The sequence below is a fragment of the Scomber japonicus genome, chromosome 11, assembly GCF_027409825.1.
Source record: "Scomber japonicus isolate fScoJap1 chromosome 11, fScoJap1.pri, whole genome shotgun sequence".
Taxonomy (NCBI): Eukaryota; Metazoa; Chordata; class Actinopteri; order Scombriformes; family Scombridae; genus Scomber; species Scomber japonicus.
In genome coordinates, this window is record NC_070588.1 from 24,567,362 (window position 1) to 25,144,077 (window position 576,716).

The 576,716-nt window shown below is 40.2% G+C and overlaps 30 protein-coding genes and 1 long non-coding RNA gene across 48 annotated transcripts; 18 read left to right on the forward strand and 13 right to left on the reverse strand.

Annotated features, from left to right (window-relative positions):
* Positions 1–23,002: 23,002 nt before the first annotated feature.
* satb2 (SATB homeobox 2) lies at positions 23,003–69,615 on the forward strand. Of its 3 annotated transcripts, none has more exons than XM_053328518.1 (14): positions 23,003–23,701; positions 33,132–33,347; positions 38,091–38,276; positions 47,850–47,976; positions 49,159–49,282; positions 50,033–50,135; positions 51,614–51,664; positions 51,753–52,342; positions 53,492–53,704; positions 53,882–53,968; positions 54,787–54,939; positions 56,809–57,003; positions 66,557–66,754; positions 66,865–69,615. In XM_053328518.1, the coding sequence occupies exons 2-14, from the start codon at positions 33,176–33,178 to the stop codon at positions 67,342–67,344; spliced, it is 2,679 nt and encodes an 892-aa protein (XP_053184493.1). In that variant the 5' UTR covers positions 23,003–23,701; positions 33,132–33,175; the 3' UTR covers positions 67,345–69,615. The 3 variants fall into 3 exon arrangements, with proteins under 3 accessions (XP_053184493.1, XP_053184494.1, XP_053184495.1); XM_053328519.1 differs by having other exon boundaries at positions 66,578–66,754; XM_053328520.1 differs by having other exon boundaries at positions 51,753–52,270.
* A 56,326-nt stretch (positions 69,616–125,941) lies between these two features.
* On the reverse strand, positions 125,942–203,063 carry plcl1 (phospholipase C like 1). 2 transcript variants are annotated; one of them, XM_053328589.1, is made up of 12 exons: positions 202,881–203,063; positions 147,496–147,570; positions 147,116–147,403; positions 146,709–146,999; positions 145,228–145,619; positions 143,951–145,073; positions 143,638–143,814; positions 134,129–134,491; positions 131,112–131,315; positions 128,786–128,861; positions 127,905–128,014; positions 125,942–126,765 (listed from the first exon to the last, which is right to left on the reverse strand). In XM_053328589.1, exons 1-12 carry the CDS (start codon positions 203,061–203,063, stop codon positions 126,559–126,561), a joined length of 3,489 nt encoding a protein of 1,162 aa, XP_053184564.1. In that variant the 3' UTR covers positions 125,942–126,558. The 2 variants fall into 2 exon arrangements, with proteins under 2 accessions (XP_053184564.1, XP_053184565.1); XM_053328590.1 differs by lacking the exon at positions 202,881–203,063 and having other exon boundaries at positions 146,709–146,854; positions 146,912–146,999; positions 147,496–147,567.
* Positions 203,064–216,098: 13,035 nt separating this feature from the next.
* rftn2 (raftlin family member 2) lies at positions 216,099–234,785 on the forward strand. Its single transcript, XM_053328827.1, has 9 exons — positions 216,099–216,306; positions 228,374–228,554; positions 229,392–229,500; positions 230,665–230,839; positions 231,603–231,821; positions 232,769–232,875; positions 233,554–233,657; positions 233,768–233,849; positions 234,103–234,785. Exons 1-9 carry the CDS (start codon positions 216,168–216,170, stop codon positions 234,304–234,306), a joined length of 1,320 nt encoding a protein of 439 aa, XP_053184802.1. The 5' UTR covers positions 216,099–216,167; the 3' UTR covers positions 234,307–234,785.
* Positions 234,786–235,694: 909 nt separating this feature from the next.
* On the reverse strand, positions 235,695–245,584 carry LOC128367936 (MOB-like protein phocein). 3 transcript variants are annotated; one of them, XM_053328629.1, is made up of 9 exons: positions 245,361–245,584; positions 243,135–243,290; positions 239,848–239,910; positions 238,734–238,834; positions 238,562–238,604; positions 237,512–237,598; positions 237,321–237,400; positions 237,121–237,232; positions 235,695–237,019 (listed from the first exon to the last, which is right to left on the reverse strand). In XM_053328629.1, exons 1-9 carry the CDS (start codon positions 245,496–245,498, stop codon positions 236,885–236,887), a joined length of 915 nt encoding a protein of 304 aa, XP_053184604.1. In that variant the 5' UTR covers positions 245,499–245,584; the 3' UTR covers positions 235,695–236,884. The 3 variants fall into 3 exon arrangements, with proteins under 3 accessions (XP_053184604.1, XP_053184602.1, XP_053184603.1); XM_053328627.1 differs by lacking the exons at positions 243,135–243,290; positions 245,361–245,584 and adding an exon at positions 240,557–240,651; XM_053328628.1 differs by lacking the exons at positions 235,695–237,019; positions 237,121–237,232; positions 237,321–237,400; ... (2 more) ...; positions 238,734–238,834; positions 239,848–239,910 and adding exons at positions 242,583–242,791; positions 242,903–242,992 and having other exon boundaries at positions 245,361–245,548.
* A 390-nt stretch (positions 245,585–245,974) lies between these two features.
* hspd1 (heat shock 60 protein 1) lies at positions 245,975–252,416 on the forward strand. Its single transcript, XM_053328514.1, has 11 exons — positions 245,975–246,066; positions 247,621–247,796; positions 247,915–248,250; positions 248,335–248,430; positions 248,538–248,631; positions 248,754–248,922; positions 249,065–249,164; positions 249,281–249,526; positions 249,616–249,790; positions 250,157–250,335; positions 250,930–252,416. The coding sequence occupies exons 2-11, from the start codon at positions 247,623–247,625 to the stop codon at positions 251,098–251,100; spliced, it is 1,740 nt and encodes a 579-aa protein (XP_053184489.1). The 5' UTR covers positions 245,975–246,066; positions 247,621–247,622; the 3' UTR covers positions 251,101–252,416.
* A 954-nt stretch (positions 252,417–253,370) lies between these two features.
* Positions 253,371–260,990, reverse strand: coq10b (coenzyme Q10B). Its single transcript, XM_053328905.1, has 5 exons — positions 260,884–260,990; positions 257,758–257,913; positions 256,665–256,857; positions 256,077–256,178; positions 253,371–255,825 (listed from the first exon to the last, which is right to left on the reverse strand). The coding sequence occupies exons 1-5, from the start codon at positions 260,979–260,981 to the stop codon at positions 255,658–255,660; spliced, it is 717 nt and encodes a 238-aa protein (XP_053184880.1). The 5' UTR covers positions 260,982–260,990; the 3' UTR covers positions 253,371–255,657.
* Positions 260,991–265,663: 4,673 nt separating this feature from the next.
* On the forward strand, positions 265,664–279,227 carry sf3b1 (splicing factor 3b, subunit 1). 3 transcript variants are annotated; one of them, XM_053328173.1, is made up of 24 exons: positions 265,664–265,709; positions 267,582–267,754; positions 267,996–268,097; positions 268,319–268,433; positions 270,816–270,895; positions 270,986–271,171; positions 271,347–271,797; positions 271,955–272,076; positions 272,183–272,380; positions 272,498–272,599; positions 273,699–273,878; positions 273,959–274,045; positions 274,563–274,833; positions 274,944–275,089; positions 275,295–275,441; positions 275,783–275,908; positions 276,437–276,658; positions 276,753–276,935; positions 277,033–277,144; positions 277,299–277,419; positions 277,527–277,658; positions 277,782–278,054; positions 278,186–278,402; positions 278,583–279,227. In XM_053328173.1, exons 1-24 carry the CDS (start codon positions 265,682–265,684, stop codon positions 278,739–278,741), a joined length of 3,933 nt encoding a protein of 1,310 aa, XP_053184148.1. In that variant the 5' UTR covers positions 265,664–265,681; the 3' UTR covers positions 278,742–279,227. The 3 variants fall into 3 exon arrangements, with proteins under 3 accessions (XP_053184148.1, XP_053184150.1, XP_053184147.1); XM_053328172.1 differs by lacking the exons at positions 265,664–265,709; positions 267,582–267,754; positions 267,996–268,097; positions 268,319–268,433 and adding an exon at positions 268,512–270,468; XM_053328175.1 differs by lacking the exons at positions 270,816–270,895; positions 270,986–271,171; positions 271,347–271,797; ... (15 more) ...; positions 278,186–278,402; positions 278,583–279,227 and adding an exon at positions 269,770–270,780 and having other exon boundaries at positions 265,665–265,709.
* Positions 279,228–283,731: 4,504 nt separating this feature from the next.
* ankrd44 (ankyrin repeat domain 44) lies at positions 283,732–312,631 on the forward strand. 3 transcript variants are annotated; one of them, XM_053328475.1, is made up of 28 exons: positions 283,732–283,839; positions 291,355–291,438; positions 292,963–293,041; positions 293,293–293,363; positions 294,154–294,354; positions 294,916–295,003; positions 295,763–295,905; positions 296,011–296,223; positions 297,381–297,459; positions 297,542–297,656; positions 297,748–297,830; positions 301,347–301,455; positions 302,109–302,177; positions 303,297–303,437; positions 303,820–303,885; positions 304,306–304,417; positions 304,715–304,786; positions 305,491–305,692; positions 306,511–306,598; positions 306,689–306,806; positions 307,827–308,049; positions 308,153–308,240; positions 308,827–308,910; positions 309,153–309,298; positions 309,500–309,582; positions 310,208–310,290; positions 310,407–310,498; positions 311,224–312,631. In XM_053328475.1, the coding sequence occupies exons 1-28, from the start codon at positions 283,813–283,815 to the stop codon at positions 311,481–311,483; spliced, it is 3,219 nt and encodes a 1,072-aa protein (XP_053184450.1). In that variant the 5' UTR covers positions 283,732–283,812; the 3' UTR covers positions 311,484–312,631. The 3 variants fall into 3 exon arrangements, with proteins under 3 accessions (XP_053184450.1, XP_053184451.1, XP_053184452.1); XM_053328476.1 differs by having other exon boundaries at positions 301,392–301,455; XM_053328477.1 differs by having other exon boundaries at positions 311,321–311,484.
* A 2,722-nt stretch (positions 312,632–315,353) lies between these two features.
* On the reverse strand, positions 315,354–338,292 carry pikfyve (phosphoinositide kinase, FYVE finger containing). Its single transcript, XM_053328667.1, has 43 exons — positions 338,273–338,292; positions 336,602–336,798; positions 333,449–333,622; positions 331,628–331,737; positions 331,321–331,492; positions 330,988–331,195; positions 330,060–330,086; positions 329,765–329,854; positions 329,524–329,680; positions 329,200–329,357; positions 328,284–328,395; positions 327,951–328,098; positions 327,688–327,852; positions 327,221–327,283; positions 326,972–327,101; positions 326,562–326,742; positions 326,339–326,413; positions 326,057–326,164; positions 325,834–325,974; positions 325,542–325,668; positions 324,189–325,024; positions 323,694–324,101; positions 323,269–323,369; positions 323,111–323,182; positions 322,718–322,889; positions 322,260–322,438; positions 321,798–321,911; positions 321,426–321,534; positions 321,190–321,344; positions 320,993–321,095; positions 320,234–320,291; positions 320,013–320,144; positions 319,796–319,916; positions 319,434–319,529; positions 319,232–319,312; positions 318,821–318,915; positions 318,668–318,727; positions 318,381–318,557; positions 317,884–317,987; positions 317,665–317,793; positions 316,823–317,084; positions 316,656–316,730; positions 315,354–315,929 (listed from the first exon to the last, which is right to left on the reverse strand). The coding sequence occupies exons 2-43, from the start codon at positions 336,783–336,785 to the stop codon at positions 315,814–315,816; spliced, it is 6,285 nt and encodes a 2,094-aa protein (XP_053184642.1). The 5' UTR covers positions 336,786–336,798; positions 338,273–338,292; the 3' UTR covers positions 315,354–315,813.
* A 2,927-nt stretch (positions 338,293–341,219) lies between these two features.
* On the forward strand, positions 341,220–342,238 carry LOC128368228 (uncharacterized). Its single transcript, XR_008321959.1, has 3 exons — positions 341,220–341,253; positions 341,969–342,033; positions 342,170–342,238. It is a non-coding gene; the product is annotated as an uncharacterized LOC128368228 (long non-coding RNA).
* A 4,476-nt stretch (positions 342,239–346,714) lies between these two features.
* Positions 346,715–350,280, forward strand: LOC128368219 (uncharacterized protein C2orf80-like). The gene is made up of 8 exons (XM_053329000.1): positions 346,715–346,755; positions 346,837–346,918; positions 347,249–347,331; positions 347,884–347,974; positions 348,105–348,182; positions 348,288–348,375; positions 349,865–349,974; positions 350,212–350,280. The coding sequence occupies exons 1-8, from the start codon at positions 346,715–346,717 to the stop codon at positions 350,278–350,280; spliced, it is 642 nt and encodes a 213-aa protein (XP_053184975.1).
* Positions 350,281–350,995: 715 nt separating this feature from the next.
* On the forward strand, positions 350,996–352,187 carry LOC128367893 (gamma-crystallin M2-like). Its single transcript, XM_053328576.1, has 3 exons — positions 350,996–351,007; positions 351,402–351,644; positions 351,912–352,187. The coding sequence occupies exons 1-3, from the start codon at positions 350,996–350,998 to the stop codon at positions 352,185–352,187; spliced, it is 531 nt and encodes a 176-aa protein (XP_053184551.1).
* A 1,037-nt stretch (positions 352,188–353,224) lies between these two features.
* Positions 353,225–354,348, forward strand: LOC128367918 (gamma-crystallin M2-like). Its single transcript, XM_053328605.1, has 3 exons — positions 353,225–353,233; positions 353,359–353,601; positions 354,079–354,348. Exons 1-3 carry the CDS (start codon positions 353,225–353,227, stop codon positions 354,346–354,348), a joined length of 522 nt encoding a protein of 173 aa, XP_053184580.1.
* Positions 354,349–355,906: 1,558 nt separating this feature from the next.
* Positions 355,907–357,120, forward strand: LOC128367930 (gamma-crystallin S-1-like). The gene is made up of 3 exons (XM_053328619.1): positions 355,907–355,915; positions 356,227–356,469; positions 356,851–357,120. Exons 1-3 carry the CDS (start codon positions 355,907–355,909, stop codon positions 357,118–357,120), a joined length of 522 nt encoding a protein of 173 aa, XP_053184594.1.
* Positions 357,121–358,035: 915 nt separating this feature from the next.
* LOC128367885 (gamma-crystallin M2-like) lies at positions 358,036–358,943 on the forward strand. The gene is made up of 3 exons (XM_053328560.1): positions 358,036–358,044; positions 358,214–358,456; positions 358,668–358,943. Exons 1-3 carry the CDS (start codon positions 358,036–358,038, stop codon positions 358,941–358,943), a joined length of 528 nt encoding a protein of 175 aa, XP_053184535.1.
* Positions 358,944–360,924: 1,981 nt separating this feature from the next.
* Positions 360,925–361,837, forward strand: si:dkey-57a22.15 (uncharacterized protein LOC795575 homolog). Of its 3 annotated transcripts, none has more exons than XM_053328521.1 (3): positions 360,925–360,942; positions 361,097–361,339; positions 361,565–361,837. In XM_053328521.1, the coding sequence occupies exons 1-3, from the start codon at positions 360,925–360,927 to the stop codon at positions 361,835–361,837; spliced, it is 534 nt and encodes a 177-aa protein (XP_053184496.1). The 3 variants fall into 3 exon arrangements, with proteins under 3 accessions (XP_053184496.1, XP_053184497.1, XP_053184499.1); XM_053328522.1 differs by having other exon boundaries at positions 360,925–360,933; positions 361,097–361,345; XM_053328524.1 differs by having other exon boundaries at positions 360,925–360,933.
* Positions 361,838–364,276: 2,439 nt separating this feature from the next.
* On the forward strand, positions 364,277–365,081 carry LOC128368062 (gamma-crystallin M1-like). The gene is made up of 3 exons (XM_053328791.1): positions 364,277–364,285; positions 364,437–364,688; positions 364,806–365,081. The coding sequence occupies exons 1-3, from the start codon at positions 364,277–364,279 to the stop codon at positions 365,079–365,081; spliced, it is 537 nt and encodes a 178-aa protein (XP_053184766.1).
* Positions 365,082–368,386: 3,305 nt separating this feature from the next.
* Positions 368,387–369,167, reverse strand: LOC128367906 (gamma-crystallin M3-like). The gene is made up of 3 exons (XM_053328592.1): positions 369,141–369,167; positions 368,768–369,007; positions 368,387–368,665 (listed from the first exon to the last, which is right to left on the reverse strand). Exons 1-3 carry the CDS (start codon positions 369,153–369,155, stop codon positions 368,387–368,389), a joined length of 534 nt encoding a protein of 177 aa, XP_053184567.1. The 5' UTR covers positions 369,156–369,167.
* A 4,229-nt stretch (positions 369,168–373,396) lies between these two features.
* Positions 373,397–376,460, reverse strand: LOC128367722 (gamma-crystallin M3-like). 2 transcript variants are annotated; one of them, XM_053328336.1, is made up of 3 exons: positions 376,185–376,460; positions 373,791–374,033; positions 373,397–373,672 (listed from the first exon to the last, which is right to left on the reverse strand). In XM_053328336.1, exons 1-3 carry the CDS (start codon positions 376,227–376,229, stop codon positions 373,397–373,399), a joined length of 564 nt encoding a protein of 187 aa, XP_053184311.1. In that variant the 5' UTR covers positions 376,230–376,460. The 2 variants fall into 2 exon arrangements, with proteins under 2 accessions (XP_053184311.1, XP_053184312.1); XM_053328337.1 differs by lacking the exon at positions 376,185–376,460 and adding an exon at positions 374,300–374,311.
* A 2,709-nt stretch (positions 376,461–379,169) lies between these two features.
* Positions 379,170–379,924, reverse strand: LOC128367533 (gamma-crystallin M3-like). Its single transcript, XM_053328111.1, has 3 exons — positions 379,886–379,924; positions 379,541–379,783; positions 379,170–379,445 (listed from the first exon to the last, which is right to left on the reverse strand). The coding sequence occupies exons 1-3, from the start codon at positions 379,913–379,915 to the stop codon at positions 379,170–379,172; spliced, it is 549 nt and encodes a 182-aa protein (XP_053184086.1). The 5' UTR covers positions 379,916–379,924.
* Positions 379,925–384,237: 4,313 nt separating this feature from the next.
* Positions 384,238–385,023, reverse strand: LOC128367543 (gamma-crystallin M3-like). Its single transcript, XM_053328128.1, has 3 exons — positions 384,985–385,023; positions 384,633–384,875; positions 384,238–384,513 (listed from the first exon to the last, which is right to left on the reverse strand). Exons 1-3 carry the CDS (start codon positions 385,009–385,011, stop codon positions 384,238–384,240), a joined length of 546 nt encoding a protein of 181 aa, XP_053184103.1. The 5' UTR covers positions 385,012–385,023.
* A 2,410-nt stretch (positions 385,024–387,433) lies between these two features.
* Positions 387,434–388,181, reverse strand: LOC128367490 (gamma-crystallin M3-like). The gene is made up of 3 exons (XM_053328030.1): positions 388,167–388,181; positions 387,816–388,058; positions 387,434–387,706 (listed from the first exon to the last, which is right to left on the reverse strand). The coding sequence occupies exons 1-3, from the start codon at positions 388,179–388,181 to the stop codon at positions 387,434–387,436; spliced, it is 531 nt and encodes a 176-aa protein (XP_053184005.1).
* A 6,239-nt stretch (positions 388,182–394,420) lies between these two features.
* Positions 394,421–395,157, reverse strand: LOC128367484 (gamma-crystallin M3-like). The gene is made up of 3 exons (XM_053328025.1): positions 395,125–395,157; positions 394,797–395,039; positions 394,421–394,696 (listed from the first exon to the last, which is right to left on the reverse strand). The coding sequence occupies exons 1-3, from the start codon at positions 395,131–395,133 to the stop codon at positions 394,421–394,423; spliced, it is 528 nt and encodes a 175-aa protein (XP_053184000.1). The 5' UTR covers positions 395,134–395,157.
* A 5,510-nt stretch (positions 395,158–400,667) lies between these two features.
* On the reverse strand, positions 400,668–401,405 carry LOC128367916 (gamma-crystallin M3-like). Its single transcript, XM_053328603.1, has 3 exons — positions 401,391–401,405; positions 401,043–401,285; positions 400,668–400,946 (listed from the first exon to the last, which is right to left on the reverse strand). Exons 1-3 carry the CDS (start codon positions 401,403–401,405, stop codon positions 400,668–400,670), a joined length of 537 nt encoding a protein of 178 aa, XP_053184578.1.
* Positions 401,406–404,093: 2,688 nt separating this feature from the next.
* On the reverse strand, positions 404,094–404,894 carry LOC128367467 (gamma-crystallin M3-like). The gene is made up of 3 exons (XM_053327994.1): positions 404,886–404,894; positions 404,520–404,768; positions 404,094–404,375 (listed from the first exon to the last, which is right to left on the reverse strand). Exons 1-3 carry the CDS (start codon positions 404,892–404,894, stop codon positions 404,094–404,096), a joined length of 540 nt encoding a protein of 179 aa, XP_053183969.1.
* A 3,127-nt stretch (positions 404,895–408,021) lies between these two features.
* Positions 408,022–409,022, reverse strand: LOC128367469 (gamma-crystallin M3-like). Its single transcript, XM_053327998.1, has 3 exons — positions 409,014–409,022; positions 408,584–408,823; positions 408,022–408,297 (listed from the first exon to the last, which is right to left on the reverse strand). The coding sequence occupies exons 1-3, from the start codon at positions 409,020–409,022 to the stop codon at positions 408,022–408,024; spliced, it is 525 nt and encodes a 174-aa protein (XP_053183973.1).
* A 1,889-nt stretch (positions 409,023–410,911) lies between these two features.
* On the forward strand, positions 410,912–412,174 carry LOC128367468 (gamma-crystallin M2-like). Of its 2 annotated transcripts, none has more exons than XM_053327996.1 (3): positions 410,912–410,920; positions 411,114–411,356; positions 411,899–412,174. In XM_053327996.1, exons 1-3 carry the CDS (start codon positions 410,912–410,914, stop codon positions 412,172–412,174), a joined length of 528 nt encoding a protein of 175 aa, XP_053183971.1. The 2 variants fall into 2 exon arrangements, with proteins under 2 accessions (XP_053183971.1, XP_053183972.1); XM_053327997.1 differs by having other exon boundaries at positions 411,911–412,174.
* A 2,504-nt stretch (positions 412,175–414,678) lies between these two features.
* On the forward strand, positions 414,679–415,451 carry LOC128367665 (gamma-crystallin S-like). Its single transcript, XM_053328277.1, has 3 exons — positions 414,679–414,693; positions 414,842–415,084; positions 415,179–415,451. Exons 1-3 carry the CDS (start codon positions 414,679–414,681, stop codon positions 415,449–415,451), a joined length of 531 nt encoding a protein of 176 aa, XP_053184252.1.
* Positions 415,452–416,648: 1,197 nt separating this feature from the next.
* Positions 416,649–418,210, forward strand: LOC128367931 (gamma-crystallin B-like). The gene is made up of 3 exons (XM_053328620.1): positions 416,649–416,669; positions 416,954–417,196; positions 417,938–418,210. Exons 1-3 carry the CDS (start codon positions 416,652–416,654, stop codon positions 418,208–418,210), a joined length of 534 nt encoding a protein of 177 aa, XP_053184595.1. The 5' UTR covers positions 416,649–416,651.
* A 51,270-nt stretch (positions 418,211–469,480) lies between these two features.
* On the forward strand, positions 469,481–551,698 carry LOC128368401 (diacylglycerol kinase beta). Of its 4 annotated transcripts, none has more exons than XM_053329196.1 (26): positions 469,481–469,547; positions 476,546–476,622; positions 482,400–482,420; positions 483,244–483,394; positions 487,132–487,194; positions 487,615–487,878; positions 489,130–489,282; positions 489,755–489,804; positions 490,206–490,280; positions 491,270–491,389; positions 492,690–492,807; positions 493,249–493,337; positions 494,220–494,336; positions 495,311–495,409; positions 496,711–496,821; positions 496,926–496,999; positions 499,069–499,143; positions 502,938–503,023; positions 503,546–503,635; positions 506,075–506,235; positions 517,158–517,222; positions 526,279–526,369; positions 530,684–530,885; positions 547,141–547,261; positions 549,768–549,834; positions 551,372–551,698. In XM_053329196.1, exons 1-26 carry the CDS (start codon positions 469,481–469,483, stop codon positions 551,462–551,464), a joined length of 2,700 nt encoding a protein of 899 aa, XP_053185171.1. In that variant the 3' UTR covers positions 551,465–551,698. The 4 variants fall into 4 exon arrangements, with proteins under 4 accessions (XP_053185171.1, XP_053185170.1, XP_053185173.1 ...); XM_053329195.1 differs by having other exon boundaries at positions 549,768–549,828; positions 551,366–551,698; XM_053329198.1 differs by lacking the exons at positions 469,481–469,547; positions 476,546–476,622; positions 482,400–482,420; ... (4 more) ...; positions 495,311–495,409; positions 496,711–496,821 and having other exon boundaries at positions 549,768–549,828; positions 551,366–551,698.
* An 11,474-nt stretch (positions 551,699–563,172) lies between these two features.
* Positions 563,173–574,648, forward strand: etv5a (ETS variant transcription factor 5a). 2 transcript variants are annotated; one of them, XM_053329200.1, is made up of 13 exons: positions 563,173–563,264; positions 564,892–565,040; positions 565,289–565,382; positions 565,554–565,601; positions 566,181–566,231; positions 568,159–568,282; positions 568,390–568,704; positions 568,832–569,178; positions 570,943–571,005; positions 571,433–571,501; positions 571,784–571,953; positions 572,050–572,157; positions 572,512–574,648. In XM_053329200.1, exons 2-13 carry the CDS (start codon positions 564,993–564,995, stop codon positions 572,740–572,742), a joined length of 1,668 nt encoding a protein of 555 aa, XP_053185175.1. In that variant the 5' UTR covers positions 563,173–563,264; positions 564,892–564,992; the 3' UTR covers positions 572,743–574,648. The 2 variants fall into 2 exon arrangements, with proteins under 2 accessions (XP_053185175.1, XP_053185176.1); XM_053329201.1 differs by having other exon boundaries at positions 572,050–572,151.
* The last annotated feature ends 2,068 nt before the right edge of the window (positions 574,649–576,716 follow it).

Below are 576,716 nucleotides of genomic sequence, written 5' to 3' on the forward strand. Positions count from 1 at the left end.
ATATTGTATATCGTATCAATATCGAGATATTTGGCTTCAATATCGAGATACAATAATTTGTCCATTTGACCCTATGAACTCTCTGTGTGGTTTCATTTCACTGTTTTACCATCACAGATGCCATTTGAACACAAGTTGCTCAGTGTCGTAGACGTCAGCCGCATCCCTGGCCCCCGATATACACACACCCACACCTTGTGGGTGGAGGGACTGTGGGTGGAAGATTGTCGGGGAATCTGTCTGCATGGGTGGGGCAAGGAATGTCCACAAAAACATATTCATGATGGTTAATTTATAGTGTGGTGAATGGTGTGCACATCTGCCCACCAGTGTTCATTTCAGAGGTTGTGTGTGTGTGTGTGTAGATACAGCATGTGTGCTTATTGTGCATACAATATGTGCTTATGAATGAGTATGTGTCTGTATTCTTGTGTGTATGCATGCATGTCTGTCCATGTGTATGTGTGTGGCCAGTCTGTGTGTTTATAATGAACTCCCACAGAGATAGCAGGGCTGCGGTAAAGGGAGTTTCCTCTTCAACCCACCACACATCCCTTACTCATTTTCAGACTGAAGAGGCTTCAGCGGGGAGAAGAGAAGCTTTGTGATCCTGCTCAGATAAAACATCTCCCCGTTTCACCTCACAGTCAAATACTCCAGCTATTGCCGCCTAATAGGACCGGAGAGATCCAGCCCCTTTCAAGCTACCAAACCACACAAAGTCAAAGCCTGTGCATGAGCTAGATCACTCAGTTCACTAAATTTGAGCTGTAATATTGAAAGACCTACACCAGCTTCCCACCAGTGTTTTAAAGCCCATCTCTCTCTGCATTGACCAAATAGGTGTGCGTCCACACTGTTTGTGTAGCACATAAGTAGCCTTGAGGATCTAAAAGTCACTTGTAATGACAAATTGTAGAGCACATGAGGGCAGCATTGCCTCTTCAGTCACATGCCTCCCTAAATCACCTTTCATTACCCACAAGACTCGCTAGAGGTCTGTGTCTGTTGTGTATGCATGAGTGTAGTACGTGGGTGTGTGTACGTGGGTGTGTGTATGGCTGCACTTGCCAGTTGTTGATGCAGATAAGCACAGGGATCACACTTGACCCTGAGTGTAATGACTTCTAAGCGTAGCTGCAGGGTTAAGAGAGGCACAGGCTAAAGGAGGGCTAATTGAGCAATCTGGTGTGTGTGTGTGTGTGTGTGTGTGTGTGTGTGTGTGTGTATGTGTGTGTGTGTGTGTGTGTGTGTGTGTGTGTGTGTGTGTGTGTGTGTGTGTGTGTGTGCAGTGGCGCCAGCGGGTGTTATGACCTGCACTGACATGGCAGTGTGCTCAGTTAATGGTGCCTGACCTGTCAGACGCAGGGCTGGTAAAGAGAGCAGCCCCAAAATGACATCGAAGTATTACTCAAAGCAGAGCTTGAAAAATGTTTCAATCGTTTCCCAAAAAATGATTCAGACCACTTTTGACACATTTTGCTAGACTATTGCTATTACTTCAATAGAAAAATGCTTACAATCTGTTTGTTAGTATAAAAGCTTATACAAGAATGAATGCCTCTGTTATATGATAAAGTGTTTGTCATTTGATGCCATTGTTGGAAACCGAAGCCACTCTTAATCTTAATTGTTGTACATAGTGATGAGAGCTTTGTTCCAACGCTTTTAAAATTCCAAAAATGTGATTCAAATTAATCATATCTTTCAAAACACACATCCCACTCACACTTTAAATGGTTTTTCACATCTGAGTAGGATGATATCATTCTGATCTAATTATTTCCCATTTTAATTCCATGAAAGTAGGACAATAGGTAACTTGCATAGATAGATATTTAATTGACTGTGTCACCATCATGACGTTCTGACAGTCTGGGTTGAATTTTACCATCTCTGAGCTGAACAGGACTCCCTACGAGCCCCCGCAGAGCAGCAGCAGCAAGGATGAATTAAAACAGACAGTCATCTGACTGCGTTCAATGTGTGTGTAGTTATCAATGCAGTGAAACATCGACACATACCAAGGCCAGGGAGGACAGCAGGAGAGAGAGAGGAAGGGGGGATGAGGAGGGAAAAAAGGACTTTGCCCGAAATAAGAAATGTTGACGGACAAAGCCTACAATTTGTGGGATCTGAGCATAAAGCAAACAAAGGGCAGCTTTTGTAAGGAATAATGCATGTCAGCCGTATCCTTATCCCGCCACAGCTTTGAACACTGCTGGGGACGTCCATTGCTCCACTGTGTATGTCGTGTTTCTATATTAAAGCCAGTCACCTCAAAGGGAAAAGCCTCAACTATTCAACAATTGAATGGTGGGGCTCTCATTATGGCCAATGTGGGCAGGAAAAAGTGGCTTTGGGGGTTTTCAATTCAGCGACTTAAAGCCCTCCTGTTAGCTAGGACGAGCTGCTGTTTATCCCAATGCCTTTCTGGGGGCTAAACATAGTCAACTGTCATTATGGATATCACTCTCTCTCTCTCTCCTTTTTTGTCTGTCTCTCTCTCTCTTTTTCTGTCCTCCCCCTCACTAACATTTATTTATTTCTCTCCCAATTTTGTCTTCTAATGACCCGTGTTGTGTTGTTGTTTGAAGGGGCTGATGGCTCTCCGGTCTCCCACATCCTGAGGAAGAGAAGGGGTGGCTGGGATACTGGAGGGCGAGCGCAGGACAAACAGTGCCGCAGACCACCTATATGGATGAAAGCCACAAGTCTATGGACAGCATTCCATAGGCAACAGAAAGCCGGTGAGGCAGCACTTTACATGCCCTGGCTGTATGTTACAGTGGTGTGGTTATGTATATGCCCTCCAGTAATCTATAAAAGAGCCACCTTCACAGTTGTCCTTTACTACTGCATTTTTATCTGGCCCATCAGTGTCAAGGGATTGGGCAGCCGGCCGAGCAACTTCCCAGCAGTTCCAACGTCACATGAATGGGACCATATTAGAACAACTGTATGCACAGTATATGAAATCATGTAAATATGTATTAGCGTCTGTGTGTGTGTGTGTGTGTGTGTGTGTGTGTGTGTGTGTGTGTCTGTGGAGGAGGGTGTGGGGGGGTGTTAGGAGGGTACATGGTGGAGTGCAGAGGAGACTGAGAGCGAGGTGAAAGCAGTCTTTGTGTTTAGAGCAGAGCCCTCTGGTGGACCCTCCCCTCGGCGCGGGGTTGCCCAGGCCCTGTGGTGGCGGATCACAGTTAATAACTGTGCGGTGGGCTGTCAGAGGCACTTAGTCTGATGCTGGGCAGGCCAGGCCTAGGCTGGGCCCGCTTACACAGCCACTTCTGCCTCCTGAGCCTGGACTGAAGCATTCGGCCATGGAGGAGAAGAGACAGAGAGAGAGAGAGAGAGAGGAGCAGGAGACTTGAGAAGATGTTTACACAAATGAAACAAAACATATAGGAATATTATAGGAAAACAGTGTTATAGGCATGATGAGTGTAAGTAGCTATGACAAGGACAACCTTGGGTGTCTTCTCTTTACAATTCTGTGCCAATCGTAATGTTTAAATGTTGGCACCTCATTATTGTATAATACGAACTTGATCCAGGATCGCGCCTAAAGAATAGGTTCACATTTTTTATGTTTGTCTTCCAATGACACGCACATGTACATTGCAATAGTTTGTGGTCACTATAATTGTTCCTCCTGTGCATTTTGGCAATGAAGGAATCTTTTCCTAACATGTTTCCGTTGGAAGGAACGGGGACAAAATCTACAGCCCTTGCTCCATACAAAAATGCATACTAAAGTTCACCTGAGTCAAACAAATCAAGTTGTCATTCATTATTTCAGTCTTTTCTGTCTTCAAGTAGAACTTGATTTCACTGTCTCCTTACTGCAGGTCAGCAAGAAATCACAGTCAGTTTAAACACAAGGAGGGAAATTGTTACTATAAAGAAATCTAGATGATGATACTTGATTTTTGAAAAAAAACAGCAACTTTATATTCTTAACTTGATATGATACAATTTTAATTATTATTGTCTGATTAGGTAGTACATAACCTCTAACTGGCGTGCACATTTAAACCCGAGGATCCAAGAGACATTTTCCCATTTATTGAGTGACAGGAATGACTGACTGGATGGTTTTCTGTCAATCTAACATGAAGACATAATTTAAAAGATAAAAAACAATAAGTTATCTGGGACAAATTCAAATGCTGGTGTAGCAGCGTGGTCTCTAACAAAGGATTTGAACAGAACACATCCAGCCCTTAAATAACCTCACCTTCTTTAGTTTCCACCCCTTATCACTGACAGATGAATCTCTCCACCGACTCCTGGTCTCACACAATTGGCATTCGAGCTTGAGACTTTTGAAAAGCCACCCCTTCAAATATGAAATATTTCAAGGGTTAATAATTGGGACACAGGTCTAAAATATTACTATTAATGGTAACAGCCACGTCCCAAACTCTTCCATCCTTGGTGGGCCTCACTTGAGTTATTTTTCCCACAGGCCACAAACCCCTCAGCGGCCGACGGTCTATGCCCATAACCACTGCTCCTTTCTAGATGATTTAGAGGTTGGGGAGATAGTCCCTAGTAAATCGGGGCCAAAACAGGTCAGCCGGTATTATAGTGTATCTCCATCGTCTATGAAAGATCTCAGTACCTGCAGACAATGCCTTAGGGAGGGAGGCGTCTCTCCTTCCCATGATGAGAAGATCTGCAGTTATAAGATCAGGATCAGCTACATGCACAGACACATATCCAATGGGTTTGAAGTTGAGGACTTCTTCAGTTATAGTTTGAGTCCCTAATACGACCCTTAGGGCAGACTTGATTGATTTTACTTCTCTCTCCCACATACTACTAAAATGAGGGGCATTTGGTGGATAGAATTGAAAATGTATTTGTTTTTCTAAAATGACCTTTAGATTTGGATTAAGGGTGGAGAATGCCTCTTTAGGCTAACAGGTAATCAGGTAATAACTCATAGGGTTGCCCTGTATGAGCAATGTGAAGGGACACTAGAAAATTGTCAGTATCAAGACTGGTGAGTTGAGTGGACCCAAGCAATACACACCTGTTGACCAAGAGGGAGGAAACCAGGAAGGAGGTAAGTCTTAGGATAGGTATGTTTTGTATGCCATTTCCTATATCCATTACATGACAACTGATGTTTCTTCATAGCTTGCCTACCACACAGGATCCTCAGTATGGCAGATGACTGCAAAGACCCTTTCTAGTCCAGGATGTAGGAGTTGTTCATCATAATGTTTAATCAGGGGGAAGATTGTGGGATGTTTAGAATCTATATATCTAATTTATCTAAAGTTTCTATCTGTGTAAGTCTACCCCCTACTCTGATAAACTCTAGAACACTGTCAAAATGAGGATTGTGGGGTAGAAGACAACTCTGACAGGAAATTTCTTTCACATTGGGTCTTTGAGGTAACAGGGCCTCTTCTTTGGCTCAAGTCAGCTTTGAGGGATGAATGCTAATGTACAGAGGGGACTCTTTCCTTCCAAGTGTTGTATTGACAGGGATCAGGCAAAACAGGAACCTTGCTAAATTTGTGTGAAACTACAGAACATAGGTTTTCGCAATTCAGAGGAAGTCTCCTGGCCAGGAGGTTGTTGGTTTGCGGGCAGGTTGAGTAATTATTAGCTTTGTGCCATCAGCCTTGACTGATTAGTTCCTGAATGCTTTTGGCCCTTATAATATCATCAGTTGGATTTTGATTTGAGTTTACAGTACCTCCATTGGCTAGCAGAGGTAAATTTAAGTATTTTGACAATTATTTTGGCGACAGAGACTTTGTATTGGCATGATTTTTACTGTAGCCAATTCAGGACTACAGTGGAGTCTGTCGCAGAATTGTCTGATGGAGAGGGAGTATTCATTCTGTTTGAATCAACTGAGCCAGCTGGGCCCCTGTTAGGGCTGCAGATAGCTTCAGAGAAAGCATGGAGAGATATTTCCAGGGAGTTACTTGTGATCTAATCATCATAAAAGAAACATGGGTCCGTCCATCATTGCCCTCTACCTTCAGATATGCCTTTGAACCGTATGCACTGAAGCATCACATAAGTATATACTGTTTTCTCTATAAAACTACAAATGAGCTACCACTGCCACTGCTTTCCCAACTATGTAGGGAAGGTGATATGAGTCAAATTTGGGAGTTCACTTTTCCACTTTTTCCATGCATGACTCAATTCTCTGTCTTTTATAGGTGTGTACAATTCTTCATGATTAATCCAAAACTGTTACAGTAGGACTGTGGCTCTTGTAGTAAAAGACACAATGTATCCCAATGGATCATTTTGTGACTTTATTAATGTTCCTCTCAAGGTGAGGTTATGGTACAGATCAGGTCTACACTTAAAGCCAAAGGAGTCTGATGAACAGTGCCAAATTAGCCCAATAGCACCTTCTCTTGGGTCTGTTCTCGTGGGCTTGGTTTAGCCAAAACTCAGTGCTGTGTGACTGTGTCTCTGATGGTAAATCACCCACAACAAAACCCTAATCCACAACCCTAACCCTAAACCTAACCTTAACAGATTGAATATTACTGGCCCATTGCCTCATCTCAAAGTTTTCATCTTTAGGAAGAGTTTGTTTGATTCTTTTGGGCATGGGAGTGATCAAAGACAATTATAAACACAGAGTGACTATTTCCAGAATATCTCCATTCTGCTCATCCTGGACATGCATTTGGGCTGCATATGTGGTACAGCACAGACAGCTGGTTGTTCCAAATGGAAGCACTTAGTATTCATAGACCTGTGGCAGGACTTATGTTCCATGTTGTGCCATAAAAACCTGAGGGGAGGTCTCTCCTCATGTAATAGTCTCACAGACTGAAAAATCCAGATTGTTCCCTCACACTTTGACCCCTGGTTGGGGGCACTTGACCTTAATACACAAGGGCTAATAGCACTTGGCTGTGGTATTCATGGGCTGCAGGTAGTTGACCAAAATGCACTAAAGTAATTGGCCTGGAAGATGCTTGGGCTACATGTACTTGGCCGAAATGCACAGGAGCTCAAGACAGGTGGTTGGAATATGTATAGTCAGGCAGCGCTTGGCTGAGAGGAACTAGAGTTGAGGGTGGGTGAGGGCATGCATTGGAGTGTTTGACTGCAATGTACTTTGACGGAGGACCATTGGCTGGTAGTTGAGTGAGCTGAGGGCATTTGACTGGCAGGTAAATGAGCTGGGAGCCCTTGACAACAGGTACAGAAGATATATTCTCATGGATATTTTCTTTTCTATTGGCAGGTTGGACTATTGTATGAGTTTTGCGTGCTGTGGTTATTAGTTCTCCAATGTCATGCAGAGGTAGATTCTCCTGTTATGGGAGTGTTTTTACTTTTTTGGCTTTGATTCATATCCAGTCTAGAGGCTCCCTACAGCTTGAAGGACCATGAAAAAAGACTATATTTGAATCTTTACATACTGTTCAGGGTCTAATTTGACCCATTTTTTTCATTTAAGAGAAGAAAAAAAAACACCTTAAAAACATTTCTTTTAGCCAGAAATTTGATGACTTATCCTCAAAAAAGGAAATATTTCAACTTTCTAAAAGTGTTTTTGTGTATACTGGACTCATATTTATTCATAAATGTAGACATCACCATTCAACAAAAAGCATAAGAACTAAAGTTTGAACACGCTTTGCTTTCTGAAAGCTTCATTAAGGATCACCAATCACCAATCACCAATTTAAGAAAGACTGATCAGGTGTTCATCAGTGATTTGTGGTTTTGATATTATAGAGACTAATTATGAGGGGTGAAATACCGTGAAATGCCCAAATATGAACAGTATGTGAGGGTTAAACTTGATGTGTGATGTAATTTAGATTATTATTGCCTGATTAGGTTGTAAAAGGATGACTAAACTAGAGCTTCTAACTGGTGTGCACATTCAAACACGAGGATCCAGGAGCCATTTAACCATTTACTGAGTCAGGGGTATGAATCAATGGATCAAACAGCTCAAAATTAATACATCATGATCTGTTAGAAAGTCAGCATATAAATCACAGAATAAACAATAAGTTATTGAAAACAACCTGTCATTTCATACAAACGTATTGGTGTAGCACCATGGTGTCAGACAAAGGATTTGAACAGAACAAACCCAGCCCTAATATAATCTCCTCTTTTCTAAACTCCTCCCCTGTGCAGCGACAGGTGAATCTCTCAACCCACTTCTGGTCTCCCACAATTGACATTCAAGTTGGGATTTTTGAACAATTTCACTGTTTTGTCAGTGCTACAAAACAAAGCAGTCCACTGGTGCACATTACAAGTCCTATCATCAGCACCAGCCTTTATTTGACCTTCAACTAAGTACCTCCACAAACCCTTATCTGATCCTGCTCATAAAGCTCATACACCGAATGAGAACTGGCGTGTGAATTGGCCAATGAAAACTCACCTGATCATGAGTGACGTTTCTATCCATTGCCAAACAATACTTGTAGACAAACTGCCCTGTCTGTCTGTGAACTCCAAAGTCCAGCTCATCCCTATTGACTAGATTAGATAACCTGGTTTTAAAGGCAGGGACACTGTTTGCTCAATGACTCCTCTCTGCCCTAATAGCATCTGATCTAATGGGAGATTGCAGACTGCTTGTTGACAGTGGAGACCCACACAGCGTCATGGCAATGGCCAAACAACACATGGAAACAAAGCAGGGCTGAGCTTTAGTACCTGGTAATTACTGGTTAAATATCAGATTCTTTGCTTAAAACAGCAATAAATATTATATGCAGCCTTAATTACAGCTTGTATGTCATCCGTATTGCTTAAAATATGAAGGTTCTCATGGAGACTAAAGTGGGTTGCTGAGTTGATTCATTTTTGATATGTGGAGAAATATTCTTTGGTGTGCAGGGAATATATTAAAAGTAGAAACAAATTGTCAGAACATACAGTATGAATAAAGTGACACATTTGAACCTGCAGTGATTTAATATTTTGTCAATTGTGGACAATGGAAACAAGCTGTAAACACAACACTGACATATCACATTATAAGCTCGATATTTTAAAAAAAACTATTTATTTAGGCATGCAGCATACATGGAGCAACATTATTATTCATTTGGAGTCTATTTGAGAAATGTAAGACCAACATTCACTGTCTTTTTGGCTTTGTTTTTGGTCTCCACCATCTCCTGAGAAAAAAATATCTGTCTCTTATCCACTCTGTTCACCAGATGTTTGCTAATTTTGTCTGTCTTTTTTCTGGAAAAGTTGCAGCAGCCAAAAAATGCGATCAACGAGAATGTCAAGAATGAACCAAAACACTAAAGTCGTAAGCCATAAAACCAAAACAGTGAGCTGTAAAACACTAAAAAGCTGAGGTCTGAGTCTGGTGGGTTCATCACTACTAACAATGCTTTCCACATACAAGTAGACATGTCGTCCATTGGTGATCCATTGAAATACTGATTACAGCCGCTTTAAATTAAATGACTTTGTGCTGGCGATGTTAATATTAAACATATTTCAAAGCATACCTGTTCCTTCCAGTGTGCATTTAGTTTTAGTGAGAGGGAGGGCCAGTGGTTCTCTAGCTGGCGTCTCTGGTGCTCTGTTTAAATCATCACTTCCTGTTCTCAATCCCCACGTCTGCTTATCCATCATTTCATAAGCATGCATGTGTATGTGTGCTCGGGGTCCTATTGCACCTACTCCAGCCTCCCATGGGTGGTGGCGGTGAGCGAAAAGGGGGCTGCTCCCTCAAGACACCCCTCAAATTATAGCCTAATCAGTTAGCCCCAAGAGCAGGCCTAACACAGCTCCCAGACAGACAGACCCCCAGGCCTACAGCAGCCTCATCTTACCCCCTCCTCCTCCTCCTCCTCCTCTCCCAGCCACACAACGCTGAGCCTGGCCTTGTCCCTGCAAAGACCCCTGTCCCTCCCTCTCGTCTCACACTGAGATAAAACAGGTCCGGCTTCGGTTTAAGAAAAGTGTTGGCTGTTCCTGTCCCTCACTTATCCACTCCTCTTGTCTAGTCAACCTGGCCCTTTCACCTCTCCCATACACACACACGCACAAGTTTTCCACCTTTTTAACACACATGTACACACACACACACACACGCACATATGCAGAAACACTGTAAGTAGTCATAGTAGATGTAGTTTCACAGTGTTTACAGTCAGCTCTGTTTTTCAGCTGAACCTGCATTCTGAGATCCAGAAAAAAAAGATCCAGAGGCTTTGTGACTTAAATCCTCATTGTTGGTGGTTTTCACCTTTTTCCCCCTGATTCGAATGGTTTCACGCTGTTTTATGAGTTGAGTAAGCTCCATAAACTTAAAGTCCATGAAACCAATTCCAAAACCCATTGTGTAATTTCAAAAAGGCATGGCTTTTGGTTTGCAAGTAAAGCAATATTTGTTTATCTTCCTGACACTAAAACTCAAAGGTTTAACATAATCTGTTGTATGAAACTGATCAACTGAATTATATTGCATCTCCAATATAATTACGATAATTTCTTTAACAATAGCTGAACAATCGCTGTGCTGTTTTTCTGTTTTAATATTTACGGTTGCTGAAAAGTGTCTTGCATGAATCATTTTTGCAAGTACTATTTCCAAGAAAGTATTGCAGTCATACTCAATAATGCTTCAGTAATAAAAAAAAAATAAAAAAAATAGGACCGTGAGAAATAAAACAATGTCATGATATCACTCTGGCACCTCAGTCTGTGTCAACAAGTATCTGGCTTTTCCCTGGATCATTAATCTACACACATACACACACACACACGCGCGCACACACACACGCACACACACACATATATATACACACAGATTTGGATCCACAGCACTAATGTGATGTTTTGTCAACTAAATCATTGCAACTCAACCCGGTTAATCAATGACACATGGCTGGTTCTGGCAATGTCAGACCTTCACTTACTCCATCCCACCATTCCCCTCATCTTCCTTGTCATACCCATTCCTCTATTACCACCCCCTATAACACACACACACATACACACACACATACACACATACACACATACATACATACACGCACACAGATCCACACCCCCCCATGTGCCAAACCAGACCACTCTCCATACACACTAATGCTTCTGTTCCCTCTGAGCAGCTCCATCAGTCATGTTCGCTCCGCTTAGGATCGCCATTTGTTTTCATTTCACAGCTTTCGCAAAACACCACACACACACACACACACAGAGGCATGTATCTGTGTGTGTGTGCGTGTGTGTGTGTGTGTGTGTGTGTGTGTGTTCATGAGCATGCAGACATTTATGCAAAGGTAGATATAAACTTCCTCTGCTACCTTCCTTCTTTATGTAAGTAGCAATTCTTTCATAACCAAATGCAGCAAAGAATTATTCAAATACATAATGAGATATGTATTTCAGTAGTGAAACATGGACCCTGGAACGTTAGAAAAGAGGCAAAGGATTGAGATGGAGATGAGGATGTAAGGATGTGAGTGAGAAAAAGTCAGGAGCCAAAGAGGAGTGATCCATATCTGGTATCTGTGCTGTGATTATTTGAACAGCAGTTATAAAGCCATAAGGCCTGGCCTCGGTTCCTGAACATGTTGATTTAAAACCTCCCTGGACTATAAATAATGACTGATTAAGAGGATTCTCTCTCTTATTCTTACTCTCTCTCGTTCTTTGTGTCTCTTACATGTCCAGCACACTAGCCCTCCAACCCCTCCCAATATGTTCTGTATTAGTAGGTCTTTGTTGAGTGTTTGAAGTATGAAAATTAAGGAGGTGGGTGGGCAGCCGACCACCATACTCAGAGGAGACCTGTGACGCACAGAGAAATATCCTCTGACTCCATTAGCATACCTCTGCTGGCACAGCTACAGTCAGCACAACTGCCTCCATAGCTCTCTTATGTGGCCGCTATTATATTTGTTAAGGAGGCTTCACCGCAAATGTATCTCGAGGCTGAGGCCTGTCAATTAAATACTGCGAGATGCTTTAGAGATATCCACATCATACAAGCAAGTAAGGAAGTCACGTTATTTATGTAGCACCTTTTGAGAAATGTCACAAAGTGCTTCACAGGGGAAATAAAGCATAAACAGACAGATAAGACAGAAATAAATAGATAAATAAATAGATAATACACAATATATAGTATAATAGACAATAGAAAGAAAATTACAAAGGCACGTCTAAACAAATGGGTCTTGAGTTACATACACAATACTTGAAATGCTAATGCACTTCTACAATCCTGTGTCCACCTCAATAGGTAAGAGAGAAAACTAGCCATTCCCAAAAATCTGGCTTAAATATTGCACAATAACAACAATTGTATAATATTTAAAGTTCACAGGCTTATTTCATTTCTATTGTTCTGTACAAAATAGCATAGGAAATTCATTCACATTTATTCATTGTTGTACACTTGATAAATTCACATACTTTCTTGTTACGGTTAATTGAATCTGTCTTCACATTTATGTAACACATGCTCTGTTTAATCTCTTTGTATTTTGGATATCTTTGGTTATTGTAACGTGCATATTTTTGGACATTAGGTCGACATTATTTTATGACAGAATAAAACAAACTAGCTCCACTGAGGACTGAGATCTAACAATTTTTTTTTTGATTGTTATTGTTATTATTGTGGGTTATTTATAAGATAGCAATAGACAACAGATGACAGGAAATGAGGGAGATGCAAAAAAAAAAAAAAAAAGCCCACAGCAGCTATTTGAAGTGTGGACATTGTAGTTTGTGGTCGGCGCCTTTAACTGTAACAAAATCAATTAGACTAACAAACAAACCAAAAAAAACCTATCCTCACAGTAAGAGAGCCAACACATCAATAATACCCTTACACAATAGGAGGGATGAGTATTGATGAGTGTAAAGCTTTAGGACAAACTGAATGAAATGAAACAAGAAGATTTTAGTAAAGTTGTAGCAAATCTCCATCAGGTTAGCGTGTGTATAAAACTTTATTCTCCTCATTCATTCATCTTTTAAACTCTTCCACTGGTGGCTCCATCTTTACAACCTTATGCTGTGCAGTCACATATTATCAAAACACATAGAACTGTATTTTTTAGTCAAAAGAAAGATCCCAGAGATATTCATCTTAATTTGTAAGATAGGGTTTCATGTAAAATGTATATAAAATGATGCACAAGACATAAAGCATATGTCAAAGTTTTGTAAATGTGTAGCAATAAAACCAGGAAATCATACTGTAGATGTGAATATTGCAAACGTCATATAGCTTTAATAACGTGTTTGAATGTAGGTTTTGCAATCAGGCAGTGCTTATTATCTCAGACCAAAGTGCTGCGTGGAAACAAAAAGATGCCAAACAGACCCCCCAAGCTAAAGCCCTCTGAGCTCCACAGTAACATGCAGATCCAGATCTCTCTCCATGGCTGCTCTCCTGAACATTAGGGGATAAGGAACGCAGTAGTGGGGTCATTTGAGCTCCTGTCCTCCCTGTAGTGGGATAACATTTCACCAGTTAGATTAGTTCACTCAGAGCCCTTCAGCACATGTGGAAGTGACCCTCAGAAACCTCTCACAGGCCTGACAACTGAGCGGTGTCTGTGTGTGTATGTGTGTGTGTGTGTGTGTGTGTCAGAGGAAGTGCGCAGACCAGCTGATGCGGTGTGTGCTATGTTAACCCGTTCCAAGGGCAGCATAGCAATAACAAACACAAGATCACAGCAGTGAGGTCACCTCTGACCCTGCACCCTCCACACAGCCGGCCAGATCATTATCGCACTGACAGCCACTCAGGAATCAGCACACACACACACACACACACACACACACACACACACACATATTTAGACTCACATGCCTGACGGGCCAATATGGGTGTCCCTCAATGCATGTTTTCAATCATTGACTCCTTTTAGAGAAATCAAAGGGATTTACTTCAGGAGACAAAAGCTTCCTCATTGGTGTCTGACAGTAAATGATTGACATTTACTTTGACTCTATTGGCTCCGCCCACTTGTGGGGAGACCTGCAAAGTGAAACCGCTCACTATCCCGCACCCTTGTTTACCCACAAGGCCTCTGCTCATCTGTGTCCTGTGGGCGATCAGTTGGAGACGTTGGGATGTTTGGGGATGACGGGACGTCGACTATGGACGACATGTTTCCACAACCTTCAGGAACCAGCTGACTTCATGGTAGGATCTATATACAGATATGCATGTGTGTGTGTGTGTGTGGTGGGGGGGGGGGGGGGGGTTTCTATATGTCAACACAATAAATAAGCTCTTGCCTGTTTAATGTTGTCCTGCTTTACCTTGGGAACAACACCCACAGCTCCACCTGCAACCTCCCTTCATGAAAACTTAAAAAATCTCTCTTTTTCACTCCTTCCTATTTAATATCTCAATGTTTTTTCACCCCTATGCCCCCCCCCTCCCAGCCCCCCCTCCTTTACCTCCCACCTCCTATCCTACCTCCTCTGCCAGAGCACACACTGGCTACACTTTTAAACTGTATCAGTTTCCATTTCCTCTAAACATCAGCCTGCTCTTGACATGAGGCTCTCAGGTATAAGAGGCTGGCTGCAGGGGTTATTAGTGCAGACAGGCTGACATGGGGAGTGCATTTGTTTGGCAAGGTGATTGTGTCAGGCGTAGAGAGAGGTGACTGGAAGTGGAACGGAGTTGAATTTGGAGAGACTTTATTGAGCGTCAGCGTGAGTGTAGATTATCTCAGAGCCAGAGAGCATTTTTATAATTTTTTTTTTTTTTTCTGGCAAGCTTTGTGTGCACTGGACTATAGACTGTCCTGTCTGTTGGGCTGTTCAAGTGCTTCTTTTAGATGCTGTAATGAGGATCCATTAAGGAAAAATTTCATGCTATAAACAGTTGACTGGCAGAGAACGAATTTCATTTCATTTCTCCGAGGCCAAGTCGCAGGATGAATTAGGTTCACCCTTTCTGACGAGTTGACCCTATTTGTCTGGGGCGCTTTGAGCAACTCAGATATTATTTTCCACATTTCTTAGCGGGGTTAATACATAGGTAGTAAGTAGTGAATGCCTGGACGGCTCAGCTCCTGGCACGGCGTCCGTTTGGAAGACAATCCCTCTGGCAGGTCAAGTAAACCCTGGCCCCCAAACACTGAACACACTTTCCAAACCTCATTACAGAGACCTCCGCTGTTTTGTTGCTCCAATCAAATTCTCCCAGCTCTCCCTCCTCCTCCCCAGTCCAATTCTTTTCAAATGAGAATTGAATTTCTTTTTTCCTTTTTTTCTTTCTTTATATTTCAAAGTGTTTATGTTATCATTTGTAAATCTTACCAGAAGTGGACCATGAGGCACAAGAGGGGAGCTCATACACTGTTTAATGAAGTATTTACAGATAATTCCAACTGTCAAATACTTGTGCCCAATGACATAGTGCAGAGTGCTGACGCTCACAACTGCCTCTCTCGCTCCAACTTTCTCCCTCCTCGTTAAGCAGGCGGATTTGATTTCAGGTAAGAACTTATTGGGAGGAAAAGAGGTTGCGGGGGCAGCCAGCGAGGGCCACGGCTTTTACCAAAAGGAAAACAATCCTGTGTGTTGCATATCAGAGCTCAAAGGGCCCAGACACTGAGAAGCTGAGACATGCATAAGGACATTATAGCTGCTGTCTCTGATAAATGCAATTTGCTCAGGAAATAAAAGTTCTCGCAGTTTACTTTAGACTTTTAAGGTCAGTCTGTCATTGTCAAGTCTGTTCAGTGGTTTGGGGTTGGCTTTGTTTTGTGTATCTAAAGGAGGAAAATATCTTTCATAAATCAGCCTCGTAAGAGATTTTTCTTTTTCTTTTCATGTTCTTGTAATCAATCTCTGTCCAGTTATCACGAGGAAACGATGAAAAACGGAAATATGCTAACACTTTTCAGACAGGGCATCGGCTATTAAAGGTTTATAAATTGTTTCTGGCTTTAATAGTGTTTAATAAATAATGTATTCATTCTTTAAAGATCACTTATAAGCCATAAATAAGAATAAATAGGGGAGGGGGGGGGGTTGTCAGGTTGTGAAAAATCCGTCTGGCAATAATGCAGTGATAAATCTGCTAATAAATGCTTAATAAGTTATTAATAAATGGATTTTAGTCCAGAGCTCCTGCAGCTCTTTTCCAGGGCATAAATCAGATGGTCCAATTAGTAAGAGATTATTCACAATCTGGCAACCTAGAATTACTCCTTATTAATATTTTATAACTAGTTTATAAAGCCTAAGCCAGATATGAATGAGACATTTATGAATCTATTAGTTATATTTAAATGGTGTTTTATTGGTGATATTAAAAGGGAAAATTTCAGGTCAACATTTGCACACAAAAATCAGTCAGTCTGCCATTCATCTATTTCTATAGACTATTTGATATTGATTTTTAATTAAATGTTCCCGTTTATTAAAAAATATAGTATGTTATGTCAATTTACAAATTAAGTAGCTTCATAATAATAATAATAATATTGACACTAATACTGCTAGAGCTATTTGCAAATTAGACCTATTATTATAATTATTTCGTTACAAATCTTTCAATAGGAAATAATATTTAATAATTATCAATAGTGATCAAACTTATCACAAATCCAAATAGTTTTTTTCTTCTTCTCGTGTTTCCTCTTCAGCTTCTCAGTGCTCGCAGTATAAAGAGCGATTCAGTGAAAAATGGTGTGAATGAGCAATAATGGACTCGTGAGTCGTGACCTCTGTATGGAAGCAATTTGGGAAAGGGTTGGAAGTGCGGTAAAAAGACAAATTAATCCTTGACAGAAACGAGATACATCCTTTAAAAACAAGCCATTTGGAGCGCTTTGGCCCTGCACTCCTGCTCTGTAATCTCACTGAGCAACCACAGGAATATTAGTGCTGTGCAAAGATACAATAACACTCAATGCATGTCATGTATATGGTGTTAAAAAAGAACTCACATAGATCTCTAATACAGATATTAACTGATTTTTTTTAAAAGATGCTTTTAAACTTTTACCTTTTTAAGCTTCACTTCTAAATCTGCTTCTTTTATTTTGTTGGAGCCTTGCAAACGAAAAGCACCAAAAATCTGACATAGGTGTTCTGCAAAATATGTATTTATTTTTGCTCACATTTTTGTTTGATTGTCTGTTTTGTGTCACGCGTCTGTTGTTCGTTATGCGTTAGTTACTTTCGTTTTCAATTAGCACTGAGTCTAACCATGGCCCTTCAATTTAGCGGAAAACTGGAAAATGCTGAAATTAAAAAACGCTTGCTTCAGTCAGAACGGAACGCCATAATAATGATAATAATAATAATAATTATTATTGTTATTATTATTATTAATATTATTATTATTATTGTTGTTGTTGTTATTATTATTATTATTATTATTATTATTATCATTATCATTATCATTATCATTGTTATTATTATTAGTATTATTATGAAATTAACGTAAAATAATGTTCTAATTATTATCATGATGATTGTGGCGATAATAATTATGAGGCATATTATTATTATTATCATCATCATTATTATCATTATTATTATTATTATTATTATGATTATTATTATTTTATCATGATTATTAGTGCTGTTGAGTGTATAGTATTAATAATAATGATAATAGTATAACAGTATAGTATAATGATAATGATAATAGTTCATTTACTCGGATTTTATTGTTTTACATTGTGATATTGTTATTCATTTGTTCCACATATCATATTGTCTCATGTATTATTTAGTCATTTGCTTCACTGGTGAATTTCCTTCATATTTTGGCCTCTGGCCTTTCGGGCCTTCCATACCTGACGACGTGTCTGGCTCATTATCTGAACAGAGAGTTGATATAGTGTCCTTGCAGCGGGAAAAGCCCTTCACATGAATACAATATACTGGCGATGTGAGAGAGGCTGTCCAATCAGAAAATAGCAATCAATGAGGCTGCGTCATTCATTTTCTTTCTGTGAGTTTTATTATGAAAAATCTAAAACTAAAAATGATTTATCAAGAAATGTCTTACATGATCAGCTTGGAGCTCTGTCAGTCAGTCCACTGCATGCCTGCATTACACTGCATCTATTCTAATATTAATAATTTACCCTCAAATTGTGCAACATCCTTCATTTCACCAACATAACTTTTTTTTTAAATCAACCCAACTTCCCGCTTCCTGTTATTCGCATTAAAGTGCATTAAGCAAGTTCACAGGTTTACAGACTAACACTCCCCAGCCTGCCTCATGTGAGGGGGGCCCTCAGTTATTTCCCATGCGGAGCCTCATTTGTCTAAAAACACATCTGTCCCAGGTGGATCACTCCCACAGCTGATTGGCTCAGTTTACACAGTATAGCTAGAAGTGTAAGATTATCACATGACATGCATTTAACTTCCTGTCATTGTTTTTTTTTGGGGGGGGGGGTTCCAGTAGAATCAGAGTGAAGAGTGAATCCCAGTAACGAGAGTGCATTTTAAGATAAATGCTGTTAAAGCTATTATAGTGAGTGTAACACAGTGGGGGGTGCACTGGCATTACCTCTATCCATGTTGTTTCTCTCTCTTTCTCTTTCTCTCTCTTCCTCTTCACCACACAGCCGCGCTGTTTGCACAAATGATGCCCCTCAGTTTCCTCAGCAGAAGGTGACAACAGGCGTCTTAAACAATCACACAGCAAAAAAAACCCCACTTCCCCGATGGCAAATAGACACACACACACACACACACACACACACACACACACACACACACACACACACACACACACACAGACACACACACACAACCTTTAAGCAGTAGAAGCTGAGTTCAAAGTCATCCTCCTGTCAGTGATCAGCAAAACTACAAACTCATATATGTAAAACAAAGACTGAGCGGAAATGTATCATAAAGATAATAAAGATAGATTTTTTTTTTGTTTTAAGAAAGGTTTATATAAGTAGAAGTCATGCATCGTTATACTTCCATATAGTAAATCCAAGAGTAAACGGTGGTTATTTATTAATATTTCATTTTTTGCTTGATCCAAGCCAGATGCATTCTTCTCTAAATGATTCTGCTGACTTTCTTGAATTTGAAATGAGTTTTGTGCCGGAGGTCTGCTCTGCTTAAGATCACAGGAACGCTTTCTATAAATTGGTCCGGTCCTTGGATGTGAAATAAATAAAAGCGTGTTATTCTTGTCTTTCTTTCTCCCGTCGGTGGAGATGGAGGAGGAAGAGGAGGAGGAGGAGGAGGAGGAGGGGGAGGAGGAGGGTGGGGGTAGTAGGGAGCAGTTTAGGGAATAGGAGTTTAGGGAAGCTCCGAGGTGCTTCTAGGAGGTGATCGGACACGCACACACACAAGTTCACACACACACACACACACACACACACACACGCGAGACTTACCTGTGCGATCAAAAAAATGTGTTCTCAATAACCGCGCGCGCCCCCCACGATCACTATCATGTTGTACACACGCTTCAGGGATGCAGAGTCACATCAATAATTGAACTACTAGTCTTCTGGATTTGTTGTCCATCGGGGCTATTTCAGGATCAATATTTTATTCGACTTCACGGCATTGTGGAGCTTTTTACGCTTGTTTGGACTAGTTCCTAGATTCCCAGTATACCCCCCCCCCCTCCCCTTACTCCCCACCCAACCCCAAGAAATGCAAATAGATAGAAGGAAGGAGTTGGTAAGTGATGCATCGGAGAAGCTCTGCAGGCAAACGATTCCCTACCGAGCTTTAATTATTCACGTTGCTGCTGCAGCCGAGTGTCTCTGCATGATGACGTGAAATGCACACGAAGTTAGAGCATTTCTTTGAATAAATACAAAGCAATTGTGTTTTTTTTTACCCCTTCAGAAAGACTAAATTTAACTTGTGAAAAATTTGATTTTTTTTGTCTCCTGATTTGAGGGAAATATGCACTGAAAATAAAAAAGCAGTGCAGAAAGAAAATGACACCATGAATCCAGATGTTTTTATTTATTTATAGTGTATTGGTTAATTTGTGTGCATCATGAGTAAAATGATTTTTTTATTTTTTTTAACTTAAAAAGAGCTGAAAAGAACACGCAGGATTTAGGATGAATGAATAATAAATAATACCATGACTAATGTAGAGGAGCGTGTAAAAGTTAACAACTACAAAACTAAACCACCGGAAACGACTAGAAGTTTATTAAGTTTATTTTAGTCCAACTATTTCATTTGAGGTAAATATCAATTATTAATCTAAATAGCTACAAGTGCATGGGACGCAAGAGCAGGTTCAGTCTCAAAGGCTTTGCTCTTCCTCTCGAAACAAACAAAAAAAAAAAGGAAAACTTTGGAGTTTAATATCGCCTTATCCAAAAACCGCAGACACTTTGGGTTTAACAGCTCTGTTGGTGAGAAATAAAACTTTAAATGGATTTTAACGCGCGTATTTTCAACCCTTAATGGCCCTTTACGGTTAAATTAAAATAACTGCGAGAATTCAACGGTGACTTACACCAATCTGCGACGTAAAAAATCCTACATGCTAATTTTATCTCACATTTAGGTTCAATTTCTTTTTTTTTAAACAAAAGAAACACAAAGCCCTCTCATGCACACACACACACACACACACATACACACTTCGCCATATTATTGCTATTAGGCCTCTAAAGCAGACTACCTCACTGCTGCCAACTCTCGCTCTCTCTCGTCGCATCATCATCGTCGTCATTATCATATTTAATAATATTGACGAATGAGCAGCAAGAGCCAGACTGGCTGTCAGCCACGGTCTGTTTTTAATTCTTACTTTGCATCTCTGAGAGCTGCAGAGCTGCCAGGTGTCTTGGCGCTGACAGCAAGGCTTCATTAAAAAAAAAGAAGAAAAGGTGAGTAAGAGATGAGGGCTGTTATGGTGGATTTTGGTACAATGTGGATGGATGTACTTGAAGCTTCCCGCGTACTGTGTGAGTATAATGACTTAAATGTGACTATAAATGTAAAGTGGTAAAGAGTCAGCCTTCATAAATCTTGACAAGCGTGGAGCTCAGTGTGTCTCTCTCTCCCCAAAGCAGGTTCTAATCAAGACTAAGAAGCTTCCTGGCGCGAAGAGTTTAGTCATTTAGTTTCTGTAAGAGCTGGTTTATAAATATTTATTTGTTTTCATTTAAAGAAAATATGCAAAATTCTACCTGTTATTAATCAGCAGCATAAAACTTTTAAAAGAAGCCTTGAACTGCAACTCTTCTGCTCGACCCCTTTTTTCCTGGAAAGCTACGCGCACGCTCTCTCACGCTGTTTAGTGGACCCTGCTGCTTCTCCATCCACTTTATGAGCACCCAAGGCGAGCAGTAATCCCCCCCCCCCCCCCCTACCACCCCTTCTCACTGGCACCCGCTGCGGTTCCGCTCATACCAACACAATGCTCCATGAAGCCAAACACTCTTGGACGCATTTTTACGCACGGCCGCGATGTTGCAGATGTTGCAAACCTGTGGCTTCAGTTTTTATTTTGCTCGGTTGAGTTGCGCATGCTCTTGTTAAAATGTGCATGAAAGACACCCTTGTTGCAGTTTACCGTAAAGCTGTAGACACGGTGGTACATGCAAATCTGAGCCACGTTAATTCAACTGAGATAAGAGGGAAGTATAGAGCCAGGAATACAGTAGCCGTAAAGGATTGAAATATATTTGTCTAACTAAAATAATGAACCATGTATTCATACACTATATTAACACGCTTTTTACATATTAACATTTTTATTATGTCATTTTTGGTTATTATATTGAGTTAACAATACTGTCCATTGACCTCATGCAATTCATCTTTCTTTTTTTTTCTTTTTGTGTTTTGTTTTTGCAGTGGGTTAAACAAGCATCCACTTGCCAAAATGACAAATGAAATGATCTCATATCCACCTTCATGTTTTCCACACTTTAGAAACACCACACACGTTTTAACCTTCTTGCATGCCATTATAAAAAAAACCCCAACCTGTTATTTTCAATACAAAGGTTATTTTGCCTGCAGAAAAACATGCTCATATGTCAGATTTAAGAGTCATTTGACCCTCGCTGGCCTCCTTATCTATTAGACACTGCGCAGTGACATCTGTCTATCAAGCCACAGGTTTATCATTAACTGGGATCCCACGACACTGAGCTCTACTGTTGCATTGACCCTGGCATGGCATCTAATAACGAGAGAGGGGGGGGGAGAGACGGAGAGAGAGAGAGAGAGAGAGAGAGAGAGAGAGAGAGAGAGAGAGAGAGAGAGAGAGAGAGAGAGCTCATCCTTGACTTATTAAAAGGCTACTGATTAACGTGTATCAGTGCGTGGACTTCAGCTCGGGCGGATCACCTGCGGGATGATACTGACCTGTATGGGACTATTAGAGGGAAGCTGCGGCGCTGATAGCAGCACGATAAGTTAGTGCTGCGTGAAGCAGAAACGCACTAATCACAGAAACGTAACAAAAGAGCACTCTATCTCTTTTTCTATCCCATGTCAAGGTCTCTCTGTAGGTTACACAATACGGCACGGGGGGGATAATTCAGATATGAGATATGAATTTAGAAAATTTATTACCCAACTTTATATGTTTAAAAGCCAAAAAAAAAAAGAACATCTGCTCCCGTGTCCCACAGGCCTTGAAATAGTGCGTGGGTGGACACCACTCCAGATCTGGATGTGTTGAATGTCGCCCAAAATGCATAAACATAGAGAAAAAGGAAAAAAAAAAAAAGTTTAGTTGGACACCCCTGTTTTATTTTATGTGTCCTATAAGCGAGATCCGGCCCACAAAATGCTTTCATGGGTCAGATTAGTATTTTGACGCCCCCTCTCCTCCCTCCCTTCCCTCTCTTCTTTGTCTCTCCTCCCTTCTCTCCTCCCTCTATCAGTCAGTGCGCCCGTTGGCACAGGAAAGATTGAAAGTGACACACTCTGATTAGAAAGCGGTCCTTTTGCGCCGATAAATGCCACTATTACTGTAAGTTCAGACGCCGGTGTTTGCTTTTTCGGTCAGCTTTCTGTCCTGGGTGTGTTTTTTTTCTCTCTCTGTTTTTGTTTACGCACCAGCTTTTGTCTTTATCTGGTTGTGTCGCGTTATTTTTGCGCTTTTCTCTCTCTCTCTCTCCCCGATGATGAAGCCATGAGTTCAGAGGAGGGCAGACTTACGCTACAGAGACGCTTTCTGAGCTAAAAAGAAATGCGGACAAAAATGTAAAGGGAGGACGACAGAAAAAAAAGTCCAGACTGCATCTGAAATATCAAGTTTGTTTTTGAGCTCTGCTACGAGAAAAAGGACCCCCAAGCTCCAGGACAAGTGCTGCTGTTGACTCTCTCTCTCTACCTCTTTCTCTACCTCCCTCACTCATTGTCTTTCTCTCTCTCTCTCTCTCTCTCTCTCTCCTGCCACCACTTCCCCACAGACTTGCATCCTCCGTGCGGGGCTCCGGTGTCCTTCCACCTATCCATTCAGTGCAGTCCGCTGCTTTGCGCGCTATCGTCGCCGCCAACCTCCCCTCTTTTTTCCTCCCTCCCTCCCTCAGTCCGTCCATCGCTACTAACAAACTTTTTTCCCCCTCATCCTTCCTTGTGGATCTCCGGTCCGGTTCCCGAGTCCAGATTCAGTACCAGCGTGATCCGTGTATCCGGGAGTTGAAGCACAGCCCAGCCCTGGATTCAATACTCCTGATCAATGGACAGAGCCTCCTCAGCGGCCAGCAGCGCTACAGACACGCCGTAAACAGTGAGTAGCTTGCAGGCAAACACACACACACACACTCTCACACACACACACACACACACACATACTCAACACACACACTGAAGGCTGCATGTTCATCTGCCCGCCAGAAATGATTTAAAACACTATAAATCATCATTAAGTCAATATGATCAGATAAATATAGGCCTAAATAATACATTGATCCAGTAGTAGTGACATTGAACTAATAGCAACTAAAAACAAACTTTGACTATGAGCCAAAGCTATTGTACATTTAATCAATATATTTGTTTAAATGAAGGATAAAGTATTATAATTATTAATGTGGGTGCAGACCGTTAGTCTAATAATAATAACCTATTTAATACACGCCATATTACTACCACTTTCTATTAGTGTTATTATTATCATCATTATTATTATTACAATTGTTATTATAATTATTACAATTAGTATTATAATTAGTGTTAAATTAGCACGTGTGTTATTTTTCAGTAATAATACATGTCATTAATTTTCTTCATTCATTTTATTATTCATATTTTATTCCTTCATGATGAAATTCAGTTTCTTGGCACTGTTCTGTGTCTTGGAGTAATATATATGTCTAGTGTTTTTAATCATTTTATTTTAAAGAAGTAAATATTGAATAGTGTGTAAAGCCGCCATTAAATATATAGAAGTTATTTTAAATCTCAAACAGTCTAGAGATGCTGTGAGGGTCATTTTTGTTTTTACTCTCCTTTGTAGAGCATGTTGGGTTAGTGTTAGGTTAGCTCAATGTTTCTTTTTGGCCTTATAGGCTTTATATAAGCCTATAATACCTATACCAATAATTTACACTAAAACTTCGTCACTGAATGCTGTGTGTGTGTGTGTGTGTGTGTGTGTGTGTGTGTGTGTGTGTGTGTGTGTGTGTGTGTGTGTGTGTGTGTGTGTGTCTAACAATTCAGAAAAACAATATTATTATTATTTTCGGTATTTTCAGAAAACAAGAACACCTCTTAAAATGCGTCACGACATCACTTCAACAATAATTTCCGTCCACTTAACTTTTGCAGAAATAATTAATGACCAATTACGTTCAGATGTGTCACCTGGTGTTACTGATTAACACGTGCACAGTTTAAATAATAGCTTTTTAATCTGCGTCTTCACCAGTAAACGGGACAGATGATGAATAAAACATATGGAGGGAACGGAAAGGTATAGCAGCTATACGAGGGCCTTTTAACCTCTGCGAGACACTAGACAGCACACACACACATACACACACACATATACACACACACAGACACAGACAGTTAACAACAGCCTTGAAGCAAAGTTAACCTCAAGATGGATGAAAATGCTCATTCAATTCACAAACGTCAAGAGGACTGAAATGACAAGTGAGGTCTGATGAGGGGGACTTTAGGAAGTTTAGGAAAGGCCTCCAGCCTGCTCTGCGCACAACAAACTGAAGCCAAATGCGTTTGACTACAAATGAGAAACAGTCCTCCTGCAGACCGTCATGTCAAAAGCAATATTTTGTCCTGCACTAAACAGAAAAGCTTTTTTTTTTGGTTTGCATTCAATTCTCGTGTTAATTTTTGTATTAAATCACAGTTTTAAAAGTTTGGAATAAGTTTTAAATACGCGCGCAGGTCAGGCGCTTTTACGCACAAGGCGTGAGAGAAAAAGTTAGCTTTTCCTTAATTCACTTCTCACTTTTTAAATATGTCACTTACTCCTTTATTGATGCTCCCTGTATGAAAGCAGAGCGTCGTTGCACCGACAGCAGCTACTTTCAGCTCCAAACCGAAGTCTTTCGTCCTCTCTGACCTTTAAAAAACACAGCGGGCTGACTCAGTGCGCTCCTCTTTTCCAAACCACCAGGAATCCAAACAGCCTTCATGTTTACAATCTTCTTCTTCTTTTTTTTTCTTCTTAAAAAATTTACACACATGTGATTCCAGCTTCCGTTTACACAAGTGACACTTTTTTTTCTTGAATTTGTGGATGGTGAATTTAACCCATCTGGATTCAGGTTCATATATAAATCATAACGATTGAACACACTTCGGTAATTGTAATAATAATGGCGCAATTAAAATAATACGTCAAAAAAAGTAATGACAGCACCGTGACGCGTCAGTGTCAACCATTTTCGGTCTCCCACAAGGCGCCCATCATACCCCCCCTCCTCTCCTCCCCACCAACACACACATACACACACTCACACACAGACACACACACACACACACACACACACACATAAAAACATTTTCTTTTTTGGGCCAACCGCGAGGAAAAATGAATTCGTTTCAGTTGCTGTGATGGGAGACTTTCTGCACCCGCTCCAGGTTTCTGGCCTGTCTGCTTAAAGTTTGCTCAGATGTTGGAGGGAAAGAAAAAAAAAAGTTGACGTGAATGAGGGGTTAATGTGTAAAGAGTTTGCGTATCAAAATAGTTGGAACTGCTTATTTTTCTTTTGGCTTTCACGGAGCTGCACAGTCTTAAAATGTGTGAGGCTTCTTTTTTTTAAAATTCTCATTCTGCCGCCAAGTGTGTGAGAAGATTACAGACAGTGATGGTGATGCGCTAGTTATTTTGGCCTTCAAATTTACGCACATTATGAAGAACCCTTCCTTTGGCCTTTTTTTTAGATTGACTGGCATTTTTCAGTAGCTGAAATATCTTTTTATTTTATTAGTAGTTTTTTTTTATTTAACTTTTTTTTTTTAGAGGTCAGTGTTACCTGATCCCAGCCACAATTAATTAAGATATTAAAAATCAAAGCTTATCTCCTCCATTTCAGTACTCTAAGTAACTTCCAGTCCTCTATGAACTACAGCTATCTGTTCACACGTAATATGGGTGTGTCTGCACTATTAAACTACAGATTAGATAGTGGAGAAGCTCTGTGGGCAGAGTTGGAGCTTCACTAATGATGCTCCCCTCTCCAGCTGTTGCCTGGGTGCCATTGCTGCTGTCTGTGTACACTATCCCACACAAATCACTATAATGTCTCTGATTGTAGCCTTGTGCATATTTCATTTGACGCCCTGCGGCTCAGGATGATTGTTGCTGATAAAATTTCATGTTCTTTTAAAGCTCTAAATGTAAGCGAGCGAGTGGACGCTGAGGCTTGCCCTTTCTGTTTTTCCGGCTTGTTCTTCTCCCACCCACAGTTATTCCCACTCTGGTGAGACTGGTGTGAGCTGTGGTGGAATTGGTTTGGCAATCGGTGTGTGCACGAGTAGATTTTGTGTGTAAGTTGAATGGGATGTTGTGGCCATTTTTCTTTAAGCAGCACCAGGTTTTCTAAACGTCTGAGAGGCTTGCTCGTGTACAATTTAGGGTTGAACAGAGTGACTGGATCACCTAATGATGTAGGGCAGCTGGAGTCACAGTCACAAGCGTCACTAAGGTTGCATCACTGTGCTACTGTAACACTATTATTTTGTGCACATGCATGTGTTTATGTGTGTGTGTGTGTTTGCTTGTCAGACTCTTACTTGTCCCCTCTGTGTGTGACAGCGTTCAGAGTCAGTGTGTGGTCCCTGGAAGTGTTAAAGCAGAGTCTGTGTAGCATGCTGGTTGTGGTTTGTGTGGCTTAGTGTCTGTCTGTGTGTGACTCTGTATGTGTGTGTGTGTGTATGTGTGTGTGTATGTACATGGATGAATGTATTCGAGCACGCGTGTGCATCTCCTAGCTGGAAGGGCGAGGCTATAAATGCTCACTGTTAACCCGTATTATCAAATGAGATGTTTACGAGAGAGCCAAACATGTTTGCCAGAAGGCCTTCGTCTCGCCCCCTCACCCCGGTTATTTTCCCTTAGTGTGTGTTTGTGTGTGTGTGAGAGAGTGTGAGAGTGTCTGTTTGAGCCTGTGGACCCTCTCCAGAGCTAAAAAAAAAAAGAAGTTATGTCTGAGTGTGTGTTTGCCATAAAGGTCTCTCTTCCCCTCACACCAGCTCTCCCCACATCACAACACTCTCTCAGTAACACATCTGATGGTCATAAACGGCAAATTCCACAATAATGTAACCTTCCCTAACAGCGATCATTTCTCATAAACAGCCACATAAAAAGTTGCATGTTGTTCCCCATTTTGTTTTCAGACTTTAAAAAGCACATTCTGAGAATCATGTGTTTTTTTGCACTTCCCCACTCAGTGTTATTCCTGCACATTTTGCTGCACATTAATTGCGATGTGTTGTGTGTGATGTGTGTTGTGTGTGCGTGTGTGTGCGTGTGTGCATGCATGGTAGCTTTGCAGGGAAGCATTTCCATGTCTGTCCCTCCCTGTGCATACAGTATGTGTACATTCAGTACATTTGACAGCAGGGTTTTTAATATCGCTGCCCCTCCTCCTCCTCTTGCCTTCTTTTATCTGTGCTGCAGAGCCAAGCATTAACCAATAGCTTGATAACCATGCTATAAAAGTGGATCTCGCACAGGAAGAGCAGCCGTATCTCTGAATATTTTCCTATAGGTGACGCCTCTCCCATGCTCCTCTGCTATCAGTGCTAATAATGCCCTCATAGGTCACTCTCTCTCTCTCTCTGTCTGGTTTGCATGCTAAAGGCATAACCTTTCATTAGCAGACACGTATCATAACGGCGAAAGAGATACCAGACAGAGAGGGAAAAACCAAACTAACATTGAGTCTTTCCTGCTCTAACTGCCTAAGCGTCACACTCTCTTCAATTTGGCTGTGTTAAGAGGTTAGTTGTATTTCTTACTAACACTTTCAGATCCATTGGTTTCTTACATGTGCAGATTTAACATCTTATCCTGCTGTTTGGCTGATTGCGTTAACTTTTCACCCACAATTATCCCTGTTATTCCTTCTTGTGTCTCCAATCGCAGAGCATAAGTGTGTCTGTGTATGTGTGTGTGTGTGTGTGGGTGTGTGTGTGTGTTTCAGAGCTGCAGTGTTTACTGCTCTCCGTTTCCTGTACACCTACAACTTATCACACCGGGATTACAATGAAGTAGTGTGTGTGTGTCAGGGTGTTGGGGAATGGATTTGGGAGACAGGAGGCGCCATTAAAATAGTCTTCTTTTTGAAGGAGGAGTGTTACATCAGCTTTATTCTACCTGTTGTTACCCTTAAAGTTTCATATGTTGTCTGCATTTTGCTTGGACAGAGGTCTAACATTAAAACAGCACGATGAAAATGTTTTGTCACACGTCGATGGTGAGATTTAAAGAAATAATGGCACGAACGGAGACAGAACGAAACTAAAATGAAAGAGTGACAGCATGAACTTAAAAAGTGCACAGCAGCTCTCACAGACCGCTCTAAGTTCCTCTGCTGTGGCTCCCACTTCACACTTCTTTACTCCCATCATTATACCATATGTCTTTCAAATGGATGGGACTACCAATCAGTGTTTGTCAGCCGTCTGATTTGTAGAGTTTAGACTGGCTTTGAATTACATGTTAGCCTCTGTTTGTGTGTGTTTACGTCGTCAAGCTGGACATATTGTTTATAGGTGTGTTTGTTGTTGTGTCCTACTCTTCTATTTCTTAGGGTGTGTCTGCATTTTTGCTCTGCAATCTTGTCTTTGGCCCTCAGTATGTATTTGTTATGTCTAGAACATGTAATAATGTGGAATTTGATAGTGGCTTATCATGAAAACAAGAGGTCGCCTCAGTATCAAACATAATGCGGGACAAGCAGAACAGAGTGGCTTTTTCTCTTTATATCTGATAACATATTACATAAGAATCTTTAAGCTGTTATTACATTTTTATTATTATTATTATTATTATTATTAGAATACAGCAGCTTTTTTCACCTGTACGTGATCTTTTCATTAGGTGAGAATTTCAAAGCAAATCCTTGAATAATTCATTGCATTGTTTCTTTGAGAGCCATGACAGTTGCCCACAGAAGCAATAAATTGAGAAATGTGTCATGACCCCTTTCCTTATCAAAAAGACATTACATTTGTTCTCCGTCTCCATAACAGACACGCAACAGCTCCTCTTATCACTTCTTTATTAACTGCTTTAAGTATCACGCCCTTTATTCATTCACAATGTAACACAGATGGATTTAGGATATGCTTGATAACAATCATAGTGTTTGAAGCCTGATATCCATGTTGATAAATCCAACATTTTACTGTAGTCATTAACATGTGATGTATTTTATACCATCATACAGTTATAAAGTTGTACCCATATTCGTCTAAAGATGGTCTTAAGAACAAAAGGCTATTGCTCAACACACCTATAAATGGATTAGCATTTATAAGTATGGGATGTGACTGTAATATTGTGATGTCATTCCACACCCTAGTCAATATTTACTTGTCAGTCAGTCAGTGCTGTTTCAAGATGGACATTTAAAGACAAATGAGAAGCATTGAATAAAAGTAAGCAAGAATGTAAATAAGAAAGTGTGTAAGCCATAAATGACAGTGATCATAGTAATCTAAGGGCTTTCTACACATTATTGGAATCACACCTTAATATTTCATAAACAGTTACATACTTACCTTCACTATGTTCTTCACACTTCTGTACTACTGAAATTATAAGAAACACTAAAAAGTTTCATATCAGTCGTAGGTAATATTTTACTTTTTGATCCTTAACTCCTCTCAACACAAACTGAATAATAGACATTAAAGCGCCAGCAAAATAGGGGGGCTGTATGAAAATGATTGGGGTAGTGAGGGCGGCTGAGTGTCTGGTGTTTCACTTTGTAAGAAGAGAGCGACGTCCTTCCAAACACTGCAACAGCTTCCCAACAACACGTCAAGTTATTATAACGCTGCCAGATTTATACAACCAGTTTAATCCCAATTTAAACCGTAACATCTTTAAAACTCCCAATATACACAGTAATAAAACACAAGTGTTGTCATCTAAATTATGAACCATGGTGCACATGAATTTTGTCTTTTTTGATGAAGTTATTTATCTAACTATTAACTATAAGGACAGGCTGAAAATAAAAATACAATGTTTTTTAGACACAAAGAAAAGAAATAAAAGACTCTCTCTTGACCCCTGCCCTCCTAAAAAAAAAAAAGGTCAACCCTGCTACCTTCAGCCAAAATAAGAATTACACCACCCCCACCCCCTCTTCTTTAACATCCTCTTCCCTGCTAATAATTTTTTAATAGAGTTCCTAAAACTTTTTTAAAAGTTGAAAAATAAAATACATTCACATGTCACACATTAAAAAAAGAAACCTTCATCTGATTGCATGTACTCCAGGTAATCTTCTAACCTGGTAATATTTTCTATTGTTGTGGTGGGACATCTTATCTCTGGGACGGCTCTGAGAGAGCAAGTGGGGGTCAACAAAAAATGCACAGCATACTAATCTTTTTTTTTAATCTCTTAGGTCAAATACCAAATGAAACGTAATTGAAGCAGGATGTGTTGGGAGATTAGATGATGCTGGGAAACTGTCTGTTTCTGTTATTGTGCATGCATACGTGTGTGTGTGTGGGTGTCCCAGGTTAGATGGTGAGATGTCGGCAGGGCCAAGTCTTGATAGGGATCGTCAGTAGCGGGGCGTGGGGGGGCTACGACAGGTTAGGACCTGAAGCTGATAAAGACAGATTCTCAGGAGGATTATTTTTTAAAGAGGACAATTCAAAATGAAATAGTCTCTGATTTGACCTCCTCTCACAGTCACACTAACAAGGCAGGTAGAGTTCCACTTCACTAAAGAGCAGTGCTGGCTGTAAATCGCAGCTGACAGCAGCCAGTGAATTTCTTGCAATGTTGTATTATATTGAGGTGTTCTTTATTGTAGCAACAACATTTCTAGTGGTTAGATTTATTTGCAAAGCCTCCCTTTTTCTCAGCGAGCCTCACATTGTGAATTATAGCTACCACTGTACTCACATTTAAACCCATTGCTTTCCACTTAGTGTAACTCTTTGAACTTGTTTTTTTTTTTTTTTTTAAAGCCACTTTTATTAAACTCTGCCACTTGCATTTTTTCGCCCTTAGCCTCCCACACTTTTTAATCACGCCAAAGCTAATGTTTTTAATTTATTATTCATTTTGAAATTTTGCCCGCGCTCTTAATACTTCTCAGATTGAAGTTTTTTTGTTTTGTTTTGTTTTTCTTCTTTTTTTTTTTTCCTTTTTGGGGCGGATGGTGTTTTTCAAGCTGTGCGGTTGTTTGAAAGAATGAGAGTCAGTATAGGAAGGTAGTGAGGAAGAGAGAATGAAAGGAAGAGGAGGAGGAGGAGGAGGGAGAAGAAGAGGAGGAGGAGGGAGAAGAAGAGGAGAAGGAGGAGGGAGAAGAGGGCAGAGAGACACCACAGTTTGAGAACATTGTCTTTTGTTCAGCGTTACAACAGCTGGAGCAGTAAAAGCTGTAGAAATATTAAAAAGTGAGGGATGGGGGTACGGTTTCTAATCAAGCGCTGTGGAATATGCCACACACAAACAATAACCATGGATTCTCCCTCATTTGTTCTGGTGAATTGCTGGCCAATATCACTCAGCACAGAGACCCTCTGTGTTTTTCCACTTTCAAATCTGGTCACTAACTTGATTTCCATACTCTAATAGAAAAACCTCCCATGCTTACTCTCTTCTCTCTCTCTCTCTCTCTCTCTCTCTCTTGCCATTTTTCCACTGCAGTCTCTTATCTCTCTCTCTCTCTCTCTCTCTCTCTCTCTCTCTCTCTCCCTCTCGCTCTCTCTTCGTCGAGGGTCACACATGCTGGCAGATATTGTCCAGGGGCTCGTATGTAAATAAAAGCAGTCCATTTGGCCTGAGCAAGCTGGCTGCTCTTTGATACTTTGGCGTATGTCCCCTGTCTGGCCTGGCAGCATGTCTAATGGCATTACCCTGTATTAGACGTTTGGCTGACGCTCCCTTATCAAGGGACACCAACCCATGAGGCTGCACACTCTGGTGTGTGTGTGTTTGTGTATGCTTGCGTGTGTGTGTGTGTGTGTCAATGTTGGGGGTTGTGCCCATACATGTGTATGTGCTTGAGATCCTATGCTGACACCACATAATATACAGTCTCTGCAAACACTGATAAGGGACTGTCTCTGCTTCACTTTTTGTCACTTGTATTTTCTTCTCATTGATATGCATATCCTATGAAAAGATAAAAAGCAAACATACTTTCTGTGTTGCTTACTCAGTCTGTGACGCCACTTGTAACTGAGGACATTGTAAATCTTTAAATATGGGTCACAAATATATTGTTTTAGTCTCTTTTTAAACAGGCAACATAATGGCTAAAATGGCTAGGCAGTGAGTAAAATGAGTAAATGTTGCAGTTTGTTGGAGACACTTTTCAGCTGTAGATGAACACACATTTGGTGCACTTGTGAGTTTACAACAGCAGCAGCCAATCAATTCCCATTTTCTTCCTGTGAAACATACAATCCACTTTCTATCATTTTTCACCCGTAGTGACAACTTGTATCCCCGTCTTCTCTTTATTCCTCTTCATTGTTTCCAGACTCTTTTTCTCTGGCTGGAGCTCCTCTGGGGGCCTGGAGGAGGATGGAGCGAGGAGGGGAGAGTCCCATCACCCAGGACAGTCCTGAGCGAAGGGGAGGCAGCCCAGATTTGAGCGGCCTCCCACCACCAGGGAAGAAGGGCCGGTTGGAGCTCAATGGAAGCCCCACTGGGCCCCGCATACGCCACAATGGAGCCCCGCTGAGACCTCTAGGAGGTAAGCAATACATTGACCAATTGCAACATAAGGACTGAATAAAGAGAAAACCATACTGTTACTGTTTGAAGAGATAGATTTTAAAGCCAGATACCTTTTTTTTAAATGTGGCTACTGACAGAAAAATGAAAGACCTTGAAACTGAACATTTTGTCAGATTGTTGCAATAAGGTGAAACAGAGAAGACTACATGGTGACATTTCACCCTGGTGTCAGAAGTTTCCCAGATCCTATGTACCCAACCCATAGACAGCACTTGGCTCCGCACTGAGCCACATCCTGGCCATGAGTAGAGTTTGGCTCAGTGCACTGTGTTGTAGTGTGGCAGCGCTGCTGGGAGAACCAGAGCTGTTTCTACACTGTTAATCTATAAGTCTGGGGGGAACTGTATAATACAGGCTTACCAAATAAAGGAGATTGCTCCATATAAACAAGATTTATACAAGTCACTCTGGGTTATCGATCCCTGCATTCATTGTGAAAGTTGTTTCTTGTTTATGTGCGTGCATAATGTGTGTATGCACTTGTCCCTCTGTCTGGGTGTTGCCATATGTTTGCAGAAATGCCTGCATTTAATCTCATAAACTCTTTAACTTTTTTAACTTATTGAATGAATGATTATCATTTTAACAGTTTACACTGACAGATAAATTACAATCCAAGATGCAATGATTTTAACACCATGTTGGACCCCCCCCCCCCCCACCCCCACCCCCAAAATTTATTCTTGAATATTCCCTTGAATATATTATAATATTCTTTGCTAGAATAGGAAAAAATGGGTCTGAGCATTTCTTGGCTGCACAACAAGGGTTTATAAAGATCTGTGGTTTTAGAGAAGCTGAAGAGGTTAACAAAGCAACGAGGGGCTCAGATTCGACCACAGTGAGAAGAGAGGGACAGCGTATGAATGAATGTTAACATGTAAAGAAGGAGAACACGTTTCTGTGTGAAAAGAGTGACGAGGGACAGAGGGAGGGACAGAGAGAGAGGAAGGAGGAAGGGGTTTCCTGTGCTGAATGGGGCTGGTTTGCCTGTAATAATGACGGGTTGTCTTTGAAGACAGGAAACTCGACGTGTCTCCTCCAAACCACACTGCTGCCACGAGGAGGGGGCCACACACACACATACACACACACACACACGCCCACACAGACACAGACACAAACACACACGCACACACAGCTCGCAAACACAAACGCACACATTTAGATGCTCACACACACTCGCTCACAAACACATATGCTCTGACACTCACACCCAAGCATTGCTGCCAAAACACACACACATACACATACACATACACACACACACACACACACACACACACACACACACAGCACACATATCTTATTTTAATATCCCCGTTCACTCATCCCCATACATATTAGAGGGATTAGAGGTTTGAGGCAACATCACATCATCCAAACCAGATCACAGAGTCAGCGGGCAAATCACAGGACACTGGATATAAGAGAAGACAGACTGAGGTGGAGACGGAGGATAGAGTGAGATAGAGCCAGAGAAATAGAGAGAGAGAGAGAGAGAGAGAGAGAGAGAAAGAGAGAGAGAAAGAGAGAGAGGAGTGCTGGTCTGAGGGAGCTGCTCTGTGTTGACAGTTATATTTCCCTGTTGGGGGAAATTCACTTACTTGAATTGGCACGGTGCTCCAGTGTGTAATTCACTCCATGAGAGCCTGGAGGACTGGGAGCAGAGTGATTAATGGGGAGGAAATAGAAATATAGGAATTGACTGATTAAAACAACGGGTGGGATGGATCTGGGGAGGGGGAGCTAATGCTGCATGCACCTCATGTGTTTGTATGGAGGAGCAAGTTTATGTGTGTGTGTGTGTGTGTGTGTGTGTGTGTGTGTGTGTGTGTGTGTGTGTGTATGTGTATGCACGCGCGGGGGGAAAAGGGGGCGCGTGTGTATGTGTTTGGTATTGTGTGGTATCCATTGGGTAAAACACATTGCCATACCTCATATTATTAGTGCTGGGACACTGCCTAATGCTCTCAGTCCATCATTTCTTCAGAGAGCTTTAATTAATTGACAGTTGACAGGTGGCCCAAAACCAAAAGCCTTTTAGGAAAAAAGCTCATATTGGAGAAGAAGGAATGATGTTAGCACAGGGAGCCAAAAGGACACTGATGGCGGATGGGAAATATTGGAATGGAAAACTTAATATAACCAGAGGGGAGCAAGTGCTTTTCTCCATTTCAATTTAAAAATAACCCTATTAATAACACTGATGTAATGGTGTTTTATATTTATTTAAAAATAAAAAAATATATATATACATATAAATATATATATATTAAAATAATAGATGAGGCAGAGTTGAAGAATGCAAGTGTCTGAGGAATTACTTCCAGTTTTTGCCAATGTTTAGTCCCAGTGCAGGAAGTAGTGTGCCCTTCATGTAACAAGTCGGAAATGAAGGGTGTGGAGGTCTGGTGTGTGTGTGTTTATGTGTGTGTGTGTGTGTGTGTGTGTGTGTGGGAGGAGGGGGAGGGTGGTAGATGATCCTATCCAACTTTCATGCTGGACAGAGTTTCTGTCCTATTAAAGACCTACAATTAACATCCGCCCTTTAATGTAACCATGATCTTTCACTAACCTTAAAGGATAAGTTCACAATTTTTCAAGTCTGTTTTAAAAAAACAGTTTCAAGTTGTTGCACAGAAGGAGGTTTGTAGATTTTGGCCCCTATTGGTTACATTGTAAGGATGTTCTAAAGGTCAGTATGAACAGGAGGAATGGTTGTGGCAAGAAAAACTTATTTCAGTGTTCATTTGGGGCGCCTGGCTATTTTTTGAGGATGGGCTTGAAAAATTGTGACCATATGCTACAATGTGGAGCAGAGGAGGGAATTCCCCCCACTGAGCTCATCATTTTCAATACTTGGACGCCTAGAGCATTATTATACATGTACTGAATCATGGACTTTATAAGAAAAGAGAAAAAAAAATAGGGGCTGTGTTTTGTCAGTTAAGACCATGGTTAAATCCAGTGTCAACTATGGGTTAAAGGTTAAAAGTTAAAGGAATATTTCAACATATTGGGGAAAAATGGAACACAACATATCATTCTTGTGTGCTGATGAAATCAAATATAACATGTTAATTAGTGAGCTTTAGAGACTTTCCCTTGTTTCTACTCTTTGTGATAAGCTAAATGACTTTGCAGCTGGCTGTAGCATCATGTTGATCAGACAGATATAAGAGTGGTATCAACCTTCTAATCTAAGTGTGTGAGACCATGTTAAACTAGTAACATAGTATGAAGACTTTAGGAGATGACATCTGTTCATTTCATCAATGATGGCGGCCTGCTTCTGATGTCAGCCATATTTAAGCAAGTGCTTGTATAGCCGCATGGTCCAATTGACCTCTTAAAACATTTCACCATGGAGATGATTTAAAACCAGGATTTCTAAATTAAATAAAGTCACAGTTTTCAGCTTTAGTATGACCTGGGCAATGATTTACAACACTAGTTAAAATGTTGGCTGGAAGTATGCTTGTAGTGTTCCAATAAATGACAAATGGGTTCCCAACCGATTCCAACCAATCAAAAGCGAGTATCTTCCCTGCCCATTGTACAATAAATACATGAGCATGAATACAGCATGAGTCACTGAAAACACAAAATGATGCATATTTACACTTCTGTAAAGGACCTGTCACAAAATCTCTTAGGCAGGAGGTCAGTGTGGTTTGATTGACGAAGCGAGTGAGTTTGACGCTATTTGTACAGAAGTCCAACACCATCTTCCTCTAACCTCAGTGAAGCAGCTTCTGTCAAACCAAACTGTGACTGTGGAGTTGACAGATAGGAAAATACATAAAAATATTATTTTTGTGATAGTATCTTTTAACAGTATTTGGAATCCTCGTATGGGTTTTTTTAAAAGACAATGAAAGACAGCATTAGTAGTATTTAGCCATTCGTGATATAAGACTAGTTAAAATCAGCAAGGTCCCAGGTGACTAAAGCATAGTGATAAACAACATATCCGTGACTCACTAGTTCAAAATCTTTGTGACAGTTAATAATTAACATAAATGTCCCAAAACACAAACTTCAACATGTGCTGCCTTTGAAAGTATGTCGAGGATTTTTTGGCTCTAATTTGCTTCAACAAACTGTTCAACTTTCCTGCTTTGGCTCTCATCTTGCCTAAATTTGCATCATTTAGACATGTAAATTCAACAAGTTTTATTTTGACCATTTGACCTCACACTTTAGTATTAACATTTTATAATTGTATGTATTAGTTAATACATGCATTGGTAAGATTTTAATGTTTTGCTATAAACACTATGATTTTCTTGGCGGTTAAACTGTTATTTTTTTACAGTTGCAATTGTATGAGCAGCAGCTGTTATCAGTGTAGGTATTTTGTATATTTTCTTTGCATATCTGTGAGGGGATGTATTATTATAACTGCCCATCTATTAAGTCGTTTGAATATTCTGGGAATATCCTGTAGGCAGTGAACAGAGCTGTATATTACTCTTCTTGCTTTCCAAATGAGTCCTATTAAGAATTTCAGGTGTTGTAAAATTCAACCTTGTAAAATGTAAAAGGATGAAGTGATTCTATAAGCTTCACCCATTATTAATACAGTCCATATGTTTGCTTTCTATGATGGATAAACAGTGTTGTGATCACAGACAATAAAACCAGACGCTTCAATAATCTTCTTTTTCTTTTCTCCCCTCGTCCTGCTCGACAGGTCTGATGATTCCAGTCTTCTGTGTGGTGGAGCAGGCAGATGGAGGGGGTCAGACGGAGGGATGTGAGGGAAGAGAGGAGCACGCAGAGTTTGTGCTGGTCAGGAAGGACATTCTCTTCTCTCAGCTGGTGGAGACGGCTCTGCTGGCCCTCGGCTACTCCCACAGTTCAGCTGCGCAGGCCCACGGTCAGTCAGAGAGATGCTATACGCACAATCACACCAACACTGTCACATCTCACTACTTGTCTGATATTCTGAAAGAAAATGAGCCGTTCAGGTTTTCGAAATTAACCTGGTAGCTATTTCATGAGCAAAGGTCTCTGAATTATAATTCAAAATTCCTTGAAGTTAATCATGTGTAAATATTGATTATTTATCTACTGGCATTTTTTCCCAAATACATGTTTACAATGCTTACGCCAACTGATAAACACTCCATCCATCAATGTGTAAACTGCTGAAAGAACACAAAACAAACACTAATTTATCTATAAAGCAGAAATATAGAACATGTGATAGAGACAGAGATGCAAGTGCAAAGTTTTGAGCGTGAAGAGAACTATGAGCATGCATGAGTATGTATGAGTTTTAAACTTAAATGTTCCAAAATGATAATGAAATATAGGTCTTAACTAGCTCAGTCTTCTTAGTTGAATGTTTTTATAATAACAACTGAGTTCTCAAGTTCAGGATTGAGTGCCGAAAACTTTTTGGGTTCTCTTAAGTCTGCCCTTAAATGCACCAAAATCCTGACTTTCAGACTCAGTTTATTTTTGTGCTTGCTCATTAACTTTGTTGTCAATAAACTGTTTTAGCGTAAACACACTTCACAAAAGCAGATGAATGCCTTTGTCTGGTTAGTCTTTCCTGTAGGGGACAAAAAAAAAAAAGTCTGGTGCACTCAAGTCACACATTTGGCGTTTGAAGATAGCTAGCAGGAGGAGTCACTACCCCGTTCCCGTTTCATTGACAGAAAATTCAAGGCAAAGGATGTTGAAGTAATGGACACAACTGTTTATTTGACAAGTGATACCGCAGCAATGAGCACTTACCGAGAAAGAAAAATGCTGCCAAAATCAATAACCGTTGCAGATTGCTTAACTTAAACCACACACTCGACCAGGCAGAAGAATACTGAAAAACAGTTTTCCCCTAATCCTATTGAAACGTTTATTGAAGACATATATGCGGGGCCACGCTGCCTCCTTTATTTCATGTGAGGAGTGCTACGTTAAGACTATTATTAATAGTCATGATTTTCCAACCACCAGTGTCTGTGACTGTGTAAACTACGGTACTACTGACTCAGAATTAAATACCGTGGAGCTTACGGGTCAAGCCGAGAATGGTCTTTGAAAGCAGACTCTCCCTGTAATCAGCGGCCTGAGAAGAAAACGGGATGTGTGGGTTGTCTATTTAGAGCCGACACTGTACTGTTACAATGGCAATAAGCACAAGAATGTTTCAAAAACACAACTAAGACACAGACAGAGCCTGTAAAACTCATTAAAGACACAACAAAGAGCTGGACAGGAATGTCTCCGCAAGACAAAAATACACTGTGTGTGTGTGTGTATATGTGTGTGTGTGTGTACAGTATGTGTGAGAATGTTTATGAAGCAGAGGAGAAAAAAAACTCTGTAATTTATTGTTGCACACATGGTAGTCATTGCAACAGGACAGTGTCATTTACTGCTGTCTTTTCTCAACTATGCAGAATATTCCATCTGGGGCAATTGCCTCACATCGATATAAACTGGTAACAACAGAGAGACAGTGAGCAACATGGATATTGCGATAGACTGAAAATGGTGGGAGATCCCCATCTGTTTGAAATCTCACATGAGTGTTTGTATGTGTGTGTGTGTGTGTGTGTGTGTGTGTCATCACTGGCAGGTCTTGTTAGATTTAAGTCTGTGGACCCATGAATATGCAGCCATGGTTCTAATGTGCAGGAGATTGCATGCATGTGTGAGTGTGTGTTTTCTTCATCTCATAAACACACTGACAAAGGTAATCCCTTTACTACCTCAAGGCCAGCAGCTCTTATCAGACCCCTAGCCCATCTAAAGAAGTGAACGTGTACTCTCTGCTTCCACCTTACAAGCTCCGACACGCATTGAAGCCGCTGTACAGCTGAACAATCAATCATATTTCCAAACCAGTCTGATGTTCAGTCTGCTACATGTAGAGCTTTAAAAAGAAATACATCATTCCAGGACTTTTTTTTAACAATCACAAGAGTAATGTGATTATTTTTATGGAAGTCTTCTTTAAGAGTAACTCTATACTAAAGATGAAAGCAGAACAATATTCCAACAACTGGCACAAGATGTCTTGATCCTAACCCAACAGTTAATCAAATGTGACAAATACAGATTTTTCCTTTAAGCCGAATTTATGTTTCAGGAATTAAATTCAGCCAATCTCTGGTAATAAACTGAATATCTGAACTGTACACAGCTGTAGTGCTGCCACCTCATATAAAGGGCAGAAGGTGTTGATTGGAACCGGAAAAGTCAAAAGGGGATGTTGAAGAAGCTGGGTGGTATCCAGGAGTAAGTGCAAAAAAGTGACATTTATTAACTAAAATAAGAGTGAAACAAGGCAAAAATTAACCCTGGGAATGCAACAAAGATAGATGGAAAGCTGCCACCTACTCACCTCCGTTACTATAGACCAGCGTCTGACCTTTCACCTCGGGCCTCACCTAATGTACCATCTGCTCGGTTTACACAGGGTGAGCTTACTACAATGTTTCCAAACCATACAAAACAAAACAAATAATAATAATACAGGATTAATTTTTAACATCCATAATTTATCTAGGGACACACGCTCAACTATGAGTGCACAAAGAGCAGTTTTACCTGTCCTCCCCCAACTTGACACTCACTCACTGCTTAGAGCACCTAATGATGCACACCTGTTTTCACAATCTCTAATTTAGCACATAATCTGCCCAAACACTCATATTAACAGTAACTATTCAACTCCAACAAACATATGCTGCCATTTGTATGAACTGATAAATGAAGGTAGGACATGATTTTATACCTTTCTGACCTTTTCCTCGCCTGCTGAATAGAGGAGTCGTTTGTTTCAGGGGGCAGAAATTCATATTTGGGGACTTGACAGTACATCATGCATACAGTGTTGTTGCACACTCACTGTTTTCCAGGACAGTTTAGTCATCTGTTTCTCATTTGCTGGTTCTTTCCCACATTAGCATCACAGACTTTCAGGTTTCCGGGGAGCGTGTGGACTCTGATCACTACCAAAGTAATTACTGATGCTTTTGGTGAAAACACTTATGGCAAATGAACAGTACAGATATCTGGTAGTCCTATCACATCCTGTTAGCAGTGTTTTTCTCCAAATCTTGAACACATTTTGCCATTCTGCTTCTTTGGTCAAAGAGTTTCCTTCTCCACCCTCTTGTCAAACAATGCTAAAAGCTAAAAGGAAAGTTAAATTTAGTGTACTGTTAAAATTAATAGGGGTATTAAAGCCTAACATCACAGCTTGAGTTTTAGGTTTATAGTTTTGGCCATCATTTCTATATGTTATGATAACATTGTTATCATAATAATGCTTACATTGCTAAAAAGAAGTCGAATAAAACATAAAAATATGAGCAGTCAGACAATCATGCATGTGTTAAACAAACCACCACGTTAGCCAATATCATTTGAAAAAGAAAACTAAAGTTAAAATTATAGCCAAAACCATCAGAGGCTACAGGCTGACTTCCTGGTTCCACTTTGATCTACTGTTCTCTCCGTAGTGGATTTTATCTCAGTAGTAAAGTCGTTTAAATGATCTGGCTAAACAGTTTGCTTAGTTGTAAAGATGTTGAGGTTTTCCCAGATTTCCACAGTTTCTTTCATGAGTAGAAAAGATGATCAATGCTACAAAACATTTGACCCAATTTGTACAAAACCTCAATGCCTCTTTTTCATTTCCTTTGATTGCATAAAAACTAATATTCCCAATCATTTCAGACTCCTTGGCGCCACTGCTGCTCATGAAATATTTGTCATCCATTTCCTAAAAATGAGATGCAAGGATTATGATGGAATCACATACAAGAAACCCTCAAATCATGAATATCAAATGCCACCCAAAGCGATTTTTATGGTCCAATGTGTAAGATTTACTGGCATGTAGCAGTGAGGTTGCAGATTGTTACCAACTACCCTGCCCTCCCCTTCCAAGTGTGTGGTCACAAAACTCACAAAAAAATGCAAAAGGCACTCGATACTAAAGCCAGTGTTTGGTTTGTCCATTCTGGGCTACTGTAGAAACATGGCGGTGCAACATGGTGGCCTCCATGGAAGAGGACCCGCTCTCTGTGTAGAAAGGGCTCATTCTACGGAAACTAAAACATAATAATTCTTATTTTCAGGTGATTATACACTCATTTAAACATGCTTATGAATATTATATTCCATCTCTGCCAAGTCCATTCATCTAGATGCCACTAAATCAATTTTTAGTCAGTTAAGCTACTTGGCGGCTTCTGTTTTATCCATCTGATAAACTCAGATATGCAAATGTCCTTCCAATATGTCCTCAGTTCCTGCCATGTAAAAAACATTCACTCATTCTTGTCATATGATTATGTTAAAGATCTTTATTGTGTTTTTTTTTCTTGTTGTTGTAAAATTCGGAACCTCAATTGACAGCCTGTTAAAGCGAGTTTGAAAAATAAACAGTGCACAGATGCACATTATTCTTCAGTGATGGCCTAAAATAGGCCACTAAATTGTACAGCGAGTGTTTGCTATGGTTTGCAGATGAATGCCATTAGTAGCACTTTTAGCCTCAATGTTTTTGCCAAGTATCAGGGGAGGTCTCTCTCTGTCTGTCTCATCAGTGTGTATGGAAAACAGCGAGCCACATTGGTCCCCTGTCCACATCAATGCAGTCCTCTCTAAAAACACCACACCAGGGGCTTCAAAGGCTAGACTAAACGGGACATCACAGCTCGACACAAACAAAGCTCGGAGAGTTGACTGGAGCTCCGTTCACTTACAGTGTACACACACACACACACACACACTTGTAAACTTTATTTAACCCATGCGCGGATGCCTTTGCACACGCTCGCACTAGAATTTACACACACTCGGTGTAGAATACGGTGGAGTCATGCAGTATCACAGACAAAACACACACACGCACGCGCACACACACACACACTTCCCCCAGTTTCTCTCAAATGAATACGTTTTGTTTTTTAAAACAAGCGTTTATGTTAAATGAATAATTTTTGGCTTAAATTATACATTTTTTCCCTTGCGGTCCATGACCAAAATTACACAGAGTCCCAGCTATTTTCTCCCTGTTTGAATTGTGTCCTGCATTCTTCTGTCCCAGCGGTGTATTTAAAGTCCCAGCTGAGGACCATGGCCTTTCTTTAATTAGCTTAGCCCAGTAATTAACTGGGAGATATTGTTTATTTCAATTATAAGGGTCTGAAGGCTTTTATAGAATGGATGGGCGCAGACCTGTACTTTACGGCTTTAGTCAGTGAACAGTTAACAGTGGTCAGTGAGAGACAGAGAGAGAGAGAGAGAGAGCGAGAGAGCATTGTTGCAGTGCCACGTCTAACAGGCCACAAAGGGTCACTGCTGCAAACCATGTCAGCAATTTACTGGACATCTGAGTTTAGATCTGTTGTGAATTGCAGTCTTGGTCATGTCTAATTTAAGTACCACTTTGCATTCTTCTTTACTTAAGACATATTTAATATTTAATAAATGATTTAATTAATGCTTTCAAAATCAGATGATAAGAACATCTCACCTAGTTACTTGCTGTGATCAGTGAAAGCAGCGACATCGGTATAAGAAGTCTGGAAGGGCAAGAAAAATGAGCATATGATCCGTCAATCATACAAAAGAGAAGCTAAATTTTAAGTGCATTACCGTAACTATCAATTGTAGATATTCATCACAGTTTACAGATCAGCCTCCTGGTTCAGATTTGACCCATCATGCTTGCAGTGGCCTGTACAGTTTTTCTGTGAGATGAGCAGTGTCTGAATACTGTTGCATGTTTCTTGCCTCATCAGATTTATTGTAGAAATGTTGCATGCTCCTCTGTGTAAGCATTTACCTTTACAAGTGCAATGCAACATAATGACTTAGTAACATTACCTTGCGAAGTGGCTGGATTCACGAGATTTCAAGATCTTGAGATCAGAAGATCACGCGAGAATCCATGTAGTCAGGCTTTAAGTTATGAGCTTGTGTCTGAACCACCATCGGCTTGGACCAATCAAACTGACACAGATGGTTCATCCAGTCACCTGCCAAGTAATTTTTGAAAGTGCCTGCCCTGTTCCAAATAGTTTCCATGGACGATTTAGTAACATATCATTAGTAACATATTAGTAACATATAATTAGACTTTATTTATTAAGACTTGATGGGTCAGGCTGGGAATGTAGTACTCCAAAGACACATATAAACGTCCTTGTGGGTCTACACAGAGTGTAATGGGTAACTGTGGGTGGCAGATGCTTACAGAGGAGCTGACGCACATAACTCTGACTCCTCTACAGAACGTTGTGCAGACCTAAGCATCAAAGCAAGACAACTCCTGTCAGACGGCAAACGGAAAAGAAGACAGAGAGACATAAATGTTCCAGTCTCTATTAGAAAGTCTGGACGTCATTATTAATGGGTCAGCCAGTTCTTTTCAGATCAATAAAGCTTTAGAAATATTCATTATAATGAAATAAAGAATTGTATTCATTTAAGTCACAACTTTCTAACAAGGTATGCTTCATTAGAAAGTCGTACTATAACTTGTTATAAGCCAAAAATAGCATTTCCTTAGCAGGAAGCTCAACCTCTTGCACACTGTTTTACAACTGACTGTTTTTAGAGGCGTTTCGGCAGAATGCAGCGCTCCCTAAAATGACAACATGACAGATGTTTATCAAATGGAGTTCCTCGGGGTGGAATGGCAGATGATGAGCGACTCAGCGAGTGATGGTGACTCAGGCATATGGGGTTTCCCTGTGTGTGCGACACGGGTGGAACCTGGAACGAGTTTGGAAGAAGCCCTGCATGTGTGTGCAGGCTGCTGCGACCATTAAGACTTATTGTAGCATGGGACAATAGGATTACTCTGTGCGCACGTGTACATGTGAGTGTGTGTTTGCACGCAGGCAGCCATGCGTGCAGGCCTGTAGGAGCACTGACGAGAGGAGTCGGAGACATGAGTGTGTGTTTGTGTATGGATTTGCGTTTGTGCGGATGGGCACACTCAGACATGAGCCAAGCCACCAGCCGGCCACATAAAAGCATGTCTCTGGGAGGTGGAATTTTAATGTGGAAATGGGAACAATGATTTCTACTTTTAAATGTGGACAAGAAGCAGAGCCCATTGAACAGCAGACCAAAAATGATGGATCAATTATTAATGTGTTTACCATCACACTGTGAGCGTGTGAGTGTGTGCGTGGGTGAGTGTGCGCTTGCATGCAAGCTGGTACATGTACATGTCCACTTCCCTGTGTGATGTCATGTGTCCTCTGTGAGTTTGTGTTTGTCTGCTTATTCACGCGTTTACTTCCATCCGGCTAGGCATTAGTGAAATTGTTAGGGCTTATATTCATATGTGTAGATGCTGCCTGCTTAAGATAGCCAGAAGAAGCACTCATGTGCCACATTAACTACAGTGTCCCAGGTTTGATTCCAGCCAGGGACCTTTGTTGCATGTTGTACCCGTTTCTTTCTCTCATTGTTTCCTGTCTGTCTCTTCACTGCCCACAATCCAATAAAGGAAAAAATTCCTTCAAAAAAACAGATATCCTTAAGACGGTGTGTGTCTGAGAAAGAGAAAAACAGAACTGAAAAAGGTAGACATAACTGAAGATGGCTCAGTTATTTCCTTTTCTGACATAAAATGGTAATGTTTTTATTCTATCTCTTTGAAATATATTTAATGACATCTTTTCCCTGCGAAAAGGACACAAACACACTGTTTCACATGTGAAATTAATGTTTTCACATGTGATATTGTTTGTGAAATTGATTTTTTTTGTCAAATAGCTGAAAATCAGTCTCAAGTGAGAAATTCACATGTGCAGGTTTTTCTTATGATCTTTATTCAATAAGGGTTTAGATTTTTGTTTCCCACAACCTAACAATAACCTTTCCCAAAAAGAGATTTTTTTATAGTCCAAATGAAGTACAGCTAATAAAAATATCTGCTTCTGTTTGGGTTCTTAAATGTTGTCTTCGTGCTTTTATGCTTTTAGTTTCATTTGAGGAGTGGGGTGGGGTGGGGGGGGGGTTCTACTTTGAACAGCTCAGTCCATTCTGTTCGTAGTGGATTAAATGATGTTCCCTCTCTATGACCAGATAATGAAGAACACGGCGATGCCTGGCTGGAATCAAAGATATAACTGAGCTATAAACACAATGGAAGGAAGAAAAGGAGGTTAGAAAGATCAGAGGGAGGTCGGAGGAGAAGAGAAAACAGAAGAAAAGAGGAAGAAAATAAAAGAGGAAGACATGGGGGGGGGCGGGGGGATAAGGGGACAGTAAGAGAGAGAGAGAGAGAAAGAGACTTCTCAGGACCCATCTGGATCTCATTTAGAGGATAGTAATGTGATTAGCTTTGTTTAGTTTTCACAGCTCCAGTCCCCATGAAAAACCAGTGTGCATGTGTGTGTGTGTGTGTGTGTATATCAGTGTGTGGTGGGTGACCTAGGTGAAGTGTACATGTGTGTTTGTGTTTATATGCGTGTTAAAGACATTCGACTAGATTGTTCAAATCATGAGGCTTAAATGAGATATTTACAGGTCACTAGCATATCATTACACTGCAGAAACACAAACACCTACTAATTCACAAACATACACACACAAAGCTGCTCTTTTTCTGACTGCAATTTTAGATGATTATGGGTGGTTGGTACATCAACCCAGACCCCTATTAGTTACAGTTTGAAATACAAGTTAACCCAATGCAAAGGTAGCATTTTTGCAGGGTGAGTTTCAGAGTGACTCTCATGATACTGTGTCTATCTCCTGTTTGAAGGAAAGAAGCTGCTGAGATGCTACAATGTAATATTTCAATGCTTTGAGTACCATATTTGCAATTCCATATACCTCCATTATATGTAGTGCACAGATGAATGGCTATTGTAGATCCAACCAGGGTTAAAAAACTATCCAAGACGGATAATGTTAAAAAAAAACTAGTGGTAGCTCTCACTGCTTTACTGTGAGAAATAATAAATTCTTCCTCTATAACTGTGGTACAATAAAATATAGTTCAAATGAAATGTCCTTAAGTGTTCAACAGCTTCTATTTGCGACATCAATAGTTCTGCGGCTCAGTAAATGTTTTTTACAATATAATAAGCAAGCTCACTTCCAGTAATCAGAGTGGATATCCAGTAAGAACACAGGCTACTATAGCAGTGTTTACTGGCTTTGGGAAAACTATATACATTTAATAAAACAGTTTCTCAGTAATAATTGATCTGATTGCTTAGGAGACACTTTTTAGATTAAAATTGCTCTGACAAAGAAATAATGGTATTCAATGGTTCACAGTGATATATTACATGTGTCAAGTAGGTTACAGTCTCTGTAAGATGATTTTTTTTTTATCTTAATATTTGAACTAGAGGTTGCCTGGAAAACATTATTTGATCTTAAAAAAGTAAGGTATGCTTTGGAAAATGGTTTGACATAAGCAAATAATGATTCCTTCCCTTTCTCTGTCCAGGCATCATCAAGGTGGGAAGGTGGAACCCTCTGCCCATCCACTTCCTGACTGACGCTCCAGAAGCAACAGTGGCTGACATGCTGATGGAGGTCTACCATATGGTCACACTACGCATCCAACTACAAAGGTCAGATTCAGGTTCAAAAGTCCCATGTCCCACATTGCAGTTTTTCTAGGCGTGTTTGAATCCAGATTCATTCATTGAGGAATTGTGTGGCAGTCAGCAGTACTGCTCCCTTGAATATAAAAACAACACAGGAAAGAATGCATGACCATATTTCTTAAACACAGCGAGGCTTTCAATCCATACGCAGTGTGCTGTTCTATTGAATCACACTCTCAGTCCACTGGGCGGCTGATGTCATTGCTGCTGATTAGACTTCAAAAATCTATCAAATCTATCAAATGTGAAAGCAGCAATACTGAAACACTAAAGCTCCAGTTAAACAATCTGGTGGGGATTTATCTATTATCTGTCTCCGTCAGGGAGAGCTTGTCTGCCAGGAACTCCTTCTTCCCTACAGTTAGTGAAGCGGGGTCTTGATGGGCAGATAAAAACAGATAAACTCCAGATGAGAGGGTTATTATTGTTATTGTTTTGGCACATACCAACCAGGTTTGTTTACACATGTATGTTTGTATCCATGGTGACGGCAGAGCTTTTGAACGCTTTGTGCTCAGTGTCGTAATGATTTACGTGAGGTTCAAATAAAATAGGAAGACTTCAGGAAGATAGGTGGAAGAAGTTGTTTGGGGTTGAGATTAAGACAGGAAGCATGGAAAGTTAGTGGGGTCTGATTTATGAATAATTGTACATTTTGGAACATACACTTATTTGCTTTCCTGTAGTGAGTTAGATGTGAAGATTGATACCACTCGGTAAATATGAAACTGTTGCCAGCAGCTAGTTAGCTTAGCTTGGCATACACACTGGAACTGGAGGCAGCTAGCCTGTCCAAAAGTAACAAAATCCACCTACCAGCACATCTAAAGCTCACTCATTAACATTAACATTAATGTTTGTTTCATTCATACTGTTTTAAGCCTTTAGTCTAAGCTAAGCTAACATATTTATCATACTGACATGAGAAGTATGAAACTCCTCATCTAACATTAAACAAGTCTATTTCCCTAAATGTTCCTTCAACTTTATATTGACCATGGTGTAGTGATTATGTAAAACATCTTGTAAAACACTTCTGAAGTTGTTGTTTTTTTAATGACTAATCCTTTTGTCTCTTGATTTATTAACTTGGTGGAAGATGGTGCAACTGACTTCTTTGGCATTATGTTGTTTTGGTTGTTGTAGTTTCTCAAAGCTGGAGGACCTGCCCTGTGAACAGTGGAACCACGCCACTGTCAGAAACGCTCTCAAAGAGCTGCTGAAGGAAATGAACCAAAGCACTCTGGCCAAAGAGTGTCCCCTGTCACAGGTAACAACTGGCATCACACCAACACACAGAGTCTTAACTTCATCTGCACATCAAAATCAGACGGCCGTCATCAGAAAACTGCTTATCAATAGTTATCCCTTCCCTTATGCTTTTACACTGTCAGCTGTCAGTAGTAGGTCTGACATCACATCACATGTTTAAAGACTGAAGTCAGCCCCCATGAGACGCATTTGGGCAATTACAAACTTAGAAACAAATCCTTCCTACATTGTATTGATTATCGCTACATGTTAATCAAACTGCATCCCACAAGATTCAGCACCATCTCCACAACCGTGTTAAATTCCCCAACTGCATATTTAGCCTCTATCCTCGTCTCATAATGACTGGTGTGTGAGATTTATGTGTATTTATGTGTATGTGTGTGTATGTGTGTGTGTGTGGATATTGTGTTTAAATGGAGCTCTGGTGGGGGTGTTGATCGCAGCATCAATTGCAAGCATATGTGTATGTGGCTGGAGATTCCCTCTCTGCACTGTACTGGCTCGAGTTTCCATGGGTGGCTTCCAATCATGATTAATGTTTGTCTATTTCTATTGTGTATGTGTGTGTTCTGTATATGTGTGTATGTGTGTGTGTGTGTGTGTGTGTGTGTGTGTGTGTGTGTGTGTGTGTGTGTGTGTGTGTGTGTGTGTGTTTATGTGTGCCTGCCATGTGGTTGTTGCGTGACTGTAAGCATTTCATATTACGTTGGTTATTAATTATAGTTCCCCACTCTTGCTCTTGCAGAGTATGATTTCCTCAATTGTGAATAGTTCCTACTACGCCAACGTCTCTACTGCCAAGTGCCAGGAGTTCGGCCGTTGGTACAAGAAATACAAGAAAATCAAAGGTGAGTTGTATAGTAGATAGCGATGCCCAACCTGGGGACGAGGACTCAAAAAAAGGGTTGCAAGAAGATTACTAGAGTAAAAAAAAAAACTCTACTCACTTAAAATTTGGCCTAGTTGTTGGAAATATTGTACAGTTTTATATCTGTGGCACTCTAAAACTATCCAAAAAACCACTGTCTGATTGAATTGCTAAAAAACTCTTAAGGTACATGTAGCTTTATAGTTGTGTGTCAATGGGCAGCTTGCAGGAAATGGGATTGCTCAGCTTGAGTTGCTAGTGTTTCTGATACCGGTGGAGATTGTTGAGAGTAGAAACAACATTAGGAAAGTGAAGAAATTGTCTGTTTTTCAGTAACGCGCAGCTAACAAAGAGATCACGTGATCAGCATTCTCTCACAGCGAATGAATGAATGTAAACACAGCAATTGCACGACCGTACTTTACTTTTCAGTAAAGAGACGTGACGTCGCTCTTATCGTAAAATAAATGAAAGCATGTAAACATATGTTAACTTTGAGGGATATAATTCAAACCTGATCAAGTGCAATGCATCCATCTAGTGCTGCAGTGGTGCTTTCAGCGGGTGAAATCCAACACTGGACTATAAATCATAACGTATGGAGCCTTATGGTATTCACATGTTCCATACTTCCATACTATGGCAACTCTGGGCTCTGTATCCTCGCTGCCATGCTGCTCTTGCTGCCTGCTTTCAGACATTTAACTCCCTCCAACTTCTCAGTCTCCTCTTGTGTCAGCACTTAGTTGTTTGGGCAACTTGTGATGAGGGATAGAAGTTAAAATGAATTTGTTTAAAAGGTTGGGAAACGCTGCTGTAGAGAAATTCGGCAACACGGTCCTTTGACTTTTCTCAAACAAATCCAATGTAATGACTTTTCTTCCCCCTAACTTGCCAGGATCATCCCATCAACCACATTAGTTTGTCCCACTCTACCATTACCTCCTAGGAAGATACACCATAATCAGTACATTAAACACTGAGCCTAGACAGAAAGAGGGATAGAGATAGAGACAGTGATGGAGGATGGTGTAATAATGGAGCCTGCTGCTGAGGAGTGTTAGGTTACACTCGGTATTTCGACTACTAGTTCTGCTCCTCAGCTGGCAGCAGGTAACGCGCACGGCTCTGCTCCAGATCTCACATTTAACTTTTAAAAGGTATAATGATAGGAGGATAGATTCTGAACCATTTGTCTTGCTCTGGACTTGCTTGGAAGAGCAGTTGACAAAATGATGCATGATGGAGTTTGCTCAGTTGTCCTGGAATTGAAGATGTTTTAAGTTTCCATTATGTCTGAGCACCTCAAGGATTTATAGATTAGATGTTGAGCATCAAAGTTCACTCTGTTCATTAAACAGACTTTGAGTTTACATTGTTTAGGTCAATTATGAACATCAGCATGAATACGACTTATCTTCCCTCCAACTGATTGCCTATATTTGTTTTGTTGAGCAGTAGATTATCTGGAGAAGATGTGGTCTGGACGAGATCCTGCTGACATCAAAAGTAAGGAATTTTTTCCCGTTTTTTCTGACATTGTGTTAATGTAAAGCTCTTTGCCTCACTGCACTGTCTCCTCTCCTCTCCTCTCCAGTTGAGAGAGACAACATGGCAGACTTTTGTGTACTGGGCCAGAGACCTCCTCCTCACTTGGCTGGCCTGGCCCAGCTCAGTCACCTGGGAGCCGGCAGTCCCCTCTTAAAGACAGGATCTGGAGACCCGCAGGCACCCTCCCAGCCACCTCAGCAGCCTCCTCTTCCCCAGCAACAGCCCTCGCCCCACGGCCCCCTCCACCACAGCCCTCCTCTTCGTACGGGCCAGGTGCCTCCTCCGCCCCCTCCGCCCCCGCCTGGTTCCCTCCAACCCCTGCTGGGACCAGGTGGACTGCTCTCCCCTCAGCTCTCCCCGCAGCTGGTACGTCAACAGCTCGCCATGGCCCACCTCATCAACCAACAGCTAGCTGTTAGCCGCCTGCTGGCCCACCAGCATCCCCAGGCCCTCAACCAGCAGTTCCTCAACCACCCGCCCATCCCTCGGGGTTCATCCAAAGTTGGCGACCATCCTGGGAGCAACCCCTCGGCCGCCGAGGTCTCCTCTGAAATCTACCAGCAGGTCAGAGATGAGCTGAAGAGAGCTAGTGTCTCCCAGGCCGTGTTCGCCCGTGTGGCTTTCAACCGCACACAGGTAGGAAAACAGGACAGACTGTGGTCAAGAAGGTTAGGAGAAGTTGGGAAAGTGTGGTGCTGAAATTCGCAGAGGGAGTGGAAGGTCAAGACGGTGCATCAAATATGGGAAAGAGTAGCCTCAGATAGGATGGAGAGGGAGTTTGAGAACATCTGCATTGGCTTTGTGGAAAGAGCAAAATATAGACTTAATCACGTTCATGTCAGCCTATCAGGTGAGGAGAGGTAATTGCCGTATTTGATAGGAATAAATGGCTACTGACGTCACTGATAGACTTATAATTTTTCACGCAGGGTTTGGCTAATTTTGTGGTCACCCACCTTGTGGTATTTTCAGTAGGATTAATGGAAGCATGGCAGGGTAGCTTGCTGGGTCATTGAGTCTCATGTCCCGCCCTCACAGCAGCACAAACACCTGATGCATTCAGGCTGTGCTAAACCGGTTACTACATGCCCCATTAGATCAATGTAATGGGAGGTGGCTCATACACATACTAGTATAGAGTAGAGGCCAGGTGTGTTTTAGTGAGTTTTGTGTGTCTGTGTATGTATTTGTATGAATATCCATATGTGTGGTATAGACATGTATGTGTGTGTACATCTAAGGTTTATTGTTTTCAGTTTTGACCAATTCTCAACAAATAAGTAGCCATTTTTTAAAGGATAGATATAAACTCTGAAATTCACCTAGGTATGATAATGCACCCAAAAATATGATATTGAGCACTGCATTTAACAGTAAAAGAGGTGCTTTTGTAAAATTGACTCTGAAATTCAAGTAATAATGAAGAGAAAACTGGGATTAAATTGCAACTAAACAACCGATGGTGCCAGAATATGTCTCTTTAAGTAAAAAGAAAGAAATATGAATGGGTTTGCGCCAAAATATGGTACAGTTATACCCAAATTTCACCAATATTTTAAACAGTCTCCATAAAAACTGAAAACAATGTGACCTCTATACATCATACATCTCCAATGCCAAGCATGAGCAACAGCAAAAACCCAATGATCAATAAGTTTATAGATTAGGGACAGAGGTTTAACATTAGTGATTAAGGAAACATTACAATAACATGTCATTCTTGCAAAGTTAAGGGTGCGTGTGTGTTTGTGTGTGTGTGTGTATGTGTGTGTTTGCATTAATCAGGGCCTGCTATCAGAGATCCTGAGGAAGGAGGAGGACCCTCGCACCGCCTCACAGTCCCTGCTGGTGAATCTGAAAGCAATGCAGAACTTCCTCAACCTGCCTGAGACAGAGAGAGACCGAATCTACCAGGAGGAGAGGGAGCGCACCATGAACCCTACAGTTGGCCTTCCTGCCTCCAATTCGTCAAACCCCGGTGCTCCACGCCTCTCACAGGTAACTATAACCTACAGGTAGATTGGATGCAGTGACTTTTCACACTGGTGTCACTGTTATGCAGCACCCAAAAAGCAGTGGGATTTGTACTGTAATGAATAATGGCTGCATATGTAATCACACACATGTACAAGCTTAATTTTTAACATGCCATGTGTCCCGTGTGTGTGTGCATAGAAAGTGTGGGAGAGGAGCTTGGAAGACCAGATAACCCCTGATACCTGGGCCTCCATCTGGAAGAACAAGACTAAGATCTCCAACTCAGTAAGTTATCTATAATCTTTAAGTAGGCGGCAGCACATAATGCACTCTCAGTCTTAAGAGCTACTTTTTTTTTTTTAATCTTAAATTCCATTTATAATAGAAGGACAAGTTCAAAGCTATCATAGGCGCATATTGTAAACATAAAGGACATTATACAGTATTTAGAAATGTCTTTCCATCTGCACATAGCAATTTAGCAATGTCAGTGATAAGATGCTCCCTCTCTCCGATGCCCATTCATGGCTCTGGGTGAATTTGTGTGCTATTCTTATTATGTCTATGTAAAATTATCTCAGCATCGTTTATACTGCGGGAATGTAAGCTAGCTGGTCTGTACATGTCTTGTGGACAACTTCAAACACTGTGTATACAAGCTTTCTGAAAGCCAATACATGTTCATTCAAACAGAAACAACAAAGAAAGACAAAAGAGAAGGACTTAATGACTTTGATCTGTAAACAAATGTCATGTGGAGACGTGTGCTGCAGATGTGCTCATAGGGAACGCTGCGTGTCTGCTCTCAGGGCAACTTACTCTCGGCCTGATCATCAGCTGATAACGTTTCCTCATATTGTATACACAAGATTTGGTTTGGTGGATAAATCTCTTAGTAGTTTTAAATGAGTTATTTAGAATTTCAAAAACTAGACGGGATGCCTTTATGATATTTATTTTCATACAAGCTCTCCTCTTAAAACATTAACCATCCGAAGTACATTTAATTTGTACATCTTGTGTATTACATCACGTGTTGCCTCACTTTCTCTCTCTTTCTCTCTGTCTCTCTCTCTCTCTCTCCCTCTCTCTTTCTCCCCCAGCCAAAGCCATCTGGCCCAGCCCCGGACCTCCCACTGAAGCTGGAATCACTGGTCAACATTACGTCAGGCATCTATGACGAAATTCAGCAGGAGATGAAAAGAGCCAAAGTGTCGCAAGCTCTGTTTGCAAAGGTGGCCGCCAACAAGAGTCAGGTGAGTGAGTCAGCGGGAACACGGAAGCCACAAAATGTCAAATTGATTTTTTTTAAAAAAGCAGAGAAATCATCATATCTCATCGTTTAAATATATCCCGCCACATTCTCTCCGTTCATCAGCTTTCTCTATCTCGTCCAATCACATCAGCTGCATGACTGCTTGATTGATTGATTCTTTCCTCATTCAGTCAATATTTCCTCAAGCACATGCCAATCCCACCATTTTCCTAAATGGAGAGGTTCGCTAGATTGGCTACATCTGTTAGACCTGCCAGAGCTCACACATGAAGGCAGTAAAGCGTTCTCATATTCATGCATCACACAGGCCTAGATAGAGATTAATGAGAACCAGAACAACTATTTGCAGCAACTGGTACAAGTGTCACGAAGGAGATACACACTTACTTCCCTCTCTGGGCCAGTAGAGAGCTTAGCTGAATATATCTCCTATTAAATTAGAGTGAAAAAATAGAGAACATTTATACATTTTGGAAAATATCTTAAATGATAGGTTCATGATGTCTTAAATCAACAGTCAGATACTCATGTGAGCAGTGAAACAGGTTTTGTTTGCTATAAATATTCCTTTAAAAAACAAAAAGTAACAACACACAAGTGATTTAGTGTTGGAAAGAAACAGTGGAGAAGCTATATAATCCCATTTAAGTGACATGTTTGTTCTACCAGTGGGATGTGGCTGTGAGTTACCAGGTGTAAGCGAGGAAAATATGCATGGCGTGGGCATTTTGTATACAGTATATGTGCATGTGTTTGTGTATGTGTGGTTAGCGAAGTCCCCCATGCAGGTTGGTGGGTCTGGGGGTGGCTGAGGGTCACGGCTCAGTGCACCCATCTGCTGCAGCTGGCCACAAGGACAGAGAGAGAGGAAGAGAGCGATGATCAGGCTATTAGCGGTGCATGCTGCCCGAGGTGGCTGGTTGAACACAACAGCTGGTGTCACAAACTGAACCAGTCTAGCAGATATAATTGAATCTTCTCTGTCCCCCCCCCCTCATCCACCCACCCACCCTCACAACCCCCTTATCTTCCTTTCCTACATTTACTTCACACAACCTGCACGTTCACAACTTTTTCAACTTTTTTTTTGGTACGTTTTAATTCTTCTCATACTTTCATCTTCTTATAGTCTGCCCCCCCTCCCAATGCAAAGCTTTTTCATGTCCCTTCTTTCTTATCCTGCCGCATATACTTGTGTTATGTTTTCATTTTTTCTCTCTTAATCCTTATTATCCTTCTTCAAACAGTGTCATTGGTATTAGGTTGAATGATTTTAGCCCCCCGCAGCAGGAGAGAGATGTAAATGTTCATGAAACAGAAAATACTAGACCCCCACATGTTTGGGGAACAGGATACCCTTTCTTCCAAAATCTATTTATGACAAACAGTCGGGTCATTTTGGGGAAATATGGCTATGTGCTTTCTTGCTGAGAGTTTGATGAGAAGGTCAGTACCATCCTTGTGTCTTTCCTGGTAAATACGAAGCTACATCCAGCAGCCAGTTAGCTTAGCTTAGCATAAAGACTGGAAACAGGGGGAAACAGCTAGCCTGGGTCTGTCCAAAGGTAACAAAATCTGCCAACCAACAGCACTGAAGCTCATTAACTAACATGTTTTATCTTATTTGCTCATTGTGTATTTTTAAACTACCACATAAACTACATTTTTAAACCTCTAGACATTTATGACAGTTGTATCAATCTTCTACTTTAACTCAAGAAAGCCAATAAGCATATTTCCCCAAATTTCAAACTATTGTTTTGACATCTGCCTGACTCCACCTCACTGTCACTTTGTCACCCCCCCCCCCCATCTCATTTCTTTGTGTCCGTCCGTGTCTCTCCTCCAGGGATGGCTGTGCGAGTTGCTCCGGTGGAAGGAGAACCCCAGCCCAGAGAACCGCACTCTGTGGGAGAACCTGTGCACCATCCGGAGGTTTCTGACGCTGCCGCAGGGTGACAGAGACCTGGCGTACGAAGAGGAGTCCAGGCACCATCACACAGAGAGGCTGCACACCGTCCTCCACCTGCCACAGGACACACAGGTAAAAAACACACACGTGAAAGCTGACATTCATCTCTTATCTCCGTGTCCATACGAGATCCACCCCGTATCCTAAATGGGTTTTATTAACACCTGGCATCTCTGGCAAACGCATTGAAAACAGATTTTTCGGCCACGTCATCTTGTCCCATAATATTTACATGTGTTGAAATTGTCTGTAAACACATTGTCCCTGTCCCGAAAAATATCCACTAATAGCATAGACAATGCACATACTGTTCAGACCGACAGCCAATCCCACATGTGTACTGTAAATCCACTGACTGACAAAATATTTCTCCACCCTCTGAGCCCACGCAAGTCTTTATTATTTATTACTATTTGCTCATTATTTTTGGTTCCTTTAAGTTTGCACTGTACTGTTTGTGTGCACATGTGTTTGTGTGCGTGCCCCAGTGAAATGAAGAGTAAACAGTGTTTCTGGGTGGTGTGGCACTGGAGGAAATGCCCCATTAGTTTTTGAGGAGAGAGGCTGAGGCTGTAGGAGGGGAGATCAATGCGTGTTGGCCTCTTTCATTAACCGTCCCGCTGTCTGTTAAAGTGATATCCTCTGAACCCACCCTGTCTGTCTGTCTGTCTGTTTCTCACTGTCTTTTTTATTACACTTAAGCTGTGTAGATGAAAGCGTACTTGCTATTGATTTAAAGTAGCAGATAATAGCAGACAATTTTCTTCTTCCCTTGCCTTTACAAACATCATTTTTACTGTGTTAGCTCTGTCCTCTGGCACATTTAACAGTTAAAATAAACTCAAGTCATCATAGTTAATAGTTACTAATACTAGTTAATAAACCCTTTGCAGTCACAGGCAGAAATCTACAGACCACAACCATCAGCAGATTCTCTATTTTCCCTAATGATACTCTGCTTCTTGCTTGCTTTTGGGGTATTTTGCCCTCAGTGTGGTCTTCAAGATGTATAAAATATCTCCTCATTTGGATGGAGATCAGGTGACTGACTTTGCCAGTTAAAAGCAATCATTAGTTTGGCCATGAAAAACTGCCTTGTCTGTATGTTTGAATGGATTATTGCCCTGTTGCATTGTCCTAAAATTGAGACTTGGCATGGTATAAAAAGAGCTACAAGTACAACACTTTTCACTCAACATAAAAAACACCCACAAACACCCTTAATGATGAAAGTGAACTCAACCACACAGTTTTATTTTATATCCAATCTGTTGAGAGTCCAGAGCCAAAACTATAGAAACTATGCCACTGTCCTCCAGCTTATTAACTGCAATGTAAAAAGGTCAAAGGTCAGTTAAGCTAAGCTTGAGTCCAGGTCCTCTGATTGAAAGTCTCTCAAACCAGTAACCCCCACCCTGCCCCCCCTCCCAATGCAAAGCTATTATATACCACATACAGTATATACCATATGCCATAAATCAAAACCAGGCAAATGCTGAAACTTCCCATTTAGCATCTCGACACCAATCACATGGGTTGTTTTGCGGCTCCGCCCACCTCCAGTCTACCACCAAGGGATTTTTCTCTCTTCCCATTCTGAGCTCTGTATTAAAGGCTGAGGGGAAGATGGGGAGGAAGCTGCGGTGGCACCATTAACACATTCCTCCGCTCCTCTCACACTCTCAGCTACAACTAAAAATAAAGTTCGTCCTCATAACGCCCATGTTGTAACCCGTTCACCCCCCGCTCGCCCTGAGAGACGCAGAGCGATGAACTGTGGTGAAACACTGGTGATTTATTAATGGGAGATGAAGTTTGTGTGTGTAGGAGTGTGTGTACTGTATATGTGTGTTCATGTTGTCTGTCTTCAGACCCCTTCCACCCCCCGGCCATCTAACCTCAGGCTCCAGCCAGCCTGCCACCACAGACCACACATGTGTCCCATCTGCCACACATGCACATACAGTACACAAAAAATCTCACACTGATAGTTGGTAACGTGAGCGCTCTTTTGTGTTCGGACAATAAGAGGGTCTCTAAAACTGTAACAACTAACCACAAACATGAAAAATGAATGTAGCGCTATCCTCTGAGGCTGTACAGTAAATCCACCCAGTGATGTGTGTGTGTGTGTGTGTGTGTGTGTGTGTGTTTGGACTGGACTGTATGTACAGTAGCGTGAGCCATTTCTGCATGTAGAGAGCTCTGGGAGATCTTGGACTGTGTTACAGCATGTCTGTTAAGTCTGCAGGTGTGTGTGTGTGTGTGTGTGTGTCAGTCAGTAACCCCAGCAGCGTCACATTTCTTCATGACTGACACGGTCCTGGTGCTCGCTCCACAGCTCTTATTCATACAGCTTTCGCAGTTAAGTGCGTCCCACAGCTAATTTGGCAGAGTCTGCCCTTATAAATAATTTCTTTATTGTTTTTGCTAAATTGATTTCTGCTGCAAGTCTGGGGGTGTTTATGTGTGTGTGTATGTGTATGACCACTCACAGTGGCTGAGACCCCAGGAGTGGTGAACTAGAACAACGAGTAACAACTACTGCTCCTTTCCTCCTCTGTGTGTCTCACTTTAATCCAAAGGCGCTTCACTAGCATCACGTACAGAGGTGCTTATTGTCAAACCAGCAACAAGAGACCATGAAAAACTCACATCTGTCTTCTTAAGTGATTATCAAAAGTGCATTTAAGTTACAGCAAAAAGTCAAAAAGCAAGAAACAAAAAAACTTTGGAAAGCTTCTTCTTTCATAACCATGACACTGCTTTCACTGGCTGAGTAGTACTCACGATGAGTAAGCAGAACTTGATGTGTAAAATCAGAGGAGTGCCTCTTATAAAGATAACATTGTAGGTTATAATACCCTTCACCTCTTGGAAAAAGATCTTAAAAAAAAAAAAAAAACTTGCTTCAGTTTCAGGTTCCTGGTTTTGTGAATTGTGGTTCACTGTCACACTGCTGCGGCTTTCTGGGACACTTGAATAGAACAAAGCCATTGTTAATGTTAGTAGTGACACCTGTGCTTTTATCACTGTGACAAGTTAGTGTCATGAAAATGGCTGCTTGATTCTGATTGCTGTTGAGGGTTGTGAGAGGCAGCTGTAGCTCAGGTTGTCCATTTATTGTGATCTGGAACTACAAATTATTTCCAACGCATGTGGAGGGAAAACATTTAAATTAACTTTGGACAAAAACGTCAAATGATTATAACAGTGTAGTTAGGACACACTTTTCTATTCACTTGAATAAGAAAGTGTGTCCAAACTTTTGACTGGTGCTGTACTTATATCTCATTTAAATCCACTTTAAGCATAAAATGAAAACTTTGATTATGCAGGACAAAGCTAATCATTGTAAAACATAAGTCTGGTGATATTCTAATGTTTTCTTACTGTCAACAAATCCTATAAAAAGATCAAAACCTATAACAGATTAATCCTACTAGGATTGTGCAGCCAGAGCCTGATTATAGTTTTGTGCAACAAACCACAATTGTTGTCCAAAAACTCTTTAAAAACATCAATGAGCCACACCATTGCACTTTGTGACATGTTCCTTCATTATGATGAACATGTTTATTTTGAGTGGATCCCACATACACCCTATTGCTGTGGTAAATACTTACTAACAAAAGCACCACATTCGTTCCAAACCAATGCACTCTTTAACCTTTGTGAGTAACATGTGATAAACCTACAGAGCCCAGCTGTTTTCACATCTGTGAACGAATGTACGTCTTCAGTAGGAGCCGAATGGACTTGGGGCTGAAACTTAAAGAAATTAGGGGGAAGTCAACTAATTCTTGAAACATAATGCATTGTTGGTTTTGACCTGTAGTGGGTGTGAAAGAAAAATATAGAATAGTCATCAATATTCACTTATCCTTTATAGGTAATCTCTTTAAGATGTGATCTAAAATGTAAACATAAGTCCACCAAACAGAACACTCCCCATGTAATAACACAGAACTCAATGTTTAAGTGTTTCCATCATATTATTAGTTTCCACTAGACACATTTATTAAAGGTCACAACATATGCAGTCTTCATTCATCCACTTTGTGAGGAAGTACTCCCTCTCTCTCTCTTTCTCTCTCTCTCTCTCTCTCTCTCCTCTGTGTCTCTCCAGTCTTTAGTGCATCCCGGTGGCCTCTTATTCACTGATGCAGGGTGGAGTTTGGGCTTTTTGGCAAACCACAATTAAGTTAATTGTTTAATTGCAGATAAATGGAATGAATACCACACACAGTTTGAATGAAGAAAATATGCACAAGCACAACACAAGCGTGTGCGTGCATGTACACACACGTATATGACCACACAGACAAACACATGGACACGTCCACACACACACACACACACACACACACACAGAGACACACACATGTGTACTGCTAGCTAGCCTCAATAACATTACGCGTATACAGTTTTTCATCAAAGAAGCATTATTTTGCAAAAAGAAGGAAACTGTAGTGAGTCATCTACTCCTTTAGCCTAAATCCAGTCCTCATGAAATAAACCACACACACTTATTCAAATGTAAGAAACAAGAGTGAGAGAAAGACAGTCAGACAGAGAGAGAGAGAGCGAGAGACAGACCAAGAGAGAGAGAGAGAGAGAGAGAGAGAGAGAGAGAGAGAGAGAGAACCAGAAAGAGAAAAAATACATACTGATTAACAGGAAAGGTGAAGTCATGCACAAAACTAAGAGAAAAGTGATTTTTCCTACATTACATATTTATCTCGGTGTTAATGGTGTCTCTGGTGGTCACACATTGCCGCCCCCCCCCCCCCCCCCCCCCCCACCCAAAACACACATACCAACACACACAGGGAAAGAGAGAGAGAGAGAGAGTTAGCGGCCCTAGAGGACCAGAGCTCATTAAGGAGAAGATGAATATTTTATGTTCTATAATTCTTTCATAGTCCTGCACCGTAATTTGCCTTGATTTACGTTTAAAAGAAAACTTTTTTCATTTTACTGCAGTGCACTCACAACGTTGCCAGGAGAGCGAGAGAGAGAGAGCAAGTATAGGGGAGAGAAAGGGAAAGAGTGAGACGGAGAGAAGAAAGGAAGGGTGGGGGAGAGAGAGAGAGAGAGAGAAAGAGACGTTTTTCAGGAATATTGAATCAAGGCATGAGAAGAGCCGGTCTGGCCGCGGGGCTCCAGCGCTTGCGGTTTTTGGGGAGAGCAGAGCTGTATTGTGTTGCGCTGAAGTGACATTCAGCTTCTTCTAAAGTGTAACGGTCAGGACTGGGAGGGGTGACAGATGGGAAGGGAGAGATGAAGGTGAAAGCCTCGGATGACATAAATAGATGGATGTGAGTTAAAAATAAACTGTAAGATCAATTTATTCAGAAGCAAATTACATTGAAGACTTTGAAGGAGTAGAATATAGGTGAAAATTAAGCACAGTACTCCTTTTATACAGCACAGGTAAGCATCCAATGGAGACTGTCCACATCAGAAAAATAACAGTGGGGTCAATAAAGCCAGTGACTTTGAAATGTGAGACCACTATTCTGTTTCATCCAAACAGTCAGCGTTGTTTTATTTTAACCAAGACCACGATCTTTCCCTGATCGTACGCAAATATACTTCTTCTTTTAACCGTGATCTTTCTCTGACCTCGGTTAAGGTCAGACTCATGTTTTGACCAAGTGCTTTTCCAACCCAAACCGCCATCTTAACCCACACCACCCTAACCTTAACCAAGTTACCAACCCTTAACCACTGAGGTGAACAGCCATATAAATCACTTTGACCTATAGTGTCATATAGTTAGGGGGTTAGGGTTAGGGTTAGGGTTATGGTTGCACCCTCTTTGCCTGTATCTCTGTCCAAAAGGCAACTGTCCCAGAGGTGTACCCAAGATAAGTCTACTCTCTATGACTAATCACAGTTTTTACTGATATTTCACCTGGATGTTAAGTCCTCACATGTTGTTGAGTTGCCTCCCTAAGAAGATGCTGATTATATCTAATGTCATTCCACTCACAGCTCTGTAAAGGTTTCGAGTAAACGGCTGTGGGTTGTAAAAAGAGTAAGGAGTTACAATAGATGGGACAGCATGGAGGAGGAGTGAGGGAAATAAGAATAGGATGGAGGGTAGTGGAGGTGGAGAACACAGGGAGGAGGTAGGGGGGAGGTTGGGGAGAGTCCTGGCATCCACCAGTTTGGGGCTGATTTGGACGCGGAGTCATGTTGGCTTGGCAGGGGCCCACTTCATTAGTGTCCTGATGCATTAGACCTGAGGAGAGATGAAGGCGGGTGGGGGGTGGAGAGAAAGTATATCAGGGTAGTATAGAGAACAGTAGGGAAAGACACTGAAGGGGGAAGAAATGGAAGATATAAAAGAGGAGAGCGAGAAGAAGAAAGAGTGGGAAGGAGAAGAGAGAGAGAGAGACAAGAAGTCCTGCGAGATGAACTTTGAAGGAGCCAACCAGCCCTGTGTTTGGCTCTGCTCTCTAACATCATCATTAGTGCATGAGGGAGACCAGGCCCCGCCATCACTGTGTGTATGTGTGTGTGGCGATTGATCCAAGAGTCCTTGCTGTCAGCCCAAATAAGCTCAGAAATGATGAAGGTCTGTGGATGGGGGAGGGTGGTGGGGGGGTGGGGGGGTAGAGGTAGGGGGAGTGGAGAGGGTAGGTTTCGCAATCCCGTCCATGATTTACCCTCAATTTAGTTATTAAGTGTCTCAGTAAGTTTGTAAAGCTGAATGTTTGTGGCTGTGTGGTCCTCATTAGGGCAGGGATAGATATATTTTTTTTCTGGCCTATGCTTCTCACTCTCTCTCTCTCTCTCTCTCTCTCTCTCTCTCTCTCTGTTGTTGGTTTTCCAGCATTCTTAAAGGCTTTTCTCAATATCTAAAACCGTCACTTTGCGTGAAAGTAAGAGAAAACGGGGGAAGGGAAAGAGAAAAATGACAAAAAAAGGAAAACCTTAAAACCTACCGAATTCCTGTAAATTGGTCATCCCCCCCCCACCCCCCCTGGAAATAAAGCCCCTGCGAATGAAATTGGAGCAATTTCATGGTCTGGCCTGCCCTCAATATTATTTAAGTAATACCCTGTTATTATTGAAGAGAGGGAGAGAAAAGCGAATGACTATTATCTTTATGTGGGTCCTTTAATTTTAATGCGCCACAGATTTATAGCTGGGCATTCCAGTGGGGAGGCCCCTCCCTGCTCTTAAAGCGAGCGGGCGGGACACGACCACAACGCTCTCACAACAGCCACTACCTTCTGACAAACAACCAAAGTCATCACTTTCCCTCCCAACACTTCATCCTGCCCTACACACTGCTGTCAAATAGCCCTCACACTGCCTCCGACCGCCAAGAGGATCCCTCTCTGTCAGTGAGAGCTCCACCCATCAGAATAATAAACACATTTCCACACCCACCCTCATTGTCTCTATTTATAATCATTTTCTCCTACGCCTATTTCTACACCTTCTAATCCCATTTGCTCTTTTTTCTTTTTTTTTCGCTCAGTCCGTCTGTTCTTTGGTTCGTCCAGTGAAGAAGAGGAAATAATTTCCACTCAGGATGACGTGAAACCTTTTAGAAATGAGTCTCATGGTAGCGCTAGAGAGGAAATGTCAAAGGTTGACCAAAGCCAGTAGAATTCATCCACTACTGAGAATTTCAGTGTGGATCAAAGTAGTGGTATAGGGTAATTTTATTATTTTTTTAACAAGACTTTTAGTTGGATTTGAAGCCGGTTTTTAAAATACACCTAAAATAATATGAAAATCAATCAGTAAGAGCTAATATAAATGAAAGACAGTGAAAGACAACCACAGTCCTATTGATAAAACAATGAATCGTTGGTCAACTTGATTTAGGTTTTTGAAAGGTTTCTACTACTTTGTGTAATAATTACATAGCCGAGCATAGAAAAATGAGTTTAGTTCCCCAAGGATCAATTGTTGAGCCTTTAATTCTTCTTGTTCCCACTGGCTCAATATACACTGTGGAAGAAAAGAACCCAGAAAACATATTACTTATAGTCGGATAACAATTACTCATGAAATCATATTTTGCAAGGAGCGGTAGAAAAAGAGAGAGAGAGCTCATCTAGACCTTCAGATGCCTGAAAGCATGTTAAATGAGAGAGTAGGGACAGGTACTGATTGACCATTCCTTTCATCACCAAGGTCATTGTGTATCTTGTTTTGTTGGTTTTGTAGTTCTTAGAAATTAATAATAATAAAATTGATAAGAATCGGTTTCTCAAAGACAAAAAGAGGCTTCCATGGTACAATAAGATACAGTACTACAGTCAAGTACTTAAAAACACTTTCTTATAATTCATTCAATTAGCCAATTAGCCTTGTGTATAGATATTGACCAACTGGTACCATTGCATCCCTTTATAAGAAGTATAATGTGTGAGGTTAAAAAGAATGTCCTGGGAAAGAGCTCTTGTTCCTGCATTCTGAATCTAGACCCTTTGCATGTCACATCAGTATATACTACTCTCTGTTAATCCCTAAACAAAAGTTGCGTGACACAAAAGTAAAGTTCAGTCGGGCTGTATTTTTGTTTTGGTTCCTATTAACCTAGTAGTGGGTGTTTAGTGATTAGATGTACTAAAAGGGAATAAAGTTAAACATAAAACAATTGTTGTGGCTTTTGGTCATTCTCAAATCACGGCATCGATTTTTAAATTAAATTATTTTCTCGTAAAGCACTAAATGGTTTATATGAGATTGTTCCAGACTGTTTGTGACTAAGGGTTTGTTTACTGTTCTGAAAGTTCAAAATAAGCAAAACACAGCTGATTTTTTTTGTTTCTATGAATTAGATCTGAAATAATCATGTAGAAGATCTGTACTGTGCCAACTCTAAACTCTTGGGAATCATGGCTGAAAATGTTTCCATTACTGATTTTCCATTATTACATTTGGGGATGTATTATATGATTTTTATTACTATGTATATTCATTATCTTGTAGATGTTTTAATGCAGGGTAGTGTAGTGTATAAATAACTTGCCTTTTATCAACTATGCTATCTCATATTTAACATTTTTCCTTCCACTATCAAAGTACAACCACTGCAGCTGTTATAAAACTAATCTAATTACTGACTGACGATGATTACATTTGTCCTCCCTCTTGCTCTCCAATCTGTCCCTCTAAGTTTTTGAATGGGCTGGTTAAATAGTTAGGGTGTCATAAATTTGTAAATGAGAGACTTCCCGGCAGACAGGTGGTTGGCGTTTCACTAGAGCTAATCTTACACACATTAGGTCAAAGGTATACTGGACACATAGCAGTTTGAATGCCAGCCTCAGAGCTGCTTAATAGACCGTGACACTCTGTGAGCTGTGAAACACTTGTTCTCACCCTCGCTTCACCCTGCAGCCCTGGCTACTGTGTGCTGGAAGGGGGGACAGGTTACTGGTTGTTTTATAAGGATGTGTTGCGTCATACAAGGTTACTGTCAGGTACAGAATATACTTAAGAGTCAGACATACCATTTTATTCTTGATATAAAATAATGTATAGATAAATGAACATAAAACAGGAAAAAATATATGAAATAAACATTGTGCAGCTTTGGGTGGTTCCTGGCTGCAATCTTGATCAGGGGTCACTGTGCCCCATTAATCAGCTCTTTTGTCTTTCACGGCAGGCACTCCACAGGCCACCCCCGGCTCCAATGAAGGAGCACCGCCTGTCTCCGATGCGCGAGGAGCCGCTACCTGCCCCTGCGAACGACGAGGGGTCACAGAATGTGGGAGCAGGCGGATGTCAATCAGGCAATGTTGGCAGTGCTGGAAGCAACAAGAAGCCACGATCACGCACTAAGGTACAGTCCCTTTTGTTCTTCTACTAGGACCTATAAAGTGATCCTTCTGTATTCTGTTACAGAAGGTATGTATGTATCTGTACTCACCATCTATCCTTCCTGCATTTTAGATTTCCCTGGAGGCCTTGGGTATCCTGCAGAGCTTCATCCAGGACGTCGGCCTTTATCCTGACCAAGAGGCCATCCACACCTTGTCGGCACAGCTTGACCTGCCCAAGCACACCATCATCAAGTTCTTCCAGAACCAGCGCTACCACGTCAAGCACCACGGCCGCCTCAAGGAACTGAGTGAGGGGGCTGCCGCCAGCGGAGGTGTGGACGTCAGTGAATACCGGGAAGAGGAGTTGCTTTCTGGCTCAGAGGACCCAGAGTCCAGTGAGGATGGAGCTGAGGAGATCTACCAGTCCACAGATGGGAATGGTGGGAACCAGCCTCAGGCCTCATCTGGTTCTAACTCCAGCCAGTTGTCCTCAGGGACCAACATGGCTCAGGAGGAGAGCAAGGACAAGGGGCATGGCCGGCCTGGAGGCCCCCTGGCTACAGGGAGCTCCTCATCCAGTCCCAGAGAGCAGGCTGACTACCAGAGGTAGAGACTGACAAACAGAGAGGAGAGGACCGAGAAAAAGGGAGAAGGAGACGATATAAGATACAGAAAGGGTCTATGATAATGAAATGAAGAACTGATAATGAATTGATAAATGGAGTTCGGCCACATAGAAACTGTGAGAGATAAATGTCTACATAGGAACAGATTAATCAAGAAAACTTTGGGCTGAAATACTGTACATGACCACACATACTGAAATAACCACATGTAGTGAAATAACCACACACTCTTTCTCATGACAATCTCATCAGTCTCAGACAAACATCTGTGAAAACCTGTGTTTTAGAGTGACAGCTGTAAATGTACCTCAGCAGAAGACAGCAGGTTGGCAGTGTGCTGTGACACAGCAGTGATCGTGTAAATGTGAATGAAGGTTGTTTTTTTTTTCCCCAACAGGACAATTCAAATAAGCCAGTCACAAACTCTCATTAAAAAGTTGCTGCTCATGCCTTCAACACACAAATGGACACAAAAATCTTTATGACCAAAATTATCGTGGGGCTCTCTCCTAAACAGCCAATCTCCAGAAAAGGCACTCCAGAATAAATGTTCTCCTCCTCTGTCTCTTAAATCTGAGCACAGTCACATAGGACATACATGCTGGGTTGAATTCTACCCGCCGAATGACATTTATGGACAGCTTCCTGGGGCCTTCTGAGACCTCTACAATCCTATAAAACCTCAGGACACACACTGATGTTGCTAATGCTGTTGCCTGCCTGAGAACTCGGATGGACGGCGGTCGCCATTCATCTTCATTTTTCAGTTTGTGGGGAAAAGAAATGACCACCCCACATCCTGCCCTCGCCTCACCGTCACACTCCAGAATCACTACCAGTCCTATCTAGCACTTATAGTTCACAAAGATATTTTGTGGATGAGTTTTTCGCTCTTGCCTCCTGCCACTTGGTCTCCCTCCTCTCGAGGTTCACAAAAAAGCAGTGAGGTTTTGAAAAATGACTCACGAGAGGAGAGCAGTGGACAGTTTTGCAAGAGGACTGACATCAGGAGGATGTGGCGTGGAGGGACACTCGGGCCTGTGTACCCACGACTCTGAACCCTTCTTGGCTCCCGCTCGCGTCTGTGTGGTGAGAAAAATGTCAAGAAAGGAAGGACAGAGCGGAGATTCAGCAACCAAACAATCAGTCACTTTATGTGCGGTAGTCCATCCCTTCCACTCTCCCTCTCCATCTCACTCTCCCCCCTTTTTCCTCTCTAATTGGTGCCCACGGTCTTGTGTTTCACCACACCTACCCGCACTTAAACTTCACCAACCCTATTTATTGCTATCTTTATCCATGATTATTATTATCATTATTGTTATTATTGTTGTTATTATGGTTAGAATTGCTGTCATTGCGTGCTATTTTTAGTTTTTATTTCCATGGTTTTAAATATTGGTTTTCGGAACAGGGCGGTTATTTGGATAACAAGGGACATTAAGAGCGTTCTGCCCTAAAAGAAGAGGAAGAGACAAGGAGTGGAGAGTGAAAGAAAAATAAAAAAAGAAGCAGTTACTGAGTGTTATTGGGTTAAAGAAAAGTCCTGTTATGTTGTATTATTTTTATAGTTCTGTTTCCCAAAAGTAGTAAATAAGATTTGGTGAAAAGAGAAATAGTAAAATAAGAAAGCAAAACTGTGCTTTTTCTTTTGCTGCAGTTGATGACAATCTACTTTTTTGAGCCATTACAGAAATGTGGCAGGTTTGACTCTATTCTTCACTTTTAATGTCTGTAAATACCCAAAAAAATGGGATAAATTGTTATTGATATACATCTATTTTTTATTTTTGCCGACGTTTAAGTGTTTGAGCCAGTTTGGAGTACCAGAAGAGTGCTGTTTTTTTATTTTTTTTTGTTTGTTTTGTTTTTGTGTCTTTTTTGGACAACTCAGTGAAATCAGTTCATTTCATTGTGCCAGGCAAATCTAATCACAAGAGTATTTAAAAAGAATTCAAACTGTTTTTTTGGGGGGGAGGGGGTTTTTGTTCAATGTCTGGTGCAGTTGTGTGCAAATATGTGTTCAAAACAATATCTGAGAGCGGATAGTCTCTTGTTTGACCGTCTTGATCGGCTGCTACACTCAAACAGATGACCTGCCTTTTTAATTATTACGTCGATCACTCCGTATGATATTATTGTGCTTTTCTGTATGACAGGAATCAGGGTTAGACTCAAACGCAGTTCCAATGAAATCTCAGTTCATTCAGTGTTGAAGTGAATTAAAAATTTGTGAATTCAAAAAAAAAAAAAAAAAAAAAGGACTGTTTTTTATTTCCAAAGCATTTCTCTCCACCTCACTACTAACACACACACACTCACACAAAAAAACACACACACACACACACAAACATTGTATCTGGGCCAAGCAGTCCTCCGAGCCAATCAATTAAAGGTCTGTAAAGCCACAGGGTCTGGGGTTTCTAATAAGTGCGTGGGGAGTGACAGTAATTCACACGGAAATTCAGCCAGCTCTCTCTCTCTCGTCCCACAAGATTAGAGCAACTGGAAGCTGCAGTCCTACTTTACCCAGCACACACTGAAAACAAAGAGCTTGCCCCTGGAATGAGTCCCATTGTGACTAATACTTACTTTTTCACCATTTCAAAAGGTAATATATAGAAAAGCATTGTAGAAAACGGTCCAAAAGTAAGCAGTGGAATGATCTACTGTATGCCTATGTATATGTGTATTGACATATACACATATACACTTTATATTGTAATGGTTACTTTGTGGTTAAGGTGAATACCACAAAACTGTAGGGTCTGCAGTTTGATTCCGACCTGGGACCTCTGCTTCATGTCATACCCCTCTCACTCCCCCCACTGTCAGCTATCAAATAAAGGCAAAATAAATCTGTTTCCCTGTACTGTGTTGAGTAAAAGAAATAGGGGGAAAAGAAAATTCACTGGGTTTCTCAAGTCCTGCAACAACTCTTCGCTTGCTCATGGCTCTTTCCCCTCTTTGTTGTGACACTGATTGTATTTACTGGAAGTCAGGGCACTTTCTTTCAACATGATATGCATTCTGTTTGGCGGTGGGACAAATCTGAGACAGCTTAGGCACAGACTCACAACTCACCTAATGCTAATGCTGGAACAGACTTGGGAGGGGTGGAGGCTGTTCGACTGCAGACATCAAGTAAAGCAGAGCAGTGTGAGCGTTGGAGTAAAAAGAATGAACATGTATCAGCCAGGTTATATCGCCTGCCTCAATATGTGGGATAACTCACGGAGAACAAAGAAAATGACTTTTGCATCTGTCTGAACTAACTTGTATTAGACTAGTCCGTTTTTGTGCAACCACAGTATGATTGCATGAAGACGAACTGATTTGCTGTGTATTCTGGGTAAATTAAGACTCTTTCATACTAAAAATATCACTGACCAAACACTGATTTAAGCTGCTCACAGTTCTGTTTCAACATAAAATGAGTGGTAGGGCTTCAATGGTTGCATTGATATTTTACAGAGAAAATTCAGCAATGTGTGTAGCAATAGATGGGCTTTTTTTTTATTTTTTTGTTTGTTATGTTTGCCCTGTTATTCATTTCTATTACATAAACACGGCTCTTAGTTCTGTGATAGCTTAGGGATTTGTATAATTTTAGCCGCTGAATAAACCAGTATATTTGTATGAGCTTGTCCCTATGACTGGCCTCTCTCATTAAACTAGTCAAGATAGAGTATCTTTGGCTCCAGGGGAGTCTGTGGTTTAGTGGTTGCAACTGTTGGGTAAAAGATGTTTTTCTTAAAATTGGCGATTTTCAAGGAACTACCTAGACAAAACTGAATCAAGACACAGTTGTGTTTTAAATAAGAGAGAAAGTAGATCTGAGAGAGAGTGTGTCAATCAAGAACCATGTGGCAGACCTGAAATCAACTTTTGTGTAAATGAGTAAAATAAAATAGCTCATCTGATAGGCTACCTCTGGACAATCAGTTACACAAGCAAGCACACAAACCACACACAAACACACACACACACACACACACACACACACACACACACACACACACACACGTACTTCCAATGCTTCTCTAGTGAGCTTCAACTCTGATGAGGTGTGGCAGGCCAGAACAATCTTGGTGTTTAACCTGCCGCAAGGGGTTGGGTCAAGCAGTGTGTGAGCGTGTGTGTGTGTGTGAGTGTGTGTGCATGCATGTCTGTCAGTTGGACTCCCTCAATAAACAATAGAGCATAAGTGTCGGTGATGAGCTGGAGGGTCGAGGTCTTCCTGCAGAAGCGTTTTTTCCACGCAGCTTGTCTTCTCTGACTGAAGACAATCAGCTCATGCTGTGACTCTTCCACTGTGGGATAATTATACCTGCTGAGACACACCGATGTCTCTCCACGTCTCCCCTCAAAATAGCTTGTCTGCCTGCCTCCCTGCTATATAACTCTGCAGTGTAAGGGTGAAAAACACAGCCCCCCCCCACCCCCCACCCCTCGCTCATTTGAATGGGACCAGCGCATCGAAGCAGCAGGGGTGCCAACACATGGGGCTCCAGTGAAAAAAATCTAACCGGGCTCAACGTTTGCTGCAACGCAAAGTGATGTCATCCAACAAGGCGCTGTGTTGGCCAATCACATACATGCAGGCGTACATTCCTGGTGGATTAATTTACAATGTGAATGATGTGTTTCTGCTCGAGATCATTTCCACAAAAGATAAAACACTTGCAGATTGTGTTGTAAAATCCTGTCTGGGAGTATTACAAACTGCACTTTAGGTGTCTGATAAGCCTTTAAATGCATAAATCTCTCACTCCAACTGGATTTCCTGAGTTGTATTTCATACCCCCACAAACGCAGCCCCCTGCAGCCCCCACTAATGATGAGTTTAAAACTAAGCCGCCCAAGCAATAAGAAGAATGAAATAAGAATGAAAAGGATTTGCTGACGCTTGCTAAAATGGAGCAGCAGTTCTTTTTAACACTCATTTTTATTTTCATCAGTGCATTTGATATTTTTCATTAGCTACAGTAGTGAACAGAAACCTGTCATCTATTCCTTCATTTCGCCATGAATCAGTCTTCTCTGAGAGTTTACGTTCAGCCGTCCAAGTTAACCGAGTTAATGACTTGTTTCATGATGTTCAAAGACTCCCAGAGTACTTCAGAATGCCTTGTCTTTTGAACAATGTTATGCATTGTGTATAAACTTGAATAGGGCTTGGCTTGAGAGAGGAACGGGGGGCAGGCTGGGCCGAGGCAACTACGTGGCCACAGGAACCAAATATTGCTTCATTTGTACATGTATGCAATCAAAGAAAACCAGAAATGGAAAAAATACTACCCAAGAGGCTATTTTGGGTGAAATTTACTGGAAATTGTGGATGACAATGCATCTTCCTGTGTTTATATATATAAAAAAAGAATACACTTTTAAAAGCACCATTACTGAAGAGGGGTACTACAAATTGTTCCAAGAAAAAATAAACTTCGTCAAGGCTTTGCAGGCCAACTCAAAACAGCTCAATCTGCTGAGAAGTTTTCATTTTAACTGCCCAAACTAATCAGCATGTAACAAAGTAAAGGAGAATATTATGCAAGATAAAGCTAATAAGTAGCCAACAACTCAATCTGAATGGAAATGTTAGTCACACCTGCCATTTTTTCCGAAAGCAAACTGGAATGAAATTTTTATTATTAAGGGGGCCTCTATGGAGGTTCCAGGAAATAAACTTCATCAAACCATCGCCTGGCCTCCTCAAAACGGATAAACACTGAGATGCACATTTTCCCTTTAATGGTCCAAACTCATCAGTCCAAAGCCCAACCAACAAATATTATGCTAAATACTTTTTAAAGGGGCAAAAAAACTGAATCTGAATGGAAATGCTATTCTCAGCAGCATCATCTCTTGCTGGAAGGAGAAGTGAATATTCTGATTAAGAAGTTATTTCCTCTCAGTGATGACATCTGTTCCAGTAATAATATCTTTGGGCCTGTCTCTACTTTTTTTTTCTCTGGATTACTTCTCATGACAGCAACCCAAATGCATATTACATCTATAATATGTTTGTGAGAGCATTATGGGAATATTAGAGTGTTTTCTCTTACGGCGCTGTGCCTTTCACACTGCTTTCTCACCACTGCTTTGCTTGCTGTGTCCCCCATTACACTCCAATGCACAGTCTCTATGCACCGCAGCTTTGCGGTAAGCACCTCTGGTTTTCATTCAGTACCACCCGTCCTCTTCTCCTTCCACCTCATCCCTAAATCTCCTAATTCAACTCATTATTCGCTCAATTGGTGGGCTTTAACCCCTCCTGCCTCAGGTCTTACAGAGCTGGTAGTCATTAGCAGACAGTATTTGTGACGGAGCGGAAAAGGGGGTAGCAGGCCCAAAGTCTCTCATACACACACACACACACACACACACATACAGTGTCATAAACTGCCTGAAGAGCCTGCGGGGTGTCGCTGCAGTTAAACACATATCAGCCTCCCAGTGTTAAACAAGCGGGTCCGTCAGAAGTTGGATGGGAGTCAGGTCTGCTTGGTTGGGACAGATTTGCCGACTGACAGACAGTAAGACCACCCAGAGGTCTGTGGTTCTTAGAGATGCTAGCTGCACTCTGTGTGCGCTTGGCTGATGTGAGCTGAGCGTCCGCCTGGGTGATGGCTTCTGGGAAGTCTCTTGGGAGGAAATGCTAATTAGACCTCCCTTTGATTTTTTTTTTTGAAGATAATTTTATAAGCTTGTTTTGTTGAATCTGGCAAAAGTGACAAATGTAATTGTGATAGTCTGAATTTTTTAGATCACAAAAAAAGTATTGGGTATGACATGCATCAGGGAGTTAGTAGAGAAAAACACCAGTTTAATTTACAGTTTGAAGTGCCAAATAACATAATACATACATAATATCAATAAAAAAAATTTAATCAAATAAATGAATACCAACACTGCTACACAACCTGAAACATGAAAGCAGACATGGACCCAAACAAAACATAATACAGGTTATTTAACACTAGTAAGCACAATTCATCAACTGAGCAAAACAAGACTAAATTCCTTATTACTTTTATGGGCCTAGACATAAAGAAGAATTGACACTTTGAAGAACATCTGGTAGTAAGCTAGTATTGTTGTGGTGAGAAAGGTACACCCCTGCACCTGTTGTGGCATATTGTTTTCTGGTAATGAAATTTGCGGCTAATGTATCTGAAGAACAAAAGTATGAGGAATGTATTAAAACATGTTTTTATCTGTGTTACTCTAGTTAGCACTCTACAATAGTTACATCATCATCAAAAAAACGTCCATTCATCACTATCACATCCTCTGTCTAGTAACCCTAACCCTAACCTACTGTATGGAAGCCATTCCTGCATGCAATCCGATATTAGGCTAATGTTAGCAGCCATGACTTGACTTGGGAAGGTTACACTGCAGCAACCATTGAAATGTCACCCAAGTTAGCATTTTCATTCACAAAATGAGAATAATAAAGTATAAATCTTGCTAGTCCAAGTATGTTAACTGAGCGCGCAAGCTTGTGTCAATAGCAATAGTCTCATCTTATGTATTTCCTCATCACATTCATGAAACTAGGGCTAACAAGAACAATGCTGTTTATTTCCATGTCCAACTTTTTTCCTGGGACACACAGCTATGATTTCATGTATGATATCATATTTCTAGTCATCAAGTTAATATTTAAGACGCCTCTTGAAGGTGTTTCATTTTAAAAATGAGTCAACCAGAAACCTTAAAAAGTCTGTCAGAGACAGCTTTCAACCAACTTTGGAGCTTTAGCTTAATTAGCTGGCTAGCTGAAGCTGATATAAACTTCAAGCTACAGCCAACAAAATCCATGGCCGATAATGTCTACCTCTGTCTGAAATCGAGAACCACTGTTCTAAAGATATTGTGCATTGTGTAATAAATCAGCCAGTCTTATCATTGTAAACATTGTAAACTTCTGTCTGAGAACAGAACGCTTGACAGGCTTAGCCTCTTTACAGCACTTAGCAAATGGTCATTTGGCACCAAACTTGGCATTTTTCTTTAAATGCAACAAAATGGTGATAGAACAAAACAGATTTCCAAAATGTTTTGGTCTGTGCTCCTGTTAATGCATGAGTGTGTTTGCGTGCATGTGTGTGTGTGAGAGAGAGAGGGGGAGCGAGATTGACAGGTGTCTCGATACCCAGGGCCCCTCTGACAGCTGTGAGGGCACCACTGCAGGGTATTAGGCCTGATAGGGGGATGATTAGAGAACATTAGAGGTGAAGGGGGGAGAGGTGGCACAGCTGTTGCTGCTAACTATTATTACCCAGAATACAGCATCAGAGGGGAGGCTCTCTACAGAGTGGGCTCACACACCTGTGGCCTCCCACTGAGGTCACGATAGATGTATCAAAAACATACAGTATCAGTCAAAAGTTTGGACACACTTTCTCAAGTCAAGTGAATGGAAACCTGTATCCCAACTTTCGAATGGTATTATAGGTTCTTGATAAATCTATCACAACCAGAGCAGGACATTAAATGATATTTACACACAATCCTAGGCACACAGTTTAGAACAGTTTTGTCTTCAAACTCTTGATTCATATCTGAGTTCACCTCCCATATCTCAATGATGCCCTGTTATCTGGAACATGTGATGAAGGCAGAAAGTACAGAAGTGTAGAGAGCAGAGGATGTGACTTTTCATGAAGCAATCTCCCATGGGAGTCTTGCCATGGAGCCGCAGTGCTGCAGGACAGCTGGTGGGCTTGTGGGATGGCAACACTGTACATCAGCGCTAATGCACCGAAGAAACAGAAGGCAGCTGTGGTAGTCACTTGAGGGGCAACATGGAAACAAATAGTAAACAACAGCAGACATTCAATTAGGCAAATGTTACGGCAAGATTAACAACTGCTTGTCAGGACTGAGCCTTTCATCGGGTCGTCTGCAAATATGGCTTGTGACATTTCAAGTTGATCAGAATACTTGCAGATGTTGCTCTGGGACACAGAGCGAGTATGACGGGAAACCGCAGTTGTATTTGTTTGATTGGACATGTGTGTTTTAGAGAGCAAATTAATTTGCTATGAAGCACATACTATGTCTACCGAAAACTAAAATATAGCCTTTTCATCTGTAAAATGTTGAATGCTGTGTGAATTAAAAATGGCACGGGTCACACGGCGTCAGATTTGTCTCATCTAATCTGGGTCTTTGTCAGGCGAAGTCTTCAATACGAGAAAGCAAACAGCTGCTGTGATTAAAAATAAATCGCACTCAGCATTTCTCTAAACCCTGGAATAACTAATATGGACTGGGACATGAAAGATGCATGAGGGCAAATGTAATGATTTCATCCATCAAAGGATTTACTTAAACAGTTTAAACCAAAGTCTTGGAAACACACTCAGAGAGAAATGATTGTTCCACCACAGCAACATCAAGATAACATTAGTTTAGGATTCACCTAGGATAGAAGTCACTCTGTGTTTGTTAGGTCTTCACTGGCATAAATAAGTCTATGTAAGTGAATCAGACTGTATGATGAAGCTAGCTAAACTACATGTATTAATTTCTTGAACCACAAAGGGAAACTATCTCTCAAACTTCATGGTTTCCGGAACATTTTTTTAATATGAAAGAGCCTGAAACAGATCAGCTATGGGTTGAGCTGGTCAAATGGAGCTTGAAGGAATGTTGTAACTAAGTACCGTGTTCTGCCCTTATGAGGATGATCAAGTTCAAGTTTCTTTTAAAAATCTACCATTAAAAGGTCATAATGAATGTACCAGCAGTCTGGTTTTGATGAAACTTGCAAGAACATTGCATTTTGTAGCTGATTGGTTGTGGGGTGCCTGTATGATTCTTGGAGGGCAAAATGTGAGGCTTTCTCAGAGTCCATCTGTGCAGATAGGACATCAACCAACAGCAGTGGACAGAGCTGACTGTACTGCACAGGCACATGATCCGGCAGGGAATGTCAGTGCTATAAGATCAACCTTCAGCTCTGCATTAGCTTTCACCTCTCCTTGTCATGAGTTCTGCCTCAGTCTTGTCTCCTTACCTATTGCCACTTCCCCTGTGACTCTCTCCTTGTGTGTGATTGTGTGAGTGGAGACAGGTTCGTGGAGAGTAGAGCACCACCAGCTGCACCATGTTTCATAATCAAGAACTCTACTTATACTCAGACTTGCTAGATCATAGCCTCACCTCTTCAGTTCAACCTTGGTGATTTTGTTGTTCCCTTTATCCTTTCCTAACATTTTTTCCTCTTCCCTGAAGTCACATCTACTCTGTCTCCTGTCCCTCGTCTCGTTGCCCCTGCCTCCCTGAACCTGGATCATCATTCTACCCAGTTTCCACAGATTCCGTTCTGGAGCTGTTCCCTTTGCCCCAGCCTGCCTCAAATCCTGGTTTCCAGTTACCAAGCCAAAGTCAAGCCTCAATGTCCCAGCTACCTATCCAAGCTTCTCCTGTCCTATATCCCGTTCCCCCCCTCCTTGCAATAACTGCCTTGTCCAACCATGTCCTTGTCTCCTTGTCTCTGAATGTCTGCAGTTTGGTTCACCTGTTTCACCCCCTATACAGCATTCCCCAAGCACATCCCAGTCTCCCTCAGGCTGTGATGGTGGGTGAACAGAGGCAGGTGTGTGTAGGACAGTGCAGCCTCAGGGTGTCCCTGGATGCTGGACTCTACCAAGTCCTGCACTGATGCTTCTTGACAGTGAAGCTTTATCTTTTCACTGGTGGTATGAGGCAGCAAAGCACACCTGGTTAACAGAGACTATTGCTAACAAACAAACCTTAATCCTCAGTCAAAGTAACATCAATCGGTGTATAACAGCAATCTGTGTATAGGATAGCAAGCACAATTGTGTGGTAATGGTATGTGCAGTTCCACAGGAATGTAGTGAATCTGTGTTAACTCCCACATATAAAGTAGTAGTATAATTGAGCGTGAAAGTTTATAAAAACATTCAGTTCAGTTCATGAAATCTCCTGACCTTGGAAACACTTTAGAAACCCAAGTTCCACCTACTAGCTTGAAGATGTGAATGCAATTGTGCTAGTATAGCTGGTTACAGCCAGTAAGTGATTATAGCAAGCTAAAGTTGCTATAATCATATTTCATATCAACAATGGATCACATTAATACGTGTATTTGAAAAGGACCCACCAGCCTGTGCAGATTCCATTAGCTCTGCAGAGCGCTTTAGCATCTTTCAGCTCATTGTTTTGGTTTTGGAACGCTTTGCCAAGTCAAAATGTCTGCTGTGAAAAGGGTCTATAACAAACCCTGTCATTTAATATAAGAGGCTTTCCTCACAGTGCACATTATGACTTGTCATAGTCCGAAAAGCACAGGTGTTACTAATAACATTAACAATTACTCTGGTCTATTCAAGGCCCATTAAGGCATGGCAGTGTGACAGTGAGCCTGTATAAACAATACGAGGACCTGAAACTGAAGCAGCTGAATGGAATTCAGCCATCATTCACTTTATTATTTATACCTATGTGCTTTTTTTACTCTGACATGTCAAACTGTATTCTGTGAAAAACGCTTATAAGCAGGTGAAGTGAATATGATTAATGCACTCTGGAATTTTTCTTTTCTTCCTGTATGTCGCGGCCCAGACTCAAATTTATACGAGTTAAACTTTCCTTTTAACGATCTTGTTTCAGATTTTGGAAAACATGCTGGACACATCTCACACCTTGCCTTATAATTTCATGTCTTTACGTTAAGGGCCAAAGAAGTGACAGGCTGCAGCATGCTGCAAGTCAGTAACTACTCATTTCAACATGTGTGAATGCTGGTGGAGAATTCTCATTAGGCATTAACTGCATCAGTAGTCTATTGAGCAGCATGTCCTGCTTGAATGGACATCTGTCACTTATTCTCTGCGTCTGTTTATCTTAATACATCCAAACGATCATTCTGTAGATTGGCAGAGCGGCAGTGTCCTGCCACCTCTGGTTTCCAGTTATTCATTCGGAACAAAGATAAACAAGAATCATTCAAATATTTACTACTGTGAAAATAGGTCTTAAGTGAGTGTGTATGTGTGTGTGTGTGTGTGCCTGCATATGTATGCATATGTATGCGTATGTGTGTGAGAACGCTAATAAACTGAAATGAAAATGAGAATGCAGCTTCAACATTGCATGCATTTCCCTCACAGAGAAATCATCATCATTCAGATCTTATCACATATTTTACAGATACAGCCCACACATGTACACACACACACACACACACACACACACACACACACACACAAACACACACGCAAACATTTTCAGACATTAACAAGGGCACACAGTGTATTCAATATTCATCACCACAAGCTGTCACATAATGGGCTCCTTCCGTTGAAATAGTTAAACAGCTGACAGAGCAGCACACACACACACACACACACACACAAACACGGACACATAAACACACACACTGATAGGCCCTGCAATGGTGAAAATGACTAAATGAGAAGTGACCAAGATACAAGAGAAGTGAAGAGAGGAGGCATGTCCTGATTAAAAATACATCCAATAGATCCAATTCATATCATTGACCCCAAAACCTTGACATGAGTCACATGTGTGTCGCAGTGCCAATTTCTTGTTGACTTCACACCACAACTAGAAGCTAAAGAAGTTTGTGTACGTGTCACAGCTCAGGCCTCACCTCTGCCTAAAAAAGGTGTATTAGTTCACCTGCTCGACAACAATACCAGCCATATCCACTGTCACGCTAAATTAGTCTTCATTGGGCACGTACACACACACACACACACACACACACACACAGACGATACCAGTGATTGGGTGATGGCGACGGAGATATAACTGCCCCCCTGTCTGCTAGGTAACGACGCCTGTCTGTTGATGCCAGTGTGGATAACATTCACAGCTCTGTTCCGAAGTCTTTCATCCACTCCCATCTGGAACAGGACACATACAAACACACACACACACACACACACACACACATACACACACACACATACACACACACACACACACACACACACACACACACACACACACACTCACATACAATCCACAGATTTCCTCCCACTTTGTTTGTGTGTTGTGTTTTCTGATGCAATGTTGGAGCGGTTAACCTTTATCTAATTTTACGGGGATGGCTGGGATGATAAAGGCCCACAAATACAATTAAAACAAGCATACCAATGTAGTTTCATAAAGAGAAGCTTCCAAAGACTATATATTTGAAATAAAACCCCTTTTTAAACCTTTTTTTTTTTTCGCGGCATGTGAGTGAGTCACAGAGTCACAGTGTCACATAACAGGCTTGTTTGAGTGGGCTGCCCTACTACCAGAGATCTGGAAAAAACAGCCGACTGGAAGGCCAGATGATATCATGGGCTGGAGTGACGTGTTGTGATCGGTGACTGCTGGAACTCGGTCACACGTGACATTGGATACGAGCTAAAGGTGAGAAGGGCAACGAAAGACAGAAATGAGGGCTGAGGAGGAGAAACAGAGAACTTAGTATGTTTTCATTATTTCCCTTAAATGTCCTTGCTTCATTATCCAAAAGCACCTCACCAGATCACTACAGGTCAGCCATTTTGGTCACTAATGGATGTGTTTAGGCTGACTGAGGAAGTCCTAATTACACCTCCACTCTGGTTTCTTAACAACCTAAGAAGTCCTTTAAATTAAATGACAAAACACATTGTTTGGCATATTGACACATAAATGTTTCTGTTGGGGGTTTTTTTGGATCTGACTCCACTACAGGCAGGATGATCTTATGTCAGAGCCTTCCAAAACCATTACACATCTCTGTTGCAAATAATAAACCTGTTGTTGTTGTTTTAATCAGACACAGCTATGGTTAAAGGGGACATATACTTTTGTGATTTTCTGTTGTTTTTATACAGTTTTGATGTCAGATGTCTGTTAAACATGGTCAAATGAAAAAAAAAATTGGGTTAACAAAGGACGAAAAAGCCTTAACCTGCTCTGAACTTTATACTTATACTCTACTTTCTCCTCATGGTGATGTCCGATTGTTCTTGTGTACCCAAAAAAACTGTTTCATAGCCCCTAAGATTGTTGCTTAGGTTGTTCCATGTGTTCATGTTGTCCACTTGCATATCTCAGATCAGATTCTGGCTTCAACGTGTACGGGTACAATTGAAAAGTTTCCATTTCAAATAAAAAATGAGAAAAAGAAGTGAAATCATACTACTGTTGTTTGTTTACGAAGCCTCCCGAACCGCTGAAAGTCTGCCGAAGGTCACCTTCTGGAAGCTAGCCAGTCAGAAAAGAGTGGGCTCACCGGGGGTCCTTAAAGAGACAGGAGAGTTTTTTAAGAAACTGTAAATCATGCGAAGATATACCAGTGGAGTCTCAGAATTAGACTTTGAAATCTGCATGATGCATTTTAGTAAGGGTGAGATTATGGTTTGGGTTAAAAAAACTACTTTGTTAAGGTTATGAGACCTTTGTCGTCATGATTAAAATAATAACTATTTGGTTAAGCTTGATAGAAAACGGGAAGCAAACTGTGGTCTCCCACGTCAAAGTCTGACGTTCCACTGACCCATCCAACCCCCCCTTATTCTCTTCCCTCTGTGTATTTTGTAGCTCTATAACAACATCACACTATTTCCTCCTTTGCTACCAACAGAGAAGAGTCATAATTCCTACACGGCCTCTCGATGGCTTGGTCACTTGAAAGTAAACATATGTCATTATTGGACTGAAATGACTCATGTTGTCATTTTTCTTAGGAGGACATTCTCACTTTACCTTTCATTCCCCCCCCCTCCCTCCCTCCCTCCCTCAACCTCCTAGCTTTTCTCCTTCGCTCACTCCTCCCTCCTTCCCTCCCTCTCTTTCCTTTAACTAGGCCGTGCCAGTCAGTGGGATCAGGCCCGGGCCTCCTAGCCTCGCCTCCCAGACAACTGCAAACAATTAGGGAAATTAGTGGCTCCAGCATCACCATCAGGAGGCCTGCTTGTTTATAATTTAATCGGGGCGCATGTCAAAACAGTCAGGGCTTGAGAGAAACAAGATGCGTCGGCGAGATGAAATTCAAACTGCCAGCCAGCTCAAAATATTAGGACTGTTTGTTTAATAGCGTGCGACCAACTGGGTAAGAGCAAAATGTAGAGGGCAGCAAGGGGGGGTGAGTGGTGGTGGTGGTGGTGGTGGTGCGGGGGGGTGGGGGGGTGGGGGGTGAGGGAAAGACGCAGAAAAGGAAAATACTAATGAAGAAATGAGGAAAGAAAACAGCATGGGAAAAAATGAAGATGTATTAATTTAGATTTTTTTTAATCCATTCCACATTTTGCGAGTTAAAGCATTTTATTTTTTGGGCCTCTGTCTTGCTCTCTGCACCCCCCCCCCCCCCTCCCCTCCCCACCTCCTACCCCCATCCCCTCTCCTCCTGTGTTTCACTTAGCAGTGCTCTGGGAATTTCAAATGCTTGGATCTGTGCCGCCTTTCAAATTCATTATAAAAGCTTTTTGCTAACTAAATAAGAAAGAGGGGGAGAGAGAAAAAAAAACTGCCACATTCATCTCTTAGCCCCCATGCTCGCTCCCCCCTGCCCCCTGACAATATATAAATAAACTAGAGTGACCTGATTGAGATGTAAAAGGCAGGGAGTTAGCACTGGGACCCATACATTACTTCCCAACATTAACAGTAGTCTACTCAGCCGACACATGGTGGTGGGAGTATAGCCCCTGGGCGAGTGGTGAGGTTAGAACTAATGCCCCCCTCCTTTAACCACTCGCCTGTGCCCACACCCTTGGAAAGTATGGGCTACGGTTGGCAGCGCGATGATACTGCCACAAAACTGACATGTTTTACATAGACGCTCCCGGATTGTGGTATCCATTAATGTAAAGAGTTATCATATTCAGACCACTTGGCTATTTTTCCTGCCCAGATTTTCCCTTGCGCTTAAAATGGTGCAACCAGTCACACACACACACACACACACACACACCAAAAAAAGAAAAGCCCCAAAGACTCTTGAAACAAATCCAAAATTAGAAATATAAAAAGCTGTCAAATCAGAACGTGCTATCTTGTGTGCTCCATGTTGTTTGGAGTAAACCATACACCGCAACTCAAAGTGAAGGCTCCAACCCAAACAAAGAACACTAGTTCTTATAGCCCACTCATTGCATTTATCATAAACAAAAGAAAAGACAAAAAGAGGTCATTAAAAGCATGTCATGCACCCTTTAAGAAAGTTCTGAGCAGACAAGCTGAGTGAGCCGGAGCGTAGATGGAGGGCGAGGGGTGAGGCTGATAGAGCTCTGATGATGATGGTCTCAGTGGAGCATCATTAAGCTGATGAGAATCACAACAAGGCAGTAATTGGTGATAAGCTGATGCATGGTGAAAGTGATCCAGAGCCAGGGATCATGATAGTAACACACACACACACACACACACACACACACACACACACACAGTATCCTTCAGTGACAGACAACCCAGCAAGCAGACTGCAAGGCTGGCAGACGTGCAGAGTCCTGGTCAAAGAGCATTATTTAGAGAACATGACTGCATGCAGCGCGGCACCAAACGGCTTTCATTACACCAGTCTGCTAGCCCGCTAATGTGTGTTCCCCCAGCTACCTTGGCCGGCCAGTCAGACAGACACACAGGCCCTGACCATCAGCCGCCAGTCCACGCAATCAGCCGCCTGCTATCAGCTCTCTAATTGGATCAGTGGCACGAATGTGATTACAGCAGGCGTATTTATTTACATAATAATTATTACTGGCCTCCCCAGAGGAGCCAGGGGAGAACGTCAGGGTCTGGGGAGAGATGAAGGGTGGGATAGAAAGGGTGAGGGGGGGGGGGGGTTTGGGGATGGGTTTACGGACAGCGAAAACAGCAGGAAGGATGAAGAGTTTTCCTGTTGAGAAAGACAAGTGGACCAAGAGGCAAACAGTGGAAGAATGAAAGTGAGGAGCGGATTCATAAGAGACACAAAACTGTCTCAGACAAAAACATTTGGCTTTCTTGATCTTTTGTGACAGGATTTCATTCAAGAGATACGCCATAATGACGCCCTCTCCAAACTAACCATCATTTCCTTACAGACATGAATGGACATTATGATGCAAGTTCGTAATGTGGTTAGCATTTAAGCTTTAAAGGGAAAGCATGGATGAGGGCAGCAAAGAAGAGGCAGAGTAAAAAAGAAATGTTAGCTACCACTGAGGACAATCAAGTCATATTTCTGCACATTTGGAGGGTTTAATGGCAAAAGAAGAGTAAATTCAAATATTACACATGTTGGGTTTTTAAGACAGATGTTATTTTAGACTAAATCCTTTAAAATGTGATTGTTAAATATTCTCCAACAGGAGGCTTTGAATCAACATTTAGTCAGTAATGATGGCCAAATATATTTTACAGAAAATATGAATTAATAATGAAATTAATAAATTGTTTATGGAACTTTTTGAGACTCTTTTTACACATATTTTACAGACTTGGATTGGTGGTTTGGCTTGTGTTTGGGGAATTAAGTCTCAGTATTTCTAAAGTCTACAGCCCCAGGAAACAGGGTTTCTGTTTCATTGATAAAAGACCTCTCTGTTGGAGGTTACTGTGTTAGCGGCTGACTGTGCGGTCTGAACTCACCAGATTAGGCTAACCAGATTAGCATGCAGGTAAGAAGAAAATGGAACCAGGTTAGCCATTAGCATGCTGATGGAAGGGACCACAGTTATTGCCGTTTCTGTCTGGGGATGCAGTTTGGCATCGCGCCAGACTGGCTCCTAACTCCCCTCCCTCACACTAACATGTACTGTACGTAATGACACACAGCGCACAAACACACATTTGCATGGACAGATTAATTCGGCCTCATAATTTCAGAGAGTGGGAGCAGGCTTTCCAATACTCCCTCCGCAACATGGATTTACCATTTTGCCAATGGCTTGTGACGTGATACGTCTATACTGTTTGAACAAAATTCAGATATATTTTGCCCCCCCCCTGAGAATCCTTCTCCAAACTCAATATAAATACAGCTCTCTATGTCAATAACAGAGCTGAACAGACAGAGAGAGAGACGGAGTGAGACAGACAGAGAGGGATGGAGGGACTCTGGGGACACGGTTGCGTTTACGTTTGCTGCCATTGAAGTTGTCCAAAGCCTGGCTTTGCTTGCCGCTTAATGGTGCTTAATCACGGAGCGCCTAAAATAGGCCATTATATCAGCTCTGAGCTCTAGAATTACACAGAGCCCTCAGGGCCTCGACAACAGAGCTTTTGTTAATAAGCTGCCATTAATCAGATCCATTACGGAAGCCATTGGTCCAATGGGTGGCACCGTGGTTGATAAATACCTCAAGAATAAAAAACAATTTACTCACCTAGTCTAAACGGCAGTAGATATGTGCGTATGTGTGTGTATTCTGATGTCTGTGTGTGTTAACAGAGAAGCTGGGTGGGACAGGAACCACGCAGGCTGACTAAAGAGACCCAGAGGACTGGTAGCAGAGCAGTTGGTGTAAATATTCCTCAGTGAGTTGAAAATAGAGATTAATACTACATACTCAGCCAATATCTGCTAACCTTGTTTCCTGAATGGTCTGATAAGAGTATGTGAGGAAGAGTTAAGATGGGGACACGCAGGAGGGAAGTGATGGTCACCCATCAGGCTCTCGCTGTCAACACAAAGGCTCCTCTGGGGGCAAACACTGTCCACACTAATGAGGGTTAATCAAATATCTGGCAATCCTGCTCTCACTAACATCCACTGAGACCGCGTTCAATTGCTTTTTGCACCACAAGCCATCGATCGGTGCTTTTCAATACTTGTAATTAACAGACTGCTAACACAACCGTAAAGTCAGTCTATTAAAACAGCTAATTGAAATGCATGTTGATTGCAGCATTTTGTGTTTTAATATTGATTGAGGAAACGATTTCTCACAGTGTTGCGTTTTTTTTTTTATCTTCACAAACTTCTCTTCGTTAATCATTTTCTTCCTTTAAAGCAGTTGTACCGTGATACAGTACGTACGCACTTCCTCTCAACTCTCTCCACTCGTTACTGCCACTCCTCTTAATCACTTGTGTCTTTCCCATCAATCTCTGCCTCCTTCCAGCCCCTTCTTTCTGTTTCACCCCCGCCTCCCCAACCTATCTGTCTCTCTCCAGTCAGCCAGAGACAGACGCAGGGCTCTTCATAGCAGATAAACCTGCTAATTTCATTAATTATGAACCAATATGTTACTCTGTGCGTGTGTGTGTGTGTGTGTGTGTGTGTGTGTGTATGTGTGTGTGTGTGTGTGTATGTGTGTGTGTGTGTGTGTGTGTGTGTAGCAATGGGGGGATTTAAGGGTCCCTTGAACTGGCATCTGGTCCGCTCTTGCATCCAGGGAACAAGGGAAAGAGAGAGAGAGAAAATTAGAGAGAGACGAAGGACAAAAGTGAAAGGAAATGGCGTTACAAGAGGAAAACATGAGGGTGATTTGGGAAAGTAGATAACATACCAAAAGTACATAAAAAGAGAGGGAAAGAAAATGACAGAAAGAAAGAAATGAACGGGATGCAAGGTGAGTAAGTTCAATAAAGAGACTGACTGAATCCAGCAGCACAACAGACACTCATCTAAAGTATGTGTGTGTTTATAACTGTGATGTGACTTATCAGTTTTTATCAGATCTTGTGGCTGCACGTGGACTCACACAGATATTGCATGAAGGTTTGTACATAAGTGAGAAGAAGAAGGTGTAGCACACAAAAGTACTACAGCACTGACATAAAATTGTTAGTGATAATATTAAATGTATCAAAGGTCCCTTCTCCTCCCAGAACAACACTGGCATTGATTGGGACTGAAGTGCATATAGGGAAATAGACATAGACGTAAACTGGGAGTAATGGGTTGAATTTTTTCTTTTTTCTTTTTTTTTTTTTTTTTAAATAAATGGGGACAATGTGAAGCAAGATATGGGAGGGGAAGTGTATCATTTAGCTCTGCAGAACAAACAATTGAATAAATAATTTAAAGGCATTTAAGTGTATCCATCCAGTGATATTAAGGTATTAGATTAACATCCAAAAAATAAGCATATAAGCTGATAAAGACATCTTGAGACAATATTTATCTGCACCTTTTGATACTCGAAAATGTAACTGATGCCAAAGGTGGGTGCAAGTATCCACTCTGGACTGTTCCATCTCAATGTTTTAATAGGTTTGGTGCTTTTTTTTAACAGCTGTATTTTGATACTGATGTTTCTACCTCAGGTTTGGCCTTTTTTTGGACAACAAGCACCTCTCATGTGCTTTTATTTTCTTAGATTAGAGGAGGTTAATGCCATCTTCCATTTGCGGGGAGATCTCAATGGGGATTTAGGACTCCCTTTTGTGTTTGTTTTTTCCATCTTTTTGTTATCTTCTTTTGTTTTTTTAATTCACTTTTTCATTTTGAAATGACTGCATATGGTGACTATAAATTATCCAGACCCAAAACACTTGATCCCGTGGCACAGCTTTTAATATATTATGGCATTACCTACTTCCAGTATTTTATGCTCTATTCAGTTCGTCCAGCTGGAATATTAAAGGACTCCACCATCCAATTAAACGCAGCTGTGTGTTTGAACACCTAAAATTTCTGGGCTCAGAAATTATTTTCTCCAAGGGACCCAACTCAGCACTAATGAACGCACCAAAGACAAGAGACGCTGGATTGGACAGATATTTTGTCCCAAATACAAAGATCGGTCCAAAGACACATCCATTTTGATTAAAAGAGGAATTCCTTCTGTTGCAACTTCAGTAATTGCTTGCAAACTTTGGCTAATGTCTATGGTCTAACTAGAACAACCCACAGTTTTTCTCCCACTTTTTAAAGGTGACTTTAAAAAGATGGGAGGGAGCTTCACCTACATGCTGCTCCCAGGTGAAGACAAGTCCAGACCTAGATCTGATGCAACTTCCCAAACTGTCAGTGTCATAGCATTGTTATCTCTGACCACAGCCCCTCTTCTCTTAGATATGCCCAATAGTTAAGCACTGCAGGGCATCTTCCAGAACTGTCTACTCAAATAACAGATATAGACGAGAGATTTTCCTAAACCTGAATTATATAAGGAACACCTACTTCTGCAGATTCAATTTTACAATGTGTCAATTAGACATACTAAACAGCTTTATTTAAATCAAAGCAAACATTTCCCGAACATAGCGACCAAACAGGTAGACTGCTATCCCGCCAACTTAAACAAGTGGCAGCTGGCAGACCTAGTCCACAGATCCATGTGGCACCTGGCATGACTTCAACACATCCTAAAACTATTAATGACCATTTCAAACAATTTTACAGTCATCTTTATACAGACGAGGTCACTGTAGATACCCATGAGGTTAATGCTTTCCTTAATAAACATTCCAACGATTGATCCAGTAGCTTTGAAGCTACTATAAAATGTCAAGAAATGACTCAAGTTAACTCAGTGTGAAGCAGTAAAGCAGCAGGGTCAGGCTGGTTTCGCAATAAACACTACTGGAACAAAAACTACCTGAAATGATGACACAGGCAATTTCTCTTTTCTATTAAAAATATGCAGAGATCCCTTGGACTGTGGTGTCTATTGGCCTTTAAGCATTGTGTGTTCTGACTGTTAAATTTTCACGAAGATCTTCTCTCAATGCATTAAAATGCTGATTTCTAACATTGCACCTGACCTGACCAAATGGTTTTTATAACAGGCAGTCAATGTTTTTACAACATGCATAGACTGTATAATGTGCTCTACTCTTCTTATTCTGCACAGCAAGCAGGAGTGCAGGAGGGCAGTGTGCTCTCCCTTGATGCAAAGAAAGCCTTTGATCGCACTGAATGGTAATATAGTACTTTTTCACTATTCTAGAAAGATTTGGATTCAGTGCAAACTAATTCGAAATGTTCAGACTACTTTTTCCTCCATAGCTGAATTAGATAAGACTGTTGCCTATTTCCATTTTTATGTAATATTGCTATTGAATCCTTGGCTATACTCTAAAAGCAGAAGGAAAGATAGCTGGCATCATGACAGGGAACTATAGCCATAAAGTTAATCTTTATGTCTACATTTGTTTGGACTATATCCAACTCCCAATTGAAAAAAAACCCTTTTGGAGATGCCTAGGTCAAAGGGAGGACTGGGGCTCCTTTATTTTATGTTTTATTACTGGTCAGCCAATACAACCAGATGAACTTACTGGATTGCAGTGTTTGAAATTCAAAGTAGACCCAACTGAGCCCTTATGGAAATCCTTTCTAATCTCTGTGCTGTGTTTTATTGAATTGTATCTGAAAGTGCATTCAGAATAATTGTGGATTTCTTTCTGAACATGCAAAATATGTTCCAGGGGTTTACTCTTCATATTGTAAGATACATTGTCTACAGCAGTCTAAAACTTTAATCTACATAAATGACAACACATTTACTTTTCCACAGCAGATATTTTGACTTGTATGAAAATAGGTGTTACAAATAACATTAACAATGGCTCCATTATATTCAAGTGTCCCAATTAGTCATGATAGTGTGACACTGGGCCAGCATGCACACTACCAGGATCCAGTTATAACACTATAACAGCCATGTCTGGACTACAGAGATGAACTTGTCCCTTCTCAAACAGTAGCTGTGGCTACTTCAGACCATCAAGCTGGTGATGTTTAATGATGTTTGAAGTGTGCTTGAAACACAGGTCATACATTAATAATATATACAGCTATTTAAAAAAAGTCATTACCACGACATGCACCTTTTTTCGTGTAAAAGGAGTAAAATTCAGATAGGAATTTGGAGAATTATTTATAGAAAGATGGACTAAAGACGGTGTAGTATAGGATTATTTTTCCAACTACAAAGCCACTTAACTCTATGTTAATCTTCCACTACACAGCTAATCTCCAACATAGCAAAAAAGTACCAGCTTGTTCATATAGAACAGAAAATTTACCAAACCCAAAACAAACTTGACAACTCTGACAACAGATTTGTCAAAAGGGTTTGTTTTTTTCACACAGAGACTAAACCAAACCCTGTAATCATCCTTATCATCACTGACCACTAACACTCAACTTGCAGGGTCACTAAAGCCTCATATTGTGTGATAACCTTTGCCTGTGAGACGCTCTGTGTTCGTGTCTATGCCTACGCTCGTCTGTGTCCCTAACAGGTGTGTCCCTCACGCTAGATTGCCTCTTGTCTCTTAGCTCTGTCTTTCTCTCTCAAACATACATGCACCCGCACACACGGACACACACAGCCTGAGCAGCCTAATCAGTCGCGCTTCACATCCAAAAGATGGCACAGTGTGAGCTGGATAAATAGCGGAGGCGCATGTGTCTTTGGTATTAATAGTAATTGTGTGTGTAAACTGTTTCACATCAACCCACTCTATTACAACAGCTGCCCTGCAAATCACCACAGGCTGTGGCAGCTGATGACTGTGTGTGTGTGTGTGTGTGTGTGTGTGTGTGTGTGTGTGAGTGGGTGCGTGCGTGCATGTGCGTGTGAGAGACACAGAGAGAGACAGAAAACCTCCCACATTTTTACAAAGGTGTATGGATTCATGTGAGACACGTGATTGTTATTTGACAAAGGTGACCAAGTACACTTTTATCGCAGGATTATTGCCATTTCATTGGTTGATAAATAGAGGTTTAACAGTCCGGATATTTGAGAGAAGCAACAGCATTGGATGGGTGTGTTGTGTGACTTATATACAAGAGGATGGCCCAGGTTGTTAAATTGTACTCATAAGCCAGCAGTTAAATGTTGGTTAATGATGCGCCCAGAAACACAGAGAAACAGACAGCAGAGCAACCTTTGGACTCCACAAAGTGTCCTCAGGATAATCCCTGGTCATAAATATCACCCTATTCATTCTGCACGTACACACATCCATGCATGAGCTACACACACACAAACACACACACTTACAGGCATTGGTTTTTGTCCTGCTGTGGAGAGGTCCTGTGGTCCATAAGGGTCAGTGGTGGTTGTCACAATCGTTGCTGCGCACAACCACACACGCACACACACCATCTCCACCGCCCTGGCCACAGACGCCTAGCCATGCCTCATGATTAGCATTGCCTTCTCCATGCTTTTGTTTTTTGCTTTGTTTGTTTGCCACTGTGCAGAAATATTTCTGTGGAATTTAGCGTGATTGCACCATAGGTTAGCGACACCCATCTATTACAGCAAAGAAGAGCCTTGTATTTAGACTGCCTCAGCGGCAGCTATATTTATCAGCGCATGCTTAGCCGGGGCCAGACGCAGGCCCAGTCGCTCAACTTTACTGCTGAGCTTTCCCCACACATTCCTACAACCATCACGATATGCATCTAAAACCGGCCGACCATTTCCACAAATCAGTGTGTTTCGTTAAATATGTGGAGAGTAACATCTATTCATACCTTTATTCAAGCATTTGACTTGAATCATGTAAAACTTTGAAGCACTTTACCTGAGTAACTGCTTGTTTAAACATCTGTAGTCACCAGATACATTGCAGATTACGATTTTACATTTAAAACAGATGATTCTGATCTCTGATTCTATGATGTATGTTACAGATTAAAATAGCTAAAAGGATGAGAATTGAAGATGACTGAAATCTGATGAGGTATTTTCTATAACTAATGCCTCACTTAACGAGGAATTTTACACAGTGTTATTTTTACTTTGATAGATCTAAATACTTCCACCATTGTTAGTGTTTTTGCATGTGTGTGTTAGCAGGACAAAAGAGGTGAACACAACAAATCAGTCTGCAGTCGCATGTCCTGTAAATATGTGTTAAACTGGAAAACTTTGCTAAATTATCAAGGTGATGTGTGATTTCATGACAACTGAGGAGGAAGATACTTCAGAGCAGTTTTGGTTGCTAAAGAGCGCTTGTGTTACTGCATGGCTTCAGTTTCCTGCCCATTATCGCCTCACACAACCCAACACACTCTTGTTTACCATGTTTTCAGGCGCTGATTTCCTAAATAATGCAAGATAGGAGGGAAGTGGGGGAATGGTAGTGTGCGTGTGTGTGTGTGTGTGTGTGTGTGTGTGTGTGTGTGTGTGTGTGTGTGTGTGTGTTTATGTGTGTGTCTGTGCACAATGAAGCTTTTTTCTGCATTTGCATGGAAACGAGTTTTTCTTTATGTGTAGATGTGCACATGTATGTGTGTGTGTGTGTGTGTGTGTGTGTGTGTGTGCGCGCGCGTGTGTGTGTGTGTGTGTGTGTGGGGGTGTGTGCACGCGCATGTGCATCCAATCCCTGGTCTCTGTGTGTGCGCGGCATCATGAAGACATAAACTGAGAAAATGAGAAAAACTGAGAGGATGGGAAAGGGAGGGCTGAGAGCAGAGGTGAATCAAGCAAATCATCACTTTGACTTAAAAACGCACTCATTATGTGCAGTCATGAATAATTTTGCACAAAAACACTAATTTTGCATTAGACTTACAGTAGGCTGATTCGGCAGCTCAGGAATATTCATACACTCGTGGGGATTTTTATATCCACTGCTGTGTGTTTTTTTCCCATTTAGTGCTGCCTTTCTGGCACAGAGCGGCACGGTGAATATAGGTCATATACACAGTGGGCTCACTGGTGGCACTAAGGTTGGCGCTGCAGGTCTCCAGGCGACAGCGCCAGTGCCAAGGGAGTCCCTTCTGCGGTGGCTTGGCTTCTGTGTATACACACAAACACACACACACACACACACAAAGTGACTAGCACACCACATTGCTATTAATACAGCCACAGCCATTTTAATATTTAATTGCGTTGATGGACTGCATCTGTGCTGCTCTGTGATGCAAACATTATTATACATACTAAGTGGCTTAATTGTAATTAGAGCTGAAAATTTAATTAAACTCAACAATAAAGGAGATCGCAGCATTTTTTTTTTCTCCTGAGCAGACCCTTTCTTCCCCCTCAGTGCATTTTAACTCCTTCCGTGCTGCAGCGCTGCACTTGTCCAGATGCCTCAGCTCGGTTGGTTGGTTTCATCACAGGCCAAGTGTCAAACTGAAGGAGTCAACATTTTCTAAGTAGACTTGTATGTAGACATGCACACTTAATTGCAATAATTTTAGGGTTTAATCAAAAATGTTTAAAGAAAAGCAGAATTGGAAAATTGGAAAAAAAAGGTGCCTTTGTCCTTATGAACACTGTTATAGTCATCCTGCTGATCATATAAAATATATATCAGTGGTTCCCACCCATGTTCTTTACAACCGCCTAAACCAAAGCTGATTTATATTGCAATTCTTTGCAATAGTCCTCACACCCAGTGATGTTAAACCCTGATCTAGGGCACTGTTAAACACTTTTGAGGTATTCTGCTCCTCCTCAATACATCACAATAACTTAAAACTATAATATAAATCAAGCATCCACAAACATGAATAACAATAAAATGTCTTCTGTCTCATATTTCCTGTCAAAACTGCCATTATGAAGACAAACACACATAGATGCATGCAGCGGCAGTGGCCGTCTGGTGGTGTGTGTATTATTCATCAGGAGCGAGGCGTGTCAGTGTGGAGTGTTTGCGGCCTGGTGTGTAAACAGCTGTGTGTTGCTTGACATGCTTTTGCACTCTCAGCTCAGCGCTAACCGGGTCTGTTGGTACTGATCAGACCAGAGCTGAGGCGACAGGACAGTCTGCCAAACAACAACCACTGGCCTGGCCCTGCCCAGCCCCCCTCTCTCTCTCTCTCTCTCTCTCTCACACACACACACACACACACACACACACAGTCGTGTTTCCATCACTTCAGAGGACATTACATTGACTTATATTAATTTCCTGGAGACTTATGCTAACCTTAATCATAACCACCACATACTTAACCCTAACCTTAACATAACCCTAAGCACAACATGAAGAATACCTGGACTACACGTATACACACACACACACACACACACACACACACACACACGCACACACACACACACACACACTCACATACCTATTTGAAAGTGGATGACGATACAGGCACTTATATTGTCATATTTTTGACAGACTCTCATATATGGATACATATGAAACACACACACACAGCCCACAAGCTCAGTCCAAGTAACAAATCAACACAGCTTCACAGTAATACATAAATAAATGAACAGACCTCCAGTCTGTCTTGGTTTTTGCTTCAAGTTACATGACTCTTCTCAAACTGCTGGCTCCACGTCTGGAGATAATAGTTGGGTGGAGACCAGAGGACATTTTCTTCAATAAACTAAGAACAAAGACACACCGATTTCATGAGGATCAAATAATGTGACATCTCAAGTTAGTCTATAAACAAGACGGGAGGGAGAGAGAGAGAGAGAGAGAGAGAGAGAGAGAGAGAGAGAGAGAGAGAGAGAGAGAGAGAGAGAGAGAGAGAGAGACTGTGTGTGTGTGTGTGTGTGTGTGTGTGTGTGTGTGTGTGTGTGTGTGTGTGTGTGTGTGTGTGTGTGTGTGTGTGTGTGTGTGTGTGTGTGTGTGTGTGTGTGTGTGTGTGAGTGAGTAAATCCGAAATCTTTTGCATTGCTGCCACTTCAGGAGGGAAATCACAACACTGCACATCTTGGACTTACAGAGCATTGTTGCTTTATCCGTTTGGGTCTGTTGTTATTATTTCTCTTCTGGTCTTTGTTTTATTTCTATTTTGTGGCATTTTGAGCTAAAGACAAGGGAAGGAAAGAGAGGAGAAAAAAAGAAGAAGCAGAAAGCAAATTTGCGGGGTGACTGTCACCAGATTGTAATTAGGCCTGTACATGCTTGTGTGTGTGTGTGTGTGTGTGTGTCTGTGTGTGTTTGTGTGTCAATGTGAATATTCAGCCCATTTGCACTACTGGTACAAACTTCCCTACAATCTGTTGCCAAGGAGGAGCATGGTCACCATTAAACAGCTAGGACCCCCAAGTTGGAGCTCCTTTTTATACAAAATTGTGGTTAAAGTCATGGAGTAAGCACCATTGTTCCTACATCATATGTAGGACTTCAGATTCTTAAAGAGAAGTGAAATGAGCCAAAATGATTGACACCTATTGGAAAAGATGAAAAAGGGAAAAGGAGGAAAGGGGAAGTTAAACCGAGCAGCTGAGGAGGGGAGAGCAGTGTGGAGAGGTGGTGTTTGGAAGGAAAGGTTCAAATCGATGCAGGGACTAATGTATTCAATGCCCAATCTGTTTACAGAACATGTAGCAGGACTGATGATATCCAGACGTTTGGCCACGATCGAATGAAAACCTTCCACCAACTGCTTCTAATGCTCATGTCTGCAATGGCGCCTTAATGCATTGGCTTAAGCCCCAGGCCTCCGACTAAGGACCAGGGGCCTCACAAGACATGAGCTTTAAAGGAAAAAAACAGGGGAAAAAACACAGTAAACACGATGTAGCAGCACAAGCTACCTATGATGCAGGGGTGGACCATGGATGTATTATAAGAGCTGGATACTGGACCCAAAAATGGCTCCCATTCAGTATATGAATTTCTCAACCAGCGCATATGCAAAGAAAGTTCCTTTCTTCCGCTGGCCTCGTCCAGAAGTTCTCACTTGGTCCATCAATTTTCTTGGCTTGAGGATAGAAAACCTCAATGGATCAAAAAAATCCACAATAGAAAGTCATATTAAGTATAAGTCATACTAATAGTCACAGTCAATTATGACTAATTGACCGTGCTTGCAGTTTGGAGGTATCCTATCAACGCTTTTACAGTGGTGGTCTAGGGGGGAAATGGCTAGGGGAATTTTTCTCTGCAATACCGCAAGTGGCCACAGGGAAAAACTGGCTGAAGGTGGCCCCCTATCTAGCTCTTATAATACAGTACATACATGGGTGTGAAAAGAAGTGAGTCCTCTCACTGTGCTTCAACATTTTTTCTAAAAACATGATGTACATCATTACGTCATGTTTGGCCGTGGCAGCACAGTACCAAGCAGCAGCAAAAGTTTTCATCCAGCTCAATGGCTAGCTCCATTGCTTGTTAAAATAAAGAAAAGGACGACATTACACAGATTTCATTAGAACTAGAACTGACAATAACTTGGCCTCTGGAGGCAATGGCCAGTGTTTCAGGGCTTCTTGTGTATTCAGCAGATATCCAGGCCAAGACTTCATCTTCTCTTTTACCAAATTGAGATGTGAGAATGCGTCAACGCAAAAAAATCACCAGATTTTTCCATAGGTTGCCAGTTTACAATCAGTTAACAGTGTAAGGCCAAGCAAACTACGTGTTTTAGATCCAAATAATTTGTTCCACCTATTTCGCTCACCACACAGACTGTTTACCTGCATGCAACCAAAGCACGGCCCTGTAGAAATCAATGGAACAGAAACATGACCACTTTCAATCCCAAAATCTCCCTTGCCTACAGATTCTGCATTCATGTGCAGATATCTGTTTATAGAGATTAGTGCACAATGAGGTGATTACATCGGCAGTTAAACTGTTCAAATTCTTGAGGTGAAGAAACTTGCGGACCATGTTCCCTAATACAGACATAACTGTACACCTTTTCCTGACCATTCCAGTCATCAGCATAAGTGGAGAGCAATCTTTCTCTAAACTTTGTTAAAAGTAGACTGCACTCAAACGCGCAGTAAGAAAGACTCGGGCCACCTTTGTAATGTTGCAGATTTGCAGGGTTTTAATTAAAAAGGCTGATCTTCTGTACACAGTGCTATTTGGGTGATAACCTAGCCTGGTCTTGTCTTGGCGATTGTTTGATGTTGTCTCATTTTAATGAGTTTCATAATCTGATAATTACTGATAAGGAGGGCACTGATTTAGTATTTGTCACTGTCCATTGATGCAAGGTGCTGAAATAAAGGTGCCGTAGCATATCGTGAATGGAGGCATACACTTGGAACTTGTGGTAAGTTAGTCAAATAAATGCACTTGACAGCCTAGTTATATTAAATGACAGAACTTTTTGTTTTGTTTTTAGAAATACGTGGAGGACAGTACAAGGAGAACATCACAAGAATGCAAATGAAGCCTTTCTCTGTATTATGTGGTTTCATAGAGTGATTTGATTTGTTTTTTTTATCTGAACTGTCATGCATCCTGTTAATTACTCAGTCCAGGGTAGTTCCAGGGTCTGGAGTAATGTTGATCCCTGAAAGTCTGAGAGGTTTTAATTCAGCTCTCCAGCTCACCATATGAACAAGCTGTACTGTGTGCTACAGCGGATACTAGTCCAGTGTTAATTCACTTCTTAATGACCAGGTATATCTTTAGGGACAAGTTGGTTTGGGGTTGAATGCCACAGAAAGGGAAGGAGGAGGATTGTCAGGTAGTATTGAGAGACAGACACACAATCCTGCTTTTGATCTATTTGTGAGATGCTTTAAAATCATCATAACAACTCAGATGTAGTTATGATCTTCAGTTCAACCATCGTTCTAGTGTGCAGTAGAGGAAATATTGCGTTTTCTGTTATTTTCTTATATTGGGACACTGTCGCATTCATCGTCACTAATATACAGGTAAAGAAAATATTTGAAAGGTAAAAATGTTCTGGTTTTGTTTGGCTAGGCAGAATCAAACAGTCTGCAGGAAAAAGTAAATAAGATGAAGAAAAGAGAAAAAAAAAGGATTCAAATATAAAACATTCAACGCCACGTTCAATCAAAGGTGCGTCCTCCAACGAAGCTCCGTGATCTGAATGGATCCAGGAAGTACCTTTCAGCATCATTAGCTAATTGAATCCAGTATTGATTCCATATCAGTAATAAGTGATATATGGGGCTCATATTAGTTATATTAGGTTAAATAGACAGCCATAAGGTCATGTGCATGAAACATTTCGTATTCAGTCATAAATTGATCTGCCATGTTTTATTAGATTGGTGTGTTGCAGTGGCTGTGTGGGATACTTATTAAAAGCACAGTGCGGTGAATGCAGTGCAGCAGGTAGTAGAGGCATTTTACAAGAAATGGGAGATGTTTTTTTCATTTGATCACATTATTTATCTAATAACAATTTCTTTGTGAATCTTTTTATCAGGCCTTTTTAAGCACTTTGTTCTTATCTCTCCTCATCTATCTTTATCTCTAATCTTGAAAGGGAAGCAGTTGTCCTTGAGATGTCCATGTGTGATTATAAAATGTATAATTGACTTGACATGTGTTGCAGAATCTGTGGTTAGTAGAGAATAGATTCTCAATTTTATTAGTGAAGGCTGGCAAAAAAAAGTCTCATAAACAATTACTGGGCTGATTCTCTTCTTGTAATTTCATCCATTTTTATAGGCTGGTCAAGGTTTAAAGTGCATAATAACCACTTTAGCAATGTGTTTTCCATGTTTTTATGACAGTCGAGTGTGATGTATTGGCAAACGACGTTGTAGTTAATGACAGCGCTGTTTTATGAGTGGTGTCACTTGTCAATGCACTGTACAGCCAAACCCACACTTTGACCCCTGATGGTGTTAAACAAATGTTCAATGTGAAATTGTGTGTATCTGTGTGTGTGTGCGTGCACATGTGTGTGTGTGTGTGTGTGTGTGTGTGTGTGTGTGTGTGTGTGTGTGTGTAAGCATGCATGGATAACAGACTGTGTGCATCACTGTGCATGTGTGCCCATAATGTTTCGACACTGGGCCTTAATCAACGTTGCTCAATGTAATTTGACCATTTGTAAGCATTACCGGATTAGTGTGCCCAATTATCTGCCATCCTCAACGTTGATATGAACAAATGCTGTATCCATAACCTGGACTTAATAGACGTATGTTCAGTTGATGTATCACGCAGCTAATTTCGTAATTACATTTTCAGTGACCAGACCTTTTCCTGTCTGCTAATTGCAGCAGGTTAAGTAGCAAGCAAGGCAATACGAATCTATTGGGTCATGTTCCAAACACAGAGGTCTGTTCTCTGTGTGTACTGGCCCCCATCAATCCTCAATGATGTGCAGGTTATACGTGTGTGTTTGTGTGTGTATATGTGTGTGTGTGCGCGCGTGCGTGTGCATCCATACCCTGTGAACTCTCACCTCATCCTATTGATTGCTCTCATATGACCACTCTCTATAAAGCAGCATCACCATTAAAATGAAATACATGTTCAGCAGGTACTTTTTTACAACTCCAGTAAAAATAAAAAGTGTTTTACAGCGTTATTGTTTTCAGGCAGTAGGTAATGATAGAGATGAGGAGGTATTTTATGGAGATTTTATGAGGGTCTTCTTTATGGAGAATTGGGTGGTTACCAATATAAAACAGGGACTGATTCTCACGCTATGTCCTGACCTGATGCGACCTTTGGGGGGCCAGAAAGTAAAAATGTGTTTTATTGATTAAAACTGAGGACAAACTTTCAACTAATTGTAAAATAAAGTCTCTATAGCTGTTGGCCTCTTAATCAATATCTTAATGAATCCCCCACTGATTCTACTATATCAATTTTGATGGAATAAAATGTCAGTTTTTTAGGTATTTTTGAGGCAACTATCAATTTTTATAATCCAGGGATTGGATAAAGTTCATTGAGGTCTTTGATCTGAATGTGGACGGCATGCAAACTGTATCCGCCACATTAGAGCTGTACTGTCCATTTTACAGGTATCTATTGGTGTAAATGAGTTCCCTTTTGATGTTTGCTATTGTACCAGTGAGAAATGAGCATGTCAATAACTCCAGTGGCTAGGCGAGCAATTTCAAAGGAATGAAGGAGCCCCTAATGCCTCTATTAATGCCTGTATGTATATTTTACAAAGAACATACAGTATTTAAATAACTGTATAAATAAGTGGCTCTGACTCTGCATGAATTAATGACAAGCATCAACGATCTAAAGTCAAATTCAAAGGGAATGCATTAATCACTATTATTTAATTCATACTCATTTAAAATGTAGAAAACCAATAGATGATTATGAATGTCTATCATTAGCTGTTTTTTTTTATCTGATCGACAGTTACAGTATTCATTAGAAATGAGAGATGGATGGATGGAAATCAGCATAGCTTCAGAACTGAGCTGACTTAACTTTAAACTAAAGTTAAAATAATTTGGGGTTGGAGCAAACTACAGATCTGCTGGATGTTTATTTCAGGGTATTTCTTAACCCCTTAGAACAGTGAACAAACCATCAGTCCCACAGATCTGCAGGGTTAAATAACACAGATCATAGACATGATTTAACATTACGGATTAAAGTGATAGCAATGACCTGACATGTCTGTAAAATTTAGTTTTGAGTCCATAAAGTTTTATGACTTGGTCTTTAATCCTCAGCAAAGGGAAGTGAGTGCTGACTTTTAGTTTCTTCTTTGGCTACTAATAGTTATCTTCCTTTTTAAAAAGAACATTTGGTAACTAAATTATTGTTTTGTTAAAAGCAATTGTTAATACATTGTGTGTGTCATATGAGTAAATCATAGCAATAATTATTGTGTGTGTTTGAGCACATCATTGCTTCCAGTGAAATTTGTGTAAATGTCATCCTCTGAGGTTCTAAAATTAAAAAAGACGGTTTTTCAACGTGACCACTGTGTGTTTAAGAGTTTTTCCAACCGGATCTGAATACTGGTTGGGAAGGTTTTTCTCATGGCAGAGAGAAGCCTGTGATGCTAAAGCTGAGGTTAAAATACGAAAATGATCAAGGATGGAGATGTGAGGGTTTCACGGCACATTGGTGATCCGTGTGTTCTTGCGTAGTAGAACAGCCTCACAGCTCGTTTCTGTCTGGGTGTGAGCAGATGCCAAGCAGCGCTGTGGTTAGTCCCCCTCTCCCTCTCTGTGTTGTTGTCCAATGTGTTTACAGTCCGTGGGCTGCAGCGGGCCAGAAAAGGCCCTCGGCTGGCCCGGAGTAAAGGCGCCTATGTGGGTCAGCTCTGGTTCCTGCCTCCCCTTCATCGTCTTGACCACAGCCTAAAGCCCTGCCCAGGCCAGCCTGGCCTCAGCCACAGGACACAGTGACCAGAGCCTGTCGGGCTGAAGCCTGGGAACAAAACTCAGCTGGTCAGTGCGTTGACAGAGAGCTGATGAGGTAAGGGCCAGTAGGACAGGATGATGTGAGAGGTTTCTGGAGTAGGTAGACTTTTTATTTAGCAAGTAAAGACAGACAAGTGAAAGGTGAGGACAGTGAGATATGAGCACATCAACCTGGTTTTCAGTCAACGTAAAAGTACACACAGTGTTTCTATGGAGCATAAACTTCCTACTTAAACTGGCAGCCTGCCCATCCCAACAGCACCACACACACTGTCAGAAAATATCATTGCACCCACACACTTAGGCTGTACAACATGATTCAAATAGATATCTTTGACTGATGTAAACATATATCATCACACGGCAAATATATGCAAAATGATATCTAATAAGTGATGAAATAAGTGCAATAAAACTCTTCTCGCAGGTTAAAAAAAGAAAAAACTTAAAGAATTTGTTTTGTAATTTTGAACTGAACTTTGCTTGGAAGCATTCATTTGGATAACCAGTTAAATGACTGATCATTAATACTATTGTTGTGTTTTTATTCATCTATTCATTTAATCTATGACATAACAAAATGAAAAATGTCCTATTTTTAATTTACAATAATATGAAGCAGAAAAATCTACACATTTGAGAATCCAAAAATAGGTTTGGCAATTTAGCTTGATAACTGACTTAATTGATTAGCTGTCAAAATTGCTGTCAATCAAAGTCAATCGATCAATTGATTCATGAATAGTTGCAACACAAATCACCATTATTGAATATTGATCATAGTGAATAATCTCAAGCATACAGATGTCAAAAAGTTTGGATTGAAATAGTCTAATATGTCACTAATATGTAGTTGTAAATTGAAACGGTTACTAATATAGGTGATTATTAAAAAAAGAAGTAAATACTTGAATTAAAAAAAAAAACCCAATTAGGATTGTTTCTGAAACTTTGGCATGCCGAGCAATCCACAGTGACTCACTCCTCAGTAGATAAATTCTCACAGGACACATATTTGAACATAGACTGGTTATCATAAAACATTTGGCGGAGGAGAGCGGCGATCCTATACTTAGCAAAGTAATGACTGGTGCCGTCTTACATGGACATGTATTCTGATTAAACTGTCATTTGGAGGGATGTCTGTGGCGGCCACAAGGCCACTAGATACAGTTCACATGGAAAACAACAAAAAACACAACAACAACAACTGAAAAACAACATATATGCAGAACTTCAGATATGCTGACTGTCACTCACTTTCTCTCTCTGTCACACACACACACACACATATACACACACACACTCACTCACACAGATCCAAAGCTGTATAGCTGACAGAAATTTGACAGCAGGCTTTTCTTTCTCTCAACACACACACGTCAGCCTGATTGGAGGTTGCTGGGTAGGCAGGGTGAGAGTCGGGGCCAAACGTAGAGGGCCAGTAGAGGTGAGAAGAAGAGAGTTTTATGTTGGAGCGTTGGGTCAACACTGAAGGAGAACAGCTGGAGTCATGCTGTTAGAGCCACCAGCTTTATTAGGCCTCTACTGCTCTCTGTTGGCCACTTAGGAAACCTCCCACCTCACATCATCCAGTCGTGTCATCCTTATGTATGCTCTGTATGTGTTGGGAGGTTTTTCTAAGTGTTTTTTGCTCTTATGTACAGCAAGTATGCTCACTCAAATGTCTTCTAACTAAAAAAAAAAAAAAAAAAAAAACTGCAACGCTTTCGCTTCAAAGGCCCCCATAAAACCCACAAAGGAGTTTATTTGATTGCTGGTCAAAATATGTGGTGTCACTATGGGATAACAAAGCCTGTAACCCTCCTGCATTACAGAGAACAGCATAACACTCCATATGTATCCACACAAGCGGCTAGAGTTACAGCCACTGACCGCCGCAACCTGTTATTCAAGCTTCTCTCCTATAAACATGCCGCGTCTCCTCGGCTTTGCTCTCTTTCATCTCATCCCCCTTCTGATTGTTGTGGAGAGGTGCTCTTGAGAGATTACCCCCTTCCCCCCCCTCCCCCCCCAACTCCACACTCCTCCAACACACACACATACACACACAGTGAGAGTTTGTAAGGAGAAGTACACAAATATATACACTTGCAAGCATGCAATCATGTCCAGTACAAATATAAGCAGAAGACACAAAGACACAAGCATGCGTTGTACACAAGACGCTGACCAATGAATGTGTGTGTGTGTGTATGTGTGTGTGCGTCTGTGTGTTCATGTGGGTCCACAGCATGTTAACAAGCTATTTGTTTCTCACAGTCTTAAAGTAAAATCCCATTTTTTCTTTAAACAAGTAAAATAAACAGTTGAGTTCAATTCGGTTTTTTTTACAAGAATGGGAAAAAAACTTTAGGAAAAGTGTCTTTATCTAGATATTATAGGCAGATATTTATAGCAATATCAGAAATTGGCACTTCATTCTGACTGGAAATAAATGAGATCATCCTTATAAATGTGCTTCATGAAAAGAAAATTGAAGATTTCATTTAGGAAAGATATTTTTTCCAACATGTGTATCAATCCCACCACAGTCTGTTCATTTAAACCAACTACGTACTTTTACACACACAGTGCACTCACAGTAAATACAGTTTAAAAGTATGTTGATTTAGTTTAGACTGCTACTACGCTACATTTAGAAGGAAATGTCTTTTTACACCTTTATTTTTTATTTAATAACAAAGGGCTTTTAGCTATTAATGGATTTACATGCAACACATATGTTCATAAAATATAAACTGTTAAAGATTAAACTCTCACATAGTATATACAGCTGATCCAATTAGCTGGCCAGCCACAGCTTTAAAATGCTGCTTAGAAATCATCAGTAATAATAATTAAACAATATATGAAATAATACATATAACACTCTATTCAGAATGAGTTTTTCCTCCTGAAACTTAAAGTACATTTTGTTCAATAATACATTTTTAATGACTGAATGAAAGGCTTGTTATGGAGTCATTTCATAGAGGGGAATTTAAAGTCCCCCTCAACTCAAACGTGTGTTTTGCTCATTGTGACTTCATGTGGATGTTTTAGCTTCACTGTGCAGAATGATGCATGTATATATATGATGTATGTTTTCATATTCATCTGCTGAATGTGGAAAGTTTCTCTGTGCTCACTGGAAATCTGAGTTTAACTTTACTTACAAAAATGATTTGTGACATCACAATTAGTTTGGAGCCAGTTTTGCAACTTGCACAAGTGCGATGTGGAAACTTGAAGTCCAAGTGCACATACGCTGAGAATGGGCGAGAGGTTAAACATTCAAAATGAGAAATAATTACATATTTATGATTCAGATCTGGATTTTTCAATGAGGAAGAAGGAGTAGATGTACGAATTTCTAAGTAGGCAATTTAACTTTTATGTGGAAAAACCATATCAGACTTAAATCATCATTTAAAGTGGAGTATTTTTCTATGTCTTAAAACACGGGTGGGTGGGATCTTTAAGTCAAGTATCTAAATACTTCATTGACCACTGTTAGCTACTTTGTACCCTACAGTTCAGAGCGAAACATTGTACTTTTTACCCCATCACATTTATTTCACCTCCATAAATGGACTGCATTCATTTAGTGCTTTTATCTAAAGTGCTTTACAATTTTACATTCATTCTCCCATTCACACACACATACACTCACACACCAATGACAGTAAAATACCATGCAAGGTGCTGGCCTGACCATTATAAGCAATTTAGGGTTCAGTGTCTTCCCTCCACATGTTGAAGGAGCCTTCAACATGTGGAGGGAACCAAACCCTCAATTCAGTAGTAATTGCATATTTTGCAGAGTCAGATTTTACACACAAAACATATGATTATTTTATCAAATATGCATGTTACATATTCAACTACCCATCAAGATGTTACTATCAGCTCCATCTCAGCATGGAATATATCATGGTTTTAACCCCTGAAAGACACAAGCTTGCATAATGAGTACTTTCACTTTTGATTCAAGTGTGTCTTACTGTTAACTCTACTTGAATAAATGACATTGCATGCACCTGTACCTCAGTATATTTCTAGTGGTATTGCTACATTCACCTATACAGTAAGTTTCAAAGGATTTGCATACATCTCCCACCAACAGTGTGATTCCGCTCCTGCCTGTTGTTCATAAGGAACTCCGGTCTTATCAGAGGGGCTATCTGAGCGCTGTGTGCCCAAGAGAAGAGGCGGGGAGGCGGGGGTGGAAGGTATGACACACTGCCTGGTCTGAAGCCCAGACACCCAGCTCTTGTTACCAATGAGAGAAGCATGAAGAGAGAGCACAATGGTGGCGGCGGGCGGGAAAATGGGAGTACGAGCTGTAGGCCTTTGTGTATATGTGCTGCAGGTTTGTGGAGGACCTCTCTCTCTCTCTGCACAATTAGCAAGGTTCTGTCCAGTGTGTAAAAACACCCTGTGATAATCGGGAGGTGCCCGTCCCATGGGCTGTACCTCCAAGACAGAACAGGCATGCATCAGCCACGAGATCCAAGCAGTTACTATATTTATTGGTCTATTTATTTATTTGTTTGTTCTGTGATAGAATGATTTTTTTTTTTCAAATAAAGAACTTCTATTTTGTATATGAATTAGTTCAAATTCACATTTCATGCAGAGGTGGATCAAATTGCATTCAAATACCGTCAATAATTTGATTGTAACATGTAAAAATAAAGCTTACTGTGTAGATAAATTGAAAGTATTTATGCTCATAACATCTTTTGAGATTTTGAGGGGGTCATAGCTGTCAATAAAGAGGCCCCAGACCCCATGAGATGGTCTGTATTTCACACACTGGTTCTCTTTCTTGTTGGTGTCTATCTCTGTCATTTCACTGGAGTCCTTGTCTGTCTTTCTGGTTTGTGGCTGACACAGTGAGTGCTTGTTTGCATGCATCGTATGTGGATACACATACATGTAATGTGTGTGTATTTAGACTCTGGCTGTTTTGATTGATATATTTTAGCCGATGGGAGTCCAAGAATGTAAGTCCCCCCAGTTTGTGTGTCACTTACTTTTTTGCATCTCCAGTTACAAATTGTGCAGACTGTGCTAAAATCTGCATTTGAACTCAAAGCCACATTAACTGCGGGAAGTTGTGAGAAAACCATCAAAGAAGAAAAAGAAAGAAGCAGTTGACAGTTTAAAAGAAAAGGAGAGAGAGAGGAGAGAGAGAGAGAGGAGAGAGAGACAGAGCTAGAGGAGAAAGAAGATGTCGAGTCAGAGCGAGTCGGCGACATGTGTTATTTATTTCCCCCATGTAAACAGAAAGAGAAGGCAGACATAATCAATAGGAAACTCCAGATTGTAAATAGACGGCTCTAATAGCCTAAACACTGGCCGCTATAGTTACACTCACACACACATACACACACACACACACACACACACACACACACACACACACATCAGCAGCACTTAGACTCTAGACACACAGAGACAAGGAGGGAGGCACTGTCGAGGAGGGGGGGGGACGGATAGATGGAGTAAAGAGAGATGTAAGAGCATAAGGAGTGAAAGAAAAAAAGGAGAGAAAGAAGGGGCCAGGCTGGGCGGGCCACCCTTATTTACCAATAAAGAGCCCTGATGAGAAGATAAACACACAGGAGACAGTCTGGGCAGAAGGAGGGAGGATGGAGAGAGGGAGGTGGAAAGGAGAGAAGGGGATTTGAGCTTTTATCCTCCACTTTGTTCCAGCAATAAATAAGCAGTAGTGAGAAGAGGGGAGGAAAAAAAAGGTGTGAAGGTTGAGAGTTTGGAAGATTGTTTTCAGCATGCTGTTGATGAAAAAGTAGAGAATAAATCCCCGAATCATTTACACGAGCGCTTCATGCAGGCTGTATGTTGAGTAATACGCGACGAACATATAAACACTCATTGATTCAAATGGCTCAGTGTGTTTATTACCTACCCAAAAGATTTATAAACTTAAAGCTTCATTAAACAGGATTTTTGTGTTAATCATGGCTCAAATGGCTGTGGCATGTCACTCACAGAGAATTATCATCAGACTGTTGTGTTTTATGCCCCACAACTTTACTGTTCGGTTCACTCCCGCTGCACTCATCATCATTATTCCCAGCAGCAACAGGCGGCTGTGATAAAACCCACTGTACTCTACCTGCCCAGCACCAAATGACAGACAGACAAAGTTAGTGACTAGCTGGTGATCGTAGTTGAGTGTTTAGTGGTAAAAGAGTCAGATATTTCCCTCAGGAGGTGGTGGAGACCAAATCACATAGAAGGAGAGTGAATGCGGGACTTTCATTTGTCAGGTGGCCAGAAATGTGACTCAAAATGAATGATGATAATGTTGCTCTGTATCTGAAACCTCTCTTTGTGAGTTTTTACAGCTTGATCCACTGCTCCTCTAGTGGTCAAAAACCACTTAATACAGCTTTTAAAAAAAAAATATATATATATATATATATAGAAATAATTACCTTATCATAGCTGATGCAACCAGGTTGACTTTTGGTCTTATCTCTGGTGAACAATCACATATTAATTAGCTATACACCACAGATTGGCTGGTGTGCATTATAAACTCATGATGAGCATCCAAACATTGCTCAAAGCCACCGAGATTTATTTTAGATGGAAAGCCCAAAAATAACAAACATTAATAATTAGTATAAAATGATGAAATGGTGATCAAGACATGGAGAATATATTTTACAGTAATATTTACCAGTAAGTGATGGATTGGTGAAGCCATAAAAAACATGCAGTCTAATTAAGTCTGAGTTTGGTTTGAATATTTTACAGCAAAGAAGCTTAAATGAAGAGTTGGAGATGAACCTGTCTGTTGTTTGTTTCGTGTATGTATTTGTGTTTGTGTTGTGATGTGTAGCCACAGATAGTATTATTTTAACTTTACTAGTTTCCCGAACATAAGAAAGTGTTCAGGACCACGTTTCTTAGTCTTGTAACATTTAAATTACTTAATACAAAATTTTGCAGCTAAAAGTGTTCATTTTGCCACTCTTCTGAAATCATTTAATAGATATTGTAAGTTGAGCAACTTCTCTCAATCTTTCCAGTATTTCCTGAAGTTGTAACTGCTCTAACTACTTTGATTGCCACTTTTGCTGCTACTGTAAATGTCACACTTTCAAAAAGTCTGGTGTAATGTTAAAAACATGTATTATACATGATTACATTTCATTTTTAATTACAACTTGTCTGTGGCTGGTGCTGTTAGACTAAACCGGTCTGTAAAATGAGACTAGTCTCAAACAGAGCCCCAAATTACTGCTAATTTGGTGATATGATTAGAGAGAAACCTTCCTGTAAACACAAGTCTGATGTTGACCCATTAATTATTTGTAACAGCTACTCACAAATAGTTGATCAGTTTATATTTTGTATTATTTTAAAATGACTGTAGATGCAGCATCCAGGATTGTGTTCTTAATAGAACATGAAGTGAATATACAAGTGATTTGTTTAGACTCTTCTCTTTAACTCAAATGAGAAGAAATATTTGAGGAATACTTGCGTAAGAGTAGCTGAGCTTGAGTTAATAGTATCAGCGCTCCAACAGTCTCTAAGGATGTGGCTTTGTGTGTTCTTAAATCCAAATCCTATGTGTGTGTGTGTGTGTGTGTGAGCTTGCGTGTGGTTTGAGTTGCTCATGCGGTGTCAGAAGTCATCAGGGTGAGGCTGAGCGGCGACCCCATGACCCCCATCAGAGATCAGAAGTGAAGCACTTAGCGGTCGCCCCCCTCCCTCCTTCCTTCCTCCACGATTCACGCAGACAGCCTTCTCTGATTCCACCGCTGCTGCTAATAAAGGCAGCAGGAGACTAATTCAAGTCAACAGTTGAAGGGGAGTCCTTGAGAAGAGAAGAAAAGTTAAAGGCTATCCTGTCACTCAGCTACCAGCTCTGCCTTCTTTAAACAACTGATACTGTGCTGAAAGTGAAACAGGAAATCAATTCCAACAGGACAACTGCACCAGAGATACCATCATTTTCTGTGAGTGTGATGAATAGCTGCTGATATGTGTCTGTTGATAGTTTCTGAATTCTCCATATTTCTAAAATCATCATCATATAATATTTAAAGAAAAAACAAGGCTGAATGCTTCTTCCTTTAAAAGGAGCAGCAGTCTAATCAATTACTACTTTCTAAGCCTCAGTTGGGATCCCTGGTGTTGCATTGCCAGCTGCATATACAGGTAAGTTTTATAAACTCTGCAGCACACACACATTTTCACATGAGAAACAACAAGCAGGAAACACACAGAGAAGTCTGGGTAAGTATTAATGTTACACATTGCAAAAACCTGTAATAGTGCTTTATTAATGCTTTGTTGACCACTGCCAATACTGCCTTATATGATTTTAACAAAGATAATCAGTGTCAGCATGTTGGCTGTACACAAATAGATATTGCTCTATGTAAAAGAATGCAGTTTTGATCTCATTTTTCCCCTCTTTTGTAAGTTCAAATATTTGAATGTGATCTTATTGCTAAATTGATACATCTTTTGTTGTATCTTTGTTTTTAAAATTTGCCTTAAATTTACTGCTCAAGATTTCCTGGTACAGTTGCTTCTTCAATGTGTTCAAAGCCACAAAAAAGCCAATATATATCTATATCAGTTTTTTTCTTTTCATATTGATATCTGCATCACCCTAATTAAAATCTCTTATTAGTATATGGCTCTGTTGTTGGCTGCCTTCAGAATTAAATGTCTTGTGGTAGAAAACGTGACTGAAATTGTAAGAAAACATCTGTTGTAAAACCACAAAAAAGTGCTTGAGGCCAGACACTCAGTTCTCAGTGCCAAGACATTAAGTCATTGTCACTTATCAACCACCCACATACTGTATTATTAGAGTCGCTTAGTGCTACAGGAAAGCAAAAAAAAGTTTTTCCTTTAAAGTTACAGTGTAGTCAGTAAGGGTAGATCATGTAGCCTAAATTCAGCTTTTACCTGAGCGAACAAGTGAAAAGGTCAACAAAGGCTCAACAAAGCCATACGACAGAGAACACACTGATAATAACATTGTGAAGCCATTTGCAGTATGAAAATCCCAGTCTCCTTCCCGGAGGTTGTTGTCTAGAACCATTAATTGCTGGTGCTGCGTGGGACTGTGGGAGTTGTTGCTCATTTCCCTCTGCTGGAATGCCTGCTTCATTAAATTGACTGAGCAGGACGGTTTTGAGGAAAAAAAGATGATAGTTTCTCAGGGTAATAACAGGCCTCAGGATAAGCTATGTTTAAGAGGCTACCGCAATGGCTACCCTGTCCTGCACCACAGCACTCCCATGACCCTGGCTGCTAGGGACGGCACTGGCCAGACACAATTAGTGGTCACAGATACCTAGGTGCGTGTGTGTTTGTGTGTGTGTTTGCATGTGTGGGTGGGTGGATGCTTGCATGCTTGGACGGATGGGTGTGTATGCATGTATGTGTGCGTCTGTGTGCGTGCACTTACATGTATGCATAGTGTGTGTGTGTGTGTGTGTGTGTGTGTGTGTATGTGTATGTGTGTGTGTTTGTATTTGTAAGCCCATAAAACCCACATTCCACATTCAGTATCAGTGTCAGTGGGTGTGTACAGCCTGTCTGTCTGTTGTCGACGACAGTGTCTACTGTCAACGTGTCCTTAAATAACAGCTGACCAGACTCCTGGTCAGTGGAAATCTATCTGCCACCTAAAGATGAAACATTATATGGTCAAAATAATATCAACCATGAGTTTTCTGTTTTTCTTTTTCCCATGGCCATTTTTTTTCCCTTTATAATTGTCATATTCCATTATGGTGAAGCTGTGATGGTTTGAGGGATTTTAGATTCAGAAATGCTTCGCATCAAAACCTTAACAAAAAAACCCACCTCTTGTCTCGCTTTTCACATGATAAAAATCCAAATGAAAAAGCATCTTATTTTTTATGATTACTCATCATTACCTTGAAATACATAGTCCACTGTCCTATTTTTTTACAAGCGTCTTGTCGCTTTCAGCACTTTGGGTCTTTTGAGTCTTTTTCTACCTTTTTTTCTCTCAAATTAACAAAGGAGAACACTTCACTTCACTATAGGAAAAGCACAAGAGAAGACATGGACCTAAGAGTATGCAACAGGGGGTCTGATCTGCCCAATTTGGCCCTGCAGGAGACTGGAAGGCTGTGTGTGTGTGTGTGTGTTTATGTGTGTGTGTGTGTTCAGTGCTTTGTGTGTATGCATTCAGTTTTATTTCTAAGTTAACCAGAGTTTTTTTTTTTAAAGGTGAAAAAAATAAAGCTTTTTAGGTCTTCATGTTACATCTTATGTTTGAAAAGGATGATTTCAAAGTAATGAATTTGTTGAAAACTTTTACTGAAGTTCACTAATTATTTTTGATTACTTTTACCTGATGATCTGGTTACTTTGAATAAAATCTGAATATGCAGCATCAGCATTTTTCTTTCAACTGTAAAGTTGCAGGTAATCTCTGTTAAAGCATACTGACACTGAGGTTTAGATAAATAAACTCTGATACACTTTCAAAATATATCTTAAGGTCTACTGTTTCTCTAAGGCGTTTTATTGCTCACACATGTTCTGTTATCTTGCTTGTCTTCAATTTATTTATTCACATGTAATTTTTTTTCTTTTAGACTCCTACATGTGCATTCTTCCATTTCAATCTTTTTGTGAGGTAGACTGTACTCTATCTTTTCAGAAGTTTGTCTTTACATGTACGTGTTTACTCTCGTCACATTACAGGAGTTACCACAGTAGTTCAACTGATATATTCAGCAGCATGTGAATGTCCTCCCTTTATTATAAAATCTGCACATGCTACAGTACATTATTTAACTGCAATTGCATTTATGTGGAATTTTGAAAATATCAGATGTGCGTTCCAGTTTCTCTGAACCGTGTGGAAGCTCATGAGAGCCTCTGGTTAGCTTCACTGTACCTGCTGGGGACCAACAGGCTCTCTGAGACTTCATGCACACAAACAGCCAGGCCCCACCACTCTCTCCTTCTCTTTCTCACACACACACACACACACACACACACACATATACACACACACACAAACAGCAGTGTATGGCAGTTCTATGGGGCTCTTCACATTGTCCAGACGGCCCGGTGTCAGGCAGCGAAATGAATGGCTGTTTATATTAGAAGGCTGGTTTAATGAATTAGACCCACAGCTCCTCCGTGTCAGCACCAGGCACATACAGACCAGACCCTCTCCTTTCTCCAGTCCGCCTCACCCTTTACTCAAGGTGGAGGGATGGGGAGGGGGGGGGACACTCTGATTGCGTCCGTCGGGACGGGTGAGTCAAGACACCCGACGGCGCCCCTCTATGGGCTCCCTGCTTATTTACAGAGGGCATCTGGCAGAGGCTGCGCATGCACCCTAACCCTCACCATCCCCCTTCTCGCTAAACTCACCCATAGCATCTCCCCCATGGTAGCTGAGATGGGCAAAAGCCTGCCTGTTTATATACACGTGTGGGAGGGGGGAACAGAGTGGGGAGGATTACTGAGCAACTTGCACATGTTTGAACAAATATGTATACAACATGAGGTTTGCCACCCAGCCGTACATATATACAGGCCTCCAACGAGACCCACCCCTGTTTCTACTCATTCAGTGTGAGCGGGTTTGTCAAAAAAAGGGAGAGGTGCCTGTCAGCTCGCATCATCATCAGAGAAGCTTCTGACTCTGTGCCTCAGGATAGACAAGGACTAACAGATGGAGAAGAAGAGAGGAGAGGAAAGGAGAGGAGAGGCCAGCATTGGAATGGAAGCCAAAATAAGTTTGTCTCTCAAGTGACTCTTGAGAAATGTTTGAATAATTTGATGAATCGCAGGGAAAATTTATGTTAAAGCAAAACAAAAAAGAACACAAGGATGCTTTATGGACGCCAAATACAATTACAACAAAACGAGACAAAGAAGACACATATTTTATAATCAGCGAAGCTTCTTCTCCGCACACACATTCAAGCTCACACAGGAGCCAATCACCTACTGTTCACTCACAGCCTTGCGCTATGAAATGATTCCACCTCTTCTTCCCTTCATAAACCAGTAATCATTTTTTTTGCGCTCATCTCCCCTCATTTTCTTTTGTTGTCTCCCTTGCCTGGTCCCTCTCTCCCTCTCGTCCTCATCTCTAATTTACCCAGCATCCTGCAGTGCGCAGGAGCCTCTCAAATTGCCTTTGTCCATTTGCGTACGAGGCTGGGGACAGTGTGCGTGGTGTCTGTTCATGTGTGTGTGTAAAGGGAGTCTGTAGCAGCGGGGTGGTGGGTTGAGATTGCTGTAATCATGGAGTGCTACCTGTTCATTAAACACACAGTGGGAACCCTGCTTACAGCGTTTAGGAACCAATTAAAGCAGCACAGGCTATTAACATCAGCAACATTAGGTAGAGGAGGTATGTGTGTGTTTGTGTGTGCGTGTGGAAAGATGAGGCACTACAATTCACTATACAAATGTTTCAATCATTTGCAAAGCAGTGCCTTCAGGACCTAAAGTGAGTCTGACTCATGGACTGACTTTGTGACTAACTCACTGAGCACATGAGCGTGCAATCAAGTGAGAAAATAAATGAAAAGATAGTGTGGATGATTCAGGAGGATAAATTTGAACTTTAGCAAGTTGTGAATGGCTGTGATTATAATACAATGTCTCTGAAGATGGTGCGTGATTGCTCAGGTAGTGGTGGGGAGGTGGGGGGATCTCCTCAGGCCCACAGGAACCCCAAGAGGTCAGAAAGGTGCAACAGTCATTCTGGTGAGTGTAATTACCTATGTACGCTTCTCTCCACTTCACACAATAGAGTGTGATTTGATAGAGACAAGCCTCCCTGATGGGATCTCGTTCCTCATGTGCCAGATCCATGAAAAAGATTTTTGGGATTTTTTTGAGTAAGTTTGCTTCTAGAGTTTGCTTTTATGTCATTGTGTTTGTTCTATAACGCTCATGTTGATGAAGAGTTCTGTCTATTTTCCGAACGAGGACTGTCAGGATGTCTGACATCATGGAGTTAGCATCAGTGTTAGCATCTTTTCTCTTCTCTTGAATTAAAGAGTTAAAATTCTACATATTATCTGTTTTTATATAGAATTCTTTTGTCATATGTCATATTGACTTAGTTTGTGTTTGTACAAATAATTGCACTTGTATTTATTAGCTAGTGTATTCTCAGGACACTATGACAAAATTTCAAGGCAATGGTGGAAAGGTCTGCATCTGATATAAAGTAGCCTATGTGTAAAAATTTGAACTGAGAGAATGTCCCACCCAGACACAAGGCATTAAAACAAAACCACAAGGCCCACCTGCATCAGGCAGGTTAAAGGTGGTCTGTGAAAAAAATTATGAATTGAAAGAAGTTTTTTTTTTAAAACTAATTTCTTGCATTTAAACTTTTCCATCAAAGCTTCCCTCTGTTATCTCCTGGGTGCCATATTTAATACCTATGTAACGATGGACCAGATAATGTCTTAAGTATAATTGTTCACCAAAAGAGGTAGAAACATGCAGTGCCATTGTCTGTCTGTCTTTTGTAGTTAGTTAAAAGGTGGATAAATAAGATGCAATTTAGAGACTTTTAAGAGATTTTTTTTTTCTCTCGCCTTAATCACAGTGAAATTACCTCTGGGTGAGGGCTGTCATTAAAATAGAAGAGGCACTTGCTTCTTGGATGCTCAAGGCGAGCATGAAGCGCTAATAGCACAGCGCCTCAATGGCACTAACAGTTTTAACTGGCCCTGTATTTTCCTGCTGTGCATGTAGTCGTGTCTACATCACCCACTCACAGATGATGTCTTATGACTGTCTATTTGTAGTTTGTCACAGCTGTTTACTTTGATAAATACACTAAGAAAGATGGTTGATGAAGCCTTGCAAGTCTGCAGAGCCATGTAGTTATTCTCAAAGTAAATTCATTTTCCTGCTTGTTTTCTAGCACTATGCACATTGATGATCCACTTTGCAGTTTCTGGTGACCAGTTTATACATAGACACTATGCTTGTTAAGTACTGTAGCTCAACCAGCCCAACACAAGCTTGATTTTCCATTTTCACTTTACCATAGAAACTAAAGTGACTCCTGCTGTACGTACACCATTATTGCTGCTGCTTCCTGTCTCAGGGGCCCTGGTTTAGCCCTGGGTGTATGTCCCTCAGGGTGGCTTCTGGCCCCAGGCTAGAGGACCCTGCCGACAGGCAAGAAGTGACGTGGCCAACAACCTCCAGATGTTAGCCTGCATTAGGGCCTGACAGCCTGTCATGTCACCGCCTACACTACCACACAGTTCCATCACCTCCCATCTGCTGCCCAACATCTCCTGAGGGAGAGAACGATGAGGGCAGATACAGCTACTAAGAGACATTACCGTCCTTCATCTCAGATAAGAAACAATACAACATACATTAACAGATGTGTCATAGCGGACCAGATTTGGAAGGTTTTCATTTGATGACATGTGAACAGCAGGATACATGTTTACATACGTGACAATCCATTTGAAATGGAATATCTCCATCTACAGGCAGACAGTCATCAAACATTTCCACTTTCTATAATCCAGTACAAATACTTTTTCCTTTCCTTTTTTTTTTACCTTGGGTAGGTGAGATATTCAGAAGAAAAAGATTATCTGTAAAACAACATGCCACATAAGCCTTATACTTTCAATTCATGAGCACTAAAACAAACTGCCAGACATTCAACTTTCTGTTGGTGTGGTCTTCCTCTGAAGAACAGGACTGGCTGAAGCAATTCCTTCATGATCAACGCACATTGGTATTAAAACTAAATATCAAAAAAGAAAAGAAAAACATGTCTGCACAAACTGAAGAAAAAAGTATTCTCATTTCTCAGTAATTCAGTTCAGTTCAAAATATGTTTCTGGAGTCAGGAAAACATTCTCAGAATTCAGGATGATTTAAATAAATATGTAACATAGACACAGACTGTATACAAAATATACTCTTGTATAATAAATAAGTATGCCCGAATGAACATTTGACATCAAACATTTTGAAACAAATGGATAATTTGCTCTGACTTTCAGTCCATATCAAATGCTCTTGGGATGGACCCAAAAAGAAAGTAGCTTGATGTTTGGCTCTACCTGCTGGCAGAACTGAGTAACATCATGTTCACTATATGAACCACCTCAGACCCACCAAGTAAAAACAGATGTTGAGGGGGTTATGTCTCATCACTCCAGGGATCACAGCTAAGTGGCTAGTAGTGATGTGGGATTATTTCATTTATGCACTTCATTTCCATATCTAGTTTTCTGAATGTTGTTAAAAACCCTGTACTCTCACCCTTTTGGACTTACACAGGGAAGATAATATCAAACAAAGTTTACAGAATACATTGTTCATGAGACAAGTTTACTTAAGTACTATTAGTGCTTACATAAGGAGGGCAAACATAAGGATGTGATCAACTCGGACCAAATTGGGGTCAGAGCATCTCCAAAACAGCAGGTCTTGTGAGGTCTTCCAGGTATGCGGTGGTCAGTACTTAACAAAAGTGGTAAGCAAAGGCTAACAGATATGGTCTAATCCCACAGAAGAGCTATTGTAGCTTAAATTTCTGAAAAAATTATAATTCTAGCTATGATAGACAGCTGTCAGAAGACGCAGTGTATTACAGATGCCAGAGACTTTCAGAGGTCTTTTAAAGTCCATGCCTAATGCCTAATGTAAGGAACAGCGACACCAGTTCTCAATCACTTCAAACATACTTTCTGCATTTCTGTAATGTCATTTGTTGCTACTTATCTGCCAACATACGGATATTCCAATACTGATGCATCTGAGATGATATCAGCTGACATCTTGAGTTCAAGTATCTCGGAATCTGAGACAGCCAGATCTAAACCCATCAATCCACCTGATCAGCATCAGAGTGCTAAGATATTAGTTATGGAGTACATATCAACTAAAGCACTTTAAAGTCCTATATTTTCTGGCGTTTAGTATGCAATCTATTAAAGATTATGTAGAACTGATAGGCAGAACATGACCATCAGTATGTAGATATATTTTAAAGGTAACTAAGAGTGCTACGGTAAATGCAGCATTAACTGTAAAACAGGAGCTCAGTTTAGCTGTAATTCTGATAAGAGCAATAATAAGCTGTCACTCAAAGCCATTATTTCTGCAGTGCTTTGATGCATGAAAGGGAAATGTTCAATGTGACCATTCAATAAAAGTAAAAAAGTGAAGTTTCCTAGGAAGCCAATATTGCAGAAAAAAAGTTATTTGAATGGGCTATGAAGAGCAACTGCCAAGTTTACATCTGTAAAGCCAATATATACAGTGCCATCTATTTGGTTACATTAGGTCAATTAGAAAACCACGAAACAATGGCAATGACTTATATACTGTAGGAGAATATTTGTGCAAAACCAGTTCAGTTCAGTCGGAAGAAAGAAATTCACAATTTATAATAAAAAATGTTGCACACACTGTAGGAGGCTGGCAACGGCATGATAGCTGGAGTTGGAATCCAGTAGAAGCCTCACGAAGACTCACAAGGCAGCAATACAACAGCCAGCAATGTTGGTTTGTCACAAAGCACATAAAAAGCAACAGAACCTATTGATGTAAGCTGCAGAGAACTTATCCCCAGCATCACAGAGGAAAGTAAACCCGATAAGGAGGGTTCCTGTTGTGCAAAACTGCAACCGCAGGCCTACAGCTGATATGATAAACAACAGGGGTCAGAGAGGTCAGAATACCAGAAGAAACAGCAGCAGGGAAGGTGGTGCTATTTCTGTGCACAACTCTGATAAGTTGAACCAAGAAGTCTGCTTTTGATTTGAATCATGATGAATATATACAATACACATTTTTTGAAGGTTAGTTTTGTTTGTTTGTTTGGGTATAACTTCCAACTGCTTGCCTGGCTGTCACTACTTTCTTTTTTGGTGCAGTTTCCATTCTGTAAAATACCTGGATTTGTTGAGCATTGATGCTAACAAATCTTTTTTTTAATATCTCTCCTCAATCTCTTTTCTTAGCAAAACGAACAATGTACTAAACATTTAGGTAGCAGGCTCCTCATTTGCATATGGCATTGACTGTTGCTGTTTTTGATATGCCTTATAGACTAATATGTAACATATAAGGTTGATACAAGCAGTTAGTCATTTGGGGGCCCAGGGCAAACCCAGTCATTGGGGCCCTCCACATTCTCGTACTGCACTGACAAAAGTTTTATTCTCACCTCAACACAAGGTCTTCAATGTGGGCAGCAGCAAGTAGGTTCAGCGTGGATATTGTTGTATCTTGTGTTACTAAAAATAGAAGACACCACAAAAAGATAACAAGGTCAATTATGAGAACAAACATTTTAACAGTATAATATTATCAAATTTACCTTTTGTCTTTCTTTCTTTCATTCTCCCTTTTCTTTTTCTTTCTCTCCCTTTTTTCTTTGTGATGTTTTCTTCCTCTCCCTTTCTCTGTCTTCCTGTCCCTTTTCTATTTTTTTCTCCGTTGTGTTCTTCCACTTTTTCTTTCCTATCCTCTTGTACCATCAGGTCATATTTGTTTTTTGTTTTGTTTTTTTGTTTGTTTGTCTGTTTTTTCCATAGACTGGTTTTTTCAGGTCATGTCTGTGCATGACAGACTTAAAATTATCACACAAAAATTTGTCCAGTGAATAATATTTATCATCAAACAAAGATTTTGAATCAACTAAAAAGTGTGAATTTGAGAAAATTGTCCTATTTCCTGAGCTAGATAAAGCCCTTAAAATCTTTCTTGAGGATTATTATCTAACAAGTGAATCATCTCAACACTGTAATTGATAAGAACATTAATCAGCATGTAATATAGTTTACCATTTCAACCGCTTTAATACTCACATCTTCGTGATGAAATGGGCCACTTCATCTCGTCCTCGGCTGACACTGACAGCAGTGCTACTACTGGCAAGAGCATCTGGCTTGTCCAGTGTTGGTAGGATTACTTTTAAAAAGAAGAAAAAATTGGGCTCCAGCAGCGAGTTCGAACCCTCCATAACGTAGTGCAGTTGGCTAAATCTGTCACAATAGCACAGTTCAACCACTAGATGGAGACAAAAACTGTGTGTTCATATTGAGGACACCGAGACAGGCTATTCATCCCCCATGCCAAATGGAAACTGGCTTGAATAGACTCAAAATGATCCAGAGACATTGGAGTAGCTGTTACTAGGAATATTAAGCGACCAGGAACAACTTTTAACCATAAAAACAGCGGAGGTATGATATAATTTGTAGTTGTAAATTTACAATGGGAAGTTTGGATTTTTCTTTTAGGGTTTATTCCGCAAGTCACGGTGTCATATGACTATATTCGTGCTTGTTTAACTGCCCGCAGACGTTTTTAATTTATGGGGGGCGCTGTTGCCCCCTCTGGCGGGGGCTCTCTGGTTTAAGAGGTTAATAGTTGCCGGGTTAATTTCTCTGTTGTTACTTGTATTTTGTATTTTCAATACGTAACGCCGTTATATGTAATCTGTTACTGCCTAAACCTGGGCTTGTGGAGTACCTAGATGTCACTATGAAAAAGGTCGACACCTTTTGTAGTTTTGATAAAAACTGTTTACTTTCCTCTCGCCTTCTCCTCTTCTCCGCTCCACTAACTCCCCTTTATTTTTCTCAACTCGAAACCTCTCAAAACCGCGCCAACAAGTTTGTTTTGGTACCGTCTTCCTGAATCAAACATGCACATGCGCAGCGAAATGGAATAGTCCATTGCATGAGAAGGGAGGGGGGAGCAGTCAAATCATGATAGATTAAGCATTTTTATGTATTTTCAAGACTAAAACAATAATAATTGCGTTAAATTGAATACACCTTTATTAATATTTTTTTATGAGACGTTTGGGGGCCCCTGGAAATCTCGGGGCCCCAGGCAATTGCCTGTGTTTACCTAATGGTAAATCTGCCTTTGGATACAAATCAATATCTTTTTTAACGTCCTCTAGATTATGTGACCATTGGGATTAAACATGTATTGTGGTTTTATTCACCACTTTGTTTGTGAGTGGCAGCAGCTCATGCTGGTGACACTGCTTTTAGTCAACCTCAAATTTATATAATGGCAAAACAAAGCACTTCTCCATTTGTCACACAATGATGCTGAGGAACAGAAAAAAGTCACATTCACCTGTCAATCTCAAGATTTGCTCCTGCATTATATTCCTGGTTAGCAGGTTGCTCAGTGGACTTTTCACTGCACCGTGTGTGTATACAGTAGGAAAAACACAGATATAAATGATCAAATTAAAAGAATCACAATTGTTAAATTCTATCTTAAAACAATACTTGAAATAACTGAAACTGAAATAGGTTTTTCTTGCTGGAGGCATCCCTCCATACTGACCAATAGTAGATCCCTTCATAATGCACTTGCAATGTAAGTGATAATCAAAATCCACAGCCCTCCCTCAAAAATCTGTTTAAACATGTATCTGAAGCTAATATAAAACTTCTGTTCAAATGAGTCAAATCAACTAGATATGGATTTTGGAAATGATCACTTACAATGAAAGCACATTTGAAGGGGTTCTTTTAACAGTCAGTATGAACAGGATGAATGATTAGAGCAAGGAAAACCTCTTTCACTGTTCATATGTTGTTTTAATACAGATTTTAAAAATTGTTAATATATCCTTTGGCTAAATGCTACTTAGCTGCTTCAGTTTTAGGGTCCTGGTATTGTGTCTGCTGGCTCATTATCACACTTAAGTCATCATTAATGTTATTACTAACACCTGTACTTTTCCCACAGCATTGGAACAAACAGCCAGTGTAAGATAAAGTGGAGGCAACAAGAGGACTTGGTCAGGAAAAGATAACTTTATTTAGTCTGGGATACATATTCTTGTTATATTTGATTACTTGTCAGATAGAAAACACAGTAGCTTTTCAAAATAAAAGCAATGTCCATTTAATTAATTATGGTTTTTAAAACACACTTCAATAAATATTTTTCTTCTTTTGGTCTTCTTTTCTATTTTACAAAACATACAGTGACTGTAAGAACAGTTGAGGGAACAATACTGGATTAAAGGTCAGCGGTGTAGACAAAGGCCAACACAGACACTGCAGACACTGTAATATAGAACCTAAAATACCTTCACATAGTTTTACACAACTTTGTCCACATCGCCATGGCAGGTATAAACGACTCTCCAATTATTCAAATGAATGTTAATAAGCACTATTTGACCACAGATCTGCAAAGATAGGTAGCATTACACACACTGAAGAACACAGAGAGAGTTAGCTGCAGGTTAAGACACATGGGTAACAGAGATTACAGTACATCCCAGTGCAGCACCCTGCTCCTGAACACAGATCGGTCTGCAACTATCATCCTGGAAACTCCAATTCAATGACAATGTGAGACCAAGCTTTACATAAACCTGTTCCTCTGTTAGCAGAATGCAGGGTAGTAGGGCCGCACTTCAAGGATCAGGGTGCAGCAGTGGGTTACACATGAGATACAATATACATCATAGTAAAGCACTGCAGTGAGTGGCTGACTGCAGCGCCTTTTGAAGAAGTAAACACTCATTTTTCAATACTGCAAAATGAACATGTCTGGTAAAGTGTAAAGTGAAAAAGCAAAGTGCAGTGACACATGAAGCAGTTGAGAGTGTGTGAGCGGCATGAGGAGAGTAGGAAAACACTGTGTACCGAAAACCATACATCTGAATGTTTAAAGGATCATGTTGCTGCAGTGTAATGTACTGTATGATTTTTACAACAACAAAAAAAAGTACCCTTAACCTCACTGCTGTCCACTTTCCAAAACTTGCAAAATAGCCTGTAGGGACTTGAAACTTGCTTGAGATAAGTGATGCATCACAGCGAATGTAATGCTCTGTTTCATTTAATATAAAACTTACATTATCATGGTGCGCTGATACAACAAAAAGCATTGATTTGATATGAAAAATCTGCTGCTGTGGTGCAACTGTGTGCTGCTGAGAAGGTCAGACATTCAACTGTTAAGAGTTTGCTTCTGCACAGCTTTGCATTGATGAGCTCAATTGTCAGTAATTCAACAAACATTAAGGAAAACTGCACTTTGTCAGACGGATAATGTAAAGTTGTTCACTTCTGGCATTAAAACTCTAAATAAAAGGGAACCGTTTTTCAGAGCATATCACAAAAATGCAGTTGCAGATCCATACTTCTTCATTTGCATCACCACAATATGATATTGTAACTTCCTGACAAAAATAAACCCAGGCAGGATGTTCACTGAAATGAATCTGCCTCAAGCAAGTCTCTGAAAGCTCATTTTCACATCATACAGACAAAACTGAAATCAATATATGCCTGGAAGTGAGTAAAGCACATTCAATCTACAGTATACATCTTAAATACTGTGGCAGGTTTTGCTATTGCAAGGAAATGTAAGCAGGCTACAACATGCAAAAACACAGGTATGGCCATCTTGGAGCTCAGGTGTTATGTGATAGTGACACTACAATGATCTATCACTGAAATAACAAGCTGCCATTTTTCTGTGTTATTACATGTTGCCTGTGTTGTATGCAGCAGCACAGTCATCACTGTCAAGATCTTTGTAAATACAGTACAGTACCTAATGAATTATTCTGAATTTGAGGCTTAACTTAACTAGAAAAGACTTAGTTACTGAAACCTGACCTCGCAACCTCTAAACCCTTGACCTCCAACCTTGCCCCATCTCCGTAAGTAAGGTAAATCCTATTACCTGTTTACTCTTTGACCCACTTTGTATTCCTCGTGTCAGCAGGCTTGTAAACCGGAACACAGAAAGCTAATACTGTGGTTTGTTTTACTGGAGCTGATGTATCATTAATGCAGAGGCACCCTCCTCACAGGTACAGTAAGCAGATCTCTGGGAGAGGATGCTCCTACAGTATGATCTTTTGAAATCTGCAGTTTTTCAGATACATGAGCGTGCCTCTGAGGGGCAGTGGAGATCCTCTAAACTAGTTTGCTGAAGCTGCGGCCTGCTTCGGTGCATTTGAAAGGAAATGTGGCAAATAGTTTGGCAATGACTGTATGTAGGGAAACCAGTTTGCATCATCGGGCCAGGGATTAGGGCACCGATGATATCATGACAGGCATAAGCACACCAACATATACACACACCAAACACCCCAAGGCCTCCAGTGAGTGTTATTAATAGACCACAACAGCAGGTGTTGTCACTGAGTCTATTGCTCACAGCCAATTATGATGCTCTGCAGGTGTGCCAGCTCAACCACACAAGCAACCAACAGTTAATCCATTATCAGTCCCTTTTTCTTCTACCCTTCCACCTTTGCTCTCTTTCCAATATATGTCTTCTACTTTTAGAAGTGTGTGCTTTCTCTCAGACACACACGCACACACAAAACACACTCAAATGGAAATGTTATTAGGTCAACCTCCTCCTGTGGCTATGACTCAGTGTATCAGCTCTGTCACTCCCCACGTAGAGCCACCCGATGAGCAGCCGGAACAAGACGATGAGGAAAAGTGGAGGTTAATGTTATTACAAAAAGGAAAGGAATGTGTTGATCGATGAAAGGCGGTGATACTCTGCGTGGCAATTTTGGACATCATGCAGAATATACAATAGTCCTGCACAAGCACGTCAGAGGGGCTAAACAAGTTAGTACGCCTGACTGTCGTCATCATGTTTCATTGTTTCTCATTATGCTCGGCCCTGTCTGCTGCAAAATGTCACGGGACTTGAGCTGTTACAATGTTTAACTGCATTCCTCATCTCTCATCGAGCCGCCTTCCTGCCTCGGTCATTTAAACATTCAAAATGTCTTCTTTTCAATAAGTCGCCTGTCAGTCTCACAGACTTTACATTGTCATATTCATTTCACAGACTATTCATTTCAGATTTGTGAAGGAATACATTTGTTCAAAGGAAATGTTAAAAGGTTCTGTGAACCTTTTCAAACACGCCTGCCTCACTTCATCGTTTTAAAGGATAAATGTCAACTTTGTCAGATGAAACCCTTGCATCTCTTCTCATATCTTTGTTTCGGCTAGGTGATGATGCATTTTTGGCATTATCCAAAGGGTTTTTTTTTATGTGTGTGACATTCAAGGAAGTATTTCTATTCAAATTAACTTAGTTATGTGTCTTGGCTGCTGTGGTATCACTTCTGTCAAGTTTGGTTCAAATGCAGCATTGCAAGATAAAAGAATAAGAGTACAAAAGCTGGGTTAAAAGTTGAAAGAACATGGATCAGGTGTTTTCCCGTGTTAAAAAGAAACACATTTACACTCAAAGGCCAAGAAGAACGTCATCACTGACAGCTAAGCAAAACTATGATCAGTAGCACCTGCTGTACACCATTTTTGTAGTTTTCATACACATTTAGAAGCATCACTGAGATATAAAGTTAGTTATATTGTTTTCAATCCTTCAGTTAGCACATGTCGAGTTATACAGCCTCATGGACTTTCTCACAATATACCACTATTATTATTATTGCTACATCAATACAGTGAACTTCATCAACTGGTCAACGTCACTCTTCCTACACACAAACACACACATGTACAGACTCTAAGCATCCATTACCCCAAATGTTAGTATAGTGAGGAGGTTATGTGATCCACACATGTACTATAGCAGACCTGGATTCCTGCAGTATCACAAACATCACACACGACCTCTCCAATTACTTTGTCACCCTTCCTCTCCACCCCATTCCTCGTGTTTCAATCGTCCCTTTTCCAAGTTAACATGACATGGGAAGCGATAACAAGACCTCTTGGTTGTGTGCTTCTGCTGGTTATTTGACACAATACATGACTAAAAGTATAGTAGTTGGGTGAGGGAATGTGTGTGCGTGCTCAGAGATGCAATGAGATCTGTATAATTTAGGTAACGTCGGTACTACTCTAAGAATGTGTATCTGCTGGGTCCTTGTGAGTTTTTTTTAGCAGAATCTGTCAAGTTATTTCTGGGTCCAGACCTCATACTGCCTGATAACAGATCCAGAGCACAGTCTATAAGATTAAGTCTGGAGATATTCAAAAAGGCTCAGTCAATTAGATAAATCAGGAAATGCTTACATGAATCTGACTTTCCACCTCTCCAAACTCCCAAACCTCATTAACAATCGGTGATATTGTAGATAAGGTGTATTTCTTTCCTAAAATTCATTCAGAAACTAATTTTGGAGGAAGGCGTTGGAGAAATCTGACGTCACAGAAGAGCAATCCTGTTTGCCCTATGTTGCTTCCAATTGGAAGACAAAGACAGTCCAGCAAGGGGATCGTGTCGATGTCTAAGTGAAGGAAAGAACTGGAGCCCGTAGAGCCGAATATGTGCCTGTCTCAATCTAACCATCCAAAACCAAACTTGATAAGTCAAAAACCAGTGTCTGCTCTTTTAGGTAGAGGAGGGCTATGGGTTTTCTACATTAAGCTACTGCAGTAACATATAAAAACAAAGGTTTGAGTTTTTTAAAAAGTAGTACACTAAAATTTAAAATTTGAGGCTACTGGTATTAATTACTCTCTGCCTGTGTGTATTGTTTTGTTTTTTTGTTTTTTTATGAGTAACATCCTGTCGATCAATCTTTTATTTCTCCATTTACAACACTGTAAACACACACAGACACACACACACACACAGGCAGTCTTGAAGCCTACTTAAGAGACGAGCTGATACACCACTTTGTCCCATCAACTCTACATTCCCCCCATTCTGCATTCTGTTGCACTTCTAAAAGAAAACTCCAGCAGGGCCGTAATCATCTGCTTCACGACAGCCCCGTTGTCACAAATTATTCAGGTGTCAACGATTTCCTCTCTAAAGAGGGAAAGTCGCTGGGTTGCAATGTGTTCTCTAAGGGGAAAAAAAAAACATCAATAGTTCAAATCCCCGTGTGGAGTGTCTTTCTTTGTCTTCCCACCCACGGAGTTACGACATTCATGAAAAGCCTCTCTGCAGGCTGGACCTTCAGTGACAAATTGATGAACTCACTGTAAGGCTTTGACAGATATACTGCTATGGTCTTGTCTAGTCTAGACGCTCACTGCACTGCATAAAGGGATACACTCTGCCAGAAAGAAAATCCTCTGTCTCCTCTGGGGCTTTTTACACCCAGCTTTTTCCTTTTTTTTCTCTCTGTCTTTCTCGCTCTCATATCTCCTCGTCTCTGTTATCCTCTGTAATTACTCTGTCCACTCCCTTTTAATCTTGCAGCGTGGTGGACCCAGGGGGCTGTCAGATGCGTCCGTTGCCATGTGTGCTGCTTCGGCGGGCAGCCAGTGGGTGGGAGGAGTAGTGCAGCTCGGCCGTGGAGAAAGTAGAGGATGACGAGTTGGAGGAAGAGGAGGGGGAGGTAAGTCCGGAGGCTTCACAGGCCAGAGCTAGCTGCCTCAAAGCATCCAGAGAATCCATCTTGGCTCCCCGCAACAGATCGCCCTGACCCTGCAGCACAGAGGCAGACACATGAGTCAGATTCACAGACACATTACAATAAACTGTGAGTTAAGTAGAAGCTGGAAATCTAATGCTTTGACTTAATGAATCCAGTGTTTAATTCATTCTTACAAACTGTTGTTAGCAGAGGTGCCCTAGCAGTGTGATTGGCAGGAGGCTAGTCCTTAACAACTGCAGGAATCATTAGCAATTGATTTAAAGCTGCATTGATAGATGTTTGTGTTACTAGGGGGCTAACTGACAAACATTAGTCCTATATTCACTCTCCTTTCAACTCTCTTTTGAAGTCCACCAACTCCTGAAGGAAATATCCAGATTTTTAGCTTCTAAATGCTCAACTATGTTCAACAACTGGTCGCTAACATTGTTTGTCTGCCATTTGGTACAGCTAGCTGCAAAACAATTTGCTAAAGGAGGCTAAAGAAGTCAGAGAGCTGAGGGAAACTGCAGTGCTGGGTAATAATGTTGTGGCATTTTCAGCCATTGTTAACATTTAATATTAAAATATTTCCTGTGGTAGATTTAACATTTGATTTAGAATATTATGGAAAAAGAAATCGATCGGTTAGCAATGTTTTTGTTGACATGTCCAAATGTTTTCTGTGCTGAGGAACAGTAAGTACACAGTTTGGTTTCATTTTCGCACTCGTCTGTCATTTCTCCATCTTTACTGTAATGTTGATAATAAGGACAATTCTACAGTCTTAATTCAAATCAGAAAATCAACTCAACCAAAGCAGAGGTCTTTCCGGTCAAACTGAAATGGTCAGTTTAAAAGTCAGTGGAGCGTTTCATTGCCATGATGAGGTATTACAATTGCTAACCATTTCGTATTCACCATGAATGAATGAATTAGGCTGTCAGGGTTGGCTGAACCATTGAGCGCTTTCTTGCCTCGATTGAGCCGAGTTCCTCTTTATTGCATTCAACTTTGTACGGACAGCTATGGTACAGAGAGTCAATCTGTGCATGACTGAACATTTCAGCTTCACCATCACAAATGAGACGTAATTAAAATTAAAAGGATGAAAGAAAGAAAAAAAACTGTACTTATCTGTTCCAATAACTTGTACCAAATAAATAGGGGTCTAGAGGTTCGATATATACTTTTTTTTGCTTTCCAGTACCTTCAGCACAGTGATGTTCCAGGTAAAACTCTCCACAGCTTTATTTTGCTTGCGTCCTTTCAGTCCCTCCTTCTCCCCAAGCCGAGGAAGCTCCTCATGGAAGACCATGCCTGCAAAACACAAGAGTACATCATTACAGCTGAATGGGTGGGCATCAACAACTCAAGTCTAGGCGAGATGTAAGGTGATTTCCTCAATTTGTCTTTGTGGCTAACAAAAATGTCAAGGGGCAAGTGTCATGAACGTGGTTTGATAGGTTTGTTGCCAGATACTGGATTTACATATTTACGCAAAACCAATGTGCCATCCCTTGTGACATTTACATTGGCACTTAAAGGTCAGGAGTTATCTAAGTCTGGGAGAGGGTCTAAAAATATATTGGTTCTGCTGTGTTCACTGTAAATGCTCATAATGGTGTGCTGCACCTGAGAAAAAATGTGGACAGAAGTGCTTTTATGTGCAGATTAAACATTTAGAGCATAGATACCTGCTGGAGGATTTTTTTTAAAGATTTTAAAGTATGTGTTTCCACAGATCCTCATTTCAAAAAGTACAGATGAGATAGCCACTGCTTTTCTCTTAATAAGAAATCCATTCTGGCATCTTATGGGATAATCAAAATCACCACATGTGCTTTATTTTCACTTTTAGTGTTGTTTACTGCAGACTCATTCTCCGAGGAGTTGCCCTCATTAATTTCATCTGTTTGATGTTCAAGTCTGACTTGCTCATTTGGTGATTTTTTAGGATCTGGGTACATCTTGTACTGCATTCATTTTATTTGTGAGCACTCATGAAAACTATTTTCACTCAGTTCATTATCACCTCATGTCAGCCTGGGCAGCCATTCATCACACGTCTCACTGGTCTGTGATTATTACCTTCTCTCTGCACCTGCGCAATCCTCTCCTGAACACCGTCTGCGTTCTCAATCAGCTGTTTCTGGGCGGCAATCATCTGGACAGACGGGAAGAGAAATGTGTGTTTGTGGCAACCAGGAACTGTTCAAATACACAGAACTGTATTTCATATATGGTATTTAAGGTGCTAATATAACAAATATATGAGGCTCAATTTTAGAGAAATGTGTTACCAATTACTTTTTGATGTAGTGGTGCATCCATTAAACATATGGCATGTTCCTTTTGATAGTTTTACACACCATATGGCAAATACTAAATGAAGCTACTTAAGGGTAGTAATTGGGTAATATTAACAACCGTGAGATGATTTTTAAATTTTTTTATTACAGAAAAGTTTGAATAACCTGAAGGATTGCTGATCATCCAAAGGCTTTTTTTTTACATTTGTAGTGATGTCAGGACATCCCCAGGTTTCATATTTCACTTAGTGAGTACAGTACAATGTTTTTACCTATATAAATTGTAAAAAACCAGGATAATCCTTGAAGTATATCGGTTTGAACACTCTTGAGTTGAAAGAAGTGTACTCAGTGTTTGCTTTACGTAAAAGAGTTTGTGGAAAGAGATGAAGGAAAAGAATCAAAGGATGGAAGACTGGCTTCAGGCTAGCAGAGAGAAAGAGAAGGAGAGAAAGAGAGGGAGAGAAGGATGAATGTGATGACTAAGCCTTGTATGTTTGTGTTTATGCCCAGAAAGACTGAAGAGGTGTGATGTACGACTGGAGATCACACCAACTGTGGCTTCATGGTGCTGACCTGCTGGGCTCACATTTGCTGGGTTCACTCAAACATCATCAACTCCGCTGACATGCATAAACATGACGATTAGAAGAAATAGAAGCACCCACTCTGCACAAAGGTGTGTGTGCATGTGTGTGTGTGTGTATGTAGGTGTAATAGTAGAGTGCTGAAACAGGTGGGAAGAGATTCGTCCTGATCTGATGCAAGAGGAGATAGAGTGGGAGGAGACGCAGCTGGCAGTCAGGGTGTGTGTGTACGCATTGGTGTGTGTGTGTGTGTGTGTGTATCTGTCAATCAGTGTGTGTGTGTGTGTGTGTGTGTGTGTGTGTGTATGTACTTGTGGAGGAGTGTGGGTGACTGCTTCATGCATGTCACCTCAGAGTGTCTTTCTGCATATTTAATGCCACTGTGTAATTGCATGTGGGTATGTGTTTGTGTGTATGCACTCAGTGATGCAGTGTTAGGTATCACATTTAAAACTTCTTTCTAACTAAAACTCTCTGACTGAATACATGTTGACAAATTTAAAACTAGGGCTGCGACTAACAATTATTTGAATTATCAATTAACCTGTCAATTATGTTATTGTCAGCACTTTGGTGTGAAAAATCCCAACAACCGGAGGAATTTTTATGAAAGTTTGTACTACCAGTACTTCGTGTATAGTGTTAATAGCAAATATTAGCATCTAACACCCTAAACTAAGATGGTGACAATCAAAAACATTAGGTGCATCTTCTGAAAACATCATCATGTTAACATTATCGTTGTGAGAATCCCAGCATGCTTACTTTTAGCTTTTAGCTTAAAGAACCACTGTGCACAGCTTCATAAAACCATTAGCTGTATACTCTTAAAGGGGACATATCATTTACATCCTCAGGTCTATATTTTATCCAGCTCTGAAAGCTACGTAAACAAACAACAGTAGTCAAAGTTTATTCTGCCTCTTTTTTTCGTTCTTTACAAGAAATATAAACTACTCTAATACATTTGACATGTTCGAGCCCGAATCTGATCCAAAATATGTGAGTGAACAATGCAAGCAACCTGTGGAACAACCTTAGCAACAAAGGCAACAGAATATTGTGGGTATATGTGAAAAATATGACATCATTTTGTTTGGGAAGGATAATTTACTTTGCAAACAGACCTGAAAATGGAAGTTTTGCAAACGTTCATCCCAAGTTCGGGAAATTTGATACATCCAAAAAACCTCAAAAAATTAAAACAGTATACATATAAATGACAGAAAATCACAAAAAGCATTTCATGTCCCCTTTAAGTCTTGTCAATAATCTTGTGAAATGACCTATATATCAGTTCGACTTTCAATGCTTTGAAACTGTCTTACTCTGTCTTCAACTCTCAGCACCAAGCTCTCTGTTCCTTCTAAAGATATGAATGTTGTCTTAAAAAGGGTCACAAATATAAAGATGATAGATGTTCAGGTCATGCAAATAAAAAGGTGTGAAAGCAGAAGCTGTAGTAGGTCTGTGTTACTGTATTATACTGTATTCATTGTCTTCCTTCCTTTTACTTACCGTGTCATAGGCAGAAAGCAGTTTGCGTGTTGGCTCTGACAGGTTGACCAGGGCCTCCAGACATGGATAGCCCTCCTTCAGCACCATGGTGGCACCCATGGTGCCCTCAGGGTTCTGCAGCCTTGTGGCCAGGCTCTGGATGCACTGCTTCAGTTTAGCCACCGTGGGGAGCCCACACTGCTCTTTGAAACTGGCGGTGGTGCTCTGTGATGGCAAAAGACAGAGAGAGACGAGCAGGAAGAAGAGGAGAGGGAAAATACTATTAGATCAGATGTACAGTTCCGGCTGTAAAGCTAAGCAGGGAAAGGTCAAAAAGGGTGACACACTTCCCCTCCTCTCCCCTGTCATCTGCTGTCTCTCTTGTGAATTAAATCAATATGGCAGTCATTGCCCCTTTTAATCCACTAAAATCAGCCTTTGCTTAAGCGCATTTGGCAATAGAGAAGACAATATGGCATAAATGTGGAACAGAAAACCATAGCATTTTGACTGTTTTTTAACTGCCGTAGGTGTGTCATGGTACAAAACTCGGTAAATAAGATCGGCCAGATCTGATAGGGACAAAAAATAGCTGCAGTATGTTTATCTGTTGAAATCCCATTTTCATGCCATGAAGATGACGTGATGAAGACAAAAGATTCAAGATTATTTTTGAACAGGTAATCACTAGAATAGAAACCACTGCTCTCTACGTCAACACTATTTGCCACCTGGCAGAGCCCCAACTGGACTAGCGATTATCACGCCACACCTGTGTGGATGTGTGAGCATGTCTGCATGTGTGACAGACATAGAGCAATAGAGGCATGATGAATAATAACAGATTGTGGCAGATGAGCCCACAGCTGGACTCATGGCAGGGAGATAGAGATAGTGAGAAGGATAGTTCATGTTGTTGGGTAACGCCCACAACATTGAAACAGGCAGATTAAAGGCTGTTTGTGAATGAGCAAAATATGTCTCTGCATAAGACTAAGTCTGTGTGCGTAAGCCTGGATTTGTGCGTGACGGTGTCCAACTGACTGGTCAGGCTATTGTGTTAGGATTGGGCAATATGTGAGACCATAGAGATTTATCTAGGTATTGGTTTTGTTATACTGTTTACACTGAGGAAGCTTTTCAGCAATTGTGTGCAACACTGCAAATCAGTGAGCAGGACTGGATTTATAGGATTTTTCCATCAATGTGTTGAACTACTGGATTTCTCAGGTGAATGAATTAGCCTATTATGATGTTTAATTTTGGTGATTTTATCTATAAAATAATACACAACATGGCCAAAAATACATGGACACCTGAACATCAAACATTACATAACCATTATCATTAAAGAAATAGTTTGACTCGTAGGAAAATACTTTTATTTGCTCTTGACACAGGTTAGATAAGAAGACCAATACCACTCACATGTCTGAGGTAAGTGCTACAGCCAGTAGCTGATTAACTTAACTTAGCTTTGCATAAAAACTGGAAGCATGGGGAAAATGCAAAATGGCTAACAGCACCTCTAAAAACAACTAATTAACATGTTATCTTGTTTGTTTAATGATAACACAAATAGAAAAAATATTCCTCTGACAGGAAGTTATGTGATGCTGACTATTTCTTGATATACAGTCACAGAAAACGTGAGGTTGCCAGGTAACCAGCAGATACACTTAACAGATATGCTTGGTAGGTGGATTAACTGTTCATCAAGAAAACTGTTATGGCGGGAAATTCCCTCTGAAGCCACACACTGTCCATTTTATATCACAGTTTGTGTACAGATTAAACAAATAAGATATGTCATTTTAATTAGTGAGCTCCTGAGGTGCTGGACAGTGTTGTTTTGAACTTGAACTAGACAAAGTTTCCAGTCTTTATGCTAAACTAGGCTAACCAGATCATGGCATCTAATTTTCAGCAAGAAAGCAGAAAGGAGTACTCTTCAATTTTCCAACCTGGCTGCAGGATGTTGCTCCCATTCAGCCACAATAGTTTTAGTGAGGTCAACCACTGATGCTGAGCAATAAGGTCTGGCTCACTGTCAGCATTTCACTTCATCCAAAAGAGGTTGAGTTGGGTTGAGGTCAGTGCTCTCTGCACGCCAAGTACCAAATGTTGTGCCACCAGGTTCTATTTTTGCTGTAATTTATAAATTCTTCATAATCCTCCTCCACTCTTCTTTTGTCACTGGCTCATTCCTCTCTCTCTCTCTGTTGCTCTCTCTCTCTCTCTCGCTCTCTCTCTCTCTCACTCTCTCTCTCTCTCCCCCTCTCGCTTTCTCTCTCTCTCACCCTCTCATTCACTCTACAGAGAAGTCTCAGGTAGGGTCTGATTTCAGCACAGTCATATAGGCTACTCCAGTTCACACTCATAACGAGACATCTTACGAACACAGCCTAAAAATACAAAGCTGAGTGACATCTGATCTGCGGTGAGTCAGCTGTTTGCATTCCTTTTAACCTGCCTGGCTGAAGTTTGCCACATAAGCCAAGAAACCACAAAGTGGCTGAAACAAGTCTTTTCGTTGCTTTGTTAACTCTTTAAGGGTAAGTTCACCAAAATAACAACAAAAAAACCCCCCGTCAATGTTCACTAACCTCTAGGGGTATTTCAAACGATAGATTTAGTCGTATGGGCCTAGGTTTTCATCTCAAAATTAAATTGAAAACATTTGGAAAAAACTCAACAGCAGCCAATGTCCTGGTTATTCTGCATAATCCACAATCCTCACGGTGAGCATCTTTCAATTTCATTTAATATTTAACAAAACAGTTCAAATGAAAACTGTTACAGGGTGGTTTGTGGATGATCCAGCACAGATGGGATGTTAATTCACACTGCTGCCGACATATTCAAATTGTTTGATTCTGAGAAAAAACACAAAATTCTTTTCACCTCCAATTTATCAGCCAACCTTCACACATAAAACCAAAACGATCTGCATGGCAAAATACCACAAGAGGTGTGTAGGGAGTAAACACTGTCTTTTATTATTGTCTCTCTTTCTTTTTTTTTACCCATTTTCTCACCTGAGCTTCCTCCCGCAGGTCTGTCACTTCCTTGAGAGGGGCACTAGCCTGTTTGAAAGTCTCATCCACCACCTTGATGCCCGTGTGCCTCAGCGTGACGTACTCTCTCCCCCGCCGCCCCACTCTCCTCACTGACAGACCTCGACGCTGGGCCTTCCCTCCTCCTCGCCGGTTGGTGACCGCCACATGGACAAACAGGCTGGTGTGGGGTAAGGGGTCTCCTGCCATGCCCAGCAGGGGGACATTGCGGTAGCCAGGCTGAAGGCACTCAAAGGCCACGCTGTACTGGCCAATGAAATCATCTCCGATGTAGTCGTCATCTAATACCACAAAGCGCAGCAAGGCCAGCTCTGGCATGTTTACCTAGAGACGAGAAATAGACAAAGAAATTGAAATCCATTCAAGCCGCTGTGTTCAGTGTAGAAATAAAACCATGGCCAACCAAACACAATTTCATCTTTCTAACCTACTCTGTCACAGCTTCCCTCTGCTGCTTCCCTCTACGATAAGCTTTCATTAATATATTGTGTTAAAATCTGAAGGACTTTGTGGTTCTTATTGAAAACTGATTCTGGTTTTTGTCACCTGAGTAAGAAAATAAAAATATTTAATAGATAAATAGATAAATATTTGTAATTATACAGACCATTTAGCAGCTGTTAGAGAGCTTTCAGTCATATCACAAGATCTTTATAAGAGGATGACGTTTGCGTAGTTGCCATAGACTATATATGCTTACATTTTTCCGAGCACTTCTCACACATGTTGAGATTTTGAGCCTCATTTGCTAGTCAAAGGAAGCTAGGCAAACAATCTACTGATGAAGACCATGATTGAAAGGCCCAGAAGAGATACTAAATACTCCTCTCCCTTGTATGAACATGTTTTTGCACATTAATTTCATCATTTTCTTCTCCTTCTGTATCACTACTGTCATTAGTAAAGATTAGCTGCACTGTAAGCACCAGCTCCCATTAAACACAAAAGTTGACCATATGTGTTCTAGCATCAAAGAAAGGCTCAGTCTCTGTTGTTTTGTCTTTTAACTTCCTGTCTACAGCTTGAATGGGAATGTGTTGCATTATGTAGATTGGTTTTTACTGCTTATAATTACCTTACACCTGCATTTAAACAAATATCTGATCAGTTTCACAATGCAGTATACAGTGTGAAGGACTGACCAAGCTGGAATGAAATGAAAGACTTTACAGCTGTCAAACTAACTGTTATTTTCTAGCAGTGCTAATTATATCAGTTTTCATGCACAGTGCTGGGATCAGCTGCTCATGTTACTGTTGTAATCGTCTGAGTGACTGACTCAGTCATTGTTTGTGTGGCTATTTGGATATCTGTATGTTTTCCTGGACCATAACATCTGTCTTTCTGTCTTAATAACCTCAATCATCATACTGACAAGTTCAGAGCTCTTAAAATGTTGACCATAAAAACATCATGCTTCCGTTGCAACACAAAATAAGCTACAGTACTGTGCTACGTACGCAGCCGTCCCCGGTTCGGATCCCGGCTGGAGGTCCTTTGCTGCATGTCACACACACATGCCACCTCTCTCTCCCATGTTTCCTGTCTGTCTACTATTGAATAAAAGTGCCTATGCCAAAAAAAATCTTTAAAAAGTAAAAAAATAAGCTATAGTACTTCAGCTAGTTGTAACACATATATGGAACTTTGTGCCAAAGATAAGCTTTTTAATCCAATACCCATGGGTGTGTCCAGGTCATTTATTCTAAGAAATGCATAACCTGAAATAATCAGGACCACAACTTATTTGTATCTTATTTCACATTCAGAAATCAACAGGCAGAAGCAGTTTCTTATAAATTTAGGACAGGTTCCTGATATCCAAAGATATAACAAGGTCTTTAAATGAAGATCTTGAAATAAACATATATTAATGAATTCTTTGGCCCTGTGGTAGCAGCGCAACAAACTTTAAACACAACACTGACATCCTGAAAGCTGTCCCTTTTTTACATTAGCACCTGACAAACTTAAATCCAATATTCACTCTCCTTTTAACTGTGTTGTTGCACCACCTCCTGAGGTAAATTGCTGGCTCTGTAGCTGCTAAATGTTCTACTATGTTCGCCACTACCTCGCTTGTCTGCCATGTGGCGGTAGGCGGCTAGTGTAAAGTGGTTTATCAGGGTTTTTCCACAGAAAACAGCTGCCCGTTGTTGCTGGAAACAGGTTACATTAGAGCTGTTAAAATGAGGCATAACAGTAAACAGTAAAGGTGTGGACGGTTCACACACTCATTTTTTCCATTTTCTAATATAAAAAATTGATGGGTGCAGCTTTAAATTCTTTCTTTTCTATCATTTCAATGCTGTGCAAAATAAACCCATTTGTTTGCAGCTCAGCAGTACAATACATTTAAGAGCTGAAAGATACAGTGCTACTAAAATAACCTGCTTTCCTTTCTAATTACTAAGTACTTGGAAAATCAAACCTGTTATTTACATCTCAGATCGCACAGTGCTAAATTGCATTCACTCGAATGAGCAGCCTCATTTGTTTGATTATCTACACTTCTAAAAGTTTAATGTCTGTCATCTGAGAAGGTGTAAATCTATCTGTAAATTATTCATTTGCCTTTGATTTGGAATTCATCAAGTCCGCTCTTATTAAGTGCAAATAGATGCACTTCATTAAATGTTTACAAGAGCAAAGGGTGATCATTTAGTCACAATATTCAGCTGAGAATTTCAAAAATCATTTCCTGTTATTAAGTGTCACTCGGGAAGCTACTGAGGCATGGTGTTGATGTTAATCACATGCTACTATAAAAAGAGGTGGGGATGCTGGTTGAAGTATTATATTTCAGTTTACTATCTTCAGAGGACTTTACCCTCCCCTTGGCAAATAAGGCTATGAACACCCCCACATATAAGTACAGACAGTCACACACACATTAGTGTTAGTGAGAGGACAGATGATGCTGGGAGTGTGTCTCTGCATATTAATGCGTGCGGAGGAACAGAGCGTGAACACATTTCACAATAAAACGTTATCAGCTAATGTCTCTGTTTTTCTCTTCACAAAACCTAATACAATCCCACGCACGTGCCTACACACACAGACAGACAGACACACACACACACACACACATTCACACACACTCACAAACCGGATGTTTATAGCATCAATCTATCATTTCCCACTGAGAATGAGGATAAACTTGCCCTAAGCCAGAGTGTGTGTATGTGTGCGCGTGCGTGTGCGTGTGTGTGTGTGTGTGTGTGTGTGTGTGTGTGTGTGTCTTCAGGGACCTTTTCCAGTGTAAACACTGACCATGTCGGAACCAGTAGTCCTCATGGGGACCCAAGCCTGGTCCTAATGAGGTAAAATGTCATTTCTAAGGTCCTAGTTATGGTTTGGGGTGTGAATTGAGGTTAGGGTCAGGGTTTGGGTTAGGCTGTCCAAGATCAATGGAAGTCAGTGCAATGTCCTAACAAGGATAGCTACGCAAACTTGTGTATATGTGTGTGTGTCTGGGGGGGTGGCATGACCATTTAAGCAAACAATAAAACCATATGAAGTCTTCAGGTTCAGAGGTCAACAAACTCAGGCTCAGTGAGACACTGATTCCTTCATGAATTTTGAGATGAGTCCGCATGTATCTGAATTTGTGTCTGTGCGTGTGTTCTGTCTAATCTATTTAAACTTAAAAGTCTGTTATAAATGTTCTGGAGGCTAAGGGGTAAGCGTAGCAGTAAAGACACTTTATTTTTTCCACTATTTGATAAAAGCTCACTTGTTGAGCCCCAAAACAAAGACAGCTGAACAGTTATTCATTTAGTTAAATATTTACATCCCTGAAACTCAGTGACTGTGACTTCATTCAGGGTCTGTCACCTGCAAGAGTAGCAGTCTACAAATATGTAACCCTGAAACTCACTGCAACACAGAATGAGTCTATTCAAACCTGATTAGAGTAAATATAACTGCAATTGCTGCTCACAAGAAAAAACAGTAGAGTTTATTCTTGGCTTCTATTATTTACATCCACCAGCAGAGCTTGAGACTTGATACTTGACTTGAATTTAGTCCAAAAGACTTAAAAACAGCTCTGCCCTCATGTGTCCTTTTCTATTGGTTCAGTTTATGTGATGTGTTTACCAGCAACCAACAACAACCTAAAAGCAAATCTGTGGTAAATATCACATTTCACATTTGTCACATTTCAGCCAGAGGAACTGAGGGTCTGACACTCAGGTACAATATTTGTCATTATATCAAAATCACACAGACACACAAACACACATATACCTTCAGTGGGAATAAATGGGCTTGGGGGCTGAGTGCCACGAACAGGGTAGGGACATCCAACTAGTGCAATGTCTTCTCACATGATTTTGTTTTAAAAAAAATATTTAAAAAACGGAAAAAAATCAAGAAATATGCAAAACTTTAACTCATAGTACACAGACATGAAGAACCATGTCAATGTTCGTGTTTCACAAACATCTGTAGTAATAGGGAGAGGCTGGTGATGGATAGAGGAGCAGAACACATGTCACAATGACTGAACGAGGACCGGGCTGCCCCTTAGGCTTTAACTGCACTGTTAGAAAGAATATACAGCCTGTGTCTCTGTGTGTGTGTGGTCTGTCATAGGCTACTTTTGGGGACAAATTTCAGACTTATGAACAGTTAATTGGGGACGGCTTATACAAATGGGGACAAGAGCCATGTAACCAATAGGGAAAAAGCTGAATTTTGGGTCAGTGGTTAAGATTAAGGTAAGGATTAGGGTTAGGCAAGTAGTGGTGATGGTTAGGGTTAGGATAAATCTCCAGGAAATGAATATAAGTCTATAATGTCCCTAAAAGTGAGCATAATCTGATAAGTGTATGTGTGTCTGTATGACTTAAGTCACTTCGGGAACACAAACCAGACTTAAGAGCAGTTGATTGGGGAGAGCTTGTGCAATTGGGGACAAATGGTCAAAAGGCAGATTTTTCTCGGTCAGTGGTTAAGGTCAGGGTTAGGGTAAGTCCCCAGGAAATGAATGTAAGTCTAGTTACCCCAAAGTGACTTAATCAAACCTGTGTGTGTGTGTGTGTGTGTGTGTGTGTGTGTGTGTGTGTGTCTTTCTACCTTCTAGAGAACCTATTTCAGTTGAAAACCAGCATTATGAGGACATTTCTGTGTTGTGAGGACATTTTGGTCAGTCTTCACAACTTCAAAAGGCAATTGGTTAAGAGTAAAGGCTGAGTTAAGTCATTTAGTTGTGATTGTTAAGGTTAGGGTAAGGGGCTAGGGAATGCATTATGTCAATAAGTGTCCTCAAAAAGATAGAAAGACAAACATGAATGTGTGTGCGTGTGTGTGTCCAATGATGACTCCAATCTCTTCTCTCTCTCTTCTCTCGTTCTCAATTTTTCAGCAACAAGCCTGTGGCTGAGCTGAAAATCTCTGTGACAGTTAATTCAATCACTGCATGCTATTCAATAACCAAATGCTCTTCTGTAAGGACAGACGATGTGAGACACAAGACAGTATCTGAGGCTGAATCTCCATTCTTACTTCATCCTTACATCTGGAGTTGTTGGAGTTGTTGGCTGTCTGGAGTGTTCTCAGTTTCATGCACTGACGAAAAGAAGCTGTGAATAATTCCTCATTGAAATCCTCTTGTGCATACTGTATTTTCAAACTTCACCAAATAGTGTCTCCTAATAGAGTTTTATGCAAATGCAAATAGCAAAGTCTCTTAAAAAAACGGGGGAAAAAATGCTTTTTGCAAATGGATCTTTTTTTTTTAATATAATACAAGCTTGAGTAGAAAATGTCTAGACTGTCCAAATAAAGATAAAGAGCAAATGTCTGAACTGGATTTCATTTCACCTCAGTTGGCCCAAAAAAACACTCAATTTCTTAAGTTCAAAAGGTCCATATTGTATGTATTCTCCTCTCATTAAATGTACTGTGTATAAACCAAAACAAATAGTTTGCTTTGGGAGACATAATTGATAAGAAATACTGTAGTTTACCCGTAGCAATTCACTTCCATGATGCATTTCATCACATTTTCATATTGCACAATACTGCACCATAATACATTGTCACACTCATACTGCATAGAATTGATATGTGTATTATGAGTGCAGATAGATGACACAGCGTTTCTCATTGGGGCTTAGGAAAATAAGTGGTGTTAGTTTGCACTGTGAGTGTGTATGAGTGTGTATAAGTGTTACGTTACAATGGTGTGTGCCTATGTGTCTGCACAGTGTCAGAGCCTGCAGGACAAATTGATGAAGACATACATGTACTGTGTGAAAGCAAGCTTCAAGAGGCTGTTATGCACACTTAGGCAAACAGCATGACCTCGAATGTGTGCTAATACGTCTGATTGTGTGTTCCTTGGTGTGTGTCTTTCTGTCTGTGTGTGTGAGTCATGGTGCACTGCCCTCCAGTCCCCCACTCAGCCTTGGGTTACAATCCAGAAGGCTACTGAGACAAGCAGAGCTCCTCTCTCTTCTGCCTCTCCTTTTCCTATTCCTCTGCTTCTTCTCATAACAAACCATAACTCACAAAGATTTTTATCCAAAAGATATTATCATCATCACACTACTCCAGGTTATTAATAAGGATGCTTTCATAACAGGCCAGTTTGGTTTATTTTGAGTAAATCCTAGTGTGTTTAATTGTTTCATTTGGTTTATCCACTTCAGGGGATGAGTGTGTGTCCACCTTTGAGTAAACTCTGGTGCAGTTTGTTTGTGATGCGATACAAAGCAGACCAACCTCAGAACTGCGTGATAATGGATGTGAAACTTCTGTGTTTGGAAACTCTCAGCAATCTCTAATTATCTATAATCAATAAACAGTGGCAACACATAAGTATGTCAGAGCATGATTCCTGCAATTTTAAAGAAGGGCTCAATCTATCAATCAATCAATCAATATTTTCTGTTGTGTTGGCTTTGTGTATTTTGGCAGGTTCTTATTCAAAAGTAGGGATGGGGTTCAATAGCACTTTACTGAATCCAAACCCCTTATCAAAATGTATCATATAATAAATATTAGATGTATAGTGGCTGCCTAATTAATGCTCATAATCTGTCCCAACACCCTGAAAATGACATGAGCAGCATAATGAAATGTTAATTAAATGCTGTAGCCTGCTACACTTCAACAGCTACTTTCATCAAACACTGAAGGCAAACAGTAAATGTCCTGTTCGGAGCTACGAAGCTCATCAGATTAAAATGTTGACATGAATCAAACTATAACTGGTATATTCTTAAAGTGATGTGACGTGATAAACTCGCTTAGATCATTTCTCTTAAGAGGAGTCGACACTCTGTTGGTCCCCGCTGAACTACAAAATCACACGGTCCACTTGCGATTGTACACTGGTGGGAGTGATGTGATGTGTCTTTGGCTGAATACAGACACCAGCTGCAGAGAGCACATTAACCAGACAAACTGACAGAAATAATAAGAAGCTGCTGGTGCCTGAATGTTATGTACATTTCTCTTTGCTAATAAAATAAATGACTGAAACATTTTCCACATCATATACTGTAGGATCACTTGTTTATGTCCTCTTTTTAGCTGTCCAACCATGTTTATGATAGATGAGGTCAAGCGGCAGCCTTGATAAATCTTGGCATATCAACTATTTATTCATGAGGACTTTGCGAGTGCCACAGATGATTAATAAGCCATTAGGAGTAGTGTATGATATCCTGTCAGTCACCAGAAACATGAAGGTGCCCAATAAATGAGTTCCCATTCAGTCTATGTAACTTTATGTTTCACTTTGTATGTATGTTGAAAGTTTGTTTGTGATATTTCTCTTGGGATTTACATATGGGTGGCCATCAGTGCTGGTCACTTGCTGACATGCACCAGCTGTCAACATCAAACTGAGACATGCACTTAGCTCCAAATGCACTTTAATGCACTGTGTTGCTAACTGTTTATTCTTTTTACTCTCTTGGGATTTAACTGCTCTTATCATTTTTAAGAGAATTTTCAGATTTGTATCTCTATCCTTTCTGTTGTAGCACTTATTTTTTTTGGGCTAAGGGGAACAGCTTTTCGGGTTTTTTTGTGTGTGTATGGAAGTACAGAAAATGACAAACTAAATCTTTAATCTCAAATCTTGTTTTTGTCAAAGTCAGTTGTTTGTACATCAGAGTGAACCGAAAATGGATTAGTACTAAAGCTGGTTCACATTTATTCTTTGGTTTGGACGAGGAGGATTAAAATACAGGTGTGTCCATGACAACCTGTTTAAATGTAATATTTAGACTTGTGATTACATGCTTTCCGGCTGTACTTCATCTTTATCTGCTTTATGTCTGTCACCTGCAAAAGGGCTTAAGTAATTACACTAAACTATTCTTTAGAATTGCTGGTAGTGTGCATGCCCTCTGTAGTGTTTGTGGAGGTACATTATGTCTGCTCTAAGGCAAGAAGCTCAACACACACACACACACACACACACACACACACACGCATGACACAGCCACAGAGTACATGCCATATCAGTTGTGACAGCTTGTCATTACAGCTCAGCTACACTAATACAGGACTGTGTCAGTGACGGATAAAAAAGCCAAATCAGCACCGCAGTCATCAAGTCCTGTCTCATATAATGATTCACTGCATTCATAAGTGTATTCATGGAGGCACCTTATTCAAACCTTTATGGCCTTAACCCCCCTTCATTTTAGTACTTTCCAAAAACCACAAAAACCTCTTTTATCTAGTTGTCTTTTTCCACTTTTTCACGCTCATATGAATGTTGCACATCAAAATATTATGCAATAAGAAGCAGAATCTGCACTGGGTTAGATTAATGGATGATTCATAACAATAACGTCATCCACAATATGCTTCAAAGACGTCAGCAAGCTGTAGCAAAGTGCATTAGCTGCAACTACTTTTTTCATTGAAATCAGAGGTATTGGAGGGGATATGAGAAGGAATCCTGAGCTCCATCAAAGCTCTGGCATTTTTATTTTCATTTTTTTAAGAAACATACCAAACAATTTCATTTAGAAAATTAAAATATTTTCTGTCATGCAAACAGGATTATTATAAGGAGCTGTCATGCAGTTATGTAAATGGCTTAAAACAGGCTATTTGTTTTCTTAGTGTTTGCTCTATGGACATTATAATGTGCATACAAACATACCAAAATATACCTAACTGAATGTAACCTTTTAAACATTTAACCTACCTGCAAAGATTTGATTTTGTTTGAATTATGGTGAAAAGGAATTCAGTGTGTTACAAAATATGAATTCAGTTAAACAAGGACTTCATCTGCTCTTTTAAGTTTATTTGGAGTGCTGTACCCTCATACTTTTTTGTTATGTAGTGTATATTAAAATTTGGAGTAGCTGTATATCTGTCATATAGGACAAAAAACCTAAATTTCTCAAATAAATAAAGAGCAGCACATAGACAGGCCACCACATGTTCCACTGAACAGGAACCATAATGTGTACAGTGTTAAAATGCCTTACTTGAAACTCGAAGGTCTCATCAAACAGTGGATCATCCTGGTTCTGTGCAGCAGTGCGAGTCCGCTGCTCAGCACAGTCAGCCGGTACACCATGTAGCTCCAGAACAACATATGGGTCAATAACCTCTCCCTTAGCCCCCGATCCCTGAGGCTTAGGCAGGTTATGGGCACTGATAACCTGCACAGTTGAACACAAAGATATTAAGATGATAACTTATTTGACATTTCAGTTAAAAATCATAAATTCCATATCCCTCCATATTCTGCTGGGAAATGCCAATTAACCTAAATAAAAGACTGAGAACAGAACTAACCTTAATCCGTAGAGTCTGAGGTGGCACGCCTGGCACGCAACCCTGCGTGTGGGCACTGAAATATGACACCTCATCCCTCATTACAGCAGGTCGGAGAACATAACCACACCCTCCGTTCTGTGAGAAGCGACCTCTGTGAAGGTCCAGCATGGCACCAGGGGTCTGCTGGTTTAAGGCCACGAGCTGGACCCCTCCTTTCCAGTAACCTTGTGGGTTGGGGTTACTGGAGTCCAGGCGCACTGAGCTGGGTCGCACCCTGGTTAGGATGCGCTTGGTGAACATGACAAGGTCCTCTGGGCTCTCACTGGTCAGCCGCCCTGCCTCTCCCTCACCTAGGGAGCACAGTGTCCAATAGGGTGGCTCGGGAGGCATGGGCGTGCTGGGAGAGCAGGGACTGTTCGGTGGTGACTGCTGCTGAGTCTGTTTGTAAGACGCTCTTTGGCCGTAGAAGCTGCGGCTGCCCGTCCGAGCAATGGCCACCAGGTCTGACAGCTCTTTGTGAAGGCGGAGCTTCCTGGGTTGGGAGGGTGGAGGCACCACCAAGACCACACCCAGTTCCTCCTCACCAGGAATGGTCATTCGACGTCCTGCCAAAGGCCCTCCTCCTCCTATCTCCTCGTCCTCCTCAGATATCTCCCCATCAGAGCCTTCATACTCTGGAGGGAGCTTCTTCCCCACTATAAGGACGCGTCCCTTCAGCTGTTCAGGGGAAGGTAAGGTTGTGGCTCGCCCTCCCAAGCTGACAGGTAGGGCCTCTGGAGTGTAAAGACGGGAGCCAAAAACCTTCTTTAGGTGTTGTGCCATGGTGTGCTGCTGGGCAGGGGAGCAACGCTGGCATAAGTACACCAAGAGTGGGTACTGAGAGGTCAGGAAGGCATACTTATTGACCACCTCCAAAGCAGAGCGGATAGTGACAGGTGCATGATGGTGGTGATGGTGGTGGTGATGATGGTGACGAGGGATTTCTGGACCATAGTCAACCCCAAGAAGAGGTTCCCCCTCCGGGCCATCAGTCACTCCCAGCTCCAGGCATCGACAGCCGGACTGCAGGGCCTTGATCAGTCCTCCTATGTCTGCTCTCCCGTGGACCTGGTCATCCAGCAAGTAGGACCGGTACGAGGTGCTGAGGGAACAATCGACATGATTCTTTTCAGGATTCAAAAGATAAAGAATTTCCTGCTTCTAAATGGTCTTTATTTTATTTATCTTTTACAGAATGGTACATAAGAGACAAACCATAACCCTAACCATCAGTTAGACTGTAATGCCAAACACACCTGATGTAATAGTGAGACAGAGGCATGTTCATGTCCTGGCAAACCCCCAACTGCTCTGGGTCAAGCAGCTGGCACTCAGGGGACTGCAGGTACCTGGCAAATCCATCCAGACCCAGCAACCCCCTCTCCTTTCCCTGGGCCGAGGGCTCATAGCGCCTCAGGAGCTCCCAGCAGCCCTCAGTTGTAGCCAGAGACAAACCCTGCTCCGTCTCCAAGAAAAGGCGGAGGTCATGAGGGTCCAGACACTCCCGGTCCTTCGACAGTTGCACCAACAAGAAGTACACATCAGGTCGGGTGCAAAGCTCACAGTACGCCTCCTGGAACTCCTCGCATGTCACATGGGAGGTCAGCTTCTCCTTGCTGCGCTGGATTTCCTTGAAACGCAGACGTACCTGTTGGAAAGGAAAGAGACATTGAATAAAAGAGAAGAGAGTCAGGTAGGACAAAAAGTGGACCATTGCGGGGGCGAGTTCACTGCGCTAGAGAGGAAAGGAAGTGAGTTAATTAGCTCGCCAACATTGTGCCTCGTTCATTAGGGGAAGCTGGCAAATTTGATTAATCTTTGGTTATCTTGTTTCAATGAGGATATTAAAGTGACCCACATCATACAACACAGTGTAGTGTTAATGCGTTCATTCTCCATCTTCCTTCCTTCTCTTTACTTCATCTTTCTTTTGGTCAGCTTCCACTTCTCTGTAACGTTTTATCATATTCTGTGCTCATCCAAAAAAAGCCTCTCTGATGTCATCTTGGTAAAATGTGTCTGAGTACTTGCAAGTTGTCAGCAGACATTTCACCTGTCTGAAGCAATAGAGTTTTCAATGCTGCCCTTGTTTCCAGGGTAATTTTGTCTCTTTGTGTCTGTCTTCTATTCAGACAGCAGATGATACAGTAGTTTGTAGTGGGAGAAGTAACCGTAAGAAAAATCCCTTGTCATGACAGATTAAATGTTATGCTGCTCAAAAGTCCAGAACATGATGTCTATCTACGCTTTGCTCAATCACGACTGCCGATCTGATTTTAAAAGTACCGTGGATAGCACAAACACTTATTTTCAAGGATTATGGTTCTGAATCAGCAGCTCATTTACATTTCCCCTATTTTTATCTTCACTTCCTATAGCAAGAAGCATTTCTGAGCTGTGTAAGGGGAGGGTTACCTTGCGAGACAGCTATCATGACATCACAAGAAAACCAGATCACACAAAAATCTATCTTGTCAGGCTTCAAGTTACAAGCTAAAACCACTGTTTGTTTGGACCGATAAGCCTCCTATGACGATTCTTGCCTGATCTCACAAAGGTAAGACAGTGATAGACTGATGGTCCATGCAATACTGAAATGCAACCACCAACCCCAGTCTTATTATCACAACTGCATGAATTTGCCCATGTGCAGCATTCATGTCTGCATGAAGCATATGAATCAAAGTGTAAGATTTAAAATGTTCTTGTATTATTCTGAAGATCCAGGCCTGCTCACCTTGGCTTCCTTGATACCAGGGCACAGTTTACAGATGGTGGTAACTGCCACATCCTCTGACACAATGCCATAGCCGTCTTCATCAACTTGGGCGAACTCAGCTACCAGCCACTCACTCCTCATTTTGCTTCCCAGGCTTCCTTCTACTGACACGCCCCCTCCTTCACCCAGTCCTCCTCCTCCACCACATCCTGCAGCCCCACCAATGATAGAGGGATGAGCCAGCAAGTAACGAAGTCCTGTCACCCAAATGTTGGCTACATCTGCGGACAAGGCTACCAAGTCCAGTGTCTGTAAGGAGGGACAGAACATAAAGCTTACTGGATGGACGGATTGTGAGTTATGATTTTTACACTCATTTAAAGATGTAACTGTAAATCCATTTATTTTATGTTCTTTCTTCTTACCTGGTAGTCATCCCCATGTATGATAGAGAAAGCTGCCTCCTCAGCCAGGTGTTCAGAGAGGGGACCATTATGGAGGAAGGTTTCAGTGCTCTTCCCGGTGCGGACCTCCCGGATGCTGGAGACATCCAGTCGAGCCCGGTCCCCATCCTTCTTAGACGGCTCCCAGCGTAAGCAGCTCAGGTCATGCTCCAGGGTATAGAAACGACAGTAGACCCTGGAGTTGGGCCGGATCTTCTTCAGTTCACATCCGCCTTGCATGAACGCCAAACAGTCTGCTGCACTGCTTACCTAGAGCACAAAATCAATGTTATCATCTCTACATTCAATTGTGAAAGTACACCAATACAATTTTATTTCCAAGATACACTTATCTTCTGTACCTTTTTCTCTGAGGGCATGCTGCTGAAGGACACAGTCTTCTTTCTGCCTCCGCCCATCTTCTGCACTGAGGGATCCTGGGCAAAAAACAGATGGCCAGAAAGTTAAAATGAGAGTAAGTGTTTCTACATGTTAAGAGGAACCACAATAGACTCAGATGTACATCTAAAAATATTACTGCGCAGTCCTTGGTCACTGTATTTAAAAAGACAGAGATGCAGAGATGCAACCATGTACGAAAATATTGGTATTTTGCAATGTGGTGGTGGTCATGTAATTTCAGACCAATCAAACTGCTGCTGTTGGACTGTAATACTATAAGGAAGGAGGGGTCTTTTCCACCACATTGATAATCAACTGAGAACTAATTAATTACACTGTTAAAGGGCAGTATCAACCCTCATTGTTTAAGTGCTTATTCATGCGCTGGCTTCTTTCTTCATTTCTGTAAATATTAGAAAATGAGATTTCCGTCCTTCTGGCTGTGTTATTAAAAAGGGTCAGTTATAGCTATTTATAGACTTCCTATTTTAACGTATAGAGAGAGCATATTTTATATAAACACTTGAAACTACCATGTGGATGTTCTTTAAATGTATAACAAAAGGAACAATCTGCAGACTAAGCCGATGATTTAATATCACATCTGTAACAGTCGCAGTCTTGAGGGCAAAAGGACAATGATTCCGAAATGATTGGAGCTTGCAGGTTGGTTTTACAGCATTTTCTTTCACTATGGTTCCTGCACAGAGGAGCCAGTCCACTATGTAATCCCCCTTCTCTAAATTTGGACAGAATCTCTTTTATTTTCTCTAAGTCTTCCTGTTCATCACATCCTTATTTAGCCCGATGAGTTGAGAGCTCTGAAACATTCACAAGTGTGTTTATATCTGTAGCCTTACAAGATTTAAGGAGAATGGGGGCCAGGGACGTTTTTGTTGACGTGTAGATTAAGAACATTTACTTCCCCAGCGTGAACCTAAAGCCTGCACATTTTAGCACTTACAAATGTTTAGAGATGTTAATCACACATTAAAAAAAGAAACAAACTTTCATGAAAAAATGCGGATGGTTTTGGTCGCTATGTCTGGAGCACAGTCACACACTTGCCATAACTCATCTTTATATAAAGACAGGCTGTAAAATCACACATTTTAATTTAAAGGATGTTTTAGAGAATTTCGGAAAATATTCCCTTTGGATTTCTCTCTGGTTAGACTGAGAAAGGCTGCCTTCATGCTAAAAAGAGACTAACATGGACTGCTGGTAGGAGAAGGGACATAAACCATAGTAAGTCTCGAAGGTCAAAGGTCTATCCAGCTAAAAGACCATTAAACAACCCTTCAATGTGTCCCTGAACATAAACACAGGTCATTTTAAGCTGTTTGTACAGGAAACCAGTGCTGTTGTTTCTCTGTAAAGGTCGGTCCTTCCTTACAGTGCATACAAACATACCTATCAAGCAATGCTGCTAAGATCTCCCAGCTCTGCTTATCTCCATCAAGATTGATTGGCAGCTTCGTCTCTGATAGGTGAGCAAATGTCAATGCTAAGCTAAATCTCATTAGCGTTCCAGCATGAGTTTTCAGGCACCGATAGTAGCGCTTTACCGATTCATAATGAGCTGTGACGCTCATTGTAGAAATGACGGCAGTAATTACATGTGCTGCTGAGAGCAGAGAGCCGGCTGTGGACACTCTTTTACCCCCTCTACCTAAATCAGCCCGAAGTCTGTGGTTTGATATACTGTACTGATAGACACAGATGCATTTGCAGCAACTGCTGTTTCCCTTCGATATCTGAAATGGCTTCAGGGTTAAATGGCCTTGAACATGGAAGAAAAACACTGGAGATAAAGTGGGATACTTTCAGAGGTGACAAAAAAAACACCTTCATAACACAGCATACCAACCAACCACAGAAATGTGTTGTCAGCGCTGGAATAAGGCAGAATGTAGTCAATCTTTTGCTTTTTCTAATCTGCTAATTCATCCCTCATGTTTTATTGACACTGACTTGACTTCCTCATTGTTTGGAATCATATGGACCACAATGCTGTATGTGTAAAATAATGATAATAATTGCAAAATCAACTCAAAAATACTTCTTTTCATTCCTTCTGACCTCATAAAAAACCTTCTTTGTGTCATAAACTGGGCTTGAACATTTGATGAAGGTGGAAAAAGAACATACAGAAAAATACAGGAACTCAGCTCCACTCTGTTCTATTTTATTCTGTTTTTCCCTCACTACTCTGTGGTAATAGGTTTCAGAGCTGTCCACGTCCTCTGGAGTGCACAGAGGATCCACCCATGCTAAATCTCCACTACCAATCACAGATGTGATGAAAATGAGTCCAGATTTTTGAACAGCTGTGTTTTTTCAGCTTTGTGTCCTAATACCCAGAACACTAGTATAAAAAAAACACACACACACATCACATTTTTGAATGAGGGCAAAACTCTTAAAACACGGCACTCATTTTAATCTCATATTGTGCTCATGTATGTGAACTGACATATTTTTCCTTTAACATGATTATACTATAAGCCTTGCGGAAACAGACACTGTTGAAAACCTTACTGTAAACTATTTCTATACATATTGCAGTGAAATCAGCGTGACAGTGTGTGAACTCTTGTGAAACTAAATATTGCGTGTTTGTGTGACTGGATCTTTTTAGCGTGTGAAGAGCTGTGTCATTAACACACATGCCAGTAACCTCCCATCATCATCATCATCATCATCATAAATAATGAACACAAAGTCATCGAGGGCAACCTGAGCTTGAACTTGAGTTTACAGAACCCAGGTGCATCTGTCTCAGTGCCTCATTCGGCTTTCAAAACTAGCAAACTGTACACATTTGTTTCACATTTAATCCAATGTTGATATGTTTTTTATGTGACAGGCAAACACACTACTGATTCATACTTTAACAAGCTGTGGCAGGCTGCTGGCTCCTCAGAGGTCTGTGTGAAAACCTCCTATTGCTCACAGCTGATCTATTGTCCACAGAATATGAATAAACAAAGTCTACACTGCGCTTAAATGTAAGGACTTCATACACACCCACACACATTGTTCAGTAATTCGCAGAAGCTGTAATTTCGTCGCAAAACAACATCCAACTTGTCGCACATCCTGTGGGCCTGCATGAGGGTGTTCGTGACTCTTTATCCCCTCCTTTAAAAACTCCCCTAAACCTTAGCGTACAGTATTTTCAGCTGGAGCCAATGTTGTTGTGACATAAGTTCCAATGATTAACTGATTATGAGGGAGCTGAATTTCAGGCCTGGAATGTCATCATGAAAAACGTCCTGTAAACATGCACAGTGGGTTTGAGGCCTCACAGGCCTGCGTTCTGCTTCCTGCACCGAACAGGCCTGAAGTGGTGGTGGTGGGGGGGGTGGGGGGGGTGCAAGGTCTGGTTGTAGGTGAGACTTTAAGGAACAGGCAGGGGCACTGGTAGGTCTGGAGTCACAGGAGAAATATACAGTGGAAACAGATATAAGATGAAGGGGAAATGATCTCTTTAAGAGTGTTTACTTCTTCCTGAAGCAAAGAAAAATCGAGACTATGGGATTGACATGACTAAAAAGATATCCCTGTGTTTTGTTCAAAGTTGACAGTGCGGGGCTCTGCTGAAGTGTGATAGCAAAAAGTGGAGCAGTCGATTGACAGTTCCAATAAACTGACATTTTGGGAGGGAATTTAATACCTTTATTAGACAGCCATAGTAGAGAGACGACAGGAAAAGGATGTTGTGGCTCATGGTCAAGACTTAAACCCTGGGCCAATTTTATGCAAATCTGTCAAATAGTTTATATAAATCTGTCAAGATATTTCACTCCAGACCAGACTGAGAAACCAACATTGGCATATAAAGAGGAAAACTGTTATTAATTGAAATTGAGCTTATAAAAATGTTGCAGCAATTGAATATGATTTGGTTTTTCCATTTTAAAAAAGTACAATTACCTCATTAAAATCCTTAAAATGACATTTCCCCATTCTTCCTTACTGAAAAATCCAGAATCCATGATCCTAAACGTATTTTAATTTCAAAGGTTTCACTGAAAAGTCCACTCTCAGCGTGCTCGGAGGCACAGTGCACGGCTTAAACTCAGATTTTCGCTGAACAGAAAGAAACTTCCCTGCTCCAGCAGATGAATGTGAAAAGTACGGCACCCAAGAGGTGACATGGATGTAATTTAAAAAAAATGTTAATCCATAGAAAACAGCTTTCAAGTGTAAAACTGTTCACATATATCATCCTCACACAGTGAAGCTCAAACAACCAACTGAAGTAACAATAAGCAATATGCATTTTTGAGTGGGGGGGGGGGGCTTCAAAAATGTTAAAATGACCAGAAGAAGCATGAAATGTGTTAGAACAACAATACAGCATGCACATCTCCTACAGAGCTCTCGCTGTAACACATGAGCAGAGCGGAAGAAGTTCATAAGGCACCTTAGGCAGTCATCCACTGCGGAGGAAACCACAGAGGGTCGACACAGATACAAAGTCTCATTCAGACTCCTAGATTACTTCCTCCAAAGACTGCGTGTGGGGAATCCGAATGAGCTCTGGATCACGATAAACAGGGTGGGTGAGTGGTGGGTCATCTGCTTCAATGGAGTGGGAAAAGAGGACAACGGCCACATTTGGGTGGGCTCTTCAGGTACAGGGAAGCCGGTGGAGGTGAGCCACCATTCACCACCACTAGTTGCAAACACAGTCTCATCAAGAGGTCAATTTAGTAGCTGTTCTGGAGCTTTTTACTTTTGCTTCCAAGGTGAAGAATGATATTTAAACCTTATCTTTTAAACCAAAATGGAAAAGAAGCCTAAGCTCAATGACTGAAGGAGAAACATCCTTGGATGTATGAAATCAGCTCAAAAAATGGAAATTAGAACTTCTACAATCCCATGACAACTGCATAGACTCTTTCTGCTGATGAAGATCATGTAACAAAGCTCAAACACAGCCACTAAATGGACCTTGAATGAATGATGGTCAATACTACTTATGCTTGAACCAAACACCTTTACTTCCTATGCTTCCTATGCTCCTTACTAGTATGCTAGACACACTGTTAACCTACAATGCACACCATTTATTATGGAGAAACAACACCTGACAGGCTCATTATTTATTTTCAAAACTTGGACATTAATCACTACTTTGAAAACAATGAGTGAAAATATTCATATTAAATAATCAATAATACATATTTGTCCAAAAGCAATGCAGTTTATTTAATGTTTTTATTGTTTTTATCATCACTCAAGGCTCTGGCACTTGATCATCAACTAATTTGATTTATTTTTTACTCCTGTTATTAATGACAAGCAAGAAAAATAACAAGTTTTGGTTGTGTGCGAACATAAAATTCAGGTGAAAATGATCCAGAGGAGGCTGACTGAAAGAAGTTCATTCTTGGCCTTGGAAGTTATCTATTGAAGCAGATCAGGAGATGTGTTTGAAAAGCTTCTATAAATTTCATTTTGACATTTTTTTTGTTCTTCTGCCAAACAGGTAAAAAAAAAAACACAGTGTACACAAAACTTACATGACAAACTGGGCAATCACAATAGTGATTACCTCAGAGACAGACAGAAGATGGGGGGGGGGGGGGGGGATGAGGCAGAGAGGGTGAGAAACAGAAAGCTAAAAATCGTTGCCTTGCCCCATTCACTACACAAACATGTATTGATTTCCAATTCCAATATTCCCACACCTCCCAGCACCGGAGAGAGAGACACAGAGAGGTGGCGAGGTCAGTTTTGCCAATAAAGGCTGTTTGCTTGTTTGTCTTTATTCACGTAACTGTCCCACAAAATGTCTTTTTTATTAAGTTGGTCAGCGAGGAGGCCGGACAGACGAGCTTAGTGAAAGCAGGTCAGCGGGTATTTAGGTGGACAGAGCAGGACGGGGGCAGCCATAGACTCATGTGTCACTCTCTCTCTGGCTGTGATGCTTTGGGGCACGGACGTTTGGGAACATTGGCGTTGTTGTGGCAGTTGTTACTAATCCAGTATGTGTATGCGTGTGTGTTACGTATGTGTATGTTTCCACTGTCACTTTGACATCTCGGTGCATGACATGATGCCGTCCAGGAAACTATGGCCACGTCCTCATAAAGCCTTTAATGCAGTGCTCTGTTTGGCCTAAAAGGGCATCTATCAGTTATAATCCACAGCCTGCATTAAGCTCCATCTCCCTCTCTGCAGTTTGTTTTACTTCTACGCTCTCTTTAGCTCAGATTTGATCATTCTCTCCGTCGCTGAGTTGCTGCCAGGGGAAAAAAATCTTAGCACAGATGGAGAAATGGTGAAGAGAAATGGGACCAAAAGCTGGAGGGAAAAGAGAGAAAGGTCAGACAAGACAAATTAAGAGGATGGATTAAAAATGAAAGGATGTCCTTAAGTGGAGATGGAAGAAGATTGTTGGGGAGTAGAAGGGATGGGGGGGGGCAGTCAGAAAGGAACAAACCAGAGCAAATGGCTTGACAATTGTGCACGCAGAGACAGAAAAAAACAGCGAGTAGGAGCAAATTGAATGAAAGAATGAGGGAGATGAAAAGAGGATGGAGATGCAACAAGTGGACACAGAGAGAGCAGAGAGGAGAAAGGAGCAGAAGTAGATTAAATGGATACAGAACAATAGGTCATTGTTCTGTGTCACGGAGGCTCAGTAGTAAGCACTGTTGCCGCACAGCAAGGTCTAGGGTTTAAACCTGGCCATCACTGATCCTTTCTGTGAATGTAGTTTGCATGCTGTCCATGTGTTTGAGTGGGTGTCCGCTGAGCGCTCCAGTTTCCTTTCACCGTCAAAGATATGTACGCTAGGGTTAATATTTCTGTAAGCGACCCCTGACCACTTGCACTGGCTAAAATAACTGGAGTTGGTCCCTGCTGCTCCTAAGGTATAGGATGAGTCACATGCAGAGGTTAATCTTCTGAATATACAGAATTATATACAGCTGAATATCATTGTCCTACATAACTACAGAGAAAGACAAGATGTTATCATAGAAACATGGTTAAACTAGACCCACAAGAGTAGTGGTGCAACATAGCAGATTCCTCTACCAAAACCCTGTTCAAAACCCTTCATGGTGGTCAGACATTTAGTCAGTGCTGGTCATCACAACAACCCAAGAGCCCACAAATGCCAGCAGTAATGGGGGCTGTCAAGCCAAAGAAGAAATGGTGATTCAGAGTCAGGTTGTCACAACAGAACTTCAGACTCAGCTGTCTCTGGCTTGACAGACTGCAGCTGTTTGAGTTGGAAAAATAAAAGCCCAGGTGTAGGAGGCATTTGACAAGGCTAAAGAGGTCATTTTTTACATTTTACATTTTTTTTACATCGCAAACAATTCATCAACTGAGAAGATGTAGAAAGAAATTTCCAAGACTGTTCTGTAATGGGCTAAATCTAAGCATGGGTAATAAATTCCATTATTGTACAGTATATAATGGGGATGTAGGTCTGCAACTAGAGACTAGACTTTATCTCTTTTTGCCTTCATTGTCTATGGTATTTTTTTTCTTGGTGGCATTAAACTAGTAGATGAACATGAGAGCCTTGATTAAGGCTTGATTAAGCCTTTATGAAGCATTTCAGGCTTGATGGGAATAATGTTAACATGTCATTCTAAACTGGACTTTAATATGCAGCTGTAACAGTATCCACTCATCTGTGAGGCTTTCCACAAGATTTTGGAGCCTGCTGCTGATGCTGGCAATAAGGTCTGACTGGCAGTCAGTCTTACAGTTCATTCCAAAGGTGTTGGATGGGATTGGGGTCAGGACTCTGTGCAGGCCAGTTGAGTTCTTTCAAACCCAACTGGGAAAACCATTTCTTTATGGACCTGGCTTTGTGCACTGGACTGCACTCAGTAATATGCTGGAAAAGGAAGGTACTTCCCCAAACTGTGGCCACAAAGTTGGAAGCTCACTATTGTCTAAAATATAATTTCATGCTGTAGCATTAGGATGTCCCTTAACTGGAGCTCAATGACGAAAGCATGGAAAGTGGCTGCAACCAAAAGTTCACCAAGTGGTCATGGGTGTCTGCAGTGTGCCCACCACAAAATCATGCAGGTTTCAATACCTCCAGTGTCATTTCTATGCTAAATCAGAGCAGTTCATACCTGTAAGTGATCACTTTCATGTGAACATAAGTTATAAAAGCTACAATCCAGAAAAACAGACAGCAGCTTGTATTACATCACCCTGTCCAGCACTGTAACCTTCAACAGACACTCGCTAAACACTTCACACATATCGGACAACATAAACTGAGAGAGGCAATGGAACATTAATGTGAAAATCCATATTACAACTGTGACAAAGCTCACACTCTCACATGCACATTCTGCACACACACACACACACACACACACACACACACACAAAGTCATTCATCAGCCCCTATACTGTGCCCGTACTATGCCTAGATGTTTCCATCCATTGAATAAACTTGCTAACCTTGTGCGCAATTCATACACACACTCATACACACACATAGCTGTTACAACCTCCAAACACCTGGCAATTGCATAAATCCAGTCCCAATCTGATCTCATGATCTAGCTAATGATCCCTCAGCACATTGGCAGTAGATTACCACAATAGATTACTGCCCTGCTGCAGGCATCCGCAGGCCTTACAGCCACTAATCCACAGCAAAGGACGGGCCACTGTGTATCAAAGTCCCAGAACTGGGCAGACCACACACACACACACACACACACACACACACACACAAATGATCTGGGATTGGTACATACTAATGGCAGAAAGGCTGCAGAAGGCTGAAAAAGGAAATACTTTGTTCACACCAGACATTTTTGCTTTAGTCATACTGTACTGAAAAGGAAAAGCACAGGTGGAAATAATAACATTAACAACGGTTCCGTTGCATCAAAGAGTCCCATAGGCCATGTCTGTGAGCCAAAATAAACATAACCAGTGCCCCGGAAATGGCACAGTTAAATGGAATACAGCCTTTTTTAGCCATGCTAGTGCCATGGCTCTAGGGATGGCATGGTCAGTTTGTTGGTCTAAAGTGAAATATGTCAACAACTACTGAATGGATTGTCATGGAATCTTGTAAAGACATGAATACTAACAACAAGCATCCTGCGGTATGACTGTGGTAATCCTTTAACTTTTCTACTAGCACAAGGATCCCGAACCCTCAGGCCGCTATACTGGGCCTCAGAACATTTGCAACTAGTCCATGAGGAGACCATGTGATTCTGAAAAACCCCTTCTTCAGTATTTCTTAAGCCCAAAATTTTGTTATGATCCATGCATCTTTGCAAAATAGACAATGCTAGAAGCTTGGTGGCATAATAACTATCCGCAGGGCTTACTATATCTGGCAAATTAACAGCTAACCTGTTAGCAAACTGGTCACAATAGCTATCCAAATGTCCTATCGATCTATTTTCTCTGCGCAGTGCTGTTTATTCCACCCTGGCATTTTGTCAGGATTGTGCATTTCCCTTAATAGTGAATCATGATCTTTATCACTAACGGGTCAATAAATTCACATACTTCATTCAAAATATGCAGCATTGACTCCTGCCTCATAATCGACTGCAAACTATTTCACTTTTATGGAGCAGTAGGGTTAATTAAAAAAGGATGGTGCAGATCCACTGATCGCTGCAATCTCTATTAAATTCATTGATTTTGCTGTGAAACTACACCGTTTTAAACTCTGGTGTGACCTACCCTTAGTGGTGACCAGTATGGTTGAGGAGTAAAGGTCAAGGTTTGGCAGGTAGTGTTTATCATACCACCTTTAGCATCAGTAGTACTACTACTAAATCGTATTAAATCTACATTTTCCACTTTCAAAATCACTTAAGAAAAGCATATAGTATCACAAAAATGTCCAGGTAATAAACATAGACTGTATATAAATATGCCCACAGTTGCAACTTATTGTTAGCACCATCTTTTCCATTTGGAGCCAGGACCTTCCAAAATAAGGAGTGTGGGAGGTTGCCTGGATACATTCCTCGCTACCTCAGACCAAAGTGAACACTAGCTTACTGGGAACACTGGGTGGTGCACACTTGCGCTAACATTAGCTACTTTAGCTAAATTGTTCTCAGAGGGAAGGTATCATAGTGAAGTAAGATAAAAACTTACCGAAAAATTGCAACAATAGTCCGACTCAGGAAGAGCAGCAGGTGAGCGAACTGTCAATCAACTCTGACACGGCAGACATCAAAGCTATAATACATCTTCAAATCTTCAGATCAATAATTTCTAAAATGACCAACAGCACACTTATCAGAAGGCCCAAATTTAGTGATTGAGACAACAATGAAAATTTATTGACTTTGATTGAGTATTTCCACAGAGAAGTTAGAGTTTGGAGCCAGTGATTAGCCAGCCAGCATCGGTGGCATTGCACTTTAAGGTTCCTCCACATAGCCTCAAGCTGTGCAGATGCTGCTTGGTAATAAGTAGCAGAGAAGTTACAAAGCTACCTTTCTGTTGCCCTCTCTGTGATTAATCAATTTGTACTTTAGTATAGTTGATCACACACAATACAGGTGTTGTCACGGATCTGTGTTTACTGTATAGTTAAGGATTAGGATGAAACGAGAGACCAACCACAGTGATTCCAGTCTCAGAGCTGAAAAGAGTGAGCCCATCAGAATAGTTGGAAGATGCTGCAGCCCTTTTGCCCTGAGCCTATACTGTATATGTGTGTGTGTCTGGGGCTCTTTAAGCTTGATTTGCCTTTTCTTATGGCAAATTGCACACAGACACTGTTCACTGATGGAGCTTATTGAGAGATGAGATCGGCAGAGTGTGCTGAGGAACAAAAGGAGTCACTGTGAAGGAGCAGAAATATTGGTGGAGGATAGAAATCTGATAAACACATTGAGGGAGTTGTGCAAAATGGGAATGATTAATTGATATCCGTGCCCAGAAGTGTCATTGTACGAGTCTGTGGGTGGCAGCATCTATGCAGATATTTCAGTACATGCCTACTGATTGTATTTGGGTGAGTCATCCGATAAAAAGTGCAATAAATAACACATCCCTATAGCACCTCTGTATTGTTGCTTCTTCCTGCACAGTATGGACTCTGTACTAGTGAGCAAACCACTGTTAACAACACAGTCAGCTCAATTCAGATCATTATAAATGCTCCACAGTTATCTCAATCTAATTAGAATCACAACAAGTCCAATAAACCAAATCCATGAGGCCAGTAACCTTTTACAAAGCTTCACATCAGTGACCTGAACCCCAATTGGACCATGACTAATGTGTTGGATGTGTATTCACAATGTGCAATTATCATTAGACAAATTATCCTTTTCAATCTGGGGGGGGGGGGACTAAAAGAAAGATTTCAGGGTTGTTGTTTTTTTTGTGGGCATAAAATGGAAAATGGTCAGAATGACAAGTTTTCCTCTTAATCTCAAAGGGAGTCCAAGATCCATGTTGTAATAGACTCTAATACAGTTAAACTCTAATGTCTTTATACAACAGTGAAACCAAAAATTGGTGGAACAATAAATTAAGCGTAACATATCCTCTTAAACACACACACACACACACACACACACACACACAACTATTTATTAGGGGGGAAAAAATCTGGATTTATCTAATATGACTTCACCTTTGAAACATATTATTTCATCTAATCAAATAAAATGAAGACATGAAAATGTGTACTCGAGATATTTTGATACTGGACTGTAAAAAACTTTAATTAATGGCTGGGCTAGGGGGAAAATCTAATTACAGTGACCTGGATTCTTCTGTATCTTGAGTATTGTTGAAGCTTTGGCCTCACACTGCGCAGATGATTGTGAGGGGCAGCAGAGGTGTTGGGGACATTTCAATCAAAGCCATTTGCACGACAGGCTTCCAAGCACGCACAGACACACACACACACACACACAGTTAACAGGCTCTGGCTCTGGCTCCCTGCCCGTCTGCCCTCATATAATGAAGAGAATCTCTGATGGATTTCAACAAGGCTTTCTGCTTCACCTTGGCTAATTCCTTGCACTGCACACAAACAAGCTCTCTCTCACAAACACAGACACACACACACACACACACACACACACCTAAAAAACAAGGCCAACTATAAGATGTGAGTTCCTTGGACGCCTGAAATGAGTCTGAGCATGAACACATGTATACGCATAATTGTTTCCCCAACAATCAAAGTAGCCTGTGCTGACACATTTTCCTGTCTCTATGGCAGCCAGCAATGCCCGCTGCCATCTGCAACATACTGCACATAGATTATACCTATTGTGACAGAAGACATACCAAACATAGTCAGGCAGACAGAACAGCAGCATCTCCTTCATGTCTAGACAATATCCCAGTCTTAATCTACCTCATTCTCCATCTGCCTTTTTTGTCTTTCTGCCTGTCTGTCTGTGTTTCTCCATTCTATTGCTCCATTCAGTTCTCCTGAGTCCCACCAATGATTGTCCCCCAGACCCTCTACAGTAAATGGTGCACCTCCCTTCCTCTGCCTCTTGTCTGACTTCTAACTCCTTTTTTTCCCCTCTGTCCGTCTTCCTTGCCCTTTTCCATCTCTCCTATCCCTCTGTTTTCTTTGCCCTTTATCTCTTCCCTCCTTGTCTCCTGCTCCATCCCTCCATCCGAGCATTAGTGCTATCAAGGGAGGCCTAGAGGGGTCTTTAGGCAGTGGCCACAAGGGGCCTTTATCCAAAGCAATGACACACTTCCAAGTCAAGAGGACATTTGTTATGTAACAGCTTAAAGCTTCCCGGCTTCTCTGGTGGGCCTCTGACTCGGCTGATATCTACAAATGTGCACACGCGCAGAGATAAACACAAACAGACTAACACACACACTCAGGGATGGAAGAGACAGAGGGAAACAGGGAGACAGAGGGAGGGGGAGGGAGAGAGAGAGAGAGAGAGAGAGAGAGAGAGAGAGAGAGAGAGAGAGAGAGAGAGAGAGAGAGAGAGAGAGAGAGAGAGAGAGAGAGAGAAAAGATTAAGCTGGAACAGACATCAAGGGGAGAGAAAGCAGGAGAAGTGACAGAAGGAAAAAGGAAAGGGGGGGGGGACAAAGTGACAGATTAAGAAAGGAGAAGGCAGAGAGTTATGAGGAAAAGAGAAGATTGTGAAAGAGGAGAAGGGGAGAGATGAGCGAAAAAGCAATAAAGAAAGAAAGAACTGTCAGAGAAGCCGAAGTTAAGACTTATTGTGGAAAAATTAATGAATGGAGGAGCAAAAAGTGAGGAAAAAAAAGAAGGGAGATGAGCAAGAGTAGAGAGGAGATGAGGTAGGTATCAAAAACGCTGAGAACCAATCAGCTTCTACACGAACAAAAAAAAGAGCAGACTGACATCGGAGTGCTATTCCTGCTCACACTGTGGGAAGGAGACATAAAAACAAAGATGAGGAGAGGGGAGGGAGAGGAGGGAGACAGTTGGATGGCAGCCCTGTATGCTTCTGAAAAGGAGATGTTTAGTAAGTGGCTTGATGAATCTTTCAGAGATGTGGAAGGAAAGATGGGGGAGGAGAAAGAAAGCAGCAGGAGTAGGAGGAGAAAACGAAGAACAGAATGAGAATGAGGAGTAGGAGGAGGAGCGGGAGGAGAAGAAAGAGATCATTTTGAATAATTGACTATAAAACAATTGAACCCAGATAGTTTTCAGGTGGTTTATCCTGATACATAAGAAATTTGAACAATACAACGTGGGCTTGTGTTCGCTACGTATGATTAATGTGGCTGAGTTTGCTTGTGTGCTGGCGTGTGTGTGTGCTGGAGAGTCCTCTTAAAGCAGCAGAAATGTCGACAGAAGGCTTCGGAGCAGCCCGTCAAATGGTGGGCCTGTCAGACAAGCCCAGCACTGGCCAAGACAGCAGTTACATAACCCCCCTCCAAAAACCAACGTACCCACAGAGACATGTCAGAGCAGTGTCTGGCCTACACACACACATACACACACAAGTTTGCACAGCTATCCTTGTTAGGACATTGCATTGACTCACATTCATTGTGGAAAGCCTAACCCAAACCCTAATCAATTCATGCCTAACCTGACCACACCTTCACACTTCACCCATAACCTTTATCAGGACCTCAGAAATGACATTTTGCCTCATTAGGAATGGGCTTTGTTCCCCAAGAGGACTACAGGTCCCGACAAGGTCGGTGTTTACCAGAACAGGGACCAACAAGGTAACAAAAACGTGTTCACACACACACACACTGGACACACACACATACGCACACACACACACACACACACACACACACACACACACACACACAATAACTCTATTTGCACATTGTTGATATTACACTCCTATTCTTAATATGATTTCAGATGCTGCCTAGCAACCCCAGGTGAAGGACATAAGTTGGGGTAATGAAAATGTAATAGTATCAATCTTTGTTTTTTTAATCCTGAACAAACAAAGAGGAGAGGAAAGGAGAGGAGAGACAAAACAACAGAGAAGAAAAGAGAACTTAATTTAGAAGCACGTGTGTGTGTGTGTGTATGTTTGTGTGCGTATGTGTATGTTTGTGTGTGCGTGTGTATGTGTATGTTTGTGTGCGTGTGTGTGTGTGTGTGTGTGTGTGTGTGTGTGTGCGTGTGTTTCTAAACTGCACAACACAGCGTCACACCCATTTCCTGTGTGAACGCCGGGGACTGAAATGATTTCCGCAAACAAACGTGAATGTGAACTCTGCTAATTTGTGCAAAAGTAATCAGTACTTAGATACTGAAATAATAGTTATCATACAATCACTCTATCAAGCTTCTTAACGCCCAATCTCTTCTTCACAACTGCTGTCTGATCTGATTTTTTTCCCGTCATATTTACATGGATTCCCGGAGTTGAGAATGTTACATCTTCATGCAGCTTTCCGTGCGTTTTATTGAAAAGATACATAATCTGATTAAACACTGGCTTGACCCTTTAAACTGATGTACATGGAAACAGATAGTCTGCCTTGTAAGCCTGTCTGGACTGAGCATCAGTTGTTACAAGATAGTACATTGATATCAAACCACACACCCAATATCAGAGTACATTTGTTGTTGAACATAACTCAGTCAATCTAAAAAGGTCAAAATATTTGTTCTCCAGTATAACATTACATAACACATGGTGGTCAAATAGAGAATTTATCAAGTCAGAGAATTTATTTAGTCAGGTAAAAGTCATCTGCAGGGAAGTCTTGTCACAGCTGCAGTTGTGTCAGCAGTACAATGAGTGTATCTTCATAAATCGGTGATCACAAAAGGTAAAAAATCATATGTGATGTTTCAATTAGGCATGAGGTCCCCTCTAGATTTAATCTTGGGGTTATGGCAAAGATTAGGTTGACAAACAACTTTTTGGCTGGACCGTGCAAACTGTTTTACTTTAAAATGCTAAATATGAAATGCCTCTTGGGGAAACATAAAAAAACCCCAACAGAACAGAAATAAAAGGGTAAAGGGTCTGAAAATCTAAATTAAACCAAACAACATCTAATTTAAATTGCAGAGCTATAATAATCATGGTGCCAGGTGTGCAGTGTGCAGTTCACCAGGGCACTGACACAAACAGCTCGGGGATTTATGGTCACGTGAAACCAGGGGGAAGAAAAAAAAACACACAAGGTCAAATACCAAGCCAGCTGCCCTCTGCACAGATGTAGTTTCATCCTTCAGTATCTGATGTGAACCAACTGAAAATGAACAACAGCTCTTTTGATTCTTTTAAAACTGACAAGACAACACTGTTCACAAATTCATTTAAAGATTGATCAAAAGATAAGACTTTGTACATGCAGAGTTTACAAGTAGAAACAATGGTGAAATAGTTGCTGTACAGTTTTTATTCTTTATATCAAAGGATTGAAAGAGAATTAGAGCCAAGTGTGACAGATGGAGAGGGAGAGAAAGAAATGATGTTCGAAGTCAGTGATGCTAACATTAAATGACAGGATTTCTAAACATTTGAGACATTAGGAGCCTCCGTAATTAAAGGGCAGTCGCACTGTGTAAACACCGTCTTATACAGCCATATATCAGGAGAAGGAGAAGTCAGACAGAGAAGATATATTTTTATTATTATCATTACTGAAACGTCCTCAAAGTTGAGTTTACATATCCATTTATTAATCCAAAGTGTTACTTCCTTGAGGAGAAAAAGAAACTAAACCATGAACAGAAAAACAAGAATGGGAAAAGGCCCAGGAGGGTGAAAAGTGGATTAAAGGGGACCTATCATGTTTTTTGTGGGAGAGATAGTAGAGATAGTAAGGGAGGTGGGGAGAGAAACAGTGAGCAGCTGGACTGAAAAACAATAATATAACAAGAGTAAGATTGGGATTAATGCTTGAGGATGACACAAAGTAACATCAAACCAATATTTAATTCTTAAGTTACACAACTTTAAAAGGGAGAGGTCAGATACCAGACAGTGCCAGTACATTTACTCTGTTCATGGGACACTGTCTGTTTAAAACTTGCAGTAAGAGGGCCGTCAAGCTCTTCAAATATTTCATTGTTAATTTATTCAGTCATGTGCCAGCTGTCAACAAATCGTGAATCTGAATATCACACTCCTACTGCCATTCACACGCCTACACTTTTAGCACCCGACTCAAAGAAATATATACAGATGGGCAACAAATTAAAGGAGAAACCAACATAAAGCATCTTAGTAAGGCGTTAGGCCACCACATGCCACCAGAACAGTTTCAATACACCATAGCATTGATTGTACAGTCTCTGAACTCTACTGGAGGGAGGAACACCATTCATCTAAAAGATATTCCCTCATTTGTTTTGATGATGGTGGTGAAGAGCACTGTCTAACACGTTGGTCCAAAATATCCCATAGGTGTTTAATTGGCTTGAGATCTACTGACTGTGAAGGCCATAACATCTGATTCACATCATTTTTATACTCATAAAAACATTCATGTTTCATTATAGGATAAAGGTGATCACTAGAAAATCTTTATATTGATTTGCAGTGACTCTTCCCTCTAAGGAGACCCAAATCTAAAATTCCCACCACACCATTACAGGGCCACCAGATCCCCTCATTAGGGTTCAAGCATTCAGACTTGTACTGTACCAGTTCTTTCTTTAATTTGTCATCCATTTCTAAGTTCTCAAAGAAACCCAGTTTCTAAAATAATATTGGAAAATCCAACAAGAAGAAGCATCAAAAGCACAGAATAAAAAGGGTCATTTATAACAATAAAAGGATCATTTCTAAAAGGACATAATACACAGATAAAAAATCTTCCTTCTGACTTCGCAAACATCTTTACAAAGCTGTCATTGTAAACTGTGTTTTTTCCATTCCATTAACCACAGATCAAACAGTGCAGCGGCTGAAATGTCTTTCTGCTTGGATTTTTCTGTTGATGAACCGTAAGAGAACCCTGAAACTAACTATGTTTGCAGCAGTTTATTTGAACTCACATAACCTGCAGATTTTTTCCATTAATTTGATTCATATTGCAGAGCTGAGGTCACTGCCAGGTGACACCTTATAACTACACAGAGATGCCTGTAGAACTGTAGATTTTGGTCTTGTAGCAAGAAAAGTGTGCAGTGCTAATGGAAAGAAATAATATAATCCAAACCAACTGACTAAGGGGCATTTATCCATAAAACCTTGTTTTATGGGTATAAGAAGTCAGATGCTGATACCTAGTAGGCAGTAGGTCCTAGTGCTTGAACATATGAACCACAGGAAAATGTCCTTCTGGTGCCAAAACTCATATTCACTTGTATTATAGGTTTCAACCAGTATGACTTGTAAAGAAAGAAACCTTGAACCTCCCCCACACAAACACAACAGGCAAGTCAATCTTGCCTAAGTTACAGGAAATAGCTGGCAATGTATTACTTTACAGTAACTCTTTGTTAGCACTGTCTGTGATAGCAACCAGTTGTTTAATTCCACATCCAGCAATTATGGAACAACATTATCATTAATTTTGAGTTGTGTTTCTGTCCACCTGGTCAATGTAAGGCCAATATTCACTCTATTAGCTCTGTTTTGGTTTCCACCAACTCCTGAGGGAAATATCTGGCTCTTTAGCCAGCTTAGCTTCTAATGCTCCAATGTGTTCACCAGCTCGTCGCTTACTGTGTCTGTTTGCTGTTTGGCACTTAGCAGGTAGCATACAGAGGGTTTTTAGAGCTTTTTTCTGGAAAATGCTGCCTGCTGTGGCCAAAAACAACACTATGAGAGCACTGGGAGTGAGCCAAAACAGTACTGTAACAGCCGGACAGCTAAACAATGAGCTGAAAGTCACTGTGAAGCTCTGTAAAGTCGAGCATAGCTGCCAATTCACTGATAATTCTTTGTAGGTTCATCACTAGAAGCGACGCCTCTGATATAACTAATTTTAATTTGATATATTTTAAAAATGAATGGAAAATAGGCTACTGCTTTATAAATTAAAACCTTGAAACATTAATATAAAACATACCTATTAAAGTTAAATTGTGTAATGTATTCTGTATTTAAGTGAGACATCAAAATCTGGGTTGCCAACCACCTAAGCTAGACATTTTCCAGGGAGAAACCTGTGGAAATGTACTCAATATAGTTATACTTAAGTGCTTGAGGAAATTACTTTTCCACCTTGGGTTAGGGGGACAGGAGCTGTCTAAAATGGTAATAAGATGTATAACTGTCGTGTCTTATCAATCAATAAGTGGTCTGGGAAGTTTGGTTTGTTCCGAGTTATGTAGGCCTTTCCTTTCAGGATCTGGAGCATGACAGTGCAATTTGTGCTCCACTGGATTTCATTATAGAGAGGCAATGCTAATCAAGCAGATTTGAGTTAATCATCTTTTCAGTTAATCTCCCCGGATGAAAGCCGCAGGGATCTGCACCTCAAACTACCACAGTGTCTGACAAGTGAAGAGTCAAAATGACGCATGGAGGGATGGATACAGTGCCGGAGAGATGGATGGAGTGATGAGTAAGAAAGGAGGAGAAGGGAGGCAGGGGAGAAGGTGGCAATGGACAATGACGGCGGAGGATAGATGTGTGGTAAAAACCGAGAGCGGGAGGGAGCAGTACAGTGAGCAACAAACAGATTATGATAAATGTCATTCTATTATCGCCCGAGTAGAATTTAGGACAGCAAAAGGACGGAGGAGGATGGGGAGACGGAGGGAGAAAGACTGAGAGGAGAGGTGGTAGACTGGGGGTTAGTAGAGTGGTAAGTTCAGAAATGTGTCATTAAATACCGAAACTCACGCTCGGCAAAACACAGAGACACACAAACACACACTCTGCTGTGGTCCCCGAGTGACACAGACAGCCTGGTCAGCGGCGGTCACGGCATGTTGTGTCGCCTCAGCAGGTTGTCTGCCGGGTCACGTAAAAAATGGCTTCATTACTTCTCCGCTGTAGAAGCTACACGAAGGATTTTGATGTCAACGAATCATAAGTACATACTACATTACATCCGTTTTGACACTTTATTACAGAAAACAAAGCAGCCTTCACTGAGAACACTGGAAAGCTTTATGTTCTGCTCGCTCCCTGTCAGGAGTTTTTTCATCATCGCTCTGAGTTAACATGAATTGTGATGTAGAGTATAATCATCTTAAATTGGCTGTATGAAGTTTAAATACAAAAATTTTCAGACATTACATGAGATAATACTCTTGTAAGTCTGGTGGCTTGGTTGTAACAGATGATGAATTTGTATGTATTTCGTCACCTCTGATGGGTGTTGGAGCCAGTTCATACTAATTCTATCAAGGTTTTGAGTATGTAATGACTTCACACTGGGAAACTGGCAAAATTAAGGATGCATACTAAATTAGCCTTATTTTTTAGTGTTTTTTAGATGGACACTAGAGTACCACAACACAGCAAGGGTAGGACATGGAGGAGCTACTCACAGCTGGAAAAAAATAATTGTAGTTTTGGTCACAGTGAAACAATTCCATGAATATCTTGGAATATAAAAATGCTAAAATATCTGTATGAACTTTGAGTTTTGGCTTTGTTTTTTGTTCTGAAAGCAAAGTCCAAATTTCCAACGTCATAGTTTCACTGGCATTTCTCTGTGAACGTCTAATATCACTCTTGATAACATTCATTTGTTTCTTTTACTCACAGCTTAAACCATAATATGAGGATTAGTATATGGTGCACATTCAGATCGTGTCCAGCCAGCTAAAACTGAAGTAGAAGTCTGGGCTGACATGGAATAATAAAATGCTAATATATTCTGATTTTGTTCCAATTGCAAAGGAGTCAGGGGTTTTCTGTCCAATATTAAAAACCTTTTCCAGCTCAACAAGTGGAGAAAAAAAAAGTCTAATCTTCAAGCCAAACATACAACCAAAGAAACTAAATCTTTTTTTTTACAAGCGGCAACAGTGTTACTGCAAGCTGTGGTGTTCATTTTAATTTGAAAAAACAACAGCAGCACTAACAATGGCAGTTTTAATTGTCTGATAACTGATTAAAAATTACAGCTTCACAAATGTCAAGATTGCTGTTTTTCTTCTTTTTTTTATTCAATTAATAGCTTGGATAGACACATATTAAATGTTAAGGTGCTCACAAGTAGTATTTGTCAGTTATTGTTAAAACATAAACAACAAATAAATGCAGTTATCTCGCAGCACTAATATCATCATCTTCAGGGAAATCACTCATTGCCAACACATACATGTAAATAAAAAGATGTAATTGAAGATGTAATTTCAGGTGAAGCTGCAGATTGAAGTAATCTGTTATTGAATGTTTGTGTTGCAGTGGAACATTGAATACATGCTTATTATTCTGACTTATTTAAAATTTGAGGAAATTGGATCTAAAGACCACCGTTCCAAATTTTGTTGAAAGAAAAAATGGACTTTTTCCACCGTAATGAATGTTCTCACTGAAAGTATAGCTGTCAACCACATGGTACTCAGGCCCACCAATCAGAAGGCTTCCTTTTTTTGTTGGATCATCCAGTGAAAAGCAGTCAATGAATACAGTTTTAATTATCTGACTACAGGACCAATACAAATAAAACTTTTTTTCTTGCTTACCATATGATGATGTTCATGTTATTGATTGGCAATGAATTTCACAAATGTCAGATTATGAGCAGCTGCTTCTCTTTCTCTCAGTGTACAGCCTGTGCAATGCACAGAGGAGCAGAAGCCCACTGTGTGCTAACTGCTTTTGATGTAGGTTAAGATAAAAACCAGGAGGAAATAAGGCAGCTTGCTTAAGTTTGCCACAAAAAGGCATTGTGATGAGCAAGAGGAAGAGAATTGTTCTCATGTTCAGTCATCATTCTCAATCCAGACACCTCCTCCTGTGTTAGCTTCTATTCAACAAGTGCCAAGTAGTAACAACATGTACGTGGCTGCTAATTCAACAGCAACAAGCTGTGCTGTTAAAACACTCTTTTCAGCTGTCAGTCAGATAAAAACTGGCATCAGACCATCAATGATAACATACACAATGAACTCTTTCTCCCTGCTCTCATTTGAAATAAAACTGACTGACAAGTTGGACTTCATGAAATAATTTCAGGGTTTAACACCAAACCCTGTTGTCTCCTGCTGTAATCAATTCATGGCTGTAGTAGCCTATTTTTTCAACATTATTGTTTATTGGATATAGATTTTGTTGTTGAGTGTACAATTGAATTTTATGCTCATGTTGCTGCATCTGCCAATATGTGTATGGTGTGTGTGTGTGTGTGTGTGTGTGTGTGTGTGTGTGTGTGTGTGTGTGTGTGTGTGTGGTTTATGTGGCCACTGGGCTATCTTCAAGTGTCATTTGTAACACAATTGAGTACGTTGGTGCTGGTGTACCTCTATCCATACGCTTGATTAATGATGCTGTTGCGTCTGTCAGCTGTGCATGTGTGTGTGTGTGTGTGTGTGTGTGGCCGCTGTGCCAGGGTATGCATGGCTGATAATGTTCATCTTGGTGCCTGTAACATTGCCTCTGATAACGTATAAGGCTTGTATGATTAAACTGTGATGCATTCAGGCAAGTATAATTGTAATGGCCTATTTTCATTTAACATATGCTTTTCAGAACCTATCAACCATGATTGGTGTTGGACGGGCTCGGCTCACCTGATTTTCTCTGTGCCCACCCACACAGTGATTTCTGCCTACGCTATACTGACTGAAAACGCATGAGGCCATCTGCGGCTGTTTCACCTTGATTGAGCAGTGATGCAAATATGATTGAAAAGAGGAACTATGCAGGCTGATTGGGATTTAAAGTGTGTGTTAAAAATAGAGGGGAAAGAGTGAACATAAGAGTGAAAAGAGCAGAGAAAGACAGAAGTAGTTTCCAGCTGTGAGTGCCTCACCCTGCTCCCAGCATGTGCCAACTGCAGGCTGGTGTGCGTGTGCGTGTGTGTGTAGGTATGGCTGTGTGTGCTTGGGTGTAAACTGGGATACAGAGGCAATGGAAAAAACGCCCAGGGGTTGTGGGTGGATGCCACGGGTTGCCAGCTACAGAGTCTATACTAATGCTATACTAACAAACACACACACACACACACACACATATACAGATAGACATATTCACCAACACACTATAGATCACTACTCTTTGTTTGGTCTCCTTGAAAAAACAAAGCATTACATAACATAATCTCCTTATGTAATGAACAGAAGTCTGTACGTGTATGCTCATGCACACAGACGCACAATTGCTAAGGCAAAATACACATGAGAGAAGAGGATACAAGGTCAGACTCATGTAAAGCAGATGTATACACACAAACACACGCACTAACTCGTAAACACGGGCATTAAAAAATAAACAGCTGCTTCGTTATGTGCAGAACAATTGCGTTTCCTAAACATTTACTTTATTCATTCATTTATGTAATTTACACAATAAGCAACAGGCCTGCACGCACGCACACACAGCGCATTGACCCTACCGGATGTCTGTGTGTGTGCTTTGGACGGCAACATGGGAACATTGTTTGGTTAGTCTAATTCCCACAAACTGGGGGAGTTAATTGATGACAAAAGTATTCTGTGAGAATTAACCTAATCAATAAATCATCACCAGACTCAGAATTGTGAAACACTTTTTGAGCCTAAATCTTGATTTTGAGCAAACTCAGTGCAACATGAGGATTCATCAAAAGCGTCATATTTATAGTATAAAAAAGGCAAAATCACACCCACTCTTCTAACTCGGCTCTGTTCCACTAACTCCCTTTGGGACTAGTCTAATCCACTGCATGGAGGACAGTCCTGAAAGCTTCGGGAAGTGGCCGTGCACTGCTCCTTATTGGTAGCAGAGAGTTTAACCCAGAACACACTCACTAAGCCAGTCAGTTATGTATCTTTGAACCCTTTTCAATGTGAATAGTGAAACAGGGTGTTTGAAAGTACCAGTTTCAGACCAGTGAAGCATAAATCTCAAGTATGTTTTCCAGCACAGCTTCTTCCTTGCTTCATTTTTGTGCACAAAGTGGGAATTGGCTCTCTGTTGCCCCCCTGTGAGAGTAACCCTGACCCAGGTAGTAGACGAGTGTGTCCCACATCTGGAAAAACACACACTGCACTTAACCCACAGTAGATGCACGCTTCTCGTAATACCACTTCAAAGTCATATTCAGAGCCAAGTGTATCCCACAATTCACCACAGTGTATTGCGCAACACCAGTCAAGTTGTTGGCATAGTTGCGCCAATTGGTTGGTTGGTTTTAGAACTGACAATGATCTACACACCAGAAGAAGTTTAAGTTTGTGAAAGTTGGATTCGTCTTAAATATTACAGTAATATTAATATCTAAACACTAAGTTACCACAGAGTCTCCACTGGTGGTGATCATGTAGCCTAATATGGATTACTGCTAAGAAAAATATTATACTATTGTCAAGATAAATAATGCATTTATCAGGGACTTTGGGAAGTATGCTCCATTCTTACATCCAAAAGATGTTACCAGACAGAAACCATTCAAAACCATTCACTAAGACTATGTGCTCTGTTTAATTGCTTTGTCTGCTCAGCTCCTGAATGTGCTCTTTTTTGCATTGTGCATTTTCCAAAACCAAGATTATAATTTTTTTAAACTATTCTAATAATTGTTTTACATTAGATAAAAGTGGTGTTTAAACTAAACTACTGTCAGTCATTGGAACATGATTACGCTTTTTGGAAACCCTCATTGAGAAAACCCACAGGGTTAAAGAAACTTAGGTTTGGCTCTCCATTTTACAGTCATGCCAACAAACACAGGAGAGAGGCAACTGACCACACTGGGAAGTAACAGCATCCTGCTTCACTTCTGTGTCAAATCTTTCAGTTAGTTCAAGTTTACATGAAGGGATGCAAACTGCCAGATGCACAGAAGTCCAATTTTGTAAACAGCAGGCAGCAGATTGCTCAAATCTAGTGACATCGTCCCTCGTGGGCTCAAGAAATCAATTAATATCACAACTGTTAACACTCTCAAATCTCGATTCACACATTGCAGGACTCAACTGTTACCAATAAGCTTCCACAGACGAAACAAAAACCCACATAAACAACAGAAAACCCACCACAGTACCCTTCGACACACATTTCACAGATAGAGGCAGAACAATCTAAAGTCTGAGACAAATTAAAGCTTCCGGTTCTCACAGCCCATGGTGCTATTACAGCTGATAAAAGTTCAGTAACACAACACAAACATGTGTGTGTGTGGAACTAAGAGCGCACACACTTGATATCAATCTCAGATGCAGACCACTTTTCATGGTGTCCTATATATGAGCTGTTCACACATCGGTGCTCTTTGTCACTGTAATGACCCCCTATCAGCTACAAACCCATTAACTGCATATGTTGCATTTTTTCACACACACACATGCGTGTACACACTCACACTTCTAACCCATATTTTCCTTATTTATGTACTGACATTTACTTCTTATTTAAGTCTCACATACAGAACACACATATACACATACATGCGCCCTCATAGATAATGCTATATATAGAGATTATAATGTTTCTTTAACACAGCCCAGTCTCACAGGAAGTCCTATATGGCCTGCTCCATCGCTCTCCCTCTCCCACACACTCTTTTTGTGCTCAATTTAAATTTTGTACACACACACACACACGGATATTTAGACAAACAGCCTAATAATACTACAGCATAATAAGCTGATTTAATGTCAGGATCGTAGGCCAGGTGTCATTATCTAACAGCATGCATCTTGTGTTCGTATAACAGTCTCCATGGAGACCATGAGTCTCTATTTGACAGTTTCATATGAACGTAATGACTCCAGAGTCAATATTTCTGATTGAATGTTATTGTTTGCTCTGACTTGTTTTATCACCAGGCTGAAACGAGTCTGAACAACACATTCAGTTTCCTTATGGAGGAGGTTCAAACTAAAGCAGAAGCTAATTATAGAGCCACTAACATCTAGTTATAAAATCCTGACTGTATGTTGGACTGCAAAGATCAACCAAAGCTCGATATGACTGATATAAGCTGTTTTATCAATCTGTATGGGACTTACATACTGGTATTTCCCAGGAATTGATGGCAAAATCTGCTCCAGTTCCCAAATGAGTATCCGTGGGATCGCAGTATTTTTAGCAAGCATGTACTTGTGTGTCTGAATGTGCCAGTGTATTCACATACTGAAGAATATTTCAAAATACTGAAACAAAGATGCATTATTCAAATCTGGTTAATGCTTCCACGAAAATGTCACCTGCAGCAGTTTGTTCCACTTACCTTTCATGCTCAGGTGATTTACAGTTGAGCTGCATTGCCACACTGAGCGAACAAAGCAAAGCGCCAGATCTGTTGGTCTAAATGTTAAATATGTAAATGTTTCAACGAGAGATTTATCAGAGCAGTAGGACTAGTTGCAGCACAGCATTCAACAGGTGGAGCAACGAGTACCAAAAAATGGTTTTAATCATACAACTCAATATCCAAAACAATGATTTAGTTTCTAAAACCACTGACAAAACTTGCTGAGATGGCTGCATGCAATGGAAATCATATCCGCTGCACCTTTAAACATCATTTTATGATTAATAAAATATAGTTTTGTTTTCAATATCAAACTTTTATTCTAGGTGAGAAATCCTGATGAAGCATACAGAAAGATGAATATGTTCCTGGAAAGTATACCCAACCCTAGACCTGTTGCTTCACCTACCAACAGAATGCCTAAAGGGGAACACAATTAAAAAAAAATACAATATCTAATTATACAAATCTGAACCAATCCAGAAAATTCCAAAAGTCAGTACACACAATAAATAGTTTAGATGTATCCTCCCATAATATACCATGACCAGGAACAAAAAGCACAGGACTCTGAGCCACAAGCACACAGTGCAGTCATGTGTGGTGGCTAATTTTAATGACACTGAAGAGGAAAAATTAATTCAACCATACCGATCTTCAGTGAAGGCAATGGTTTGGGTTCATTTAGGATTAAATAATCTCCTGGGAGCTTGACAGGAGCAGCTTTTAGTGGCGTTATTCTCAAGCTGTTACAGCAGTGTGCTGAGCACTGACAACAGAGAGGATTTAGTCCTGTTTTTAGTCCACTGCCATATGAAACAAATAGCAGTTAAGCTGTAAGTGGTATTGATCAAAGTCACTGTTTGACTGAAACGCTCACAGAGAAACGTGTGGAAGTATGCAGGATTTTTGTTTTAAAGGTGAAATATAGAATGATGACAGCAACCATTCCTTACACAAATAGTCACATTCTGTCATATAAAATGTAATATTTAATAAAATAAAGGAATAAAATCAAATCAACATTTCTACACACTGTGTCACAATATTCAAAGTTTGGTTAATGCTTAAATGTGCTTAAATCCAACATTCAAAATAAATTTAGTACTCTTTTGTGTGTTCTGTGTCTATTCTCATCTCCACTCCCCCTATCACAGCTAAGGTATCCGCCTTTCTTCATCTCTCAGCATCAATCTGCTTCTCTGCTGTGGTTTCATCAGTGTGTCTCCATTGTCTTGTTGAGTGGGTCTCTCATGGGAGGCCCTACAGCAGTCTACCAACCGCTTTCCACTTATTCATCCCCCTGTGCTCCACTTTTTGCTGTATTTTTACTCCTATACATGCATCTTTTCTCCAACAAGCTCTGCATTGTCATCTCACTCTGTCCCTGTTTCCTTCTCACAGCTGGATAGGACACATACAGGGCAGTAATGAGAGCACACAACGATGTCTGCAGGAGGCACGCTTTCAGAGGCCATCCTGGATCACCGTAACCATGGAAATAAGTACCACTATGGTGTCACAGAGACACACACACACATACACAGATGTTGTGCTCTTGACTGATGCATTCATTCTGAAACTGTTTTACTCTACTTTGTCTACTTTGCAATTTGTCACCACACTACTCTACAGCAGGTTTGAGGAGAGGGGACACAATACCTTCCAGCCAACATGCAGATATGATCGTCATCAAAACAAAAACACGTCATTACACAAGTTCTATGTGTAAAAATAACACAATATATATTGCATAGATAAACAGGAGTTCACATAGTGCATGAACTGAGGTTAAATATACAATAAGACAATAATATAGCAATGTGAAAACTACTCTAATGACTCTAAAACAAACAATTTACCACAATTTACCCAAGAGACATATTTGTACCATTCAACCCTGTGAATTAGAGGCAAACCATGTGTCTTGAAAGTTGAATAAAATGTAATGGTGTGACATACTCAACAACTGATAAGACGCTTTGCAATTGGTCAACAACCCAAATCTATGTGTTAAAGTTAAACTTAATGCAAAACCTCCACACTAAATGTACTAACTGTCGGAGTTCCATTGCTTAGAATTGATTTCAATCCAGGGTTCAAAATATGGCAACAGTAAACACAACTGAGCCAGTACCCATCTAGACCACTCAGCTGCATGGAATAAACAGCACAAACAAAGGTAGACCAATTTATAATTCTATCCCACTTTCAACATGGCAGATATAACCCATCATCTCGTTCACTGTCCTAAGTTTCAGGTTGCAGCAGCAGCAAGCTAAATAAGGTAGCCCAGATGTTGTTCTCTCCAGCCACATCCTCTAGCTCCTCCTGGGGGATCTTGAGGTATTCCTAGGACAGATGGGATTTATAATCCCTTCAATGTGTTCTGTGCCTGCCCCAGGATCTCCGCCCAGATGGATGTGCTTGGAATACATCCACAACCCATAGACTAAGAGAGATGTTAAAAATAAATAAATAAATAAATAAATAAAGCGTTGGCTCCGCAACTCCGGTCAAACATGACCTCACTGAGATCAAGGAAACCAAAAGCCAAAAGGACAAAAATACCAATCTGCTGAAACCACATGCATACGGATTGACAGCACACAATAGTTCAAAAGACACGTCAATTGGACAAGTGACCCTGAAACCTGCCAGAGAGGTTGAGCAGGTATGTAGGTTGGGGGTGAGATGTAATTTTGAGGAGGAGAAAGGAGAAGTGATAAAAAAAAAAAAAAAGACATAAAGATCCGTTGTTGTAGTTTATTGAAAATTGAAATTTCTATTTGGCAGAGATAAACTGCAGTCAGAGAATATGAGGCTGACGCACACTGCTGCACAGCTAATGGTTCGGTAAGACAATGTTGTGGGTCATGCCATTCCAAATTTCAATTACTGAGCATTGGCTGCAAACACACCAGAGCACACAAGCAGACACACTCTATCTGCCTCATGTTGCTCTCAGGTGTGCAATAAGAGTATTTGTGTTCACTCCAGTTTCATGCTTCACTGACAAGATGAAAGTAGCTTTTGAATACAGCGCTCAGATAAGACCTGACTTGGCTCAATGGAAAGGTAATTTCTCCAAAATAAATTACACACAGACACACACTTCTTCATAAATAAACACATGAATACACGACAGCTCGCACACTCGCACATTTGCATGCACATAGACACAAGGTGCAGCGAGGTGAAAGAGAAAGAAGTCACCTCAAGCCATCTCTGTTGGACGGTCTCTCCTGGTCGCTCCATGTTATTGACTTTAATAAGACGTCTAGACAAGATATCCTCAAGCAAGAAAGGAAGGAAATATGGAGACAGTGGGACAGGAGTGGGCCAGGACAGTGTTAAGCAGCGGAACAGGGTAATAAAAAGAAGAGGCTTATGTATTGGCTAGATTTTTGGAGTGGCGGTGGCAGACGCATCAGGGTGGGGGCCACACAATTCTCCATTCTCCGTTTCTCTGTTTAGTGTCATCAGGCTAGGCTAATTCATTGTTGCTAACTCTTCACTTTTCCATCAATTGATGAAACAACAGTGATTGTTGTGGTCTGTACTGTACATGTACTGCCAGACTGACAACTTGCCCCACCAAGAGTTTCCTAGGCAACAACACACAGGTTGACTCATGTTTTGGAATAGCACCCCGATATTTTTGATATTAAGAAAAAATCGTTGGATTGCGTGTTATTTTACAATATCCCACGTCACCAAGGGTTTTGGGGGGGGGGGGGGGGGGGGGGGGGGGGGTTCATACAAGTTGATTATGAGCATAACTACACTAACAGCGTGACGAGGTGTCCGCCAACATTTCTGTGGCGAAGACGAAACCAAAACCAAATTCAGAATCCTGTGCAGTTGCAAATAGAACAAAACACTTGGACACCATAATGACTACATGTGTCCAAAATGAACCCCAGAGTCATAAAGTAGCAACACTGTAATATTTTTAAGCTGGTACTGCTAATGTTTTTGTTTTGTTTTGTTTGTTTTGTTTGTTTTGTTTTAATGAAAGACCTAGATATTATTTAATGCATTTGGTAATCTTCTATACTCAACTGGGAGAGTTTCATGCCCATCTAAGCCTTCAAAGGATGGTAATTGCGGTGACACGGATTTTTTTTTAAAGAAATCCTTCTACTTAACAGCTTTTTTGTAAACACTAGTGACAATACACTATAATAAAAAGCAGATCAGAACTCATATTTCTTAACTAATCCTCAATCTTTATAAATTTGAAACCAGTTTGAATTCAGAACCAGTTCTTGATACCAACATGGGAATACCAAATAAACTCTAAAGAGCAAACCATCCATCATTCTAGGTTTTAATAGCTGAGCAGAAAGTATGATAGACAGGGGGGCACAGGAGAAAGAGCAGAGAGAGGTGGAATTAAACAGAGCCCACTGATAAGATAAAGCACTGTGGCTATAAGAGGGAGGTGGGACACAATGGTAACAGGAAGAGAGATGAAGTGAAGATGGAAGGGAAGAGACAGGGAAGTGTGCGTTTACGTGTCTGTGTGTGTGTGTGTGTGTGTGCGTGCGTGCGTGCTGGCGGAGGGCGCTTTAAGCGAGCAGGAGTGACAGGCGGAGACAGAGATGGAGAGGACAGCTTTGTGCGCAGGCAGACATGGAGCAGCGCTAAATAAATCAGCCAGCGCTGCAACTAAGTGTGACTGAAATGTTTACGATACGCCAGCATAATGGAGAGACAGACGGGGCAAGAGAGAGATAGAGGGAAAGAGTGAGGGGATAGAGGGGAAGCCCGCCTGCCTGTCATCTGAGAGAGAGAGAGAGAGAGAGAGAGAGAGAGAGAGAGAGAAGACAAGAAAAAGAATAGGGTGTAGGTGGCTCTTTAATAGGTGAAGCAGTCTGACTGATTTAAGTGCTTGTATGTCTAAAAGGCGCTAGTTAAATCACCCACAGCTATTATTTTTCATAAACTGTAAACCCACACACTGGCGGCGTTGAAATGTTAACCTGTGGAGTCAGTGTATCAGATATCAGCTATACTCACCATTTAAAGGCATTTATTTTAGCCTTAAAACTGAAAAAGCACAAAACCACAAGTGTATGGATTAGATGTTTCTTTGAACTAGCATAAACTGATATAATGTGAATGTTTGGCTAACTAGTTTAGTACCTAACAGAGTTTTACTTCCAAGGGTAGGGAACATTTTATTAGTTTGTGAGGTTACAAATTAGATTACAAGAGCCTTGTTAAACTTTAGCACATCAACTGTTAAGTATTTCCCTACTGTGTAGAAGCTGGTCCTGGGTGCTATCAGAGTTTAAGGTACCATTAGCGGCTGTGTCCGGCTCCATGTTGGATTTGTAGACATTTACACTCCAGCAATCACAAAGTTGCCAAAGGTGACATTACGTTTTGCAAATACACTAACTAATCAAGTATTTGCTCTTATATAATAACAGAAACATCTTGTTCAAAAACATGAACGAGAATGTTAGCTAAGCAGCTAAACTTATTAAGAAACATAATCAGAACAATACAGTTTCTTTATTTCCATTTCAGCCTGTGAGGATGACTTTTTACCTGACTCAAGCAGTTTTAGATTCAAACTTTTGACATTATATCATGCATCAAATTTCACCAGGTTCTCATGTTGAAACAAGTCAGACTCAGCTAGAGACCAACGCATAGAGTCAACGTTAGCTTCAGCCGGCACAATCAAACGTTGTCAGGCAGAAGAGAGAAGCCTGCTTTTGTGTACCTCTGTCTGTCCAGAATCCAGAATCCATTCTTTGAAAAATGACTATGAATTGAACTATGAAAATCTCAACAGGCATAGTTGCAGTGACTATAAGAAGCAGAGTATAATGATTAGCCACGCCTGCACTCCAGAAAAGCATGTTAATGTTAATTCCCATGATTGGCAAATCCCATCTACCATGACTGCTTCTTCTGCTCATGGTGTGTTGGGTGTATGCCACTATATGAGTGTCAGATGACACAATGTAATACAGTATGACTGTGCTGCCCTTAAGCGTGAAGGTGGAGCTATCACACTAATTGGTGACAGTATGCCATTAATAGTTGTGTTTAATCTTTGACTAGTGACCTTACTAACTCTGTGTCGCTCCGGTTTGAATTTTTCTTAATTAGTGCCTAATGATTCTCCTTAACCTGAGTGCTGGATTTGACACATCCTCTTATAGTGCCTTTTCACCACCATTGGACGGTCAGACTCACTCTGCAGTTATGTGGTTTCAGAGTATGTCTCACTGGGAGGATGCAGGTCTAGATCACTCTCAGTCACCTGTGGTGTTCCGCAGGGATCAGTTCTTAGCCCATCCTTGGACATGTCATCAACAGACGGTGGATGTCTTTTCATTGCTATGCTGATGATACCCAGCCCTTCTATAGTCATGTCACACCTCAGCACCTCTCTTAAGTAGATAAACGACTGGATGAGCACACATTTCCATCTGTTAAATAGCAGCAAAACTCAAATTCTCCTTTTCTGCACTCCACACCAGATTCAGTCATCCCACATACCTCATCTCACCTTTGACAGTCAGGCCATACCCCTTTTCTGCTCAGTCATTAATCTGAGTGTTAGATATGACCCCCAGCTGCTTTGATGACCATAAGTCATCAATGCAAAAACCCTGTCAGATGCAAATAAACTTGTCCAAGCCTTTATCTGCTCAAGACTGGGCTACTGCAATGTGCTCTTCACAGGGAACCCTGGCAGGAGCTTCCAGCACCTCCAGTACATTCAGAACAGTGCTGCCAGGATCCTGATGAGAGTGTGAAAACACAACACATAACACCAATTCTGTTTTCATCACACCGGCTCCCTGTCTTCTTTATGATTGAATATAAAGTCCTGCTACTCGCATAAGGGCATGCATGGACATGTACCTCCTACCTACAGGAACTGATCATTCCACAAACCTCCACCCGCACACACAGATCTGCCAAAAGCTTGCTCCTTTGGGCCCGCATAATAAGCTCTGCACCATGGGGGATCAAGTCTTCTGCTCTGCTGCATCATGCTTGTGGTACAGCCTTTCTAACCAGCACAGACCATATACTCTTTGTTTTAAAACAGGCCTAAACACTTGTCTATTGAGGAAGGCTTTTTCATCTTAACTCTTATTACTATTAGATTTGTATTGTGTGTTCTATGTTGTTAGTAATGTAGCACTTTGAATTTCAATATGATTGAAACATTTAGTACTGATTCAATGTATTCATTATTATTAATGTTCCCAATCAGTCAATATAGCAAATTATCAAAGGATTACTTATACTGTAGGTGGTCTTCCATAAAACAGAACAACACAGTGAAATGTGTTGTTCACCCTGATGGATTATGTGACTGTTTCTTCTAGGTCTTCTAATATGTAACAGTAATCCACTGAATAACCCACAAATTGCACAATTCACAGTTTCAGAAGAACCACACAGTGTAAGCAACACATTGGTTAGAGTTAGAGCTTTGCAAGAATCTTGGTGGTTTATGTGCTGAGCTATTTTGCTGTTTGAATTTATGTGGTCGTGTTGAATATTAAAAGCTGAGTGAAAATCCAATAGAAGGAATCAATTACTCAATTACTTTGAGGGACTCATCAACAAGTTTTATGGTGGTTTCTTTCCATTTATCTCTTCACTTTCTATTACCAAAAGCAATTAAGGAGCTGTGCTTGTGGAATGTTACCTCTTACAGCAGTGACCTTACAGCAGAAACATTTGCCTGTTAAAAACCTACACTTAATCTTGATATAATTCTGTGAACAGATCCAATCTAAAAAATAACAAGCATGTATAACTGCCTGATAGACTAGGGACCTCTTTCTTCACGTATGCAATCTTAGAACAGCGATGACCCCCTGTTCTAGGAATAAACAGGTAGACAAATTGAATGAGTGGACGACTTAACCCTGTCTCCAATAATCCTGTCAAAGTTAGAAGCAGCAATAGCATGGCAAATCATCAATAATGTGCTTACTACTCCTCAGAACAAGTTTCAGAAGGAAAGGAGACTAATAGGATTGAAAGTCCCAGACTGCTGCTTTGTTTAGCCCACTGTTCACTAATATAGAAGGACTAATGACAGAGCCTATTACAATGAAACAGTGTGTACCTATTTGCATCCGAAACAGTTTCATGTTTTCATGTTCCCATGTTCCCAGATACTAGGAAGCAAATCTCTAATCCCATCAGGTTTAAAGTAGGTTGCTGGATGCAGGTTTGTGCCATAGCAGCATGTACACACGCAATGCATATTTTTGAGTAGTGTAGCTGTAAGTGACATCTCACAGTTATCAATAACCAGCTGATCTGAACAACATACAGAGGATATCCATTCTGTACACTGGCAAACATACTGGATCAGCTGGTATGAAGTCTGAAAGCTGCATGTGTGTGTGTGTGTGTGTGTGTATGTGTAAGTGTGAAATGAAACCTATAACTGACATTTTCTCAGTCTGAGTTCACTGATAAAGTCACATGAGCCTTTATCTTACTATATCGGTGTGTTTTTGAGCAGAAAAATTAAAATAGGGTTGTAACTTTCACTTATTTTCCTTATCAATTAATCTGAAGGTTATTTATACTTTCAGCCACCTTGGTGCTGTGGCATAGCACTGTCATTGTATCAATATTAGCAGATGTTAGCATTTAGCTCAACCAGCTGGGTGAATTCACAGTTTCCAAATATATATGTAGAGATTTATAAAATTATACTTTTTGGATAATACATCTGAAGGGATCATGTAGACAAAAATTGAAGACATCCTTAATTAAAGTTTATATCTCTCCAAGGACAGACCCAGGCTAACTGGTCAAGAGTTTAACGTCACCCTCGGATCATTTTCCTTTCAAGAGAATTAATTACCGCAACATCAGAAATGTAATAAATGACAGAGATGCGTTATTACCGGTTGTCAGTGTGGTTACATAACTAATGTAATTTATTTAAATTAAGCTTTTTGTTGGACCCAATGACCTCCTCCACAAAAAAACAAATCTTTCATTTCACTTTTGACACCTTGAAATAATGACAGACTAGTTGTATGAGAAAAAGAAATGACCACAGAAGCAGAATTAGCAATTATGACTTAATGGGAGAAATTAAAGGCTGAAAGAGGAACAAGATGGAGACAGAGAGAGAGAGAGAAAGAGAGATGTTCACACAGAGAGGAGAAGACTATTTTGGGAGCCAATAGATTCCTAATGATGCTACAAAAACAAAAAAGCAGAGGGGGAAAAGTGGTGAGTGAACATCTCTTCATGCTAGAAAAGAGGTAATTATTTTAATTAGCCCTTGTTTAATAGTGAATAGAGGCCCAAAGCTGGGGTTTGGAGCACATATGTGGGTTCATCAGATTTGTGTGTGTGTGTGTGTGTGCTTGTCTATCAGTGTGTGCCAGCTATGGATGTGGCCCATGTGTCTTACAATCCTCAAGTGGAATCACTGCTTTGCAAATTTCTGTTTACGCCTGGCTGTCTATGCACCAGCTGGATTCCCTATCTCCCTACCTGCTCATTAACAAACATGCCAGATTATCAGCTCCTCTGTCCATCACATCAAAACTGCCACAAGTGAATCCGAGCTGCATAAGAGATATAAGAGACTAATATTTGAAGACCAGAGCCATGAGAAGGTTGCCATTATGGATCATCAGTTTTTAGCTTGTACTAATCCATGGTTGTCTTCACTGATACTCTCAGCCTTCTACATCCAACAGTTTCAACTTTGAGAGCTGTACACACAGCTGAACCCATCCAAAAAATCTGCTGAGAGAAAAATGGGTGTGTGTGTGAAAAAGAGAGCCAGATGGAGAAGCCGGTATTTTTTCCCCCTTCTTGGTAGCCAAGGAAACCAACCAAAGATGTCCTCATTCAAGGTTACAGGTCACGGGTGACGTACAGGGAATGGCTGCTCGAGGAGAGAGAAGCTGATGGAGAGAGATTGGACTTTACCATTTAAGCTCAAGTGATACAACAGAGTGTGACAGACACAAAGAGGAGTGGCTGAATGGTCTTAATGAGGAGGTTTTTATGGCTTATGCGAGATGTGATCAGTCCGCTCAGCATGTCTGGGAGCACAATGATCTCACCATCTACATTCACAGGACAATAAGAACAGCAGTGAGTAAAGTGGCTCATACGCTGCAACTGAACTGAAATCATACTGTTCAGACAAAGCACCATTATGTGTCTTTTTAAACCTCATCTGCATCCAGGTCTGACTCGACTCAGCTGTAAAGGGTCAATTCATAAAAAAAACACATCTAACCCCTGATTGTATCTCATTGTTGTATATGTAATATGGGACTCTTACTTGTTTCAGCTTCTTCAATGTGAGTATTAGCTGTTTTTCTAAGTCACTGATATCCACTCTGACTATATTTTATTTCGTAGACAATTAAAATCAATGAATCTAGACAATATTTCTAAGTTTCAGTGCTAAATACAGTAACTCTTTTGGAAAAGTGTGGCTTCTGGGTACTCAAAGCTTCAAAACAGCAAAGTCTCCTCATCATGAACAATCTCCTGGTTCCCTGACTGTGGATCGCAATCATTAAAACTACCTTTCTACCAGAAAAGGTAGTGCCAATTAAAAGTCTTCACAGTGAGGATGGTGGATTATCCTGAGTTACTGGGACATTCCCTCTGGAAATACATGTTTCTGTCAACTTTTTCAAATGTACTGAGGTAGTGGTTGAAGACGCAGATATCTCAAAACAATAGAAGGAGAAATATATATATATATATCTGCAGGGAATAGCATGCCTAAACTCTGACCTTTTAAAGCAGGCTTAAATTATTCTCTGCTGCCTTCTAATGTTGCGTTTATGGCCTGTATTTATCTGATTATCTTCTCCATGATTGGCTCTCATTTTGTACATATGGTTTTACTTTCTTTTACACTCTCTGTTGGATTCAAGTTTGTTTGTCTTCATTTCAAAGTTTAAAAATCAACATAAAGCACTTTGACACTGCCTCATTTATTTATTTTGCATTAGATAGTTAATTCATTTGGCTTGCCTTGGCTAGATACTGCTGTGACTGACCTCAGGATTGAAAGTGATGCTCCTACATGGTGGGTGTAGTGTCTATTGTTGAATTTATTTGTGCATGCTATTGTTTAAGAAAAGAAACAGGTGGAGTTGTGTTTTCTCAACTATTTCTTAAGACCTTCGTTCATTTCATCCTCCAGTGGGATGACATTAGTTCCCATGTCCTCTCTAGTCTTGGCTAACAGAAAGCAAACATCCATTACCTTCCTTCTTTTCCAACATTCATCTCTCATCCTATATGCGTGGTTGCTATAACTCAGCTGCTGAATGAAGCGGTCCTCCACAGCGTGTGACTGTTTGGTCAGCTAACTCTTACTCATTTTGTTTATGCTCTCACAAAGGAAGACTCTCAGGAATTTCATTAGGGTCAGGAGGGAAGAAACCTCAGATCAACTTTGCCAGAAGTGCGAGCGCGGTATTGCTTCTGTTCACACGACCCCCCAACTCAGAAGCATTCTGGGGGAAAAACTGAACGTGTAAAAAAGGATTTTGGTCTTGTTTGCGAAGTGCATGCTGCAGCTCCTGTAGCCTCTTCACACTCACGCTGTCACCTCTCGGTTTCAACTCTCTTTGTAGTGCACCCTGCTTGTCTTATTCTCACACACACACACACACACAAAAACAGAGCTTGGCCGTGTGTGAACTTTCCACATACTCTACATAATGCCACCCTGCTGCCATACCATGCAGGAAAGGTTTTCTAAGCAATTCAGTTGAGGTTTTACTTGATATAGAAACTATAAATCATGCAACATAAGCTTGGGTGGAAAATGGAGAATTCTTGTACAGGACGTCACAAGTGTGTGATTCAGAAAGATAAGAGATCAGCAGAATGTTCCCTGCCTTATCTGGCTCAGTACTCAAATTCACATCGTTACTTTTATCACTTATGATCTATCAAATGTACAACTGGTTTAAATACAGCCAAAATACTTGCTCATTTTAGTACTAGTCATCTTAAATCTGTTTATACTGTTGCAATATTAGTACTCACCTTCCATCAGACAGAGAGAAGAGTGAACAGTGCATTTGTTGGGGGACTATTTTCAGCTGCACGTGTCGTTGATTGACTCAAATTACAGTGCCAATGTTCATGGTAATAAGGGAACATGTCACTCAGTGCAGCTGTGTGTCTGATTGATGTGTTTGTGATATTTTTTTAAACAACAGTGGAGGTCTACGGCACAGAAGGGGTAAGCTGGAGCAGGTTTCGCCGACTTGTTGCAGGATCGCTCTTAGTTTTTGGTCTTTTAACAGCTTTGTTGACAATAAAAAATGACAGATTATTGCCTGCGTTATCTTTTAAGATAACACTGAAGCCCAGTCAGACTGATGCCTCTTCATGTTGTTCCATCTGCTATTTTCTACATAATAAACACTCAGTCGTTTACGCTATGGGGAGCAGTGAAATGAGATTTCTAACATTCATAAATTATTATAATTTTCTGCCATCAGCTGCAGATGTTGTGTCACATAACTGTTTAGTCTGCTCTGTTTTTTGAGGACAGCTCACATAGTTCAGATTTCACACTGAGAAACTGGACACATGAAACAGTGGAAAGTAAATATAATGTGCCAGGTAGCAAAGAGGGAATGATTTCCCAAACAGCTTGAAACATGAACATCACAGAGGGATGAGAATTTATATACTAGAGGGTAGTCAGAAAGAAGCCCTTCGAAATAAGCAGGATATTATATTGGAATACAGCAATAAAGTGTCAATATTGCTGTGGGAGGGTGCACAGGTCCTGAATAGCTTCTTTTGTTTGTCTATTTCCAGTCTACCTTTTCTCTCTCTCTCTCTCTCTCTCCCTCTCTCTCTCCCGCTCTCTCTCTCTCGCTCTCTCTCTCGCTCTCTCTCTCTCTCTTCCGCTTCTGCCTTTTTTCACTTGCAGCCTCCACATGATGATTCACAGAAATGTGTGTGTTCAAAAGCAGTCGACTGTCCCTCTCCACTTGTGTCTCACACACACCAAATCTTCCACCCTCCCATGTCTTTTTCATTTCCCTCTCTCTTCTCTCGCTCTCTCACAATTCGTTCTGCAAGGCTGAATAAAGCTGGTGAAGGAGAGACCAACCGCAAGGATGAAACAGTGAGAGAGCACTCAGGTTATAAATGCAATCATTTCAGAGAAGGACTACCCAAATAATGAGATGACAAATGTTGGATATAAGCAGAAAATTAGTAGAATAACATTTTACTCGTTACTTGTTTATTCAGGTTTAAGATAAATTGGACACAAAATATCTCTGTATGCTTTTTAGGCAGCACTTTGATTTTTTAGGGCATATTTCTTGTTCGTGACATGACTGGATTTCAGTAATCGCAATTTTCTAAAACTAAACACAACTTATTTTCATATGCTGTGAGTAACCCATAAAGCAAATGACTTTTTTGTGAGTCATCTTCAAAACACTGTTGCATTTCTTGGATTAATAATTAAATGTAATCATCCCAGTGTGTGTGTGTGTGTGTGTGTGTGTGTGTGTGTGTGTGTGTGTGTGTGTGTGTGTGTGTGTGTGTGTGTTTGTGTGTATGTATGTATGTATATATATATATATGATTCATGATTGTTTTTTTGGGTGGGGGGGAGGGGCACAGGAATGTTAAAATTTGCATGTGGGAAATGAAGAGATGAAGTTACAGCATGACTTCATGGTGTTCTCTCTTGGACAGAAGCACCTAAATGTGGAGAAGAAAAACTTTATTTTCAAGCCAAGGGGCACTTGGAAGCCTTATTAGTAAGAGCAAGAAATGAATTTGGTCTTCATGTACTGTTTCTAGTTTGCACAGGAATGGAATAATAATAAAGATAAAGCTCAGGAGCTTTTTGTGAGAGCTGACTGTCTGCACAAATAGAAGTCCTATAGGCTTAGCTGAACCAAAGCTTAATGGAAAAGAAATGGTTAAGTTGGATAATGGGTATTTAAAATGTCTTTGATTTGATTATAGAATCAATTCTGTAGTGATTATAATTATAAAAATGTGTTTGCTTTACTGGCACACTGGCAAACTTGCTAAGTAATATTAATCATTCAAAGATTTAAAGACTGTTTTCCTTGCAAGCACTGTTTATTAGCTTCAGAGAACAGAGCTCCATTTCTTCCTTTCTTTCTAATTGCAAATCCAGTCATTTCATTTAATCTTAACCTTATGTCTGTTTCCATTCTCATATTGCAGCCAGTGGACCAGTTGGGTCATAACAATACTAAAAGTAGGGGAAGTTTAACCAGATCATATCATTTTTAAAAAGACAGACTTTGTCATTTTTCCACAGGTAACAATACTGTCTCATGTCTTACTACCTGCACCATTGAGGTGGGAATTGTGGTTCATATCATGTAGGCCAATCAGCCTACATGATATAAGTTTACTCAATAGTTAGCCATTTTCAACTCTCATTTGTGAAATGACCATTCTATTATGGGTTTTGAGGATTTTCCATCATGTAGGCTTATAGTAATAATGGTGGTAGGTATCTGATATGATGCTCATTTTGGTTTGAGACATTTGCGTAGCTGATTCAAGTAGCTGACTGCAGATTATACGGTAAATCAAATCCAAACCCCTCCTTCATTCTCCAATTTTTGAAGAAATGCGTATCCTTCACATGCAGGAGATAAATGCATAGAAACCGTCTATTTAGAAGTATGTTTTTAAAAGTTAGATGGAGATGGATGGAGAATAATTTGGGCTCAGCGGTTGATGGTTAACAGTCCAGCCAACGGCGCTGTATCTGAGAGACAAAAACACACAGAAGAGAAGCAGATGTTGGAAGGATGTAAAAGTGGTTTGTCCCTTAAGGATATAGAGAAAGATGATTAGTGAGGTAATCCTGTTAGCGACCACTGATGGCTGCTTCCAAGAACAACAACCCACGCTCACACTTCTCACTTCGCTCTGTGTGTGTGTGTGCGTGTGTGTGTGTGTGTGTGTGGGTGTGTGCTTGTGTGTGTGTGTGTGTGTGTGTGTGTGTGTGTGGGTGTGTGTGCAGTAAGAAAGTGAGACTGACAGGCAGGAGGAACAGATCAGGCGTGTGATATTCATGATGTAAATTCCTTTTGTCATGACTTTCATTCTTACTTTTCTAGATACGAGATTAATTGGGACAGTGTCAGATCTTATGTTGGACTCTTTGTTTGGTGAACAAAGGTGAAGCAAACACAACCTGGACCCAATATAGGATTGTGTAACAGCAGATTTGTGATTTCAACAACTATAACTACAACTACCACTACTACTACTATTACATTTCTGCAATCATGAGTTGATTGTGCTCCTGTCCAGGAGGCAATGTCTCAAGCAATCTATATAATAATATGTGATCACTTGGTAACCATGGTAACGTGTGCATCAGTACTTCAAAGCAGGAATTTTCCTGTTGTAATCAGAAAGTGAAAAGTGTTTAAAACAGTTGTGTTGCTTTTGGTCCTATATTGTATATTGGCAGTTTTATCTTCAAACATTAAACTACAGCCTTTGAATTTCAACACACTCAGTGTTTATTAAGCATGAAGCCTCAGGCTGATAGGGTTGAATCAAATAATTATATTGCAAATTAATTTACAGTCACAGTCACTTTCCTTTTTAGCCTTTTAGCTTTTCTACCTGTGTGTTTTTAATGATTACATTTGGTGAAAGCAGTCATATAAATAGTCATATAAAGCAATAATAATTGTTAAGTTTGTAGTTTTATTTAATCCTTATTAAAACAGTTACAAGAAGCCTAATAAAACATCAGGTAAGGTCTAGTTTGGGACCAATTTGCAGTTGATTCCATTTAAAAAGGTGCATAGTACCTGAAACCAATTCAGCCAACATTACAGTGTGCATTTGCAATATCTAAGGTGAGGTAGTTACTAGATTGCGTACTGCAGTTACTTGATTTAAAAGAAAGAAGAAATGTGAAGTAGTTTGTTAGCGTGAACAGAGCTTTATAGCCTCATGATACAGAGAACAATGATGAGCACAAAATGTGTCATTTGTGATAAAGTGTAATACACTATAATACACAGGGTTTAATAACTGGAGGGTTGATGTGGCAGCATGGCAATACAGAATTTCTCAGACATGAAGGTCGACCATACAGTAGTCTTACAGATTGAAAAAGACATCCTTTGATTCTATAGAAGAAGCTAAGTTTGTTTCTTCATTTTTGAGTCAAATGTTGAAATGAATAAGTATTTGTATGACTCAACAGGAGTGATATTGGTGCTATTTAAAGTTGCAACACCAGTCAGAGCCACTGGTGGAGGTTGAGAATACCATGTACTTGGTCTGTTCTGCATTTAAAACTAGTCTGTGATTAAGGAGTAATACTTGGAAAGCACAAAATGCAGACTAAAGACTGGGGTGCAGCCTGGGGTGTACATGATTGTATCATCTGCAAAAAAAATAGACAATGAAGTATTAATAAAGGATGTCATTTACGTTTAAAGTAAACAGCAGTGGACCATGCATAGACCCCTGTGGCATACCATTTCTGATGGTAAGAGGGCTTGACTGAGAACCATCAGCAACAGTCTGAGTTCTCTCTGTAGGTAACAGTAGAACCAATTAAGCATGGCTTCATTTTAACCTATAGACTGTAATTTGTGGAGCAGGATTTTATGATTGACAGAAAGAAATGGTGGATTGAATGATGATTAAAAGCTTCAACCATTGATGAACTATCAGAAATATGACCAGATACTTGATTTGTGTTGGGAGATGTGCCCACAGTGAATTCATAAGAGATGCTAAAGAATTAAAGGAGAGACAAAGGAAATGCTTGGTATTTTTCAACCTGGACCCTGTTTTCTGTCTAAGTGATTGATGGGGACAACAATTTCTGAAATTGGTCCAGTATTGAGCCAGAGCACTCCAGCCAGCAGCTACAAACCAGGCTGAGATGTAATCGGTGCTTGTTTTCCCCACTGCCAGGCTCAGATTGTTAATAGTGAGTTATTACTAAATGTCTGACAACATTATGGAAAGATACATACAGAGAAATAAAACATTTTTTTCTTTACCTTTGGCTTGATCCAGCCTGTTTATTATTGTGTCTAACCAGGTCTCACTCAAGGAGAAGTATCATTCTGAAATCTCGTGAGGGTGGAGTTGTTGTTGACATTGAAAATCTTTTTGATAAGCACTAAGCTACACTTTCTGTACTCCTCACCGTACTCTTCTATCCAACATTGTCATGTCTTGTTTGTGCTGCCCCCAAGTGGCCAAGAAATCAGCAGGTTTAAGAACCAAAAATGATGGGAAAAGCATTGCATGCCGAACACAGTTATAGTCATGAGTAGAGGACACACTCCTCTGGACACACACACACACACACACACACACACACACACAATCACATGGGAATAATATCTTCAGGACCTTTGCAGTCACCCATGCACAAATTTGACAAGCTATTCAAAAGGTACAGGGGGATGTTTGAACACACACACATGGCTTTTGGGTGTGGAGAGGGAGTTGGGTTGGGATTATAGGGTTTTGTCATGGGTCCTGTAGTTGCCATGGTAGCAGGTGAGTGTGGTGCCAGGGATCTCCGCTGGTCCCAGTGATGTCACAGCAGCAGACTCTGGCAGCCACACTGCATTCCTGCGCTCTAAAAGAGCTGAAACATGTCCTCCACACACACTCACACACGCACACTGAGAAACACACATGCACATGTTTAGTGACTCACTAACCAAGAAGAAACCCACTCAGAGTCAAACACGCACAAGCTTATAACTACCTTAAGTCTGTTTAATTTCAATAGTGAACAACAAACATTTCTCAAGTACATTAGTACACACGCACACACACACACACACACACACACACACACACACACACACACACACATACATACAGACACAGCTCCGTTCAACTTTCTGGTAAATCAGGACACACCCATTGGCTTTAAAAACCCACAAGTCAGCCGAAGTGGACACACTCATAACAGTGTGATGATGTAGCACTGCTGCAGAAAAGAGAAGGGCAGACAGAAGCTTTGGGAGTAACTAAAGGTGATTCAAAGTGGCAGCTTAGTGTGAATACAGGAGTGGTTTTCCTGAAAGTTTGCTCTTTTAAAATGTCTTTCCTAGAAACCTTTAAAAAGGAGTTCACCTGAACGAGCTGGTCTGAGGTCAGTTTAAGTCGAGTTGTGGTTGAAGTGAAGAAAATTCATGCCAGCACGTCATGATAACATCATGAGTGACATTCCTGCACTGCTGACAAAAGAAAACAGGGGAGATAAAATACCTCACTGATACACAACATTCTTCTCTCCAGTGAGATCACAGAATACGCCTTCTTTTTGTTTTTGTTTTTATTTTAATTTCTTAATGAACCATACTGGTGGCCTGTTCACCTGGCCCCACCCATGTTAGACAAGCCAAGTCACACCAGCACTGGCTGAAAATGGTGAAATGTTGCTTTAAAACCTTTTTATTTCAATGGAGTTGACATGTCCAGTGGATTTGCTTTGACCAGAGAAATTTGAGTCTTTGATGTCGAGTTCAACTTTGGTGAATGCCCTTAAACATCTTGACACTACTGACTTGAGGAGCCAACGAGTCCAAAATGGAGGACGCTAGCATAGTTGATTTGCTGTTTTTCATATTCTATCCTCTATTAAAAGTGTAAACTGCTCTTCTTTAGTGAAATGGTTTGCACACAGTTTTGAGACAAAAGGTACAAACACATCTTGAGAAATCAGTGTGAACTTCCTGTCCTGTTCTCTTCAACTACCACCAGACTAGCTTCCTACAGTTAGCATGCTACAGTAGCAAGCTCGGCAAGTTTTCTTACCCTTTCAAATAAACTGTTATTGAATGGAAAGACATATGATACTGAAAGTAGCTCACCGACTAGACTTGTGAGTAGCACATCACCAAGCCTCTATCATTGTATCAGATTAAATGTGTCATAATAACTCAACAAAATCTCACAAGAATCCAAAAAAAAAAACAAATTGAAACTAAACAAAACTGAGAATAAAACAATAAAAGAGTGAACAATAATCTGTCGTTTCATCCACCTATTGAGATTTTATTCCATTATCATGACACGACTTTAATCCCATATCATTGCTTACAGTAATTGTAACAAGGCCATATGGTTAACCTTGACCGTGTTACTTTCTGTTGTGAGTTGTGATTGTGATGTAAAAGACACCAGTGTGGTTTCCTGGCAACATTTGTAAAGATGTGAAAGGAGACATTTGCAGTGATGGAGGATTCAAACTAGCAAACGCAGTGTGAAAACAGCCTCTGTTACATCACCCAGGATTTATGTGTTGTGTGTTGGGTATTTGTGCATCCCTCTAGGCTGAAGCCCAAAACAGCAAAACAACCCGACGTGAAGTCTCTAGAGTTTTCTCCCATCTATGCACCCCGAGGTTAACACAACACACACACAGAGCAAACTGCATGTGCCTGGATAACTCCCTTTTTCTATTCCGCCCCCCCTCGCCACCACAATATTTCCGCTCACGTTTAATCCTGTTCTTTTCATTTTCTTCACAATATCAGTCTTTCTCTTCATCTACCTCTTTGCCCTCTGCTCTGGAGATGTTTCCCTCCCTACTTTCAAAACCTGAAAACTTTGTGAACTGATAGCAGCAGAAAGGAAAGACAGCTGTGCAACTGAGAGATGTGTTTATGTGTGGGTATACAAAGTTAGAGGGAGGGAGAGGGGTTTTGAACAGGAAGTGATAAACGGCTTGCACTCCTCCTTTCAACCTCTCTCTCTCTCTCTGTCTCTCTCTCTCTCTCTCTCTCTCTTCTGTCCTTGCCACAGTCACCCTGGCAGTCCCTCAACTTTGAACTAGTTTGTGTTTTCAGTTATTCAAATCTAAAAATCCTCTTTATGCTTGGGTATTTTAATTCCAGAGCTGGAAACCTTACAGTGTGGGTAAGTGAAGGTCATTTTGTAAATCCTACATAATTCGTATTAACTCTAATAACAGACATGAACACTCTCACACATTTTAAGTGAGTCTCTCTCTCTCTCTCTCTCTCTCTCTCTCTCTCTCTCTCTCTCTCTCTCTCTCTCTCTCTCTCTCTCTCTCTCTCTCTCTCTCTCTCTCTCTCTCTCTCTCTCTCTCTCTCTCTCTCTCTCTCTCTCTCTCTCTCTCTCTCTCTCTCTCTCTCTCTCTCTCTCTCTCTCTCTCTCTCTCTCTCATTCTGTCTATCATCCTTGTTCCCTGCATACACACTGTCAGTAATACAAATGGCCTGTTTGCCATCTGGTAAATCTGTTAAAGTCCACCTAAAATTTAATTGTTTAAATATGTTTATCTTTATTTTTTTTATTGGTGTTGCGACAACCTTCAGGTCCGCTTTTAAATGACTTTGAGAGAAAGAAGTCAGTTCTTAAAAGGGTGAAATTCATATTCATAATTTTTATGATTTTTTCTTTTTTATAATTTTATATATTCATAATTGTCTACATCGTTGACATCGGTTAACATCAGCCAGTTCACACGCTAAGTATTTTGGTCCTTATTCTATAAAACCACTGCAAACACCCTAACAAAGCTACAAACATTGTCTATCTTTAGCCTGTAAACTGCAGTGGTGTTTACATTGTGTCTCCACACCGCCCCCCGCCCCCCCCCCCCCACACACACACACACACACACACACACACACACCCACTCCATCTTCACTCAAACACATAAAAAGCAGAAGTTCAGATGCACCACAGGTCCACCTTCTTTTTAAAAATAAAAAACCCTTAACAACACAAGTGAAAGTCATATTGTCGCCATGTTTACAGCAAAAAAAAAAGGATGACTTTAAAAGGTGCCCTGTTGAGTTTTGTTGAAAACAGACAAAAGTTATGTTACTCAACTAAATTCTGAGTGTATCCTTGAGGTCTAACAAGTGTGTTGAATGCATTATCCTTCCACATAAAACATTTTTATAGTAGATTTTTAAAAAATAATTTAAATCCTGCATTGTCCATCCATGTTTACTAGTTTGCAGTCTTCTTCACTGCCTTTGCTGGAGCAATGCTGCATTTCTAGTGTTAGCATTTCCAGTGCTAACACTATAATTTTTACTGTATGACGGTGAGCATCATTAGTTCAGAAGTGAGGAAATGAGAAATGGTGCTCTAAATATTATAAATCCAATTTGTGGTTCAAAACTTTATTGGTTAAATTTACACAAAGTGGGCTTAATCATTAGCCCTGGTGGTCTAATGGTTAAAGAGCACATCACCTAACGTCAGCATCCATTTGCTCATGGTGACCTCAAACAAATAAACTAAATCACTGGTTCCAGCTCAACACAGTTCTTTTTTCTCATTCATGTTATGTCTAGCTGTAATCAAGAAATAATGAGGTGCTGATAAGCTTCCTTACATTGCATGGTTTGTTCTTTAACATTAAAGCCAGCTGATATGTGCAATCAGTCAATCACACTGTACAAATGTTTCACACATTGGACTCTATTTCTGTGCAGGTGCAAAGCCAACGGAGGCTCAAACGCTTACATAACACAATCTCCCTTTAGGCAAATGCCAGTTGTTTTTACACTTTTAATGAACCTTAGGGTAGTCGATGTCATAGTTGGTGCATGCCATGAGGTGAAAACACTATGTTTTCTGCTGTAGGATGCCCAAATCTTTGACCAAATGATAATACAACACAACACTGCAGCTATGTCTTTATACAGCTGTTATTCTGCAGGGAAAATACCATAAATCAGTGAGATAAACACATGTGTATGATCTTATTATAATCATCATCAACCAGGATGCGTGTGACCCAATAAACCCATCAACATCTCAACACCATGGGAGAATAAAACAGCTTAGACAACAGTAAATGCATCACTTGCGGGTGTTTCAACACACTCCAACACACCAATTAATATAATGGAAGTATAACATATGGCCATGAAAGCTTGTGTTTTCCCGTATAAGGATCTAACATGACTCTAGCATGACTTTGTCTGCAGCCTTTTTCACACACACATCTGGATCTACTAAAATGGCTTTTGGCATTTAAACTAACAATCTATAGTTCTGTAATGTCTCTATTCAAACTTCCAAATTCCTATTTTACTGATGAATATTTATTATTATGAATATGTTAGTATTTCATCATATTAGCATCTTTACATCAAATATTATTTTGATCACAATTACATTTTTCTATGTGTGTTGCTGTACTTGGAAATGCATCAAAATTGCAATTACAAGGTAGTTGTAAGTTTTTGGATCATGTTACATAATTTTGCACAAGGGGCAGTTGATTTATAAACCCTTTTTTTTGCTTTGAGTCAGTGTTAGGATAAGAAACATGTCAATTTAAAGTTTACACTCTTTACCAAGTTTAGGATCCTGCAAGAAAAAGTTACAAAAATTATGCTGAAGTCTTAAATTTTCCATGATGGCTAATTGACTCAAATGTTACACTGACATTTGTGTAATGAGATAGGTTAATGTCCCAAAGGGTCTAACTTTGTGTGTCTGACACTAAATGGGAGGCGGCGGGCAAACATTACAACTGCTGCAATCCAATACACAGCTCCTCATGAATGCTACCCTTGTAAAGCTGCCTGTATTGTAGCGTGGAAGTCGAGAGGTGTCAAATATGTCGAGGCCGCTCTCTTGTGGTGTTTTTCTTTTGGATTGTTATGTAGCGAGGAGTTTAATTTTTGTATAATTTTGCTGTCCTTTCACATTTGTGGACCTCTTCAAGGCCGAGAGACTGACACGTTGAGCAATGGTAGAAAAATAACAAGTGTGTGTGTGTGTGTGTGTGTATATGTGTGTATGTGTGTGTCTCTTGCTCTCACACCCACAAACTCCTGACCGGCAGCTGTGATGAGGTGGTGTGTGTTCCCGGAGAGAGGTGGCACCAGTAGCAGAATGATACTGGGAGACAGAGGGTCCTCAGTGGCTCTAATTGCTTTGCATGGGCACACACACACAAACACACACAAACACACAATCACAGGGGATACATTGTCATTACTCTGGACCGGTTTCCAGGAGTGCGTTGCAAACAAATCATTGTTAACTTCTTGACACGGCAGGAGGGGAACAGAGAGTCAGAGCGAATGGACCACATCGAGAACAATAATGCCAAGGAAGACAACAGAAAGCATCAGAGTGATGCTGAATGACAATGTGAGGGAAAAACTGGGATTGGAAAAGAGAAAGACACAATGCAGCATTTCAGACGAGGGGAATAGGAAGTGCAGATGGGAGAGGAGAAGGAAGCAGAGTGGGATAAGAAGCGCACATGCCACTTTGTCTGAGAAAGGACAAAAATAAACTCAGCGACTCATATCAGACATGAGCAGGGCTCCCACTGTGGCCTTGATATGAAATTCCATGACTTTTCCATGACTTTCCCCTTTATGGAGTGAAGGAACATCTGTGCACTTACAATTAGTCATTTATGGTCTGTTAATGTTGTTTCTCAGCTCAGACAACCATGTGATAACTGGTCTGATTTAAAAATACAAGAAAAAAAAAAAACACCAAAAGCTCTAAAATAACTCCATGTTTAACCACAGTAACAGTATCAGCTGGTTCTGATTGAAATATCTCAACAACTTTTAGATGGATTGTTGTGTAATTGTGTGGAGATATTCACTATCCCCAGAGGATGAAACATACTGATGATTCCCTGAACTTTCCTCTTGCAACAAATGGTGTGTGTGACTGTTTAATGAAGATAGAGGCAAGGATGGGGAACACAGTACAACACACATACAAACAGCTTGTTTTTCTGGCACGTGCTCAGACAGTCCACACAGTCACACATTTTGGGTTGTGTGGTGATGTCGGCAAAGGTGTGGACCCTCGCATAGGCAGATGATGACATTTACAATCACATAGACCCACGGGGTTACGGCTATAAATACGGCAATAAAATACAATCCAGGAAGTTGGAGTCACAGATTTATGCATTTAAAGGCACATTTGACACTAAAACAATGACTTTCTATAACTATTTTACCTTTTGTGGTGGCAATAGCGAGGTAAACAGGAGAAATACTGCAGCTCTGTACAACCGCAGCACCTTGCACGATGACGTCACAGCTCCAAAAGTTGAGCCTGATTAAGTTTTTTGACAGATGATCCTGTTTTGTTTTGGTGGCACCCCATAAATTAGCACCTGCAATGGACTGCCCCCATTCAAAAGAACAAGACCGCCATAGTCACGTTACGATATTCTTTTCAAATGACTAATGACAAAGGTTTAGATGACCAAAGATAATGTGCTCCCATTACACTTCTTAAAAATCAATAATATTCAACCAACTGAATCAATCCCTGCTGTAATACTGGGCACAGTCTGGCGGTCAAACTCTGAGACATCAAGGCTCTGCACTGCAAACTAAATCACAAGAGAACTGTGGAGAGACACTGTCCTTCAGCGCCGTAACAGCAAGCAGTCAGGCAACACACCGGCCTGTCAGGGAGACATCCAACCATGCCTTCCCTTGAGCCCCCCATCCTGAAAAACGTCTGTGTGTATGTCTGTGTGTGTGTGTATGTGTGTGTGTTTTCACTCATGTGTGTGCATAAAGCTCAACTGTTAATCCCACACCACTCTCTCAGGCCCTACTGGCATGCCTACCACTATACACAGTGCTTGCCTTCTGGCCTCTTCCACAGTAATGCTGTAAGCTAATTACTGATGGTTTGCTGGAGAAAATTGATATAACATCCTGAGCCTAATGTGTTTAACTTGATTGAGATTAACGTCCCTTTAACTCACTCTTAATATGTGATGAAGCGGCGATCTGTCAGTCGTTCCAGCTCATCCGTACGGGGATGACTATAGGCTTATAATAACAATGCATGAATGAGTGAAGATGAGCTGGAAGCTGGAATGATGAAGGATGGACAATCAAACAGTTACAGATGTTTGATTTAATTATGGGATATTTCTGGGTGAAATGTTATTGCATTAAAAATGGAAGAACCTGAACAGATGCTTTTTACAGGTCACAAAGAATACCGCACTGCTTTTTCTTTTTTCTTTTTTTTTTGTTGAAGCCTACAATTTTTTTTTTACAAAGAGCAGTTTGCTGCATCTTTTTTTTTATTATTGTTGCTTGGCAACCAACGAATCACCTGTCCTCAGACTAACCATTATTTTTGCTGTGAAGTAAACTCGCTCCAGCCTTTTTCTGTTCAACTACAGATGGTAAAGTCATGTAGCTCCATGTATCCAATAACAGCCACCACTTTGTTTGTCCTCCGTGACTGTTATTGCCACTTGTTGTCATCACCACTACAAAAGGTCCGCCTATCAATTCATCAGACTGGACAATGGGGGAAAAAAACACAAACAACATTGGGCACTTGTTTTGCTCTGAGTTGAAGTTTTTTCAACTTGAGGCACTCCTGTAAAAAACAAGTTGCCTAGAGAGAGAGAGAGAGAGAGGGGGTGGTGGGGGTGGGGGGGGGGCTGCTACAAAGTGCTCTGTCTGATCGGGGTCTCGGTCTTTCTATCTTCCTGTCAAACACACACACACACACGCAACCCAACAAGCCTCTAGGTGTCACCCACACTCTCACAGCTTCATTTATATTATCTACAAGAGAAAATGAAAGTTTGAACAGAAACGTATGATAAGATGGACCTTGAATTTTAATGTGCGCCATTCTTGCTTTCCCCTGGTCTTGCTCAATCCTCTCCGTAGTCCTACTTCCTTAAGGAGTAATAAAGGGCTTTTCTCTACAGACAAGCACATCATTATTTTCTTAATAAAGTAGGGATGTGGGAAGAGTTATTTCTGGCATTAAGGGTCAAGAGGTGACGTGTTTTTGGAGCACCTTTAAGGCTTGAATGGACTTGTCGCTTTTCGAGGATGAATCATCAGTGAGAAAAAAAAAGAAGAAAAAAAAGCAACCGTGTTTGAAAGAATCAGGTCTTTGATAAAAAAAATTTAAAAAAGGTCAAAGATTCAATAGTCAGAGACACAATGAAGTCAATCACAACTCTTGAGGAGCATTTGTGGTAAGAAAAAAAAAACATCATTGTGCTTAAAAGACGTGTCAATTCATTCAGCAGTAAAAAAAATTCACTCTGTTTTTAGTGAAATTAGCTACTGTGTTTCAGAGTTTTGTTCCTGCATCAACAAACCTTTGGCTACAGTTCACATTTGCCTCACTGGCTGAATTCTTCTACATAGCAATTGCCCCAGTGCTCCATGGGTATTGTTATGATTAATCACCATATCAAACTGACTTAAAGACTTAAAGAGGTGACATATCAACACTCAAAAACTAAAAAAAAAGTGACACATTTATATGATATCTACACAACATAAGTCTATAGTATTGTTGAAACCAAGCCAAGAGACTCATGTGTGTCTGCGCTCAGGAACTATATCCTGTGAAAAGCATGTATCTCCAAAGCATCAATTTTCCATGAGCAAAGAAAAACAGCCTTTTTTTCAGATAATCTAGAGGAGGGGTCTGTAATGATTTATTTAACCACAGAAGAAGAAGAAACATTTGATCCTTCAATTCCGCTGAAATATTCAAAATCACCAACTTTGGACATGCATGGTTTTAACAGGACAGTCACATTATGTTAAAAAAAACAACCCCTCAAGCTCTCATTTAGAGTGAGGATAATAATCTGGAATCAGCAACTCCATCCACTTCACTACTCTATGATCTGTAAGGTCCAAACTGAGTATGTGGGCTCTTTGCTTGCTTTAAATATGACGAGAACACACTGACAATGACACATCTGCTGGGGCGTGCACGGATAGCACTGTATATGCATGCCAGTTTAGCTATTTAACCCTTAAACAGGCCTTACTAGTTATGTCATTTCCACCTAAAGGAAGGAAGGAAGGAAGGAAAGAAGGAAGGAAGGAAGGAAGGAAAGGAGGGAAGAAGGAAGGAAAGGAGGAAGGAAGGGAAGGAAGGGAGGAAGAAGGAAGGAAAGGAAGGAAGGAGGAAGGAAGGAAGGAAGGAAGGAAAGGAGGGAAGATTGAAGGAAAGGAGGGAGGAAGGGAAGCAAGGGAGGAAGAAGGAAGGAAAGGAAGGAGGGAGGAAAGAAGGAAGGTAGGAAGGAAAGGAAGGAGGAAGGGAAGGAAGAAAGAAAGGAAGGACAGATGAAGGAAGGAAGAAAGGACAGAAGGAGGGAACATTTACCCTAACAGCTGAACTTAGATCTGAGGAAGGAAGGAAGGAAGGAAGGAAGGAAGGAAGGAAGGAAGGAAGGAAGGAAGGACACAGGAAGGACCCGGGAGGACCCGGGAGGACAACAGGAAGGTTAAAGAGTCTGTATCTTCTGGTGCACGTTGTCTGTTTAAGGGTTAACCACATCATCGATAAATGTTGAAACTGTTCCACGTCCCATTTCATTCGTCCCTCGAGAGACAAACATTGTCACACCCACAAAAACAGCATTTCCAAAGATGCAGAATATCTCAGGGGCAATTTGAGGGGAAAGTCTATTTAAAATGATGCACCAGACAACCAAAATATTACCACTTGGGGATTAATTATACAGTTTCACTGTGAAACTGGAACAAGCTGATACAGATATATATGATACTGTTAGGACAGAATGACCATGAATGAATCAAAAACATGAGTGAGAACAGGATGAATGGAAGAAGATCATTTCAGGTGAAACAAAAAAAGAGAAAACTGAATGTTATGAGGATAAATCAGAACAGGCAAGAGTCTCTCTGCAGCCAATGATGACGATGATGATAATGATGAGAAGGAGGAGGAGGAGGAGGAGGAAGAGGAAGAGGAGGAGGACAATTATCTTAACCATTAGCTACATGCTGGCTCTTTAGCTGAACATGCAATTACTGCATCCGTGTAACAGTTTAGAGCTCGCCGACTGAACAAGGACTGCCTTAATTGACTGCATGTGTGTGTGTGTGTGTGTGTGTGTGTGTGTGTGTGTGTTTCGATGAGGGAGGAGGGCTGAACAAACAGAGGTGTGTGCGTGCATGTATATAGAAGGTAACATGGTCTGTGTGGGCATCTCAGACACACATGTGAGTATGTGTTGTGGTAGTAATGAGAAGCCAGCCTCGCCCTTTCCCTTCCTTTCAACTGGTCCCCCTCACCTCAATAGACTTCCTTTAAAGGGGAACTCCGCCAATTTTACACATCTAAGTCTGTTTACAGGTCTTGGGGGGAAAAAAAAGAAAAAGTTGTATAAAGTCAAGGAGCATGAACTGTCTCCTCCTAATGCTCCCACCCAGTATACACCAACTTATTTTAAGAGACTGAGAAAGACTTTTGTAGACAGTTGGTGATATTCCAACTACCTTTTAGCCGAGACTTAAAGGTTCAATGACGAGCTTTTGTTGTCACGGCTGACCGTGCCTGTCACTGACATCACTTCTCTCATCTGCCCATCCTTTCATGTCCTTCCTCCCCCCCCAGCAGCAGTCAAAGGACACTCTGTTCAGCTGGGTCTTCCAGATGGGGCTCGCTGGGCTCATATGCAGAAATGTCCCATCATACTGTACGTGCAAGAGCCTGGTCAGATTCATCATGAGAAGGTCATAAGCCTCTACTGCAGCTAAGTAGATTCAACTGCTTCAACTGTCTTTAACACCACAGAAATCCTCCTCCTGCCTCATATGTCTTCAGGCTAAATGACCTCACGCAGACAGGTGATGTATCACCTGAGGCGCAGAGCTTCCTACTGAGGGGAGAGGTTTGACGTGAAAGGTGATGATCCCAAACACGATCCTCACTTGTACACCCTGCTCCATCTAGAGGTCCGGTGACCTGCAACTTGAGCACAGGTGGCATCGGAAAAGCATGATGTCACCACCACGTTGGTTGATTTATAGGTGAGGGGTCTTATAGCCTGTAGACCAACACTAATGATATACACCTACAATGTGTTGTGTGTGTGTGTGTGTGTGTGTGTCTGTGTGTGTGTGATTATGTGCAGCATAGGCTCATAATACTTCTATAAAATCGTTGTTCCTAGACTCTCTCTTTCCATGGTGTTTAATCCTCAAAAGAATGTATTTAAGGATTCTTATGAGGATAAATGAATGCTTAGGGAGCTTTTAGTCTCTGGGAATTTAGTGTCACACAGAAGCAACGAATCGGAAGTCAGGTATTTTTTTCACCTTCAGCCGTCATCCTTATCATCTGAGAATGTGGCATGGCCACTTTAAAACCCTGTTAAAAGGTCAAAGAAGGAGATTGTGGAAGTTGAAACGTGTGGCGCGCGCAGACAACAGGATCCTTTATCTCCTGTCATATGCACGTCAAAACACGTCTGGCCTCTGACTGGCTCTTAAAAATGAGACCTGTTACTTTTCAATCCAGTACCCTATCGCATTTTTTTTTCTCACTTGTTGAAACACTCCATGGCCAGGTATCTCTTGCACTTAGTTTTCACAGCTCATTGGGTGTTATTTCACACCATGACTTATTGAATAAACAACACACCCAATGTTTTGCTATTTTCACCACGTTGAGGTGGGGGGGGGGGGGGGGGGGGGTTCACGGGTCAATTGGAGCCAAAACAACCGGTCAAAACACCACAGTGATCACATTCATTTACCTTAATGATGCTGCTCCGGCGTGGTGCTGCTTTCACCGACTCCAGGAGGATTGTGTCGGTGTCCTGGCCGCCGCCACCGGGGAGGATGACACCACTCCGCCGGCCACGGGACACTCTGGGCGGCATGCAGTCCGGCGCTCCGTCGCTGCACAGCCCGTCTCCAAATCCATCGCGCTCAGACATGTCGACGAGAAGGATGATGACAAAGGGTCGATTTAAAAAAACACACAGGTGGAGGGAAAAATTAATCAACTCGTCGTTTCTGACCCGAATAAAGTTTGACTCTGCTGTGCGTGGATGCCATTTAAAAGGAGGAAGGGATACGCGCTTCAGCCGCTGTCTCAGTCACACTAGAGGAAACTGATCCCCTCCTTCTTAATTTCCTAAATTATGAACCAATGCTCGGAGTCAGTGAACCACACCGTGTTGACTTCAGGTTGTTTATCTGAGCTGACAGTCCATCCCCAAGACAATGAAAACGCAGCTCTGTGGAAATCAAAGCATCACACGCAGGTATACAGTAGAGACTTGGAGAAAAAGCTGGACTGGTGCGGTGGTGCTCCCCGGAGACGCGCAACAAGTCTTCACCATTCAGTCTTGTTGATCTTCGAGGGGTTCAAGGCACAGTTTGTGCATCCAAAAAAAGAAAAGAAAAAACATTTAAAGCCTCAGTGCATGACGAGAAATCATGAAAACGTGGCGGTGTTAGTGAGAAAAGGGTCTTAAAACAATCCAGCGTTGGTTACAAGGCTGACCGAAACCTACTCCATTCTCCCCCAAAAACACATCGATGTCAAAGTGCAGAGAGGTGGGGAACTTGCGCTGCAGTTTGGCTTCAGCTGGAGAGAAGGAGCGCACAGCTGGCACCTCGGGGCGCATCTCTCGGACTAAACACAGCTGCTGTGATAGTCCCGCTTGTACTCAGGGCAACAACAGACGACTTTTGACGAGAATAGGCAACACAATTGACAGTCGCACCGCCTCTAACCCGCCACCCCTCCCTTCATCCCTCCACCCGGCTCCTCCTACAGGCTGCCCCCAAATCATGAGTGACGCACGCAGCTGCCAATGCGCAGGCGGCTCGGAGATTTGGAAGCAGGCGAAGCTGCTGATTGGTGGAGGGTCGAGTCCCAGGGCGCGAGACAGGCTCATTATCACTTTTTAAGGAGCACAATCCAGGCAGTAGGGGCACAGGCGGGGCAGATTCACAACATAAACAGTTTTTTTTCTCCTTCTGTTTTCATCATTACTTCGATGGTATGAGGCAAAGCTTTGGCCTACATTTAAAAGCCATATCTGAAATGAAAAAAAAGTCTCAGCAGTGTCTTACTTGCTGCTGGTACTTAAGAAAACACACATTGATTTTCAAGATGATTCAATAAACAGAGCATTGTTTCCTTAAAAAACAATCTACTGTCAAAAGACTTGACAAAAGACTGCTTACTTTGATATTACATCTCACGAGTAAACAAACAAAACACCATACATCCATTACCTAATAAGTTCAGAACAGAAACTATTTTCTCTCCATGTTGTTATTTAAAGCAAACTTTATCTGAAATTCATTAAATACACACAGATTTACAGAAAGCATCAAACTCTCCAAGCACAGGTCTTTAAAAAAATACCACAAAGCCAAAAGACTGTCTTATCTGTCTTACTATTATATATCTGAGCTGCACACCTGATCCCTGACCTGTCATTATTGTCCAGCTGGAGCTGGTTCACAGCGCAGGCCAACCAGTAAAGATTGGTAAGCAGCGTGGAGGTATAATAAAAGTGTGATCAATTATTTATTGCTGTTGCAAAATTGCCTTTTCTCTCTTGGGCCCCTTGCAGGGAGGTCAGAGATCAGGGTCAAGGAGACAGCAGCACCCCTGAAGCTGGCAGGGATTTAGTGTCTTGCTCAAGGACACATCAGCAGAGTGGATTCTTACGCACACATGTTGTTGTCTGGATGACGTAGTACAGGCCTTCTATTACACTGACTCCCAGTCAGGGACACTTGTACCCAAGGGAGTGCTTCTGCAGTGTCCAACTCAACTAAATTGAAAAATATAGAAATTGTAATTTAATAAATGTTGATTTATTAGTTTATTTACAAATGACATGCCTCCCAGAGTCAACTGTAATAACTGCACACTCCTTGCTGCAACTGAGGGTCGTGTCTAGATGGTATCTCCTGGATTTGCAAAAGAACTAAAATTATTATTTAAACCATGATCTCTCCTAACCCTAACTAAGTGTTTTTGTGCCTGCACCGAACCAGAACTTAACCACAGATTATATCATACAGATAAATTCTTTTGTACATGACACACAACGCACACAATGAAGGAACAACACAAATTAATTGAGGCTGATGGGAATGTCATTTGCTTTACAGATATTTGGTCTTGGGCAAATTAAAATGTTCACTTGTTGATGAATAATAACCAAAATGATCACAAATCATACTGAGAGGAACATGAATGTGTTTACCTACTTTCATGGTAATAGTTGTCGGGACATTTTCCTCAAAACCACAAATCACCAAAGTCATTAGGATTCATCCCAAAGGGTATTGTGTCTAAACTGGCGGTCTGCATACCCCTAATGGTCCATGATGGAACTGCAAGGGGTCCATGTAATAATAATAATATAGGTTTTTAAAAATCCCATGGCCTTTACATGACCTCATATTGATCAGCAATACAAACTCATCATCAGACACAAACACAAAGAAGAAGAAGGGTCCTACCTCACTGATACATGTTGTGGTCCTGCGTTTCTTTCATAACTATTGTTCCAAAATCATTGAAACGCTATCAGGGTCACTACAGGTGGCCTTTAACCCAGTTGCATTATGGCACTCTTTGGGGTAATACCGGATACAGTGGTGCAGCCAAAAAATTAAAGCGGACCTTGTGGCCTTCTTGATCCTATTGGCGAGAAGACTGATGTTACTTTGTTGCAAGTTATCCTCTCCTCCATCCCATGAGGCATGAGGCCTGGATCAGAGATGTTCTTCACTTTCAGTAAATCACAAAAGATGGAATTTTTCAAGATGAGGCAACCGCTCTTCCAACATATGGAGTCATTACAGTTCGAGGCTGTACCTCAGTGATGCTGGCTGTTGTTGTTTTTTTTAGTATTTTTCCTTTTAATCTTGCTCCTTTGATTACTGAATACTGATCTGTAGCACAAACAGTGAATATTTTTGCAATTTATCCTGAAGCCTGTTTTGTGTTTATTAGTTTCATAATTACTGTTTTTGCCATATGTATGTTTATATGCCATTCATTTTTGTATGTTTTTTTTTAAACATACTGAAACAATTTGTGAAACTACTTTTTACAATGTAGAAAATCACCAATAAAAAGAGTTTTGAGGGAAAATGTACTAAGTACTGGCAATATGAAAAATGGCTAAAACTAAACAAACAGCCTGTTCCAGACACTAGTCAAACACACTTTCTGTCCACAGGGGAAGCAAACCAAGACAGAGAACAGAACGAGACAATATAAAGAGGATTACATCATGGTTATGTTGATTTACAATAAAGTTCGCTCGGTTTTCAATTAGCCTCATGCAGTTTCTGTAAGCAAGGGGTCCAGTACCCCAAAAAGATTAAGAACCACTGCTCTAGGGGGCATGAATTTCTGTACCCAATGTCATGGTAATCCATCTAAAAGTTGTACAGTTTGTCCGTCTGGACAAAATTAGTTACTGTTTAAAACCTAAATTGAAACAAAGTGGTTGGGGTTAGCTGACAGGGCTTTGGGGGTACGTCAGACAAAAAAATGCCCCATCATGTAAAACATCTGAACACATAGAACACATAATGCAATAGACTGGACTTCTTTATACTGCATTTGGAAATAAAAGACTTTTAAGCTACAAGGCCTGGATGAAGCGGAGCACGTGTCCATAAAGCATAATTTCCCTGAATCCAGATGAACTTTGAGCTCCCTATTTATACAGAAGAATCACTTTGAAGGTAGCTTAGAATCGGCTTTAACTCGCAGACTGCCCTGAATCCCCTGAATTATTTTCTGAAGGTGTTCCAGACTGAGCAGATATGAGTGTGTGTGTGTGTGTGTGTGTGTGTGTGTGTGTGTGTGTGTGTGTGTGTGTGTGTGTGTGTGTGTGTGTGTGCGTGTGTGTGTGTGCATGCGTGTGGGAGGGGGGGGTTATGTGTGTTGGACCTTGAGCCACACAGCTGTGGAATGTGGTCAGCTGGTGAGGCCTATTAACGCATGAAGCTCACCCAGTCGCACCTCAGTGTTAGTATTTGTGGAACCAGTATTCATTCGTGAAATGAAAGAATTTGTCTTTTCTCATAATGGTTACAAAGCCAAGAATAGATCAGTTTTTACCACTTGCTGCATTACACAGAGAGTATACAGTAGTTTGTATGACATGTATGTTATGGTTAATACTCATTTGGTGTTGCCAAAAAAAGAATTGGGGTTGCTCCCTGCAGCCACTCACTGCTTCTAGTGTATAGGATGGGTCAAATGCAGATGATAACATTTCAGTGTATATGAGTGCTGAGAAATGACCAACAAGAAATCTAAATGTCAATTTTAATCTTAAGTCATAGTGGAGATACATTCAGCCTCCACAATTCATTTTCATTTTTCATTTCAAGAGATTTATTCCTTGTTCATTGTTGACAGTTAAATGCCAGGTTACTTGGCCTTGCTGCGAAATGACAAAAGGTTTTGAGATGAGGTGACAGTCAAATATAAGAGCTTGGACAAAATAAATGTTGTATGGTGTTTTTATCCCCTGCTGAAAATCAGTAGAGGGTGAAAAAGGAATGTGAATTCATATCCAATTGTCCGTCTGCTGAAACTCATGCCTTCATGCTATGCTGCCACCTTTGTGTGAGAAAGTCAGAGCAAAGGCCTTTTGGAGGTCTAATGATGTGTGTGTGTGTGTGTGTGTGTGTGTGTGTGTGTGTGTGTGTGTGTGTGTGTGTGTGTGTGTGTGTGTGCGTAGTACTTACAACACTTTCTGGGACATAAACAAGACATAACACCAGTTGATTGGGGACAGCTTGTGCAATTTGTGGACAAAAGCCGTGTCCCCAATTGGTAAATTGGTTCAGTGGAAATGAATGTAAGTCTATGCAAATACCCCAAAAGTGACAGAAGTAAGACTGTGTGTGTGTGTGTGTGTGTGTGCATGCGTGTGTGTGCGTATGTGTGTGTGTGTGTGTGTGTGTGTGTGTGTGTGTGTGTGTGTGTGTGTGTGTGTGTGTGTGTGTGTGTGTGTGTGTGTGTGTGTGCAAATGTGTAAAATGTTCAGTGTGGTCAGTAGACAGGTGCATGCTGTTCTCAGTTGGGCTTGTCTGCTAGTCTCCTCAGAACCTTGAGAAAAAAAAGAAGAGCCTAATACACAAGAACAGGTCATCCTATTCTACAAACTCTTTCTCTGCTTCACGTAAACATTGTCTAAAAATACATTTATATCCACACTGTGCCTCCGTTTACTTTTGTACTTTTATTGGACCATATTAAACACATTTGGGGTAGCTACTTTCCCTTTGTTTAATCTACCATTACTCATGGAGACAGCTATAAAAAACATTTAGTTGTAAAACAGGCCGCAGTAATCTACTACCTGGGTGGCTAATCAACTCTTATCCCTTTGTTCCACGTACATTTGCACCAACTGACTGAATGTTAAGCCCTGCAATCATTACATTGTAATGGTTATAAATCATCACTCTGGTGATTATCAACAATGTCGACACTTGTTTCTTCAGTGAAAATCCTTGTGTTGGTTTCATATGAAATTTATGAAACATCTCTTCAGATTGAGATATTTTCTTATTATATCTACGCAGATCATCGCACTCCCTCCACACACACACACACACACACACACACACACACACACACACACACACACACACACACACACACACACACACACACACACACAATATGACTGTGTGTGTATATATAAGCATGCATACTGTGCATACTGCATGGACCAGGTGTTGGAGTGGGAGTAGCTACAGTTATGTGTCAACAGGATAGTCCATGGGGAATATTTGCATGTTTGCGCACAGATCTTATACGTATCCCGAAGTGTTTTGTAAATCTCCCTCCCTCCTGGGTCAAAGGGAGAGCAGCAACTCACACCTGCACTCTGAAGCACTCCCTGTTCACTAAACTGGTCTTTCAACAACACACAGGATGAAACACAAATCCTTCATTGTTCTGACCAGAGCTAATAGTATTTCTCATTGATTTTAATGTTATAATATATCTAATGACATATGCATTTTGCTTACTTTGAACAAAAATGTCAGAATTTGATTGAATAATGCCACAAGCTGCTTACAGTCAAAGCAGAGGTGAAGTGACATTCATCCAAAAGGCTTACTGATGGTTTCCATTAGATAACATATTAATATGCATGATAACAGGATCTATTGCATACTGTATGACAAAAGATAAAGGGACCTCAAAGTCAATGCAGGCTACCAGACTACATATCAATGTCAAAGTTTTAATAACCAAAAAACATTTATAGAGCATTTTCTCATTTAGATGAAAAGTGTTCACTGAGATGTGTCTCGGTGGTGGATGAAGTATTCAGTCAGCATCAGCACACTATGAAAAACACTCCATTACAGAATCAAAATCTGGTTTATTGACAAGCAGGTTTGCACATGCATGTAATTTGCCTCGGTGTTGCAGTGCATAACAATAACAATATGCAAGGTTAGAGAAAATACAAATAACTATACAACATAAGTAAATATACGACTGAATTCCCCACACTAAAAATGACACTCAATAAGAAGGAAGTACTATCAGCTTAAAATATTTAAATATTAAGACTAATAGGGCTGCTAAATATAGAAAAAATAGCCCCCATATGTGTTGTACTATTATATATTATTCAATCATTATTGATGGTGCATTAGTGTGTGAAATAGCAATTTACTGTTGTAATGGAGCTCATTTAATTACTTTAATTATTATAGCTATGAAATAAATGCAGTGGTGTAAAAAGTACAATATTCCTTTCTAAATTATAGTCAAGAAGTGTAAAGTAACAAGAAATGGAAATACTAAAGTACAGGTACACATTGTCTAAGTGACTACAGTATTTGTGTAAATGCAAATTCCATCACTGATGTGTCAAAATAAAAATAGGTTGACACCTGTAGGACACTGCAACACAGCAAAAACACACAATATCAGTCACCACTAGATGGCGCCATCAACAAACAAATCCACACAACCAACACAGGCAAACCCAGAGTGGACCATCCCTAGTACATTTATGTTGTATGATGCATGATGTCAGATGTATGTATAATGTATAGCTATAATATATTTGATAACCTACATTTAAAAGACTTCATCAGGGCTTCTTATGAGAAACAATCAGAAACAAACTGTCTTAAAAGCCCAATAGTTCTAAACTTGATTGACAACAGTAATTCATTAGACATTAAGTTTTCACTCAAGGTCCACTTACTAGCTTTCTTGTAGTGCTTTTACTGCATCTCATGGTCTTTATTGTCTGGTTTCAGTCATGGGCTTCATGGGGACAATCATCAGAGTGTGAGATGCAGTTGAAAGCTTCTGGAGAAAAAAGCTGGTAAGAGGACATTTAGTTAATTGGGTTGTTTTTTCTGTCAAGCTACATGATGACTTGTGGATGTCATAAATGTGACGACAGCATGGGAATCTTCATTTATAGGTGTGGTGGTTGGATATTTGGCTGGAGAGCAACTCAATGATTGATTTATTTTTCCCATTTGTGGCAAACTATTTATACAGTAGGCCTACTACATGTGCCCAAATATGATCATAGTGTGTTTATTTATTAGATTAATCCAAAAATGCAGACAAGGGGTCTGCCATTGAGTTCAACCACAGGCCAGTTTGTACAAGCTCTGTCATGGTTTTAATTCCCTTCCTGTGGGGGCAGTATTAGATGTATTGTTGTTATAGTCATTGAGATTTACACAAGCCTTGTACTTACTTTGTTATCTATGGTAGATTTATGAAAAGTACAAAGTTTGATATAAATTATGAATGTCAAACTTTCATCAGGGGGTTAAATATTTGTGCAGGAGGGGCACTATGCCCAATATTTGCCCACAATTGACAAGGGCTATCTAATTAAAATGCAAATAATTGTAAAATAATTTACAAAATTAACATGAATACATAATAATAAGATGCATGCAATATGTGAACACAATAAAACGAAATGAAAAAACAGTGAGATATTATAAATTCAAGCTGGGAGGAACACATTTCATTGTTAGAGGTCATCATAAGTGTTTAATGTACTGCTGTATAAACTGTTCAGTTCCTTCCCACACTGGTCTGTGTACAGTGAAGGAGGGCCCCGGGTTTCCTTCCCAGCGCTTCTTAGCCGGGTGGAGCTCCTGAATGATAGTGGTTTCCTGTTGGAGACTCTGCAAGTTAAACTATTTTCGAGTTATTTTTGAAGCAATCTTTCATCTCCAGCAAGCGTTGTGTGCATGGCCGGCATGTGTCTGTCTGGATCAGGCTGTGTGTTGGCTCTGTGGTTCAAAAAAATCAATTGTAGAGAAACTATTATTCACTTCCTCAACTTCTCACTGTGTGTCATTGTACATGAAGGCTGAACCATTTGTAAGTTATTTGTTGTTTGAATTTTTAATTGTAGAAGTCAGAATACTACATAAAAGAGCTACAGGTGTTTGTGGTGAACATCTGGATACAGTAGGTGGACTTAGTGTATGTAACAAAGAGATATAAATACACAGTTTATACACAGTAAATAATAAATATTTAGGGATTTCCACTGCTTTCTTCCTTTCCACTAATAATTCCCCTCATCCAGCCAGCTGCATCCTTCCTTCCACTCCTTCCTTCCATTCGTTCAGACAAAAGACTTGTTGAAGTGGCTGTCAACATTCTGCACACCATCAGACAGGAAAGCACACTGCACTCTCAAAGTATGATGTGGGACACAAATCAGTCACAACAGAATAATGCAAAAGAGGGGGTGTGTGGGGGGGGGCGGTTATTTATTGTTAAGCCTTCAAATGTAACTTTATCATTATGCATATCCACATGAATTAATATCCTGGCTATAAAAGATAACATCATGTGGTGTACAGGTCTGTGTCTCTGTGAACGATGAAAGCACGAGTTCAGGACCATTTATCTTGCTGAAGGCTTCGACGATGAGATCAGATGAGCAGTTAGTGGAGAGCTGAAATGGATCCAAGCGTATGTGTGTGTGTGTGTGTGTGTGTGTTTGTGTGTGTGTGTGTGTGTGTGTGTTTGTGTGTGTGTGTGTGTGTAAGACAGGCAGCACCTCGCAGTGGTTTTTGCATGAGGATATGCAGCTGGTGTAACTGGCTCAGAGCCTCAGCTGCCACTTTGAGTTTTGTTCCTGTACCACTTTGTGTGTGTGTGTGTGTATGCGTGAGTGTGTGTGTGTGTGTGTGTGTGTGTGTGTGTGTGTGTGTGTGTGTGTGTGTGTGTGTGTGAGTGCTTGTATTGCTATCTCTGTCAGTACATTTAGCCTATCATCTCTTCTTCATAGGGCAGTTTGAAGATTAACACTTGGACAAACTTTCTTAAAAGCCCAATAAGTAGTGCTAATAATGAATACAATGATAACGATAATAATAATAATAATAATAATAAAAGATATAAAAGATAACTTGTTAAAGTTCACTCATGTATAGTTGTATGGTGTGTATGGAGGGATGCTGTCAATCTAACATACTTGTGTTTTTTATTCCATGTACTCTCATGTCACCTGGTACTGTATTCACTTTAATGTAATGTAATGTATGTATAGATAGATCCTTTATTGTCATTGCACATAAGATACAATGACATTTCGTTTAGCATTCCCATCTCAGCAGCATACATACATATCTATATATGTTTCTAAAATACATGAATGGAAACAGCATTTCAGTTCAAAATGGAGGGAAGGTTAGAATTTAAATATATACTAGTTAATGAGAATCAGTTAATCCCATAGTAGTAAGTGTACAGAATCTACAACACAACCTCTGTTGACTGACAGTGTTAAATGTGAGACTACAGATTGATGCATTCTTTCTCTCTGGTAATGTTGTTGGCTTGGTTTGGAGGTTGAATGTGTTATCATGTTTCTCTGAATGAGCAATCTCTCCACCTACAGTATTCCATATGAACCAGGATTGAACCCATGGGGGCAGATGACATGGAAACTCTTTAAGATACATCACCATGCACTTACTGTGAACTGTGGCTGTTAAAGAAGCAAGCATGCCTCATAAGTGCAGATACAAAGCAGTACTTGCAAGCATTTTAGCCTTTGTACTAATAAGGAGTAGTATTTTATTGTGTTGTTAACATGACTTAGAACTACATTAACCTCTATGAAAGCTGTTTTATAAATAAAGTTTGATTGATTGATTGATTGATTAATTGATTGATTGATTGATTAATACAAACTGAAAAACCACTTAAATAAATGAGTTACTAACATTTAAAACAGCAGGCCTGGTGACTTATTAGAAAGATTTGTTACACTGCACACATTACATTACAAATAGACAACTGCTCAGTCAAAAAATTCAATTTCCATACTTGATACACAGTCTGTTATATATAATCTGTAATATATTGTTCAGATTGTAAAATACTTCAAAGGTAATTTGTGATTTTAGGCCATATAAAAATACTGTAAACCGGACATAAAACTTTTTAGGTTTATGATTTGTGAATGACATTTTTATCTCAATGAACACATTGGTAATTCTGTGTTTACTAGTGAAAAAGTTTCAGTACTAAATTCCTATGTTGATGACAATAAAACTTGGGTGGGAAACCAAGGAGAAAATGTGGTGGGAAAGACTTGTGATCTGGCCTTAGCTGTCAAACACATCAAAGGGGATCAACGCTTTTATGAGCGAGCACAATTTTACGTGCATATCTCCATCACTAATGAAGAACTATAGAAGGAGTGTGTACTCTGCAGCCTGCTGTGTTCCACTCTGTACTCTTAATGGTCACAGGCAGAAGTCAGTGAGTGTAGAGGTCAGAGGTCAGCTGGATGAAGGTGTGTGTGTGCAGGGTCACAGGTCTGACCTCACTGTTTGATGCCACATGTTCTGTTACCCAGCAGCACTGCTCCAGATGTTGTTACAGGTTCATTAGATAACATGAGAACATTAAGAGCCAGCAGTCAGAGTTTGAGTTACAAAGACCACAAATCAAGAAAGTAAATCCTTTACAGTCTGGCATGTACTTGCTGATGAATGGTCAATGATTGAATTACTCGCTGGTAATTATGTCAGTGGAGCACAGAGGGGGCAGATGGCTGATAACAAAACAGGGTAGGGGGCATGTAGAAGACTATTTTGAGATTGAAGTTCATCATTTTGTCCACAGTGAGGGTTCAGACTACATTTTAAGCAATCTGAAAGCTCTGTCTTGTAGAGGGGCAATGTGGTATAATCTCTATTTTGGTACATATTTCTTAATTACATTTATATTTAATCAAGTTACCTAAAACTGACACACAACCCTGAAGCAGGATTATATTACAGAATAGGTTGGGCACTGGGCCTCAGGGCAATATATAACAAAGCTGCTATTTGTAGTGTGCAGTGTACACTGTGCCTGATGGAGATTTAAAAGACAACAGCACACAGAGAGAGAGGGATGAACTGGGGCTTAGTCACTGCCCAAAGCTCACTTGGGGTGTTAATCCATCCTTCCACGCAGTACTGGACACATAATGTGACGTTCGACTGGTTTTAACTCATGATGTGTGACCAACCCTAATAATAGACCTAACTGTGGTGTCATCAAAATGGAAGAGAAACACGGATAAACACATGAAAAATGATCCAGGGATTCTCTGTAAAAGAATAGAAACTTCAGGTTAACATTTTTTCCCCTAAACGTCACAACATCAAGTATCTCAAAGTACTCAAATAAGTGATTTCAAAACAAAAATGCAAATTAATAGAATGATTAGAGTGAGCAGTGTGAAGTACAGCAGTTAACCCTAACCCTTAGTTAATTTATCAGTGGGTGTAATCTTCACAGCTGAGTAATTGTTTGAGTCATTCATCAAGTGAAAATACCCAGCATGGTCTCACAGTCTGAGGATTTACAGCTTTTATCTATTTCATGTAACTTTGCAATATTTAGGTCTTTGAAGTGCAGCATGGAAGATAACAGTAACAGCCTGACAGGCATTTGTCTTACATCTCTGAAATGTATTGAATTATATATAAAGCGATATAGTTGCAGCCCTGATCTCAAGCAATGCAGGATGAAAACTGTATTAATAATAATAATGGGATACAACAGAAAGAAATGTAGAATATGGATAAGAAATGCAGAAAAGGGTGTGATTTATCTATCTTATGTATGCTACCACACTTTGTAGCACATCAGTTTACTTTCACTATAATTACATCCATAAACTATGTAACACAATGAGAGAGTGTATAACTAATTTGGTCAAGAGTTTTATACACTTTTCTGCAGTCAAACATCAAAAAAACAAAAGTCTTATTAGATGGTAGACTGTGGGACAAAATCTTATCAAATCCCTGGCCTGGTCTAATTTGTGTCAGTTTAGGGGTTCCTGATGTGGAAAAGGTTTGAGAACCACTGGATTAGTCTATCAGTTGTTGCAGTTTTAATTTTCTGATTAGATCAATTTAATTAACCCCATTAACCCACACAGACTTCAAGTCACAGACAGAGATGAGATCAATACTAAGGCTGTAAAATAAATACATTAATAGGCTAATACACTAAAAAAAATGTAAACTAGACTACATAAAGCTGTTTGATCATCACACTAAATATGTGATGAGTACTCGACTGTTAGACGGGTGGTCCGGGTTTCAGTATCTTATTGAGAAACGTGGACAGGAAGCTGAGTGATCCTGTCCAGCTTCATTGTAGGGGAAACTTTTTCTCCAAAGAGCGCTCCTCCTCTCCACGCTGCAGACCTGCAGCCAGTCTGGCGGGACACTTTCTCAACAAGCAGCCGCCTCATGAACTAATCCTCCACCGCACTTTTTCTTCACAAACTGTTCGGCTCTCGTTGTTCCAGTTTGGGGCTGATTATCCGGCAGCACTCAGGAGGATTAACAGCGTGGACATAGGAGGGATGGAGCCCTCCCGTTAAAGTTAAAATCACGACAGAAGCTGAGTGTGTGAGTGTGTGTGTGTCTGTCTCTGTGTCTGCGGACTCCTCCGGTGCTCTTACCGCGCTGAGCGAGCGGCTGTCCCCGCCTTTGAGGCCATGGGCTGCGGCTTGCGGAAATTGGAAGACCCGGAGGATAGCAGCCCCGGGAAGATCTACTCCACCTTGAAGAGACCACAAGTGGAGACCAAAACAGAGACTGTGTACGAGTATGTGCTGCTCGACTTCAGTTTGGAAGGTAAGATGTGATGACAATGTGCTAGGTGCTGCCACCATGCTTTAACAAGAAAACAGTGATTAACTCCCTTCATACTAATCTGTCACATTCACTAAACCAATCCCAGAATTTTCAGTTTAATCAGTGCTGTGACATGTGTCGATTAATCGATTAGTTAATCATGATTTGGAAACTTATAACTAGTCAATCGTTTCACAAAAATAGTCCAGGAGAAATTTCATTTTCTGGTTCCAGGATGTTTGGATTTCATATCTGTGGGTTTTAGAGTGTGAGGCTGTGTGCAAATATATCATGGACATTTTCATTCATATTTTCCCCCATCTGACAAAACTATGAATTTATTGATGATTAGTCAGTTTCACTCCTAAAATCAAGCACTTTGGAGATTTCACCCTGGACTCTGGGAACTTGTTATTGACATAGGCTACTTCCCCCTATATTCTGAGATTTACAGATAAAACACTAATGAACATAATTATTAGTTGTAGAACTTGTATGCAGTCATCACTCACTTTGCCATTTGTCCAACAGGAAACTACTCTCACTAATATAGCTGCATTAACAATTAATCTGTTGATCATTTTCTTGATTAGTTGTTTGGTTTATAAATTGTGAGAAAATGGTGAAAAAAAAGGGTCCACAACCCAAAGATATTCAGTTTGTTATCATGGAGGAGTAAAGAAATCTAAAGAATACTCACATTTGAGAATCTTCAACCTGAACATGTGGCTCAAAAGATACATTTCATTGCAGCTCTAATCACAAATGAAACCATTATGGAGCAAAATGCATTATTATAAAGACGTAAGCCATTGAGTTGGTCCCTCTCAACAAATGATATATGTGTTGCTTTCTGTTGACTAAAAGCCTCCTGTATGTTTTGTCTATAAAGCTGTCTTCTTTATATTTGGCTTTGAAACAGCCCTAAATAGCAAACACCCTGTTTATGGTAGTTTTTATTTCAACCTCTTGTATCCGTTTATTATTCCCACAGGAGCTGTATCTTTCTGCTATGCTTGTAAAGTGCTTTAAAACTGACAGAGTGCAGTTATAGTAGTATCCACATCACTATGTTAATGGTAATGTGTATTTAAATGTAGTTAAGTTGCTCTTTCAGGTTGTTACACACCACACGTGTGTGACATTACCACATCTCCAGACCTCCAGACCTTTCCTAGCAACAGGGCCGTTCTTTCAGCCTATCTAGAAATAGGTCACACAAGGTTTTTTTTTTCCCTGCCTCCGCAAGTAGCCCCTCTACCCTTGGCACACACATGGACACACACACACACACACACACACACACCCCTTCCCATGTGGGAGGCATGCAGCAAAATGCGGTACCCTTCCAGAGAGAGACCCACCTGCTGTGATATGGAATCTAATTTGAACATGTGTGATAATCTCAGATGGCATAGGGGTTGCCATTTTTCAAGGATAATCCCTTCATCTGGTCCTCCGACTGGCTGTTTTGACTGTGACCTATTTGGAAGGAAATGGTGATTAAGTTCTGAATGGGAGCCCAGCATGTAAACAGCAGGCTTGCACAATAATGAATCATGGAGGGAAAGTGCTGCTTTCCAAATTAGGAGGGAAGTAAGGGAGTAGAGCACGGATACCACCTTCTAATGACTTTAGGGCCGTCCAGCATGCAGCTTGAACCCAGTCCCGTACCTCGTCCCATCATGTAGACTCAATGTAGACAATGAGGTTAGTTTGCTTGTGGTGGATATATACTGTCCATTTTATATACTTGATGCACTGTATCTCTTTAACCCTACTGTCAGTCTCATTACTGTGTCTGACCTGACATGTCTTTTGTCTGAAATACAGGAATCATATATACAATGAGCCTGGTATCCCATAATATTCTACACTATGACCATAAAAATATAATTTAAGCAAAACGCCTTAACTGGCACCATGTGTGTAGCTGTCCAGGAAAAATGACCAAATAGTCACTGAAAATGATTAAATATCATTACCAAGTTTTGAATGAGCACCAATTACATGCAGATTTCAGCACTGGAGGTTAATTCGTTACACTCGGGAACAGAATATGTGTCCTCAGATTGTGAAACAAAGAGTCATAAGAACCAAACATTTTATTTTGCCAGATTTCCCAGCTGGCATTTAGAAATGTTTCCCTCAGAGACGGACGAGGTAATTTACCCGGTTCCTTGGTGTTAACTTTTGAAATACGCAGCCGTATGTTTTCATAAGGACTTTGTAATACAGCTCTCTTTGCAAAAAAAAAAAAAACTTTTCAACACTTTAATGTAAACTTTGTGAAAATGTCAGCCTTTTTTTTGAATAGCTTTGTTGTCTCTTTCTCCATCTGTGCCAACAAAATGTTCTCCACTTTCTGCCATGATAAATGAGTAGGTGTTTCCCAGCATGCCGCTCTGTGCAGTCCACCCTAGAGATGCACTGATCCAACTGTTTCTGTCCTCAATACATCATCTTAGTGTTCTCTTTGCCTCAAATTTCTAGATCTAAATACTAATATGATTTTCATGTAACGTGAGCCCAGAGATTGTTGCACCACTAGGAACTGAGTTGACTGCCTGCTGGATGTAATTAATAGCCCAAACTCTGAATTGTATAATGAAATTGACAAAGAAACTGTATGTAGTGTGGATTAATCTCATCTAGCCCAATCCACTTAATAATATAAGTTATCAAACCTGTCCTGTGATCCCTGTTATAGCTCACATCAGTGAACAACAGTGAGTTTGATACATGGTATATGAAGCATTGGGCCTGAATTGTGCACATTTAATATCAACACAGAGAGCTTTCTTTCTGAATGACAGCATTCAGTCTTTCTGCATGTCTCCTACAAGCAACAAGTTCATGACCCATGACAGTAATGCTTCTCTGCAGCGTGCGGTTTTTTCTACTGGAAAGTTTTTTTCTGAAGTGCTCTGATTCTTTTGCGCCTGCCATCAGTAGGGAGTCATGGGTTCTGCTCTCAGACAGGCTTATAAATATAGTACTTCAAACTGCGTGTGCGTGAGTCATAGTCCCTGTTAAGACCCAGTGTCTAGATTATGTCTGAATCCACCTTACACAAACTGCGGTTTGCACAAGTAATCAGTAGACATCTCAAATGCTTCTACTTATTGCTTTCATGCTAATGCTAGATATTTATCTGTGGGAAACTGAATGCTGCTGAACAGTTGAGGATGAAGATTGTATCTCTGTCGGGTAACTGGGCTCATAGTTATACACTATACACCAATTGTTTGGCAGATTGACTGTGTCCAGCTGTGTTTGGGAGATTTGTCCCGTGCCAGGCATGCACTACAAATTTTGAGACTTTTCGCCTGCAAATGACCAAAACAGCATTCACTGGGCTTAAATCTGATCACTCGCATCCTTGACCAACTCCAGATGTGGCTAAAGTCATAAGATACTGATACATTCTCAGTATACATCTTTACAAGTGTGATTGGACCACTGAAACACACTATGGGATGGGGAGAGAAGAGAGATCTGACACAGTAAATTGATTTTTACTATGAGTTAGATGGTAAAATGCTGGTTTAACATGCAGTCTTTCTGTCTTCTTGGATCTGTGTGATCGTCACCGACATTGAACATGCGAGTGAGCAACTCTCTTAAGTGTGAATAATGGCTGGCACGGCTTGAGACACAACCACAGTGATTCCAATCTCTAGTAGTCATGTGCAGTCTGGTGATTGCTGGCACTCTCGCAGGCATTTTTGTCTTTATTTTATAAGACTATAAATTGTTTACTAAGCCCTGAGTTAATCACCTTATTTTATAATTAATCTTTCATTTAGACTGACTAAACCTATATAAATATTCCAACTACTTTTGGACCAAACTTTCACAAAAAGCCAATCTGTTCCACCAAAAATGTTTCCTTGGCCGTTAATCAGATTCAAGCCAAACTGCATTCTCATTTCAAAAGAGACTCCGCAGGGTTTCTTTCCAGTTGGAAACCATCTACATGATGAAGATGATAGTTGATGTGCTCCCAAATTCACTCAAGGTGGGTTTGACCTCCCAGACGGAGCCTGGCCAAAGAAATAAAAGCCCCGGAGTGGTTGAAAACAAGAGTGAAGCAAACAAGAAAGATGCTGAAGTTTTCTGAAATTGGTTTAATAGTAAAGAAATCTAAGCCAAATGGTACTGGTAGTGTTCCTTGCAGGATTTGTTAAAATGATTGGCTCAAGTGAAACGTGTGATGAAATTTGTAGGCATGACTGGATCGGTATGTCTTGATATCTTGAATATTTATCAAAGGCATTCATTATGATACTTCCCTGATTGGTGGAATCATTTTGTTAAAAGAGGAGTCAGTAGTCCTCAGCTTTGGAGCTTGTATTTTTTTGAGTGTTAATAACCAAATGCCTCAGTACATGACATACATTGCATTCTTGATGAGCACCTGGCTGGCAGATGCCTTACAGTTCAGAGAGGTCTGTAGACCTTGTTGCATACTTTGTTGAATTGTCTGTAGTTGTTAGGTTTAGGCAAGTTCCACCACCTGCAAGCCTAGTCCTCACGCTACAGCTCAGTTGATGTCCTCAGATGTGTTCTATAGTCCAATCAATAACCTAATCCAAAGATATTCAGTTTACCGTAATGTATAACACAAAAAAACTTAACCAACTAAACCAAATTATCGTATTTGATGTTTTCACGACATGAGAAACAGTAATCAAGTAGATCTGTGGAACAATCTGAAATGTGATGGTATAGTGGGACATTTGTGGGATTCTTATTAAGGATATGTTATGTTAGTGATGTATTAGGTCCTTTAGGTTGATGAATGAAAATTGTAGATGAAAATTTGTCCAACTTTGAACAGCAGATCAGTTAAGATATCTGGTTGATTTAGTTTGTTTGGCTTCTTCCTGTCAGTACCTACTGATTTGGATAATGTCACCATTGCATGATACTGCACATAAAGTAATGACACAACAGATTTTACAGATTGTCATTGAAAAACACCCACATTTAGTCAAAAGAGTAGATTTTGGCACAGACTTGATATCATTGCAAAGACATTTTTCACAACAGTTAAGAGAAAAAGAAAATAATGAGCCTCTACACTGTTGTGGGAGATCATCACCACCAAACCACCCTACTCCACCCTGATCTGGCCTTGCATCTCCTTGAAATGTAGCTTTTCTAGGACACACACTAGTGACTGTCACATACTTTACTCTCACTTTCATCTGCCTCTCTTCCTTTCACTCACTTGAACGTGGAAACACATACCCCAGCGCCCCCCCCTTCTGTATCTGCCAACTCTGTGCCCAGTAGCAGCAGCAATGCTCCCAGTCAGCTTGGCCTCATTTTACTCCAACTGAGAGGAAACTGGACTTGGAGCCTGGAGCCAAGGACAGCAAGCACATCAAAGTACCTAATGGCTAATACTTCCCCCGAGCTGATTACTGCTAGCTGTGTATGTGTGTATATGAGTGTGTATGATTCTGTTAGAGAGAGAAAGCATCCAGACTCTAAAGGGTTTTTATAGTTATTGATCTTTTTATTGCAAACAGCTCATTGTGTTCTTCACTTATAAGACTCACTCCAGTAAACAGCCACTGTATTCGACCACTTAGAAAGACTTACATCCACACTGTTCCAGGAATTTTTGAAATGTGTTTGCTTTTTTTGCGGTTTAATATAGTCTTTTACTTTATTTGTCTGTACTGTCAGATGACTTCGAAATAGTGATTTAATCTCAGGCCAAGCAGCTCCGAATTCTCTTTGACCCACTCATGTAGTTGTCCGACAACATAAACTGAACAAGGCTCAGTGAGTTTCCGGCCGTGTTCGAGGCTTTGCGAGGGTGTACTTTGACACAGCGGTCCTTTGAACCAAATACAGACATCAACATGCTAACATATTCAAATAGACAAAGCTGATATTGTGATGTTTAGCCAGTGTAATGTTCACCATGTTAGTTTAGCGGCACTAAACCCAAAGTACAGCTGAGGCTGATGGGAATGTCTGTAGTTTTTTAGTAAAGTAAATTGGGAGATCTATCCAAAAGTTGTCAAAATATTTAACTTCAGTCCACAAATGTCAACCTCATTTTGGCTTTCGACTCAAGGGATCACCAAAGTTATCTGTATTTATCCTCTTGGATCCATGAATGTCAGTCTAAAATTCGGTGGCAATCCATCTTTTAATCTTAGGTAGAGTAGACACATGTTGTTTAAACACATAAAGGCTTTTTAAAAATGACCCATCTTGACGTTTTTGTCTAAGTTTGCACGTCATGTCGCTCTACAAGTGAAATTTCTCTGAAGAAAATATAGCAAGTGACAAAGACTTTCAGTATGAACCTAGTCTAACGTGAGCAGTCGTCCTGACAGAAAAATTGCTTTGACCTGTTTCAAAGTCGCTGAAAGACTGGAAGTGGCCTATATGATGGGAATCACGGATGAAATGATGATGTGCTGGATGTGCAGTGATTGCAGGTCATGACTAGATGAATAGATGGCCGGATACAAAGGGATTTGCGGTTGGAGAGAAGGCTTAACCTGAAGTGACGTGTATTCAACACTGGTTTGGTGAACTATGGGAGAAATGAATGAAACATCAGTTGAAGAAACTGTGGGATGAATTGCAATCATCTCCTAATCCACAATGAGATAGTGATTGATTTGTTCTAAGACTGTTTGACCTAACAAGGCCTCTGTTCCAATTGTAAAAAGATATCTATCTGACTGCCCTTCCTCTTTTTTATTTCCAGGGATGAGTGCAATTTTCTGTAATCTCTTATCTAATCTGGGAATCTAATGGCGCATGCTGGATTATCTCAGATTAAAGTCAGTATTTTGATTATTAAATTTGGAGGAGAAAGAAAGGAGAGAAGGGCAGAGCAGACCTGGAAACTCACAGTAATAGCTTTCCTTGGAGCTGATCTCAGAGTCGGTCTGACTTCAGAGGAATCTTGATTGGCATGATGTGTCTAATGTAATATAATGATTTTTAGATGGCCACATTAGAGAGTAAATCCCTTCACTAATCATATTAGGATTAGTTTTTCTTCTTCTTCTGTTTAACTTTGTGTGTCTTTTCAGGCATTTTTGTGACTTTATCATGTGTGTGACTTTATCAAGCCATACTAAAGGCATACTCTATGGATGGGATTGTTGATCGTTCCTCCACTATGGTTCAGACTGAAATATCTCAAGGTCTGAATGGATTTCCATACAATTTTGTATTTTGTGATTCCCTGACTTTTCCTGTAGTGCAACTGTGAGGTTGACATTTTTTACGGATTTTATGGAAATTTGTCAACAACTGATTGATTTCCATGGTGTTTGGTACCAATAATAATATCCCCCTAACAACCTTATGATCCCTTGACTTTTTCTATAGTCTATTGGTGAACTTTTTGGTTGACACAACTTTTCATCTAGTACCAGGTGAAGATTTAAATTTGAAAAAAGATTTTATTTATGACCAAATACCGACAAAAGTAATGCCATTCCCATCAGCTCCAGCCGTATTTCGTGTTTAATGCTAATTAGCAAATGTTAGCAAACTAAGACGGTGAACATTGTCATTATTATATTGCCACACCCATAAATTGACTTGCCAATATATTACTTTATTGCACATATATTGGTATTGGTGTACATGTTGGCCGAGGTACTTTAGAAACAGTGTCACCATTACATAGCGGTTAATTAGCTGTTAGCTTAGGTTTGTGGGTTTGTGTATTGTAGTATGCTAGCATGGCTGTAGAGTGTTTTTTTTTTCTTTTTACTGTCACTCTTGTTTCCTTTTACTGCTTGTTGCCGGGCAGTTTTCTCTATTTTCACACCTTCTCAAGCTCTTCCATTCACATGTTGGCTCATAAAATCCATCTTGTAACCCCATTTTCTCAGCTCTGTCACCCCTCTCTGTGCCCTAAGTTGTTGCTCAACTCCTCTTGATCCCCCCCAAACATCCCCCCTTCCCTTCACCCTGCCAATTCCAACCTCTTGTTACCCCTCTACTTCTTTTCCCCCCTTTTTATTTATCCCATTTGCTAGTCCTCCTCCTTCTTCCTCTCCTCCTACTCCTCTCTTTTTTTTCCTCTCACACAGCACTGAACAGAGGCCTCAGTGTGCTGGTTGACGGGGCGAGTGGCAGCAGGATGGGAGGGGGTGTGAGGACTGAAAGCAGGGTAGGAGACAAGCAAAAAGGCTGCAACAAAAGCCTTGGTTAGAGGTGTGTGTGTTTGTGTGTGTGTGTGTGTGTTCGTGTGTGTGTGTGTATGTGTGTGTGCATGACATCATGGTCCTCCTGGGAGCCATTAGCTGCAGCCGTAGTTGCCTGTTTTTTGTGACGTGACCCTCCAGACACTGCTAGTGATCCATGTTTAACCTAACTGGCCTTGTTTCGCGCTCTAATGGAAAGAGAGTCATCTTTAAAGTTGCATGTCCACACTGAAGCACATATAGAGCTGCTCTGGTTCTTGTTTTTGCCACAGTGAGCATCAACTTTGCTGGGGTTTTTGTTTGTTTTTGGTGAGGTTTTTTTTTACGTCCACCAGTCGCAACATGTAAGCCGGTGATGCATTTAAATTCACCTCAAGTGTTTGGAGAGGGGTTCAGAGCAGCAGGAATGCCAGTAAACTGTAGTTGTGTTTGTCCGGCCGCTGCTTTAATGGTTTCTGGTGGTCTTTAGTCTGATAATGGAGCCAGCCAGACTACCCATTCAGAGACTGCAGTCATCTCAGCTGTGTACTGGTCTCCCTGTTCGCTGGGGTGTTTGTCCGTGAGAATATGGGGGGTTGTAGAAGGAATGCTCTCTCTCTCTCTCTCTCTCTCTCTCTCTCTCTCTCTCTCTCTCTCTCTCTCTCACTCTCTCTCTCTCTCTCTCTCTCTCTCTCTCTCTCTCTCTCTCTCCTTCCCAAATTTTCTTCCTGTTAATCTTCTAGCATCCAAAGTGCACAAATTAGTGTGCTTGAAACTTTAAATGCACCAGATGTACTCTGTGTGTGTGTGTGCATGTGCATGTGTGAAGCCAGACCTCTCTGTGAACAGCCACTCTTTGTGGACACAGGAAGTATGGCGATGGTCACAGGGATTTCCAGCCAGGGTTGTTAGAAAAACAACACCAGCCTCAACCAGCACACAAGCAACTCCTTAACTGGTATAAAAAGTTAAGTTACTCGCCATTACACTGTGAGGAAGTGGATGACGTAAACAGAAACAACAATACTATACTTTCTAATGCTTTAAGAAAGTGTTTGTATTTCCTTCAAGCATGCAAAGTTCTCTAAAGGTGTATGTTTAAGTTAATACTTAACTTTGCATGTGCATTTTTCACAATTTTTGCCATTTTACACATCAAATAATCAGTTGATGGAGAAAATAATTAGCATATCCAACTATACAGGAAGGAATCTCTGCATGTCTGTCTGTATGTATTTATGGTTGTGTGTCCTTCACGTATCTCAACACGTATCTGATTGACTTGACACTTTTGCTGAGGATCTGACTGGTGAAGTTTCTGTCTGGATTCAAACCATTTAATTTATTAATTTTTTATCGTTTTAATTAATACATTTGTCAGCTGATACATGCAGTTCTCCAGAACTAATACGCAGTTAAAGCATTAGTTAATTATAATAACACCTATCATTAGTTCCAGCCCTAGTGAAAGAATATTCTAACTTTGTCAAGTGAGTCAGACTCACGGTTACCAAGTTGTAGCAATTTAAATTTAGTACGTGGAGTTAACATAAGCATATGTCTTCTAAATGTGGTTGCATTTGCACCATATGGTGGAGATTGGAAGTTGACAAAACTGTCTACTACATGGACGAAAATCTATATGTCTCACACCCAGTATGTAACACATACAAGGAATTTGATTTGGTGTGTACACACATTTATAACATATTACACAAATCCTACACTAATATTCAAGTTGTATCTTTAGAAATCCAGATAAAAATATGACTTTTGCTTTTACACTTGGATGGCTTACACTTCGGGATTATGAGAAGTTCTAAATGGCCACATGGTGGCACTATTCATGTCTTAGCCATCAACTTTTAAAAAACTCAAACATATGGATTGTGACATGTCAAATTTAATTGAAATATATTTTTATTGAGATGTCATGTTAACTAACAAAAAATAGTCTTGTTGGCAATAAAAATACCAAAAACACTAAATAAAACATTTTGGGGTTTTGAACAGACAAAACAAGCTACTTAAAGATGTCACTCTGGAAAACTGTAGGCATATCTCACTATTTTCTGACATTTCATACACTAAATAATCAAAATGTTGAATCCATAATGAAACTGATGCCAGTCTCAGAGCTGCACCTTTAACAAGGCAGAGAACTGATCTCACCACATCACCCGCCACAGCTGGAGAAGCGGCACTTAAAAATACACATGTAGCTGGTGTGTGTGTGTATATATAGAACCTTTACGTAAAAGGCGTGGTGATGTGGTGTTTCCCCCAACATGCCTGGGTTGGTGGTTGTTTTTATGGCTAACACAGCACAGACAGACCTTACATCAGCATTTGAGGCCATCAGACGATGCTTTGGAAACACAGTTGGACACAGGAAATGAGAAAACTCATACCACTTAAAGTGACTCGGACATTCATATTGAAAGAGGCTTGATGTTATGTCGGTGGCAACATGTCAATTTCACACACTAATGGATTTATATAGTGTGTGTGCTTGTAAATGTGTGGGTGCTTCAAACGAATTGTTCCTTAAGTGACATTTCACTAAAAATAGCACTTTCTATAATGCTGGGATGACATTTTCCCAGCTTGAAGTAAAAAAAATGGTACGTGCCGTCATCATCATCTGCATTCCTATCTGACTGACCCTGTGCATTTCACATACGCACACACACACACACACACATACACACACAGTGATGTTAAAGTCATTATACAGAAAGGAAAAAGAAACTTTCCCAGACTGCGTGCCTGATTTCCTATTAACAAGAGCCTGTAGGTTTTCATTATGGTTCTCATTGAACTGCACACACTGTATCTGAGGTCACGTTTAAAAAAAAAACAACATTTTTCCTCGCTCTTTTGGGCCTCCTGCCATGTTACACAGACAGCTCAAGGATCACTGTTAGTCACGTAGCAATTATGAGCCAAGATCAGTGTCAACATTTTGTTTTATGTGTCTATAATTACCTAAAACATTTTTCTTGAAATTAGAACTTCTCTTCAACAAACTGTTCCATTTATAAAGCAGAGTCCATATTAATTCATTCACAAATTATTATTGTAAGCTCTTTTCTTCCTATATGTTAAATTGTGTGCTTGTTTGCAGACAGATGTCACATTGAAATGATTGGAAATGGCTGAATTTAGCACTGCCTATTTTTTTTACTCACAATTAATATTTCCCGGAAAACTTCCTTTGAAAATAACCAGGAAAGATGTGGAAAATAAAGCCTCACCAAAAAGGTCTCTTACATCAGCTGCACTCATCAGATGATGACTGTAATGTGAGATTGTGGTTTGTTCCAACAAAAAGTCCCTTTTCACCCAAAAAAATGTATTTCTCTTCTTGTTACTTCAGTTAGATGTTTGAGCTTCACTGTGCAGAATGATGTATGTGCAGAGTTTTCACCCAGTGCTCACCCAAAATCTGAATTGAAGGCTTTGGACTTTTATTGTCTGGAGGGGGATGAATTATTTTGGGGTGTCAGTGTGGACAGGAGTGCTTTTAGAAAATGATATGAAACTGAAACATGAGGGTACTTTCCAACTCACCCACATGGGGAAGGTCAGTGGACATGTGGCTTTAAAGAGCAGGTTGCAGGTTGGAGACCCCAATTAATCAATGTATAGGACAATGATATAGGAACTAGATTTTCATAAAATTCTACTTATACGCTACAATTACTTCTGGATGTGTTTTTGTGAGCGAATTTGACTTCTACATCTAAAAAAAGCTCAACCGAAAAGTGCTGTCAAATTGAGCAATAGCAAATAAATGGATCTCAATGCTAGTGTTTAACAAGCGTTGGCCTTTACAAAGCCGCTACAATACATCTCATTCATTTTCCATCTCTCCACCCGTGCAGGTAGCCGCCCCACGGTGCAGTATGTGGCTTCGCTGTCTGAGCTGCCCCAAGCCCTGCAGCCCTACTACACCCAAGGCTACGTCCTGACCGCCCTGCACCCCATCATCTTGTCTGTGGGGCGCACCCGCTCGCTGCCCTTCAGCCTGCTCTACCGCGCCATCCTGGCCCGACCCAAACCCAGGTAAATGAATCCTCAGTGTTTGTACAGTATATACAAGCTGTCTCTCTCTGCCACACATGCTTTCCCACTGTTGCCACACACCCACTGTCACACTGTCTAGTAAATAGATGAATGATGGATGAAGTCAGCTGCATATTTCATGTACGGCTCCGGTATGAGGTCAGACTGGCGTGCCTTCATGAGGATGTGGAGGAGGGGGAGGGGGGGGGAGTTGACTCTTGTAGACTGTGTTTTGGTTTGATTCGGTCATGTGTCTAAGGCAAATAGCAGGATTTCTATTGGCTAGCAATCCACCCAACAACAGGGTACCCACAGCAACCAATGGAGATGAAGTATCTCTAATCTCTGAGGTTTGATAAGGTAGGATAGAGTAGCTATGATAGTATTTTTTAATTTAGAAGATAAGTATAGCAGTAGAGTAGTTAATGATTGATGATCTGCATACTCCTGACTGTTTTCTTTTGTCATACTTTTATATTGAAAAGGTTGATAGCATGATCATGTGATCTGTCTTCGTTAAAACTGCCTAAATTGCTGTTTACCCTTTAGTTTTAATTGCGTCCACAGTCGCCATCTCCAGCTGAGGCTATGAATGATTTATGTGTTTGTGTCTGCAGCTCTGTGACAATTAACAGTGAACCATGAACCCTGCAGCTGGACAGGTTCAATAGGTTTCTCACCCAGAAACTCCTCGATGTTACTGTTGAACAGGTTTCGCTGGACCTCACATTTAATAGATGTTTGTGTGTGTGTGTGTGTGTGTGTGTGTGTGTGTGTGTGTGTGTCTGTGTGTGTGTGTGTGTCTGTGTCTGTGTCTGTGTCTGTGTGTGTTTTCAGTAAGCAGAAGGCGTCCATGTGTCACAGTGTGCCGGTATTGAGGGTGGAGGAGTGGCCGTTACCCGGAGATTCACTGACTGGTGACACTGTCAGAGCGCTCATCGACAGGGTCAGTCACACACACACACACACACACACAAACACACACACATTTACTGCAACCTACAGTAGCAGCCCCACAAATACATGAATACATGAATCCTGAAATGTGACTCTAGTCCACAGTGTTAGTGACAAAATGCTCTGACAATAGATAATATTCAGGCAAATTATGATATTTACAGGCATAAAATGAAAGTTTGGTAATACTTCTCCATAATTTCCTAGAAAGGAATTTATGTAACTCTGAATTACAGAGATGGATCATGGAAAGAACTATGTCATCTCTCACTAATTATGGAGGCTGTGTTCTCTCTTTCAATTGTTCCAATGAACTGCAAGTGTAACCTGGTGAGTGTTGTAGCACTTCTTTCAATGAAGTTCAACAAGTGCTTATAAGCTCACTAAACAGCTCACTAAACTTTAATAAATGTCAGAGAATTTCACAGTATGAAGTACAAAATGACATAGTTCTTTTCAGAAAACTTCCGTGACCCATAAAATAAAGTGTTATCTAAAATGTCACCACACTTTAAGACTTTTACTCAGTAAAGCTCTTGGAAAGTGATTCTCAGCACTGAAAAAGCTTGATTCACTGGATTAAAGATAAAGACGATGATATATTGGAACAGAATAGCAGCATTCTGCAACTCAATATGAAAAACTTAAAGCTGTCATCCATTTTTTTAAATTCTTTTGGTAAACCTGATGATGTTTTGCTTGTTTATGTATTTTGGGAGAGTGGATGATGCATCTCATGCCTTTATAAGAGTGAGACTGTAGAGAGATGACAGGAAATGGGGGAGGGGGGGGGGTGACATACAGCTAAGATCCAGAAATATTTGAACTGATGACTTTATCCGTCGCATAGTTTTAAAACGGATATCTAGGATGTTTTTTAGTTCATAAATCATGTATATGTGTCATATGTGAGTTGGAGTATCATAAAACACATAAGCAAGCACATTCACTGTGGTTGAAGATGTGGTTTGTCTTCAGAGGAGTAAAGAAGTGCTGCTTGCATCATAACGTCTCTTGCACATAACAGACAAGTTACGAAAAGTATTGCAGGCTAAAAAAGTGATGAAGTGTTGAGCGTGGCTGTTTTTGTGATGCTGAGCTACATTAGAGGTTCACATTGGAGGCTGACTTTGGGTTTCGTGCGTCTCGACAGGTGAACAGCAGCGCTCGGGGCGGCGTTCGATTCGTCGGCTCCGTCCTCCAGCAGGTGAGCGGGATCAGTAACGGGAGAGTGCACAGTCCGAAGAGGGGCTGTCGCTCCCCTCCGCAAACCCCTCCCCGCACCCCACCTGGAGAAAGAGAGCTGGAGGAGAACACCTACAGCCCCGGTGAGAAAGACTTTGAACTCTCCTGTGTTTCAGTTCCATTTTGTGTTGTGTAATGGCAGAGGTTCATAAAGATACAGTAGTTTCCTCTGTTTCTTTACACAAATGAGGGAGGGGCATTTCACTATCATTGTCCTGATAATGTCCCACAAATAAAACTTGAGTTGACATTATCTTGTTTACTTTCAGACATCCGGACTCTGAGCAAACCAGAAGATGTCAAACTTACTTTAAAAAAAACTTCATTCTTGTCATTTCTATTTTGATGAAGTGATTTTAGTGTAATTACACTAAATAAACATTTGCCATCAAGGTTGACAACCACTGCATTTTACATCATATGCCACACAGTTGAATTTTGCTCTCACCTACAGCTGAAGTCCATGTTTTGTGGTAGTCAAGTCAATTATATGTACCTGTGTATACCTAAAAGTACTGTACAATCTGGATAACATATGACACCATCTGTCTTTTGACCTTTTGACCTGCACAGTTCTCCATGCTGAGTTCAGTGTTAATACCTCAGATTTGAGGCCACAGTCAACCAGCTGTGACTTCACCTACTCACACAGGATTAATTTTTCACCCAAAATATTTCATTTTCTACCCCGAGATTAAAAGCCCTTCTGCTTTGACACGTAATTTGAGGCAATCTAAATTTAATTCATGACCTCGTACTTTATCGCTGACTAATGTAATGAATGACCCTGTCCGTCAAACCTGACCTTATTCTTTTCTCTCGTCTTTATTCTCTCCCTCCTTGCAGATCTGAGGTTGCTGGTTTTCTTCCACTCCTGGGCTCCGGGCTGCGCTCCTCTGGACTCGTTGGCCTGTCAGTACCATCAGGGGGCGCTCTCCATGCGCGTCTCCAGGAAGGGCCAGGTGGTCAGTGCCCTGGAGGCCGACTGGCTGGAGCTGACTGCCGCTTACTACCGCAAAGGCTGGTCCCTGGTGGACTCCTTCGTGTACTGGGACACTCCGAGAGGTTAGTTTACCATCGGACAGACCGTCTGAAAGCACAACCCTAACCCCAACCCCAACCCCAACCCCAACCCCAACCCCAACCCTAACCCTAACCCAACCCTAACCTAACTCTTACATACACCTGTATTTATGTCTCTGGTCACCTGTCTGTCCCTTTTAGCTCTCCTTGTAGCTAAACTTGCATTTCTAACATCCCGTTCCCTTGTTTTCTTATTAATCATTTCTTACCCGGTAATCCACTCCTCTCAGCTGGTACGGTTGCGATGTTGGGTGTGCAGATTCTCGCAAAAATATCCAGCAGCTTTTAAAATGATCAAAGTGGCTTCAGTCCTGTCTGGAAAGATCTGGAACATCAGAGGTCAATTATCTTGAGTATCTTGTAATCTGAACTCAGCCTTCAGAGAAGTATTTACAATGTTTGTGGGAAATCTACTGATGTTATTCATCGTTCTTCCTCTGCTGCTCTTTGCATTATTTTTATTTTTTTATTATAAAACTCAAGAAAAAAGATTCACTCATAAAAAAATAAAAAAAGTCAGTTGCTTCCTGTTATGTCTATCGCCCTCCCACCCCCTTTCCACCCTCCGCCCTCTCTTCCACTGCATCTATATTTGGTCTTCCTGACCTTGGAGACCTCACTTCCTGTTCCTCTGCTAGATCATCTGTAGACCTCTGAGGCCTGGAAATAAAAGGAACATACACACACACACACACTCTCACACACACACTCTCTCACACACACACACACACACACACACACACACACACACACACACACACACACACACGCAGAGCCTAACCTATTTCTAATAACTAGGCCACTATCTCATTCACTTGCTCCTAATAAAGATTTCTCAGTTACTACCTCGGTGTGACAAACGTTGAGTAATTATCCTGCGTTCCTTTCTGTGAACTATATAATCATGACAACCTCTTGTGTGTTTCCAGGCGAGCCGGTGCCCAGGTCGCTGGAGGGATTGTTTGTCTACGAAGAGAGAAGCACCTCTCCTCCCGCCAACGACACCATCGTCGTAGAGCAGTGGACAGTCATCGAGGTCGGCTGGAGATTCTCCTTAATAACTCTTGTGCATGACCTCATTCCGACCACATAAAAGTGCCTAATTGAGCAAGGCAGGGAGATTTATGCAAGGATAGCTTGTTGTAAATTAAAGGGCTAGTTCAATTAAATTACTGTATGTTCTCAATTATCCATAGATGCAGATGTTTTGGTCCCTCAAGGGTGGTTTTGTTAAATTAAAATGAGTCTTTTTCTTTGTAGAGAGAAAGTAGAAATGGAGGATGTGTTTTTCCATAGTTGGAAGACTTGACAGCTCCAGTTTTCTGAAAACAATAAACCCTTTTTGTAATTAGAGGGTCTGTTCACCCAAATCTCAGAAACATCCTCATTACCGCTAATAGTGTATAGCTGTGCAGTCATGCAAGTACTGTCGTTTCGTTTATTAAAACTGGTGTGACCGATCCTGCAAGGGCATCAACTTTTATTGCAGACAGAAGTAATCTGGAAATCTTACCAAACTCAACACGATCTGCATGATTAGACACCTGCAGAGGTAACTGTGGGTAATAGTTTAGCGCAACTCCTAAGGTAAAGGCCAAAAAACGAAACTTTAATCCCCATGTATTTACTTCTAGATTTGTAAGTAGTCATGTTATGTTTTTCTGTTGCTGATATATCTGTACGTGACTCTGTTTGCATATGTGTGTATATCCAGGGCTCCAATGTAAAAACAGACTACGGACCCCTCCTTCACACTCTGGCTGAGTTTGGATGGCTGCTCACCTGTGTGCTGCCCACGCCCATCATCCGACACGACAGGTGGGCACCAAACGCTCTGCATACATGAAAATGACACAGACATGTATGTGATTAGTTTGTATGGTCTATAAGCTAACCATTCTTCCGTGTGTGTGTGTGTGTGTGTGTAGTGATGGTAACCTGGCCACCAAACAGGTTGTGTTTCTCCAGAGGCCCGTCAGAAGTCAGGCAGGGGCTCAACCGAGGAACAAGGTGAGATGAGAGGAGACTAACAGTTGCACCTCACATTTAGTGGGGAAAAGCTATTTACTGTATTTGACGTGTCTACACTGCACCCTGGTGTACAAAAATTAAAACTGCACTTCAATTTGAAGGTAAACACAAAAGAAAATGCAACCACAGTAACCGGTTTCAATGTCCCAATCCTGTTTGAGATAAATAAAAACCTTTACTGCTGTCATGATGTGATGATTTGAATCTCACTCCTGTCCCTCCTCGTCTCCAGTCTCTCTCCGTGCACAGCGACGTGTCCAGCCGCTCTGTGAGCCGTGCGGTCAGCAGCTCCGTCCCTCCAGAGGAGCTCTCTCCCTCTGCCGGAGGCATCGGGGGCTTCCCGGTGTTCGGAGGGGGTTACCCCAGCACCCTGTCCCACCTTGAGGAAGGCGGTTTCGAGCAGGAAGAGGGGAAGGCCGAGGTCACGTGCATGTGAACAGGGAAAACCGAACGGATGCAAGCTTTCTCTCGGGACTGAAGTTCAGGATGTAGACATTGTTAGAATACTGGGGGAGAGTATCTGAATGAAGACCCTGCGTTCCTCCTCACAGCGGGACAACAGACTCTGTCATTCGCCATCATGTTCACAACCTCTTTTTTTTTTTTAACAGAGACTTTAATGTAGAAGAACTCAGCACTTTTTCATGTTTTTAATGAAGCCATTATGAGAATGAGGTATTATTTACAGGCGGATCTGTGTTCAAACGTTTATATAGATGTATGGGGGAGAGAAACAAGTCCACAGTGGACATTTTACACATATTTAAATGCATATTTTTAGGTGATTACCAACTTTTCATCAGAAACGGTGCTCATGGGACAACTGTTACAGCAATATAAAGCACAAGCACACATTTCTGCACTGGTGATAGAATTATTTTTGAAACACCCACCCTAAAATTTAATTTCCTCACAGATTGACACTTTTTTTGTTGGTCATAAGAAAAGTCACCTTCACTTCTCCTCAAGCCTTTTCTTGATCCTTTTAACATGTTCCTGCATATTTTTTTTAACTCACCTTCAGTCGGTGCTTTGTCCCCACCGCTCTTCCTCTCATCTATAGACTGAGGTAGGATGTGAATATCAATTAGGGAGGTTGTCATCGTTTTCGGTGAAGGTGCTGACTGACCAGAGGAGTACATTTGTCCACATACAGTATTGTTGTAAACTGTCATTTGCAACATTTAGTTTCAATTATCTTTTTAAAAACTATAAACGCAACTGAGTTCAGGCCTGTTTTAGTCTGATTGATGCCATATCACGATCATTCTGGAAATGATTACAGCTTATCATGCACATGTCTGACAGTATTTAATATTTGAGCGTACATGTCAAAGCTGCAAATTGCTGCTGAGTGTTTGATTGCTTATATAAAGGTACTGGCAACCCGCCTGTAATGAACAGTGTTTTATTGAGAAGATGACGACAGTATTTTATAATGCAGAGAAAGGGAAACGGTGCTGTGTATGTCGTAGATGGTTAGTATTTGTAACTGTAAAAACCTGGATTTCAACTCTTATGCATGTAAACATTCCTTTTTTTTGGAGGGGGGGGTCGAATGTACAAGTATAATTTAGGTATTCCAGTGTTTCCTACATGTTTTGAAATCCCCATCAGGGTTTTTTTTTCTAAATATCAGTATTAATATTCCAGTCTTTCCTTTTTGGAGAGTTGTACAATTTGCTTCTTTTTCTCATTGGTGTTTTTCATCGTATTAAACACTTATTTCCCATTGGTGTGAGTCATGTCTTCTACGGATTTCATCTCTGCTATGACTCATCGCAAGTCCTCATATGTTTAAATATAACACGCCCACACAAGCACCTGAATAATAGGTCTTTTTTATTAACAGACATCATGAAAATGTCAACAGTAACAAAATTTTTTAGTCCATTTAAAAAAAAAAAGTGGGTTGGATTGACAAGACTCCTCCCACAAAATAACTTAATGAGGGAGAGGGAGGGAAAAGGAGGGAGGTTGTGCTCCGATAGCTTAATGTAGCCAATATTCCATCTTTCTTTGTCAACTTTTCTCATCAAATGATTAGAGCGGTAAAATCTGGCTGTAAGTAGCATGGTTTCCATACATTAAGTCATGGTTTTAAGTTATTTCAAGGAAAGCGGAATATTGGACACATATTACACAGTATTAAAATGGGGGCATGTCACAAAGCAGGATCAGAGTTAGCCGACAAGCCTTCCTAAATACTCCGAAACGTCATTTCAGAGGCCGAGGAGAAAGAATATCTGACTGCGAATACACTAAAGCTAGAGATTAAGTTTGTTCTTTGTTCACTACCACACAAGCCACACCTACATTGTGTTTTAATAGCATTATTAAGTCAGCAGGCTAATTGAGTGATCCATTACATGGGACAACCCCCCCAAAACAGACTTGATAGGCAACACAAGCAAATAGAGAACAGAAGCAGACACAAAAAAAATAGTGAAGCACCATCAGAAAACATGACAGTGAATTAAAAGAGATAGAGAAGAGAGTGGGGGTTATTTACAGAGAGGGGGTGGGGTGGCTGTCAGTGTGTGCCTTTGTCAACAATACAGGTCACCAGGAGTACATATGGGGGAGGGGTTTGCAAATCCAGCTGCTCGAAAGATTAAAGAAAAAGATTCCTTAAAGGAGTAGTGTGAGAGCGCAGCTGTATGCAGAGACACGTGTCTGTGGCTGTTTGAATCTGAACAGACAGAGAGGATGTAAATAAGATAGATGATGTCATCTTTATCCTGCAGGCATGGCTGAACTCTGCTCCCGGTAATCTTTACCCTTACTTCCTTTCCAGATACACACAGGTGACAAGGGAGGAGGGACATGGACAGTGTTACTGGACAGGTTCCTTAATACACTGTACAGTAGTGTGTGTGTGTGTGTGTGTGTGTGTGTGTGTGTGTGTGTGTGTGTGTTAGAATGTATTGTATGTGCAGGTGCGTGAATGTGTCTCCTCTGTAATGTGTACATTATGTGTTCACACGTGTCTCCCTTATGGCAGCAGCTGCATCTTAGGCCTCGCTCTCCCCAGCCGATGAGGTGTTCTGCACTTCCTCTTCCAGAATGGGCACGATCAGGTTGTCCTTGGACATCAGGTTGTACTTCATTACGAAGCGCGTGAACCGGTGACACAGGAACGTTTCATTCTGTACACACACACACACACAACAAAACAATTAAATTCTGTGTCCTGTTTCTTCACTGCTCTACAGTCTTGACGTTGATTTTTAAGAGCGTGCAAACCCACCTCATACTTATCAAATATCTGGCGGTGATGGAAGTAGGCATGAGAGAATATCCTATAGATGCGACGACAGACAGAGCCCAGTTTGGCCACTGATGACTCCTTGATGCTCACCCTGGGGACAGAAATCAGACACTGCTAGATCCTGCTGTGAAAAGACTGAATACTGAATCCTGTTTAAATACTGCAGACAGATGACTGACCTGCTGGGGAAGTATTTGTTGCTATTGAGAAGACAGGCAGCTCCGTCCAGCGTGTGCCTGGTGTAATCAATGGCAGGGCACTGCAGACCAAGCAGCAACAAAATCACATACAATATAATCATGTTCAGCCTCACGTGAAGGCAGACAATCAAGCTCAATAATCAATACTGTGAATGCCGGCTTGGACTCACCTCTTTGGGTGTCTTGTGGGCAGCACATAAAAAGATCCACTGCTCTGTGGCGGTCATCTGGGTGCAAGTGTCTGGATGGCACTCACTCTGCAGGAAGAAAGATCAGCATCAATACTGCTGATACTAAGTAAACATGGCCTTTCAAACCATTCTTTACAAGGTCAGATCCACCTGTGCTTTCATCTTTTCACTATCAGTTAGTGGGGACGTTATCTGTGCTACCAGGAGGAGGCTGTTTGTCGTAAACAGCTGGAAATATCAGGAACAACTTTTGATGTGTGGCTCCGTAAGATTAGGTGAAAATCAATTTAAAGAATCAGAAAATATAACAACTATTATTATTTTGAAGCTGCAGCAATGACAGCTGGCTTATTGGGCTCTGACATAAAGAACTGACCACTGTATCTTGAATAAGTTAATTATGTCATTAAACATTAGACATTATTAGAAACGGCCATGTTGTTAATTTCACGAAAAGTGTCACATTTCTCCATTCTCACTGTAAGAGTGGCTGAGACTGACACTAAAATGACAATAGCTGGTCCACCTTAAGGGTTAGTCCACCTTTAGTAAGCCTGGTCAGGTTAGGTGTAAGCTGTCCTGACAAGCTGCAGCATTAATTAGCTGACACGCTGTTGTCTGTACTGTACATTTACTGCCAACCTTCTCCTCTCCTCTGCTCACATTCACTGTCATTTTTCAGTCACGCTCTCTCTCGCTCGCTCAACCACACAGTCGTTACACACACACACACACACACACACTGCCTTAAACAGAGCAACGCTAACAAGAGTTTCCAAGGTAACAACGGAGGTTGACTCATATAGCACAGAGGCCCCCAAATGCTACTGATTACAGAATGAATGGATATTTTTGGTGGGGGTTCTCGATCTCAATTACAGGGGAAACTCTGCCTTTAAACCTTTAAAACGTTATGTATCCCAGATTCTTTGCATTTACTACACACAACATATTGAGACTGTGTCAATCAAAGCATTACCAGTTTTGAAACATGTTTGACCTTTACATCTGTACGCAGAGCACACTTACCTGCAGTTTGACTGCTAGTCCATTCAGCTCCAGGCAGAATTGCCTACAAACAAGACAAAACATGAGCACAGTCAAAAAATTAAACAAAGAAAAAACAATAAGTGAGTAATCTTGACAGATTAAACCACAATTTGTTAGGCAACCAGATGATCTTTGTTTTTTTAACACATACCTGAGGTGCTCATATTTCCACACCCCTTCATCCTGACCCTCTGGAGGCTCCAGGATTTTGTCGATGTTGGAGCAATCTGACCGAATGTTCTGCTGTATGTACTGTAACATAACAGAGCATCACACATATACTTTTAGTAGACGCTCACACAGCCACAGTAATACAGTCTCCCTTAGCTTAACATGGCCAACAATTTACTGTTAATTCACAATGCCTATGATCATTGTAATTAGTAGTTTACAGTTTCTACTGTGTGTGGGTTTCAAACACCATGACATGTAGGCCTAACTACCAGCACACCTTGATTTTATGATCTGGGTTACGACACTAAATAGTGTTTGAGTCAGGAGAACAGTCATGTGTCCGTATGAACACTGAGACAATGCAAAAATGCATGACAGCGCCATTTCCTTTCTATTTTCTAATTATTATTTGTCTGACATGACTCTAAATGGCACCCTTTGTCATTTAGAAATGTCAAACCAGCTGCAACACACACACAGTCATGTTGGTGAGGCCCAATGACATGGCCAAGTCATTCAAAAAAACTGAGGTAACACTGACAGCTAAACTAGCACAGAGCAATACCCAATTTGCCAGTGTTATTTTATTATTTGAATTATTGACATTTTTTCATCCGTCACACGATTACAGACATTCTTTCTGGTGAAAAAACGTCTTTAAATAAGAAAACACAGAAACCAAGAAAATTAAAACAGAAAGTAATGAATCTGAAAATAATCCATACAGATTTTCAGTGCCATAGCTTAAAACCTTTTTCAATGTTAATTTGTGCACCCGACTCTTGTTATAAGACTGACTTGAAAAACTGTGAACCAATCCTTAGAATACTGTTTTAAGACATACTCAAAGAGTCATTGAATCTGCACAATACAGATACATATGCCATATCATTCATGTTGTACAACTCTAAACTCCCCACAAAGGTGCATGCAGTTAGGTGTAACTCTGTTCATTTTCCACCACCATGCCATTTCTAACCAGCTGAAAAGGGTGGGGGGTCATTCACACACACACACACACACACACACACACACACACACACACACACACACACACACACACACACACACACACACACACACACACACACCTGTTGGACAGCGAGGGTGCTGTCCATCTCCTCAAACGATTCATCCGGCCAGTTGTAGAAATCCTACACATGGAGGAGGGACACATTTAGTCCACAGAGCTGCCACAGTAACATAACTTAACAAATGTTGCATTGCTGTTATCTGACGTCAACTAACAAGAAAAACAAACATAGATATATGACACATGACTAAAATGAATGCAGTCTCATTGAATGAATGCAGGAAGATTACATATGAGTCTGCTAACTAATGTTTGGTTTGATATTTGGTGGCTGTGACTCTTTATCTATCTAACATTACATTACGCGGAGCTAACTCGCTATCGTTAGTTAGATAACGTCAGCCGGGCTGCGACTGCTTCCTGCGAGTCAAACACATTCAACGGTTGTTTGTTTGAGTACCGTGTGTGAACTATATTCATCAGCTATTGTATAGTAGAGTATTTAAGTAGTCATTATTGTCACACGGTGTTTGCAGATGTAAAGCAACATCACTCAGGGGCGTTTAAGTTAGCGTTAGTTCAGGAACTAGACGGGGCGGCAGCTAACGTTTAGCTAGTTGGCTATTTCCAGGTCAGGCCCTTCCTATATGTTGTCTGCGGCCAAGATATCGTCTAAAGACGTGCAGTAAAACGACACGGTTCAAATGAAACACCGGGGGTGTTCATTTCCAGTAATATTGTTGTGCTCCTGCCGGGTGTAAACGCACCTTTGCCTTGGTACCAGGCCGATTCCTCCTGAGCACTGCAGTACCCTCCGCCATGACCATCGCGACAGAATGCCCGGATGTTCGTCAGCAGCTGTGACGTAGCAGCGGAGTCGGATATGAAGTCTTCTCAAAACTTAAACTTATTAAACTTAACATGTTAATAAACTTCACATGTTTCTGCTTCTTTCTTTTTTTTAAATAAAAAAATCACACAAGATCTGACTTGAAAAAAAAGTAGTATTTCTTTTTTATAACATTATTTGTAGCATTGTAAACCTTAAGGTAAGTTTCATATCCACAAAAGCCAAAATATCCAAAACGTCCCCATTACTTAAGTTATTTTTAATTTAAATAAAATATTATTTTGAGTCTCTACAATATATAAAATTAAGAAAGGTTGATCTATTATTGAAATCTATTCAGAATGTTTTAACTGAAGATGTCAGTCACTTTTACCTTTACTTTTTATTTATTTAGTTATTTTTATTTATTTATTTCTATTGAAATTATTATATCTTATTTATACCTTTTTTGATTTATTTATGTTTTATTTATAAACTGGAATGATATATTTGTATATTCTTTGTTCATTCTATTGTATCTATGTATTAACTCATAAAGAATTTTAAAAAGTGAAGGTACACTGTTATATTGTAAAGAATATTTTAATGTAGTCCCTGATAGAGCTATAATGACTTTTACTGATAACTATTACAGACTGGTAATATTTAGTTATTATGTTTGATTACGGGGTTTTTTTAAAACATATTTAATGTAATTTGTTTACCTTTTCATATTTCATTTGATTGACATCTACTTTTTTCACACATTGGAATCTTGAATTACACAAAATGTCCACCAGCTCAATGTATGAATGTTCAGAATGTTCAATAGAGCTTATAAAAAAAGCTCTTTACACATCATGTAGTTAAAAAAGTTACAAAAAAATACTGCATTAATAATCTTTCTTCATTTGAATGAGGGTGACTGGAATAAAGCCATAAACTCCACTAACTGTATTTATGTGTAATGTAAAACTCAATGTAATCCTTACATATTATATTGACCCCTCGCAGTATGGTGGAGGTCATTTTTGACTTAGCTCAGTATCCTTTTAAAATCAGTCCTTATAACAGATTTATAACATGAAACATGACAAGTTGTTTTGCATTAAAGCACCACAATTCAACCTCGACTAACTGAAATTTCCAGCTCCTGTTTATCTTATTATTGATCATAATTTGATCCTTTTGATAACTGAAGTAGGTCCTGTATTATCAGCTAATTAGAAGCCCTTAATTTGTAGAATGCGCCAAAATCTAGTTTTAATAATTGAGCTTATACTAGACTCATAGTGCTAAATATAATGTGCTAAATCAAAATGACTTGAAACTAGTATAATTACAGCATGGGGATACCAGTTTGTTTCTGTGTCTCTGGGACAATAATGAAGCTCCCATATTTAGCCTGCAGTGTGCATTGTACTTGATGGAAGGTGACCATAGTATACACATTAGTCGTTGGGTGTGGGTCAGTAGGGACCCAAAAATACATTCCTGGCTCAAGTCAGGGCAGTAGTAAATAGTTAAAATTAGCTCCTACACCAGCTGTGACATAAAAAGCATGAATGTATTAGTAATAATAAGACTATAATATGGAAGTGGCTATCTAAACTACATTTACATACATTTAACTAAATACAAAATCATGTTGTCACTCAACATTTTAATTATCTTATAGTACACATTTTAATCCTTTTTCTTAACTTAAAAAGATTAACTAAGATAGTGGGTTTATCTTATACTAAATTGCCTGATTACACCTGAAAATCCATTTCCAATTCTTTTTATTAAATCTATTCTATGTGTAATGGATCTTATATAAATATCATAAATACCAGAATAAGGTTAGATAAAGATGAAAGCTCTGGAAAAATCTAGTAAGTGAACACTGAGTTTAGCATACTTAAAAACAGAAAAAAGTTCATTGCTGACTATTAAAGAACAGTACATAGTAAGACAAGAAGTCGACATCTCACCTTTATTATTGTAACAAAATGTGATTAGAATTATTTACAATTGCAACAACATAAAAAAAAAAAACAGACATAATGAGGCAACTTAATTTCTTCTCTTGGGGTATGACGAGGACTTCAGTTCTACAATGACAAATGACTACAATAACTCATTCCACGTATTTTCCAAGAATATCAGCATCACGGAACAGGAAATAGTCCTAGAGGATAGAATAAGAAAACATGAAATTAAAGCAACTGCGACAGGAAACATCCTAGAAATTCACTTTTAAAATTCACTTTTAAAAAAATGAAAGGACACTGTAGCGCACCTTGTCATCCAACAGGACTTTAGTTCCACCGTACTCTGGTAGGAGGACCTTCTCTCCAACCTTCACGCAGACGGGCTGTACATCTCCTTTCTGGAAAAAAAAACAAAAAACAGGCAAAGGTTACTTAACGACCATGAGAGCCAGAGTGCAACTATCAAAACACCACATTCCTTGTGTTATCCTTTCCCTCCCCAAACATGCACAAATAACAGGCCTAAAGTTGGATAATTACCTGATTAACAGAGCCAGGACCTACTGCCACTACTGTGGCATGCAGCACCTTGCCTTGAGACTTCTCTGGCAGCATGATGCCCCCCTTGGTTACCGTCTCTGCTGTGAAGCGCTCCACCAGCACCCGGTCAAACAGTGGCAGGAATTTTCTGAAGGCCTGTAAGTGATCACAAAGAGAGAAAATGAGACAATAACATCACTATCAAATAACATGACTTGTGAGACACAACTGAATAAAGCCTTGATATTTGCTCGAGCAACCCAGTATGCCCAGTAGGGGGCTGTGTCGAGTCACAGATAGAGCTTATGTTACACAAAGAGCAAAGTGAGTGGACCCCAACCCCCACCACCTTTACGCTGGGTTTTTTTTTGTGTGTGTGTGTGTTTTTTTAACATATGCAATCACAAACTAATACCAAATAATCTCAAGAAAACTTGCAATACAACAGTATGAACAAATAAAACTCTTCTCTTGTTCAGCAATAATTAAAAAAGCACAAGCTAGTTTAGTTAAAATGTTATTAAATTAAATTATCTGTTGGTTAAAATACAGGAATGATTAATCAACATGTGTCCTGCTCTGTAGAGAGAGGGGGAGGAGAGCACACATGAGGAGGTGGTGAGGGGGGAGTAAGACTACACAGAGATTAAGTAAAGACAGCATCCAGAGAATAAACCAGAAGCTCCCTCACAGAGAGCCCTTGTTAAGTCAATGATTGCTCCTACAGAGTGTAATGAAAGTCAACTTTTCCTTATTAGTATGGCCAAAGTTTTGGGTAATGTCTGAAGTTACAAGCTGCACATGAATGAAGCAGTGTCATATGATTTAAAACACCAGCTGCTGACAGTGTGATAACGGCAGATGTTTCTAGTGACCTTGGTTGAAGGTTGTCTGGGAAAGAGGTGGTAGGAGTTGAAGGAGGGGCGGGGAGAAGGACAGGTCCTAGTTTATTGACAGACCAGAAGAGGTGGGGTTACTACACTTTTTCATTTTGAATGTTTAACCCAGAGGCCAAAACTGTCGCCTTGCTGATAAAATACTTTGATGAGAATGTAAAAGGCATCTTGGAATTTTAGGTTAAATTTCAGTCAAAGTTTTAAAATGTGGTCACAAATAAAACATGATGCTGTGATGTGAACAGCCTCGACTGATGATGAAATGTTACAAGATAACATTCAAGGCCAGTCTGTCCTGTATTTCAGAGGGGTCTCTTGACTAGTTAGTACATTATCAGGTGGTAAGAGAAGTTGCACAAGAACTGAACTGTTAATGTTATACTGCAGTGTTTCTAATATTTTGTCCACCTTATTTATATCAATGAAGAAAAAATACCTTTCATTATAGATGCAATACAGTTCACCAGTCTCCAGAATGACCAAAGTTAAATCAGGTTCAGCAAAAACTGAACATTAAACCTTCATGAAAGTAGGATTTATCTGCATTAGTTTTACTGGGTGTAACCTAATAAACTGGCTAATCTGTGGGGATGCTTCTGTAGTCTATCAGTATTTGTGGTAGTATCAAAAGACTGCACTACTGCTGCTGTGTAAAATTACTTTTGCTCTGGCCTCAAACATAATGTGTATGGGGAGGTCATAAGGTCAGAGCCTATGCAGCGGAAGTTGTAAATGGCTCAAACGAACAAGTAATTTATCTTGATCCACTGACCAAGGGCATGACTAGTACGATATAGCAGATGAATCTGACCAACAGGTATCATTAAAAATGTAACATGGGATCACTAATCTGACTGTAAGATCACTGACTCCAGTCATGCACATGCTGCAGCTGCAGTGATGAATGACAAGATCGATTAGCTGATGATCAGCCGATCTAACGGATATCTGATCTGCGTTTCATGATAGAAAAAAATAATTCATACTCATTATTCATAACTGTGAGACAGTAATATCTGTGAGCTGACAGTGTGTTCGTAGCTGCACCTGCAGGGTTTACGTAAGTATGCTAAAGCTAATGAATCACCCTTATAATCTTTAGTCATTGGTCATTAGTCTAGATAAATATGCCCAAATGTCCCCTTCTAACCTGGCCTGTATACTGAGTGACCTTGTGAATGAATGTTAAAGGCAGCTAACATCAGAAGCTGCTAACGATAATGTAGCTAGACCAGATGCTAACCAGCCATATGTAGCTTCATAAATCATTTAAAAGATCCTTCCCCTTATGTTCTCTATAAAGCTCGTGTTTTAGAACAAAGTCTCTTACCATGTCGTAATGTGTTAGGAGGTCTGAGAGCCGGCTTGAAGCTGCACCCCGGTTCTTCGTGAGCGTGGATATGACACACTTGAAGGGGAATCTCTCCACGTGAGGAAGTATCCAGAAGGATCCTGCGCAAGTGCGCATGCGCGTTACCTGCCCCAAAGCTTGCCAGACGATTTTCAGCTGATAAAACCTTCTAGAAAGACCGAAGTGAAGAGAAAAACATTAATTTGTGTTTACTCATGAGTCTAACTTTGCTTTTTGTTATTTATATAATTTTATAAAAGTCCACACATTGTGCAATATTACACAATGTCAACTTTGACCTTTATTTTTTTCCTCCAATGGCACACAAGAAATTTCTGGAAGGGTGGGCCCGGGAACGAGCATAAACTCAATTTATAAACATATATGTCAAAAAAAAGACGACATGTAAACTCACCTTACAGCCATGTGACATTATTAATTATAATTCTGTGTAATGCACGAGTTGGTTTCATTAAAATATGTATATAAATCCAATTATTCACAATAGTTTTGACGTTATTCACAGTCCGGGGCGTGCCGGTAAATTACCCGGATGTGATTGACCATGTGCAGTCCCCTCTCTTCTGCTCAGTTGCACCATACTGCTGTCCTCACCTCCTGTCGTTATATCATCTCGTCTCTCGGCGTGCACCTTGTGGAAGCTACGAGCCCATTCACCTCACAAGTAAGTGCTGACATTTAATAACATATTTAAGCATACGCAACTAATATACTTTTGACCAGCGCCGGCATTTCCTTTTTAACATGGCGTGTTAGCTAAGTTAAGCTGTGACATTTTTCAGGGACCGCTAGCTTCAAAGTGCTTCTAGCAAACAGATTTTACTTCCTAACTGCAAGGGCATACGTGCTTAAATGTTACAACACACTTCTATTAGATGTCCAACTATTGCAGAAGCTGCCTGTATGTTTTTAATTTAGACCGACACTGAATTTTATTAATCGGGAATGTCGTGTCTTTTTTCTGACTGGTGAAGTCTTACCATATTGCAGTTATGCTCCTCTACAGTAGCCCACTGTGGACAATTTAAACGACGATGCATGAACAGTCTCTATTAATAACAGTGTGTCTTTAATTAAACGAGTGTTGAGCAGTTCCTGAAGAGAGAGGGGGGCTGACAGTATGATGGGGAGGCAGCTCCTGCACATGCTTTTCACGATTTGACCTTGTGACGCACGACCTGAGGAGGACACGTGGGTTTATCAGGAACTGCATTTGAGATATATTTCATTAATCCAGTCACGATCAATTCGGTGATTAGAACTCATTTTCATTAACATTTCAATGAATACGAGCATTGATCAGATAGCTGGACGAAGTGAGCAAACGTACAGAGGCCAAAGCCTGCCGTTTTTCCTGAGGGGGGTTAGCTGAGACATGGCCACAGGCATTTACTCATTCTATCTTAACATAAGGAAGTAATTGCTGGAGCTATTACTCAATACATTTCTATGATTAATTCATTATTTTTTTTACTTATTAAGCGAAAAATGCATACACATTTACTGGTTTTCAAATGCAAGATGCAAGAATGTGCTCAATTGCTCAGGTAAATTATGATGGCAATTTCCAATATCTCATCGACCATAATTTACCTTATGATTGCAAAGATGATGGACAAATACATCTAATATAACAGGTAGTTGTAGGCCGAATGACATTGAATATACTTGGATAGTTGTGATCAGCCATGTCAGAATATAGCATTCAAAATCATATATTAATATTAATAATCAATTATGATGAGTAGGAAGCATTTCTACTCCTCCAAAAGGCGATGCAGATGAAGGCTTGCTGTGTCATGTTTTTTGGTTTAACAGCACTTTATTTTCTTTGGTATGTGACCCTGAGGATCCTGAAAATGTTTGACTAACTTGTAAGTGGAGGTTCATTCATTCACTGGTGACACTTCATACCGCCAGTGACCACTAGGGGCAGAGTTAACCTTTGTAACACATAATATGCCCTCCTGTGGTGTGGTGTGTGTATAAATGGATTTGGAGAATAATTATTTAGGTGCACTTAGGACCCATTCATCACATGGCAAATGCATCTATTTTCAGTGCATATAAATATCCTTTGACATGAACTTATAGCCATTTCAAAGAGCTACTCTATATTATCTGAGAACCTCTAGTGCATCTCAGTGATCACTAATACAGTGAAGTGTGGTGTTCTACATTATGACTTAATTTCCCTCTGTCTCTTTTCCTCCCATAGAGATGTTTCGTCTACCAACAATCATGAAGCAGGTGAGGCCTGTGTGCAGGGCGCTGGCTCCTCACCTCACACGAGCCTATGCTAAGGATGTGAAGTTTGGACCTGATGCTCGTGCCCTCATGCTGCAGGGAGTGGATCTGCTGGCTGACACTGTGGCTGTCACCATGGGCCCAAAGGTAATGAGAGGGTTTGTTAATCCATTGACTGGATATTTTCTCACTGTTTCTCATTTGATATTTCTCAAAGATGTAATTTGAAACCAATTTATCTCAACATTGTCTGTCTCCATTCCAGGGTCGCACTGTCATCATTGAGCAGAGCTGGGGCAGCCCTAAGGTCACCAAGGACGGCGTGACAGTGGCCAAGAGCATCGACCTCAAGGACAAGTACAAGAACATCGGGGCCAAGCTGGTGCAGGACGTTGCCAACAACACCAACGAGGAGGCCGGTGACGGCACCACTACCGCCACAGTGCTGGCTCGTGCCATCGCTAAGGAGGGCTTTGACACCATCAGCAAGGGTGCTAATCCTGTGGAGATCCGCCGTGGTGTAATGATGGCTGTAGAAACTGTCATCAATGAGCTGAAGGCTCTCTCCAAGCCAGTCACAACCCCTGAGGAGATTGCACAGGTAAACATGTTTAGAAAGTATCCTTAGCTATGTAATATTACATTTTTTTAAAAACAAGGCTTTAATAGTGTTTTTATATTTTAGGTCGCCACAATTTCAGCCAATGGAGACGTGGAGATTGGTACCATTATTTCCAATGCCATGAAGAAAGTTGGTCGCAAGGGAGTCATCACTGTCAAGGTTAGTTTCAACGTGTAAAAAGACATCCTCAGTGCTTGAATGATTGCTTAATCAGGTCAAACTTGTAAATAGAGTATGTTGTAATGAGTTAATGCTTTTTGTTTCAGGATGGAAAGACACTGCACGATGAGCTGGAGATCATTGAGGGGATGAAGTTTGACCGTGGTTACATCTCCCCATACTTCATCAACACCGCCAAGGGTAAGGATCACATTGGCTTGTGATGTATCTTTGGCCATACTTTATAATTTTCTACACTAGAGATGAGATTATAAAGAAATACTGCTTAAATCTATTCTCTTTATTATCTTTGTTTCTACTAGGCCAGAAATGTGAGTTCCAGGATGCCTACCTGCTGCTGAGCGAGAAGAAGATCTCCAGTGTACAGAGCATTGTGCCAGCCTTGGAGATCGCCAACCAGCACCGCAAACCTCTGGTCATTGTGGCTGAAGATGTGGATGGAGAGGCTCTGAGCACCCTGGTTCTCAACAGGTACTTTTGTCTGTTTGTAATATAATCAACTAATAGCACAAAATAAGCCTGAAAAGATTAATCAGATAAAACAGACAAATTCTATATATTGTATATTGTATTTGAATATCAGTTTAAAGATTGTGAATTACTTCATTTGCAGGCTCAAGGTTGGTCTGCAGGTGGTAGCAGTCAAAGCTCCAGGCTTCGGAGACAACAGGAAGAATCAGCTGAGAGACATGGCCGTCGCCACCGGGGGCACTGTAAGTCCACTCTTCATTCTCAAGTAACCTAACGGTTGCTATGTTAACTTGTATGAACCACTAAAATTAAATATAAAAGCAGACATGTAGACTCATTCTTTTTTTTGGTTTTCCAGGTGTTTGGAGATGATACTTTGGGCGTGGCTCTCGAAGACATCCAGGCTCACGACTTTGGCAAGATTGGTGAGGTACAGATCACTAAAGATGACACCCTGCTGCTGAAAGGAGGCGGCAACCCAGCTGATGTGGAGAAGCGGGCGGCAGAGATCGTTGAGCAGCTGGAGAGCACCACCAGCGACTACGAGAAAGAGAAACTCAACGAGAGGCTGGCCAAGCTCTCTGACGGAGTGGCCGTGCTCAAGGTGCGTCTCAAATAGAAGTGCAGACCATGCTGCTCATTGATAATAGCTAGTTACAGTCAGTTATATTTTACATGCGTGTTGCATTTCAGATCGGAGGAACAAGTGATGTGGAGGTGAACGAGAAGAAGGACCGTGTGACCGACGCTCTGAACGCCACACGGGCAGCTGTGGAGGAGGGCATCGTACCTGGTGGAGGCTGTGCTCTGCTGCGCTGCATCCCCTGCCTGGATACCATCAAACCTGCCAACTCTGACCAGAAGCTGGGTTAGTAAAACAAAAAGGCTGACGTCTACTCAAACTGTATTACTTAGTGAGAGTTGTCCCTTCTTTAGAACATCTTTTCATACTGATACACAAGATCTGTCTCATTCACTGTGGCTGGAGAGTCAATTATGAAAAAAATGTTGACTGGTTTCTCAGATAGTGTTTGCAGAATGGCAAAAATATCTATTTGAACCACCCAGCCCCTCAAGCCATGTTTGTATTTTCACACAATGAAAAGTGTTAAGACACCACTATTGATTGCTGGCAAAGTGTTTTACTGATTTAAATAAGCAGCCATCAGGATTTGTGTAGAGATGAACAGATTCATTACCTCATTTCCTCTCATCTCTTCCTCACTCCCAACAGGTGTGGACATCATCAGACGGGCACTCCGTATCCCCTCCATGACCATCGCCAAGAATGCCGGTGTGGAAGGTTCGCTAGTAGTGGAGAAGATCCTGCAGGGACCAGCCGAGATCGGCTACGACGCCATGCAGGGAGAGTACGTCAACATGGTGGAGAAGGGCATCATTGACCCCACCAAGGTACAGAGCTCATTCATGGTCAATGTGTAGAGTTGCTGAACAAAATCTTTATTATTCACTCAGTAATCCACTTGGCTTCACAAGATAGAAAGACACAGAAACTTAAGACTTAGAAAGGGTTAAGTGTATTCTACAGATGGTCCATTTGCATACTTCACTAATTCTTCATATAATTTACTGATATAAATATATTGATTCACCATATAACTTCATCTTGATTTAAAAACCTGAACTGGGTCAATACTGCCACTCAGTGGTGAAGAGTGGTTTTAACATGGAAAGTTTTCTTTTCATTGTAACATACATAATTTTTCGCTTAGGGTCTGACAATACAATCAAGTATGTAGTCACATAATACTTATTACTTTTATCCATAATCATATGCAAACCTGACTGAGTTTAGTATACAGAGTATAAGTTTGTGTTTCTCTGAGCATCAGTGACCACAAACTGTGGAAGACGATCTGAGTCTGGTGAGGCACATTTAGAATGACATACCACGCACTAAACATAGTGTAGTCACATGGTACATGTTGCGTAGTGAGTCGTCATGCAGAATATGAATATGTTGTAATCTCCCCTGTATCTCTGCAGGTGGTAAGGACAGCACTGCTGGACGCAGCAGGAGTAGCTTCCCTGCTCTCCACTGCCGAGGCTGTCGTTACAGAGATCCCCAAGGAGGAGAAGGAGATGCCAGGAGGCGGCATGGGAGGCATGGGCGGCATGGGCGGTATGGGTGGCATGGGAGGCGGCATGGGTTTCTAAGCCAAGCCTCCTGACTTGCTGTACAGACTAATCAGCAGAGTGGTGCTTGGGGGTGGCTGTGGGACAAAAGTACCCTCTAAGAACCTGCCCCCACTTCCACCAAAATCTGCCCACACTGACTGACTGACCATAAGTATGTTGGAGCCCCACTACTTCACATGATTCTGCCTCCTGCCTCTTTGCTCTGGAGGAGCCAGCATCGCCTGAGTCTGCGCTTCTGTCCCATTCATCCAGTCTGCTCAGAAACTGGGGATGAGAGCCCATCAAGCCCAGTTACTACAGCAGAGCCCTCTATACAGCTTGATTTTACTCCCATGGCCCTGTTCAATGAAACATTGACATGCGCACAATACTCATAGTCCATAAAGTAAAAAGTGCTTGTACAGGTGATTTTGGTCTCTGTAACAGGTAGTTGTGATTTAAAAATGGTCAATGAAGAAACTTTTACAGAAACTAACATAGTACACATGATGATGATCTATATTACTGCAAAGAGAGCAGACCTTGAACGAGAAAAGATGCCTAGCCAGGAATGTGTCACTGTCCTTATTTTCGTCGTAGTATTTTGTTAATTCATGTTTTTGTTTTTTTTATATATATATATCTGTCCTGGTTTTGCCAGCTAATTACAAAGTTGGTCAAAGCCTGTCATTTGATTTAATTAAAAGAATTTTCTTATTGAACTTGAGCATTTTCTGTGACTTTGTCTCTAAAGTAACGTTTATTTATCTGGTGATGGGAGAGGGAAAAAGATCCCTTTGTGTGTTACTTGCCCTACCTTGTACATGAAGATAATTGGATGAAGAGTGCCTAAACCTAGAGTTTGAGTATCACCAGGGGCCTGGCTAAAATAATACAACATTTAAATAATGTTTACTGATGTTGGTACTGGGAGACTTTTAAATTCTTGCAGCATTTTGAGTTTTTCATCTCATTGACATCGTCACATTTAATGAGGGTCATAGGGTCAGCTGAACTCTGATTTCTCAGTCTCTGGCTGATTGGAGTGTGGGGTCTAACAGGGTAGCAAGGTGGGACTCAAGTTTCACAGCAGTTACAAATTCTAAATGGGAAAGCATGGTGCCCTTTGTGCAGTTAAACATTGACCTTCATTGGTGTGACACGTCTCCATATGCTCTGCTTAAAGTAAGCAACTACAAAAATGACGTAAATAAAACATAGCTGGTGTTTCTTACTCTACATTATTCCTCTGCAAAATAACAAATAGCTGTGATCATTTGACTTCTGTTTTGTACAATGTAGACATTGATTTTGTGATTTCTTTTGTTAAATAAATTTAATTGTTCTGTGTTGGTTAGAGTTCTTCATAAATACTTTTTTTTCACTGGATTCAGTTCCAATGAAATTGCACTATTTTCCCAGTTGCTTTCCATTAGCTGAGTTTCAAAGTTCATTTTTTGACCACTGGGAAAAATCCCACCACAAGGTTAATTTATTAACTGCTTTGGAGCTTTTATATTACATGATCTTCATCAGCAGATGGAGTTTTCTAGTTGTTATGGGAATGCAAATGTTAAGCACTTAAAAGGATGAATCATCCATGCTGGCATAAAAGTTTCAGGTTCAAAGTTCATTCTTGAAGTTGGAAACTGTGGTTGAAAAGAAAATCTCACCACAGCTTTTGATCAAATCACATGATCCTCACTAGCAGGTGAAACATGCTCACTAAAACTGCTGATGACTATCACTTTGGTCCTTAAAGTGCTCAGGGAAAAAAATCTCAATTTGACCATCCACAATCCCAAATGAAGATAATGGAAAGCTCCTAAAAAGAATTACATGACTCTTGTGGTGCGATGGTGTAATAAAGGCCAGGGGCGTGTGCAGTATGTTTAGCTCCACCCATCCTGGTTCATTCAAGGTTTCTGTATATCCTCAGACCATTTAGAAATACAAAATGTATTATTAGTACATTATTTTTAGACATGCTCCAATGATTCATGTTTCTGTGGACATCCCTATCCAAACTATTATATTTGACTTTTCTTCAATAAGGAAAACCTTAAGAGTTCTAATTAAACTTTGCCCTTTGCCAGCGGTAACATTTCAAGACCTCATGACCGCCTGTACAAATGCAGCCATGCTTCATACCAGCAGGTCTATTCTTACCGCTCACATGGTGACCATATTTCTGTCCAGCCGAGGGGCCGTGAACTGGCCTTAAATAAATAAATAAAACTAAACAAACAAACAAAAAAAGTCAGACTTTTTTTTGAAAAAATAGTTTATAAATCATGCAGTCAGTACATCTGATCTTTTCTGAAATCAAAGTTACACAAAAAAACTTTCCCCATCCCATCAAACATAAAGACAAACCCCATTTTCATTTCTTTAAAAGCAATGTTTATATATATATATATATATAGATAGATATTTCTTTCTTGTGTGATATTTACACTTGTTCTTCAACTAAGTAATAAATATGATAAAATGAGTATAATGCTTAAAAATAATGATAAATATGTAGCCAGTTGGCAGAGAGGCACTGAGTGAGCGGTGTGGGTTTGACAGTTGGAATCGTCACACCTCGCTTAAACAGCATCCTGACTGACAGGACAGGTCAAGGTGTGTGTGTGCGTGTGTGTGTGCATGTGTGACCCGGCCTCTGCCGAGCCAGCTGGGCCCTTACATTGATAGTGGGTATGGTTGCTTACCTAGCTACGTTTAAAAATAGCCCTCATACTGCTTATATTGCACACTTAAGAAAACTGTTGCTAATCTAGAGACTCTTAATGTCCAGCATGGCTCCCATAATAATGACGAGAGCATTAGTGTATGTAACGTTCAGGAGAAATAAACATGACGACATCCCTTACAGAGAAATAGAGAAAAATAACAGCTCTGCACCATGTGAACGGTGTGTGTATTCCTGATAATATACAGTACATTTACTACATCTGTTTGCAGTCATTTTATCACATCCTCCCACACACCCTCTATACAAAACCTGACTGAAACTTAAAAACATGATTTCTAGTGACACAGTGTCTAACCTGCACCTGCCATTTATTCTTATTAAATACATGTGGTACTGTTACATTAGCCAAATTCTTTAATTTGAAGTTTAGACATTAATTAATCTCTGCTTTGTGACCTTTTTTAAAATGGAAGTGATCACATCTATTTGGACCCTGGTCTTACTCGGCGGTGCTGGTCAGGTCATCATCACATCCTCTGAACTTAAAAGAGAGCATTGTTGCCCTCTCTTTAACCTCTGCCCTTCTGTGGTACGAGCACCAGCTGTAACATTACAAGTTCATGAGTAATGGCTCAACTGTGAAGTGTCACATATTGTTCCACTCTTGAAATGAGTCCTTTTTTTCCCCATTTCCATTGCACTTAAATCATCACAAATGTTACAAGTATGTCATGACAGACAAGCTTTGCTCATTAGTACGCTGCACTGCTATAACCACTGCTTATGATTCAAGGTTAAAAGATGATTATGGTCTCTCCACAGTGGATAGTGTGGTTTCACAGCACTGTTGGATTCAACTGTTTTCAGTTCTTTCTTTTTTTTTTGTGTTTCACTTTCTCCTTCCTGAAAAAGGAGCATCATGATATGAAAAAGAAGCATCACTGCACATTTACTCCAATCATTACGTTTTCTAAGTCCTCACACCTGAGTCGGACGCTCAGAGAATACTGTATAATCCTTTCCCACTGATCTCCTGACTCACTTCAGATGTGGGCCAGGCTGCCTTGTGTCTGGCAAACCAAGTAAAAGGTCCTTGAGATTAGTGTTGGACCTGTACATGTATTATAGGTCACTTGGTGAAAAGCGGGGTCGACCAAGGACGAGCAATTAACTGCCTGTGCCATCCACACTGACTACACTATTGGATTTAGTCTTCAGTCTTAAATCAGCACGCTGCAACTTCCTGTGGCCTCACATGGGACTCCTGCCTCCTGCACATGTCTGCTAAAACACTTCTCTCTTAAAACTTGATTGTATCTTAACACAGTTATATGAGGAAGATCATCTTCTATACATCTATAATTCATATCACTGAAGAGGAAAACGGAGCACACCCTTAAAAGAAGAGCTGGAATCAAACCTGTACTTTAAGGTACTGTGCATTGTCATCCTACAGCCATAGTTGTTGTAGTGCTGCTGCCAGCAGTAGTTAAACAGGTGGTTACAGCAGTGTAGTTAACTATTAGGTATGGCTAATGTTTACAGATGTGATGACGTACTCTCTTGACCAATCATGGTCAACATCACTGCCTGGGTTGCGTGAAGGGTCTTTTAGGTCCGCCTCCATGGAAACACGTTTGTTACCTTTGAACTCAGTTTCACAACCCTGCAAGTCAGCCTGCGTCTAGCACCGAGGTCACAATTAGCCGGTGGAAGTACACCAATGATTTAAAAAAAAAATGATATAGGAAGCTGCTGGGAATAAACTTGGTCATTGCTGTGAGAAAAGGCACTGCAGTTTTCAGTTAGAACACAGGTAGTCTCTTCATTCTCTCTACTCCCTCGTTTTTCCTCTCCTCGTGTACATGTGTGTGTGTGTCTGGGCGGCAGGGGTGACGCTACGTGTGGTGCACCTCGTGGAACATTAGCTCGCGAGGAATGACCGTCTCGGCACCGTGTATCTTGGAGGTGCGACGCTCAAACGCCGACACCATCTGCTTCACCACCTCGTCAAAAAAGACGTGAGCTAGCTGGGAGTGGAGGAGGGAACGGAACTCGAAAGAGATCTGAGGAGGAGGAGAGGAGGGAGAGAGAGAGGGGGATTGAGTTTGCAACTAAATATCACAGTGTACATACGTCACAGGCCTGCTCGCTCAAGTTTGAAACTGACCCTTAGAGAAATACAACACTTGCAACTGCAGACATACCAAACTCCAGACACTTGATCACACACTGAGTAAAGGTTAAGTCACACTGACATATTTCCCTCTCTTTTTTTTCCGTGTTTCACTGCTTCAATCAGCAAACCGCTACTCACAGCAAAATCCACGGTGCAGGTACGAGGGTAGCCCGGCAGGCCAGGGCTGAAGCGCCAGACCGTCTCCAAGTGGTTGAACAGTTTTCCATCAGAGCAGGATGCCTGTCAAGGAACACATACACATTCATTACAATAAGCTGGACTGAAAGAAAAGGAAAATGTGAGACTACATAGCCTCCCAAATGTCTAACCTAACAGCTGCTTTGCTCTTTATGTGATTGCCGTGACATTACTGCCATGTGCTATTAAAGTCATGGTAATCACTGCCACATTACAAAGTGAATCTCCAGATAATGACCCTGTATATTCATGTTTACCATGAATCTTGTCTGTTTTGTGTTGGAAACTGACAGACGGGAAATGTCATACGTAAGCCTAAAAGTTATTTTTTTCTGTCCTTATGTCTCCAATAATATAAACTCATCATAGACAGATTAGGTTGCTAAATATTGGCATGCTGTGCACAGTTTTTATAGTGAATATTTACAAAAGTGATGATAACTGTGCTTTGAAAGTAGTGCAAATGGAACAAGTCTCTTATCAGGCACATTGCAGTCAGCTAATGTCACCTGGGGGGCAGTAACATACCTTGACCATGTGGGGACGTACTGTGGTGATAAGAGAGGTGTAATTCTCCACCACAGGTGGAAAACCCACAGTTAGTTTGGCCTTGGAGAATCCGGATCGCTTGAACACCACATCAGACTTCTTACACCAGGGGACAAAGTGGCGGTAGTCTTCCACAGTGGCCACCACATCGTACATCTCCTGCATGGAAAACCTGCAGAGTCAAACATGGAGAGGAATGAGACATCAGCTCCTGACGTGCGACACTGCACAGACACGTCAGGAAACAGACAAAAGGTCGGCAGTTGTGACATAAAACTAAACACTAAACAAGGCTGGCACATTACATCAAACATGACCCAGTAATGTCTTAAGTGGGTCAGTAAGCAGGGCAGAGAGAGAGAGAGCAGGAGAGAAAGAGAGCAGGAGAGCAGGGAAAGCAGAAAGGTGTCAAATGAACAAGAAAGAAAGAGCAATAAAATAAACTGAATAAAAAGTAAAAGCTAATGAATGAAAGGAGCCCTGCTGTCGTAATGATTAAAGCACATTTCAGATCATTGCTACATTCACAGTTTGACTCCCAGCTGGGGGACCTGTGTTGCATTCTCTCTCTCTCCCTCTCCCTCTCCCTCTCCCCCTCTCTAGCTAGAAGCTAGAGAGAGCTTCCTTTCTCTGAACTATCTTAAAAAAGAAGTTAGTGAATGAGAGACCGATGGAGACTGTGTTCCACACTAAAGTTACATAACTGCATCTCTCCAGCAGAGGGAAAATAGCTGCTGCCACTTGATCTATTTATACAAACAGATTTAGTGATTATGACCTCTCTGTGGGACACGGGAGGACATTTAGTGCGTCATATGGGAACGTAGTGGTAGAGCCTCTGATAGGCCTCAAGGATTTGAACTTATTACTGAGGTTATGATTTGTAAAGGCTGTCACTGGGAACACTATTTTATCCTAATTGAATAGTAGATTTTATTATATTTGGACACAATGTTTGTTGCTTTCTGTTGGTTAGAAGCAATATTTTGAGCTCATGCTGCATGAAACGCCACGGGAATAAAAAATAAGAGAAAAAGTCCTAACACAAACACTGCAGACTAGATGCACTCACCCCATGATGCGTCTCTCTGAGTATTCTTTCCTCTTGGAGAAGGAATCAGCGAGGTTGAAGAAGCTGCGGGCAGGCAACACGACGCCACGCCCTGGCATGGCGGCGCTCAGCAGAGGAGGCACGCGCGTCATCAGGATCCCACATGATGAAAGGTACCTGATCACAAAACAAACGATAATGGCAACAAAAGGGTCAGAAAATCAAGGTGAGGATTACAATCTATACACACATTTATACAGTTCTAGCCCTATATAAACCTTTTGTATAATAAAAACCAGTGGGACAGGAGTGAGAGAAAGTATTGACCGGTCTCATTTTGGATAAACTCTAGAGGAACTGAATTTCCCAGAATCTCCATATAGCTTTGTGCTAATGAGCCTGTAATACCTGTAAGAAGCTGCAACATAAGCCTTTGTTCCTGTGAAGCAGGACACTTTATATAAAAGCCTTCTAACAATACCTGCCAAACATTTGTCATTCAAATAAAACACGTCACAGATGTACAGATGCCAGGAAATCACGACCAAACTATTTCAAGGGCACTGATTTACTGTGAGCTTTAGAGACCTAAAACTCTCTATAGCAACAACTTCCTTCAACTCATTCAACCCTGCTGTGTGTCTGACTTCTGACATATGTGAACAGGTACTTACTGTTTGGCCCTAAGGGGGAAAAGTACTGCAGAAATAGATTAATGACTACATTTATCACAACCTGGAAATACAGGATTAATTCTATAGGTGGAAAAATAAGTTCCAACAACACTTGGAGACTCTGCTTTTTACATGATGCATGACTGAATACCTCCCTCTTTCTCTAAACCACTTAAATAGTAATGAAGTTTATGTCCTGGTCACAATAACTTGAGCTGAAATTCCAATGTGAGAGAGTTAAAGAGAACACAGTGTGCGACTCTCTGTGCCACAGGTCATTATAATTCATTGTAAGTGTGACAGTGAGAAACAGCTAAACACCTGGGCTGATGACATGTTGTGTTGTGAATTTAACATGATATATGTTCAAGTGAAAGAAATGATCAGCACACATACAAATAACTGGAATGCTTACAGGACTACATTTACATATGTATCTTATCCAAAGCCACCCAGTCTCACACCAATGGCTGTGAGTTCCAGTTCACACAAAATTCAAGTCCACAGTCTCACTTCTTCATTTTGAAATATTTTCAACTTTTACCCAATGACACAAGCACTACAATATCCTCACCAAGAGCTGGATTTGTCCCTACGGTGTGTTGATGTTTCATCTATCAATCATTTAGTCAACTGACAGGAAATAAATCATCATTTCTCATTTATTATTTTGTGGTTCCAGCTTCTAAAAATATAAAGATTTGACGAGTTTGATATTGACTGTTTATTTAACCAAAAGACTATGGATAGACTTAGCTGATCATCAAAATAATCATTTGTTAGACTCCTGCTTTCCTTGTTCCACAATGCTATGCTTCTGCTACTAATCAGCGTAGTTACAACTAAATCTCTGAGTGAGATCCTCTATGTCACCATGAATGAGAGGACTCCGTTTATCTTGGATAGGTCAAAACTGGCCCATCATCTAGTTTCGTGTAACCTTCAAAGATGCTATGAGCGTACATCACAACTGCGGTGTCTCTTGTGAATGACCTCTGTTCAGAGATCTGTCAGATGGGTTGATTTGTCCGCCGTGCCTGGCTATCATCCACAGCAGCTATGGCACCCAGTTCCACAATGTCCCTGGCACCGGATATTTTGGACGTACAACACAGCTTTCCCGAGACGTATGTTTTAAGATTTAAAATAGCTATCACGACACCACTTAACGTGATGTGACAATATTAATGTCATCATCAGCTTAAAACCAGACAACCCTATTCTGCTTTTCTCACGACGTGCTCCTTAAAAGTTCCTGCAGGTCACTTCACAGGGAGTCAATCCACTACTGCATGAAAGGTGATACAGCTGACACATGGCACTGACCTCAAAATGCCAAGTCAATGCAAATGTAGGGCAGATATCGAGAGGAGCGGTTGAGAAATACGACTTCAGGGCAAATAATGAGGGCACTGAGCCAGGCACATCCAAACCTAGATGTGTATAGGTGCACACAGTTCTCAAGTTTCACGAGGCAACATGCCAACTATCAAGGTGGAGAGGTCATTATAGATGAAAATACTGCCAAATTCAACTTTTTGGGTGATTTCAAGATCTAGTGTGAAGACTACCTCTCTAAACTATTTGCCACCTTCCAAAACATTGTGTCAGAGGCTAGCTACCAATCTCAGTTGTGGGAGCTGAGATGAAAGGATAAAGGCATTGGTCTTATCTTACCTAACACCTGCCGGCTGGCATACAGCAAGTCTACACTGCAGGATTTTAAAGCTCAGATAAAAATGGATGTACATTAGATATTGCACGACAATATAAAGTTGCAGATAGACTTGAAAAATCTGTTAACATAGAGCTAAGTTTATACCTTGTCACTCCTGGTAGAATTAAACACCACATTTAAACAAGTGCAGTACTTTATCACAACACTGAGACACTTGAATATTTCCATTTCTGCTAGTTTATACTTCACAGCTGTTGTACACTACACTGCTTTTTATCAGACAGCTAATGTTATGGTTAGTACTTTTTTTTTTAATAGATGATCTTGATGATGAATCTTTAGTGCATTTTACTTTATGCTTGCAAATCTTTTGCTCAAGAAACTAACTGTTAGACTGTTGTCACTTCCTTATGTGCACATGAATACTGTGTCAGATAGCATATATATTTGAATATTAGTCGAAAGTAAGAGAAAGATAAATGACCAGGGAGAGGCGTTGTTTTCACTTTCGAACGTATCACCAGCTCCAAATTCGTAGATGAACTGGCTGTTTAGCCTTTAGCTTATTATGGTATAATTTACAACAATAACAAATACAGGCCCGTGAATAGTCAGCGTTCAGTTTAGAAATGTTGCACATTTAAAATATGTTTACCACTCGACAACTCAACAAAGCAATTTTTCTTGGTGAACCTCTTTGGTACTTTGGCAGCTGTTTGTTATTGTCGTAGGTAACGTTACGTCTTCATCGACATTTTTCATCTTAAATCGAGATAAGAAGAGGAAATACTTTACCTTACGTTGTTTCTAGTCGGTATTTCCCTGCTGGCTGTGGAAGGTAACTGTTTCATGCACTCAGCGACTTTCCGCAGGCTTCTGCTACCTCTCGCCATGTTCCCTTCTTTGACAGATGGCTCTAGTAAATGTGAGACTGGCCGACTCGCAACAAATGCCCTAAAATATGTCCCGCCCCACTAAGTGAGGCAGAAACTAAACACGGCCTGCTATTGGATGGACCGTGCGCATTGAGAGTTTTCATTGGCCAGTGCTGTCGCTCGTCTGCTGCGTCTCACCGCGCTCACATGACTCTCTCTCTCTCTCACGCAGGAATGTAAGGAGATTTTGGCACAGGTTGGTTCAGTCGACCTGGACCACACAACACTGTGAAATTCAATTCTTCTTTAAGGTTAAATAAACACACAATGCTGCAAACATGTCGCACCATCTTTACAGCTCATTGTCTCCCTGGAATAATCACTGAAGTGTTATCATTAAGGCTCCAGCTGTGTGTGTTTTGCTGTGTGTTTTGTGTTGTGGAGTGAATGTCTTGAGAGAGAGAGTGACTGTTTCCTATGACTTTGACTATTCTGATACATTTAAGTCGGCCAATATGAGACTACAGCTGCATTCTGAAATATTTTTTATTGCTATTTATTTTATATATTTATTTTAACTTTTTTGATATTTTAAACTACTTTTTAAAAAAGTTTTTCAACTTTTGTTAATTTTTGTCTTAAATTATAGCAGGATAATGATGTCAAGGTGGTGCCACATCTTGCCAAATCAATTTCAGTGATGTGCTTTCATACTAGATCAGTTTACACATTGTGCACATGTTGATCAAATTCTTTCATTGTCATATATAAGTCTATGCAGACTCACTTTACTTTTAAGGAATACGTGCAATCCCATACAATAGCTCAGAACATCACATTGAAAAGTGTTCCTAGTATTTTTGCTTCCATCGTGTATGTTAATGGGGTGGACAAAATATGGGGAACACTTTTCAATATAATCCACTCCACTACACCACTATGACCTCAATAATGAACGTAAAGCAGACAATGTCAACAAAACTGAACATGTGAAAGCTTCATGAAAGTAGAATTTCTAGTAGAGCTGTTGTATTGGATTGCATTATATTGCACAAGTGTTATTCATACAGCATTTCTGCACTACCTGCTGTAACACAAACCTGCATGTACATTAACAAATGGACCTGCATGCAGATAGTTTGTTGTGTATATAAGAGATATACTGTATGTCTAACTGTGCTTGCATTTCTTTAGATTATTATCTATGTTAACCTGTAACTCAGTAGTGTTGTCCAAGTGTAAGAATTGTTATCTGCACTAAAAGTATATTAAGAGCTACAAAAATATGGCATCAAATTTCTTGTATAGAATAAATGATATATATTATTTGAAAGTTGGTTCTGAAAATTGGAATTTTGTGTCTAAATCAGATTAAATTGGAGTGTTCCTGAAATATAACATTGTTCTAAATGTAATGTTTGTACCTTAAATTTGAATATTAAGCATCCATTTGGTTGAATTACAAATGACTCTCAGACATACTTATCATTATGTCTCTCTTACTGTAGCACTGTAACTGTAGTTCTTTAATCATAATAATAATAATCATCAACACTTACAAACCAATAGAGAAACTGCACACTTTTAATGAAGTACTGTACGGGACACTTTTTTATAGCAGACATTTTGACTTGTCGGAGCAGGAAAAGTGCAGGTGGAATAAATGACATCAATGATGGCTGCATGTCATCTAGGTGAACCAGTTCCAGGGCTCTGGTATTGTGCATGCTCACTCACTGAGGTTGTTATTTACAGCCGTGCTTTTCCTGCTCTGACAAGTCAAAATGTGTGCCACGAAAAGGGTCTATTATAAGCACAGTACACGAGTTACTTATTTTTAGGCACTGGATCTTTATTTGAATGTTTCCATTGAATACAACTTTATATATTATTCTCTCCTACATTTCAGAGGGAATTATACTTTTTGCAAGTACCAATGACCGGGCCCAAGCTCCCCCTCCCTGCCACGAATGAGCGAGACTTGCAGCGACACATCTTCTAAGTCAAATAGAAACAAACGGCGCCAAAATCGAAAATTCGATTCAAAATGGCCGACTTCCTGTTGGAGTGAGGGTATGGGTCCAATAGACTTTTTTGTGCATCTATACATGATACATATGTGCACCGAATTCTGTTTGTCAATGTAAATCTGAGTCGAGGGGCACCATTTTTTTAATTTTCTGGGGGGCGCTATTGAACCATTTTGCCTAGTGAGAATATGGGAATCTGGAGGGAGGGGCTCAATTTTCTTAATCTTCTATGGGGTGCAGTACCCCCTTTTGGCCAGCGGTTCCTGACTAACAGCGAAACGTCAAAATTCCTCACATCGCCACGAAGCAACCAAATCCCTAATTAGAAAGTTTTTAAGAACTTTTCATCTCCAATGTGTCAAGATGTTTCTGAGTGAATTTGTCAGTCGGATTAAATCCCTAGGACAAGTTTGAGGCGTGGAAAACGCCAAAATGGAGCCAAAAACGCAAATGCGATTTTGGTGTTTTCCTCTCTTGGACCCATACCCTCACTCCAACAGGAAGTCGGCCATTTTGAATCAAATTTGCGATTTTGGTGCTGTTTGTTTCCATTTGACCTTGAAGATGCGTAGCGGCAAGTTTCGCTCATTCGTGGCTGGGGAGCCTGGGCCCGGTCATCGCTGCTTGCAGCGTTAATTATTATTATCATTATTATCATTAATATTAATATTAATAGTAGTAGTAGTATTTTACATTATGGTGTCAGTCACCACTTCTTCTGATTATTTTGCCTATTCTTACTTCAATCTGCAATCATAACCAAGGGCGTAGGAATGAGTTAACATTGGGGGGGACACATATCGGAAACCTGACAGATGCGTTAATGGTTTCAACAGAGATATGTCATAAATTAACTACACTGCAAAACATTCACAAATATATTTTATTCTTCTAAAAAGATACATTTGTAAAGGTAAAGGAAAACACATTTTGAATGGAAGTAATGCACTGATAAATATCAGATCTTTAATTGCAGGCCTTTAATCCAGTTTTGTAGATAAATAACATGGGAAGAATATTGATCAAAATTTGAATTCAAATTTTCTGAAGTAGTTTTCCTAGTTGTATCTTACGCCACAATGAACAGACACAGATACAGATATGGACGCTCTGCTTCTGTATGATGATTGGATGAATGCTTTATAGAGCTCAAAGCCTTTGATAGACAGCTTTGATAGGCTGACTCTTCTGAGTGTAGTTTTGCCAATGTAACTTGACTTTCTCGCTAAATCTGGCGACTTTCCAACTCTTCTTGGCGACTTTTTTTTCTCAAAGGTGGCTATCGACAAATCTAGCGAGTTTTTCTGGTGTTATTAGAGAGTTTTCTGGTGTTTTGGAGACTCTGACATGAAAGCACGTAACACTCTGTCCTCAACAAGCAGCGGGTGCTGCTGCGAGCCCTGCCCCCGTCCCAAAGCACTCACAGACGGTCAGGTTCACCAAAAAAACCCAAAAAAACCTAGAAATCAATCTTGTTACTCATCAATGACATATCCGAGACTGTTATAATCCCTCCAAACCAAATTCAATTTGCATTAATTAAATCAATGGTTTGGATCAATAGAGGAGAAGTGGATTAGAAGATGCATGCAAAAACAAAATGAAAAAAAAAAAATCTCAAATATGCCACGTTGGACACTTTGTCCAATGTGGTACTTATGCCAGTTTGGTTCTGAGAGTCACATGGACAAAAAACTAAAACCCCCTGGAAATCAATCTTGTTACTCATTATCAATGACATATCCAAGACTGTTATAATCCCCCCAAAGCAAATTCAATTTGCATTCAGTATCTTGGAAATAATCACCTTTTCATAGGGTGATTATTTCACCTTTTACTATAGGGCTCTGTTACCTGGGTGGGTGAGGTGTTAAGTGTTGCTTTAAGGCCCTTTGTCCTGTGCAGGCCTACCTGGGCAGGCTAGTGGCTAGTTTTGAAAATCTTTTTTTGTGTGTGTGTTGATGTGGTTCTATGGCATAGATGAAGCATACAACAGCCTCAATTAAACACTCCTTTTATTTGTAACTGCCTCGCTTCAATATGACAAGTTTTATGATGAAGATGTAAAGTGAGCTTCCCCTGTTTAAAACACCAGCAGCCGCCACTGGACTCTGTCCTCTGTCAACATTATTGTAAATTTGCTATTGTGGTATATATGCTATGCACTGTATTGTAGTATTTGACTGAGCTATGCCTTTTTGATTGTATTATGAGCTTTATAGTTCAATAAAATAGGGGGGAATACAGATATGGCAAACGTGTAAGCAAAATATAGCCAATTCACATATGCACAGTTAACAGCGTTCATTTGGAGCCATGTTTCTATCCAGCTGTTTCATCTCCTTTTTGTCTCCACTAACTCCTGACAAAAACATTATTAGCTGCTTAATGCTCCAGTGTAACAAAACATTCATACTCTGGTCTGAGAACGTGTTATTTTCCCACCTGCATTCTGCGAAAACCGGCCAGCTACTCCGCCTGATTGGCTCTGGCCCTGATCCTTTAACGCTATCTCTAGAATGCCTTTAGAGCTATCTCCAACCATCTTACCCTCGAAGGTAACAAGTACTAGCCAATCACAGGCAGAGTAGGGCGGGTCTTCGCGGAAATCGGGTAGGAAAACAAACGTAGGCAACACGTAGAAAGAAACGGAACTTCCGGCTTCAGACACGAGCCACCACCACCAAAATGGCGAAGATCGCCAAAACGCACGAAGGTAAAGTATTTGATATAAACATATTATTTATGCCCCGTTTTAGACTACTTTTAACAAAATAGTGTGCCACTCCGTATAGTCGCAATAATGCATTGTGTGTAGCACACAAGGACGCATGATTTAACTTTAAAAACGTGATAACTGGCAGGCCGGAATACGACGCAACGCGGATTGTTAGATAATGGCGCTGGTTGCTACCTTTTAGCACAGTTAGCTACCGTCATCGTGCAGTAATCTTGTTTTTAAAGCGTTTTGTGGTTATTAAATGGAACTTTGCCACAATACGCATTGACATGGTCAAATGAATGAATCTCTAAGTATATGCTATGATGTACAACTATCTGTAAATAAACGCTACTCATTGTAATTGAAATGCTAACATGGATCCAATATGGCTAACCTAGCAGCATTCATTAATGCTTCATTCAACACCACTCCCACACGTTTCATGGTGGGTTTAATTAGTTAAAATATATATACATATATAAATATTTATATAAAGACACAGAAACGAACAAGGCACATTCCGGATTATAACAACAACAAGTCATAAATGAACTAAGTTGCCTGAGCTACTCTCTCCGGCCGTTTGCCTTTTTTGGGGGGGAGGGTTTTTTGGGGGGAGATAGCAGGTCAACAGTATGTGCCACACAGAAGTGCTATCCAACAACTGAAAACTGGTAACCATAAGATGATTTGATATGTAGGTCAGCACTGTGTCAGGTCATACATCTGTAATAAACATTGTGTTTTGGTCAGACCATTAGACACATTTTGAACCTTTTTAGAATGTATAAGGCGTAAAACATTATCATGGGGTATATTATAGCTATTCACATGCTCAGTTATGGTTAACAAGTTGTTCTAGAAATGTTTGGGTTGATACCACTTATTTCACAGATCTGGTGCAAATGTCACAATTGTGACCACTTCAGAACTGATATAAACAGACAGACAAAAATCCTTTCAAAATACCACATTAATGTACTAAGACCTTGAGTAACACCACAGAAAAATGATTGTTGTGATTTGGTATCAAAAACAAATAATTGTTTTTTAGGCAATGGAATGGCAATCACTTCTCTTCTGGACATAACCCTCAGATCCCCTTCTGTTCAATATAAATACTAAAGCCATGCATCCTCTGAATGCCTGAGGTCTGTAGTTTGTGGTTATAAAGTTGCATGAGAGATTGTGATTATCTCAGAGGTCACAATAGTTAATTTTATAGAGTGAGGTCAAGTCTCAGAAAAAGGTCTACTGTGGGGACTAATATCGTTGCACATTAATACAATTGGGCTAATGGAATCCACAGCAGTCTCAGCTTTCCACTCATAACCAATTAATACAATTCCAAGACTGTTTAGGGGCACCACTATGCAGAAATATTATAATGCATCATTTTTAGAATAGGTGAAAATAACACATTTGTATTTCATGCACACAGTGACATGGGTTTTGTCTAGAACTGCATGGGATTAGCATAAAGTGGGTATATCTGTTAAGGGAAGACTTGTGGGCAGCCATAGAATCCATTTTCATTCAGATGTCTTGAGGTCAGAGGTCAAGAGACCCCCTTTGAAAATGGCCGTGCAAGTTTTTCCTCCAAAATGTGACCCAACTTTGGAGCGTTATTTACCCCCCTCTCCCAGTCAAGCTAGCATGACATGATTGGTACTAGTGGATGCCTTAGGTCATCTAGTTTTACATTTCATATGATACCAGTATGTTTTCCTTAGCTTTGAGACTGAGCCCACTAAAAAACAGTAATGTTGGCCAAAGACTGGTGTTTTTCCTTGGAACAATAGAGTCTGTGTAACGTTTGTTATTGTGTACTTCATCACCCTCTTGTTGGTTCAATTTCTCTTTTAGATATCGAGGCCCAGATCCTGGAGATCCAGGGGATGAAGGCCACCCTGTTGGAGGAGGGAGATCAGGGAGTTGGCCTCGACTCCACTGGATTTTATGACCAGGAAATCTACGGAGGCAGCGACAGTCGCTTTGCTGGATATGTGACATCCATCGCTGCCAATGAACAGGAGGAGGTAGTACATCAATTAATTTCTCATGTTTATTCACCCCTATTCCCTTCCAGGTGGTTTACAAGCTACTGATCCTCCTCAACAAGCATTATTATACTGTCAATGTTGGCTTTGATTCTCTCATATCATTACATGATTTTTTTGGGAGCTTGACTGCTCCCATTTGCCTGTTGCATATGAGCTAGGAGAGTCTTGCCGTTTTGGCGAGATTTGACTAGACTCTTGTTTCTCTTTCTTTTCTCAGGATGACGAAGAAGATTCAGCAACAAGTTTGTTGGGACAGAAGAAACCAGGGTACCACGCACCAGTAGCAATACTTAACGCCATTCCTCAGTCAGACGAGCAAGTATGTGCTAATTTATTCTGTAATGTTTGTGATTATGTTTGCCAGATTCCCTCAGTGTGTTGTTGCCAGTAGAAACATTGCTTGTGTGGTGACAAAGTGAGTTTTCTGTGAATGAAGCAGAATTAAATAGAGTTGTAGTTGTAGCAGTGTGTCTTTTGCTTTGAGTGTTCTCAGAGTCAATTCAAAAAACTTACTCTGTCGTCTCCATCTGCCTCTTGCAGTATGACCCATTTGCAGAGCATCGTCCACAGAAGATCGCAGAGCGGGAAGATGAGTACAAAGCCCGGCGTATGCAGATGATCATCTCGCCTGAGCGTCTCGACCCTTTTGCAGATGGTAAATTTAGCTATTTTTTTGCCTTTATTACATCCTGCCCATTATCTCCCCCCTTTTCATGGTTCATGTTTTTTTTGTGACCCCCCCGACTGCCAATGGTTTCACATCCATAGTTTTGCTGTTCAACCCTTCGATCACAATGCAATAGCTTGCTTCCCAGATTTGATGCCTTTCCTGTGGTCAATCCTCTGGGGTCCAAGAACATCTTGTCGTTGTACGTTTTCCTAATACATGGCTGATATTTGAATCAACTTTGCAACAAATGTCCGTGTGGACACATAGTTTATGTTCGGTATTTCGGTTTGGGAAAGTTTTATTGTTATGAGCTGAATGTGCAGTGGGACCTTTTTGTCCTGGTGTGTGCATTAAAATAAAATCCATTGTAGGGTTACCATTTCTTTTTGTGGAAGAGGTGGTTAGGTGGTCAGTGCTCAAAGGGGGTGATTCACCTAACAGACATGGGTTGCAGGTGGGTCGTATGTGAGTCGAAGGGTTAACAATCCCATGTGACCATCAGCCTAAATTATAATGGGAAAGTGCAGTATACTCTTGTCATATCATATAAGGATGAGAAATGGAAGTGTGAGGGTTAGCTGTAGTGTAATTCACCTGCTAACGCACTATGCCATGCCATGCTTAGCACAGGAGCTGATGCCAAATAGTGACCTGACTGCACATAGACACAGAGCTTTAGATCCCAAAGCTGGCAGAGGAAAGAAATGTGCTGGCTCGCTTCAACTTAGTCAACCTGGAGTGACTGAGGTTATATAAGAAAAGAAAAGTCACAAACTCAATGAGTCTCATTTGTCTGGGCGGTAGTTTAAGCTGCTTGTGGTAACTTATCTCCTCTGTTCACTGGTCAGACTTGATAGATCTGCAAGGCCCTTAAGCCCCAACATAAGACACTGCATGACAGATAGTTCAAACTTAGTGTGGCCAGCTTTTCTTAAAGATTTGAGGACTGTAATTTATAGTCATAATAATAGTAATGGAGCTTATCACAAATCAATATTTTAAGGTTAGTGTGGAACTAGCACAGTAAGTTGCATTTAGTATTTGGATGAAAGCACAAATGATATTTGAGCCAGCTAGTTAAACTTTCTATCCATCTTCACTTCCTCCAACAATAAGTTAAAAATGACCTGAATGTTTCAGGTTTGGTGTAGTTAGGGCTTATCTAAAGCCTGCATGTAGAGAGAGCTCTTTGTACAACGTTGTTGTGTAAATATATTTTTATTTTACAACTCTCTCTGTAAAATAGAAATATGTTATCAAGAAAATTGTGTACCACAATACCACAGGCCCATACTAACTGTCCTTAATTTCTCTCCTACAGCAGTACTGCTTTGCCAGTCCTGTACTGCACTCTGTTAAGGGTGCAGCAACTCATCCTGTGTAGGTTATGGGGAACACAGAGAACTGTGCACTTGTCAGTTTGGTCAGGGCTCACTTGCTGCTAATTTGACCTGGGGCCTGTGAGGGGAATCAGATGCAGCCCAGCCACAACAAAGTTTTTAGTTTTTAATTTGGCCTCTGAACTTCCAACAAAGTTGGAGAAAAAACTTTTATGCATTTATGATAGACTACATATCTTTTATGAGGCACCTTTGTCCTGAAAACGAAGTCAAGTAAAATTTATGATTTGATAATTTAATCAGTGCCTTTATGAGTCAGAATGAACAGTGTGGCTCTAGCATGTCATATTATCATATTTCTGAGCAGAAATTGTGAAATCACAGTCTTTATTATGCTATGATAATGTTAATCCTTTGAAAATCTAAATCTTGACTTCATTTAAAATGATTACGGATCTGGACCACAGGGTCCTCTACATTTTTTTTTCTAGTTTTGTGGTTATGCCCCAAGAAGATACTTTGTTTTTTGAGTGCCGTATATCAATGCAACACAGGTGGTATACTGTTGTGTGTGACTTCAAACCCTTTTCCAAAGTGTTACTAATGGTAAAGAGAAATTTTCTAGGCTTCTTTTCTGCCGGTTGAAGTCTGACTGCAGAGGGACCCTTGGCACTGAAAGTGTACGTATTCTGAAGAGCACAGCCCAGGACCCCTGCATCAGTGATGGCTATAACTTCTTTATCCACTTAAAGAAAACACCACAACCAGCTCTTCTCTTTTATGTATCTGCTTGTTTTTCCATAGGATGCTATGTCTGTATGTAAGAAAGCAAACAGAATGTATATTTCTATGTAATTCAATAGGACTTTTGTTTTGTGATTAAGCTGTATAAGAACAGGAACATAAGTTAATATGTTGGTATAGAGTCAGGATTAGCTGGCTGTGTTTGTGCTTGCTGTGCTTTCGTGGGTCACTAGAGTGTGTACTGATGAGTGTCCTATGTTCTTGTTCGTGCTCTTTCGCGCAGGGGGCAAAACACCGGACCCCAAGCTGCAGGTCAGATCATATGTGGACGTCATGATGGAGCAGAATCTGTCCAAAGAGGAGGTAAGGAGTTTATACTACTTTATAGTCCTGTGCTTTGTTGTTGTACGGTAGTGTTGGGTTTTTTTCTGACATGTATCTGTCTGCATGTAGAGGGAGATTCGTCAGCAGCTGGCAGAGAAGGCCAAATCGGGGGACCTGAAAGCTGTCAACGGGTCCGCTGCCGCTCAAGCTGCCGTAAAACGTAAGCGTCGATGGGACCAGACAGCTGACCAAACCCCCTCCAATGCTACACCCAAAAAGATGTCCAGCTGGGACCAGGCTGATGTCAACGCTGAGGTGAGTAATCTTAGTTTCAGCTTCATACTGTTTCAAGTGAGGAAAAAACTTGAATAAATAAATTCCTTGTAAGTTATTTATATAATCTGTCTTTGTAACTTGAGGGAATGCAGTTAAGTGTGACGTTAGGTTTGCAGTTGTGGATTGTCTCACTCATGTTTTTCTTGTTTTGTAGACTCCAGGACACACTCCTGCACACACACCCTCCAACAGCCGATGGGATGAAACCCCTGGCCGCCCTAAAGGCAGTGAGACTCCAGGAGCCACACCCAGTACCCGCATGTGGGATCCCACTCCCAGCCACACACCCGCTGGTGCCGCCACCCCTGGCAGGGATACACCTGGACACGCCACACCGGGCCACGGAGGACAAACAGGAAGTGTTCGCAAGAACCGCTGGGACGAAACCCCAAAGACAGAAAGAGAGACCCAAGGCTGGATTGATACCCCACGCACAGACAGAGGAGATGAGTCGGTGGGTGAGACTCCAACCCCAGGGGCCAGTAAGAGGAAGTCTCGTTGGGATGAAACCCCTGCCAGTCAGATGGGCTCCTCAACACCATTACTTACCCCAGGAAAGACTCCCATAGGAACCCCCGCCATGAACATGGCCACCCCGACACCAGGTAAACAAGCCCTCCATTTTCTTGCATTGTTATGAGGAAAAGGGAACCAAATTTGCAGAAGCTAACGGCAGTCCAAGCAATCAGATATTAGCCACATGACTCCTCAGGCCCCTTGATGGTTTTAGATTGTTTCAATCTGTTTCCTGTTCTCTCTCAGGTCACCTGATGAGCATGACTCCAGAGCAGCTGCAGGCATGGAGGTGGGAGAGGGAAATTGATGAGAGGAACCGACCACTCACAGACGATGAGCTCGATGCCATGTTCCCAGAGGGATACAAGGTATGTGCCCCACCCCCCCACTGCATTTACGTCTCTGTTGACAAAAGCAAAGAGTAAAATAACTTAAACTTAGTCACAGTACTGACAGTTGACTTCCTCTCTGTAGGTCTTGCCTCCACCAGCCGGCTACGTGCCAATCCGTACTCCAGCCCGTAAGCTGTCAGCTACACCCACCCCAATTGGTGGCATGACGGGCTTCCACATGCAGGCAGAGGACCGCACAACAAAACAGATGAATGACCAGCCCTCAGGAAATCTCCCCTTCCTCAAACCTGATGACATCCAGTATTTTGACAAACTCCTGGTGAGCATCAAACTTGTTCAACAGTGTGTCCGCAAAACTGGTACCATTCACTGTTACACCCACAGCTGCATGTTTGTCCTGTCTGAAGTTAAACATGTCTGACTGTGTGTTCATTAGGTTGAGGTTGATGAGTCCACGCTGAGCCCTGAAGAGCAGAAAGAGAGGAAGATCATGAAGCTGCTGCTGAAGATTAAAAATGGAACACCACCCATGAGGAAGGTTGGTCACCAGTGTTATTTATTTCATTTGTAACCATAGCAGCATATTAGCTAAGATTTTGTCTCCCCCTTTTACTGCATACAAGATACAACACTCTTTCACACTTCCTGTCGGGGAGGTTTCCCTGACCTATTGCTATTCAAAGTGAAGTCAGCAAAATGTAATCCACTGCACTTTATTGTTAAATTCAGCAACAGTCTCCTCACAGTCAGCTAACTGTCTGTCCTGTGTGTGCTGAAAACAGAATCCAGTGTTCATAAACAGCACCAGCTCTGTAAATAGGCATGTAAACACAGCGGAGCGAGCCACACAACACTGTTCTTAGACTTTTTAAGCTCCATCAAAATACAGCAGTAATTCTACGCTGCTTGACAGATTATTTAGTTTGTTCTGCTTATGCCATAAAGATGCTGGAGACTTTCAATTAGTTTTGTCAACTAATTTCCTCCACTGCATAAAACACGCTGTCTCTATCAGAAGCTCCTGTCAGTTAAACTGAGCTATTTAAACACTTTTAGGGTTAACTGACTCTAAATAGCCTGTAACACTTGCTAGCATAGCAAAATTAAGCCTACAAACAACCCATAATGCAACACCCTCTGTAGGACCCGGTGTTACATCAGTTAATTAAAAAAATCTGATCTTGTGAAAGTGTAATTATCTAGTAGATATAAGATGACTCAAGCTTTTCAAATGTAATTTCCAAAATAAAATAGCGTCTTAATTCGAGCCGGTATGCTAGGATGTCTATCATATTTTACAAACCTCCTCTGCTAATAAGAGTCCCCAAATGTCCTTTGCTCTCCTTGCATTTGTGTCCTGTTTCCCCTCTGGTCATAAATCTACCAGGAAGATGTATAAAGCATAAATAATACTCAATGCAAGATCAACACCCAGCACTAAGCCTGTGTGTGGCTGTAGTGTGAATTTTTGCTTGCTACAGAATGTCCTCTGTGAGGAACTGCTACTTTCAGTGGAGGTCACAGTGCTGACCATCATGCTCAGCTGGGAGCAGCAGACAGAAATCATCACATCTGATTGATCATGCTCGTCCATGAGAACACAACCAGGGTCTGATCCTCTTTCCATCTTGTTCCAGGCGGCTCTGCGTCAGATCACAGATAAAGCTCGTGAGTTTGGAGCGGGCCCCTTGTTCAACCAGATCCTGCCACTGCTCATGTCACCCACCCTGGAGGACCAGGAGCGCCACTTGCTGGTTAAAGTCATCGACCGCATTCTCTACAAACTGGACGACCTGGTCCGACCATACGTACACAAGGTGAGCTCAGTGTGGAAGACGTGCACTTATTTTAGTGGATTGTGCCTGAGAAACTGACTGACTGTTCTCTTTGTGTACAGATCCTGGTGGTGATTGAGCCCCTGCTGATTGATGAGGACTACTACGCCAGAGTGGAAGGCAGAGAAATTATTTCCAATTTGGCAAAGGTAAGGTGGAACAGTTCTTTGAATGAAGGGTTCCTGCGAACTATTCTCGCCTGTTCGATCCCTCCATGGTCAGATCAGGGCTAGTCGTTCGCTAGATTGATACCAACACGAGAACTAGCAGACTTGACTTTTATCCCTGGTCTGTTCTCACCCTGCACCCGTTGGTTACAATAAGATGTCCCAGTGCCAGAATTTTTTCATGTGATGAATGTTAAAGCTTTCACAGACATTTATATTTTATTTTTTTATTTATTTATTTATTTTTTTTGTATCGATTTAAGCAGCTATGTGGACACAGCTAACCCTTTGGTCCATATCATTCATATACAATTGTTGCTGTTTTGTCACTGACTTGTTTTCCCATTTTAAATGCCGTTTTACCAAACATATACACATATACAAAAATATAGTTACTAAACATGTTGCAGCACCATCATGTCCTCCAAAGTAAAGAAGAGCGAGTAAAAATACTGCTATATCACTGATTTGACACTTCTGTCTTCCTCCTCTCTTCCAGGCTGCTGGTTTGGCTACGATGATCTCCACAATGCGACCCGATATCGACAACATGGACGAGTACGTCAGAAACACCACAGCCAGAGCCTTCGCCGTGGTGGCCTCTGCCCTCGGTATTCCCTCTCTGTTGCCCTTCCTCAAAGCCGTGTGTAAAAGCAAGAAGTCCTGGCAGGCCCGACACACAGGCATCAAGATCGTCCAGCAGATCGCCATCCTCATGGGCTGCGCCATTTTGCCCCACCTCCGCAGCTTGGTGGAGATTATCGAACACGGTGAGTCATATATGTATTTCTTAAAGCCATTCATTAAAGTGACACTAATACCTGCAGATGAAACACACACATATAAGCTCACACTGTTGGTTGTGACTGTGCTGCTGCAGGTCTCGTGGATGAGCAGCAGAAGGTGAGGACCATCAGTGCTCTGGCCATAGCTGCTCTCGCTGAAGCTGCTACACCCTACGGTATCGAGTCCTTTGACTCCGTCCTCAAGCCACTGTGGAAGGGTATCAGACAGCACAGAGGAAAGGTAAGAAAACCCATTTGATAAGCCTCCATGTGGCTGTAGTGTGAATTTTTGCTTGCTACAGTATCTCCTTGAAGGGGCTGCTACTGTCAGTAGAGGTCAGATGGAAGACCACTAAAACTCTACTGGGAGCAGCAGACAAGATATACATTACTATGATGAAGTTAAAGTTTTATAAAAAAGTTTCTCTCTCTCCTCTCGTCACCAGGGTCTGGCTGCCTTCCTCAAAGCTATCGGCTACCTGATCCCTCTGATGGACGCCGAGTATGCAAACTACTACACAAGAGAGGTGATGTTGATCCTCATCAGAGAGTTCCAGTCCCCCGATGAGGAGATGAAAAAAATTGTCCTCAAGGTAAGAATGATGGAGGGTGATGGTAACTGAAGGAAGGGAAGTCGCGCTACTATAAACGTCAGAAACTTCCTGCGAATAATTCTCGCCTGTTCAACCACTCCATGGTTGACTCAGGGCTAGTAATTCGCTAGATTAACGCCGACATGAGAATTAGGAGAGCTGACATTTGTGTCCTCTCTCTTCTCACCTCTGCACCCGTTGGTTACATTTACAAATTCTGGACTCTCTGAACTCAGTTGTAAAGGCCCAAAGATGAATTGGATCCTGGAGCCTAGTTGTTGCTGTTGGTCTACTTGTCACATATTTTCATGTCTGACCTGCATTTCTGTCTTGCCTCATAGGTGGTGAAGCAGTGTTGCGGCACGGACGGTGTGGAAGCCAACTATATCAAGACTGAGATCCTACCCCCCTTCTTCAAGCACTTCTGGCAGCACAGGATGGCTCTGGACAGACGTAACTACAGACAGGTTAGCGCGCACACAGACGCTGACTAATGAATGAAAAATGCCCCAAAATATCTAAAAGCAACTAGCACAGACTGTCCTTTTTTTGCATGACACATCTGCGTGGCTGAAATTAGATCACTATAATTCTTTGTGCAATTGAACGATTATGGTCTCTGATTTGAACAGTAGGAGACAGAGAGACTTAGTTTTGGTCTCATCCGAATCTGAATCACCACTAATACAAAACAACTGAAAATTGCACAAATCAAATGACACACTCACAATTGTCACAGTATGTCTCTCAACCCCTGCCGTCAACAAAACAAAGCTGCCAAATGTGACCTATGACAATAAACCACCTCATGCTGTCTTCAAGCCATTAAAAGATTCCATTATATGTTATGCTTCACTTTATCACAGGAGCTTGTGCTAACTAATAAAACACCCAAAGTGGTTCTACAGTTGTGTGGCATTAAAATTCTACAGTGTTTAATTTATTGACACAAGTAGTCACAGGCGCTGAGGTTTTAACTCATCTTTTTCATACAGTTGGTGGACACTACGGTGGAGTTGGCCAACAAGGTGGGAGCAGCGGAGATCATTTCTCGCATCGTGGACGACCTGAAAGACGAGGCCGAGCAGTACAGAAAGATGGTGATGGAGACCATCGAAAAAATTATGGGTAACCTGGGAGCAGCCGACATCGACCACAAGCTGGAGGAGCAGCTGATTGACGGCATCCTGTACGCCTTCCAGGAGCAGACGACAGAGGTGAGAGCAATTACACCAACAAATCTGAACACAAAGTATTGACAGAAATGACGTGAATATAGTTTTTTTTTAATTGATGTCATTCCTTCTGCAGGACTCTGTGATGTTGAATGGTTTCGGCACAGTAGTAAACGCCCTCGGGAAGCGTGTGAAACCCTACCTGCCTCAGATCTGCGGTACCGTGCTGTGGCGTCTGAACAACAAGTCGGCCAAAGTCCGTCAGCAGGCCGCCGACCTGATCTCTCGCACCGCCGTCGTCATGAAGACCTGTCAGGAGGTACGCTATAAAGACACACTCACACAGATTTATACGATTTTTATAACTGAACTTATTTAGGAAGCTAATGACACGTTCTCATTGTCCGTCCCTGCAGGAGAAGCTGATGGGTCACTTGGGTGTGGTGCTGTATGAGTACCTGGGAGAAGAATACCCCGAGGTGCTGGGTAGCATCCTGGGAGCACTGAAGGCCATTGTTAATGTTATTGGTACGTCGCATCATTACTTCACCTTCATATACTACATACACATATTTTTCCCATCACCCTGAACAACTCTGTCCCTGCATATTTGTGAGCCTGGCATTGAGTTGCAATCATTTTTTTCTCCATTCTCCATATTAATTCTCCATTCTTTCTGCAGGTATGCACAAGATGACTCCACCAATCAAAGACCTGCTTCCCCGTTTAACCCCCATCCTGAAGAACAGACACGAGAAGGTGCAGGAGAACTGTATCGACCTGGTGGGAAGGATTGCTGACAGGTCAGTAGAATGAACCTCAGATTGAAGCGATGTCAATCTGTTACAACTTTTTGGTTTGTCCACTGAGCACCACAGGGCCTTATTCTAACCACTTGTCTGTATTTTAGGGGTGCTGAATACGTGTCAGCCAGGGAGTGGATGAGGATTTGTTTTGAGCTGCTGGAGTTGCTCAAAGCTCACAAGAAGGCCATCCGCAGAGCCACCGTCAACACGTTTGGTTACATCGCCAAAGCCATCGGGTGAGTTGCTAGCGTTAAACCATTGCAGACATCTTCACTTCCCGACTACTTTATTTTGTATTCCTGCGTATTTCTCCTTTTTTAAATTTGGAACTTACACATCTCCCTCCTCTTTCCTCGCAGTCCCCATGACGTCTTGGCCACGCTGCTCAACAACCTGAAGGTCCAGGAGCGTCAGAACCGCGTCTGCACAACCGTGGCCATCGCCATCGTTGCCGAGACCTGTTCGCCGTTCACAGTCCTGCCCGCACTCATGAACGAATACAGAGTGCCCGAGCTCAACGTGCAGAACGGCGTGCTCAAGTCCCTGTCCTTCTTGTTCGAGTACATCGGAGAGATGGGCAAAGACTACATCTACGCCGTCACGCCGCTGCTGGAGGACGCACTCATGGACAGGTTAGTGGATCCACCCCCGATCTTTTTGTAGTCACGTTCCCTCTGTTGAAGTTGGTTTGGTTTCTAGTTTCAGTACAGTCATGTCAGTATATATATTAAACCATGACCCCTGTGTCCCTGTTGTCCTGCAGAGACCTGGTCCACAGACAGACAGCCAGCGCCGTGGTCCAGCACATGTCTCTCGGCGTTTACGGTTTTGGCTGCGAAGACTCCCTCAACCACTTGCTCAATTACGTCTGGCCTAACGTATTTGAGACGTCGCCTCACGTAATCCAGGCCGTCATGGGTGCACTGGAGGGACTAAGGGTCGCCATCGGGCCCTGCCGCATGCTTCAGTACTGCTTACAGGTAAGACCAACCAGGACCCATCCCTCATGACTCAAGGTTTCACCATTGAAACACATCGAAACTGCTAACTAATCCATTTTGTGACGAGCAGTTTTACATGTATTGATTGTGTATTAGGGCTGCTAATCTATACTCATTCAGAACTGATGTTAAACTTTACTGCTTTGTTTTTACCTTCAGGGTCTGTTCCATCCAGCCAGGAAGGTGAGAGACGTCTACTGGAAGATTTACAACTCCATCTACATCGGTTCACAAGACGCCCTCATCGCTCACTACCCACAGGTCTACAACGACGAGAAAAACATTTACGTCCGCTATGAGCTGGAATATGTCTTGTAAATACAAATGTATGTTCTCTCAGTTTTTTCTGCTCCCTCAATTATCACTCTCTGCTGTCTTATCTATCCTGGTCTAGGACTGAGTCCGTTTTTACTTAGCAACTGTATGTTGGTCTTTCCCCGGGCAGAACAATCCAATAGAGGCACACATTAAGCCTCTGCTGGACGCCACTTATTGAACAGAATTTAAACAATGAGCGTGACAGTAGGTGAAATAAAACAAGGGACACAGTCGAGTTTGTATGTACTTTTTTTCTCTATTTTCTTTTGCAATGTTTTTTTTTGTGAAGAATGATTGACGTCAGTCAAACCTTGATTGAGGAATGCAGGGCAGTTGTCAAATGTTTTAAATATTTGGATATTTTTGTGTGTATTGATAGGCCTCTGCACTGGCTGCTCCATTTACACACCCTCTCCTCAGTTCACACTTCCTCTGTTATTAGATTGTTTTTATTTAACCAAATAAAATGTTTGTGTATAAAATTGATTTCTGTGGTGTTCTTTTTTTTTTAAAATTACATTTACACCAAAGTATTTAAGAATCTTCATACAAAAAGAATGGAAATGATAATGAAATGTATCCATATATGTATTGATTTGAATATAGGATGCAAAAAAGAAAAGGCATCAATCAAGACCACCACCACAGCTGCAATAATTAGTCCACCACCAGAAAGTTAATCTGCAGCAATTTTGAGAAATAAAGCAGGTCAAGTAATAATTCAGATTTGAATGGTAGAACAAGTTTTTTTTAGATTATTTAATTTTCATGTTGTAAAGAAATGGTTGGAAACTCACAGTAATGTAAAAAATAAATTTGAAAAACAACATACTCTTAAAAACATTGGTGGTGTAAATAGGGTTGATAGGAGAATTTAGATCCTTTAATTTCAGACAGCAATACCACAATGTAAAGATCCTCTATAACAAGTAAAGTTTTCATTATGAGGATAGAACTCTAAACAGACTGCATACAATGAAGTCAATGTTCCTTATATGGCAGCAACACAACTGATGATGATTTCCTGAGAGTTCAGACTTCCTTTGTGGTGTTCAGGTTTCTGCATGTTTTCCTGTTCTACACATAGCCCTGTGACGTATTCAACACAAGAATAAGACTCACATGTTCTCATCTCCGTTTCCCAGCCTCAACATTTCAGGTGAATTGTTGGGGGGGTCGGCTGTTTTTAGGCACTAACATTACAACAAGCCTACTTTTCTCTTTCATCATCCTGCTGAGACACAACAACCAGGCAGAGCAGGAGGAGCATGGGGGTTGGCTGCATGCATGGCTGTCTGGGTGGCCTTGTTGAAGAATCCCTCACATCATATGGGTGAGCTGAGGTTGACGAGCTGCAGGCAGTGCAAACTATGAGTGGTGATGCAGTCTGCCTTTTAAATCCATGGCCCTCAGCCAATTAAAAACTGCCTTCTTGTTACTCATAAAACTTTGAAGTGAACCATAATCGTATGACTGTTGTGATGAGCTGAGTGGTGCTCATCCTCCTCTACTCCATCTGACTCCATCTTTATTTCATGTTGGTGTCAACTCTCCATCACCCTTCTGTCTGTGTGTGTGTGTGTGTGTGTGCATGCCATCTTAGCTGAGAGGGCTTATCAGGGCATACAGCTGATGAATGAACTGGGAACTCACATGCACTAAAGAAGCGCAGAGATGAGAACTCCCACATGAACGCTCGTACACACACACAATGAAAGAAAGAAAGAAAAAAAACCTCCCCCACTCTTCTCCTCTTCCATTCACTGCAGCTCACCACTGCTGCACAGCCACACTCATGTGCTTTGACCCAGATTCTCCCAGCAGACGGCATCAGACTCTGGGCCTGCTAATCTGAAAAGGAAGGCTATAAGTCTGTCTTGTGTGTGTGTGTGTGTGTGTGTATGTGAGAGAGAGAGAGAGAGAGAGAGTGAGTGTGAGGCCTATAGCTAGAGAGATATCCTTTAAAAAACATAAAGGTCCAACTAGAGGAATACATAGTTGAGATTTCATAGAAGAATTTATGACTGGCTTGTGCTCACATTTGGCTGAGCAATAAGAGCTGATCTGACCTAGGTCACATGTTCCCGCAGGGCTGCTGCGTGATTTACTTCGAGGCTAATTTGTTGAATATGTGTATTTATCATGTAATCGGCAGAATAAGAAGCATGCCGAACTGGAAACTTTAGATATTATCTTCCAGACACAACCATCACTGTCCTTCTTTTATAAGCTCTGGAATGCATCTTCATGAAAACAGTGAGAAATACATGGTGGCATCCCTACTGCTGCTGTTGTTACTGTGTGTGTGTGTGTGTGTGTGTGTGTGTGTGTGTGTGTGTGCTTGTTGAATCAACACCTCTCTTGTTTATGAGCAGCCACAGGGAGATGACTGATTGGAGATGTTTCCACAGAGTAAACGGCGTACATGAAGTGACACGAGCAGCAATGTAGTAAGACAGATAGTAGAAGATGGTAAATTATCATCTCCAATGAATGATCATGACATAAAACAACAGACTTTACAAAGCTTTATGTGATTTTTCATGTTTAACAATGGTAGCCACTGTGTTGTACAAATAGATTTCTCTACTTTCCCAGCAGCCATTGGCCTCCGTTACTCTCTGCTTTAAAAAGATCATCCAAAGATGTACTTTAATATGTATTTGTAATGTAGCTTCAATTATTCAGGAAAGAAACAATTCCTGTTAGTGGATGTAAATATATAAATACATGCTTATATGCACACATTGTATATAGGGTGATTAGGGTAATGTGGGATAACTAAACTTCAATGCATTTATCTCTTCTTCTATTCAATTAAAGCTAACTAGCATATGCCTACTGTGTAAGTTATATTGTTTAAAATGACACATGTGAACATACAGACTGCTAGTTTTTTAATCTAAAAATTGTAAACCTACTAAATTAAATGACCAAATATGGGTATGCACATTTCAGAATGTGTTTTTTTTTTTGCAGATAAGGCTGCTTTGTATAAATAAAAGTATTTCTAAGCCAGTGTCCCAGATGACAAAATCCATAAATGTCCAATACCACAATTTCTTTTCTGATTTAACAGAGAAACAACCTTCATGATGATATTAGGTGTTGATATCATGTATTGGATTCATATGTAAATAGGATAAACAAGTCAGAATTGCTAGAAGTGTCCCACATTACCCTAATCCACCCTATATCTGTATTTGTTCTCTTTTGCTATCCAGTGCAATTGTGGCATATAAAATGTTTCCAAACCCCCTGAACAGAAATAATAGCATAAAAATTTGATGGACGACCATTAGTTGCTGGAGATGTGGAATCCATCGTAGTCAGTTCACTTCACGTCAGTCTACATCAAAGCTGAACACAAATGTGAGTATGATAGACAACGCAACTCATGATGGTTTGGTTTTCAAAGGTTTGCTATTTCATTCTCATATTGTATACGCATAAATGAAAACTAACTTAGAAAATGCACCAGCAGCAGTACTGTGCTGTGAAATATGGGATTCACCATTAAAGGAATAGTAAGGGAAAGGAAAGGTGGGCTACAAATCAGAACATATGATGGAACCTGGAACCTGCTATCACTCAAGGACTTTTAATATACAGAGCCATGTGTCATCAAAGTAATTAGTAATGGTCATCTAATGTGATTTAAAGTTACAGAACAACCAAGTGGTTTAACAAGAAAGTAATTCCATACACTACACTACTGGAGTTTTCACCTCTTTAGCCTTCATGGATGCTCAGAATAAGTTTGAATGTCTTCAGTTTGGGCTGCATCTAACAACCATTTTCATTATGGAGTAATATGCAAAGATGTCAGAAAATAGCAAAATTGCACATTATAATTCCCCAGGGTCAAAGGTGATGCCTTTATATGTTTTTTTTTTGTCTGAGCAGCTGTTTAAAACACAAAAATATTCACTTTACTATCATGTAAGTATGACAAGAGAAAAGCATGAACTCATCACATTTGAGAAGATCAAATTTGATTTGACATATCATCAACAAAATAGCTGCCAATTAGTTTTCTATCTCACAACTAATCGACTAATCACAATCAAAAACTGAGCAAACTGCATTTGCTCATGAGATGTTGTCAAAAAGCCCAAGAAACTAATGGATTATTGATTTGAAATTGAAATGTACAGGCTCCAAAAAACAAAAAACAAAACGGATTGAGTGTTTGAGGAAGTGAAACTTGCACACAAAAAATAGTGACATGAGCCTTAAAGCAGGCCTCATCCTTATATAACCCACAGCAGTAGAGTGATTTTTAAATCATGAGGATCAGTGTTGTCGAGCTTGATGTGAGTTTACACTCCACTACATCTGTGTGCCCATTCATTTTTCATGCACCGTGTTTTATTACTTTTGGATGGTGCAATTTTTTGAAATGTTTCCGTCTCTCTCTATCCAGCGGATGGCAGCAGCGAGAGGGGGCCTGGTTGTTGTTGATGCTGAGGAAGCTTTTCTCTTCCACTTCTGCATCTGAGAGGAGGAGGAGAGACAGGCACCAACTTCCTGTGTGATCTGTGTTCAACTGAGTTCAGACTGACTGCCTCTCAGGGAGGCTTGTGGCTCTGCAAACCGGTGGAGGAGGGAGGCTCTGTGGGTGGTGTATGGCTCGGAGAGACGCCTGCGATCTCCGTGCAGCAGAAGCAGCAGCAGCAACAGAAGCAGCAGTGGTGGAAGTGGTGGTAGCAGCAGCAGCCGTAAATGTGGATTGTTTACACCGGTGGGTCCAGCCGTTCCTGCTTCCCCGCCTCGCCGCGTACCCGAGCGGCCGCCTCGGCTCAGCTGCGTCGCGGCAGATAGCGTCAGTGGAGCGGGGCTGATGGCCCTGGTGCTACCCCCGGCCTTCGTCATCATCATCAGCAGCAGCAGCATCATCCGCCTGTGTGTCTGCTAGAGAGCTGCGAGAGAGCCGCGAGAAGCCGCGTTGCTTCACCCGGCCGCCTGAAGTCGCCCCGCGGGCAGCCCGGAGAGAGGAGAGGAGGAGCGGGGGTTCGGCCGCAGCATCGCCCCCGGAGGGAGTGGATGATCAGCCGGAGCAGACCCAGAGATGGCTGTTCTCAAACTGGCCGATCAGGTAGACCTGCTAGCTGCTGCTAGCCTAGCCTGGACTCTGATCAGGCTGCACAGCACTTTTTACTCCATTTATCGGCTGTTTGCTTAGAAATGTATCTTTAATATTGCGACGTGTCTTTGTGTTGGTCAAACACTCCTAACCCTGCACACTGAGCACACAGATCACATAATGCTGCATGAAACTGGACGCCCAAACGTCCCGATTTTCTCTTTATGTCATTAATGAGTAACATTTTTCGGTGTTCCGTTAAAATGAGGACAGCCCACTTATTATATACTTCCTGCTCTGTTTCCTTCCGCAAGCATCGCCTGGGCCCAGAACACAAATATATCAGTGTTTTCATCTCACACACAGACAAATGTATACTGTGTGTTCATAGTGCTTCAGCCTGGTATTGATTCATCATGTGAAAAACCTTCAACTGCAAACCAAAAAAAATCAATTTCTGATGATGGAGACCAAAAGTATGTGTGAGGATGTCTAAACTACTCATGAGGTCCATTTAGTAGCTGTTCTGGAGCTTTTGATTGTATTACATGACACTCTTTAGCAGAGCTTTACTGCTTTCACTTCAACCTTTAAGTCAACATGAATAAAAAGTGCACAAAATGCTGTGAAAACTGGAAATTTGACCATCTACAATCTTATGGGTAATTACATCTGTTGGTGAAGATAGTGAGTGAAAGCTCCTTAACGGCTACTAAATGGATCTTGAAAGGCTTTAAAAATAAAAAGGTTAAGAATGAACTTGAGAAGTTTTTGTTTCCTGGTGTACAATGCCATTACTTGTAGGTGGGATGATGGTTAACCTCTAATAGTCTGATCATTGATTTAAAGGGCAAATGCCACCCTATGGGTCCCCTAACCTTCGCTTAGCAACCATCTTTCCTTCTTTGGTCTCTCACAGGCTCGTGCTTCAGTTACCACCTGTTTTAGTTATCATGGTGAATATGCTAGTGAACAAGTGGCACCACAAGGATGATGATATTGTAGATGGTGCTCCACTCGCTCCTTTGTCTCAGTAGAAGTCCCTGATCTGACCCAGCGTCTTCAGCCCAGCTCATATCAGATGTATGGTTACTTCAAGGAAGGGAAGAAATGTCTTTTTATGTAACCCGGTACTGTGGGACTTCCTGTTATTTTCAGACAACACGCTGATGATGCCTGATAACTGGATGCCTCAGCTCTGCACACCGCTCAGTAGCTTATACATAGATTTTCTCTCTTTTTTTCTTTTACTCTTTTAATCATGTGCTGATCAAGAGTGGGTCACATGAAAATCAAGTAGGGATCTTTCTCAGACTATAATAGTAAATGATGCTGTTTGACTGCTTTTTTTAGTATTGGGCTTGTTGGAAGTGATATTAGGAAGCTTTTGCAGGTACTAATGTAAACCGGAGGTTGAGGTCACACTGATGAAAAGACAGAAAGGTCAGAATGGTTTTCGTACAATCAGCGTCATACTTCACAGATAAGCTTGAGGTTAATGTGGGAGTTGAAGGAATGAATGAAACTGTCATGTCTTTAGTTTTTCTCAGATCTCTTTTGAAATAAGCCCAAACTGGCATTTTTGCGCCAATGATATGTCATTGCATGTCTTTAAGGAGCTTTTTTAGTACAGAAATAAATGTCCTCCCACTGCAATGAATAAAAAGGAAGCGCAGGAAGTTGTTGACTTTTGACTTTCCGCTACTGAACCGCTCTGTGCACGCACCTCAGTGTGCCTCTACAGTGGATATGGGCATGGAGTCTTATCAGTTTTCCTGTGTTCCATTCCCATTTCTCCTTGTTTTTAATATAGATTTCCTCTATTGCTTCCTGTGTCTGTTTTAGGCAGGTGAAACAGTCTGACACACAGCTGACATCGTCTCCTCTTGTAGCTTGTTAAGGCGGTTTGAGAAGGGGGATAAACATGCAGAACGGTGGGTTGTGGTTTCACTGGAAGGAGGACATCAGAAGCCTTTTCTTGACCCCAAGGGGAAGGAGATGAGCCAGTTTGGCCTGTCACCTCAGGCATTAGAGGAAATGAAGACATGGCTTTCTTTTATGGAGGGAGACACCAAACAGGATGTACTGCATGTGTGTGTGTCTGTGTGTATGTGTATGCGTGTGTGTGTGTGTGTGTGTGTGCGGCATTCTCGGGATGTGGTATTTATATACTTCAGGTTAGCCTGTGTATGTGTGTGTTTACAGCATTTCTATGGAATGAAAACAGAGTTAATCTGATTGGGGAAGTTTGTGTAGGATAAGAATGAGAGGCAGGAAGACAGAAGGGGAAACTGTATGTTCTGCTAGACCAACACTGTCCTCAATCAATTCCTCAGAGAGCAGAGGTGACTGGATCAAACTATTTACAGCAGACTGACCCGGCATGTCGACCAAAGCAATTTTTCACGGTTATTGGTTACTAATAGGGCCTGCATGGGTGACAGGGTGAAGGTCAATGTGACTGTATGGAACCATGTTCATGTTTGAGATACTGTCACATAGCCTGCAGGAGTGTCTGGTCAATATCATTGGTTGATAATTTACCCTTTCGTAAAGTGGCTGATGGACGGGCACTCTTGTTCTTGTTCTAGTGGCATTCTGAGAAATTCTGGCATGCCACTGCACTGCTGTTCCACTGGCATGTGGAACTTAGAAACTGTTGTCACTCATTTTCCACTGTCTGTACCACTTATCACTGACTTATGAGTGGCTTACACATGTATTGTCACTTCCATTTCACTGGCAGATACCACTTTTCACTGGCATGCTGGTGGTGTGCCGCTCTTTCTTAGTGGCATGTCACTTTGACCAGTGCTAAAGGCTGATGCTAACAGGTCCAAGCTATTGGAGTTGTACTGGCATGTGGCACTTACAAACTGTACGTCACTCATTTTCCTATGCCTATACCATTTCTCACTGGTTTATGAGTGGCTTATGAATGAATAATCACTCCCATTTCACTGGCAAAGGCCACTCTTCACTGGCATGCTGGTGGGGTGCCACTCTTTCTTAGTGGCATGTCACTTTGACCGGTGCTAAAGGCTGATGCTAACAGGTCCAAGCTGAAACATTAGAATCCTAACCAGCTTATGATCCATGCATCATTGTTCTTGTGTTGCTGGGTAGTCAGTTAGATGTAGTATTATAATACAGCAGCATAAGTAAACATGTAATACCAGACTTTGAATTCTTTCTGACATATTTCTGTTCTGATGTGTGTGTGCAGTAGAAAAATGTACTTGGACTCAGAGATTGAAAACAAAAACAGAATCTGTGGGATCATCGCCAGAAGTTAACACCATAACGAATGCTTACTGAACTAGTGTTATCAGATTTTTATTGCTCTCATAATAACAATATCCGCCTCAGTCAGACATCCAGCATTGTTCAGTCTGTAGGTGCTGGTATGAGTTTGAGGAATCTTCCCATTCATGCCTCTAAAAGCGCTACACACACACACACATACACACACACACACACACACACACATACACACACATACACACACACACACTCTCTCTCTCTCTCTCTCCTCACTCATTCCCTAAATCTCCATGCCTCTCTTGTGCCAGCACCAGGCTCCCCAAGTCCCCAGACACAGCACTGTGACAAGGGACTGATGCCAGCTGAGAGTGTGTGTTTGAATGTGAAGGCCTGCAAGAATTTGTGTGTGTGTGTGCATGAGGAGTACTTACAAAGAAAGGCATAGCTAAAGAGGCCATATGCTGCCAAGTGGTGGCTGCTTGTTTAAAGGCATAGCTCCCCCCCCCTTCTCCAGCTGGCATCTCGTTCACTACACTATACCCCCAATGTGTCCTTCCTCCTTCCCTCTCTTATCACTTCGTTCAAGTAAACACTGATTAAAGCCGAATCACTATTTAATGGCCAACGCGAGCTTTGAGTTTGAATGAAAACTGTCTGGCAGGAGGAAACGGTGAGGAAGACAGGACAATCGTTTCCTTAGCCAATATGAACACCATCCTCTCTTGCCTTTCATTTTTCGTCGCCCACATAATTCCTATTTGGCACTGTGCTCTCTGCTTTGTTGGGTGCATTGAAATTATGAGTCGGTGCAACAATAGGTGGAAGTTTCACAACAGAAAAATGTGACACATGTGTCCGAACAAAGCATTTCTAACGTTAAGCCGGTTGAGTTTGACCTACAGGCGGAGGTTAAGATGTGGAGGACAGATCCCTAAAACACCCGAAAATGTCAAACAAGTCTTGGCCATGTTCTTAGTCTTAGATTTCTTTAAGGGCAGGTGTAAAACTTTCATTTTCTGTGTTTGAATGTCTGTCTGATCAGATTGATAGTCTGTGATGAGATAGTTCCTGACTTAAATATGAATTTAGCTTATTTTAGCTTATTTTTCTTTTAACTAACTAACTAACTAACTAACTAACTTTTTTTTTTACAATAGTATTTGTGCGTTAATTAAGCATAAGGAGACACAGTGTATTAATGTGAAGTTTACTGGTTGGTTTGCAAATATTTAGTTGTTGGACAGAGATGAGCTAGCTGTTCCCCTCTGCTACCAGTCTTTATGCTATGCTAAGCTAAGCTAATCTCCTCCTGGCTGCAGCTCCATGGTCGGCAAACACAACTTGTTTATTTTAGATTCATATCTTCATAAGAAAAGCTCTTCAGCTGGTAGTGTTAAGGCAACATTGCACAGTAATACATTGTAGTTGTCAAATAATTTTTTTTTTGTTGTATCAAAGGGTCAAAGAAGAAACTTTATTTCGGACGCATCTGCAGGTTCATATCAATAAAATAAAAATAAATAAAACATAAGACAGTACAAGGACAAGACAGCACAGATATATACAAGGTTAAAACAGACGTGTTCCGATGCTTCCATAAACAGGAGTATTTTGTGTCTCTTTGTGTAGGCTGGGCCAATGCCCTTTAGACTTTTTTGACTCATTTAACCTTGAATCTGTATGTTAAAATCCTCAGCAAACATTGAAGGGTGGGGACATTGTTAGAAAAAAAGCTTATGACTTGAACTCGACCGTCGTGGAATCTTAAGCACGTTTGCTGATGAATGATGAATGCATCATTGAATGCAACCTGAAGCTTCTTCATTTTTGCTTTGCTATAATTGCACCAAAATACATTTGTAAAAAAAAAAAAAAAAGAAAAGAAAAAAAAAATCACCTGCTTACTATAATGGTCAGCTGGGAGGAGTATGATGATATGATGATGTGGCATTGCAACAGATGAGGAAGTGGTGTCATTTAGTGAATATGTGTGTGAATGTGTGCGTTGTGTTTAAAGCAGAAGTGAAACGCTCCTCAGCGGTTCCTCTCTCATGTTTCTGAGAAGGAGCGACTGTGCAACAGGAAGTGAGGCAGGAGGCAACAGAAATACACAGGAAGTGTAGTGAGGCTTGCTTCTGTTCGTTCTGATTCATCAGTAAGAGATGCAACCTGAAGCCTTTAAAACCCAGCAGAGGCTCCAGACAGACAACTACAGTCTTGTATGTGTGCTTTACATTACAGTGAACTATCTTGCAGATCACGTTGTATGTTCTTGTATTACCAGATTTTTTCCCCTGTTCTTCTGGTGAGGCAGAATGTATCAATGTCAGTGATTCTGAAACAAAATGAGGCATAGCAGGCTTTACTTTACACATATCAAGAGTTTAATTTGATGTATAACAGTGAATCATAGTGCACTGCTACAATCATCACTTTGATGACATGATGACAGTCATTAATTTCTGGTTGGTATAAAAATGAATGATCAGACTCTTTAAAGCTGCTTCAGTTGTTTAATCCATCAGAGTTGAACATTAAACCTGCATTTATTGTGTACATTATTATTCATAGTATCACTACACAATATGTATAGGCTAATAATCGAGGTGTTTCTGCACATTGATGCACAAATCATATATAGTACAGATAAAGCAGTCCTGCTTATTGATATTCAACAACAGGACAATTTATACAGCCACAAAGGTGCATATCATATTTCCTAACCTATATTGAAATGAATCGGATAAACTCAGGCATGTGCTTTATGGTTCTCTTTTTTAAAAATTGAGAAAATATGGCAAACTTTGTTCTGCATTATTGATTAGCCAATGATCCATGATTGTCTTTATCATCTGTAGACACTTCACTTTCTGTTTCCTACATTGAACTTTGAAGCAGTTGTGTCTTTGATGACTTGAGCACGCTGAAATGAGTCATCTCTTTGTAGCAAGTTTCAAAAGTCTGCTAACTTATTGTCATATCAGTCAGAATTGAACGGAAATCAGTGTCGGTCCGGAGAGCAGAAGGGTTGCAATGTTTCACGTCTGATTTAAAACAATTGTCAGATGCCCAAATTAACATTGAACATATTAAGCTTGCTGTAACCATTCCTCCTGTTCACACGGGCCTTTAGAAGATCCCTTTTAAGTCCAAATGAGTCAAATCACATGAATATCTACAAAACCTTTGAAACACAAATGTCCCTGTTTGTTACTGTTCTTTCTGTGCCGCTCAACATTGTGGCACAATGCAGGGAAACAGAGGGAATTTTTCACTAAAAAGATTTGACCTTTGTAAGATATCCGCTCGATTTCTTGAACTCAAGACGGCTGAAAACCTCAAAACGAGGACTGTGTATTTTGACCCCGATCACTTGCACTGAAAGCCCATCTTCTGACTCTCTGTGTGAGCAGGAGGAATAATTACAGCAAGTAAAACCTGTTTAAATGTGTCCTGTCTAACACTCTACAGCATGTGTCAGCAGTAATGTGAAGTGTGGTTGAGGGGCACAATTTGCAAAAAATACTTGAGTGTTCCTTTTAAGCCACTGACATGTTGCTGTGATCTGGCATCACTCATGTTGACTAAACAAGGTTGCGGTGTGAGTTTCTTTGTTACCCACGCCTGCTTCTGTTCCTATAGTATACTGCTGCACTGCTGCACTGCTGACTGACGCCGTCTAGCTCCTGTATTTACCTCATATCTGAGATCCAGGAAAGAAAATAAGGGCTTCAGAGACATGACCTCTACAGTGTCCTGCATTAAACAGTCTTCTCTGCACAGGCTTTTGATTTTATGACCTCTGAGAACAATATTTTCTCCATGGAGGTCAGTCTTACATTTAAGAACTGAGCAGAGTTTTGAAGACCTTCTGGTAATAAATACATTTTTGTATACAGTATGTAGTATCTTACAGTCTCATAGTAGCCCTTACTGCTCTTGCTTTTGTAAACACAGCAGCTTAAAGGCAAGCAGCTGCTCCTACACACACACACACACGCGCGCACACACACACACACACACACACACACACACACACACACACACACACACACACAGCCAGTATTCCATACCGTGGGAAGTATCATGCTCCGTCTCCTCTTGTGTAATATCCAGGAAATATTCCCCTTAACTTATCGTTTCATTTCACTTGCTGTTTAAATCAATTATATGTACTCTCTCATGTCTTACATGTGGCTTCTGGTCATGTGTTGAATGTCTTTTTTTACACTGACTGTGTTTTTTCTCGCTTCCTCTGCACAGCCTCCTCTCATCCAGGCGATCTTCAGTGGAGACCCTGAAGAGATCCGTATGCTCATATACAAGTCTGAAGACATCAATGCTCTGGTGAGGACACACATCGTCATTTACTTTTTTTTTTTTTGGTTTGATACAAATGAATCTATCATCTGGTTTCTGTTTAAATAAAGTTTATTTTTCACACTCCTGCTACAAATTTCTACCAAAAAGTTCTTAGAATGGAACAAATTGGAGACCTTTTCTCATAATTATTGTATTCGTATGTTATAGTCATCACAGCACAGGTAGTAACAGAGAAATCAATTTGTTGTTACGTTTAGGGGACTTACGTAACACTGAACCTTGTGGCTATAGCAGCCAGTAACAGGCCACAACATACATCAAGTGCTTTAGTTGCCCACGCCAGGGAAAGTACCTGAACCCTGGTCTCCTAAGGTGTGGCCTCACAGGAGCTGGGTGGAAAATGAATAGAAAGTCATCCTAAAATGTCCTCAGTATCTGCAGTACTGCGGTTATGTTTACTTCCTCTTTCTCATTCATTCTCCCTTTTTCTGGAATCAGCCCTATGACAGGTTCATATTAGATAAAACCGACCTTCTTGATATTCAGCAACCAATCAGTAGATCAAATGGCCATGTGACTGTGACATAATGAAATGATAATTATGAGATATATATATCTTGATATGTTTTCTCCTATAATAAAATGCTAAGCCTTAATTATGAAATTTGGAGTCTGATTCACTAGAATTTTTACAGTAATTCATCTTTAAACAGCGCCCAATATTCAATGCACAAGATTTTAGTATTCTTCAAAACGTCTTCATACAGGTACAGAACAAACATTGCTTTCTTTCGGCATCTTTTATGACTTTTTAGAAAAATCAAAACCTGGCTCAGTAGCAACAATCCTCTCCCCTCCTCTCCCTTCAACCCCTTACTTCCTGTATTTGCCCACACTCTGAGGGTAATGAGAGAAAGGCTCTAGGTCAAAAGTCAAAGTTCAGAGCGTGTGTTTATTTACATCTGCTCATATTGGTATAGATGCATAACACATGTCTGTACCAGGGCAGGACAGGATGTGGGACGGGCCTGCTCCTCAGAGGACTCCCACGTCACCGTCATTGTCCACTTTAGATGTGTTTTTGTTGGAGAGGCTGCACTCAGTCCAGTCACTTGTGGATAAGTAGGGTGGTCATCAGGACACTCTGTGTGTGTTTAAGTGTGTGTGTGTGTCTTGTGTGAGCTCACTGAGAAGAACAATGGAAGTGTTGACACTGACAGCCTGGTCGCTGATCCTCCGCTCATTGTCAGTGAACTGATATCACAGCCTGTCTTTTCTTAGCTTGTATTTATGGATTACTAATGTGTAACATCACAGCCAGCAGTGGAGGGCACATTTTGTATGATTTAGATCATACTTGGGTTAATTTTATATTTCATTTAGACCCTGACAGAGTGTTTGCAGGTTTTTATAAACATGTTTTAATGACCCACAGCCTCACTGTTAAACCACAGTATTAAACAATGAAGAACAGCTGCCCATTGAGCTTATGTTACTAGACTGTATCCGGTATTACCAGCAATAATAATAACTGATTTCTCCCCGCAGGATGCAGAGAAGCGAACGCCGCTACATGCAGCGGCCTTCCTGGGCGATGCCGAAATCACTGAGCTCCTCATCCTCTCCGGTAAAATCTATATTCCTGTCCTCCACCTCTTCATCATATCTCTCTTTTTTCACCTTTCCACATCTTACAGATATTTTTATTTTCAGCTCTTTTAGTTTCCAAAGGTCTTGTTTTGATAAAACCTGAGAGATTTGATACGTGTAACACTTTTAGAATTTAAACCTGAGCAATGAAATTCCTCTATTTCCAGTTTAGTTGGTAAACTTAACCTAAAACCTCTTTCCACACTGTTTGTTCCTTTTCCTCTGCAGGGGCCCGGGTCAATGCCAAAGATAACATGTGGCTCACCCCTCTCCATCGTGCTGTGGCATCCCGCAGCGAGGTTAGCACGTACACCCACACCTTTTTCTTCTTTTTCAAAAACAGCCCCAGTGTTTCAGAAAAAAGATCCTCACTGTGTCACAGGTGTCAAGGAGAGTAAGCTTCACCTTCTGGTATTTACCTGAAAACAGACTTCTTTTAAAGCCTCTCCCAGCTTCCTCATATTATTCTGAGACAGTGCAGTAAATCTGGGTCAGTGCAATTAATCAGCCACATCACCTCCAAACAGGTAAATCAACATGGCTGAAACAGCAGGGGACTTCCTTAAATTCAGTGTCTTTTATGAGTTTAGATTTGCAGTGCGGGAGTATTTGTGAATGGTTGATATGTAGATAATATGAGTTCAACTTTATTGACAACCTGGGGAGGAAATTTAGCACTAACGCTGAATACCTATCAGTTTCTGAGCTTGAAGTAAATTTAAGGCAGTAAATTGCAGTACATATCTACAATAGGGTTATTACAGTTCATCTCACTTAAAATGTTCAGTTACATTTGAATCTACTATTTTAGTTATTTGTATATTTACTTGGTTTGGTACATTGTTTGAGGTGCTGTGGTAAGGTTTACATACATGGAGAAGCAAAAAAAAAACCCAAAAATTAAAAACACATTAAAGAACAATACTGGTTTTGCTGCTTGGTCACTTTTTTCATTTTAAATTGATGTTTAATTCAAGTGAAGATGGCATCAGCAGGCTTTAAATTTGGCCGACTGTAACCACCAATGCTGTATAAGTTATTTCTCTGAATACGTACAGTCAAACATATGATCTGTGACTTTCCCCTCAGGAGGCTGTGCGAGTTCTGATTCGCCACTCGGCTGACGTGAACGCTCGGGACAAGAACTGGCAGACGCCGCTGCATGTCGCCGCAGCCAATAATGCCCTGCGATGTGCCGAGGTCATCATCCCTCTGCTGAGTAGCGTCAACGTATCGGACCGAGGCGGACGAACTGCCCTGCACCACGCTGCCCTCAATGGCCACACTGAGGTACTGCAGAGACTTGACTACTGGAGATCTGTCACGCTGCTTTTGAACCACCACAAGTGTTTTGTCAGTGAAATGAAATAATTTGCATCCTCGCTGCAGCTCTGTATTGTCTTTGCTGGCGTTACCGGTGTAATTCACCAGCAAGCCAGGCTATGATGTAACAACCCTTTGTGCTATTTTTGAGGGTAGCTCGGTTTAAGGAAACAGGTGGGCGAGAGCAGCTGCATCATCGGGTTTATCAAGTGTGCTGTTCATTTTGACACACTCACAATTCACAAATATGCTGAAATCTAAAATTAACAATGAGAGGCGGCACATTTCTGAAGCCGCACTGAATGGACGGCTTCTCTGTTTCTGGTCGACAGCCCCTCCAGAGTGTTTATGCAACAACTGAGCCAAGTGATGAGATGTAATTACAATGCAGTTATATAAAGACCATCACCACAAACACTGACACAGACACAGACACTTGCTCTCACAAATACTGTGTGGTCTGCTTCACACATCACTTATATTACATTGCCCTCTAATGTCCCCTCTTCCTGTTCTCTCTCGTGTCAGATGGTCAACCTTCTCCTCGCAAAAGGAGCCAACATCAATGCCTTTGATAAGAAGGACGGCCGAGCGCTGCACTGGGCAGCTTTCATGGGTGAGAGACAAAGACAGGTTGTTAAAAGCCACATCACATCATCATGTCTATTAGTTCCCGGAGGTAGATCATTGTAGATGTGCTGGGGAAAAAATGAATCGGTTGCTCATTATGAGTCATCAACTTACTAAAAGACCAATTCATCAGAACTCAAGCAGTGATTTTTTTCCCTTTTTTTCCGACACCATTACGAATATTTGAACGAACAAATGAAACAAAACAGAACCTAACGCAACAGGTGATTTTAAAAATGACAATGAATAAAACATACAGTACAGTACATTCAAAAAATACCAGTGCAGCTTGAAACTGGTGTGACAAAGCCAGTTTTTATAAAATGATCCTTCAAAGTTGGTTACTAAAGAGTTGTGAAATTACAGAGGCAGGATGCTTTATAGTTGAACAATACATTTTAGGGATTTTTTTGAAATGTGGATTAAAGTAAGGGTCACAAACTGTGATGGACAGTTTTCTCATGTTTTATAGAGGAAGCAAGGCATTTAATAAATACATTGATACATTAATCAATAAGGTAAATAATGGCCAAACATATAAGCCTGCTGATATATTAGTATTCATTATTTATTTGCAAAATCTCCCACTCAGTTCATAATTACTAAATAGTATGAGCATGAATGTCTTTGTTTCATACATAAAGCAGAAAAATGACATAAAAAAATGCAGTTGCAGTAGTCCATTAAACAGCAGTTGAGTCTCCTTGTCTCATGTGTGCTGCGTGCTGTGCTGCTCCCCCTGCAGGTCATCTGGATGTAGTATGCCTGCTGGTGAGCCAGGGGGCGGAGATCAGCTGTAAGGACAAACGAGGATACACTCCCCTCCACACAGCAGCCTCCAGCGGACAGATAGCTGTGGTCAAACACCTGCTCAACCTTTCTGTGGAGGTCAGGACACACACAAAAGATTAAATCTCTCACATACATGTATTCATTCATTCATACTCCAGCTGGCTATAATAACAACTCTTGTTTTTCTCTGTGTGGTAACAGATAGATGAGTCCAATGCGTTTGGGAACACGGCGCTCCACGTGGCCTGTTTTAACGGTCAGGATGCTGTGGTCAGTGAGCTGATAGACTACGGTGCAAATGTCAGCCAGCCCAACAATAAGGGCTTCACCCCGCTGCACTTTGCTGCTGCTTCCACACATGGAGCGCTCTGTCTGGAGTTTCTGGTCAACAATGGTGCTGATGTTAATGTACAGGTATGCCAGCTGAAAGTCTGCTTTGCATAACGCCGCTCCTACAGTACATATGACTACATAGGATACATGTCACATTTCTTCCTTCTTGGTATGGCGATGGTCTTTAATTCCAGCACATTGGTTCAGAGTGAAATGTGTTATACCGATATGCCTTCAAATCTAAGAACCATATTCCAGGCATTTTCACCAGTACCTATCTAAATTTCGTTATATTGTTGTCTGACCTCAATATAATGACAATAAAGCTACTACACACATAACATATAGTTGCCTTCATACTGTATAAAACACCCCATAGCTTACCAACACAGGTGTTTCCAGTTGTTTGGATGAATTAGATCTCTTGTGAGGAACAGACTGAGCTATTTCTGTGAACTGCCTATTATCTTTGTTGCACCTGTCAGGGCGGAGAGGTTACCCCTTTATCATTTTTACTGGTTCATAGTTAGGTGATCTTGTGTTATGTCAACATAGCTACACCCAACTTCAACCTAAACAGAGGTCTAATCAGCCTGAAGAAGGGAAAATGCATGTGCAGGTGTGGTCTTTAAAGCTGTACTGATCAGTATTTGACCTCACTTTCACACTCAGAAGTTTCCCTCAGCCTGAGCTTTTTAGAGCCTTTAGCTCAGTGTTTTTTGGTGTTGAGGGCTGCAGCTTTACTGTTGGTTCCTTCTCACTTCTCTTTTCAGCATTGTTTTCAGCAACAGGCTGCTGCTTTCAGTGAAACAGCTCTAATTAAAGCCACTGCACACCACCAAACACCTGACAGACAAAGTTAACAAAAAGCTGATGAGCATAGTGGAGTGTTTAGCAGCTTAAGGTTGAGATACTTCCCTCAGGAGTAGTCCAAAACCAAAACATGAATATTGGATTTCCATTCAACAGAAACATGACTTGAATGAATGGACTTTGACTCTTTACTCTGGTGCAACCTTCAGGTCAAACCTACAAGTGGTAATGACTAAAATTGGCTTGATTTTCCAACAATTTTCTGAGTCAGTTTTGTGTCAGATACACACTGATTCCATTGTGTACAGAAATTAAACCATAATTGAGGCAATTAAGAATTCTCTTAGGTGTGGTATTGGAATGAAAGAAGCTGTTTTACTTAAACTTTGGAATCTGTCGCTCTGTTTCTCCTCCACGTCTTTCAGAGTCGTGACGGGAAGAGTCCTCTTCACATGACGGCGGTCCATGGACGCTTCACTCGCTCCCAGACCCTCATACAGAATGGTGAGACCTCGTTATGCTTGTTTTTATCTCTTAAATTCGCTCTTGTGTTACATTCTCCTCATGGATTAACAATTTATTTCAGGTGGAGAAATCGACTGCGTGGACAAAGATGGTAACACTCCTCTCCACATTGCTGCCCGCTATGGTCATGAACTCCTCATCAACACGCTCATCACCAGTGGAGCTGACTGCACAAGGTTTGTTTTTTCACCTGTAGAGACATTTATCTCTTAAATGATTACAATTACGATGTGATTTAGCGTTGTTTCCTTTCTGTCATCTCCAAAGGCGAGGAGTCCACGGCATGTTCCCCCTCCACCTGGCTGCCTTGAACGCTCATGCTGACTGCTGCCGGAAGCTGTTGTCCTCAGGTAGTCCACAAAGTCAGCTGTAAAGCAGTAGAAAGCAGATCTAATTTCCTAATCGAGGTTAATATGACCAGCACATTATATAAGCTTCACAAATCTCTTTTTAAGTAGATTTTTTCACTAAATAACTGTTGAACACACTGTGGATTTTGGCCCTCATTACTTCCAGTGAAACTACATTGAACGGGAATCTTTTAATAGCCAGTATGAAGAGAGGAATGATTAAAATAGCTAGGGTTAGGGTTAACCTCTTTCAGTTTTCATATGAGCAGTTGACTGTTTTTTAAGGCACACTTGGAAAAAAAGTGAACACATCCTCTAAGATTTCAGCTCTAGTTGATTTGGCGGCACCTGTGGTCACTGGTGGTAACTGCAGGTGTGATTTCATACTGTAACAAACACTCTTTTAGCAGCTACTTTATCAGAAATATAATATAAAGCAACTGGTATGTGTTTACAGTGCAGCCAACACACTGGCTTTGTAGGTAGGCGTACATAAGCAGTTTGAATCTAGAGCGAACTCCACATATAATAATAAACTACTATATGGAAAGGTAATTAGACAATGTAAATCATTGAATGGCCTGAGCTGGAAAAAATGTGATCGTGAATAGTGTCAAAAATGGGGTTTGATTAAATGAAAATGTTCAGAATGATAACTTAGCACAATACATTTTTAAAACTTTCCTCATCTGAACCACTAAGAGAACAAAAACCTGAACCTAAACCTAAAACCTGTAATGTGGCTTATATTTCTGACAGTACTATGTGTTTATTGTCTTGGATATGTGCAAATTCAGCATGTGTTTTGCCTGAACATCATCTGCTAGTGCAGTTTTCAGGGGGGTTTTGAGCCCGGTTGTTTTTCTTTCTCCAAGTGGTGAATTCCTCTACAAGCGCACATATTCAGCTCCGGCCAAATTCAAGTCACAATGTTCCAGAAACAGACAAGGACTCAGTGAGTCTAATTACTCACTGATAGGACCACTCTCCCTCTGGACAAGTGTGTATTCTGTCAAATTCTCCTGTTAGAGAATTGACAGTGTTTACATTTGAAAAGTTTCCTTGATGCTTTTGTTAGTAATATAATTTGTCTTTCCATTCATTCCACATAGTTGTTTGGTTCTTAGAGAGGGTTTTCCAACACAGAAGAGGAAAGATGTGTAGTAGGAATAGTAGGAATAAGAGAAAGACAACAATCCTTTCTGGCTCCAGATGCCTCTGACAATTTAACAAGACCCTGCCGCGAGGCATAGAGCAGGATGAAACTGGGCTCCTCATGTGGCTCTGCAGAGTTGCTGTACTGAACAACAAAGAAGGCATTTACATGTGCTTTAGCTCTCTTTACAGCTGCAGTGTTGCGACTGTAAAGGACCGCTGGGACTGGTAGTGGCCTGAGCTTTTTTATTTGTTGCACTCAGAGCTGAATCAAGAGCTAGAAGTAATTTTCTATCACATCTGAAAAGTTGAGAAGGTTAGGGAAATTTTAACGGAGTTTCAAAGCCACAGGACAAGATATCAACCTATTCATAGTGTTCTTTGTAATTTACCCGTGTCTGATTATTTGGTGTTACGTTGGATTCATTTGGTTGAGGCTTTTATCTAAAGACATACAAAAATGACCGTCAACCTCTGTAGGAACACCCAAACAAGAAGCTAAGCTACTAGCGAGTGTGTAAGCGGAGGATTCAGAGGGAGGATGTGTATACTCGGGCCGTGTGCCTGTCTGCATAATATGGAGGATCTGCTGACTGATTCCTGGATACTCTCCTGATTCAGCACTCACATTGAAACAATTAGCAAGTAAAGTAGCTGCTTTCTCTACTCCCCCGTCAGCTGCATCCTATGGTCAGTTAACGGTCCTAGTCCTAATTCTAGTAACCAGTGCTCACCATGTTGGGTATATTAGTGATGAAAATATCTACGACCATGTGAAAAATCCTTAAGACAAACTCCACTGTTGGGTTGTTTAGACTTCATGTCAGCTGTTGTGCTCTTCTCACATGACTTATGGATATTATTTTCACCAGAGTACTTCTGCTTGAGAGGGTTTATTGTGTATTTTGTTGCTACCGTCTTCTCATACTGCATCTTATACATGTCACTGTGGTTTGTTATAGATGACCACCTAAGAGCTTTTAGAAACAAACCACGTCACATGACAAACAAACCACTTTAACCACCTATTTTTAACTTATTACTTCACAAAAGAGTCAACAGAAACTTTACTTTCATTTTCCACCTCATTTGGTCCACTCAATATTATTCATACTGTTGTCTTAATGTTGTTCATAGTGAGTCAGCTATGGTGTACTTTAAATAACTCCGCAGTTTTTAAAATGTGTGAAATGTGATACAAAACATTACACACATCATGATTTTCCTAAATGTTGCAACATTTGCTAAAAGTCACATAAGCAAGCAAATATTCTTGCACAATGTTACTATCAGTGTTGGGGAGTAACTAGTTCCATATAACAGTGTTACATAATTTGATTACAAATAAATGTAATGAGAGAAAATGTATCATTAAATTACAGCTACTTATGAAAATGTTAATGATTACAAAGAGGGTTACATGTCACGTCAGACCTGAACTTAGATTTTGGTGCTTAATGAGTACACTTACCCTAACAGCTGAAAACATTGGTTAGGAAATTAGTAAAGTAATGAAAAAGTAATTAAATATAATAAGTTACATTACTTGTAACATTTTAAATAGAGTAACTAGTAATCTGTGTCCTATTACATTTCCAAAGTAACCTTCCCAACCCTGATTACATGTAACTATGAAATTATATTTTTCTATATATGTACATAAAACTACAGGATGCTTGGACTTGCACTTAAATTAGTTTTTTTAAATCATTTTGCGTCTTTTTGGGAAAACTTGAAAGCAACAGTCTTATTTAGGTCAGACACCAAGACAATAAGCACATGTTCTTGGGAAAAAAGAAAGAATCAGCTTTCATGCTGGTTGCTGCTTATATATTCAGAATTCAAATATATCACTGTGACAATATAATTATTAAGATCATGTCAATTCACTCTTATTATGAAATGATATGAAATGGCTGATTTTTGCAGGTTAAGTTCCTGAGTTCCTAAAAGTTTGCCAGGGTTCCTAAGAAAGTTCCTACACTGAAAAAAGGCCAATAATGTCATAGTAACTACAATGTCAAAGTCACAGTCCTCAAAGTTTCATGTGAATATGATGGATATTCACTTTGTTTGCTGCACTCTATCAGAGTGCAGCAAACATGCCCAGCGTTGGTCTCTCAGACTGTCTCAATGTCCCGCTCATGTGTTCTCCTGTGTCTGCATGGCCACCTAACCTTCTCTGCCCCCCCCCCCCCCCCCCACCACACCTACTCCCACCTATCGCACTAACACCTGTCTTTCTCGCCACTTCCTCCTCCTCCTCCTCCTCCCTCTCTCTCTCTCTCTCTCTGTGTCTGTGGTGGCTGCTGCTGTGTCTTGTCTGGCCTCCCTCCCGTCTCCCTGCGCTGCCCTCGTCAGGTCGGAGGTTTAGCATAATGTGTAACGACTCGGTCCTGTCTGCAGGCTTCCAGATAGACACTCCTGACACCATGGGGAGGACCTGCCTGCACGCTGCTGCTGCCGGAGGGTGAGGCCCATTATCCATGATGGATAGACATCACATTAAAAAGAATTGCCTGTTTATTACAGGCAATTTTTATTTTATTATAACTCAAGTCTTATTTAGGCAACCGATTCAAGCAGATGGCCGCCCACCTTGAGTCCGGTTCTGCTTGATGTGTCTTCCTGTTAGAGGGGGAGTTTTTCTTCCTGTTGGGGGAATGTTGGTGCAGTGTAGACCTGTTAAAATGACCTAAGATAGCTCTGTATGAATAGAATTGAATAGAATTGAACTGAATTGTCATTTTGGCAGTTTCTAATGATCTGAGAATTTAACATCACCACAATAAAATCTGACTCTGAGATTAAAAAAAACAAAGATGATCAGACAGGTTGTAAACAGTTCAGCCAGATTATCTAAACCTCTTATTTGGTTGGTGAGTCCAGTGTTACTACCAGTAGCTTTAATAACCAAAACCTACGAGTATAAGAGTCCATCTAAGAATATAAACCACATTTAGGGCTTTTCTTTGGCCTACTAATGGTTAAAAATATGTTGTTTTATTGCTTACGGCTAAACTCCAACTGTTTGTAGAAAAATAGTCATGTGTACTGTATCTGAATAGTCTTCCTGCAGCTATTACACCTTTCTAATCATTCCACTCTGCTCTTTGCGTGCAGTAACGTGGAGTGTGTCAAGTTGCTGTTGAGTAGCGGTGGAGACCACAACAGGAGGGACAACTGTGGCAGGTAAGAAGATACATGGCTGTCCTCTGAACACCTTTTGTTCATCACATTGTTAGTGGAGTTGAAACAGCACCCTGATTAAAGGATTAGTTGAATGACAGAAAATGAATCAACAATTTTAAAATATTCTCTTCCTGCACCTCTTCAAATGTGACCACTCGTTTCTCTCATCATTGTAAAGTGTTGGTTTTGAGCTCCTTAAAGCTACATTAATTATATAAGTAGTGTTAATGTCATAAGATTAAAATAGAAATTCTGTGATTCTGTGGCTCATTTGCATTGGCAGTTACAGTAGTGAAGCAGTGCTAACTTAGGTTTAAAGTGTTACTTTGGGTGTCATTGCACTCCTTATTCATGTGTGTGTGTGTGTGTGTGTGTGTGTGTGTGTGTGTATGGATGTTGGTAATATTAATGCCAGATATGACCAATCCACTTACAATTGTGTTTCTGAGTCACTGCAGTTCTCTAAACTTTCTACAACAATAGCATTCAAATCTGCAAAATGGAAACATGTTTTTGGGGCACAGCCTGCCAAGTAAGGGAAATGATGTTTTAGACAACAATATGCCATCCTGATGCATTTTTATTATAAGTGGAAGGGGTCCAAAATCCACAGTACAGTGTTAAAATGTTTTCTGGTTTATGTGAAGCTAATGTGAGCAGTCTGTTACAAATCAAGTGGCTATGTTCCAAAGTTGCAGTCTTTTTAAATCAAAATTCACTCTTTGTGTTTCTATCCCTCCACTGCCACTCAGCAAGAGAACTGACTATGAAAACAAGTGTGAGTTTTATAATAAAAAGACTCTACTTAATTGATTAGTTTAACTCAGACTGCCCTGAAACCTCATATTAACTTCAGATAAACAGAACAAGGACAGACTTTGTCACTTCCATTAGAAACACATTAGGAGGGGATATCTCACTGTGTCTCACAGTATGTAGAGGAGAAATGATTACAGCAAGCAAAAACTGCTCCAAACTGTTCCTGACTTGAGATAAAAAAAGTGTGGACTTGTCCTTTAATGGCCATAGTTTTGGGACATGGTCAACACTGACTTGCCCTCTCTCTTTCTCTCTCTCTCTCTCTCTCTCTCTCTCCCCCTTTCTCTGTTATTCCCTCAGGACTCCCCTCCACTATGCTGCTGCCAGCCGCCACTATCAGTGTCTGGAGACTCTGGTGGCTTGTGGCACCGCCATCAACGCCACTGACCAATGGGGGCGCTCTCCTCTGCACTACGCTGCCGCCTCAGACTTGGACAGAAGGTGAGAGAGAGAGAGAGAAAGAGAGAGAGCATTTGTTGTCTCACCATTTCTCTGGCGTTGCACTGAAAGCCTGGGTAGCCATCTACTGTTACTACATTTAGAAACCCGATGGTCCACACCTCTCTGTTTCCATGGCAATGAGAGGTGATACTGAGGTAGTGCTGGTGGTAGTTTATGCGCAGCATCCAGGACTGGCAACCCCACCGATGACGATGCAGCACACAGCACATACAGTAGTGATCCACTTACTTGCTGGCATTAGTCGGCGCCACCACATGAAAGAAGCTGTTGTTTGAGCGTGTTCATGTTATTATGCTCTCGTATCTCTCCCTCCCTCCCTCCATCCCTCCCTCCCTCCCTCCCTCCTTCCTTCCCTCCGCAGGCGTCGTGTGGCTTTGGAGCCAGAGAGCGAAGGAGTTCAGGCGGAGAGAGAGAAAGAGGCGGCACTGTGAGTCCTCGCTGAAAATAACACGAAGACATAAAGAAATGTTGAGATGATCAAATCTGTCATAACTCCATACTAATACATGCATACTAACTTTAAGAAAAGTTGAGTGTGCATCATGTTCTCACAAAAATGACGTATTAAAATCTACTTGATCTCACTTATTTATTAAGAAAGATCAATCATTCATATAATACATCTACATTAATATAAACAAATTAATTAGTAAAACAAATGAAAAATGTATAAAGGCAAAAACAATATAAAAATTGTAATATAACATAATTATCAGCACACTATCTGAGCAAATGCCTGATATGTGACACGCCTGCTGTCAGTATGAGCTGCACACATATTGATACATTTATACAGTTTTCAACAATCATATGTGGAGAGTATGTGAGATGTTGCATTGTTTTCCAGATGTTTAGAGTTCCTGCTTCAGAGTGGAGCGACGGCCTCGCTGAAAGACAAACAGGGCTACAGTCCTGTCCACTACGCTGCAGCCTATGGACACAGGCACTGTCTGGAACTGGTCAGTTTACATTCACACACACACACACACACACACACACACACACACACACACACACACACACACACACACGTGTTGAGGTATGTCATATCTTGAGGCTGTGTTATCTTGTTGGATGGTGACTCCAGGTGTTTTCTCCATCTGTCGCACGTCAAGTTTTTTAAAATCAAAATGACAAAAAGCTTCAAGTAAAATCTGTGAAGAGCAGTAGTGATACAGTATACATGCTGACTGTCAGTAAATAAACTGACTGCAGGAAGAAGGAAATGTGCTCATCTGTGTTATTGTGACCTGCAGCTGCTGGACAGAGACGACAGTCACCAAGAAGACCCCGAATCCCCGAACGCCAGGAGCCCCCTGCACCTCGCTGTGAGTCACACACACACACACACACACACACACACACACACACACACACACACACACACCAAAGACAGCATGATGTCTTAATGAAATATATTGATCAAGACTACTAACCAACCAAAGCAATACTTCTTTCAGTATCTCACTTTGGCCTCTTCTGTTCAATGTAAAGCACATCCACATTATTATCAAGTTAAATGGACAAATACAGCACAGGAAAGTTTACTGAATAAAGTCTAAAATGAGAAAAATCCAGTTTTCAATCTCATCATAAAATAAGTAAACAAGATTATGAATCTGACCAGAGATTCACCGCAAGCATTCTGTACTCATCAGTTGAGCAAACACTGCTATGGACACATTTCAGTCTGTCAAAAAACACAAACAATCAGACGATTTTAATCAAACCCTGAAGTCAGAGAAAATAAAGGCTATTATCTATTGTAAACAGTTTACAGACCAAATCCCATATTCAACTTTGACCTACTGTGCTTTCCGTAGTTTTCCTGTGTAATGAGGGACATCTCAGGTCTACTCATTCTTGGTTTCACCTCAGTGTAACATTATATTATCTCTCTAATCTGTTGGCTCCATCATGTATCTCCCTGTCTGATTAGTAGCAATGTGCTGATGCCACGTTATCTATAGTATGTGTGTGTGTTTGTGTGTGTGTGTGTCTGTGGCTGACTTGTGAGCGTTTCTCTCCTCAGGCGTACCACGGTCACGCTCAGGCCCTGGAGGTGCTGCTGCAGGGGGAGAGGGAGGTGGATCAGGGGGACGAGGCAGGGAGGACCCCCCTGGCTCTGGCTGCTCTCAGAGGCCACTCCGACAGCGTTCACACCCTCCTCAGCCAGGGGGCGTCGCCGCGAAGCACAGACACGCAATACGGGCGCACACCTGTACACCTGGCAGGTGGGCTTCAGTTTCAATATCATGTTGATGGAATAGTTATTTATTGGTGTTGGTTTAGCTGGATTTTAGCAGCTGTTTTACACTATATGAACAAAAATATGCAGACAAAACCGGGTTTGTGTATAAATGTACCTCGACCAGCTCTGACCTCAACCCCAGCTAACAGCTTTGGGATGAACTGGACTGCTGACTGTGAACCAGAACACCTGTAATATCAGAGCCTGATCTCACTAATGCTCTTGTGGCTTAATGGGAGTAAATCCCTGCAGCCGGGCCCCAAAATCTTGCGGAAAGCCTTTCCAGATGAATGGAGGTTTTATCAGCACATTAATGATTAAGCTTTTTAGAATACCATTTTCAGCAATAATGTAGGAGTGTAATGTTTTGGGTTTTTTTTTTTTTTTTTTTAACTTTTTGGACATTTAGTTGAATGTATTTCTCATTCCTTAACCCAATTGGAATAATCAGCCCTGCTACTACCTCTAAAACAGACAGTTAACACCTTGTATTGCTTACTTTTTCTTGCACCCCCTGGTTGGGGCCCAGTGTATACAATACATATGTTGCTTTTGTGGCAAAAGAAAAAGAAAAAACATCTCTGAGGTTCTTTAGATGATCAAACTTTCCCTGAGTATTCCAATCACCTGTCACACGTTCAGCATGTGCAGGTTGTTGTAAATATTTCTTATAGTTTATATTCTTTTATATTCTTCAGTTATTTTTAGAATCTCTCATTTTCAGCTGTATCTCACTGAGCTGATGTGTCATGCAACCAGTTATTAATAAACACGTCACTGTGTGTGTGTGTCTCACTGCAGTGATGAACGGTCATACAACGTGTGTGCGCCTCCTGCTGGATGACTCGGACAGTGCAGACATGGTAGAAGCTGCTGACTCTCAGGGACAGTGAGTGATTTCTCTTTTCTTGTCATGTATTTTCTGGTTTTGGTGTTGGTCCTCTTCCCGTCCTGATGTTGTCTCACCTGTCCTCTGCAGGACTCCTCTGATGCTGGCGGTGGCTGGAGGTCACGTAGATGCTGTGTCGCTGCTGCTGGAGAGAGAAGCCAACGTCAATGTGCCCGATAACCACGGCCTCACTGCACTGCACCTCGGGGTAGGATTTTCAAAAAATGTTACTAAAATATTAGAATTTAAATGATTCCTTAATAAAAAAACAAAAACAAAAAAACATTTGAATGATTTCCTTATTATGATTATAAATTATGATGTAATATTTGGATATAGCGAAATATAGACTCTCATCACTCTGAGTAAGATTCATAATAGCGTTAACATGGAATTGGAAAATTCAATTCAAAAGGGCTTTGAAATACTCTTTTTGATCTATATTACTTTAATATTAATTTCTATTATTCTATTTACTGACATGTTTATAATACCTGTCTGCTTATCATATTTTATCTCACAGTTTATTTGTTTCCTGCTTTCATTTTATAATCAGACAAGCTCCAACAGATTCTGTAGTCCCATGTGTTAACATTATTATTATTAATACATCACTTAAATAAAGAATAATTGAAAGTCTCTAATTATTCGAGACCTGTACAGAAAATACCAGATGTGCACATCTGGGCTAGACGATAAACTACATTTATCATTGACATTATGGACATCTTATTTAAAATGAATGAAAAATAACAATGTCCAATAAATCTGAATCCTAAAATAAGATAACAAAATCCTTTATTAGTCTCACAATGAGGAAACTGACAGTATTACAACAAAGTGGATCTTAAAAATAGAAGAGCAAGAATGATAATATAAGTAGAGAAGCAATAAAAACAACAGTAGTAAAAAATATAAGTATCAGTTACATCATTTCTCAGTACATTCATTGTAACAAATTATTGTGAGGTAGATTTCACAATTTTATACCATAATAATCAATAATCAATACTCTACTGTATGTGCTTGATTTCTATTATTTGCATCATTTCATATGATTCTAAATAGATTCCAGGAAGTGAGTCTCTGTTAATTCCACTACAAACATAATGATAACTAAATGTTGACTGTAATGAATTAACAATCACACTTTTTAAGTTTCAAGTTGATGCACATGAAGCCAGCGGTCCTCTCCTCTAATCTAATCTATCTCCCCTCTGTGCTGCAGCTGCTGTGTGGTCAGGAGGAGAGTATTCAGTGTCTGTTGGAGCAGGAGGCGTCGGTGTTGCTAGGCGACTCGCGGGGTCGGACTGCCATCCACCTGGCCGCGGCCCGGGGCCACGCCTCCTGGCTGAGCGAGCTGCTGAGCATCGCTTGCTCTGAGCCGCCCTCCCTGCCCCCCCTCAGAGACCACAGCGGGTACACACCGCTCCACTGGGCCTGCTACTATGGTCAGTGTTACCCTAAATAATATGTGTGTCAATCTAGTCTTGATTTGACTCCAGCTATAAACAGCGTGGTGGTCTTTTTCAATATACATGTGTTTATCTGTAGGTCATGACGGGTGTGTGGAGGTTCTGCTGGAGCAGAAAGGATGCCGCTGTATTGATGGGAACCCCTTCACCCCTCTGCACTGTGCTGTGTAAGTCACATGGAGCTTTAGTAATGCTCACCATTATTTTGATTATTGGCTATTTTTATTTCTGTGTAGTACTATTTCAGTTATCCCATTACATGTTCCTACAGCCACAAGTTGACATCTATATAATGCTTTAAAAGTCCAAAACATGACATAAAATAGGCAGAAAGCAGCTAATTCTCACATTTTAGAAGCTGGATCTAGCAGTTGTTTGGGATTTTTGTTTAATAATTGAAATGAATAATTAAGTGGTAAAAAATGCTGCTGATTCATTTTTCTGTTGGGTAATCAACTAGTAATTAAAAACTGCTGCTAGAGGACAGCATTCACCACACAGCTCAGGAGACGCCTTCAAAAACGTAGGAGAAATGGATCAATATCACAAGAGCTGCTCATTATGCTGCAGTACTCATGTTGTTTTAGTATAGAGAGACACAGATTTTAAAAAATAAATAAGCATAGAAGAAAAAGAATAAGATAAAATAAATATATTAGCAATGATAATAGAGGGGATTATCTAATGTGGTGTTTCTGGACACTGAACAGCAGATATCAGTGTTAAATCCTGCACTTGTCTTTAAACTCACAGGGCGAATGATCATGAGCCCTGTGCCTCTCTGCTGCTGGAGGCCATGGGATCAGACATCGCTGGCTGTAAGGATGCTAAGGACAGGTGAGGCGTGTGTGTTGTGTGTGTGTGTGTGTGTGTGTGTGTGTGTGTGTGTGTGTGTGTGTGTGTGTGTGTGTGTGTGTGTGTGTGTGTGTGTGTGTGTGTGTGTGTGTGTGTGTGTGTGTGTGTGTGTGTGTGTGTGTGTGTGTGTGTGTAGGTACAGTATATTGACACCACAGCATCGTCACTGCTCTGCTGTGTCTTGCGTTTTCATTCATTCCCTCCTCGCTCCCTCTCTCCTGCAGGACTCCTCTCCATGCTGCGGCGTTCTCGGGTCACGTCGACTGCGTCCAGTTGCTCCTTTCCCATGATGCACCTGTTGATACTGTAGACCAATCAGGTCGCAGTGCACTGATGATGGCGGCTGAGAAGGGCAGGGCCGGGGCTCTCGGTATGTAGACTGTTTACTTGGCTGCGATTGTGTTTGTATTGTTTCTTAACATTTGGCTCTAGGTGTATTTATACATACTAGATCAATATATATTCCTGTGTGTGTGTGTGTGTGTGTGTGTGTGTGTGTGTGTGTGTGTGTGTGTGTGTGTGTGTGTGTGTGTGTGTGCGTCAACGATGCTGATTCTGTCTTGTGCTCCAGAGGTGCTGTTGACCAGCGCCAGTGCCAACCTCAGTCTGACGGACAAAGACGGCAACACCGCCCTGCATCTAGCCTGCAGTAATGTAAGTGTCCTGTAGGGGGCTTCACACATCTGCTCAGAGGGACTTTTAATTTCTTGAGCTTTCAGCTGGAGTCATATTTAATGTTTTTGGGAGCATTTTTAAGCGACACTAGAGAGATGACAGGAAATGAAGAGAGAGAGATGAGGAGGTGACATGAGTAGTGGGTTTAAATTGTAACCCACCTGCTAATGTTTGGTGTTTCTAGGTCTTACAGTTTTTGCTGCATGCTGCATGCTTTTAGCAGACAAAAATAATAATACAAAAATACATTTTCACATGCCATGACTTCCTCTGTTGTTGCCAAGAAGGATTTACCAACCTCAGCATTCAAACCCTGGAGCTTTGAATCACCATCAGCAGCTTTTGAAGGATTTCGTAAAGAGAGAAAATCAGAAAAGTGGGGCAAATGGAGGTTAAATCATTGTTTTTGATTGGCTTTTTCTCGTTGAACCTAAATATGATGAATCATGTGATTTTTCTACTTTAAGCTGATTTTGTTGATTATTGTAAAGTTTAATTTCCAGAATGTTTCCATACATGGGCTCAGGACTTTTGGCTTCCAGGATGGTCAAGCATGTATGTGAGCTGGTAGAACTGACTGTAACATGAAGTGTTGTTCTCACAGGGAAAAGAAGACTGTGTGTTATTGATCCTGGAGAAGCTGCCTGACTCAGCGCTGATAAACGCCACCAATGCAGCGCTGCAAACGTGAGTATCTAAAACCCCAACACATAAATGTAATCTGATCCATATAAAGAATGTATCATCTTTATATTTCTTAACATTACTTTTATAAACCTCGTGGCTGTGTTCATCTCTGCCAGTCCTCTTCACCTGGCGGCTCGTAGCGGTCTGAAGCAGGCGGTCCAGCAGCTGCTTTCCAGAGGAGCCAACGTTCAGACGGTGGATGAGAACGGTAGGAGGAACCTGGTCTGATCTGAGCTGGTCTGGTCTGGTCTGATCTGAGCTGGTCTGATTTGATCCGTGGAGGCTCTGATCTGCATGCTATGTCTCGCTCAGCATGAATGTTTTTCTCCGAGTTCCAGCATGAACTCCACTTTACTAATGAATTGTTGTAGTGTGATTTTGCCTGTGTGCTGCCGTCAGATGTATTTTTAACAGGGTTCCCACTGATCATGGAGTTCAGAAAGAATATTCCACACTCCTTTTTAAAGGTGTTCTCAGTGGACCAGGAGGGAATAATGGATGCACTTACTGATTTCTTTTCAGGATTAATTATTTAAAAACTCATGAAGGCGTCATGGAGGTCGACAGTGGGAACCCTGATTTAAACTGTAAGATAAGCTTCTTGTTTGCCTGCCATGTGTCAGTACAGAAGTTATTGAATGTATTTGTTCTGTAGCGTTTCTGCTGTGGTTGTCCCCGTGTGCTGTGTACCCCCCCCCCCCAAATGTCTCTGTTTGCATACTGTGTCAGCTGGCTGAACACTAATGGAATGCTGCTCCATCCCTCCTTTGTCTTCTGCTTCGCCTTCCCCGCTTCCTCCATGTCTACGTCTTGCTCTCCTCCTCTTTCCTCCCTTTTGCTTTTGTTCCCTCCCCTCCTCTCTCTCTCTTTCTCTCTCTCCCTCCTCCTCTCTCTCTCTCTCCCTCCCTCCCTCTCTCTGTCTCTCTACCTCAGGTCTGACCCCTGCTCTGGCTTGTGCTCCTAGCAGAGAGGTGGCTGACTGTCTGGCTCTCATTCTGGCTACCATGATGCCTTTCTGCTCCCCTTGCAGCTCCGGGGCTCCCTCCCCAGGCTCCCTCCTGAGGCAGCTTCCCCACAAGGGGGTTAAAGGCCCAGGGCCCGGCCCTCGGGGGCCACGCAGCCCCAGGAACCCCTCCGGACCCTCCAGCGAGGGAACCACCGAGAACGACTCCGAGGACTCGGAAACCTTCTGACCCCTGCAAACCGACTCTCTACCCTCCTACCTCGACATGTGCACCTGAACTTTGTAGTTTCTCCCCTGGTGGAACGATGCAGTGTTTTTTTTTTTAGTCTGTAAACCCCGAGAGAGGAGGGTAGAGACTTGGTTGTGATCCAGCGTGGATGTTTGCAGTGTTTGTATCTTCTGCTCTTCATGTGGGGGAACGTGTACAGAATCACCAGGCTGGAGACCCGCAGCGCTTTTTCTTAGTGCCCTTTTTCCAAAAAAAAAAAGAAAAGAAGCAGTGATCGGAGCAGCTGCACTGCCCTGGACTGACTACTGCAGCCGAAACAAGTTGCTCCCTGAAACTGCGGTTGAAGAATTTGAATCCAGGCCAACAATGGTTTGGGCCTGCATGCTTGTGTTAACTTTACATCATGGTTTGTTCTTTCTACTCACGGGTGCTTAAATCCAAACCGACCTCGGTACTCAGTCTCTGGACGGCGCAGCAACTCGCCTCTGAGACTTGTCTGTCTTAAAAATATAAAAAAAAGAAGCCATTTTTAACTGTTTGTACAAAATGAAGTAGACCATTAAGAAAGTTAAGTGTAATTTTAATCTTTTTTTTTTTAATTATTATTTTTGGCTTGTTGTACCAAATATTGGACTTTCACTCATTAACAATTAACATATTCCAACAACGACTAGGTCTCACAGAAATTAATGTCCCGCTTATCGCAAAAATGTTTCATTTTTTCCCCCATATATTTGATTATAGGAATTTGTTTGGTAGCAGAAAGCACTTCTTGAAAAGTTAGTAAAAGATTGTGGTTTAATATTTAAAAATTGACAGTGATGTGAAGAGGATGTGTGATTAACCTTTTTTAATCATTACTAAAATCATGGCCTTTTCCTGACCATGAAATCACAGTGAGGTATTTAAGCATTTAACAGAATATGTGGGTGGCGCATTTGATTGGATAACTCAAAAGTAGGCGTGGCTTCAGAAAAAAAAACATGTTTGGACCAATGCTATTCACCGTATATATGCTTTCTTTAGGTAATACTATTCAGAAACACTCCATGTTTCTTATTATGCCGATGATACCCAGTTCTATTCATCAGTTAGGCCAGATAAATCCAATCAGTTAACTAAACTCTAAGCATGCCTCAACTCTTAAACTGCTGTTAACTGTTCATTTGAACAACTAAAGCACAAACTTCAGAGTTCAGCCGTCAAGAGATGTTAAAAAACTTCAACACACTGATGGACACAGGGTTTGTGTAGATTTGAACATTTGATCCTGTGGCCTCCTGCACTCTTCTGTCTCCATGTTGATCCTTACCTGTAGTGCATGTTTGCACTTCGTAGAGCAGGGTAGCCAGTGTTGTCTTGTTAAATAGTTTCAACCATAAAAAAAAAAATCAACCCACCCCCAACCCGCCCCTTTCTGCGCAGCTCTAAATTTCTAATCCTTCAAGCCCAGATTTTCCAAAAAAACTAAAAAATGATAAAAAAGCCCTTTAGTCCCTCAGCTCCTTTTAATATTTAAGCTCTTTTTACACGATGGTACAAATACTGCCAGCACTTCGATGTAAAATGACACAGGGCCTTGACCCCTTCCCCTCGGTCCCTCCCCCAACCCCCTGTGTTTGTCTACCTATCAGCTATGTGCCATTGTCTCAAACGTGTCCAGTGCCTTGATGTCTATTAATTTTTTTTCTTTTATAACATAGCCTGTGTTAGTAAGATCAAAAATATTCTTATCATTTAAAGGATCAGATCACCTAAATCACAAATACATTTTATTGTCTTTTTTTTTTTTCACTCAGCATTTTTGCCTTTTAACTTTCATATAAAGTGGAGATGCAGACAGGGTTAGGGTTAGGGGAGAAGGAGATGACATAATGATGATACCCCTGATGAAGCTTTTTGTTTGTACTGTGCTACAAAAAACTACATTTCCAGTCACGATGTTTCAGATTCAATGATCAAAAACTCCAGAACAGCTGCTAAATGGACAGAAGTGACACTGTTTTGTCCAATGTTGTTTCCAAGGGAGGTCGTGAACTTTGAGCCTCAACTTTAAACCCAATGTGGACACAAAAAAACAGAAGAACATGTGATTTGACTGAAAGCTACAGACTGCTACTAAACTGCTACTAAATGGGCCTTAATGTGAGATTGTATTGAGTTACTTTGGACAATTCACAGTTAACTATGAAGATGTGTCTTTGGGACTATTTCTTTAGTCAAAAGTAGTTCCGGTGAAAACTGTAACAGTACATGGATTAACTGTGTATGGATTATCCAGAGTAATCAGGACATTGTGTTTGGGTTATAGTAATCTGGGTGATCTGATTCTTTAACATGTTGAGCATAATGTGAAACATGAATCGAGAGATTATGTTACATTGAATGACAGATTTGAAGCGGGGGTTTTGCTCTGCATGAGGGACCATTGTGTTTTCATTGAAATGGTTTCCCACCCCCCCCCACACCCCCCCCTGTTGCCTCTCTTCAACAGTCTGCTGATATTCTATTTTTTCATTACTGTCAATGAAAGGACGCAAAATCTAGACCATCACCAGACCTTTTTAAAGTTTTTTTTTTATGTGTGTGCGGGTGTAAGAGTGTGTTACTTTAGGTACTGATATGAAATTGAAACTGCTTTTGTATATAATGTTGACGTAAAAAATCTTTGTATGGAAAAAGTCTCCATCACAGAAGACTTTGAGCACAGTGAGTGATATCTCCGCTCTAAACAAGAAAGGATAATTAATAATATGCTTTTGTTTTTCCTCAGTTTAGCTTTCAGAATGGACTAAAAAAAGGTGTATATTAATGAATTTATTTTAAATTGAAATAATAATAATAATAATAATAGCAGATTGGAATGGAGAAGACTCCAAATGCCTGATAAGCACACATATTGTTAACAAGCACAGTTTTTCTCTGCCTCTGCTGTCCCTGAGCTGTCAGTCTGCTGAGACTGAATCTGTCTGCCAGTATTATTCCTTCTTCTACCAGAACATGAGCTTCACCAGTCCTGACAATCGCTATCGTCATGTGTCTGATGATTTTCATACCAGTTCCTGATGCAGTACGACATGCTGAGGGCTGTTTGTCAGCTACCTTTTTTTTTTGTTTTATTTTATAATTGTACAATTAAAAAAAAAAAAAAAGAAAAAGAATGTGTTTGAAGTTACTGTGGAGATGTTTCTTTCCAGTGAATCATAAGACATGTATGCGTTTCATTTCATTATCCACAGAATAATCTATGTCTTTGAAAATGCACATTCCTGCTTCTGAATCTGATGATGATTTTCCAACTTTACTCTTTTTTTTTGCTTGTGTGGAAATCAATTTACTCATTAACTCGCAGCCTTTAAACAGACGACAATCTGAGGGAAAAAAATCCCCCTTGACTTTGAAACCAAGAGAGGAAAGAGGAAAGTCATCACGTGGCAGGTTTGAATTATTTTGGTTATTTGTTTTTAAAATGCAGAAAAATGTAAAAGTTCTGCCATCATTTCAATAGGAATTTAAAGTATGCAGCTTTAATAGGCTCCTGTAGTTAACAATGACTTTCATTATTGATGGATCCAGCAATTATTTATGTGATAAGTTTATAAAATGGGCATCACAATTTACCAGAAATTAAGGTGAAGTATTAAAATAGCTTGTTTTGTTTGATCAATAGTACAAAAAAGAAAAACCTCACATTTGAGAAGCTAAGCAGCAATTATTTAGGCTAGTCATGATAAATGAATTCTATCTCATCAGTGATCAAAATTAATGTTCAAAGTTTCAACACTAGCTTTTACAATCATCCAAATCTTTGACATCCACGTCTTCCCTCATTACCACAAAAAAACAGATAACGGCTTTGCAAAATCACTGTTAATAATATTTTAATAGTTACATAATCTCTGTACATTTACAAACTTTAAATTACATGAATTAGTTTGTTCACCAAACTATAAGCACAAGATTCAGTCAGGATCTTTTTGAAATAGTTGGCACTAATAAAATAACAAACACGTCAGGAATCCAGAGGGATGTAATAGAATTTGAGTCCCCAGTGATAAAAACTGATTTAACTAGTTTAAACAATGCCACGGTTGCAGAGCGGCACTGCTTATATGGAATGATACTGTGCTGTATACTGCTCAGGCTTTAGCCCGCATGATAATCAAATATTTACAACATCCAGTGTGCTTGTGGGTCTCAAGTAGGATAAAAACTTCTCGCATACTGAGGCCTCGTTCCAGGAAACGGATTTCTGTGCATAGAAAGTCTGACAGGTGGCGTCTCTGGTGCTTCGGTTGTGTATGACTGCACTTGGATATGCATGTGGCTCTCAGCAGTTGATGCCCAGGCCGGTCCAGTGGTCAGGTACCATCAGGAAGTACTTGTCCATGGCCTCACAGAAGCGGGCTCTGTACAGCTCTGGAGAAACAACGGTGGGCATCTTCCCTGGAGACACAGACACAGACACAGTGTTACAGACAGAAAGCATCAGAGCATCATATTCTGCTGTGTTTGACACTTTTAAACATCTCATTCTTAAATAATCTGATGAGTGTACATGTGGACAGATACATAGATGAAAACAGCATAAATATTCATCGTCTGCATTTTGTACTTTGGACTAGAACAAGACTCTTCGTTGACCATTTTATAGGCTGGTCAATTGTTTAAAAAAGGTAACGTTCACAAAATCTGACATACTACACACAAATTATTATACATTTATCTTTTACTTTTTTACATTTGACATTTTTAAAAACGATCATTTAAATGTTAGTTTAAAAAATGTGTATTTTAGAGTTAATACATTTGTCAGTGGCTTATTGGCTTATTAGCAAACATTATTAGCCACAGATACAAGCATGTCTGAATTATATCAATTAAGTTCCATTTGAGACACTTGTTTTTTTTAATTCAAGTTAATAATCTTGATATATTTAATTCAATTTACAGCAAACTTGTGGACAGCAGACACAAGCTTGAGGGAAACTATTTGACTTATTTGCTGCTTATTACTTCAGTGTGTTCATGAGGTCATCACTAGTGATTTGGTGCTGAGTAGGTATGAGAACAGTGAGAGTGTGAGGGGAACTGTAGAGTTGGGTGATAATTCTCAGTGTGTTCTGTTACAAACTCAATGTAGAGAAGAGTGCTAGCTTAATAATGACTCACCTTGACCTCCCAGGATTCCAGTGGATTTAACGACCATCTCCAGTCTCTTGTCCCAGGTAAACGTCCTGATATAATCTAGAATGAGCAGAGGGAAAAGTGTTGTTAAAACCACATCATCAGGGAACTGATCCAAACACACGTGATACCGAGTCCCGTCGTCTTCTCACCTATAATCCCGACCACGAGCTGGTCGGTGGCATCGTCTCGCCCCACCAGCAGGGAGTAGTCGATGATGAGGTGACTGGAGAGGAAGTAGGCGTCGCTGTGGATGGCGGCTCGGAGGATGGCCTTGCAGTGGGAGCGGATGTACAGCGGGTTGTCGTGGATCAGCTTCAAAAGGTTCTCGTCCAGCAGAACCACCTCGCAGCTTTCCTTCCCCGAGTCCGTCTTCACGTTGCGGTTTCTCAGAGATCCTTTGAGGTCGAACACCTGCATGGGGAGACGTCACAGCTGAGGACAGCACAGCACATCTGCACAGCTATCACTGACTTCACTGAGGATGTTTTCATAGTGATGATGCTTTCATGCCTGGTTAGTGGAATATTTCTTTTCCCGGGCGCATTGACTCTTTGGAGTCTTATCGTCCCTGTGAAGTTGCCAGGCAACCAGGTAAAGGCACATAACACCATGTAAAACCACCACATGATGTTTTTATGCTTTAGTCTTGGTGTGGATTAAACACACATGTTAGTAAATGAGCTTTAGAGGTGCAGGTAGGCAGATTGTATCACCCACAGACAAAATTTCAGGTTCCAGTCTTTGTGCTAGTTAGTGGTGGTAGCTTCATATTTATGGTACATAAAAACCAGTGGGACAATGTTATCATCTACGTCTCAGCAAGAAAGCAAATAAGCAGATTTCTGATTAACTATGTTTAATGTTAAGTAAAAACCTTAAATGTATATATTTCAGTCTATCCAATCATAACTGACAAACTTACACTCACACATGAATCTGTAAGGTGTAAGTTGTTTTAGTTTTATTCAGCTGCAGTGTCTGTGAGTCTAACCTGTGCCATCTTGCGTCCATAGAAAAGGTTTTCCATCACAAGCAGATCCAGTTTCTTTTCCGTGTTGTTTTGGGAGTTCTTGTAACCAATCCGGTAGACGCCCAAGATCTTTGCCAGCGCAGTCGGCCTCTGAGGTACAAAAAATAGTCGTTTAATAAAGATGCAGTTAGTAAACCTAAAATAGAGACTGATCTAGAGAGGTTTCTTCACGATGCGTACTTTCTGCTGCACAGCTCCGGTGATGTAGGTGAAGTAGTGAGGGGCGAAGTCCAGGAAAGACTGGACCTCCAGTCTGGGCATCTGCTTCAGGATGAACCGGTCATCTGACAGGACACAAGAAGAGGTGATGAAAGGGTCTCATGATCAAATGTGATGCTTTAATAGATTATTAAGACCTTGCAAAATGCCTCATTTTTAAAGATTTGTGTTTAGCAATGATTTGGTGACATTTATCTGTGAGCTTTTATTAATCAAACTTTATTTATAGAGCACCTTTCATACAGGTTAAAGTAGTTTAAAGTGCTTCACAGTCAATTGACAAGCTCATAATAAGACAGAACAAGTGTAGACCAAGGACAATACATAGACAAGGAACAAATAGAAAGTAAGAATGATAAAAATGACAAAAAAATGAGGATTTAAAATGAAATCTAGGTTAAAATGAATATATCTTTTCCAAAAAGACAAAACAGAAGTAAAATAAAATAAATAACAACCTTCTGTTGCGTAGAAAACAGCTCCAGACTTGCCACCACGGGCTTGCCAGTTGACACAGTGTGAAAGAGAGCGAACAAAATCGTCTTCCGTGCTCTCCATGATCTCCTCGCGCATCTTGTGAAACTCCTCTGCGTAGTAGATCCGACAGTAGAACTTGGCGTTGGCGTCGGAGAATTCTACACATTGGGTAGGAGACGTCAGTGAGGTCAGTAAGCTTTGATGGATTCAGTAAAGTCAATTTTATTTACATTCAAGAAACGTGACGGTTATGACTTTTAACACTCACGTAGCTCGATGTGCGGATTCTGGGTCTGTTTCTTCTGTTTATCTGCTAAGTCTGCATCCTCTGCACAAAACAAGAAAGAATTGTGAAGCTATTTACGTGTTTGAAATTGTCAGTGATTTGATGGGTGTGTAGCCGGTGGACCTGAACACCTACTGAGTGGATCTGTGTCCATGCTGCTGCGGCTCTGCTGTGAGGAGGCAGACTCACTGGGCCTGGCGGGGCTGCTCTTTGCTCTACTCTCTCCAGCACTGACCACAGACAGAAAAACACTTTTTACACATAATGGAAATGAACTCAACACATGATTTACTCCATTTTAATTAGTCAGTGAAAGTCTTTTTTTTTTTTTTTTTTTTTTTTTAAAGTTGGGGTCCTGACTGAGGTCTATGTCAAACTTTACAAATATTCCTTCTCTGCTTTACTGTTTGTGTTTTCACTGCTCATATGCAGCTAAAATCCACAAAAGAACAAAAAATTTAAATGATCCATGGGTGCAAGATATCTCTCAATTTCTATCTGTAGGACGCATCAGAATTCAACAGTAATCCAGATATTCCTGCGTACCTGTTGACCTGTGGAGTCTCGTCGCCTCCTGAGTTAGACACTTTGGACAGATCATCCAGTGCTGTTTTATACTCCTTACAGCTAAAGAACAAATAAAAAAATCCACAATGTTTTACAGTGTTAATAGAACATTTATAAAAACAGACAGACAGACAGACAGACAGACAGACAGACAGACAGACAGACAGAGGCGGGCGGTCACCTGAGAGCGAAGGCTATGATGGAGCTCGGCTCTTTCTCGCACACTGCGATAGGTACGCGCTCATGTTCGTACATAAGGTAGTGCTTGTCAGGGTCACTGAAAAAACAAAGATCACAACACGGTCAGGGACAAATCATTACAGCCTGTGGTGTAAGCATGTTATCTTTTGTTTGTTTTTTTAAATTGACCTCCACTACAATACAGTGTGAAGTACAGCAATAGATATTGGCTTCAAACCTTACTATGTTTTGTGCTGACTGGTCTGTAGCAATGAGTGTTAGACTAAAAGCAGATTCATGTTCTTTTAAAACTAAGTGCTACAGAATTAATTTGATTTAACTCCATGTAGCTGCACTACTTACAAAGGGAAGGGGATGGGGTTGAAGCTGTTGCCAGGCAGGAAGTTAGCCAGGATGGCCTTCATGGTTGATTTCTCCTTCACCTGACTGTCAGTGGAGCCCAGCAAGTGTCCATCAAAAACATCTGACAACAAACAACAAAACACAGAAGTTACAAAGCATGGTTTAGATTAGAGAAATGTGTGTGTGTGAGTGTTTGTCTGTGTGTGTGTGTGTGTACCTTCTGGGATGCTGAGAGAATCCTGCTCGGTAATGGGGGGGTTGGGTGTGACTGGTTCAGCTCCAGGTTCCGCTGGGGACGGCAGCAGGGAGGAGGAGGAGGTTGAAGATAGCGTGGTAAGGTGACGGTCGTCTGTCGGTGAAAACAGGATCAGGATCAAAATACACTTCAGTGGGTCACAGTAAAACGGGAAGGACTGAGTTCAGAGACGGCCGACTCACCTTTCTCACCATTCTGGACCACAGGAGAGGGGTTACGGGGGGAGGAATCCAAAGCACTCTATTGAAACAAAACCCCCAAACAAAACAGGCAGGGTTACCAAAAAGATGACATAATCTTTTGAATAATAGCAGGTGGGTTATGTTTAGGTAGTTACATGAACTGTACTAATATTAATACTGTAAAATCAACACATGAACTTATTTTGGAACCATGTCTCACTCATATTTAAAGGCATTGGTAATACAAGATGATACTTTCTGATTGTATTGAGACAGTCTTTATAATTAGAGCATAAATGTGCCTAAATTTAATAAAAGATAAAATATCCAGCTGGGGAAACAGACTTAATTTGACTTCTAAAGGCTATTCAATGTTAGTGTTATGTCAATTTGTTGTAATATGTTTCTCTCTTCTACTTTTACTGTGTATTTACTGTTCATGTGCAATACTGGGATAACCTGCTGTGGTAACAAAAGGATTTCCCAATTTGGGATCAATAAAGCACATCAACCTATCTGTGTGTCTCTTTATCTAACTATCTATCTATTCATTAACACGTTCTGCTGTCACATCAATACTTTCTGTTTCTACTGTTTTTGTTCTGAACACACACATGTAAAAAGCAAAGTATAAACCAGTTATATGTCTCTAATCCTGCACCCTCATTATGGAAACGGTGTATCTGGTTTAAATGGTGTTGAGGAAGTCAAGTTACTGCTGACGGTGACTCAGCTACTTAACACAGAGATGTTACTGACCTTGCTGTCTGTAACATCAGTGGTGGTCTGTCGGTGCCTTCCTGGGCTGGGGGGGACAGACAGACGCTTCCTGCCTTTCTCCTGCTGGAACAAGTCTTGCAGCCTGGGAGGAAGAGAAGAAGTAGGAAAAGTTAAGAGCCTGGTGATGAAGACTCCTCTTTAATATATTAAAAAAAAAAAGAAGTTCTGACTCTGACCTGCCATTCCAGGACTGCAACATCTCACACAGACCCTGTTTCTTTATCACCAGTGACTCCAGAACAGCCTGGAGCTGCTGAGGAGAATCCAGACCGCAGGCCTGCAGTCGTGCCTGAAGCTTTTCGATCCAGCTGCGTAGCTCTGCTTCCTCCATCTACGCACAGAAACAACACAGTGACCCCTCAAACTACAGGTGTACCCAGGAAATAAGACAAACTCGCAGAGAGTAACATACATCTTTCTGAGCAAAGAGGTCCTCCATCTTCTCCTCTCGTGTCTTACTGAAGGTGTCGGTCTTGAGGGAGGTGAGACGGTCATCTATGGCCAAGTACACCTGAGTCACTCTGAGGAGAGAGATGAGTGGATGTGGTCAGGTGATATGAAAATAACCAAAAACCTCTGAATAAAGATCATTTATCAACCATTTCATCCTTTGGATCAGACTCAGTTACCAACAGACTGAGAACCACATAACATTCATAGACTACTTAAACCTCTTCTTTAGGCCTATATGTGGCTTTTATTCTTTTTTTAACCCAGTTATTCATGGCCTGACAAGATTCTACTTGTCAATGTATATAAAAGAATGACTTTGGTATTGATTTACTTTTGAGAGAAGTCCTTCAGGTCCTGCTGCATGTTGGTTTTAGAAGGTCCCAGGTTCCTGATGAAGATCTTGGGACGAGGAAGACAAATCTCCAATAACCTTACGGAGGTGTAGCTGAGGAGGAGAAAGTACCATGTTTCAAACAAAGAGTCAGTGAATGGATGGATAGAGTCTATATTTGCATGTTCACACGTATTTTCTGTGCACATGTTGAAAAAGTAGCTGTTGACACAAACCAGAGCAACTGTTTCTAGGTAACTCTCAATGTAAATGCTTTATATTTTTGCGTGTATTGCTTATTATTTTACTCAAATATGCTCTGTGTTGTAATACTGCTGATTGTAGTCTTCATGCATCAGTCTGCTATAAGAGTGTTTTTCCACAGCTATCGCTACATTTCCTCTAATCTAGTTCAGAATTAGGTGAATAAAAGGTCAGAAGGACAGTTGAGAGCCGACCAACCTGAAGGAAGCCACCATCTGGTTGTATGAGAAGTACTGGTGGTAGTCTTTGTGGATGGAGTGTCCACAGGGTTCAGCATTTGCCCTCCTGGTGTACTGGTGGCCGTAGAAACGCAGCTCTAAGTACTTGGCGAAAGACATTGACCACGAGTCATTGGACAGAGGCACCACGGGCGTCACCTAGAAAAGGGGAAACAATTTAGGGTAACAGTTTTTTAAAATTAAGTGTCAAATACAAAAGTTCTTTTAGTAGAATAAGACAAAAGAATTAAGGTAGAACGTTTAAAATGAAGCCATAAAATTACAGTAGAAGAGAAAATGAATAAAACAACATTAAAAAAAAAAAGATTTATGAATGAAAAGGAAAAACAAACTAAGCACAGTATTTAAATTTATACTTAGCAACAACTTAGCTACATTTGTCATGTTTACTGTAACTCAACATCCATCGTTACTGACCTGTTTGCAGATGCGGCACCAGGAGTAGTTGAGGATTGTGTGCTGATAACCGGGCACGGGGGAGTCCAGCTCCTTCAACACGATCTGCACGCAGCCGCTGCCGTGCACGAACCGCCGGATGTGATGCACCATGGGAGTCTCGCAGAACATGCTGGGGCACTGGTAAGAAGGCCTGGAGAAAACACACACGCAGACGTACACACACCCATTACTAAAGCTGAACTGGAGGCTGACATTTAAAACCAAATAACATTTACTAATTCCCAACTTCCCATTCACATTTGCAAATGATTTAGCTGTGATGCTGCCCCTATAGCTTCTATTTAGCAACTAAGCTTCTCTCTGATACTGAATCTCATTAAACACATTTCAAACGCACTACTGTTGTCTCACCTGAAACAATATCTCTCCAAGAACACACCGAGCGAGAGGTCGTTCTTGCCGTAGAACTCCATGGTGACGATCCTGTTGACAGCAAAGGCAATGATGACCAATGTATTTAAAAAGACAGCTATGAGTTATTATTGATATACTCCATGTGAAGGGTTTACCATGGGCTGACGCAGGGGTTGGGTGCGTTGCTGGACTGAGTTGATGAACTGCTGAACAGCACGCACAGCCTCTGATGATTGACAGGAGTCAGACAGTCCAGCTGAGGAAGACAACCGACAAACACAAACAGGTCAAAAAGTTACAAAGTGCAGCCACAGGGAGGCACCGTGCCTGCATCAGCACATCACACTAGTCTAATATGAGGGAACACAGGTGACTTATTGAGACTTTAATAGCTTGTAAATGTTCAACAGGGTGACTGAGGGTGTTAAAAGTGGCACATTTGAGGAAGAATGAGGAAATCAGGTGTTGTAGTTGTAACTTAAAAAGTCTCCAGAAATGATTGATAGATTATTAAATTTGTTATCAGCTCCTATACATTGATGAACAAAATGAATCCACTAATAAATGTGCCATCGCTCACCTTGGGGGCCCAACTCATATCGTTCTGTTTGCTAGGCTTTTCCTCTTCGCTGTCAGCCTTCACCGGCAGTTTGACTGGTGCGTCCACCGTCCTGCTCTGGCCACTGACAGGAGCTGGGGCGCTGGCGCTACCGAATGGGTCAGCAGCAGCCTCCCTCTGCCGGATACGACCCCCCTTCGCTCTGTACTCTGCCAGCATCTTGGCGAGATCCTGGCTGTTGGTCAGCTGCTCCACAATGCGGGTGCTGGTAAGGCTGTGGCAGGGCAGGACATCGATCAGCTTCTGTGGTACGCTGCCATTGGTCTGACCGCTGGCCAGGGAGGAGGGTGCGGAGTCTTTGAGGAGCTGCCGCTTTCTTCGCCCATCCAGCTCCTTAAAGTCCTTGTTGAGGAGAGGGGATAGATAGACCTGCAGGACAGGAAAAAGGCACAGATGTTGAAAACAAAAGCAGAAATCTAAGAAAGATCGCCTGTGTGATTGGAAAAACAAAGCTACCTGTTCAGGGAAGTAATCTCTGCTTGGGCAGTGCATGCCAGCGGGGGTGAGAAGGAACGGCTCTCTGAATGTGATGAAGGGAGAAATGCACAGGATGATATCCTTAAGCTCCTGCTTGAAGACAGCAGAGATGGACTTGAGGCGGTCATCAGTTGAATCCACTTGCTCTGCCACAAACAGACCTGTATCATCCTGCAGAGGGTCTCGAAACTTCGGGGTAGGTGTTTCTGAACCTTCCCCATCCTCCATATTTAATGAATCCCCCTGAGATGTTCCCACCAAAGTGTCTGACGTCATCTCCTCATCTTCTTCCAATAGGAACGGTGGAGAGACTGACAGAGGAGGAGCGGGAGGGCTGGAAAATGGCGAGGAGGTCATTGTCTCTGTGTGTCCAGCCTCCTCAGTTTGGACGGTGGATTTTGGGCTCAGTTCGGTCTGGGTGCCGTCTATCTCTCCGCTTTTGGATGAAGAGTCAGAGGGAAGCCCCTCATCGTCAGGTTGTCCTCCGGGTGCAGCATCTTCAGTCCCAAGTGCTGCAGGTTTGTCCTGACTCTCTCCATTTGTCTCTTTCTCTCTCTTCTCTCCATCTGCCTCCTCCTCTGCAGAGGTGCCCTCCAGCAGGCAGGGGAAGGAGGTGCTTTGGGCTAAGCTGGGGGGCATGGCGAACTCATCCATGAGGAAGGAGATCTCCAGCTGGGAGTGGTATGCCACACACACCATCAGCATGATGATCTCCTTCACTCTCGCCAGCTCGTACTCTGAAGCACCACGCAGCTTGATGGAGCATCCGAGGTGAAGAGGGCAGCCCTCAAAGAACATCAGAGTCTTGACTTCGTCTGGAAAGAAAAAATGACAGGATCTATTCTACAAAGTGAAGAAATCTCACAACATTTATCATTTGAGCAATTGAGATTGTGAGTAGAGACGCACCAATACAGATATATACAGATATGTATATATATATATATATATATATATATATATATATATATATATACATACATATATATATATATATATATATATGGTTATAGGATATCGTTGGATATGGACTCATATAGCTGGATTGGGAGTGCCAATAGGACAATCTGGTATCTGATTCCATTTTTTAAAATTCAGTAAATTTAGAGTTAAAGTTAGGAAAGCAATATTTAAGTCAAGCCTGGTTTCACCTTATACATAAAAGAATGATTCCAGTCTTTTCCACACAGTGAGGCATAAAACATATTAATTAATATTTAATGTCGGTATCAGATTGATACCCAAAGCACAGATGTCAGTATTGATATCCTGATTGAAAAAGCTGGATTGGCGCATCCCTAATTTTGAGAGAGTGGAGATGTTTCTGCTCACTGTTAGCCAGAGTGAAGGGCTGCATGTAGAACTTATGGCAGGTCCCAAGCCGAGGTTTTGTGAGCAGCTGGTCCATGGACATTACCAGGTCACCCTGGGTCATACGACTCACCCTGTCCAAGACTTGCTAAATTGACAAGAAAAGAAAATAAAAGTCAGTGGAAGAACCACGTTGATGATGTAGAAACCATGATCCAATGAAATTATTAACATAAAATGAAAAACAGTTGCACTTGTTTTAATAGATTTGTATTGTGTCTGGATGAGGTATATGAATCGATGCTACACTGACCGGTTTAACATTGATGACCAGTGTGATACCGTGCTCTAGCAGCATGTCCTGAGCAATACGAGACACTGTCTTCTCAACCAACACCAGGTTTGGACGGACGTCCACTATGCGCTGAACATAGTTCTTTAGAAACTCTCTTTCCTGGAAGAAAGACAAAGTAAAAGATTAGAAGATTGTTCTATCTAATATCCATCATTAACTGCAGTGAGAGTGGCTTACTGACCTGTAGCACAATGGGATCGATGCAGGTAAACTTGGTCTCCTCCCTGTACAGATACTCTATGGAGCACTTCAGCAGCAGAATCTTAGGGTTCTTGATGTAGGGATTCATCTGATTACAGGTGACACAAGTTTCAGCTTTTCAGTTAAATACTTCTAACATTTACGTCACAATAACTAAGCCAACGATTATGGACACAATAAAAATGATCAGCATCCTCATTTTTAACTCTTGAAATTTTCAAATAACTTTTGATATAATAAAAAAAAATCTCTTAAGACCTACCTTCTTGTGAGCAATGTTCTTGGTGCATATGAACCCGTTCACCACAGTTGAATCAAACTTCCTCCCTCCAGAAATCTAAATCACAAACAGAGACTTAGTTACAAGTCTTAAACTAAATTTCTTCATCTGTTTCCCAAATATTATGTTTCCTATGTACAATTAAATGAAAATGTCTAAAATGTAGCGTATGACTATAATTCTATATGATGAGGTGCTTCTCAACCTTCTTGATATGGACCAGCTGGCGGATGTCCATGTCGTCATCACAGTTCCGAACATCGGGTCGTACTGTTTGGACCACCTGTCGAACCACAGGGACGATGATGTCCCGCCAGGACAGAGACAGAGATTCACTGTAGAGCAGCTGCTGCAGCAGCGCCATCATGTGGCTGTGGTTGGCCGAGCTGAGTGAAGAGAGGCAGAGAGGCAGATGGTTAGATATGGAAAAAAAAAACTTCACTCCCATGTAGTAATGTTACAAAAAAGTACTATAATGTTCTATAACATACCATAGCTACTATAACATTAGAAGTACTCACTGCTAAATAAATCAACTAATATTAATCAACAACTATTCTGACTATTCTATGTATAATCATATTGGACACAAACAGTTGCAGCATCTCCACTCACAGCAGTCTCTCCATGGCTTTCTTCTCTCCGTTCTCCTCTCGGAGTTGGTCCAGCGAGCTGTGGTGCCAACCCAGCGGAGTGAACAGCATCTCTTTAGCTTTCTCCTCCACACGACGATTGAACAGAGACTCTGCAACATCGCGGAACACCAGATCAGAAACAAGCAACAGGTATGCTAAGCCAGATAGGAAATTATATTTTAAATGGATTAATGTTGATCACATCAACAAGGAAGTGCTGAATTCCTACCCTTGATGAAGGCATCACTTATGACAATATTCTGTCCTCCATCCTCAGAAACAAGGAATTCAGCTAAAAGAGGAAAGAGGGAGAGAGGAAGTGAACAGCTTGTGACATACAGAGCATCTGAGAAGTATTAGAAACACAATACAATAAAGAATCTGTGACAAGAGTAAATTGTTGGTCCCTTAGTCTGAAAGCAGTTTAATAGAGCTGGCATAAAAAGATGTTTAAGCTGATAAATGTGTGTGAAATTAAAGCTATATATGTTAACAAAGGTGCCTCTAATAGTATAATCATGAATGGGTGATATTTCCATTTTAACTTAAGCTAATTATGATAACTGTAGATATTCCTTTTCAAATCTGACTTTAAAGAGAAGGGTTCTTTCTGTTTAAAAATTACAATCAACTGCATGTATTGAACATAAAACTTGACCTAAACATTTATGAGACATAACGTGAAGATTTCTGTACCTTTCTGCTCAGTGGCAGTAGGCACATGTGGATACTTGGATTGTTTCTTGATGTGGAAGTTGACATTGTTTTGCTCCATGTTGAGGTTGATGGAGGCGGCTGAGTCACTTTCCCCAACTGACTGGAAGCTGCTGACGGATGTCCTCTTGCTGGGGCTGGTGGAGTCTGGACAGAAAGACGGATCAATAATCCAAGCATGCAAAGTATGGCTACAAGTGTAAAAATTAAATCTTTTTCTGAAGCATCAGACACGCAGTACATACTCGGCAGGGTGTCGTCAGCTTCATCTGCGAGCTGCTCTGTGTCACTGTCGTCAAACTTGATGTCCTTGAACCATGACGGCTCTGAATGTCCCTCCAGGGAGTTGACACTATCGCTGTCTGGAGACGGTGTTTCTGAGAACTCTGTACTCTACAGACCAGACAGAGAGACATCACAGCGTCAGCACTTTTCACTTCAATGAAAGAATCAATTGTTGAAGCTGCACACGATACGTCTGCTGTGTTATCAAAAGCCTGAACCTGTTGCATCAATCAATATCAGAACATTATGGACAGGCGTGTGTTGTAGTTTACTTGTCAATATTGGGTTGTTACCTGGAGGGGGCGATAGAGAGCGTACTCGTCCCTGAATAGTTGGTCGTGGTGGGTGACACAGTCCAGCCAGCGACCGTCTACCAATGCCTGGCCTATAGCGATAGCCTGGGCCCTGCAACACAGAAACATCAGCATGTCAGGATTGGAGGGAGAGCGGAACAGTAAAACACAGTTATTGTGAATAATTTCCATATATAAGAGCTTCTACTGGTGATGAGCCCTCTGCACTACAGCCACTGTTCAGAACAAGCTTAACAGTTTATCAAAGGAAATAAAATGCAATGCTTTATTAACATGGAAGTAATTGGAAAAGTAAACACACAATTATAGACAGCTATAGTAACAAAGAAATATAGTTGAAATAAAAATGTCATTCACTTGCAGCAGCCTCTGAAATGTGCTGAGGAATATATAAGTCTTGATGGGTCGTTCTCACTATTGTCTGACATTTTCAAGGCCTGATGATTCATCCATTCACCCAGAATCACTGGCAGATTAATTGATTATGCTAATAATCACTAGTTGCAGCCCTGGTTGCCTAGGCAGCATAGTCTTTAGTGAATCACCAAAGATAATCCCTCAAGAAAAAACCCAAGATCAGTATGTGCCAGATTAGAAGTAAACCATGTAACCAAGATTCTATTCAAATTTCATCATTATTATATGCATTTCTGGAAATTCACACAACTAGATTTATTCTTTAATATCTTTATACTTCTAGTCTCATCTATGTGAGAGCATTTTAGAGTCAAAATTAAAATACGTAATCATGATAGCAAACACGCGTGCCAGTGCCTGTTAAATGTGAGCAGCCGCTCTCTGTATGGGAAAACAGCAGCTGGGCCAACAAAACAATTCTCTCTTGAGATCAATAATACTATGGAGAATGTAAAAGAAGACGTTTGCCCATTGAGACCTGGTGGAGATGGTGCCGTTCCTCAGCAGCCAGTTGACAAGCTCCTTTCCCACGATGCAGTTGGGGTAAGTCCTCAGCCAGTACCTGTGGTCCTGGAACTCCATCCCTGTGCTGTTGTGGCAGATTTTCTTCCACAATTCCTTAAGCTGGGATGAATCCTGCAAGATATGAAGTATGTATGTCAGTATTTAATAATGACTGATGTTTAACTGCTTTATGTTTTTCGTCCTATTTTAATACTGGATTGCAGTGAATTGCATAAATCCCAACATATTCTAAACAAGGAAATGAAAATGAGTGAAAAGGAAAGACTAAAGCAGCCACCAGTAGGATCTTCCTCTCCTCCTCACTGTGGTCCAGCTTGGTGCCGCTCTTGGTCCCTGACATGGCTCGGCTGGTTGGTGGGCTGACTGAGCTGTCGTAAGAAGGCACCATGGAGGATCCAGAGCGGTCCAGCGTTAGGTTGGTCACGCTGGCGGACCTGTTTCATGACACAAACAAGGAATTTCACATCACATTGCTTCTGGCTGGACTTCACTGTGCTGAACTCAGAGCAGTGACTGACCTCTTCCGAGCAGGAGACTTTCCTACATCTTCTTGTAGTGTTGTCAGTCTGGAAGAAAGGCCACTGTTCTGAGGCTCCTGGTGAATCATGCTAATGAAGACACACACATACACACAAACCCGTTGTGATCTTTACACGTCCTCTACGTCATTTAAGCCAGTGTCATTTACCAGCAGTGAATTTGAGCATGCAGAAGACTATTTCTTTACAGAGCTAGAGGGCATTAGTCTTTACTCACAGACAGCTAAAGCTGAGACAGATGTGAAAAATGAATAAAACAAACAGCAAGACTCACGTCTTTCTCATCCCAATAGGAGTTTTTCTATGCCAGAGGAGAGAGAAAGGAAAATATGTTCTGTTTGAGGCAGTTCGATAGAGAAAACAAGCAGCGAGCACACCGATTCAAAAGCTGTTATCGTCGCTCCGACAGCATAAACAAGCATGGGGGTTATAAAATGCATGCGGTGTTGGACAATCCTTTCAACAAAGATGTCCTTTTAACATTCATTTCAACCATTTGTCTGTTCTGTGAATGGATAATCATCAAGTCAATCAATCATTTGTTAAAAATAACTTGAAGAGGAAGATTAGAGCAGATCATTGTGCCCCAATAGTCATGCTTCACTAAAGCTGTCCTATCTAAAATAAATGCTTCCTCTTTTCTCTTTTAAAGTTATTAATTCATTGGAGTCAGTTTTCTGCTCTGCATTAACGTTTGCAGGCGAGCCTTTCAGGTCACAAGCTGCAAAGCTGAGTCTTACATCTTTCTGCAACCGTCCTACTTTACAGCTATCACAAGCTCCCTTCACGACAAAGAATAGTCATATAGATATCATATATTTAACATGCTATAATATGATTACAATTCATGAGACTTGACCATGCACAGGCTACAGTACACAGAAAGCTTACATAGATGTATTAAATGGAAGAAAATCAAGATAGAAATATAGCAAGCATAAATGGAGGAGGCTGGAAAAAAACCAGGTCAGTGTTTCCATCGTGAATAAAACCACTACAACACCACAAAACAAGTGTCAACACTGAAGGCATCATGCCATATGCCTTCTTTATAATTATATTTGGGCAAAATCAAACTGGAAATCAAAACAAAGTTACATTCAGTCTGAATATACTCGTCACTTGAGAATACTAAAAATCTAAATTACAACACAGTTTTCATGACTTCATCTGGCTCAGTGTTTCTGTGTGTGTGTGTTTACCTCTGCCAGGTCAGGTCTTCCTCGAGGAAGATATTCCTGCTGGCCTTACGCCCACCCACAGGTGTGCGTGGCTCGCTGGGCTCCAACACACACACGGAGCAGGGAGAGTCCGACAAGGCGCTCAGGTCCTCTCCAATGGAGCCCGAGTCAGCTGAGTGAGCGTAACTCAGTGCTATCTTACGGCAGTATGTACAGGCTCGTAGGTCTCCTATGAAATATGGACAAGTAAAAGAGGAAACAAGACAAATAAGGTTAATTAGAAGGTAACTGAAGTGTTTTCTGCTCTATATCACACCACATTCATACCTATGTAGTCTCAAGTATGCCACTTACCTGTGTAGCCCATGAACTTTCCAGGGATTTCCTGGTTGCAGCAGCGACTGCAGAAGATCTGGCCACACAGTCTGCAGTGGTGTCGCCGGCGGAAGGTGGTGAACTTCTCATTACAGTCGTAACACTCCTTACACTGACTGTCTGGCATCCAGTACTGCTTCAGATCGCTGTCCTATAGAGGGACAAACACAAAGTGCTACAGCATGGTTTCAGCTTGTGGTAAATGGCCATGACTCCAAATACATACTTTCTTAATTTTCTCTGGGATAGTTAGTTACTGCAGTCAAAACAGAGTGAGTATGAATACCTGGCTCTTTCCCTCCATGATTTCCTTCAGTCTCTTCAGTGCAGTGCGAAGTTGCACAGCTGTGCGAGGGTCATGGTTGCTCAGAGCTGTATCTGATTTCCTACTGCCATCTAAAAGCACGCGTATAGACACAAACACACAGGGTACAAATGAATACCACAAATGTTCCCTCGTACTTTCAAATCCATCCTGCTGCATTGTCAAATATGCCTCAGTTGGCTTATCATAGCATTAAACATGACATATATTTGACAATGCACTACAACACCTTAGGAATAACTTTCTTCAAAGTTTAAAAATGTGGATTAAATAACACATGATGCAGTCAATTAAAAAAAAAACTAGTTAAGATCAACAAAAACATGTTTAATATAAATGTTAGCTGGTAAACCATTCATGACAAACATCATTCCCAATATTAGTACCGAGAGGAAAATATTAGGGCAAACCAAAGACCAATAGGAAGCGCTTCACTAAAAATGCAAATATCAAACGCACACACACGCATACACACAGACACACTTGCATGCACTCACACACACACATAACAGTTTGTGTAAAGGCCATTCTTTCAGACCGAGTTGTTACAGTCAAGCTAAAAGCATCTTTAGTAAAAAACCACACAGTGCAGAAGACCCCTCACCTGGCCAATCCACTGTAATCAGAAAAGACATGAGAACGGATGTTACAGCCTTTCAGATAACATGCATTCATCTCTCTCATGTTTTTCAATCCCCAAAACACCATCTATCTTTTGTTGTTTTCAAGTCTGCTCTGTCTGTCCATTAGCAGAACAGTTTTTCTCCTGAACAGTAAAATGAATTAGATCAAACTCAATTATCTTGCCTGTTCTCCTCATTTTAAAACAACAGGCTTTGTCTTATGTTAGGAAGAAGATGTGGAAGAGTAACATATTCAAATTTGATGATTTTCTTGCAAAGAATACTAACTAGACAACTATTGTGAAATATGACAGAACTACGACCGCATGACAAATACAACAGAATGTGGTACAATCCCCTTTTAACAAAATAACAATCCCTAACCCTAACCTAAAGCTAGAGGGTCTGAAATTCACCTTTCTATACATTTTAAAGCCCTTGTCTCTCTTCTTCATTCCAGTGTTGAGTATTAGATTTAAACATAATCTATTTGAAGGTATTGCAAACTATACTGACTATACACTTCATACTGAGGGTCCCAAACATGTGGAGGAGATATTAAATGAGATAAAGTTTATTATAAGACACTGTTCACAATGTTATCAGCAGCCTCTGACTAATTGAATCACTACAAGACAGAGGCTGATAATGCAATCAACAAATCAACAACTATGAGACTCAAATAAGGACATAAGTTGGTTCTAATGAGTCAAATGTATAGAAGACATTGTTAATACCAGCTGAAATATATACAGATGTTTTATAATATGTTAACCTCCAAACTAGTCCTGGTATGTCATTCTGTACAGCTGTGCAGTGGAAAAAAACTGCACATATTGCAAAACAGAGGTATTTTAAAAACTAGTAAAACCACATTTTAACCACATTCGGGATATGTGAATGATGGATTTTAACACCTTGACTATAAATTATGTACACAAAATACATATAAGCCTATTTAAAGACATTTTGAGTCTTACCCCAACAGTTGAAAATGTTGTTGAAGCCAGAGAAACAGCAGTGGTTATGTTATACAATAAGACCTCGTGGGAAAGTCTATCCATCACAAACCTGAGACTAATTTGCTATCTGATGAAACACACACAAGCCTTATATAGCACCATCTGTACTCTGTGTGTGTGTGTGTGTGTTTTTTTACCGGAGATGGTGGAGGTACGTCGGAGGTGGTCGGAATGTTGTTTCCGGAGTGTCCTCGAGCTGCCGTATAGGGAGTGAGAAGGACTGGAGGACCAGCTGCTTCTCTCTGATTGAGGAGAAGGGGACGGCACATCTGGCTTCTCTGACACTGTTGCTGAAGGAGGACGTCCCTCCTCTACAAACATATACAGAAGGAGAGAGGGGGGGGGGGGCATAGTTAACAGGACTTTCAAAATCAATCATCTTATTCAGGTGGCAGCAAAATACAAAAGAGATCAATTGATTCCATATTATCAACATGTGTTAAGTTTTCATACATTTCTAAAACATCTCTTACATCTAATCAATAAGTCACACTTTACTTCTTCAGCTTTTATATAAAACACAATGAGAACAAAGAAGCTGGACACACACAGTCTGTGGAGATGGTGTTCTCATAATTCAGTTTATTGCTTATCTGCTATAATCAGATTATAGTCAAGTTGTGGCTAAATTCTAATATTGCAGTTTATTGTACTCATCTCTTTGTAGATTATGTATTTTTTGTCTCTCAAAATCTATAACTGACTTGATATTTTTTTAATTTAATTATAAACAGTACTGGCATCAATATTGGTTTAACTTTTTTTATCATGTGATTTTGAAAACATTCTGAAAATAACATCCAATTATAGTCATATTAATTGTACTGATATTGCCCACCCCTATGTAACATAAAAGATTTCTAACATCAGTGCTGAAATGATGAGTACATTAATCAATATAGGCTACAATTAATTCAACTATCTTTTTTAAAATTGTATTCAACATTAAGGATGGTTAACAATGACAAATACATAACATTTGCTAGTTTCCAGCTTCTTAAATAAAGCTGCAACTACAAGCTAAATAAAACTGATGATGAAATAAGCCTTTTAGTTATTTTACAAGCAAAAATGTGAAACCTTCACTTCTCAAATGTGAGAATTTGCTGTTTGTTTTTCCCACTTGTAGAGTTTTGGACTATTGGTCAATTAAAAAGCAAATGTTATACACCTGCTTGGGCTGTAGGAAATTATAACAGTTTACACAATTTCCTGACATTTTATAAAATGATAAATCAAGAAAAGAATCAACAGATTAATTATATAATGGAAGTAATTATTCATTAAAACACTATTCTAAAATGTGAAGAATTCTTTGTTTCTCCCTGCTTGTAATTTTCTTATATTTTACATTTCTCACACAAAATATGCAATTTAAAGACATTTCTTTGCACTATATGTTAAGTTGTGATGTCAATTTGTCACTTACTCTTTGTTTTTATAACTAAACAATGAACCAATTAAAGTAAAAAAGAGGTAAACTGTTAAAAAAAAGATAGTTAGCTGCTGGTTTACTGAAGAAAAAACAATAATTTAATAAAAGATGTTTAAATTACACAAATACTGTACAGCAGGCTGCAGATCTCACCTTTATTTGTGTAAAGAAAACTAAGATTTGGATTATTTCACAACAGAGTGACTAATCTTGTAATCTCATCTATTTAAAAATGTGTGGTGGGTTTGCAACATTCGGGTCTCTGCTGCTGTGAGTGAGGGGAGGGCTGTCGTGCAGAGACCAGGCGGGACTGCAGATAACTGCGTCATGTGGCTCGCTTATTCCTGGCACTGGTCCAGGGAGGCGACGTCTATCACATGACCTCACAAGACCACGGCTAATTGCCCTAACTGTTGCAAAAGAGCACTCATGACAGGTTTATACGTAGTGTAATGTTTGATGTGTTTCTTACTGATTTATTATACTTTGTTTACAGAAGACTTCAGTAAAAAATAACAAAGTATAACATCACATAAAGATTTCAATGTTTCAATCAGCTTTAAAATATGTGTTTTTTTTTCTTCATAAGAAGATTAACAAACATACCACTGTCCTCTGACTCACTGGCATAACTTTCAGTTCCACAGATATTATGCATGGTCACTTTCCACTGACCGTCAAGCATCAGAAATTAAGGTCAAAGGCTCCTTTTTATGTGGATGTTATAATATATTAACTCTGTTCCAAACATGACACTAACGCATTAACCCCCCCCCCCCTTATGTGTTCAGACTACAGCTCAACTTCTACCATATGGTCTGGAAATGTAACGTATACCTGAAAAACTGTGACCCATACATCAGCATTGAATCTAACAGCAAGCCTCTAAAGATGATATATTCAGGCTGCATCACATGAATCATGACAGCTTCACTGGCACCATGTCAGGATGAATCCCTCTGAAATACTTCTCATCACAACTCATTATGTACAATCATATACTGTTTTGTATGTGGAAGTTATCCATCATGTCATCAATTAGACGCTTTCAATTTTTTTGGGAGATTTTGTGAAAATTGCGACACGATCTATTGCTTTTTTTTTTTTTTTTTAACCAACTCACCTTCATAGATTTCCAAAATATATTTTATTTTGGAAAGTGTGAGTCTTCTGCTTCAATGCACATTATGCAGATATCTACTGGAGACTCCTGACTAGGCTAGGAAACTTAATAATTATATTAATAATTAATAATTCAGGAGCAGAGAGTACTGTACATCTTAACACTCTTCTCACTAATTCTTGTCTGTTTGTAAAAAAAAAGTAAGGTCAATATTATGTAGAGCTCATCACTTATTCTTAGTTCTTGGTATAAAGTAAAGGCCAAAACTACATAGATCTCAAAATTGTGATGCATATCTGACCAATATGAACTTCTTTTCACACATCAGTCATGGTCATATATTTATTTTAAGAATTAAGAACATTGAACCTCTTGTTTTACTTTTGGTTTGACTTCATAGGACATGATCTGTCCATTATCTTCACGCTTAATAAAAACCCAGTGAAGAGAATGGAAGTGATCCTCAGGTGCATTAACCTCGGAGAACACTGGTCTGTAATTTATAACTTCATCTACATGATTGCACTTTATTTTAGTATATGTTTTTTTGACTGCTGCTTTATTAAATAGTTTTTTAAATTGTTCTTATGTGTTCCTTATCTATGTTTTTCTATGTCTTTTTCACTCTGAGGAACATAATTTCATTCTACTGTATGTATCCAATAGATATGGTTGAAATGACAAATAAATAAACTTGAACTTGAATGCTTGTGTTAGATGAGCACCCCAGACCTTTGTTGTTGAAACGAAACAAGCTGACGAACGAGCTGTACGCCGAGCGGAGAGGAGGCTCATCCTGCTCCGGGGTGAGTGGTTTGAAGTGGGTCAGGTGGGAGGGGCTTGTGGGCGAGATGACAGGCGGCTCGACGCTCCAGTCCGTCGAGGAGGAGGACGAGGACTTGTCATCAGCAGCCATGTCGCTGCTACTCCTGCTAGAGAGGCAACAACACATCGTAAGCAAGTGTAACTGATGGACCATAAATAAAATCTTAATCAAGCTCTTAGCATTAAGATGTGGTCTGCAGTATGATTCAGTCATGGTAATCAGCTAGATCAACAAGGACTGGATTTTCATATGTTTACTTTCACAACCAGGAGCATGAAATGTTTTTCATGTACTCTGCTCTAATAGTAGAAGCTGCTGGTCATGCTCAGTGGCAGCAGTTTGTTTTTCTGTTTCTAGGAACTTCATTTGCATCAACACAGATATCAAAAACAGCTAAGAACAGCACTCAACCCTCTACTTCCCCTGTGCACCAGAACCAGTAATATTTACATATGCACTCATCTTATCCTTTCTCTGACTACAGTTTGTCAAAATATACAGAACTATTTTGATATCTGAAAAAACAACCTAATTCTCTGTTTGCAGCTGCTTCTCAAATGTGTCCTTCTATGATAGTTAACTGGATATCTATGTGTCAGGACAATACAAGACATTTACAGATGTCATCATGGACTCTGGGAAACACTGATGGATATGTTTCACTATTTTATGACATTTTATAGCCCAAACAACTTGGGCTACAACAAAAAGAGAATAATCAAATTGAGCCCTAGTTAAATATAAGGTGGGCTCAATCTCTTATTCCTGCCTTTACATCTTTATGTACAGCACCATATATAGGCCTAATAAAAACATACCAGCTGAAGTAAGTACAGTATGTGGTAAACAGCAACAACTAGACAGTGGCTACACAGTTGAAGCATAGCAGGAGAATTAGGTTAAATGTAGGGGGCTTCATTACTAACTACACCATTAGTGATTATACAGAGCCGCAGGCATTTTAGACTTATAAGCTCACTCGAGTAACTGAGTCATGTGTGACTTGGCTTGTTATCTTTGTCTGCCTTGAAAGAAAAACCACGATGGAAATAAGTTATCTTCTAACTTTACAATGTTTTCTTTGACATTTTAAATTTATATGTATTTGTTGCAGTGAATGACATATTATATATATATATTTCTTTTGATATGATCTCAAATAAAGCAAATCAAGAAAACTGCTGACCATTAAAAAATCTTCAAAATGACAATGAACTGTAATAATAACTGTAATAATAATTCAAGCATTAGAGGAAGCCAGCATTTTAGCACAGCCTGTTGAATGATCTTTAATGTTTCAAATAACAACCACCTTTACAATAGATCAGCCTGAGTTTGATGTTAGAAGACTGTCACGATGAGATCTGTGTGTGTGATTTGGAAATAACCCTCAACAGGAAACATATTTCAGTTAGCTAACATCAGAAAGTTGTGACATATTTAAAAAAAATGAACACACTGTTGCTACAATCTCGATCTGTCATTTTAGATTTATGTCTGACTTGTCCGACTAATGAACTATATCTCATGAGATGACCGTATATAGAGCAGGAATACCGTTTCAAATCTAGACTTACCCTCTGAAGAATGCTACAGACTTTGAGATCATGTGTAGAGGAAATAGCAGAAGTGTCTCATCATGTGATCATAACAGGCCGGAGCTTCACTTGTGTGTACTGACAGCTCAGCACCAAGCCCTGCTCATTATCATTGACGTTCACGTACACCAGATAATTTTGCCTCGATTAGGTGGATGACTTGATTACAGTTGCTATAGTGTCATAATCATTTTACAAGCAGCTGTTGCTTAACTTCAGCCAACTGGTTTGTAAGCTAGCAGCTGTAGCAGCTGGAGCCAGCTAAATACGCTTATATAGCACCATGAGACATTCAACACCGACTGAGTTCTGTCTTTTTTATAAATAATGACTGTCTTAATAACAGCTTCAGTTGGGAACAACTCAATCCAACACAAACTAGGCAGGTTCAGTATTGCGGTAGCTCATGCTAAAGCTGATATTAGCCTCCTATGCTAACTAGCCGGTTGTGGTTGCAATAACCTTGTTTTGGAGCAGCTGACACACACACTATGACTGAACTGCCGTGACAGCATAACAAAAAAGTGATTTACCCGTTTATTTATGGGTTCGACATCACTGTTTGAAGCAGTCCAGCTTGCAAGACATCAGTAAAACCAGATGTATTAGATTAGAAACGACTCCCGCACAGCCCTGACGAGTCAACCCTGCACACCAGCCGACAAGACATCAACAGCAGAGCACACACTCACAAACATCGATTGAATCATTAAAAGCGCCTTTAAACAGAAGTCAGTTGTCTATAATATAAAACAGTGGAAGAGATGTTTTCCTGGCAGTAATAATTCCTCTTGTTGATATGAGCTGCATCAAATTTCCCTCTTTGTGTTTCCTCAGATAGTGTTCCCTGTTGAGCTGTGGTGGAAGTATAGTAACAAAAGGAGGAACTTTGAAAGCAAAACTACTATGATATTGAAACATATCTACTTGATTTGACTCATCTCAACAGCTGATGATTCATAATAGCCACAGGTACTCTTAAATATATTTTTGCACAGGAGAACTGTGCATTTGGTCCCCATCACTTACATTGTAAGTGTAATATGAAAGGAAGGATCCTCTAATAGTATATGAACAGAGGGAATTCATTTCTTCATAAAATCATAAAATGTTGCATTATACTGTAGTATTAGTATATTCCCCCACTGTTTTTGTTTGTTTGTTTGTTTGTTATTTATCCTGATAAAGCTGGGCCTCTACAACATGCAGTTATTGACCATGAGGCTGATCAAAAGAGACAAACCTGGAAACCATGAGAAAACAGAATTGAGCCAGTTTTGCCAACAAGAAGAAGAGACTGTTGGCTGTTATAGCCCCTATATAAACATAATTCACCACATCAATCCCAAATACCAAGAATTCACACTCTTACACCCAAAAAAACGTTGATTTAGCCTACTTTGAACAGCTCTGACATGTTGCTGCCATTGGCACACCACTAGAATTTCCTTTATTTGCCGTTTCAGACAACTCTCCCCACTGTGCCTGCATACAATTTTTTATTTTTTATTCTTTGCGGCTGTCATATAATATAATACTCTAATTAATTTAATTAAAAGCTACAACATCTTAATCATAACCAGTTAACTTACATTGTATCCTGTGGGGGAATTTGGTTACTTTGTTTGTATTGTTTAGATTCAGTTATGACATGGATCTTTGTTCACAGTTCTATCTGATTAATATGCTTAGGCCTACTGTTGAGACCAAATTCCACATTGCTCCATTCCTAAGCAAAAAGCCAAACTTTCCAAAGCTGACAGTCCATATCAAATAATACATTTCTTCAATATCTGAATGTACAATCAGTGTTAATGTTAAAACGTATAAACACTGTAAGCTTTACAAAATATGTATGCACCTATTAATTTAGTTCATTACAACCTTTAGTCGTCTTGTACGTTAATGATTGCGTACTTTATTTAACTTCACAAAATGTTTGGAACTTGTTTCAATAAAGCAAAAAGAAAAAAACTCATCTGAGATAAAGTCGTTTCTGATTGGCCTCCAGCATCTATGACGCATATTCTCGCATCTGCGCAGACGTGCGGCGGTCTTTGTGTTTACGTTTGAAATGGACTCAGCGGCGTTTTCATGATATTTTTTAACAATTGCTTTGTGAGGTTTCTTTAATTAATTCATGGTCTTTACCTGGGACACCCGTTTGAAGACGCAAGGTCTACCGCTGCTTAGTGTAAGTTTTGATGTAGAGTAAAAATAATAAGTAGACTAACGTGCTATATTCAGTTAGCATTACGATAGCTATTCACAATTCAAAAAAGCTGGCGTTAAACTTCATCTAATGTCACTGTTGGCCTCAGTTTGAATGAGAACAATCAGTAGCTGTCTTTTCAGTTTTTGGTGTTAACTTTTAGAAGTGATTCAATTCAAGAGAAAATATTTTTATATTTAATTACATTTTTCATTCATCACCCAGAGCACAATGGCACCTCCAATGACTTCCAAGCAGGCTGCAGTATCAAAGATAAAAAACAAGATCCACAGTGAGTGTCATACTACAACCTTTATCTCTCCCATACATACACAGAAAGGATATAAAGTGTGATGTAATTTTCATGATATAATTTAACACTGTTGCTTCTATTTGCACCAGACACCTCCTCCTTCTTCAAGGTGTCTTTGAAGACCAACAACAAGGCTTTAGCTGTTGCATTGGGGGCCCAGAAGGAGAGGAACAGGCAGCTAGAGAAAGAGATTGTGTACCTGCAGAAACAGGTGGAGGCCCTGTGCTTTGAGCTGGCCACCAAGAAATACAAGCACAGGAAACTGGTGGGTTCGCATTATAAACAAGACATGTTGGTCAATTTAGACCATATGTTGGTTCTAATGTACAGAATTTCACTATTCATTTTGTCTGTTCACAGCTCCCCATTTTGCAAAATCTCCATAGCAACACTCTGCATCACTTGGACATGGTGGCTGAGCTTTTCTCTGACAGTGTGAGGAATCATCTCGATACGTTTTTATGTTTGATATATTTATGGCATGTTTTCAATGCGATAAGTACATTTAACATATATTTATCCCAAAGAAATGTGAAAACTGTGAGAACCTTGCTGAGTCAATGGGTATTGGCAAATGGCAGGATATGATCATATGAAAAGATAAGATTATTTTCCATCCCCACAGTGATGTATCAGGGTGTGAAAAATATATATCCTATATCCAATCAGAGAATCTCATTGAGCTCAAGATCTCCTATGTGCAGACACCTGAGTACAACTAAAGACATTGTTGCAAAGAGAAAACACAACAAGGACAGCCAGTTGTATAAAACACAAACACTGTAAACAATCACAGACATCTAAATTAAAAGTTTTGATTTATTCAATGGGGTGAGACTTCAAGTTTTAAAGTTGTAATATTTACTCACTGGGTAACAGTCGATAGCCGGTCCTGGCAAGTGGTCTGGTGAACAGTATTTTCAAATTTGAGAAGAGATGTGATACAATGATGAGAGTGTGTAATGTTACTGGTATTCATCTCCTGTAATAAAATGTGAGGCACAATTGTAAACTGCATCAAGTTATGGTAAACTGGAATGGGCAGCAGGAGAGTACAGGATATCTTCATAGTCCAGCACAGACATGATGGTCGATTGCACAATGGCTTGATAGGTTATACCAGGCTTAACATGTCATTGTGATCTTACAGGATCTCCCTAAACTATCTGATTACAAGTCTGCTGACATCAACAGTGACGATCCTCCAATCAGAAGGTGAGTTGTGCTTCAGAGTTAACTGTACTTTCAACCAATAGTTGTTCCTTACACTGATTTAGGCATCTGTAAATCACATCTGATTTCTTTATCTCTGTCTTGCTTTCCCCCACCTCTTCCCTTACTCCCTTTATAGTCTTCCAGATGAGTTACCACCTCAGCCAGAAGTGTCAAGGGAGTCACTTTCCCTCCAAAAAATAACAGCGCGCGTTTCTGAGAGAAACATGTCTGCAGATGTCTTCAGTATCCAGAGTGGACCCAAAGAGTCCACTGATCTTTGCAATGGTAGGGGGATACAGTATTGAAATTTTTTGTGTTTTGAAAATCATCAAATGTTGCTGTTATCTGTCCTATGATGCTGATGTGATGTTACTGTAAATATTGATTTGTATATTTTTCATAACAGGTAACAGCTCTGATGAGAAAAGACATTCAAACCAGCGTATAAAGTCTCGCAAGACATTAACATCCCGTCAGTCCAACAACCTGAGAGATGAAGTAGAGAGGCTGACGATGATATTCTCTCAGTCTGACTTTGATATGAAGTCAGTCCCCTGTCTTCAGGACAGTCAAACCCCCTCAGTCGTCAGCACAAGTGAAAAATTGAAGCCATCCCTTTCTAATGATGTTAACCTTCCCAGTGGTTCGGTCATGGAAACTGGACTAGACCATGATAACAAACAAGAGAAGACTGTGCTTCAGAATATAACAATGGAGATGACGACTCTTAATAATACTAATGAAATAGTCACCGTGGAAACCAAGGCTAAAAAAACTGGTCGCTCTGGTAAACCGAAAAGCAAGAAGAAAAAGGAACAAGAAAGCGAGTCAAGTGTAGCTGAAATTCCTCAAGTGAGGAAGTCTGCAGGTTCGAAGTTGAGTGAGGTCCAGAGTGAGGTCCAGAGTGCACTCCCTGACACTTTGTTACAGACAGATGAACATGCGCCAGAGGATTTTGGAGAGCCTGAAGTTACTGAGCTTCAGTTCCCAAAAACACAGAGTAGCAAAGGTGTGGTCTCTCGCATTCCCAAACTGAGCAAGTTTGAAGCTGGCAATCAAGAAATGGCAAAGGACATATTCAAATCCCTCGACCACACCAAGTCAAAGACAAAGCCCTGTGACATTGTCTTACCAGACCTGGATGATTATTTCATGGATGTGGAAAATCACCTTTCCAAAGCCAAAGAAAATATGAAATTACCACCAGAGAAAGATGTTGCTGGAGAAGCAAGATCTAAAATCAAATGCAGAAGGTCCAAGACCAAACATAGGAGGATGTCTTTTGTCACCAGGAAAACTTTTGTCATCTTGCCTTCATCCTCTCATGAAAGGGAGAGCAGTCTGTCCAAATTGGAACTGGCCCATAACAATGTGGAGGAAGAGGTTAAGGGACAATGTGAATCTTCCAAAGACAGAGAACTAATTGAGGAGTTCCTATTTCCTGCTGATGAGGTCACGCATCCAGTGACAGAACATGAAAGCCCTCCTCCTCCTCCTAGTGGCAGTAAACCACAGAGCAAAACAGTGATGGCTACAAATTCTGGAAGAAGTCAAAAATCAAGATGCAGAGGGACATTTGTGGTCTCAGTGGCCGAGGACATCGTCTCATGTAACCAATTGTCTCCAGAAATGGTTCCCATAGAGCAGGACAACCGTGAGGCAGAAGAACCATCAACAGTCATGTATGAAAGTTTTGTACGTCAACATTCGGAGCAACACAAAGAAACGCAAAGCTCCTGTAAGCGTCCTTGGGCGGTCACTCAGGATCCAGGAAGCTTACAAGAGGACTTGAGTAGCAGCAATAACCATGATGAAGAACTGCCGCTGGACCATATCTCCACCGCAAGCACAGACTTTCAGAAACCTAAAAAACCCAGGAGAGAAGAAACCGGCAGATCCAGCAATAAGAAAGCCGTGCAGAGGGAGGAATGTGTTGATAAGTCAAGTGAGAAGAAAATGAAGAACACATGTAGCCGTAGTAACAAAGGATTTAGGTCTGGGGCTGAAGGATGTTATCTTCAGGACCTCAGCAATGCTTTACCTCTCCATGACAGTGCATACATGCATGACTCTGAAAGCAAAGAACAGGTAGATGATCCAGAAGAGGTCGACTCACATTTTGACATTACTGGAAAAGATGACATCTCTGGACATTCATCTAATTCTAAACCCACCAAGTCAAAGTCGAGGACGGTTTGTAGAAAGGCATCCGAACGGCAGACGCCAGCAGAAAGTAGAAATTTAAGGGAGACGTTTGTGGTGTCCAGGCGGAACACTCAAGACAGTGTTTCACTAAACAACCGGAGGACTTCTAATGTGTCAGTCGCCTACAGTCGAAGGGTAGACACCAGTGAGGAGGCAGTTCATCAAAATCTAGGAGACCTGCTGACGGATGAGGTGCCACCATGGCTGGACATGGAGGACAGCACTGCCGACACTGAGGTGGGATCTTTACTCTGTAGTCCCAAAAGGAAGACATCAGGTTGGATGAGAGCGATGGAGGAGTCTTCTACCACCTCAGCCGAACCCTCTCCAGGTGTGTGGTATCCTATATACTGCAATTAGTTTGCTCTATTATAACTGTTTTCACTTTATCTGATCAGTCAGGTATATGAAGTAGTGACGTTAGCTAACATCCACATTGTCAGTTATACATTTGTGATCTGACATGCAGCAGAGAAGGAAGAGTTATTTTTAGTGTTTCATCCACAGATACATTTAAAGATGTAGTCATTGCAGATTTCAAATTGCCAAGAAAAAAACTTCTAAGGTTTGGTATTGTTTGAAATGTTTTAATACTAGTTCAGTATTATATTAAAGATGTTATCTGATACCTTACTTGTTTATAGAAATATATATGTTGTTTTAACCAAAGTTTCACATTTTAAATGTCCAATCACAGCCATACAAGAACTAGACCTAAATTAAATAGTCTAAAATTTGCAAAAAATTATTTCAAATCAGGAACTATCTGATCAAAGAATAGAAAAGAAAAAACAATAATTAACTGAAACCCTAAACGTACTAAGGCTTGCTCCTGGCCATTGTATTACCTCCCGGTGGTTTGTTTTATATTTGCTCAAACACTCATCTCTGATATTTCTGCCTCCACCACAACACAATGGAGGTGAATGTGATTTGGTTGTGGTGCTCACAGCAGTCCAATAACAACTGCTGACAGCTTGGAGTGTTTATCATCCAGAGTAATGTAGACACAGATTCTGCAGTTGAGTTTAATAAATTGCATTTATCATTTGCATTGTGTTGGAGGCAAATATAACTGTGTACACATAGGGGAGAATATGTTTTATAATTTGAGTATGTCTGATGGATTTCTAGTTTGTTTTATGTAGCAATATGAAATATGTATTGTAAATAGATTTTGTCTGTTTTGTTCCTTTTATTAATTTGTTGAAGAAGTCTAAAAGGTAAATGTGATCTAATTTATTGTGTTGCAGTTAGAAGAGTCTTAACATCACTGACCAACACCATTACAACCCCAGATATGGAGAGTGCAGGGAGGACCAGGAGACGGCATGGTGTTGTCAGTTACAAGGAGCCCCCCCTCAACAGGTGAGGACTTCCTGTCTGTACACATAGGACTACTCTCTTTATATATTGTTTTTTTGTAAACATCAGAACAAATGCATTCCTGCATGGACAAATAAACCAAACATAAATGTATTGCTCTTTCTTTTTAAACAGCAAAATAAGGCGTGGGGATAAATTCACAGACACCATGTTTCTGAGTTCTCCGGTGTCTAAGGATGACAAGAAGAAGAGGAAGAAGAAGGAGAAACAGAAGAAGTAGAACAAGCCAAAATTGGAGGAAACCATTTTGATAGACTGATTTCTTTGCCCCTTTATTTATTTTTTAAAGTTGCTAGTTTTCTTTAATACTTGAATAAAGACCTTTTTAATCAGTTTTGTTAATCAAATTAAAATGAAGTACCATTGTTTGTAGATGGCATAAGTAATGTCCATCCAAACACACATTTCACATTCCAGACAACGTATGTTTTGGTAACCACTGTTTCCCAGCAATAGCTGGCTGGTAATTGTTGGAGATTGACAGTAGGTTGGTCATAAATGATTCAGTCCAGGCTGTTCACCTGAGAAGTTGACTCCACATCAGTGTTAAAGGCTTGTGTTCCCTGTAAAGGTTACCAGGTTCAGTTTAGTATGACAGGAGCCAACTATGTTTAGGATTTAGTGTTATCATGTGAACTAAAGTACTTTAACATCCAGTTTTTGCTGTATAACAGTTTCCAGTCTCACAGCATTGTTTGGTGAGTAGAAATGCTTGCATGCGGAATTTCTTTTGACTCTGCCAGCCCATTGTGTATTTGTCTTTCCATTAAAAATGTTGTGCAGGAGAAAAGAAATGGATTGTGTTTTTGATTTGCTGTTTATAATTCATCACAGATAATGTATTTTTAAGGATGACTGTAATACTGGACAATCGTTTAATTGATAGCTCTTCATGTGAGCCTAAGAAGGTGTCAGGTTCATGACCTGGCTACACCACACTGCATCCACTGCAGTAAATTAACCAACTTATTTGAGGTTAATAATGTTATGTAAGCGTATCACCAATACATCAGTTGGTTTAACGGGATTTCCACTTTACTCAGTTATAGTTGGAAAATATTATATTTACCTTTGTAGGAGTCAGATGAAAATGGGGGCGAGGCAGCTGAAAAGAAGTGTTGAGGCTCTTCTGTGAGTAGATATTAAAGGCCAGACATTTTTATGATATGGTTATGAAGTGTATTTAAAATAACACTTTTTTCCTAATCTCAGGGGGGATTACATTGGGCAGAAACTCAGAGAGAATTCTTTCGATCCTAAAGGGAAGGGGACATCCACAATACTGGATGACCTGGTAATAATTTAGCACTGTATAAATATGAATTACCACAAATGCAATTAAAGTGTACGTTCACAATTTTTCAAGTGTGTCTTAAAACAACTGTCAGGTGCCCATATGAACACTGGAAGAGGTTTTCCTCACTGTTATCATTCCTCCTGTTCACACTGGCTATTAAAAGAGTAAGTAAGTGCATTATGAAGGAATATTCTGATAGTCAGTATGAACAGGAGAATTTTTTACAGCAAGAAAAGCCTAATTCAATATTCATTCATTTTAAGACAAACTTGAAATCTGTGTGAATCTGTCCTTTAAGTGGTTCTGTTATTTGTTTGCATGTTACAGGCTCACTATGATCTTGCCATCAGTGTTGCCCTGTGGTGGTTGGACAGGGAAGAGGGACGGGATGCCTTTGATGGTGATATCATGTAAGCTGTTTAGATATAGCTATAGTCTGAAGTTGATATTCTTTTGGATCTTTATCAGTTAGCACAAAAACACTGTATTCATCATTGAGATCCCAAAGCTTCCAAAAACACCAAATGTGTAGCTGAAAAGCTGAAATGCAGGGGTGTGTATATATATTCCACAATTTAAGAGCATCTGTTTGGGTAATGCAGCAACATAAACACAACATTTTAGCTCAAAAGATGGAGCCAGAGTGAGATAGATAAATGGTTTTGTAAACTGAATGGAGAATACACACCTATAACTCCATAAAGACTAGAATTTCTAGATGGTTAGAATGAGATTGTAGCCTTGAGCATTTGAACCCCCAACATTTCCAAGAAGTGACTGTATATGAAGTTGTCTAAGCTACAACAGCGTATTAGGGCCGTAACAATAAGGAGATACTTGTGTAATCACTGTGGCCGTTTAGGACTTTAATCTCAGAAATTCTGAAAATATATATGGCCCTAATACGCCATCGTACTAAGCTGCCTTGTATGAATCTTTTCCAACTTTTCTTTCTGCCACAGTGGAGCAGCAACCATCTCAGGAAGTGCCCAGTACCCTAATCACTTAGAACGGGAGGCCATGATCTTGTCCTCCTTTGCTGGGTTAATTATGGTAAGAGTAATTTATACATGAATGAAACTTTTATTAAAACACAATATCCCAATATAGTTGGGACATCTTTAATGACTTAACTGCTATAATTGAATTTGTTTCTAACCATAGCACCTTTTTCCTGATTTAGGATAGTCTGCCAGTGGAGGAAATCTTGGCTCTGTACAGATGTAAACCAGCTGCCTCTTACCCTAACCAGGAATCCAAGGTACAGTGAGTACCCTGGCTAATAGTGTCCATGCTTTTGTATTGTCTTTCCAGTATAATTTTGGCAACGGAATAGTTCATATCACTTTTTCCTATTCAACCATAGGGTGCAATTGTGTATCCATTCACTCTGTCCTACCATCCATTCGCCATGCTCAGCTCATACAAGGCTGTGAATCACTCCAAGAAACACAGTAAGTGTGTATGCATAATAAACACAGTTATCTGCTATTATCTAATACAATGGATCCCCAACCTTCTTTGGCTTGTGCCTCTTTATAGCAAGGTAATGCCCACTCACACAGGTTGCATATGATTTTAGATTTGTAACAACTTTTTGACTTCTGGTTATGGCAATGTGCTGACAATTTGCAGAATAACCTTACCAGACAGTGAACAGTCACAATTTGTGTTGAAATGGAAATACCAGCTAAAATGGCTTCGAAACCACCAGAAAAAGCTCAGAAATCTTCTAAAGCGAAAACTATGTGTGGTCCAGGACTAGCGGACTCAGATGCTAGCAATGAAGACTCACGACTAGCCCAAGCCAAATCCTTAACCTCATCCATGCAATGAAGAAAGAGGACTTTGTATTGAGATTTGATGGCCTATTAAGTGCTATTCAGGGAGTACAGGGTGAACTGAAGGTAATGTCTGTGCATGTTACAGAAGCAGAAGACAGTGTTAGCACCAATCAAGACCATATAGTATCACTGAAGACACAGACCAGCACCATGAAAGCAGCTACTGAGGAGCTGGTTTTAAAAGTGGATGAATTGGAAAATCGGACCCGCCGCTTGAACCTTCGCCTGGTTGGTCTACCAGTAAAAGAAGAAGGGACCAGCATGTGTGCTTTTCTGGAAAAGTGGATTCCTGGAGTGCTTGGTGAACATAACTTCCCATACCCCATGCTGGTAGAGAGAGCGCACAGAATTGGTGAACCCAGCATTGTTGATATCCAAGCTGGGGATCATTCCAGTGTGTGTCCCAGAGTGGTAATCATGAAGTTCCTAAACTACATGGACAAGTCCCGGTTCATGAAAGCCGCCAAGAGCAAGGGGCAAATACTCTATGATAACTGATCTAGGAGAGGGGGGGTGTATTTCAGTTGGGGAAGTACACTCAGTTATGTTTACAGTGTCTTCAACTGAGAAGCTTCATATTGGCCTGGCAATGTAATAGTTTGAAACTTCCCCCTCTGTATACCCTTGAAGATTTTATGTTAAGGTTTTCAAACAGGTGTCTTTTATATATATTGTCATTGTAAGAAAATCCAAAGAGTCATCACAAAACATACTACAATCATGGAGATCAAATTTTCAGGAGAATTTAATAGAGGAAGCCTTCTTCTGTTCTGTGTTGTTACTTGTTTTTTTAAAATTAACCAAATGTGCAATAAATTAATGCCTTTTTAGGTGGAGGTTCACTCTTGACTTTCAAAGTAGTAGCTTGACAAAATATATATCATTGAGATCACCAAGACAATTAAGACACTATTAATGCTGAAGAGGACCATGATATTTGGTTGAAAGTTTCAGAAACAACAAATGATTTGGACATTTTGTTAGAGAATTTGTTGTCAAGCTGGTCTTCTTTCCTTATTCCCTTTATGCCACTTCCATTTCCTTATTCTTTCTTTATTCCACTCAATTGTGTGTTTTTTATCTTGAAAAACTCTTGTAGATCAAAAGTTGAAAAGATGGCTGTCTGAGAGGGCAAAGACCAAAGCCCCCATCAGAGGAGTTTTGCCAGAGTCCTCATCATCTTCTTCCTCTTCTCACTCTTTCCTCAGTGTAAGTGACCACAGCATCTGAATTTCTGCAATTACATTTCTGTTTTTGACCAGAATATTTTAGCAGAAAAGGAAATGAGAAAATATTGATAACAGGAACTAGGAAAGGGTTAGGTTTTTCAGAACTTTAGCTTGGTTTAAAACGTGCATGAAAAGCCTCTACTGCCTCCCTGTGGAAATAAACAGACATGATTCTAACCCAACACTCCACCTCTTCTCTCCTATTCATCTCTCTCAGGACAGCACTGAGTGTCACAAGGACAAAGCTAAGCACTATGAGGGTTCACAGGAGTCTCTACAGGACTGAAGTCCCCCTCAAGCAGCACTACTTGCAGTTTGTTTCTGTCCTCATGATGGTCTTCATGTCTATTTCCTACAGGGAAAAAGTGTAGTATTGTGATGATTACACTACAGTTTCCCACTTGTGCTGCCTTTACTTAATTTATGAAAACAAAGCATCATTATTCTGTTTTTTGCTTTCATTGACAAGTGTGATAGCAACATTAAAGATGGTGATGATTGTGGCTCATGATGTGTTGCACTGATGATCAGTACTGATTCATATCATGGTATCACTAATGCATTATGAATACACACATGTTGACATTATTCTATCTAGTTACTTAGCATCATCATTCACCACGTTTTCAAATTCAACACATGGTTAAAGGCCGTTTCTGTTTTGTGATGACTTTTGACTTTCTACATAGAAAGATTAATCCACTCGATGAAGGATTAGTGGATAAAACGTCTATGTGATGTCCATATCAATAAAAAAAGGGCACTGCGGGTCAGTAATTTGCCTGGTAGGACTTTTGCAGTGATGATTCAGGGATTTTTGCTCTATGCATAGGATCAAGACTGTTGGCAGCGGTGCCAGCGTGTTAAATCCCTGCTCATTGAAAAAACAGCTAAAGTGGGATCTGCTAACCCTTTGATTGAGGTTTATATAGCGGGGCTCTCGTCCTGCTTTGTGAGACCACCATTTTCCGTAGGTGACTGGCTCCAGCACACTTTTCAGGATGAGTAGTAAGGTAAGAGTGTTATCACTTTGTTTTCATAACCATTTTCATAAAGCAGTACAGGACATACAGTATGGTAGATTAACAGTATAGAGGTCTAAAAGTAATAGATCTGCTTGGACAGGGCAGCAGTGTTGATGAGGTGTTGTAACTGTAACTATTTACATCATGTTTGGGTTGTGGACTGCTCTACATCCAGAAAAACTGTATCATAAAATGGTTCAAATTAACTATGATTGGTAGTAACACAGCCATAGTTATCACTATTGGTTTCTGTTGACATGATAGTACAATAATATCATATATATCTACTTGATCAGAATTTAATGAGCTTGTTATTGTGAATTGTGACATTCTGTGCTTTGCTTTGATCCCTCCTTGCTTCCATCTTCTTTGCTGGACCCAGATCACTTTTTTTGAGGACAGGAACTTCCAGGGCCGCTCCTATGAGTGCGACACAGACTGCCCTGACATGCACCCCCATTTCAGCCGCTGCAACTCCATCAAGGTGGACAGTGGCTGTTGGGTGCTGTATGAGAAGCCCAACTACACCGGCTACCAGTATGTGCTGACCAGAGGAGAGTACCCTGACTACCAGCGCTGGATGGGTTACAATGACACCATCCGCTCCTGCCGTACATTCAACTATGTGAGTAAATATTTTGCCTTCCTTGATTCTAGACAACATGGATTTAACTGAGGATGAGTGATTTATCTACAAGCCCTCTGTTGTTACTGAAGCACCACAGAGTCCTTTAAAAAAAAGATTTATCAATGAAATTATTTGTGATTAGGTGTTGTAAATCTGAAATTCAAACTCTAAATCTTAAACTTAGGCAAAAAGAATGAAGGATAATCAAAGGCCCCTGCACTGATGCTGTTCAAACGCTGCACTGTCCTTCAATGTCATTTTCAGACCAGCGAGGGCCCCTACCGCATGCGCATCTATGAGCGACCCAACTTCCAGGGTCAGATGATGGAGTTCAGCGATGACTGCGAGTCGGTGCAGGATCACTTCCGCAGCCGCGACATCTACTCCTGCAATGTGATGGAAGGCTACTGGACCCTCTACGAACACCCCAACTACCGTGGTCGTCAGTACTTCATGAGGCCCGGAGAGTACCGCAAGTTCAGTGACTGGGGGGCCACCTGCGCAACCACCGGCTCCTTCCGCAGAATCACAGAGTTTTAAATCTGACCTGAATTCATTGATTTTGCTTTTGAGTTTCATCACAAACACTCTTTTGCTCCTTTAAAAAAAAAGAAATTTATTGAAACTAGTAATGGCAATAAAGTAATTAAATTCAAGTCTTAAGATACAATAAGGAGTGGGATGTTTATCTGGCTATGATAAGATAGATAAGGAAGAGACTTGCATGGCATATCTATATGATATGGTTTTAAACAACTAAATAAATGGATCTATTGTCAACTATATTCCTTGTGTTTGTGAATAAATATTTTGTCATTGACTGAAATTACAAAAAAAAAAGGTTATTTTGGGTAATCAATCATCTCTGGACATGGCAGTATCAATACAACTATTATTATTGTATTATAATCCTCAAAATACTATTTCCCACAATAACTTACACTGTAATTTCATCATGAATTAAAGTACACTTATACCGTTGTGTGACCCTTACAGTAATAAAGACACCACACACACACACACACACACACACACACACACACACACACACACACACACACACACACACACACACACACACACACACACTCATGTTTCCATCACTTCAAAGGACATTACATTGACTTACATTCATTTCCTGGTGACTTATCCTAACCCTAATCATAACCTAATGACAAGGAAGACACTTCAGTATCACAGAATTAAATATTTTAAATATATATTATTTTAAGTTTAACCACTGATAAGGTTACAGTTGTTTATATATCTATCTGCCCATGCTTCCAAAAATACTTTCAGTTTGCTTTACATTGTATGAATATACTGAGTCCATCCCATTTTAAACAAACACAAGATGGGCAAAAGAGCTCAGCATTGACTGTTCCAGCGCCTGTCCATACTGTGGCTCTTGCTGGAAGCTGTACAGTGTCTGTTAAACAGGAGTGGGAAGACTCTCCTATAGTCTCTGCTGACACCAGGCCTCATTTGAATAACAGCACACATAGCAGTGCCCTCTCCCACAAGGTGATGTATATAAAGATGAACCTCCAGTGTTCAAAAACACAGAAGCAGCCATTATGGGAAAGGTTTGTGCCTCATTTTACACTACACATGACCTCAAACTGAAATAGAAACAAAGCTTTTCTATTAGCATTTCAAAGTGTCAAAAATAAGCCAAATGTGACAGGTTACCTTATTTTTGCTCTATCAGATTATCTTCTACGAGGACAGGAACTTCGCAGGCCGTCACTATGAGTGCATGAGTGACTGTGCTGACCTGCACTCCATGTTTGACCGCTGCCGGTCCATCCGAGTGGAGAGTGGCATGTTCATGGTCTATGACCGTCCTGGTTACATGGGAAACCAGTACTTCATGAAGAGGGGAGAGTACTCTGACTACATGGGCATGACAGGCTTCAATGACTGTGTCAGGTCCTGCCGCATGATCCCCATGGTAAGACCTTCTGTAGCAGTCAGATGTGTACATAATAACTGACATAAAGAGGTAAAACACCTGAAAACATGCCAAAATCAAGCCTGAAATGTGGCTTCTGCTTCTTGCATAAATAACAAAGGAGTTTATTAATTAATTTCAGTACTATTTAAGCAGCCTATCCCCTAATAATGCAGATTAATCTGAAATTGAAGTGTGAAATGAAGCAACTGAAGGGGTCCTGAGTCTATATTCATTTTTATCGTGTAGTGAACTATCATTTTTACACAAATATTAATAATCTATCTATCTTTTAATATCTAAAAATTAAAAAGGCCACTTTACAGTAAAGTTTTATGAGCTAAACCTGTTTTATACCTAAATATGGGTTTTATCAGAACCTAGTTATCAAAAGTTGTATTTTAAAGTCAAAATGTTATCTTTAAACGAGTAGATTTTACTTTAACAAATCCTGTCTGACCTCCCTGTCTGCTTCAGCACAGTGGCAACTTCAGGATGAGGCTGTACCAGCATTTTGACATGCAAGGTAATATGATGGAGCTGGTGGACGACTGCCCAAACCTCATGGACCGTTTCCACATGTCCAACTTTAACTCCTGCCACGTGGATGGCCACTGGCTGATGTACGAGCAGCCAAACTACAGGGGACGTCACTACTACCTGAGACCCGGCCAGTACAGGAGCTTCAACGAGTGGAGCAGCATTAACTCCAAGATCGGCTCCATCAGGCGTATCAGGGATCTCTAAAGACAGAAGAATGGTTCTTGTGAATTGTTTGCTCTTTGCCTTGTTTCACACGCTGAATAAAATGGCGTCAGTGCTCAAGTGTATTCAGTTTTGTTCTTGTTCTCTGCATTTGGAGGGCATGTTTACTCATGAGGAAGTGATGGGATCATGGCCTGATATCAGGACTCTCATTAAAGGTTTGAATAAAATACTGCAAGCGCTGACACTTACCACACCAAGGCTCAAGCGTTATCTATTGTAAAGCTGAAAGAAAGTCTTTCTGCTTCTCTACCATTCACTTAATCTACTTTTCACTGCAATGTATAGTAAATTAATTTGAAACTGAAGATCTTTAGAGTTGAAGTTCAGAATTCTTTTGAAATGACTTTTGAAAACAACAGCTGAGAAGGTCACAAGGTCAATTTAGTAGCTGTAGTGGGAGATTTCAGTCATTTCACATGATGTTGATCAGCAGATGGAGTTCGCCCATTATCATGAAAAGATTGAAACATGAACCTGTTTTAAAGCCAACATGGATGAGATGTCTTTAAAATGCTTAGGAAAAAAAATTACTCTGCAACTACTTCTGATGAAAGTCATGTCATGTGACAAAAGATCTAAACAGCTACAAAACAGACAATGTGTTTTCTGCTTTGAAATTTTTTTGGACATTATATTACAAAAGAACAAATCTGGAGTAAGTCAAACATATCTTTAAGTGTTTTAGCAGTGTGTAGTTACTGTATGTATGTATTTTTTGACACAGAAGGTAAATGAAATAATGTCACCACTGAAAACCTCCACTAGAGGGCAGTTTTGGGGATTGAAATGATAGACAATCCAAACTAAAAAAAAGAAAGACACAAATACTCATTAGTACCCAGCTGTACTTGACTGTAAATCAATAGAAGCGTTTAAGTAAGGTTATACCATAGTAGCTAATTACTCACCTTAGTAATGATAAACAGTTGTTGGGATCTTCAGCTAACACACGTGAGCTGTCCTACGTGTGTCCTACTAATAACATAATCTGGACATAAGAATATTACATTTTACAACACAAGAGTGTTAATACTAAAACAGAATTCAGATAAAATAGAACAAAGTGTTCTGATGTGACAATATCGCTGTAAGAAGATAGTTGGTTAAAATCAATAAACTTTGCAAATGAGTGAAATTAAAGTCATGAAAGAAACATAAATCCGTACCAAGAAGTCCGGTGGTGCCAAAATCATCCATGGGTGGCTTTGATGAGAGAACTATAAAACAAAAGGCCATGCTCTTAAAAAAAAAACAAAAAAAACCCCACCACCATCAGTGACGACAAGGCGAGGAGGTCTGTTTCATTCTAAACCCTGCTGCCTCAACATCCCCAAACAACCGGTCAGCTCTCACCTGTACAAACATAACTCCTAAACATCTCTTCAGGATAACACAGTGGCACAAATGCCAAAGATTCCTGCCCATTACAATATGAATGACACATGCAGAGTCTGCATTTCACATTCTCTATATATGTAACATGTGGGAGTCTTCAAAGAGCTGGATGGATCACACAGGGCAAGGCAAACCACCCAACATGAGTAAGGTAAACAACACAGATCCCACGAGGGCAGAGGGCAGAGGGGGGCGTGGGGTGGGGGGTGGGATTGACAGTGGGTTGTTCATGTTGATATGTGACAGAAAAAAAGATCTTAGTGTGACCCAAACATGGGCAAACAGACTGAAAGGAATTAATTAAAGGTGAGTGAAGCTAATAATGGATCAATAACATGACATTGCCAGAAACAGGGAGATAAAATGGCTAATGTCTATTGTAAAATCATTTTTAGTGTCAAAGTGTTCTGTGGCGTGATCAATGGACAATAACAACAAAACCATTATGATTTCCACGTCTAGATCATCTTTTATGAGGACAAGAATTTCTCTGGGCGCCATTTTGAGTGCTCCGGTGACATTGCGGATATGTCATGCATCCTCAAACGCTGCAACTCCATCAGGGTGGAGAGCGGCTCCTTCGTGATCTATGAAAAACCCAACTACAACGGCAGCCAGTACTACCTGAAGAAAGGAGACTTTCCTGACTACCAACACTGGATGGGTTTCAGCGACTTAGTCAGCTCCTGCCGATTCATCCCCGCGGTGAGGTCAAAGCCAAGTTTCACATACTACTACTGTTATATTACTTCCCCTGAAAGAGTAACTATTTCTGGCTTTCAGTTGGAGACAGACTAAAATCATGAAATATTGAGCTAATGGTAACTTAGGTCTAAAAATCCAGTTTATATCATCTGTTTCTATCAGTTTGTTGGAACATGTTATCCATCAAAAATTGATTGATTGCAACAATTGATTGAGATCTTTCAATGATTCATCTACCACTTATTTCAATTACTAGATTACAGCAATACTTTAAATAGAACATGGGACAAACTTAAACTTGATGTGACTATAATAATAGTATAGTATCTGTGTCTGACTAAATGCTATACTAAATAATCCTTCATTCCTGTTTCTCACCAGGAACATGGCTTGTTCTACATGCGCCTGTATGAGCGCATAGAGTTTGGAGGTCAGGTGATGGATCTGGTGGACGACTGTCCCTGCGTCATGGACCGCTTCCACATAAATGACATCTTCTCCTGCAACGTAACCAACGGCTACTGGCTCTTCTACGAGCACCCAAACTACCGGGGCAGGATGTACCTGATAAGACCTGGAGAGTACAAAAGGTTTAGTGAGTGGGGTGGCAGGACCGCCAGGGTCGGTTCCATCCGACGCATCATGGACTGATCTGTTTGAAGGATCCCAGAAAGGCGTGGAGGTTTTTGAAAAGGCTTCGTGCTCAGATTACTGCCAGACAAAGAGACTTAAGTACAAAATACTGTACCTGAAGTTGAAGATGTGATGATACTGAAGGCCAAGGATAAAGAGGTGGTGATATGTGTGGTGATATTTTGGAATTATACTTAAAAAATCAAGGCAACATCTCAGTTTCCTGTAAAGTCTCTGAAATATCAACCCCTATCAGAATGGTATGTTTTCCTGATGTTAGGATTATGGACTCAAGAAAGAGACTCACTGGAAAGTACTCAAGAGCAGCAACAACAACATGTTTTTGGATCAAAAACTCAACATAAAGCAATTGCAAAGACAATTTTAAAAATGTACCGTTAGTTGTGAATACTGTAACCTTTAGGCTGAATGTTGATGGTAGGTAGGCTGAACTGTGATGTATGAGTGAGAGATGTATGTAAATGCTTCATAAAGTACAATGTTATTCTACCTCAGGTATTATGTACATAAAGATTAAAACATTTTCTCTATATATCTCTTAAGACAATAAATTGTACAGACTTTGATGTGTCGTCTCTATTAAATATCAGTATAACTTCAGTATTTGCTGATGCTGTGTGGAACACCTCTATCAGTCTATTGTACAGTGGCATTTTCGGAGGGAAATTGTGATGAACATGGAGGAAAGAACAATAAATCATCACACACCAAGAGTCATCTATACATAAACAGATTTTCCTACCCGCACACCCCCACCCCTGATCCAACATCCCTGTTAGGGATATATTTGAATGACAATACTTTATGCTGTGCAATCACACAGCTGCCCTTTCTGTCCTTTTTTTTATAAAGCACAGTGGCTTGGCCCAGAGACAGCATTGAGCGGTAATACAGCCTGATGCCAACATAACCATGGGAAAGGTAAAGAAAATTAAAAATTTTTTAACTCACACTCTACATAGCTGTATCTTAGTCTAAATTTCTTCAGATCTTATTTATTTGCAGGTTGTTTTTTTCTTTTAAATCTCTGCTCTGCTACACATTCACAGCTCTGTGTTAAACTATATTTATGCAATGATTGCTTCTGCAGATCATATTCTTCGAGGACAGAAACTTCCAAGGGCGCTCTCATGAGTGCAGCAGCGACTCTCCCGACCTTCATTCCTTCTTCAACAGGTGTAACTCCATCAAGGTCGAGAGTGGATGTTTCATGGTCTATGAGAGGCCCAACTACATGGGCAACCAGTACTACTTGAGGAGAGGAGAGTATTCTGATAACCAGCGTTTAATTGGCATCAATGACTGTGTTAGATCTTGCCGCTTAATCCCCCAGGTAAGTCATAAAGATTTTATGTTATGTGAAAATAGAGTAGTTTTAGATTGTTTTGACATTAAATGGTTGTTTTTTCAAAAGCTATATTTCAGTAGTGATTACCAGTCAAACAACTTGAAAACAACTAAAATGTGTCTGGATACCAGTATCAAATATATATATCACTGCACTGCAGATAGAGATAGTAACAGAGTTTTTTACCCTGTGCCAGCACCAGGGCTCCTACAAGATGAGGCTTTATGAGGGCTCAGACATGTCTGGCCAGATGCATGAGCTGATGGATGACTGCCCAAATGTCCAGGACCACCTCAGCATGTCCGATTTCAACTCCTGTAATGTGATGGACGGCCACTGGCTGATGTACGATCAGCCCAACTACAAGGGCAGAATGTACTACCTGAAGCCCGGAGAGTACAGGAGATACAGCGACTGGGGAGGCAATAGCTCAAGAATTGGATCCCTCAGAAGAATCACTGACTCCAACTAAAGTCAGGCTTTGTTTAAATGCATCTTCCTTCAAATTTAACTGTCTGCTTTCCCAATAAACTAACTGCAAAATAAAACTTTCATGTCTTATTCTGTGTATCTGCCACTTCTCACTGATTTACTGCCTGGCAATTTGGAGTTCAATAGAATTAAGACTTAACACTACAATTGGTAAGCATTTTGTGAATTATCTCAACTATTGTGTGGTGCAGGTTTGCTCATTCTTGCTCTGGATGATTTTACTTCGTCTGGCATCAGAGGGCTAAAGAAGGCATTGAATATAGCTTTTCATTACCTTGTACACTGTTTAATCACCTCTATGCTTTGGAATATCATACCAAACAGTTTGTTAATTCATACAAATAGTTTGAAACACAAAACACCATATAGAGTGCAGTAGTACATACTGTGAGACAGGAAACTGACATGATAAACTGAGTTGAATATCACAAATGCAAATGCAATGATTCTGAGCAGACCTGGTAGTGAATTATAGAAATAATAAAGATCAGGATGGATCTAATAAAGCATATTTATCTCTCCATCTCCCTCTCTCTATATATCAAATAAATATAGTATTTCATACTTAGCCCTTTTTAACACACTCTTTTAAAATTTCAAATCCAAATAAAAAACATCTGAGATGATGAATGTAAAATCTGATTGTTATGACAAACATGTACCCCATCTCCTTTTATTATCTATTTTACAAAACACTATCAAATTATGAGAATTTCACATATTCTGTTTCTGGTTGTCTTCATATTTTTGTAAAATTGAGCGAAAAAGAAGATATTTGTGATAAAGATTAAAATGTAGTGTCTGGCCAAACATTAAATCCTACATAATGTAACTGATCTAACAGATAATTTAATCAAATGTGTTAGTTAAGATAATTTGCACTACAAATACTATAGTAATGGTTATATCATATTATAAAATATATCAAACATTATTAATATAGGTGTACATCCTAAAATGGACATAACTGATAATTCTACATTACATGTGTTCACATACAGGATGAAAGTTGAAACATGAAAGATTAGGCCTACTCCATGTCCCTGTAGTTATTACTCAAATCAAATGATTATTGTTCATTGACCTTTTAATAAACAGATAAACCTCAGTCATCAGGTTGTAATGTGGTTGTAGTTTTCCATCTGTATAAAGCTCCATCAATGGTATAGCACAGAAACAAATGAATAAATACATCTAAATAAACTAACAATTTAAACAATGCCACAAAATGAAACTCATTTTTTGCTAAATCTGGACCAAAAATGGAGGCAACATACAATGTTCGCAGTGTACTGTTACAGGGGAAGGCTCCAAAGAGTCAAATATGGCTGTGAGACATCAAGGGAATTGTAGTCCATTAAGTCAAAACTGTCCAACAGTTGAACAAAAATGCTGTACTACACCTGAAGCAACAACCTGAATTGTCAGTAAACTAAATAAAAGTTGACATAAACATTACACACACACACACACACACATACTGGTAACACACAGCACATTGTAACAGTGTATTCGATACTGTACAAATCCTAATAAACTCTTTAAGTCCAGTGCAGCATACAGACCAACAGCTCAGTACAGACCAACTTATTTGCATACAGTGGGCCTGCTCAGTTAGAGCAGTAGGGAGAGTGAATGGCTTCCTGCTCTGTTACGCAACATATTTAATGCGAAAGGGCTGTTCCATATTGTTCTGCAGCCATTGTCCACTGGATGTGTGGATACCATACTAGTCTTTTCCTTTGTCCATGCATGTCAAAACACCAAACCAGTTAATTATTTATCCTTTTTTTCAAATACAAATCCATATTTCTGACCCAATGTTGTGCTCCAACAAAAAGGTAAACATGTGCCAGTAGCCTTCAATTATAACTACGAGAGAATTTGAATAACAATACTTTGTTTGTCAAGAGGTAGTATAAAAAGCCCTGAAAACATGGGGAATCTCTCCAACGGAGACCATGGGCAAGGTAAGTACTGTTTTTCCTCTCTGCTCAGATTAAATGTAATTTGCTACAAAGCTTGTCAATTTGCTCTCATTATATTTTATGTTGAACAAATGGCTAAATTCTCATTCTCCTTTTGCTGAAACCATCTACAGCTCGTGACACTTGAACCTCTATTTTCCACCAGATTATCTTTTACGAGGACAAGAACTTCCAAGGTCGAAGCTATGAGTGCAGCAATGACTGCACGGACCTTCACTCGTACTTCAGCCGCTGCAACTCCATCAGGGTGGAGAGTGGCTGCTTCATGATCTATGAACGACCCAACTTCATGGGCCACCAGTACTTCATGAGAAGGGGAGAGTATCCCGACTACCAGAGATGGATGGGCTTCAGTAGCTGTATCCGCTCTTGCCGGATGATTCCCATGGTAAGTGTTTATTATTTGGAAAGTCGGAGAAGACAATGCAAGAATCATTTTAGCATCGATAGAGTCTGTGTTCAGTTCATGAAGTGACGATGACTTAACATATATTCAGGATTTGAACATGTTTTTGTGTTAACAGCGTCTATTATTAAATTAAATGAATCTTAATCTTGTCTTTCCACAAGACATAACATCATTTGATTGCTCCTTCTCCATTTGATCCCACAGTACCGAGGCTCATACAGATTGCGCATCTATGAGAAGCCCGATTTCAGCGGTCACATGATGGAGTTCATGGATGACTGTCCCTGTGTGTCTGACCGTTTCCATCACCGCCATGTCTACTCCTGTAATGTTATGAATGGCTACTGGATCTTCTATGAGTACCCCAACTACCGAGGCAGACAGTACTTCCTGAGAACTGGGGAGTACAGGAGGTACCGCGACTGGTGCGCCACCTGCGCCATCGTTGGCTCTTTCAGAAGGGTCACTGAATTTTAGCCATCAAGCAAAAACTTGCTGTAAATATCAAACACTTTGTTTATTAAAGATGTTGAATTTTTAACCTCCTTTGTGAATGTGTTCTCATTGACACACTTTTATTGTGTGGTTTGTATATCTTGTACTTGAGCACTCTTGTTTCATTGTATTTATTCCATTACTATAGGAGACAATAGGGGTAAACAGCATAATTGCACTGCAGCCAATCCAAATGGCATACACTTGTAAGCAAATAAACTACCCATCAAGTGGGCAACACCTGTTACATTACTTGTTTTGACTCACTTATTTTCACTGCTGAACTCCATAGATTATAAATACTAATATTACAAGATTAGCCCCCCTTTTTCTTCAGGCTGTCTGATATGATGCTCTGTAATTTATTGCTAATTAAAAACTACTTATTAAATCTGTAGAGATCATGATCTTACATAATACACTTATTTTTTTCTTTAATCATTAAGCATAAGTGAGAAATAATCCCAAATAAGAGAGTGTCAAGTCTCTGCATCTAAGTCCCACAGTCCCCTTGTTCATATATATGCTTTTCAAGTCCCAGACATTATGTGCTCTTCAACAAATGCCATTTAATTGTTTTAAACATACAATTATAAATTATGGTAACTGTATTTAAAATTAAATTTAACAAAAGTGAACTTGAATAAAGTCATTATTTACTCTCTGCTAGCCTTTTATAGTCTCTGGTACTGAATCTTTAAAAGCAGAACTCAGTACGAATAACTAGTCATTCTCACAGCTCTCTCTGTGTCTCTTACACACACACACACACACACACACACACACACACACACAGACACACACATACACGGTACATATTGTTAACAGAGAGGGGCACACAGAATGAGTGAGAGGAAAAAGTAGTTATTCTTTCTAATGCATAATGTCAACAGGTCAAAATCATAATGCTCAGCTATGAGTACCTGTCCAAACAGAGACTGACAATGAAAGCTGGGGGCTCTGCTCTATTATGTTGGGGAGGCACAGAAACACTTGTGGGGCCTCCATAACCATTTTTCCCTAAAGTCCCAACTGGAGTTATTACTACAGCTACAAAGTGACAATCCCTGACTGAGCTCCCACTTGCTAAAAACTGTATTTGTTGAAATGTCTTCACAAATAGCACTATAATTAAAATACTGACTAATATAGTATGTTCAGTTGTGTCAAATGGACAAACTTGAACTATTGTATTTATTGCAAGCAATATTAAAGGTAATCTCATATGAAGTCTTCTTTCTGAAAGCTATCAATATCCCCTTCATCCAATGATTGCATTGGGGTGTTTTATCATTTAGGCTACCCTGCATAAGCCAATTTGTCAATCCACTGACCACTGCTCAGTTACATGGTTACTACCCACACAGAGGCAAAATGATTAGTAGTTTTTCCTTTATAGACTCATCTTTCATGTTCTTATCATAACTGTTTTTTATCAATTCAGTTGTACTATATAATATATTTTTATTACATTAATGAACTCAGTTTTTATCACTTTATTTCACCCCTCCCTCATAAAGACAACCTGGATAGCCCATGTGTTAAATTCAATTATTTAGCAGGCAAGGCATATTAAAGCTGTACTAAAAAGCAGGGCTACCTATGAAACTAGAGAACTTGTTTTAAAAAAGCAATAAGCCTTTATGTGCCTTACTAATCTTTACACTTCAATACCCTATACTGTGCATAACCTGCATAAACTGAACAGCAATAACCAAGAGATAAAATACATTTATGGCATTCACATCAACACAGTATATCAACTTTTAAATAAAGTTTTTTTTTTAAAACAAGTAAACTCTTTCAGACTTTAATGTTACTCCTTTATATCTCCTGCAGCTCCTGTCATGCCTGACCACCTAGCACACTTTCATGGCAACTTAATATTATTGCGTAGTAAATCAGTACTGCAGTATATCAGTAAACAAATAAACCAAAAATACAACCAAACAATTTACTTTGGACTCTATGAGAAAACAATCTTGTAATTCACAAAACAAGACTTGAATGTAAAAATAAAAAGCATACCTAAGTGTGTTTAATTCTTTATACTAATTCAATATTTGAACAAGTTCTGGGTCTATCATATGTTTGTCAGATGTGTGGCCTGATGCCACGTTCCTTCCATCAGTGATAATCTGACCATATGTGGAGAACCTTCTGACTGAGAATGGAACACACACAAAGCTAATGCTTATAATAGACAATACAGATCACTGCTGCCAGAAATGTATGGATGGAGAACCATTGTTACAGATTTGTAGGCCCCGTTCAGCAAAAGTCATACTGCTAATTCATCAGATTTGCACATTTGAATAACAACACATCATGACCCGTGAGTTTCAGTATAAAAAGGCCCTGGAGTCATGGAGATAGCAGAGCAAGTTGAACCATCCACTGGGAACAACCAAAACCACCATCATGGGCAAGGTAATGAGACTAATTACTCATTTTTTCATTTATTCAAAACTTCAACTAATAATCCTATATAGTTTCTACATAGTAAAAAAAAATCAAAATTTAAATACATGAACACTATTAGATTCTTAAATTAAGATCTTCCCTCTGTTCTCTGTTTCAGATCACCTTTTACGAGGAGAGGAACTTCCAGGGTCGCTCTTATGAGTGCATGAGCGACTGCCCTGACATGTCCTCCTACCTGAGCAGGTGCCAGTCCTGCAGGGTTGAGAGCGGCTGCTTCATGGTCTACGAGCGTCCCAACTACATGGGTCAGCAGTTCTTCATGAGGAGGGGCGAGTACACCGACATGCAGCGCATGATGAGCATGGGAATGATGTTCGACAACATCAGATCCTGCAGAATGATCCCCTTCGTAAGAGACCTCACCTAACTCTCACTCTCATTCATTTAATATATTCATTTAAAGTTGCTTGCATTTTTTTGCTTTGTTTGTTTGTCATATTTACATTTTCCATGTATTGAACTACAGCACAGAGGCCAGTTCAGGATGAGGATCTACGAGAGGGAGAACTTCGGTGGTCAGATGAATGAGCTGATGGAGGACTGTGACAACATCATGGACCGTTACCGCATGAACGACTGCCAGTCCTGCCACGTGATGGACGGCCACTGGCTGATGTACGAGCAGCCCCACTACAGAGGCAGGATGATGTACATGAGGCCCGGCGAGTACAGGAGCTTCAGGGACATGGGCATGAGCGGCACAAGGTTCATGAGCATGAGGCGTATCACTGATATGTGTTAGAAATCTGTCCTTGACTTACTGACAAATAAAAATGATCTGTAATTCATAATCATGGTTGTCAATCACTTACTTTCCTTATGTGGTTTCTTTAACTATGAAAATAACCAAATGGCTAAGTAAATTGGAAAATAGTCTGAAAGGCAATCATGTATTATATACAATATGTTTAGTTACTGTAAAGGATACAATCAATAAATATATTCCAATGCAACGAAAAACATTTTACATCAAAATATTTTTAAGCACATTTGACTTTGTAACTAGATGTCTTATTTTTGTAGCTTTGGCAATAATTTCTATTGTATATACTTAATTGGGCAAAAAACATGAGGGATTGCAATGTTTTAATAACTTGTAGAACTGATGGCCAATCCTTCAAAAATAAGTTGTGATAAACTCTTTTAATTATATACAGAACATGAATATATCTACAATTTACATGGTGAAAAAATACCGACTGTACTGTTAATAGTAACATTAAGAACAACTTGTCAGTACCAGCATTGGACAAATTAATTTATGAAATTGTGTCCCTGCACCTCCAGCCCCCACATTAAGCTAGCACGTACCAAACAGGCTAGCCACCAAACACAAAGACCAAATTAATATCAGCCCTCTATCAAACTACCAGTAAGACAGCAAACAACTCAAACCCCAAACTTACTCTGGCCTCTTACTCTGGCTAAGTGAACCTTTAATTTGACATAATGGATCATGGGATCTTGTTGGACAGACTGAGAAACCTTGTGGGTCTGTCTGACATAGTTCTCCAGTGGTTTGAATCATTCCATGAATCCATTTCATTGTAACACTTGGAGACTTCCGCTCATGCAAATATGACTACGAGTATGTGGGGTCCCTCAGGGCTCTATCCTTGGACCACTCACATTACTGCTACATTATCAGCAAACACAACATTAGTCACCATAGTAATGTCAAAGATACAAAGTTTCTCATCTCACCATCCTCTACTGACCTTCATCCCTAAAGTCAACTGTTTGGATGGAATTAACCACTGGATGGCTTCTTTTAGCTGAAAAGGGAGGAAGGTAGGAAGCTAAAGCTCACAAGCTGCTGGTTTGTGACTACATGGAGTCTAGCTCATTAGAAACGAGTACACATCAATAACCTAAGAGTAGTCATGAATGGCAAATTTAGTTTTATGGATCATATTAACTTAGCTCGTAACAATTTGGTCAGAGCTATGGATTGTGTCTGAGTAGGAAGAAACACCTGTTTTAAGGTAAGACAGTTTATAATTACAATGTTAGCTGTCTTATTTGTTGTTAATATTTGCCAAAAAAACTTCAGATATAATTTAGATTTTTTTCACTGTGGGACTTGGTGACAGGAGAGAGCGGTGGACAATCCATCACTCATCATAACACATCTAGCACAAATCTAGTGTATGCTAACGTTACATTTTTACCCTAACATTACTTGCTAGGCGAGTGCTTTTAACATGCTCTGCTCTTTGATGTCTTGGGATGAATACAGCTAATTTCTTACTACCTTCATGTTGTCTGTTTCTTTGTTAATTGGACAGGTTCGACAGACTCTTACTGTTCTTGTTAATGTGCAAAGTCTACTGAGTATAACCACAATGAGCATATCGTCTCCCCTAATTTGATTCCATCGGTACATTATTTGTAGACATACTTGACTGACTATTGTGTCACATGCACTGGAAAACTGCTTCATCGGGCTATCAAAGTCTGAACATCTGTATGGCATCTGTAACTCCTCTGCCCTCAGGGAAGACTGTAATAACAACCTCTCTATCAACCATTTTAACAAACATTCACTGTTGATGATATCTTGAATTTCAAAGATACATAACATAGATTTCACTCGTGACAAGACAAGAAGCTCATGTATCGTTATTAATCTTAATCCATTGCTCTATCATGAATTTGGTGTACTGAAGGGTCATCCAGAAGCCAATGTACACTTGAATTTTCCATATTTAAAGGAAATGATTGTGAAACTACAATAGCACAAGCCAATTTTTGTTAAATAAAATGGCTTGGAAAACTCTTGTGGATCCTACAAATTGACTGTTGTTCTATTTACTAAACTCTGGAGGACAAAAGACTTCTAGCAAAACTAAATGCCCCTACCTTTCCCATTGTGTGTCACAATTCAATTCTGGTGGGTGAGCATGGCTCTTTTATATACTCTTAGAATACAAACATTGTAATGTTAATCAGTGTTTTTGAATGTCAGCCTTTTTGAATAGCCGGTACAGCATTCAAATTACAAAAGATTTTTGTGTTTTTATGTCAGTAGTGTGATAGACTTGATAAGAAATTCTTCCTTTTGTTGTTAAAAGGCCACATTAAGGCTGAATATACAGTATATTCCCTTTTCACAACACATATAATTATTAAGGTGTACAGTAAATACCTACAGCATGATGAAGGAAATACATTTTGCACTTGCACTTTTTTTGTATCAAAAAAATGATACATATTTGCAGTGATGTGTAATAGCATCATAGCTAGCTAATTTAGATAACTGTTTTACAGTGAGGCAAGTAAAGCAATTAACGGTGTAACCAGATCAGCTAGATGTTTGTCCATCAGTAACATTTGTTTAGAATCACTTCAACAAAACATGTTTCCTGTACAATTTGAATCATATATTTTAGTTTTTTAAAACTACATTTACATTATGTCACCTATAGCTATATTTAAAAAAAAAACATCTTTTAAAGTATTGTGTAATGGTTACTCAATTTACATTTAGCAAATAGGAGGGACATCATGTGTCAAGGAGGGTCATTGATGTAACCTGGTGTACTATTAGAAATCAAATAATATATCATTTGATCTATTTTCTATATCAACATATAGATCTGCTTTTTACATTAGAAATAAATGATGACACAGAACTAAACCTCAACAGTGCCACCAGTATCTAAATAAATAATCACTGCACTAAAAAGGCAAAAATTAAACTTTTTTTGTAATCTATGTTACATATATTCAATTATATTCAATATATCCCAATATGGACAAGTTATTATATTATTTTAATATGGTTTTCCTTAATTTGACAAAGCACTGTAAGAGATTAGTAAAACTAAATGGGATGGTGCTGCCATCTGATGGTGTGCAATGTAGTGACCCAAAATAGTTTTTAGGACATTAAGCCATTTACCATTTTAGTTGTACTTTGTTGTATGTGTTCATTGGTATTAAATGAGATTCTTTCCAAAAAAGTCAGTAATGAGTATCAAAGGAATTCATTTAAAAGAGAATGACTACATTTTATTTAAAATATTGCTTTTATACAGAGGTGCTCTAATAACAAGAGTCCATGATACGCCTCATGCTCATGAACCTTGTGCCACTCATGCCCATGTCCCTGAAGCTCCTGTACTCGCCGGGCCTCATGTACATCATCCTGCCTCTGTAGTTGGGCTGCTCGTACATCAGCCAGTGGCCGTCCATCACGTGGCAAGACTGGCATTCGTTCATGCGGTAACGGTCCTGCATGTTGTCGCAGTCATCCATCAGCTCGTGCATTTGACCACCGAAGTTCTCCTTCTCGTAGATCCTCATCCTGAACTGGCCTCTGTGCTGTAAATTGAAACGAGAGAACTTGAGTCACTGAAATCCTCCTCCAAATAGGAGATTAAATTGTTTTCAGTAGCTTATTTTAAATTAAGAGGAAATAATTACCATGGGGATCATGCGACAAGACCTGATACAATCGCTCATGCCCATGCGCTGGTAGTCAGAGTACTCTCCCCTCCTGGCAAAGTACTGGTTTCCCATGTAGTTGGTGCGGTCGTAGACCATGAAGCAGCCGCTCTCCACCCTGCAGGAGTGGCACCTGCTCAGGTAGGAGGACACATCAGCGCAGTCGCTTCCAGTCTCATAGGAACGACCCTGGAAGTTCCTGTCCTCGTAGAAGATGATCTGAAAGAAGCAACCATAAAGAAACCATAATGATAAAGCTGCAATATACCACAGATTGCATAAACAACCTTCACATCATTAGCATCCAATCATATTAAAAATGTTAGAACTGCAAGACATAAGCTGCACACACCTTGCCCATAGTCATGGTTACAGTTGTAAGTGTTTATGCTCGAAGGACTGCACAATTTTCTCAGTGTACTCCTGTTGCTTTTATACCTGACCTCGCAACGAAAGGATGCATGACCTCATTGTTCAAATTCCTGACAGAGCAACATGAAGCAGAGGCCCCTGTGTATGGTTCAATTCAAAGTGACCTTCAACAGATCATGATTTGCGGGGGTTGCAATTGTGAGGAGAGGCCCCGCTTTGTATTGTTTTTATAGTGAATAACAGAGAACGTGTTTTCCACAAACAAACCTTTATTTGCAGGGCTTTAATATTAAAATATTATTATATTTAATATTAATTCAAATAAAATCAAAATCAAATTTAATATTTACATAGCTAAAACCATAAACCAGAAGGAATACTGTATTTAAGAAAAAAGTGTATTGCTGCAATTTGCTTTCTAAAATTGTACATTCGGAACAATTCTGTATTGATGGTAGTGAACAAATACACATCTCTCTGAAGCAGAATAAACTAAATTGACTATCTTGCATCAGTATCAATATATTAGTAAAAGAATAGGGTCACATGAATGTGTCATTTCTGAAAATATGTTGTCTCTAATATCTCCAAATGAGGCTATTTATCTTCATCTACAGAATAACAGTATAATAATAGTATAATGTTTTAAAAATCTGCCTAGTGACTGCTGAGTCACTAGGCACAGTTTGCTTACATTTTATTCACACTAGTGGTTATAAAAAAGTAGTGTAAAATGGCTTTATGCAACTTATCTGTATCTTAAATAGCTGTTAACTTGAACAATATATGGAGAGTAGGGAATAATATCACATAATAGAGAAAATAATAATATCAAATAATATCATCAAATTAATCAAAACAGCACAAATATCCAAAAAAACATATCTTGGAGACAAAAGGTGTAGAAAAAAGTTTTTATTGCTCTTTTAAAATCTGGCATGCAATTTACCTAAACAATCTGTTATTAATTGAAAATAGTTTTCAATATATATTTATAGTACTCATACCTTAAATATATACCAATTGATTGATCCTTTCTAAACAATCAACTAATTAATTAATTAATTAAATTATGTAACTACTTAATTCTGCTTTACTTACGAAGAAGTAAATTAAAGTTGAAATGAACTTCATAACTAAGACCCCAGAACAACCCTCTCTTGACTGGCCTTTAGTTATGAAAGCAAAAGTGAAACAAATGCATGTGAGATCTGTGTTTAATGCTTTGAGGAGGTTGGGGATTGGTTTCCTGCTCTATTATAATACCTTGCAGAAATACAAACTCTGTTGGTGTGTATGGTGTGGACTGGTTCTTGAGTGCAGTGAGATAAATATCATGATGCAATGCTTCACGAGGAGAGGAACTTCATCAGAAGGAAGCCTTTATGATGATTTAACCATGAAATTATAAACTGCATGACATGTGTGAGTGACTGTGGGATGTTCAACTGTTCTTAAAAGCCTGACAGTCACATGTATGGCACTCGTAACAATATACAGCAAGTGCATTAATATACATTCCTATACCGTCAAATAAACATGTATGGCTGATTAACTTAGTTATATCTTGAGCTTAAAAACATAATGCTGGTCTAGCTATGTAGACACAATCAACTTGTCAGCTATATTATCATTTTAAGTTTATCGTATGCCTGGCTGTGTTTCCGTTAAGTTTTTGTTTTGTGTGTGCCTTTAGTCAAAAATCACTGAATGCATGAATCATGTGAATCATAGTTTTGCCTATCTGATACAAACTTTACGCTTGCATGCTTCCTCACTTCATGTTTTGTGGACACTGTTTACTATATACATACCTTTTGATTATAGTTTCTTATAAGTTGATAAACTGCTTAAGCAGGTTATCCCCATATGTGAGCCTATGTTTACATCTTCTTTTCTTCTCCTGGTATTTCTTGTGCTTAGCATTAAGCTTTAGGTGCATTCCCACTACATTATGGTCCGGAGAACCCACTAAGATTCGCATATAATGTGTTCAAAACCGAGACAGATTCAATGAGGCTAATGGTCTGGCTAATGGAGGTGGATAATCAGGGTTAAGTGTAATATTATTTAATTGGTTACTACATTTTATTAGTGACTGAGCAAACTCTACATCAATGGATTTCTAGAAGAGTATTCTATTGTCATTCCCAAATGTGCTAATGCCAATAATATGAATAATAATAATATTAATATGTGGTGAGAAGTCAGTGAATATAGTGCTGTGTAGATTTAGTAAATATTGCCTTCATGTTAAAACTCAACTCATGTGTGTTTCAAGTGTTCAGCACCACATGCTCATCGTCTTTATCATGGTCTAAAGATAGACACAGCAAGTAGTGACATCACCTGTTGGTTTGCATGGGAGTGTGTCTGTGTTCCCACAGCTCTATATTCCCAAATCACCTATGTTCCCACAGCACCTACAGTATGTTCCCACGTTTATAAGAGATTATTAAGCCCTCTGTCCCACAGACAAGCAAGGTGTCCTGGTACCTCTGTGAAGGCTACTAGTGAAAGTCCCCTGTGAGCAATAATTTACAAATTAAGCGGTTTGGATTGCCACCAGTAAGAAGCCTGGAGTTGCTGCTTACTGTCAGCACCATCTTTTCCATTTGGGGCCAAGACCTTCCAAATAAGGAGTGCAGGGGTGTTGCCTTTCACACTCTGGAAACATGCCATGCTACAGTACACCCAAGCTAACGGTAATATACTGCCAACATGGAGCTGTACAGACTCAGTAGTAACATTAAACTTTCCGAAATATTGCAACAATAATCTGACGTGTTGCACTTCCCCTAACTGTTAATCCCAGCTGTCAATCAACGCACACACAGCAGACATCAAAGCTACTATTCATTTTATTTATTTATTTTTTTTAAAGTATATTTTTTTTGCCTTTAATGTACAGGACAGTAGAGATAGACAGGAAACAGAGAGAGGGGGAATGACACGCAGGATAAGACCACTCAGCTCGGGATTCGAACTGGGATCACCTGCAACGAGGGCTATAGCCTCAACACATGGGGCGGGCGCTCTACCCGCTGAGCTATGCTCAACCTACTTTTCATTTTAAAGTAGTATAACACAGCAATCATTTCCAAAATGACCAGCTCACTTATTAGTGGGCCTGAAACTGAAGATTGGGACCATATTGAAAAATGTATCGACTCACATGTCATGACAGTAAATGAGGATTTTTGAATGGGAGTCTATTGTAGCCACAGATTTTTGTGAAGCCACTGACAGTCGCTGTCAGTGGCATTGTTCATTAAGGGACTTCAATTTCAAGCTGTGCTTGCTTGAGCAGACTGTGCACACCACCTCTGTTTTGCCTTTAACAGTTGAATCAGTATGTTAAAATACCTCATAACAACTGTGCCTTAACTCATTTACTCCTCCCTGGGTAATACTGTTGCAAAGGTATTAGAGAATGAAAGCTGTGATTCACATAGCTTTCAATTGTTTAATTATCTATAAGACAATACAATATGATGTATTTTATGTGAAGAAGAAATTACTCATTTCTAATTTAGCTTTCTGTTTGGTTTTACACTCAACAGTCACAGCAATATTTTTAAATGTATTTTTTAAAATTGACCATAAGCCAGACAGGCTGACTCAGGTTTCTTTTAAAATATAAACTCAAAACATACTTTTATCACACCTTCCCTGATTTTACTTGATTCTAGTTGAATTCATTTTATGTTGGTCACTTACCAGTTTTATTCTATAATATATAATTGTCATTATTATTATTTGTTATTATTATTATTATTATTATTATTATCATAGGACTAGAGCTACCACTCTTTTTTTCCATCTCCAGCTACAACTGTAATAACTTTTTGAATGCATTTTGCTAACTATACATTTACTTTAATCTACAGAAGATGAAAAAAGAAACTTTTGTCAACTTTTGTTGATAAAAATTAAAATTAAAACATAACGTTTTTTATATTTCATAATCATCAATACTGATAGATGGTTAGGGTAATTTAAAATGGGGAAATCATTTATGAATGAATAATTTATGAGGCTCTTCCTCTTATGTACATCTGAACCAACCAATTAGCAACAACAATCATTTAGATCCACATCTCTATCATGCATTCAGATTACACATATATTACCACAATGCAATCAAATCAATATATTACCAAGATGAAAAACCATATGCCATGTCAAATATGGAAATTGTTTTATTTCTGAGGTCTGATTCTTTTTTTTTCTTTCTTAACAGGAGTCATTGATGTGTCTGATAGAGCTGAATCTCATTCCATCGTATCCCATGTCCCTGAAGCTCCTGTACTCTCCGGGCCTCAGGTACATCATTTTGCCTTTGTAGTGGGGCTGCTCGTACATCAGCCAGTGGCCATCCATCACGTTGCAGGACTGGCAATCGGACATGCGGTAGCGGTCCTGGATGTTGTCACAGTCGTCCATCAGCTCCTGCATCTGACCTCCAAAGTTCTCCATCTCGTACAGCCTAATTCTATAGGATCCTTTGTGCTGTTTAGAGGCAATGTAAATATAAACTTGTTATTTTGATGTGCTCTGTGACTGTACCATGACATTTAGCACCTCTGAGCATGTTTGATATATGAGATATGTAGTAAAAGTGTCATACCATTGGGATCATACGACAGGATCTGATGCAGTCACCGAAACCCATCATACGCTGGTAGTCAGAGTACTCTCCTCTCCTCAGGAAGTACTGCTGACCCATGTAGTTGGGACGGTCATAGATCATGAAGCAGCCGCTCTCCACCTTGCAGGAATGGCACCTGCTCAGGTGGGAGGACATATCAGCGCAGTCGCTGCCGGTCTCATAGGAGCGACCCTGGAAGTTCTTGTCCTCGTAGAAGATGATCTAGAAACCAACAGAGCAACCTTATTTCAGCATCATTCATAATGATGGATGATAACCAATCTCAATGTAAATTATCATTATCATTACTGATTTATCATCTAAGTGTGCTAGTGCCAAAATAATCCACACATATGCTTAAATTTAGCATAATACAGCAAATAAATATAATGAAGCAATGAACAAGAAGAGTGCAAAGATTATAAAAGAAACAACAATCATTCAAAATGTAGCAAATATAATGAAAGCAAAACATCTATAACTCCTACCTTGCCGTGCATGGTGACTGATATATTGAGTGATGCAATAGCAATCCTATCCTGGATTTAAGCCTATTTTATACCTAACGTGACATCCAAACAATCAATGGCACTATTGTATGAAAGCCATGAGTCAGCAGCATGCAAGGTTAGTCCCTCTGTTTGTGAATGCTGATGGGAAAGTTATTATGCATCCTCTCACAGGCTCTATCATTCTAGATCAAATGACCTCCATCATTTACACTTCTGATTACTTTTAATATTATAAAACGTATTTAACCCAATGTCACAATGACCATTCATTATCTTATTATTTCTCAAAAAGGTGTTTCAGTTATTTAAAAGAGGGGTGGTATAATTATGTGCAATATAATATATATAATTGAAGCAATTACCTGTTTAAGTTGCAGCATGCTTCAGTATTTGTTTTATCACATATTATCTGCTTGTGTTATATATTCTTCTGCAGAAACCTAATATGTACATGAGGCAATCAAGTGTTTGAATAAGTGTGTTAGAGTCAACTTTATTTGATGATTGATGCTACATTTGCAATACAATTCAACATACTTTTTACATTACACTGTGTATTTTTGTTATTATTATTTTTTTGCTTTATTTTTTGTATGTCATATTAATTTATTTTCATATTTTACTTTGCATTGATATTGTGTTGTATGTGAAACTTTAAAATAAGCCCATAGCGAGTTTCTACCTCACCCACATGTGTTTTATTTTTATTTTATATTTTTTCTCTGACTCTAATTTTACAAGTTGGAAAAAAAACAACTAATAAATGATTTTATGTGTGTGTGTGTGTGCAGCATATGGAGTATAATGATTCACAGAGAAAAAGACCATTGTACATTGATTGATTTGAGGTTTGAGATTTGAATAGTTTCAACACTACTATGTTTTCATCTGAGTAAAAGAGGCATATACTGTATACATATAGACATATACAGTCAACCTAGTATAGGATTACAGTAGTCATTGAGTAGACGGTGACACAAGAATTTATTGAATACAAAGGCAGGAATTGCTAAAGGGAATGTCTGGGTGCCACACCCATACCCATACACTGATATAAACAATAAATAAAAACAAGAATATACATATATCTGTTAGTTACATGTAATCAAGCACAAAAGGTATGCTGCAGTAAACAGCCATTGCAAATTAGAGGAAGCATGACAAATTCAGCTCTTCATTCAATCCAAAGGGCTAAACTGTGTTGAAAATAGGAGACCAACACAGCTGTCTGCAAAGCAGTGAGTTCACAGCATCAGCAGCTCGAGGGTGAGAGTACAATAGTTTCCCATGGAGATCAAAATGTCATCACAAAAAAGCAGCCTTTACTGCGGCTGCTTTTTTAGTGGACTGTCTATCTAAATGTATTGTTTTTACCTTTTCAATAGCTTTGGAAACACGTTTATGCATCTTAAATCTATGAAACCTGTTATTGCACTTTTGTACTACTGTATTTATTGTAGTTTATGGTGGCATCTTGGCCAGGTCTGTCTTGAAAAAGAAATTGTAAGATTTTATAAAGTGTAGAAGTAGTAGTAGCAGTAGCTTTATTGTATTTATATTGAGGGTCAGACAACAATATAACAAGATTTAGATAGCAAATGAAAAATAGTAATACAGGGTTGACAGCTACTGCTTTAGGTGAGTTAATAAATCTCTTCAAGACATGGTGGTTCATAAATAATAATAATAATGATGATAATAATAATAATAATAATAATAATAATAATGCATTTTATTTAAAGGTGCCTTTCAAAGCACTCAAGGACACCTTACAAGGCTCATATAACACAACAACAGTATATCAAACAATATAAATCAGGTAACATTTAGTGCAAAGATAAAGAATAAATATGAATGTGACTTCAAAGTGCATTAGTACAATAAATAAACAAGAATGTGATGGCATAGTTAGTGTGAGACAGAGTATGCCACTCTGAATAGGTGCGTTTTCAGGCGGGATTTAAAGGTGGAGACAGTGTCAGAGGTGCTAATGTCTGGTGGGAGAGAGTTCCAAAGGCGGGGGGCAGATCGGCTGAAAGCTCTTGACCCCATGGTAGTTAAGTTTGCAGATGGGGCAAAGAGCTGATTGGTAGAAGAGGATAAGAGAGTTCGGGAATGTGTGTAGATGTGAATAAGTTCAGAGAGATATGATGGTGCCAGGTTGTGAGGATCTTGAAAGTGAGGAGTAAAATCTTAAAGTCAATGCAGGATTTGATAGGGAGTGAGGGCAGGAGTGATGTGTTCAATAAAGGGAATTCTGGTTATGATACGAGCGTCTGGGTTCTGGACCAGTTAGAGTTTGTGGAGAGATTTCCGTGGAAGACCAAAGAGGAGAGAGTTACAATAGTCCAGACGGGATGTAAACAGGGTGTTTACCAGGATAGCGGTGCAGGTTGGTGAAAGTGAGGGACGGAGACGATTGATGTTGTGTAGATGTTACTATGCAGACCGAGTAATATTATTGATGTGGTCTTCAAAGGATAATGTGTTGTCCAGGATGACACCTAGGCTCTTTACCTGAGGGTATGGAGGAACAATGGAATTGTTGATGGACATGGAGAAAGTGTTGAGTGTTGCTAAGGTTGATCTGGTACCAATGAGGAGGACCTCAGTTTTGTCACTGTTGAGTTTAAGAAAGTTGAGTGAGAACCATGGTTTAATTTCCAGTAAGCAGTCGGCTAGAGCTGTGGGTGGCAGAGTGGAAGTAGGCTTAGTGGAAAGACAGAGCTGGGTATCGTCTGCGTAACAGTGGAATTGTATGTCTAATTTCCTGAGAAGGTGACCAAGAAGCAGAAGATAAATAATGAACAGGAGAGGGCCAAAGACAGAGCCCTGGGGAACACTACTGGAAACTCGAGAGGAGCCTCAGGTTCTTGGGTTGAACAAACTGTGTGCGACCAGCAGAGCTGGTGACTCGGACTTGCGACTCGTACTCGAGTCGGACTCGACCTCAAAAGACTTCAGACTTGACTCGGACTCGAGGCTGGAGACTCACAAATGACCATTATTTTCATGTTATCATTTATATTCTCATTATTTATTATCTGTCATTCGTCTTCTCTGTTTGCATTTGGGAAGTGATCTCTGGCTGTGACTAAAGGGCTGACAGTAAACACCAACATCACGCACGCGCCGTGTGTATGTGCGCATTTCGAGCAGAGCCCGTCTACTGCTGTATACTGTATTAGAAACTCTGATTTCAAGACAATGGCGAGTGAAAGAAGCCCAACAGAAGTCCCTTGGATCGTTACATTTGGCTACAATGCCTTCACGCAGTCAGCCAACAAACGGACAGCAGTGTGCAAAGTGTGCAACAAGAAGATTCAAGATTTTGGTTCAACCACTTCAAACTTCATCCGGCATCTGAAAACGCACCCAGACCGGTCAGTCACTTGCTAATGTGAAAGACGTTAAAATTAGCAATTAGCTCTCAAACGAATATTAACGTTACGTTCTTGCTGCTGGCCATATGATGTGACAGGCAGAGTTAACATTTCATAACGGTGTGCCAGAAGATTATTCTGTGACATTGTCTTAAGTTAAGTTACAGTGCAGTCACCCAGCGGCGTTTTATGTGTAAAAAATTAGTGGAGCACCTACACATTAATGCTTTATTAATGTTTTTAAGAGTCATACCCAAGCAGCCTATTCTAGATATCAAGAAGGATATTTGTCACATATCGAGAGAGAGAGGGAGAGAGAAAGAGAAAGAGAGAGGGGGGGGAGTCATACTGTAATAACCATAACGGTTATTTCTTTTATTGTATTTTACAGCATTGTTTAAAAAAACTCCTGTTAAATAAAAATACAGTTATGAAATTGAAACAATCCTTTGTATTTTTTCCACATCACATTGCTGTAGATTCTAGTGAAACAATCATCAATACTGTCTTATATAGAGGATTTTACAGCTTATAGAATTTGAATTTGATTTAGTGTTTGCGAGAGACTTGAAACTTGACTTGGACTCTTAACCAGAGACTTGAGACTTGACTTGGACTTGACCCTCAAAGACTTGAGACTTGACTTGGACTCTCACTCAAAGACTTGAGACTTGACTTGGACTTGCAAAAAATGACTTGTGAACACCTCTGGCGACCAGAGAGATATGATCTGAACCAAGCCAGAAGGATGTCAGTGATTCCAAGTATCTAGTCTTGAACTATTTATAAGGATAACACAAATGAATCTACATTTCTGTACATATGTCAGTGTCTGCCAGTTAGATAAGTTTCCGCTGCAGTCCTTTAGAAAGATGTCCTGAAACCAGCGTGGATGTTACAAATGTCATGCATTTTGAACAATAGAGTTCATATGGTATATTTGAGTTGTGAATGCATTTCTTAAAAGCTTCATAACATGTAACACAATTATTAATTCTGTATGAGGTTTCTGATGACTGTATGATTTAATTCTGATTTGCTTGATTTTGATTTGTGTAAATGTATAAAGGTAATTGCCACATTGGTAAAAAAAATATCAGATTTCTAACCTGATGAAGTACTTTTGGTGCATTATGTTTCATGTAATGCAAAGGTTCCTCTTTTTTAATGCAATATTTAATTAATGTGTTTACTCTTGAATGTCTATGTAATGTATGTTTGTACAGGGTGTTGTGGCTGTTATGTCATATGACTATATGAAAGTTAAAAGAAATTGAAAGACGATGGATTTTTTTGGATGTGAACTTGTTTGGTCACCTCTTTGTATTACACTATAATTTGACCGTGTAATCTCTTTGTTCATTCAGCGTATTACCCAAAACCATTAGTCATGTAAAACTGGAAAAAAGCGACAGTCTGAATATTTGGATTATCTTTCATTTTTTATTTCCAAATGAATAGGTCTAGCACATGTCCATGATACGCCTCATGCTCATGAACCTTGTGCCACTCATGCCCATGTCCCTGAAGCTCCTGTACTCGCCGGGCCTCATGTACATCATCCTGCCTCTGAAGTGGGGCTGCTCGTACATCAGCCAGTGGCCGTCCATCACGTGGCAGGACTGGCATTCGTTCATGCGGTAACGGTCCTGGATGTTGTCACAGTCCTCCATCAGCTCGTGACTCTGACCACCGAAGTTCTCCCTCTCGAAGATCTTCATCCTGAACTGGCCTCTGTGCTGTTTGGAGAGGATAAAAAATAATTAATGTCTGAAATCTAATGTTGTGGAGGACATTTGTAAAACTACAGTATGACATGCTGCTTTAGACTTACCATGGGGATCATACGGCAAGACCTGATACCACCACTCATTCCCATCATGCTCATGTAGTCAGCATACTCGCCCCTCCTCATGAAGTACTGGTTTCCCATGTAGTTGGGGCGGTCGTAGACCATGAAGCAGCCGCTCTCAACCCTGCAGGAGTGGCACCTGCTCAGGTAGGAGGACATATCAGCGCAATCGCTCATGCACTCATAGGAACGACCCTGGAAGTTCCTGTCCTCGTAGAAGATGATCTGAAAAATGTTGAATGTATTTATTTAGAGGCGGGAACACAATTTAATCTAGCAAGTCATGTTCATGACATAATTTCTTTAAAAATATATTCAGAATCTTACCTTGCCCATGCTCATGTCAGTGGTGGACATACTTGTAGGTGAGCTGCTGCTGTTGCTGTTGCTACTGCTGCACTGCTGTCCTGTTTGGTTTAACCCTTGCTTTTATACCTGAACGAATCCTACAGAGTCAGTGGGCCCCATTGTGTAAACCCCTGACGAAGCAACATGGTATGGAGCACTGTGGAGGCCCCATGGTATAGTCATAGAATAACAATAATAATAGGTGCTGTATTTCATTGTGCACCATAATTTACAGCTGGAGTTCAAACCGTTCATTGCATCACTGTGAATCTGAGGCGGATTTGATATTGGAATAAAGAAGTTTAAACAAGAATTCAAAAACGTAAGAGCCATTCAGTGAACACTATTTAATTTCTCAATTTATTATTGATTAATTATTTGGAGTAAAAAAAAAAAAAATTCAATTAATTTCATTACTAGTATTAACACGAAGATATTGTGTGTTTTGGTAGTGCTAGTAGTGGTGTTTATTTTAGTTGTTTTTTTTTTACACTGCATGATTCCAATATTAATGAACATATTAGCTGTACACCTATAGCCTTTTACTTCTTCCTAGTGTGATTATCATTGTTGAAAATCAGTTTATGTTGTGTTTTATATTTTCTTGTGTTTTATGTATTTGTAGTGCATTTTTTATTCCATGAATATGTTGTGAATGTGTTTCTCAATTTGTTGTATTTATATGTCCTTTTTTTCTAAATGTGAAAAATGTGATTTTTTTTCTTCATTTCATCATATATGTTTTAAAGGGGATATATCATGCACATTTCCTGGTCTACATTTTTATGTTCTGGGTATTTACTGGAATATGTTTGCATAATACGTGTTTTAAAATAATATATGCTCCTCAGTTCAGCCAGAGTCTGAAACAGGCTGTTTTTTAAGGTGCCACTCTTGATGAGCCCACTCTGTTCTGATTGGTTAGTTTCTGGAAGAAGACTTCTGTTGACTCTGGAGACTATGTACAGAAACAGTTGTGGTAGGACTTGTTTTTCTCATTCTTTATTCAAAATATCAACTTCTCAAATACACCTGTACACAGGGGCGGACTGCACATTGGGAGCACTGGGACAATTCCTGGTGGCCTGATAGTCGTTGTGGCCTGACTTGAACAGTCAACTTCACCAGCAACAATATAGTGAGCAAGAATGAGTTGCAGGATGCCGGTACAAATCAAATCCACGTAGCTATGTAGTGATGACGGGCAACAGCAGGCTACAGTGGGAAAAAAAAACACTCTGTCTCTGTCTCTGCTGCACATAGGGATCAGCTCTGCCCCCTAAGACGGAGGAGAGGAGCAGCTGATGTTAACCTCTGTCGCGTTGCTCTCTTCTTCTGGTCGAGCGAGCTAGAGAGTGAATGAAGAGAGCGAGAGCTGACAGTAAGAAAGCTGGTGAATCAGATCAATAAAAAGTTATTTTAAAGATTGTTTAACAGCAGATACGTTCAACAGCACAGATAAACTTCCCCACACACCTCCACTCAACCTTACAACTCAGCCTCAAACCTCTGAATGTGAAACACCTGCCTGCTGTTTAAAACACAGCAGCAGCATTATGCTGCTTTAATTGGTCCAGTTTTAAAAGTCTTAATGAAAAGATCTTTATTTCCATCTGTACAATAAGTCAAGTCTGATCCTGATCCACTTCTAAGACATCTGGAAGTCTTTTAGTGATCAGCAAAGACAGCTAATTTAGTTATTTAAAGAAACACAATGTAGAAAAATATATTTAGTGAAACAGTATTTTATATGTTCATAAATAATGAACTAGTTGAACTTAGATAATCACTTCTGCTTTTTTTTGTTTCAGAGTTAAAATATGGACACTATTTTTTTTTGATGGTTTCTTGGGAACATTTATTAACTGGTAACATTTATTTCCTGTGCTTTGTGGGTATGTCATCATCATTTATATCTATACAACCAGCAATTAAATTACTAAAGCACAAATATTTTTTTCTAGACATAACCTCTTAATGTTGCTGTCAGAGTGCACCAGAATGATGCATTTTAATTAAAAATGTACAAAATGTTCTTACCCCCTACAAGGTCGGACTAAGGTCCAACTATTACAGTCGCTCAAAATGATTTGGGAAACACAGAATCACTGGATTTGTAATATCAAATTAGACATGTGTTGTTCTATTGTGTGATATAGGATTCTTCAAATTTACTTTTATTTTATTGGCAATATGTTATAAAAAATAACCATTAAAATAATTTGTATCATATTATATATGATAACTGCAGGAAAAGAATGGCCTGAAATGGAGTCAAATTCCCGGCCTGAATTATTGTCCCAGTCCACCCCTGCCTGTACATATTCAAGCCACAGTCCAACCTGAAATAGAAAACATGAACAATCCATGGAACAACCTTAGTGACAAAGACAAGGGAACAGAATGGCCCTTTGTAGGCATGCATGACTGATCTATTGACAGTTTCATGAGGTGGCCTCATGAATGATATCGCCCATCTGTCCAACCTTCCAGCCTGAGGTCTCCTGCTTTTCCCCTGTCCAAGCCCCAGGGCACCCACCTTAGGCTTTCTGCTCCACCCCTGTACAGCCCCCAGGTTGCCCACTTAAAGTCTCATGCTTTGCGCTTGTTCTTTCCACAGGACACTTGTTGGGACAGCTGGAGTCTGTCCTGTGGATCCTCTTTTAGTGCCAGGGCAGCAGCCTTTTGTTCCAGTTGGACTCAGTGAAGGGAGCTCTGATGCTGATGCTAATGCTGGCATAAAGTGCATTACATTAGGTAATTGAGGCAGGAGAAAGTAAATTCATACATAACCTTAGGTAAATCAGTAGGAGACAGTGGTCTATCTGATTTTGGACATTTTTTGAGTTGAAAAATGTATGACTGGACAAAATGTTTTACTTGGGCATCAAAACAGAGACGAAGAAGAGAGATGCTTCAAAAATAACTCCAAGATTTGTGGTGGAATGCTCAACGTTTTTGGTCAAGAAAACAAAATTACTGTAAAGCAGGCTGGTAGAATTTGTGGGACCAACGACTATGACCTTGACATCACTGAGGTAGATATGGGGTTGCACCATATCTCAGTTACCATAAGATAGTCCAAGCTATTGGAGATAATCAGATCATTAAATATGAATGATTCATTAAAAAGTGACATTATATTTCGATGGTTAATTTCTTTTGACGTATTACTCCGATCTGCCAGCATAGGGGCAGGTGCACAGTTGACGTAGGTTGTAGATTTTAATCCACACCAAGGCCTCCTGGGACAGTACACCCTGTTGTTGCAGATAAGTAGGATAGAAGAGACAGAAAATAACCAACAGGGGGAGCACTGGGCGGTTGTAGGTGGTGGGGATGGCACACCAAAGCTGCCCAGCCCATCCCATGGGCAAGTCTTAAGCAGGGTCTAACCAGAATTTTATATAATTTATGGTATTTTAAGCCTGAAATGGCTATGGGTTGATCAGAAGTTGCTACATTTTTTCATTATTAGAAAATTATTCACAGACTAGACTCAGAATTGAGCTTCAGATCAATGTGATCAAGTTTTTGATCACGAGTAAGATAACTATACAATTCAAGTTTTGTTTTGTTTTTTATAAACTGGAATGAATAAACTTCAGTGAACCAATTAAAACATCACATGCTGTATTAAGAGGTGTAGCGGGTTTGACAGTGGGTTTGACGGAGGAGTGCCAGTCAGTGCCTCCTCTGAAAAATTATTATAAAATAGAAAGAAAACAGCTCCGTCAAACCATACAACACAATAAAGTAAACAGCAATAAAATGTACATCACCAAAAACCAGCAACCAGCATTAGCGTGTCTCTGCTCTGAGACACACTAATAGATTTCCCTGAAGTTGGTTTCATGTTTTGGAGTTTTTTTGTGGGGTTGTGATTGGAATATTGTAAGGTGGGAAACATGAAGAACTGGCTGGTGGGCGGTGAGAGTCGCAAGCTGTTAACCCTAACCCTAACCCCTGTGGACAAAGTAGCTTTGATGTTGGCGAGATTGTGTTGTGTGGCGCAGCAGCAAATGAGTTTTGATAGGCTCACAAATATACCTCTGCATTAGCACTGATGTCCAAAGCACCTCCGATGTTTCATATGGTGATGTTCACTCAGGTTTTGAAACTGACTGCCAGTCATGGACATAGTGTCATGAAGCATTCCCAGCAAAGACAAATGGGAAAGCTTGAAATACTTTTTTTTGTCACTCACTAAGATACAAATTCTTACTTGAACTTGTGAACTCAAAGCCTTAATAATTGTGACAGTTGGGCAAAAGTTTAAAACAGTGCAGGAAACACTTTATTTAGTGGTATTTGATACATTCAGTAAACATTTAGCAAGAATCCATGATACGCCTCATGCTCATGAACCTTGTGCCGCTCATGCCCATGTCCCTGAAGCTCCTGTACTCGCCGGGCCTCATGTACATCATCCTGCCTCTGTAGTTGGGCTGCTCGTACATCAGCCAGTGGCCGTCCATCACGTGGCAGGACATGCAGTCATTCATGCGGTAACGGTCCTGGATGTTGTCACAGTCATCCATCAGCTCGTGACTCTGACCACCGAAGTTCTCCTTCTCGTAGATCTTCATCCTGAACTGGCCTCTGTGCTGTAATATGAAAATCAGTTTAAGTCAAGAGTTCACACCAGCCCAGAGTCAGAAAGATCAGTCAGGTTTGTATTATATTAGATGGTATATACAACAAATCACAATGATATTACACTTACCATGGGGATCATACGGCAAGACCTGATGCAGTCTCTCATTCCCATCATGCTCATGTAGTCAGCATACTCGCCCCTCCTCATGAAGTACTGGTTTCCCATGTAGTTGGGGCGGTCGTAGACCATGAAGCAGCCGCTCTCAACCCTGCAGGAGTGGCACCTGCTCAGGTAGGAGGTCATATCGGAGCAGTCGCTCATGCACTCATAGGAACGACCCTGGAAGTTCCTGTCCTCGTAGAAGATGATCTGTAAAAGAGGGAATCGTAATGGTTAGGAAAAAGCAACAAGGTGAATACGGTGGCATAATTTTATGAAAAGTAATTCCAGCTTAATACAACAATTTTTTTTAAAGTACCTTGCCCCTCATGTTCATGTTGCTCATGTTGGCTGTGGATGAGTTGTTGCTGTTGCTACTGAACTGCCTTCCTATGGTTTAACCCTTTCCTTTTATACCTCACAGAACGTAAAGAATCAATGGCCCCCCTCAGAGAACCCCTTGCTCAGCAACTTGCTATAGAGGCCTAGAGTATGCTGAGGTTATTTCCACATTTTGGGACTGGGTAGGGTTTTTAGAAAGGCCTTTTCTCTCAGAACATAAAGCTTGTTAGGTGTAAATAGGTTGGCTCATGTGACTGACAAGAACTGTGTATGACCTGTATAGTGCATCACTTTTCAGTATTTGGTTATTAGATTGGAGATTATTGTATTCAATCTGTTATAAATATGTATTAATAAGAACTAGTGAGAGAACTAGCTTGTTCTATATGTTATCAACACACCAGATTCAGCTTTGTTGAACAAGCTATTATTGCCTATTTAGCATTTACAAGCAGTATATAAACATTTAATGAATGGTTCTAACCATTCATTAAATGTAAGCAGGTCGATTGTTAATTAATGTACAGTATTTCTTAGCAAATATACATATAAACATATTTTAGTTATTACAACTGTGTTTCACTATATTGTCATTCATTATCTGTTTATAAACCAGCAACCACTTATGGGTACCCACAGGATGAATTATAGTCATTGCCAAATGCACAACACTTATATCTGCTTACAACTACATTATAGTGTGTTATAAAGCATTTGTTTAATTATTTATATATTACTACACAGAGGGTTTAAAGTGAAATGTGACTTATAAAAGGATGAGTTGAAAATGGATGTAGGTTCCCCAGACAAAACATCTTTTTATTTTTATTGAAACATTCATAGGCAGTAAAAAACATTTTAGCACAATGGCCACATCGAAGAAACTAGCTCTCAGAGAAATGTTCTGATTGTGTATTACCAGGTTGATGAATACCGATAATAAAACAAAGATACACCAAGTACAAAGTTATTAATTTGATTGGACTTGAAGTCATTGGTGGCAACAGACTCTAAAAATGTACATGTGAAAGACATTCATAAATTATTGTGCAATTTGTTTAAGATACAGATAAATAAGCAATTTATTGTTTTGATCTGTTTTAGTCATGTCATGGATAAAACCAAATGAGCCAGAGAGCAGTCAGCTATAGCCACAGTGGGCAAGGAAGACAAACACAACAATTTTTCATAGGTAATGCACTTTATTAACCTAATATTTTAATTCAGTTTGTTCATATTGTTTTTATTATTTCTGGCTGTTCTGTATATATGACATTTATTGAATATCTGCATCCCGGAAAAGGCATTCCTTCTCTGTTGCTCTTCATGAGTTTTCTTCCTTCGTGTCCCCTCTGAACTTTTTTTTTCCCTCATTTGAATCCAGGGTGTGAGTACAGGGTCTTGTTCATTGTGCAGACTGTGAAGCCATTTTTGTGGGCTATATAAATGAAGTTTAGCTGACTTGACAATGGTGCAATGAACCCAAAAGCCCAACACATTCCACCTTAAGAATACACAAGCAAATTGAAGCAACAAAAGCTAATTTATTATCAGCAATTTGACAATGCATATTCATCCATGGAATATAGAAATGCAAAACACTACAAGACAAACAAATACATAAATCAAATTGCACATGTTGATTTTAACATGGATGAAATAATATATATTCTTAGTCACCCTGTCTGAAACTAATTCAATACCTGTTAAAAGTATTTGGTAAAATTTAAATGAAATTGCATAAATATTTCCCTGAGGGTGGATCATAAATGTGCACAGTAAATATCATAGGTCTATTAATTATTATAACTTGAATTCAAATTTAGTTGACAAAAGCATTCAGATCTATCCTTTGAGCAACATAAACAACATTACATGTGAGATGCAATTTTGAACTGATGATGGCACCAGGGTAAAGGTCAAAGGGTCAGCAAAATGATCAAACTAATCCTTCTAATGCTCTAGGGATGTTACTTCCAGATCTATTGTCAGTTCCACAGTAGTCACCCAGGTGTCTTGCTTGCTGCTGTAATCCTTTAAAAGCATTACTATGTGTCTTCTATGATGATATGATATGTGTTATAAAATAATGACTTTAATCAGAGTTAGGTTACAGGACAAACTTCAAAATGTTTTTTTTAGTCTAGAGGACCACATTCCTCTTGATTAAAAATGTCTTCTGTGTTCACAACCAAAATTACTGACAGAATAAAAAGAAGGAATTGCTTAATACCAACTGTAATACCCAAGATATTCCTTTTATTCCTTTATTAGTCCCACAATGCAACTCAGATCATATAAAAAAGGCACAGTTTACCAATTATGTACTAAGTTCATATGAAATGACTCAACGCCTGGAAAGATTTTTTTCAAAAAAAGTATTTATTTATTTTTGGCTTATGAAGACATATTCTAAACAAGTATTTTTACATGTCCATGATACGCTTCATGCTCATGAACCTTGTGCCGCTCATGCCCATGTCCCTGAAGCTCCTGTACTCGCCGGGCCTCATGTACATCATCTTGCCTCTGTAGTTGGGCTGCTCGTACATCAGCCAGTGGCCGTCCATCACGTGGCAGGACTGGCATTCGTTCATGCGGTAACGGTCCTGGATGTTGTCACAGTCCTCCATCAGCTCGTGACTCTGACCACCGAAGTTCTCCCTCTCGAAGATCTTCATCCTGAACTGGCCTCTGTGCTGTAATGACAACATTGGACACATTTAATGTGAAAGTTGTTTCACATTACCAATTATCATTCAAATGTATTTAAGGAATCCAAGAAAGAATCTAAGAAATGAATCCTACCATGGGGATCATACGGCAAGACCTGATGCAGTCTCTCATTCCCATCATGCTCATGTAGTCAGCATACTCGCCCCTCCTCATGAAGTACTGGTTTCCCATGTAGTTGGGGCGGTCATAGACCATGAAGCAGCCGCTCTCAACCCTGCAGGAGTGGCACCTGCTCAGGTAGGAGGACATGTCAGAGCAATCGCTCATGCACTCATAGGAACGACCCTGGAAGTTCCTGTCCTCGTAGAAGATGATCTGAAAAAAGTAAATTACAAAGGGGGATTAAGCCAAAAAATAATATCCATCAATATGTTTTCAAATTACCAATAGATTAAAAATAGTTGGTGAAGTGAGTATGCTTACCTTGCCCATGGTCATTGTTACTGTGGTGGTAGTTCCTCAGAGGACTGCGTTGCTGCTACACTGATGATGGTCCTGTTATAACCGTTACTTTTATACCTGACCAAACCCAAAGAATATGTGGCTCCCATTGTGTAAAACCCTGACCCAGCAACATGGTATAGAGGCCTATAGACTGCTCAGGGGCATTTGTCACATATCCATGTGACTGGATCCCCTAGAAGACTTTAGAATGGATTTTTCCATAGGGAAGTCAATACAATGAGCATTTTTTGAAGTTACAATACAGAGTAACAGACAATAGTCTCTTTTATACATTACAAATCACACTGTATGGCACACACATTGTATGTTTGGTAAATGGACAATTTATGGACATGAGTATCCTTTTGTGTGACCACAATAGTCTGACATGCCTGTATATAATGCACATCTGTGCAAACAAAACAAACTTGTTTATCCAGCTGTTTGTATAGGTATATGATAAAAAATAACAGGAAAGTGTTAACACAATGTACAACCAGCAGTTGAGTTGATACGTTAGGTTGTTCTGTCACTTGATGTACCTCACTAAAATTAAATGGTTGTCTTTTATTTTTCTTCGGTCAAAATTGAGTTAATCACATATATTAAAAATCATAACAAGTAGCAACACATTTCTCAATACCAAATTAATTTGTATTATTATTTCAGTGAAGATCCCAGTTTCCAAAGCTACTGAAAATGATGAAAAAACGTATTTAAATGATTAGAGATTAAAATGATAAAAATGATTTAAGAAAATTCCATTCTTGTAACTATCCAATGATAGTAAATCAAAATGATATATCCATCAACAACAACAAAAAATTGTTAAGCTATTAATTCATGTAGAACAGGCTAATTAATCATTTAATGAAAGCGTTCTCTTATTTGAATTTAGTGTTTTCTAAATGTTCTTTTGGTTGACAGCTCGGTGTGCTTATGTTATTAATTATTAGTGTTCCAAAGGAACCAAAACAATCACTGAATATAGTTAGTTACAGTTTGTGTAGTGTATAGTTTTTGTGTAGTGTAGATCAACATCTGTCATATCTCTCTCTAGTTTAGCGACAAGATGTGCTGACCCTGTTTTACACTAATGTGTTATAACATGATATTGATGTTGGTAACACCACCACCATTAAGCAGTATGCTTACCACTGTCTACTAGAAAGAGAGAGAAAATAAAAAAGAGGTTAATTATATGGTAGAAAACAGTCTTGCTAAGCCCAGCTGTAGTCCTTGAAGTTCTCCATGTTTACTAGCCCTTAAGTCTGATGGAACCCCTTGCCTCTGTACATATTTTCTCAAAGTTAACACAGTTATGGTGCCAGATTCATTCCCATTGCCCCACATGGAGGATTGTATTGACAGTGTTGGTCCTGCAATGTGTATCACAAAGTTAGATCTGATTAAAAAGTACAGGCAGGTCCCTTTATCCCCACAAGCTTCTGATATCTCAGCATTTGTTACCCTTGAAACCTTCATGCAGTATACAGTTACGGCTTTTGGCATGAGAAATGCCCCCACCACCTTCCAGTGCATAGTGCAGCCTGTGTTGGGGGATGTGCCTTGATGATGTGGTGGTCTACTCGATTGATTGGAAAGTCATATTTTCAGCTTGAGAGATGTTTTCCAGCGGCTTGCTGATGTGTGAGTTTGGTAAGGCTACCATTACTTATCTGGGGATGCAGGCTGGCCACGGACAGGTTGAAGCTGTGCTAGCAACCAGGTGTGGTTTTTTCTCCTTTTACAAGGTACTGCCCTTCCCCTCCTCCACTGATTGCTGCGACTGTGCCCTGTTTGCCATCTGCCCCAGTATAAAAGCTCCAAGTAGAGCTAGAACTGGTGCCTGCTGGCAGCATTGAGGCTGTTGTTGTTGTGTGTCTTTACGCTCATTTTGAGAAAGTACTCCTGTCTAACGATCATGTTTTTTTATTAGTTAGTTTTCCAAATTGGCTTTCTTTTAATTTGTGAACCCTATTTTCTGTTAATTGTGACTAAGCTGCAGATTATTATTTTCTCAGTTAATAAATTCCTGGTTTTGTACTTATACTTCAGGTGTCCTCTTGTTTTTCTCCTGGGTTATCCCAACTGTTACTCCCATCACTCCGGACTTTTGATTACTTACGCTACTAAGTAGTGTGTGTTTCTGTTCTTCTATATCTGAGAGGAGGACCTCAATCTCAGCGCTCATGAAGTCCTTTTTCTTAATTTTGGGTGCCATTTTTATGAATGGAGCTAGCCTACAAGTTGCCGGACACCTGTCCTAATGATGATTATATTGTAGATCTGTTCTATGCTTTGACACACCTTTAATATTTTTTTCTTTCTAACTTTGTAGGGAGCAATAGAGTTGAGAATATTTGTGCAAGTGTGAGGAAAATGCATCAGAGAACTGCCTAGCAGTAAAGGTCTAACGTACCTGGAATAGTTACCTCCAAGACTGGGTTTAGTCTGGGAGGTGAGTAAGGTGGAAAACATAACCCTAACCCTAACCCCTAACCCTAACCCTAGTCCTATCTGGACACTGTGGACTGGAATGCCAGACGTGAAGATATGGTCAACAGCTGTGGTAGGCAACTGGTGGCCTGTGGGCTAAAGCTGGCCTGCCAGCAATAATATTTGGCCCGCCGGATAATTTCAGATTTTTAATAAATTGATTATTTTCATTTTAAAATATCAGACTGACAGTCCCACGTACAGGCTATAATGTCCAAATAGAGAATCTACCCCCACCTGAAGAATGCTACTTTTATTCATATTGATAGTGAATGACAGACACAGACATTTCCTTTAAAACATTCAATTCACGAATCAGGCTGTGACCCACAGGTTGTGGTCAGTGCCTTGCTGGAACGCGGTGTGTGGTATGAAAACAGGTGGACAGCGCCTGGTGCTGAAACAGTCAACGTAGAAAAGAAAATACAGCAGTAATTCATTCAATGTTATTTTTTATGTTATTTTTCTTTTTTTAATTTTGTGTCTGTGGGCTACGGAGCCACACATGTGAACAGTAACAATTTTACGAAACGATTTTGTTTCGTTTTATGAAAAACAGTTTCTGAACAACAAAAAGCAGAATCTGCTTGAAAATGGCTTGGTAGGGGTGGTGGTGCATAGGCCTATGCTCCTGAAATGACAGTGCAAACAGTAGGCTACATTAGAGAATTCAAATTAGATGACATTCAGTAACTAAATTCAAAACACAATTTTGTTATTAAATACAAAACGACAGGCTTAGTAGGATACCCACCTAACGTGAAAACTGGCATCTCCCATCAGTCACGATTTTGAAAGTCTTGTAACTTTAATCTGCAGGCAGTTTTCAAGGTTTTTATGTGTCAATCGGTTTCTCTCGTTGGTCTTTATTGCATTCATGTATGAAAAGGTTGACTTGAAAAAGCAGGTATGGTATAGGTGATATTATCAATATAATTGAAAAAAACCCATCCTGTGGCTGTCACAGAAGCAGCCCCAACCAGACACATCAGAAAGAAAGCTGCTTTGACCTCATATATTGTTTACTTTTCACAATTGAGCACATGCTACTGAAATTCTGTCTCAGAATTTACATGTGTAACATCTGATCTGCAAAACGGCACCAAAGGATCTGCATTTGAATCTTCGTATTTGCCTGCTCAGTTGTGTCACAACCATGACAACCAGAGTGGGACTCGTAACCAACAACATTGAAACTGCCTACAGGGGGGAGGTCCAGACACTGACCTCCTGGTGCAAGGACAATGACCATCCTCAACACAAAAAAACCAAAAGATAATAGACTTCAGGAAAAACAAAAAAACACACGATGATGTTTTGTGCATTAACAGGGAGGTAGTGAAGAGGAAGTATCCTGACCTCCTGTTGCACTGTGTGCTACTCCAGCTGCACAAAAAATCCCTGCAGCGGGTTGTAAAAACAGCTGAGAGGATTGTCGGCTCTTCCCTCCCAAATTTGAGCGACATCCACTCGGGCCATCTCCTCAAACGGGCCACGAACATTCTATAGTACCCCTCACACCCCGGAAACCCCCTCTTCACCACTCTCCTCTCAGGCACACTGAGAACCCCATCACATGCACGAACAGGCTGCGGAATAGCTTTTTCCCCAGAGTGGTGGACAGACTGCAGAGATCACACACACACACCGTGCAATAATGAACTGTGAATACTGTCATGTCTCATTTCCCCTTGTTTATTTATGTATATTTTAGACCATATTTTAAGTTTTATGGGTATAGGTATGGGTATGAATGTGTCATGGGGATGGGTGAGATGTGCTTGACTCATGCGTGTGTATTAGTGTTATGTCTCATATCTTTTTTTACATTTTTTATGCTGCATTGGACTGCTTTAACTGAGTTTTGTTGTATGCTTGCAATGACAATAAAGATCTATTCGATCTATTCTATCCTTCTCACATGATTTTTGGCACAATTCTAGGCAGGTGGAGTGTGCCAAAACAATTTGCATTCAAGAGACCGTAGGGAGTGCCTGTTCTACCACATGTATCAATAGGTGGCAGTGTGTCTCTTGAATTTTTCCAGCTGAGTTTATATTAAACCACATATAATTACGCATAACGCAACCTCCAACATAACCGTCACAAAATGCATTTGGTCCATTCAGACTGCGCTGTAGTGGAGATCAGATCGGAGACAAGCTCAACCAGAAGGTTTACTTCATAAATTCGATATTTCAGCACCGGCCAGGTCTGGCTACCTACTGCTCAAATCCTGAAACCTCTAAATTAGTGCTTCAGATGAGTTAACATTGTTTTACACAAACGGACAAGGGTGTTAACACAAGTGGAGGTCCAGGTCCAGGTAATTTACTTTTATTAGAAACACAATTAAACCACATATATTGCTTAACAGAACTGAACCGGTATATTATCTCAGACAGGGTTCGGGTAAGTCTATGAGTTTCAATTAAACCTTTCAAAAGAACTCAGTAACTTTACATATTTAATACAGTTTGTACCTGTGTGCTTACTCCAGTCCCACTCTTCATCATAGAGCTTTTGCACATTGTGCTTCAACATCAGTTTGTTCTGTAAATACTGAAACATCACAGCAACTAGTGTCTGAAATACTTCTGATCAACACACAATCATTTTCCATACAACATACAGCATTAACAGGTCATCAATAGCCGTTCTATTTTCATTAGCTGCTTGACACTGCTGTTTATAGGAAGTTATAGTTCATAAATGTGGATGCTCACATCATTATGTTAAAATTATAGCTATTGTTATAGTTGTCGTTCTTAGTGTGGCCTGTCTATTACATACCTATGATATTGAGATCCAACCTCTCTCTGTATTTTACTGAATAGGACACACTGGTGTATAAGACGCACCCAACATTTAAATGAAAAAATATTGCGTTAAAGGTGCGACTTATTAAAAGTCCCATTGTGAAAATTGAGATCGTCTTGTCGCTTTGATCTCCGTTACAGTGTAGTCGCAAAGGACCCAGTGCATTTTGGGACAGTTGGTTACATTGAAAGTTGCGTCATGCGGAAGTAGGTGTGGTAGACACACAAGACACAATGCCATTTATTGGATAAATATGTTGAACAGGCACTACTACGGTCTTTTGAATGCAAATTGTTTTGGCACACTCCACCTGAGAGAATCATGCCAAAATTCACACGAAAAGGATGATGCGACTGAGTGCGCAATTAGGCAGAAAATCCTTTGGTGCAGTTTTGCAGATCAGAAGTTAGAAGTGCAAACTCTGAGATGCACTTCCACAAGTTGTGAATTACAGTTTTACAAGTGCAAATCATAGTCTGATCTTCTATAGATAGATAGATAGATAGATACTTTATTGTCCCTTCCTTCATAGATTACTAGATACTTCAAAGATGGCAATCTGTGGACTTGCTCGAACAGAGACCCTTAAGACATCTCAAAAGGTGTTAGAAACCAAAGACAATAATGTAAGTGGAGAGCTTGACCAAAACATATTGGTGTAATCATCAGGAGTGTCAAAGTACACCATGGATCTAAGCCTGGGTAAATCTCAGCTAGCCTGGATTTACTAAAAAATGATAAATAATATAAAAATGTAACATAAAACCTTAAACTGAATGGGTGTGAGGCTAGTACATGATGAGGAAGAGTTGACCTGCTGAATACTCCCAATAGATGCATGTTACTCATTGAATTAATTACCACAATACCAGAATTTAGAAAGTTATATCATTTATTTGAGTTAAATTGTACATTTAGCACATGTCCATGATACGCCTCATGCTCATGAACCTTGTGCCACTCATGCCCATGTCCCTGAAGCTCCTGTACTCGCCGGGCCTCATGTACATCATCCTGCCTCTGTAGTGGGGCTGCTCGTACATCAGCCAGTGGCCGTCCATCACGTGGCAGGACTGGCAGTCATTCATGCGGTAACGCTCCATGATGTTGTCACAGTCCTCCATCAGCTCGTGACTCTGACCACCAAAGTTCTCCCTCTCGTAGATCTTCATCCTGAACTGGCCTCTGTGCTGTTTGGAGGCAATAAAAAATAATGAATGTTTTCAAATCTAATGTTGTGGAGGTTGCACCTTTGTAAGACTACAGTATGACATGCTGCTTTATACTTACCATGGGGATCATACGGCAAGACCTGATACCACCAGTCATTCCCATCATGCTCATGTAGTCAGCATACTCGCCCCTCCTCATGAAGTACTGGTTTCCCATGTAGTTGGGGCGCTCGTAGACCATGAAGCAGCCGCTCTCCACCCTGCAGGAGTGGCACCTGCTCAGGTAGGTGGACATGTCAGCGCAGTCGCTCATGCACTCATAGGAACGACCCTGGAAGTTCCTGTCCTCGTAGAAGATGATCTGAAAAAATATTGAAGGGTTTAGAGACCAAAGTCATAATTATACAGCCCCAGTACATAATGATTGTTTAATCATTTGGACCTACCTTGCCCATGTTGATGGTGGTGGCTTTCCAGGTCTCTGAGAGAACTGTTTTTGAACTGATACTCTGCCTGTCTGAACAAGTCACATTTATACCTGGCCAGAGACAAAGACTGTTTGCCCCTCTATTGTTAAAAGCCCTGACCCAGCAACGTAGTATAGAAGCCTATAGAGTTTATGAGTTGCTTACCCATATACCAACAGGGTCATAACCTCTAAACAGAATTTTCCTTTAATATGAATAGAGCCCAGCTTTTTCAAAAAATGGTTTAGGAATGTAATTGGTGAGTATTATATGTACAATACATGACTGATTTATTCTGCTTTCTTTTTGTTTACCATTGAAACAATAGGAGCAAATGAGCTAATGCATTACCAAAGCAAAATACTCAGTGGATAACAGGGTTGTCAAACAAAGAATAGCCATTTGTAGTCATTTGTGATTTAGCACATACATTGTATATCTTCTGAAATGGATTAAATTGACATTGGAACAAAGGCCTATCACTAGTAGATTTTTTTTTCAAATGGAAGTCCTGATTATGATTATGGGTTTAGGATTACTATCACTCTGTATATGAAAACAAAATGATTTTCAGGATTGATCAGGTACATTACATGCACATATCTGATTACAGCCCAGATGATTGATGACTGCTTGATAAATCAATCAATCAATCAATCAATCAATCAATCAATTGTTTCTTAATTTTTAAAGGATTTTTTAACCAATTTTTTAAAAGTTGGTCTTGGTTTAAAAATACTGAGGTCCTATAATAGTCACATTTATGTTTCTGAGGGAGCTTTTTAAAGCTATTGGAGTGAACCTACAAACCTTTGCATATTTACATTAAATACCCACACATCCTTGGCAATAAGGTGGTGTATTTAAAGCTGACATTTTTACTTTCCATACATCACACTCAGGTCAGCGAGTCATATCATTTCTTTTGTATAGCCCAATATCACAAACCACAAATTTGTGTCCCTAACAAAAGGGTATATACACATTATATATAATTAATAGTATATGAAGAATGCAATCGGGGTCAAGCTGGCAGGGCAGATCAGTGATAGGATTTTTGAACTTTAACAAAAAAAATGTGTAAGTTGGAGCCCATGTCTGCACAGTAGAGTCATATTGCCTGATGGAGGTATGAAAGCAGCTGTCACAGCTGTCAATCATGACGCCACACTGCTTTTATCATGTCAAATAAGTAATTAAAATCAGACTTGAAAAAAAATGAAAACTTGGACAAACACTGTGATAAGAACTACCTAAGATGACATGAAACCATATTTGGGAAAAATGCATTTAATGTTCACTTTGATTGTTTTGTTTAGCCCATGTCCCATTAGCTAACATGGAGGAGGTACAATTTATGACCCATATTACAGCCATCAGGGGGCAATCAAGAGTGTTTTGACTTCACTTATAGTGTTTGGCTGTCATGACACCCATATAAATACTATATATATATAATAGCCAATGACTATATAAATATAGCCAATGATGTAGCCACATGACAAGTGCAACTTTCATTAGACCACTCAATATGCAAAATAGGTTCATTGGACCAAGGCCTATATACTGTACACATTGACTTCATTGCAGGAGTGCTGTACACATCTAAATCAATATTCTGTCTTTTTTTTAGCCTTTTGTTGTTGGCGGTCCGATCCTCAGCTACAGAAGCGAATTCTAGGGACGTGGAACGTCACCTCTCTGGTGTGGAAGGAGCCTGAGCTAGTGCGCGAGGTTGAGAAGTTCCGGCTAGATATAGTCGGCCTCACCTCGACGCATAGCAAGGGCTCTGGAACCAGTCTTCTTGAGAGGGGTTGCACTCTCTTCCACTCTGGAGTTGCCACTGGTGGGAGGCGCCGGACAGGGGTGGCAATACTTGTTGCCCCCTGACTTGGTGCCTGTATGTTTACCCCAGTAGACGAGAGGGTAGCCTCCCTCAACCTTCGGGACCTGACTGTTGTTTGTGCCTATGGTCCAAACAGCAGCTCAGAGTATCCACCCTTTTTGGACTCCTTGGAGGGTGGATACTCCTTGGAGAGTGCCTCTCTTGTTAAGGCGAGTGCCTCTCTTGTTAAGGCGGCCGACCGGAGCTGGGCCTGGGGACCCGAGGCTCTCCTATCTCTGCAGCTTAGGTCGCCAAGGTGGTCAAAAAGCTCCTCGGTGGCAGGGCCCTGGGGGTAGATTAGATCCGCCCCGAGGTCCTTAAGGCCGTGGATGTTATGTGGCTGTCATAGTTGACACGACTCTTTTTAAGAAGGGGGACCGGAGGGTGTGTTCCAACTATAGGGAAATCACACTCCTCAGCCTCCCTGGTAAGGTCTATTTGGGGGTGCTGGAGAGGAGGGTCCGTCGAATAGTCGAACCTTGGATTCAGGAGGAGCAGTGTGGTTTTTGTCCAGGCCGTGGAACTGTGGACAAGCTCTATACCCTCTGCAGGATCCTTGAGGGTTCATGGGAGTTTACCCAACCAGTCCACATGTGTTTTGTGGACTTGGAGAAGGCATTCGACCGTGTCCCTCGGGGAGTCCTGTTGGGTATTCTCCGGGAGTACGGGGTATCGGACCCCCTGATATGGGCTGTCCGTTCCCTGTATGACCGGTGTCAGAGCTTGGTCCGCATTACCGGTAATAAGTTGGACTTGTATGGACTTGTTCGTTGGACTCCACCAGGGCTGCCCTTTATCACTGATCCTGTTCATAATCTTTATGGACAGGATTTCTAGGCACAGCCAGGGCGTTGAGGGAGTCTGGTTTGGTGACCTCAGGATTGGGTCACTGCTTTTTGCAGATGATGTGGTCCTGTTGGCTTCATCAGACCGTGACCTCCAACTCTCACTGGATCGGTTCGCCATCGAGTGTGAAGTGGCCGGGATGAGAATCAGCACCTCCAAATCCGAGTCTATCGTTCTCAACCGGAAAAGGGTGGAATGCACTCTCCGAAGTGAGGAAAGGATGGAGCGTGAGATTGACAGGCGGATCAGTGCGGTGTCTGCAGTAATGCTGACTCTGCACAGATCCCTCATGGTGAAGAGGGAGGTGAGCCGAAAGGCAAAGCTCTCGATTTACCAGTCGATCTTCGTTCCTACCCTCACCTATGATCATGAGCTTTGGGTAGTGACCGAAAGAACAAGATCGTGGGTCCAAGCGGCTGAAATGAGCTTCCTCCGTAGGGTGGCTGGGCTCTCCCTTAGAGATAGCTCGGTCTTCCGGAGCTAGAGCCGCTGCTTCTCCACGTCGAGAGGAGCCAGATGAGGTGGCACGGGCATCTGGTCAGGATGCCTCCCGGACTCCTCCCTGGTGAGGTGTTCAGGGCATGTCCCACCGGTAGGAGACACTGGGGAAGACCCAGGACACGCTGGAGAGACTATGTGTCTCGGCTGGCCTGGGAACGCCTCAGGATCCCCCAGGAAGTGGCTGGGGAGAGGGAAGTCTGGGCTTCCCTGCTTAGGCTGCTGCCCCCGCGACCCGACCCTGCATAAGCGGCAAGAAAATGAGATGAGGCTTCATTAATCATCATTTAAAAATAAAATCAGTTCAAATGAAGTCGACTTAATAATAATCATATATTTACACATATACATACTTATACATATATAGTCAACTTAATAATCACATATACTGTATATACATTCATATATATATATATAGTCGAGTACATCAAGCACAGTCAACTTAACGTGTATGTATGCAAAAATATTTGGACAGGAGATGTAATATTTAAATCCATATGTCTTTAGTACATTTAAAATAATGTCTAAAAAGTCAGCTAAGACATGTTTAGTGGATGTATGTCTAGGCATTCTGTTTTTCTGTTAATTGATTAAGGTCCAGTCTGTATAACGACGTCAACCCATGTACTGTTTCCCTTATTCAAGGCCTGTCCCTTGATTGAGAAGCTCGTACATGACAGAGCTGTCATAGTACACAGGGCACTGGAACAAGAGTGCACCTTCAGAGACAGATCAGACCCATTCAATTGATCAGCAATTTCCGTCCAGCCTTTCTCTTATATATTGTTTTTTGTGATCATATGTTTAAATTCTTTATATGTCTCCAGCAGAAGTGTGTGCTAGAGACTGCTGCTGCTCTGTGGCTCTTTTGTGGTGGATTTTGTCATTGTGAATCCGTTTGATCTGTGTTCGATGTCATGGGCTGTTCATGAATGGCGTGCACATGCAATTATTCTGAATACTCGAGCCTGTCTTGAATTAGTTTGATTGCGTGAACGTGGATTGGACTTTATGGAACTGCTTTAGCCTGATCTCATCTGTTAGGCTCATTCAAGTCAGGTGTTCGACAATAAGCGCCACTTTTCTGAGCTAGCCTTATGGAATGGACCCCTGGCCAAGAGGTCAGCATAAAAACACTGTTGGAACAATAAATACAATATCGACAAACAATATGAAGAGTTGGCAGACACAGGCAATCACAAACAGGTATACACAGTATCCAGTTTATTGACCCCTAGCCATTATGTCATTCTCCATCTCGCTCCCCTTTTTCTCATCTCTCTGCTATTGCTGGTCTTATTTAGTACAGGCCTAGGCCTTAAAATACATTTTGAAAAGAATGTGCACTTGTTGACTCTCATTCATTTGCTCTCAAGGACTAGAAATTCAGTGTCACTCAGTGTTTCTCTATGCACACACTTGCAGTTGTCAAACCATTGGCACTGACTTTGATTTAAAAGACAGAAATAGACAACTCAACCACTTTGACTTGCATTGCTGCTTGTGGCTGCTTCTTATAGCGTCTTTTACATCATTTGCTTCTTGTCTTGTAAATATCCATGTCTTTCAAACTCCATGCCCTCAACACAGGCTTTCCCTTAATATGTTGTTGTCTCGAAGCCCAAACTGAGATAAGCCCTGGTGACATTATTTTTAAAAATCAGACTTAATAAATTGATAAAGGCAATTAAAATGCATAGTTTGTACTTCCTCCAGCTTCTGCAAAATGTATCATACTTCTTATTACCACACAGTTTATGAATATTATAGTAAATTTAAAGCAGTTAAATTGGGACTTAACGTGATTTCTACAAAGTCATACACTGATGTGATCCATATAACTTCATAACTCAAACCACATGTAACAGTGGCAAAACTTTCTTTAATAGAAATATTTTATTGATATTCAATCATTTAAAGGAGTCATGAAGCAATTATTTTCATATACTGTATGTCTGCAAGTAGATGAATTGTGAGCAGAAGAAACTATTAATATGTTTGGGGTTTTAAAATTCTGTTGTAAAACCAAGAGGAAATACATGTGAATGATATACCATCACGAAGACATGGATATGTTATATGTTATGAACAAGATTTATGAGCTATCTGTATTTTTCTAAGATTTTGCATTTTTTAAATGTATGAACCACTACAGGGATGTACCTCATGCTTATTTACACCCACTGATGCCCTTCTCATCCCTCCTTACATCTCTTCTTGTACTGTTAAGGCCTCAAAAAGAACCAGTGAATAAGAATGTAGGCTACTTTATTCAGTAGTATTTATTGAACATTTAGTTGCAAGAATCCATGATACGCCTCATGCTCATGAACCTTGTGCCGCTCATGCCCATGTCCCTGAAGCTCCTGTACTCGCCGGGCCTCATGTACATCATCTTGCCTCTGTAGTGGGGCTGCTCGTACATCAGCCAGTGGCCGTCCATCACGTGGCAGGACATGCAGTCATTCATGCGGTAACGGTCCTGGATGTTGTCACAGTCATCCATCAGCTCGTGACTCTGACCACCGAAGTTCTCCCTCTCGAAGATCTTCATCCTGAACTGGCCTCTGTGCTGTAAATTTAAACATCGGAAAAATCTAAATCAGTTTTCAGAAATCTAGACAACCTCTCCAAGGTGACAATGATTTCTAAACATTGAAAGTCCTACCATGGGGATAGTACGGCAAGACCTGATGCACTCTCTCATTCCCATCATGCTCATGTAGTCAGCATACTCGCCCCTCCTCATGAAGTACTGGTTTCCCATGTAGTTGGGGCGGTCGTAGACCATGAAGCAGCCGCTCTCAACCCTGCAGGAGTGGCACCTGCTCAGGTAAGAGGTCAGTTCAGGGCAGTCACTGCTGGTCTCATAGTGACGACCCTGGAAGTTCCTGTCCTCGTAGAAGATGATCTGAAAAGACAAAATGGTTCATCAGAACAATTTTTAATGAACTAACTAATGTCTAATGAGTATCACGAAACTGAAATTAAATAAATTTTTATATTTAGTACCCACCTTTCCCATGGTCATGGTGATTTTGGTTGTTTCTCAGGACTGAGTTGTGACTGCTGTGTATTCCTGGTGGTGGTTACTGGTTTTATACTTGCTCAATGTGAAAAAAGCATGTACGGCTTCTATTGTGCAAAACCCTGACCCAGCAACAACATGCCATAGAAGCCTACTGAGCAGTCAGGGCATTAAAGGGTTATTATTTAGCACTATACAATCTGGTGGAAATGCATGTATAGTATACATGCAGCATTGTTGTCCAACATAAAGAAAATAAAGAGAAGTTTCTAACGGTAATGTAAAAATAGTCAGCTCTATCTTTCATAGTGTATGGGATGATTCACATAATACTGTAAATTATTAAACAGATTTTCTTAGATTATGATTCAATACCAATTTATTTAAACATAATAAAAGCACAGTGAATGTTACATAATTACCTGGCTGATAGGGATCTATTTCAAATATCTGTATAGATACATGTACATACAGATGGATAAATACTGACAAGGCTTGAATGAAAATTGATTTTTTATGAAGTCTTTTTTCTTATTTTTCTGTTGAATCTTATATGTTATAAAGGGATAACAGTAATAACCAGTTCATGTCTCCTGGCAGTGCTTCATGTACAATAACACACCACTAAAGTTGTAATTTATAGGAGACTTATAGGACTTACTACAGTATGCCAGTTGTTCTTTGAGTATCAGTCCCACTAACTGCATATTTTATAAACTTACAATGTATACATCATGTAATTAAATGTGATTAATTATACATACCCTTATACCCTTATACATATTATATAAAATTATACTGTATTATTCTTATTACTATTGTGTATTAGTACTGAAGGTTTGAGGTTGGTTAGAATGGTGATACTTTATTTATTTTGTTCTCTTTGGCTTTCTAAGTATGAGGAGCTACGAGCTGTCAGATGGAACATAACATCCATGTTCTGTCATCTGTAGAACTTTGTGTTTCTGGGTTTAAATTAAATAAATAAAAAACAATATACAGTATATACATATAAAAATATCCATGCCAAGCCTGCATTATCAGCTAATATCATTGTGGTCATTTGTTGCATACCATGATGCATTGTCATTGTCACTCCTAAATGTTAAATGTTCCAATGTTTGAATACACTTTTAATATGTAACATATTTGGTGTCTTCATGTTAAAGTATAGTATTTATGAGCTGTTAAATGTTTCTGAAAACTGATAAATGCTGGTGAGGTGAGGCTTATGGAGAGGTGTTGGTCATTCATGCCACAGGCTTTGTTTTATGGTGGAACAGTGATGGAAATAAAACATTTATAGTATATGTTTCAAATGTTTGGATAAGTTCCATAAGTCCATATGTGTACAGTGGTATTGAAACAAATGAACTGACAAATGAAATGTCACCTTATTTGACCTCTGCCCTTTTTTGGGAACCTAACCTAACCACATATTTTACAAACAAATGCCACCTGAAATGGAGTATTGATAAAAGTAATTTGTAATTTGTCTTAATGGAAACAAACAAATCTAACAACAAAAAAACCCCCATAAACACATCATTATTTTTTCTCATTTATTTGGATGCACATAGATAACTACAAACAAAAACAACTGTTCATTGCTGGGCCTGTGTGTGTTTTTTCTGAAACTAACTTTAATTAAAAATACTTGGTGCTGTTTCAGCACTTTTATCAAGAGATTTTCTTTGCTCAGCAAATATTTAAAATACATTTATTATTAACATTCCCATTATGAATGTCTTTTCTTCCTATATCTTTCAGCAGAGCCTTAATTGACTGAGAACATTATTAATTTCAGTCAAAAAGTTATATTATTTATCATTATATTTATTATAAATTGTTATATTTCTGTCAATGCACTCAATTAGTGTAAATAAACATTTTAATTAATATTACAATTTATTAAAACATTTTATAAACAAATTAAATTGTTTTGAATGTATGGAAGTTCTCTAAAAACTGAGGTGTGATGGACATCTGGAAACAAACTATGATTCCCTCTTAGTTGAATTCAATGACAAAAGTCAGTATTTTTGTTTTGAATATGTTTTCTTTGTCTGGTATGATCACCAAGATGAAGTGCCAAGCAGAGGAACACGTTTATTGGTCCTAACAGGAAAAACTAGATAATAATGGTCACTCTGTGTTATTAAATTAAAATGTTACTGTTAGGGGTCATTGGCAGTTTTCTGACTAAAACAATATGTGCTTTGAAAAGGGTCTGTAAAGTTATTCTTTATACATGTGTTGCTGCCTTTTTGGCCCTTCTAAATGCATGCTGTAAGTAGTAACACACTAGCATTCTTCCTCAACCCATATTCCAACATTAAAATATGCCATGTTATTATTATATTGGAGTGTATTAAATCACCCACATTCTCACAGCTTCTGTTTCCTTGCTTTCACATTTTTTAATTTTAATGTCACGTGCATCATCTGTCATTACACATTTGAGAGGCAGAACAAAGTTTTTGACATTGCAATGAGATACAGTTATCAAGATAGCAGCATTCAAACTGTCTGTAAACATATGGAAGCAGTTAGATACTGATAATTCATGCAGTTTTATCATTTTGTAATAGCTTGCAGTTTCAAACTTGATGTGAATGATGAAATGAAAGTTTTTCTGTAGATATTAACCATTTATTCATATTTATTTATACATTTTCAAGTCTTTTCTATTTAACAGGATTCCGTAATGCGTTTGATGGATCCGATCCTCATATCCATGGGGCCTGTTCCCATGTCCCTCATGCTCCTGTACTCCCCGGGCCTCAGGTACAGCATCCTGCCTCTGTAGTGGGGCTGCTCATACATCAGCCAGTGGCCGTCCATCACGTGAGCAGACTGGCAGTCAGACATACGGTAACGTTCCTGGATGGAATCGCAGTCATCATTCACCTCATTCATCTGACCTCCGTAGTTTTCCCTCTCGTAGATCTTCATCCTGAACTGGCCTCTGTGCTGTAAAATGACATGTGAAGACATAGAGGATTACTTTATTATCAAAAACTGTTTCTATGGTGTGTTGGAGAGACTTTAATTGAGGTTTCAGTTAGTATATTCACACTTAAAAGCTAATGATGAAGAACTATCAAATCTTCTTACCATGGGGATCATACGGCAGGAACGGATGCAGTCACTCATGCTCATTCCCATCAGACGCTGGTTGTCAGGGTACTCTCCCCTCCTCACCATCATCTGGTGACCCATGTAGTTTGGACGTTCGTAGACCATGAAGCAGCCACTCTCCACCCTGCAGGAGTTGCAGCGGCTCAGGTAGGAGGTCACCTCAGCACAGTCATTGCTGGTCTCATAGGAACGACCCTGGAAGTTCCTGTCCTCGTAGAAGATGATCTGAAAATGAAACAGTGCATATTTTAAAGAATTTCTCCATGATAACAGATAGCATGTGATCTGAAATGTTATATTTGTCAAACTGAATTACAGTAAAATATTAAAATGATCTCTTACTTTGCCCATTTTGATGGTTATTCTACTCCTGATTGTGCTGTACTTTGCCTAGACAAACTGGGTGTCACTTTTATACTCTTCATGATAGCTAAATGACCTATGGTACCATTGTTTTTAAATATCTTACTCAGCAGCATAGCATACAGGGCTATAATGTTTGTTAAATCGGTCTGTAAATGGTTATTATTCCAGACTGTATGCATCTGGTGCAGTGCCAACTTCAGTGGCTCTCCTATGGGGTACAGGTGGGTGACAGAAACACATGTATCAGCTGGGACTCATTGTGCTGCCAGGGTTTGGCCTGTGGTGACAAGCACTTTCACACACACAGTCCATCACCTGGGTACATAAAATGATATCTTTGTCTTGTCTTGACTGACTTCGGGTCACAGAAGACATTGGAAAGCCACCTCGTACTATTTAATCTCAAATAAATGGCTAGGTGAGAAACTCAGGTTTAAAAATGAGTCTATTGTTGGTGTCTATTGTGATTTTAATATCAAATGATACACCAGTAAAATTAGGCCTCATACACTTTACCACAAGTCATCACCATCAGATGAAAACAATGTAATCTTCATTTTTGTGTTCAGAAATGAGTATGAGGACAACATACTCCATGAACTGAGATATCTTCACAAAACTGCCTTAAATTGTTTTGGATAATGCAAAAACACTGCCAAAACTCTATTTCCTATTTTTCTTGAATATTTGAAAATACACAACATATTTTACTATGGATTAGCATGTATTATATACTGTATGTTCTTATAACACTTGTGCAATCTTTCTTGTAAGTAGTTGACATAAATGTGATGCCACCTTAATGGTGTGGTGATTAGCCTATTTAAAGCCCAGAGACTGATCAACACTGGGCCAGTTTGTTAGGAGAATCCTTCTCTGAAAAAATATGAATATCATCAGAAGGACAAAGAAATGAAAAGAAATGCTTTATTGATCTCAGCATATTTTTAAGAACAGATAAGCAAATAAAGTCAAGCAACTGCAAGTCAGACTACTACATACATTATAATCACCTACTACACAGAGAACAAAGCAGGCAAATACACAAATAAGTTGTATTAAATTCTGAATATGATTACTACAGTGTGTACATTGACAGATAATGAAACTACTGCACTACTGTATCCTTATGTACAGTATTGCTGCAAATGTTTAATGCCCGTTTGGGCCCCATTTTAACGATATATAGCGCATGACGTGAAGCACCTGGCTCAAGTGCCTTTTGGGTGTATCCAAATCCATTTTTGCTATTTTATTTATTTATTTTATGATAAGAATGGTCACTACACCAGGTGCATGGTCTAAAAGGGATGGACTTAAGTTCCATCATTAATCATTGTCCTGTTTTTGGCCCAACACACGGTAAACCAATCAGAGTGTCATCTCTCATTCCCTTTAATATCCAGGCGCGCTGTTACCTTGGCGGATTTTAAGTTTGATGACAGATTTACCAGGATTGGTCATATGACTACATTGACAGTTTCATTGACCATTACTTCCATTGACTGATTCTGATACATAGTGGCACGTTATTGTGACCTTTTTTTAAATAATCATTATTGATGTACATCATAATACCAATTCACATTGTGGTTATTTTATTAGTGGTGTTCTGCATGTGTGTGTGCTGCTGCGCGCCCGTGTGTGCATAACAGGCACAGTGTCTGGAGCATGGACTCTTGATGATGCGCCCCTTAAATAACAGTGAGATATGCACCAGTGACTTTAGACCTGGGTCTTTTTTGGTCAGTAGCGCAATCACTTTCCTCTGCCTCAAAATATCAGCCACCAATTGCCCTGACCACACCTCATTTTGAGACCAACACGCCCATAGGTGCACAGACTGGTGCAAGTGCATTTCCTATTTAGACAACGTGGGCGCAGGGTGAGAAAATGACAACTGCGCTAGGGGAAACTAACAAAGACACATGCGCCATGCCCGCCATCCGCTGTGCGCCAACCGCAAGATGGGGCCCTTGATGTCTACACTCTTATCCATTATGTGATGCCATCAAGGAGGCGTCTACTCGGTCCTCAATGTATTCTGCAGCATGACAATGTGTCCAAATAATCAGCCAGCCATAAATAACTATCTTCAGCAACAAGAAGAACAAGCAGTCGTGCAACAGATGTTGTGGCCCCCCAGAGGGCCCTTATTTCAACATGATTACTGAGTCTGTCTTGTATCACATGAAGAGGCACAAGCAACTGGGACGCCGAAATCCACACTGAGGCAACTTCTCCAAGATGCAACAACCGATCTGCCAAGTACCTCACAAAAACTGTGTCCAAGTGTACCGAGGAGAACTGCTGCTGTTTTGAAGGCAAGGTGTATTCACACCAAACATTCATTTAATTTAGGTTTCCTCTGTTTACTGAACTTTGTATGAAGTTAATTGATACATTTAAAAAAATACTGGCGTTATATTATTAAGACTCGTCCCACAGTACTGTCTGTCAATTATTTGTACAGGCCAAGTAGTACCTTCCCATAGCAAGTAAATGGACCATTATGCTGTTGAGTTCTGTTTCAGTGTTTCTCATTTTGAAACATTGTCGTATCAGAATGAACAGTTGGTACAGTAGCCAGTGTAATGAGATCATTTTTTAAAAAATACATACATCCTATACATTCAACTTTCATACATGTTTGTGTTAATAACTACAGGTCCATCTAACTGAATGGCACAAATATTAAATACAATGTGATATTTCAATGAGAATATATTAACTGCAGAATGTGATTTATTGTGGCGAACACCTGCTGCTGTAGAGGGCATCTGTTACATTTATGGTTGTTTGATGCAGAGTATTATAATGTTTCTACAATATTTATTGCAGTATTTATATATATACCTCACTCTGGCTTGCTGAAGATAATGTGTCATTTGGACATTATACATTTATGTTGTAATACTGTCATACAATGTGTGACTAAGCTAGAAGAAAGTGATGCACTGGCTCACTGTTGTGTTTGCACTGGACTAGTAATGTAGATTGATCCCTGAGAGGTACTTAAAAGCACTTCCTCTATTTGATAAAATGACAAGGCGACAGGTTGGCATATTATTTCTCTTTCATTTTATTTGATGACACATTGTTTCGCTCTGCTTTAACAGGAATCCATTATACGCCTGGCGGAGCTGAGCCTCATGCCGCTGTATCCAATATCTCTCATGCTCCTGTACTCTCCAGGCCTCATGTACATCATCCTTCCTCTGAAGTGGGGCTGCTCGTACATCAGCCAGTGGCCATCCATCACGTTGCAGGACTGGCAGTCGGGCATGCGGTAGCGGTCCTGGATATTGTCACAGTCCTCCATCAGCTCGTGACTCTGGCCCTGGAAGTTCTCCCTCTCATAGATCCTCATCCTGTAGGATCCCCTGTGCTGTTGGTGAATGCACAGAAGAGGAGAGGTTAGCATGGACTGTAGTTGTTAAAGTACAATTTTGCTGCTGTTAACTAACTATAGTATACATTGCTCCTCCAAAGGATAAAAAACCCAAAATCAGTTGCATTTTGCCATGTTACTTTTCAGAAATGTACTTTCAAACCAGCATTAGTAACTGATTAAAATGCTTTCAATAATATTTATGTGTAATTAAACATTACACAGATTCTCAACTAGGGTTCTTAACTACAACAATGTTCATCTTTCTATAATTCTCACATACCTGAGGAATTAAACGGCAGGATCGGATAGAGTCACTCATGCCAATAGAATTGTAGTCAGGGTACTCTCCCCTCCTCAGGAAGTACTGGTTTCCCATGTAGTTGGGGCGGTCGTAGACCATGAAGCAGCCACTCTCCACCCTGCAGGAATTGCACCTGCTCAGGTAGGTGGACATGTCAGAGCAGTCGCTCATGCACTCATAGGAGCGACCCTGGAAGTTCCTGTCCTCGTAGAAGATGATCTGTAGAAGAGAAAAGCAAAAAAACTGAACAAACTAATTTGGAAATGGCTTTAAGTTGCCCTTCTATAAAATTGATTTTTGTAAATTCATATCTCAATCTCTATCCATACTTTTAGCCAGTTGTATGTTTACTTTTTTGTGCCAGCTGAGTTATTTCCTAAACTGAAAAGTATTTCTGGTCTCTACATACCTTGCCCATGTTTGATGATCTGTGTTTGTGGGAATCTGTCCAACAACCTGTGGCTGCCAGGCGGCTTTTATACTTTATACACGCTGTAACAGGGTTTTGTTATTCAAATTATCTGGAAGCTGATGAATAAGCAGCTCTGCGATCGCTGTTAATTTCATTTGTGCCATCATGCCATCAGAACAAAGGGAGGGGAAATGGATGGAAGACACAAGGCAGGCAAGGAGGGAGACAAACTCAGCTACAGTTTTCACATTTCTCAGACTGGAGTAAAGTAACAAGAAAGGTCTGAGTTAGATCATGTTTGAATAGTGTGTTTGATCTGATTGAAGGTGCTTGGCTTGAACATGTCTATAATTCACATCATGGATACCTTAAGAATTGGGACAACACCTTTCAAATATCTACAGGTCTATTTAATAAGATTTACAATTACATGACTTTAGAGAATATTCAGGGTGAATGAGCTTTACCAATATAAGCCATGCCTGAGGGAACTTGAGGTGGGGTTGGTGCCAGTCTTTGGCTGATGCTGTCAGTGATGGTGTGGAAATGAATTACTGGTGGCATGGCTGGATTAACCTGCTGAGGGGCCCATGGGAAAACATTTGCTACCAGGCCCCTGTAGCCTCCAAGCTCCTATCAATTGTATTGCACACAACACACTATGGTGACTCTTTTATTGTACTTTTATATATATTACTATACTATATTACTATATATTTAAGAGATCCTAAACCGGAATAGTACATGTCTGTCAGGTTTTCTGTGGGTCAGTTAATTTATGGTAATGTGATAAAACACAACTTTATTTAAGAAAATGCTACATGTAAGCAGAATAAAAAAATAAAACCATTTTTTAATATAGTCTTCAGGAAAGGACCACAAGATTACATAATTATGCAAGATCCAGTTTATATTGAACTTTAGTAATCACCATAAGGGAACTGACTCACTGACATGTTTTAACAAGTATAAAGTCAAATAAACCTTTCTCAAGACGTTATAGTAACATTAACTGTGGCCGCATTCTATTTATGGAACAGGGGCTGTCACTAATATTATTTGCACCCATGTTTTCCCTACAACTGTGAATGTCAGAGGAAGTGGCACTGCAGCTTGGGATTAAAAGCTGCGTTCCTTGGTTGAGAAGAAGCGCTGTTAGCTTTGAAAAGGATGTTTAGTTTAGTGAAACCGATATTTGTGGATTTAAACCACTAAAGTATGTTTCCGTAATTCATTAAGAAATCCTCCACAATATGTCATGGTATTAAATTTGGTAAACGGACAGTAATTAAAATGCACTTCTATCCAAAGTACCTCTTATTTACCCACGGACACAAACACTTAGTAAGCCATGCATCGGGAACTATTGCTCAAGGACACTTCTACACATAGGGCGAAGGAGCTGGGGATTGAACTGCCAACCTTTCGTTTAGTGGACAGACAAGCTGCTCCACCTGCTAGAACAATGCCAAACAGAAATGAAAGAGCCTCAAACAAAGTACAGTAACATTCAACACATTTCTCTCATCTATCTTTTTTTACATTGCTTTTTGTGTACATCTGCAATCTGTAACTAACAACACACTGGATAGCAGGAACAAGATGCTTAAGTATGAGATATGGGCTTTAAAGAAAAGTAATATTCCTTTGATAAGACAGAACTCAACAACCACACAGTTATCATTAAGGAGAATAAGTTTCACACCTCAGTTCTGGCAATTCTTTGATATGAGGCCATCACATGTGGACAAAGGGAAATCAAACTTGACCATTTTGCTGATATGCAAATCAGCTAATTTAGATGACAATAGCTTTCCCTCGTCTGCACATTCTGCATTTCGATATAAACCACAACACAGCTGCAGCTGGGTGGGAGGCAAGCAACATCAGTAAAAATGGGGAAGGTAAGGAGTAAATGCTATCTTAAAAAGCTTTTCAAGATCCTGTAGGCAGAATGAAGACATGTTTAAATTGTCTTTTGTCTAATCCTTTTGTCATTTTAATTGTAGTCAAGCACAACAATGTGTTTTTGTTGTATTTATTACAATTTTGGACTGATAGATTTACCAGGATTTGCTTCTGTTTCCTTCCATCCAGATTGTGTTCTTTGAGGATAAGAATTTCCTAGGCCAATGCCATGAGTGCAGCACTGACTGCCCTGACCTGCGCTCTTACTTCAGCCGCTGCAACTCCATCAAAGTGGACAGTGGCTGCTGGGTGCTGTACGAGCGCCCTAACTACACTGGTTACCAGTATGTCCTGAGCCCCGGGGAATACCCTGATCACCAGAACTGGATGGGATTCAATGACAGCATCAAGTCATGTCGCTGTATCAAGAACGTAAGCTCACTAAACACTTTTATTACAACATAATTGTCAGGTATATCATCAGACTTTTAAATTAATCATCTAGTATTGATTGCCTTCTTTATGTAATGATATTGTTAATGTATCAGTTTCATTACGATGTGTGTAAACTTGCCATACCACCACATAGATGAAACATAGGTGAAACATTATAAAAAGGTCAAATTTGGTAGTATTTTTCTCTTTTTAACATTTCTGGGTTAATTTGGTGCAGGAGTGTTTCCAACTCCAGTGAAATACCACAGAGTGCACCAACCAAGCAATAATCAGTCAAAGGCCAACAGACAAAACGGAGAGATAAAAGGCTCATGATTTGGCAGCAGCGTGCTTTATGTCCATGCCCATGCCCATGCCCATCATTTATTGAAGGAATCTAGGAAAACAGCCAAGAAACCCATTTGTAGATGTGACCTCAAAGTAACTGAGGAAACACTGACAAGTTAACTGATTCACATAGTAGATACTAGTAACTTTATATCACTCTCTAATTATTTGGCGTGTATGACTCTTTCAAGGTATATGGAAAGTCCTGGAAGATCAGATTCTTCGACAAACAGGAGTTCGCAGGTCAAGTGGCAGAGTGTGTTGACGATTGCCCATCAGTTTTCGAGACCTTCAAGTTTCGGGAGTTCCACTCCTGCGTAGTGGTCGACGGTGCTTGGGTCCTCTACGAGCTGCCCGACTATCATGGACAGCAGTACTTCCTGGAACGTGGCGATTACCACAACTATTCAGACTGGGGTGCCTCCTCCCCGGCTGCGGGATCCTTCCGAAGGGTCACAGATTTCTAGAACAACAACGACCAGCTTTGTAGATTTCTAGAGGCCACAAAAGTTGAAGATGATCCAGCTCCAGAAGTGTGAGGTCACATGAGTTCTAGAACCTCCAAAGCCCCAATACAACCAAAGTTACAAATCATTTGAAATGTTTTGAATTCCAGATTCCTGATGACACAACCTCAGGGTTTCATAATCCTGAAGCTTTCAGAGTTCTTGAACCCCTACAAAGTTTGAAAGCCCCAATACAAATAAAGTTACAAATTATATGAAGTTTGAGTTTTGAGTTCTGGAGTAGTCATACCAAATTTCTGGAATTGTTTCACAACCTTAAGGCCCCCAGAGTTCTACAACCCTTCAGGTGGTTGAGAGTTCCACAATTCGAGACACTTCTACTTCTAAAGTGCTTTTTCCCTTCAGGACACCTGTCCTTCTCCCCAAAATATTGCACCCAAGTGAATAAAAATATTTCCTACCCATTACAATGCTGTATGTACTTTTTCATTCTTTGTTAGTTGGCACCATCTAGTCTTGTCATCAAGTGTCCACAAACACACGTGTTCAGCACAAGACAGACGGACACCATAACAAAACAAACATTGACGATGGATGGGTTTTATATCATAAGAAAAAGAAATGTTGACAAGTGTAAGATCACTCATTCATGATTTAAAACATGTTAACATTACACATTTTTAGTTAGAAACATTTGAACACCAACATCACCAGTGAGTCACATGTGTGTATAGATGCTTTATTTTAGCGTGTATGACGACTTCACAATATCATCATTTCAGGCCAATACTGAAGACATGGCTAAAGTAGTGTTTCTTCTACCAATTAAAATATCTTATAAATAAAGTCTGTGTAGATTTCTGCAAAAATAGAGGCTCGATAGAAATATGTGAAGTTAGATACACTGCATACACATATTGTTTATTTGCTTATTATTATCACAACCCGTAGGTACATTTGATGCAGATACTTCTGTTTGTGATAATATTATCAATTATTACATTTAATTGTCAATGAATAAGATATAAGAATATATAAAATAGCCTTTATCAATGACTGCTTAGTGGTTCACACATTGGTGCTTAGGACCAGTAAATCTTGGCTAACAGACAAAAAAAAGGTCTTTTAAGGTCTTTTAGGTCTTGTCAGCTCTTAAGTAAGTAAATGTTTAGAAGTACAGCAGCAACATTTGTACATATTTTGGTCTTAGGGCAAGTATAACACTATAGCTTCACTTATTACAGTACTCATTAATGTCATGATTAATCTCTTTCTAAAATTGCCTTTACAAGTTAAGGCTTTGTTGGAATATTTCAAAAAGCAGATCAGTTATGTAATATGTATGTGCTTATACGTTTAATTAAGTCACACTACTGTATATCAATAGTAGATTGTTTGGATAGCAGCAGTAGTTATAGATTGTTTGGATAGCAACAGTAGTTAATTTATCATATTTCTCACTCTAGTTCTAGCTCTTCTAATTCTCACTGAATTGAAAATTGAATTAAAACATATAAGACAGGTCTAAGCAATCATCCTGTCAACACAAAACTATCATATACATATGATAAGAAATGTCAACGTGATCAGGTGGAGAAGTAACATACAATATCACTCCTCAACTATATCATAACATAAGATTAAAACAGCTTTAATTCACACCTGATGATGGTGCTGGCTGAAAAGTCAGAGTATCACCAAATCATTTAATTCTAACTGAGGGGAACATGAATCTAATAGTTGTTGAATTGTTTCAAAACCACAAATATCAAACTCATGGTGGCGCTAGAGGAAAATTCAAGGTCAGGGATCCATCAAAGTTATTAAGATTAATCATCTGGAAACCATTAATCTCTGTATAAAATTTAAATCTGTTTTATGAGTTATTTCGGTATGGACCAATGTAGTGTATAAACCAACAGACGAGCATTGCCATATCTAGAGTGTGGCTAAAAAAACATGTACAATATTGTTTTGGGGCTATTTTTTAATCTTTCACCTTCACTCTAGAAAGCAGATGGGTTTTCAATACTATAAAAAAATATATAAATAAAAACAATACAAGTTTGGAATGACAAAACTGAAAACAGTTAGAGGTCCATTATTATATTTGTATTATTATTATATTTGTCATGATTGTTCTCATAATTTATTCTATATGGGTAATTAAATATTTTGTCAGATCATATTTAATTAATGTACAAGTAATCTGAGGGCCACATAAACTATGCTTTTAAAAAACTTCTATACTAAACAAACATTTATGGCACTGGTTCAGGTGGGATTGAGCAGTGACTGAGGTTTGGATACTTGGCACTGCTAAACACCTATTGTGTGTAGAGAGGCAATTCAGTGAGTAAGAACAAAGGGCAGAGTCTAGATGAATATTTGAATTGTAATAACTGTTACATGCACTGCTAACCATGCATTCGGCAGTATTGTCTCTGCCATGTATAAAGAGTACTGCGTGAGTTACTATGCCCAGTATTTGAAGCTTCAAAACGATGGAGATGGAGATGGTGAGAATTTGTACAGTATATCACAGGGACAGATTTTCTACTGTACTTAAATCAGATGTATTGTCAGTGAGAATTTTACAAAGGTGCAAATACATAGACAGATTTATTTATTTAAGTGTATAATCTGATCTGTTTCTCTTCTTTCCAGATTGTGTTTTTCGAGGACAAGGACTTCCAGGGAAAGTCCTATGAATGCAAAGGGGACTCAGTCGACCTGCACGGCTACATCCACCGATGTAACTCAGTCAAGATAGAGGGAGGCTGGTGGGTGATGTTTGAGCGCAGCAACTTCACAGGCTACCAGTACATTATAGGTCCTGGGGAATACAATGACTTCCACCACTGGATGGGCTTCAATGACTGTGTCAGATCCTGCAGGATCATCAAAAACGTAAGTCGCCAAGTGCCATAATAAAAAGAAAGACGAAGAAGAGCACAATTTCTTTGTCACACATGTAATAATGTTATGACTGATTTGGTTTCAGGCCAAAGGGCCATGCAAGCTGAAGCTGTTTGACCGGCCAAACTTTGACGGGCAATCTCTGGAGTTGACCGAGAATATGAAGACTTTCCAGGAGAATTGGCCCAGACGTGAAGTCCAGTCCTGCAAGGTCCTAGACGGGTCCTGGGTGTTCTTTGAACATCCCAACTTCTGTGGTCGCCAGTACCTGCTGGAGAAGGGAGAATACCGACACCCCTCAGTGTGGGGAGCTCTGAAAGCAACAGTGGGCTCCATTAGAAGAATCATGGAGTTGTAATTCTTGAAACTGTTTCTTGAAATATATTACTTCCAATAAATATCTTAAATGCAAATCTTTGTTTTTGTCCCTGTAAAATTTCATTCAAATTGACGCTTATGATGACATATAATTTAAAGAGATATACACATAATAATAAAACAATCCAATTTAATTACATATTTCACCTGTACTGTACATAATTTGAATTGAATTGAATTATAATAGTGAATAATCATTTTAGTTACCTGAACATATCACCTCAACCATTTTTCAAAACTGTTGAGCAGTAAAAGAAACTTGAGTCCTGGCTAAATCTTAGATTGAAATTAACACTTAATTGGCAGTTTATTAGGTTCACCTTGCTAAATTGAATGCAGTCTAATACAACAGCCTCAGAATAAGCCTCACTTTCATGAAAGTTATGATCACTTTTTGATAAAACTCTTAAGTGTTAATTGAACTTTATGGTTATTTTGGAGGCAGCAGTTGTGTCAGTTCTGTGAATATAAACAGGGCAGCATAGTTGACTGGTTCTTGGAAGGTTCTTGTAAGGTCATATATTTAAATACAGACTAAGCCAGAGACTGTTTTCTACCATTACTGGATCACAGTGCAACAAATTACCACAACCCCAAGAAAAATGTATCTTACTTTCAGTAATGGACCATGCTCTTCTTTGGCTGTAAACACATTCAGCTGCTAATATAAACATAACAGCGAGCCTCTCATCCACCACATCTTTCAGAGCATGTCTGAGATCGGTCAGCTGACTGTACACTGAGGTGTTTATGTGCAGGGAGACAGAGGGTGGTACATTACAGTCTGTAATCACCTCAAAAACAGACATTAAGCTTGTACCACGCTGCCATGTGGCCACAAGCCAGGACTGCCCTATGAGCCTCAGTGCCAGTTCCACAGAAGACTATTTAATTTGACTTTCTGGAATCGTACATTGACAGATCAAAAGGTCACCCATCGCAATAGTGAGTAAACACTGTATAAAGCGGAGCATTTTTAAAACAATTGCAGCATCAGCCATTGTGGAGATATACTGTAAATGCTGAGGTGATTACAAAAACAATGCTGCCCCTGGGAGTGCATTTCACTGTGCCCACATACACTCTATATATAAATCTGGACCAGGCCTGTAGACAATATTGTTTATGTGAATAGTGAGGTAAACAATTTGTTACCAATAGTTGGTGTGAGGCCCAAAACATGGACCGTGTAGGAAAGGTAAGCAGACAGGCGAGCAGATTATGCCCATGAGCCATCATTTGTATTATTTGATTTGCTACAGAGATTGAATCAACTGTGCTATTAAACCATTTAACATCCAATTAACATTATTTGATCCTGTTTGTTTGTTTGTTTGGGAGCACTTTCTCATTCAAGAGAATTGGAAGGAGTCCAAACTTTTGACTGGTCCTGTTATACGATGAGATTTGCAGGTTTGACAGGTTCAGACAACCCTCTGAACATGCAAGCTCCTCCATCCCTATGTATTTTTTCATGCACAGATCATCTTTTATGAAGAAAAGAACTTCCAAGGTCGATATTATGAGTGCGACAGTGACTGTCCTGAGCTTAACATCCACTTTAGCCACTGCAACTCAGTCCAGGTAGAGAGTGGGGCCTGGGTTCTGTACGAGAAGCCCAACTACTTGGGCTACCAGTACATCCTGACCAGAGGAGAGTACCCTGATTACCAGCAATGGATGGGCTACAATGACAGCATAAGGTCTTGTCATATTATACGAAATGTGAGTATGATGTTCTTGATCAATACAATGTGATTATCATTATACTATTTATTCATATACACCTGATTCATTTATTCTACACACAACCTTTATATACAACTAATTTGCAACATAGTATGTGTTTTGAAGGAAAACGTATCTTTATTCATACTGTATATTGTTAATAAATGTATTTAGAAAGTATCGAAATGTTGATGCTGAATGTACATATCAGATGAAGAACATTTGCACTTGCTAAACATTACCCTGTCATATCAACTATCACATCATTAATAGTAATTATATTAAACAATGTGTTTACTTCAATATTTAACCATAATCATGTAATGTAATCAAGTACTTGTTGCATTAGTTTTGTACACCCACCATGTACCCCGACCACCTCCTTAAGAGTTTTGTGTGTGTGTCTAACCCTAACCCTAACCCTCTTTCTAGATTTGAGTTAACATTTAACAAGCAAAAATGACATTTCCTTTCAAAATCTCCTTGGGAACACAAATACAAAGTTGTATACATGAAGATAAGGTATAAGTTGGATATTTGATGATAATATCGTACATTGGAAAATATGAAACAAAAGAATAGAAAATTTGAAGCTTAGTTGCAACATGCAACAAATGCTAATATACTGATGTATTCAAGACTATATACCATCAGTACATTTTCTAACATGTAAATATGGTGGTTGTTGGGTCACCCCTGACACAGAGATAAATTGAATTCATGATCTATGTTTTGCAGATTTCTGGTGTGTTCAGGATTCGTATCTTTGAGTGTCTTGACTTCAGCGGTCAGATGATGGAATTCAGTGAAGATGTGAACAACCTGCCCGAACGCTGGCACCTCCAGGACGTCCACTCTGCCCGTGTCCTGGAAGGTGCCTGGATCTTCTATGAGCTCCCCAACTACCTTGGACGCCAATACCTGCTGGAGAAGGGAGAGTACCGCCGCTTCATTGAGTGGGCAGCCATGAACCCCCTTGTTGGGTCCATCCGCCACGTCCATGACTTTTAGACTGTGTCTTTCTTTATGTGTGTTTTACACCACTGTTCTTTGCATATTTAATTAAAAAAGATTGTGCTAAGTGTATATGCTTAATTTTCTCATTTCCCCAAGTAGTAGGTATAAGTTACGCAGAGAGCAAATCAACTTCAAATATTTATATTATTATTGAGATTTCAGTGAAAATAAGCAGTAAACATAAAATCAGAATCTATACTAGAATGTCATCATTTTCAATACACTGCACAACCATTTACATTATGTAAGACATGACTTTTCTGGTATGGTCAGGATTTAAAATGCAGAAAACTCAACTGAATAAAGCAGCACCAGCCACAGAGACAATAATTCAGCTTTTTGAAGATACGATATTTATACTTTTTATCCTAGTCTTACTTAAAAGTGCCCTTTTTCGTTATGTTTCAGCCTTATTTCTGTACTTTTGTACTGTAGTGATATCCAATGACCCTCACAGTGAAAAGTCATAAAAATGATCCAAAATAAACTCTGTGACTGTTTTTGCCCATGAGTATTGTGTGTGACGAAACATTTTTAAATGATTCCTCAAAGGCAAAATGTAAAACAAGATTGATGGCTCACGAGAACAGAAAACTGTTTCTGCTGCCTGACATTATATGCATGTAACGTAAGACCATGTTCCTGGCTTGTAAATGTGGGAAATAAAGCTTCTAACACTATTTACAATGTGTATCTATCATCATAGTATATTCCAGGTTACATTAGAAACATTAGCATGCTAAAATACAAACTTAGCAGAACTGGGTTGGGCTCAAGTGGTGTCTCTGAATGCAGTGTCCATGAAATGTTTACTGAGAATTTTAATGAATAAACGATGGTTTTTACTTGATCAGCATTTGGTGTGTTTGAATGTTAAAATGGTCTATATACATAATGCAAAAATCCTAAGTGCTCTTACATCCACAATAAAAGCAGCAACAACAAAAAAAACTCCTTTAAGAAACTTTCTGTACTCAAGACATTTACTAAAATATTTGGTCAAATTAACATTTCAGTGTCTGCAAATCTTCCTAAGTTACAGTTTGATGCACTGACTCTATATTTATCTTGAAAGCAGGGGACAAAGTTTCTCTAACCTGCTAGAAATCTGATATAACTACAAATATTTTAATAATGATACAGAATATTGTTTATGAGGACTCATTTTGTAAGATAATAAGTCATAGTGATTCATTTGAGATAGATTTTATTGTTTAATGTGGCTGGTATAGAAGCGGACAGGAAACAGCAACAGAGAGGGAAATGACAAGCAACTTTGGTCCTTTGCTGGAGTTGAACCAGGAGTCCCTGATTACATGGCATGTGCTGTAACCACTCAGCTACCAAAGGACACTAACATCAGTGTATTTTTTTTGAAATACTATATAAAAACAGAGAAGCATAATTCCATGACACACAATAGGATACCAACGAAATAAGACTAATATGCACTTTTACGCTTTGATAAAGATTTCTTAATCTATGTAGTGTATTAAATTTGTCATCATTTTACAGAATTACCTTTGATCCTGTCTAACAACCGCTTACAAAAAAAGAAGCCTGCAGCTGGGAGCTTGTGTTGTGGTCTTCTGGGATTCTTGCATGATCACCATTCTAGTCACACTCATTACTAAAGCTCAAAGGGAGCACAAGTCCTTTTTATGTCTGCAAAAACAACCAAGCAACCATATTAAAAATGAAAACAATTCTTTGTTCTAACGCATGAGCTGCATGTGAATATTGATTATTGGGGTATTTGATCTGTAAAGATGCATGCACAGACTTGATATGTGTTCTCTCGAGCGTGTGCAGTCACCGTCTGGTCTCCATGGCAGAGTATGCACCCCACTCTAGTGTGCCCGAATGTCAGTGCGGACAGTCCTATGACACAGAGATGACAGGAGTACAGGAGGGAGGTCACAGAGCTCAGCTAAACCTGGGGACAAAGAGGTGCAGCTTGCTGATGACTCAGTGGGATTTGCCAGTAAGAGCCTGGAGCATGCCAGCTGCTGTTAGTGCTGACGCTCAGCTCGCTGGAACGAGGCTGTGACCCCAAAAACACAAAGGGAGTCCAGCCAGAACGTTCACCCAGCTGGGGTTATTCACCTCTAAAGCCTCTTTGTTTACTGCAACCCCTGACACTTTTAATTGGTAATGAGAGAGAGCGATTATGGTTTTATGGGGAGTTACATATCACATCGAGCCAGTGTGCACCCTCTTGTGGGGTATGTTTGGAGCTGCAGTCAACATACTTGCTCTTGGTCTGGAGCAGTTTTTCTATGGTGGAAAACCATATGGAAATAGAGGGAGAAAATCATTTTTGGGAAGATTAATTATTGCAGAATATAAAGACTTCAAAAGGAAATTTAAAGAAATGGTGTGAAATGATCCAGCAGATGAGCAGAATCACCCAGAGTTGCAGACAGTCATCTGCAGGCTTCTTCTCTTGAAGCACCTAATTAGCTAAGGCTTCAGATTCAGAATTAAGATGATTAAAGAACGAGCAGCGATGGGCTTAATGAGGAGGAGCAAGTCAATATCGACAACGCTGTGTAATCGATAAGTCATTCAATCACTGTGACTGATGCTGAGTTGCTACAATAGAATGTGTAACAACATATTGGAATATTGACGTGTTCAATACATATACTGCTTTTCAATTAAAATTTTAATGAAAATATTTATATTGGCAATTTTGGCCCAATATATATGATTTGGCAAGATTTCCTGTTGTTGCAGCACTTGTTCAGTTTTGTTCAGGTCAAGACTTGAGATCAGATCTCTAGTCTTGTATGTGCCCTGAAATTTTTTTTACTAAAACCAGATGTATAGATTCATCCCTGTAAACACTTTCAATCTGTATCATTTGTATCATGTACATGTTTTATGATGTGTTGTAATATGCAGTAACAAAAATCTCTTTTGATGTTTGCAGAGGTCTGGTCCTTAAACTTTTACATCTTCCCCCACATTTCCTCCAGTTCAGTTATAAATAACTCCTGCGGCTATGATTTCTCTCTGCAGCTGAGAGGAACTATGTTAATCCTGGGGAAAGAATGTGGTTTCTGGCTGCAAGTGTTACCTTGTATGGCAACAATGGACAGATTGGAGAAGAGAGATGGTGGATTTAATGTAGCGAGAGAAGACGAGAGGGAGTCATACAGACAAGAGAGATGCGCAGAAACCAACTTAAATACATTATACAAAATGTTAAAAATAGCAGAGATAGAGCAGAGAGAAAGCATATTTTTAAAATGACCCAACACACATGATAAAGCCAAAATTCCTGAGCTACTTTAGTGTACACATGTCCTGCAGTGCCAGACAGCAGTTTTCATGAGAGCAATACCCAGCGTGATGTAAGCAGTTAGTCTGAAAATGTCTCCCAGCACTACTCCTTACAGATTGTTCAATAAGTGATGATTGCTGATGCACCGCAAGCAGCTTATGACAGGTTGTGATGTGACACCCTGACTCCACGCAGTTTCATCTGAAGCTTGAGTAGAGCATCACATAAAAAGGTCTTTTATATGTGCTATAATGACATGCTATCACCAATGTTGCAGCATGTGGTCTAAGAAACTAAAGCAAGGCTGTAGGTGAAATCCACTGAAGCTGATCCAGAACACTGTCTCTCTTTATCTATTGAGTTTGCACAAATGATACTTTAATATTCTCCATTATTTATTTGAGGAGAAAGACAATTTCCGGCTAGATTACGGTTTGCATATAAAGTTGAGGTCTCGGTATCGGCCTACCAGCCCTAGGGAGACATTTCTCAAGAACAGAAGTCATAAGGCATCAACAGTTCAAACTTGCTTCATGCTTTTCAGTGATAGCAAAAGGAATTGTTAACAGTTGCTGTTTAGTCTCCATGGTGGCATTCTGCAGGGACAGTGTGGTACGGTTTGACCTGACTGGTGTATCTTGAGTTTCTTTGTGAGAAAAATTAGCTATCATGCTTGGTTTTAATCTCCTACAGTTTGGGTAGCAGTTGTAAATGTGACTCACTATAGCTATATTATATGTTGGTTATGCATCACCCAGCCGAGCCCTGGGGTCTTAGTGGTGTTTTTCCTCTTCTTCCCAGTCTGTGTGTGTTCTTACCTGGATCCTACACACTTGCCTGCAATCAGCACATCCCCTCCTCAGCCAACACACCTGTCATGCATCAGCTCATCACCTCTCCAAGATGTGTACCCCTGCTCTTCTCCAACTCCTCATCAGATAGTTGCTTCTGCTAGTGCGGTAGCTGTACTCTTGCATTGTGTTTGCAACTGTTTGACGCGTGCTGGTCTCTTGTGCTTCAGAATCCCTGCTAGCCTGTCTGCTTGTCTGCCTGTCAACCCATCCGCCTGCTTATTCATTCTCCCTACAACCTCCGTCAAGCATGCCACCTTGTCATCTCCCTTCCTCTTGCCATCTCCAGTTGTTTTGCACTTGGATACAGACAGGCCCTTTCCTGAGAGCCTGTTGGGGGGCCTAAATTTGCCAGCTGAACTCTCAAGCCTGTTGGTGAACTGCCTTGTATCCCTCTGGGCTTTGCTGCCACAGTGCCCTCCAACCGCTGGTCTCCAGTCTCTGACCATGGGCCTTGGTGCCAGTTCCACCCAGTGTCTCTGCCATGGCTGCCTCTAGTAGTTCTGCTGTGCTGCAACTGTCTCCTTGTTCTCCATTTTCCTGCTGAACTGTGGTGGTCCCCTGTTCCAGTGCTGCAGCAGCCTCCTGCTTTCCTGGATTCACTGGCTCATCTGCCTGTCTCCCAGCTGCTAGACTCTGGTCATGCACCACAGGCACTAGACCTCAAACCTACACCCCAGATTTGGGACCCTGGCCCTGCAGCCCAGGTGCTGGCTTCCAGCCCTGCACCCCAGCTATCTGGTCGATCTCCAAAGCAACATCTGTCCTGGCATCTGGTTGATCTCCCAAGTGTCTCCACCCATCTACCCTGCTATGGCACTGCCACGATCCCAGTTCAGTTCAGATCAGAGCTTTATTGTCCCTCGAGGGGAAATTTGGTTTGCAGTGACAGTACAAAAAACAACTAACACAACAACCATAAATAAATAAATAAACAGTGACATAACAAACATCATCTCAGCATACAGCACAACCAAACTTGATAAGAGCAATAACAATTGGAATTACAGATATAATAGGGCTTCGCGCAGGTCAGCGCTCAGGCCCTAATAAAAGTAGAAATGTTGTTTAGGGGTTAACTGCATTGATTGCACGTGGAACAAAGGAAAGTTTTTACCTATTTGTTGGTGCTCGAGGTAGCCTAAATCTCCGTCCAGATAGCAGAGGAATGAATTCCTCCAAAAGTGGGTGATCCCAGCCTAGCCCTTGTGTCTTTTTAGTGTTTTCCCTCTACCTCCCAGTCTGTCACTGTGTGTATGTGCTCCTGCTGCTTACCTGGAACCTACACACCTGTCATGCATCAGCTCAGCACCTCTCCAGGATAGGTACCTGGACACACACACACACACACACACACACACACACACACACACACACACACACACACACACTGGGAGGCAGGGGGAAAATACCATGTAAATACAAGGGCTAGGCTGGAATCGTGACATTATGATGCTTTTCTAAATAATTGGGTGTAACTAACAACATTAAGATTGGCTATGTTTACATGCACACAAATAATTGATTGTAATGCGATTAAGGCAATAATGCAAGTAAGGCAGAACCCATGTAAACACCATTCTCCAGTTATGTTGATGCGATTATGCTCATAGTCAAAGTAAGCATAATCGGTAAGATAAGTGGGTTGTTCTGATCTTACTTCCATTATTTGGGGCTAGTCAAAGCACGTATTCACTTGAGTCAAATTATTGAAACTCTGATAAAGGTGTGCATTTGCAACTGGTGATGCAGTTTGAGGAGTTCATATTGCATTTTTTAGACAAGTGAAAGCATCATGATGGTGATATTTTTTAACTGGACAAACTGAACAGTTTGCCAGAACACCTGAACAAATGTGTGTCTGCTGGAAAGGCAAAAAGCCAAAACAAAAACAGAACTTAAGTGACTGGCCCCCACCCATCTACATTCCCACACTTCAACCTCCTCAATGATTTTTTTGGTCAATGATCCCTGGTCACTGTCAATCAATGCAGGCTAGACGTTGGGTTTGCATGGCTGCACAAAGGGGTCTAACCCTAACCCTTTTTCTGAGCAATGGGTTAATTAGCTTGCTCAACATCTGATACCTGGATCAAATTCATACACATTCTTTTTTCCCCTTTTTTTAAGACACTTTTGAGAAATTGTGTAGGTCATCTTTAATAAGCAACTACTTTGTATCTTAACAGAGAGAGCATCACCATTCAACTGGCAGAGGAACAAACAGTAGAATTACACCCTGCTATGGCCCACACAGCACAATCTGGTACTGTCAGTCTAAAGATCTGTAATATTAAGTGCTTGGTCATGGGGAACCACATACCACATGCTCTAGGGTCTTGCCTACTTTCTCAGAATGCAAATAGACAGTACACACTGTAGTATTAATTCATTATAAAGGTTAAAAGTCTCTATTTTTTCAGCTCAAGCTTCTACTTGACAGCTGTTGATTAAAAAGTATTGTAGAAGAAATCTTCATGATTTTATCATGAGTGCATGAGCAATCATTTACAATTTTATAAAAGTATTACTACTTCATTTAATCACTACTACTACTAGTGTGTTTATTATTGTCTTAAAAGCAATACATTATAACAGGAAGTAAACAAACTAACTAAACTAGATATATGACACATGGGAACAGGATTATTAAAGGGAGAGGTCACAATCATGTAAACAGCATAATCACACTAATGTCTTAATCCCAGTGTTGGTCATAATCACACTGCTGGGAGCATGTAAATATAGCCAATGGCTCCGTGCTATTGAAGTGTCCCAGTAAGCCATGACTGTGACCCTACATGAAGCAGCTAAGAATAACCCAGCGATCGTTAATGTTATTAATTACACCTCAGACCAGGTCAAAGTGTCTTCTGTGAAAAAAAGTGCTGTTAGGAATTAAAACCTGGGCAGCAGTGCGAGCAAAATCACACTGAGAGTTGGAGTCAGGGGCAGCGACATTAAATCCAGGGTACACAGTATGACTCAGAGTTAAAAGCCTGTGTCTGTCCTCATTCAGAGCGAAGCAGTGCTGTAGCCGGACAAGATAAATTTGCTTTCGGTCTCTTGTCACCCTCTTGTCCTCTGAGGGGACCTACTGCAGAGAGGTCGTGTCCCTGTGATGAAGCTCCCTGCCTGTGCCACCCTCAGTCAGCCAATATTCTCACAGTCTCCTTCACACGTCTGCCACTCAAGCAAACACATGCACCTTCGTTCACACTTTTGCAACGTGCATCTGGCAAACATACGGACATGCTGAGACCTTAATTTGGACTTGAGATCTATGCAGGGAAGGCTCCCCTTCACGCCATACCTAAAAATGAGCTAATCTAATTTTACATTTTGACTTTTTCCCTGTTCTCATTTATTAATATTAGTAGAATTATGTATTTAAAAATATTAGACACACACACACACAGGCTCACACACACACACACACACACACACGTATATATAGTGTTATATGTAATTTTTGCACTTCTAAAGGCATTCACTGATTAAATATCACAAAGTTTACCAGGATTTTTAAATTAAGTTCATTTTCTGCTCAAGTCATCTGTACCTCAGTTAGATTCACAACCAATCCACATGTGAAAGTGTCACTGGAAACCACTAGATGGCAGAATTGTACACAGAGTGGCTACTGCACCAGGTTAAAGCTTAGTATATAAAACTAAATAACCTCTACAAGCTGATCAGTGAAGGGACAGCATCAGTTTAAAGCATCTGTCAGTATTTTTCCTGCCTGGTCTGATATTCAACCAGATCATTTTGTTAAACATTAAAGGAGACTAAGGGATTGGATTTTGCTGTTCTGCATGAATTAAAATGGATGCGACAGAAGGCAGAGATTAAGGTAATTATTTTGTTGTAGCAGTTGTATATAAAACACATGAGAGATGAGATAAATATAGGACAAACAGGACTGATATACAAAAAGGAGAGGAACTGCATCGCCAGTCAATAAATGATTCACACCACCTTCACCACACAGTGAATATGGATCTTTGCCGTCTGTCACCCATTTTTGTATTCATTCCCTCTTCTGCTCTCATCTGTGCATACACACCTTTGTGCTAAAGGTTTACTGGGGAGCCAGATGTGACGTCAAGCTGGGGAGTAGGAAAAAGAAACAGTATTGCCATGGAAACATATCTCCCTCTGTTTTTCTATGATCTCTGATCCATCCTGGATGTGAGAACATGAAGGCTGCATAATGCGAGACAATCCGTCTACTTTACTGCATGAACAACTCGATGGATATTAAAATGTTTTTGGACAGCAGCTTTGTGTTTATAAGGATAGACTGCTCCATAAATAGCCTGTACTGCTTATTTAAAGACTGTGGATGAGTCCTATTTATAGATGCATCACATAAACTTAAAGGTATCACCAACATTTTAAAAAGCTGTTTGGGTCTTGCTGGTTATGTGATCATTTGTTGGTACTATATGAAACAAATGGCATATGCAAATTGAGGTGTGATGTCATAGTTCCCCAAACCCTACATTTTACATGTCCACACAGATACACAGAGACTGGAATTTTTTTACATCTGCACTTCAGAAAATCTCAGTTTTTGTGATCTAAAATGCCACTTGCATGTGAATGAGATGCCAAAAATTGCCAAAATTGGAAAATGTTTGTTTTGCAAAATATCTTTAATTAGTGTGGACACTCTGGTGCACTCTGTTCATTAAGCATGGAAGCTACATCGTGGCGGCTCTGGAGGCTACATATATTAGTAGTAGTAGTAGTAGTAGTAGTACGTTTTCACTTCTTCATGGTCTTTACACAAAAAGGAAATGTCTCAAATACATCCGTACATATTTGAGCCTAAATCTCTCTGATGAGAGCGGACAACATGGCAAACCTTAGCAACAGACTATTAAATGGATGGTCATTTGTGGACATGCGTGAGCAATCTGATGTCAGTGTGAGGAGGAAGTAGAATTAACATTGCAAACAAAACACTCAATGCATCTGCAGCATTTTACATATGTTCACCTCAAGCTTGGGGCATTGACCATGTTTAACAGTTAAAAGTATGTTTAAGCTAATCGGACAAACTGGTTGTTTCTAGATATCAAGAGCACAAGACCCATTTTTGTTTTTTTAACCAAATCATTAAGCTAATGTTAACTTAATTAGCAAGCTACATGAGTGAGATATGTCTGTCATTTCAGCTATAAATAGATGGTCCCTGATTGGATATGAGGAGCCAGCTTTTTCAGTCTAAAATTAGGAAGCCATGGTTTCAAAAATGACTGAAAATACTATGTGGCATCATTATCATTAAAAGCTGCATTTTTGACTTGCAAATATGGAGACCTTAACAAACATAGTAACAGTTACTAAGGGCGGTGGGGCATAACAACATTTGTTCAGGCTGACAAACTGGGTTGTCGTGTTAAATTGATTTGGTGCATGTGATGCATCAAGACCTTCAGGTGTATTGCTTTCATTGATGAGGTGTATTGAACCCTAATCAGCATGCAGCACAAACAAACTTTGCATTCATCCAGTTGTTGGGGGTTAATGTGGTGAAGGTGTTCTTTTGTTTTGTTTGTTATAAGCTTTCCAAGGGTTCTTCTGTCGTTGTCTGCAGGCTGTCCATACTCAGTCACATGGATTTGTTAATATGTGGGGCTTCAAGGTGGTTTGCATTGACGATTTTGCCTTCCTTATTTAATTTGTATCTAAGAGAAATGTCTCTCCCCTTATGGTGTCTGGACTGTGAGAAAAGTCAGAATGAACTGGTTGACATTTATATCTATTTATAGCTTTGCTGTCTGTTTAATGCCAGTTAATAAAGTGGATGTCATGATTCTTTTCAATGACATTTATGTATGAGATCAAAGCATCTTTTCTACGGAGATTACATGATGCAGTTTTATGACAGCTTATTTTTATGATACTGCTTAATTTACTCTGAGATTAGCAGGAGATCACCTTGTACGTGCTGTATGTGTGCACAGACTTTAACACTGTTTGCTTATAGTGTGTAAAAAGTGGACACACTGCATTGTAATAACAAACCCTGTGATAAAGGTGACTGTCTCCTTAAATGAAGATTACATTCGGGCTGTTGTCATGCTTGCATAATACAGATTTTTACCTAACGGCAGTTTTTACTTTCATAATGTGAATGTGGGTTCAGCTTTGATTTATCAAGGTGAATGTTTGTGTTTGCAGCAAAGCTGTGAGGCAGTAATGTTCCCAAGACTTGTTCAAGTAAAAACCCCACAGATGGCTTTAATTGTACAGCAGCTCAATGACACATGCTTGCCAAACCAAACACTGGTTTATGACTGAGGAGGGGAGGGTGAGGAAGACTGCAATATATTCAACACACTAGCTCCTAAGCCATGTATGCACACACACACACACACACACACACACACAAACACACACATATATGCAGACACACACACACACATACATAGAGGCCTAGGCTGGTGCTGCCTGTCGCTGGCTCTTTGAGTGTTTACAGTGCTGTATGAGGGGGGATCCTGGGAGGCAGCTATTTTTAGCTCTGGTTTCATCATTCCTCTCTCTCTGCGCTGCGTGCAGCTGCAGGCTGGTGCTGCATTCTAATGAAGAGATGAGCGGATGGCAGTAAAACACCTTCTATTTTTCTTACACATACAGAGAGAAGGTTCCTACAGCTCTGTTGAAAAACCCAACACAGGTTTCAAATTCAGATAAATAGCTCAGGCATCACAGCATCTGCTTTTACTATCTCTTACATTTATCCAGTGTGATTTTTGTATGCAGGATGTTACTTTGCATCAAATGAACTGAGAACTGCTGTGTGGAGCAGATGTTGAATTTACATGAGATGCAAGCTGTAGCACACGTTTTAGACCTGACCAGGCAGTGAACTCAAGCTTCAGCCTGCAGTGTCGTAATGGTGGTTGGTAATGTGACCAGTCGTATGCTGCAAAAGTATTGATCAAGTGACACTGTTTCCTCCCTCTCGCCCTAATAACAGAGTCAGCATCACATCATGCTTCGAGTTGTCACCTGCAATGCTTGGTCATAATCGTATAAATTAATATGTCATTGTGATGGATAGTAATACCATCAGGATCTGGACAAGATCCTGTTCAGATTTGATGTGTGACAGAGCAGTAGAAGAAGTTTCCCTTGATGCCTCCAAGATCTTGTACTGTTTTTTATTTGAACATACTGTAGTGGAGCATAAAGCAGCCAAAGAGCCAGATATTTTATCAGGAGTTGGTGGAGACCAAAACAGAACTAAAAAAGGAGAGTCAATTTTGGGCTTCAGGGGGACAAATCATGACTCCGAATGAATACAAATGTTGGTCTGTAAATAAGCAGCCACTTAATAACATGTTTGCTATAACAACTTTATAAAGGTAATTATATGTCAGTGTTGTGTCTAAAGCCTGTTGTACTTCCCCCAAGTGGCCAAACAATTAATGCAGCTTTAAATTGGACTTTCTTTTTGAGTGCAGCAGTCTTTGAAACAGCATTTAGATAATGCTGTAGTAAGAAAAAAATACTTTTAATTCATTGAATTCATGTCTAATCAAAATATTATGTCAATAAATAAATTGTAGCTAAATAGCTCAAGGGGTGGGTGACACTGGGGGAATTTGGATATCAGACCTAAATATTTCTAAAATCCTTGCTGTGGCCCTGTTCGCATGCAAGACCCTGGGACAGAGATGAGGGACAATCCTCAGGAAATGAGGTTTGAATCAAAAGACCTTAGCTGCCCTTTCAATTGTTCCGGTGCTGTGGTATGTGTGTATATTTTTGGAAATTAGCTTGCTGTAGGAGTCTCTGTGAAGGGAAATTGTCATGGAGACAAAACAGCACAGCAAACTCATAATGGAATCAGAGGTTCCCAAAGTGAAGTCTATTGATAGAAGACTGACATATCTGGGATGAACTAGAGTGTTTTCCTTTCTTCAACCTTTCATTACGGGCCCCCCGGTTCCCTTGTGTTTTTACATAACTGCAGGCATCTGCACTCCTCTCAAACGTCACCAGATTTGTATTACATGGTAGCTACCGCATCTATTCTTGGAAATATAAACTGAATTTTGCTCCATACCAGCACAGTGTGGTTTGTTTAGAGAGCCCAGTTGCGTCACAGTAATTGAGGTTCCAGTGAGAGCATGTTGTGTTTTGAGCTGAGGAAGCACTAGAGGAGGCTAAGAACTGGCAGACCCTGGGCCTGCAGTCAAACCTGAAAAGAAGCAGTGTGTCTTTGAAATGTGCCGGAGTTTTTCCATCTTGTGAGAAAGGTCAAGGTTTTTTTAAATGCTAGGACCCCTTCTGACTAATGCCTTGTGAGTTCAGGAGATCTGCCTCTTGTACTACGGGTTACTGCACTGTTTTCATAGTTTTGTTTTAGTCATTCAGGTTGGTCACTCTTTTTAAATATTTATTTTATTACACCCAGTTGGGCTATTTAGAGAATCAAGACTGACCTTCATCTGTTCAGAAGCCATTGTCAGTCCTTCCAGAATTTCACAGTTTTTTTTGTGAGTGTAAAAATGCTACTACTACTACTACTACTACTACTACAATAAAGAGTAATATGTAAGGACCTTGTTTGATAAAAAAGCAAACTGCATGTCACAGAAATAACTATCTCTTGCAAATATTGTGGAGATTTCTTGAAAATGCATGATTCATTGCAAAAAAATCACAGTTTCCTGGTATTGTCATACTATTCATTTAAATACTGCACAATGATCATTTTCCACTTGCAAATAGACCATGTGCCAGGATATAAACCCTCAAACAAATGTTATTTTTCTTTCATTTCCAAGCTTTCTGTCTTTTTCTTTTTTAGTAGTAGTAAACAGTAATAGTAATAATAGTAATACATTGAGATAGCATGCATTGGAAATTCTCATCCATTTATCCATCAATACATGTTATCTTTTTCAGGGTCATGGGCAGTGTTGCCAGATGGGACTGACAAAACCCTATCAAAGCCTTGAACCTTTCCTTCAGGCCCTTTTCACAGTGGACATTTTGACTTGTCAAAGCAGAAAAAGCACAGGTGGGATTAATAAACTTAATTATGGCTGCATTGCATTTATTTGAACCAGTTCCAGGGCCGTGGTATTATGCATGCTCCCTCACTGACATGGCTTGCTGGGACACATAATGGAATGGAGCCATCGTTAATGTTATTATTTACACCTTTGCCTATGACAAGTCAAAATGTCTGCCATGAAAAGTGTTGACCTTCATAAATTGAGCCCAAGTTTTACATGTATAAATCCTATGACCTCCAACCTTCCTTTTTTATCAGTATGATTAGGCAAACTAGTTGCAATAATAAAAAACAAATCAATACAAATGTTACCTCCCAGAGTAAATTAAAAGTGGCCTAAAAGGGTGGAATACTGCTGAATCTGGCAACAGTGGTCATTGGGTAAGACTATTATCTCTATGAGAAAGACAAATGCAAAATAAAAGTAGGCAGATGTAAATAAGTTACAGCTGCTATTTTCACACATCTCTTGGTCTCAACAATGAGGAAGAGGTTAATTTATGTCTTTTGTTGGCTCATTTATTATTCTGTCTTTTCTACTACTCTAATATCAACATTTTAAGACAAGCATCCTTCTGTATTTCCACAATCTCATTACAACTGAGCTGACATGAAGTCGGAACAGAGAGGTTCCACTTTCTGTCGTGTCTCTGATATGTAGCCGGCGTACTCTTATTGTTTGAATGTGTGAAAAATTGATGTACTGGGAGTAATGATGTGCTCGGTCGGGGCAGATGACTCAGACAAACCAAAGAGAAGCCTGGTGTGTTTATACAGTGTCCACAGGAAGATAAATGAGGGGTGCTTTACAGTGTTCAGCCGCTCTGTGCTTTCATACACTGAACTTGTTGGATCCTGTCAACAAAATGTTAGTGAAGGATCAAGTGAAACAGAGATATGCACCACTTCCGAAACTCTCATTTAACTTCCTTTCTGGACAATAGATATAGAGCAAGTTATCTTAAACAACCTAACAAGAAGATGGTGATCTGTCTCTCTCAGATTTATGTCAGCTTTCTGTGGAGATGGGGGAAGCCACTCAATTGGTGCAATCACTCCGATATGACTGTGAAGCTGAGAATGAACTGTTTGCCTGCAGGGGAAAATAAAAAGGGCATGCAATGCAGTGATGTCAGTCAGTGTGACAAGAGGTAAATAACAGAGTGACTCTCCTGGAGGGAGGAATGGACTGACAAGTGTGAGATAAGTCACTGATGTTTCTCATAGGCTTGTTAACTGTGGCACAATATTTTTAAATACAAAAATTGTCACAGTATAAATCTTGAGGCAAAATAATAGATCACAATATCAAGTCATTCTTATTAATTATGCCATGCAAAGGACAATCCTAAATGTTGTTTGCTTTAAAGCTGACAATTGAATTACATATGTTAATGCTTTTAACTCTTAACAGGTTTCAGCTGTTACAAATTGATACGCTGGTTCGCTTTAAAATACATATTCTTCTCCTAGGACAGAAATCTAAATTAGGTTTTAAATATTTAATACGGCAGACATTTTCACAGACACGTGTATAACCAAAAATGAGGAAGTTTCCCATTTAAAAAAAAACTTTTATGCCATTTAGCGTTGAGGATTGGTAATGTTGGTCAGTCGGGCCAGTACTTTGCTCCAGACTGAGATGTCACTACAAGTACTGGATGAATTGCTGTAACATTTGGTAGACGTTCATGACTCCTTCTAACATGTATGATGGCTTTTAAATTTAAAACAAATTTAACAAATATGAATATGAAACTGTGTTACTCCTGTCGTCATAAATATCACAACGCTACTCAAACATGCAATTGCATTAGAAAATGTGTTTCAGTGTGTGAAACCACCTGTCAATCATCTGACAGTTAAGCTACAGCATGAGTTTGATTGATTTTGATTATATCAAATAAGTCCAAATGAAATCAAATTGTCTTTTTTTGTCAACTACAGCATACATATCAGATCTGTAAAATCACTTGTGTTCTCCTTTGAGAAAAAAACAGCAACCAGCAGGTAGAAATGTGTATTTGACATTATTTGATTTCATGTGTGTAACCTTTAGTAAAACCATTCTAATACTAGTCACCGACTCATGGAGTGGCTGGAGTTATAATTATTTTGATACAGCAAATCAAATCTTGAATAAAGCTATACATTGTCGTTATATCATAGGCAGAGCATCACACTGAGCTTGATAACCCTAACCCTAACCCTGCTACACAACACAAGAGACTCTGAATAACAACCCACATTAGTTTCTTATTTACCTTAAATAGATTAATGCATGTCTTGTCCTGCACCTTAGTTTGTTGAACAACCCACCAAACAGCTCCTGCACATTGAACAGCACATAGGCGTATCTGAACATGCCACAAAAATGTTACATGCTAGGTGGGTCAATGCTCTTAAAAATCCCATTTATGGACACAGTGCTCATCTATGACTCATAGCTAAAGTCCACATCATCTATCTTTGTAAACAAAGGCAAATAATTAGATTTCAGTTGCACTGTAGTGAGCTGTACTGGTTTTACCTCGCAGTATGCCTATGAAGTAACCATGAAATCCAGAGCTGTTTTCAGTTTCTCACTGTGTATTTAGGCAGATAAACTTGAGAAATTGTCATTTCCTGTCAGTCTGTGTGTGTTGTTAAGGCTGTTAAACACACGTTTATATCCTCTGCATTGGTGCATGCTTTTGTAAATGTGTGACACCAAATTATGATATCAAAATTCAACATTCAGTATGGTTGCACATTTTTATCAGACTGAAATGATCAATGTGTTCAAGGTATCAGGGTGTCTGAGGGAGCAACACTACAGACCAACTATGCACTAAAGTGAATGATATTGATTCTTAAAAATAAATGGAACATAACTGAAGCTGAATCAGAATTTTGAACAATGGACACAATCAAAGAATCAAAAAGACCCTCTCAACAAAAGAATTGGTAGAATTTGAGAGATCCAGGACTTAGTTAACAGTCTAAATTACTGTCTGAAAGACATTGAGGAAAAAAAATTAACACAAGCCAAGGATAAAAATGCTTTTAAGGACTTAGACAATCTTGTGAAACAACTTCGCTCCAGTTTAGTTTAATATCCTTCTTGATCACCTTGACTATTTGGAGGACCAAAGCTGAAGAAACAACATCATAACTGATGGAATAACTTCAGATCATGCAGAGGAATTTGCGAGCTTAGAATGGGAACATTGGTGTACATAAATGAGGACATTTCTGAATGGCTGAGGAAGAAGAGAGCCGAACTGCCTGCAATGAGAGGAGCCAGAGAAAAGGGTAACTATGCCATAATCAGCTATGACTGGCTCATTGTGAGACCAAACAGAAACATTGAGAGGTCATCCTAGTTTTAATGGACCTCATTGACAGTGTGTCATTATGTTGTCTTTGAGACTGTGCCATAAGCCACTAAATGGTTATTAAACTACTAAAGAAATGACTAAGAATTGGCTGTCTGAATATTTGTAGCCTTAAAAATAAGGTGCAAGAGCTTCTTACTTCTGTGCGGTTTGAAAGTGCTTTACATATTACTGCCATTTCTGAGACACATTAAGATGCATCTGTAGAAGACACTGCTCTAATCCACAGTAGACATATAAACAATACTACAGACAGTCACTGAAATGGACAGGGAAATATACTTTGATGGAGACCATACTGGTTCTCCAATACGTGATGTAGCTATCATAGCATATAGTAATATATATGTAATATATTGTAATTCATCCCAGATTGTGAATTTACCTGTACCAGGAGACTTCAGTGATCATCACATCATGGCAAGGAAAACAAAATCAATCCGAGAGTTAAATACAGCCCATTTTGACTTTATCCAACATCCAACCATTTGAACAATATCTCAGCAATATTTTGACCTCGTTGCGTCTTTCGTTTTTTCTTGAAATTGGCATCAACAGTTTTATTTTATAGGAATAACAGTTAACAAGCCCCCAGATGTTATTTTTAAAATGGCATATGAGTCCTAATGAAATGCTGCGAAACAGTAGCGCTTAGCCAGCAGGGATGGATGCAGTAATTTATTCTCTTGTATTTTCTCTCCAAGGCAGCTGGGATAGGTGGCACGAATGGAGCATTTTAATTAAAAACTGCTGAGACACAGCGATCCTGGAAGAAGACTTGGCAGACGGCGACAAGACCTCCCATTCCTATGGAGTCAGTTGCTGAAATCCAACAACAGGGACCCAATTTTTACCTTTACAGGGAGCCGAAATTCTCTGAGCTCCCGTTGTTGTCTCTTGTTCTCGTGAGTCTATTTAGGTACTATTTTCAAGTGGTACCTTGACAAAAACTTTCTCCAGTTGGTGTGACTGATGGGACAATGTCCAATATGCAGTCCATCAAGGATAAGATGTTCAAAATGATCTCTTTCCTGACTGAGTATATACTGAATTTTTGCTGGTCGGAACAGCTGGATTGCCTCATAACTGTTACCATTAATATATTAAAACACTCTGCATAGTTCCTTGAAAGCACTACTTACCTTATTTTGTACCATTAATGGGAGGCTAATTTTTAAATTGGGGTGACAAAAATCATTAAAAAACAAACAAATATTCAACAACAGTCATTGAAAGTGCTGGCAAGATTAAATTGACATGTATAGCAGCAAAAAAAAAAAAAATCTTTATGCTATTAATTCCTCTTCTCTTCTTTGATCAAACATTACTAATAATATATAGAGGATAAGTGTGACCATGCAATGTAAGTGTTGCACTCTACTGGCTATAGAAATGCCTCTGTCAGGGTAACTTGATTTAACAAAGTGCTGCCTCATTCCTCAAACAGCATTTCGGCCCTCTTGCACTGAGCCATTTATGGTACGCTCACATTGCACTTCTGTCCCGCATAAATTTCCTGTGTCTTGCATTCACTTCAATTGAAGCCTGTATGACTGATGAATTGAAGCAAGCATTTCCTGTTATTGTGTTCTTTCTCACGGGTCAGAGTTCAACCTTGATTCAGCTTTGCACTGCAAACTCACAGTGTGGACAACATGAAACACTGATGTGAAGTCATTTCTCTAGTGATGCATCTTCTCTTTGTATAAAATCACACTACTAGACCACAAAGTGCTGCACTGCTCTCATGCAGCTTTTTATAGCTCGTGATCACTCTGCTCAAAATTCATTTATTACCCTCACCGAAACATCACTTCATTTCGAGTCCTAAGTGCAAGTGTGACTGAACGAAGAACAAATGTGATCATGTACCTTTATGCTCTACCCTAATAGATAAACATACTCAAAATACATACAAAATAAAACATAATTGAGTTCCTGGCATAGTGGAGAAGGCTTCGAAACATCAAATTGACTTTCATTTTGTTTTGTTTTTTCATTTCTGGTCAAAATTGCTGAGACTGGTGGGGTAGTGTTAAGGGGAGTCATGACCTCAGTATTTCCAAAATCATGGCTTTGACTCTTCTTACAGCAGACACCAGGACTGGGCCATCAGCAGACATCTGGGACTGTGATTACTGTCCATCTACTTATCATGCTTTAACATAGCTCTATGATTACATTTTTTCTCTCACCATTGATTAAGGAAATCTCCATAACAGCTTTGAAGCAGAATATTTGAATGGATCATTTTTGTCACTTTGAAATCTTTCTGATTTAACCATATGTGCGTCATCACTGCAGAGAGGCATTTTATAGGGTAGTGAACAGAAGAATCAGTGTTTGTGTCATTTTCAGAGCAAAGTAAACAGTGGATTTAGCATTCTTTGTCCTCTCTCAACACTCCTGAGCAATGCTGTAAATCAGCATCTCTCCCTGTTTACTTGTTTTTTCCACACTTCAGCTTTTGGGGATGTTTCCAAAGGCTTGCCTTCCCTTCTGTAATTGGTTATCTAGACTTTAACAGAAGGGGTTGTACACTAAACCATACTAATCACATTAGGAGCACAGCTTTTGGGCAATGAAGTCAAACAGTACATCAGTGTGTATTCCCAGCAGCTGGAATGGATCCACAACCAGCAGCGGAAATGAAAGAAAATGATCCACGATGATCACATAAGTCTTAAGCAGCATACTAATCAGATGACCATTCAGCTGGGGAATCACTAATTCGCTAATTGCCCATTCAGCCCTCTCTTTTTCCTGTCACGAGCATGTGCACTTCTTAGATCAGAATCAGGGTTTTATTGCTGAAGTTTGGGTCTGTGTCAGTCTCATTATTTATTTTTCTTGAATGCTGGAAAAAGTGATTTATTTTGATTACACCAAAATATGTCCACAAGAGAGAGAGAGAGAGAGAGAGAGAGAGAGAGAGAGAGAGAGAGAGAGAGAGAGAGAGAGAGAGAGAGAGAGAGAGAGAGAGAGGCCATTGGCAGGTCATGGATGTAATTACAGCTTTTCATTACTTGGATGAAAGAAAATAGTGACTTGAAATAGTTAATCAAAGTAATGGTTGATTACTTTTCTAAATTTATAACCAATGTTTTCAACTGTTGTGGTGGAACATGAGCACCGCAACCCCTCGCCTTCAGCCTCCATTCCGGTCTTAACAACATGCCAAATCAATGATTTTTTTCTACTACTATAGTTGTAACTACTGCTTCAGTTTACAGAAAATAAAATCACCATGTAACTGTAACAACTCAGGAGAATTAATTTAATGTCTGGTAGCCTTTTACTATATCCAGTTAATTATGAATTGCTGGACTGGAGCATAACTATCCTTATTGTACTTGCAGAAAACAAATCAATATCTCCAAATAATTGCTTAATAACAAAGTTTAGTTTTTAATGAATTCAAGCTGGACCTGTATTATATTGCCCTTAAACAAAAGAGTTCTTTCTGAGTCCATGGACTGGTAAAACTGAAACACTTAGTTTTACTATTTAACCCTCACATAGCGTTCAGGGTCAGAATTTGAGAGCAGTAAATACACTCTAAATACTTCTTACTTTTAGCCTGACATTTTATGACCTATCCTTAAAACACCTGGGTGCAGCTGATACATATTATTCTTAAAGTTTTCTATCCATATTTATTCAGAAATGTAAAAAAAAAAAATACTGTTGCATGCTTCACATTTAATATAGTTTATATTTTTCTCCATAAACAAGCACTGTGAAATGGAATAATAAACTCTCTCAGCTCTCTGAAAGCTTATAATAATAATAATACAATTTTTTGTGTGTAGACATCTGGGTTGATTTGACTCATTTGGACATCTGAAGCTTCATATTAGCTCCAAATCAACTTTTAAATACATTTTTGCACAGGAGGAGGACTGTGGATTTTGTCCTCCATCACTTATATTGTAAATGTATTATGAAGGGATCTTGTGATGGTCAGTATGAAAAGGGGGAATAATTATGGCAAGAAAAGTTCCTTCAATTATCTTTAATTAGGAAATGATATGCTGAAAGTTGTCCAGTCAGTGTGAAGTTAGCAACTAGCTCCCACAAGCTAACTACCACAGTTACAACCATCTCTTTTAAGAATAATAAGGAGTAGTGTTACTGTGCTCTAGAAACTATAGCTCACTGTAACGTATATTAAATAGAAAACACATATTACTCACTAACATAAGGAGTGAAATTATGAAATGTAAAGCAACACATTTATTTGGCATTTGGCTGATAACAGAGGTAACTTGTACTAAATTCCTGTTTCACAGGAACCTAGCATTGTGGCTAATTAGTGATTAGCGTTACCGACGATTAGTGATTAGCATACTAATAAATATTAATTTAGTTATTCAAACTTTGCCATAATACAAGCAACAAATAACTATAAGACAAACAGTGTTACACATCTTAAATATGAATGCTCTTCTTTGTTGATAGTCTATGACAATTCTAAAAACACAACAGTAGTGACTTTACAAACTAGCTTACATTTAGGGTAGCCTATTTAGTTTTCAGTTCAGTGACTAATGTTAGCTGAGCTGACATCACAACAACACTGGGTGTAGGGTGGATTAGGGTAATGTGGGACACTTTTTGCAGTTCTGACATGTGTACCATATTTACACATGAATCCGGTACATTATATCAACACCTAATATCATCATTAAATCCTCAAGATGTTTCCTTGTTCAATCAGAGGACAAATTTTAGATATTGTACTCAAAGGGGAGAAAAAGGCACATATTAATGTTCCTTGTGCCCAATAGTTTCATAATTTGTAGATTTTCTAATCTGGGACACTGGAATCTGTGACATTAGTTTTTAGGCTTAGAAATGCATTGATTTATACAAAGCAGTCTTATCTGCCAAAACGTTCTGAAGTGTGTATGCCATATTTGGTCATTTAATTTAGGAGGCCTACATATTTTTTGTTTTCTTCATTAGATAAGTTTAAAAAGTGGACGAGTAACAGTAAAAAACAAATCAACATTTGGCGACTTTCCCAGAAATGTTGATTAAAACATTTTTCTAATTATGTTCATGATAAATGTACCTATTTCCTGTTAGGAATAAGTAGTGTGTTAATCTAATTTCTGGGAAATAGAGCTGAAAATGAAAATCCCATGGCAGTCCATCTAATGGTTAATAATTGAGAGATATTTAGCTGTACACCAAAGTGGTGGGCCAATGGGCCGAGAGACTATAGGACTGATATTGTTCCCTAGAGCCATTCTGCTAGTGTGGCTTAAAGGTAAGTGTAGGTCCAAAGGAAAGTAAATTATAATGTATTACATGGTTGGTGAGTGTGTTGGTGCTTGTGTGAATGTAGACTTCTGTGCAGTACACTGGGGATCATCGCTTAGAAAAATGGCAAATGACTGATTTGAATGTCAAATTGTTGTGAGCACAAAGGTCTTTGTGACATTTCCATTTTGGAGCAGTGGCCTCCATGCCACTCTGCTGCCTGCTGTCTTTGTTACAGTCTGTCCAGCTGTCCACTGTCTGCTAATGTCACAGATGAAGCGCAAACCTCTGTCGCTGACTGCTTGCATCTGCTCATCTCACTTCATTTTCACATTAAAGATGGCCTGCAGCTACTGCCGTCACACTTTCTGAAAGGGTGAGGTGAATAAAGGCAAGTTTTATAGGTGAGAAACCAAAACACTCCCTCCATCCTACACTGGCTTTCTCAGGACTGAGTTTTTCTGAATTGCCGGGTTCAGATTCAATAATTTATCACATTCCTTATGAAAGGCCTCAAAACAGTGTTTCAGAAGGGTTCAAGAAATGTTTTTTAAATGCTACAAAGCTTCATAAAAAATACATGCCAAAACCAGTATCTGAACAAAACATGTAGGCAGGTATTGAGTTAATGGAGCCCGCTGGCTTAAACTGGTCATTTGGAGCATCACAAGTTTTCCTGTATAAGACCTGCCAAGCTAGCGGTAGTAAAAAAAAAAAAAAAAAAAGATAAAGTGTTGCATGCTGTGCCAGAATTCTCAACTGGAGCCCATCTCATGAGCCCATCCTTGTCTCTCCATCAGTCTCCACTGAGCTGACAACTTACAGTCAATTTATATTGCACATAAACTGTGACAGAGACTATATGATGAATGGATATGGAAAAGGAGCAAACCAAAAATACAAAATTGTGGAAACTGAAATAATTGAAAACAGTTATCTGTGCCAGACATGACCAAATGCTAAACTGATCAGTTACTGTGGGGGCTCGTCCATATATGTAAATCAGGAGGACAGAATAGTAGAAACTCCTTTTAGTATAAGTTCGCTCTTTGTTTTTTACATGTGCCCAATTCAAATAGGATAATGAAGGCAAGAATGTTACAAAAATTTCAAAAAACAAAACAAAACAGCCAATAGTAGATGGACAAAAATTCATTATGGTTCAAATATGTATAAGTAAGATATCAGACTTGACAGGCACATTAGTTCAGTATAGATAAGACTTCAGTTTTACCCTGCCTCCTGTATGTATTCCATATGCAGCAGCATCCCTGGTGGTCTAATGCATTTGAATATTTTAAATCCAATTCATGCATTTTCTTCTGAATTAAAGATTAAATAATTGAAGCGAACCATTGAATAATTCAGAGACTGCTTTGGGAGCTGAGGTCAGCAGGAAATGGTTACAGATCTGTAATAAGAACAGTTGTAGTGTGACTTACCTACACACCATGTTGCTCAAACACAGTGGAGACTATCCCACACAGGAAACTAATTAGGTGTCTGAATCCCTGGTAATATGACGAGAGAAAAAGAATGTGTACCCAGGTGAGGCAGAGGTTAAGTTCCTGCCCTCCACTGCAACAACACTGCAACTTTACAAGTTTGCTGTACAGGTATTCAGTACATGTATGAATAAATAACATCTGTCAGTGAGCAAATCAATAGCTTTTACCAGTGGAGCATCTCACTGGTAACTGAGAGCACTGTTGTCAGCTCAGTGTGATTCACAGTGCGCTACATCCTCATTAAAAGCTTATTATAAGACAGGAAACCCATAGAAATAATCATGTGATAACTGTCGCAAATAGTCGTCTGCTCAGCTGTTAACCTTGTAATTAGTGCTTGTACAGTATCGCCCTAGTTCAGCATTGAACTGGTTGTGACAGCTTGAAGACAGAATTGTGAACGTTAAAGCAATGTGATGCCTTCATATATTATTGTACTTGCTTTAGAATACAGTTAACCAACAACAGTGACTTTGAATCTTAGAATCTTTCATCTGAGCTAACAAAATTATCTAATTGGCAAATTCCACATTACAGGCACAATGATGAGCATCCTCCTTTAGCATGTTAACACTGGCTAATTTCGGTAAACACAGAGTGCAGCTGAGGTTGATGGGAATGTCATTAGTTCTGAAGCCAAATATTATATATTATTTATTTAGTCATGAAGCCAAATAATGGACAAATGGATCAAATTAAGGATCTTTATAGTTATTAAAAGATAAACATCAGTGATGCAGATTCAAATAATACATTTTGAATGTGTTGTTGCCGATAGAAATGGCTCATGTGCATTCAGCATCTGAGCAATACATCCATTTACACACTGTAGTTAAACTGATCTATTTACTGTACAAATACAGACTGCAGGCTTTTATTAATGTGCAGATACTTGTCAATCTTTAAAGGAGAGATTTACACACACACACACACACGCACATGCACACGCACACACACAAACACACTGACTGACACACAGAGACTGGCATTGCCTTCCCTACAGGTTTTGACAATATAGTCAAAAACTTTGGCATTCATTCCGCGATAGCACAATTTTCCATATTTATTGGTGAGAAGCCAGTGAGGGATCATGTCCTTGATGCTGCAACAACAACTGCTGATTGGTTATAGTAAACATAAAACAATGATATAATCATTTTATGTCTTGTCTTGTGTTGTCTCTATTAAAAATCATGTTAACATTCATGTGATTGCTGCCCTGTACCTGGTGGTGTTGATACTTAGAGCTCGTCCAGTGTAAAAATGTGCGTATTCTTACGCTTTTTCTAACCCATTGTAAAAAAAAAAATCTTGACTTCATGCACTTCATTGCACCTTGATTCCTACTTTTATTTACTATAAACCTAACTTGTGTGTTGGGTCATGTTTTCATTCTTGTATCATTATTCATGCTGTTCTATTCATTTTATAGCTTAATATTTAAAGGCTCTTTTGGCAGCTCGCTTCATTCTGACTGAGGACAGAGAACAACCTTGACGCATTGTTATGAGGTTATAGAGGAAGACAGAAATTACTACTCTACATTAAAAATAATTTGGCGTAATTCATATTACATATTGCACATTTTATTATTTCATTTAACAGGTGTGATTTCTTCATTTAAATATGTATTTAAATTCCTACTTCCAGTACGTGTTCAGCCAGTCATGACTGAGGATCACTGCTTGTGTTTTCTCATTAACAGCCAGCATGTGAAAAGTGGAGTGGCTCAGTGACATCAGAAAGGGATTCAGCTCGTCACATCAAAGCGATCCTTGATATTAGTGTCCTTCACCGCCTGCTCTGTTTTCCCGCATCCACCCACACGAGTCGCCCATCTGGGATGATTTCAAGAGACGGTGCGCTCCAAATTAAGACATAATGAGCGTGTGGAATCTCTGCATTGTTTAACCTACGCACACACCTACTCTTTCATTTGGTCACATCTTTTTCATTATGCAGTCTGTATAATACCAATCTGTCACTGCTGTGAAAGGCAATGAATAGATCATGAAGTGGCTTCACACATAAACATTTTAATTGTTTTGTTTATTTGCTTTTGCAGGTAATATATTATTGATTTTATATTTTATTTATATTAAATAGCTAACAGACAAGGTGATATAGTAGTTGCCCAAGGTAATTATAAGTTATAGTAATAACATGGTAAAGACATTATACATCATTCATTACCAACCAAGTCCCATCTAAGTCAACAAAGTCCTTTTTTGGTGTCTCCCAAGCAGGCCTGTATCTGCCATATACGACTGTAGTGTTTAGTTGTGTCTGGGAATATGGAGATGTTTACATTCTTACATCGTACATAAACAATAAATGATGCTTATTTATGGTACATTCACATATTTTCTTTAGACTATCTTTAAATATGACCAGTATTAGGCAATAAATAAATAAATGGAATTTTTACATTTTCCCACCAGAATTGTATTCCCTGGCAGAGTAGTGGAGATTTTTAAAAGAGCATTAAAACAATCATGTTGGTTGATGAAGTCTACAAATAATAGAACTGTATAATCAGCAGAATGAAAAAATAAATATGAAAATAAAAAACATCAAAATTATTGTTATTTTGTGGCTTAGTCAAACATTTCTCAGCAGGTTGGGGAATTTGACTTTAATATATTTGAAACCCTATCTGTGGCCCCGCTTCCAAGTAGCTAAAGGTCAAAAAAATGACAAACACTGTTTATAATCCAGTGCATGGTCATGGTTTTATTTTTAACTTAATCATTACAATGGTAAGCAAATTCTAGTGAATTAAATTGAATAAAACATGAGTACTGTTCCAAATATCTTCTTTCAGTCCACAAATGTTGTAATAAATAATTATCCAAATACAAAGTTCCCATCTTCAGTCCTACATTAAAAATAAGCTTTAGACAAATTATGGTTTATTTTACTGTGCCACTATCCAATATTAAGCCTGTTGTTGGTAAATTGGCACAATCAACCAATATTGAGCATGTTAAGCTTTGGAGCAAAGGTATCAATTTGTTTTTGTTTTTCAAAATTAAGGAAAAGCTAAAATCATCTCAGTGCTTCCTGAAATTGTTTTTTCATTGATTTTGGAAAATGTAAATTAAAATCTTAAAACAAAACACTGCTAAGGTGGGATTCTGTACACGAGTAGATACGTGTCTAGTTTCCCTTCACAAAGTCACATTAAAAAGAGATGCTAAAGATGGAAAGGGAATAATGTGACTGTATGGAGGCTTATGGATGATTTTGAATCTCTGATATTTGTATGTCGGATTACTTTTCCAGCTGATCCATCAATAGTCTGTGGTAGACAACAGCTCAGAGGCTGACCTTTGAGTTAGACTTTTTTTTTGTTTCAGTTTGAGAATCTGTGTATGGTGCTATCTACCCCTCAAAGAAAGGAGGAGGCTATCAATAGGTTTATGGACAATTATATATGTTTATCATTTCACTGTTCGTTATTGATCCTACCTGTTTAAAAGGTGACATTTAAAGATAAATAACAAGCTCTCTTGTCTTTCTCCATTGATTTGTTAACTATGCTGCAATACAGCAGGGTTGTACCCGGTTAATTAATGCTAAGAGATCAATCATACACTCTTTCTCAAAATAAATACATAAATAAATGAATAAAAATGTCGAAAAAATATTGCCCCGCACATTAGTGTTCTCCAGGGAACGTGAATTTTAGGTCCATTTTTGGTCCTGATTGGATGCTGCCTGCTCTTTGGGCAGCACTAAACATAGTTTCTTATATCACTTCAATTCCAACAGACACAGGCAGTTAACCTGGTGAATCAACCTTATTGGACGTTTTTCAGTCCTATTAAAGACTTTAGCACCCAGTATATTACTGTGTGAGTTTAAAAGGTCACCACAACTGCATTCATGAAAAAGAGACTAGCTGGACTCCCATAAACTAATTAGCTAACCTTACAGCTAGGTCAACAACCTTCCACTTGAAAACAAACTTAACAATATGATGGGTGAGGACAGATGTCTCAAACTGTGAATGGTTAATAACCAACATCAGTTGTCAGTCAACCATTGCCATGTAAAATGCCACCCAGAGGCCACAAAATATTATCTTCCTTTGAATGTTGGAAAAATATGTTAAATAGTTACAGTACAGTTAGTTTTTATTTTGGTTTTGGTTTATTTTTTGTAGTTTTGGCCATCGTTTCTACATTATCTACTGTAAGTTCATTGTCAAGATCTCTGAACGCAACAATATTGCTAAAAAGACATCCAGTACAACAAGACATATATGAGCTGTCATTCAGTACACTGACCTACAGGCTACATATCTGTCAGCTGAAGTTCACATCAACGCTCACTTTACATCGTATTGCTTTGGAGAAGGCGGTGAGCTGCTGCATTAACACCTCGATGACAGCGAGTCATACGTCTTGATATAATTGGCCGAGCAAATGTCACGTCCTACATAAGGTGAAGTCAATCAATACATTGATTCTCTGTGATTCACTCTTCCCACTTTTGGCCCTAAGTGTCAGGCTCCTACATGGGGAACTGAAGAGAATGTGTTCCTAGAGCAGCACATATGCAGCGCTGACAAAGCCTGTTAATTAAAGTTTCAAAAACTGTGCCCCAGAGTGCATTTGAAATGGGGCTCTCCTCTGCTTACATTGACTTCATTCAAGATGCCTGAGAGGCTGTGTTGTGTTTCTCTGTGATATTGGCAGACTGTTTTGGTTAAGAATATAACATAATTATTCCACTGGGTTTTCATCAGTCCAATGGATTTCTTTCTGTGTATCGAAAACCACATATTGTACTATAGACTCACTGAGAGCTAAGAGTGATGGCTCAGCATTGACTCAACCTAATGCCTCTTTTCCCCAGAGAAAGTCCAGGCTGCTCAATATTCCAGATATGAATCCCATTATTGGCTGGCAGTGATGTATCTGGTTTGGCTGCATAAATTAGAGCGAACCAACCACCAGTGAGTAAAAAGGTAGAGCTGAGGAACTGACAACAACTCATCAGTGTCATTCTTAGATTCTTCTCCACAAAGATCTTTAATGTGCAGTTTTGTTCCTGATTTTGCCTTTTTTTTTGCAGCAAATAAAAAAGGTTGCCTCTTCTGTGACTATTCCAGAGCTGACTAAAAAGGACTTTAATGCCCTTTTTAGGTTAGCTGTGGAAAGGATGTCTGGCTCTGTGAACCTCTACCAACTCACACACCCATGAGTTCACCTCAACAGTCTGGGAAACCGAGTATTAGCAGCCAACATCCAGCATGCTGTCCAAACTGCTTACCTGCTACGCCCCCCTCCTGGAGCCTTCTTCATCTTGCCTACTCCGGCAGGACACAGTAGGCTACTGTGTCTCTCACAGGGGGAGGTACTGATCTCCTTATGGCATCTGACTCTGGACTGCTCTCCATACTGGTTCTCCTCAACCTGAGTGCAACCTTTGACACCATTTCTCATGACATCCTCCTGGACAGGCTAGCCTCCATTGGAATCACTGACATCCTTCTGGCTTGGTTCAGATCATATCTCTCTGGTCACACACAGTTTGTTCAATCCAAGAACCTGAGACTCCTCTCCAGTCTCCAGTGGTGTTCCCCAGGGCTCTATCCTTGGCCTCCTCCTGTTCATTATTTACGTATGTTCTCCCTCTTGGTTACATTCTCAGGAAATTTCATGATTCAATTCCACTGTTACGCAGACGATACCCAACTCTATCTTTCCACTAAGCCTACTTCCACTCTGCCACCCACAGCTCTAGCCGACTGGAAATTTAACCATGGTTCTCACTCAACTTTCTTAAACTCTACAGCGACAAAACTGAGGTCCTCCTCATTGGTACCAGATCAACCTTAGCAACACTCAACACTTTCTCCATGTCCATCAACAATTCCATTGTTCCTCCATCCCCTCGTGTAAAGAGCCTAGGTGTCATCCTGGACAGCACATTATCCTTTGAAGACCACATCAATAATATTACTCGGTCTGCATAGTAACATCTACACAACATCAATCATCTCCACCCCTCACTTACACCAACCCTCCCTGCTATCCTTGTAAACATCCTGATTACATCCCATCTGGACTATTGTAACTCTCTCCTCTTTGGTCTTCCTCTGAAATCTCTCCATAAACTTCAACTGGTCCAGAACGCAGCTGCTTGTATCATCACCAGAACTCCCTCTATTGAACACATCACTCCTGCCCTACAGCAACTCCATTGGCTCCCTATCAAATCCTGCATTGACTTTAAGATTCTACTCCTCACTTTCAAGATCCTTCACAACCTGGCACCATCATATCTCTCTGAACTTATTCACATCTACACATATTCCCGAACTCTCTTATCCTCTTCTACCAATCAGCTCTTTGCCCCATCTGAAAACTTAACAACCATGGGGTCAAGAGCTTTCGGCCAATCTGCCCACCGCCGTTGGAACTATTTTCCACACGACATTCACATTTCTGACTCCTTTAAATCCCACCTGAAAACATACTTATTCTGAGTGGCATACTCTGTCTCACACTAACTATGTAATCACGTTCTTGTTTATCCACTGTACTAGTGCACTATGTAGTTATTTTCATATTTATCTTTGTAAAATTAACTAAAATTAATTACTAACTTCCACATCAGTGGTAGCTGATTTATATTGTTTGATGTACTGTTGTTGTTTTGTGTGTGTCTTTTAAGGTGTCAATCAATCAATCAATCTTTATTTGTATAGCGCCAAATCACAACAAAGTAATCTCAAGGCACTTTACACATAGAGCAGGTCTACACTGTACTCTTCAGGTTTAATTTTAAAGAGACCCAACATTCCCACATGAGCAAGAACTTGGCGATAGTGGCAAGAAAAAAACTAAATTTTAACGTGAAGAAACCTCAGGCAGAACTAGGCTCAATGTGGGCAGCCATCTGCCTCAAAAGTCCTTGAGTGCTTTGAGAGGCGCCTTTAAATAAAATGCATTATTATTAGTAGTATTATTATTAAAAATCCTAAAAGCTGGATGCTTTTAGATGAACTCACCTTGTCTGAGGACTATGGAATAATAATCAGTGTGTAAGGCTTTTCAGAAACGACTGTCAGCTGACGAGGGAATGAATGTCGATGTCGAGACCACCATGCAAAAAAACAACCCACTCTTTTCATTTATTGAGTCATCAGCCACTTACCAGCCGTGAGTGTGATCCATTATGAAATGTGAACAAATGTTACTAAATGCTCTGGAGAGCGTCCCTGACTGATTTATTTTTTCATTTTTTGCAAACTCTTTCATTCACACGTTGTGGAGGAGGTGTGAATGCAGATGAATAGAGCACAGCTGAGTTGGCTGGACAGATGGGGAAGTGAATGACTACTGCTGCTATAACCTTTCCAAGTGCGACTGAGAACATCCCCGTCATGTTAGCGGCTGTAGAGCAGCTGAATGTGCTCTTGAGGCGAACCACTGGCATGGAAAAGCATTTAAGCAATGTTGTTGTGTACTTGTTCCCTGTAACTGCTCGAGCAGCTGCCAAGCCACTGCATCTGTCTTTGGTCCATTTATTACTGCCTCCCACTTCCTGTTTTGAAGTTGTTATATTGATTTTCATTGTGTGCGTGTGCGTAAGACACTGCCTACGTGGGTGGTGTGTAGCATAGACGCGATAGTGAGGTGTACAGCATGCTGACTGTTTGTTTGCACACGTTGTACAACAAAATGCTGGAAATACTAGTGATGAAACTGGTCTCTTGGTAAGTTGTAATGGGATTAACGTCATTGGTCTGTGATAATGAAGAAAACGTTTGAAGTTTAGAGGAAGTGAGACAACAGATTAGGGTGCAGACGCATGTGGAGCCCTTTTGAACTCAACCACTACAGTTAGTGAGGATATCCAGTGATAAAACAAAGGACAGGTTACAGCAGAGTTTGCAGTAGATGCGAACTCTACCGTTTCTTTTTTTCTCTCTTCTCTCATAGCAGGTGTCACATGAAACTGATTGCCTTGTGACCTTCAAACCTTTGATTTGAGCGTCACAACCTTAAATTTTCTCACTCTGTGCACTCTTGACACCTCACTGTATTCGTCCTGTGTGACGCTTTCGATGTCACAACGGTTCTCGGTTTCGCTCTGTGAAGAAACTAACCTGACCAAGCGCTCATCTAATCACTTAGACGGTAAAAAAACACCTGTGTCCAAACCCACACAATGTAACCACACGCTTTGAGCCTGATAAACGGAAAAAGAAGGCAACAAAAAGCAGTCAATCAGAGAAACTGTAGAGGAGGTTTCTTGTGCGCTTTTTTTTTTCATCTTACAACAAGATGTTTCCAGAGAAGATTTTTCTCAACAACTGACTGGTGTGTAAGGAGATATGATTGCCTGAGTCAAAACAGTCATACAGTAAATTATATTTGAATATTTGAAGTAATTTTCAACAAGTAATATGTTTTCAGGTATACTGTATGATGAGGAAACATTTTGAATAAAGGTGTCTACTAAGAAATGAAACTGTTGATACTGAATCCTCTGATGACGTATTGTTTTTCTATAATATCCACTCATAACAAGGAAAGAATGATGAAGATTTGTATGCTCATTTTAAGACAGCCTTCAAGGTTATGAAAGATGGCAATCTAGGTTAAAGGATTTTTCCATTCTTGTGAAGTGTTTACAAGATTACAAGATTGACGCCACTGTAATAACTGTATATGAAACAGCTTAGCTTAGCACAAATACTGGAAAGATGGAAAGAACTAGCCAGGCTGTTTTTAACTGTAAAAAAAACTGCTTATAACTTCATAAATTGGCATTTTTACACGTTGGCTTTTGTTTGTAACAACAAAAAAAATAGTAGTATCTGTTAATTAGTGAGCTGCTCTGCAGTTTTGTTGCGAGTGAGTCAGGGGTTTCCTCCTATGTCCAGTCTTACAGACATGAGAGTGGAGAGCTTTACTTTATTCAAATATTTAACCGAAACCATCATCTTTCTCTAAACTTAATCAAAGTGCTTTTATTATCTGCTAACTTAACAAGTTGAACTCAGGATTTGTATCCTGCGCTCCAGTAACAAAATCCTGCGATTTTGACTACCCATCATCCACCCCAACCCCCTAATTACAGCATGTGTGTGGTACAAAGATGCAGCATTTCCTACACTGGAGATAATGCCACTGAACATAATCCAGGCAGCAGTTACATCTCCCATCAAACTGTAACTGGCAAAACAAATTAGCAGTTTATAAAATTGTTCACAGTATCTTTTCACAGAGACTCGAATTGTTGGGGATGTCAGTGAAACGTAAGCCAGACGATAACAAGTCTGCTTTTGATCACGAAAGAGGCAGAACACAACAATCAGATATTTTTATCCTTTCTGTCTGCTTCTCAAATTAAGCTGTTTGTTTTCCCCCAGCCGCAGTTTACGCCCCCTTTTTTCTGCCGTCGCTGGTGGCTGATATTTTTGAATTAGCGGAATGTGACTTTACCCACACGAACAATTACATCATTGATGCCATTAAACAGGCCCTACTTTCTTCCTCTGTCCACCTCAAAAGCCCACCAACCAAGTTATCAGTGAATGTCAGACATTCTCTAGGAAGTGGTAGAAACTTGGAGTGAATTGTGTTTTTTTTTCCTCCGACACAATCACATTCCTCCGGGCTACTTAGGAAAACCAGGGCAGCAGGAGAGCCAGTACCCCTTTTAAGATTAGTCTGTGCCCTGTAGGTTTTTAAAAATATTTTTTTCTCTCGTCCTTCCATTGAGTTGCCATCATTATGATTATTCCCATCTGGGTTGTAGCGCTACTGTAGAACCTCTCTTCATTGCCTCTTTTGCCTCTCACCCCTCGCTTTGTTTGACTGCTGCTCTGTCAGAGTAAGAGATTAAATGAACGAGGAACAACATCGAAATTTCATTCGCTGAAATTGACAGAGGCTCGGTGTAACTTCCAGACGACAGGAAGATGGAAATATGAGAGCGTGGGGTGGTGATGGTGGTGGTGGGGGGGGGGGGGGGGGGAGCACACTCCTCTCGTTTCTCTGGGGATCTGCCTCTTTTAGCTCACATGTACAACAGCAGGAAACGATGCAGAATTCTGTGAAATGAGGCAACACACCACAAGTGTATGAAAGAGAAAGAAAAAAGATAACCTGTACATGTCTATGTGTGTGTGTGTGTTTGTGTGTGTGTCTGTAGGTGTGTGTTGATGCTGTTAGAGGAGCTGTGAGACACAGAGGGCGGATAGTTTGACGCTACTGGCTTTATTCATCAATGACTTCACTACAGAAATAGCCAGCAGCACAACAACAGGCCGACACATCGCAGTGACACCTTTAGAGCCGGTTGAAACGTACTGTGTGTCTTGTGTGTGTGAGTGTGTCCGTAGGGTTGTGAGGTGAGACAAAAGAGAGAAGGAGGGTGTAATGGTGGGAATAATAGCAGAAGAGATGAAAATCAAAAAGAAGAGGCAGATATTTAGGGAGCTCAGCATGGCTCCATGTGCCGTTGTGCTCTTTTTTTGGTCTTCCATTAGGGCTTTGATATATATTTCTGACAAATTTGACATTGATTTGATAGTGTATTAAATGTAATTGAGTGGCAATAAAGCAAATTACAATAAAGCCTATAGGTATACCTGAAACATCTTTTAACTGAGGCTGCATTGACTCAAAGAAACCAGGAGGATGAGCAGCCCATCCTCACAAGACAAACAACAGTACCTCTAAAATTCAGACCGGCAACTATGTTTACACCATCTCGCGGCAGATGACGTCAATATAAGATGAGTTGATAAGATGATTTTGCCTTGTTATGTGGATGGCTAGACAGATAAAAAAGTGGACTTTACTGCAAGAGACTGCTGTTTACTTCCTGCTTTTAACCGCACGCCAGGCCATTTCTTTAAAAAACTGTAACATCTTGGTGTTTAGTACTGCGGTGAAGGTGAAGGTGAAGGTGAAGGGGAAGGCTGTGTGACTTTAAAGAAGTATAAGCCATGTTTGAAGGGATCATTTTAACCAAAAACCATCATCTTTCACTCACCCTAACCAATGGGGTTTATTGCCTGAGCCAGGCGTTAAACACAGTGTTGTTGATTTGAAACGGTTTTAAAGGGCATAAGCAGACAGTTTTTTCCGGCCTGGACGTTAGACTTATGCTGTAGTTTTTTTTATGAAGATGAGCCAAGAAATGCTCCTAACCTTGGACCACAAGGGGAAACCTTTTCTCAGTTCCTGTCCCAAGTTATGGAAACTCTGGGAAAACATCCTGTGTGAAAAATCCCCAAAAAATGTTGGGAACTGAGCTTGAATTTCATCTGTGTGTTCCTTGCATGAATCATGTTCATCATAGACAATTGTTTTGACATTGTGTCTTGACATTCTGTGAAAGGAAAATATTTCACTTTAAAGGCTCCCCCAGTCTGTGGTTGGGAAGATAATAATTGTCTGATGCATACTTTTAACAAAATATAGAGACCTTTAATGTGAATTTTAGTTTATTTGAAATCCTATGGTCCAGTTATAAATGAAAAAAATTCAATTAAATACATTTCTTTCTCTAAATTAAAATAATTATTTAGTTAAATTGTACTGCACCTGTTGTGCTCTCATTTCTTGAGTCTCATTCACGAGTGTCTCCCAGGCATTGTTCTCTACAATACAACCTAAATGCAAAAATAAAAATGTATAACTTCTTTTTCCTTTTCACTGACTTGTTATTTACTGTTAAAAAAAATGAATGAGGACAGACAGATCTGATCTACAGAAGTTCAACTGGGGGAGGCAAAGAAAACCCTATTTGAAGCTGTTGGTTAGTGAAACAGAAAGAGGGAAGAGAGTGAGCGAGCGAGAGAGAGAGAGGAAACTGAACACTGGGGGAAGCAGAAACACACAAACACACACACACATGCACAGAGAGAGAAAGGGTGAGAGAGAGAGAGAGAGAGAGAGCGAGCATTAACCATGCGCACATGAGAATCACAGAGACTGAGTGAGAGAGGGGAGAGAGACAGAGAGGAAGGGAGGGCAGCAGAGGGAGAAAAAAGGCTTAATTAATTCAGGGTGGATGGGAGGGATGTTGCTGCTGTCTCTGCCGAGGCTCCTGTGCCTCTGCTGTCGTGCTGCATGTAGCCGAGTGTTTGTGTGAGCAGAGAGGAGGACTCGGCTGCTGCCTGCTGCCTGCTTACTGGGAACCAGACTCTAGAAAAGCAGACACCAGTCCAGCTCAGCCACGAATCCACGTCTGGGAGACCACTTGCTTAACTGACTGGCGTACTGGTTTGGGTCTTCACTGAAGAACTAAACAGGGATGTTACATGGGCTGTAGTGGGAGCAGCGATGGTCAGAGGTAGGAAAGATTTCCTCTGTGATTATTCCTACTGTCCCCTTCTCCCATTCCTGTCTCCTTTTCCCTCCATGTCGATGATCACGCAGTTTTTCCTTTTTTTTTATCAGTGTCCTCTGATCTGCCTTTGCTGTTTCATCTTCCTCTCTATTTTTAGCACATTCCCAGCTCTGAAATGTTTTTGTTTCACCATATTTCCGTTCCCGTTTCATGCAGAAATCCCTTTTTTTTCTTTTCTGGCCCAATGCCACCAAACCCAATTTTATTTCCACCGTGTGCCAATTACAGCTCGTGTGTACAAAATGTGACACAATCTTTTCTGATTCTCAACTTTTTCAAATTCTTTTTCTTTCACTGTATCTCAAACCTGTGATGCTGATGGGGATTTCTGGTTCAGGTTTAGTGATGGATGGCATCACAACTTCTTCTTTTAGTTGAGGACATTTGGAGAACAACAGAGTGAATGGCAAGGGGATGCGATGTGTGTTTGGGTGGAGATGGATTGAAAACAAAACACCTCGTACTCATTCGACTTTCAGGAAGCAGCTGGAGACAACACAGTTTCGACAAGACGTATGACCTGGAAACGTAATTCACCAGCAGGGTAACATTTGTCAGGCTGTAGCAAGTCAAGGGCATGATGATAAACTCTTGTTGCCAAAACATGTGCAAGTCTATAACGCATTCATTCCATATATTTTACTCATATTCAACCAGGATGTGTCTTAAATGACCTAGAAATGTATTGTGTGCTTCATATTGTTGTTTTCATACTGTGCTGTCCTTTACATTTGTACTGAGAGGGAGAGGCATGATATACCAGAACGCTGAAATAACTGGACTGTAATTCAGTGCTATCACTTCATATAAAAACAACCTCTAATTAAACGGTATTGGTTTTTGAGTATATGTTGCACATCTTAATGTCACTCCCTTTTATTCCCAGGCTGCCTCCTTGAGAGTGATGCCTTAGCATGAGAAGGCTGACTTCCCGTGATTAATCTCCAGTCGGCACGCCTAATTACATCTCATCAAGCAATCACCAAATGCGATGGTTATTCATTCCTTGACAGTATCCACTTGGCCGGTGATAAACATTAGGGATCCTCTGCCCGAGCCTCAGCTGGGAGAACGAGGCAGAGGGGGGCAGCGTTGACAGAATGAGGAGAAGATGTTCAACAGACAGGCAGAAACACACGAGAAGAGGGAGAATCTGAATAGGGAGGAGGAAGAGAGGGTGTTAAGGATAGAAGGATGGAGAGAGGTTGAGGGGAAGAGGATCATTCAGCAGCTCTCTAATATGCTGCTCACGTTCTGAGCTTTAAAACAGTGTACATGTACAAGCGCCTGTGTGTACAGTATATGTGTGTGTGTGTGTGTGTGTGTGTGTGTGTGTATGCATACGTAGTTAGTCATGTTGAAATCATGTTAACAGTCTGTGTGAGGGGGCCAGCTGCTGGGTCAGTGGAGGTCTGCGAGGATGGTGGTGAAAGGCTCCTGATGATGCTGCCGTCAGACAGTAATTCATCATATGGATTAAGAGGTGAAGAATAGCCTGTGTGAAAATGGGACCCACTCAAAATGATTCCATTCATTTCTGCACTGACCTGAATATGACCCTAACAAAAGAAAACAAGGTAGATTTATGTAACACATTTAATAAGTTTTAAACTTATTGCCTCATTTACACAGAAGCCAAAGTTCAATGAAAAAAACAAAACATCATAAATCACAATCACTGTGAATCTCTTAAATGACTACATGAGTCTTTTACGCCAAATCCTCAAGCTGAACTAAGTGTTTTGAGTTCTTCTTGTTACTGACTAAATGAGCTTTTAGCATCACAGCTCCCCCTACAGGTGACTGAAAGCATCATTGTTATTTACCCGTGATTTTCAGCATTTTTCTTATTATTTACTAAACTACTGCAAAATCCACAGGCCCAATTATAATACAATAAGTGTGTCGTTATTTGTGATTGGAGCTGAAATAATATTTTCAAAGTAATTTTTCAGACCTAGCTACAACAACACACTTAGCGTAAAATCTACGATGTAATGTGGCCGTTCAGATGTTGTGTCTAAAAACACATGGAACACTAGCTATGCCGCTTTCATCCTATTGTCCAAAGTGCTCGGGAGGTTGCACTAATGTCATGCCTCATGTTACTTGGCAACCAAAACCATGTGTTTTTGGCGGTCCATAACAAGTGCTGGCTGACCTTTCAACTGGATGTTGTGATGTCCTTGGATGGTAAGGGTGAGACAAGTCCTGTGGAGCTGATTGGTTCATTCCTGTCACATGTCTTGACCTGCTTTACGCTCAAAAACATGTTTTCTTCTTGGTTCGCTGTGGACCTTGTCCTGGTCGAATTGGCAACACGACACCCAAGGTTACCATGGTGACACCAGTAAGGTTTGATACTACAACAAGGACTCCTTGATCACCTACTTGAGAATTAGAAGACAAGAGCAACAGTTCAATCTGTTCACAGTGCAGCCACACACACCTTGTCTAACTTGACCTTGCCTTTAATAAAGAAGTCTATCTGATTGACAATCTGATTTTATGCTGCTAGTACTTTTATGCATAATAGGAAGGCGCAGTGAAGTTGGTTATCTTGCTGAAGAGGTGTCAGTCGCCTCCTCATCTAACAGCTCATAGTTGCTGCTTCTATTTTTTCCATTACTCCCTTTTCAAAAATGAAAAATGATCCGCTGCCAAAAAATGCTGAAAATAGACTGCGCGCTTATTTTGAAAACACACTTTTTATTTTGTTTTATGCATGAGTCGTTTTCCTTTGCAACCCTTGTGCTTAGGCAGGCAATCTGAATCCAGCTACCAATGAAAAACAATCACATAGAGAGGTAATTATTTCATTTAAATCTATTAGAGAAAAGATATTGACCATAAATAGTGTCAAAAACATTAATGCCATAGTGGTCATATAGTGTGCGTGGTGATGCTTAATTTAAATATGATGAACCAAATAATTAGAAGTTATTAACCACTAACATAACAAACTGTTGCCTGGTGGTAATCCCTTTATACCATGTCAAGTAGAATTAGTTTTATATATTACTGAAGTCAGCTGTTTGATGATTGCCAAAACTTTCAGCTCAGTAGCAGCTCTATGCACAGGCATTGTCACACTCTGCTTTTCACATGCATCACACGCTTCACACTTGTCACTTGGTTTTGGGGCTTAACGTACACAAGACAATGCGAAATATGACTAAAGACATTCAGTTGACTGTGGACAGACTTAAACTTCCAAATCAAACAACACACTAAGATATGCCTGTTTGTGTCAGAATATCTGTGGTGACTTTAATATGTTTGACTTTTTATTAGTTCAGGATGTAACAGTTTTTATAAAAGTTCAGGTGCCCAAATCATATAATCCTACCATTCGCTGAAAGTATCATCACTAGTAGAGCCTTTTTTATTAGTCTTTTATTAGCCTCTTTAGGTGTTGGCACCCTCTCGCTCATATCTATAATGTTTGCATTAATAGAAACTTCCTCACAGCACTGAGGAAAGCAGGAAAAAAAACTATTGAGGAGTTTGCTACTTGCTGTCATTTTGTCTTAATGGTGAAAGATAACACGTTCATGGAAACACTGAGTGGAAACATATTATCTCATAATTTATGACTGAATGTTGAACTGTTTATGGCAGCCTAAACCTGCTAAAAATAAAGACGCCTGTTGCTTCCAAAACATTTCACCATTTATTTATGATTTAATAAATTCAAAAGATTCTCTCACTTACAGATACTGGATATACTGTACTTGTGATACTGTCATACAGTATGAAATAAGTAGCTTTTTTTTTTTCAAAGATAAATCATTTAAAGCTCATATATCATCCAGTGTTTCAGTGGATTTTATAGCACTGTCAGTTTCTTATCACCTGCTGATTTCAGGCTCTGTTAACCTTTCCCCATTGTTGACACATATTCATATTTTATATTCACAACACTGGCCCGTCACAGGCCAGAGAAAGAGAATGATCAACTATTCTTTTCAAATGGTTGGCATTCCCCTTTAAATACAGTGCAATCGTTTGTTGTGTATAGCCTGGCCTTTCCATTCCCCTCTACGTTTTACACACAATCCCCCAGTTGCCATGACACCCAGGCCTTCCATAAATACTCCTGGTATTTGTGAGGCTATATCCCCAGTAGGTTAGAGAACAGAAAGCCAGGGCGCTATGTGAGCCTAGCCTGCAGCAGGGGCTAATCACAGATCAATCCACAATGTTCTCAGATAGTTTGGGTGTCAGCTTTGGGTGCTATTTCCTAGCACATGATCTGCTCAGCATGCTAGTGCGAGTTTCAGCCACGGTGGTTCACAAGCCAGCGCACACGTTGAGTTTGTGCTTCTTATTCTCGTAACCTTGACAATGCACACCTGCTGAAGGCAAATACCAGCATGATAAAAGTTCTGCATGACTAACGATACTGAGGCAGATCTGGCAGCAATCAGGGTTCGCTGGCCTGGCAAAGCTGTGAAAACAGAGGTGAGAACTGAGGTGATTCATTCTCACAAGATTGAAAGAACTATCGCAGAAAAGATGAAGTTTAAAAAAAAATACAAAGATGACTTAGTGGAAACATTGAGTTGTGATAACGGGGGCAAGAGGTGACCATAGTTTAGGGTGAGAGACAGGAATAGTATGTGTGTGTGTGTGTGTGTTTTTGAGTGCGTGTGTATGTGTGTTGTCAAGTCTTGACAAGGGATCAGCAGCAGGCCTTTTATGGGTAAAGATGAAGCTCAGTCAACAACCCCTTGGGATGACCGTGCCCCATGCAGTTTGTTCTCTAAAACAATACTAGCTAGATTCTTGAACTATGTCGTTGGCCTGTTCACCTTTGCCCCTTCCCTTTGATGCTTCCAGACGAGGAAAACACTATCCCAAGCAAAACATAGTGGTTAAAGGGGCCCTGTGGAGTTAGTACATTGAGATATACTCACCAAAACACAATGAGATCTGACAGAAAGTGTGCATTTCTCATAAAACATTTGCAAAACTGTTCTTTAAAATGCTCTTAAAGTCTTGATTTGCTTACATTCATTTTCACAGGCCTTTGCTGGAGCACTGCTTTGTTTCTTTGCACATTACAGCCACTTGTAGTTGACTGGAATAGTGTGAAACTAATGTGAGGACTTTAATTTAGACAAAACTACTATCCCTGAATGAAAACTCTTTTGTTAAAAATTCATTATAATTTCCCCCCGTTCTCCAGCAATACATGTAATATCGGCAATTGTGTCTCTGCTATTGAGGAGCTTCACCCGTTCAGTTTATGCATTTATTGTCCCACAGAGGGAAATCTTTAGCAAAGCAGCTTAAAAACAATAAGACTTCAATTGTGCGAATACAATATACAAAAACTGCAAAATGCACTACACCAAATAAGAGTAGAGATAAGATGACGTTTTAGGCACAAATACTATACTTAAATACCACATGGATTTTATTTAGTTTATATATCTAATTAACTTCATTTCAGAAGGAAAATATGTGCTTTCTACTCCACTAAATTTATTTGACATTTAGTTGCTTTAAAAGAAATGAAAAAACAACCATAAAGGGAGTTGCCAAGATGACAATTTGTTATAAATTGTAATACATTTCAGTCTACCCATGCAGAAAAGGTCTTTTTAAAATATAAATTTATGAGTACCTACCTCATAATGGCATAAAGGTGACTTCCAAATATGTAGATTTGGTTCAACTGTGTATTTTTGCTCATAAACAGAGAGCAAACAACAAGCATACAGTTATACAATTTGCAGTCTATTGAAATTGGTTTAATGTTATAATGGCATGTTGTCAATCATACAGTATCAGTGTGTTAATAGCTTCCTGGCATTATTTCAGCATTGCAGCAGTTTCTTAAGCATCCTGGACCATTACAAAAAGCCATCACTGGCACTAATTGTTCTGAACAAAGCACCTGAAACCTGCCATAGGATTCAGGTGATTGAAGTGTTTCAGTGACTAATACTGGGCTTCTTTTGGTGTGAAGTGTATATAATTAAAGCCTCAGCCCACACACACTTGAGCTGTTTGAATTCCTAATCTTGTGGAAAGCTCTGAATGAGCCGAAATTGAGAATGATGGCAGAAATTTGGACACACACAAACCCACAAACACACAAAGGTCACTGGAAAATGCAAATCAAGCACGAAGCTCCTGCAGGTGTGCAAAGTCATTATAGTCAGGAACCACCCAACCAAATTCTTACTTCATGCACACTTCATATATAAGATGCACACAATGCTTAAAAGTTTGTGTATGTGTGATTACACTGCATATTAATGACATTGTTTCAGCTATGTATTACACAGGAAAAGGTCTTTTTGTAATACCCAGGGAACAACATGTGAAGCTGTTGAGTGCTTAGAGAGTGAGTCGATATGAACACTCATCCTGTTAATACCCATGAGACAATTAGCATATGTGGGAGATTACTGTTAATATTCTGACTTCACTTGATTTCAAATGACTCAACCTTCAACTTGTTGACTTCCTATTTGATTGTCACACAATTAGCGATAACAAAAGGGTCTGAAATAGAAGCGATTTCTGTTCTGGAAACATTTTCATATAAGGGCGTAACAGTAGTCATATCAGGGCTGGCTGTTGATGATTATGGGGAAAGAACGTTAAGAGGAAAGAGTTAAATTTTTCTGAGAGCTGTAGAAGAAAAAAGAAATCATCGATATTGTTAGCAAGTGTAAGAATAAAACATCTTCTGACTCACTGACTGACTACTGAAACTGATCATCATAAATAGTATTGCAAAACCACTAACTCACATTCTGTAGCTGTCGGGCAGACACTTTGTATCTCCATATTTAGTCTAAAAAAAAGATATAAATCAATGTTATTGGTCACCGTCTGTGGGCTTGTGACTAAATCTTGTTGCTCTATTGTATCCATTGGATTTTTTCATTTCCTAAAAAAAGTGAAACCGTTTTGGACATAGAAGATTTTCCCCTGACAGCAATGACTTTTAACCTGTCCTTCCAAACTGTTAAATTTCCAAGCAAAATGAAAATTGTCAAAGTTATCCCATTATATAAAGCTGGGGATTAAACACCACTTTACAAATTACAAGCCTGTGTCTTTACTTTCCCAATTCTCTAAGATAGCGGAAAAAACTATTTATTGGAAGGTCAGACAATTTCATGGAGAAGCACAATCTGCTGATTGACATTCAGCATGGATTTTAGATCAACATCTTTGGCACGCATCGAATTTGCAGAAGAAATGACTAATTTTATAGACAAAAAAGTACACAGTGAGAATATTTATAGGTCTAAATATATATATATTACCCAATAAATTGTAAAGGTATGGTGTCAGAGGGATTGTGCTGAACTGGTTGAAATTGCTTTTAAAAGAAAAGGGCAACAGTTTGTAAAGATGAGGTAAGCATAAATCAACATGCATGGATATTATTTGCGAAATTGTAAAATAAACACTCTGGTACAAGTGATGATAGACAATGTCAACATAGAAATAGTATATGAAAATACATTTCTGGGTGTACCCACAAACTCTGATGGAAACCTCATATAAGATATGTGCGAGCCAAGTTGGCAAGGAGCAATGCAGTTCTGGGAAAAAACAGGACACGCTCTCAACCATAAAGTGTTTTAGACTCTGTATTCACTTGTTTTACTGTATCTGAATCACTGTATGGAGGAGATGTGGGGTAACATGTACAAAAGGAACTTACACTCATTATACATACTACAAAAAAGAGCCATAAGGATAGTTATTAATGTAGGAAATCGTGAACACACTAACACAATGTTTTTAAAGTCACATTCATTGATCTGATAAAATTGAATAATGTATAAAGCAAGAATCAATTTTGGTAACTATTTGGGGTAAAATCTTCTTAGACAAAGGAGGGGGGGGGGGGGGTGGGGGGGTTATAATTTAAGAGGAAAGTTTAACTTTAAAAAAACCCATTGTGTATGTACCACTGCAGAGTGTGTGTATTTTAATTTGCGGAATGGTTTAAATAATATAAATCAATTCAAGAAGATGTGCAAAAACATGTAGGGGTATAGTGATGAGGAACTGTCTAAGTTATATTTGATTCACTCTGAGTGGATATTTAGGTTGTACATATTAGCATTTAGGTAGTTGTTTTGTTAGTTGTACCGTACCGTACCGTACCGTCTTCTTCCGCTTTATCCGGGGTCGGGTCGCAGGGGCAGCAGCCTAAGTAGAGAAGCCCAGACTTCCCTCTCCCCAGCCACTTAGTCTAGCTCTTCCCGGGGGATCCCGAGGCGTTCCCAGGCCAGCTGAGGGACATAGTCTCTCCAGCGTGTCCTGGGTTTTGTTAGTTGTGTATATGATAAATATTGAGTTTTGGAGAAGGGAGTAAGAAGAAGAGTAAACTGACATTGTGTATTAAATTCTTCCTGAAAACGAGCCTGTCCAAGACTATAGACATCTATGAAATCCAAGGAATGAGGGTATACTCTTATTCTGGTTTTATTCATTTGTTTATTTATTTTACTTCTTACATATTCGAATAAAAGTTGACTCAATACAGTCTGTGTGTGGGAGCCAACACTTAACACAGGTGTGAATTGGGGTTTGAATTTTAGTTTTCTGGAGTTGCTCTGTAAGCAACCGACCCAGTTATAACACAGTGTCTATATTTAGCAAGTGCTTGGATCATGTCGGTATCCATTTAATCATATGGACACATAGTCCTATTACTTCCTGCAGCAGGCACGTCTACGCTAAACGAGTGTGTTGAGAGCTTCGCTGCTACTATCAGAGCTTCTACACACTCTTCCTGTAGAGAAGGGCTGCCTTGCCCACAGCATCCTGCTTAACACTCGACAGGAGGGGGTGAGGGGGGGGGGGGGGGCATGTCAGTTAGAGCATCCTGTATGGCATTTTTCCTCCAGCAAAAGAACACTGCCAACTTTAACGTAGACTCTTCCAATTCTGATGGCTGGACTGACTCTGCTTTTTTTTGTTTTTTTTCTCCCTCCATCTCTTCCTCTGTGAACATAATTATTCCAGAGCTCCTGTTTCTGTTTACCTATATAGCTGTAATCATTATCAGTGTCCTAATTTGGCAGTGCTGCTCTCTCCATGTGCTTTGTGCCTTGGAATAAGTCTTGATGGTGAATGTGTAAATAAAACAACAGCAGACCGGAGTAGTGTGTGTTGGATTGGATGGTATGGTAATAACAATAAACTTCAGCTTCCTTCTAAAATCATAGAGATTGGGTGTTGGTTAAATATTTTCTATCTTCATTTTTTTCTTCTTTTTTAAAAGAACTAAAAACAATCTAAGTTTACATTTGCCAGACAAGGACACTGAAATGTATTTCTGTCAGCAGAAAATGAAGCAGTAGAATGAAATAGTTACACTGCTGCAAAACCTCTTGGGGAGAAGTTTGAGATGTTGAAGTTGTTTGTAGTAAAGATCCGGTCCATTTCATTTGAACCCAATATTTCCCAAAGCGTGTTGTACCTCAGTATAACAAAATCTTCATCAAAAGGGTGACTCATCAGAAAAGTGTTGCATTTAGACTGTTACGCATTTTTTGTTCTTCAGGCTCTGTGCTTCGGTCTGACCTTTCTTTTGAGTGGGTTTACATTAATATACAAAGTGTTTCAACATTAATTCATGCACAAAAAGGGCATAACAACAAAAGAGTTGAATGAAAGGTCATTTGGGACAACATATTTTTGCCTTTAGTTAGTTTGGAAGATTTGTTGGTTTTCCTGTTGGGTTGGTCCAACTGCCATTTGGAGGCTCTGAATCAATCTGCTTCCTCTACAATAGAAAATATATCATGTGAGTACCTGGCCGGTAGACACCTGCTTCATGGAGCTGTCACAGCATAATTCACCCAATGTTAAATTAAACTCAGCTGCATCATTTGGTTGCATATAACAGGCCTTATATTTTGGTAGAAAAATCAATTAGAACTATAAATCACACAACAACCTACCTTTAAATCACATATTTGTACTGTAGGAGCCGTTGTTAACAGATCTTTCACCACGCTTTCATCCTCCTCTTGCAAAATGTAGTCAAATAGGATCTCTGTAAAGTCTCCAACAGATATTATCATAAATATAATGATGATACTTATAAAAGATCATATAAGCATCTTGACCTCGGTCTGGTGTTGAGTCACACACACACACACACACACACACACACACACGCACGTATTCAAACATGACCACTGTCATTAGTTCAGTGTTGTGCCAATTCCTGACTCCCTTTCATTGGAACAATGTCTTCCTACATCCATTTCTCTAATTTGCCTCTGCTTTTTCAGGAACACAGAATGAATGAGTGCTGTAATGAACATAATGTGCTGTGGAGGTGTAAATAACCCCTCTCTATTCCTCTGTCTTAACACGGACAGGCTCTGTGAGTCAGTAAGGCTTGTTAAAACCACAGTACTGAAGCAGCAGATTCGAAGGAGACTCGGTTTCTTGGCCAAGGGCAGTAACTTATGTAGAGACTTTATTCATCGCAACCCCCTGTCCTCCACGTACTAGTCAATTGTTGTTCTTAAACTTACTTCTTTTGTCTGGTGTAAACGTACAAGATTTGTTGTGTTTAGAGGTCACGCTTACAGATTTCTATCTTCTGATGAGCCAAGTTAGCTGTTTCCCCCTTGTCTCCAGTCTTTATGCTACGATAAGCTCGCTGGCTGTGGGCTACAGTCTTAAATCAAGCTTCTTTTTCAACTCTCCACCAGAAAGCGAACAGGCGTATTTCAAACTATTGCTGCAAGATATGAAACTGTCTTTCTGTGGTTTAACAGGCAAGGGTTTAACCGTAACAGAGTCATTAATCTACAGCCCTACATGTGTAGAGTTAGTGGTTTAAGACACACATATAGTGAGGGTGTACAAGTGTACAACAGTGTACAATGTTTGTGTAGTTAAAAACTGTCCATGGTAACCGCAGTGATCTCTCTCTTCCTCTATCTCTCTGTGTCTATCTCTGTCGTGGTGCCTCTCTTTGTCGTGCACTGCAGTGACGTCATAGTTGCCGGGCAACCTCGCGAGGAAAACAGAATCCCTCTCTGCACAGAGGGGAGGCCCCGTATGCTTGATTGGCACGTGCTTCTCCCTCTGTGTCTATGTCACGCTCTCACAGTAAATACATATAGATCTTCCCTTTGTTCCTTTCCCTGTGTGAGTAACATTACTAAGCATGTGCAGCCTGTTAGTATGCCACGGTCTTCCACGTAGTCCAGGACTGAGGAGAGCAGCTAATAGAGGGGAGTGGAGGCATATTGAGGGGTAAAGTAAAAAAACACTGATTTACCTTTATACGTAGTGGATGTGGGAAATGGTGGCAATATTCTATATTTTTATGCCTCTGCTGTTCATGCCTGGTTTGGGTTGTCCGTCCATCCATCCATCCATCCATCCGTCTGTCCGTCTGTCCATCACATTCTCGTGAAGGCGATGTCTCAGGGAATGCCTTGAGGGATTTTCTTCAAATTTGGCACAAACATCCACTTGGACTCCAGGATTTCAGATCAGATCAGACATCAGATTTTGGCCATCAAAAGGTCAAAGGTCTTGGTCACCGTGACCTAACGTCCGTCCCATTCTCGTGAATATGATATCTCAGGAATGCCTGGAGGGGAATTTAATTACATCTGGCACAAACATTCACTTGGACTGGCTGAACTGAGACCTAGAATAAGAACTTCACAAAACATGTTTTTTGGCCATAACTCAAGAATTCATAAGCTAATTATGACAACCTTTCACACAAATGTCTAATAGGATAAAATGATGAAGTGATGACATTTTATCAAATACCAAATACCATGTGGCATCATAATGTTCTGCAAACACAATTTTCATCACAAATGTTAAATGAGTCTGGACAGACATGGATGTAAACTGCAACTTGACTGGTTGGTGGAGGTATAAGCTGTATTTTTAGTTTTAATTGTCAGCTGTCATGGCACAGGTAGTAATGTTGTTGTCTGGTCTAGGCGAGCTTATTACCAAGAACCCCTATCGCTATAGGCTATGACAGAAACTAAACCAAACTGCTTCTGTAATAGGGTTATTATTCATTGTCCATCGCAGTCTTAACAATGTTTTCCTTATCAGCAGCACTCCACTCTCCTCTCTTTTTCCTCTACTGAAGAGTGGAAAGTTGGTAGACGTCACATTTAGAAAAAAATGAAAGCAAAGAAAACGAAGTCAAACTAAACTGAACTGACTCCAATAAACAGAAGTATTGCAAGTGAAAGACTTAGTAGGAGTAACAGCTCCTTCCATGGAAGTGCAATACAGTTCTCTTCTGAGAAAAATCTGAAACCAAAACTGAGAAATGTATTTTTTTAATTCTTTGATTGAGCCCCTTAGTGTTAAATCATTTTGATTATATGCCATTCCACCATTTGCTTAGTTAGCTGGAGTCCTTATTTTGATGAAACAAATCTAATCTTTCATGAAGCAATAATGTGGCGTTTTATCACAGGCGGAACAGATGGTCACACTGAGCCTGATATTCCTGATATTTTTCCAAAGACATTAATTTTAATAACTAATTATTACCAATATATTTTAGAAAACGTGTTTAACAGGAACCCAAACTGTTATACTCAAAACAAATAGCTGCACAGCCTCAAAATATGAATCTGAGCATCTACAGATAATGGCCCAACAAGGACATTTAGAGAATATGTTTTTGGTCACAGATTAGAGAAAACAGTGGATTTGACAATGTCAGTTCAACTGTGACAGAAGTGTGCTAGTAGGATTTGCTACTATAGCAACATAATGTTTGACTGAAAGCAGCTGATGGTGGCAGAACAGCTACAAACAGGATGGAGAGGTCAGGAAGTATTCAGAGGCAGCTTTAAACATTGTTGGTTTTGGTCTTTTCAAGAGATTTGTTTACAAAAAGGAAAAAAAAACATATTCTTTAAAAGCTGAGTGTTATATAGACTGTATTGTATGGAGAGTTATTTCATGACGTCAGTTCATCCCACACAAACCTTTCCCCTTCATGTCTCCTCTATGCAAAGTGCTGTCTTAAACCTTTGACCACAGTCAAATCATGCCAATCTGTTCTCACATGATGAACTACTGACAAACTGACCATATTTAAAACACACTTGACTCTGTTGTCAAAATGACTCACGGTTAGGTGTAATTTATTGTTTGTTTCTGTCATTATATATGATGTATTTGTGCTCTAAAGACACTTCACTTTCAACAGTACAGTTAATTTATCATCATCATAATTTCTCCTTAAAAGCAAACATTTCACCTTGAAAAACCACAGTCACATGACATATTATTATACAAGCATACCTGTTATCTATCACCAAAGATCCATAAAGTACATTCTCTCTAACTAAATGAATCCAAATAGTTCATTTTCTCCCACCTCACTCCAGTAAAGTGCCTCATATATAAAGCTCAGAATTGTAAGTGTATTTTTTTATGTTGATTTCTGCTTAAGAGTAAATTAAAACCCTTCTTCAACCTTACTTCTTTCAGTGGAGGACCATTTCTAAAAATACGCTTTTATTATTCCCTTGGTGACTTCGACTTAGTCACCCATGCTTTCATCTCTTCTCTCTTGGAACTATGTGTACTTGGGTATCAGTCAAAAGTCTTCTCATCTCCCATTTACCTAAAAAGAGCAAGCAAGGATTCTTACTGGAGGCAAGAGAAATGATAGACTTTTTTTAATACACATTTCCATTCAAGACTGTTGGCAGTCAATCAGTCAGCGGCTCCCACCATTCTTCACTTTAACAATTGAACGTATAAGGTTTCTTTCTGCAGTGAAACATTTATCACTAAAGCACAACTTACAACATCAATGGCAGCTCTGTTTCATGTAAATGTCACAGCATGCACATAACCGGGGCTCTGGAGCTGACATACTGCAGCAAACTCAAGTGCAGCAGTTGATAATAATGTGATTAGTTATATCTGCTGTGGAAAAATACCTGCTGCTATGAAATTGATGACATATTTGTATGTTATGTGCAAATGGGACATTTTGAGCTTGTTTTTGCAAGCACATGAATTATTTTGTCAAGAAATCATGATGACCCAATGAATAATTGAATTTGAGCAAACAAAACTCTATTGTGTGTGTGTGTGACATCATCCACAAAACCGCACAATAATAACCTCTACATTCTTTTCTCAACATCCCCGATCAGTTCACTCCAGTTTGCCTGCAGTCTTTCTCAGCCTGACACAGCAGAGCAACATTTTGTACATTGTAGATAAATGAACTGTTTTGTCATGAGGTGATGAGAACTAGTTGGATTGAGTTCTTCGCTGTTTCACCTGCTCTACAAGAATAACTGATATTTCTTATAATAAAGTGTAGATTTTTCAACTGAGGAGTAGCTTCAGTTGAAAAATTATGATGGTAGAATTGAGATGTTCTCGAAAAAAAAAGCACATTTTCCGAATTAAGATGCTATTTCAGTGAGGATGTTCTCTGTGTTATCTTGAGTTTCAGTTTCATGTCTCTTAACAGCTGCAGAAATGAAATGGGCTTAGCCACAAAGAAAGAATTAGAATATAAATAAAGTTCACTCGATTACAAACTATAAAGTCTGTCCGGTGATTTAACTGGGCCAGTCCTCTTTGTGACAGTCTAAGCAGTATTTCCCTCAGTTAGCTGTTTTCCCCTGATCCTCGATGTTCAGACACTCTGCCTCACTTTCTGCTGTAAATCTTTTTTTTTTGTTTTGTTCGTACTGTGCTATCATCCTTGTAGCCGCTCTCCCTCCTACCTCTTCCTCCATAAACCTTCCCTCTCCACCCTGTCAGTCTATTAAATGACTTTACTGATTTTTGCCCTTTCGTATTTATAGTTTATAATCAGGCCAGAAAATGCTGATGATCACCTTAATTTATGGTTTATTGTTTTTCTCTCTTCTTCTTGTGTTTGTCCCCCTCTCTCTCCATCTCCCTCTCTCTCTCTTTCCAGGTCAGAGACGGTATTCTCTGCTGCAGACCTGCTGAGACGCTGTGTGCCACCTCCGGGTCATGAGGAGTAGTTAGTTATTGTGACAGACAGTCGCCTCTGTGGACATACATCTGACTTGACATTATCCTCACTCAGGCTGGGAGCTGAGCCACATTCAACCATATCACAGGAGACTGAAATCTATTTATTTTTCTATGCTTTTGTTTTACAAATACATATATACGTAATGCATGTATGACAAATTCAGTACTTGGAGCCTCTACGCAATATTCAGGACGTGAAAGCATTGACCCCTGGCCTCAGTTAAACTACACCTTTCAGCTAAACCCCCTCTGAGTTCAACATATTCATCCCCCAGTTTTCTTCCTCCATCTCTACTAGTGTGGCTTCATTTATTTAGTTTTTTTTCACATCTCGCATGCCCCTACGGTGCTTTTTGTGGCGAGGCAGAGATGACATCCCAAAACCTCTTGCCTCAGTCTTGTTACACAACCTGACCCAAGGATAACCATCAACCCCCCTAGTGGCACTTTGTGGACCGACTCATTCCCAGACACGCAGCTTCGCCCCCTGGCCTCAGGCAGTATGGGAGACGGGAGCTGGGTATGTTTGAGCCCAGCTGAGTTTAGCCAGCTGCAACAGTACAGCGAGTGTGAGTACCCACGTGTCTCAATCCAGATTTGTTTGTGTGCATGGAAGATTGCGGTATGGATGATGTATTTCTGTGTATGCGTGCATCTGTTCAAAGGCTTAATTTGCGAGAGAGAAAAAGATCATGTCTGTCAAAGGTTTCACACAACTGCTGGCTAATGATTGCATCAAATAGATTTAAGGCAGCCACAAATGTCCCTAACAAGCTAAGCCCATTTGTATCTTGAATGCATATTGAGTTCAATTTAAATAAATTGACTAAAAAGTGTTTTCAATTACCTAAAATCAGTCAGTTACAAATGATTTTACTTTTTCTTTTAGGCCTACTTGCATTATTAAGTTTCCCCTCTCTTTGCGTGTTGAAATATTCTACTTATCTTACATTATTATTCATATTTTCATTGTTATTTATCTGATAATGGCCATATTTTCATTTGTCTGGGCTATGACTTTTAAAAAACTGATTGGAGGTTAAAGGGATCATCTAAAGCTTGTTTTTAACCACTTCACTCTTATCAATCTACTGGTGATATTGTTCATGACTCTAACTTTTATAGGTTGAATTACAAACGCAAACCCTGGACAATGACTCAGGGCTGGATGATTGTGTGACATTATTCTTCCATGTTGATGATCACCTTAAAACCTCAAAGCAGGATGAGCCGTGTGGCAAGCAACCACATTTGTTAGTCAAAAGAGCATCTGTCCTCCTAATCCTGGTGGATTCTGTCCGTCATTGTGGATGGGTGATGAATAGAATATTACTCTTTCATGTAAGCCGTTCTGTTGAGGAATTAAACAGTCATGTATGAATCATTCTTTCATGAGCAAGGACCACACCACCAATGAGATATGTTTGACAAATTTATTAACAAGATTTGAATGAATGGTTTGTGCTCTTGATGCGGTGTGGGAGGATGTATGAAGGATCCACCGCAGTGCCCGGGCAGCAAAGAACCCCAAAAACCTTCACCAAGACTGAGCGGATCTTAGGAATGGTGCGACTATGATAGGTGGAGAAAGTGCTGGTATAGCTGGGAATGATTAGGCGCTTGTCTGAATTCAGAGATGAAGAGAGGCTCTAAGAGGTATTGATAATGAAATAGTTATAGTGACGAGATAGGATAACATGTAGGTTACGTTCAACGTGTGAAAGGAGTGTTGAAAATGAAATGGCCAAAGTGACGAGAGCGAACGACGTGTGAAAGGGACGGTCTCAGCTGGTCATTTGGCAGAGAATGATCATCCACCATAGAACCCCCAAAATTGGCTTGCTTGGTTCTGTCTGCTGAAGTTGCAGCAGTGGTGCTTGGGGGCAATGACATTCCGGTGTCTCTGCCCAGGAGAAATGAGCTGCAGGGATCAGTGAAGTTGAATATGGGTGATCCTGGTACCTTGAGGAGGCAGCGGGGGCACTGGTATCGCAGTGGCGGATGTCCCGGCTGGCACAGAGTGCTGGCAGCCCTCAGTGCCAGGAGCCTTGACTAGATCAGGCTGCTGTGGCAACTAGAGCCGGATGTCCCTAATAAAAGCTTGCTGTCGAACTAGGCAAGGAGCCAAGTTTGGATTGAGTAAGGGGGCAGGGGTCGTTGGCATCCTGGTGCCGATGTTCTGGTCTAAGCGGAGTGCTGTGATTGGAATGAGGAGACGGCAGGGATTGCGGGCATCCCGGTGCCCAATGTTCCCGCTGGAACGAAGTGCTGTGGTTGGACAGAAACAGCATGGGTTGCAGGCATCCTGGTGCCTGATGTCCGTGACTATGCGAAGTGCTGCTGTTGGATTTATGGAAACAGCATAGGTCACAGGCATCCACATGCCTGATGTCCCTGACTAAGTGAAACGCTGCAGTTGGAGTGAGGAAATGGCATGGGTTGCTGGCATCCTGAACCCGATGTCCATGACTACGTGAAATGCTGCGGCTGAAGTGAGGAAACGGCATGGGTTGCTGGTATTACGGTGTCTGATGACACTGCCCAAGCAAAACGCTGCGGTTGAAGTGAGGAAACAGCATGGGTCGCTGGCATCCTGAACCTGATGTCCATTACTAAGCGAAATGCGTCGGCTGGAGTAAGGAAACCGCATGGGTCGCAGGCATCCCGGGGCCTAATGTCCCTGTCTAAGCAAAGCGTTGCTGTTGTAGTGAAGAAACAACATGGGTCGCAGGCATCTCTGTGGCTGATGTCCCTGTCTAGGAGAAGCGCTATGGTTGTAGTGAGGAAACGGCAGGGGTCGCAGGTATCCCGGGGCTGATGTCCCTGTCTAAGTGAAGCCATTGAAGCAGGAAAACAGCAGGGGGTGCTGACATCCCGATGCTAGGTGCTTATGACACAATTGATATAGAAGCAATCTCGGGTTAGTTGTATTTGTAATAAATTGTGTTAGTAGCTTGCAATCCAGTGCTTTTAACGCGGACGACATGGAGTGATTTCGGTTAGTATTTGTAATAAGCCGTGTAGTAACGTGCAACACGATGCGTTTAATGGCAGATGATGCTTAAATGACGATTGGCTAGATGTACTAGCAACATGCAACCCAGTGTTTGTAATGTGCAAGTGCGTGTAACGGTGTGAAATAGCAAAGTGACGTTAGAGTAGATGCATGAAGCTTGCAGCTGGTAAATGGAAAAAGACAACGTGGAAGTGACTTTCAATTAAAATAAAAATTATAAATTCTTTACTACAACATAGTGGAAATGGATAACGTATGATGCTGACCTGATGTCTCGTGCCGTTGGTATAAATACTGAGACGTCTGAGTAGAATGAGGAACTATTGCCACGCAATACCACATGGCCCCCGCCAGGGGGGGCTGTGGATGTGGGGCGGATGTCATGCTTGGCGGTGATTGGCTTTGGCGAAAACCCGGAAGCGCGGGAGACTCGGTGGCTGTTGTTGCCGCTGAGTAAACAATGGAGCTGTAGTTGTATCATTGGAGGCAGGCGGCAGTTCTGTCGCTGATATGGGGGTCCGTTTGTGGATGTAAAGGCGGCCGGACGGAGAGCCGTGAGTTCGGGGTCGTGGAGAGTTACCTGGACTGTTGAAGCAGTTGAGGAGGGGAGAGTTAAAGCTGCTGCTCCCGCGGCTATGCCTGTTGCTTCCCTGTTTTTTGGGGTTTTTTTTGCCCTTGCTGACGGCCGGTATGTGCACCGCTTAGAACAGCCGCTCCGCCGGGACGCTTGGCAGAGGTGTGCTGCAGGGTGACAACAGGTTTCACACGAATCTTCAGTCAAGTCGGACGGGTTGATCTGCAGTTCGTGATCCATAGTGAGTCAATATAGCGTTTGTTCAAGTTTTGTTAATGCAATTATGCGGGAAGTACGATCTGTTTCTGGCATGACCATGAAAGCTTGACTGAGACTGACTGCACGGGAAACGCAGAATAGAAAGAGGGGGGAGAGGGTTTCACAGGTTTGTTTATATAGGAGCCGGAAGGGGTGTAATTGGGGTGTGTTCTCTCGCTCCTGAAACTGCGCTTGACAAGCTTCGATTTATAGACCCATGTGAAGTGAAACCACAAAGTTCTGATAAAATTCATCTGGACTCTGGATTTAAATTTTTGTGCGTGTCTGTGTGTGAACATAAAACTACATATGATGTGAAGATTTTATATCACCCACTCTTAATTTCAACACTTCCACTGGCATACAAAATATACCAGAGCAGCAGCAGAAATCAAGCAGAGGATGAGTCATTTTGAAATATACAGTTATGGGTTTTATTGGGGTTATAGTACTTTACCTGCTGCAGGTCGTGTTTTTCTTATTTCATACACACCTAACATCAACATAAATTCTCCTGCACCTTTGCTGAGAAAGTTCATTGGCCCTCTGTTAGCATTGTATATTTCATATCCTACCAATAAAGCAACTTAATTATACTGTAAGATGTGTTTTCACTGGAAAATCAGCTTAACAGAGGCTGAACAAAAAAGTATTTGCTGTATCTTTGGTGCAAAACCTGTTTTTAATAGCCTACACTTCTTACCCTTAATTTCACACAGTGCCACCAGCTAATCCTATATGCCCCTACAATGTTTACTATAACACAGTGGGGGTCGGCTCTATGTTCCCACAGCTCTATGGTCCCACATTACTTAGACTTCTTAGACTTTTCTTTCAAAATTAGGCCCTATGTTCCCACAGCCCGATGTTCCCACATTTCTAACTTTCTTTTCAAAATTAGGCTCTATGTTCCCAGGAATAGAGTTTGCATCCATTACATTCACCCCCCAAAATTTTCCCCACTCTCGTCTGGGTCTACGGCACCCAGTGTCACATGTGAATCTTTTCGCCCCAAGTGGGAGACAAACCTCAGTCTCCCGCATGATAGTCAGGCATCAGCAGATTGGATAGAACTTCAAAATTTAAATGTTTTAAATTTGTGAAATTTGAAAATTCGGCTCCATAAGTCCCTGGTTATGCCAATGCTCAAAGTTCATGTGCCGTTCCGTATCAGATGGATTGGTCAACCCAATGAGGAGAAAAGCCTGGTCTACCTGATCTTGCGAGTGCAAAAAGACAGCCCAATCAGGACAGCGCTGTGCCCGCCCCAGTGCTTAATTAGTAAATTATTGCTCATGAGGAACTTTCACTCGTAGCCTCACAGAGGTACCAGGACACCCCACATGCCTGTGGGATGGAGGGCTGTAGGAACATGACTAAATATTAATAATCTCTTAGCAATGTGGGAACATAGGGCCTAAATTTAAATAATTTCTTAGAAACGTATGAACATAGAGCTGTGGAAACATAGACGAGGAGGCAACCAACTTTTTTTCCCTGTAGCGTCTGTGACTATGACTAACCACAAGTTTTGAGGGTCTATGAATACTTGTCAGTTTACCAGTCACATGACCTAAATTCATTGTTGTATTTTTAGGTGTCTGTTAACAAGTGAAACCAGATTTACAAAAAAAAAACCTACTGGTATTTTAAACGACAGAAACAACAGACCAATCCTTAGCACACACACACACACACACACACACACACACACACGAAAAGCTGAAGTCTAGCCACAAGTTGTGTCATTAATTAATGATGATTTCCCTCTGATTTTGGCCCTTTCTTGTTCTTTGTCATGTCACAGAATTGTACATTTATCTCACTCTGAAATAGCCCAAGTTATTTTAGAATGACTTATTGTGTGTTTGTTTTGTTAATTTAAAGGAATGTATGAAAGCGGCCCAGAACAGAAAAAAAATAACCTAACCCTACTCCCCATTCTTGTTGCTGACACTGTGGTCGAGTCAGATTTTTGCTTTATGAACACTCGGTAGCACTCGAGAAGGATTGTCAAAACATGACAGATGGGATGGGAAGATCTTATTCTTACTGATGGTGAGGAGAGGAGAGACAGGAAGGCTTGTGTGTCAGCAGCCAATCAATCAAGGACTTAATGAAGGACACTGGCTGTGCTTCATTTAGAGACATAAGTATATGAGGGAGTAATACTGTTATAAAGCCATGTAATCAAATAGAGCAGAAATGATCAGCAGATTCCTAGATTACAGTTTGGTAATTATATAATTGTTTGTGTACTTTTCCATGCAAAAATGCTTCTGGTTTTAGATCCTGTCTAATAAAACAATACAAAACAATCTCAAGATGTTACCCTGGCCTCTCCAAATCTCCAATGAGCACTTTTTTTCTGATGTTTCATAGGCCAAACTATGGATCACCTAATTGAGAAAATAACCAGCAGGTTAATCAATAAAGAAAACATTGCCCCTAGCAACCCGATATTATCAGTCAGAGCTAAAATATTGAGTTGATTAATCAATTAGTCGTCGATATTTGCTTATTTTCAAGCTTCTCAAGAATGTGCTGCTTTTCTCTGTTGTATATAAATGTTAATGAAATAGCTTCAGGTATCGGACTGGTAGTCGATGTGTTGTGTGATGGATACTTTGCACAGTTCATTTGATTAATTAATAAGATAATCTACATTGACAGAGTGAAAATAATTATTATTTGACCTATAAACTATTTAAAAAGCCCTGTTTTTATACTGGCTGAAGCTGAATGGACAGCTGTGTTTTCATTGGTAAAAACATGGCTGCTTTTGTGACAGTGTGAGATATATAGAGCACATTAAGTTGCTGATGTTCGTGCAGCATTTGATGGAGATTTTGCCTCAGTTTTTTTTTGTGCGTCACTAATCACACTGGCATAAATTTAATGCAGGAAAGTAGACTGAACTTTTTTTGTACATAAGATGCTCTCTAATCATATTTCTCCCATCTCACCTAAGAACTTAAACTCTCTCTCACTGTGTGAACATCTAATGCATGGCTGGAATAGGAAAGTATTACAGGCTGCAAAGCTTCCGAGCACTAAAAATAATGAAGTGGGGTGTCATCCGTAGTCGATTATGAAAGAGCTAACATGATTGGTGAAATCGGGTCTTGAGCGTGTGCGTGCACAAGTGTGTGTGTGTGTGTGTGTGTATAATGGCGTCTGTGTGCTGATCTGCCCATGTGCTTGTGTACATTTGTCCCCTGTAATTTGTTTGACAGGTGATGGAGGTGGGAGGAGGTCATTACAGTTAGTGCTCTGTACCGAGGCTCTTTGTGTGTGTGTGTGTGTGTGTGTGTGTGGTGGGGAGGTCTATGTGTGCATGTGGATATGGGATTAGCATCCAAAAGTGAGAAAGACACCATGTTCCCGTTTTTCCTTTTAATTAACAGGGTGACTCACAGGCTCAGCTCAACTGATGCAGCGCTTCCTAGAACAGATGAGTATTTATTAGGCCATTTGCTAATAAAATGCACCATGCTAACTCACTTCTGAGTAAGGCTTGTGTGCAAAGGAACGTTTCTACTGACGGAAAAGACTAAGAAAACAGAAATACACCAGGTGTGCATGTATAGTCAGATGGGGCCCCTTTTCTTAAAAACGCTCTACTGAGTATGCTGCAAGGTTTTCATGAAGTGAGCCAAGTGTATCAAAGCAAATACATTTCAGTAAATGTAATAACAACAACATTCTTCCCTCCTCAGACTCTACAAAGAAGCTAAAGGATGTGCTGGAGGAGTTTCACGGCGAAGGAGTCCTCTCCAAATATAACCCCGAGCAGGTGTGTCTGTGCCACAGTTCCCTCCTCCGTTGTGATTTATGTGCTTTTATCCTTTTGTTCTGTATCCGTCTCACACTCAGACTCTGACGCAGCTACCGTCCGAGCACACACAAACACGCTGTGATCTTAGACGCTCATTAAGTTAAGATTCAGTGTAATATCGATCGGCAAAATGTTCAGACATTCCCTTTTTACCCTTTTAGATAAAGGCTGCAGTGGACATGCCCTCAGATTCAACTTAAGCACCTGACATCAGCATACGTACTTTTTTTATGCTGCCGCCTGGACTTTAAACAGTCTCTTTGTCTCCAATATATCTATGCATCACAATCTAAGCTCTTTTAAATGACCCATTTCTACATTTTTATGTAGATCCAGTGTGAGAAAGGAAAGTATGAGTATATTTACAGTTGTAACTGAAACATTGCATACATAGTTTTTTTTGGTGTAAAGCAATAGTTTAAAATGGACTGATGTGCATTGATTTGATAGGCTCATTGACTGACAGCTCTTGCAGGATTCATTGTTGTTTTAACAGCAGAAACACTGTATATGAATTTATAAAAGGTGAGTGGTGGTAATCTTGAACATCCTCCCTCTTACAATGCTGGACTTACTGTGCATCTCCAAGCGAAAAACAGACTGATTACAAAACCACAATAATCAGTTTCAGCTGGTGTGTTTGGATTGGTATTATCACCACGCCATTTTTTTCCTGACACGAGGACGTGCTGCTCTGATAAATGATCACAATCAGAACGTACAATGTGACCACTCAATTGTTGTCACCTGCTGAGCTGAGTCACAGCTGATGCACATCGTTATCAATTAAGTCACTAGAAAACAAATAGCTGCGTCACTACTGATAAACATTTTTGTATCATGACTCACAATGTTTTTCTACACTGGTTATGACAATCCCAAAAAAATAACATATATATATATATGATATATAGATATAATAACAACATGAGTTTTGAGCGAGTGATTTTTTCCAGTTTTGTTTGACATTACACATTTTAGCACATTTTGAATGGACAGTCAGACATTTTTTCACCTACACATCTCCACAACCACATTCTCTGAGCTGTGCAGTTTTCAGCTGCTCTAATAGTAAACTTTAATGCAAAATGAAAAGTGAAATCTACACCCTACACCATGAAAATGGGCTTTCAGAATACTTTATTCTCATAATATAAAAAGGTAAGAAAAATGGTAAATTCAATTCAGAGAACAGACCAAAATGAGGAGTACTATTTAATGTTGACACTACCCCATGAAATGATATGTCTTGATTAAGAAAGCTGTTTGATTTGATTGGAGACTTTAATATTCTTCTTAACCCTTTATTAGATACAGTCAATAGGAAAAGAAGATGGAATACTGAAAACTGTAAAGACCTGGGACTGATTAAAGTATCCATGCATGGATCAGATCCAGGATGCATTTTTTATTCTGTGCAACACAGAGTCTGTTATTCTGTTTCTTTATGTACAAGGATGTACACAGATTGAACGATTGTAGGAAAGGCCAGAGGAACCTTTCAGACCACTCTGGGGTTTATCTAATGTTACATTAGATGGTAGACAGCGAAAAACATGTTCAACAATCCCACTTTTAGAAGTTGGAGACAGACCTAGGTGTATATTTACAGGAATTGATAATGTAGAGGTCAATTCTAGTGTATTATGGGATGCAGCCAAAGCTGTTCTCAGGGGGAAGATAATAGCCAGAGCAGGATGGCCGTGTGCAAAAGATAAAAGCCCAAAAATTCTTAAGACTGCAGGAAAAATGAAGAGATCTACAACATGCACACATTGTTAAGAAAGATCCCTCTATCATAAACCAGATAAGAAATGTCAAGCAGGAAATAGATAAAATACTAAGTGAGGAAGTTCATAAAAACAAGAGGTTTATAAACTTATCAGGTTAGAGACACTGTTACAAATAAGACAGTCAGTCTAGGTTAATAGACACACAGCAGCTGAATTTCTGAATTCCTTTAGAACTAAAGACATTAGGTAAAGGAATTAATGATGAACTTGTCTAACCAATGACAATGGAGGAAATAGGTAAAGCTACTTCTGACCTGAACAAGTCACATGGTGCTGATGAGTTCCCCCCAGAAATCCATGCCAGAACATCTGCTCCCTTTGCTGGAGACCTGTTTTAATTATGTTTTAAAACAGCCTCCCCCCCGATGTCACAGCCCCCCCCCCCCATGTCACAGAAATCAGCCAGTGGATGAGTCTATATATGCATATGACTTTATGTTTTTATGATAATGACACATTTCATCCTCCTCCTGTCATCTCTGTCATCTCCACATGCATTATATTTTCCCCCTTTTTTTTTTCTTCTCTCGCTCCTCATCATTATCACCTCCACTTTGCTGCAATCTCCTCTTCTGTATTTTGTGAAGACGTGACTAACAGCCCGGCTGGACGTTTGGCACCATAGGAACCAGACTTAATGTTCACGTAGTCTGTCTGAGGCTGGAGTGTCACCTGGCGCCACGATGACCACTGTGGCCCTGCCTCTGCTATTCGTCAATGTGTGTGTGTGTGTGTACTTGCAATGACTCATCAGTCTGTTTTACCAGCTGTAGTGGAATCTAGTCAGCCAGTTGGTGACAAAGGAAGACCTGTCTTTCTTCCCACTCAGCGCCCACACTAGTCGTCAGGCCACACCGAGGAGGATAGACGGGGAAAAAAGCAACAATGATTGACACGCTAGTCATTAGCGCTGGGGTTTCTCCATTGAACAGATTAGCACACAAGCGTAGCACCATAAATTTGGATGATTGATGAGCGACTGACAGACTGGGTCCATACATTACGGCCACAATGCTCCATCAGACATGACAGATTTATCATTATACGTTCAGCTGAGCTCTCCGTTTGCCGCATAAATGATGAGGCCACATAAAACCTTTTTTTCTATTGATCAGACATGTTCAATATAAAGCAGTTAGAAAGCATGTAGAAATGAATCCTGGGTTTTTAACTGTGTGATATACAAGAGATGCTGATCTACTAGGAAGAGCATGTTAGAATGAACTACCTGTTGTATTGGAAGGGAGGAAAAAGAGAATCAATCAAACAGAGAAAAACTAAATTTCTACCTGGAAATGCAGGATGTGTTATTGTGGCCTGTCCAGGGTGTAAAAGTAGGGAAATTATTAGTGTTTATTCCAAATGGTTGAAAATCTGATTTAAAGAAAAATTAAATCCATGTGAAAATCAATTGATAGAAATGTTCTATAAAAAAGCACAAATACTATTTCTTTGACAGACTCTGGTACATGGTCAGCAGCTTTCTCTCTTATTTTATTTCTGTTTTGTGATGCTATTTTTTTTACTTGTCCTTTTTGCAAGAGCATCAAGTTCACTATAAACTATAGTTAACAACTGTGTTCTTGCAGCAGTGAGACATAAAATCTTTCCATTTTCCAAAATAATAAGCTATATTTAGCACACCAAGGATCCAGGTTCATATTTGTTCATGTCTGGCTTAGTTCCTTCTCGAACTGGCAATGTGGCTCATCACAAATGACATTTTCATCTTTTCAGCCTGATAACATCGTACTTCAGACAGATCTACTCTGCTCATCTGCGATCCAGACAGGACAGTCGCCTCCGTAGCCTTACCTTTTTTAATGCCAAAAGAAAGTCAATCAAATCACTCTGGCAGCCCTCCTGAAATGCAAAGAGATTAAGTGAACCACGTAAATGTGCCATAGCTGCCCTTGGGACATATTTACAGATTGGCAGCCTTGAACGTGAGCCCACTCACAAAGAAAATAACCGGCGGTTAGACTTTGGGCTAAACGTGTTTTCTTCAGGGACGAGAATTTCCACAAATCCATCTGGGTATACTTTCAAGGCAATCTATCAAAATATCAACACAGCTTTTTGTGGGTTTTATATCCAGTGTATCTGAAGATGTATGTGAGAACAGCTGTGTGTGAGAGAGAGAGAGAGGGAGAGAGAGACATGCTCTAATGTGAATGTGTGTTTTCTATGGCATGTGCGCACATTTGTCTTGAACTTGCCGTGCTACACAATGCGCAGCAAATTAAAGTCTCGTGGTTTGTTTGGCCAAATAAGGAGAAGAGAGTGATATGAATAATGTCTGGCGAGCTCTGGGAGCTCTCGGGGTTAGGTCAACAGTGTTGAGCCGCGGGAGGATCCTCATCACGGTGTGTTCTCCTGTGACGGGCGTCAGTTACAACAGCTCCAAACCCACCAAACAAAAGCATATTTCCACTCTACGGCTTGACGTGAGAAAGGGATAACTTCATTTTGTCCTATTTTGGTGCGAACTAAACGCTCCCCGAGAGGAAAGGGGTTCAGTCTGACCATACGGCCTCATTATGTTTGTATTTACTTTCACCTGAGCTGTTTAAAACCTTAAAATCTTCACCACAAGGACTGATTTAGCAAACAAATGGCACTAATACACTTCTTCTGGATTCATTTCTCCAACAAACTGTTTAACCAAATTCACATGAGAATACAATTTATTTATTTATTTAGGGTAAAGGAGAGGTCAGGCCTACTGACATGTAAGAATATGTTCTGAGAGCGGTAGTTCATTCAGTTCATGCTACAGTGTGATGGTGCGGTCAGTCATCACGTCATTTACTGTCTTGAATATTTGTGGGTTTATTGACGATAGCTGAAAATAGCAAGCAGACCTTAAATAAGGTCCTGGATGCCGGTGGTGAAGGAGAGATGGAAAGACAGATAATGGGAGTGATTTGGGTGTGCCTTCAGAGATGTAGAGATGTATACTGATAATTAAATGGAAAAACTTTATTAAAGGATAAAAAATGAATATATTCCAAGGTTAAATGTTTTCATCAAAAGAACAACAACAACAAAAAAACCATAAAATGAATCCTGAACAACCAACTCTAGCTACTTAACAGAACAAATATGCTTAAAATAACACCATAAATAAAATAATTAAACTACACACAAAAATAAAATCTGTTAAAAATGTTAAATACAGTAGGAATAGAATATGAAGAACAGATAGGAACATGTATAGATTGTATAATGTGGCGACTTGAGATGGCAGGAAAAGCACAGGTGTAACTCCTAGTATTAAAGCTCAATGTGAAGACTTTTTCATAGTAGCATATTACTACAACTCTGTGGTCACTGTGGTTTTTATTCTACCTTTTCAACAATGAAGAGGAAATCATTACTTTCCATGTGTTTTTCAGTCTTCTGTGGTTTGAACACAACGCCCTTTTTGTTACCGTCTAATGTCATCAAAAGTGTAACACACTATTAAGACTTTTACTGGTTGCTCTGTTTATGTGTGATATGTAAGTAAGTGAAGCTGCAGCATGCACAATGCCAGGATCCTGGATCTGGTTCACCAAATGCTAAATAACCATCATTAGTTATATCTTTGTTTGACCAAAAATCTGCCTGAACAGGTTTATTTTAAGTCTTTACTTCTGCATCATACTGTTATTTGATGAATCACTTTTAATTTGAAGTCTGAGTATGTGGCAAAGACTTCCTTTGGGGGATTTTAAGGGGTTGAATTGTGCAACCAGATAGCTTCAACCTTTTCAGGTTCTGGATGGGCTTGTTTGGGGCGAGTATGGCACAGTCTCTGCAGAAACGGGGAGCAGGGTCAGCCTGGTCTGACTGACACACTTACCAACATATAGCTAACCCCTTCTCTTCTTCTACCCACCTCTGCCTCACTCCTTCCTCCTCCTCCCTCTCCTCTTCATTGTTCCGACTGTTAAACAGCAGCAAGACGTTCTCAACCAAGTAAGCCTCAGCCCGGTGGGCTCTGCATGCTGTGTGGTGTCTGTGTCAGCAGACTGCATGCGCATTCTGTCCACTAACATAACATAACACCGCCTTATCCGCTACAGATGGTGAACGAGGGGAAATGGTGGAAAAGGCCAGAGTGCATTGGGTTGTTGAGTTGAGTTCAGTGCCACTATGTATGTACCACATGCATATGTGAGTGGCAGCTGAGGGAGTGGGAGGGGGGTGGGGATGGGGATGGGGATGGGGGTTTTGCAGGAGGTAAATGGAAGAACAATTAACAACCTACATCTATGTATTCAGCATTACAACTCAGGAATGTTGATAAAACATGATTTGCTGTCTATACTTTATTCTTTACGTCATGTCTTTTTTTTCTTTTTTTTCCCCTTTTACGTCATCAGGCCTTCCAAGCAGTGAGGGTTTTTTTTTATCTTGATGCAGCTTCCAGCACTTCCACTCTGCCCTTTCTAACCTTCCAGACATATTCTGTGCCGGTCAGCTGACTGCTCAGACAGACTATGTGATTATGATATTTAACTGACCTTCAAACTTGGAGCAGGGAATGTTTTCATATTAGTGGCTTAAAACAATATTTTCATTAAGCTGCTATTTTTATAAAAGTATTGAATTTCCACACCATATCAAGGCTGCAGACCTTCACACAGAGGGCAGCTCAACTTGAAGTCACATCACATTTTTCTTCTTTACTCATTGTTCTAACAAATTAATTGTCCATCTGTGATTTAATGTCAACTTCACTCACATATATACTTCACTGGTTCTGTTAACCTGCTTCTCCCTTTTCTGTCCTCTGCAGCCCATCGACTATGAGGGTTTCCAGCTCTTCATGGCCACTTACCTGGAGAATGACATCCCAGAAGAGTTGTGTCAGCACCTCTTCACCTCCTTCAAGAGCAAGACAGGAGGCTGCTCTCCTGATCAGTCTCGTGCAGGAACGAGCTTACTGGGTAGGCTGGTTTCTTAGCTTGGGTCAGCACCGATCACATCATTTAACACGTAATCTATTACAATTTGGCAAAATTTAAAGGCCTTTTAACTCTGACTAAAGCAGTAGCACTGAAAAACATCTTCATCTTCAGAGTATTGTAGGTCCTCAGTGCCTTGCTCAGTGCAGTATCTTAACTGCGGGTACATCCCAACACACCTTTATTTGATCATTCCTTGTTCCGACCTCGATCACCATCACCAACGATGTTCCAATTCCCTTTTTTCGGCTTTGAGGAGCGAGAAGGGATCCCTGAGGAGGCTTGAGCAAGGACACATGAGAGTAGCCGATGGAGAATGCTTTTACCATATCGATACATCCTCTACTTGATATTGGTTAGCGATTGGACACTGCAGCTGATCAGACTGCTCTGATACTGCTCTGATGACAAATAACAGATTGTATGTGTTTTCTGACTCACAATTATTGGATCTGTATTAACATAATAGGTCTGTTTAACAAAATAACTAAGTAACTTCATTATGGTTGTTTATGAAACATTATTAAGATGTTTCTTTTAATGTCATTTTTCCTTTCAATTTGAATATGAATAATATGATGATTAACTGAGTTAAGTTACATGTGAGGCTGAAAATCCCTGTGCGTTGCATAGAAACTATAGTGTCAATCTGAGATACATTTCCATAATTTCCACTTTCCCCAAAACATTTGGGCTTGTAATCATAACGTAGATTATTAAATAATGAATTGACAATCAGAGTATCAATAACTGCAGAGGGAATTCTCTACACATTGATTTTTATTAATGTGCAGATGCAGTTTATTCCAAACCATCAAAAGTAATGGCATAGCTTCTCAAGACAAGTGACAGCTGATCCAGATGTGCTGCCATCTTCAGAGACAGATGTCGCTTCAGGTGATGGTTGAGAGGAATGGAAGTCTCATTCATGTGGGTCATGTTTCCTTGTTTCCTCTATCTTTGCATCTTCAGCGGGAGAGGTTAAGATGCAAACATGGACACAATTAGGAGAATTGTGATGTGCCCTGTGTCTGCCTCCGCTCTTCCATGTGAGGGCTGCGTGGGCTCTGGCAGTGGGATCTGCCTGTCTGCTCCTTGCTGCAGAGCAGCTGAGGGGACAGATGGACTGTCGAGTTAGAAATCTATTTCTGTGGTCTAATGCTTGCGAAAGTAAGAAGCAACAAGTGTAGTGAACTGAAATGTGAGTTTATGCAGGAAAGTCCCAGTTAGCTTAATTTGTGATGTCCCAGGTTTGACTCCATCTGGCTACATCATTTCCAGCAATTCTGCTCACACTATGTGCCATCATTCTAGTGTAACTTCACTGTAAATGAACCAATAACTGCAGTAATGCCATTTAAATCACATTTGCCACACGCATTGATGGGTGTGTTATATTGGATTATGACAGAGGCTTCAATCAGATCAATCCTTACTTGTTTTCCATTCTAATGTACTATATTAACTGTGCTTTTGCATGACGGGTGGAGTGTCAGCTATGTTTGTCCTCAGAAATTACCTCTACACACCCGCAAGATAATTCAGCATATGAATGCTGGGAGTTGAGGCTACTGAGTTTATCAGGATGTGAAGTAAGGTCAGAGGAAGACAAATGCTGAAAAAAATGATACAGTGCTGCCATGTTTAGTTATATTCACATTGTGCAATATGGTAATGAAAATATTAATGTTTTTGCCAGGATTGAAATGTAGTGGCTGTAATGTTATATCATTTTCCCTTTTCTTTGAGACTTGGCGCACAAATGCATGAATAATGCTGCTCACGTCATGGTTACGAGTTGACAAAAAGCAAGAACACCATAAGTGACATATGTTTGAAGAATCCCCCTTCAGCATTTTGCAAAAACACATTCAAAGCTTGAAAGCAAAACACATTGGGGAGTTCACCGGCTGCTGTGGATTCTGTTGCTGCTACGAAAGTGTGTTTGAGATCAAGTTCCTCAAGGGGAGCCAGTTGATAGGGCCTGCAGTGCCACCTGGTGGTAGTCTTGAAATACATGACTAGTGGTCAAGTTATTTATCTTCCAATGTGTTTTATTAATGGAAGAGGTTTGACTCTCATTTCATCATAATTTTTCATCTGGTATGAGGAAGCTGTAATGTCAGAAGCTCCCAGTCAAAGGAAGAAGATGAAATATAACTTCCAGTTATGCTGTTTGAACAACATTAGAGGAATGCTTAACTATGCTTTATGTGCTACTTTGTCTTATATCTCTTTAATCTTTTCCTCCTGTACCATGGCATGTAATAGAAGCCTCTATGTGGTCCCTTTTAGGATGTAGAAAAACATTAGCTTTCTGCTCTTGACACTAATCAGAGGATTGAAAATAGGGCTGATATTCTGGTGTGCTCACTTACTGTAATTCAGCTTGTCTCCTAATAATTTTCTCCTCACAAAGTTCTTTTAATCTTGCAGCCATACAGTAATTATCTGTTCTCAAATAGTATATACACCGATCAGCCAAAACATTAAAACCACTGACAGGCAAGCGAATTACATTGATTATCTTGTTAAAATGGCACTTGTCAAGGGGTGGAATATGTGAGGCAGCGAGTGAACAGTCAGTTCTTGAAGTTGATGTGTTGAAAGCAGAAAAAATGGGCAAGCAAAAGGATCTGAGAGACTTTGATGAAGGTCAAATTGTGATGGCTAGATGACTGGATCAGAGCATGTCCATAACGACAGTTCTTGTGGGGTCTTCCCAAAATGCAGTGGTCAGTGCCTACCAAAAGTGGTCCAACGAAGGACAACCAGTGAACCTGCACCAGGGTCATGGTTGCCCAAGGCTTATTGACGTGGATGAAGAGTGAAGGCTAACCCATATGGTCAGGTTTTTAGTAATTTGAGCAGGTAGCTCAAATTGCTAAAAAAGTGAATGCTGGCTATAATAAACAGATGTCAGAACACACAGTGAATTACAGTTTGCTGTAGACCGGTCAGAGTGCCTATGCTGACCACTGCCCAATGCCCACCACCCAAAGCACCTACAGAGGGCATATACGCATCAGAACTGGACCATGGAGCAATTGAAGAATATGGCCTGATCTGATGAATCACGTTTTCTTTTACATGATGTGGATGGTCAGGTACGTGTGAATCTTTTACCTGGTGAAGAGATGGCATCAAAACACTATGGGAAGAAGTCAAACTGGCGGTGACCTGCGTCCAGGCGAGGGACACGAAAAACCATTCATAGAATTCATCATAAGGCGGCTTTTGAGCTACCCTTTGTCTGGCCCCTCCCCCCCTGTTTGCCATGGGAGACCCTACTAGGGGCATAAAAGCCCCTGACAACTGAGCTCCTGGGGTCATTGAGACACGCAAACCCCTCCACCACGATAAGGTAGTAGCTCAGGGAGGGGGCCTCCAGGTTCGCCAGATCTCAATCTGATTGAGCATGTGTGCCATGTGCTGGAAAAACAGTTCTGATCCATGGAGACTATACCTCACAACTTACAGGACTTAATGCTACTGTCTTGGTGCCAGATACCAGAGGACACCTTCAGACGTCTTTTCAAGTCGACGGGTCAGGGCTGTTTTGGTAGCATAAGGGGGATCTACACATTTTCAGGCTGGTGGTTTCAATGTTTTTGCTGATCAGTGTATACAGGACATCACAATACTCTTCCTGATGTTCACTCACTCCTGCTGCGTCTGCTGCTGTCTTTTTTTTTCTTTGAAATGTTGACTGACTGCAGAAGCTCGTTCCATTGACGCAGGCATCTCTATTCAGACTGAAGTGGCCTGTGCCCCCATTACAGGTACCAGAGTTGGCTGACTGATGTCGTCTTAATGGGACAGGAGTCCTGCTGGCTATAACCTCCTGTTCCCTTGTCTGTGCTGTTGTTGTGTTGATGTGAGTTCCTGGTATTTTTCCTGTGGATCAGTGGATGACTTGATGGTATTTTGGCTTTGTGAAGTACTTCTGTAAGGTTTTGACGTCACTGCTTCCTGTCTCTCAATGCATCCTGAATTTTTGTATTTGGGTTGATGTTGTGTTTATGTTTTCCCCTTACAAAGCAGCAATACCTACATTTACCAATTGTTGTTGTATTTAACATCCCATCCCTCTCATTCTCTACTATTTCCGTCATTTCTATTCAACTAAATTTTTCCCTTCTTTCTCTCATTCTGTCTTTCATTTCATCTGTCCGTCTCGTTCGGTGTCTGCACCAAAAAAGGGATGAACGGTAAAAGCATCCTGTCTGCAATGGGTCGACATACGCCGGAGCACTCCAGCGTGATGAGCACAGCGGGCTCAGGAGCCACCACCTCCCCTTGTTCATCTCGCTCCTCATCGCAGCATTCAGGGACAGGAGCCCACACACCTGGGGGGCCCCAACGATCACCCTGCACCAAGGTCAAAAGCGCAGAGAGTAGCAGCAATGCCCTGACCCCCAATGCTGGTCCTGCCAGGTCTCCAGTCTCCCCCAAACTTTCACCAGGTGAGTCTACTGAGTCAAGATGCACTACACATTAGGATTACTTCTCAGCAGTGCTTTGACAGGCTCTCATCACTCTAACAATGGCCCAGTATGGCAGGTACCTGTTGCTATCACCAAAAATCAGTGCTGTAAATTATGCCGACCCTTTTAGGCCATTAAGTGTGAGGAAACCAAGCCTAGAGAGTTGTGTGGGTGTAATGGTACAGTTAGATTATAGGTTGGTACAATACATGATACAGCATTCACCAATACATATGCTCGCAATATCTTTAACAAAGTTGGAATGAAAGCATGGAGTTACTATCTATTTCTGTCCATTGAAGCAGAAAATGTGCAAAAACAATTCCTGTAAGTTTCACCTTTCTTCATTTTTATAATAATTTTTCTCAACCTTGAAAGCAGCAGTTTAACAGAATAAAACACAACCAAAACAGTTTAAGCATATTTTCCCAAACTGATTTTAAATCTGTGGAGGAGCTCAAGAGCATTTTTTTAGGAACAGAAGCTTCTCAATGTTTGAGGCAGCAGTTGAGAATTCAGTAATTCTCAGTATTAATAGATGACATGTAATTGCACCTGCTGGCATATAATGTTTGCAGATAAACTGTCACATTTTTGTACAGCAGTATTTGTACCACAGTACATTACGTTACACCACTACTGTCTTCGATGGAGAAAACATTTTGTGGAATTCTTACATTGGTGTGCCAACGATCCAAGCAAACATTTCATTATTGGGCATTATACCAATTAGTAAAAGAAATCTAATGGAAATTCCTGCTGGTTAGAAACAGAGCAACTGAAAAAGCAAGAGCAAGAAAAAATGAGGACACCTATGTGAAAAAAGGTCTCCTGATGTTTGTTCCATATTTAGAACACACCTTTTCATTTTTTTTCCTTTCTTTACAATGCTGTACTTTTTAGTTCCTTCTGGCTGCTGCTAATCCAGTTTTAGGTTTCTAGATTGGTTATCCCCATCACATGCTTTCATATTGTTTTGATCTGCATCACTATCCTCTGTCTGTACTTTGTGTAGTGTTTTGTCACCCTGTTCTCCACTGTTCTGTTTTGTCTCTACCTGTTGTAGAGGGATCAGACTTCTCTAAAACTGTCAAACTAATGCGTAAATGCTTAATTTATTGTCAACTTTCCACTTTTCCTTCCATGAATTCCACCAGAGGAACCACAGCGGAGCGGAAAGAAGGATGGGTGCCGCCAGTAGCTTTGAACACTTGTGTTGTATGTCCACAGAGAGAAGCCGCTCCGAGAAGCATTTATCACTGCGGAGGAGTCCATCACCCCAGAAAGGCTCCGCTCTGCCGTCGCCCCAGGTGGTCTTCCTCAAGGACATCGTCTGCTACCTTTCCCTGCTGGAGAGGGGGACGCCGGAGGACAAGCTTGAGTGTGAGTGACAGGGATGAGGGGATGCAGGTGGAAGGTCAGCTCCTCTCAGGGGGATGTGGAGTGGGAGCAGCTGTCATGCACAATGTGTGTGTGTGTGTGTTCAGGCCACTAATACGGCTGGTCTCAGTAGCATGTCAGCTCAAGTTGACAGAGAGAGTAATAAGGCTGTTCCTTCCTCTTCTGGCTGCTCCCCAGGGCCCTAGACACGGTGATTACACTTCCCACACAGGGCAGGTCAGTAACATGCTTAAGCCCTGCTGTGCCCAATCAACTTCTTTAGTGTCTGAGGCTATATTGGTGCACACTGACATGGCTAATCTCCTCTAACTGGTCCCCATGCCCCGGTACAGAAGCAGCATGCTTTGGCCATCTGGAGGGAGCCCAAGAAGGAATGTTACAGCTTCACAGAGCTACTAATTATCTGATGCTATCTGAATCATCATGGGATCTCTGTTCTCTCGTTCCCCTCTAGTCATGTTCCGGTTGTATGACACAGATGGCAATGGGGTTCTGGACAGCTCGGTGAGTGGACTCCGTCTCTCCCCCTTTCTCCCCCCCACGCCCCCCCTCCTTTCATCTTTTCCCTCTCTGTGTTTTGTCTCTACCTTTGCTCTTTGCACACAGCAGGTCCAAAAATAGTAACTTGTACACTCAGTGACAGCGGTTGTGTTTACATGAGATCATTTGTAATGGTTCTGTTCAGTTTAATATTAGCCATGTGGCAAAGTGATCACATAAACAGAGAAGCTCTTCTGTGAATATGTTATACATTATATGCAGGGAATTACTTGTAGACTTTATTGCACTTTTTATTTTCTTTGTTTTTACATTGCATGCTGGAGTATTTCTACATTTCATCCTTGTTTGAAATGTATGAGTGATGATTATGGAAGAGGATAAATGGATGTGTTTTCTCTTGTAAGGAGCTGGATCGCATCATCAATCAGATGGTGCATGTGGCAGAGTATCTGGAGTGGGACTCAACAGAACTACGACCGGTGAGCAAAAAAACTCGACTGCAGTTGAATCTGAATCAAACAGCAAAACAAACATCATCATTCACTGACTGCCAGCTGAAACCTCCCCAACCATCAAACCTAACCTTAAGATGATTTTAGAGTTTTAAAAGGTAGACAACAACAAGTGCTATGAAGATAAATGACCTGACTTATTAGAGGAAAGCACCTGTATTTAGGATCTAGTACAATTTATGAAGAAAATAAGAAATATGCAGGATGCATCTGAAAAAAGATTGATTCCGTGATGCTACATTATAATGATATTTAAGAGAAAAAGTTTATGTATCAGCTTGTCCATTCTTTGCAAATGGTCACATGTTTACTTTACGCTCTGTGATTAGCTATAGCTTCCTTCTGTTCCCTTAGTACAAGGTAAATGTATTATTATGTGTATGTCTTCAATGTTATCAACTTATTTTAATGTGCTATTTAGTTTTTTATAGTTTACTTGTGCTTTACCTTTTCTGCTAGGATTACTTACATGTCAGGAGTTGTTGAAATTGGAAACAGCATTTATGAAAACCATTGAAAAGTGAAGTATTAAAAAAGTAATTTAGGATCTTCTCATTATCATTGAGGAGGTTTTTGCGAAGTGAAACTAAAACTGGTGAAACAGAAAACACACTTTTTGCACATTTTATCTGTACGGATGAATAAATGAGGAATTTCCTACTGGCATAACTGATTTGTATTCACTGTGAGCTCTGAAATCAAACCGAAACCATTAACTGATAGTATCAAATCGTCACAGCCCAACCATTATAATTATTTTAAAGCTGTAAGTGTGAGTGTCTATTTATAGAAGTGTATCTGGTAAAGATTTCTTGGTTTGTTGTTTTCAGTTTCTCAAAGTTGCCCTTGTAGAAATGTAACAGAGTTCAAAGTCCTTATTTTGAATGCCAATAATTTCCCTTTTCTGTGTGTGCATACTGTGATTTTAATTAGAGTATGTAACTCTGCCACTTTAGATACTGAAGGAGATGATGGAAGAGATCGACTATGACCGAGATGGGACGGTCACACTTGAAGAGTGGATCAGAGGAGGCCTCACCACCATCCCTTTACTGGTCCTGCTGGGCATGGATACGGTGTGTGTGTGCATTTGCATGCTTTTAATTCACACAGCAGTTGAACCTTTAGTGATTAATATGATCCTTGTGCTTTAATTCCTTCTTTTTTCTTAGTTGTTTTGTTTTTTGAAATCTTTCACATTAAACACTCATCAACTGGTGTTTTTGCATAGCAGTAATGAGTTTTGAGGCTGATATCAATATTGACCGTTGAAAGGGAAAAAAAAGAAAGAAAAATAAGTCAAATAATGTTATATCGTCCATTGTTTTATTTTTATTATAAATATATAACACAAAAAGTAAAAGAGACTTGTCAGTGCTCTCTGGTGGACAAACTCTGTCTGTTAATGACCTCAAACATACCTTTACATGTTCTGTACTGCAATTTCTTCTTACTTAATAGAATTTATACTGATGAATGTTTATACTTTAAACTATGTATATTGATTGATTGATTGATTGATTGATTGATTGATTGATTGATTTGATGGATCACAGACACGTACGAATAACGAAAATCAACTTATTTCCAATGTGGTCCCAAGATGTTAAAAGACTAAGAAACATAAAGAAGCATTCAACGTAAAACTAAATAATACAGTCCTGAAGTCCAAAAACACATCACCACAATTTAAGAAATGAAAAATGACTACCACCCTAGGACTATCTCTAGGACAGTAAAAATGTCATTGTGTATTGCTTTTTACATTTAAGAAAAGTCCTAATCTGACATCTTTAAGCCCCTCTCATATTTAAAAGCTGGAACTTCCGGCTACATTATTCACTTGAGACACTTCACATGAAGGCACACTGTCCCTGGTATTATAGTTGTACCAAAACAGAACATGCATAATGAAATAACACTTTATCTATGATGACACTAGACAACATGTCATACTGTAGGTGGTTAGACTATTATATAAGCTACTTCTCATCACAAATTAAGTTTTTGTATTTAAACTTTATTGGTGAAATAACGTGGCAAACAAGGATTGACATAAAAGACATGGTGACCTAGCAGGCATGAAAAATAATAAAAAATAATTGACAATAGACATAACATAGGACAATTAGATGGTATAATGTAGGATGTTACAAGTTGGGTGGAGTATGGTGTGGGAAATGTGTTTGTGTGTGTGTATGGAAGGATGTTTTAATAAGTCTGTGGTAATCACTAATAAAGTTAATGAGGGTTGGGTCAGTGTTGCTTTGAGAATCATCTTTACTGTTTGTAGCAACAATCACCAAAATGAAAGAAGAGCGTCCTATTTAAAGGTTAATTTCCACACTTCATCCGCCCTTTGCTGTCTCCTCCTAGAATGTACAGGAAGATGGGCAGCATGTTTGGCGTCTGAAGCACTTCAATAAACCAGCCTACTGTAACTACTGCCATACCATGCTGCTTGGAGTTCGCAAGCAGGGCCTCTGCTGCTCCTGTAAGTCTCCATGTCTCGCTTCTCTCTCTCTCTCTCTCTCTCTCTCTCTCTGTCACTCACTCTCACTCTCTCTCACTGTGTCTGCCATGGTGTATTTTTCTATCTGTTTACATCTCTTTGTCTTCACTTTCTTTCCTGCTCCTATGACTTCCTCTTGTTGCCAATCTCTGTCATTTCCTCTTTGTTCCTGCATCTTGATCTGTGTCTGAGTCAAGTTGAGGGTGTTTGCCGTGCCTGATCGCCTCTGAGTCTATGTCGTTTTTCACTTAGAAGTCCTCACAGTAATCACTGAAAAATGACATTATACAAATGTGTGTGTGTGTGTGTGTGTGTGTCTGTGTGTCTGTGTGTGTGCGTGCCCTGGTTTGTAATATAAAGAATGCTGTTCATCCAAGTCAACTTACAGAAACTAAAAAGTGTGTTTCATTCTATTTCCTTCAGTATGCAAGTACACAGTGCACGAACGCTGTGTATCCAAAGACATCGCTGCCTGCATCAGCACCTACGCTAAGTCACGTAGGCACACCAACGTGAGTACGAACACAACACATAAAGCACACATGAAATGCCGCGCTGATATCATGGAGCAATGCTGCAGGGTAATGAGACAGGAACACTGACCGGTCTGTTTGATGGATTCCCACTGGCTCCTGGTCCTGTTTAGCAGAACAGCGGAGGATCATGGGATGCAGTGGGAGGTCATGCAGGGCTTCTTATCTGGTTAACATCCTTTGTAATTTAGCATTGACGTAATTAGGAGGTCTAGAATGATTTCTCTGGCTTGGTGGTTGCTTTCAGGTCACATGCTGATTGCAGCCTGTTCTGGGTTATGACTAAAACTCACAGTCAAGCCTCTGGCAAAAACTCACATCCATCAATAATTTGAGCCTGGTGGGACCAAAACAATTTTATTGATGAGTCATGCATCAGAACAAGTTTGATTACTGATTACCCATAAATGTCATTTATTAAGCAAAGATGTCATATGTTCAATTTCTTAAAAATGTGAGGATTTGCTACTTTTCATAGTTTATATCATTGTTAACTTAATATGTTTGTCTTTTGGTCTGTTACTCAGACAAAATTAGCTTTTTGATGATTTAAACGTTTGCTCTTTGAACCTTTTATGAGCATTTTTCACTATTGCCTGACATTCTTTAGACTAAATGATTAATCACGTGTCCCAGATTTCAATCATCATAGTTTGTTTTGTGTCAGTAGAATTTAATGTCAGTTAGACCAGTATTTTGCTTGATGTGTATTTTGTGCTTGACAGTATTGTGGATAACTGCATTAATCATTTTGTGAAATAAAAAACAGTTATGTTTGCATCCTGACCTAAAAGAAAATCTAACATATTGACTATTAGAAAATGAAATAGTAATATATCCTTACATGTCTCTTCTCTCCAGGCTATGCAGCATGTTTGGATGGAGGGTAACTCTCCTACTAAGTGCGATCGCTGTCACAGAAGCATCAAGGGTTACCAGGGCCTGACGGGCCTGCACTGTGTGTGGTGTCAGATCACTGTGAGTTTCCTGTCACGTGTAGACACAGACCAATACTTAATTCTGCAGTGGCTTTTAAAACAAATTAGATTAATAACCTTGTCTGTGACAGAAAAGCATTGCATGCAGAAATATGAAATAATGTTAACATTGTTTGTATGTATTAAAAATATGAAATGTAGGTTGACTTACATTCACTCCATTAAGACCTTAACCATAACAACTACATGGTCAAATAATTTCTTTCACTTGCAACAAGAAAAGTCTCTGAATGAGATGGAGAAACTGATATGACAATAACTGTATCTTATATTTTAAAATGCTCCTGCAGATGGAAATCTCTTTAATTTTTTTACCTTTCATTCCTTAGTATATCCAAATTTAAATGAAGAAATAGATTATAAACCCTTTTTTAATAAACAACCTTCTTCATATTACTTACTGATGGGACTGCATACTACTGAGTGATACAATATGATTTCTGTCATTATTTCTGTTTTATTTTTATTTTAAACAATTTGGTTTTATTATTTCCACCCTGATGAAGACACTGTGTCAGTGGGTTACACAATGTCTGACTAAATGCAGGCTTTAAATCTAACATCTCTCTTTGCTCTGCTTTCTGAAGAGTGTTTTCTTTTTCAACTAAAATGTAGTACTTTACCTTTTATGGAGCAGCTTCCCCACAATGCTTTATACAGGTCATCACACCTAGCAGTGCTTCTCAAATCCACTAGATGTCATCATTGACTTGTATTTCCCCTCAGTATTGATGCTGCTTTTCCAACTATCAGGCTCACAGAGCATGTGCTCTCATTCCAGCATGAAAAATATTTGTCATTAAAAATGACAAAAACATCCATTTTTGACTGACACTGCATGTCCTGTCAGCTAGTCGTATATGCTTTCTGCAGCGTTTAATACTGCTACACTCAGTCTCACAGATGGATTACGCCCACAGTTCTTATGTTTCTGCCTCTTCTCTTCCCCCATAGCTCCATAACAAGTGTGCATCTAATGTGAAGCCAGAGTGTGATGGAGGAGCCTTGAGGGACCACACTCTGTTGCCCTCGTACATCTGCCCCGTTGTCTTGGTGAGAATGCTGTTTTTATTTGCTCTCCAACATTATGTACAACAGAGACAACATTAACCTCCCCAGAAAACAGGAAGGATAGTTTAATTTCATATAATATCACTCACCAGAAAATAACACTTTTCATATGTGAGTATTATGTTCACACAGTTGTAAGCTTAATACTGAACTACTGCTTGTGTGTAAGTAGTAGCATAATTAAAAAGTTTATAGTTTCTTCATAGTTCATGGATAGACAGGAGAGAAGTGGATGATATTCTAAGAGTGACTTGAAAAGTTTCTGTGGATGTTGTGATTCCTGCAAACATAAATCTAAGCTGTTCTCCAGTGAGGAAACTTTGTGCAGCAAGCTTTTGGGCCCACATGATGTGATTATGTAGAACTCAAAAAGTAGATTTATGAGAAGTATTGCTTTAATGAAAGAGTATCTCAAAGTGTATGGAGACTCACACCTGTGTGTTTTTGGAGAAAGTGGTCATTTTTACCACCAGTGGCAAGGTAGTAAGTGAAGGTTTTTCAGATGATCAGCTTTGCCCGCTGTGGTAATTGGAGGTTAAGTTGGATGAAAGCACTGCAGCCATGGATGAAACCTGGCAGCCATTACATTAACACTGAAAGGACTCTTTGCAGAAACTTGCACCCTTTGTTTTATCAACCCTGCCCCCTACACTAGGAACTTGATTTACCACAATATAGATGTCTGTATGACTGTATATGCATGGTAAGACAAGGTGTGCACTTAAAATGCATTATATTGCATTATGATATCAGCTGCCAATGCAGTTCATACAGAAAATCAAACCAGCAAGTTGAAAGGAAATCTAATTCTACCTTTAAGCCTGGCAAAAAGCTGCAGGTTGTAGTTTGTGCTAGTCGCTCGGACTGTATCACACCAATCGAGGCACAACTTCCTTTGACCTAGGTGAACTATTGGTTGACTTGTTTGTCCGATCACAATGTGGGTCCACAATCACACAGATCATGTACCCAGATACAGATCACATGTAAAGGCCAGGTGTAAATGGGTTCTAATGTCTGTATGGATGACCGAGTTGACAATATTAGTGACATGCTGCCATTCAACAGCTTTCCTCTAACAAGTGATGTCAGACCTATGTCCACCAAACACCTGCCTCAATTTCACACTCGACGATCATTCTATTTTTGGGACTGTCATCTGACTTCTTAATTTGCCTCACAAATACCTCATTGACAAGTTGATTCATATGCATATCCATTTTCACTGCGGGCATTTCATACATGAATACAAGGCCAATGCACCTGTCTTCCTCTTTTCACAGGACCGTCATTCTGTGGTGAAGCGCGGTGAGGGGGAGTCGCCACCCAGCACCAGCCCTGACGACACCAATCAGATTTTCAAATTCTCCCCCGGGGACGGACAAGCTCTGCAGGTATGTCATCCAGCATCCAGGAGCTATGTATCCTGTTCATTGTTAAATGACCGAACACAGCTGTTTAGCAGCTGCCTGACTCTGTTTCTCCCTCTTGTCCCCAGATTACTCCTCTTCCAGGTACTCATCCACTCCTGGTTCTGGTCAATCCCAAGAGTGGAGGGAGACAGGGGGAGCGGTAAGTTGCTGCCACTTAAGAGCCCTCTGCTGTGGTCAGGTGGCCTGCTCTAGTTGTTTTTCTTTATTGTCACAGTTTCAAGTTGATGACAGCAATTTGACTTTGAATAAAAACTTTGAAAATTAATTATTTTTAAGTCAAGGAAAGCTCATCACTTTTTATGATTTATTTTTTCTAAATAAAATCAGATACTTATGTGGTTTATTCGTGGATTTGGATTTTTTGATCAGGTCAGTAAAAAAACATGAAAACCTTACAAAACATTTTCCAGATGTGGTAGATCATTAGTTTAGTTTTAGTCATTATAAACAAAAGGGTCTTTTTATATCTTGATTTTTTTAAATAAATATCTTATATGGGATTCTTGTTTCCCTTTTATCTAATTTGAATTCTGTGTGAAATTATCACCACTAATTTAACCAACTTTTTAAAGCATTGATATATAGATGGATTCATTTTGGAGGACTTTGGTGAATGATCAGCGAGCATCTCATTTATTTTTCTCCTCATTTGTCTCCTAACTTTTTATTAACTGAAGCATTTTCTGTGCTGTTCTTAGCTGTGCTCCACTTCACTGTCAGCTACAATGATCAGTGCCTTCTTGCAGCAGGAAACAGAACTTTGTTGGCGTGAGCCCTAAAGATAATTTCTATATTGAGTATAGTGTCTTCCTCTGGTGGCTGTGGTGAGGAAGTCAACTGTAGGATCACATACGAGGACTTATCGTAATTAGTCCCTTTGCATACACAGATATACTGTAGTATGCTGAAATGACACTATTATTTATCTGAAAATTACAGCACAATTCAGGAAACTGATGTCTGTGTCAGAGTGCACCAGAGTTTCTAAACCTCCCTGCTGTCACTCTGAACACTGTTATTTAAAAATGAAGAAGGCTATACATGCTGTAAATAAATGTCTTCATTGTTTGCCTTGCTCCCCACCTACCACACAACAAAGACCAATCATACCCTGTTGCTCTGCTTCAGCCTGACACATTACCATAGCAACACAATCTTTATTACCATTTGAAAGGAAATTATTCTCTATTAATAGACATTACTTGTGAACAGGAAAGAAGAAGCCATTGTATTGCTATTTCTGTCTGTGTGAAAAACCTAGATGCGGTTTTGCTTTCTGTTTTATAAACTGTTTAATTTTAACTGATGTCTAAAATAACTTACCAAAAGTTGTATAAGCATCTACATAAAAATGTTATCATTTAAAAACCTTCTTTTTATAAAATCAACTGGCGAATCCAAATGTACCTGACCAAATGTATCAATCCCTCATGTTCCTTTGTTTCTAGATGTACTGTAGCATTTATCTATCACTATATTCTAATAGTCTAATCTGAAATATACTGACGAGCCTGTACAGTTGCCTGCATAAAAGAAATGTGTGAAGATCATTGTGGGGGCTTCAATGAGTATTTTACGTAACTATCACAAGGATACAGGAAACTGCTGAGTTGTCCTGAAGCTTGCTAATACACTGACAGTTTTGGAGAGCAAAAAGACTATAGATAGTAGAGAGTAGAGCATGCAAACTAAAACTCTCCTGTTCTTTATCTCTGTTATAGTATACCTCTTCCTCCTGAACTGTGAAATGATTATTTCTCTACATTTCAGACAGAACCAAAGCACCACGGTAGACAAATCATTTAAAATGGTGTAATGTAGGATGTACAGAGGCCATTCACCTGCATTCAGTAAAGCTATGTGATGCTTACACTGAATGAAATATCTAAACCCAAATGGCCAAGATTTTTTATGGCATCCCTACAATTCTGCCTTAATACCAATTTGGTATGTAATACATTAGTGTTATGATTAGCCATATATTTAATATAGTTCTGTTCACAATATGAGTTTAGAAAGATGAACACATACAGTAGAGGTTAAGATACTTACCTGACTTATTTTCAGTTCTGCTAACATAATATGGATGAACACTCCGTCATAACCTGGAATATGCAAGTACAGCAATTTCTGGTCAGCGTACGCCATATATTCTCACTGTATGTCATTATTTCAATCATTGTTTTTTCTGTCACTTTCTTCTTTCAGGGTACTGAGGAAGTTTAGGTACCTACTGAACCCCAGGCAGGTGTACAATTTGGATCAAGGTGGACCCATGGTCGGGTAAGTCATTGTTTTTATTTTCAATGGCAGATGCTCATATGGCCAAAGTGTCAAATAATGAGATACATGTAGGTAGAAGTAATCCCTGTGAACAAAAAGCACTGGCTTCAGACAGCCTTGGACTTTTTTATGTGGTCATCTAACTCTGCACACGAGCTGGCACACTGTGTGTTTTTCCATTACACAGCAGAGCTTGTTCTACTCTTCCCTGCATTATTTCTTTAAGTGATCTGCTGAACAAAGAGCTCCTAATATCCCCACATTTTGTTGGACTGATGGTTGCTAATAAAGCTCTGCTAATTCAGTTATTGTAAACTCACAATAAAAGTCTCCTATTATTTAGTCATTAATGGATTTTACTGCATTGGCAGTAACTTAATATAACAGAATGGGCTCATCAATATAGGGGCTTTAAAGAGAAATGAGCTAAGACTGCCTGTTAAGAGACAGAGGCTAAACTGAAGGGCTGCAGAAAGGGCCTGTAGAAGATAAATAAGGAGCTTTTTAAACTGTAAATCATGCAAAGCTACTCTAGTGGAGAAATGTAAAAAAAAAAATAGTCAACCCAATATCAATATTTCACTTATAAGCTCCATTTGGGCAGGATTTATATCTTGAGTTAAGTGGTGTTAATATATTATCCCATTCAGAGCTTATACATATAGCTGTGCTTTCAGTATGCTTGTTACCTCTGAGAGCTGCTGGAGCTGAGGGTCACAGGATTTTCCTGTGGAATATTGCTGGCTGTGTCTTCTTAAATCACTTCCTTTTTACTGTGTAGCACCTTATATTTACCCATTTTTTGTGTTTAAATTCTCAGTGTTACATTTATGCACTATATAGTGCCCTAAATAGAAGGTGCTGACCATGAGCCCAACCAGGAATCTTTGTTGCGTCTAAGATTGTGGAAACAACTTATTTTATTGGATAAAAAATGACATACATAAAGATACCATCTATTTAAAAAAGTGAATGCATGTGTACTAGAGATTTATTATAGAGTGACTTTAAGCTGTATCAGGAGTTTGAATATCATGAATATAAAGTAGTAGGGTTACCTCTCAGTCTGTAAACTTGTACTGTCAGACCAGCTCCTCCCTCCATGTCAAACTAACCTGCTGTGTAGGTCGGTGAAGGGGAATAGGAACACTGCATTTGACCTCCTGACATACACACATGCTCATACGTCAGAGCTGAGCACTGCTTGTACTTTGAAATGAATACTGTTATGCCTTCTGTCCATTCATGGGAAAAAATGCCATACACAGCACAAGAGGCGTAAATGCTTTACCTTGAAGGTGAAGCACTCCACTCAGCATCCTTTCACTTTCATTTGTGCGAATCTCTGTCCTCCCTTGTCTGTTCCCCTCTCTCTCCGTTTCTCTCTCTCTCTTGTCACGACTAGCAGATCTTCTGCCCTCGAGAACCAATTGTAGGAGAAGCGACCCAATGACGCACTCAGGTCTTAGGGGAGAATGCTGTAGATGATACATGTGGCGTCAAAGACTTAATACTGCGATGTGATATTGGAGATTAGAAAAGTAGCATAATCACAGTGTCAGGATGTGTGACTAAATCTGGTGTAATATTATTTTTTAATAAGATCATGGGTCAAAATATTGAAATATATTTCACGAGCACTCATTTTTAGTCTTTTTATTAACAACTTCTCAACAGTACACAATCTCATGTTGAGATCATTTTTTGTGATTGAAACTTACAATAATTATGTAATTATTAATAAAAAAAGCTCCTTTTGTCCTGCTCCACTTCATCTTTTCAAGTGCATATTGAGTATTATTCCAGTAACACATGTCTGAGCACAGGAGCCTCTTCATATCTAAAACGAGGTGATGCAACATTGTTATTGCTGAGCAGGAGATGAGCTGTGTTGGTGCTGCTAAGAGGGGGAGAGGGGCTCTACAGTATGCACAAGTGAATATAAACACATGCATACAAATAAACATGCAGGACTGAATGAAGGTCTCTCGTCACATAGAGGGTTAACCCAATCTCAGCTGACACCAACTGTTACCATGGCTCCCTAGCAACAGGCTCAGCAGACTTTGAGGTGAGAGGCTGCTTACTCTGAGTAATTTGTTTAGGGAATGCAATTAGCTCGCTGTACTTTCGGCCATTACAAACATTGTCTCAGACCTTCCATTAATGTGAACCTCCATTTGGCTCTTTGTTGGTGCAAATGTTTCTCCTAAGCCGTCATACATAAAGCATAGCCACAAACACTCAGGATTAGGCAGCTTAATTAAAATTTTATGCTGACATGGAAAGGATACACAGCTCCACGTTGTGGAAATATCCCCACAGTGGTGGTATGTTGGTGTATTTCCCTTTCATGGCCATTAGAGAGGGCTGTCAGCTCCGTGACTTCTTCATCATTCTGACCTGATCCAGAAATAATCTACCACCACCTTCTTTCATTTGTGAAGAGACCATTAACACCAATAAGATCAGAGCTAAAACTGAGGAGGGTATTTAAGACCCTGATGACAATAGTTTATTATTTTCAACTAATTCTATGAAAAGACCAAAACCAAGAATAAATTAGTCTGTTTCTTAATACCTTTTGATTTCCTTAACCTGCTTGTGGCACTCAGCAACAAGCTCACTAGCTCCTACTGAAGACATACATTTTTAAAGATGAGTCACAGTTATAGCATTTTGTTTTTTTTAAATGCTCAGTAATTTTCTAACACAGCTGAGCACTTTTGTTACATGTGACTTAGACAAGAGTAAAGAGTGGATTTATTGGGGACTATTTTTAGTTGCTTATCAATACACATTTGCTGCTTTTATGTGGTATTGACTCAATATAAAGTACAGAGCCCATGTTCATAGTAGTGTGGGTGGGGGGGCATGTCACTAAGTGCAACAGTGTGCTCTGATGTGCTTTTTAATAATAAATATGGAATAAAGGACTAAGATAACCCTCCTGTTATGCTCAGGTCAATTTTGACTAGGGAGGACAACTGAAAAGTGAGGTATAATTGAATTTAAATGAGGCCATAATTTCCAATAATATGTGTAAGACCTGTGGTAATAAGTTGGAATGAAGTTGGCTAAAAAGCTCTAACACAGAATTGGACGATAATGTATACCTTATGTCAAACCAGGTCGGGTCAACAAGAAGACAACAGGAGGGATTTATCAGGCTCTGATAGATAGGAGATAGAGGAATATGATTGCTAGTATGATCCATTAATTATTGGTTTTAGTCTTTTAGTGGAATTTATTGACAGTAGCGTTGGGTGAGTTTATCATTGTTCAGAACAAGCTGGCAACCTGACACACGGTTTAGAGGGTATATTGGCTGTTACTGTTTAGGACCAGGTGATGGGCGTGAAAGGGGTCAGCGCCCTGTATGCAGCTGTCTCGTGATGGAGAGAGATGAAAGCCACTGTCGACACCTTTGTCCCGACACACATTAAAGGTCCCTTTGAAGGGCACACACACTCTGTGGCCACTCTGTGACGACGGTTTCTAAGGAAGGGAGTAGAGTGAACACAGCTGGAGAGAGCACACATTTTGATTAAACTCTCTCTCTTTCCCTTCCTCTGTGACTCTCTTCCCATCAGCCTTTCATTTCAGTTCATTAAATCATTCAGAGCTTAGAAAATCCCTGTCTCAACTGTTCTAAAACCCAATCAAAGGATTTATCACCTACAAATAGCATTCTTAATACACTTTGACATTGAGGAGGCTTGTGTAGAAAAAAGACCAAACAATAACTCTATTAAGCACTCAGTTCTTCATTTCTCGATCTTCTGTCCTCCTAGGCTCAACTTTTTCCACGATGTCCCTGATTTCCGGGTGCTTGCCTGTGGAGGTGATGGCACTGTGGGTTGGATCCTAGACTGTATAGGTAAACAGATTCTATCCTCTGGAGTAATGACTTGAGTATCACATAATTAGTCATAATAGGATGCTGACTGCATTATACACCTGTTTTTAAAGGTTAAATCAATTTTGTTACAACTTCTTGTATCCTGCGTTTTCATAACCCAGCCATTATTTCTGTCGGTTGTGATACTACTTTACTTAATTTAATTTAATTGCGGAGATCTGGGAACGCTATGTCACGCTGAAAAGAAGTCTGACAGAGCAACCAATTCAAGTAGTCAGGAGATCAGACAGGTGGTAAATAAACCTCCAGATTACCCCCCCCGCCCCGAAAAACAAACTTCTTGCCGCACTACATGTCCTCGTAGTGACAGCACCACAGATCTTAGCAATTAACGTAATAAGTACAACGTTGTCGTAACCAATAGAAATGATGGCTGTAGCTTTAAAAATCCTTGTGATTCAGAATTTTCTCTTTAAATTATAAAGTGACTAAATATATAGAGATATAAGGATATTGATCAGTTTGTCTTTGCCTTTGCAGATAAGAGCAACTTTGCCAGGCCCCCTTCAGTGGCCATCCTGCCTCTGGGCACAGGGAATGACCTGGCACGCTGCTTACGCTGGGGAGGAGGTAAGACTCTCACTCGATCATCTTTGGCTGTATGTTTGTGAAAATCTTTTACAGAATGTCTATCCCTGCGTAGATTGTGAAATTTAAGTCAACCAGACCAACACAAACCAGTTGATTTTCATTATCTTCACACAATCATGTTCAGTGACCCACAATACACAATACTCTCCCCTCCGTTGCTTAGTTAAAGCTACTCTCCCCTCCGTTAAAGCTTCTTAAGGGGAAATTAAAAAGGGAAAACTGGGTGTTAAGGGGTTAAAGTCATTTACAGATTTCTTGTTATCATCAAAAAAAGAAAAAGATGAAGAAATCTGACTAGTATAACTCAACTTTTGCCAATTTATTTCGGCCGACAAGCTGGATGATGGCTGGACTATGGGATATTTTCAGGGTGATTGGTTCAGTGAGACAAAACAGACTAAAAATGGATAAGTGGTCAAGTTGACAGCAGTTTAATCACTGTTAAGGGTTAGTTTAGGTGTTTAAAGAGTGACTGTAGTTACAGAAAGGCTCCAAGTTGGATACTTGAATACAAAAGGCAGAGAGGAAAGTGGGAAGTCTTATGTAAGAAATGAAGAACTGTTAATATTCAAAGCACTTGTGCTGTAAAACCTTTGCCAGTCATTGATTTGTAGCTGTACTTTGGGCCAGTAATTAGAATGAATGGTTATGACAGCTCGATTGTTGCTGCTTGGAGGACCAGCAGAGCACTTACCCAAGCTAACAGATATTTTGTTAATAAGATGCTATTTTCAGACGGCTTTGGGACTTCAGTTGACTAGATCATCAGTCCCAGAGATGAACGTTGTTAGAGAAGCTGGAGTCTCTGCTTCCGTTTTGCTTGATGAACATCAGCTCGGCAGGTAGTGTAAGCAGGGCTGGTCGCCATCGCTCCAGGAATGGCAATGGTAGCCGGTCAGTGGATTGGTCAGAGTAGTGCAGTATTCATTAATGTACGTATGACATTCTCGGACCATTCTTATATCTTTGATTGCTATCACGATGCCTGATTAGCAAAGCATGCTGTTGGCTGCTGAACAAAGCCAGAGGGCTCCCTGATGTGCTGTCAGGCCTGGGTTTTGTTCTGGGTTTGGAGGTGATTGGGAGGTTGGTCTCAATGAAGTGGGTAGCCTAGTCACTGCCATTGTGTTTCATGTTTGAACCTTATAACATACCATTATGCCAATGAAATACAAGGGGAGTTGATATGGACAGGGTGAAGAAATAATCATTTAGCAGAGGTATAGTCAGTACCATTGATTCAAATGTCACACATACAGTACAGGAGCTCATTAGAGTTGATTAAATGTATTCAATTTCTATTTCATCACTTCATTCATGCACCAATTTCCTAACTTTATTTTATTCTACAGTACAAATGGGATGTAATGTGCCCAGTCTGCATAAACTTTAAATACACCATAAATTCACATTAGCCATAATCAGAGTGCCTCCTATGCATCTCCAAACAACAGGAAAAGGCTTAAAAAATAGAGGAGCAACTTAATAACTTTCACAATCAAATCTTCAGGGCATCATTGTCTGGAACAAAATTAATAGATCCCTGTCAGAAATATTGGAGAAATCAGAGTAAATAAATTATATAGCTTCTTTTCCAGGCTTTTATGACTAACAAACAAACTAAAACACATCACAATCAGCCATACCAATTTTTCATCATCTGTACACCAGGATACTTCAGGCTTTTGAAATTACATCACTTAGATCATCATAATTTGTACAGTACAAAAGAAAATGGGTTTCAACCTGAAAATCTTTTAAATTTGCCAACCTCAATGGCCAGAGGAGAAATAACACTACTCAATATAATAATATAATATACCTTTGGCCTACAGGAGCAAGCGTGTTGTTGTTTGAGATGTTTCAATGAATTTTGGGTGAACTGTGTACTTCCATTTGCTGACTCACTTGCCTCAAATTGCCCCATGGGGAGCAGATAAAGTGCTTTTGTTGGCTTTGACAAAATAATTGAAATTACAATTTTCTTTTAACTTTAATAAAGGCTTAACTTTCATAACGCTAAACGAATAATTCCTGTATAAAATCTACAATGATCTCAGCAGCATAGTTTAATATATTCTTTGCTCTCTTCTTACCATACCTTTTCCTTCTGTGTTTTGTTCTGTTTTATTGCTAATCTCCATTTATATCACAACCTAACCACCTTTAACATGTTATATAGGTCAGAATCAGCCAATGAAACTACATCATCTGCATCAGAACTACATTATTCACAAGTATTGCAAATTTATCAAAATATTGCTGTAGTATTGAGATTTTTTCTCATAGGAAACAAGGGGCCTTGCTGTTTTACAAACTTTGAAAAACAGCAAGCCCCCGGCCAAAAACCACATACAAATATATGTGTCCACTGGTGCTTGTATTTTGACCCCTTGCATCTTTCTCTGTCCTTGGCAGGTTACGAGGGCGGCAACTTGCTGAAGTTCCTTCGGGATATCGAGCACAGCACAGAGGTGGTGCTGGACCGCTGGAACATAGACATCGTCCCTGACGACAAGGAGGAGAAGGGAGACCCTGTCCCCTACAGCATCGTCAACAACTACTTCTCTATTGGAGTGGTAAGAAGACATTTATAGAGTATAACATTAAATATCACTGACTGATAGGAATTACATGAATTCAAAAATCCAAACAAAATGGAGGATAATTGTAATTATGTACAGCTTGTTCCTAAAAGAACTAATTATATATAATAGTATATAATGTAAAATATTATGTAATTGTTTATTCTTTTCCTAGCAGTTATCAGTATTTATATTTACCAGCTATCACAATATCTCCTAGTATTGGCAGTTAACAATGAAACAAACACTTATCATCTGAAATCTAATTTGACATGGCACAAATCATCTGGAACAATGCACTGCTGGGAAACTACCGAAAATAATCAACTTTCATCTTATTCAGTGATGAACATGTGTTTCAGGGCCATACAGAAGATCTCAAAGAGCTCAAAAGATTGAAAAGATGTCTGATCTTTCCTGTTTTTCTAAATTTAGTAAAAATGTTGGTAAAGACATATTTAGTTAGTTTGCCTTATCTTAGTTTGTAAATTAAAGTAACTAAGTAACTATATTGCATCAGATAAGTTGTTATTTTGGGAATATGAATTCTGGTTAATAAGGTATTCACTGGCCACAGAAGACATAAACATCCTGTCTGCAAGTGGTCTGATTGAGACATACAGTATTTGTTACAATAACAACACGGTGACAAAGATTATCTGCTCTGTGTGGACATAAGCAATTAGTAGATTCATCTGTGAATTTCTGCTCCCTCTTGGGCAGGTTTCTTCTTTTAATTAGAGGAAAGAAAACATGCTGCCAGATTCCAGTTGCTTAGCAACCTTTTTATCTTGCTGTGGCCTGATGGAGGTACTAGCATAAAGGCTCAGGGACGTTTATAAGGAGGTGACAAACAAGGCCTTCATGACGCCTCTGCGCTGCTGGTCTGCTGATATACCTTCAGTATGGTCAAACAGTGGATGTGTTCGCGCTGCAGATCACATCAACACTGAAATATGTTGTTGAGGATTCACAAAGTTGCCGACCTTCACAACTTCTGATTCATGGTTTAGACACACTAGAAGTCTGAAGCTACAGGCTTTGCAGGCGTCCCATAAACAGTTTACACACCAATTTCTTCTCACTCAGTACTGGTCAGTAGGAGCTGGTCTTCACTGCTGTACCAGCACAGCAGATAAACACCATCATACCTAATGTCTAATCAGAAGCACAGTGTACATTTCAGTGTAGCAATGGAAGCCAGACGGGTAATCTTGGTGTTTTGCCCAACTTTGAGCTGAGTCATCATCATAACAGCTAAAGTAGGAGCCATCTGCTGTTTTTTTTTTTTTTTTCTTTTTCTTCCTTAAACATTATAGCGTTATTAATTTGATAAATAAAAATAACACAGACCCTCTTTCTGTCTCATCAGATAAACAGTATACTATATATAAACAACAGTGACATAAGTGTGAAGAGGACATATGTGCACAGGTAGAAATTAAAAGTGCAGTTTTGGCAAGAAAAAGGATGCACCACTGTGATGTTATACAACTGCACTCCCACTGATACGTGCATATGTGTCAGTGTAACGACATTACACGTAAGCATTAACACTAGCCTTTGTCATTGCTTACTGGCAGTCTAGTTGTACCTTGCCTTAATTATGCTCATTTATACATTTTTCTCTTCTGTTTCTCACTCTGGGATAGAATCACTGACATCATTCAACTGTTTCTGCATCATCATCATCATCATTGTATATTCACATACACACAGTAGTCCCCACATTGGAAAGTAACCAAGTTCATTTACTATAGTGTGGGTAAACTATACAATTCATTTCATTTCATTTTAAGGTCCCTCTACACTCACAAAGGGTTTGTTGCTAACTGTGAAATTAGTTGGATGCTTGACCTTCATTGTATAGAGTGATGTGTGTAGGTGCGTGTGTCTCTGCTGAGGGGGGGGGGGTTCTCTGTGCTCACCAGAAATCACGTCAGAAACAATTTGTTATTCAAAGCAGAAACATTTTATGTGTCTTAAAACATATATGGAGGTGACCTTTTTAAAGATATATGTCATCAGTAGGAATCAGTGAGCTTTGGAGCTGAGTGCCACACACAGGGAAAAGAAAAGTATTGAAAGTCAAACCAACACCAGCCTAATATATAGGCTGTCTGTGTAAAACTACAATTGACTCTCAGGTTCTGACTACACTCCAATGTGGCATGGCCATTACACCAATCGACAGATCGCTGTGCCTCCAGGAACCATAGTGACAGATGGCTGAGTATCTGAGTGCACACGAAACCTGAGCAAACCAATCTCTGACTCACACCAATGATGTAGCCATTAGTAACCCTCAAATCTGGTTTACTAACCATACAGGGTTTGCGTTTCCTGCCATCCCATCACAGACCTTGCTACTCTAGGTTTGGTTGCTATGGCGATGGAGGCTGGCAAGGCTGAATCTGAAAGCTTCCATAGTCATCTGTCCTTTATCTCACCGACTTAATTGTGGATGACATGGTGCGGGGCATGTGGTTGGCTGAGCTAAAGCACTCAGAACTGCAGATAAGAAGGTATATTATGTGATTTCTGTTTCAAACTGTGCCTAATTTTTTAGATTAAATAGCATTTTATAAATCCCCAGGGGAACAAAATATGTTTTTTTCTGTTTTCACTTTGTGAATGCAAAAATGTAGGAATTTGGAAAATGTAACTTCTTTATAGAAGATGAGGTTGTGGCAAACCATTGTAATATTGGCAGGAGCAAGCATATTCTAAAAGGGCATTTAGGAGTGAGCTCAACATGAGGTCTGGCAGTGCTAAACTAAGCAGAGGATAGTGATGATATTATATGTGCAAAGCCTCTGCCTCAGGTTTCAGCTTCAAATGGCTCCATATAATACCATACTGTTGCATGTGACGTAGCTTCATCAGCTACATCACAGATATGTATTCCCTTGTTAAAGATGTATGTTAATATTCTAGTTGATTCACAAACAAATATTAAAGTAATGTAAAGTGTTTTAAAAGTATTTGAAGATAGAATAAAGAAAAACCTTTCATTCACAAATAATGGCAGAAAATTTAATGAGCAGTGTACAAATGCAGGTCAGTGTCAGTTCCTTAAGTGCCTTCACTTGACCTGCAGCCTGGAAAGAATCCTGTGAGAGAAATTTGAGAGGAGGAAATCACACCATGTCAGCAGCCATTAAAGATGCCACCTCATGTTGCAGTGAGGAGGTTGATCCCTCTGAAGTGCATTTCTCTTTGCACGAGTTTCTGTGGTTGGGTGCACAGGTGTAAACGTCTATGTATGTGCATGCTCTTGAATGCACATGATAGTTTGTCCTGCAAGCTGATTGCCAGTGTTAATTGCCAATTCCTAATGTGCGCCACAGTCCCTTACTTTGCCATTAGCCTGCAGTGTGCTGACTATCCTGTGCCTCTTCCTGTCTTTTCTTTTCATTAAGATTTTCTAGTTTTTGAACCTGAACTTGAAGCATCAGTTTAAAAAAAAAAGAAGCCTTTTCTACTTAGAAAAAAGGGATGTTTGATGGCAAAAAATGAAGGTTTACAGGAGCTTTAACTACCTATGTCTGCACCATACTGCTACCAATCACACGTCCCCTGTGCCTCTTCTGCTGGACATATAAGGATGTGTTCAGACTGACATTCAAAAAATGCAGCTTGCTCAGTGCCACAGGGATGCCAGCGCAGGATGCTCAAGCAAAACAAAACAGGGTGGTCTGGCAAAAAAGAAGAACCAGGATCAAATTTTGCCAAAGGCTGCTGTGTTGGCCAATCACATGCATTGAAGCACACATTCCTAGTGGATTAGTGTATTTTCTACTGTTTATCTCCTCATCCACATGATCAAAAATAGAATAGTTGCTACTGTGATAACTTACTGTGCAGCATTTGGCATCTTCTAAGCCTTCAAATTCACTGGATCTGTTTCTCAAACTGGACTTCCTGGATGTTTCATGTTTCAGCTGTACCTAAAGCGACATCTCCCCCACCAACACAGTCTCTTGCTTTCAGTGTGAATACCTGCTAATTAGTTAACTACCGGTATACTTCTTTAACCTGATAGGAAGGAGTTGCTCTAGGACAACATGACATGAAAGGGTTAATACTGTTCACCAAAGACCTCACTGCTCACCTCCTGAATCCCAGTGCAGATAGGATTTCCGTAGTTTAGTAGGCTGGGAAAGCTGATTAAACACTTTCATTCTTGATTACAAAAATGAGTCTCACCACAATGTGTATTAGTAGCTTTTCTGGAGCTTTCAATTGCGTCATACAATCTTCCTCACCAGTTGTCATAGAATTCTCCTCTCTTGAGTATTTAAAGGACTTACCAAGGTTTTTTTATGACCTTAGTAACAGTAATTTATTTCAAAAGTAACACCAAAAATGTGCGTATAGACAATTTTAGGCTGGTATCTTCATTCAAAAATGAAAATACAAAGAGACAGACAGAAAGATGTCAGGGATTTTAGAGTCTGTATTACCATCATTGTGTTTAAATTGTGATTATCTTTCAGGAGAAACAAGCCTGACAAAACACTAGCGCTTGAATAAAATTGGCAAAGGGAATAAACTCACAGCTCTGTCAGAAACCAACCGTCCAAATAAAAATGATTCTGTAAAACATGTGCTCAAAACTCAATACACCAGACAGCTACAGATTCAGTCATTTGCTGGAAACTGCCTGCTATGATCACTCAGCTGATTCCTCTCTGCAGACAGTACCAGTCTATGTGTTTTGTTTGTTTGAGCATTCAGACAAAGCAGCAACCTTTTTGTCACTAGAACACATCATAAGTCGAGAGGAGGTTAAAGTAGGACTGTAAAATTACTCTCTGACACCTTTGCTTTCAGCGAGTCACCTGTTATGAGAGGGTAAGTGCACACAGAGGAAGGCTGTATAAATGTAATGCTGTCCCAAGCAAGAGTGCGTTATTGTTTATTCAGAAAACAGGCAAGGCCACAAGGAAAAGAAGGTGAGCATATAAAAGTGTGTGTGTGTGTGTGTTTGAGAGGGGGGCGGGGGGGCAGGGGGGTAGAGAGATGGAGTATTGCTGGCACAGACTGAAGGTCAGGGGAAGTATCAGTGACAGGAAGTCAGCGGCTGCCAGGTTCAGGCCAGGTTACCATGGTAATGAATGACCGTGCTGAGTGACACCTGGCTGGTCTTAAAGACAGGAGGAAAGGCACTCAAAGACACATTAATGGTCAAACACGTGGACATACAAACACATTCATGCACATACAATACACAGAGCTTATCTTGAAACCAAAGTTATTTAAAGTCACTGTTTCCAACCAGAAAAGCATTTATTTCTATTCTTCATTTCTTTCCTGTTAAACCTGCATTGTTGACTAGCTGGCAGTCGTCTTCTTCCCTGCCGTTGATGGTGGATTTTTGTTTCTTGGCGCGTTACGGCCACCAACTCAGAGAATAGCATAAAACCTTGGCAGGAATGTGTATTGTAGCACCCACATGCTTGAGCACTTTGCGCCAGACACAAACAAAACAGGCACCTGCTCTTAAAACCACTCTGCTCCATCATGCAACCAGTCATCAAAAACTCCACAGGGTACCTTTACTCTACTCTAGGATCCTTCATCTGTCCATGTGTTGCATAACTGAGCTCACAGACATAAAGTACATATTCCAAAGCCAAAGTTCTTACTGTGTCATTCTCATACATTAAATTCTCATATAAAAGACATAAATCAAATAATGGCAGAGTTTCAAATATGAGCTGGGACAAACACTTTAAAAAAAATATCACATCAAGAGGAGTGGAATTACCTGTAGCCTACTTGGACAACTCTCATGCAATACGAGCTTACAACTACTTACAATTCTGTACTTTTATCCTTTCCCAGAAGACTTAACAACCATTCACATTTGGCCTTGTGTGACATCTCCAGCGACTGTCACCTCAGGTAACAGCTGTCGTTATAATAGTCAGGACAACTCCAATGATTACAACTATTCCAAATGACTGCTGTCACAACAGCCAGCGAACCAAGTGATATCAGTGACCTCGATAACAACCACACAGAGGTTAAATACCTGGGACTATACCTGCCAGTCAGTTAGAACTGAAGAAGCCCCTTAGATGAGAAGCAAAGTGTCTCCAAGTACCTAGAACCAAGAACCAAGTTGCCCTCGATTCAACCCTGAACCTCACATGGTAAATTTAGTATAATGTCCATCAGCAGCACTAATTCCTTCAGTGAGAATCATATTCAACACTCTGCTGCTCTCACTTTCTATTTTTAACAGACATACCTGCGTCATCCACCTATTAATCCCACATTTCTATTATCAGTTAATGTACCATCCAGCAAATCAGACACTTCCTATAGTGTTTTCACATTAGAAGCCTACCAATAAGTACATTCAAAGACTTTTAATTTGAAAAATCTAATGGAAGTTTTGAGTTGCATTCACAACAAAAACTAAACATTTAAGGAATTGATTAATTGGTGAATGAAAACTGTAAAAGAAACAGCAGCAGGGTATGACCTGTATCGAAATTAGTGCTGTGGAAATGAATATACTGAATTTATCAAGACAACTGAAGGAAAATTTGAGTTTGCATTAAATTCAAAATAAAGGCTTGTCTCTTGCGTAAGCATGCCCCAAATAAAGCCCTGGTTCTCTCTGACACTTACATAAAGGAACCAGACACTGTTTTGAAAATGTACAGTTTACATGTACAACTGTTTTGACACAGACACATGACACTGAAAAAATGAACTAATAGTATTGTTACTTTAATGAAAAGATAAATAAACTGTAGAGTTTCAAGAATATCTAACTTTTCCCTCAAAGTTATGATCTCAATAAATGTCTTTTAAGTCACTATCTTTTGCCTAACGAGGTAATACAATGGTGATTGAGCCTGTGGCCTGCTAATTAAAAATATTGTGTTGTATTATCTGCAGTTTTATGATTATTACCAACCAGGTGACGTCGTGACTAGTGCTGGAGCCATAGAGAGGTTACGTCGTTGTCTTTGTCTCTCTCTTTTATTCCACTCTGTCTATCTCTCTGTCATAGATGTGTAAATATCTTGTCTGTGTTTCTGATGGAGCTGAGCTTTGGCTGAGTGGTCAGTGCAGGTACTTGTGGTCTGAGAGATCAGGGTTTGAGACCTGGTGTGGGAACCCTACTTTGCAAATGAGTTTATTGAAGAACACTTATTTTAACACTTCAATATCCTAAAATATAAATACAAATAATTTTACTGCCTCAACAAATATAGATACAAATACAAGTACTTTGCACCCCAAAAACACAACGGCAATTAACACTTAACGCTGTACAGTGCTGCCAAAGAGAATGAAATGCCACTTTAAAATAAAGCATTATTGATATTATATGGAAGCTCACTCCTGCCATGTTAAAAACTTTGCTTGACAGAAATGAAAAAGTTCTTACTTCTAAATTATGAGATACTAAATTAAAAGTTTGCTCCTACCTTGACTTCCCATTACTCATTTTTACCATGTATTTTTACCATGTATTTTTTCTTCATGTATTTCTTTTAGCAGAACTGAGCTTCCATAATGTAAATACTATAAGAAGAGCTATGTTAAGTTTTTCTTAATATTGAATATTTAAAAGCGCTTTTTCTTTGTTAAATGAGTAATCTCAGCTCGCTCTGTACTGTGCATGCTAACCAGATTACCCCAGTGTAAAAGCATCATGGGAGATGAGAGGTTCACAATGTGACAGCTCTTTTTGACATTAAGCTAACTAAGCCTCTAACCAGAGGCCAGTGAAACACAATAGGGGTGAACTGACAACCTATTTCTCCTCTGGGTGCTGCAGGTCTAACTGAGGTGACATTTTACAGCCAGTGTTTTTGTTGTTGATTTTCATTGTTTGTGTCTCTCTCTTTTCCCTTCCTCCTTTTCACATCACCCATCCAGCATCTAGCACCTCCTCTTGCCCCCACACACCACATGCAAAACTTCAAACGGCAAGATCAAAACAACCTTCATCACACAGGCAACTATAGGCAATGGAAAATGTCACATATTGTTACTGCCAGATTTTTCAGTAGGGCAAAATGAATAAAAGTGGGACTGGTCAGCGATTGCCTGCAGCAGGGGACTGAGAGCAGATTTGGTGACATAAAACAGCCCGTCATGTTTTGGAAAGCTTTGCGGCCACTTTGTGTCATTGTCTGGCCCTCATCCACATGCTGTGCTGGACTCTCAGCCCACAATGTACCAGAATGAGTAAAAACATAACTCCCTCTTCTGTCCAAATGGGACAAAGGCTCCTCAGGCAGACTGTTAATAACTTCCCCTCACTGAATTGTCCCATGTTTTCCTCTTTTTATCTATCCTTGTTGTTGCGATACATAACCTTGCCATGAGATTCAGAATAATAAGCTTTTTAGTTTGAGCTCTGCAGGCAAAGTCAGTCCCGTGTGTCTTGGGTTCATTGCAGAGAAGATCGCCTGTTATGTCTCTTTGCTCACCAGGTTTCAGTATCAAATTCTCGGCCAGTTAAAGCAGCAGATGCAGCTCTATTTTAAGATCTGATATTCGCTGATGCTGTGAATCTCAGCACATCGGCGCAGTGTCTGGTTGAGGAGGTGCAATGCAGCAAGCCGAAACAGAGTATGATTTTGACGGTGACAAGTGAGGGTGCGATTGCACCTGTCCACCTGTCTTGTCACAACCTTCCGTTCTCCTTGTTGCAGAGCTCTGAAACACCTGCACAGGCAGGCAGCTTGCCAGGCTGTCATCATAGATCAGTTTGCTTGTCCAAGTTGGACGATGCAAAACTTTTGTGTAAATATACACCTGTTATTAGTGCCAATCACAAAAAGAGAATGCTACAGATGAATAGTTTAACTTATACTGTAGATTCATCATGGAATGAATTAGCACTATAGATTATATTCATCTCTGAAGTAGAAACTTAAGAGCTAAATACTTGTTGCCCCTTAAGCAGCATTGTGTTCATTTGCCTATTATATATCTGTGGCAGTGTAATAGCTCATGACTTAACACCCATGTACTTGTTATTTTTGGGGTGAACTGTCCCTTTAAGGCCCAATTAGATTAAATGTGTGAAGTACTGTGAGTTTCTCTGCCATTGGTGATACTGCTGCATCACATGTACGTATGTGATGATCACATATTTTATCACTGTATCAAAGTAAAATATTTGTCTAACATGGATTCCTTCAACATTCTCCGCCTCCACATGTGATGAGCTTGTATTTCATACAAAAATATATTTTTGTGTAGCAACCATGTGAATTAAAAAAGACAAAGGTTTACATTATAGATTTACAACCTATTTCATAATAATCTCTTCCTGACTGTATGACCTTATTGCTTTTATGCATTAACCATGTTAACCATCCATGTAGTAATCATGTGTCTTGTCTCTGTTAAGCACTTTAAGCAGAACCAGATGATGTTATTATACAATGACATAGTAAAAGAAGAAGTCTTTAACTCTGCGTTTTAAGCGTTAACATCATTACTGACTCCACTAGCAGAGTGACACTTTCCATCCACCATGCTCTGGTGACGTATGCTATCTCCTTCACATGAACTGCATATAGGAGCATCTACATCAGCCATATCACTTCCTCTGACATATAGTTGATGTAATCTCTGATGCCATGCATCTTGAATTTATTTTATTTTTATGTACAATGGCTGTTTATCTGTGAGAGACGAATCACATCCTCTGGCCTGAGTGGAGCAGAAGCAGCTCTGGTCAAGCTCAAGCTGCAGTTAAATGTAGGCTGCTCTGTTTAATTGATCACATCCACTCAAAGCTCAAGTGTCCAGAACACTGCTGTGTACTGTATGACTACTGTATACACATATTGTACAATATTCTTGATATTTTGTGCTGCTGTTGTCTTTATGTTCATGTATGTTCAGTTGAGACTTGAACCACATTGGAAGGGTGCACATTGCCCACACATTTACATAACAAGGTGCTGCTGAAAGGAGCTTTAAATCTAAATTCTTGTTATTAAGTAAATATGGAGCACTATTATACACTCTTGTGACTGTCAAGCTTTGGAGATAGCTTGTTAGCTTGAGATAAAAGGAACATGCTGAATGGAGGATCATTAGTTAAAATGTTTCCATGCTTTAACATGTCTGATGATGCTGTTGTGACAGCGTGATCTCCTGCTGGCGTTAATGTATGTCCATAAAGAAGGTCATACTGAGGTTGACTCATCAGGCTTACAATCACCTCTGCCCTAGAGGTCAGGGGTTAAGCACATGGGGAGAAGAGAGCAGAATCCTGTCTGAGACCCTGCTCAGATCAACATCTGAGCTTTCATTCACTGCTGCATTGTTTCATAAGTTATTTAACTTAGTATTTTATGCTGTCACCATACTTTAGTCTAAAGTAATGCAGTACATGATTAGTATATCTTAATGGGGATGTTACAGAGATGTCTAATCAATGTACCATTATCTTACAATGGTTTACCTGTACATCAGTCTGTGTCGATAATAAGGCTAAAACTAACATCTAGTCCATTACTGATTGATCTAGTCCAATAGTTTGTCTATACATTGTTTAAAAACTGTGAAAAATGATTAGATTTTTTCTAGAAGCCATGGTAACATCTTTCTATGTCTTGTTTTGTCTGATCAAGAGTATGATGTCTATGGTAGTAAACATAGTAACTTTACTATCATAGACAACAAATAAAGAGTATTTTAATTGATTATTGAATAGTTCATTTTATGTCAGTCAGCCAATCAGCTAACTGTTTCATCTCTTTAACTCGTCCAAGTCAGCCAACACTAGAAACAGAAAAACAGCTCTTGTGCAAATGATGTAATATTAAGATACTAACATTTCCCCTATAACAAGCTGTGATAATGTGAAGGGTCTACTTATGTCCTGTGGGTAATGTTGTCTCTTCTCTTCTCTCCCACAGGACGCCTCCATCGCCCATCGCTTTCATCTGATGCGGGAAAAGCACCCCGAGAAGTTCAACAGCAGGTGAGACAATAGGAACACAGAAGCACTGATAGTAACATTTCACATGATGTCAAACCTGTCAAAAAGGCTGATAACCTTCCCCGTCCCAATGTCTTATCACCATTAGCTAACAAGCAAGCTCATAACCAGCTACTGACCTCGCACTTTAATCTGGAAACCCAATATGACACTGAGCCACGATCATCAGGAATCAATAACAGGACAAAACCTGCCTGCACAGTCAGATCAATATATTGGCAGTGCCTCGTTTGTGTTAACTGAGCTCTGACATGAGAGTGTATGCAACCAATGTCTAACTGGGCTGGGTTTGTGGTTTCCATGGACATAATATTTTTTTAGTGTAGGTATTCAAGTGTTCAACTAATTAATAAGTCAAATGAGAGGCTGGTTGTCTAGAAGCAGTAATATTGCAGTGCAGGAGAGCTAAATGAAGGCAGTTAGAGACAGTTGTGACGTAAATCGAGGTTAACATCCTTCCAATAGCAGGGAAGGTACAGTATCTTCAAATGGCAGCCCATGACGACAAGTGCATACCCATCTAATTAATTGTTATATAACATTGGAAGCTGCCTCAGTCTGACTATAGAAGGAGAGAGGTCAGCAGAGACAGGAACAATGATCCAGACTCAAATGAAAGGAAAAGATTTCAGCAATGATGCATGCTGCCGTTAGCAGCACAAGCTCAGAAAGTAGAATTCAGCCTTGTCACACCAGCAAGATATATACACGCATAAGAAACCTTGCAGCAATGGACTCTGTCTTTATCCGTCTGTGACATATAGGCTTTCTGTTATAAGTTCCAAGTCTCATAGTCGGAGATGAACCCGATGATAACATCGTTAGTTTTGTGTTTTCTCAAACTTGGCAAAGCTCTCTCCAAAGCCATAAAAGACATTCGTCTTTTACAGACTGAGTACTCCTAGCGATAAGTAAGCTGATCTTCATATGTAAATCAATGGAGTGCTCCTTTAAGTGTGTCATGTTTCTGGTCATATTCTATATGTTTCTTACTGACATGATCCATGTGTTCCTGAGTAGACAAAACTTGACCTAGCTTATTCCTCTGTACCATAGAACTGCACTGTTGTCCAAAAAACACATCAATGAGCCAAAGCATTTCTTTCATTTGTGTCAAGTTAATCCCACATCCACCACCCAGCTACAGTAATCACTTGCTACTTTAGAACACCACATGCTCATTAAACTGGTTTTGAAAATAGTCTCTCCAACAAATGCACAATTGAATCCTGTTGTAAGTAACATTTGCTAACAAGACTGAAGCGACGCTAGCACTTCTTTGGGGATTTACCCTGGTACAGTTGCTCACAGTGACAATGCTAACAGAATAATGTGTAGTGTTTACTAACTTAGTTTAGCACGCTAACGTTTGCTAATCATGATCATAGTAGTCAGAATACATTTCATGGCAATTTCATGGTAATACATGTAGTAGTGGTGGACCCACCTACCAACTGACTGAGATTGCCATGCCCCATGGCTAAAAGCTATAGTGCCCCAAGACTAAAATGTAGTACATTAGCATTGCAAGGTTGAATGTAGGCCCACTATGTTTGGAAGTGCTCAGAATACTCAATGACTGTACTTACATGCATTAAACAGGAAAATAGACTTGAGGTTACGTTAACATATACATAGTGTGAGTGAAACGCGAGCCATTGCACAGCCTGTGTAGACAGCTGTATTGATTAAAATAGTAGTGTGTAACGTCACTGTTCCTTATCCGGCTTGTGTTATTTTAGTGAACCTTGCCTTGTTTAAATTTTAATATTGATGCTATGTGAACTAGCTCACTACACAGCAATGTTGTTAGCCTAATGTCATTATGAATTCTTTTACTTATTGTTTGTTGTTTTCTTCTTGTTAACACTGACCTCGGATCTATTTATTTTATTTTTTAATGAATGCAGATCACAGTTAGTGATGTACAGTATTCTTTTCAGTTCAATTACACAAACTACTTGAATTTCTGTTATTCAGAAAAGAAAGGTAAGTTTGTGCTGTGCTCAACCAAAAAACTGGTTTCAAAACATTGTATTGTCTATGTAGCTCTCATTGGATTATAATTAAGAGTATTGGGCCCTAATAGTTGAATCGTGTTGGTTCAAAATAAAATGTTTTTTAATGTCTGGATGTATTCTTAAATTGAGAGCAGACACTTTCTGCTAAGCTGCATTCTTAATCATTATACAGATCAGACTAAAAAAAACAGGATGAGGTTGGAGGTTGACCAAATATGACACAGGACTAGGACTAAATAAAAAAAACAGCTGACAATATTAACACTGCACTGTCCTTCAAATATAAACATTAACCACCATCAGCCCCCGAAGCCAACACCACCTACAAACACGAACAGTTGTGGGGGAAACACGCCTTTGATGTCGTCGCCCCCCCCGAAGCTTTTTGCTGAGGCCCCGAGGTGAATGACAGTTGATGAGTCGGTCAGTTGTCTTTGCTGTGGCCTGAAACTGGGACGTGTGTGTGTGTGTGTGTGTGTGTGTGTGTGTGTGTGTGTGTGTGTGTGTGTGTGTGTGTGTGTGTGTGTGTGTGTGTGTGTGTGTGTGTGTGTGTGTGTGTGTTAACAAATGGATTGGCATATTTGTGAATGCAATGTGATGAAGTGTTTCCTAAACCTTTATGCAAAGCGCTGGCTGGTGTCACTGATGAATGCACCAGTCATTTGCTTAAAAGCCATTCTATGTATACTTTACATTGTGTATGTGTTTGTGCTTAAGTATGTACACAAGCACAAATCCCTGAGGGCGTGGCTCGGATGGTTTCAAATCACAAGTTGTCTAAACTGACCAAAAACTGAACCCTCGCTTTGTGTACTTTGACTTTATCGGACAACTCAGTAAAGTCTAAAAGCTTGTTTTGAATGCTGATGACTCACTTGGGAACTCGGTATGCTTAGTTGGTGTTTCATGTTGTTTGCATGACGACGGCAACGTATACGCCACTGCTTTTCCCCCCACTACAGTTAATTAGTCTACATACTGTAGAATAAGAAATGGAAGAGCGAGAGAGTGAAGAAGAAAGATGACATGTTTACTCTTTGAAATTCAATAATTAATGCCTAAGTTTCCATCCCCGGTCCCATATCTATTTCCAGCATCACAGGCAGGAGGAAGAGAGGGTGATAGAAGATAAAAGAAAGATACCTCTGTTCTCTGGAGGCCCTTTCTTTGATGCATTAGACAAGGGCCGGAGTAAAAAGATGTAAAGCATTTATGTGGAGGGCAGCAGACATAAATTCACAATCCAGCAGATTAAGTCAGAGGTTAAACACATAAAACTCTTCCTTTCTTTCTTTTTTTTTAAAAGAGAAGCCTCAAGACTTCACTACTATTGCTTTTCGATTGTATGAAACCATTTGTGTTCTACTGACTGACAGCCTCATCACTGTGTGAGTCTCTTATGGCTCCAATCAAACTGTAACTCCAAGCGTGAGTGTTCACAAATCATGTACTGTATTGACAGTTGCTCACACTCACAGTAACACCAACAGTCAAATCTGCGCTATTTACAGTAAGCCAAGACTGGAGGTTATTGTTCTTCGGGGAAGTTTCTCCTTCAGGACTTCCACTGAGCAATAGACAACTGATGGACAACTGCAACTGTTCTGTTGTTGTCTGACTGATGTTTTGGCAGTATAAATATCCGTCCCTTTTTACAGAGATTTCAATTGAAATAAGTCAGTGTGGAGAACGAGCCGTTTTCTCCCTACGGGTGAGCAGATGATTGATCACCTTTGACCTGGTGAGGGAGGCCCATAGCCACATGTAGCACTTAGCTCAGTGCTTTATTGTCCTCCCTGCCACTCACAATCCCACATTGTCTGTATGCGTGTGTCTCTTTCACACACCATCCCCCGCATGTCTACTTGCACATGCAACCCCCCCCCCCTCTCCTCATGCCATCCAGGGCCTGTTGGGACAGAAGGGATGTGTGACTCCTGACACTTCAGCCTGTAGAGCTCCTCATCTAATGGTCACAGTAGCCAGACCCAGGTGTTAATGACTTCTCACACTGGGCACAAGAGTGTCTTTCTGTGTGTGTGTGTGTGTGTGTGTGTGTGTGTGTGTGTGTGTGTGTGTGTGTCATCCTGTATTCAGAGAGGAATACTTAATCCCCATTCCCCCCCTTTTATGCACCCCTTTACATTAATCTGATGGCAATTTAACATATTTATCTGATGTCTGAATAAGCGCCCTGGTCACCTTTACATAAAAGTCAGTAATCATACTAGGTTGGACCTACTAGTAATTCTAATTCTATAATAATGACTTTAAACACAGCAAAAGACTGAACTGAATGCTGTCAGATAATTGTAAATGCACAACATAAAACATTCATAGCAATGCATGTCTCGTTTGCCCGCTAACATCACTGGAATAAATGTAATATGTCAATCATCATCTCATTAATAAACTAGGAAACACTGTTGAGGAGATCTATATTGGAGCTGAAGAGGTTAAAAAAACCTCTTCTGCCACCTCAGTAATAACCTGAGCAGTATGCCCTTGCTATAGTTTCACTTTTCATTCAGTGATGGATGGGATTTCATAAAAACAGGCAGCAGAATTCACACTTTAACAAGTTGTAAAGAATGAAACTGACAGGAGCGGTGTCAGTGGTATCACCATGACAAGTGGTGGTGTGCTCCCCCGCGCTGAAGATGGTCATTAAGGCTTCAACAGCAAAATAGGTTGTAAAATCCATCAGTGATGCAGCCTTTGAAAAGAACAAAAATCTCTCTAATGGTAACATTTTTAACTAATGCACTCTGTCTTATTCTCTGTTCCCTCTCGTACACTATGTGCCACATGTTGTGCAAGCATCATCTCTTCATAAATATCTTGTCATGTTCTGGATGATAAAAAGCCATCACTTCAACAGCTTGATGAATCCAGAAATGTATTTATGTCTGAAATGGCTTTATTAAATTTAGAGATTTAGAGCTGCTGGGAGAGAAAATGTGTTTTTTTTCTTTTCATTTTACTTTTCGCTTATCCAAACTTTGCCAACTAGGAGATGGTTTATCAAAAGACATCTATTCTCTGAATGCAATCAGCAACAGTAGGTAGTACATAACAAACATAACATAAATACATACAATATAATACAGATTGTTTTGTTTTTAATAACCCACTGTACTCTATAAACAGAAAGTTAGAAACTACACTACATGGTAAACATAGTGGATCATTTAGCAGCTAAAGAGCAAAATGATTCTCCCTGGAATTGGTGGAGAACAAAACAGACCAAAAAAGAAGATAAATATTAGATTTCTATTGGTCAGATGTACAGCAACTCAACTCCAAAATACTCCAAAAACTTGCTCCAAATCTGCTGGATGTGTAAATAAGCAAATGATTGCTTCCAAGTTTGTCATGTCAACTTGTTATGTGTTAGATCAGCCATAATGTAAAAATGTGTTTGCCCTCCATCCAATTTCTAATCAGACCATGTAAAGAAAAAAATTATAAAAAGTGTTACCAAAAAAAGCATCACTTGTGAATATCGAAATGAGTGTGATGCAGTTAAGATATTGTTAAACACTTCTAGAGAAATCTTTCTATACTCCCTCTGCTTCCTGTTGGACCGACAAGAATGCATGAGTAGTCAAGCAAGTGTACAACACAAACACTTCATACCGTGATGCACATACAACATAAACTCGACCTTGGTTCATTTTTTATACACATGCCTGTTGTTAGTACATTTAGTCATCATTCACTCTCTTCATAAGCTGATTTGTCAGGTCGAAAGAATAGGTCACTGAAACTTATCACCTGATTGGATTTGCAGAGATCACATGTCAGCACCTTTTTGACCTTTGTCCAACAACACTACAGCCAGTGTTTGTTCTTCCCTTAGGTGTTCTCTTGATGAAGTCAGGAGGATTTTTTTTGCAGGTGGTGCTCTTTATCTGTTCAGTTAATATCCACGCTCACAGCCAGTTCGTGTATTCATTCCAAACAAACTGCTGTAACTGCTCCCAGCAGATTAAAAGCTTCAGTCTGTGTACACCTGAGGATTTTCCCTGGAAAGACCTACTGTATCGACTGCAACAACATGGACTATAAGATGTGATACACAGTCCTGTAAGTTCATCAACATTAAAAACAGTAGACACAAAAAATACCCTCAATTTCTTCCTGTTATTTGGGGTCAATAACAAGATGTTTCATGTAGGCACATTCTTTAAGAAAGGACCAATTGTCAATAAATTCATGTAACACGTTCAGTGGAGTCTGTGATGGAGCTGTTACCTTGAAGATCTATTAATCCAAATCATTTTTATGTTGCTATGGAGCAAAGGTGTTTTGTTGTTGAAATTGTGAACAAAAGTTGACCCAGAATAAGACCTTGAAATTATGAAACTGAATGTATTGTCAGATGTAATCTTTGCACATGGCACAGACATTTGAGCTTGGTGATTAGATTTTTCTACAGAAATGCTCCCTTAGAGTCACATTGGCTTCACATTTCTGTACGCAGGCCTGTACCTTTGCCTTTTTATCACACAACTTTTAAACTTTTGGTTAAACAGGAAGAGTTTGAGAGAATCAATGGTTCATAAATGAATAAATAGTAACATTTTGAAAGAGATCATTTCTCTTACAAACAAGGACTATTCATTTCAAGTTGAATAGAATTAATAAGTACTTTGGTTTGTTGAGGAATCAATAGTTGTTACTTCTTCCAAGCACACTGTTGAACACTGAGCTAGTGTTCCAGTGAAACTAATGCCTTCTCCTTACCGGTCCAAGCCTCAGGGCTCAGCAGAAAAATGTCTTTCTATCACATTAGACGATTTAAGAACCTTTGTTGTTGTGGCATTTCACCAGTTTTAGTGCAGAAACATGGGAATAATGGATGAAAGGCTTATAGAAGTAGTCTGTTTCCCTGTTGCACCCTCTGTCCATAACAGAGGGAAAAAGGGTGAGTTAATTGCATTTTTTACAGGCTGTCTCAAGTGGAAGCAGCTTAATGAGGTTAGGCAGCTTGCCTCATTGAGAATCGCAACTGTTCCTAATTGTGATCTCAAATATGCTCATAATCCCCTGATTTGACAGAGGCAGAGGTTTCTGGGGAGGTATTAAGGTGAAAGAGAGAGAACAAGGGACAGAAAGACAATTAGAAGGGAGAAAAACAAGTGAGCAAGTACAGCGGCTTAAGATATTTCAGCTTAAAGTAAAATAAACAGCAATGAGTGACTTTAATGCTTTGTTTAAGTCTGTAGTAAGAGTTTATGTTAGTATTGTTCTGTCTCTTTACTCATTTTATTGAAGATGAGTGAAAATAAAAAAAATAAAAAACCCTTGAAGCAGTGTGACCGTTTCTTTAAGTTGAATTCTGTTTAAACATTGTCGTTCTTAATGCCAAAGTGGCACGCAACCTTGAACCTGATATACCCACATGATATGAAATGTTGTGTCAATAACTGTGTTGTCAGTATCAGCAGCATGTCCACATGCAAGTGAATATACTGTCATATCATGAAATATGTGCTATTTCCACAGTACAGGGTGAGAAATCAGTTATGCCGGGTTACAGTTTTTTCAGGTTTTTACAAAAAAGAAGGGAATAATTTAGTGTAGACTTGGAGAGAAATTCATGATCTTGGAAATACATGTACATGACCTAAATACATGATTTAGGTCACATGATTACAGGGGAATATCATTAGTCTTCAGAGATGGTAGTTTTTAACGAGCGTCAGATTATAGCTAGCAGTGTGGTCTGAGTCGTTGGTCGTTAGTTGGTCGGTCCTTCATTTTGGTTCAGACTGTACAAAAGTAATGGATGTAGTGGTTTGTGGACTCCTGTTTTGAAGCCTTGAGTTTACATTTTGACCATCGCCATCATGGATCTTTGGAGCCAGAAGTGTCCATACAATATTTGGATGAGAGGCTGGAGCTGACCCTAATGCTAGGTGCTAGCTGCTGGTTAAACACACTTTTTACAAAATGAACATCTTGATATAATGAAGAACATATACTCATTAGGAAAATGTTAACTGAGGTAATAAATCAAGTGAGAAGTTGGGTCATTTTCTCATAGACTTCCATCCAATCAGATTTATTTTTGGAGCCAGTGGAGTCGCCCCCTGCTATCATAATGCTGATATAAGTCACTTCCACATTGGCTTCAATTTTTAGATCCGGAGCTACCCAATTGTTTCAGACTGAAATATATTAACAAATATTGGTTTGGTGCAATGAAATTTGGTACATTCACGTCACCCTCAGGATGGAATAATAACTTGTAATCACTTTAACATTTCCAAACCAACTGGTTTCCTAAATTTCGAGAACTTCTAATAGACACACTCTCAGTGCTTCATCAGTGTTTATGAAGTTTGCAGGTGATATTTACAGATTGGTCAAGCAGAGACTTTTTTAACTGTAACTGCAGTGTTATTAAGCTATTGTATGGTCCCAAACTGCTACGGATCACAAAAGGATAAAAACAAAACCACATCCACCGGGTCACCTCCGACAAATCCGTCTGCAGGGTAGAAATGAAACGTCGCTCAAACTGACCTGTGGGTTGCTTTTAATGTTGTGAATCACAATAATATTTTCCCTGATCATATGGTCTCCACCAGCAATGTTTCACCCCGTGTCCCTACCAGAGGCATTGTTGATGTTTCAACTCTTGGCATAAGGGCACTGAGGTGAAAATGTATGCAATGTTTTGATGAAAAAGAGGACAACAGCAGATTGTCTGTTTGACAGAATGACAGAGAGAACTTACTGTGCTGTAGCAAATGTGTCCATGCCGGTGTCTCCACTTTAAGGCTTTGAGGTGCATCAATGGAGCTTTGACCTCTTTGGTCACATGACCGATAGCTGTCCTGTGTTGTCAGATGCAAAATATGAAATGACTCAAGGCACCGGACAGCTTCAATATGTGTCCAGTGCACCCAAAACAAATCATGCCCAGGGCTTATGCCGTAGTACTCATGTGTTAGCTAAGTCAGAATTGTGAATATTTTATAATGTGTCCTCTGTTTCTCTCCCCAGAATGAAGAACAAGCTCTGGTACTTTGAGTTTGGCACCACTGAGACCATATCTGCCACCTGCAAGAAACTTAACGAATGCATAGAGGTTGAGGTGAGTCACCGTGTCATTAAAGCTGCTGTCACTAAAATAAAATGATTGACAAAAACATATCCAGATACAGATTACATTTTAATGCCAGGTGTAAATGGGTTACACGTTTCTGTCTTTATACTGACAGACTTTACTTACTGTTATTCTGTTTGTAAAAAAAAAAGAAACGTGTTTACAACAAAGTCAATTTCCCATATAAATGAGGTGGGCTATTCATAGTAAGTCATCAGAGCAGTGCTCCATACTGATTGCCTCTTTCTGTCGTACAGTGCTGCTTAATCAGTCACCTGGGTACTTAAAGCACAGCAAGGTGCCAAGAAAATACACCAGGCACACACCTTTTTAGGAAGTCACCAAATGCAAAGAAACTATTTCATCTCAGCAGGTTGATGCCCTACACCCCCCAATGAATTACAAAAACAATAACAATCTGACCAAGGGTAGAGAATATGTATTTAATATTTATTGTTAGACAGAAATATTCAAGATGTCATTAAGTAAATAAGTGAATTTCTTGTTTCTTTGTGGCCTGGAGAGTGTGATCATGTCTGTTGTATTTACATATATAATATTTTACTACTTACTTAGTACTAGTAATGAGCTGTTCTACTTCTAACAACACTGTTCTTAAAGGACAAGGGTGGCATTTTCTCCCCTTTCTTTTTCTTTTCTTCTTTTTTTGCATCTCACGGCCTGTCAGATTCATCTAGAGACACTTTGAAGGAAGCTGGATCAGCTAGACCAGTGAAAGCACAACTTATGGGTCAATGGATCAGTATTAACAAACCAATGTCGTCACATATAATAGTATATGTCTCATGGGGGAGATTTTTGTGTGGAAGTGATTAGGACCTTGCTTCTATACTGAAGCAGTACTTTTCAGCCTGATTACATCTCAAAGCATAATCTAGTTGTCTTTGGACAGTTTAGTAAAGGTACCCCAAGATTTTATTATGTTTCATTCAGAAAACCTGGTACGTGGGTTGGTAATTACAGCATCTTGGAAAGTATCACATTAGGTTATCTTCTCATAAGCCTCCAGCAGTCAGCCTGTTGAAACATTTGCCAGATGAGTTTACCACTGAGAGGAGTGTGACTTCCACGAAAGGTGACATCATGTTTCATCAGAAACTGGGGAACAACTGTGCTGGCAGATAACAGATCATACAATATGTGTGGTTAGATGTGTACAGAGATAGGGAACAAGTGTGCACCTAGTGGGAGGCAGTGTACCACAGGATGACAAAAATAAACACACAAACACACACACACACAGAGACAGTCAGAATTGGACAGTTGAGGTGTCTCTCTGACAGTTTATACTGTGAAGCAGCTGCACTAATTATTGAGTTTGTATTACTTTGGCCTTAGCAATAAAGCAGTGAGGCTACTAAGAGTAACACCAATGCACAAGACAACAAAATGATGTCTTATCAGCCTAAATATAATACACAGTGGAAATTACACAAAAGAGAAGTTCCTTTAAAACAAAACTGAGTATGTTTGGTTTTGTGTATGCATGTGAAATTTGAGTTGTGAGAGGCCCAGTTTATGGCTTTAAAATTATGGCTTTAAAAAACATTATCTAATACTTGAGCCAATTATTGGATTATTGGATCACTTACCTGTATAGACTTTATCCAAGAACTACAGCTCAGTGTGCTTTAGCATTACTGGATAACTCAGTTACATCTACGCACTTTCTAAGTTTATCACTGACAGACTCACTCATAAACATTTTAATAGCTACATTTAAATTAAAATTTAACTTAGGGGCAGGACTCAACTGGCATGACCAAAGAACTTGTAATCATTGCCAATTCTAAAAGTACACTGAAGTGTTACATTAAAAAGTGCGTCAAACATTTTTATTACCCTCATCTTAAGCTCTGGTATTTCCATAAATAATGTTATGCTTGGGACTGTACTCATTTTCCACACCTCAATGAGATGTAATAACTGAATGATTACACAATTTTAAAACAGCCCCAGGAATACGTTTCCTGATAACAGAGAAGTCATTTACAGGCAGCCAGGCTCTGCCTGTACTCATTCATGTGTGTCATGTGTTCATATTCAACATGTGTGTCATAGTTCTTTACAAAACATGTTATGTGATGGTTCTTCTGTTGTTTGCCTGCATGTTGTGGGCGTGTGGACAAGTCCTGCATTTTTGTTTTCTTTTAACTCAGCACGAATCAATTGTGCATGCTGAGTCACAGCAATGTGTTGATGACATTCTCTGGTTTGTTTGAATTATTTGTTGAATACAGACGCAGTATTTTTCACATTTAGGCCAAGCGCACCAGATGGAGTTAAATTATGTCTGTTAAGTACAAACGATGTGTATTGATGTTGGGCCGAGTCTGTTTTACTGCCAGCTTTACACAACAGCAAGATTGGCTTGTGTCCAGGGAATGCATCAGGACAAAATAAACCTCACAGTCAAATCGCTGATGCGCAAAGGCCAGGCAGGTGTATACAGTATACAGTAGATGTTCAGTCACTGTGTGGTATAGCAGCTCATACACTGCAGCTGTATTGTCTGCAGAGTGCTTAGATGTTAGCATTAGCATCCTTCCACTAACTGTATTTACATGCACACAGGAAACCAGGTTACACACGTCAAGTTAAACAAGAAAGTGGGCAACCTATTTTATATGCACAGTAGTAACATAGTTACTGTAAAATACACACAAGGTTTTAACTGTAAGACCCAAGTATGCAAGAGTTCAGATTATTAGTTTAGCTGAACTCTCAGATGACTTCAGCGAAGATGATCAATGGGTAATTGGAAGGCCCTCAAATAAATGTCTGTAAATCACTGTATAATACTTGAGAGGAAGAGGCCCACACTGATGATGAAATTGTTTTCTTGCTTGAGCTTGTTCTGAAAACTTTACTCCTACATCCTCATAGTTTAAGTGTGTGAGAACTTATTTGGACTTCCAGCTGCTACATTGTGGTACTTTCAGTTTAAGTTGCAGTTTGGAAAGAATTACCTTCAGTGTTGAGGTTTGGCTCATGAACATGCACATGTAAAACCACAATTATAAACTCAGTTATGTGTAAACATTACCAAGACATTGACTTTCTCTAGGAGCAGTCTAACTGGAGAAATCATATACAATTACAAAAGCTTGTTTTCTCATTTATATGCCATAATTTAAGAAATCAGGTAGGTGCAAAAAGCTGGCAGTCACTGAAGTTCATGTGAACACACTGGCTGTCATGTTATACTCCAAAGTAATAGTGACATTTTCAACCAGCCCAAAACATCACATTACCCTGCTGTTCATATCCCTCCACTGTCTCCCAGCTGCTGCCCGCATCTAATATAACACTGAGACTCGCTTACAAAACAGCAACTGAAACAGTTCCCACGTACCTGAACTCCTTGATTCAGGTCTGCACTCCTTCCTGCCCACTACACTCTGCCAATGAAAGGTGCCTGCTTCAACCACCACAGAGCCCTAGTCATTAACCAGACTCAGACTGTTACTAAACTCTGTTTGATCTGCAGTGTACCTCTCAATCTTTAAGAAAAGACTAAAGACCCAGCTCTTTCAGAAATACCTCCACACTTAATGGACTAAAAAAAAGAGAAAGAAAAATCTGCTAACGGCACTCAAACTTAGCTTTATGGCACCGACTTGTGTTGTTCTCTCTTGACTAGATCCCTGCTTGTGTTGTATGAGCTCTCAAATGAACATTGCTTTGTATTAAAACATCTGCAAAAAAATTGTAACATTGTAACATCTTACATCAATAGAACATGCCATGCAATCATGCATAAATTACAAAAAAAACAAAAACTGATTTCAATAAAGAACAAAAGACGAGCTTAAAAAGGCAATTTAGTAAAATTGCAAAGAAAATAATTTTTTTCTATTCATCTATTCATCCTCATAATTATTGTGTGACTTGCCAAGGACTGGAGATATCCGCTGCATTCATCTCTGCCTACACAGCTGAGTTCATGGCAGTTTACACAGAAACACATTGAAAACAGCAGCACAGTTTCACTGAAGTACTTTCCACCAAAATACATTTTCCAACTGTGTATGTTTGCACAGATTGAAATTGACTGACCCAACAAGCAAGTCGACTAGCATAAAGTTACATTATATATAACATTTTACCATATTGTTCAGTGCACATGTAGGATATAGAGGCATTATATCTACACAAAACATGATTTCCTTCATGAGTCAGCAATAATCACTCATATGCTTGTGTTGTGAGATTTTAAGCAGCTCCAGCTTAAAATGTCATTCTTTGTCTTTTTGTCTACACTCTTTAATTTCCCCGCAGTGTGACGGGATCATCTTGGACCTAAGCAACACCTCCTTGGAGGGCATCGCCGTGCTCAACATCCCCAGCATGCACGGCGGCTCCAACCTGTGGGGTGAGACAAAGAAGAGGAGGAACTACAACCGCATGAGCAAGAAGGTTCCTGACAGGATGCCAGCCAGCACCGTCACGGATGCTAAAGAGCTCAAGTTTTGCATGCAAGGTGAGTTGAAGGGAAGGGAGGAATATGCTTACTAACTTACTTACTTAGACTAATCTCTGGGCCATTGGTGGGATCCCATACCTTCACCCTGAAAACCATCAGGCTGTATATTTCATATGGCTGTTGTTTGGACTGTTGATGAGATACAGTCAAGATGATGGTATTAAATGATCCAGCTGACACAATGGCTCAGTGGGTTGTTAATCAAAGCGGCATGTCGCTGAGTGAAAAACAAAACTATTTCTGAGGTTGTTTTTTTTTTGGGCGGGGGGGGGTAATTTCATAAAAATGCTCCCCACTCATTCGCCACTGACTCACACTCAGCTCCACTGTACAGCACACAGTGATCTATAACATGGAACACTCCAGCTTAAAAACTGAACTTTTCATGTATTTTTCATTGGCAAATAACTTATTAATAACTTGTTAGTTATTATTAGAAAAGGTTTGTGGTATTTTTTGTATCATATAGGCTTTGGTTTTAGAGTAAGTTGATTATAAGACATCCTGCAAAACTAAGGAAACTGACCATCAGGTAAATCATCCTGACTGTAATCAGCTCTGCCCATGAATCCATGTTTCAAACAGGAAGTGATGGAAGCCGGTGTTTAATATTGTATTTCAATGAGACGAGGCAGAGCTGTGACTGTGCTCTTCTTTGAAATCTCTCTCTGATCAGACACATTGGTGCGATCAAGACAGACCTTCTAACATTAATACGACTTCAGCAACTTCAACTCAATGCCAACTTTAAAAAGAAAAACACTTGACCTGCTGGTCAAGTGATTATTAAATTTCAAACTAACTTCTGCCTGGTGTTTAACTCCCTGAGGTGCTTTTGTTTGTTGTTTCTCACACCTTGCCACCTGACTGTGTGAGTAGACTGCAATTAAATGTGGTTTGAAATGTAACCTTCTATAAACGCTTTCTCTACAGCAATAATTTACTTAAAGTGACTTTGGACTTTGTTTTTTTAATAATCAAAGGTTGTGTCCTCCAGCAGAGCGCAACCATTTAACCTTTCATAATAGTTTCTAAAATCACCCTTATTACCTTTTGTAACATGATTTTTCTTTCACATGTAGGAGAAGTACCTGAGTTGGTTCCTTCTGTCACGTTGGGCCTTTTATTCTTACTGCTTAATAACTGTATGTAGCAAACCCCAACGCAGGTGCAGGTGCTCATTAACAGAGAGATATTTCAAATTACAGATATACTATAGTGTATTCACTGTACACATGTTGGCAGGTCTGCTATGAGACCATTGACACCTGCTGTTCCATAGCGCCGAGTCCAGTCTATATCAAACACGCCTGATCATTGTGACACCTTGTAGATTGTGTCAATATTTCCACTGTTCAGTAAATAAAGACTGAGCTCATCTGCTGCTATTGTAAAGGGGAACTACACAGATTTTACTCATAAATGTCAGAAGCATGTCTTGGCGTGTCATGTCAGAGGAAATAGCTCTGATGATGTCAGCAGTTTTATCTAAAGTTAGGTGGATATAGACAAACCATTTTCCACAGAAAGTTTGAAAGACGCAAGCATTTCTAAGCAGACAGGGTCTAACAAAAAGTGCTTTGAGTTGCATGTTAGAAAGTGTAGGATCCAGCACTTTGGGTGTTTGACCCAAACTTACAGTTCAACTAGAAATCAGGACATCATGAGCCTTGCTGCTCTGATTTTATTTCATTCTAAATTGTTAGATTACCTTTAATTCTGGAACTTTAAATACTTTAACTTAAAATGAATAAGAGCCTGATGAAGTTTCCATTACTGTTCAGTTTACGCCTCTCCCTCGTGCTCTTATTAACCTAACGCACCAGATGGTTTGTTACAGAGAGCCATCTGAGAAGTCGTCCTTGGAAACGGTTGGGAAAAGGGCAGGCACTTTCAAAAAACACTTGGCAGGTGATTGGCAGGTGATGAACCATCTGTGCGTTTTTGTGCGACTAAAAGGGTTTATATCCAGGCAGGGACTTTTCACTCTTCTTTTCATACTGGCCGTTTTGCTCAATTACAGCAAAATAAAGCAATCAACACAGCACTGCTTCCATGGAAAAGAAGTTTAAAGGCCATCTTGGACCGTTTTCAAAGATTAGGGACCATTTGCATTAACAACATTGATTTGTAATTGAGTTGTCATTTATAATTATTGTGTCTCTATGACTTAAATGTAACTCTACATAATTGAATTACAATGCTTTCAACAATCATGGGGCAAGCGCCAAGTTTGTTTTTTACCAGAATCATTTCTACTAATGTGTATTCAATGTCCACAAACATTAGAAAATAAAGCACTCTCTGCTTTCACTGAGGTTTTTTTCTCGATTCATCCCACTTCTGTCTCCCTGCCTCTCTGCTGACTGAACTTAACCTTGTTGCCATGGAGATCTCAAGGTTATGGTGAAGCAGAGGCTGGAGGAGAGGAAGAGTAAAAGACATACAGGAAGAAAGAAAAAAGACAAAAGTGTAAGAAGCTGTAGTATAAAAAGGAAAGAGGAATGACTCATATCAGTCACTTTCTGTTTCATTTACTTTGTGTTTGCAGCTGCTTGTCTCAACAGAGGCTAGGCAGGATACAAAAGCACACCCAAATATGTACAGCTTAGTGAATTGAGAGGGTGAAAAAAAAAGGAATTATGGGTAACGTAGGTATCTGGTTTTGACAAGGAATAAAAAAGATCAGGTGGTGGAGGACTCTTTCAATGGCTTCAACACTAGAGACACAACAGCCATTCACTGTGAGCTGAACTTCAAAAACTATGCCGCTGCTACCCACCGCTAGTCAGCTTTATGTAAATGTCCCCTCAAACGCTGGAGTCACAATAAGTCATTTTGGTTCTCTTTTTGAAACAGGCACATAGTTGTTTTCTACCCCACTCAACGACATAAATGAACTTTCAACTAAATGGAGGAAAAGCCGTTAAGCGTTAAGCCAAAAGCTGATCACACAGTCAATGGCTTCCCAACTCTCTAACTTAACAAGATCACAGGACTTGAATAAGACAAAAAATTTGCACACAGCTACTTTGCATATAACTTCCCCATTACAGGAGCTTAGTATGTAAATCCTCAACACAAACACACCTGCAAGTTTCAGGCTGACGAGAGACCACGTCTGTTTGCGTAAACGCACCATCATTATGATGAAGTCTTCTCTCCTCTATCTCTGCCTGTGGCCGACGTCTATCCATCCACCATTTATTTTACATTAGATGGACAGATAGATAGATACATAGATACACACATACTGTTTTTTGTCATTGCACATAACAATACAGGGAAACGTTGTTTAGCTTTCCCATCCCAGCAGCATACATACAAATTATATGTATATATGTATATATTACAGATAATAAATATATGGATGCATATACAGGTTAGGTTCCACAATGTGTAATTTAGTGTTTCTCCTCAGTTTTTTAACCTTTAAAATGAGCAAGACAACTGTTTGAGATATTAGTGCATTACGATGCAATTCTAATCACAGTCCACCAGTGATTCAGTGTGGCTCAATATGTGCTCCTTTCTGAATGTCAACACTTACAAATCTGTATACAGTATGTTGATGAAAACATTTGTTATGTGGATAATTTAGCAGATTTCAATAAAGGCTCAAAACACCAAACACTTTAAAGTTTTAACACACCAGAAAGTCTTATTGACATCTGTGTCAGATCATATTTGACCTCATGATCCCTAACCCTAACCCTAACCTGTAGCAGAGTGAGTGCAAATGACTGAAAGCATGCTGGATTTAATGCTCAAAGGAAAACACACACACACACACACACACACACACACACACACACACACAGGCTGTACATCCTTTAAGTTCCAGACACCTAGGACCGTTCAGTCCATACACCCAGGTACATATTACACAGAACACACAGACGCACTTCTACACACTGAACTGTGCACACAATCTTGCACACACACACACACACACACATATTTGTCCCACTATACGTGTGAGAGCCTTTTCAGCCGTTCATGTTGTAAATCCTCCCTCTGGTTCTTAACTCTCGACCTAAATCCGAGACATAATCCCAAAGTAGCCTCTTAAAAGAAGTGAGGCCCAACAAACTATCATCACTTGAAGGGATTCTCCTTATCTCATTACACAGAATGACCAGAAAAAACATAAGCCCTCGTACACCGTAATACAATCTAACAGCTTTGTAATGTGTATAAAAGCTTTGTGAAGGGTGTGTATTTTAATCATTGTTGGCACTGAGATTAATCATTCAATCATAAGTCATTTATCAAGGAAAATGAATACCATTACCTCCTGAAAGCTTTTCCAATGTGAAGATTTGCTGCATTTACCTGTTTTATATAACTGCAGATGTCATGTTTTTGCACTGCGAGAAGCATTTCAAAAACCTGTGGCAACGATTTTCTTTTTTCTCGCTGCTCTTTTTCACATCTTATAGAAAAAAACTATTATTGAATTACATAATCAAAAATAATCAACTGTTTAATTGGCAATGAAAAAAATGCTAGGAGTACCGATATTGCCCTTCAGTTTAGTCCTGTCCAATACAACCACACCACTAATTCCATCCAAACAGAGATGTAGAGATGAATCATTGCTTCACTGACACAGTGGCAATGACATTTACTAATTACATTTCTCACCAGTTTATTTACTACATTGCTCTTTCATTGGACTGATTTCTAAAGTACAGGTATTTCTATTCTATGATGACCAAATCGTAACATAATGATATAAAGAAATCCCCAGATAACTACTGAAAGACTTTTTTCCTGCATTTCCCAATAACTCCACAATGTGACAGATGATTTTGTAGTTCGTGCACACATAAATACATGCTTTATTAGTGTGCACTGTAAAGTGTGTGCCATTTACTAGCCTCACCTGTCAGTTTTAGTACTTTTATATATAAATATTTCTGCGCGACTGCCTCGATGTGGTGCATATTAGAGCGCGTGTGATGGAATTGTTGTTCTCCAGAGTTGTCCCTCAGGATTGAACCTTTATTAAATTAGCCTCTCCTGCTAATGCTATTTGGAAACAGGACTAGTTTCAGAGAGAAACTGCGTATCTATGCTAGGTATGTATTCATGTGCCTGTTTCTCCGTGCCTCAGTGTGAGTCTGTGTTTTTGCGTGCCTCTGTTGGTGTTTGTGCGTGCCTGCATGTTTATCATACAAGTAATTGTTTATGGCAGTTGCTTTCTCTGGCACAATAAACTAAAGCTTTTAAATCCATTTGCTGCAGATAATGCAATCAGCCAGGGTTACCCAGAGTGAGTGAAAGAAGCCAGGGGCACTTCTGACCTCAGTGACGAAACCTCAGGCCTCTGAGTCACTGCGTTTCTGCTCTGGCTTTTGTACTGCATGGGCAAAATTGACAACTGAGACAGACACACAGGGACAATGTATATTAACATTCAGTTGTAATACGGTCATTTACATCATGGAAATTTAAACACCGCATGAACAACAGTGCTTTAACTGGAACAAAAGTCCAGCTAAACCACTGTGAACAGACTGAATGCAAAGTGAATGTTTGCCTTGCATTATTTGCTCAAATTTGAATGCTGCAGTCCATGTTTATTCACCTCAAACAGCATGTACACACTGTATGTATTTACACACTGTCTGTGTGCGTGTGTGTGTGTGTTTGTTTGTTTATGTGATGGCTCAGAGTCTGATGGATCTCAAAACTTATCAAGAACTCAAGTTCTTTTTTATCTATATAGCTGTGTCTCAATTCAGGGGCAGCATCCTTCAAAGGCTGCATTTGAAGACCCAATGCGTCACAGCAGTCGGATCAAGGCTGTCCTATTTTGAAAGTTCCTTTAAATGCAGCCAAGAAATACTGCCTTCTTTTCCTGATTTTGGAGGAACAAACGGATAGGTCCTTCAAGGCTCAACCTATTCCAGAATGCATTATGCACCAGCCAGCAGCAATATGGCTAAGATTTTGAGCCGTGCTATGTTGTCATTTTTGCTGTAGGACTGTCAATATGTCACTTTATTGAGTTTGAATATTTTTTCAGGTGAATGTGTAACCATTTAGAGTCCCAGTATGTGGCCAGTTTATCCAAATAATGCAAATACAAAATTTGCTCCAATGACTGTTTTGGAACTGCTGGTCGGGTGAGACCAGCTGATCATCGACTCATGAGATGATCGTCTGGACAACATCCATCGTCATCCTGATGAGAAAATGATCTGAATAATTTATCTGTGTAGCTCTTTGTAATTTACAGCCGGCTCTAATGTCTCTGCAGCACTTTGATATATGATTAAATTCCTTTAGGAAGATCAATGATGGTCTCACAGATTAAATCTAACAGTTGTAGCTGCCACATTAGTTTGTCTCAATGTAAAGTGAAGCTTCATGTTTTTATTGGACAGAGCAACAGCACTGCCTCTGTAGCTCTATTTGTATACATATCACCACATTTACATACATACAGTATATTTTAAAATGAACAGATGAGTCATGTATTAAATTGTGTTATATTTTATTCAGCTACATAACAGTTTAGATTTTTATTAAAGCTGTATTTCAGACTGAATAACATGATTTAATGTTCAATCTCTCTGTAAATGAGAATTTTTGTGGGAAAAAAGTATTAGTGAAGTTTTGAGTTCAGTTTACTTTGTCGCAGCACAGTCAGGAAGTTGTGTTGTGCTGAGCTGCAGCTGTCAGCAGGTACACTGCACAATGATCGTACTGAGCTTTTTTCAGCTCATGAAGGAAGACATGAGTTTGCAGACAAAGGCAAGATCAGACAGAGGGTGGACAGACTTTCTCAGCTTGAGAGATTAGTCAAAAAATAAAAAATATTGAATGAATAAATTAAAATACAGTAATTGTTAAATACATTGTTTATTTCATTGACAGTGTTACAATATATAAAGCACACCAGAAGTGTAACAACAGGATGTCTGCAGGTTCTTAAATTTAGTGTTATAAATATGAGGTCCAGGAAAATGTGTTAATGTTTTTTGGTTGGGCTGAGCAGGGAGTCCCTGCTGGTGCTGTTGGACCTGGATGATCTGACATCACATTAATAAAATTAAAATCTCTGGTTGCATTTCAACTAGCAGTTGTCAACTTAAGCTGTTAAGGTTGCTAGGCGACAGGTGTAGCACTTTGTGACTATGGGTTAGGGTGGGAACAGCTGCTGACGCAAACAGGAAATCCTCCATAGACCAGAACAGTTATTTAACAACACTCTGCATTTGGCATTCACAATCTGCATAGGACGTGCCTTTGTAGACTGTAGTCCTTCAAAGGATGCGGCCCTTCAAGTGACACAGTATCTTTTGCTTAAATATGATAAAAACTTAAATTGAACAGTCACACAGTCATTTCATTTATGCTTTGGCAAGCTAGCTAAACTAATGAAATGACTTAAACATTACAAGTTATCTAAAGTTACAGATCAAAATATCAATAAGGAAGTTTACAGTAAAATACGTTGTCTATGGCAACATTAGCAACACTACTCTAACAATACTCTATGAAACCGCACACAAAAAAAGATGACGGCGACTGTGACATAACAAAATTCTCCAGGTGCACATTGTGAAAAAAAAAGTTTTGAGAAACTAGGCATTCATCACAAGGTTTCCAAATGTGCTGCGGAAGAGGAGAAAAGGTCAACATCTCTGAATCTGTCAGCGAAGTGGGGCCAAAAGTCCATTCCTGTCAGATAGATGAAGACAGATAACAGTCAGAGGAGCTGAGGAAAACACAGTGAGGGCCAGAGCCGATGATGGGAACAGGATTGACGTACGAAGGCCACGGTGTCAGCCTATCCCATCATCGTGCTCCTCCTCAACTTTTATCTGTGAACCATCTTTCCCCTCCCCTGTTTATTTCCTCTCTGCTCCTGGATCAGATTTCCTCAACTTCCTGCTGTGGACTAAGCTGGAGAGGATGGATATAAATATAGTGGATGATGCACGCAGTTCTCTGGGCACCGAAACATCGGAATAATTAAAAAACGTGAATTGTTCCATTTGAAGTGGTAAATGAGACAAATGTAGATATCCTGTCCTGTCCTACTACCTTAAAGCTACTAGCTTACATTTTAGCTTGTTTAGCTATCTTACCAGATGTTGGGATGGTTGATATTCATTTTGTTTCTCTGCCAAAATGTGTCATTAGGTGACTTGGGTGGTAGTGGGTGGGGTGATGAGTGGCTCAGATAGTCTTTAGCAATGAGAAACCCACCTTTGGGTAACTCCGAAGTTGCACATCTTGGTTGCTATTAGCTAACTACCTAATAAACCTACATTCAGGAATGAAGACAGGACCTCGAGTGGGCGAGTTACTTGAAAATGTAATGACTATTGGTTTAGTTATTACAGACTGAAGAGTTCATTATATTACTGATTACACAGCAGCAACATTTATTAGTCACATTACTTGTTACTTTACTTTCTCAAGAACTTCCACATCTCATCTTCTGCATTTAACACATGAGGAAGAAAGAAAGAAGACAGTGTGGTTTAACAGGCAGCCGGGCCATAGCTTGGTTTGGAGGCAGTTAGTTTAGGTCAACAACAACTTATGAGCTACTAAATGGTGAAAGTGTGAAAGTCCATAGCCTCTTTTCCAGGTGGGAAACTGAAAAAAATCTTAGGTCAACTTTTCTACCGTTTCCGTCGTGTGACTTCGTGATGCAGCTTTTACACATAAAGACAATCATCCACGTTGAGCTATTGTACCTCGTGTAGCCACATTACACCTGAAATGGCAGTTAGACCCAAAATACACCGCAGCTTTTACGAGTCTTACGTTACCCGGCAAAGACATACCGTTCTTTTGGTGATGCCATCCAGTAAAGACCTCCAAACTGTAGACCGTCTGCTCGTTAGACCACAATGTCTTGTTTTCTGTTAAATACAGAAGATGTGATGTGTGCTATGGATGCTTGAGGGTTCGGTATCAGAAAGAATCTATCGTTCAATCTCGTCAACTCTCCTGATGAGTCATTAGTAAAGTGATCTCAATACTTTTTCAATAGGTCATTTATTACATTGTTAAAGTAGCATTTCCAAAGCTGGCAGTACACTGGTGCTGTGTTATAGAACTATGCTATTTTAAGTACGTTCTGTCCAGGCTTGGTTGCTTCTCTTCTTCATGACTCATTTGTTTTCTTTCTCTGTACGACATTCTGTCCATTCTCTGCTCCCTCTCCTCTCCTCCTTCCACCCATCACACCTCAAGCTCTTTCCCTCCCCTCACCTTTCCTTCTCGTGCTCCTCCCTCCCTGCGTCTCGAGGCTCCCAAACTCCTGCCTGCCCTCCCTAACTACAGTCAAGCTGTGACACACAATGAAGGAGGCTATTTTCAGCCTATCCCATCCAGAGACTGCATATTGTTTTCTTCTCACACAACAAAAACAGCAGTCTATAATTACTTTGATTCGCCCCCACCAATCTGCGTGGCTCGAAATAGTTCCTGTACGGAGCTGCTGAGTTGCTCTCAGTGGATGGTGGGAAAGTGGATGACCTTCCAGTAATACATTTACTCAAAGTTAATAAGTGACAACTCCTCTGATCCTTAAAGTGGCCGATCACATTGAAGGTCTAATTTCTGAAAGCTTCATTAAAAACTGAACAGATCTACAATGTGTTCTTTCCCATGGTTATTCTTCTTTTATGTGGACATTTCACATGACATTTTGTTGTTAATAGTGAAAAATAGCTGAGAAACCATCACCATCTGTGTGCTTACACTCCATGTAAGAGTCCAATGACATGGTGTGTGGTGTATTTTTGTTCTGAATCATAGTAACATAGTGTTCCTTGTCAAATGGCCAAGTGCACTCCCCTGTACCTTTACCTCCGCTGAGGCTGCTGAGGTGAGCTGCAGTTCCTCTTGACCATCTGCCATGACTCTGACCACCCTGAGACAATAACAGGCCAGTCGAGGAGGGAGGGAGGGCAAGTGGGCGGAGGAAGGATACACAAATATGCCTGCTTATAATTATAGCCTAACACCACAAGATGATGCACAATGAAAGCTGCGGCTATATCTCTGGGGGATTTATAATTTAACTCTGTTTCTAATCGAGGCAGCGTTATAAATAACTTAATTTTAAACTTGAAGCATGAGACTGGTTATGTTTCCTATTATCAAGAAATCAACCAAATAATGAGTTGACCCTACTAGCAGCTATTGTTTCATATCTATGGCTTAATATGGGCCAGGGCTCTCTATAGCTGTCTGAAAAAGATTAAAAATACAACATTAGACTGAGCATGGACACTGTAGTTTGTTTTGAGTCAATCCCACATCACTATCTGTAATAAGAGAGCAGCAAATGTGTATTACTCCACAACTGAAAATAGGCCTCAGTAAATGCACCATTTACTCCTGTTTAGTTAGTTAGCATTACCATATTGGCCTGAATATAAAACAACCTGTTTTTTGGGGGTTTTTTCCAAACCTCCCAGACCAGTCAAGTTTCCTCAAAATACTCTGAGACATTTCACCTATAAAAGATGAAACATGAGATACTTCCATTGAAGCACTGATGTAATGTAGAGTACTATCTATGTAGCTTGTCTGTTATTCACCAATGAATGATAGACAAAAAAAATGATTTTCTCTGACAGTTAACATTTCACTGTCTGTCTTTTTGTCTCATTGAGCTTCTCATCTTGACGTCCTCCATTGTTTGACTGACTATTCAGATGTTGGGAGACACTTCTAACTTACATTTTTTTTACACTGTTGCCTCCAAATACATTATAAGAGATGTTAGTAGTTCCTGTAGGTTTAACTAGATTTCTGAAAGACTCTATCGGATATACAACAGACATACTCCAAACAGCCTGGGACTACGGAAGCGCTGAGCTGCCAAGCCCAATATATATTTGGCTCAGTATCATGTTATTACGTGAAAAGTTTCATGTTATAACGTGATATTTATCATGTTATAACGTGATAATTATCACGTTATTTCATGATGTGAAATTATCATGTTATTTCATGATGCAGTATTTTCATGTTATAACAAGAAATTATCATGTTATAACATGAAAATATCACGTTATTTCGTGATATGCAATTATCACATTATTCTGAGATATGCAACTATCACGTTATTCTGAGATAATACATTATCACGTTATTCTGAGATAATACATTATCACGTTATTCTGAGATAATACATTATCACGTTATTCTGAGATATGCAACTATCACGTTATTTCATGTTAAGCATTCATCATGTTATTTCATGATATTAGGCCATTCAGCACTCCAACACTTCACAGGTTCAGTCAAGGACCATAGCTCGTCTACATGACTTGATTCAGTTCTATTTCAAGCTTGGTTTAAGACATGGTGACATTCTACAGTTGTTGAACACTGTAGATGGTATTGTTGTCAGTATGCGCACTCTCCGAAGGATTTTGAAAAGCATGGGGTTGTACCGAAGAAAGAATGAATCCGACCCGCTTGACGTTGCATCATTTCTCATTAAGAAATAACATGATAATTTCACGTTATAACGTGAAAATACCATATCATGTAATAACATGATGGTTTCCTATCATGAAATAACGTGATATATATCACGTTATAACGTAATAAATATCACGTTATAACGTGAAACCTTTCACGTTATAACATGTTACTGAGTCAAACTATATTTACATGGTTGGCAGCTCTACGTCGCCGTATGGGACAAATTCTCCAGTCTAGCAACATTATTATACATTACAAATTAAACTACATATGTTTGAGTCATTTTTAAGGATTTACATGTTGAGTAGGAAATAATGGTTTTGGATTGAGAGCCACAGAAAACGTAGAATATCACCTGCTTTATCCTTAATCCTAATTTATATTTTTATTTCTGGCTTTCTCGTCTGACTTTCATACTTATATATATATTAGTATTTTAGGTTTCATTTATAAAAAGTATACTGTAGATATTTTATATAATTCCTATTTAGTTAATTAATTCTGAATATTAAAATATCAGTTTGGCAGTTATGAGATTTTCTTGTAAGAAGGAAGATTATCACGTGACCATTAAAAGTGTTATTCAAAATAATGAATCATTTTTCACTGACTTCAGATTGTGAGACGAGTGCAGCAGCACAGCAGTAACGATTCTCGTTGCCCGCTGCTTGGCAAAGCAATGCCATCCCATCCCAGAATGCACCATGGCTCCGTTATGTAAGAGGCTGTTCTGGTCTATTCTTAGCTCTACCTCACTGAGAAGTAACAGTGCTGTTTGCCTCAGAGTCAAAGATCTGATGAGGCGGGAATCATCAGTGAGGTGAGAACCAGCACAGTAGGCTACTCTGCCTTCAGGCTCACACACTGGGACACTGGCAGGACGGCATGCCCATTTTTGGTATTTGGAGGAAGTAGAGGTGTACAGTATACGTGGGTGTGTGATGGAGGGGGATTTATATATTTAATTGTACATCAGGAAGAGGGTATATGAATAGTACTGTTTCGAAATCTAAAATAGGACATGTCAACCCTCACTGGAAATTCTTACCTCTTCTCTCTTCAGACCCAGCAGTAAAAAGACTGTGTCACACTTTTCATACACTGACATGTTCTCTAGTTTTCAACCACAGATAATGACAGACTGTCTATCTTTACACGCAGCCTTCCTTTTAATTCCCATCTGTCATGTGTATCTATTGTGTCATTAGTCCCCTTTCTTGATCCCTTAGTCTCCAACTGTCCAGTTTATTTTTTCTTAATGGATGCCCAATCCTATTATGATTATTTCCTGGAAAGCTCTGCAGAGGCAGAGAGATGCATATGGTGAATGCGTGTCGTTGTGCCTGAGCGGTAGCATGCAGATGAGGCATCATTTCTGTGTTTGATACAGCATTATGAACATGTGATCAGGACTGTACAGTAGATGTCATTAAGGACAACTCCAGGGAAATCATTTAGTGTCCATTTTATTCCTGGAAGTGCAGAAAAAGCTTTGAAATACTGTTTAAGTCTTCATGGTAGAAAAAAAATCACAGGAAATATAAGATACAGTCAAAGCTGGTTTAATAAATATTTTTATATAAACAATGTGTCAGATTACAGCGTGTAATGTGAAAGAATGATCATTATTCATTCTAACAAACTGCAAAAATAATATCTAAAACAACTCATCAGAATGAAATAAATGTCATGTGCCTCTTTTGTAGTGGCATCATTCAGTAATTTAAACATTCTCTTCACCTAATGCACACATTTTGATTCTTGAGAGGACTGAAAAGTAAAACAGTACAAAGTACACCCTTTGCGTAATTTTAAAATGTTTGTTCCTAACTCCACGCTGACATTTTCTTTTGAATTGTCATCTGAAATATTAAAGAGTGTGCCAGTGACTCAGCAGCAGTTATTCCCATATATAACATCTATGAAGCTGAGCATGAAATGGCAGCACTTCTTCAAATGCCACACATTCTGTAAAAGTCCTACCTCACGTTTTTTTTTATACACAAACACGCACAACAAAACATATGTTCTTCAGCTGCTGTACGCATTTTTAATCTCACCACAGTGACAAGAATCACCCCCCCCCCCTCCGCTCAACTTTCCTGTTTGTCATTTGAAACAAAGGCAATGGGTTGAGCGAGGTCTGACTACGTTGGGGAATGATTGACATTGTTTACACTGTAACAGACAGACAGACCTGCAGCCTATGGCTCCAGTCACAACAGGCTGCGGTGCCAGTCCTGGCTTGTCTGTGCTGAGACCCTCAGGGAATGGTTTGACCGGTTTCCGGGGTGAATCTCACAACCTTTCTTCCTTTTTTTTTCCTGCTGCAATCAAACCAACTACTTGAAATGTTAAATAAACTAGATTGTCTTTGTATTTATCAAGATTCTGTCTCTTTTTATACTTCTTTTCTGGCAGTCACAGGAGAGGTTTTTGAATGCATGATAAAGGAGAGGGATATGTTTAGGTGTTATTCACTGAAAATAAGTTAAAGGCTCCTTCATTCAGGGTTTAGACCAATAATCATAAAATCCTGTAATAAATAAATCCTGATAAAATAACACTAAACCAATCATAAGTAAGCTAAGAATCAAAACATAAAGCATTTAAACCTTTGTTGGCCTAGTCTGCTCATTCATTATAGTTCCTGCAACATGTTTGGGCAAGATGTGATCCGTGCATGACCGCAGTTAATTAGCGTAGTCGAGTGTTTCTCCAGCCAGTGAGGTTTGAGTCTGTTGTAGCAGCTCACAAATTAACACGCTGGCTGTGAAGATGAAACATTTCTCAGATTTCCCTTTTTAATAATTCATTTTGCAAAGCATTTGTAAAACGTGTGAAGTTGTTTGGGCCATAGAAACACATCATTTCTCAATCATATTAGGTTATTTATGAGGAAAAGTTGATTGAAATTGAAACGTCAAATAAAATGATCACTGACCTGTAAGATGTAAGATGTTTAAACACAGAGAGCAACAAAAGCAAATGAATAGAGGGGGAAATAATGAGAAGACATGATCTGTTAAAAGGTTTGACAGTGAATAATTTCTCTCCTCTGTCTTTTTTTCATTTCCTTTACTTTACCATGTGAACACTGAGGTGATGACTGAGATGATTGTGTAATGTCAAAGTAAAACTGAAATACAGAACCATTCAAGCGCTGAGACACACCTTCCCATTCACAATGAAAAAGTGTGACCAAACTTATGACTGGTACTGTATGTGTAGTATGTGTATATGAATTTACTGTGTCACAATCACAGTTTACCTACATGCCAAGAGAATATGTGTCTTTTTTTGGAGGACTGGAGCTTTGTTAAAGGCCGTCCACACTGAGAACAATAACTACAACTATAATGACAACCATGTGAGCGATAACACACTCCAGCCTGGTCTGCAGCTAATTATTGATGAGCTGCTGTATGTTGTATGGAGAAAGAAAAAGAAAAGCAGAAGAGTTCAGACTTAGAAGTGATTCAGACACTAGTTGCTGTGATGTTTCAGTATTTACAGACCAAACTGACCCACAGCAGATGTTGAAGCGCAGTGTGTAAAAGTGCACCGCTGCAGTAGTGACACACGTTGTGAGCAGAGATTCACTAACAATGATCTGCTAACTTTGTTGTTTTTTAACATTATAATAGAGAACACAATTCCAGCATATTTGCAATAATAAAGACCTATTTAAATAAATTACCATTCGTCATTCTGCTCCAATTTACAGCGTGTCACTTAGTGGTGAGAGAGGAGCAAAGCCGCATTCAAACAAATAAAGAAGGACTTTGATTGACAGTCAGAGTTTTTATAGTTCATCAAATAGCTCTGAAAGTGATCCTAATGATATCGTTCTCCTCTATCATTATAGTTGCAGTGTGGACTCCGCCATCTACTCGAATTAGAAAGACATTTAAAACTATAAAAAATGATAACTGTAAATGTCATACATTCATAGTTATGCTCATAGTCACTCATACCTTCCTTTCAACTAAACAAAGGTCATACCATTAAAAATGTGTCATAATGGTACAGTTCCATTGTAATACCATTGTAGTGAATCATCAAGATAGTGACCACACCTCTGTGCTGCCATGATACAACAGTACCATAACACTGGCATAGATGATGGAGGCAGTGTAGGCAAATCAGGTCAGAACAATGAGCTGGAATTCTCAAGTTGCAATCTTGAGTGAGTAATGGGTGCTGCCTCTCAGATAAGTACATATTACTTCTTTAATGATGCGCAGCAGCAGCACAAAGCAACAGATTAGCTATTAGCTTTCCTCAGAGTTACTGTGTTTCTTTTTAACACGAACATTTATTAACAGAGATAGTTGTTAGTTTTAATCGCTGGCTGATGCAAGAAACAAACAGCTTTACACAGAGTTATCCAACACTTTTGCTGTTTCGAATGTCAACACTTTTAAGCTGTGCAAAAGATGATAGAGAGGTGAGATGTGATGGATCAAATAGAGATGACAGCACACACAAGATGGACAGAGAGTCTGTCACATGCAAGCCATTCATGGTTTTGCACTCAAAAAGTAAAAGAGTTGTACAAAGAATTAAAAAAAGTTCAATCACTGCCTACTCTCTCAAATATGTATCCTAGACTACCAGAAACTTTATATATTTATGCTTAATTAAAGGAATGTTTCAACTGTGGAAAATGTACTTCTCAATGCAAAAATTTAAATCTTATCCTTCTATTTTTATATGAATGAACCCATAAAATCTCTGTGTATCTCTCTGTCTTTCTGTAACCCTCTCCATGCAGACTTCAGTGACCAGCTGTTGGAGGTGGTTGGGCTGGAAGGGGCGATAGAGATGGGTCAGATCTACACGGGACTGAAGAGTGCAGGACGCAGGCTGGCTCAGTGTGCCAACGTCACTATCAGGTCAGAACGCCCTTCCTCCCACGCTACTTTCTCTATCTTTTACCCCATTGAATCCCATCCTCCTCCCTCCTGCTACTCCCCTTCATCTACCTCATGTCACTACCCTACTCTCCTTTTTCTTTTCCTTCTGGTCAATCAACTGGAAGCTGTACTCGCTGCACGAAGTGAATCCATCTCCATTTTATACATGTATGATCAAAAATGTATTCCTTTTGAGTGTTTTTGTGCATTTGAAGAGGCTAAAATCCCTGCAGTATCCAAACAATAGCATGCCTGTATCTAATCAATTATATATTTCGACTGCATGTTTTACTAAGTGAGCTGTTGGAGTCGAGGTCTGAGTGGCAATCGCAGGATGAGAAATGATCTGTCTGTGAGGTTAAGCTAAAAATCCCTTTGCTCGAGGTTAATAAAATCTCTTAGCTCTGTTTTATTAGCAAAGTGCAATAATATTCAGGTAGAAGGCTTCTTGTTTTCAGTCCATCAGTGTTGCCTGTTGTTGCTGTTACCTCTGACATCAGTTGTAGCTCATTGATGTTAATTCTGTCCAGATTCAAAAATCACAGTGTAAAAGCACAGCACGCTTTGCCTTGGATGAATACCAAATTGTGGATAAAGTTGAGGATGTTTGCTGATTTTTAATTGCATCTGCCTAACAGTGACATCACCATGACAACCAATCTAAAGTGAGCCAGCAGAGGCACCTCAAATTAATGGAAAAACAATAATTCAACAAGAACAGTTTGCATCTGAGTGAATATGAACAAAGTGTTTGTGATCATTTATCTCATTTGTATGAACATGACTTTTTGAAAAAATGACAGTGTTCTCTCTGCAGGCTGGCTTCTGCACTCGGTCAAAGATTGAGTGTTAGAGAGAGAAGCAGCACTCTGTAACACCACTCTGTCATCCCAAGAGAACTGTGTGTTTTTGCAGTCTTCAGTGAGACAATACCAATGATCATATCACATTAGTTCTAGTCATTATAATTTCACAGTTAAACTTTTTGTGCATATTTGATCAATAATTTAGGATGATGAAGTTTAGAGTTTGGAAATGGGACGTCCAGTATTTGGAGTACATAGCTTTTAAACTATAAGGTGTGTAATAGTAATAGGCGAGGCTGGTTATTTTAATGTGTCATATTCTGTATATGTGATGCTGAGATTAGACTACCACTCCACACCAGTGTGTTTCAACATTCAACACTAACATAATGTTACCAAACCAACAAATCTAAACCATATAGATCTGATAAGGAGTTTGAGGGAATTCAGACTTGATGAACAGATTTGATCATGGATTCACTGTAAGGGTTAAAGGCTGGTCATTTTCTATATTTTACTCATTATCAACACATTTCTGATCAGAGCCAAACCAACAATGAACTCATCCTATTTACTAAGTATTGTGTGTGCATCCAAAGCTTGATATATCTTATTCCTCTGTGGCATAGACTTCACAAAACTATTAAAAACACATCAGTGAGCCACATGGCAGCAATGAGTAATTTTTTCCTTCACTAAACAGAGTTTGGGCACATTAGTTTGTTTAGAAAACAGCTTGAAAGACTAATAACAGCGATAACGTTTTCAGTCTCTGGAGAGTAATTCCGTGTAAAGCAGATGTCACTGTGCATGCTTGGTAACGTAGAAGTTAGCCAATCAAAACTTAGTGGGCTTAAAGAGACAGAAGCTAAAACAGCTTGTTTCAGACAGAGGCTGAACTAGGGGGGGGGGGGCTGCAGAAAGAGCCAGTACAAGATAAATACGATAAGATAACATATTCCAGCAGAGCCCCAGAGTATAAATATAGACATGGAAATGTGCATGATACGTCCCCTTTAAATGCCATTGAACCCCAACCCTATTTTTCTGACCAATCCAAAAGCACAGTGTCTACATTTTTCGGCCAAAAAAGACTCAGCCCATTTACTGTAAGATCCACAGCCAGTTACTGTACCAAAGAAGTGACATTTATAAGTTGTTCTTTCATGTATCCAGCGAACTGCTCCTAATATTTTCCTAGACTAGAATTAAAGAGCATTCATCGCAGTCATTCTCCCATACTGTGATGCTTTAGCCGGAGAGGTATGCATGAAAGTCTTAAACCAACTTTGAGTGTGTGTGTGTGTGTGTTTGTGTGTGTGTGTGTGTGTGTGTGTGTGTGTGTGTGTGTGTGTGTGTGTGTGTGTGTGTGTGTGTGTGTGTGTGTGTTTGTATGTGTGCATACAGTGGGTCTGTGAGTTTAAAGAGTCGGGGCCTGTCTGGGAATGGGTCTCATGGGAACAAAGGGTGCAGTGTTTGACCCTGTCCTGGGACAGTGTGAACAGGCCTCTCGTGCCTCAGAGGTGTGTGTGATCTGACCTTCACAACCTGCCACCCCCATCCCACACCACTCCATCCCCCCTCTCTCTCTCTCTCTCTCTCTCTCTCTCTCTCTCTCTCTCTCTCCCTGCTCTAGCCCCACCACCACTCATGCTCGTCCTTCTGCTCTCTCTTAACAGGACGTCCCGGCGGCTGCCCATGCAGATTGATGGCGAGCCCTGGATGCAGCCTCCCTGCACGGTGAGAGTGAACTCTGCCAATGCAGCATTTTTAACTAGAACAACTGCTTTATGTTTCAAAACTGTTTCATGACAGGGATTCTCAGATATTTTCCTTTCACTTTGGAGGCGGTTGTTATGCAAACATACCAAAGAAAACTGACACACTTCAAACCACAGAGAACCACACAAATCATAACCAGCACATGACCATAATACATTATAGGGTAGCACTAACCCTCATCCTTCCCCTACTCTTCACAACAGTTTCACAGTAAATGAGACTGAACCTTGGCTGAACCTTGTCATAAAGACATTGCTCAATTGACCTGCTGATCTGTACTGTAGCTTTTAAATATTAAGAGATCTTTGAACTTAAGACGAACTCCATACTATTTTCTAGAATAAATTATTAATAATATAGAAATTATTTGGTGTGCAGTGTGTTAAGTTCAGCATTGAACATAAATTCTTTGAGAGCTGCCACTTTACTGAGCGTTCAGATTCAGGATGTGTTTTCAAGGTTAGTTCAATTGAATTTAACTCTGGTTCGTTCCCCCTCCCTCCCCCCCGGGACAATTAATTTAAGCAAGTATGAGTACATCAGTCGTACATGGCTGTGAACCAAACCATGTAATCTTGGTTCAATCACGAATTTAGGAGCAGTTCATTTGTGGTGGGAATGTGATCTGACCGAATTACAAGGTATAGTCTGTCTGCTTAAGCTGAACAGCTCCTGTAACTGCTTAGTATACTGCAATGTAGGTGAGTGAAAAGTCGAGCCAGGTTCACATCAGGATAACCAGAGTACTGTCCTGGAGCCAGACTAATGAAGAGGAGCCTGTACCTGTGGAGCCCAGTCAGGTTCAACCAAGAGAAAAAAAAAAGAGAAAAAAAAGAGTAAGATCATCACGTGCAAGATTAGGTGTTGGCTTTTGGCACAGGACTTGGCAGACAGACCTGGCTGCAATTGGCTCTTGCGACAGGGAATGTCACCTCTGGCTGAGCTGTAGCCAGAGCAAATACAAGAGGTGACGCAATAGCGACTGGATAAAGTCAGGATCACCTATAAGCACTTCGTCAGCTTTAACCTGTGTCTCTGGGTTTGTCTGTATAGAGCATCAGGGTTCTCTAAGCATCGCCTGCATGTCAGTGGATAAGCTGATAAAGTCAACTTTAGAGCAGATCAGAATGAGTGTTGCAGCAGCTTTTTTCGTTACTTTTGTCATTTCTAGCTCATTTCCTTGCTCTTTTGTTCATCTTCTTCCTCTGCACACCCCCAGCCTCAACCTCTAACACTGTCATGCCAACAAATATCACAGACCAGCTACAGTTTTCATACAAAGAGAAGGAGAATTTTTCATTTTGTCTCCTTTATAGAAGCGAAAGATTGAGAGCTTTTTGTTGTATTAGTTTTTTGCAATATCGCTGTGATGACTGTCAACCTGGTAAATAAGTCAGAATAGGTATTGACACCACATTTCTTTACAAACCTTACTACCATTAATCGAATCTACCTACATGGTGTTTTTTATGATGTTCTTCTCTGACTCTTACAGATCAAGATCATACACAAGAACCAGGTCCCCATACTACTGGGCCCACCTCAGAAGACGCCGTTCTTTTTCTTCAAGAAGCGTAACCGGAGCCGTGACTAGGACGCATACACACACACACAAACACAAAAAACATACACATATACAGTACATACAGTATATGCACACACACACATATCACCCACTGTATAGGCAGCTCCATCAGATGACTGGTAAACCGTTCCCAGGTTGGAGTTCAAAAGTGGGAGTTCATAAACAGGAACACATCGACAAGTGGAACATTCCTAATTTCAGGATGCCTACAGACAATTCAATCCCAAAGGAACCTACGCAGAAAATGATACGACTCAGTATACAGTACCGACCTATTCCTGTGTAACCATCATCCTCTAGTCTGTCCAAACATCTGTCCCAGCTATGAATTTAGCCTCAGCCACATGCAACGGCCAAAAAAGCCCCCCAAAAAAACTCATATACCAGTGCTGCACTGCCTGCTAAACACAACTTTGGTTGCTGGGATACCCTTACAGCCATTGAATGAAGTAAGGGAAAAGAAAGTGGTGGTCTATGGAAAGCAAGGTTTTTCTGATGAGCTCAGTAAAGAAAGAAAGCCATCCGACACACTACAGTGAGAAAAGGAGGACGGGGGGAGTGAGCCGGACAGGCGAAAGTGAGAGTGGTGTGGCAGTAACGTGGCTGTTTACAAGGCTGCTGAGCAAGTAGAGTAAGATCCACCTCTTCGTTAAAACACCTGTATGAATAATGGAAGCTTGTAAGGACGCTCGCTCCAGGGCCTCCCCACAGACTGACACAACGGTACAGCTGAGGAGAAGAGTGGAAAAGCCTCATTCATTATTGACTTATTTTGTTTATGGGCTGACGGCAGTGGGGCGTAACAGTGGCCTGGAATGGGTGGAAACATGCAGGGATTTTGGCCCCTTAGCATCACTGGCCTACAAAACAACATCCTTTAAACCACACTTAGACTGATCTGGCCATAGACTTCAGGCAGAGGAAGTGCCTGTCCAGTTTCCCACAATTATCACTATATAAATTGACCAGAGTCTAGATTGAAAGTAGAGATTGGATGCACTGTAGCTTTCTCAAAAAACATAATTTGTCCTAGTGGTTTGTGAGCTCTAATACGACGGTCCAGATCAAATCTACAACAGCTCCTGTGCACCGTATGCCATAGGACACTTCTATTAAGTCAAGGATTGAAATAAATCCCCTCAGGGGAATCACGGCAGGGCCCCTGAGGTTTTTATTTACCAAAGCATTGACAGGAGTACTAAATTTATACATCTATTTCAGGGAGGGTCTATTTCTCCTCATGTGAAACCCTACGCCTGATTACCGTGTCAAACATCGACTCACAATGTCAAGTGGGTTGTCAAAGTGCAAATCCCAGAGCCTGCCCCCGCTGCGAGATGCTGGGTGGCTTCAGTGCATTCATGATCTGTTTAACCGCGCCAAATAAAGATGTGATTGTAACGGAAGGAACCGACAAGATAGGTAGGAATTTGTTTTTACCAGAGATGACGGATGAAATACAAAATATATGCTAGAAAAATAATTCCGAAACAGTTCATCAGGAAGCTTAGCTGAGTGTTTATAAAGAATGTATCCATATTACTGTTCCCAAAATATGGCAAATTATATTATACAGTATGTGCAGACAGAGTATATGTATATTTCTGGAAAGTAGGTATAGCTCACATATACTGTACACACGAATGTGTTTTAATATATCATTGTTATTAATGTGGAATTCTTAGCTTAGATGGGTTCAGATCAGTATTCTTCACCATACAGAGCACCTACAGTCACTCTCTGAAGGCAGTTTTCCACTTTGTCTAATTCAGATGATCTTAGATTCAACTTTAGTGTGAATCGGTGTCTCTCCTTCCATGAGCCAGGAACAATTGCATCAAAATTATAAAAACATATGACAAAATGATCCAATTTCAAGGTCCACTGATTAGCATTTTTCAAGATTTGAATAGTAATAACAAGTCTTTGTCAGCGGGTGGAGCTAGCTCAAGTTTTGTCATGTGACATAACTGTGGAACATCAAGTGATGACGAATGGTTTATTGCTGTTCAAAGTGCAAATATGCAGACATATCAGTATTGGCATATATGTCACCTGATGAGAAACAGAAATTGCAAGTCTATTGATAAGACTAGAGCCAAGCTACCATTCTTACAGTAATAATACTAACATTCTGATGTTTAGCAGGTACAATATTTAGTCTAAGTTTAATTTCATTCATTTTGCAGGTCATAAACCAAAGTATTAGACAAATTAAAACCTTGACTTGATGATGGCTCTATATCAAAAAAGGTCAGGTGATCACCAAAGTGCTTACAGTTTATCTTAATGGGGACATGAATGTGTCTACCAAATTATATGGACCTTCATCCAATAATCGTTGAGACATTCCAGTGTGGACCAAAGTGGCGGCCTGACCAACAGACTGACATTGCCATGGCCATGTTTGTTTTCTAGATAGCACTGACAAGTGTATTTTTATTTTTTAAAAGAAATATCAACCAATATATTGTCTTCAGATTTTTGTAACTCTCAAATATGGATATATTATATTGATATATCAACCTCAAAATGGGGCTCTAGTTGAATGCTTCATAAAAGGTGGTACATAAAGCACGTGGACCTTGAGCTCAGATTATTTTGTCTGACACACTTTTCAGTGAAGAGTACTGAAAATGATCTTGATCTAAGCTGACTAATGACACTGATGTCTTTTAAAATTACAATTCAAAGAGATGTGTGGACATGTGAAGGTTGAAACACACAGGATATATAAGTGATGTGAGTTAGACATTTATGGAAAACTGTCTTGAACCCTGCTGTGATTGATTTTTATTTATTTTATTTCCAAATTTAATTACAGGAAAAAAAAACCTTGAGATGCACCATCTCATTTTTAAGAGGAGTCCTAGGCACAAAACATGAAAGTTAACAAATGTTTAAACAATACATGAATTAAAAAACAATCAGCATAGTGACATCAACAAGAACATGCACATAAAACCACAGCTAGTATATCTGACACGTGTCATCTGGACAAAACATCATAAATAAAACTAGAAAAAGTGAACCAAAAGCCTTAGTTTATTAAACAAATGCACATGTAAATTAACTTTTGTCTAAAGATGAGAAAATACTTCATTGGTCATTTTTACATGGATAGTAGTAGAAGAGGAACTTGAGCAAAACCTGGAGTGAAATGGCAAAAAAAATATTGAAATCATTAACATACTGTAATAGCTGATTAAAAATTAACTCCTCAAATATTTTAGCTGCGGTGCAAATAATAGAAATCAGTCCATAATTAACTAGTGGATAGACAAATATATGGTCATTTACACGTAGATAAGGACAGATTTAATGGGTTGGCAAGTGGGAAAATAAGCACTTGAGAGGCTAATTTTACTTAGCCTCCAGGAACACAGCCAATATTTAGAGCAGAAATAACTTGTATAATTTCAGTAAGTAAAATACATCTAAAAGGAAATGGGCCACTGATAGTTGAATTGGTAATGTGATGATTTAAGCGAAGGTGAAACATAACCGATGCTGGGCAGAGAGAGACTGGTGAGATGTTCTGTTGGTACAAACTGAGCTCTATTATAGGGTGAGGCTTTGACGCCTTTATACCCTGGTTCCCTTTAAAACACACTGAGTTACCGCTCTTGCACCCAGGCCCCATGAAAACCAAAACAATATCTACTGTATGCTCATACCATATTTAACCAACCAAGATATGATTCCTGGTTCCTCCAAACAGATGTACTTCAGGTTTATTACTTGTCAGTTTCATCCATCTCAGTGATTTAAATTTCAAATACACACCAAGTGAATCTTTTCATATGACAACAACACTGTGGGGATATCACAATATTGAAAAAAAAAAAAAAAAAAAAAACACACATCACAATCTTTTGTTGTTGTCCTAATGGAGCCTGGGTGCCATGAGAGCTCAGTGTGAAAAGAGTGCATGTTTACAGTAACTTTACATTTATTGAAAGAATGGTTTTAGACAGCTATATTACCAAGTGTATATATTTGTTTATAATATTTTATCTGAAGTAAACTTTCATCACCGCATGCCTGCTGAATCAAACGTAGAGTGAACAAAAGGAGAGTGTGTATCAGACTATTCAAAACTTATTCTTTGCTTAAATCTCCATTCATCAGATGAGTGGAGAAAAAACAGGTCACATTTATTTATTTGTTGTGGTTTTATTTTATTTTTATTTTTTTTTGGCAGCGTGTTTATAATCATGTGCAAGAAAAGGCCCGACAAGCTGTCTCATTGCATTAAAAAAGAAGAAGAAAGTACAATTCCCAGATGAAGTTTATACCATTACAACATCCATTCGTGATTTACCGATGGCTCAAGGGGCAGCAACAAGAACGCCTACGCAGAGCCTGTCTGAGTGAATTTCCAATGTGTGTCACAACTCATGTCTATTCCTGTCCTTTGAAGTAATCAATTGCCTTAACAAATAAATGGACCCACCCTGTGCGTACAGCTTTGCACAAGGCTAACACAGAAGACAGAGTAAAGTAGAATATATAATGGTGTAGAAATCACCAAATACCTAAGAAAGGGTGATTATCTGTAGCAACCTTTCCAATAACGTATCACCCAAAAAAAATGGATTTGCTTTACCTGGACTTGACCCACAGCATGAAAACAAAGAAGAGATGATTTTATCAATACTTGGCAACCCATTGGTGTTATTTTGTGTCATCATAACCTTCAGTTAACAGAAGTTGGTTGCCATCACGGTAAAGAACTTCTGTGATTAGCTGTCATTGAGCTGACCTTTATTAGCAAACAAGGGAGGTGTTATCTGTGTTCATCTTTATCTGTGTGTTGAGTTTCCTGAAGTTATCTGTAAAGATAAGGCAACAAGTCCCATGAAAAAAAAAACAACCAACAATGAGTTAGTCTTTCACTCAATATTTACTACCCTGAATGTGGCACCCAACCAAAGCCCCTTTGTTCCTTTTGAATACATCTTTAAAAACAGGTCACATATATCAAGTTTTTCTTTATTTAAAGGTTAAGTCATTTCTTTAATAGCTGGGCACTGTAGTGTTTTATTAAACATTACTCAAACAGGAGTAAGTAGTACATTTGTTGAGGACTATTTTCAGCTATGGATTAATACACATTCACTGCTTTATTGTATTTCCAGCTGCAGGATATTATATGTGAGATTTACCCCAAATAAAAACAAAAACTACAGTGCCCATGTTCATAGTAATGAAGGAATGTGTCACCCAGAACAACAGTGTGGCTTATTTATGTGTTAAATAAATTTAAAAAAAAAGATAAATTCATTGTTTGTTTTCATGGGATTTGTTGACAATAAGAAAACTACAGAATATCTTTTTTGTTCTTTAATCTATTTCTGCTACTTTTGAAATAACTTTTACATTTTTTTGCTTTTGAAATATTTTCCAAAAAAGCAAATGTAGTTCACCGGTTTCAGTAAAATGATCAGAGAAATCCTCAGACTCTCCAATATATCAATCTGTGATGTTTATTCCAGGAGCTATTTTGTTCTGAATTGTGATCATGTTTAACCTGCCTGGTTGACCTATACTTCAGTTTTAGACCTTGTGTTTCTGAATAATGTGACATCACCCAGTAAAGTAACATGCTAGTCCTATTCAGCTGTGGGCTATATCTAGATTCCAGGGAGGTTATACAAAACACGTGTGGCTGCATTGCTCTCTAGTCTACTCAAACAATAATCTAGTCTCTAGTCTACTGCTGAAGGAAAAGTTAGTATTGCTGCTTCTTTGGTTTCTCCTTGTGTGATTTATAAAAGTTATTTCAAACTGATGAATCAAGAGAAAAGTCCTTGGACTGTGATTCTGAGGAGCTGGCACTAAAAGCTTGCTCACATTCTCTCTGAAAAGACATATATTGTAGTCACACTGGAAATATCAGTATGGGGAAATGCGTCATCTATTCAGCACATTATTTATGATAAATTAATAAATACAACCCCAAGGGAGAAGAAAAATAGAAATACAATACATCAGATTAGCTGCATTTTTAACCAGATTTGATCTGGCTAAAGCTGGAAAGCAATTAGCTTAGCATAAAGACTGGATGGAGGTGAATAAAACAGCTAGCCTTGCTCTTTCCCAAGGTTGAAAAAAATATAGATATTTATTAAGTGTGAAAATGACAAGTATTAAAATGGGTTTGTGGTTTTAGATAAAGTCTCACACTGGAACTATTTCTTGATGTATAACAGTTTAGCTAACTGTAGACTAAACCCAAAAAGTCTCTGTTCTTAGCTGTTTTCACCAAGAAATAGCACACCATGAAACCACAAAGTATTATTTTTACATTTCTGTTTGTGTACATGATAAAAAAACAAATGCCAGTCTGTTCATGAAGTTAAGCATATTTTTGAACTAGGCTATCTGCTTCCAGTCTCAGCTAAGCTAACTGAAAACCGGCTATAGCTGCTAACATGCAAGGTGCTATCAATCTTTTCATGTAATCCTTAAAAAAAACAAAGCAGCATATGTCCCATACTGTGTCATATTTAAACTCTGGGCTTGATTTGAATACTATCACCACTTTAACCGCATGTTCTCAAACAGCAGCACTTTCATTAATCAACAGAATCACATTCATCTGTTTCCATCTGCTCATCCATGTGGAACTATCTCAACCCCCTCCCCCCACCACTTTGCCTGGCCTGCCCCCCTACGCCCTCTGAGGCAGAGGTGGCTCTACAGTCCTGACAGTGATCCTGTTCTCATCCTGGGACAGATTAGCAGTATTGAGTGACATCAGAGGCACAGATGCAGCAGAGCCACGGCAGTTTGTTGTTGCTCTACACGTACATTAAACTCATCGAATCATAGAAATAGAGTTTACAGAGACCATCACACATCAGATACTACATATCACAAAAGCTCATTCATCACACAGCTTCAGGGGGTTATTACAGAGTAGAAAAAACAAGAATCAATCAAGTTATCTGATTTAAACTTTATGTCTATGGTATGAGCCCTCTGTTCCCCCTCAGGGTCGGTATATGGTAGGGGACTTTCAGCCCAGAGAGGGTCAAGGGCAGCCCATCCCCCATGTTGTCTGGGATGTGATTGGATAAAGGGGGTTGATGAATCAATATGATCAACCTTTGCAGTCTGTCCTGCGTCTGTCTTCATGTCACCCTCACTGTTTGGCATTTTGATGGACAAAACATTTTACCAAATAAACAGAAGATGTTGAATATGCATTTTGTCCCTTTTTTTTCTTTAATCACACAAACTAATCACCAAATATTCAGCACTACCACACTGAATATCTATTTTAGTTGATTGGATTTGAATTTGAAGAGTTAAGGATCTACAAACCTCATGCAGTTCCTCTGATCTTTTGGATAGATACTGTACAAATTTGCTTACTTGTGATATGATCAGAATGTGTTACATGATGTCTGTTAGCAGAGCCTGATAAAGACAGAAATCTGACTTTTGTAATCTTCATGCATCAGCAGAAAGCAAATGCATCAAGCAACACTTGTGAGTCACTGATGACATTAAACAGTCAGATTCAGACTGAGAAAGATCTCTGAGGACAATGACCGAGAGAAACAACAATGAGACAATGGTTTGAAGGGGGCTGCATCAGTCAGGAAGTGGCCAAAATAATAGAAACACTTACCAAAATGAAGTTAAACCAACAACTTTTGGAATTTATTGCACTACTCATGTAGATGCATCTTTCAATTTCTTCATTTTATACACATTTATGCTTAATAATTTATATAATTAAAAACTAAATACCTCTGCCATGTAGGAAGTTATTTTTTTAATCTATGGATGGTTTTGTCTTTGGTTTTGTCATGGTCCACAGAGGGTGAATCTCACCAAATGTATTGATCCCCTGATTTTTGCTCTAGCGCCACCATGAGGTTGGCATTTGTGTCCTTGACTCAAACAACAATGTTTTGCAATGTTAAACTAATGTCAGCATACAAACACAATGGTGATCATTATACTTACTAAACATTAGCAGGTTGACATTATCATTATGAGGATGTGTCCACACTGACATTTGTACTGAAAACACCACTGTGCCTCTCAGAGCTGTATAGCTGTGGTTTCACATGTGTTTTGTCTCATCAAGTCAAAATCATCTGAAACCTCTAAGAACAGAGGATCAGAAAACAGTTACTGAAAACACATGCTAAGCTAATTACAGTAAACCAAGGGGAGGTGTGTGTAGCTCTTCATCATGTTCAGTGTTTTTTTCTTTTTGCCCTTTTGGCCCTAATCTGTGGCCCAGTAGCTTCCTGCAGAGCCTGTGAAAGCAGAGTGAGAGTGAGAGAAAGACGAGGAATCTGGAAGAGAAGAGAAAATGTCAAAGAAGAAGGAGGCATTGAATTAAGAATGGGAGAGAGACCAGAGAAAGATAATAAAAGAAAGCATGGTTATACAACTCTGAGCCTCAGAAGAGTCTGCCTTTGGCAAGGCTTCTTGAGTATGGCTGCTAAGATAACAAGGCAGGAATTATCTCCCAAAGTGCTATTAATAGCAGGCAAGTCACATCTTGTCCCTCACTGAGAGAGCATCCTGCGCCCAAAGGCACTACTTTCCTATTTCAACCCTTTTTGAAATGTGCATTTTGACAGACATTTGCAAGCTAGGACAGACTGCCAGGACTCTCAATTATAATGGTCTCACCTACTTATCCTTCCTCAGTGTGGCTGTTATTTTTAAGCAATCAGATTAAAGGTCATATGATTGATGGGCTGAGGACTAAGAATATACAAGATTTTGAATTCTAAAATAAGAAAAAGAATTAAAGGTGCAGTGTGTGAGATTTAGTGGCATCTAGCCTTGCAGAGCAGACTTGGCAGAAATGGAATATAATATCCATAAGTATGTTTTGATTAGTGTAAAATCACCTGAAAATAAGAATTGTAGTGTTTTTGTTATCTTAGAATGAATGAAATGAATGATGCACTGCCATGTTGCACTGCCATGTTTTTACAGTAGCCCAGAGTGGACAAACCAAACATTGGCTATAGAGAGGATCTTTAGTAAGTTTTGCAGCCACTGTAGGTTCTCCTACATGCTTAGAAGGGGAGTGGGAGTGGAGGTGTATTCAGTTGGTTGCAATCTGCAACCTCATTGCTTGATGTTACTAAATCCTACACACTGGTCCTTTAAGAAAACAATCTCACCACAAGTTCCATTTAATTGTAGTTTTGGGGCTTTGGATCATATCATATGATCTGCACCAGTCAGTGGAATTGATCCAGTTATAGAAATGCAGATGTTAAAATGTCTCCTTTTTTCTTTTTTTGTTGGAGCATTGTAATCCATGTTTCCACAGACACTTTAAAGGTTCAATGTTCATTCTGGTCTTTGCAGGAAAAAATGAGACCACAAAGCCCCTTTAGTATCTGTTCTGCAGGTTTCAGTCACAAACAATGACATTTGAAGCACATTAAGCCAGTGTGTTTTTGGAATACTTCAAGTCCGTAAGGGTGTCCAAAATATGGAAATTTGAACATCTACAGTTCCAAACTTCATCTGCTGATGACGATTTTGTCATATGATCAAAAGCTCCTGAACAGATACAAAAAGGACCTCATGGGGAGATTGCTTTCTCCATAGCTGTTTCCAACATCCAAAATGATCTTTGACCATTAAAACAGTGGCAGAATGGGATTGCTGTCTTGACCAGCAAGGTGGCCAAACATGTGCATGTCAAAGGTTCCACATTAAATGTATACCTTTATCTTTTCTCTGGTGTAGTTGTCACCTGGCTTTGTAAAGATCAGGATTGACCCACTCTCTGACGCTCTGACGACCTGGCCGTTATGTCAGTGTCACACTAACCTACAGTGATAGTCTTCGAGAGAACAGGAAATTGGCGCTTTAAATCTTGCCCTGCCATCACAGCGCCCACTCTCAACACTCGCAGTCATCCAGAGAGAGAGAGGTATGTACACAAGCAGCCTGTCACCCTTTTGCATATGGCACATTTATTTAAGGAAGGAGTCAGAACAGCAACACAATGTGCTCACTCTCCACACGCCTCCAAGTGACCACCCACCACATCCGCACCAATGAAGAGGTGCACCATACAGTGGACCTGCAGGCTGTTGGTTTTGAAATAGTCTCACTGAGATTTGTCCTCTGCTATTTAATGCTTCACACACATGTACAATTGAATTTGACAGATGGTATTTTTAAACCTCACCTACACATTTTTCTTCGCCGCGTCTCCGCGTACTGAAAGACAAGCTGTTTGCCTTTGGCCTTAGACCTCTGGGATGACCAACAAAGATAGCACTGTATCTTATGTGATAACTCTATATGTGTTTGTCTTTTCTTACTATTATTGCCTCTGCAGCAGTCTCATAATCTCTGCATGGTGGCTGCAGGGATTTGCAGGGATTATAGTTTTCATACCAGCTGCCAGAATTTGTTTTAAACTCTGAGTGGCGTTTGTGGTGAGATAGAGTTTGTAGGAGGGATTCCTAATTTGGTGACAGAAGTGATAACGACAGAGGTTATTTATTTATGACCTCTAACCTTTGGGTAGGAGCGGCCATTCCTTGACACATATATTTGTAAGCGCACATGCTAAGGTCTTTGTGTCTCTCAAATGCTTTAAGACAGTTAAATCTTGGGATGGCAATTTTTTTGGTAAGATTGATCCCAAAAATAATAATACTAAGACTTTATTTTTGGTGCCTGGACAAAATAGTATAGGGGTTGTGGGCTTGCATTGGGGAAGCTTTGGATTCATGACCTCAGTATTTTAAGAATACTGGTTAAAGCTGCATACTAGCATAGAATAAAATTCATACTAAGGACAGTATGAATGGGAAATAATAAAAGAAAACTCTCTTTGAACTTTGACCAAGGATAATCCTAATGCATGTAGAAAATTGAATACAAACAGTTGTAGTGGATACAAAAACCAATGGTGCTAGATTTAAGGTCAGCTGGTCATCAAAGTTAATTACCATCCTCTGGCGTCAGCATGTCCATACACATTTTATGTTGTCACCAGCAGCTGTAGGGGGTCAGTGGGATCTGCAGAAAGAAGAATCAGTTTTCAAACTATGAGAAGAAAAAAAGTATTTAAAGAAAGCCAGCAATCATTGCAGTATTTCAGATGCAACATTTATAGCCTGGGCGCTTCTGTAATTTCTATAATGCATTTATTTTCTTCTTCACTATTCATATTAATACTCAGAAATTTGGGTCACTCTCCTGAAACACACTGATCAAATTAACTTTCAATGTAAATCAATTATGAATAGTGTGTCAAAGGCAGTGTCACAGTTGCAAATCCAATTTGTTCTTATTGTGTAATAATCTATCATTAGAGTCCAGGGAAAGTCAGCGTGACACTGACGTTACCATACAGTAGTCTCTGTATAGGCTAGCTGCTGCTCTTTAGTATATTTCCACTGCAGCTGGCCCTTTAACGAGCGCTTCTTGGCATTGATGGGTGAAAAAAATGTGAATGAAATCCAGCCATTCATAAAAATAGGACACTGCTGCGCTGTGATTGGTCAAACAGGTCCTAATGCATAATGCATGAGCTCATGGAAGGTTATTGGCTACTCGTGTAACAGACAGGGCGCATCCACCAACCAACGTGCGTCTCTACGCGCAGCTCGAGCCCAGGGGAAAAGCGACCGGGCCATTAACGAAAAGCTCAGTCAAGTTTTGTGAGTCGAAGGAGACACATCAGTTTATCAGTGCGCAGACGACTATACGTCTACCAACACACGTTGTTTTTCTCTCTGTGGACATTTCTACCGCTTTTTTCGGATAGAGGACGTTTATACACATACACAAGGTAAGCTGCAATATTTATTATTGCGAGAAGTTGCTTTTAAACAGGAGTGATAAGGTTTAAAAAATCTCTAACGCACTTATAGACTACAAACGAGCTCAACGCCATCTTATTTAAAGCTTTTTACTGTGATAACCATTGTTCAAGTCGCGGATAATTATAAAAAATAGACGTTATAGGTCGTATTTAAGCCCAGTGAGTGTTGTATTTGACCCGCGGTTTATCTGCGTGGATATTGGCTTTGGCTTATCAGCGAGGTCAGACGACTGTTTGTGATTTTTTTTTTTTATGAATGGACGGGCCATTTTTTTCCTCCCTCTGTTTCCACACGGATCGAGTTTCACTTCATTGAGAAAAACAAGGGAGAGGGGGGGGGGGGGGGGGGGGTATGGGTGGGGGAAGGGCGGGGAGGAGGAGTGGAAGGGGTGTCGGGTGATCTTCGCACCCCCCCCTCAAACTCCCCCAGTCTCGGTTGAAACGAAAAAAAGTGTCACCGAAATGTATGTTTGTTGTTAAAAGTTTAGTTTAGAAGTTTAATAGTTCACTTTTTTTTATTCCGCAGTCGACGTGAACACGACAGGCTTTATTAACTGTATGTGGTAAACTTTATGGTGCGTTGAGGGACCACGTTTTAATTCTGTAATATTTCTAGAGTCGACGCATCTGCCATGTAATATTAGTTGCCAGTTACTTAAGTTGTTTATTATACTAAAATAAATTTTCTCTCATATTTATACACTTCTTTTTTTAAATCTGACCTCTAGCAGGAAAGCTGCACTCACTCTTTGCTTTATTTTAACGACTCTCAAATCAGGGCCTTTTATAAACGGCAAAAACTTACCTTTCTGCTCTTGACTGACATGTTGTGAGAACATGGCGCCGCATGAACACACACATGCAGTGAGTGCTCATGTTGTAAGTGCAATATGTGCTCGGCGCCTGTAATAATTGCCCAGCAGCTATCCTTTCTTCGTCATCCATTAACAACAGATAGAGGAGTGAGTCATATCACTCTGCTGAGGGAGATGGAGAGAGGAGGGCCAGAGTTAGTGTGTTATTGTTTATAGGGAACTTATTTCTTCTTCCAAGTGCGCAACAAAAGCAGGTAGTTCAACTCCTGCCAATTATAACAGCATCATTGTCACCCACAATTAAGTTCAAGCTTCTATAACACACTAATTAACTCTTTGACCCCTTTTCTCCCCCACCCCCTGACTATTAAGAGGTGCTTTGCTTTGTAGTACAGACCACAGACTCCAAAGGTTAGGACTCATCTCAACCCAATTCTTTTACTCAAGGTCTCCAAGCTGATTATAGTGAAAAGCAGAGCCCACAGATGGCCAGCGAGTGTAGCTTATATAACTGTGTTACATGTGTTCCATTATGATGCTGTGTTTACACTACTTCCTCTAACTCAGCGTGGCTCTGTTCAAAGAGCTGTTTGTTGTAAAAATAAAAGAGGGATGAGAGAAGATGGTGGCCTCAGTCTGACTTAAAAAAAAAAAAAACAGTTATTATTGTGTTAATGTTTATGCTTGTCACTCTCATGCTCTCTTGTTATGGATGTATTATATTTACACCTGCTGTATGTTTTCTCTTTTTCTTTGGTGTTCTCCAGTGACCCACGAAGGCAACCCAAGGCGCTGTCGCTTTAAAGCCGACACCTCCCCCCACCCCCCCACCCAATATCGGAGCCCCCCCCTTCCCCTCAAAAAAAATCACCCAGATAACATGGACGGCTTCTATGACCAGCAAGTCCCATTTATGGTCCCACCCAGTGTAAGTGGACACGCGCCAGCCTCCTCCACATCACATCCTCACATTCAACCCCCCCCCCCATGGCTCCTCATTATGGATGCAACCTCCTTGTAGATCACAGTGCGTTTTTTTTTTTAAATTTGAATAGCAGACCTATTTATAGCGCACCTCATCTGCATTGACCACCAGGAAGGGAAGTGACATCTTTGTGTTGACGAACGGATCGGCCTGACGTATTTCTCTCCCTTCTTCTTCTCTCCTCCCAACAGCACAAGTCCCACGTAGAGGAACCATCTCACAGCAGGCCTCTGAACGACAGGAAGAGGAAATTTGTGGATACAGAACTCGCCCAGGACACAGAAGGTAAAGTTGCTGCTGTGAATGGAACAGCACAAGTGTGTGTGTGTATGTTACATGCCACTGCAACACGTGGGAGGTGTAGCCCTGTAATTATAGTGTTTTTTTAAACTTATAATTAGATCCACAATGAAATTAGGAGCTTCTACTCAATGTCTTTCACATGTTGATTTGCAGAACTCTTCCAAGACCTCAGTCAGCTGCAAGAGATCTGGATCGCAGAAGGTGAGTTTTACACTCATTTTATTTTATTACAGAATCCTGTAGAAAGTTTTTTTTTCTGATTTAGACTTCTGGATTTGTTCTGTTTTTGTGAAAGTTACACATTTTAACTTCTAACGTGCTTCCACTATTAGAGTGTGATTTATCATTTCGAGGAAACATCTCTTTCTTTCTAAATGGCTAACGGGTTGAAATCGGGCAAGATTGGACATTGAAGATTAACTTGACGAGAATGTGAAACATTCCTATTTTTGTGTTAGCAATTAGAGCAAGAAGAGCAAAGTCCTATGCATGTGAAACTGCTGAGCCAGACCCTTTTTTTGTCTTTGCTTAAAAACAGCTTTTAGCAGTTACTCAACTCCTCTTTTTTATCTTGATTACATCGTTGCCCTTTTAAAACCATTTTTTAACATTTAAGATACTATATAAGCTACAAACCAGTAGATTTTTATTGTCATTTTTTCACCTTTTTCTCCACACTTTATTGGCACATAAAGGTGTTAGGTTGATGGCTATAGAGAGCTTTTAAAGGGGGCCATGCTTGTTTTTCCTCACATGTGACACTCTCCTGTATCTTCACAGCCCAGGTGCCTGATGACGAGCAGTTTGTCCCAGATTTCCAGTCGGATAGCTGTGAGTACTTCTATTGTTCATGTCTGATTATTGTTAGTCTGCATGTTCCCCCTGAAGGGACTCTGTAACTGGCTTTAAAAGAGAAAAACCTCCGGTCATGATTAGGATGGTTTATCCATGCCTGGCTCCAGACCGCTGCATTACTGTCCACATCTATGATTTTTTTTTTTTTCAAATAGCAGGCTGAATATCAGGGTTTGTTGTTTTTTTTGCAGCTTTATATCAAAATTATTCATCGCTTGACATAAAAGAGCTTTTTCTTTATGAGTAACTGTCCCTGACCATTTGCCTAGGTCACTCCTCTTTTATTACGATTTCTCCATCCTGCCGATGACAAACACCATTCTTTGTCTTCAAAAAACACATCTCTGGGAAAGAGCTCCTCTCCCCTTCTCTCTCTCTCTCTCTTCCTCTCTTTCTCTCTCCCTCTCCACCATTTTGAGTTTAATCAGCCGATTGGCATGGGGCATCACATGAGCCAAGCTCCTAATCTGATTTCACACTTTCCCGCACTCGGGCCCTGCTGCTGGAGTGGGCTAGATTCCAGTGGATAGGGCGGCTTCAGAGTCCTCCTTCTTTACCCCCCTCCCAAAAAAAAAAAATCACATCCTCAACGAGCTCCCTGTTTGTCTTTAAGCTGCGACAGAGGGATGTATTTGAATTATGCCCGATGGAGCATTTTATGACCTCTCCCCCTCTCCTCCTCCCCTCTGTCTTTCTTAGTTTATGTTTTTGTCTGACGCGTAGGATGTGGAGACAGGGTGCGGTCTTTGTCGGGGCTGTCTTTTTCTTTTCTTCTTCTTTTTTTTTTTTTTTTTTTAAATCTTGGTTAGTGTGAAGCAGTGATCACCAGACCTGCATCCCTGCAACATATTATTGAGGTCAATACATTGAGATGGACGGCATGGTCTTGTATACAGGGGGCCCACTGAAGGTTGTGAGAGTGTGTGGAGTGTTTGTGGTACAGTGCTTGACCTTGTACTGTCAGTATGATGTGTGTGTGTGTGTGTGTGTGGGTTTTGGAGTATGTGTGAGACGCAGAGAAGAGCAAGTTTGGCAATTGCTGCCGTTGCCAGGCTGCAGGCCATTTTCTCTCACAACTTGCCTATTCACCGATCCCAGGTTTGCCGATATGAGCTACACAGTCAGTTGGACATCACGCTCATCCTCACACTCTCTTTACCCAGGCCCAAGCTATATACATATAATGCTGTGGAGTAGAGAGGAGGCGGCTTGTCTGTTAATCTACCCCACTGTGCACCAGTTCAGAGTAAGAAAAGATGCCTAATCTCCTCATTATTTACTTTTCTCTGTGTGTGAGGAGTCTCACTTGAGCCATCAGGTTTCGCAGCGCACACACACTTACAAGGGAAGCTCACGTGTCCATTGTTAACTCTGCTTAGGTCCATCAGCACCCTCAGTGATTTATTTGGCTCCCGCTCCTCTGTGCCCGGGGATCTAGTTTCTGCCTGGCTATTATGTGGCGCCCCGGAAACTGCAGCCGATACTCAGAAAGCTGCAGCTAGTGTCTAATGGTTACAGCGCGAAGAGAAGGAAAATCATTCAAGCGCCATTAGATTACAGCCACACTGATTCATGGGTATTGGTATTGGCCTGCCTTAATGGAAATGAGACGAGAAGTTTGATAGCTTGTGTGTGTGCAGCACAGTTAGTATCATGCTACCTTTACAGTAGCGGCGCTCGGATAGATGGTTGTTTTCAGAGAGAGCAGAGTCGGCCGTCATTAAGGCGGATGATAAATAGCTGCTAAGTGGCTGTGTCAGTCGAGGGAATACGCAGACATTGTCCAAGCATCCATTTATCCATCAGTTCTAAATGCGGTTAAGATAACTGCTGTACTTCTGTTTATGGCTAATATCTAATGCACTCAATCGTGTTGTTTCTCTGTGCGTCTCCTTCTATTTAGTGATGTTTCATGGCCCGCCACCAGCCAAGATCAAGCGAGAGCTGACGCCCTCCAAAGAGCTTTCTCCCTGTCACCAGGAGAGGAGTCCCATGCCCTACGGAGAGAAGTGCCTTTACAGCTACAGGTACATTATGTTTAATTGTATATCTACACAATAAAAGCACCCACATGATAGCGTTATTGATTCTCCCTCTGATGTTGACTGATGTTTTTCCATCTTTTCATCCACAGTGCCTGTGACAGGAAGCCCACCCCCGGGTTCAAGCCATTAACTCCTCCCTCCACGCCAGTCTCTCCTTGCGGCCCAACCAGCACAGCAGGAACGCACCCGCTGAGTGAGCAGACCCCTCCCCCTCACCCCCATGTAGCCAATCCGACTCCAGGGCCGCATCCAGTGCACGTTCAGCAGCAGCAGCAGCAGCCTATAACGACGAGAGCGGGCCAGCACAACCAGCAAGCGCTCCCGGTCCACAGCCACAGCCCGCCCTTCGCCGTGCCCTGCACCCTGATCAGCCAGGATGCCAACAGCTTCTCACCTGAGCACAGGTGAGCGACTCCTCACAGAGCCCAGCCTCATAATCTGGTTGGGAGACATGTGCAGTCAGTGTTCGATTTAGTGTTCGAAATACTTCACGGTGTCTCACCACTTTTCTCCCTTCTCCCCTTTTCATAGGTTCCAGAGGCAGATGTCAGAACCATGTCTACCTTTCCCCCCATCAGAGAGTCAAGGGCGCCCTCAGTTCTTGCCGCAGCCCCCCAACAACAACAACAACAATAACGGCAGCAGCAGCAGTAACAGTCTGCCACGTGAAGGCCGGCCACCGTACCACCGGCAGATGTCAGAGCCCCTGGTCGCTGTGCCTCCCCAGGGTTTCAAGCAAGAGCTCATCGACCCTCGATACACCGAGCAGGGCGTCCCCACCATGGGCCCCCCTGGTCCACCCCCGTGCCCCCCACGTCAGGCTGCTTTCCACCCAATGGCCATCAAGCCGGAGCCTCGCGACTTCTGCTTCGATTCTGGTGAGTGAAATGTTGAGTTGAGATGATTCCTCCAGATGCCCCCCCCCACCACCACCACCACCACTTTCTCACCAAGCGAGGTAGTCCCCTGCTAGCTGAGTGAATGTAATTGTCCAAGGACATATGCGAGTAGAGCAGGGAAAAAGGGCGAGGAATGTTTGTTCTGGCGACTGACACACGACTGTGAGTTTTAGCATGCGGCAGAGGCCTGAGCGCACACAGGTGCTCCTTTCACACACACATACACACACTCTTTCAAATCCTGATCTGCATCATTCCTCCTGAGTCACGCCGCCAAAGTAAAAGTGGGTCTTTTAGCTCAGCCTTAAGCCTCTAAGGGCAAAAAGTAAATGGGTCATCCAAGCCAGGTGCAGAAAACCTCTTCACTGAGCCTACCTGGAATAGATCTAGGCCAGCCCCCCCCCTTCCCCCCCAGGACATAATGACCTGCAGCACGGCAAGTTGATTGTAAAAGTCTGGAAATTCTCCACTCAGTTGTGCAGGTCCCGACAAGCGGCGTCAGTCCTCTCGGTAAACAGCGACGGCAGACACGGTGTTTACTCACATGGTGTAAATCAAACAGGCGAGCACAACAGTCGGTACATTGTTTGATCCCAACGCCCACATGGCCAGCTGTCCCTGCTCGGCTGCATTAACATCCTCTCTTCGAAACGCTGCAACTTATTTATTTATTATTTTATTTTGAATCTGTATCTTTTCTCGCACAGGCTCTCTCATATACTCTCTTTCCCTTTTTTTTTTTTTTTTCTTTTTTAATGTGCGTGGAGAGTGACCGGCTGGTCATGCAATGATGTAATGACAAATCCTCTTAGCTTCTTATGGCCTTTAAATACCTACGTCACAGAGAGGCCTACCGTCTCTAGATGGACAGAGGATGTGCATGTTCGGCATACTGACGTGGGGACATATTGTCTCCGCTCCCTCATCCCCCCCCAGTGTTGGTGGTCTATAGACTGTGCCAAAACCATTGATGTAGATCTAAAGCCCCAATTTGAATCCATGCACGTGTTTCTTTGATTCTCCCTTTTCTTTTCTTTCTCTCTCTCTCTCTCTCTCTCGCTCTCTCGCTCTCAATGCTCGCATGGTAAGACTCTTCTAAAGCGAGGACAAGTGGGGGCAGAGACTCGAGGAAACACTTGCTCAAGATTGATCTCTGGTTGTCTTATCAGTAGACAGGAAACAGAAATAATGGCTGGGGGTGGGGGTAGGAGGGGGGTTGGTATGCACCGCAGAGACACCGCGAACGGAAGACAGGCCTCGACCCCTTGGGGGAGGTGGTGGTGGTGGGGGCTGCTATAACTTGATTGTCATTGAGATTTAATACAGCAGCCATGGTGCTAATCCTGTTTAAAGGCTTGGTAGACATGCGAAGGATGTTGTGTGCTGTGCAAGGGTACTCAGATCTGGGCTGTCGTCCACTCCTGTGTGAGAGAGAGTGAGAGAGACTGGAGAGCTGTTATAGCTGCAAATGAACACGACCAGCAAGTGGACAAAAAAGCAACTTTTCCTCCCGATCTGTATATTTATCAGCATGACTTCACTTCACTAATATAGCTCCGGGGGCCGCCATCCATACAAAGTAAAGCTACTGTATCAAAGCAGTGTATCTTTATACAGAGTGGCACTGGTCCAAATATATCTGTCAGCTGCGAGGTGGATCTTGATGTATTGCACATTTGATATGACAGTGAGGTTGGGATGTCTCTGGTCTAAATTTACACACCCATCTTTCTTTGTTTACAGAAGTGCCTAACTGTCAGTCATCATTTGGGAGAGCGGGGAGCTTCTACCAAAATAACCATGAAAGTAAGTACACGTTCTTTTTGCTGTTTTTTTTTTTTGTCATCTCTCGGCTGTTTGAATCATTTCATTAGCGAAGTCTTTTGTGACCCTGGGTCCGTGTGACTTATCGAGCTGCTGAAAGCTCGGCGCGGGTGACCGCCGAGTTGAAAGAATAGCGGTCAGCAGCATTCAGATGACAGCTCAAGGGGAAGTGAAATCTATCAATGAATCCTGTGTAGCCTCTCAACATAAATACAGTACATTTCTCACATCGGCGGCTCGCAAGAAGCTCAGTGCAGCGCAGCCTTCCAACTGTTGGGAAGCTGCCTAGCTTTGGATTACTGGTTAGAGCGTGGCCTCTGGCCTTCATCTCAGTGCAACTGTCTGCTTCCCACGCTCTATATACTGTTCCACTCCATCTTATTAACTCTGCTTTTCTTTTCAATTTCAGGCTTCTCCTTCGACAGAGATCCTCACCTGTACTTTGATGATACCTGTGTGGTCCCCGAAAGATTAGAAGGTGAGACTCCCAACAACTTTTAATATGTAAAGAATTAGACTATATGAGCATTTTCTGAGTCCACTCTTTTGGCTGCTCATGGTGTATAATGAACAAGCAAGTCCACTTCACAGTTACCATCTGGCAGGAATGTCTCACCACACTGTGGCCGTGATGGAGCACAGAGCTGACCGACACTTTTTTTCTCTCTCTCTCTCTCTCTTTCTCTCTCTTTTTCCTTTTTTGTATCTTTCTATACCCACTCCCTCCACTTCTGCCTTTTCATTCTTCTTCCACTCACAGGTAAAGTAAAACAGGAGCCCTCTGTCTATCGAGATGGACCCCCTTACCAGCGTCGTGGCTCCCTGCAGCTCTGGCAGTTCCTGGTCACTTTGCTGGATGACCCAGCCAATGGCCACTTCATTGCCTGGACCGGTCGTGGCATGGAGTTCAAACTCATTGAGCCTGAAGAGGTGAGTTCCTGCTGTCCACCACTGCTCATGTGTTTTCTGACTAACTTGCACTACATATTCAGGCTCTTATATTATATTTTGACCTCTTTGCTTCAGGTGGCTCGTCGCTGGGGCATCCAGAAAAACAGACCGGCCATGAACTACGACAAGCTGAGCCGCTCCCTGCGTTACTACTACGAGAAGGGCATCATGCAGAAGGTAAAGGCACGTTCACCTTTTTTTTCTTTCCCACCACCCTCTCTTCCCCAAGCAACTGTGTGCAAAATGGGGCTAAAATAGTGATATTTGAATACAAGGTCCAAACCAATCCCACCGGCTTCATTTCCTCTTCTACTAAATATATTAGTCTTTTTTTGTTCTGTATGGTGTTTAAAGCCTCAGATTTCAAACAGTCAATCAGAATAAGTCTCAAATTTGAGGGTGGATACGTCAGGGTATGGGAAGCGAAGGAAATTAAACCTGGTTCATAAGTATGCGTGCACTCAGAACCCACAAAAAGAATTAACCAAAGAGGTTTCATGTAAGTAAAATATGTTTTTCTCTGACATCTGCTTTCAGGTGGCAGGTGAGAGGTACGTGTACAAGTTTGTGTGCGACCCCGAGGCTCTCTTCTCCATGGCCTTCCCCGACAACCAAAGGCCCAACCTGAAGGCCGACCCAGACAGCCTGCCGGGGCTGGACGACGACACTGTGCCCCTGACCCACTACGACGACACCACTCCCTACCTGCTGGACGCTGGGGAGCAGTGCGTGGCGGGCTTGCCCTTCCCAGACGGCTACGGCTACTAACACGCAGCGGGGTCCTTGACGCACAACACACATGTACACGCAAACACTCCCAAAGTCTCTCGATGCCCACTCTTTTTTTTAACAAAAAAACCCAGAGCTAGAACTGCTGAGCAGCTCGGAGGGAAAACCCTGCGCTCTCCTCCTCCGCCCTGGAAAAACCTTCTGACAGACTAAAACTCTGAAAGATCCCCAGCCAAGAATGAATGAGGGAAAAACCTGCAAAAGCTTTTCTACTGCACCATCATATGAAAAAAAAGAGAGAGAGAAAGAAAGGGAGAGGTTTGTGAAACCAGTGGCGGTGTACTGGACTCGGTAGCTCTGCCCCACGTTGCAAGCTTGGTGAAGTAAGGCGAGGAGGCCGCTGCTGACACAGAGACCAAACGAAGCAAGAAGGCCTCGGACCGCCAACTTTAAACGAACTGACAGACACCCCGCCCCCCCCCTCCTCTTCTTTGTACAAGACTGCAAGAGTTGTTACATTTTTGATTTTGTGACAATCTGCTTTTTCTTAAAAACAATCAAATAACCAACAGAGGGTAATCTTTTAAAGTCTAATGAGATATTCTAAATGCAGCACTATTCTATAGTTGCCTTTTTGGGTCCCCCCATTTTTATGTCACCACATCTGAACTATATAAGATCCGTGAAAGGGCTTTAATTTGCAAACACGGATTGACAAAAAAAAAAAAACTCTCACACACACACAACATATTGTGAACCCACAAATCAGTTTGTTTTCTGTAGATATGACTCTCTTTTTTTTCTTTTTTTTTTTTTTTTTTAAATATGCCAGCTGTTCCACACTTCTGTTGAGACTTTAGAGACCCGGAGCTCTCAGGATCCTGGGCCGTCGCTGTATTTCAGGCTAGTCGATTGGGCTGCTCTCTCTTGTAAATGTTGTGTTCTTTAATCGTTCTGCCCATGTAAGAGATTGTATCCGCTTCCCTTTAGAGACTGCACCCCTCCTCCTCCTCCTCCTCCTCCTCCATCTCCATGTCTGTTCATCACTGCTGGGTCCTTTTTTATCGGTCATGTTTAGGGACGATTAGCACTCCATCTCCTCCATTTTTTTTCAAAAGGGATGCATATGCAAGTACATATTTCCCCCGAGGAGTCAAAGAAGTTATTATGTATGATAAATGGTCATGTTGCTCCTTTTTTTTTTTTTTTTTTTTTTTTTTTCGTATTTCTGTCTGGGTGCTTAATGTTTCCTCGGCAGTGTACTAGTACCTCTGATGCACCAGTATGGCAGGAGCATCAGGATGTTTGCATGCAAAAAAGGTGTCAAACTTGACTCCTTCTTTTGGACACACTCACAAGTTGTCAACAGGAGACCTCTGCTTCTCTTTGCATGGTGTAATCAGTCAAGACTGTGTGTCCACTAACATATCGCTTTACTGTCTCTGGACAAAGAAGATATTTGTGATATTCTCTGCATTTTTTTTTTTTGTGTTCATTATCTGTGTTTCTTGAATGGGGGCAAAGACAAACTTATATAAAGTATATATTTTTGCTATAAGGCTGCATTTGTTTTGATTTTAATGTATAAGCTGTATAGTTCTGGCTCTAATAGACATGTACCTTTTTAAAAAACAAAACGACAAAAACAATCCTCAGTCCTTTATGATGCTACTACTGCAGACTGTTTCTTTAAGAGGCCTCTGTATTGGGTTGGAGAATAGATGAGAAGATGTTTTTATCTCGGTAGTAAACTATGTGTGTGTGTGTGAAGGCCAGAGTTCCAACAAAGGCTGCACTGAAGACACACATTATATCATGGGATCCACCCCAGGCACAGGGATTGTCTGCACTTGTATAGGCTTCAGTCCCCTCCCCTCACAATGTGTTTCTTACACTGCTGAGTTTATGATAATCTGTACTGGGTACAATAAACAGTCCTCTATGCTTCACTGCCTGCAGTCATGGTGTGTTTCATCATTTTCTCCTCCACCTCTCCCCCCTCTAGCTTGGAGTCAGTCAGCTGACTGGCTGCTGTGGTCTGGCAGTCACTGTGCTTGACCTGGCTGATTTCTGAGTCACATGCTTCTCCTGACTCTTTCTGACACATTTCTAGGTAAATGATTACTCTCCTTTAACTCTCTGCAATTGTGCTTTAGGCATGTCTGGGTAGCTGTGTACTCATTCCACTTGCTTCATTTTCTTCAACACTTTAATTAGTGCTTAAGCTCATTCAAGTGAGCATTGTTTAATTAATCCACACAAAGAGAATGTTTGATTTACATTTGGGTGTTTTTTTTAGGAACAAAGACAAGGCTTCATAGGTTAACTAGCTCTGCAATCACTGAATATTAAACCAAATCCCAATCTGCTCACTGCTTCTGTCAGCTGTGAACACATACTGCACAGTAGCTGAGCCTAGGAAAAAGATTTATTGACTATTTTAATATTAATGGGTTCTTTTATGTTCTCATGGTCAGGTGAGATTCATTAGTAAATAATTCACAATTTGATAGCGTAAACCTACAGTGAGCTCTGAGAAGAAAGACATATTTGACATGTCATCGGGGCACGAGATTTAATTTCAAAAATCATAATTATTAATCAAAAAAGGAAAACATTTCTTTATGCTGTTGTTTGACGCTTATTTGAGTTTGTAGAATTATTCATGAGTTCCAGTATTAAATGTGACTGAGAACAGGGTAAGCCATAAATATTAAAATATCCAATACATGCTCTCTTGTACATTGACTGTGAGGTAATAGTGAATATACAGGCTGAGATAAGTCCAGGATAAATCAATGTACTGTAGCTGTAATAATGTGTGTCCAGCAGCTTCTGTATTAACAGGACTATGAGAGGCTCTATGAAGTTGAACTTTGGAGTAGTGCTTTGACCTAAAAGCTAACATCAGCACGTCAACATGCTAACAATGACAATACAAGCATGTTGATGTTTAGTAGTTATAAGGTTTACTGTGGGCAACATTTTAGTTTAGTGTGTTAACATGCTAGCATTTGCTAATTAGCACTAAACCAAAAGATTGTCCCTCAGTTTTCTCAGTGTTTGGTCATAAACACAAGTACTACTGGACAAACTGAAGTATTGGGGGTAAAAAAGTTATTACAATTTAGCCTCTGGGGACCATGATTGGTACCAGATTTTACAACAATCCATGTGATTGTTGTGGTGATATTGCAATGACACAATGAAACATTTTGCTGGAGGTACTAAGAGAAAAGTTAAGATAGACTTAAGTTATTAGGATACACCCATTAGGAACAATGAATGCTTGTACCAAGTTTTTCTCCAATCTATCCAGTAGATGTTGAGCTAATTCACTAAATTAGTGTGACGTTTGACTTGATGATATAGTCATGGGATCAAAAAAAGTCATCAGAATTCAACATCTCGGGACCATAGATGTCTGCACTACATTTCATGGCAAATGGTCCAATAACTGTCAAGATACTTAAATCTGAAAGTGGCGGACTGACCGACATTGACCGAATCACCACAAAGTTGGGATTGTGTTGATATTTCATGGAACATCTATTGAGTACTTTAAAACTTTTAATTCTAAAGTTTCATACATAGAATGGGAGAGTACCACCTGATGAACCCTGAGTTCACTGTGAGGTAATTGGTTTGTGGTAATCTGATTCACTTATTCACGTTTTTTCCTTATATGTATGGGCCTATTGTATAATTTATAACCCAATAAGTGTTGTTTGATTAGCTTATTGGTTTTAATGAGTGAACACTAGCTGAAGACATGTGAGTTATGTTTTGTTTCGCAACCATCAGCTTTCCCAACATTCACAATGCTTCCCTGAGGCATGTGCAGTTGTTTTTACAATATGTCTTGAACTGACATTGGGAGCGTGATGCTATCTGGTACAGTGTGTGATAAAAGTGTGAAGCTTTAGACTCGGGTATTGTTTTGATGGCCAGCAGCACTCTGCCTGCTGTTGAGTGAGAGCCTTATCAAACCACAGAGTGTAAAAGCCAAGCTC

What these genes read in the sequence shown, in the direction of transcription:
- satb2 (XM_053328518.1), top strand. Translation starts at nt 33,176, where the DNA reads ATGGAGCGAGGAGGGGAGAGTCCCATCACCCAGGACAGTCCTGAGCGA. An exon ending in AGATCCTGCTGACATCAAAA is followed by an intron (nt 51,665 to 51,752) that starts GTAAGGAATTTT and finishes TCTCCTCTCCAG; the next exon opens with TTGAGAGAGACAACATGGCA. An exon ending in AGACTAAGATCTCCAACTCA is followed by an intron (nt 53,969 to 54,786) that starts GTAAGTTATCTA and finishes TTTCTCCCCCAG; the next exon opens with CCAAAGCCATCTGGCCCAGC.
- plcl1 (XM_053328589.1), bottom strand. Translation starts at nt 203,063, where the DNA reads ATGTCTGAGCGCGATGGATTTGGAGACGGGCTGTGCAGCGACGGAGCG. An exon ending in GCATGCCCTCAGAGAAAAAG is followed by an intron (nt 147,404 to 147,495) that starts GTACAGAAGATA and finishes TTTGTGCTCTAG; the next exon opens with GTAAGCAGTGCAGCAGACTG. An exon ending in CTGTCTCACTATTACATCAG is followed by an intron (nt 145,074 to 145,227) that starts GTGTGTTTGGCA and finishes TTGTTCCCTCAG; the next exon opens with CACCTCGTACCGGTCCTACT.
- rftn2 (XM_053328827.1), top strand. Translation starts at nt 216,168, where the DNA reads ATGGGCTGCGGCTTGCGGAAATTGGAAGACCCGGAGGATAGCAGCCCC. An exon ending in CTGGCCCGACCCAAACCCAG is followed by an intron (nt 228,555 to 229,391) that starts GTAAATGAATCC and finishes GTGTGTTTTCAG; the next exon opens with TAAGCAGAAGGCGTCCATGT. An exon ending in CCCATCATCCGACACGACAG is followed by an intron (nt 233,658 to 233,767) that starts GTGGGCACCAAA and finishes GTGTGTGTGTAG; the next exon opens with TGATGGTAACCTGGCCACCA.
- LOC128367936 (XM_053328629.1), bottom strand. Translation starts at nt 245,498, where the DNA reads ATGCGCACTTGCGCAGGATCCTTCTGGATACTTCCTCACGTGGAGAGA. An exon ending in GTCCTGGCTCTGTTAATCAG is followed by an intron (nt 239,911 to 243,134) that starts GTAATTATCCAA and finishes CTCCATGTGTAG; the next exon opens with GATTTCTACAACTGGCCGGA. An exon ending in GCACCCTCGCTGTCCAACAG is followed by an intron (nt 238,835 to 239,847) that starts GTGTGTGTGTGT and finishes GTTATGTTACAG; the next exon opens with TACATACAGCAGAACATTCG.
- hspd1 (XM_053328514.1), top strand. Translation starts at nt 247,623, where the DNA reads ATGTTTCGTCTACCAACAATCATGAAGCAGGTGAGGCCTGTGTGCAGG. An exon ending in CCCCTGAGGAGATTGCACAG is followed by an intron (nt 248,251 to 248,334) that starts GTAAACATGTTT and finishes TTTATATTTTAG; the next exon opens with GTCGCCACAATTTCAGCCAA. An exon ending in AGGGAGTCATCACTGTCAAG is followed by an intron (nt 248,431 to 248,537) that starts GTTAGTTTCAAC and finishes TTTTTGTTTCAG; the next exon opens with GATGGAAAGACACTGCACGA.
- coq10b (XM_053328905.1), bottom strand. Translation starts at nt 260,981, where the DNA reads ATGGCGAGAGGTAGCAGAAGCCTGCGGAAAGTCGCTGAGTGCATGAAA. An exon ending in TACGTCCCCACATGGTCAAG is followed by an intron (nt 256,179 to 256,664) that starts GTATGTTACTGC and finishes GTTCCTTGACAG; the next exon opens with GCATCCTGCTCTGATGGAAA. An exon ending in CCTGCACCGTGGATTTTGCT is followed by an intron (nt 255,826 to 256,076) that starts GTGAGTAGCGGT and finishes CCTCCTCCTCAG; the next exon opens with ATCTCTTTCGAGTTCCGTTC.
- sf3b1 (XM_053328173.1), top strand. Translation starts at nt 265,682, where the DNA reads ATGGCGAAGATCGCCAAAACGCACGAAG. An exon ending in TTCCTCAGTCAGACGAGCAA is followed by an intron (nt 268,098 to 268,318) that starts GTATGTGCTAAT and finishes TGCCTCTTGCAG; the next exon opens with TATGACCCATTTGCAGAGCA. An exon ending in ACAGACGTAACTACAGACAG is followed by an intron (nt 275,909 to 276,436) that starts GTTAGCGCGCAC and finishes TTTTTCATACAG; the next exon opens with TTGGTGGACACTACGGTGGA.
- ankrd44 (XM_053328475.1), top strand. Translation starts at nt 283,813, where the DNA reads ATGGCTGTTCTCAAACTGGCCGATCAG. An exon ending in GTGCTGATGTTAATGTACAG is followed by an intron (nt 296,224 to 297,380) that starts GTATGCCAGCTG and finishes CACGTCTTTCAG; the next exon opens with AGTCGTGACGGGAAGAGTCC. An exon ending in AGAGAGAAAGAGGCGGCACT is followed by an intron (nt 303,886 to 304,305) that starts GTGAGTCCTCGC and finishes ATTGTTTTCCAG; the next exon opens with ATGTTTAGAGTTCCTGCTTC.
- pikfyve (XM_053328667.1), bottom strand. Translation starts at nt 336,785, where the DNA reads ATGGCTGCTGATGACAAGTCCTCGTCCTCCTCCTCGACGGACTGGAGC. An exon ending in AAAGTTCATGGGCTACACAG is followed by an intron (nt 331,196 to 331,320) that starts GTAAGTGGCATA and finishes CATATTTCATAG; the next exon opens with GAGACCTACGAGCCTGTACA. An exon ending in GAAGACCTGACCTGGCAGAG is followed by an intron (nt 330,087 to 330,987) that starts GTAAACACACAC and finishes CCTCTGGCATAG; the next exon opens with AAAAACTCCTATTGGGATGA.
- LOC128368219 (XM_053329000.1), top strand. Translation starts at nt 346,715, where the DNA reads ATGGGGGCGAGGCAGCTGAAAAGAAGTGTTGAGGCTCTTCT. An exon ending in GCCTTTGATGGTGATATCAT is followed by an intron (nt 347,332 to 347,883) that starts GTAAGCTGTTTA and finishes TTTCTGCCACAG; the next exon opens with TGGAGCAGCAACCATCTCAG. An exon ending in GAATCACTCCAAGAAACACA is followed by an intron (nt 348,376 to 349,864) that starts GTAAGTGTGTAT and finishes AAACTCTTGTAG; the next exon opens with ATCAAAAGTTGAAAAGATGG.
- LOC128367893 (XM_053328576.1), top strand. An exon ending in CCTGCCGTACATTCAACTAT is followed by an intron (nt 351,645 to 351,911) that starts GTGAGTAAATAT and finishes TGTCATTTTCAG; the next exon opens with ACCAGCGAGGGCCCCTACCG.
- LOC128367918 (XM_053328605.1), top strand. An exon ending in CCTGCCGCATGATCCCCATG is followed by an intron (nt 353,602 to 354,078) that starts GTAAGACCTTCT and finishes TGTCTGCTTCAG; the next exon opens with CACAGTGGCAACTTCAGGAT.
- LOC128367930 (XM_053328619.1), top strand. An exon ending in CCTGCCGATTCATCCCCGCG is followed by an intron (nt 356,470 to 356,850) that starts GTGAGGTCAAAG and finishes GTTTCTCACCAG; the next exon opens with GAACATGGCTTGTTCTACAT.
- LOC128367885 (XM_053328560.1), top strand. An exon ending in CTTGCCGCTTAATCCCCCAG is followed by an intron (nt 358,457 to 358,667) that starts GTAAGTCATAAA and finishes ACCCTGTGCCAG; the next exon opens with CACCAGGGCTCCTACAAGAT.
- si:dkey-57a22.15 (XM_053328521.1), top strand. An exon ending in CTTGCCGGATGATTCCCATG is followed by an intron (nt 361,340 to 361,564) that starts GTAAGTGTTTAT and finishes TTGATCCCACAG; the next exon opens with TACCGAGGCTCATACAGATT.
- LOC128368062 (XM_053328791.1), top strand. An exon ending in CCTGCAGAATGATCCCCTTC is followed by an intron (nt 364,689 to 364,805) that starts GTAAGAGACCTC and finishes ATTGAACTACAG; the next exon opens with CACAGAGGCCAGTTCAGGAT.
- LOC128367906 (XM_053328592.1), bottom strand. An exon ending in CTTGTCGCATGATCCCCATG is followed by an intron (nt 368,666 to 368,767) that starts GTAATTATTTCC and finishes TTCAATTTACAG; the next exon opens with CACAGAGGCCAGTTCAGGAT.
- LOC128367722 (XM_053328336.1), bottom strand. Translation starts at nt 376,229, where the DNA reads ATGCCATCACATTCTTGTTTATTTATTGTACTAATGCACTTTGAA. An exon ending in TTGTACTAATGCACTTTGAA is followed by an intron (nt 374,034 to 376,184) that starts GTCACATTCATA and finishes GTTGGTTTCTAG; the next exon opens with ATCATCTTCTACGAGGACAA. An exon ending in CCTGTCGTATGATCCCAATG is followed by an intron (nt 373,673 to 373,790) that starts GTATGACACTTT and finishes GCCTCTAAACAG; the next exon opens with CACAAAGGATCCTATAGAAT.
- LOC128367533 (XM_053328111.1), bottom strand. Translation starts at nt 379,915, where the DNA reads ATGTCCACCACTGACATGAGCATGGGCAAG. An exon ending in CTGACATGAGCATGGGCAAG is followed by an intron (nt 379,784 to 379,885) that starts GTAAGATTCTGA and finishes AACATTTTTCAG; the next exon opens with ATCATCTTCTACGAGGACAG. An exon ending in CTTGCCGTATGATCCCCATG is followed by an intron (nt 379,446 to 379,540) that starts GTAAGTCTAAAG and finishes CTCTCCAAACAG; the next exon opens with CACAGAGGCCAGTTCAGGAT.
- LOC128367543 (XM_053328128.1), bottom strand. Translation starts at nt 385,011, where the DNA reads ATGAGCAACATGAACATGAGGGGCAAG. An exon ending in ACATGAACATGAGGGGCAAG is followed by an intron (nt 384,876 to 384,984) that starts GTACTTTAAAAA and finishes CCTCTTTTACAG; the next exon opens with ATCATCTTCTACGAGGACAG. An exon ending in CTTGCCGTATGATCCCCATG is followed by an intron (nt 384,514 to 384,632) that starts GTAAGTGTAATA and finishes TTCATATTACAG; the next exon opens with CACAGAGGCCAGTTCAGGAT.
- LOC128367490 (XM_053328030.1), bottom strand. An exon ending in CTTGCCGTATGATCCCCATG is followed by an intron (nt 387,707 to 387,815) that starts GTAGGATTCATT and finishes TTGTCATTACAG; the next exon opens with CACAGAGGCCAGTTCAGGAT.
- LOC128367484 (XM_053328025.1), bottom strand. An exon ending in CTTGCCGTATGATCCCCATG is followed by an intron (nt 394,697 to 394,796) that starts GTAAGTATAAAG and finishes GCCTCCAAACAG; the next exon opens with CACAGAGGCCAGTTCAGGAT.
- LOC128367916 (XM_053328603.1), bottom strand. An exon ending in CTTGCCGTACTATCCCCATG is followed by an intron (nt 400,947 to 401,042) that starts GTAGGACTTTCA and finishes TTAAATTTACAG; the next exon opens with CACAGAGGCCAGTTCAGGAT.
- LOC128367467 (XM_053327994.1), bottom strand. An exon ending in CCTGCCGTATGATCCCCATG is followed by an intron (nt 404,376 to 404,519) that starts GTAAGAAGATTT and finishes GTCATTTTACAG; the next exon opens with CACAGAGGCCAGTTCAGGAT.
- LOC128367469 (XM_053327998.1), bottom strand. An exon ending in CCTGCCGTTTAATTCCTCAG is followed by an intron (nt 408,298 to 408,583) that starts GTATGTGAGAAT and finishes ATTCACCAACAG; the next exon opens with CACAGGGGATCCTACAGGAT.
- LOC128367468 (XM_053327996.1), top strand. An exon ending in CATGTCGCTGTATCAAGAAC is followed by an intron (nt 411,357 to 411,898) that starts GTAAGCTCACTA and finishes GACTCTTTCAAG; the next exon opens with GTATATGGAAAGTCCTGGAA.
- LOC128367665 (XM_053328277.1), top strand. An exon ending in CCTGCAGGATCATCAAAAAC is followed by an intron (nt 415,085 to 415,178) that starts GTAAGTCGCCAA and finishes ATTTGGTTTCAG; the next exon opens with GCCAAAGGGCCATGCAAGCT.
- LOC128367931 (XM_053328620.1), top strand. An exon ending in CTTGTCATATTATACGAAAT is followed by an intron (nt 417,197 to 417,937) that starts GTGAGTATGATG and finishes TATGTTTTGCAG; the next exon opens with ATTTCTGGTGTGTTCAGGAT.
- LOC128368401 (XM_053329196.1), top strand. Translation starts at nt 469,481, where the DNA reads ATGGGAGACGGGAGCTGGGTATGTTTGAGCCCAGCTGAGTTTAGCCAG. An exon ending in GGCCTGTGCCCCCATTACAG is followed by an intron (nt 487,195 to 487,614) that starts GTACCAGAGTTG and finishes GCACCAAAAAAG; the next exon opens with GGATGAACGGTAAAAGCATC. An exon ending in GCCGGAGGACAAGCTTGAGT is followed by an intron (nt 489,283 to 489,754) that starts GTGAGTGACAGG and finishes GTTCCCCTCTAG; the next exon opens with TCATGTTCCGGTTGTATGAC.
- etv5a (XM_053329200.1), top strand. Translation starts at nt 564,993, where the DNA reads ATGGACGGCTTCTATGACCAGCAAGTCCCATTTATGGTCCCACCCAGT. An exon ending in AGAGATCTGGATCGCAGAAG is followed by an intron (nt 565,602 to 566,180) that starts GTGAGTTTTACA and finishes GTATCTTCACAG; the next exon opens with CCCAGGTGCCTGATGACGAG. An exon ending in AAGTGCCTTTACAGCTACAG is followed by an intron (nt 568,283 to 568,389) that starts GTACATTATGTT and finishes TTTCATCCACAG; the next exon opens with TGCCTGTGACAGGAAGCCCA.